The 572,523-nt window shown below is 44.7% G+C and overlaps 13 protein-coding genes and 1 long non-coding RNA gene across 49 annotated transcripts in view; 9 read left to right on the top strand and 5 right to left on the bottom strand.

Moving 5' to 3' along the window:
• The window catches only part of P2RX1 (purinergic receptor P2X 1), a 10,929-nt gene extending 7,406 nt beyond the window's left edge, over window positions 1-3,523 (top strand). The window contains exons 9-15 of one of the 2 annotated variants that reach the window (XM_021416051.1): window positions 731-872; window positions 1,349-1,479; window positions 1,646-1,736; window positions 2,045-2,296; window positions 2,539-2,631; window positions 2,936-2,983; window positions 3,101-3,523. In XM_021416051.1, coding sequence (XP_021271726.1) covers window positions 731-872; window positions 1,349-1,479; window positions 1,646-1,736; window positions 2,045-2,296; window positions 2,539-2,631; window positions 2,936-2,980 — 754 coding nt within the window. In that variant the 3' untranslated portion in view covers window positions 2,981-2,983; window positions 3,101-3,523. The remainder of the gene's footprint in view (window positions 1-730; window positions 873-1,348; window positions 1,480-1,645; window positions 1,737-2,044; window positions 2,297-2,538; window positions 2,632-2,935; window positions 2,984-3,100) is intronic. The other variant, XM_021416052.1, reaches the window with a different exon arrangement.
• Window positions 8,690-99,973, top strand: CAMKK1 (calcium/calmodulin dependent protein kinase kinase 1). 8 transcript variants are annotated; one of them, XM_021416044.1, is made up of 18 exons: window positions 8,690-8,852; window positions 9,727-9,767; window positions 10,292-10,356; window positions 48,957-49,513; window positions 58,391-58,438; window positions 59,541-59,594; window positions 66,703-66,754; window positions 67,325-67,458; window positions 68,066-68,102; window positions 70,548-70,569; window positions 71,672-71,760; window positions 83,280-83,479; window positions 84,252-84,305; window positions 84,883-84,956; window positions 88,953-89,040; window positions 89,823-89,951; window positions 90,355-90,458; window positions 94,668-99,973. In XM_021416044.1, the coding sequence occupies exons 4-18, from the start codon at window positions 49,058-49,060 to the stop codon at window positions 94,738-94,740; spliced, it is 1,614 nt and encodes a 537-aa protein (XP_021271719.1). In that variant the 5' UTR covers window positions 8,690-8,852; window positions 9,727-9,767; window positions 10,292-10,356; window positions 48,957-49,057; the 3' UTR covers window positions 94,741-99,973. The 8 variants fall into 8 exon arrangements, with proteins under 8 accessions (XP_021271719.1, XP_021271718.1, XP_021271721.1 ...); XM_021416048.1 differs by lacking the exon at window positions 8,690-8,852 and adding an exon at window positions 8,870-9,012; XM_021416043.1 differs by lacking the exon at window positions 9,727-9,767.
• MIS12 (MIS12, kinetochore complex component) lies at window positions 101,122-102,770 on the bottom strand. The gene has a single exon (XM_021416055.1). It carries the CDS (start codon window positions 102,528-102,530, stop codon window positions 101,898-101,900), a length of 633 nt encoding a protein of 210 aa, XP_021271730.1. The 5' UTR covers window positions 102,531-102,770; the 3' UTR covers window positions 101,122-101,897.
• On the top strand, window positions 102,936-107,120 carry DERL2 (derlin 2). The gene is made up of 7 exons (XM_021416054.1): window positions 102,936-103,088; window positions 103,391-103,456; window positions 103,722-103,795; window positions 104,239-104,332; window positions 104,848-105,043; window positions 105,605-105,695; window positions 106,236-107,120. The coding sequence occupies exons 1-7, from the start codon at window positions 102,996-102,998 to the stop codon at window positions 106,339-106,341; spliced, it is 720 nt and encodes a 239-aa protein (XP_021271729.1). The 5' UTR covers window positions 102,936-102,995; the 3' UTR covers window positions 106,342-107,120.
• Window positions 107,982-117,509, top strand: DHX33 (DEAH-box helicase 33). Its single transcript, XM_021415967.1, has 12 exons — window positions 107,982-108,085; window positions 108,761-108,921; window positions 109,546-109,773; window positions 110,430-110,600; window positions 111,353-111,538; window positions 112,231-112,342; window positions 112,582-112,741; window positions 113,202-113,290; window positions 113,851-113,978; window positions 114,547-114,750; window positions 115,478-115,564; window positions 116,749-117,509. The coding sequence occupies exons 3-12, from the start codon at window positions 109,615-109,617 to the stop codon at window positions 117,055-117,057; spliced, it is 1,605 nt and encodes a 534-aa protein (XP_021271642.1). The 5' UTR covers window positions 107,982-108,085; window positions 108,761-108,921; window positions 109,546-109,614; the 3' UTR covers window positions 117,058-117,509.
• On the top strand, window positions 117,728-121,170 carry C1QBP (complement C1q binding protein). The gene is made up of 6 exons (XM_021415824.1): window positions 117,728-118,232; window positions 118,334-118,484; window positions 118,571-118,661; window positions 118,886-118,981; window positions 119,640-119,762; window positions 120,733-121,170. Exons 1-6 carry the CDS (start codon window positions 117,743-117,745, stop codon window positions 120,880-120,882), a joined length of 1,101 nt encoding a protein of 366 aa, XP_021271499.1. The 5' UTR covers window positions 117,728-117,742; the 3' UTR covers window positions 120,883-121,170.
• Window positions 121,966-124,545, bottom strand: RPAIN (RPA interacting protein). Its single transcript, XM_021415826.1, has 7 exons — window positions 124,388-124,545; window positions 124,070-124,240; window positions 123,671-123,734; window positions 123,037-123,151; window positions 122,812-122,875; window positions 122,552-122,686; window positions 121,966-122,192 (listed from the first exon to the last, which is right to left on the bottom strand). The coding sequence occupies exons 1-7, from the start codon at window positions 124,463-124,465 to the stop codon at window positions 122,163-122,165; spliced, it is 657 nt and encodes a 218-aa protein (XP_021271501.1). The 5' UTR covers window positions 124,466-124,545; the 3' UTR covers window positions 121,966-122,162.
• NUP88 (nucleoporin 88) lies at window positions 124,575-133,229 on the top strand. The gene is made up of 17 exons (XM_021415798.1): window positions 124,575-124,854; window positions 124,944-125,113; window positions 125,212-125,337; window positions 125,460-125,546; window positions 126,157-126,333; window positions 126,654-126,837; window positions 127,252-127,402; window positions 128,073-128,171; window positions 128,326-128,416; window positions 129,322-129,423; window positions 130,042-130,200; window positions 130,648-130,773; window positions 131,283-131,348; window positions 131,598-131,678; window positions 132,000-132,126; window positions 132,521-132,639; window positions 133,001-133,229. The coding sequence occupies exons 1-17, from the start codon at window positions 124,615-124,617 to the stop codon at window positions 133,062-133,064; spliced, it is 2,169 nt and encodes a 722-aa protein (XP_021271473.1). The 5' UTR covers window positions 124,575-124,614; the 3' UTR covers window positions 133,065-133,229.
• On the bottom strand, window positions 133,469-179,972 carry RABEP1 (rabaptin, RAB GTPase binding effector protein 1). Of its 5 annotated transcripts, none has more exons than XM_021415795.1 (18): window positions 179,778-179,972; window positions 161,493-161,621; window positions 159,224-159,427; window positions 157,809-157,969; window positions 153,538-153,657; window positions 151,422-151,557; window positions 150,463-150,641; window positions 149,380-149,505; window positions 147,162-147,629; window positions 145,333-145,437; window positions 144,458-144,574; window positions 143,860-143,958; window positions 142,443-142,583; window positions 141,606-141,795; window positions 141,467-141,522; window positions 140,504-140,602; window positions 139,551-139,667; window positions 133,469-137,569 (listed from the first exon to the last, which is right to left on the bottom strand). In XM_021415795.1, exons 1-18 carry the CDS (start codon window positions 179,809-179,811, stop codon window positions 137,468-137,470), a joined length of 2,583 nt encoding a protein of 860 aa, XP_021271470.1. In that variant the 5' UTR covers window positions 179,812-179,972; the 3' UTR covers window positions 133,469-137,467. The 5 variants fall into 5 exon arrangements, with proteins under 5 accessions (XP_021271470.1, XP_021271469.1, XP_021271472.1 ...); XM_021415794.1 differs by lacking the exon at window positions 179,778-179,972 and adding an exon at window positions 179,390-179,468; XM_021415797.1 differs by lacking the exon at window positions 179,778-179,972 and adding an exon at window positions 178,324-178,442.
• On the top strand, window positions 180,011-374,724 carry COL26A1 (collagen type XXVI alpha 1 chain). Of its 22 annotated transcripts, none has more exons than XM_021415813.1 (20): window positions 180,011-180,388; window positions 185,728-185,894; window positions 189,341-189,392; window positions 201,967-202,072; window positions 241,935-242,057; window positions 249,348-249,451; window positions 323,048-323,089; window positions 325,351-325,424; window positions 336,003-336,064; window positions 347,882-348,035; window positions 350,680-350,724; window positions 353,998-354,114; window positions 355,481-355,633; window positions 360,430-360,522; window positions 362,000-362,061; window positions 364,516-364,578; window positions 368,186-368,230; window positions 369,880-369,924; window positions 371,380-371,464; window positions 374,456-374,724. In XM_021415813.1, exons 4-20 carry the CDS (start codon window positions 202,070-202,072, stop codon window positions 374,626-374,628), a joined length of 1,443 nt encoding a protein of 480 aa, XP_021271488.1. In that variant the 5' UTR covers window positions 180,011-180,388; window positions 185,728-185,894; window positions 189,341-189,392; window positions 201,967-202,069; the 3' UTR covers window positions 374,629-374,724. The 22 variants fall into 22 exon arrangements, with proteins under 22 accessions (XP_021271488.1, XP_021271487.1, XP_021271494.1 ...); XM_021415812.1 differs by lacking the exon at window positions 185,728-185,894 and adding an exon at window positions 190,639-190,680; XM_021415819.1 differs by lacking the exons at window positions 185,728-185,894; window positions 325,351-325,424 and adding an exon at window positions 190,639-190,680.
• On the bottom strand, window positions 199,849-203,544 carry IFT22 (intraflagellar transport 22). Of its 2 annotated transcripts, XM_021415827.1 has the most exons (5): window positions 203,441-203,544; window positions 203,041-203,120; window positions 202,850-202,939; window positions 201,843-202,045; window positions 199,849-200,915 (listed from the first exon to the last, which is right to left on the bottom strand). In XM_021415827.1, exons 1-5 carry the CDS (start codon window positions 203,477-203,479, stop codon window positions 200,767-200,769), a joined length of 561 nt encoding a protein of 186 aa, XP_021271502.1. In that variant the 5' UTR covers window positions 203,480-203,544; the 3' UTR covers window positions 199,849-200,766. The 2 variants fall into 2 exon arrangements, with proteins under 2 accessions (XP_021271502.1, XP_021271503.1); XM_021415828.1 differs by lacking the exons at window positions 203,041-203,120; window positions 203,441-203,544 and having other exon boundaries at window positions 202,820-202,939.
• LOC110407811 (3 beta-hydroxysteroid dehydrogenase type 7-like) lies at window positions 380,616-393,391 on the top strand. Its single transcript, XM_021415925.1, has 6 exons — window positions 380,616-380,997; window positions 383,518-383,673; window positions 385,777-385,885; window positions 390,133-390,232; window positions 390,778-390,940; window positions 392,161-393,391. The coding sequence occupies exons 1-6, from the start codon at window positions 380,850-380,852 to the stop codon at window positions 392,577-392,579; spliced, it is 1,095 nt and encodes a 364-aa protein (XP_021271600.1). The 5' UTR covers window positions 380,616-380,849; the 3' UTR covers window positions 392,580-393,391.
• On the bottom strand, window positions 447,804-510,296 carry MYL10 (myosin light chain 10). 2 transcript variants are annotated; one of them, XM_021416199.1, is made up of 8 exons: window positions 510,155-510,296; window positions 495,836-495,985; window positions 461,151-461,237; window positions 458,423-458,498; window positions 456,879-456,983; window positions 453,153-453,231; window positions 448,902-448,950; window positions 447,804-448,150 (listed from the first exon to the last, which is right to left on the bottom strand). In XM_021416199.1, exons 1-8 carry the CDS (start codon window positions 510,161-510,163, stop codon window positions 448,052-448,054), a joined length of 654 nt encoding a protein of 217 aa, XP_021271874.1. In that variant the 5' UTR covers window positions 510,164-510,296; the 3' UTR covers window positions 447,804-448,051. The 2 variants fall into 2 exon arrangements, with proteins under 2 accessions (XP_021271874.1, XP_021271875.1); XM_021416200.1 differs by lacking the exon at window positions 510,155-510,296 and adding an exon at window positions 503,660-503,906.
• LOC110407951 lies at window positions 486,971-501,154 on the top strand. Its single transcript, XR_002444099.1, has 3 exons — window positions 486,971-487,164; window positions 497,199-497,319; window positions 499,542-501,154. It is a non-coding gene; the product is annotated as an uncharacterized LOC110407951 (long non-coding RNA).

Below are 572,523 nucleotides of genomic sequence, written 5' to 3' on the forward strand. Positions count from 1 at the left end.
CCTTCCCTTCCCTTCCCTTCCCTTCCCTTCCCTTCCCTTCCCTTTCCTTCCCTTTCTTTCCCTTCCCTCTCCCTGTTTTTCTCCATAAGAAAGCAGTAAAACATTGCATGTGGCAGTGTGGTGCGAGCAGCTGAGACAAGCCTGCTGCCCCAAAAAATGCACAGCAGCAGGATATGGGGTCAGACACACGCCAGCACACATGTAAAGGGATTTGTGATGCCACCAATCACGTATCTGATTTGGAGCAAATTAGGAGAAACTATTTGTGCTGAACATGCCAAATTCCTCGCTAAGCCGGTCATGTCCCCACTCTGCAGGGACAGTGACCGGGGCTGCATAAGCAGGACATGCCAGGGGACAGCAGCTTCTCAGAGGCGAGGGCAGCCACAGCCAGCTGGGGTCATGAGGGGACTTCCTGTCTTTGATCACTGCTGCTAATTAAGTGTTGAGCAGAAGTGATGGGATGGGGCTGACCAAAGCATGACACTTGCAGATCAGGAGGCTTCATGGAAAGGCTATTTTGGGGAGAAAGGGCAGAGCTGAGTGGCGTGCAAGGCATCGTCTGTTCTTCCCACTCCTTCTAGAGGAGATGGCAAAGAATTGCTATGGATGCTGTGGGACATGTTATCTATGAGCTGGAGCAATGTGTGGGACCAGGCACCTCTGGAGTTCCATCACCACTGAAATGATTCAGATTTCAGACTCCTTTTTGCTCTTCTGCCATTTCCAGGCGCAACTTAGTGGAGAGTGTCACCACACAGTACCTGAAGAAATGCACTTACCACAAAGTCACCGACTCCTTGTGCCCTGTGTTTGACCTGGGATACATCGTGAAGGAATCAGGTCAAAATTTCAGTGTGCTGGCTGTGAAGGTAAGGAAGATTCTGCTGCTGTCCTGTGCAGCCATGGGGAGGGGATACCAGGGCTGGTGTCACTGGGACAAGGGATGTGCTTTCTCCAGGGCTGCACAGCAGCACCTGAATTAAGTCCCTTACAGATGGTGAATCTCTTTGGATGTAGCCTTTCTCTATATAAATTTAAATGTAAGCCATTAAATGTAATGGTTTGATGCAGTGAGGTTAAGCCAGATGCAAAGCTCATGGGCGAAATCAGGCAAGGACAGGCTGTTCCATAGGGGGCACAGAGCATTCTTTTGCAGAACCACTCATAGAATCAACATTGTTGAACAGCTTGGGAGGGACCTCAAAGATCATCTAGTACTAACCCCACTGCCGTGGGCAGGGTTGCCAACCACTAAACCATTCCTTGGGCTTCGCTTATGGCCAGGAACAAGAGAGTATGGACTTGGTCATACGTGCAGCCCCAGTGACTGCCGTCTTGGCTGCAGGGCGGTGTGGTGGGCATCACCATCGACTGGAACTGTGACCTGGACTGGCCTGTCCAGTACTGCAAACCTGTTTACCAGTTCCACGGCCTGTACAATGACGGCAGCAACGTTTCGCCAGGCTTCAATTTCAGGTGAGGGGCACTCCTCCTACAGGCAGAAGCTGGAGGTGATGGTTTTGGGGATCCTACAGCAACTAATGAATGGCAGAGGATCCTGCCCCATGTCCCAGTGCCCTGGGGACTCAGGGGGTTGTAGACACCCAAGTGAACCGTTAACATGCCCCATCTAATGGGACAGATATGCCAAATACTACAGAGAAGATGGGATGGAAAAGAGGACGCTGTACAAGGTGTTTGGGATCCGATTTGACATCCTGGTGAATGGCAAGGTAAGGGCTTTCCTCACGGTGCTCCCACAGGCAGTATTTAAAGGGCGTCCCTTCTTCATTTAATTACAACTATAGGAAACAAAATGATTTCAGTTTGTGCACCTAAACCCAAACCAACCATATTCTTTTGTCTGACCAATATGCTTAAAAACAGTCCTTACTCAGCTCCTGTTTCTCTGAGCAGTGGTGAACTCTGCAGTTGGAATTGCTGCAAGGTTCTTTAGCTGAGCCCAACCCGCAGCTGTCACATCCTTTCCTTGCTGTGAGCCCACTGTCACACAACGCCACTTCTGTCTCATTTTATGCAGGCGGGCAAATTTGACATCATCCCCACCATGACCACAATTGGCTCTGGGATTGGTATTTTTGGAGTGGTAAGTTTGGATGTTTCCAGCTCTCATATAACTTCATTACCCCTGGCTGTGACACCCAGGGGATGGGCACAGGGGAAGGAGGTGACCCCATACACCCTGTTCCTGCTGTGGGGAGTGCTGTCCTACAGAGCATCCTGGGATCCTGATCCTGATGCAAGACATAAAAACTTCTGCATGATCCTAAGGGTATGTGTGCTGCATGTACCTAAATGGGAAGCACTTAAATTCTGATGGCTTAAATTGCCCAGTATCAAATCCAGCACATTTCTGTCCTAAATGTTCTAAACCGGCTTTTGGAGGCTGTGTGCTCTTCAGAACCTAGAAGCAGAAGCTACCCCAGTTCATAGGGCAAACAAGGACATGCTGGAAGCACAGGGGGCACGGTGAGCTGGAGGGCAGCCCCAACACTGCTTACGATTTGCTTCAAGGCCTCTGTCCTCTGCGACCTGCTCCTGCTGCATTTTCTCCAAGGACGGGACTACTACAAGCAGAAGAAGTTCAAGCACGCAGAACCGGAGCCTGTGAGTACTGGCATGTCCCTCCCTTGGGTGGGCGAGTGAGGGTGCTTGCATCCAGGAGCAGCCAGGCACTGTCCTGAGAGGTGGGAACCCAGAGCCTCTGTATCCTCTCCGAAATGATGTTCCAAAATCACTTTCTGAGAACATCCCCATGACCATGGAATGTTGCATGACCTTTCATAGGATGTGAAAACAGGTTCAAATTCATCTCACATGCTGGGTGTTAGGAATTGGTGCTCTCCCACCGCATGATCCCCTGGGGGGAGCTCTGTAAAAGCATCACCATTTTCTCTTGTTTAACCCCTAGTCAAAGTCACATAAGAAAGAGAAGGAGCTGGACAACACGCAGTGAGAGGTGAGCGGGGTTTCCCCAGGTCTGGGGGTGACGAGTCTCAGGGGTATCCCTGGGAAGGGGAACAGCTGTTGGGACAGGACACCCAAAGTGGTTTTCACTGTGCCCCTTTCTCTCTAGCATCCACACTGCCCGACAGACCTGCACCCTCTTCCTCCTCCTCCTTCTCTTCCAAAACGCAGTTGTCATCCCCATCACCAGCCTCAAGGCAGCAGGAGCAGTGTCCAGTGCTGGCTCACAGGAATGCTGTGCACAGGGCTTGCTGTGACGCTGGGGCAGGTGGCACCTGCATGGGCCACTGGGGACCTGCTCTCACTAAGGCACCCACAGGACCTCCACCAGCCTTGTGTGGGGTGCTGGACCCATGCTGGGGTGTCCTGTACCCTAAGCCCCTGCAGCCTTGGGCAGATCCACATTGAGGAGAGGGGATGGAAGGAAAGCCAGTGAGAACCATGCTCTGTCCCTCAGCATGGGAGAAAAAGAGTTGTTTTGTAAGAATGTATTTTATTAAAAAAAAAATAAACCTTTAGTTTTTCTACTACATCCTTTTGCAGTGCCCATGCTTGCCCTAGGCAGGGCGCAGGGTGTGCAGTGCTTCTTGGTTTGTGTGTGCAGAGCAGTGCTGCAAAGTGGGCTAGAGCATGGAGCCTCCGTGATGGACTTGGTGCAGACTCCCCTGGGCTCTGCCCTCCTATGCACGGCCCCTGGGCCTCTGGCCACGAGCATGGGTTGTTATCAGCCTTTTCACTGGGGTTTCCATCTCAGACAGGCCGGCTGGCGGGGAGCCACCGGGAGCTGCTGCCCTGTGCCAGCCCTGCTGCTGCTGCCGCCCTTCTCAGCTCCTCGCACCCAGCTGCAAAACCGCCCTGAGCAGCCCCTGTCCACACTGCAGGATCTGCCAGCAACCCGGGGTGCAGCAGAGGGCTGTTGGGATGCTGAGCCCATGGCTGCGATATGTCAGGATGGGAGCAGGCGCAGTGGTTCCTATGGGACACAGAGGCCATGAAATTTGGCTACAAGCTCAGCAAACTTAACATCTAGCTGTACATTCCCAGTGGGGAGCTTATCTGCTCCGAGAAGAATGTCTCGGTTTCAAAGTCTTTTTTTTAAGACCCGATTGGTTCCTTTTTTTTGGTACTCTTTCTCCTGCTGCTGTCCTGTAAGAGAGGTGCCAGGCGCTTGTGGTGGTGAAGCAGAGATGAAGCTGAGCCCAGAGGTGTTAATCCTCCATGCTGGCATCATGCGACGTGCAGTGCAGCACAGCCCTCAGCATGCCGCAGCCAGCAGAGGGGACTGGCAGACCGCAGCTCAGCCCTGCCTGGCAAAATTCAGCTGCCAAAGATGAGAGTCAGCAAAGCAGGAGTGCTCAGGTTAATAACCTTTGCACCCATTTACACAGGGTCAATCTGCAGGCAGCACTGCAGGTAGAGCGGGGGATTGTTTCAGTCTCCTTAATCTGTCAAGCCACTTGTAATGTAAAACCTCAAATATTACCTTGGAATTATTAAACACAGAATAGGAAATTAGGAGAATGCTCTTTGTAAATGATCCCATTCGTAACCTCTGAGCTGGGATCCCTAATAGTCTCAAAACTGCTTTAAAAGTCACAGGAGGGTTTATTTCCATCTCCCTGCTCGCATTTTAAGATACACAGTCTTTGGGGATCTTCAGCTTTGCTTTCACTCCCTAGTCACTCCTGCCTCCAGCAGGATGAGGTGGTGCAGTTCTAATTCCTTCAGCAACACAAGCTGCTTGTCCGTGCCCACTTGCTAAAAGAAAAGTAACTTTTAAACAATTAAATGCTGTCTCCAGCCCTTTCAGACAGTAAACACACAAGAAAAAAAATACATATTCTCCAGCTAATCTCTAATCATTACAAACAGGACCAACAAGCCCTTGTGCGTGACATTGCCAGTACAGTGCAGCATTCCTGCACCAGTCGTGGTTGTTCTGAGGGAAGTGAGCCAGGACTGCAGTTACTATTCCCATGTAAAAAAGGAAACTGAGGCACAAACAATTTGTGAATGTGAATGAAGAAGTAGTTAGTAAGCAGATTCTCCCTCTGAGCAGTTATTGCTGTTGGTGAAAGTTACAGGTGGGAGCTGAAATGAATATATCTTTTTTCCCCTCAGGCTTGGTTACTCCAGAGTAATTCAAATGGTACAGATAGTCCAGAAGAGCAATCGCAGAAAAACTTATTCTGCAATAATTATACTGGTTAGTGATTCTGCAGAGATGGGGAATGATATTTCAGCCTCTGCAAAGCTGGCAACATTTAATCATTAAGTTTGCACACAATTCCCAGCACAATGAGGCCATGATTTCCACCTGGTGCTTCTAGACACCGTAACAATGCAAATTAAAAATGAATAACGCTGAAGAAGAGATGACTTTTTTCCTGTACAGTCTCTCCTACCTCTGAGCCCGCTCATTCTTTCTTTGGCACAGTGGGCTCTCCTTTATATTGAAGCCAGTCCTCCAGCTCAGACACTTGGAATTTTCTGGTTACACTCATTCCCTTCCTCTCTTGACATGGAAGTTTTCAGTTGGATAAATCCTCTGGATCACACAAGTGCAGGACTGACAGCAACATTTAAGTCCTCCCAGCACTCAATGATGTTTTTATTTCCTTCTGTCCTAACACATTCTCAGGCCAGATTGTGCTGTGTGGGGAAAGGTCCCTCTCTGCCATTACCACATTAGACATCTGCAGCTGTGCCTGCAGTCGTACTCCCAGTGGCAGTAGGTTGGTACAGCTCATTTTCGCTGCTGCCAGCTCCAAATTATGCCACACTATTTTCTTTCTCTTTCATTGGTGAAGTACTCTCTCCTTCTGTTATCTGTTTCTAATTGCTTTATTGCCTAATTTTAGAAAGCATAAAAGTCAAAAGTGGCCAAATGGATTCTGAAAATAGCAGCCATGAAGTCAATCGAGCAGCTCCTCAGTGGTGGTGAACCGGGATCACTCTAGCTGACAGTACTAAGCACAGCTCTGCTCTGTTTTATGGCATCACAGAGTTGTGGCCCAAGCTGTTCTTAAAGAAAAGATGGCTTTAACTCTGTTTTTTTACCAAACACACCTGTGAAATGCCTGGGGAAATGTGAAGTCTCCCTTGCGTGACTATAACTCAGGGACACGTTAACCACTGGTCCTTGAACCCAGAAAATGTATGGGAAATACTCATTACTGACCATTCTACATCCAGCCATTAATGAGCAGAATACCAAAGCCTTATTTTAACCTTGTTACAGCCTTCATGGTAGAAGCATGAGATAAACATTATTTGGGACTCTTTGAACTGCTCATTGGCACTTTGTAGTGCAATCACTTATGTATTGTGAAAGAGGAAACTGAGGCACATGGGTTTTGTTCTCTGGGAGAAATAGCAGCTTGTGACAGAGGATTGTTACCCAAGTTATTACACTGGGACAAGTGCTAGCAGCCTTTGCCTGAGGTGAAATTTTCAAACCCTAATGGTGGTGCTAAAACTGTTTCAGGTGTCACTGGTTCATTAAAGTGACTCATGTTAAAGGATGACAGGTCTTCTAAAGAAGACCTTCTTTAGGGGACAATCCTCAGCACTTCTCAGACAGTCATCTTCTGAGCACGTCAAGGTCTAAACTGAAGAAGCCCAAATGATTTCTGGAATCCCTGAAAAAAATTCTTGGCAGTAGTTATGGTGAGAAGGACTGGAGGCTGAATGTCTCCTTGCTGTAGAGAAACTAAGCTGTACCTGTATGAGTAAGACCCTGCTGGTTAAACTGGATGTCCCTTTGAAATGGGGCTTTTACCTTTACACATTTGGATCTTTCAGAGCAGGATGCCAGGGATTTGAAACCCAGCTGCATAACTGCGCGTGCAGGGACACGTGCTATGGACCATGGAGATGAGATGGGTGCCATTGATGCACAGGCCTTTTTTTGTTCTTCTAGCTGAATTGGAATGAGAATTGATGACGAGCAGCAGAGACGGTGCCAGGATTTGAACTGATTTCTCCTTGCTTTTGTTTGAGTTGGTGTGAAGCCAGTGAGGCTGTGTCCCCAAGCTGCCTGCTCCATGGGCAACCAGCCCTGCCTCCCTGCTCTTGGTGCAAAGACAAACCCGAGGCTCCGAGGGAATGAGAGCATTCTTCAATGTGATCCTGAAACTGCTGCCTTCCTCAAAGGGCATGGCACCATGAACACAGACCTAAGCCACTTTTGGACCTAAAATTGCTACAAGGATGCCTCTCCACAGCAGCTTCACTGCCTTCAGCAGAGACCAAACGTGGCCTGGAAGGGCCATGTCCCACAGACCTTGGGCAGTGCAGGATGCTGGGAACTCTTTATGCCAGGCTTTGCTGTTGAAAACAAGCCCTAGAATTTTCTTGCATTCTTATTTCTGTCAGAGGGGCCTTCTGCATGGAAAATAGAAAAGAAAATGTATTTTCAGCTGCTGGTATTTTCAGCTGCAGGGTGGAGAACTGCCTTCCTTCAGAAACCATGCCCTCAACGCATCATTTCTATTTGAAAGGAACTAACCATTAAATTGCCAGTAGTAAAACCTAGATTCTAGCAGGCTCTACCAACCTCCTTCTCATTCACATTACATTGCTTTCACCAGATCCAAGAGTTCTTCTCTGTTCCAGTGTTTCTGATTCACGGAGAATGGTTTCCTCTGGGTTTTCTCTCTGACAATCCTTTCTAGGTTTCTAACATAGGAATCACTTAGCTAGATGCAAGAATTCTTTAATAATCAAGCTTGCAACCACACATGTACTTGATTTTTAGCTTGCTGGTTAGACAGTCTGATTTTTTTATGTTTGTTTGTTTTGTTTTTGCAAAATAAATAAGGACAGAAAAAGTTGTAGATAAAAAAAAAAAAGTTGTATATAATGGGATCCATTAAAATGGCTAACAAGCCAACTTAAAGATTAATAGTAGGCAAATAAGTCCTCGGGGGTTTAATGAGACATTTAAAACATTTCAGTTCAAAAATATTTTGACAGCCCATTGGCAGATCTGATTTGAGGTGGAAGTGAAAGGGCATTAACTTTGGATGGACGTGTACAGAGCTGCTCAGCTGCATGCAATCTACCATGGCAACAAAGCACATTTCTGCAGGAAATGCATGACCGATGCACACAGTAAATTGCAATAGGGTACATCATGACTGATGCACACAGTAAATTGCAGTGGGGTACATCATGACTGATGCACACAGAGAATTGCAGTGGGGTGTCCCTCACGGCCCATCTCCATGCTGCATCCTGCCCAGTCCATCCCTCGCACTGTTCCCTTGCAGCCAGCGGGTTGGACTTGATGGTCCCCTCCAACCTGGGATCCTCTGTGTCTCTATGACCCCCACATCGTCCCTCACAGCCTGTTCCCACAGCATGTCTGTCCCTCACAGCCTGTAACAATTCCCTGCACCCAGCAAACCTCCGCTCCTCGGCAGCGCTGGGCTACCAGCTCCACTTCGCCAGGTTAAATTGCCAAAAACCCCGCGTTTTCACCCCAAAGCCTGCCCCCAGCCCAGGTGTGCTTATTGTTTTACAACACGGACAAACGTCCCCTCAAAAGATGAGGTTTTGCCTCAGAACCGCAGCAGCACACGGCCGCACCGCCGCTCCAGCCGGCACCGCCTCGCCTCACCTCACGGCCAACGGCCGCCGCGAGAGGCGCGGCCGCCGCGAGCCAATAGGAGCGCGCGCGCGGGCGGTTATTCACGGGCGGCGGGCGGGGGGCTCCGGCCCCGTGCGGCCAATGGAGGGCGGGCGGCCGTGGGGCGGCGCGCGCTGATAGGGCGCGTGCCGGGGAGTTTTGGCCGGGCGCTGCAAACAGCGGCACGTTGCGAGCCGAGCCGAGCGGAGCGGAGCGCGGCCGAGCGCAGGTGAGCCGGGCGGGAAGGGCGGTGATGCGCGCCCGGAGTCGGATCCTCTCCGCGGCTCTCGCGCTGTGCCCGTTGCTTCAGCGGGGGTTCCGCCGCGGACCGGAGTAGGCCGCGCTGCGTCCGAAGCCGCAGCCCGCGGGGTTCTCCCGGCCTGGAGCAGGTGCCCTCGGCGGGCGGCGGTGTCCCGGGAGCTGTGTGGGGAGCGGCTCTGTGGCGGAGTTGGGGCTCTGCGCGTGCCGTGCGGTGCTGCAGAAATTAAAGGGGGGGGGGGGGGAAGAAAACTCCTTCTGAAACCCGGCGTTGGGAGCGGTGTGCCCGCCTTAGGAAACGGATTCTTTTCCAGCGGGCTCCGTGATTCCGAGTGGAGCTCGCGCTGCCGCTCCCAATGAGGTGTTAACTTCTGTCCTGTGGGGCATCTCGGGCGTTTGACGCGGGCTGGCTGTCAAAGTGTTGCTCTTGGAACGGGATGAGGCAAGCGGGGAGCTGCTATCTCTGTTGCTGGAAGAGAAAACCCAAAGGCAGAGTGCTGGGGCTGCAGCGTGCCCTCGTTTATGGCACAGCGCGTGCTGCACCCCTGCCTAGGCTGCACAGTGAGCAGCACCAATCTCCGGGCACAGCAGTAATTTGCTTTCCCCAGGGTGCTCCTTTGGCTCTTGCCTGAAGAAGGCCAGATCTTAGCAACCAGGAGCGTCAGCACCAGCCTCTTATCATTCCAGCGAGGAGTTCAGGCATGTTATTAATGCAGTTTGAAAGCTGGGCTTTAAGCTTCAGGAGGTGCTGAGTGGCTGGGTCCTGGTAGCCTTCTGTTTGCTGACTGGAGTGTCTCTGTTCTGGAACTGTCTCCAATTATTTCTTCTCCCTGCTTTTGGGATAGGTCTTGCCGGCTGGAGCTGGTGCGCTTGGAGTTGGACCCAGGTGTGTGGCACGTGTTCATAGGACAGCACCTGGCCCCAGAGAGGGTGGGCTGAGCTGCTCTCTGAACTCATCCCGTCCTTTCTGGAGCTGAGCTGTGAGCTGAGCTGTGACTTAAGTTCCTGTCTGTCCCAGTATTGCCCCAGAGAGTAATAATGTGCTTCATGCAGCTTGTTTGTATCTTATTTCTGCCATGGGTTTCAGAGCCAGTGCTCCTAACTCACGTATTCTTTAAGTGCTGATTGTCTTTGCCTGACACAAGGTTCTTGCACTAACTGGTTTTTGAAGACCAGCTTTTCTTTGCCGGGAAGGGATTGTGGACTGGCTCATCCCCAGGGGCTCTTGGGAGGTATCTGCAGTGGGCAACTGGTCAGCCTGCAGTACAGGGCTTGGCTGTGAGCTTCCTCTTCCTACAGAAGCTTTTTATTTTTTTCTTTAAGCTAATAAAATATTATCATGCTCCTGAATCTCTGAATGAAATGCTGCTGCAGAGATCAAAGGAAGAGTCTCGGGTTCCTTCTCTTTAGGTACAGATGAAGAGCAAAGAAGGGGTCCCCGCTTGATTGTGTGCCACCCTGCAGCTGCCATCTCAGTGAGTATGAGAATGCTGAATCCTGCTTGTGTGCGTGCAAGTCTCAACCAAAGTCCCCACTTCTTTTAAGAGGGAAAGCATCTTGATATGCTGTGCGCAGGAGGAGTTCCTTAAGGGGCTTGACATATCTCAAGAAAGTTGTGGGACATTTGTCTTCAGTGATAAGTATTACATACCAATATGCAAAACCAGTCCTTGTTACCGGTGGCACACTGAGGAGGAACACTGCAGGCAATACGTTTAAGTGCAGTCTGACTAACTTCTCTGCATAAAAGGATGGGAGGTTCTGGGTGGGGAGCAGCAGGAGTCATCTGTGTGCATGGTTTTTGCATTTTTTTAATCAAATCATCAGCTGATGGAACTGGACAGGGAGGAGTGGGGGAGTACTGCAAACCCTACAAGACCCAGGTCATGCAGCTCTGACTGTAGTGCTGGCCCAGGCATTGGAAGAATATTTTTTGGCTTGTCTTCCCCTCACAGTAAATTGTTGCAGCCCTGTGATGGATGCTTTTGAAGATATTTTCTTTCAAACCGTATGTGGGCAGTGGTCTCCTTTACAGTTGGATAGCTGCTGTTAGTCCTGGTGTAATTCTGGTCCTGCTGCAGCAGGGGAAATATTTAAAAGGGCAATGTAGCAGTGTTCTGGTTGCTGGAGAGGAAGCACTGTTTGAGTAGCAGTCGCCACTGGGTCTCATGTAGTTTAGACATTGGCTGGATTTGAAGAGGTGGCACTATGCTGAACTTGCCGCTCTGTGCTTCAGCTGAGAGTCTGCTTGCCAGAGTACTGTCTCTTGCTGGTGTTTGTTTCCTGAAGTTACTGAAGGTTGTATTAACCCACTTGTTTGTGCCAGCCTCTCTTTAACTGTAGAAGGAACAGTCCGGTCTGCAAGCTAAGTCTCCTGTGCAGTATCAGTGCTGACCTTAGAAGAGCCTTTACAGACTCCCTGCTATCCTGGAGCAGGGAAAGGAGTCACTCTTATAAGAGGCTTCAGGAGAAGCTACCATAAAAGCTTAGGGAGCTGGATGGCTTCTGGGTCTCCGGAGTATGTCTCTGCCTGACTGAATCTGGTGCAAATTGGGGCATGCTGCCGTATTGGAGGGGAAGGGACATGTGTTAGTGGGGAGCTCAGAGTGAGGATAGTGTCTATATTGGAGTTGTGGAAGGTAGTTTGCTTGATAACATCTGAAATCAATATCTGCAATTACTCTGCCTTAAGAAGATGCCTGGGGAGAGCCTGTCTGTTGGTGCTGTGAAGTGCAGGTAGCTGATGGGCAGGAGAAGAGTAGGTGAGTCTGTTCAGCGTTTCAGAGCACCGTCAAACACTGGTTGCAGGGGGAGGCAGGTTCTGCTTATGTGGGAGGGTGTGGTTCCCTTTTGGAGCCTTGTGCTGATGCTGTGCATGCAGGCATTGTAAGTAGGCAAATAGTGTGAGGGGGAAATGGCTTGGTTGAGGTCTCCAGCAAAGCCCACTTCGAGTAGAAGCTCTTCCTGACTCCTGTGTGAAGGAAGATGAGCAAATGCTGCTTCTGGGTGACTTTTGACCATCCTCTAACTTGTGCTCTGGCAGATGCTGGTGGCTGCCCAGCCCTACCCTGCTGCAGAAGATTGACAGTTGGAGAAGGCAGGCAGTGCAGCCAGTTGAGAGGCAAGAGGGCCATTGAGGAGGCAAGTTACCCATTCAGCTACTTGCCAAAAGCAAGGCCTGGGTTGCATGTGATATAAATCTGATATAAGGTTAAATGTTACTGGCTTATGCCTTAAAAGATAAAAAAGCATTTCAGGAAAAGTAGGCAGACAGTAGTCCTCACCAAGGTTCTTCTGCTTACCTTTCTTCTTCATAGCTTTAAATTCCTCTTCTCTGATATGGAGTCATTTTATGTCACTAGCTTCTCAAAGCAAGTGACATCCTGTAGCAAGTCACTGATGTGCAGGTAGGTGACCCAGTCATCTAATATGCAGTTAAATGAATGTGGGTATCTGACTGTAAAAGTAGTGAGGATGATTGAAGTGTATAGAAGCAACTGCTGACATAATTCAGTCATTGTGACAGATCTGAAGTAGTTAGTAATCTTCATGATAGATGAAGCATCAAAGCACTGGGTACAGTAGATAAATGAATGAAATTAAATAAAATCATGTAGTTAAGCATGTGGTTTTAATTAAGACAGTTGTTAAGCTTGACATGCTTGGAAAAAACTGTCTGAAGTGCTTAAGAGAAATCCTGATAACTGGTAAATTGGGATGGAATACCATTCTGGAAGATAAAAATGGAATGAAACATCAGCGACTTCATAAACGTGTGGGAGAATGGGTGTTGATTTGTGGTCATTGGTGGGGTGTAAGCTGGTATGCATACCTGTTTCTGTCTCTCCAGAAACTCAGATGTTTCTCAGACTTGTATGAATGACACACAGGTGGTGTCTTTAAGGATTGTCCTTGATCCTAGAAAAATGTGTTTAGTTAGGGGCATACACACTAGACCAGAATTGCAGGTTTGTTTGGAGATGAAACAGGAGATGTGGCAAAAGAAGGAGGTCCTGTTAGGTTCCTAAAGAAGGCTCGTGCCTTACTTTTAGGGCTGCCACGGATTAACAAGTATAACTTTTTTTTTCCAGGATTAAACTTCAGGCTATCAAAAAAAAAAAAAAGCATCTGGAAGTCTGACTCAGCCTTTCCTCTTTTCCACCTACTGAGGTGTTGCTTTCCGTCTGTTTTTTTTTTCCTGTAACCTAGACAAATATGGTTGTCAGACAAAGTTTATCATTAATGACAGGGTGCAATCAAACACAGCATAGCTGTAGTTGTAACTTAGGGATTGGAGGACCAAACTTGCTGGTAATATTTCTTAGAGTGGGTTAAGTCTTCAGAAATATTTTTGTGTTCCATTGCAGTCTTCAGTTTTATTTTTGGCAGAAGTGATAGGGACAGAAGCAGATGGAGAAGTATAAATATTTGTCATAAGTGTCAAATATGTGACACTGGAGAATGATTTCACTGCTTCCATGTGCTTGTGTCCCTGGATGGGGAAGTTCTCTTGAAAGGTCGAAACCTTCTGAGTACACAGCTTCTTTGTGAGCCGAGGCTTGCAGTTGGAAGGGAAGGCTGTCCCATGGCAACTGAGAGCTTCTCATTCTGGAAACTTGCTGGTTTAGGGAGTGAACCTGGCTGGAAATAAATCCCTGTATATTTTACTTTTTGATGTCAACCAGCTCATGAGCTGAGTCATGCCTTGTGATAAAGGTGTGGTTTGCTGAGGACTTGTTTCTGTTGGGTTGCTGCCCTGGACAGGCATTATTTTAGGGTGAGTATCTCTGAGAGAGTTGTGTGGTTTTTTCCACAAGCCATTTGGGATTTATTTAGCCTGTTTGTCTCTGGGCTGGTTTCAGAGTTTTCTGTAGATTGGTGGCTGCGTTCCGGGAAGGCTCTGAAGTGTTGTAATTAATTCTTCAGTGTTGTTCAGAGTTTACGGTGGAGTTGTTAGCTAGTTAACAGCGACTGCTCTAATTATTCTGGTGTTAATATAAACAGTGAGGCTGTGATGTGCCATTCTCTGCTGGAGCAGCACTTGTATATGTGCCTTTCTGAGATGGAAGTGTCTTTTCCCCTCTTTCCTGTTCCCATGCTGTACACTCTGCAGACCAGTTGCCAAGCAGGAAGGCCACAGAAGCATAGCCTTCTGTTCTGCTGATACCAGTGTTGAGAGGTGCCTACTCCCCTGAGGTCAGTGGAGCCAAATTCACAAGCCTCACTCGTTTGTTTTATGGCTGCTTTCTGCAGCTGCTTTCCCCTGTTAGTCTCTGCTTTCCCACACCACTGTAAATGAGAAGGATCACACCCCATCCTTTTCAGCTGGCAGAAAAGCCTGGGTTCTCGATTGGAGTCCTTGCTGCAGAGCTGAGTTGGAAGAGTTGTGTTGTTGTTTGCTTTTTCTTTCTTATTAAGTGATCAGAAGCATGGAGTTGTTTCTCGAGGTGAGAGGATAAGAGCAGCTCCCTGAATCCTGTGATTCTGGTGTATTGTCCCATGGATGTTTTTAGGGTTGGCTGCTTGTTTTTTCTCAGCCGAGTGGCTCCATAATTATGTGACCTTGTGAGGACAAAGCAATAACGGCATATTTTTGAATGACCATTAGGTCCCTCTTTGACTGTGCACGGCAAGATTCTTGTCTTTGCACAGCTGTAAAGATGACATTTTCTTCACCTTAAAAAGGGGAAAAAAATCTTGCCTCTGGTGTTCTCTCTTCACATTATTTCTGCTGTGGCTTTTGAACTCTGTACTAAGTAGATGCAATTCCTACAGCCACACAAAGTTCTGAAGTGCAGAAGGCTGGTCTAGTACGTAGGATATTAATACAGACTGATTCATTTTCCTTCTGCTACAGATTTCCTTGGTAACATGAAGCCTCAGTTCACAGATGGACCCAAACACTGTGTACATAGCAAAGGTGTTAAACAGAGCAGACATGAGGGGCTCAGCTGGGGGTGGGGAAGAGAGAAGTAAAGAAGTGCTGTGGAAGCCCAGGCTGAATAATACCTTCTGAGGATGCATTAGTGTTGGATTTACAACTTCTAGCCTCTGTGGTGAGGATAAAAATGAGTCATACCAAGGAGTGTGAGATCATGCTCTACTGACCTGGACTTCAGTACCTACATTTGGCAGTTCAGTGCTGTATTGGAGTAGAGCTATGCAGCCACCTGCTGCTGTTCTGGTGACTGGTGTTTCTCAGTTATCCCTGTGTTGCTCAGCTGATTCACAATTTTACCTTGCTGTCTTGTGTGTGCAGTGGAGGTTCTATCAACCCTGTAGTTTGTGTTGCCTTATTAACTTAGGCTGTTGTGCTGTCAAGCCCATTACAATAAAAAAAGAGCTTCAGTGTGGGTGCCTCCTTTCTTCTTCTCTCACCTATAGATAGTGGTTCACTTTCTATTCTAAAGAACAGCAGCAAGTCCTAAAAACACAGAGGAGTAGGTGATGATATAACTGCTTTTATGCAAGTAGTTTAGGCACAGCCTGAGGAAGCCCAGAGATGTAGGCTGTCACAACTACAACAGATAAAGCTGAGGAATTGGGCAGCAGCAGGAAAAAATGTGCCAGCATAGCCTTGTGGAGTACTGTGTGCATGCATGCTTACCTGAGGCTGAGCAATTACCACCCCCTGTGCTGTTCTGCTGCTGCATTAGCTCTGTCAAGTTGCTCTCAACTAGCTTCTGCTTTGGTGCTTTCTCACCACAGTAGTGGCAACACGCAGGAATCACCAGAGCCTTTCTCCTGCCTCTGGACCTTCTCATGTGCTAGATATGGCTGGTGGTCTTAGTTTAATCTGCTTCTTTTGGTGTGGGCTCTCAGAGAAATTGGGATGCTCAAAGGGACTCCTGCTGGAAGAGATCTGTAGCTGCTGTGTCATGGTAGGTGTCTGCTACCAGACTCCCCCTCCCCCTTGCACAGTTCTAGCATGTGAGGCTTTGCCTTTTTGCAGGCAAGAAGCTGGAAGATGTGTGAGCTGTGTCCTCATCAGGAACCTGAAGTGAATCTAAGGATGAATGACAATTCCATTAGGGAAGGGACTGCAGCATGTGAGAAGTAGTGGATGTAACCTGGAAGGAAACTGGTAGTTTTACCCCTGAAGGAGGCTGAGTGCTACCCTGGAAGAGCTTTGCTTCTTCAGAGCTTCCCTCCCTGTCTCTTAAGAATGACTGCAAATCAGATTGGGGAAAAACTGGGAGGACAAGAATGAGAACTGGGTTTGGATAGTTTTGATACAGAAGGCAGTAGCCCTGTGCTGAAGAAATTGAGATGTCTAAAAAGGCAGCTGGACCTGATGCAGTGTTCCTGTGACAAAGAAAGGATTGTAGTACACATGCTGTATGCCAGCCACCTAAACAAGTCTTCGTTTTGGCACTTCCTCACACCTGGTTCTGAGAATGTTGTCTGAGTATTGCTATTCTGTGATATTTGTTCTGGAACAGAGAACTTGGGTTTCCTTGTATTAAGTGTGCCTACTGTGAGTGGCAGCATGAAGGCAGAGGACTCATCTGCTGACCTCTTGCTGTTTTCCCATGGTTGGTGAGATGCTTTTGTGCTGAGGTCAGGAACAACCTCTTCCACAGCTGTCAGGTAGCCTGACTGACAGAAGTTAATAATTCCAGAGTCTCTTAGCTCTGTGAAGTTAGAGTGTAAAATAGACTTGAAATGGGTGTGGGATTTTTGTATTTTTGTTTGGTTTGAGTCACCATCCCTGAATGTGTTTAAAAACTGTTTGGATGTGGTGCTCGGGGACATGATTTAGCGGTGGGTTGTTAGAGCAGTATGGTTAAGTTGCAGTTGGACTTGATGATCTTGAAGGTCCTTTCCAACCTGAGCAATTCTATGATTCTGTATGGGGCTGGGGAAGTAGAAGATGTCTGAATGCAGCTTGCCATGCAAACTCTTGCTGAGTGAAGAGGGAACAGGAATGTGCCTCTGCCTTGGGACTGCATTATGGGATTACTACATGTGTGGTGTGTGATTTGCTGGAATTGTCAGGAGATCCTCTGTTTCAGCTTGTCCAGTGCATGCAGCACTGTCAGAGGGGGGACTGGGGAAGTGTGAGCATCTGAGGAGGGAGGAAATGTTTTAGGCAAATGTGGGAGAACTCTACATTGCTGCAGATCAGCCTGGACCTTATAAAGGTGCCATGTAGGTTTTGCCTGCCTTTGTCCTGTGGTAGTGTTCAAGAACTTCGGTGCTTTCAGCTGGCAAATCAGGCCAAATTACTGCTGTGTCTTTAGAGAGATCAGGCATCTCTTCCAGCGTGTTTCCATACTCTAATCAGGCTTCTGCTTTTTCCTTTCTCATGCAGTATTGATGTGAGCAGTGCCTGTAATTTGCCTTGAAGCAATAGTAAAAAGGCATGACTTATTCATAGCAATTTCTGGGAGTTCATTCCTAAATGCCAGATAGATTGCTTCAAGTCAGACTGTAGAATGGAGCTGGCCTTTTTTTTTGTAAGGATCTGAGTTTTCAGCATGCTTTTTCAAAGGAACTAAAAAGTGGTCATCCAAAACGATAATCGCAGATGTGAAAGGGCAATATCAGATTGTGCCCCATTTGTGGGAATCAGTTTTCCTGTGGTGCATGCTTCCAGCCACCAAATGAATGGGTAAGGCAGTTCCAAACATCGGTTTATTTGCCTCATGGTTTCTCATACTGAGAGTATAAATTTTGCTCCAGGGACCAGTGTTATCCTTATACAGCATCAGGCATAGGTGATAATTGAGCCTGAAATGCCACATCAATGGAAACTAAAGCCTCCAGATCAGAGTTAATGAACCGCAGACACTTGAAGGATACAAGACCAAAGGGCAGTTTCTTAGCTACAGAAATGTTTCCAGTTTGACTCCAGCGCAGTGTGTTGCTGGGCTGCCCTGGCTCAATGCCTGCCCAGCTTCCTTGGGGAGAAGCCCCTTCTCCCTGCAGGACAGAGGGCCTGTCCCTTGCTGCTCTCAAGGCTGGAGCTGCTTGGTGTGTGTACACCAGCCTCCTGCTGATGTCATGGCTGCAACGCTCGGGTATTTCTGCATTTCTGGTGTGAGCTGGATATTAATTCCTGGATTCACCAAGGGCGTGCTGTGGTTTCTGCCAAGTACTGAGTCTTGTTCCGTTACGAGCTTGTGGAGCTCCCAGAATCTTGAATATTCAGTGTTCTTCAGGTATGAATAAATATTTCCTTGCCCTGTATTGTTTGCCTGCTGTTAAATTCATTGCAGCCTCTAAGACAATACATCTTCTTCCTTTCCTTTCTCCTCCCATGCCCCAGCTTTTATTAACCTAGAAATATGCTGACACTTCATTGTCAGAGTGGTTTCTAGCACATTGGGGAGCTCTGTAGTTTCTTTGCAAGCTGTCACTGCAGCTGCATTCAAGGGAAGATGATGGCTTACTTCATCTCCTGGGGTATTTGTTCTTCCTTGCTGATGGCTTTCTGCAGTATCTGACAACAGACAGCTCTGGATGTGTAGCTGTTTCCCTTTAAAAGGGGAGGGGGGTGTGGGGAAGGGGAATTGAAGAGAATTACTTCATTGTACTTCAATAATTTATTTTAGCAGGGCTGTCCGCCTGCAGACTGTCCTGCCAGATATGTGTATTGGTTTGAGCCTCACTGAAGGGTCTGTTCCATCCTCACGATCACTTGGTGCCTCTTACTGTCATAAGAGTTTCTTAGTTTTCCTGTGAATTCTCAGCAGTCACTTAACTTGGTGCCAGGTCTGGTTCCTGGCAGGCCGGGGGCCTGAGTGAAGCCCCTGTGGTTGTCAGGAGCAGGTACGGGCGCTTGCACTGTCTAGGATGATCACTTGCTGGCAGCCAAGGCAGCTTGCTTGTACTTTCTCAGTTAATACCTTGTAGCAAAGTTATTCCAGATGTGGTTTACTTGTTGACATTGAGAAGTGGCATTTCCATGGGCAATTCATCTTTTCCAAAGCCCCGACCTCTTCTGAACCCTTCCACAGCTCTGATATCTTCCAGGCTGTGCCATTCTGGCATTTGGGAACTCAAGTGTCCAGGCTGAAGCACCTGCATTCAGCCAGCTCTGAGGCAAAAGGATTCTCCTGATGACTTCCAACCTCACCGGGCCTGGTTCTTCCTGTCCTTCACAGTCCTATCCTCCAGCTAGACGGTTCTGTGGAGGTTCACCAAAGGCTTTGTGGACACATGCAGCTTCTGCATGGAGGTAGGAAGCCAAGAGCTGGAGCAGAGACTGCCAAGTGGCAGGAGGTGTGGAGAAGCGTGCTCAAAAGGGACTCTGAAGATGCTCTGAGGTCACTGTGAAGTCTGAACAGTGGTCACTGGGGGAATGTGACATGTAAAAGCTGGAGCTGTAAAGGGTGTGGCAAGGAAAGCAATGTATGTAACACTGTTCTGTCGTGGTCAAGAGCTGGACTGTGTGGCCTTGGGAATCCAGTCCCTCCTTTGCAAAGCTGGGACAACTGGAAACATATTTCAGCTGCTGCAGTGACCATTGCTGTGGCTGCTGAAACTAGTCAAGGAGCAGTGTGGTACCAGCAAACTCCAGAAGCAAACCAATCCTCTAATAGCTGAGTCGTTAGCTGAATACTCTCTGGACTTCACTGTTGGAGGTGACTGTCTTGGACCAAGCGTGGACCACAGCCTTGCTGTCCTTTGTTACAATTCTCCATACTGAAGCAGCCATGAGCTGTGGTCACAGTGCAGAAGGGATGCTCGGATGGTCTGTGCTCGATGAATCTCTTGAATCTATGCTCCTCTGAAGCCCTAGCACCTCCCAGGCATGTAGGGGTGATGACCTATCTCACAGTAAATCCATATGGATGACAGCTGTTCCTTCACACCTGAGGCTGGGCTTGCCATGTATCTCACATGCTGGGAAGGAGCTGCTCCTTCCCTGGATACCAGGTAGGACCTGCACCTGGCTCTTCAGTGCATTAAGCCAAACAAACTCTGATTAGGGTGGGTGGAGTCTCTCCTGTCAAACTGTTCTGGCTGCAACTTGAGTCTCCTTGGAAACCTGTCATTTTTCTAGTATTTTAAGCCCACCTCCCAGAGAGTATGGGAATTGTAAGTATTTAGATATATTGTAAGAATAATGTAATTAAAATTCTTAATTTTATTTTTCATGTATGAGTTTTTTATTCCTTTGATTTAAGGAGTGGTAGTAGCTAATTGGATTCTGGGCCAGGCTTGCATAAGCATCCGGGGGAAGGGACTGCAAATGAGCCTGGTTAACCAGGAAATTGCACATTTAAATATAGTTCTCAGTAGGGTCAACAAAACACCCAAGGGGCAAATTAAGAACAAAATCTCTGATGATGCGTTCATTTAGCTGCAGACATTGTAAGGGAAACAAAAAGGAAGCCTGGAAGTGAGGGGAGCAAGCTGAAGGGTAGGTGTCCCATCTGCTGTGTTTCTGTACTGTTGCAAGTCTCTCCCAGGCGGCAGGATCCTTCTCTTGTCCTCTGCGTTGGCTGGTGTATTGGCTGATTCCAAGAAGAAACTACTGAACTGACTTTTTCGGGGGGTGGTATCCCTAGAGGATGTAAATCCATGGTTCACATAATGCCACAAGGCTGCTCTCGCTCTTTTCAGCTTTGGCACAAATCATGGTGGTAGGAAGATGAGATGAAACACCACATTGTTTTCCTTATTTGGGTTAAGAGGGGACAACCTTCTCTGTGAGACTGCTGCTTGCTTCCCAAACTGATGAGTGGGATGGTGCTTCCTACCCCTATGGTATAGACCAATTTCCCTGAATTGGAATGCTGGGGAAGTGACTACAGCTAGTGACAGGAGCCTTATTCATCCTGAATAAAGATCCTTACACCTGAGTAATCCTTGACTGAAAGCCAGCAGTGCTCTTGAGTTTGACTAAAGTGTGGGTGTTTAAATTTCCAGCCCTGCTTGTCCCTTGATTCCTGAGGGGCCAGTGGGTTGTGCAGCAGAGAACTTGCACTTCGTTGTTTCACAGTCTGAACCAGTCCTTGACAATTTTATTTTCACCTGAAAGTTAAGATATACTGTGGCTGATGGAGAGAGAAATCTGGAAGAGCAGTTCTCATTTCCTCAGGCCTCAGGCACAGCTCTCAGTGCTCTCCCTTTGGTTCTGATTATCTCCCTGGAGCAGGCAATGGGTTCAGGTAGACAGAGTTAGTCAGGAATTATGCCTGGTCCTAAATCCTTTCCCCTGGGGGGCTAGGGGACTGTTGGCCTTTTAGGCTACCTGGAGTAAGACTTCACAAAAGCTGTGGACCCCAAAGGGGAAGTAGCAAGCTGCTTATCCCACCTTATCTGCAGCTTCTCAGAGTTCTGTCTCCCCGTCTTGCTCCATGGGTGAGTTTCACGTGGCTGAATGAGGAGCTGTGTGTGCTGTCAGTGCCCCAGCCCTTCTTAGTTGTGAAGGGCATGGGTGCCTTTAAGACCTGCTGGAGACTTGTGTAACTGGGTGCTACTTACCTTGTTACTTAAAATGGCATGCAAGATGTACCTTGATCACAGAAATATTTGAAGCCTTGAGATTGAAGACAAATGGAAGGAAACAAAGGAGCAAAGTATCTTTTTTGGACTATGGGGAGTATAGTTCACCTACTAAGTGCTCTGTTAGCCATGGGTGCTGCATATTTTACAAACATCTTGAGAAATCATACCTTAGAAGAGGGCCCTCTTACTTGATGGGGTTTTCTGTGCTGCTGTTCCTTAAATCTAGTACACACAGCCTTAAGTTTATGTAGATGCCAGTTGAGGCTAGACTTTCAAGGGAGTTCAACACCCCCTTAAAACCACATGCCTTTTGGGGATCATTTCTTAAGCTTTCTTTTCTAGTGCTTGCTTTGTTTATAAGTTCTTTGAGCTGGAGTTAGCCATTTAGTTTGTCTTAAAGCACTAAATGCAGTAAGCTCTATGTTAACTGGTGCTGTTGTCATGCTATTGAGAAGTTGTAGTAACCTGGCCAAGTTTTTTCTTGTAGGCTCAATGCCTGGATGTCTAAAAGGAAAAACTAATTATAGTGTGAAACAAAGAGAACAGACTGGCCTAAAGGAAATGTCATTAAGGTTCTCCTCAGACCCTGGGTCAGCACATGTCAAATCACAGCTGCATCAATCTCTTAATTTCTTCCTCCTTCAATTTAAATTACCACCAAGTGATTTCTTGGAAGTGTAACTACATTTTATACCACGAGAATGGATCTAGGGAAAACAGCCAGAATTCAAATATTAAAGGTTGGGCTGGAGATGCAGAAGCAAACCAGACAGTTTGTTCCCTTTCCTTCTTGGCTTGTACAGAACATTTGTGTTGAGTTCCTCATGACCCTTCAGTGAGGTCTGTCTGGGGCAGTGGGTATGTGGGTGAATTATCTTTTCCAACTCTCTGAGAAGGGCATTGGAGATGCCTGAACATCCCTGTGTGGCTGGTAGGTATAGTAAAAATGAAAAGGTGCTTTCTGTGCAACGTGTCAAGCTGCAGAGCTCCCTTCCTTTCTAAGCTGTTAATGTATGTTCCCCTCTGCCTCCAAGCATCTGCTATTGGTCCCTGTTGGAAACAGAAACTGGGGCAAGGTGGATATATGCCCTTACTCAATGTACACTTTCCTGCATCTCAAATGTAAAATGTAGCTCTTGATGAGGAAGGAAGAACAGCCATGAGTCCATAATACAAATGTGCAGTTCCATCATTGTCCTTTGCAGTTCCTCAAGACGGGAGATCTTGGTGTCAGCTGGAGCCACAAGGTGGGACCAGAACCATGTAAATCAGAACTTGCTTTTTAAAAAAAAAAAAGGGTGCATTTCAGTTTTTTAACCTAGCTTCCTTCTGAAACAAGACCCTGTGTGAAAGATGGACCATGTATCTGTTGTGTGTCTGTCAGTCCCGTCTCCTACCCTGTGTACATCAGCTTCTGGAGCCTTTGTCCTCCTGGGCTCAAATGCCTCACAACAGTTAAGGCTTCAGAGACATGTCGTCATGAGTTCTCATGGAAATGGTTGGCTGGGTAGAGAAGGAACTTGTTAAGGTGAGGGCCTCCATCAGTTAGTTCTGCTCTGCCAGGAAAGCTGACTTGGTGCTACTTCTCTCATCTTCAGTTCTTGCTACCCTCACCATGCCCTCATTTCCCTTTGCCTACCTGTGCTGCTCAGTCCTTAAGGCTCCTTGTGCAATGCTCCCCTCTGTAGCTGAGTGGGATGGCTGTGTGTCAGTGCTGGGCTGCTGCAGAAGTCTCTGAGGAACAGTGGTGCTGGGACATATGGATTCTGAGCCTCAGGGCTGCTGGGTGTCCTTCACAATGGAGCAAAGAGCTTGGGGAGACCAGCAGGTTGGGAGGTTCAGGATGCAGGGAGCTTGTCTGTCCACAGCCTAGTACAGACATCCTAGCTTTAAGAAAACTCATAAGAAGTCTTCAGAGGAATGCCAGCAAGGCTAACGTGTCATGTCACACTGCTGTTCTTCTGCTGCACTAGTTCATCTGATGTTAGTTGGCATCCTCTAGATAATTGGATTACTGATTCTGAGACCATTCTTCCCTTTCATAATTCATGTGGAGAGTTAATACAGAAATCCCTGAAACATAAAACAGAGCCAAAGAATATGCTGAGTTGGAAGGGACTCACAAGGATGAGAGAGTCCAGCTCCTGGCTCCAGAAGGGAGCACCTGAAAATCAAACCATGCTTCTGAGAGCGTTGTGCAGATACTTCCTGAACTCTGGCTGGTGTGGTGCCATGACTGCAGCGCTGGGGGGCCTGTTTTCAGCTGGAAACAAGATTTGCAGTGTTCCTTTTCTAACGCTTAATCTTCCAGCTTTCCCTGGGCAGGCAGAGCTGAACCCTGTTGCACAGAGAGAGGAAGATGCTGTGCTGAGGTCAGGATGAACTAAACAGTGTCAGATACAGGCACAAATATACCTGCCTGGGACCCAACTCCAGCTGAAGGAGTCAGCAGGGTGCCTGAATGTTCTAATGGACTGAGCAATTGCAGTTCGGCTTGGGTGCTGGGTAATAAAGAGGAGCACAGAAAATAAAATCCATGAAGGAGATTTAATAACTGGGGAGAATAATTGTGAAGTACTTCAGAATATTAACCAATGGCTGAATGCATTTAATTAGCTTAATGAAGCTGGGTAGCTGTGTTCTTTTTTTAATCAAACAGATGGGCAAAACATTATGCACAAAAATGAGTTCTGAATACAATGAATGCATTTAATTAGCAAATAAAAGACAGAAAGGGGTTTGTTTTTCAACTTTAAGTGAGAGATTCTTCGCTATTGAGCGCTCTCAAAAAAAAAAACCTTGTGTTGTGGTTTCTGTCAAGCCCCAGATTGTTGTAACTTGTAATGTCTTGTGAATCTGAGCCGGGTGCAGGCCTGTGGCTGGCTGCACCTGTGGGGAGGTGAGTGTGCTGGTGACAGCAGTGCCTTGCTGGCCTTAGCAGAGCTGTGCTTGCATGCATGGCATGGAGCCATCAGCAGCTACAGTTATGGGCTGGATCCCCAAGGACAGGCTCAGTAGCAGTAATACTGCTTAACCTGCTGCTACAAAGCCTTTTAGCTAAGCGTTTATATGATCACCACTATTTTGCAGAAGGGGAAAGGATGGAAATAGTAGGTTGAGGTTAAGCAGTGAGGAGGCAAGTTCAATGTCAAACGTATGGTGCTGCTAAAGGTGCCCTCAGTATTCAGGGCATCGGTGGAGCAGTGCTTGGAGGCCTTGCCAGAGGACACACAACCACCTGGCTGTAGTGCTTCTGGCCCACCTGAGGAGCCCACTTGCTGCCCCTGGTTTCTCTGTCCCAAGGAAGGCCCCAGCCTGCAGCAGGCTGTGCAGAGGGTTTGTAAGCCTGCTACACACATGTATACACACATACACAGACGTGCACACTCCTGCACTCTTCTGCCAGTCTCTCTAACCAGCTTTTTTGTGCCACAGGAACCTCTTGCAAATTAATAATGTACTTCTCCAGGCAGGAGACTCCCCTCCCTGTGAGCCTCAGTGCTAATGTGGGTCTGTAATGTAGATCTGTCATCTCTCTGTCTCACCAAGGCTGTGAGTGTTTACTCAAGCCTAATGTTATAAGCTGAATGAGCCATTTTGATATTAAGCCTATAATAATAACACCTTGCAGCTAAAGAGCATGTTTTTCCCCATTGGTGGATTACTCAGCTCTCTTTTCTTTTGAGGGAGTGTTTAACAAAAGCAGAGACTTTCCCAGACTGTGTTTAATTAAACAGAGCTCAGAGATGTCTTTTCGTTTCAGTACTATGACTGTATTGCTTTCCAGACTTATCTCTGGGGCAGGCAGAAATGGAGCGTGTGCTCTGCCTGCAGTCAGCCCAGGCATGTTTCCTGTCGGGCTGTCCCACCTGCCCAGCAGTGTGCTGAGCCCATGTCTGCCTGGGGACCTGCAGGCTCAGAGTGCTCCTTGGTGCTGATGGGGGACGCAGTCTTTGTGGCAGCCTCTAAAGTTGAGCAGGTGCTTGATTGGAGCCATGTATTCTCTTCAAGTGACGGCTCATCTAACGTGCCTTTAATTATAGCTAAGATTTCTGGTCCTAAATTCTACCTGTTTCCTTTGTTTTATAGGAGCGTTTGAAATATGATGGCTCAGTTATCTGCAGTTAGGTACAATAGGAGGACTGTAATTTGGAAGTTCCTTATTTCTGTCTTAGGGGATTTTTGTGAGCAGATGGTGATGTGCTCCGGTTTTGCTTATTATTGCAGATCATTTGCCAGCTAATTTTTGTGACTAAAGCTTTGGCCTGGAGACTGTTTAGAATCCTGGAGTCAGGTTTCTGGTAGAAATACTTGAGTTTGCAAATTTTCAAATCCGGTTTTGTGCTTGTTCCCTGGTGTCACTGTTAGCAGGAGATTTTTCTGTAGCAGGTGCCCTCTGCCCTGCAGGAAAGGGGCAGCTCGTGGAACAGAACTTCCCTCTTGGCAGCAGCATGGGAAGTGGCACTTCTGTACCCAGTTTTAAGTTTGTTTAATTTTAAAGCCTGTTTGGGTTGAAGTCCTACCCTCAGCATCAGTGCTATCGTGCTGGGCTTCCCAAGGTCACATTACTGTTTCATGTACTGCAGCAGTCCTACTGCCAGAGTGTGAGTTTGGTACAGGTGCTGCTCTGTGTCTTCACCTGTGCAGGCCAGCAGCTGGAGGATTGGCCTGTAGGCAGCTTGCACCCGTGGGGTCCTGCAGCCACCTGCCCATCTCTCCCTCTCCTGAAAAGTTGCTGTGATTTTATTTTATTTTTTTTGCTCGTTTCTTGCCACCTCTCCCTTCTTTTAAAAAAAGAAAATTTCTCTCAGATGTCTCTGTAGAGCTGGCTACGGTAGCTCCTTGACTGATTTATTCTAGTATTTTAACATTTACTGGATTTACGTAACAGCCAAACAATCTGTTTCAGGAGTTTAATATAAACCTGACTCTTGTGAGTCACATTCATGTTAGCAATAATGCAAAGAGAGGCAGCTGGGGGAGTGAGGAGGTGACTTTTTCTAGGTTTCTGTACAGAAATATCTGGCTGCTTGAAATATCTCTGACGCCTTGTAGCTGCAGAGCTGCCAGCTCTCCTCCACCAGTGGGGACTTGTTCTGAAACTTTGGAAGGTCAGTAGGTGCATCGCATCAGTGCTCTTGGCTGAGCTCAGGGGCTTTCCAAACGTATCTGGGCAGTGCTGGTGTCTCAGCAGCTTCACAGCTGCGTTGGGTGTGAGGTGCCAGGTGAGCTGGGCTTTTTCGTCAGGGCTGCAGAAGGGAGATCCATCGGGATGATTAACAGGAGTTCCCACAGTGTGGCACGTAATCTGCTGCTTGGAGTCCTGTCCAGGCTGAATGATTTCGGAACTCCCCAGTTCCTCTTGCACAGTTGTATGTATGCTGCAGACCTCTGGAGCACTTCTGCTGCAGGCAGTCAGACCCTCCTTGCTCCTGAGGCTCTGTGTGCTGGTGGGCTTGCATTGTTGTCAAGTAAAACAGATCCCCAAATCGTGTTGTCTTTTAGGAAAATCCTCAGCAGAAGACTGCAGGAATTCAATGCTGGGTTTGTGTTTGCATCACTGCCTGTGTTAGAGCTGGCTGTTCAGGCAAGCAAGCACTTCTCGCCCTGCAGCTTGCCTATTTGGATTCTTTTCTTTAGAAAATAAATGCTGGCTGATGAGATCCATTACAGCACTAATTTTAGAGCATGCCAAACCCTAGGAAATTGTTTTCACCCTTCGGTCTCATTTCTCTTTTCTCAACCCCTTCTCACTTTGTGAAAACTGCCTTCATCATTCTTCTACATGTCTGGTGACATCCTGCTCGCTGTTATCCTCAGGCATTCTCCTTCCAGCCCTTTTCTGATGCTTCTTCACTCCACCACTTGACACTGCTGTTACAAACACTCCCTGTGGCTGCAGGCAGCTGTGTTGGTGCCATGCAGCAAGGAGCCCTCCCGTGCAGCCTGGGGCAGCTGGTGCAAGATGCCAGCAAGTCCAGAGGGAGCAGGGGAGGCAGCTTCTGAGTGGAATTTCTTATCCTTGGGCATCCGTGGCTCTGTAAGTCTTTCCAGTCACACCCTAGCTTGCTTTCCATAAGAGCAGGAGGGAAAATAGAAATTTTCCTTTGGTGCGCTGCAAAGTTTAGGTAGCAGTCCCATAGCTTCAGTATTTCTCCTTGGCACTGATGAAACCTGAGTCATTGCTCAAGAAGATGGAGCAGGCAGTGAGGGAAATTCAGTTGGGAACTGAAATACTTGATCGATGCCAGAGGAAACAATAGTGCACAAAAACCTAGATTTAAAACACGATTGCTTTTGTCAGCTGGAAGCTTGCACTGGCTTGAGAAGAGCCTGGATGTTTAGCTTGCTGTCTCCATTGAAAGGTGGCTGCAGATATCACTGCTTCTTTTAGCACTGCTTCTTGCTCACAGTGTGTAGCAGAGCCTGATTGTGCTCTAGATTAAAGCTGGTGGCAAAAGTCCAATGGTTTCAACCCATCCAGTTTTCCGAGGCTCTCTGGAATACGTTTTTTCATGGGTTTGGCAACCAGATATGCCTGTCAGTTGCTGCTGCAGCCATTAGCGGGCAGATTTCTGTAAGACTTGGTGCCTGCCCTGGAGGGACCTGTGAAAATCTGCCCTCTCCTGCCCCATCTCCCCAACCCTTTCTTGTCTGCAGAGCGCCGTTGGGTGGTATGTCTCTCAGAGAGCCCTCTCTTGCTTTTCGTGCCGGGGCTCGGTGGAAAAACTCCCTGCTCCTAGCAATTATTTCATGCCTTTCCTGGGTGTGCTCTGAGCCCCATGGCTGATCAGAGGTGTCAGCCTGCAGGAATTCAGCAGGCGAATGTCTCCATAGTCAGCCTTTGTGAATGTGGCTGAGATAAACCCTTTACTGAACTAAATGTGGTAACAGCTAATCCTTTGGAAACAGTCACCTGGGCCCTGCCTGATGAAAAGAGGCTTTGCTGCTCTGATTCGCAGCACTGGCAAGAACATTAACTCACTTTTATTTGGAAATGAAAAGTACCTCTCCAGGTACTCTCCAGAGTTTAAGGGATTAGGGTCCAGCTGGAATATTAAGGTATGTTTTTTGCAACTTCCTTCTAAATCTGTAGCTTTAAAAGGGCAGTCAGCCCTGATGGGATGGGAGATCGCTGCTGCGCGTGCTCATGCTCTGGGAGAGGTGATCTGCTGCAGTGCAGGAGGCTGGGAGCGCTGAGGGTTGACCCTAGGAGCACTGGAACAGAGTGCATCTTTGGCACTACCTGTGCTGGAGTGTTCTCCTGGGAGCCAGGGCTCAGCATTGTGAGTGAGCCCTGCTGGAGTGGCCAGGCAATGCCTGAAGGGCTGAAGCTTGTCTGATCCTTGCAAAGAGCCAAATGACATGACCATTTTCCAGTTTGTTCTGTAACAAGTGCTAGAGGCCACAGAGAGCATGGTGCTATTCCAAAGGCCTTGACGACTCTGCTTTGTTTCCTACCTGTGATTTGTGCTGGTTTCTTTCTTTATTTTTTTTTTTAAAAAACACAACTCCTGCTTTCAAAATCCTGTGCTAGAAATTCTATCTGCGTTGAAAACAAAACTCCCGTACTTTAGTGAACGCCACTTCAGGCTGTGTTTTGAGGCCAGGCTTTTATCTTGGTGCTGGTTTCCACAAGGCTGCATGTGCGACTGCTGAGCCTCAGCCCTGGCAGCTTTCTGTGTGATACTGAAGGCTGTTCACCAGCAGGCTGGCTGGCTGAAGGGATTAAAACTGATATATGAAATATTTGTCCTTAAAATAATGAAAAACTGAGAAAAGAGTAAACACTTGTGTGAAGTATTTGTTGTTCAGAGCAGGCTTGAGTATTTAAAACGCTTCCAAAATCCCGTTGCCTTTCAACCTGTGTTTCTCCTACTGAATTTCTATTTTAAGTAAATAGCACAGAGTTAGCTCAGAAAAGATACACTGCTGTTCAAAGCATGCTTTACTGGTTAGGTATTTATGGGAGATGTTCAGGAAATGAGCGAACACTTGAAAGTGTATGTATTATTTATTATTGTTCCTGATTAATTACCACTTGAAACCTTTCGGTGGTTGTTTCGGCTCTGCGTGTTCTCCCAGGCAGTGCTCTGGCAATGTATGTGCTGGCACTTGTCCCAGTTAAACACTGCTGGAGATGAAAGAGCAGCCGTTGATCTGTGGGAATGGGGAATCTGGGTGATGGAAGGTGGATGTGCGGCGCTGGGTGAGGGTGGGTGAGCTCTGCAGCAGGCAGGAGCACTGAGAGGCCTGGTGACAGCTCAGCTCTCCCAGCCCCAAGCTGAGAGGCTGCTGGCCCCATTCTGGGAGGGCAGCAGGGTGTGGTGAACGTGTCTGACTTTGCGTGATGAAGTAGTGACAGGCAGGAGTAAAACCTGATTCTCAAGCATCAGGCTGCCGGCAGGAACGCAGGCTCCTTGTCTCTGCAGCGGTGGCTCCTCGTCTGGAGTGGAGAAGTCCAGAGTAATTGCTTGGAAGAAGGAGGTGACTCTTGCCTGTCCCAGGGATGTGAACTGTTCTCACTCCATGGGCTTGTAGGTCATACCACGCAGCTACTTGTCTGCTCCACGCCCTCTGCAGGCTCCCTGCCAGATGCTGCAGTAAGATGATGCAGCACTATCTCCCTTCCTGCCTGGGCTTCCAGGGTGGGGACTGGGAACCCTCTTTATTTATTTTAAAGCCCACCTGACATAGTGAGTGAAGCGCAGGTCCCATCCAGCAGTTCCTCCACAAGTAATATGAGTTTCTAAGCATGTGCTTATCTTAATGAGACCTAAGCAAATGAGGCATGTTTTGAGATACTTATTTAGTTCCAATCTGCACATCTAGTGGAATAAATGAATTAAATTCCACTGGAGAGGTGGTGTGACTCCCTCTGCCTTCTGCAGAGGCACACAGGTGTGCTTGGTATGCTGTCTTGAGGCCTGAGTGACCCGATGCAGTGATGCTCAGGTAGCAGAGCAGTCTTGCAATGCAGCTAAGCTGATGTTATGCTCAGTTGTGGTGGGAAGAATGCCCTTTCCTCACTATTGCTAGCGTAAGGTGAGGTGGGCCCTTTTCTCTCTCATCAAACAGCTGTGTCTGAGCTGCACCATGGAGATGCAAGAAGTTTGTGGAATGTTGCAACTGGAAAAGTTCCGTAACCAAATGACTCCTCTGGGGGAGAGGAGTGAGGGGGCCTTCAGAGAGTCATGAGGAAGAGATGTAGGAATGTGCTTTGTTATGGGTTGAATAATTTTTGACGCAGAGGTGGCAGCATCACATTTAATTGTAAGCTGGGGAGTTTCTTGGGAATGCGTGATTGACACCCAGTGAGGAGAGCAGGAGGTTGCTTCTCATCAGGTTGTCATTCCTGCACTCCATTTACCTGGCAGTACTCTCGTGGAGACTCCTCTCTTTGGATGCCTTTAACCTGTCTGACACAAAACTTCCGTGCAGCCTCGCCCAGCGTCACGGAGCCAGCAGCATGCAGGGAGCCAGCAATTCCCACAGCGTGGAGAACCATGTTGAGGTGCACTTCAGTTTGTTTCTCTTCAGCTGGTTTGCTTTAGCTGCACTTGGGCTTCTTTCTCTCAGCTGTTCTTCTGTGTGCCAGCAGACAGGAGCCTTCTGGCTTTAAGTTGGCCTGTGGCTCATTCTTACCCAAGCACACTAGAACCAGCCAGCCTTGCTCAGGAGAGGAGGGACTGGTGGTTTGATTGTTATGAAAAGGGCTATTAAGAGTTTTGTTTTGCTGCAGGATAAACTTCAGCTAAATTCTTCCTCTTGGCCCTGTCCCCTTAATTAAGAGCGTGTTAAATGCTGTGAGCCTGAGCAGTCTCGCTGCACAGTAAACCAAGAGTGTGGGATTTAGGTGAGTCTTTTGTTATTGCTGAGCAGGGCTTATACTAATAACTACAGCAGAGATTGAACCCAATCCCCGATGAGCTTTCTGGGAGTCTGATTAATCTGTTTAACAATGGATTGGAGTTTTTGTTTTGATCTTTTTCATGAGAGTTAAATTTTTGTCCCTTTCATAATAGCTGGGGCTCATGTAAGCACAAGCAGTATTGCTTTCCTAATTGGCTTCAGGTTTATCTGTGTCTATTATGTTACAGTTTGCAGGAGCATCCGTCACCATGGCATCGGAATGTTTCCTACGCCAAAAGCACTTGATAAGTACATACATCTACGTGCATGCATACTTTCTTGGTCTCGTGGAAAGTGTGAAGACATTCTTCTGGAAGGCTGTTTTTGCATGGTTGTATTCCCCAAATACCTAGCTTTGCAAATAGCTCTTTTCGGCTCATGCTGGTTATGGCTCTGGTCCACATGCCATTGTAGAGCATCTTTCCACTGAGCTTTGTACCAGAACCTGTACAAGTAGAATTTTGCTTTTGTTATTTATGGTTCATATTGCAGGGATGGCAGGGTACAGTCCACTCATGCTGGACCAAGACAGTCAGCAACAGAGCTGGGCTCAAAAACTTCTCGTCTGAAGGTCAAGGTAGTCAAAGTATAGCAAGAGGAGGAGAAAAAGTAGCAGCCCTGTGGTGGGGAAAGAGTACAAGTGTCCAGCTAGCCACTAGTGTGTCCCCTGGGCAGGCCACAAATGCTCTGCCTTGCTTGGACTTTCTGGAAAATACAGCAGCAGTACATGGAAGCACGACACTGAAAGTGAAGATGCAGATGTTTAATGGCTTTGTGGCACAAAATGCAGTGTGGTGTAGAGCTGGGTGAACCAGGCTGCCCAGCCTGTGCGTGCTGTCAGAAATGTTCCCCTGTCTGCAGCAAAGGCTTCTTCCTGTCTTGATTTCACCTCTTTTTGAGTGCAGCTGGTGATTGCTTTTCATGTATGAATGCTTGTAAAAGTGGGGCTCCCAAAACAGACACAAACTGTTTGTATATATTAATGACTTCAGAAAGCTCTGGTTGTTTAAAGACAGGGTGATGATGAAGTTGCTCTGGCAGCACTCTGTGGAGCAGGTCCAGAGCCAGTGGCAGGACAGCATGATGACAGATGCATCCAGCTCCATCCTTGGGGAGTTTTGCCCTTACTGACTTTACTGTCATGCTAATGGTGAGGTGGGAAGGAGTCTTACAGGGGTGAGAAATGTATGTGAAGTGTGTAACCTCCTTGAGACGTGCTACTGCAGAGCTGAGGGTCAGCAATATCTCACCAGTAATTTCTGTCTGGAACAGGATTAAACCCTTAGCCTGAAACCATGGGCTTGTAATGGCTGGGCCTCTATGAACTGCTTGAGTCTGGGTGTTTTCCTAGGGATCATTTCCTCCCACCAGTCCTCTGGGAATTCAGCAGCCAGGAAAGAGATCTCCATCAGTGTCAGTGACCCTGGCAGCAGGCCTGCCTTGCCTGCTGGTTGGATGCAAACAGCTTGCGGGAGTGTTTCCAAGGGGGTGAGACTGTCCTTACGTCTCCGCAACACGCTCCCAGAGAAAGGGATTAAGATGCCCTGATAGAATTAAGCTCCTTTCTCCCTGTCTCTCTCTATCCCCAAGGTGCATCTATTTATTTGCTGAGAACATCTGTCTTTCGGGTTTGCTTTTCACTGCAGCCTGCATAGGTTTGAAGTGCAGTGGTGGTGGGCTAGCTTGCAGTCTTTTAGCAGTCAGCGAGTGCTACTGCAGTGGCCAGGGAGCTGGAGGTGGCTGGTGAGGTCTTGCAGCTGCACTGGTGATTGGGAGAGTGGCTTGGATGGCAACAAACAGAGCAGTTATCCCAGCAGGGAGCAGATGCATCTCATGATTCTATAACCACGGTGTAAGAGCTGATAATTACCCTTTAATGTGAAGGATGCCTTTAGTGTGGGAGAGGTGACTAGTTTGCAGTAGTGTGAACTGCATTTGCATTGGAGCTGCCGTGCACTTCTGAAGTCTGTTGCTTGTCTCCCCTCCCTCTCTCCTTAGTGGTATGATGTCTGTGGAGAGCAGTTGGTGATCCCAGTGGGATCTAGGTGGTCACAGCCACCAGACCTGGCTTTGGGTGGGATCTCAGCTGTCTGTCCTGAAGCCCTTGGTCTGAGTCCTTAGTGGGGGTGCCTCGACCCACCTGCAGCATTAGTGCTGTTGGCTGTAAGGATGCTGGAAACCAACTTCTCTCTCCCTGAACTTGGACCTGCAGCTTGTGAGAAGCTGTGTTGTGGTCGCTGGATTTAGCATACAATGCTAGCAAGGTTTTCCTCTGTGCCGAAGGGGAAAATGAAGGTGAAACAGCCTCAGCTCCATGGAAGAAAGCCAATGTGTGTTGTTGGCTGTTAACATCATTAGTCCAGCACGTGCAAATTGTGAATTCACTCTCCAGTGAGAAATCTCTATTGTTTTATATTCCTTTATATGTAAATGCACGTGCTGATGGCCAGTTATGTGAAAACCCTGGCTGCGTTCATCTGGGAATCCACTGAAAGCTTCAAAAAACCTAAATCTTGTGTGTTCTTGAATGGCAGGGGAACTGAATATGCAACACCAAGGCCTTGGCCATAATGTTTAGTTTGACAGTAGCATGGTGCAGAACAACTTAAATGATTTCTGTGAACTTATTCCACTTACTGTAGTTTTCTTTTTGTGCTGTGCTAATTGAACACGGAGAAATTAGCAGCCGCGGAGAAAGGCTGTGCACTGGACTATGACACAGACCCAGCAGACTAATTACTGCTGTCAGCACGGGGTGCCTGGCTATTTGCTGGGCATGTTTTGCAGCTGCTTTGCGTGTGGCCCCTGATGCTGGGCCAGCTGTGCGAGGGCCTTTGGGAGAGGGACCAGACCTGCTGACTGATGTATTTTAGGGAGAGGGCACAGGGACTACGTGCCCTATGCCTGCTGTCTGAACTTAAGCCAGCAATTCACAGACACCTACACCCCAGTGCTCTGTTTTCCTTCCTGTGAACGTATACTACGGAATGTTTGTGAAGATGCATGCATTAATTTTGCTAGGTGCTTGGTTTCCCTCGGAAGGAAGGAATATTTAAGTACCCCAAGTGGCTTAACCTAATGCTTTTCCAGCTTCATAAAAGAACTGTTTTGAGAGCGGCAGAAAGATGTTGAAAGAGTTTGGCTGCAGCCTTGGCACCTGCCTGTGTAGCCCTGCTGGCTCTGAGAGCTGGGCTTGTGTCTGCATTTGCAGGGTGCTGAGCTGAATGAGAGGCCCATGCCAGCAGCCTGCGTGACTTAACCCAAGCGTTAGCTGAGCTGGGAGGCATCTCGAAAGTTGGTTTTTCAGCGCACACCATGGTTTTCCTCCACTCTTTTATCATGGGGTTTCCTAGCAGCGTGTTGTCTACCTTAGTGTGACAAGATCAGCAGCAATTATACTCGTGTCTGAAATGGGAGCCCCTTCCTGACCTTAGGGTGCTGCTGCATTAACACAGAAAACGGACAAGTGGTTTTAGGTAATGAAATGATTTGCATTTGGTCTTGAGTTGAATGAGACTTCCAGAGCCAATGTGCTTATTCATCAGATGACTCACATCTTAGTCACTTCAGAATAAAGTGCTTCTCTTTTTGGGTGCTCCCAGAATGGCATGGGTAGAGATGAGCTTAAAGTTTTTACCTCCCCCTTTGATCTTTTTTTTTTTTAAGTATCTTAAAAAAGAATGATTGTGGGAGGGAATGTAATGCAGTTAAATCAAGGCCATTGGAAAGAACGTGATGGGAGGTTCATCAAACAGAAATTCAAACAGCTCTATCTGGCAATGCAGGTGTATCCCAGGAACTTAGCCTGAACTTTATAGCAGTACTCCAATTAATTTTGCTGTTTGTTTCCTGGTCAGGCACAGTGATCTCATGCTTCCAAGTCAGACTTCCCAGGCTTTGTTCTCAGGGTGCTTGAGTGTGTCCACATTCTGGGTAAGGACAAGTCTGAGCCTATTCTCAAATTCCTGTGCTGCCGCAGCGCATTAAAGTGTGTCTGGCTGGAAGCTGTCCTTTGAAACACTCTTGAGATTGCTGTGCAAATAAAGCCTTACTGTTTTCAACTTTTTGTTTATTTGTAACTATATTTTTCCATTACGAGAATATTGGAGAAGTTGGCTTGAAACCTGGTTGTTCAGAAACGTGTGCGTGTTTAAATAAGTGAACAGCGTATCTGAGAACCTGGGGGAACAAACGAAGTTACCTTAGATAAAGCTGGCAGTGGTTTATATAAACAGTAAATAAGCTGAGGTTTTCAATTTGTGCCTCCAGTCTTTCATCTTCCTTCTAATATCACAGTCACCCTGCAACAAATGTAACAAAGGCCACTCCTTGTCTAATGGAGCAAGCTTGGAGTGGCACATGGCAATCTCTGCTTTGCAGGCAACCTGCACAGCTGGGTAGCAGCCCAGGTGGGAGGCCTGTGCAAGGAGTGACATGGGCATTGCTGGCAGTTCAGGCACAGGCTTTGCTAAGCTGGATGTGGTTTAACTCTTACCAGCGTGTCAAAGATCAAAAAAGAGGATGCACTGGCTGTCAAAACCAGGTCGCTAATCACAACTCTGGTGCAGATGTTTTGGTTTCTATCAGGAATGATGATGTGGTGATGGTATTAAAAGAAAAAAAAAAAAAGATGCTGACATTAGATCTATTCTTAGAACAGTCTGTTCAGCTGTAGGAAGAATATAAAGGCAAATAAAGCAGCCAGAGATTTGTCATCAGAAATCTGGGGGTCTCTTACTGGCTTCTGTGAAGCCAGACTGTCTGGTCCCACTCCTCTCTCTAAATGTTCTCTTGGCCTTGGGTGAATAGGCAGCATCTGTAGAATGTGGATAGGTCACAGCAGGTGGCGGATAGTATGTAAATGAGGATTTCCCAGTGAAATGCATTAGGCTACAACTTCAAAAACAGGAAGCTGAAAAATGGGGTTTTGCTGCTAACAGAACTGGTGAAAGGAAAACCAAGAATAGTTTTCTAATGGCTGTCTTTTTTCAAGTATTAGGGAATAATTCACAGGCCTGTAGGTTTTAAGGTCTCTGTAATTGCCTCAGCTAGATCTCCCGGGTTACAGGCATGGACGACTTTACCAGCTCCCTTTGAGAGAATTCAAGTAAAGTGGAATTTATTACTTCCTCAGTATGTTCTCCAGTTTGTTTTGCATTTTTAATTCCAAGAGAAGTTTCTTTGTGTTCTGTTTTCTGACCTAACTAATTTGCAAAACTATTGCTAAATCTCAAAGGCAATATATAATTATGAGATAATATATGATAATGATGATGATAATAAAGGCAAGTGTTAGCTATTTGGTGTTGCTACTGCACAGAAAACCTTCTAGGTCAGGTTTACTTCACTTGCAGAGAATGCAGATGGAGCTGCAGATAAAAGCTGCCTCCAGGTGTGGATTTATTTGTATTTCTGTTGAGTGGTTGGTTGGTGTTATTGGGTGTTTGTGGTATGCCCTTCCAAAAGAGCATGTGTGCCTCCCACATGTCAACAAGCAATTAGTATGCATGGGAGAACACCTTGCTCCCTGTTCCCCTGTGCACCTCTTGTGGACTGGAGCGGTTGCAAAGCAAACAAACACAGTAGTTTAGGGCTGGAGTGGGTCATGCAAAAGAAACAGAGCAGGAGCTGCATCCAAGTGAGCTGCTGGAACATCTTCAGCATATGTTGGTAGCAGTGATTTTTGGCAGACTAGAGCCCAAGTGTAGCTGATCTGAGTAACCAGGTGAGACCTTCCCACAGTGCTCAGCTGCCCCATGGTTGATGTGCATCCTTCCTCCCCAGTCTTGTGTGCACAGCTGCAAACTCACCTTGATCCAGCCCAGCCCTGCTGCCGTGGTGTGCGTGGGGCCCTGGGGCTGACAGGCAGTGCCAGCACCAGAACCTTGGTGCTGTAGTGAACCTTCCTCGCTCACCGCACGTGGGCACAAGGCTCAAGGTGGCTGGTGGCTGGGTGTCACATCTTGCACGAGCAGCTCGTGCAGGTGGAGTGAGGAAACCTGGACAGAGGTAGCCCCATTTAAGGAGATGGATGTAATGAGAATTATTTCCAATGCTTCTTCACCATGAGTCCTGCTATCCTAAGGACCAGCTGTAAATGCAAATGTGGGAGAAAATACTGCTGACCTCAGACCCTCCTGGGTAAGAAGCCCTGGACAGCTCTGTGGTTGGGCAGCACTCTCATTTTGATATGTATGAAACACATTGATCCAGATACTTGCGTGTCTATTTCCACATTTTTGAAGCTGAGTTGTTTAGTGTTGTGCATATGAATGTTGCTCCTCCAGACGTCCTGGGACTGTAGCTGAAGTTCAGATATGTGCTTAAGTGTTTTGCTGTCATAGAGCTGCTATCTGCATTGCGGAGACAAGCAGTGTGTGGTGAAACTTGATGGCAGTGCCCAGACTAATTGCTCTGAGATGCATCCTGGAAGGTGCTGAGCACCCTGGCTGGGAGCCAGCAAGGCTTTTAAACACATTCTTTCCTTTTTCTCAGTGTTGTTACCAGTTTTGTTCTTTGACTTCTCTTCCCTGGCAACCTGAGAAGGATACCTGAGTAGCTGGAGCTGTGTAATTCATCTCCCAGTGACAGCCTGATCTGCACTGCAGGGACATCTCATGGGACCTGTGTGGCTGACAGGGGCAGGTATTGCTGCTGGTGCCTGGGTCTGCTGGCTTTCCATCTTTCTTCTGTGCTCCCCTGCTGGGCTTGGGGCAGGCCACGCTGCCAAGCAGGGGTCAGACTGCATTTGCAAACCACATTATGTGTTTCCACCTGTCTGTGCTTGCTATTAAACTTCATAGACTGTTTATTTCCTTCCTTTCCTCTTGACCTGTATTTGTTTTCCCTTGCCTTAATTTTTGGAGGCAAACTGCCAAATTCACGTTGTGTTTTTAAGTAGTATTGCTTATGATGGAGCCCAGGACAAGGGGTCTGGGGTTTGCTGGCTTGTCGAGTTTTCAGGGTCTTGTTCTTTAGCTTTGCCTGCTGTGTGTGTGGGAAAGGTATGATGGCCCCAGAAGGAAGGAGATTTTAACTCTGTTAAAAGAAAGGCCCTTGCATTCTGCCATCACTGTCAGCTCTGTCCCTGCTTTTTCTGTGGTGGCAGCTCCTCCGTAGCTCAGCATGGCTCCCTTTAGCCAGGAGCAGGGCCTGAGCTGTGGAGCAAGGGTCTTCTCTTTCCAGCTGCCAGGAGAAGGGCTAAAAGCTTCCCTGCCTTTTGTCTCAGGCTGTCTGCAGGGGAGACTCATGAGAGCCTGGAATTGTCATAGCCTTTCCTGAACCTGGCTGCAGGCTTCAGGTAATTTGCAGAAGGAATCAGACATTCTGGCTGCTGAGCTCTTAGGAGAACAAGAATGGCTGTGTTGGCTCAGCAGGTGAAGGAAGCTGCCATCAAAAGCAGCACCTCTTGGAAAAGGAACATCTCTGTACCAGCAGGTTTATTCCCCATCCTTCTCTGGCACCTGCTGACTTGATAGCCAAAAATGTGCTTTCTGCTGTTGTTCCTGCTGCAACTCTGTGGAGCTGATGGTGCTGAGAGATAGATTCACATTTTTAGAAAGGATCTGGCTGGTTGGGTACAGCTTGTGGTGCTTGTCCTGAGCCACAGAAAATGGGGACAGTGCTTTGGTGTCCCAAGGCTGCTGGCACCCCAGCTGCAGCTGCCATCGGTCTTGGGCTTACTGTGCAGAACCAGAATCATTATGGGGTAAGTTTGGTGTCCCAGGTGGCATTTTCACACTCCTTTTTCCATGTAAAGCTGCTCCTGGAAAATTTCACTGGTACTTTGGCATTTCAAGGCCTTTTTTGTGCTCTGATGAATGCCTACATTCCTGGAATGGCGTTGCAGGGACTCAGAAGAACAGCTTTCCGCTGAGCAGCTTGCTTAGTGCCTCACTGGATAATCTCCAGTCACTGACCTTGGGGTTTTGAAAGTGCATTTGACTTAAAGAGCTAAAGCTTAAGGCTTCAAAGGAATTGAGAAACCTGCTACCCTTTAAATTTCCAAGCAGCGTGGGCTACGTGTGCACTAACAAAGGGAGCTGCCAGGGAGGTTACCTGATGGTGACTCCTGTGGGATCTCTGCTGTGTCTGATCCCTGGAGCCTGTTCCCTCTGCACGGACCACCTCTCCACTTCTGCCTTTGATTTTGCACAGGTGAACTGAGGCCATGTTTTCAAGTCCTGGGGTTTCTAAAGATGTGAGGATTATCAGAAGGTGGGAGTTACTTGTGTGGAAATACAGAAAAAAAAATTGAGCTCTGAATTTGAAGTCCAGTTGTCTTCTAGCTGTCACTGGTTTTGTCTTGCTCTGTGTAGTTCTCCATTGCTTGACCTCTCACTTTGGGTCATGCAGGTGTACAGAGCTAGAGACCTTCAGGCCATGGACAATGGGAGATGTATGTTGGGATAGGTTCCCTAAGTAAAAACTCTTCAAAGAGATCACCTTGAATAGAAATCTCCACTCATATTTGAACTGCTGGGAAGAAGAAAGCCTGCTGTGTTCTCTGCTGTTCATTTTTACTGGCGATTGGCAATCCTACAGCAGCTGGAAAGGAATGTTTTTAAAATTCTAGAAAGACTTCTCAGTGCAGCTTTTCTCACAGAACTGAGCAAGTCGGTATATCCCCTGAAATACCTCCTGATCTCTTGAAGGCAGCTGAAAGTTTTTTCCTTATCTGAGAGGAAAACAAACCTCTAAGACCAGCACGTAAAAATGTGAACTTATTCCGTCTGGTGGCTTGTTCAGTTTATCGTGGATGATTTTTAAGCAACACTAACTTCAGTGGTTGTCTGCTGGAAGATGTGGGGCTGGCAAAGGTATTGGATGCTGAGTTACTTGGCTGCTGTGTTGATACGTACACTTTACGTACACTTTCCTCAATTCCACTTTGCAGCTCCTAAATGACGCCAGTGTTTTTCTGGAGTGATTTGCTTTTATATAATTAAATTCTTCCATATTGTGCAGCACTAGGAAGTCTGAGCACTCATGAGCATCTCAAAAGCAGAGTAAGGCTTGGCAGCTGGTACAGCGAGATGCTGATGGGGAGGGTTGGTGGGCAGGCAGGCACCCACTTCCTCAGCTGAGCCCGGGAAATAGACTGCTGAAACCAATAAATTAGAGAGGAGGAAAGCAGCAGCCTGGAAGCGTGCAGGCTGTCTCTGCTGGGTGCCAGCATGCAGTGGTGAGCTGAGACACCACTTTTGGAAAAGAAGCCTGTCTGCTCACTCTTGGGTTGCTTCTTCCCTCCTTCCTGTTTATTTATTCCACCAGTGTACATTGCAGGCTCAGCCAAGGAAACAGAATACTGCTCAGACTCGCAGGGCCTTACTACAGAATCTGTTCCAGGCAGGGGAATTCCGACAGAAATACAGTTGCAGCTGAGCTGGCCTTTGTGGTTAGGAAACCCTTTGGTTTGCTTGTAACCAGAACAGGTTCCATGCAAAAGAGATCAAAGCAATGCAGCTTAACCTGTTCTTTTACAAGACTTCTGTACAGTCATACTGGTGTGAGGAGAGCAGTATGTTTTTCTTCTCTGCTTCTTTTCTCTGCAGCTTTTCAGTTCAGTTGGGTAGTGGAAGAACCTTGGGAGATTTGAGATTCCTGAAGATGTGGTGAATGTTGGCAGCAGGTAGAGGAGAGGGCTGGAAGAAGGCTCCAATCCCATCGGATGCCCTCATGGGCACATGCTCCCTGACCTTGGCATCCTTTGAGATGAGAGAACAGCCTGGAGGCAAGCAAGCTACCTTGGTTACTTTGCTTGCATGACAACTTATTTACGCCTCTTTTCTCCGAAAAGAAACGTAGCCAAACTTGACAGCTCACTGGAAAGAGGAAACTCAAGCCTGACAAGATTTCCCTGCAGTGCTCATCCCATGCCTTTCCCCTTGGCAATGATAAGGGTGGCGGGATCTTTGCTGTGGCATAATCTACTGCTCTGTTCCACGGTCCTGGGGGGACAGGGATCGCTTCTGCTTTGGTGTTGGAGTATGGGACTTATATATGCCTTCAAAAGCTGGATTTTTACCCAGTGTTGCTGTAAACCAGGGCCCTGAAGGTGTATAAGATGAGGGCACTGCCTGCAAATAGCCTTTGGGTGTACAAGACAGGCAAAGAGAGAGAGAAAACGTGGACCTGATGTCCAGTGAAAGGTCACAAAGGTGGGTTGTGGGCTTGGTGCTCCTCCCAGGTGAGGAGAAGATGACACAGTTGGGATTGTTCAGTCTGGAGAAGAGAAGGCTCAAGATGATCTTCTCCATGTGTGTAAATGGCTCGGGGGAGGATATAGAAAGACGTCTGGATTTAGCTCAGTGGTGCAATCAAGAAGCAATGTACATAGACTGCACTAAAGAGAACTCCATTTTTGGTTCTGTTTCTCTTATTCCCCTCCTTCCTTTCTCTCCACGTTACATGAAATACTTTCCATAGTCTGCATGCTCATGCCCTGGGCCCGTTTTGACCAGCTGTGTCCTGCTTTGCAGTACAGTCACCCAAAGGTGCTTTTAGCAATTGTAGGGTTTTAGAGACAGGTTTGATTTGTGCTCGGTTCTGCTCCCGTGAGATCAGAGAGAATTTTGCCATAGGGAGCGGGACTTCACCTGTGGATTCTGATCTGCTGTTCAGCTCCTCTTGAATTCTTCATTTCAGCATCACTGAATCTACCTCTGTGGCAATTTTGAGGTATCATTATGGATTGCAGCAGCAGATGGCTCATCTAAGACTAATCCTTTCCCATAGGACAGCTTTTTTCTTTAACCTGCCGTTTACCTTCACATGGAACAGACATTTGAAAAGTCATTATTGGAATGAAGACCCTAAATATTAAAGACTCCCAAACTCTGAGGTAGTTATTTTGCTCTTGAATCAGTTGGGTCTGGCTACTGCCTTGCTCATTAATACTTCTAAAATAATCGAACCCTTTCAAACTTCATGTAATTTGACATTCTCGGTTATTTTTTTGAAGCACCCCCTCTCCGGCTGTTTAAATGCCACCTCCAGCAAGCTGTGCTCCCTGCCACTGCTGCCCCCTCTCCAAGGAATCATGCTGCCTTTCAGCTCAGCAAGTGACAATTACAATGACACTTCCTCCTCCTCCTCCCTGCTCAGCTTCAGCTCTGAGAGTCCTGTCCCGAGCTGCACAAATTCTGCACTGACCCTTCACCCTGCACTCTTTATGGCTTTTGGAAGAAGGGGCTGGGGTGTGCAGGTTCTGATGCCCAGGTCAGTGTTGGTTGAGTGCTGGACAGGAGCATGCACAAGAGCAGCTTTGGAAGCCAGGACTCTCCTCTGATATCAAACTATGTGAGTGATTCACATATTCTTCAGGCTGTGTGCCTATTATACTAAGCCCAGTTCCTCCATGTTAATGTCTGCAGGGTATTTTGAAGGTAGGGCAACCAATCCCATGTGGCCAGGGATGTGCTGGGACATCTGCTCAGTCATCCATCATAACCAGACTCGGTCCTCTCCTCCCACACCTGCTCCTCCATCCTTCCTAGCCACAGTGTCTGGAGCTAACATCAGCCTGGTTCAGCAGCTAGGATCCTTTCCCCGCAAGTCTTTTATGTCACTTGTCACAAGGGCAAATGGGATTTGTTATAATCTGAGCTCAGGTTGTCTGCAGGCGCCGTGTGGGTGTTGGGATGTGCCAGGTGTGTGGTCGCTCTGGGGATGCTGTAGAGATGGTGAGTGGAAGTATTTATTCTGCAGCTGTGTGGGCTGAGTTACTCTCATTGACCATTCCCTGTGTCTCCTTGGCTGTAACTTGCAAAATAAAACCACTTCTAATGCTCCTGCACTGATAAACAGCTTTAAAAGACTCAAGCAGAAACAAATATAGTCTAGAATCAGAGTCTGATAACCAGTGTTGCCAAACCCCTGTCTGCTACAAAACACATCAGCCAAACCTGCTGCATGAGAATGCATACAGCACGGCCTGAATGTACAATAGCACGATTCCTCTTTGATTTCTTAGAGCTGTTCCCACCAAAGCCGTGGTTAAAATGGGAAGGTGTTGCTGCACCCAGTAAAATCATGGTCTTGGCTTGGCTCCTATTTTATCAGCGTTGTCTGGAGTGTTTAATGTTTTAATATCACTCTCGCTTAGATGGATTTGGCACTCCTCAGTGTTTCTTGTTACAGGAATTTCCTTAAGTAGAAACTTTTTCTTCAGAGTAATTTTTGGTTGATTATTGCTTATATATGCAATTAGTGTAATTGCATCTGCTTATGCAAATTTATTTAATCGTATAATTAGAACATGGAGCAATGAAATATAATGCAGTTGGGAGAATCTTTTGTAAAACTTCCTGAGCTCAGTGCCCCGTGCACGGGGTGGTTGTTATCTCTCATGCTGTGGGCTGGTAGAATGGAGCTTTTAGTTCAGTATCCTATTTAGTTTCAAAACATATTTAAGATGTGCTGTTAATTACTCTCAGCGTTGATATCATGGCATTCCTGGTCCAAAAGCCTATATTTTATATAGTATCAGGAAGCTGCTGCTGAGCTCAGTCCCACTGTCTGACATCCGCATGCATACCTTGCACCAGGAACACAGAAGCAGCAGTTCTGTCTCCTTCACTGAGTGGGGAGTGAAGAGAAGGTCGAGGATGGAGCAGTGTGTCCCTGGGTGCTCATCGTTTGTAGCTCAGGGGCTGAACTGATCCTAAGATGCTGTTTGGAAACACCCTGCCTTGTTAAGACAAAGGAGATGGAGATGATGTGTTTTCCAGAAGAAGGAACGTGGCCGGGAGATGTTTGTTTTGTCATTTTGGAAATGTGGCAGGGCAGGTGCCTGGACCTCACTTCTCCCATTTCTCACACAACACTTGAACTGCAGAAATACTGTGGGTTTCTTTTTTGTCGTTCAGCGGTTACATTTAAAGCTGTGCTACGAGCTTCGCAGAAGTAATCAAAGCTCCTCTCTATTATGATCTAATTTTCAGCTGTGCCACAACAACCAGGCGCGCTGCCAAGAATTGTGGAGAGAAGAGGAAAAAAGACTAGAATTACTATAGCAGGACTGAGTGGATTCTCAGCAAGATGTGATTGTCTGTGCTGTGAAACAAGAGCCTTGAAAAGCACAGAATGAGGCACGTGTATGGCATGCATGTAAAAAGCACAAACACTGTGTTCTTATTTATTATTTGGGTTGTAGTGATGTCTCCCGGTTCTGGCTGGGAGTCCGTACCGAAAGCAGCTTACCCTTTTCCCAGTGAGAACATAGTCTGAATGGCTGGTCTGGTATCCATCTGTCTTGATTATCTCTGCACGGGTTGCAGGGATTTGCTTTTTTTTTTTTTTGGCTTCATAGAGCTGCATCTCCTCATAGCTCTTTGCTGCTCCGTCTGAGCCACCCTTCAGCCAGTGGATACCTGAAGGCAGTTTTCTCAGGTGCAAAGAAGCATGTGAAGCAACCCACTTGGGACTCGTGTGTCTCACGAGGGGCTCGTGGCAGCTCAGACTGAGTTCCCCTTCAGCTTCTCCAGGCTGAAGGTGCCTGAGCCAGCTGCTTGGACTCTGGGCATGGGCCTCACCCAGCTGTGAGATGCTGATGGCGTCAGGGTGGTCTGTGTGGCAGCATCTCCCTGGTGTCAGGGTAGTGGGCGTACGCTTAGGTGCAGAGCCAGATGCAGAAAAGGGAGTGCAGGAGAGGCTCTGGTATGGAAGTAGTTATAGGCTGCGTTCTTTGGTATGGAGAGACAGCTCAGGCTCTGCAAGGAGCTTACTGACCTAATATTTCAAAAATGTCATTTGAGGAGCTGTTCAGGACTTGGCAGCCCAGTCTAGGACTTGCTGCTTCTCTCCTTAAAGGGAGTTTCTGGCTCTAATTGACAGCAGACAGAGCAGGTTATTAATCCTGTGCTGCTGTGGGGGAATGTCTGAGGGAAACGCAGCATGAGGTAAGGCCGGCCGGAGCCACGAGAGCCTGTGCAGCCAACTCTGGCCCACGGTGGGGCCGAAGGCCTGGCAGTGTTGGGTACTGACCTGAATGATGCTGCTCATGGAGGTGACATGGCCTCTGCAGGTGGTCTGTCCCAGCACACAGCTATCTGCACTGTTTACAAAACTTACCCCGATTTCTGTACCCTTGCTGTTGTACATTAAAGGAGCAGACTAAACCATCTATGAGCTCTGGAATCTCTCTCTGTGGAGGTGCCTGTGGGTCTTGTGAGATCAAGAGGCACCAAACAGAGTTGGCCTTCAAATGGGAACGCACCGGCGTCCCTGCCAGTCCCTGAGCTGGCACAGAGGACACCGACCACAGGCATTTGAAGGAATCTCCAGCTTTGAGCAGTGGCTAAACTGCTGCCTGAATGCTTTGCTTGCAAGTGCTTGTTGTAGTTACGCTTCACTGTGGTCTATTTCACTACAAAGGCTCCTCATTTCCTTTGCACAGGGCAAATACATTCTCAGAGGAAAAAAAAAAGGGGAAGTGGGATGAGGTGAGCTGAGGGCAGTGTAATTCTTTATAACCTAGAAACTGCAATGGATAAAGCTGTGAAGTCATTTTTCTGGGTAGCCTGTAGCAAAGTCAGGAAATAAAGCTGGGTGTGCTGAGCCCAGGGCCTTGTAACCTCCTGGTCCTTTCTGTAAGAACATCTCTAGTTAGCTGTATGGAAGGACCAAGCAGTAAACTAGATTTACAATATTTATTTTTCAAACAGTGTTTTGAAATACTGTATGGAGCAGCAAAATTAATTACATCCCCTCATCTCTTGCTTCCACATACAACACAGAGAGATTTTTTTCCAGAATCACTCTCCTTTTAAAAACATATTTTCTGCCATGCTCTGCTCACTGCCTGTCTGGGAAACATGTGCAGCCATTTGATAAATATTCTGCAGAAAACACCGGTGAAGTCGCAGTCTCCCTGCAGGAGACGAATAGCTAAAGGGAAAAATGGTAAATAAGATATGTGTAAGTAAATTAATTCTGCTCATATAAGCTTGTTTGCAGCTTTAGTTCCTGTCTGCAGCAGAATCCTCTGATCTGCAGCAGGTGGTCGGTGTTGTTTGGGATCAGACTGGTGAGCTTGAGAGGAGCCTCAGACGCAGAGCTGCAGCAGGAGCTCTCAGAAGGGAGTCGTGGTGTCTCTGTTTCACTGTGATTTCCTGTTGCAACAAGGTGCAGGTGTGTTACAGCCTGACGAAGTGTGCAAATCCGCCATTGATCTTGCCTTGCAGCAATAAATAATTGTCTTTTCTCCTGAGTTTTCTGCACGGTGAGACTGCTCTGTGTGTAACTGATTTGCTCAGTCAGAGAGTAGTGCTTTTTGAGATACTTTGGGGAGGTTTAATTGTGAAAAAGAATCCTTTAAAACAGCACAATCCAAAACAAGCCTGGCTGTAAAAATGAACAATTATTTAAAGTTTTGCTTTTTGTTTTTTAATACTCTAAGCAGCATTGATGCTATATGGATTTATTTGTTTTTGTGAAGTTGTGAATTAACCTGAAGCTTTACTTTGAAGCATTAACACTTCGGGAGGCAAGCAGATGAGCTGTGGGCTGCACCCTTCAGTTAGTCTTTCAGTGAGTCCTTCCTGTTAAAATCCTTTGTCTCTTTGAAGCTAGAGTGCTCGAAGAGAATGGGAGTTGCAGCCCATCCCTGGAGGTGTGCTGGAGCACAAGGAGAGCAGCTTTGGAGGTAATGGGGCAGCCACAGGCTTGCAGTCACTCTAACCTGATGTTCCTAAGTCGGGCCAGAAGCTTTGTAAGAGTAAACCCTGCCTGTGTAGCAGACAGCAAATCCTCTGCAGGTTTCATTCAAATGCACTTTGGAGGACAAGGTTCATTGCTGAGCCAGCTCCAGGCTGCAGCTGGCTCTCCACCATGAAGCTTGTTATTAAGGACAAACCAGTGAGGCTTAATAATGGGAGTTGTAGGTGAACATGATTTGGGGTTAGAGAGAGCGGGGAGGTCTAGCAAAGGGGATGTAGTGCTGGTTTGCCTGTGGCTTTGTACTGGAACCCTGCACCCCTTCCCCTGCTGCTGCAAGTCACCCCCACTGCCTGCCTCCTGCTCCAGAAAGGATCTGTGCTTTGGGATTGAAGGGTTTAAATATAGTTTTAATAGAAGCTTTTACAGTTGATTTCATCATTTCATTACCGTTCTGAGTGACTGACGTTTCTGTCAGTTTGCTTCAAACATGCCTGCAGAAAAGGCAGAAGATGAGGGAAGATTATACCAGGGAGGAGAAAGAGAGGAAGGAGGTGAACAGCAGGCCTGTGGTGAAGAACGTGTTGGATTTGGATGTTTCCTTCCTGTGACGTTCAGTGCACGGCATGCTTTCCCTGTGGTTGGCCTGCGACCTAGGGTTAAATCTGCCATCCAGATCTGTATCAGGTTTCTCTATTGACATAAAAGATTTGCTGGAGTTTGACTGCTGTGCTTCTGAAGGGGGCTTGGAGGTTGTTCCTCTTTGCAGCAGCATTTGGCTGCAGTTTCACTGAGCATCCCTGGGAAGCTTCAAGCCAAGCTCAGTCTGTGCTCCGTTCTTCTCCTTGGGGAGGTCACCTGTGTTCCCAGGCTGGTGGCTGGATGGGGCTTTTTGAACTCACTCAGCTCACCTGTTACTCCTGTAAATAAGGTGTAGTCACCGTGAAAACAAGGAATTGTGAGTGACATCTATCTTCTGTGGATGCTTCGCATGTAGAAAACCAAAGGTTCCAATATCTCCATGTTAAGCCTACAGTGAAGTTCACTGGAGTTAGACCAGGATTCTGTGACTAATGCTGTTTAGATTCTCCCCCAGTCCCCCCAGAAACAGTGATCAAATGATGCATCTGGCAGCAGCACATGTGCAGAAGTGATTAAGGGTTGACAGACGTGCTGCAGAGGATCATTTCCTGCTCTGGACCACGCTGGGAAGACTGAAATCTCTGGTTTAAATTGAGACTGAAATTAGCATGCAGGAAACAGTGAATTTTATTCAGCAGTTATAGCTTTGTGTTACGTTTTCGTTTCATAGGTCTTTTCCAAAGGAAAAGCCAATTCCCACATGCTAATAAATCATTAAGCCTTGTTGATTTGCAAATAATGTAGCTTTTATACATGGTGGCCAGTGAGGATGATGCATGCTTTCACATAGGCTGCAACTGTGGGGGTCGAGAGGAGGCCCCAGAACACAATTCACTTTTAAATTCTTCCCTTGCTCTTGAATAAGATGCTTAAACTGACGGGAGCGAGTCACTGACCATAGCTTGGCTTCCAGGCTGTTCTGTGATACTCTGTGGGGCCATACTCAGCAACCTAGAGACTTCTGTGGAGTCCTGAGTGGTCCCAGGTTTGCTGTTCTGCGTGTTGGGTTTGGATACGGACCAGAAGTTCTTAGACCCTGCAAATAAGCATTCAGGAGGCTGCAAGTTTGACCCTTTACCCTTGGCTTGTTGAGAAGCCGTACTTCTCACTTCATTGTAAACTTAGGCAGACTGTCACTCTAACTACAGAAGGAGAAGTTCCCTTTATCTGTGTTCCTTGTAGCACGCGGATAAAATCTCATCTTTATCACTGGTATGAATGTTGCATCTAGCTTGATGTTTGGTGCTGCCTTTCCTTCTGGGTGGCTGCTGTTTGTTGGCAGACTGCTAACGTTTTGTCTTCCTTTTCTTTCTTGGCGGAAGGAGTCAAAGGTGAGTGCCTTGATTGTGTTGTGCTGAGTGGACATTGCCACTCACTTCCCTCTCTTTGTGTTTCCTTCTAGGTATTTTGAGGAGACATTCAGTCATGCCATACTCTGTCTGTGGGTGCTAGCATTGCAGCTCTCAGCAGTCCCATCGGAGGCTGTGCGGGCAGGACGCAGCGATGGGGGACTCTCCAACAGATGATGTGGGTGAAGGCAGAGACACAGGCTTCCAAGACACGCAGGCTGAACTGGCAGAGCGGGTAGCGGCCATAGATTTGGCTGTTAGCCCAGGCAGAAGTGACCAGAATGGTGAAGACGTCGCAGAAGAAAATGACACGGTCTTTTCTGATAACGTAAAAGACATCCAAAGAAACGGAGTCAACAACGTTGTGGAAACGACTCAATTCCTGCTCTCCCAACAGCCAGACAATGCTCAGTGGGGGCATAACTCCAAGAGACCTCTTGCTAGACCTGTGCTATCAAGTAGAAAGTTGTCTCTTCAGGAAAGATCGTCAGGAAGTTATTTGGCTTCGAGCAATGCTCCGGGTTGTGGTCATTACGCCACGGGGCCGTCACCACGCATAATGCGGAGACCAACGATAGAGTCCAATCGCGTCTCCATCTCAGATGCTGAGGTAGGTATGTTTTGCACTTTAACTGTGGTGTTGAGGTGAGATAGTGGGAGTCTGTAGTCTTTCAAAATAGTAAACGTGAAAGCAGTATTTTTCTAAGGGGAAGAGATTCCTGAAACCAGGAATTATGTTCACTTGGAATGGCTTATCACCTTTATATCCATCCCCTAAAGCTGAAATGGGGATCCTTCAGCCCTCACCTGCTTGAAGTAGTCCTGCTAAGGGACTGGGACTCCCAGTTGTGTGGTGGTAGTGTGCAGAAGGCCTGTAAGGCTGTGCAGAGAAAGGGCTGAGGCCAGCTGCATTTGCTTTCTGTGTCCCTGCAGTATGTGCCCTTTGGGAGTCTATCAATAGTGGCAGCTTTGCTGCTGGTATTTCATGGATTTAAACTTCTGAAGTTTATACATCTCCTATTGTGTTTGGCCATTACTGAAGGCATGATTTAATTTTATAAAGAGCTTAAATGCACTGGCATTTCCTATGCTTGTCAGGATTTTCTTTTGTCTTTAAAGTGTTAGCATTGATTTATAACAGCGGTGGTGACTGAGGGCCGTGACTCCCTGTCCTTCAGATGAGTTTCTCTGTAGCTGCAGTCCTTCCTGCCCTGTCTTGCAGCTCCTCTCCTGGCATTAGAGCTTGGCTCAGGCCTGTCCCGAAGTTGTGATGCGCTACTTTTGGTCAAGCACATCAGTGGAAATGGCTGCTGGTTGCAGCTCCACGTGTCACACTGGGCTGCAGTGCAGGTGGGGAAGCCTGTCCTGTCTGCCATGCCAGGAAAAAACACCAGGATGGTGCTTAGAGCCCTAAGGGCCCTGCTGCCCTCTGACGCACCAAGGACACAGGACACCAAGTACGCAGCAGTTTGCAGCTGTCACATGCATGGTGCGGCAGAGCCAGTGAGGAAGTGAGTGTAGATCAAACAAACTTCAGCAGGACTTTCTTGAAAGTTGCACGTGATAGAAGTGGAGTAAATGGATGTTTTTTGAAACAAAAAATGCTTCCTTAAATGCTTTTGGCTGAGAACATTTTTAAGTAGGAAAAGGGCTGACTGGAGTACCAGAAAGGGAATGTCTGCTTGCTGGAGCTTGCATGGTTCTTGGGTGTTACGCTGCTCCCTGCTGTTGTGCCTAAATCCCACTCTTGTCCTGCCCTGTGTACTAAGTGAACAGAATCACTGGAATTTAGTCCTGGAGCTTAATGCATGTGGCTCAGTGTTTCCTTCCTGGAAAGCAGGTGTTTTCCTCCTGTACATCTGAGAGGATTGGTGCTGTGCACATGCAAATCAGCCACTATCTGCTGAGAATTTTTGCAAGTCATGTTAACTGTGAGGTGGGTCGTGGCTGATAAGTGAATATCTGCATAAGGTGAACTGCAGAGATTGCAACTTCTTTGACAACAGCCACGTGCCTTAATAAGAGATGTGGGAGTGAGAGAAGCTGATTCTTGGAACTGTATGTGACTGGTGTGCCAGCTCTGCCCTCCTGCAGTGCTTTGCCTGTGCCAAGAGTGGGGATGGTCTGAATTCTGCTTCTAAGTGCCTGCAGTCAAGTGCAATTCTAATGCACTCCAGTCTGAAAAGAAATCGAAAATACTCAGTCCCCTGTCACAGTATCTGCATCTCAGGGAGCGATATCTTGGGACAGGAAATGTTCAGTTTGAAATACAGCTGCGCAGTCCTTCATTTCCCTGCTCCAACAGCAGTCTGTTAGGCAGCTCTGTGTTTATAATGGTCACTTGCTGTAACTACTGAGAGCCTTGCTCCAGTGCAGCTGAGATGCTTAGCAGAGCTGTGCTCGTTAGAAACCATGGTTCATATTAACAGGGAATTGCTGCAGTAGCAGATGGAAGGGGAGGTCAGGTGAGAGCTGCAGGCTCATGCTCCCTCAGCAGGGCCCCTGAGAACAATGCTTGGACAGTACTGCTCATAGGGCTGCTATCTGTATCCTGTAAGAAACAGCAAAAGGACTGGGAAGATGCATGGTTGTTTCTGAGGTAAGTTTGAGGCTGACCACTGGGGTGACCACTCTGTCATCTGCTTAAAGCCTTTGAGCTGCTCCTTTCTCCTTGCACCGAGTACTGAGCATCAGCACCCGGTGCCTTCCCAGTGGCAGGACACCCATGGCTCTGGCTTGCAGCCACTGCCTGGGTTACTTACAATCTGCATGAAGATGAAGTTTATGTGTATTCAGGCTTTATCAGGGGTACATGTGCAGGCACCATCCATCAGGGGCCAAGATGAATGGCACAGCTGTATATCAAAATTTCCTTTGTTATGCCAATAATGATCTAGGATTGAATCTGCTTTCCCTCTCCAGTGATGCTGGCAGCAGTGTATCTTTCATCTGGAGAAGTAATGGAGAAACATGCTCTGGGGAGGCTCGATGCAGGGATGTGACAGATGTGAATTTTCTGTTGTTCTCCTCCGAATTGTGGAAGACCTATGTTTTCAGTTAGTGATGCTGCTGAGCTTTATAATTCCAGTTTAAAACTTGCTCACAGACTGGGAGGAAAACTGATATTCAGAAATCTGAGAGCTGAAGCTGCGACAGGCACTAGGGGCACTGACAGCCCCATCCCTGGTACCCTGCTGCCAGCACATGCCTTTGGAGGGGGATTACTTGTGAGGATTGAGGAAGGCAGTGGCTCCTGGGCTGGTAGGGCTGAAGTAGAGCCAAGGCTTGTTGTCATTTGGCACTTAGGCCGCCAATTAGTTGATTGCCCTGGGACAAAGTATTGATAGCTGCCTGGTGTCTCACAGCTTCTGCTGACAAGTCTGGATCTGCGGTATTAACTTTGCATGAGAAGTAACCCATTGTTCTCCTGACAGTGTTACTATTACCCAGTCTGTCACATCTCTGTGATAACAAATCCATAATTTTCAAAACATGGGGTGTGAGGCAGATTCCCTGCTTGTTCCTCTCCTCTCTAAGGCTCCATGTGGACCCTTGCCTGGGAAGATCCTTCCAGCATCATGTTCCCCTGTGGGAGTGCCTGCCTGTAGGGCTGGTAGCATTCTTGCTTTTCTCGCCAGCTCTATGCTCTAGCAAAGGAATGGCTTTGCCTTTAGCTATGGCACAGAAGTTATTAAGCTGAAGCTGTTAAAGGTGCATAACTGCAGAGTTGAAGCACAGGCCCCACAGTTTAGGTCACAGGCACATATAGCCTTTATTGGTGTGAGCACTCCCAACTCCTGCTTGGTACCGGCAGTGTGGCAGGAGGAGAGAGCTTTCCACGGGGTTCTAAAAGCACCTTCTGCTTTGCCCTGGTGCTTGTGTGTACCAGGAAAAGGGTGAAACAGCGAACAAGTTCATACAGACCAACAGGGATTTTGTTGCTGGGTTTGACAGAGCTTGTCCCACCTAAATTGCTGGGCTTGTATCTGTGCAAAGGTGGGCGTCCTGCTTGCTGGGATGTTGCATTTGGAAATGTGATGCTTTTTTTTTATTTTGCCATCCCAAACCAACCTTTTGAGGTACTGGCAGGGACTGAGGCCAAGCGTGCTTGAGCAGGAATGCAATGGATGAAGTCAGCTCAGCGTGCCTTCCCTCCTCAGTGCTGCTGCTGACCTGAGCACAAGGGTGGAGGGTGAGCTGACAAAGGGAGTTTTTCTACGCTTAACATCCACAGCTCAGCCCAGAGGCACAGAAATCACCGCTTTGTCCTTTCTTCTCTTAGTTTTCCACATCTTTATATCAGGCCTCTTGTCTGTTTGACTGGTTGGTGGCAGCTGGTGTCAGGAGCTGTGAGAGGCAGTGTGCTGGTGCTGGGCAACTCAGGTTTTGTACTCTTCACATCCCTGGGAGCTGCCTGATTCTCTTCATAAGATCATGATTTCCTTGCCTTGCACCAAGATAAATCCTCTAGGGACCAGCAGAGCCATGAGGACTGAGGTTCTGTGTGGGTTGGAGCACTTCCCTCTCCAGCTGCACAGGTCCCAAACTTATTTCTGGTAGAGGTCTTGCTGCAGCGCTCAAGCTAGAGTTCTCTTGAAAAGATCAAAGATGCTTGTAAAACGTTCCTTCAAAGGAGAATTCCCCACAGACACTGCTTATTTCTTTTCCTAGGACTAATTAACCTTTATTTTAAAGTTACATTTCCAATTTACCTAAAGCTCATTTTAAAGGTATGGTTGGGAGGAGGAGAAAGCACAAAGCCACAGTTGCTCTGCAGTGCTCTGATGGCTGCCTCCATCCCACTGCCCTCAGCCCCCTCACTCCTGCCTCGGTGAGAGCTGCGTGGGAAGCTCAGCTGTCACGTTATGTACTGAGGAAATACAAAGCCATTAGCCATGCCAGCAGGCTTTGAGAGAAAGTCTGGAAAAAGATGTCTTTATTCTTCTACCCGTTCTCCAAATGAGCTGCCAGGGATTCAGCCGATGCCTGGGATGCTGCCTTCAGATCTGGGCTTTGGGGTGGGTGTGAGCCCAGGCCGTGGTGCTTTCTGCACCTTCTTTCACAGCCAGTCACAGTGCTGGGCTGCGATTTCTGCACTTGCTGGATGATGTTTAAAAATCTATTTTTCTTATCTTCCCATGAGCACTGGGCTTCCTGTGTGTCCTCTTCCGTCCCTTAACAGCTTTGTAATTTATATTCATTGCTGCCCCGATGTCCCTTGTCTGGCTTTTATTTTCATTTAGCCTGTTTTTAGAACTGCTTTCACTTCCCCTTTCAGCTGGGGGGGGGGGTTTAAAACAGCATTGTCTTCATTAGTGACTTTAAGTTCCCAGTGTTCTTTCCCATGTTTTCTCTGCAAAGCGTATCTCTAAATTGATGAAACTCATGACTGTTTTGAGATTGGTGAATTTGAAGTTTTCAGGGGTAGAATATTTCCCAATGTACGTATACAGGGCCAACCTCATCCTTTTTGGAAATGTCTTCTTTTGGAAATGAGCTCCTGTTCTTCACTCCCACCCCAGCGAACCCTTTGGGCAGCAGAGCCTCAGTTCTCCATTTCTTGAAGCTTCTGTCACACAGTGGTGGTGGCAGGATTTGTGGATTGGGCCTGGGCTTCACTGCAGTTTATGATTTTTTGGATCACTTTTTGTGTTTTCTGTGTCTCTGACCCCTCCCCTCTTTCTTTTGAGTCGTACCTTGGACATGCTAACAAATGGGCATCTTTTTTTTTTAAGGTAGAACAATCACTGCATGCTTAGACGGATGCAGCAGACTAATTTACTGACACTTCTCATTAAGTACAAGCAGAGTAAGAAACGTTATCAGCAGTTCCAAAACATTGGCGTGATGAAATCAAGAGAACTGTACAATGTTATCTTTAAAAAAAAAAAAAAAAAAAACTTGGCCCAGAGATAAGTGTTTCTGTTTGATAAAGAAATAGTACGATTATCCCACCTCCTGCAGGAGAACCAAATAATAACATAATCGAAAACCTGCCAGGCTGCAGAGACGTGTGGCAGGAGTCACCAGAGCTGTGAATTACGACCTTTCTGCGAGAAAAGGAAAAAAAAGAGGTAAAAAGCACCTACAGGCTGGTTTGATTTTTGCTGAGTTGAGCACAAGTGCTCAGAGCACCGCAGAAGCTAAGATCGTGCTATTCACCAGCAGTTATCTGAATGGAGAGCAATGCGGGTGTGAATCAGGTCCAGAAGCTGTGCTGCAGAGGAGCTGTGGGAGGCTGTGCTGCAGAGCAGGATCCCTGGCTGTGCCCTGACATCAGCCTTCCCTTGGCCCTTGTCTTGGTGTTGCCATTCTAGTATTTATCCATTTCTTTTGAAAAACCATCTCCCCAGTGCCGGTGTCCTGGCATGGCTTGCAAGCTCCGTGTAGCAGAAGGGAAAGACCAGGAGATAATTTGTAGGTGAGCAGCCTGGTGTGGGGTGAGTGTGGTGAGGAGCTACAGTGCTGGGTGCCATCTCACAGAATGATGGATGTAAATGGGATTAAAGAGTTAAGTGGACATCTTGATGGGTTAGTTATGAAACCCTGGAGAAATCTTGCTGGAAAATGTAATTCCTAGCCAGAGGTACAAGGTGTGATGGGAAGGTGACAACTGGTGTCAAAGTTTTGGTGCCTCAGACACACGTGGCTGACAGTCTCTCATTGATTGTGCTAACTCTAAATTGTTGGGAAGATTTGCCAGGTTGGGTGGATTGTGTCCCACACAAGGGACACTGGTCTTTTGGTAGGTAACAATGCCACCATGGCTCCCTGGATGTTTGCAGGGAGAAGGAACAAATTCAGTGCTGTAGAGATGCCAACTGAGCTTGAAACAAGGCACCTGGTGCAGACCAAAGAGTACATGGCCAAGTGCTAACAGCTGTCTTTACTCGTGGGAGGAGGGAGGACTCCCCTTAACAGGACCTGGGCATTGCAGGTCTCTGGCCTGAAGAGCAGGAGCTCCTGAGGTAGCTGGAGGCTTTCTCAGAGGGGCAGTGCCTTCTTGTGCCTTTCTCAACTGCTCTACTGAGAGTTTCCCCATCTCTACAGCACTGCTGTTCTGCACAGGACAAGGTGAAGGGGGCATGAAGGTGAGGGTGCGGAAACCCAGGACAGGACAGATCCACAGAGAACTGTTCCTTTTTAATCTGCGTGGATCACCACAATGCACAGCACAGCTTCAGGCTGGGAAGTGAATCTGCTGACTTAGTGCTTTCGTGGGAATTTGTCCCCTGTGCGTCTGTACCCTGGGTTCTGTATGCTGCCTCCTCTTTGAGAAGGAGTATTTTTTCTTAAAATGCAATGAGTTTATTCTCTTCTATACTTACATACTATAGTATTCTATACTATTCTATTCTTGGGGGCAGCCTGGTCTAGTGGTCGGCAGCCCTGCACACAGCGGGGGGGTTGAGACTAGATGATCATTATGGTCCTTTTCAACCCAGGCCATTCTATGATTCTATACATTTCAGTGATCTTATCCTTCTTATCTTGTCTTTTTCGGGGTTGTGGTCTCCTCTCTTGTTGCTCCTAATTCTAATTGAATTTGGTTTTGCCATTGGTAAGGTTTTATGTGCTTTGCTGTCAGTAGAGTTAATGCACTTCTGTGGCTCCATTACTCACTGTTGGCTCTTTCTCCCTGTTAGGGTGGTGGAAAAAACTTCCTTCACTGGAAACAAGATGAAGATTTAAATCATCCTTTGTATTCCTGACAAGCCACTGCAAGCTAAGGAAGTCATATTTTCCCCATTTCTTTATTCTTCTTCACTGTGATGATCACTTGCATTGGAAATGCTTTCTGGCTTGTGATGGGAGAAGTGCCAAAATTATCATCTTCTGCATCAGTGCTCTACTGCATCTTTATATGTAAACTAGTATTGCTTTTAATGGGGAGGATGCTGCAAGAGGATGGGGCTGTAACATCTGCCTGTTCTTTCGAATGCACTGAAGACATCTGGCACCCCTTTTGCCGTGCTGCTGCTGTAGATTGCAGTATTTTGAGGCTTGTGGGAAGTCTCATCCACCTATCTGCACGTTTCGTGTCAGCTTTGTTCACAGAGTGCCTAGTGCAGAGGCAAGAAGTGAGTTGCCAGCCTGCTTTAGTGCTTGGCAGTCCCAGGGAGAGAGCTATTGTTTTTAAAATGCTGTCTGGAGAAGCACATCCTGTCTGAGACTCAGCATATTTCATCTACATTTGTTGGAAACTCTCTGCTTACTTCACTCCATGGAGTTTAGGGCTGTGCTGTCCCCTGCATTGCAGTTAAATGCTGCATGTTAAGTCAGGACCGAGGCGCAAAAAAAAAAAAACCCACAACACTGCAGCATCTCCAGAATCCCTCCTTGAATAAACACTTGCAAAATAGTGAGCTGGGAGCAGTCAGCATTCCTGCTGAGCACTGCAGAGTCACGCTGCACTCACCTTGGGGATGGGGACATGTCAGTGCCTCTGCACCCCGTGTGTCCTTAGTGCTGAAAGATCCTGGTGCCCTGAGCTGTGGCTCACCGTGCTGCTGTGTGAACTTTGTGCTGTTATGGGATGTGTGCAGGACAGGCTTAGGAAAATACAGACGCGTTGGCTCCAGCAGAATGGAATTTCATCTTCATTTTTTGAGGAGCGCTGCCAACGCTCTGTGATTTTTTTTGTTTTTGTTTTTTGTTTGTTTGTTTGTTTGTTTCTGAGACTGACAAACTCCACAAGACTCTTTTAATGCTATGCATAATTCCCTTCCTCAGCATCTTATCCTTTCAGTGCAAGCTGCTGAAAGGGCAGCCTGACCTTCAGACTCAGTTCCTAGGGAAGCCCGAGGGGGCTACAGCAGCCCACTGGCTCTGGATATCAAGCCTTTATTGCCAGTGTGCGTGTCAGAGTTTTGTTCTGTTACTCACAGAATACAACCCTGTGCAAAATACAGCAGAGGCATTTGGCTCTGTGTTTTCCTCTCAAAGAGCAATCCATGAGTCTGCTGGGGCTTCCTCTGGGTGCAGCCACAGCTGTCACAGGCAGCCCTTAGTCGGCCGAAGCCTCTGCCAGGCTGATGCCAGGGATGGTGTTGCTCCTGCAGCTCCCCTGGGGCTGATAGGGGTGCCTGGATGGTAGTCCGTGGGAACGACGTGCCCGCTGTGGAGTTGGGCATGGGTGTTTGTCCTTGTGGCGTTGAGCATTGTAGTCTGATGCAGTCAGGAAATGTAAAGGGCCTGGTTCTGCTGGCAGGCTCATCAGGCTGAGCCTGGAGCAGTGCTGGTGCTTTGGGGGTGAATGTGCTGCTGGAGCCACTGCAGCAGAGTTGGGACTCAGCTCATAATTGCTTTGTTATGAGCTGTCTTTATAAAAAACAAACAAACAAAAAAAGCAGTGCTTGTAGTGTAACTTACAGTGGTTTAAATAAGATTTAGTCGGCGGGTGTTCAGCACTCTGCCTCTGCTTGATGCAGAATCAAACAGTTTCCTTTTACCAATACTCTAATTACGTTCTCCTTTTGATCCACAGGACTGTGTGCAATTAAACCAGTACGAGCTGCAGAGTGAAATAGGCAAGGTACGTTTCTGGAGCTGGTGTTTGTCATAAGAGACCTGAATACACACACATACACATAAAGTACAGGTAAAAAGACTATGCTAACCTGGGAGGTCTTACTGGCCAAGACTTCTTGAAACTTGTGTTTGGTTTGGTTTGTTCTTTTTGTTTGTTTTCTTTTTTGCCTGATTAGTTTGAGTAAGTTTTGCTCAAGGTCAAAGTGGAATCACTTCCTCTGAAATCTAAATTTGTTTTCCTTCCCTCAGAAAGTGGTTGAGTTGGCTTCTTTCCAAGATGTTTGCTTGCCAAATGTAACACTAAATGGTTTTAATGCATAAATACAACCCATCAGGGGAAGAAAACAAAAACAAAAAGGCGAGGGCAGGTGTTTGGTCCATGCCAGCACTAGCCTAAGGTTTTATTTCTTGAATGAGCTGCTAGTTTAATTGTAGTCCATATTTAAATGCTGCAGAATGATTCATAAGAGATTCCTCCAAAGTTATTTAGGTCTGGGCTGTTGAGCAGTTCAGACACCTGCGTGTTTGGACATCTGCCATCACTGCAGATGGATCCACAAGCAATTATGCTTTCTGGAAGCTGTACCTACTTTGGCAGTTGGTGGTTGCAGTTGAATGCATGTCATGCTGCAGAGACTTTCACCAGAAGTTTTATTAGCCCAAACTCCAAAGCAAGAGGCTTCAGTGGAGTTTGGCTTCAGGCCGTCACTGGAGCTGTGGATATAGCAATAATCCAACAGGCTGTTGGTGGAAAGCAGGCTGTTGGTCCTTGAAGTTCATACATTCTAAAGAGATGGAGGAGTTTCCTGCTGAAAATGGTCTTGCTCAGAAGTGAAGAAAGGTGTCCATGCAAAGTATACAAACTTGCACCAAAAAATCTGCTTAAATTATTCTCTCTTCCTCAGCCATGTTTGACTTAGGTCATGCACAATGACTTGGTCTTGGGGCAGGAGGCAATGGACTAACACACAATTCCACCAGTCAGTGTTAATTCTCAGGACATGCCTCGTGGCTCCTACAGTGGCCAGAACATACAAGGCTCCATGAGCAGCAAGGAGACAAGGCGAAGCTACTGAACTGACTGTGCAATTTGTTTTTATTTTCAGGGTTCCTATGGTGTTGTGAAGCTGGCCTACAACAAGGATGATGACAAGTATTATGTAAGTCTCTCTCCTTCGCTCCTCACTGCTACCACTGCTCCTTATTCCCTTTTGTACCCGTGAGAGCTATGTCCCCCTTGCCTTGCTGCTTTTAGCATATGCATTTCTGATTTGAGTGGCATGCAAGGATTCAAACATCCCTGCTGGGCATGGAGCAATATGCAGTTGTCTGTGCACCTGCTTGTGCGCCTGTGCAATGCAGTGAGAGGGAATCGGGTGGGCTGCATTATGTAACAGACAGGGCCCTTGCAGGCAGGCTGCAAAAGCATATGGGTGATTTGTCCTGACATTGTCTAGCTATGAAGCAGGTCACCTGAAATGAGAGGCGTGTGTGGGTGGTGGTAGTCAGCACCTGCTCTGCATTGGAAGATCTGCCTGCAGTGAGCATGCACATTTTTTTAAGGAAACAGGAGGGTTTATCAGAAAGATGCTGAATGGTGTGGATCAGCTGGGCAGTGCCTGGCTCTGCTGCATCTTACCTCCTTGCAGGATGCCTCTCCATAAAGTAAACAGGGACGCAGGTATAGGATGCAGCACAGAGGGCAAGCCTTGGCTTTTAAATGCTTTGCTGAGCTGGAGTCAGAGTTAGAGGGTTTGGGATTCAGAAAGGCTGCTTATACTGAAGGTTCCTTGTCTGTCACTCCCTTTTCAGAAGCAAGCTGGGATTCCTGCAAAACCCACTTGTGAAGAATGCGTTCATTTTGTTTGGGCTGAGAGCAGGAGCTGGGCAGCTGGCAAAAGGAAAACTGCCTTGTTGTGTGTGGATGTGCCTGAAGGCTTGTGGAAAGCAGCTCGCTTTGAGCAGTTTGTGTTGAATGACAAGGCAGGTGCCTGCTGGGAAGGGCCGAGTGTTGCAGTGCTGTGAAACCCAAACTCAGCTGCCTTCCAAGCAGCCTTGTCAGCCTGGCCCAGCAGTGCAGCTGCTGCTCCATGCCATGTTCAGAAATGAGACAGCGCCAGGGCAAGCACGTGGCAATCTTGCTTTCCCTGCTGCAGTGGAGTGGCCTCGTGTTATTGGGAATGGAGCCATCAGGGCACCCTGACAGACTTGTGTGCTGCTGCCTATCCCAGTGCACAGTGCTGTTGGTGCAGCGCCGAGGGAAATAGCACGTGCTGTGGAAATGTAAAACATACTCACTCCTGTGGCAAGGAGAGAGTGACTGCGGTCAGCCCAGCTAGTCTTCTCTCCCTGGTTCTTGGATTTCCAAGTGGCATACAAGATTAGAGAGATTGTGTGGGAGTTGCGTGGCTGTTAATATCCTTAGCCCTTCCTCTCTACCAGAGGGTATGAAACTGCGGGAGGAGTACCTTGAAGGACGGAAGAGATGAGACAAAAATCCAGAAGAGGTGCCCTGAAGCCAAGAAAAGGAACCGCAATTTTTTCCATCCCTTGTGCTTTGCAGGCTGACTCACCCACCGCACTGGAGCAGCTGCTGTTTCTGATGGCTCCCTTTCTCTGCCGCTCTCTGAATGCTCCCCACGGTGTCCTGGAGCAACACAGTTTAGTTCTGCAGAGAACAGCAGTGCCAGCTGTGGCTCCCCTGATCCGTCTGTCCCATCAGCCTAGGGGAGTGCCAGGGCCAGCGGCACGAAGTAGGGAATGTACCACACCATGTTTATTTTTGTCCGAGCATGCTTTTTCTTTTTGTGGTGGAAATCCTGATGCTGTGCTCTGGCTGCTCAGCGCAGGCAGGGCAGTTGTCACACCTCAACAGGGAAGAGGTCGGTATAGGTTGGTGTTGTGTACCGTCTTCTTCGGCCATGTTTTGGCTGTAGGTTAGCACCTTGGATGTAGACTTAGCTGGCCAAATCAAAGCCAAAAGTGAAAGCCTATGTCCAGGTTAGCCTGCTGTGTGTTAGTTAATCCCCACTTAATCTTCATTGCTTTTCCTAATCTAGGCAAACACTTTAAAGATACTGTAGCCTGAGAGTGGCTCTGATGTCAGGACACCTCTGATTGAGCCTCACTAGCCCAAGAGAGACAGGGTGCACAGAGCCAGCATTGCAGGGATGCACTCTTCAGTTCTCCTTTGTTGTGGGGAGTTAATGCAGGGGCTGAAACAGAACAGGGACTCTGGGGCTGAAGCTGATCCTGGGAGATGTGAGAGGTGTGATAGTGGCAGAGGTGGAATCAGAGCAGAAGCATCAGGACCATCACCTGCATTTCATTGCTGTGAATGTGAGCATATGGGAGAGGAAAGGGCAGGTGGTTGCACTGCTGACGTGCAGAAAGAAAGGCTGCAGTGCTATTGCCTGTATTTCGCATCCTTGCTAATCTTTTGACTGGGATAGTGGAAGCTTTTTCCTTTCTCCCGTGCTTCCAAATGCCCCACATATGATGTTTACCGGAGCAGAAGATTTTTTTAAAGCTTCAGAGAAACAATAGCAAATTGCATAATTAGCTAATGGTTGCTCAGCTCCCCACACCTCCCAGTGTGTCAGACCACTGTGCTGCTTCCAGCACTGAGATAGTTCCATGCAGCTCTGCTTATCGCTGCTGTCTGAGGCTGTGTTACAGCAGCACACCCTGACCCACTGGGCACGGATATCTAATGCAAATGTGTGTTACCAGCAATTACTTGAAGCAATTGTGGTTCTGACAGTTGGGGAGAGCCTTTTCTGTGTATGTTCTCACAGATTTGGCTCTGGAGGGTTGTTTTTGTGTCAGAGGTGTAAAGCAATAACAGATAATGGAAGGAAATCGTCCCTTGGTTGGCATTTAGTGAGCAGCCCCAGTAGCTGATTCACATGCACAGTGCTTTAGCTTGAGGCCAGGGTGTTTCTGCATGCTTTATTTTCTTTGAGCTGGTGTGCTGCAATAAAAAGGAGCAAATCGTAAAGCGAAAAAATTTGTTATGGAGTATAATTCAGAGCGTGACACCTCTGATTCTTTCTGAAGCACGGGGCCTTTTGCAAGATCTTCCCATAAGTGCAGGCATCAGGAATCGAATCTAGCTCCTGACAAAGTGAATGGAAAGATTTCTCTTGCTTGAATGAATTTTTGGCATGACCTAGAATTAGGAAAAACCTTTACGGGAAAAAAAAGCTGATCATCACATCTGGGAAAAATGTGCAGTTGTATTTCTTTTGTGGATAGTTCTTCCTTCCATTAAAGATGAGCAAGTGCTTCCAAGAGCTTTTTCCTTCGTTGCTGCGAACAACCGCAGTGCTGTGAAGGGCTGTGAAATCGTGCTTCTTTACACCAGTGGATGCAGGGAACATCTCAACCCAGGGAAACTGAACTTCCAGTATCAAGCATGTGACTGGTGCTCCCTCCAAGGAAGGGACCCCTTCGGCTGCAGAGCTGGCTACTGAAGCTTGCCCCTGCCATGGCTCACAGTCCTGGCTGCTGCAGCGTGTGGAGCTGCTAAAGCAATGTTTGCAAGGCTCTGTCAATGAGCTCCTTACAGCTGGGGAAGGTTTCGGTGTCACAATTTGCAGGAGATGCTTTGACAGAGAGCGAGGGTAAAAAGCAAAAAAGCCAAGCTCTGTGAAAGAGCAGCAAATAAAAAGCAAAGGCAAATACGTCCAGGTGGAGATCTAATTTGGAGTCATTGTGCTGATGGAATTTGATTCTGTGATGCCTCAGGTCATGTCTCCTTCCTGTTTTCAATCTCCAAATCAGCTCACAGAGAAAGTGGTTATGATGGACATTTGTTACGCTAGTTCTGGACAAAAGCAATAGCATTGTGGGTTGTCAATGAGTTTCTTTTTTTTTCCTTTTTTAATCTGGTTTCCTAAGAAACAAGATTTGTGTGATCGGGCTGTCTACCTGTGTATACCTAATGAAACAATCTTGGTATCGAGGGCTGTTTGCTACCAAGTTTCAAGCTGGGGAGAAGTCCCTTCCGAGTTCATGAACACAGAGAGCTGTATGAAGTGTTACTGCCAAGGGAAGGATGGTCTTACTGTTGTGAATGGTGCGAGGAGCTGCATCACACAGGGTAAAAGTGGGAGCAGGATTTTGGGATGTGGCAGCTAAGCCTGTCTGGTTTAGGCTTTTCTTTAACCTCACAGCATTCCTCTCTCCTGGCAGAGCCGCTTAGCCACTTTCTCTAAGGGGTGTCATTGTCAGAGAGGACAGGTGGAGAAGGGCTGGGAATGTGCTCTGATCCTCTCAGCACTCCCGGGGGTGCTGGATCACAGACTAGCAGGGGATTTAGGTGGTTGGTAGTGAGGCTTTGAGCCATTTCCCTCTCCCATGGGAGCTGCGGGTCTGGACTGTGTGTGGTTTTCTGCTCCTGCGTGGATTTGGGTCCTTTTCAATGCAAGTTCTCCTGTTACCAAATAAAATTATATCCTGAGTGTTGCAAGTTTATCACAAGGCACAGGGGATAGGTTCCCTTGGCTCGGTCTGTTTTGTCACTATTCCGTCCCCCAAATAATGGGCATTTTCCAGTTGTCATTAACACAAGGGGGATGTTGAGTGTGAAGCCTCGGTGTTGTGAAGGCTGCAGTGTCCCAGGCATCCCTCCTCTTGCATAAACCTGAGATCTCATTCCTCAGTGTCCTCATGAAACCACTTCTCTGTGACTTCAAGCTGCAAGGTTGCTAGGAGGAGGGCAGAAGACTTAAATAATAAATGGATGTTGAGGAGAAGCACAGGGTTCCCGCTGCCTCTCAGAGAAAAATGTCGTGGCTTGTGTTCATGTATGAATAGTCTGAAGGAAGGTGGGTGCAAGGGCGTGTGTAGGGGAAATCTCCTAGGGTCTCCTCTTCTCCTGAGGAAGCTGATGCAATACTTAGTAGTGCAAAGGGAAAATCCCTTGGCTTGGCTCTGAGGTGATTCTTTATCAAAAAAGCATTATCTGGGTAATTAGCTCTGCCTGCAAATAGAAATGCCTTTGGTGCTTTCCTGCGTGTGAGCCTGGAAGGAGCGATTTGCTGGAGCCTCTCTGTGTTGCTCCCGTAATGCACAGCTACAATTCAACGAGGAAGCCTCCTGCTGTAATTACAGTGCAGCTTCACTGCCATGTGTTCTCATCTCTGCTCTTGCGATAATTAAGCAGCTCTGACCTTCTGCATGATAAAAGTTTGCTTTTCATCCCACATTTGTGTTTGAAAGTTCAGTGGAACGGGTCCTGTCTTCTGATCCAGCCCTGCTTGCATGGTAGTGGAAACCAGAGCTTTGAGGGTGGTGCGGGTGTGTCCTGGCAGCAGAGGTGGTTTGTAGTCAGCTTACCTACAATACAGCAGCTCCCACTGGTTTCCCCATGGCTCTTCACAGTATCCTTCAGAGAGGCTGGGTCGCTTCAGAAGCTCTTGTTCTCACAGTTTCTTTTTCATTATTGCTCCTCTCTGTCCCTTGTGGCTTTCATCTGACCCTCCCCAGAGCTGGCCCCAGTCAGAAGTGGGCACATCGGTGGCCCTAGTTCTGTTCCTTGAGCTGTGATGCAGCTTGGGGGTTCTATGCAGCAAATTATATCTTCTATTTCTTTTTTCTCTAAAGCTTATTGCCAAAAAGCAGAGAGGTCTCAGGGTGGGACTGGGGCAACGGGAGCCTTCTATTCCCAGGCTGGAGCTGTTGAAGGATAAATAAGTATATAAAGCCCTTTGGTATTTTCTTCCTACCAACTTGCCTAATGGAGAGATAAAAGTAAGGGATGTAAGAAGTCCTCTGGGCTTGGTCCTGGCTGTCTTTGGTGGTGGTTGGGCACATCTTGGATCCCCTTTCAGTAGACTGTGAACCATTTGGCTGCCTACATTGGACACAGCATTGTGCTAAATGAAAGATAAGTCCTTTTGAGCCTGTCTCTCAGTGCTGTCATTTCCAGCAGTTGGCTCAGGAGCTGTCAGGCAGGATTGAGAACCTCACTGAGCTGAGCCAGGTTCTCTTCTCAATTACATGGGTGCAAATCCAAAGGATTTCACTGGATCAGTACCAAAAATAACAATCCTTCCAGTGAGCTGTGACTCCTGGCTGCAGCGTGAGCGTGGGTGAGGGCCTGGGGCACGCAGCAGCATTGCTGCCAGCAAAAACAGCTTGAGGAGGAGCTCGCCAAAATGGTTTTGGTGATCTGTTCCTGGTGTATGCGTTCAAAACAGGCAGCATACAGAGCCTGCCATCGTGGCAGTAATACAGAATTCCTTGGCATTCAACGGTGTCCTGCAGGAGTCTTCTGCTGATTATATTTCACGGGAGTCAATCTGGTGTGAATTATAGATTTGTATGTTTTAATTAATAGGAGTAACTACCCATCCTAGGGGAGAGAGTGAGTAACTGTCCCATCTCCTGAGAATTTAGACTATTTTCCTTATTTAGCAAATTGTACCAAGAACTAGTTTCAAGTGGAATATTTTTCTGCCAGGCCACTCGGGGATGTGGCCCTTGGAAAGATTGTTAAGTCACCGATCAGATGGAGGTACGGAGACTGTTTATTAAATTCAGATTGCCTTTTGTCATGGTGTTAATATCAATTGGATGGCAGAAAAAATCATACTGACTCCATCCCATGCCTCCACTTCCTGGGTTTGTGCTGGTGCCAGTGCATGGTCGGGTGGGAGGTGAGAGGGAAACTGCTGAAAAGATGCACAGAACTGGCTGCACCATTGCTGAGGCTGCAGGGATGGGTGCCTGTGAAGTATCTCAGTAATGGCCTTGGGTATGGTGCTGGATCACACCACTGATCCTACTTGTTGCTCTGGCAGTCTGAAAGAGGCTGTGTGGTGCAAAAATGGTCCATGAAAATGCACAAGGCATCCCCAGGCAAGCAGAGCTGGTGGAAGAGCTGTGTCCGCACTCTGCTCTGGTTGTATGATGTAGGTTGAAGGATGTTAGTGGCATGGCTTTGACACTCCAGCTCTTTTGCTTCCTAGTTCCTCTAGCAAAGGAAAAAGGAAGGTGGAGCAGCCTGGACACTTCTCTGACTTGCAGCACAGCGATAGCATCATCCAGAAACAAGCTTCATAAATGTTTGTTTGAGGAACCCACTTCTTCCCTTAAGTTCTGGCCTTGAATGTAGAAAATGGTCCAATTTTCATATATACTATTTGAAATGAATCAAAACTGTTATTTTTTTCCATGGGATGACCAGCATACCCCATTATCATAGCAATGAGCACTTCAGTTCATGTTTGGTTTTAACACTGCTTTTTCATTTTCCTTCAGGCTATGAAAGTCCTCTCCAAAAAGAAGCTCTTGAAGCAGTACGGATTTCCACGTGGGTATCTCACATTCTGAGATCTAATTGTTGTCCCCAGCCAGGCAAATCTCTCAATAGAAACATTGCCTGGAAGGAGTGCAGAACTTTGCCTTGTTTGAAGGCTTCCCAAGGAGTTGGAGGGCTGGTGGAAATGCAGTGGGTAGTGAAAGACCAAGCACAGAGAAATTCAAAGCACTTGGTAATTAGGTTTCTGGCTTTGATTTTCTGAGTCTTTGAAGTGCTGGCTCTTCCCTGTTCGTCATCTATGAAACCTAATTAAGTGCTGGAAGTTAGGTAGGGTTAGACCCCCTTCCTCCTAGGGGCTCTTCTACCCCTTTAGATTAGCACCTTGTCCCAAAGATGGGGCCACAGGATCTGACAGGCAGAGCAGGCTGGGAAGTCAGCAGGAGCAAGCCTAAATGTGGTTTGGAAATCACTGTTTGGGATGGAGACTGTAATACTTTGGGATCATAATAAGGTGATGAGATTTTCCAGAGATGCTGAGGATACCATGCTGAAGTACCAGTGGCTGCTCACCCCTGCATGCTGAAAGCTGAGTTCTTCTTTACTGTGTTATTGTGATTGCAGGTCGGCCTCCTCCTAGAGGGTCAAAAACAACCACTGGAGAGCAGACAAAAACAATGGCACCACTGGACAGAGTCTATCAGGAAATAGCCATATTAAAGAAACTGGACCATGTCAACATTGTTAAACTGATAGAGGTGAGCTAATTCTCCACCCTAAGCTATACTGAAACAAATTTGGTTTGTATTGTGACAAGAGGACGTTTCTTCAACTGCTCTTATTTCAGCTGAAATTGTTTTGAAACAATTGTTCAAAAATATAGGTTGGTTATCTCAAATAAGATCACACCAATTGTGTGTGACAAACTGGCATACTTATCCTAGGCTTTGGCCTAGTGCCCAAGTGAGGGCAGCTGGATGTGCTGGTAGAAACAACAGCAAGCTTTGACCAGTTCAACTCGTGCATAGTCAAGCATAGGAAGACAAATGGCAAGGCTTCGTTGCCATTTTCAATATTGGCTGATGTCAGATCAGGATAAACAGTGCCTTTTTGTTGGTGAGTGGTTTCTACAAATATGGGGAGGTGCTCAACTTCTTTTTGAAGGCAGGAAAATGTGTCCTGTGTCCTTCAGCACCACCACCAATCCCCCCTGGGAATCTCTTAAGTATTAGCATAACTCTTCCTTAATGCTTTGCAGCTTAGCATAGTGAATAGGGAACAGTAGAATGCTATTTGATGAAAAATGACTCTTTCCCTGCTGTTTTCCTTTCTCTCCTCTACCCTTATTTCTGTTTTCAACAACAGGTCCTTGATGATCCTGCAGAAGACAACTTATATATGGGTATGTGAGTCACTGTATGCTAACAGAACTGTCTGGGCTTTAGGCTTAGTGATGTGAGTAACTTGTACCAAGACTCTGGAGGAAATCTGTACCAACTTCAGCAGAGTTAGATTCCTGCAAAGTGACCCCCCCTGCATTTAGGATAAGGCAACCTTGTGTCTCAGCAGAGCTGTACCCGTCTCCTTAAGCATTAGGACACGAAAAAGATGTGTCAGCTGCTCTGCCCTGTTCTTTATATATGTGGGTTCCAATTCCAGAGCCAGGATTGAAGGGACGGGTGCAGGAGGGTTTCTTGTACTCCCAGTATGAGATTCATCTCTCTAGGCTCCTGTAGACTGTGGACAGTGGTAGTGATTCGAGAAAGTCATCTCAAGGTGTTCCTTGTGACCCCAGCAGACACATTCACCTCCCTGATGAGCATCGGGGCCTCCTAAGGTAGCGGCACTGCTGTCATTGTTCACTTAGCCCAGGCCCTGCCCTGGGTGTCCAGACTGGAAGGTTGCAGTGCATTTATGCAAAGGGTGGGAAATTTCCATCCATCTTTTCTTCCATCTTGGAAGTGCCCTGTTTTAGGCAAAACCCGGAGGGACAGGGAAAGCATCAGGGTGCCAGGTCCTTGGAGACAAGGACATCTGATGGTGTTAGATCTCTACTCTGTAGTGTTTCCTGACGAGATAGGCTTAAAGGCTGCTTCTCATAAAAATAATTATGGGATGCTTTTGAAGCTGCCTGTAAGGAGTCTGTGCCTGGCAAATGAAGCTATTTGCCTTTGAAAGGCCCCTCTTCCTGGTCGGCTGGAGCCATGTGGCCATTCTGGCAGCATTCCAAAGGTTGCAGCCAAGGGAGATGCATAGTGAGGAAGGCGACCAAGGCCATTGTTTTAAGGCCTGAACTCCTGGGGATGGAGAGAAGGGGAGAGATGAGCAAGCTTTTTCATTGCCTGAAAATAAATGCATGAGGCAGTTCAAAAAAGCTGCAGAAAACGAAAAGAATAATCAGTCCTGGAAATGGCAGCAATAGCCCTAGGACAAGTGGAAAATGTCTTGATCTCGTTGGCACAGCAAAACACAACTACAGAAAGTGGAGTTTGCTCATTGGTAATTACTGCAAACAGAAACTGTGAGTGCTCTCCTGTGCTGTGTGTTCAGTGAGAAGAAAGCAGAGGATTGAGGGTGCTGATGGAAATCAGAGCAACCTGAAATGATGCAAGATGGCTGAATAATGAAATGCTGCCAAAAGCTGCAGCTTCTTCAGCTTTGAGAGAAAGATTAGCTGGTGCAGGCTGGCTTGTGTTTGTGACTTCAGCTGACCATTGTCACAGCTGTAAGCGGGGCTGCTGTGTGCTTTGGAGAGGGCAGCATGCTAGGATTTCTTCAGAGGAGCAAGAAGTTCCTTGGTAATTCACGAGGAAAGAGCTCTCCTACCAGATAATGGCAGATCGTTCTGATGCCAGTTCTGGTTGTGCCCTGCACATCTGGTGCCAAGACCTTCCAATGGGAGCGTGCTGCACTCTTTGAGGTACAGGCATGGCCCTAGAGTGGTGCTGGGCATTTTAGACTTCTGCAGAGCAGAAGCTGAGTGACATTGAACGTCTGCTTTAGTTTGCAGAAGGGGTCGGAGGCAGGCCTCCAGCTGGCTCCAAAAGCATTGTTCCCATCACCACTACTGTTTTGCTCCATGTTCTGGAGCTTGGCTTTTCGGTAGCTGTGCCTGTCAGGGGCTGCAGAGGAGCATTCCCCTTCACAAGGTCAAAGGGGCAGAAGCACCAGGCTGGAGCTAGGAGACCTCAAATGTCTCCCTTGTTTTCCTGCAAGTTGCTTCATTTGGCATTGCTGCCAAACAGTATTTCATAAATCCTCTGTAACTGCCACCAAAGGACCAGAAAAACACCCAGGGCTGGGGCAAGCTGCCATTTAACCCCCTAATCAGACACATAAACTCTCATACACTGCAAACCTCAACTCATGCCAATAAATTCTCTACAACTGCACCCACCAGGGAGCATTTACCTCTCTGATAGCGTTATAGCTGTGCTGCTCATTCTCACAGCAGAAATCGTGGAGCAGTGTGTTCTTAGAGCACCTCATTCAGTATCAGCAGTTCAGCAGAAATATCACCAAACACCCTTCCTGGAGGTACTGCATGAGGCAGGCCGCAAAACAGCAAGGACTAACACTGGGATCAGCAGAAGTGTGGCTGGTAAATTAGCACCCACTGTCTCCCTGCTTGAAGCTGGCAGTGGGTGGGGATATTTGTCTGCTGAAGAGATGAATATTTTCATTTAGCATCCCCTGATGTCCTTGTCACGTGGGAACAAAGGAAGGTGAAGGAAATAAATTGATTTTGCAGCTGTAGGAATGAATGCATTTTTATAGGTGCTAAAAAATGAATAAGCCTGGTTCTCTCTTCTCTGTTTCATTCATGGCTTGATTTCCTTCCTTACAGTGTTTGACCTCCTGAGGAAAGGGTAAGTAGCCCTCCTGGGATCCCTTGCTGAAATTTGTGGTGTTAATCATTAGCTTCCTTGGTAAAACTGAAGTTTTGATGTGCACGGTGGGGGCAAACCACCCTCTCCAGACAAGTGCAGAGGAGACCAGCCAGCTGTAGTTACCTTCATGCTGTCATGGCCAGGGGCAGTGCAGTGGATCATAATGGGCTCAGAGGAAATGTGTCCTGGTGTCAGGTTTTGATCCTGATACTAAATTTGGTGCCATTTCCCCTTTAGATGCCTGGAAGAGAAGCTCTTTGTAGGGAATATTATGCTGGGGTAGCGGCTGTATCATAGCTTTCTCTGACACAAGAATATGAAATAATGTCAATGCTTACTTGCCACACATGGCCTTACTTTGCCCTCGGTATGAATTGGCTATTTTGTTGGCACGTTTCCGTGGCAGGAGCAGTGATATGGTGGTGGGTGTCTCCTCACTACTTTTTTTGCTACACCTGGGCTGGATCTGCAGCTCCACAGAGTTGCAGTAGGGTTGGGAGAGCTGAGTCCAGGGTGGAAGAGATTCCCAAAGGGCTTATTTCTCTCTTTAGCCCCTTGAACAAGCCTCTTGCAGGCTGCCAGCACCAGCAGGCTGCTGATGAGAGGCTCCCAGTCTCCCTGGTGACCAGGCTGATGACTGTCTTGTAGGAGGCAGTGGGGGGAAGCTCCTGCAGTCAGCTGAGGCCTGGGCCAGGGGGTGTACTGCTTGGCCTAGCACAGCCTGCTGCCTCTAGCCAAAGGCAATTAGACTCCATTAGTTACTCTGCCAGTCCTGCTGCTTACGTTATTTCTCCCTAGTTTCAGCAGCAGAAAAATGTTCATAAAGAGGGAGAGAAGGCAGTGACAGAAAAATGTAAATGGGAGATGAAGGTTATCTATCGAGTGGCAGCAAGGGGGGAAGAGAGAAATGCCCCAGGAGCAGCCTCTGCTCAGGTGGAGGGTTGGTCCTGGTCCTTCTGGGGTCTGGGCCCTCAGTGATAGGACCACAATGATGCAGAATAATTTCAGGAATGTAAAACTTCAGTAATGAGCGTTGCTGCCATTTTGCAAAGAACTCAGTTACTCTCCTTCTTCCCTACAGGGCTGTCATGGAGGTACCAAGTGATGAGCCATTCCGCGAGGATCAGGCCCGGCTCTACTTCCGAGACATTGTTTTGGGCATTGAGTACTGTGAGTACCACCAAAACTGAAGGCAGTTAGCAGTGTGTGTCAGCCTCCTGTTTGGCTGGAGAGAAGCCTCTCAACATCAGTAAGCTGTCAGCTGAGCCAGCGAGATCCTCTCTAATTGCATGTGACAGGGTTTGCAGTTGGTGGTCCTGCTCAACTCAGGTTTATGCAGGTTGCATAACAGATGCCAGAAGCAGACATTCTGTGGAAGAGACATGAGGAAAACAGTGGCTTGCTTTTTTCCTCTTTTTATCTTTTTGGAGAGAGTCTTTGAAAGCAGTGGCAGAGCTAGGAAAGAGACATTTGTAGTGACATAGACTGAGTCAGTAGCTTCAGCTGGAACAAAGTGCTGTCTCCATCTTAGCAAGGCAAGCACTGGCCATGGGGAGAGCAGCCTCTGAAAATAGCTAGTATGGAAGAGCTGGGCATTTATGGGTGCAGATACCACCCAGGGGGTTGTGGGTCAGAGAGCCTGGTGCTTTGATGTAGTGTAGAACTGCTAGCTGGCCTTGTGCTGTGTCTGAAGATATTACACTGCACATCCCCACTCCTCCTGAGTCTCAGTACCAGAGTTGTCCTCGAGTCAGAAGGCACAACTTGGATCCTCTGTTGGTCACCCATACTACCCTAAGGCCTTTTCTCCCTTTTCTAACAGAAGATCCCTGCCTTTCTTCTCACTGTTGCTCTTTGCACTGGGTCACTTCATGCCCATGGTGCTTCCAAGGACCCATGTTGCATGATATCATCTCAGAGATGTAACCATAAGTCATCTGGTCTGTGATAACTGCTTGTGTACCAGCAGGTTGTCAGATGCTGGTGAGCAGCATTTGGCATTTTGTTTGATTCTGCTGTCCTTGTTGTAGACGGCCTTGCACAGTGGTTAGTGATCTCATCATTGACTGGTGTCTCTGAACACTGGTGTGCTAAAGAGTTGGCCCTGGCTGGACAGCTGAATAAAAGGAGTAAGAGTCAATACAGCCTTTTCAGAGGGATTTCATGCCTCACAGAGCTGATAGTGTTCCAGAGGAGTCAACAAAAATTTAGATAAGGTGATCCTTTTGCTACAGTGTGCTTGGATTGCCAAGCTGCTGTTGATTAGATTTGTTAACAGAAGCTCATAAAGAAAGTATTCTTGGTTGGCTGACCTCTTGTATATTAATAACTAGACAGTCTGGAAAGTAGGAACACAGCTTTTACAGTGGAGGAAGGTCACTAGTGCAGTTAAACAGGAGTTCATAATGCAGCCTGGGTTGTTTGATATATTCCTAAATGCTCAGAAATAGAATAGAGTGCAGTATGTGAGGCTGGTGATGACAACTAGTTGTTCAAGAATAGTCATCATTAGAACTGACTGGCAGGGAGATGGCATGATAGTGAGTGATGGTATGAATAAAGGGCAGATAAAAATCCTTGTTGCCAAATACAGATAATGTATGAGGGGGAGAAACAGCACTAAAAATATGTACATCGTGATGGGCTCTAAATGAGCTGTTCTCACTCAGTCCTCATTCTGGATAGCTTTCTTGAAAATGCCATTGCCTAGAGATAGTCAGCAAAGTTAACAGGATTTAGTGAATTACTGGGAATGGAATAAAGCAGAAAATATCATGGTGCAATTGTTTGGATCTGTAAGAGCTCTTAGATACCAGGGAGGGATATCTTGAATGCTGTGTACGTTGCTGCACTGCCTGTCTCAGAAACCACTCTAGAACTGAGAAAAACCTAAAAAAGGTAATCAGAATGATTGTGTACAGAGGGATGAGACTAACGGTCTTCAGTTTTGCAAATTGTCATGGGGTATAACAAAGACTTATAAAACCCTGTGTGTCAGGAAGGAGGTGAACAACAGAAGGAACTGAGCAGTAGCAAGCAAAATAATCAGGTAGCAAGTTTTAAAAAGAAGGAATTACTATTTTGGGTAGCAGGTAATTAAACTGTGACGTTTGTTGCTGAAAGAGATGGCAAGTGCCTGAACTAAATGAACTCAGAAAAGACTAGGTAAATCTGTAGAGGAAAGGAGTATCAAGGGCTGTTATATGTGAGAACGCAGGCAGTTTGTCATCGGCAGTATGTGTACTGTGTGTGTTGCATCTGTCTGCCTAATGCTTCTCTCCAAGCTATTGCCCCTGGCTGGAGGTGGGCTCCTGGGGCAGGTGGGCCCCTGGTTTGGCTCTGCTCCATCCCTTGCTCTCCTCCAGCAGCTTGTCTGCACAGTGCTTGAAGTTATTGTTGCGCTCACCTGATGACAGAGGTAACTGTTGTGCCCAGTTCTGTGAGACTGATCTAAGCTAGCTTGAGATCTTTCAGGCGTGGCAACTTCTTAAAATCCTGGCTTATTTTGACAGCGTGGGCACATTGTTTCAGTGGCAAATCTGAAGTTGGAGCAGCCAGCAGGGAGGGGCAAACGCGTTTGCTCAAGTGGTTGTCAGCCATGGTGAGTGAGCAGAGTGCAAAGTAAGAAAGGTCAGATATTTGCAAGGCAGAGAGCTGAGAGCTATGTCGCATCCCTGGGTCATCTGAGGTGAGATTTTCCCAGCTGTTTCATCCTCAGGAAGAAAATAATGTTTCTCTCGCCAATGAGAAGAAATTGTTTCAAATGTGCTTTCAGAAATCCAACATGCAACTGTGTCAAAACATGAAGGGCACGTTTCATGCTGCTGTAGTGCCTTGAGCCGCATCTGCCTTCATTTCACTCAATCGCAAGTGGCCCCTGCAAGCTCAGCACTTCTGAGAGTCAGAGTGAGCCCCTCGCTTTCCTAAGGCTTTCACTGAAGGTGTATCACCAGGTTTCAAACAGAGAACAGATTTCTGATGAGTGTGACGGCCCTTGCCAAGAGGGGGGAATGTGGTTTGCAGCATCCTGGTCCATCTTCACTGAAATACATTTTGTTTATCTAAAATCAGTGGGAAAGTAGCAGCTGACGGGTGGAAAAGAAATCACTGTTTGCTCTTTTGTGACAGTCCATAAAATTCCGTGCTGAAAGCTACCAAAAAGCAGTCATTTGAAAGGTATATATGAATGGGAATGGGGAGCTTAAGAGTGCTTTTCAGTAGAGTTTGAAGGGCAAAGACTGCAGCTTTTTATATTCTCATCAGTATTCACACCGTAGCAGAACCTGTATGCCTCAGCTGGGAGATGCAGGCTCTGCTGTGCTGGATGATGCTGGCACTTGCAGTAGGTAACAGTTCTCACTCAGAAGAAAGTTTAGAAGACAGTAAAAAAAAAAGTTCCTGTTGTCCTTGGCAAAGGGAATGAAATTGGGCAATAAATTATAGGATGCCCAAGCACTCACAACAGCAGGAACAATAGGATGCTTTATTTTGGGCTATTGAGTAAGCACTTATTTTATTAGCAAATGAAAGTTAAAAATGGTGTTCTCTCAGAACTGCTGGGTAAATGCATGGCAATTATTATGTAATTACAGGGGGAAAGTGCAGCGTTTATGCACACTGAAGGAAAAGTGTTGCCAGGCAATCCAGAGATTGCAAGGTAATTTTAATGGAAGCATACATAATTGTTATGTAATTTGGGAGACTCAATAACCATGCAGCTGCTTGAAGCTCACAGTCATCACAGCAGCAAATGCATCATTGCTGGTTGGGTTTTATTAAATTAGAAGTTGCAAACTGGATTCCTGTCAGAGCCTGCAAGGTGTTAATCCAGGTCCACGTCCTGCCCTCTGCAAACAGAGGTACACAGTGAAGGGAAGCGGCTGCAGTAGTGAAACAGATGGGAAATGTGGGGTGACCTCTAAAATGATGGATGATGGCAGAGGATCCGTGGTCACTGTGTGTCAGAGGGGAACGGACTGCACTTGTTATTCATGATTCTTGCCTGCAAGAAGGACAGGTCTGGAGAGAAGCATTTGGAAGGGAGAGTGTGGTAATATTACCAGTTTGCCTGTTTTGGTTTTGTGTGTGCCTTAAACCTAGGCTCCGTGTGGACTGCTTTGGGAGTCATTTAATCATTCACGCACTTCAGTAAACATCCTGTAGTGAAATGGGCCCTGTAGAAGAAAGTGCTTCTCCTCCTGCTTGGAAGAATTCCCCAGTACTACTGGTGCTGAATGCACCCTGGTGAGGTGGGGAGGCAGTGTTGTAAGTGCCGCTGGAATGGTGATTTAAGAAGGTACTTAAGTGGTTTGTGTAGGAAAGTTTTGCTGGATTATCCATGTCATTAACTAAAGCATGTGCTTAAGTGCCTCTGAATTGGGGATATTTGCAATTACCTTCCTTTCCACTTGTAATTTGCGTCTAGTAGCATTTATCTGGGGTTATTTAAGCTTCAGTCTTCTTTCTGGGAAGGCAAACATTGCTTTTCCAATGACAGTCAGAAAAAATGGATGTGCTAGGAGGCAAGTCACCAAAGGAGTCAGCAGCCAAGCAAGGAATCAACCCTAAAAACCAGAGGGTGAGTGAAGTGCTCCCCTGCAGGGCCAGGCAGCTGCACAGAGTGAGCCAAGGTGCCTCACACTTGGAACCCGTGCTCGGCCAGGCAGATGTGTAGCTGTGCTTCCAGGCTCAGTGGCTCAGGCATCTTCTTAGCCAGAGGCTTTTTTTTTTTTAATCTAATAGCCTCTGGTATTTTTTTTCCCATAAATTTGTTCAGCCCCTTTTTAAGCTTGTGTCAATTTTCAGCATCTGCTACCTGTTTACATGGCGTGGGAAGCAGTTCCCATCTGGTTTGAATCTCATCCTGCAGGCTTCAGCTGACAGAAGGAGTGACTAGATACAACCATTCCCTGTCTGTGCCGCCCCTGCTTTTAAAGATGTCTGTTGCATTGTACTTCAGGGCTGTCTTTTGGGGGCTGCAGAGTCCTTCTCTATGTCATTATTGCAAAGTCAGGTGTCCTTCCATCCCTTTGAGCATCTGTTAGAAAAAGCTAGGAATTGTGGAGTCCCTCAGGCCTTATTAGTGACAGCATAACTGTATTTTGGAGTTACAAACGTGGCTGAAAATGCTTACTATACAATTTAACATTTCCTTCCCCCCAGGAAAACATGCAGGTTTTCTGGACTAAGACAAGTATTCTGTTGTGCTTTACTTCTGTTTTCCTTCTGATACCTTGGATGCGGTGATACCCAAATACAGGTTTGGTTTCATGACAGTAGTTAAGTTTCCTTCTGCTCTGACTGAGAGGTGACTGATACTTTATAATTGCACAGTAAATGGGTTTGCTCAGTGCAAAGTGATGGTGCACTTGGCACGATGCCATTTCGCTTTGGCAAATGAACAGTGGAAATCAGGACCGGGTGAAGAGTGTAACAAGGGAGGGTTTTCTTCCATCGTTGTTGGCAAGGAATGTTTTTCTTGTGGCCTGACAATTGGTTCAGTGCAATGAACAGATACCTGAAACTCATCCCCAGTAGTGGGAGCTGCAGGAGAAGTGTGAGGAAGTCTAACACATGAAAGAGCAGGAGGGATATGCCAGGCAGGTATCAAGTTAGGACTGGAGCACAAGTGGCTTTGTTTAGTAAGAGCTTAAGTAAGGCATAAGAGTAAGCAAGTGAAAGGCCTGTCTGAGCAGTAGCTTAGCTCTGACAGTAGCCAGGAGCAGACACTTAGCACAGAGCAAGCATGCGAGCTTGACCCAAGAGAAAACCCTGCTGACTTGTACAGTCTAGATGAAACCCAGAGACTGTCCCTTCTGCTGTTTACCTGCAAACTTGGTATCCCTTCTGGCTCAGGAGAAGCTGAAAGAATTGCTATCAGTGTGGCTGAAAGGAAAAAGAAACACTTTTCCTGCATTCTCCATAGAAAATGCATGATTTCCCTGTGGCAGCTGTGGCTAGGGAAGCTAAGGGTAGCAATTCTGGCTCCCTGTGCAGAGGAATGCTTATCACATCTGTATGAACTATTGAGCTCAAAGGAGAGTTGTGATGTGCTGCTGAAGGCATTGGGAAGTTACCTTTGCAGAATTGGTTCTCTGCCTGTAGAAATGCCTGTGGAGCTCGGAGTCCCAGTGCGCTGAGCCTGGAGCGGTAAGGAAATACCTGATATGCTGATCAAAGGCTGGCTTTCCTGAGATAAGACTTAATCTACTCAATCATCAGTATCTGATGTATAGTTTCCATTATCTTGATAGTTAAGCAAATAAATCAACAGCCTAGTCAACACAGGCTTCTCTCTTCTGAATAATATCAGCTGCAGTGTAAGCCAGGGGTAGAGTCTGCCAAGTGCCAGTGACATAGATGGGTTTGGGCTGTTCTGGCACAGGTTCTTCAGGCCTCGTGTTGACATGATGCAGCAGAACTTGAACACAAGTCCATGGTGGAGCTTGGATGAGCTCCCAGCCTGTTGTGTGCTCTCCTGTGGCTTCCTTTAATGTAGTTGTGTGTGTTGCTGATAAATGCTCAGTGAGTGCTGTATGTAAGAGTAATCAGCTGGTGCAGTAGGTCAGAGGGATGCATGAGAACCTTTTATGAAAGATCAAGCAGTTTGATTTTTGTTTTATTTGAGGAGTTCTGTAAGCAGTTGTGCTTGGGGCTATATGCAGACTTTGGCACAGACTCTGCAGGTCTTTTTGGCAGTACCTGCTGTATGTATCCCATCCCCAGCTTTCCCAGTGGTCCCTTGGACGTTGCCACATGTGTAGCCACAGCAGGAAGCCCTTCTGTATGTGTCCTCTGTGACCTTGCTGTGCTCAGCTGGTTTGGAGAACAGCTGTAGAAGGCAGCCTTGGACCTGAGCTACTCTGTAACAAGGATGTCCTGGGTAGAAAGGCTCAGCATCCCTACCACAAACCAGTAAGGAAGCTGGACTCATCTCTTCACCAGGATCTTCTAAAAGCTCTTGTCCAGCTGCATATTCAAGTGGCAGAGGTTTGTTGGATGCAGTAAGAGGGCGGTGTCAAGGCAGTGAATAGAGCTGGGAAAATCAACCTGGCATCCTCACCCCAGGCATTAAATGAGACCCCCTGCAATGAGCGAAGCGTGGGATGGAAGGTGATCCTGTTGCACAGTCTACTGCATCCGTTTCCTCTGGCTCGTTCTAAGTGCATTGCAGACTAGTGGGGAGGCTTGCTTCAAAGAGCAGCCTCTCTTTTAAGCTCTGGATGGTGGTGCAGCAGCTTCCTTGGGAGAGTGTTAAATCATTTCTCTGTTACGGGGTAATGTGAAAGTAATACTAAGCAGACTCTGCAGTAGCACCATATGGATTGCTTTTCCCCTTGAATGGGAATGGGTCTCTGATTTTAATCAAGTATAATTCAACATCAGCCTCAGTAAATAGCAGGATGTGTCAGTGCATTGCGAAAATTTTATATCTGCAGTTTTTAAATGGGCTTTTAGCAAGTTGGTATTAATCTGCTGGAGCTCTGAGGTTTCCAGAAGGGAATCCAGTAAAAAGCACCTTTCTAAAAAGGGCCAGGGAACGGCATCTCATTTCTCTTTTCCCAGCACTGCTCTCTCTGCTCCCTCTTGGTCTTTGCTGGCTGCTAACATTGGCAGACAGTTCCCAGGCGTTTGCTTCTGAATGAAAAGGAAAGCCTGCTGAGACCCTGAATAACCCGTGGTACCTGGAATTGAGGAGCGTTTGTGAAATGGCTGCATAGTTGTGTGTTCCAAAAAAAGCTGGTTTGTCCCACTGAAGACAGCAAAGGGGCTGAACAGAAACAACTAATTTGCTCAGCAGGGCTTTGCTAACAAGCAGTGGTGGAGCAGGGTGGCAGAGCCGCAGGAGAGCTGTGGAGGGCCCAGGCAGAGCCATGGGCTGCTCACACAGAGAGGACCCAGCCGGCCTAGCAGCAGGGATCCTCACCCAAATCTGCCCCTTTCTCCAGCCCCATCTACTGCAGTAAAGCCAGCAAAGATTCACCCTGCCTGATCGCTGCTTTTGTGTTTCTGTGCAGTGCTAACCCACACAGTGCAGGTTGCAGTTGCAGTGCTCCCAGACCTTGGCCATGATTCAATCCTTCTTGAGAGGCTAGGGTACAGCTGAGTGGTGAGACCTCCTGGGGACAATGTGCTTATTATTGTAGTGATGACACCTGTAGGAATGGCTCTCTGCAAGATTTTCATTTTGTTGTTACTGAAGTCATTTGGCTCTGATGTTCAGAGGCAGCGTAAGCCTGTGCTTTCCTTTAATACCCTTCCCACAACACCCACTGGCTTTTCATAGAGATGATGATGTTCAGTGTGTACCAAACCAGTGTCCTAACTGGGCATGTTTTATAAGCTAGAAGTACAAATTCATCCCCTGGAGAGTCAGCACCCAGACTGTTTTCAAGGCTTGGAGTGATCTGGGTGACAGAATACAACCAGGATTTCACCAAGCCCAACTTTGGATGTGCCTGGCCAGGCTTTCAAACACAAGTCGTGATGGAAATGCAGTGCATGGACCCTTACTTTTCATGCCTGCTCCGTTCATGGGATGGCTGTGAGGTTTAGCAAACAGATATTTCTAATGCACTTTGGGAACTATGCCTCAGAAATGTTCTACAAATTCATGGGATTGTTATTCAGATGCAAATTGGCCTGAAATACCGTTACCTTTCCATGAGAGTGAAGGATGTATCTAATAAAACCAAATTTAATGGCGCTCTCCGGAATCAGGCTTTCTCCTAAGGGCTCTGTGATATCTTACAGTGTTTTATTTTCATTATGAAGTGGTTATCGATTTATTTTTTGAATTAGGTCTGTCAACACAAAGTGCAGAGCATCTTGGAGCGCAGAGAAGTTGCTACAGCGAGCTGCTGACCTCTACTTGTAAGAGCAAAATCATTTCCAGATAACAACGAGGGGAACCATTTCATCAGTTTGCTGAGCAGCTTCAGTAAAGCTTTCTGCTTTGGCCAACTCTGCACCAGTTTTAACCCTGGGAAGGATGCAGACAAGTCCATACACGTGGAATTGCTGTGTTTTCTTGCTCCCAGACGCTTCAGGGTGATGAAGTGTGGGAGTTAATTTGTGCTGATGGCTGCTTTTTACTCCATTTTGACTGACTGTGGCTGTCACCTGCTTAGAGGTGGCTCGCTGAGTTGTGTGCGCCTTGTGCCATTGTCCCTTCTGTACAGTTGTCAGCAATCTGGAGGGTATAGCTAGTGGTTGGCTTTTATTTCTGAGATACTTAGCTCTCCCTTTGGAGTTCTGCAGGGACAACAACATCTTTTCCTCTGCGTGTTCTACTGGCAATGAGGATCACACTGATTTAACACATACTTCTCCTACAAGACAGCTCTGTCCCCAGGCTCTTTTCATGTTGCATGGCAGTGGTGCCTCTGTCACTGCTTGCTGGGACATTGCACTGTGTGGCTGGCCAGCCTTCAGCCAGCCCTGCTGAAAGACACCAAGGACTTTAAGAACTGCATTTCTTCAGAACAGAAAAGTGATTTTAGGTTGCCTTCATCAGGTTAGTAGCTCTACACCAAGTCATTTCTTGGCAGGCATGAACTACGCTCGTAGTATTTGTAGCTGTGATGGAGCCTCAGTCATTTGCACCAGCTGGTGCTTGGTGCGTGATTTCTGTCCCCTGTCCTTCTCTCTTTATGGCTATTGCCTCTCCACAAGGCAGCTAGACAGAAGACATGGTCTGGGGATAGCATAAGTTTTTCAGGCCAACTGGCACAGGACTTTCATTGCTGTCACCCAGACTGCACAGCAAAGCAGCATGGTTGTGGGTTGGGCACTGCTCCCAGCACCACCATTCCTGACCTGGCCAGGCACATCCCCTCCGTGCTTATCTCCTTCTCATCTCAGTTTACTGCTATTTAAATTGTGTGCCAGGTTTGCCCTGGCTGACATTACATTGCAATGCCCTGGGACATATCAGTCTCACTTTTGAAAGCACAACCTGTGCTTTGCTGCCCCAGAGGCACTTGTGCTGATTTTCTCCTCTAAGTGGTCTAGGTCATAGACTGTCACTGTCCCTAATGCTCATGTCAAGAGTGAATGTTCTGGTCTGCGAGGCACAAATGTTCACTGGCTCTAGTGTTTGACTACTTTTTGCAAAGGATGTGTTTTCTGCTTCTTTGTTCAACAGTCATATTGCTGCAGTGCTCAGGAACACTGGGCACCAGGCTGATGTGGGCACTGAATAAACACAGAGCAACTGGCAAACAGACCATGTTTTTCTTCTACTTTCATTGGATTGCACAAAGGCAGGAAATGTGTTTTATGAGATAAATAGTATGGGAAATAATAATAAAGAGCCCAGAGTACCTGTTTCCCTAATGCAAATCCCTCTGTTTTCAGACTTAGCTCCAGGGATGGTCCACACGTTTTTGTGGCCTGTATTTTTGTAGCGGTTTTGGGAATCTCAGCTCTGTGGGATCAGGCATATTGCTCAGCAGCCTTCACCCAGACATGTGCATGAAGGGCATCTAATCATTTCCTGAAGGGAAACATCGCTTCCCCCCCCTCCCCATTTTCTTTTTTTGCTCTGTCTCCATTACCATAATGAAATGTCAGCTTGCCACCAGCTTTGCTGCATAGCAGATGTCTCCTCATAATTACTGTTGTCGCAGAGCTTTCAGTGTTAATCTGACTGTCTAGCCAGGCTGTTACAGCGTTAACTGGCTCACATCACAGCATGGCCACACAGTTGCTGCACATCTGGAAGAGGATGTAACCACCAGTGTTTTTAACTAATGCTCTCCAGCAAGCTCTTGTCTGCTGTGACTCTAGATCAGCCCTTAGGGGAATGGAAGGTTTTGCTTAACCTGCGGGTGTGTGTGCTGCTAATGAGTCAGCTGGCCACAGCACGCTGCTTAACATAGCGCCTTTGAAATCTCTCCCACCCAGCCTCAGTGTGCTGCCCAGATGAGTTATATGGAAGTGATCCTAGATCTCTGCGTGTGCTTGAGGCTCTCTTTCATGTGCCAAGGACAACATCAATCAGCGGTGCTTTAACCTAAGGAGAGGTCCTTGCAGAAAAAGTATCTGCAAGCGTGATTTCCCTTCCTCAGACGAGGCCTGCTGGAAGGCTTTCTTGAGAAGAGCAGAGTGGTTACATGGAGGTTGTTCATTCTTGCTCCTAAAACACAAGCCGATTTGCTCTGTAGGACAGGCTGCTTCTGCGGCGATGTGCTGAACAGGTTTGTAAACCAGGAAAGGATGAGATCAGTATTTTCCCCTCCCAACTGCGTGCTTCCTACGAGATGCCAAAAGCAAATGTGGAAATGGTGAATGAGGCTGGGGGAGCAGTGGGGTGCAGGGGTCCTGTTCTCCTGGGAAAGGCAGTAAGAACTAGAGCATTTCCACTTCTGTTCAATAAAGTCTGTAGGATTTTCTGCAGTTCTGCTTTTGGGGCCATTTCATGTTCTGAAAGCTGTTATTTGATTTAAATTTTTTTCTCCGCATTCCTAAGAGTCATTTTTCTACAACTCCCTGCTGCTTCTTTCCTCAGCATCCAAGAAATTGCTTTATTGCAGCTGCGGTATTACTTCATAGATAGCTTATAATGAAAGATTCCTGCTTTCAGAGCAGGACGTGTGAGGCTGCACCTTTATTTGCATCTTTGTGGAAAGATTTTGTCTGGGTGGATCAACTGCCATTGCAAACCATGTTCTTGTCTTTTTCCTTAGTGCACTACCAGAAGATCATTCACCGGGACATCAAGCCTTCCAATCTGCTCTTGGGAGATGATGGGCATGTCAAAATTGCTGATTTTGGAGTCAGTAATCAGTTTGAAGGGAACGATGCCCAGCTCTCCAGCACGGCAGGGACACCAGCCTTCATGGCACCAGAGGCCATTTCAGACACGGGCAAAAGTTTCAGTGGAAAGGTAGGTCTTTGCTCACAGCCAGTGTCTCCTGGGATCTCACAGGCACTGCACAAAGGGTAGCACCACACCTGCATCCTTTGCATTTTGCCCTCTCTGGCATTATAGTGTAGGTTGGTGTTGTTTTCAAGTAAAATCAAAGCTCTAATTCTGTGTTCAGTCCAGGAAAAACTCGCATTGGTTGTTCTGTGCAGCAGGTAGATGGACTTTTTTGTCAGGCCCCTGCCAAGACAAGGAGGCAGGTTAGAATCCAACAGGACCCTTTTGCTAATCAACAAGGAAAGGACAAAAATCCCTATTTCCTTCCAAAATAATCAAGATTCATAGGGGGTTGCTGGGCGCCAAAGTCATATCTTGATACCGTGAAAGTGAGGAGCGTGGATGAATGTTGCAATGCAGGTGTTAGAATAGGGTCTAGCATTTGCTTTTTGACTTTCTTTTTCCCTTTAAACTTGGAAGAAGACTTGAGATTCAACTGTACCTTGAGGTTCAGCCTTGAACTGTCATCTCCTATAAGAAGAAGGGGCTGCTAGCTGGTCAGTGCCCTCCACAGCAAGGACAAGTGTGGTGGCTTCTTCCCAGCACAGTCCCCATTCCCCACGAAGGCCATAAATGCTTTTAGGAGCCCAACTTCAGAGAGACTCTGTGCAATAAATTTAAACATAAAATGTTAAATGTGTGCAAGTAGCGTTCTGTGAGTCAGTGGGAAAATCCAGCTCATTTCTATTATCTCTGTGTTGCATCTCATTTACTGCCTGCACTTGCTTTCTTTCAGGCACTTGATGTATGGGCCATGGGGATTACCCTGTACTGCTTTGTTTATGGGAAGGTAAGCTGGCTTTCAGATGCTGGAGCCCCGTGTGAGAGTGTCTGCCTGCCTGTCCTTTGGCTCATTCCTTTCCAAATAAAGGCAAATGTTAGAAGCAGAGGCCTACTTTCTACAAGCTTCTGTTTTCCCAAATCACCCTGCGGTGGAGAAGGGACTTCCAAGAGCTGACCCCTGTACTCAGAGTGGAAAAACAGGTGTTTAAATAATAATACCTAACTCTAAATTATACTTGTCACACAGGTCTTCAAGCAGTGAAACAGGCCAGTCAGTATCAGTATCTCCGTTGTACACATAGAAAAATGTAGCAGAGAAAAGGAAAATGGTCACATGGTAGGCTGGATAGAGAGGGGGTGACCAATCATGTTCTGTATTTCTTTGGTTCCTCTGCTTTTTTTTCTGTACTTATTTACTTAATTATTTTAAGGAAATGAGTTTATTTTGTGGAGGAGGTTTTACTTCCATCTCCACATCAAATCCAGACAACGCACACAGGAAGTTCACTTCTGCTCAATAAATGGCAAACACCAAAGCGGTGCCAAGATCTCTGACAGCTGGGAAATCTTCGTTTGTTTTACAGTGTCCTTTTATAGATGAATATATTCTGGGTCTTCATAACAAGATCAAGAGCAAGCCTGTGGAGTTCCCAGAAGAGTAAGTAAGCTTTACTCAGCTACTGTAAAGTTCAGTCTTTGACATTGCTCAGTGTGCAGGATAAATGCTGGTGGGACACCGTGGAGGGGTGGACAGAAGCAGGTGAGGTTCTTTGCATTCTCCTGGGTCCTTCATATGAGTGTTGTGCCAGCACTGCTGTCAAAGCATTGCAGCTGCCTTTGCTGCTTCTGTTTGTACATCGTGCAGATGGAGACCAGAGACAATTGCTGTGGAGACTTTTGGTGGAAGCGGAGGGATTTAATTATGGGTCCACTAAGTTCTGCCCCAGCTTACTTGACTGGAGATGCTGGAAGCTGGGATTCATTGAAGTTTTGTACTGAAGCCATGTGGCTAATACTGGAATGATTCAGTGCACTGGTTTTCTAAAGTAATGCGTTTAATTATGATAATACTCAGACCTTGGTCTTGGGCTGAGTAAACGCCCGCAGCTTACACAGACCTACCTTGGAGCTGGGAAATGTCTTCTGGAGAGTCCTTGTCCCACAGCCTGCAGAATCCCAAACCTTTGCCTCATCCAGTGCAATCTGAGAAAATGTGGGTTTGTCTTGTGTGCTGGCAAACTTGGGCTTATACACCACTCTTTTGGGGTCTCTCTTCTTGTTCCCAGTTACAAAAAACATGAGTTTTTTAAGAGATGAAATTTCTTGATTCAAAACAAGCATGAGGAAATTAAAAATCTAATGAAAAGCACGTCTGGTATTAGAGAGGAAGGGAGAGATATTGTCAGACTACCCCAGATAACGTAGAAATATCCACTGTTACATTATTTGTGATTCAGTCACTGAATTTTTAGACACTCAGAGTGAGGGGCTGGGCCTCTGCCTCAGCAATCCCAGGCTTCCTTCTGAGTCTGCAAAGAGAAATGGGTACTTAAAAATGTCCTATTTTAGACATCTGCTTTGGATAGGATGACTCATAACCCAGACTCCACTGGCTGTATTAATTACCTCTCCATTGACTATAAGGCACAGCCGCTGCAGATAGCTCAGATGAAGCCATCTCTACTTGGGCTGATGGAGCCACACTGAGGACTGTGTGGGGCACACCTCTGCTCCTGAAGACCTCAGCACTTGCTTGGTGTCAGACACAGACCCCAGTGGCCCCAGTCCGTGGTACGAGACAGTTCTGGAGACTGGTGAGATTTAGCACGTAACGGGGCTGCAGGCACTGAGAGCACAAAGCCTGGTCATTGGTGCTACACTGCTGAGTTTCCAGCTATTGTTCTGTGGTTGGTGCAGGACTTGGTCTGTAACAGCACTGCAGCAAAAAAAATAAAAATAAATTGTTTGTTTCTTTCTAGTCTCTCTGCTTGCTTGGGTTCTGGCAGAATGCCTGTCCTCTCAGCCATCATATATTTGGGTTAGCAGTCAGCTTACAAGTGACTGTTCCCATCTGTCTCTGCAGTAAGTTATTAACATTTAACGGGCCAACCGGGCTGTGCTAAGAACGTTTTCTTCATTCAGACGTGTCCTTCAGCAGTACTGCAGCTCTGCAGTTTATTTGGACTTCTCAGTCACCCGGTCTCTTGATCTAAAAAAAAAAAAAATGGCAGTGCTTCTCATCAGGTTGTTGGATAAGTAGAGCTGCTGGGTGTTGACACCTGTCTAAACTGCATCTGTTTGTTAGATGAAGTCAATAACAAAGGCGCACACAAAGCTGGAATTCACTGGACTGAGTCCACGCTGACCTCCCACGGAATTAGCACCTCGTTACAGGCAGGAATATTTTGGTTTCAATTTATTTCACCATGGCTACAAAAGACGCATTCCTTTGTGCAGACAGTCCGTGGAAATTCATTGCCTGTTTCCTGACAACCTGTGGGACGGAGACGAAGCTGGCCGTGCCCATGCCATCCCTTCCCTTCCCTTGGAGCTGCTGGGATAAATATTTATCGCTCCAGTGTTCTCGTTCGTGTCATTCAGTCCTTGGCATGGCACGAGGTGAATGAGGTTAGCTACAGCTCGTGCCCTGATGATCCTGGCTGACTGAAGAGCACGCTGGAGGGGTTTCTGGCCAGGCACGTGCTAAGAGAGGCAGCAGCTCTGCATAGATCTTCCTGGTAAAGAGCTGAATTTCAGGACGATATCCCCTGACCTTGCTGCCTGTGGGCACCCTGTAAAATGATGTATGGGACTGACAAATCCCTCAGCACCAAATGAGTGCTGAGCTCTGTGCTGCTTGATATTTTCCTGAAAGCTGTTACAGTACTATGACCATGAGAAATTCCAGATAGCGCAGGCTTTTCAGATGAAAAATGTCATCGGGTACAAGATGAGCCCAGGCAGAATGGAGAGAAGGGAAAACAGAGGCAGGCGAAGGCAGTCTGTAACCTAGTTATAGCCCACCAGGAGCCTTGCAGTCTTACTCACAGGGCTTTTCCTTACAGCATTAATCCTGTTGTGTAGAAATCAGCGTGGTGCCAGAAACGTTAGGTGGTTATATAATCTATGTCTTGTGTTTTAAGTTAATATCTTGCTAGTTTGGCACAGATCTGATGTCAAATGTTTTACAAACACCATCGCACTTCTGTCGCGGTGTGGTCCTCCCTTAGGAGTCTGTTTATTCTGACCTGCTAAATGCTCTTTCACTCTCCATAGCTACTCCTCTGTGTCTGGATCTCATCTCAAGAACAGCACAGTTCTTCCCATTCCCACCTAAAATGTCACTTCAAGTGCAGCCTTGGACATGAGAACTCTCCAAAAGCTCCTCCTGCCATTCCCCTTGTCTGGGCTATATTCCCTGTTCACTGTAGACCCTTGATGCCACTCTGAAAATGCTCAGACTCTGAACTGCATTCAGCTTCTGCCCCTTCCCACTGCATGAGCAATGTTTTCTTGTGGGTATTTGTGAAAGGTCCCATAACCCAAATGCACATGAAATACTCATAAATTATTGAACAGCAGCTATGACTTCATCAGACTAAAATATCCCTTATTATGATTTGGTCTTCATTTAGTTTTATGACAGTTTATTCCTCCTTCTTCTTGAGGAGGGTGCAGAGGAGGTGGGCACATACTTGGTTCTCATCAAGTGTTTTGAATCTGATGTTAGCACTGAAACCCAGCCCTGCTGGCAAATGACATTTAATGCTGCTGAATCCATCTCCGTGCAGATAGGCGCTTTGTTGAAAGCCATTTGTGATACAGATTTTCAAGAATCTAATGCAGTTGTGTCATATGCAGGCATTTCATTTCAGTAGCACTTCTTGATCATACAGATCAAGTGTGTTCTTAAAGGTATTGCTTACATCATTAGCAACAGAAGTCGTTGAAGTCTTTGGACTAGAGATGGGAGGTGCAGCTTAATGAGAGGAGAGTGGCTTCTGGGTTTAGGCAGTCTGTCATTTAATCTTAGAAACAGTGCTGAAAAATCAGATGCACTTCCATTCCTTAGTCACATCTGTTCCTTCCCTCCTTGTCATATCCTGAGGCTGAGCTATACAGGTAAGAAATCCTAAGTTACCAAACTGGCTGCCCTCAGTGTTCGTGGAAGCAGTTTAAATAACACAACCCATAAGCTTAGCTGGGAGCTTGAATCTCAAAGGGGGATGTTTCTTCCAGCACGTGAGTGCTCGTGATACAGGTTGTGCAAATCAAGTTGTGCCCTTCTTGTATCACAGTCCGGTTCTGCTGTCAGTAACGCTTTGTTTTCGCAGAATTTGTCCTCTGAAGTTCTCTGATAATGTGCCATCTTTTAAAAATGTCCTTAAATCTATCCACTTGATCCCTTATCCTGCCTTTTGAGAGTGCATAGCTGTGTTAGCTGGCAGAACAGTATAACTAAATATCTTAGCAGGGACCACGATGCCTGAGAAAGAACCAAGATAACTAGATCTTCCTTTTTCTAGCCGGCTTGCAGAGAAAATACCTTTTGAGCAGAGCAGTTTTTCTACCAAGTAACTGCAGGAAGGACTACGCGTGCCTCCAGCACTGACACTTCTCTTGTTAACTGTATACTGCTGTTTTCTTTACTCAGAGCACAAATAAGTGACGAGCTCAAGGAACTGATCTTACGCATGCTTGATAAAAATCCAGAAACGAGGATAACAGTCCCTGAAATTAAGGTAAATTGAGCGTTGATATTGTAGTCTTTTGTCTCAACTATTTTTTTGTTCCTTTGGTACCTCCTAATGAGGCAGAGCTGTTCCCAATATTTGTTTTGTGAGCTTTTTCTGGCAAGCTGCCTCAGAAGGGGAGAGTGCTCATTTTGCCGTGTTCTATTGCTGCTGCTTGCTCGGGGAATATTGACAAAAGCTCTCTTGTTTACTTATTTAAATTAAAATTACTCAAAAGCTGGCTGATCTTTAGTGAATCCCCACTAGAATCAACATTGTCAGGGGAACTGTGAGCTGCAGAGGCCATGCTGTGAATGCTAGGCCTGTGTTACGGGGACTGGCAGTGCCTTCCTTGTCTAGTACTTGTGTGGCAGTAGTCTCAAGGCATCACATTTGCTTCTATCAGTATTACTTGGGGGATGCTTATTAACACAGAGAACAAATAGTCCTGATAGAGCACAACACTTTGCAGAGTTTGCTTTCGTTCTGTTTTTGCATGTGCTTTCTGTCCTCCTTTCACCTCTCACTGAAGCTTTGAGTCTGCAAGATTTCTCAGGGATCCATTAGCATCCCTTAGAGGGCACACTGCTATTCTCTGCTTTGTCTCAGGCCAGCACCAGCATATTTTCCGCTAAAGCTGATGGTGGGAAGGTTGAACTTTGAGAAGAAAATTGACATTCCTTCCCTCCATGCCCAGGAAGCCACAGCTCACGATAGTGGGAAGTGCTTTGGAGTTGCTTTCGTTGGTTTGCATGGCAGACTTTGAGCTGTCTGTGTTCCTCCCCACCCAGGTACATCCATGGCTAACCAAGGGTGGCGAGGAGCCTCTGCCACTGGAGGAAGAGCACTGTACTGTGGTGGAGGTGACAGAGGAGGAAGTGAAGAACTCAGTGAAGACAATCCCAAGTTTGCCTGCTGTGGTACGTATAAACCACAACAGTTTGTCTGCACGAGTCAAGAGCAGGATACTTTGAGGCTCTCAAGTGGTAAAGGAGGTTTGGAGGGTGCATGTGTGCTCCTGGCCCAGCAGAGCTCTGAGGCTGCCTTCTTACAAACCTATGAGCAGCAGGCAGCAATATCTGCTTTGACTCTCGCCAGCAGTGGTCTGTGTCCAGGAATATGAGCTCACTGCCTAAGGAAATGATGCTGAAGCTGCTTGGAAGTAGCTGTTCTGTGGGTTTCTCTGGTACATGCTCTGGATGTCAGGCTGTTAAATGCCTGCTGAATTATTAAAGATGCTGTTGTTAGACTCCTTTCAGCTAACTTCAGGGGGGTGATATGTCAGTCCTGCTGTTCTCACTGGTCTGTTTTTCTTCCTCAAAGATCCTAGTGAAGGCCATGCTAAGAAAACGCTCCTTTGGAAATCCCTTTGAAGTTCAGACCAGACGGGAGGAGAGGTCCATGTCTGCTCCAGGGAACTTGCTGATGTACGTATCTACAGCCCTGCCTGGTTCTGCCATGCGTGCAGTGTAAAAGTGCACAGAAAAGACAAGGGAAGCCATTTACAGATATTTTCCTTATCATTGAAGGACAAAACTCACTTTTGCCTCAAATATTGAGGCCGAATTCTGCCTCAGGTCCTCCAGGGTTAAAATGCAATGCAATAAAACAGGCTAAAGACTCTTTATAGATGGATTTCTTTCTCTAAGATGGATTTGATCTAAACACACTTAAGGTATTAAGCTTGGGTCTGGTTTTTAACCTGTTAATTCGTAGTACACGGTGATCAAAGATCCACTAGAGATAGGTGAACTAAAATAAGGGTATGTACTGGGTGGTTTAATCTTCTCTCCTTTTTGTGGATAATGGAAAAGGGATCAGATGAGCAGCTTTTGTGTTTTATAAGCTAGAAATGAAATGATATGGTTTGCCTGGTGTCCAGGTCTGGGTGTCTGATCTGGCAGACACCATAAAGACACATAGGCAGAGAGCAGAGAACACTTGGACGTGACTTTTTCACTTTAGAAGAGAAAAGAGCCAGCTGAACAGCTCAGTCTTTGGAATTCAGAGGAGGAAACAGTAAATCTCTTAGTTGAATTTTCCCTGATTTCTTCCTGATCTCTGTATTACCTTTAAACAGCATGCTAGGCTCTGTTTTTGGAAACGTTATGCACAGAAATTGCATGGGCAGAAGTCTTTGCAATACGGGGAGGTCTTTTGTGTTTGTAATAGCCTTTGTTTCTTTAGAGGATGCCATTAAGGCATTAGTGGTTTGAAGTCGTTTTTAAATGAGTACCAGCAGGAGCGAAAGCTACTTTAGCTCTGCTTAGACCTGGAAGACTCAGTCCTCTCCCTGTTCTTGTGTATGGCTTTGTTTGATAGAGCAGAAAAGTTAAAAAGGGAGCTGTTGGAATGGCAGGCACTTTCACCAGATAGTCAGAAAGGAACTAAAATGAAAAAACTCCTCTTTTGCACCACCTGCCTGTCCCATGCACACCTACGAGCTGTGTGTGTGAGAGCTGCCGTCTGTCACTTTAACCCCATGGGTAGCTGGGGCTGAGCATCCAGGCAGCACCAGCATGAGGCAGGCAGAGTCACTGCTGGCTCTGCCTTTCATGCAGGCCTCCCCCCAGAAGTTGCAGTGATTCATCAAGCCTTGCAGGTCCTGCACACCATGGCCAGGTCGAGCCCTGTTGTTAATGGTGTCTGCGGAAGACCCGATCATTTCTTCATTTTTCTAATTGCAGTAGTATACAGAGGATTTTTTTTTAAGCCAGCTGTTCATTGTTCCAAGCTAAGTTCTGGGTTTCCTGTTAGTATTTATCGTATTTCTTCTGCTTGCTCTAGATTTCTCCTAATTGAATCAGCACTGGCTTCACCGCATTTTATTATGTTCATTTATTGCAACTGCTACCTATCAAATTAATTGCTGTGTTTTGACAGACCCAATTTACTTTCCCGTTACGGCTGCTACTGCCATTGATGACATGTGGTTGTATGGGGAATCAGTCTCTATTTCAGCAGCCTGCCCTGCTTGGAGAGAGCTGTCACTGTCCTTAGGGCCTTTGTGTGCGTGCAGGGTAGGACTGAGCAAGCCAGGAGGGAAATGTGGCTGACAGCTGACCCAAGTCTCAAACCACGAGTAGCTTCTCCCAAAGCAGCACAGAGGTACCTGCCCTATGAGGGCTTTGTGCTGAGAAAGTCCTGGGGCTTGCTGCTATGGGGCTGCTCAGAAATAAACAGCAGAGATCCCCTTGGCCAGGTACGTTTTCAGCATCATCTTTAACAAGGGAACAGCTGCAGACTGGGTTTACGTTTGCCAGGCATTTCTGCTTAAAATGCTGCGTTGGTCTCTGCTGGTGTTCAACATCAGTTTCTTGGGTCTCAGGAAGATTTTGGATGGGTAACACGCAGATTCTGTCGGAACAGAGCCAAACCCAACCAAAAGCCATATCAGTTTTCATTCTAAAGAGAGTTGTTTGTCTCGTGGAAGAGCTGTGCCCCACAGTGCAGGTAGATATTCTCACAGTCTGACTAAGGACAGAATCACCAAATGAGGCATGGGATTTTCTTCTGACAAAGTCATTAGGAAGATCCTGCAGTGACAGATCTGTGCTCGTGTGGCTCTGCCTGCACGGAGCTCCCCATGGCACACGCTGCTAACACTGTGACCATGGTAGGACATGAACCCTCCCCTCAAAGTGCCAAATAGAGAGGCCCGGGTAAGTGCTTATGGCTGTCTACAGTGTGCTGGAAGCATTCAGGAGCTTTTGGCAGTGGTAGGAGCTGGAGTGGGTTTGTGTCAGTGCTACCAGTGCTCATTCTCATCTCTCTTTTGGGCAGCAAGTAGACGTGACTGATGCTCTGTCCGCCATTTCACTCTGCTTGCTAGGCTTGTTAGGTACAGAAATACAAGCTTGTTTGCCTGCTGTCACCATCTTCACGATCACTTTCTTCCTTTGTCTCATTGTTTTGCTCTCAGGGACAGATTCCTCTTAAACACATCTATATATTTGCATCCATCTTTAAGGTAATTTGGTGTTTATATTTCCCCCAGGTGCTGTAGAAATGTCTTCCCCGTAGCCTGTGTGAGTTGTGCAGTAGTGAGAGCATTCGGCTCCATCCTCCCTTCCTCTAGGAGCAATTTCACTGCAGTAAATCTCTGTGTGTGTGACACTAATGTTTATGTGTACTTTTTCATTGTTACTATTCATCATTCTTTCGTGTTTCCTTCTTTTGGGAAGAAGGGGTGAAAGAAGCCTTGCTCATGAGGAATGGCTTTTTTTCTTTCAAGACTTACTTCAGAAGCAATGGCACAGCACAGCTGTGGTCCTTTGCATCTGACATGGCTTGAAGAAGCAGCTCCAGTTAGAGGAACCTAAAATGCCCTGATCGGGAGCTTATCAGGCCCAGAAGAAAGCCCACAGCTGCCCCCACCCCAGTTAACCTAGGGTTCACACGCAGCCTCCCTTGGGGACAGCAGTGGTGCTTAGGGTTCGTAGAAAACCACTTCCAGGTGATGGAAGGGGCACTCGTGCTTATGGTTCTCTGTAAACAACCAGAAATCCAAACCTCCCTGCCTCCCTTCCCCCTCACAGCGTGCCCGTGTTCTTGGAAGAGAGGAAGGGGAGCATCAGCAGCCCCAGTGAGGGCAGAATGTTGGTGTTTAATGGGTGACTCAGTGGGCACTGGGAAGGTGTGAAGATTTCCCAGGAGTGTGTGTGCTCTGATTCAGCTCCTTGCAGGTTTTCCCACTCCTTCACTGTTCTTTACTGCTGATGTTTAGGCTGGAAGTGCTGTGAGGCTCTTGATGGACACAAAAGCCCATATGAATACTAAGTGGCTGTGATATTTTTGTAGTTGCTCTGGTTAGCAGCAATGCAGTCTGGATAATCGTACCGTTTGGGCTTTAATTTGGGCTTAAAAATGTAGCAGCGATGATCTTATTTCTTTAAAAGAGCTACTTAGTGGAGACTCGTGTTCAGCCTCAGGCCTCACAGCACGAGCCCTGGCTCCCATGCAGGCTGCTGCGCCTGAGCACCTTGATCTCTGCTGCCGTGCATCCAAACTGAGCTCAGTGAGCGTTCACAGCGGCGTGCAGACGTGGTGTCAGCTTGCTTTGTGCTGCATCCCTCCCACGCTGGCTCTGGTGGCGATGCTGGCACAGGGTGCTCGCAGAGGCAGAAGCTGCTCGGGGTGGCAGCGAGCACCGGGTGCAAGGCAGGCGTGGAGCCGTGCTGTGCTGAGCAGGGAGCTCCGGGTGGTGCGTTGTGCAGGGAGGTGGGTGGTAGGCACTGAAGAAGGGGCTGTTTTTTTGGGCTCCCTGGAAAGAGGCCACGCTCGGTGTTCAAGGTCAGGTTTGTCACGGGGCTGTCACAGAGGCAGAGTTTTGATGATTTCTGTTTTGTTTTGTTTTATTTTGGGGGAGGAAGGTGAGTGGGTGGCATTGAAAAATGTCGCAAGCTTCACCAGGGAAGTGTCAAACTCTGCACAGTCACGTAGCACTGCAGTGCACTGAGCTGGGATATTCCTAAGCTGTCTACACGGTACCAGCACAGCAGGCTGGTTTGTTGCTGTTCCCTCGCACTGTTATGCTGTTGACCTGGGTTGCCTGTCGGAAAAAAAAAACACAGCTTGCTTGATTTTTTGCACTGATACTTACCTCTGATCTCTCTGTTTCTGTGCTGTTCATGTAGAAAACAAGGGAGCAGAGAAGGAGGCAGGGACTCGGAGCTGCCTGATGTGTGTGAAGATGAAGCTACGTCCTGAAGCCACGTGGCTGTCGCAGGCTGGCTGCTCACGTGCTGCTGTTGCCGTACCCATCGTGGTGTTGTCTAGCACACATTGCTCACATCGCAAAGTCCAGGGCCTGCAAAGCAAAAAAAAAAAACAAAACGGAGCAACCTAGCCAACTGAAAAGGAGGAAAAGAGCAGCAATAAAGAAACGAGCGAGTGTCGGCTGGCAGAGGGCTGGCTTGGCCCCTTGGGCAGCTGTGTTCCTCACGCGAGGTGTCCGTGTGCTCCTCTGTGTGTGCCTTGCTCTCCACTTGTGCTTCACGTGTGAGCTTTGTAGTTGGGTGTCTTGACCAATGAATGTTTTTATTTGCAGTGCAACGAACCAAACATTGTCTCGTGGGTCGTTCGCCCTAGAGACCTTTTCCTTGGGTTTTTTTTTTTTTTTTCATCCTCTGTTTCAAAGATCAGGAAAAAAAAAAAAAGACATCAAAGCTAGGTCTTATATCAGAGAGCGACTCTTATTTAATGCACGCATGAAGCAGTTCTGTGTACCAGGATGCAGTCCTGTTCCACTTGGAGCTGGTGGTAACATTTCTACCGACAGCAGTTACAGAAGGATGAGATCTCCCTTTTGGTGTTTACTCTGTCACTCTCTATGCCTTTTTTTTCCCCTTCTCCTCGTAACCCTTAGTGTAAATCCTGCCAGCACTGATAGCTTTATTCATGGCAGTGTCATAAACTACAAGAACTACGTGACATTTCCTGTGCAATGAGCCTTGAATGCCACAGAGAGCTGAACCACCAGGATACACGTGAAGGCTTAGTGCACAGGGGACGTCTGTTAATGAGCTGTGCCCTTCCCAAGGAGCTGGGATTTCACTCCATCACCTGCTCCCAGTCCTGTGCGCATGGATGTTGTTCTGAACTCTAAAAAGAAGTGACGGGTTTGGCATTTATCTCCTTTAAGGGTGATTTCCTTTCACGCGCATCTCTTAGCTTCTTTAAAATGTGTGCCTGATGCTTTTCAACTCTGATTTCCTGATAGGTGGCCCGAAACAGGAGAGCTCTTAAAGATGGAAAACATTGGTGGAAGGTTTTTAAACTAAGGAAGGTACAGAACACAAACGAGATAAAATGAAAACTTGATCTGTAGTTGCTTGAGGCCGTCGTTTTTCATTTACGACCATAATTTTATGCACGTGCTGATGCTGCTGATAGCAATCCATGGATTGCTTCTGAACTTGGGGTTAGAAGCTCCATCTCTCCAGGTGGTGGCAGGTTGAGGTGCTGTGCTCAAGGAGCAGATGCAGTCGTTTCTCCGCTGCTGTGTGTAATCAGGAATTTCACTCTTGCACGCCAAGAGTAAAAGCCAATGACATCAATCCATCGAAGCATACGTCGGCATTTTCCTTTGAGCTTTAAGGGGGTCTGAGCGTGCCCCCAGTAAGTCAACGGACTGAATTCTTGTACTTAAAGGACACGATTAAATTTGGTTCCTCCATAATCATTTTACTGACTTTTTTTAGGTTAACCATGAGGGCTTGGGGCTTGAGTCCCCTGATTCTTTGTGCGAGGGGATATGTGTACAAGGGTTATTAGCAGCAACTGGTATAGCAGCTTTCCCATTCTGTTCACTGCAGTTTAGTTTGGTTCCCAATGATTTTGTGGCTGAGCTTTGCTTCCAGTGCCTTCTGCTTGCTGTCCCCTGCCTGCCACCTCTGTGTCCTCCCCTTTGCTCGTCTCCAGCTGCTGGGAGGCCCAGAGGCAGCCTGGGCTCTGCCCCACATCCTGCCTATAAGTATTGGCCTAGCCTCGTGGCTTGGGATGTATTATTGTAGCTATGGTGTTTTGTCAAGGAGCCCTTCCATTTTAAAATCAGGCAGCAGGATTATGTCCCGTAAATGTTATTGCTGTGGGGCCGTATTCTGCATCACTTGCATCCAGGTATTGCCCCTGCCTGCACCTGCAGTGCACTCAGCGTCCTCCGAGGGCCGTGGTTCTGCTCCAGCCAAGCTCTGTGATGCATCCCTGCGCACTGCAGCGCTTGAGCCATATTGACTCATAATGAACATTTAAACACACAGCAAAAGAGAGGGAGAACCAAGGTGGGACCTTGGCGAGTCCGTAGAGCACAGCTGGGGCTCTGCAAACGCGGGAGGAAGGCTGAGCTGGGACAAACTGCACAGCCGGCATGGACGGGGTGGCTGTGCAGGGAATGCCTGCACGCAGCTGGCCCCGCTTGGGGCAAATGAGACCTCACTGGGGATGGAGCACGAGGGCACCACCAGGTCCTGCTGGGCAGCTCCAGGGGAAGGGCAGCGGCAGCGGGCAGAAGGATGGCTCTCACCGAGCGTGTCCCTGAGGCTGGGCACGGAGACAGCGGGCCAGGGAACGAGGGAGAAAAGAGAGCAGCTGTAATCCTTGTCAGCGTGGGTCTGCTGAGGTCTGAGCAACGCTCGGGTGGTGCTCGCAGAGCTGTAAGGCCACCAATGAGGTTTTATTTCTTGTGTTTGTGAACAGATGGTAAGGGGGAGAAGTTTGCTAACGCAGGCGGTTGTTGGGGTTCCTCTAAAAATGTGCAGCTGGGGGAGTTGATGGGGTGAGGCGGCTGGGAAGCTGCTCTCAGCCTCCATTAATGAGACCAAGCAAATAATTTACAGATTTTTCTCCATGTTCTTAGAGTGGTAACAGGAGCACTGCTGTAGTTTTGGAGGGGAATTGAGGAGAGTGGGTATTTGTTATGATTATCTGAAAATCTGCTTTGGAAAGTTGCCTGTTTTTGGTGAAAGAAATCTTTCTGGAGCTGTTTCTGCAGGTTCAGGGAACAGAAAGTATTACAGGGCTGAGCTTTTGTCAGACCTCATTTCTCCATGCAGTCCGCCAGCTTTGTGGGTTTGCCTCCGGAAACTGCACAAATCAAAAAGGTGGGAGCAGCACAAGCAGCAAGAACTGCTGGAGTTGATTCAGAGGCTGGTGTGACTGCTGCAAGGACGTTTCTTTCACTGAGCTGCAATGAAACTCCTGCTCGTTTTTATGTGTGCTAGGGCAGCTAGGAGCAATGCTGCTTGTACTTCGAAGAAAGAAAGAGACACAAGAGAGAACCTGTTCGAAACGAACACCCTTGGCAAGCCAGCCCTTTTGTTTGCTCTGGAAAGCCATTCTCGTTAGCTGGGTGTCCAAATATTTGTCTTTGTTCTCGCTGTGAGCAAGGGGTGGGATTTGGGGTGGCAGGGCTGCAGCGTGACTCGCTGGGTGCTGTGGGCACTGGCGGATGCTGTTGTGTTTACTCTGTGCTTTTCCTCTCCCAGTCCCCGCTTGCTGGTGCTGCTGTGTGCAAACAGGTGCCCGCCAGCTCCGTGCTGTGTGTGCTGTGTGTGCTGTGTGTGCTGCGCTGTGCACAGGGCTCCTCCTGACGGCAGTCGGCTCCGCTCAGCCTTCCAGCTCAGGGATGGGCGCAGCGCAGGAGGCTCTGATGGAAGTTTCTCTTTTGGAGGAACAGCACATCTTTCTGATCTCTGGGAGGTCGCTTGTCTCTCTTGCTCCGTGAATTGCTGCAGGTCTTCAGTTTGGGGGGTAGCGAATCATAGAATATAATCGTAGAGGTTGGAAAAGACCTCCAAGATCATCCAGTCCAACCGTCCACCCACCACCAATATTTCCCCACTAACCCGTGTCCCTCAGTACCACATCTAAACGTTTCTTGAGCACCTGCAGGGACGCTGACCCCCCTTCCCTGGGCAGCCTGTGTCAGCCCTTGATGGCTCTTTCAGAGAAGAAATTTTTCCTGGTATCCAACCTGAATCTCCCCGGGTGCAGCCTGAGGCCGTTCCTCCTGCTCCGGCTGGCAGCCCTGCTGCTGATACACGCCAGGATGCTGTTGGCCTTCTTGGCCACCTGGGCACGCTGTGCTAAGTGAAAGTCCTCATTTAACATCTCCTGTCTGGTATGAAGGAGTACTGCAGGAAAACATTGCCATGAATACCACGCTTGCAAATAAATGAGCTTTGCAGCTATTTAATGACACATTACAGCAGATGCATGGATAACAACTCGCAGTACTTAGGAAGCTGCCTCAGCCAGCTGGGTGTGTGTGTGCTGTCCCTGCTCTTGCACTGTGATTTCCACTGATGCAGCCCCAGGAAACAGCAGCGTGGGCTCCGTGGTGCACCTTGCAGAGTTAGCTTTCGAGCAGGAGCACGTTCCTGTGGCAGCTGGGGTCAGCACGCACGGAGTTTGGCTGGAAGTTCACTGGGAAACTTGTGCTGAGGACGTGGTGCAGGATGGCACGGTACCCCCAGCTGCATTGTCTGGGGGATCCAGGGAGAACAGGCTGCTGCTGCAGCAGAAGGCAGCAGGAGGAAGGCGGCATAGCTGCTCGTGCAGGATGGAGTGCAGCCCGGTGAGGTGACAACCAGGGCAGGATTTAATTCATTGCTGGATTCGTGCAGGGAAGCTGCCGTGCGGAATTGGATGTTCCTCCATTGTTGTCACCTTGCTGCCTGCTTGCGCTGCTGTTCTGCAGTGAGATGCTCCTGGCTTGGGGGGGGAAGGCTCAGCCTGGGGGGTAGGATCTGAACAAGGGAGGGATGGGCAGAGGACGAGGCCTGCAGCGCTGTGGAACCCAGCCAAGAGCAGGAGCACGGTGGTGTCTGGCAGGGAGCTGGAGACAGAAAGCACCACATCGTGACTTTTTGTGTACGTGTAACTTAGTTTGGGTAGCAACCATCTCCCCTTTACCAGGGCTTGTGTGCAGTGCTGTTTGCTGAGCCAAGCAGCGAAAGGGATTTCTTTGCTGGCCCAAAGCCCCTGCAGAAGACCACGTCCTGAGCTGGACGTGGGGCTCTGCACGTCCCATCCCGTCCCGTCCCCGCTCCCTGCCCCTGAGCGCAGCCTCCCGTGGGCTGGCAGACATCAGTCACAGGACGGCGGCAGCACACCAAGTGCTCTGAAAATCTGTAAATTCAAGAAAAAAAGGAAAAAATAGGACCTGTCAGGATATAATTCTGACCTTCTGTGCCGTAACCTTGCTGCTGTGTACCTGATTTATGCCTGTTCCGTTAGAATTTAAGTCTCTTGTTCTACTCGATGTGCAGTATGACTCTGTATGCACTCTGCTCTGACCCCAGCATGATGTATATGCACTCAGTACTGTAATGGCACGTGGCCGTTACCCTGTAAATATGTACCATGAATAGAGAGGCTATTTTTTGCATGCTTTTGTACTCTAGAACCAAAAAGAAAATGACAATAAAGTCCACGGGAACGACGCGTGCTGCGAGTGTGGTTCCTGACGCGGTCCCTGCGCTGGGGGTGGCCCCGTGCTTCCTCACCGCGCTTCTGTTCCTTCCAGGCTCTCGCTGGGGACTTTTCTGGTTTTAATTGGGGTGCTGTCATGGCTCGAAGGCCACTCCCCCTCATTTTCTCTCAAACGGATTGTGCTCCCAAATGGATTTCTCCAGCGGCGAATTATAATTTCCTGCCTATTATAGTATTTATTAAGAACCGACTTCTACTCCAGCACTATTCCAAGTAGTAATTATTACAAATTAAGGCGGCGGGAGGGAATCATCGTCTGTTTCAGCAGGAGGGTGACGGGCTGCAGGGCAGGCAGCGAGCGGGGGTTTCCTCTGCAGGGAGGCGAGGCCAGGAATCCCCGCGGGGCTGCCCACAGGGAGGCTGGCACAGCGCGGCCATCCAGCTGCACAGCCGCAGCCTGCGGGAGCCCGCTGCACAAAGCCCCAGTGGCTGCTGTGCTCCGAGCTGCCCTCAGGCAGCGCTGCTCAGCGCTGCTCCTCTTCCCCGTTACGCAGCGATGGGGAAAAAGAACAATCTTAAATGCGAGAGTTTCCACGTATTTCAAGGATTTTTTTTTGTTGTTGTTGTTCCTAGAATACAACAGAGCAGGAAAAAGCCGTTTTCTTTTACAAAGGAATTTCCCGATACCCCAAAATGAAGCAGCAAATGCCAGCAGCCACCCGGCGTTCTTCGCTTGGCTGAATCAGATGTTTTGCCACTGATGCGATCTGAACGCGCATTTCTTGTGCCCCATTTATTTTAATGCTTTTGGGGGGGGGCACAGAGCTGCCATCCCCAGCAGCTCTCCAGCACCCGGCCATCCCTGCGCCCACAGCTCTGCTTTGTTCTGGCAGCAGCAGTCTCTCGGGGCTGCTTCAGGAGCAGAGATTCTCCCTGTTTTTCTGGGCTGCCTAGAATGGACCATTTCCTCACCGCCCTTTGCTCTTCCTCACGTGCAACGTTAGACAGTGATTTCCTCTGTGAGGATTTCAGAAGTGGCACCGGGTCCTGCAGGTTTCCGGCCGCACACGTGTCAGCACACACCTAAAGGCTAAGCTAAGCTAAGCTGCTCCTACGCCACATCTTCAGGAGTTCTGGAAGAATGAACTGCAAAACGTGCCTGGTGCTTTTCATACATCATTTATTGCAGCAATGGCTAACGTTTTTCAAGCATCCACGCTAGTTAAGAACCGGTTAGTATTACTACTTCACAAAAATGGGCCTGTACAGGAGTTATAACCTGCTGAGGTCAGCGCAGGGGTGCACACAGACAGTAATCTGCTTGGAATCAGGTACAGATAGAAAAAGCTTAATTAAGAGACTTCAAATGACTCAAGCGCACCAGTCAGCCACACAGCATTCGTACAGCAAACTCTGATGAGTATTCATAAAATGAGCTTCACTGTTTAGTAGGAAAAAAAGACACTGGACAATAAAAAGAAATCAGAGTAAACTGAAGTAGGAGAAAGTGACTGAGTTGCTGATTTCCTCCCGTGGCTTCTGTATCAGCTGGCTGAGCAGCAGCTCCTTGCTTAAACACGAGCCACCTCTTCACTTACGTGTTTATATAACCCTACAGAAATGCTTTGCTTATTTTAAAGTTGTTCAAAGTTAACATGAAGGCCAGGTTACCCAACCAAGAATTCATTTCCGAGCACCGCTGTCAGAGCTCTGTTTCCCAGACAACCAAAGCTTTTTCCTGACCCTACTCTTGCATTAGTGAAGTTGGTGCACACTGACACAGTCGTCTCCAGCAGCGCTCAGTCCGGATCCTGGCAGGATGGGGATCCTGACCAGAGGGGGAAGGCACCAGAGGAGATGCTGCTGGAAAGATAAAGCTCTGCCATTTGAAGTGAGCCATCTCAATGTTCTTTGTTGCCTTTTGGGGATTTCCATTACAGTAACTGATCGCGTTTCTTTATTTTTCTGCTCTTCCCTTCAACATCTCTCAGCACATCCTGCAGCTTCTTACAGTTTTGTGTCAGGAACTCCAAGCTCTCTTTGAAGTTGCCGGTCCCGTGCTCCCTGCAGATGTTCTCCAGCCCATCAAACCACTGCACAACCTTCTTGAGCTCGGCCTGCACGGCCTTCTGCTCCTCCAGCTCTGCACTCAGCGCCTGCCCGGCGGCCGCCTCGGCCCTGAACTGCTGCTGCAGCTGGGCGATCTCGTCCTGCAGCGCGCGGAACTCCTCCTGGCTGTAGGGGTACTGCTGGTGGACCCTGTCCTCGGGGAGCAGCACGTTCTCAGGGATGCTGAGCACCAGCTGCAGGAGCACCTCTTCCATCTTGCCAAAGAGCTGGTCGAAGCGGGCCTTCATGAAGTGCAGGAAGCTCTCCGTGCTCTTGCGGATCTCGAAGCGGCTGATCTGGCAGGCCGGCAGAGCCTCGAGCTTCTTCAGGATGACGCTCTCCACCACCACCATCATCTCGAAGAGGTAATCCTGGAACGCCAGGTAGATGCGCAGCATGCATGTCTGCGGGGTGAACCCGAAGAACTGCGTCTCGTAGGCCATGGGGCGGACCGACATGGCGGCGGGAGGGCGGCCCGGGGGGCGGCGAACGGAGGTGGTCGGGGCCTGGAAGTGCGGGGGGGGAGCTGATTCTTCCCCTCGAGCCCTTACCCGAGGATCTTGGACGAAACGGGGACGAACCGCTCCGCCACCGCCGCCCGTCTGCCCGCCCGATTCCCTCAGACGGCCCGACCTCCTCAGGCAGAGCTTCCCGCTTCGTTCGAACTCCCTCAGCGCGACAGCCAATCAGCGACCGGAAGGTAGCCGCGAGGATGAAGGTACCGCCCAATCACCGAGCGCTCCAGCTCACGGGGGCGGGGAATGTGTGGAGAAGGAGAGAGGCCGCGCTCGCCGCTTGTCCAATGAGGGTGCAGCGTGGCTGCGCGGGCCGTGCGTGGCTCGGCTGCCGATTGGCGGAGGGGCGGGGGTGGTGCGCGCAGGCGCGGGGCGGAGGCGGAAGCGGAAGCGGCGGGGGGCGCTAAGATGGCGTACCAGACCTTCCGGCAGGAGTACCTGCAGGTGCCGCCGGTGACGCGGGCCTACACCACGGCCTGCGTCCTCACCACTGCCGCCGTGGTGAGATGGGCAGCGGGGCCGGGGTTGGGGGCCGCGGGGGGTGCCCTCAGCGAGGGGGTCCCGTCCCTTACCCTCGTGAACGGGCGGTGCTGGGCAGGCAGCGCATCAGGGCCCCGGGGGGGCTGGAAGGAGCTAAAGCCCCGTGAACGTGAGCGGGCGGCTGAGCCGGTACCGAGGCCTTGCCCTGAAGCTGTGTGCGCTGACTGTGGTGGTTGGGCTCTTTACAGCACAGTGCTAGCGACTTATTTGCATTTGTGTAGCTCTTGTGTGGTGCATTGATTCGTTGTTCTATTCTTTTCCAGCAATTAGAGCTAATTACACCCTTCCAGCTGTATTTCAACCCCGAATTAATATTTAAACACTTTCAAGTAAGTGGTTCCTAAAGTATGAGAGATTTTAAAGTAATCTGGTGAGTGTGTAAGCGCTTGTCTTCTTGAAGTGGAGTGCTGTTAGTGGCTGTAACTCTTCACATTGTGGTTGTGTGTTAAAACTGCAGAGAGGAGATTGGTGCCTGTGACCCCTGCTCTTAAACTCATTGACTGTAGAGGAGGCTTCTGTTAGATTGTTATTTTCTATTTAGAAAGTAGAAATGAATTGTCAAATCTAAATGCCTTGCCTTTGTGTCATTTCCAGGTATGGCGGTTAATCACCAACTACTTATTCTTTGGACCAGTTGGCTTTAATTTTTTATTTAACATGATCTTTTTGTATCCTTCGTGACTCTTGTTTTCCCTCCTTGGAAAGCAGAGCTCCATAACTGCTCTGTGTGCAAACAGACAAGGTTCAATTCTGCTCCGTGTTGAAGTTACCAAGAGTGCAGTAATGCTAAGTTAACTGATGGCGTGGCCACCAATGGGATCTCTGTAACATATCAAGCACTCCGCCATTTATTTCTGTGCTGCTATGAACTTGTCATACGAGTCTGGTCCTTCAGGGGCTGTCCAGCTGGTTGGTTCTGAAATATGGGAGAAAATTCCTTCTAATATTTTTCTCCTGGTGCAGCCTCTCTGCTGAGGCATGCAGGATGAGGCAGTTAATGAACTAAACTGATACACAGGCTTAGATGCACGTTTCATATAAATGCAATCTTTTCCCCTTTGATCCTTCTCTAAACTCATTTGTTGTCAAATTTCCCTGACCTGTGACTCAGATATCGTTACTGCCGAATGCTTGAAGAAGGCTCTTTTCGAGGTCGGACAGCAGATTTTGTATTTATGTTCCTTTTTGGAGGACTCTTAATGACTGTATCCTTCCTATTTTTATTCCAAAATGCTTCAGTGAAGCTAAAGATAAATGAGCGAGAACTCAAATTGTGCTGTTAATTTCTCTTAATTCTTAGATGATAACGTTTTTTTTTGTAGCGTGAGAAGCAGTAGTATTTTTAAGTAGCTTTCAGTGCTTTGTGACTGTCATTTCTATGAGATATTAGGGTGATCTTTCACTCTTTTTGATGCTTGACAGAATTATGGAAGTGGATGAGGGGACTGCTCAGGTGCGTAATCACACCTAGGTTATCTAACAAATGCTTTTGCTTCAGTGGTTTCATGCTAGATTTTATTTTTAGTGTTTATTCCTGCTCTGCATTCTGCTACAAGTGTTGAATTTGATTGACCGTAAATGTGATTTACTTGAACCTGGGAAAGAAGAAGGAAGAGCTGTGTGGAAAATGTGGGATTATAGATCAAGCTGTCAAATTCTTCTCATGCTTGACCTCAAAACAATTATTTGCTGCGTTGTTTTCTTTAACTACCCATCGGAGATCTTTGGGCTGTTTGTAAACTTGGTTTTCCTGGGTCAGGCCTTCACAATAATGCTCGTGTACGTATGGAGCCGCAGGAATCCCTATGTCCGTATGAACTTCTTTGGTCTTCTCATCTTTCAAGCTCCGTTTCTACCTTGGGTATTGATGGGCTTTTCACTGCTTTTGGGGAACTCCATCATTGTGGATCTCTTAGGTAAGGAGCTGTGAGAATCACAAGGCTAATGCTGCTGATGATGTTTGACATTAAACAAGAAACATGGGGGGAAAAAAAAACATAAAGGCTGATTGCCTCTGAGGCTTACTGTTAGTTAGTCTCATATAGTGATAGTAGATTTGTGCCAGACTCTTCTGATTTCCAAACTTTGTAGTGTATTTTGTACTGTAACAAAGATTAAAAGAGCTTATGAGGTGTTGGCTCTTCCGTGCTTGAAATGTGCACAGATAAACAGTCTGATTACCAGTATGAGACTATTGATATCGAGCATAGTACTGTTTTTATTAACTCTAGTGAAGCCATAACATCATCGTTTTATGACAAGTGGTTTTCCTTGTGTTTATGTCTTACACTGTAAATTAAGCTCATTGTCTGATGTCAGCACATTTCGATGGGCTTTGTATTTCTATACCTCATTATATTTTCTGTGAAGAAATCGGTGTGTGTTTTTTTTTTTTCCCTCTGAAAATTCTTGTTAAGTATTTGTGAGTTGTAAAGAAGCGCTGGAAAATAACCATTTGATATTTCTTCATGTACTAGGCATTGCTGTTGGGCATATATATTTTTTCTTAGAGGATGTCTTTCCCAATCAGCCTGGTGGTGGAAGGCTTCTGAGAACGCCGTCTGTCCTGTAAGTATTGCTTTCTGGTTTGAAACAGATAGAGAAACAGCGCTTGTGTGGAAAATGCTTTATAATTTGATCTAAGTGACTTCTAGTAAACAAGGGAATTTGAGTCAGAATTGCAGTATATCTGTACTTGTTTATTTAACTTGTGTGTTGCCAAACGAGGGAGGGAATTCTGTCAAGTGTTTAAGTGGGAGCTTTCTTATTGAGGGGAGGGGCTGAGGGGTTTGTGTAGCTCTTGATTTCTTTGTTAATGCTTAGTAGTCTTTACCAATTTCTGCCTGTTGGTGGCACCAAAAGTGCACGTGAGGAATAAGAATCCAGCTGTGCACGAACAGAGTAATTGTTAAGTGAAATATAGCTAGTAATTTTTTGTCTGAAAAGCATCCTCATTTCACAACTTTAGCAGATGTCATTGCTTGTATTATTGAGTACTGCTCCTACTCAGTTTATGTATGTGTGTAGAATTGAAGCAGTCTAGATTTTATTACTAAACATCTATTCTAAAGAAAAGAAAACACTACTTTTTTTTTTTCTGCTTTCTAGGAAAGCAATATTTGATACTCCGGAAGATGATCCTAATTACAATCCTTTGCCAGAAGAACGGCCAGGAGGATTTGCATGGGGAGAAGGTCAACGTCTTGGAGGCTAATTAGATGGCTGTGCCAAAACCCAGCAACGACTGGGAGAGACGAACCTGGAGTTCTGTCCTGGGGAATCCCTCGTTCTCCGTTGCAGAAAGAACACTCTTCATCAGCTCTGTGGTTTTGAATACAAGCACTTTATGAAATGGCAGTCTAATCCAAGATACTTCCAGGCTACCAGTGTCTTCCCTAGCCAGGGAACTTATTGTGCTGGTAATGCAAATATTAATCCAGTGGAGCCAAAAAAAACTAAAACTGGAAACAATTTCCTGTCAACTTCAGTGAACAAGACCATGAGTACTTGTTTGAAGTGATTTCTAAAGCAATTTTTCAAGTTATTTGATACAGGAAATTATACGGGAAACTTTACAGGGGACAAAAAAGCCTTTTTTAACTCCTTTTTTATTCTTGGATAAAACAGCTACAAGATGGGTAAGAGTGCAAGTCCCTATTTCAATGGTAAATGTTTTTTAGTTCGAGATGGTAGTGTCTCCAGTCTTCTTTGAAGTGTAAGAAATACACTATTCAGCATAATATAGTATTTTTGGAACGTGCCTCTGTGTGAATGTACTTGCAGGCTGTGACTACACTTTGATGGCTTTTCCCCCGGAGACTGTGTGTTGTGATAACCAGGTGTGACTCTTACTGGTTTGTTAAAGAGGTAGTTCTACACCACGGGCACACTTCTAGAAGTTGTTACGTTCCTTGGAGCACTAGGAAAGAGTTTGTCTGGAGTTGGAACTGCTCAAATATCTCAGATAATGAGTTGAATAAAATGTTTTCTGGATCCTTTGTTAATCTTTTGTATAATACCTCTATAGGCCGGAGGGAGAGATGGGAAGAACAGGTCCCAAGAGTAAGCAAGTTTCCTGCAGCAGTCTCTCAGAACTGTGAAGAAAAAGGCTGGTTCATAGCATGGTAGACGTGTAGTCTGTGTGTGAAGCTTGCCAGGGAAGGACTGCGTGTTGGAGGAGCTGTTCTGCAGGGTCACACAGATTTGTAGGGGTTGGAAGGGACCTCTGGACAGGTCTCTGGTGCAGTTCCCTGCAGCAGGTCACAGCTGGGTCCTGAGCATCCCTGCTGCTCCAGCGCTTCCTCATTTTCACAGTAAAGCTGGTGTTAGCATGGGACTTCTGTGTTCCAGTTTTTGCCCCTTGTTCTATTGCTGCAAGGCCATGCATGGGGTTTGGTTGGAGCTAAGCCGTGTTGATTCATAAACACAAGGAAGTCAGAGCTCAGCTCATCTGGTTCAACCACATTTAGACATCATCTGTCCTGGGCAGGGGAACTGATGAAAGCCATCGTTTCGTTCCGTGTTTAAGAACCTTAGCGCTCCCCGGTAGGGCTGTGTAGGCGCGGAGGGAAGGACCGCTCCGCCCGCCGCTCCCAGCGCTCCGCGCGCCCCACGCCGCCTTGAGGGCGGGCACCGCAAGATGGCGGCGCGGTGCCCCGTGCGGAGCGGCTGACGGTGCTCCCCCGCCATGCTGCCCCCCCCCCCCGTTTTCTTCTTTTTAAATGTAATTTTTACCCAGATCTTCAGTACCATCCAAGCCAGATTGTTCAGTTGTCATTTATGGAATTAATAAAACATCATCACTTTTGTATGGGCATTATGTTGCCTAAATAACTCACAAAATTTATNCCGGCCCCCGCCGCCGCCCGCCGCCTCGCAGCGCCGCGAGCTGCCCATCTTCCAGGCGCGGGGGCCGCTCCTCAGCCAGCTGCGGGGCCTGGACTGCGCCGTGCTCATCGGTGAGCGGCCGGGGCGGGAAGGGGGCGGCGCTGAGGTAACTGCAGTGAGGTGCCGCTGCTGAGGTGCCGGCCCTCAGGTGTCCGCTGAGGGAGGACGCAGCCGCGGCGGGGAAATCCGGCTCGTCAGCGGACATCTCAGCTCCGCGTTCAGGAGCGCTTAGCGGCGTTGGGGCGATCCCTTCGGGTCCGAGCACAGCTCCCTGTCGGACTGTCGAGGTCTGAAGGCTCCCAGGGTCTCGTAGCTCCCGGGAGTTTCAGCTGGGTGAAGTGAGCTGTGCTCAGGAGGGTTCCTGTGGCTGGAGCGCGGTGCTGGGTCCGTGCCTGCCCTGCTGCTGGCTTCCTGTGTGGCTTTGGGCAGCTTGTCCAAATGCTTCCTGCCTTCAGCTTCCCCATCAATTAAAAGTTGGCGTAAGAAATGAGTTGGGACCTTTTGTTTGAAGATGCTCTAGATGCTTTCCCGCATCTGTGCTCAGTTTTGGGCTCCTCAATTCAAAAAAGACAAGGGTTTCCTAGAGAGTCCAGCAGAGGGCCACAGAGATGATCGGGGGCCTGGAGCATCTCTCATACAAAGAACGACAAAGAGACCCAGCTTCAGCAGAAGGTTGGACTTGATGATCTCCAGAGATCCCTTCCAATGCCTGCAATTCTGATTTCTATTCCCTTGATCTTCTTCAGGAGAAACAGGCTCAGGAAAGACCACTCAGATCCCTCAGTATCTCTATGAAGCAGGAATTGGCCGCCAGGGTATCATTGCTGTGACACAGCCTCGCAGAGTAGCAGCTATATCCTTAGCTACCAGAGTCTCGGATGAGAAGAGGACGGAGCTGGGGAAACTGGTAGGTGCCTTCCCAGGGACTTCAGAGAGCTGTTTTAGTGCTGCAGTGTCATTAATGGAACGGATAAGGTAAAAATGCTGGAGTTCTAAGTGTGGTAGGTAGTCCTCAGTAATACGCTTGAATGGAAAAAAAAATGGCTTTTTGCTGCTGTTGTGGCTCAGGGGAACCTCCTGTTTGACTGTAGTTCTTTATTTGGTGATTATCTGTGTTCTGTTATTTGGAAAAATACCGGTTAATGAATAAAATGAACAAACAAAAAATGCACTCTCTTTTTATCGCTTCTTTTCTTCCCTGTATCAGAAGTAAAGGAGAGCGGAGAGCTGAATCTTTGCAGGTCTGTGAACCTGTGGGAGAAAAGTGGAGGAAAAGAACTTCCCATAAATAAAATGGTTCAGAGGGCGTGCGGTAGTTTCTAGTACAGGCTAAAGGAGAGGAAACCTATAGTATTTCTGATGAGCTTCCAGTTGGGATAAAGGTTATGGGCTGCAGTGTTGGGAGCTTCCTTTGGGTGTCACGTTGGTCTGGTTGATATGTGGCACTTTGTGGTTCTCCTTTGTGGTACAACAGCAATGAGGAATGTAAATAACTTTGTGTTTATGCTTTCTGTAACGATCGCTTCCTTAGGTTGGCTACACTGTGCGCTTCGATGACCTTACATCTGATGAAACTAGAATCAAGTTCTTAACGGATGGCATGCTGCTCCGTGAAGCCATTGGGGATCCCATATTGCGGAAGTACAGCGTTATCATCCTGGATGAAGCCCATGAGAGGACCATCCATACTGATGTGCTCTTTGGAGTGGTGAAAGCTGCGCAAAAGAAGCGAAAGGAATTGGGCAAACTGCCCCTAAAAGTATGTTCAGCTAGGATGGCAGGGATGGGGCTTGGACTCTGCGCTCTATGAGCAACAACTGGAGTTTACAGTGTGTTTCAAATGTTAGCCTTGCATATTTTCCATTCCTGAAAAATCCCTTTACATCTGAATAGTTTAGGGTGGCCAAATTACGATGTGTTGCTGAGAGTGCCTCGGAGGCAGGAGCTTTCTGTCTCTTATTGCAGCTGTATGATATGCTTGTACTGAGGAAAGAGATTGTGTGTATGTGTCAGGTCGTGATTTGGAGCATGCACACACTGCTCATCTGAAGATGTGTGCAAATTGCACAATGGCCTGCACGCATGCACCTTGGCTTTGATGGGGAAGGCATGTTCATGTTCAACAGACTGTTGTGCAGCCTCATTTTGTGGGTGCTCAGCTCTGTTTATTAGTGTCAGAAGAGAACTCTACTGTGCCTTCTCACTCATTTTCTCATACCAGCACATCACACTTGTTAAAGCTGTTGGCTTTGGTATTACACAAGCAAAGATCACTTCCATCCCAAACTGTGTGTGCTTTTTGCTGTTCTGAGTCTGTATTGCAGCCTCAGGAAGCTGACTATTGGTTAGTCCTGACCAGTAAGTCTCCTCTGGATCTGAACTGCAGTGCTAACCCACTTTATGCTCATATTGTAGGTGGTTGTCATGTCAGCTACGATGGACGTCGATCAGTTCTCCCAGTACTTCAATGGAGCTCCTGTTCTCTATTTAGAAGGCAGGCAACATCCCATTCAGGTCTTCTACACCAAACAGCCTCAGAGCGATTACCTCCAAGCAGCACTGGTGTCAGTCTTCCAGATCCACCAGGTGTGGTTCTCTCATTAAGTCTGCACCTCCCTGGTGCCATTGTTTGTCATCTGGGGGGGCTCAGGTTGCTGTGGCATCGGCTCTCAGCCCGTCTAGCATGGAGATGGCTTGAGCTTGCTGCCACTGAATTTCAGGTGCCTCTGAAGCGCTCACTGCATCCTCTGGGAAAAGTGGGTAACTGCAGAGCATGCTAGGTTAGCAAGTAGGAATCTATTAAAATAACAGCTAGATGAGATTAGATGTTTGAATGCAAAACTGACAGATAGTTAAATCATTTAATTAAACTGCTTGTTATCCTGTGTTTAATGCTTTGAAGATGCTCGTGTTGGTAGAATTATGGGGCTTCTACGTCAAGGCTGGAGTTGAAAAAAGATTGCTGTGCAAAGCTCCCTGGTATTAGTTCATACCTAATGTTTCTTTCACCTGAGTTTTCTGTGTTTACTGACTGGTACCTGGGTGCTTGCTGGCCCTCTCCCTTGCATGTTTTGGACAGGTAGGTGAATTTGAGTGATTCCTCCATCCTTGTTAAGACCCAATGCTGTGAAGTGCTGTTAACCCTTCACCTCTGGTGAATCCATTGGAATCTTAAGACTGATCTACACCTTGCATGGAACGTGTCTTTTCTTTCTTACATGCTTTGCTGACTTGCTAACAGGACAACATACTGGAAGACTTGCTGATATCACAAGCTCAGCTCTCCCTCCCTCTCCAATCTGTTGTAACTTTTCATTTGCTTTTTCCTCTGGCTCCAGGAAGCACCCTCTTCTCAGGACATCCTCGTGTTTCTAACCGGTCAGGAAGAAATTGAAGCAATGACCAAAACCTGCCGAGACATTGCCAAGCATCTCCCTGATGGCTGCCCACAGATGACAGTGATGCCTCTTTATGCTTCTCTGCCCTACTCTCAGCAACTCCGAGTCTTTCAGGCTGCCCCCAAGGTGAGGGAATGCGATAGGCAAACAGAACAAGTTTGTCTGCTTGCGTGAGTGTTTGGAAATAAACATAGAATTTCAGGGCTTAAAACAGGTGAGGAACTGTCTCCACTGACTTCAGGCTGAAAGATTCCAGTGCGATATAAGATGATGTAGCTTTGATGGAGTTAAGAGACATAGGATAAGTTGTCTGGGATCATGAAAAGAAGGAAGGATTAGGGACAGGGAAAAGGGGCAGAGGATTGGAAATTTGCCTTATTTTGCATGACTGTATGTCAGTATAACAGAAAAAAACACTATGGCAGGCCGGCCAAATGCTAAGGAAGCTGAGCACCTGGACATGTTTGGCAGGGCCGTAAGAATAGGAAATTGTGCAGCCTTGGCCCCCTTTGTACCTATCCAGCAGATAAACAGGAACTTAGATCTTGTGCCTGTGATAGAAATGGAACCAAAGTGGTTTAAAGATGCACTGATAACTCTTCTCCCAGGTAGTGTATTTCATTACAACAAGCGTAGGTGCATGTTTCAGAAACTGATTAGGAACCAGAGATTTTCTCCATTTACAAGATCTGGTATAGCAAACAAAGTATGTGGTTGTGGCATGCTGCAGTAGTATGCTGGCTGAAATTAGTGGCATTTCTCTACTGCAGCAAATCTAAGATGGCTTCTGACTGGTTTCAGTTTGCTCTTCCTCTTAGGGATGCCGCAAAGTGATCCTCTCCACCAACATCGCAGAAACCTCCATCACCATTTCGGGTATCAAGTATGTTGTGGACACCGGCATGGTCAAAGCAAAGAAGTACAACCCTGGTGAGGAGCTCTGGGGAACAACGGAGATGCTGTTGTAGAAGTTTGGGTGTTTTGAGGCAGTATGTTCCGTTGGCAGCTGATTTAAAGCACCCTCTGCACTGTCTAAATTAACATCCCCGGTTTTAAATGTGTACAGTAGTTGGGTAGGAAACTCCTGGGATTTTTTGTTAACTTCACAAGTTAATGTTTTTTCCTGTACTATGCGATCACTGACGGAAATGATGCTTTTCCATACTTAGAAATTGGTCTGGAAGTGTTGGCAGTCCAGCGAGTGTCAAAGGCCCAGGCTTGGCAACGAACAGGGAGAGCAGGGCGAGAGGACAGTGGGATCTGCTACCGGCTCTACACTGAGGATGAGTTTGAGAAGTTTGACAAAATGACAGTACCTGAGATACAGAGGTGAGAACATGTGGTGTGAAATTATTAATATCAAAGAATTGAGAGGTCTGGCTAGGGAGTTTTTCCTTTCAATCAGAACTAGCAGTCTGTTATTACCTCTCCCACTTTTGAGCTAACATAATACAGAATGTGCCACTCCTGCAGGCTCCATCAGGAGTCATCTTTATGCTGTCCATTGGGGCAGTTGGCAAGCTACTTGAGAGTCCATCTCTAGGTTGGGTACTTGGCCTTAATTAAGGGTCTGGGGTCCAGCATAACTGGATGTAGGGTGTGACTGTTCAGGAAGTCAGGTTTCACCAGCTGTCATTGGACTAGTTCGCAGCACTGGAATAGTTGGAGCACAGATCTGAGGACACGGTTCACTTTCTTCCCTAGGTTTTTTTAGGTTTTTTTTTTTTTTTGACTCTGTTACCTGCCTATAAGATGAGGTAATCTCAGTTGTCTTTTTCTGCCTATGCAGGTGTAACTTGGCCAGTGTGCTGCTTCAGCTCTTGGCCCTGAGAATTCCCAACATACTCACCTTTGACTTCATGTCCAAACCATCTCCTGGTAAGTGCTTACATAAGCAGTCTTGGGGAAAAAAATAGAAAAATGGGTCCCTAAGGAATTGCTTAAAAATAATGTCTTCAAGGCAGCCTGAGAAGATGGAATGTGGAAGGCAAGGGCTGCAGAAAGGGAGCTGTCTCTCTCTGCTGCATATGCTCATGGTCCCAAAGTCTCAGGTTCATTCATTGCTTGTGCTCATCAGAGCAGTCGTGGTTACAGCAGAAAGCTGGAGAGCCCAGCTTCCAAACAGAGCAAGGAGCACTTTTTAGTAAAGAACTACACCAAGAAAAGCCATAGAGAATCTCACATGACTTTTGCTCAAAGCTAGAGATGGTGGCTTTAGTTTTGCTTCTTTTCTTGCTACATAAATTGGAAAAGATGATTGTTCCGCTGGACAAAGGGGGATACATCATTGCTTGGGGCATTCATTTCTCTAAACTGATAAACTGAAAGTATTTGTCCCTCTGGTCTGGGGAAAGAGGTGGTGATGGTCGCTGCTGGTCCTTTTGGCTGGTGCTGGCAGTGATGTTTATGTCTCAGCCCAAACCTTCTTGTTTTGACAGATGCTATTCAAGCAGCAGTTGAGCAGCTGGACCTGCTGGGGGCTGTGGAGCGAAAGGAAGATCAGCTTGTCCTAACTCCCCTGGGAAGGAAGATGGCAGCCTTCCCGCTGGAACCAAAGTTCTCTAAAGTAAGAACTGCAGAACAACTAGCTGACTTTTATTTCACCTACTTTTCCCAGCACCGTTAGCATTTTTCTTTCAAACCACCAAAAACAAGGTCTAGAATTTGGGGTGACTGCAGCTGTACCACTATATTTGCAGTGCATTAATGAAGCACAGCTTCCTTCACAGCAGCAGTGCTGGTTTACCTGTCCTTTACTCATTTAAAGGAGATGTTTAAAAGCTGCTTTATTTCCTCTGGCACACCTGAAGCTGAAACAAGGCTAATTCCCTTGCTGTTCCTGGGATTGCCTGTAGCATGGTTTGACAGTTTCGGGAAGTGTTTGATACAGCAGTGGATTTGGGGCACCGTGTTTGTATTGCATCTGAAGTGGCTGGTCTCAAGAAAGAGCATGACAGTTTCTCTTAAAGGTGCTTGGTGGTTCTGTAGGAGGACATGAAGTTGTCCCTAAGCCCCAACGTGTATGAAATTGCCCTGAACAATGCTTGGTAAAGTTCCTGGGCTGTCAGTGAACAGAGAGGCCTTCCCACCTGGAGTGCATTTGGTCAACCAAAAATAAATTGTCTTCTTTCCAGACCATCCTCCTGTCCCCGAAGTTCCATTGCACAGAAGAGATTCTGACCATTGTATCGCTGTTATCAGTGGACAGTGTCCTGTACAATCCCCCGGCCCGGCGGGACGAGGTGCAATCTGTCAGGAAGAAATTTATCTCCAGTGAGGGGGATCACCTTACCCTGCTCAACGTGTACAGAGCCTTCAAAAATGTCAGCGGCAACAAGGTAGGATGCTCTGATTCCAGGGGTTGTGGTGGTGAGGAGTTCTTCTGGCTTACGGCAGTGACATCTGCATCCTTCACAGCTGATGCAGTCTGCATCCTTCCAAAGCACCTGTGACAACAGAGATCTTACTCATCCTTTACAGTGGGGTAACAGAGAAAGTTGTTCCAGTGCCAAAGGTTTCCCCAGAAGGCGCTGGCAGAACTGGTTATCAGAGCTCTGTGAGACCAGCTCTGTAAGCACAGAGCCTGGTTACAGCTGGAAATGAGGGAGTGGGAGGGTGCTGTGACTTGCTGCTAAATACCTAGACGTGCTCCATTCGCTGCAAAAACACTGAGCATATTTAAAAACGGGTTTTTTTATTTATGCTATTCTGTAAATTTCTCCGATTGATTTGTAGATCTGTAGACTAGTGTATCCCATTCTTTGCAACATCTCTACTCTTGTGTGATTTGTTTTCACCACCTGTGGGATATCAAGTGCTGTTTTGCAGCACGCAGTGACCTTGCAGAGCAGCTCTGAGTAGGAGGAGAACAGCAACAGGCAATTTCTTGGCGCTGTGGGAAGGGGGAGTAAGCAGGGGTAGTCCAGTCCGACAAGGAAATGAGATAGTGATTTTCTCTGAGAGAGACTGTGTCTTTGGAGGAATCTTCTTTGCATGCATCCAAAGCCAGCTGTGCTTCCTGGGTGAAGGAGCAGTCCCTTCTAACTCCTGATGTCTCTGCTGCAGGAATGGTGCAAAGAGAACTTTGTCAACGGCAGGAACATGATGCTCGTGTCAGACGTGAGAGCTCAGCTCAGGGACATTTGTGTAAAGGTAACTAGTTCCCATGCTGCATTTCTCTATTTCTTCTGTTTGCTTTTTTCTGTTTGTCCCCAAACTGATTTCTTTTGCCTCGCGTCCTAGGGGGAGGAAAACGTGGTTGTATTTTCAGGTTCTCAGAAGCAGTCAGGTAGAAGTCCTGACTGCAGCTGCATCCCAAAATCTCAGGTAGCTGTGCTATATGTGCCGCTGAGTGGTATCAGGCTCTGCAACCCATGGTTACTCATTTCTTCCTGGAGTCAGGCATTCAGTTTAGCAGCAGCATTCAAATCAGCAGCGTTCCTGCCGGTTGCACAATGTGAGGCACAGCGTGGAGCTGCTCCTGAATTACCTGCAGACATTTGTGATGGGGGAGCTGCCATTGGGTGCCACTGTCCCACTGTGAGCGCTGGTTCACCTGAAACTCATTCTCAAGATTCTCAACCAGTGCTGTGATCCATCTCCTTGCTCCTAGTCTGCATTAGCCTAGCACATACCTGGGCTGAGTTCCCTGTGGTTCTTTTACATTTCACATGCCAGGTGGGTTTAGGACACAATCTTGCCTGCTTTCAGAAGCCCGTTAAAATGGGGCTGTTTCCCCACTGGGGTGCACGTACACGCTTGTTCTTCAGCACAAGGACACTGTGAGAATAACTCCCCACTGTAATCCTGTTGGACAAGTGCAGTGACAACAAATAACACTGCAGCGAGCGTTTTCTTGCACTGCAGTGTGTGCAGATGGCAGAGTTCCCTGCAGCATGCCTGATGCTGTGGCCTCCAGCTCTCCTCCAGGCTGCCCAGGAGGGGGAGTGGGCTTTCAGGGTGGGTAGGACAGGCACAGTAGCACTGGAGGTTTAGGAGTGCACAGACCTTGCCAGGGCTGCTGTTTCCATGCAAAGCATGGATGCCAGCCCAGATGGAGCAGCAGGCACAGCCTGTCCCCTGCCTTTACCCAGGCAGAAAGAATTCTTTGAGAGCCTGCAAGTGAAGCTGGGGTAGTGCTTCAGCTAGCTCTGTGGGATCAAGCTCTTTTGGATTGAAGCTAGCAGAGGGAGTATCGGGAAGCGATCTGTGCTTCCAGGCTCAGCTGCACGCTGCCTGGCCTTGTTAGATGTGTTGTTAGGGATGTCTGGGCCCGTGCTGCGGGGTGCTGTAAGATGTGACCGGCTGCCTTGTCTGTCTGTCTCGCTGCCAACCAGTTAGCCATGCCCATGGAGTCCTCCCGTTCCGACACCGCAAACGTCCGCCGCTGCCTGGCTCACAGCCTCTTCATGAACGCCGCCGAGCTGCAGCCGGACGGCACCTACAGCACTGTGAACTCTCACCAGCTGGTGGCCATCCACCCCTCTTCCGTCCTCTTCCACTGCAAACCCTCGTGCGTGGTTTACAACGGGCTGCTTCACACCAACAAGTGCTACATGCGGGACCTGTGCGTGGTGGATGCGGACTGGCTGTACGACGCAGCGCCTGACTATTTCCGCAGGAAACTCAGAGCGGCCAAGAACTGAGGCGGGCTGCGGGACCACCAGGTGCAGGGCTGTCAGGCTCACTCTGCACGACTGTTTTCCATCTTGTAATGAGGGGGCGTGGAGGAACTGGAGGGTTTTGTCTTGCCGGTCTAAGGCAAACCTTAGAGGAAAACGGCATCTCTGGGAGAGCCAGACCTCGCGGGTCTCCACGGCGTTGAACAATTCTCCTCTTAACAGCTGATCTGTGAAAGGGGATCACAGCATGTGCTCGGTGTGGGAGAAGCGTAAGCTGGGGGTGGCAGAGAGGGGAGCTGGAGCCACAGGCCCGGTTTTTAACATTTGCTGAAATGGAACAGGCTTGTATATGAGGAAACAGGATCCTAGGTGCATCTTCGGACCTGATCTTTTTTGATGATAGCGTTTGTATTCCGGGCAGGTTTTATGGTTTGGGGGGGAAAAAAAAAAAAATACAGATTTCTACATATCACGGCGGAAAACACTGTGTTTTTTTTTTCTTTTACTGTTTCTAGAAGGGAGGGGCCACGGCCCATTGCCTCCTCAGCCCTTGGCTTGGGGCAACGGTGAAAGCTGGCCCGCCGCTGCACGTGTCCTGCGGCGGTGCCGGGAGCAGTTACTGCTCCCGGCACCGCCGCAGGACACGTGCAGGGGCCCGGGCCATGTGCCCTCCCCCGCAGCGCTGTGGCCGGGTACACGCACACGGTGCATGGATGGGTCCCACGGAGGCTCTGTTCAAGGGAGCGTGCGGGAGCTGACGGAGAAGGAATCCGTCTGTTTTCCCATCGTAAAGACCGATGGCAAAACGTCCCGTCCCCGCCTCCTCCCCCTTTCGAAGCTTCTGGGCGCGCCCCTACCAAGGTCGTGCCGGGGGCGGGCTTCGAACCCGCGTCCCGGCGCGGGGGGGGGCGGAGCGCCGGAAGTGGCCCGAGTACTTCCGGGTCAGCATCCGCCCTCCTCTCCCCGCCGCGCCATGCTGCTCGCACGGGCCCTGCGCGCCGCCGCCGCGCTGCGCCCCGCGCTGCCCCCGCGCCGCCCGCTCTCGTCCCTCCCGCCCCGCGCTCTCCTGCAGCCGCCGCCCTTGGCCCGCTCGCTCTGGCAGCGGAGCGATGGCGGCGGGTGGCGGGCGGCGCTGCTCCGCCCGCGGAGGGGCTCGGCCGGCGGCGTGTCCTGCGGCTGCGGCGGGCTGCACACCGAGGGTGAGCGGGGGGAGGGGAGCGGCGGCCCCGCGCCCGCACGTGGTGGTGTGGGGGGGGGGGAGGGGGCGGTCCCGGTGCTCAGCTCTTCTCTCCCGCCGCAGGGGACAAAGCGTTCGCGCAGTTCCTGACCGATGAGATCAAGGAGGAGCGGAAGATCCAGAAGCACAAGGCGCTGCCCAAGGTGTCCGGCGGCTGGGAGCTGGAGGTGCACGGCACCGAGGCCCGGCTGGTGCGGAAAGTCGCCGGGGAGAAGTGAGCGCCGGAATTCCAAACGTGAGAAACGCGGGGGGTGCTTTCCGAGCGCTGACGGCGTTAACCCCTCCCCGTGTCCTTTGCAGGATAACGGTCACGTTCAACATCAACAACAGCATCCCGCCCGCGGTGGATGAAGAAGCACCGGAAGAACAGAAACCCGACGAGCAGGAGGAGGTGAGTGCGGCGTGGAGCAGGGCGCTGGCGCCGAGGGGAGGCACGGTCCATCCTCCCGTCCCCATCTCCCTTAAGGGCCGCTTTGTTTTTCCCTCTCAGTCGGTGTTTGGGAGTGCAAACACCATCTCCATGCAGCCTTCCCCGGCTGGGGCAGCGTGAGTGCCCTGCAGCTGCGCTGGCTCCTGCTCAGAGCCCGGCACTGACACGGTGCTTCTCTCCTTCAGCCCGATATCACGTCGACTCCGAACTTCGTTGTGGAAGTCATTAAGGACGATACGAAGCAGACCCTTGTTCTTGACTGCCATTATCCCGAGGACGAGGTGAGCGGCGCGCTGCCAGCCGGGCTTTGTGATGCGCTGTGGACGTTCCCTGCTTTGTGCTGCATTGTAACGGTGCCAATGCTGCGTGTCGCTGCTGTTTGCAGTCTCGTAGTTTTCTGAGTCTGCAGAAAATGCAGTCTTTTTTTCTTCCTAACACAAGGGGCTTTATCTTGGTAAGGAAACTGAGGGGAGATGTTCCTTTGTGCTCCTGGTGTCCTGACCTGGTTTTCTGATCAGCTCATTGAGTGATGTTAGGGAAGGGATGGAGGCACTGCAGTGTGACCAGCACGGCAAACCGAGATGGGCTTATAAGAACGGCCCAAACAAGGCAGATTTAATACAATCCAATACAGCCCTGACTTGCAAATCTCCCTGCTATGAGGCATTGCAAAGAGAGGCTGAGATTTGTTTATTAAAAAAAAAAAAAGGGAGAAAATGGAATCTGAGGGCTTTGCTTCAGGCTGATCTGTGTGGTTTATTTTGCAAACCGTAACAGGTCAGTGCTGTCTGCAGGCACGTGCTGGGAGGGGAGAGGAGCAGTTTTCATACCGGTGCTGAGGTTTTGCCTGCAGGGTAGCATTCCTTGCTTCAGGATGAGTCAGCTGATGGCGCCCTGTAATGAGAGCTCACGTGTCTTGCGTCTCGTTTCCTGTCTCAGGTTGGCCATGAGGGAGAAGAAGAAAGTGACATCTTCACAATTAGGGAGGTCAGCTTTCAGCCCACTGGAGAATCGGATTGGAAGGACACCAACTACACCCTCAATACAGATTCCCTCGACTGGGTGAGTGCTGCTGACACGGCTGTGGGCTGCAGAGGGCACTTGCCTGGCTCCCTGCTCGCTCCTCAATTAGCATGGATCCTGTCCTTTGCGTTTCAGCCTGGGACTGACACACTGAAAGCAATTCCAGGTTTTATAAGCAGCTATATTACGTTGTAGAGACGCTTTGATGCCTGGTCAAATATATTATTTTAATCTTTGTTACTTTTAAACACTGTTGCTTATCGGAGAGCGTATGTAGTTGTCTTTGTTTTCTGAGTTTTCCAGGTATGTTTTTGTAGTGGTGACACTAAAAACTGACATCCAAGAACTTGGCATCTGCTTATATATTCTCAGTGCCAGGCTTGCAGAAGTAATTCTTAGTTGGAGCCCATGTATTGTGTGATTAAAACTTTGCACCTGGGGTGACTCTCTCTTTGGAAGGCATTGATATTAGACTGCTTAGTGTGCTTTAGAATATCCCGTGATGCTTTTTTTCTTTCTGACTCGAGGCATCATTAATTCAAATCTGTAAGATTTATGTTTTACTCCTATTCCCCAAGTCTAAAATGAAGCATTTGTTTACTGTTACTAGTTGGAGGCAGGATAACAGGTACCGGCGTGCTGCACTAAGCACTAGTACCAAATCTGTTCCTGTTAGGAGCAGCGGGGGAGCCCACAAGCATAAATGTGATGCAGTAGTTAAGTAGGATTTGAAGCAAGAAAAGATGGCGTGCAGATGGTGAAAGACTGAGTCTCTCAAACACCAGATACTCCCCTTTCCAGATACTGCCAACACAACGTACCCCCAAGGCCCCATGGCATTATATAGAGGGGAGAGGCAAAGCTCTGTGTGTGTGGCTGTTGTCCCTTATCTCTAGGACATGGCTTGGCCTGATCCTATGGGAGGCAGCGATGCCAGCTACAATCAGACACTTCAGAAGCCATACCCAGGTGTGCTCTGCTCAGGCTGTTTTCTGTTCCTTGCTTGCAGGCTCTGTATGACCATTTAATGGATTTCCTGGCTGATCGAGGAGTGGATAACACATTTGCTGATGAGTTAATTGAACTCAGCACCGCACTGGAGCACCAGGAGTACATTAAATTCCTTGAAGACCTTAAAAGCTTTGTCAAATGTCAGTAAGCAAGGAAACCAGTGTTCAGAGGTGGGCATTACACAGCAGTGCTCCAGCCAGCAATACCCCAGCGTATCTTCACAGCAGAGACAGAGAGTAACTGAGTTTGGAAGCGCAAGCATCACGGGAGAGTGAGGAGTCTCACTTGTATTTTGGGGTTTGTATTTATGTTACGTTGCAACCCAGATCAAGTTCTCAAACATTATTGTCCCGACCTGCCTCACCCTACCTGGGGGATTTTGTACCATTAGGAATGAATGTGAAAAATAAAATCTGTTCAACAACTCACTGAAAAACAGTGGTTTCTCTTCATGCTGATCAGCTGCCATAAAAAGTGATATTAGTGTGCGTCCTGACCTCAGCTGTTAATACATCTGGCTGCAGAGCTGGTCTGTGGTAGCCCAGAGTTTACTCCAGGGCTATTCTAACTAACTCCTTTAAATACAGGTTGCCTTCCTGCCAGCTGTTGGAAGAATTTTGCTAGCTAGGTGATGGTAATTTGTGTGTGATTTCATTTCTGTGGCAGGGTGTAGTGGTACCAGGGGTACAACTGAAATGGGAGTTGCCTGGCTTTGAGCTCTTTTAAATAGGAATGTGCTTCCGTACCTATTATATTAGCATTAATGCATCTGCTTTAGAAAAATACTGCAGAGATGCTGGAGCACCTTCTTTGGAGAATGATTCCAATTGTGTGGATGCTGATAGCAGAAGCATTGCTGCAGGGCAGCAGCTGTGGGCTTCCACTCTAACTCGAGGCTCCAGGTGTTGCCTCAAGGTCACAGTAAGTCCTGGTGGCAGAGCAGGAGGTGCTCCTGCTGGGTTTGGGAACTGCACACCAGGTGGGCATGCATTAAAGAGCTGCCTCTTCAGACTGGGGGCACCCAACAACAGAACAATGAGACACAATTACTGCATGACTACTTGCACCTCGCTGTAGAGTCCAGTGCAGTTCTTTCTAACAGTCCTGAGTGTAGTGGGTAAGATTGTAGGAAGCACCTGTTTTTTAGAACAGAAGGATTCATTAAAAACTGTCATGGGCCAGAAGCTAAAGGTGAAGTCCAGTGCGGGCTGTGAAATCACTGATACATTGCTGAAGATGACATGAAGGATGAAATATTTATTATAAAAACATGGACTGTGCCATCAAAAGTGCAGGTTAAGGCAGTAGCGTTGCCTTGTGAAGTATTTCTGACACAGCAGACACAAGTATATATACATTAGAAGACAGTAGCAGCTCTAGGTTGAGTTCTAGTCTCGAAGTCACTGACAAAGCAGCAGCTGAAGCAACTTAGAGGAGAATCATCCAGGAGTCACAGACCTTAAAAAGGTAAGGTTAAGTTGAACTGACAAGCTGTAGTAATGCATAAAAGATAATTATTATTGTTTAAGACTGAAATGTTCTGCTCCTAACTCTTCCCACCGTGCAGGTACTCAAACACTGTGCACACAAATCAGTTCACACATTTTACAAGCTTGAGCCAGGAGGAGCCCCAGAAGATCCCATAATCCAGCAGGGAGAGCCAACTGTAATTCAGCTGTTTTGTTACTGGGGGTCAAAAGTGAAACCACTTCCAAAAAAGTGGGAAAACAACACAAACCCCTGGGATGAGCTGACTTGTGGCTTCTGTTCGTGTAACTGAGACTTGGATCCAAGCTGGAACCTGACACTTGACTCACCAGGCAGGTCATGAGGAGACTGGCTTCCTCCTCCATTCCACTGGTAACTGTGAACTCCGGATTGTGAAGGCACCTGTGACTGTGCTCTGTTATAGTGTTTTCTAGAAGTGAGCGAAGCTTCTCTTCCGTCATACCCTGGGAAAAAAACAAAAAAAAGGTGAAGATGAAATCTGACACAGAAGTTGTTGCCACGTCTTCTGCGAAGAAGAGGCGGCTTTCAGCCACAGACCTCACAGTGCATCGCTCGCAGCACAGCTCACCTGAGTAGGGATGTCCAACCCACAGCGGCAAGAAACCGAGTGACTCCTCACAGTCAGGTGGTTCCTAGGAAAGACACACAGTGAGCACCTTCACAACAACAACACTGTGTCCTTCTATCTCGTTGAAATGCACTGTCTTTGTCTGCCTGCTGCTTCTGCCCGTTTCTAAGCCCCAACTGCAGCAGAGAGTGGAGGATCTTGTTGCAGTGCTGAGAGCTTTCTTACTTTCTGCACACTGGGCAGATGATCCTGTTGCTGGCATCCAAGCCATCCAGGATAGCATTGAGGCATTCTTCATCAAACTGCAGACTTCGCTCGTACTCTTCTATAACCAGTTGTTCTGGGGGGGGGGGGGGAGGAGAAAACAAAACAAGCACACCAACACAATGCCTCAGTCATCTGGCATGGACTTAAGACAGCGCTAAAGCACACCCACACCCGCAGCTGCTGTGGGGACGCAGCCTGGGGGCAGTCACTTGTTGCTGAGCTTCTTTGAGTCAGATTGCTGTGCTTACGGAAGCTGGTGCTATCAATCCACTTCTTTCCTACCAGCTTTTAGGCAGTCTCAGGGGGGTGACTCTAACACTTCCCAGCCAACACTTCAGAAGTGTTCCGAGTTCATTCGTGCGGGCTCCTACAGCTCCCCAGCAGCGCTGTCTCTCGTAGCTCCTCATAGAGCTTAAGCCACCTAAACTCCCGGAGCTCTCAGAACGTTCTCAGCGCATTTGAGAGGCCGCAGAGAGTTCTGAAGAGGCTTCCCCCGTGTCATGTGATTTACAGGAACAGAAGCACAGCCCCTGCGGGCTGGGTCAGCAAGTCACAGCTCCGCGAGGGGTCAGGAAACGCGCTGAGCAGTTACCTTGCAGGATCAGCTCCTGCTGGATTTCATCCAGCACCGCCAGCTCGTCCGGGTCCTCAGGCATCTGAAAGGCACGGAGCTGCCGTTGGGGCTGCGCGCTCACGTAGCGTCCGGCTGAGCTGCCGCCGGGACGCGATGTCCCAAAGCTCCTTCTTCTGGCTGGGAGCGCAGAGAGGTGCGCTGCGAAAACCACGCAACCCGCAGCCGGCAGCGGCACGGCTCACAGCCCGGCCTTTAATCGAGAGAGGTTTGCCCGCTCCGGGGACAGAGCAGCTCCAAAGCCGCGGCCGAGGAACGTCCCCACGGCCGCTCCGTGCGACGGAACGGAGCCGATCCCCTCCCGGGCTCCCGCAGCGCGGCACCCGGCCCGGAGCTTCCCCGAGACGCGGCGGCACCGACCTGCTGCAGCACGCGCTGCCCGCGCTCCCCCGGCGCGCCGCGCTCGGCCTGCAGGCTCCGCCACTCGCGTTCCATCACCTCCGGCACCAGCAGCGCCCCGGGGCCCGGCCCCGCCTGGCGGTAGCGGCGCAGCAGCCGCTCCCGGCTGCTCCTCAGGCGCTCCAGGCAGCGCTGCGGGAAGCCGGCGCCGCATCAGGGCCGGGAGCTCTCGCCCCGCGCCTCGGAGCGGGTGGGCGGAGGAGCGCGGAGGAGCGCGGAGAGAGCTCCGCGGAGGGAAAACGGGGCCGGGGAGGGTCGTTGGGGCCTGGCCCCGCTCACCCGCCGGTACGTCTCCTTCCATGGCGGCGCGGCCGGGCCCTTGTACAGCGCCCGGTGCCTGCTCAGCGGCTCCTCCATCGCCCGCCGCCGGCGCGTGACCGACCGCGCCGCGGGGCGCGCCGGGAAACGTAGTCCCGCCGTCAGCGCGCGGAAGGCGAAAGTCGATGTGACGTCACGACGTTCGGCGCCGCTGATTGGCGGTTGGGCCGGGGCGGCCGCGGGGAGCGATGGCGGCCGAGTGGGGTCCGGCGGAGCAGTGGCGGGCGGCCCTGCCGCAGCACGCCGCGTTCAGCCGCCTCCGCGAGAGCGTCCCCCCCGGCTCCGCCGCCCCGCGCTCCCCGCTGATCCGCAGCCTGCTGCTGGGCTTGGACGGAGACCTGCTGCTGTGGGACGGCGAGCGCGGCGCGCTGCTCGACATCGACCTGCGCCGTCTCAGCGAGGCCGAGCCGGAGCTGGGCCGCTACCAGGTGAGGGCTGCGGGGCCGCGGGGTGGGGGGGAAGGGCCGGGGGCCGGGCCGCGCTCTGAGCCCCGGCCCCGCCCCGCCTCTCCCTGCAGACGCTGCTGTGCATCAACCCGCCGCTGTTCGAGGTGTACCAGACGCTGCTCAGCCCCGCGCGGCGCCATGTGGCGCTCATCGGCACCAAAGGGCTCTCGGTCCTGGAGCTGCCCAAGCGCTGGGGCACGAACTCCGAGTTCGAGGGCGGGAAGGCCACGGTGAACTGCAGGTGGGGCCCCAGCGCCGCCGCCGCCGCCCCCCACCCCCCGCCCCCTCGAGAGCGGCTCCGTCCGTGCGGTCACAGCGCCCGTCTCCGCTCTGTTCCAGCACCATTCCGATCGCGGAAAGGTTCTTCACCAGTTCGACGTCCCTCACCCTGAAGCACGCGGCCTGGTACCCCTGCGAGACCCTGGAGCCGCACATCGTGCTGCTCACCTCGGATAACACCATCAGGTAAAGCCTCGCTGTTCCTCGCCCTTCCTACAGCGGTCGCCGCATTCAGAGCGGGGTGGGAGGAGTTTCGGATTGGCGGCAGCTGAGGCTGAGTGAACATCGCTGCTGCTTCTTCCCTCCAGGATCTACAGCCTGAAGGTGCCCCAGGCGCCCATCAAGGTGATCTCGCTCTCAGACGCTGAGGAGGAGACTCTGATCATCAACAAAGGGTTTGTGCGGCTCCTTGTCTTTTGAAATGCTCTTGGCAGGGTAAGCTCCGTGTTCTCAACTGTGTCTTTAATGAGTGAGAAATCCCTCTGAAAATCCAGTAGGGGTTTATTCACGACTTACTGGTACCGGATTTATCTGCTAGGGTTTCTTCCTAGCACAGCAGTAGGGCTGTTTTTTCCCTAATCTTTCTAAGAGGGAACAGACTGCACTGTCCGGCGTTTTTCAGAACAGTCATTTGAACAACCAACATTAAGAAGGTTTAAGAAGGGCTTTTTGAGTGGGGAATGCAGGAAAACTATGTATTTTTTTTCCTCCTTGGCCTAATTGGAAAGGAGAAACTTGAGGGTCTCTACTGGGCAAGTCACAGGCTGCTGTACTGCACAGGAAATCCCACATGCCCTCCTCCTTACCCTGTAACTGGGCTGGCTGCTTCAGAAATGAGGCCCTGGAAGGAGGATGTTACCTGCACGCTTTTGTTGCTGAAAGTAGCATGTGTCAAAGGTCTGATGGGCCGGTGTTCAGAAGTAATTTGACGTACAGATGGGCCTCGATAAACGCTTGTGTTCTCACAGTCACTGCTTGAGTCAGTTTTGTTCCTGCTTATCCTAGGAGAGCCTATACAGCATCACTGGGAGAGACTGCGGTGGCGTTCGACTTCGGCCCGCTGGTGCCAGTCCCGAGGAGCGTACTTGGACAGCGAGGCAGCGAAGAAGTGCTGGCTTTTCCACTTTACATTTTATATGAGAATGGAGAGACATTCCTCACCTACATCAACCTGCTGCAGAGGTAGGCTCGCATTCACCCTCAAGTTTCACAGAGTATTTGTACGTTTGGTTCTGAGAGCCATCTCCTCACCTGGGTGGGATTCTGTAATGGATGCTGGGCTGATTTGTATTATAATTTCTTCTACCTCTTTGTGGTAGTGCTAGTAGATTTAAATCCAAGAATAACATGTTAGAACTCCAAACCATCATGTTTGTTGCTTTAGTTGTTTTCTATTTTTTAATCACCCTTATTCTCTAGTTATCATTCAGTAAACTCCTGCAGGCAGTTGTGGGAACTCTGCTCCTACGCCTTGTGTTGTGAATGCATCCTCTTTATTCCAGCATTGGAAATCTTGGCAAGCTGCTTGGCCCTCTGCCCATGCACCCTGCTGCAGAAGACAACTATGGCTACGATGCCTGTGCTGTCTTGTGCCTGCCTTGTGTTCCAAACATCCTGGTGATTGCCACTGAATCAGGCGTGCTTTATCACTGTGTGGTGCTGGATGCAGAAGAGGATGAGGAGCAGGTACCTTGTCTTGTTATTTCTAGAAATGTTTTTGTTTCTTCAAAGTTCCTGGCTTCAGGATGGCAGGATGCCTTGAAGAGAATGCCAAGTGCAAAAACTGCATTCTTCCGTAATGAGGCAGTGAGTCCTCCTGTTCCAGCCAGTGCCTGTGATCCTCCTGTGCTCTTGTTGTAAAGCTCAGCTGTGTGTATCCTGCAGGTGCAGCCATTTTAATCTTACCACAAACTATTTAAAAGAGGATGTTCTGAAGAAACCATGTGTTACAGCGCTTCTTAAATGAAAAAATAAGGGGACTTTAATGAGTTTCTCCAATAATTAATACACTTGCCTGCCTATATTGTGTAACTCAGTGTTATTTACATTGGTATTTCTCTTTAAATGATGTCTCATAGAATAATTCCATGCTCTTTACAGTCAGAAAAATCATGGGACCCAAGATCCGATCTTGTTCCTTCCCTGTACGTGTTTGAATGTGTTGAGCTGGAACTTGCACTGAAATTGGCATCAGGAGATGAGGAGGAGCCTTTGGAGTCCGATTTCTCTTGCCCAATCAAACTGCATCGAGGTAGGGTTGTGTAGCTCAGGCTGTTGTCTTTTACTTTTGCTTGAAATTAGGATCAAGTTATTTAAAAGTTATTGTTGGTCTCAAAGAGTATTAGAATAAGCATTTGCTCAGTGTCTTAAAGCTGTGGAAAATGCGCAGAGTAAAAGGGGAATTGTCACAGGACAATTTAGAGACAAGGGTGTGTGTATGTAATATAAAACTGTGTCAGCTGTGGATTAGAAAGCAGAAGTTGTTGCACCTGGGATAATCTATGTGAGTAAGCAAGTGACAGAGCTGTGGGGGTGGTGATGCTGAGGACAGTGTTGGTGCCTGTCACCTGGTGCTGCTGTAGGGCAGCAGGTTGGGAAGGACAAGGAAGCTTGTCTGAAAGCTGGTCTGCTGGCATTAACTGATCTTCCCTTGAAAGCCTAATGGATAGAGGCAGACATTGTATAACACAAGTAATTCTAAACAATTCCTGAAGAGTGTAGTAACAGATGCTGCAAGCGTACTTGATTTATATGCAGAATTCTAATAAAGGCTAATGCAGGTAGCTCCAATTTTGAATAGGCACTAGTTGGTACTTGCAGCAAGCTGGACAACAGGCCAATACACACGTTCAATAGTGCAGGTCTGCAGAATGAGTTTTTCTCTGCAGGGCTTTGTGCTACATCTGCTGTTTAAATTTCAGATCCCAAATGTCCTACTCGATACCACTGCACACACGAAGCGGGTGTTCACAGCGTGGGGTTGACGTGGATCACCAAACTGCAGAAGTTCCTTGCCTCAGGTGAGTGGCGAGACTGCTGCACGTGGAGGGAAGTGGTTACTATTTGAACACCAGCGTTTTGTTAGAAACAAGCAGGGGAATATCTGGGTAATACTGGGAACACCTTACCCTGCAGTGTGGATCTTGTGCATTCTGACAGGTCTCTTCTTTGTAGATGAAGAAGATAAAGACGGTTTACAGGAGCTGGGCGCAGAACAGAAGTGTTTTGTCGAACATATTCTTTGTACGAAGCCATTGCCGTGCAGGTAAAGAGCAAAGCCTTTCTTCTGCTTCCAAATCAGTGAGTTATTCTGGAAAAACACCTATGATTTGCCCTCTTATGCTGCATTCTTGCTATTAAGAATAATAAAATCAACAGGATTGAAATAATAAGCAATTTGCACATCAAGATTCTTAATGTATAGCAAGGTGTGTAAGCTAAATTCCCATGAGTGTTAAAATCACCAGTCAAACTGGCAGAAATCCCACTTCTGTTTACCTGTCCCAGTGCAGCTCTGGGGCTTGCTTCGTCTGTGAATCCTGAACACGGATGTATTCTTTCATCCATGTGTTAAGACCAGGCTGTGCCTTCAGAGATCCTCTCCTTTTTAGCACTCCTAGGTACCCCGCTGTGGGTCAGGAGGCTCTGTGGGCTAGGCTGTGTGTTAGCTGTGTCTGCTGCATCTTCCTGCTTTAATAAGGCCTGATCTCTTCTGTTGAATGCTATGTATTAAACATAATGAGAATGCAAGGAGTAATGATTACTTGTGTTCCAAACACAAGTCGGATGAGTCATCTAGTTGAAAGGGCTCTTGAAGTCAGTGCAGGTGACAAATAGCCAGTGGTGTGAGTAGTTAACCTGTGGTAGAAGGGGGAAGAGGTTTCTGGGTTGTGGCAGACTGCTTCTGATTCACAGGCAGGTTGTACGGGTGCTCCCTCAGGGTGCATGGGTTTGCTTGGTACATTTGATTATCAGACTGCATGATAAGAGAATAACTGCTTTGCAGGACTCCTTCTGGGGGGAGTGGTTCTTGGCTTCGTGACCCATGTCTGGCTTAAGCTGACTGCTGTGAATAGAGCTTACCCTAAAGAACTTGCACAACTTTCAGGAAGAAAGTACAGGGTTTTTGAATGGCTAATTCTTCTGGTTTTTTTTTTTTTTTCTCTTCAGGCAATCTGCTCCAGTTAGGGGATTTTGGATAGTATCTGATGTCCTGGGACCCACAATGATCTGCATCACAAATACCTACGAGTGCATTACAAGGCCACTCCTGTACGTGGTTTGTAATTGGACTGTAGTCCGTGACTGCCTTACAAAAAGGATGTCAGGATTTCTTACTTTGATTCTTTCACCCTAAATTTCTGCACCTCTCATAACACACACTGAAGTTTGCCTACTGAACGTTCCCTGGCAGATTGCTTAAGCCTTCAGAGAGTAGTTATTTAATACTGAAAAGGTGCTTGGAGGGGATATAACTGATCTGTATCGCTTTCAATAAGGGTTAGGACAAACGTTACATCAGAAGGTTTTTGACATCATTGTTGGCTTTTTGTTCACTTTTATAGCAAGGAATCTGCACAGCAGAAACTGAAGAGAGATTGGCTCATGCTGCTGTTGGAGAGCTTGCTTGCCTTGTTACTGAACTTGCTTTTAAGTACAAGGATACATGAGATTCTTCCCTGTTTTCAGCTGTGGCTGAAGAGGGGGGGATTTGAGCTCCACCAGCCTGGCCTGGAGCTACATTTACCATATAATTGAAGTATTTCATCTTCTGACTTGCTGCTGTAATGTGTTAATTCCACAGTGGATGAGTTCCTCGTTTTAACTACTTTTTGAACTCGGTTGTAGTTTAAGGCTTTTAAGTGTTCTCCACTTGACGTTCCTTGGCAGAAGTACAGTCCATCCTGCATCTCCTCCTCTACTGTGCACCAGAGAAGACAAAGATGATGCCACTTCTCCTCTCCGTGTCCTGGATGAATCACGGCATTCATTTGAGAAGCACATCCAAAGCATCCTGAGGCGCAGCTCTGCCAACCCCTTGCTCCTGAAGTAAGTAAAAACTTTTTCCTAGGGGAGCAGAAGAGGGAACTCTTTAGGAATGCCATGCGTTCATTGGCTCTTGACTGAATAGCACAGCAGCTTGGAAAGAGCAGTTACAGTCTTGCAGCTTCTGCAGCAGACTTGTGACTTTGCATGGCATCCACAAAAGCCATTTAGGCTGCAAGGGGAACCACCTTTGTGTTCCTGCTCAATGCGATGCTAACATCAGTGCTGGATTAGGCTGCTCAAGGCTTGTCTTATTGGATTTTGAGCATTTTAGAACACCTTGGGATTTTCTCAGTAGGAAAACTGTGTTATTGAAAAGGGATTTAGTTGTAGCCCCTCATTTTTGTATCTGAGGCCTTAGAGCTCTTAAATATAATGCTCTAAGTGACTTGGCCTTTTCAAGGAACATGGAAGAGTAGGATTGCAAAAACTTGTCTCCTGTTTATTCAGATCTGCTGATAAAGATGCTGCTCCTCCCCCTGAAGAATGCCTTCAGCTTCTTAGCAGAGCCACGCAAGTGTTCAGAGAGGAATATATACTGAAACAAGATCTGGCAAAAGAGGAAATTCAGCAAAGGTAAGAAAAAAACTCTCATATATTAAGTGCTGTGCGCTGTCTCTGTGGAACGGTGTTACTAAGTACCCAGCACTAAACCTCCTCTGCTGGGCTAACTCATGTAACTGAATAAAATGTATTCTGTGACTTCAATTTACGTAAGACTTTCACTTCTGGATTACCAGAAATTAAAACTGAGTTACCAAGGAAGCACTGAAGTAAAAATGATGTTTCCTCTTTTGATGTGGATGAACAGTCTGCCCATGCTTGGGCATGGCAGGAAATCCTTTGGAACAACTTTGACCTCAGCAATAATTCTGACAAAGCTGCTCAAAAGAGAAATCACATTACATAAGTCTTTACTTCTTTTGATTGTGGTTGTTTTACGTTATAAAATTAGGCCCAAAAGGAAGTGTTCTCAGCTGCATGTGTCTTGGTGTCTTTGGTGATATTTGCTATGTGGCCTACATACTGACTCAGCTGGATTTTTGCTCGGGTGGTTGGATTTTATGTATATATTTATTTTTAAGAGTGAAGCTGCTTTGGGGACAGAAGAAGAAACAACTGGAAGATCTTAATTACTGCCGAGAGGAGAAGTGAGTTTAATCTGTCTGCATTTATCAAGTTAAAAGCAATAGTGATGTAACTTTGTGCAAAAGGTACTTCATACAGGGTCCTGAATGAAAGTTTTCAGAGAAGGGAATGCATTTCTGGCTGTAATTAGGCACCTAGGTTTGTTCCCTCCTCCAGTTTCTTTCAGGCTTTGTCCTGTTTCTGTATGTAGGCTTAATTATAAAGACGCATGTAAATCAAAACTAAATAAATATTTCTCAATTACACGAAAGGAAAAGTTTGCGAGAGATGGCTGAACGGCTGGCTGACAAGTATGAGGAAGCCAAAGAGAAGCAAGAAGATATTATGAACAGGTGAGTGCAGACTGCCTTCTGTTCCATCACAGATTGCTTGCTGTTGTATATTCAAGTGCCAGCATGGCAGGAAAAGAGTAGGCAGCCAGTGCTGTGCTGGTTTGTTGGGAGACTGGCCTTCTGACATTCTTCTTTTGCAGCTCAGTGATGAGTTTTGGTACTGAGTGTGCTTGCTGTGAGGGAAGAAGAGTCCTGAGCCCCTAAGACTTAGGCTAAATGACAAAAGATGTTTCATGGTTGCATGCAAAACTCCTGTTGTCTGAGCATAACTAGTCTAAAATGTAAGTTAATCCAGCAACTTATCTTTTCTTGCATGTGAAGGATGAAGAAAGTACTTCGCAGTTTCCACTCTCAGCTTCCTGTTCTATCAGATAGCGAAAGAGATATGAAGAAAGAATTGCAGAAAATCCATGACCAGCTGCAGCACTTGAGCAATGCAATCAGACAGGTGAGATGGCATGTCTGGCTGGTAGGTTGCTGACAACACTCACTCACTGGTAGCACTGAGTTAGAATACAATCCTTCCACATAGACACAACGGTGCTCTATGTTAAATTAGCAGCAGTGGGCTATAATAAATTCTGAACCTCATTATGAAACCGGATAGAACTTCTGCAACCCAGTGCAAACCCTAAGGAAGTCTCCATGCCTTCTTGGGTCCTCGTACTAGTGTTTTTCTTCTCTTCTTGTAGAAGAACAGTGCAAAAGCATGCTGATTTTATCCCAAACAGAATCAGAATTTATGATGATGTGACACACGTGGTTGTAGGTACAATACGCTTTGCCTCCAGCAGGCAGCAGCAACACTGACTGCGGTCCTTCCTTTTGTACACAACTTCTAGGTTAAAATGAAGAAGGAATACCAGCAGAAAAAGATGGGAAAGGGGATCAGCCCACGAAAACCCAGCATTAACCTTAGTGCCTACCAGAGCAAGTGCATCCAAACTGTTCTGAAAGAAGAGTAAGTTCAAGCTTGGATCCTCCTTTAGAGTTCGAGCCTTTTCAAGTTTCTAGAGTAAATTTTACCTCTCTACATCATATGGCTGACTGTTGTACCACCTGGAGCTTGCAGAGATAAAAAGCACAGAACGTGGCAGTTTGTCACAGCAGCATTGGTCATATTTTGCTATTACTAGTACCTAACTGCTTTTAGGTCTCCTTTTTGCCTGAGGATCTTTTGGCAGACTGTATGAAGCCTGTAATTAACAGAATAGCTTAGAACAATGTTCCCATTCTCTGCTGTTGTCATATGTTTTTCTTACTGACTGTTGTCAAACAAAAATGACTTGCAGCTTTTTGACTTGAATTTATTTTTCTTGAAGGGGAGAACGCATAAGGGAAATGGTAAAGCAGATCAATGACATCAGAAGCCATGTGAACTTCTAACATCTCCGTAAGGATAAACCTACAGTGAAAGGCTGGATCAGTTTTCATTTTTTCCCTGGTAATTCTCCTTAAATATATAACATTCATACATTGAACAACATGCCTTTTCCTTATTATTTTGTAAAGATCAACTAAGCATTAAAGTACTTTTGATAAGACTCCTCACATGCTGTGGTCTTTGCTTTTCTCCTGGAAGGGCACAGTGCAGCAGGTTATTTCAAACCTGAAGTATGTGACAGTTAATACTCACAGCTAGCTCAGTAGTGGGGGAAAGGTATTACTGCTTCCTTCAGAAAACTGCCTGGGGTGAGTCTGGAGCCATCTCCTACCCTTGGTCCATGGCACAGTGACTGCAGTGGAAGCCTGTGGCAGAAGGCAGAGTAGAAAGACCAGAGAAGCGCACACACGTCAGCAGCTTTTTTTAATTGGGAACACTTTCTTCATAAAGGACACACCTTCAATACAGTTAACAAAGGGTTACACTTGAATCCTGTAGACAGCAGAATTCTACATCCACAATTGCACAGGACACCAATGGCTTGGTTCACTGGAATGCAGTATTAACTTCCAAACACTCAGTTTGCCTTTATCAAAAACTGGCACTGCCTTGGCATTGAAAGGCCAATTATCTGCTGTAGACGAACTTTAGTGGACAACAAATAATTCTTGTTCTGCCCCCCTCCCCTCCCACTTCCCCTTTCAAAAGGTGACATGGTCAAGCTCAGTTTTGAAAAGTAGTACTGCACTGCTACAAAAGTGGCACGGCAAGAGGTGCCAAAGTCAAGCTGGAAGGAAAGGAGGGCTGTTATTACCTGTTAGGTAACCAGGTTACCACACATGCTGCAAGAACACTTTTGTTTTTTTGTACAGATTAAGACTATACAAGTATAGGAATGCATACAAAACTTCATCTCACCCCCTTTTACAGTCTGCATAAACAGAATCCAGCTTTCTAATGCACTCACCCTGTGTATCAGAGCTGAACTGCCAGGTTAGAAGTAGCGCCTGTTAAAAAAACAAACTCTTACTGAGTGAGGAGAACCTATCACCCCATTCCCAACAAGCTCCAAGAACGAGAGGGAAGAGTGTTTAATCTCTGATTTATTATAAGCAACACCGTCATAATCCACTGAGTATCTACGGCTTTGTAACAAGAGCTTTTAACTACGCTTCATGGACAGTGGTTTAAATAAGTGCTCTGCAAATTTGGCACTTTCAAAAAAAAAAAATTTTAAAGGCCACTTCACGTTTTCTTACATTTGAGTGCAGCAGAAGCTTGAGTTACCGTCTCTGAAGCTGTGCTTTCCTTCCCCAGGAGGGATGGCCCTCCTAGGGTGAGCAGGACAGTCGGTTGTAGTGAGCGCATCTCCCATCTCTTTTGTGGACGGGTAAGTTTCTAATTTGAAAACAGATTTTTTTAAAAGGGAGGAGCGGCAGCTGGGGAAAAAGATCACTCGTTTTCCAGCTTTCAAATGGTCACAGTACTTAAAGCAGGAGTGAGGTGGTACAAACAACCAGGCCATCACTCTGTCTCCTTCCTCTGCTCACCACAGGCTGTTAGTCCAGTGACACGTGCAGTGTCTGCATCACAAATAAGGAACCCAGCAGCCAGCACCACTGCTTTCAGGAAAGTTCTCATTAGTCCCCTTTGAGCCCTACTGCATCTACCTCCAACCTCCTCAGACCAGGCCTACAGGCCATCACTGGCCCCTGGGGAATACACACAAGCATGCATACAGATACACACACACACACACACACACACACACACACACACACACACGTGCCCACAACTTCATTCTGCAACTGCTGCACTCGTTACTGTGTCTATGAACCATCACAGAGCGATCTCTCATTCACTTGCTCTCCCCTATGGACTACAGAAAGGCTCCCTGCAGCCATCGTCATCTGCAAGCTGACAACACCGTGACTATAGAGAAAGCCAGGCCAACCATTTGTAAACATACACTAAGGAAAAGCCACGCCAGCCCTGCACAATCCAAAGCAATCTCAAACAGTCAGCTATGGCCACGGTTAAGGGGAAGGCAAGAGCAGGTAGGAAGAGAGGGCTGCTGAGAACAGGCACTGGCAGCCAGACTAGAAAGGGATGCTGAAATGCCATTAACAGCCCTCTTGCATTAGAAAAACAGTCCATAAACTCAACTAAAAACTCCTTTTCTGCATATGTCTTCAGGAACAATTCCTCAAGTGTTCAGCTTGCTGAGAAGATGTAGGTCATCACTGTAGCTTAGCCATAAAACAACAGGCTTCCTTAAATCACTGCCGCACAGGTTAACTACCAGCAACCAGTTAAGAGTTAGTTGTCAGGAAGGAAGAGAATAACCACTGGAAAACTGAATGCAAAACACCTGGTATTAGATTTCTGCATCAGAAGGCAGCTGCTGTCACCTCACAGTTCGGCAAATACCGAGAGAGATTTAAACACCCAAAATCAAGAACCTAACCACGATTCAACTTCTTTTAAATGAAACAAGCAATCAACAAATTATCTGGAAGGTGACAACCCTGCCATCTATTAGTCCAGTTGTCACTAAGATAGGAAAAATGGGTTTGAAGTGTCAGGATTATGACATAAATTAATTTCTAGGGTGAATAAAACGCTTTATTTTCTGCAATAAATGATAAGCAACTGAGCTCAAATGCTTCTTTTTGGCTGTTTTTAAGGCATTCCTCTTCAAAACCACCAGTCCTAACTTCTTTTTGTTAGTAGCAGGACACACACTGCTAAAATAGGATTTAAGTACCTACCAAAATATATTCATGTGCATTACAGTTCAGAGCATTCTCTGTCATTTCTGTTTTTTCGTCATCACCAGATCTATGGCCTAGTAGGCAAAGATAACACAGTAAACAATAGCAGAAAGCTTAAGTTATAAATTCTGGACAATAACAAGCTGCTCTCTCAGCCTCTTCTCTTCTAATTGAGTCTTCACTAGGGACAAGAAGTCCAAGAACTCAATTTGCACCTCCACCATTACCGCATCCAAACATTAAACTGTTCCTATTCCACTGCGTGCATGAAACTCCGCTAAGGAGAAAAAGGAGGAATGCTTACGTTACTTATTTAGGAATCCCAAACCTAAAACCTGACCAATCACAAAAATGTCTTGCCTTTGTTGTTGTGTTACATAGTGTAATTTAAGTGCATGCTTACAGAAATACAGGACAGCGTACGAATCAACTCTGAGCAATAACACGATACTGTACTTCCAAGGAAGAGATGCACTGCACCTTTCAAACTTGAACCAGCAGCATAATGCAGCTCCGGCACGTTTGTGCTCTGTGACAGAGTGCCATCACTGCTTTGTATACTCTTAAAACTGACCCAGAAGAGGAGGGTCAAGCTGACTTTGCTTTGTTCAACATCTTACCTTGACCATTTTCAGAGAAAGTAACCCCATGCCTGGTGCCACCTACCTGAGCAAAGCTGCCCTGCACAAACCCCGAGCCACTGCTCAGACAACGCATAGGGTTTTTGCTAACCTTTTTTCTTCACATGGAAACCATTTTTTCTTCTACAGGTACTGCTCAGCTTTCAAGACGAAAAAGAACTAGCTGCAATTCCATGTTTTAAATTACATTTGTGAAAAAAAAGATTACAAAACAGTGCATTTCTTGTGCTTTTTCTTTAAGTATCAGAATTCAAAGGAAGTATTTCAAGGAGCTAAGCTCTCGGTACAGTTTTCAGAGTTTTTTGGATTGGCATTTTTCTGTTCAGGAGACACACAGCTCACTCATGACCACCACATTTCAGCAGCATTCAGATTCTTCAACACGAAGTCAACGGTTAAAAAAAAAAAAATACAACACACTGAGTTACGAAATAAGATCAATATCCAGTGTCCTGCTAATAAAGTCATATTTTAATATAAAATATTCATACAGCATACTCTACACCTCATTCTCTCTGCTAGCTGAATACTGTTACTGACTATTCAAACAGAAAAACTTCAACCACTTTGCTCTTCAATGTTTTGGAGGGACAATATGGTTTCCAGCAGCTACTTTGATCACAGTAGTGGGGGGGAAAGGAAAAAGGGAAAAAAAACGGGGGTAAATGTTCCAAAATTCTATATCAGGTTACGAAGTTGGCTGAAAGAGGGGAAGTTTTTCAGAATGTAAGGACTGATCCCACTCAGTGGAACACGAAACACCGCATCCATTAGTGTTTCCATTAGAAAGTTCTCCTTCCTACACAACAAGTCACTCTTGTGCTCTCTTCCTGCCCAGCACGAAACCTTTTCCCCTCTAGAAACAAAACTTAGTCATTGCTCCCCTCTGTTGTCTTCTGCTCTTTCGGTTAGAGTTAAATAATAATTAATGTTGCTATAAAGATGAGTTAAAAACCCCAAATGCAGCCTTGGAGCACGCTCATCAGGGTGTCATGTTTCAGGAAGCTGATTAATGTCCGTCAGTTTTGTGTCATTCAGGATTGCACGGATTCTCTCCAGGGAATCTGCCTGCCGGATCCGCTCCAGCTGCACCTATGGAAAACAAACAGACACAATGAGCTAGTAAAACCAGAGCTGAGCCACCAGGCTACGTTAGCAACCTCTAGTACCTGCACAAGCGGAAGAGACATCAAACTATCAGAGGCTGAGAAATGCAAGGCTTGAAGGAACATGAACTTAATTCAGAATCAAGAATGTGTGGTGGAAAGACATAGGGCTGTTGTGCTTTTAAAATACAAGCCACACTCTAGAGTGCCCAAGCAATCCTTCGTCGTCACTCTGCTTGGTCTAATAACCAGCCACACACCACAGGGGCCAGGCAAACTGGAGGAGATGTCTAAAGCAACATGAACTTTCATGGAAGTACAGACATGCCTGACAAATGCCTTCAGGCCTCTCAAGACTAAAGCTAAAATGCTTCCAGAGGAAGCGTTCCCATCGCCAAGTCTAATCCTGTTACTTGCTTTTCTGATAAGCTCTCAAGTCATTTCATGTTGAAAAGTCCCCAGTAGAACTGCAAGTACATTAATGCAGAGATCGTGATTTCTTTGGAGGGGGAGTCATTCAAACTTTCGCTCTTTGCATCTGGGTTTTCTGTTGTAAATTCCCATCTATTGGTTAATTGATTTTTAGCTCTTCCTATTCATTGCTGATACCTAAAATTGGCCAGTCGACACCTCACACAAGTGAGAGCAAGATACCCAAATCCTCTCTCAGTAGTAATCTCCCTTCTTGTGTTGCACACCAGCTCTTGTACTATGGATAGCAGATACAGCACAAACCATTGCTTTTTCCAAGCATAAACACAGAAAACATTAACAGCTAAGAAGCCAATATGTGATGACTGCTTAAGGGTAGAAAGGCAAAGTGCAGAGACACAACACGCTTGCTACGCTAATTACTGAAGGCCTACCACACTGCCTGCAGGTTTTGAAAGAATACTGCACATCTTCAAAGTAGTGTGTATGTTTTTGCTCTAGGAACTGCATACACCAGTCCATGCTGTTCTTCAGAAAGGGAGGATGATAATAAACAAGAAACAATTTCACCAGCCAGGAGAATTCAATAGTCTCTCTTGTACTACCTGCTCCTCCAGAAAAAGCCAGAACAAAAGAGGACAGTTCCCTGTCGTCCGTCCTACTGAGCTCTGTCTAGCAAACAATCTCCTACATTCCTGGTTTTGTTTTCCAAACAAACCTGAACTCTTGACTCAAAACCATCTGTACTAATTCTGCTGAATTTCACTGAGTGGACTCAGCAAGAACCCAAAGGATAGAATGCTGAATTTCAGAGCATCGCTTGTGAGCAGGGCTCCTAGTGGTTTTGATGGGGAGCAAATCCAAAAAACATAGACACTGAAGGTGAGATCTCCTCAGGGAGCAAGGTTAGGTAGAACACCATCCTGCAAACACTGCACCTACAGCTCCCTTGGTGCTCTCTACAGTAAACAGTAAGAGATCAGCTGACAAATTGGAGTTAGCCTCAATGAAGACTCCTGCCAGAACTCAGTATCTTCTCACCACACATAGATTCCACTTATTGGAGGAAATACAAGGATAGAAACAGCAACAGCAAGGATGAGACTTGGATAGTATAAATTGAAAGCAGTAAGTACAGCATGAAGAAGAACCATCTCGTACATTCAGGACCAAACAGTAAAAGTCCCTGTTTTTGTCCCCAAATTTTTCACCTTATAAATTGCAACAAGGTGTACCATATAGGAAAAAAGTCAGGAAATGGACAATGAAATGATGAAATGCTAGGGCCTAAAATTACTGTCACTTATGACATTTTATCATAATTGCTCTACATCTTTGTTGCTGAGAACAGGTTGAAATCGAATTATCAGAATTAAATCGTCTGATACAAACATTATACTAGCAATACCTAGTCAGTTTGCTACACGAAACATTTTTCATAAATATCAGCATAAGAAAAAATTTAAACTGCTGTTACTTATTTTACTCAGCACTGGAGAAGTAGAGAAACACCTCACAGATTGCACTGCCCTTACCTGAAGCGTCTGAGAAAGCTTTACAAAATCTCTCTGCACTTGCTCACTGACATCTAATTCAGTCTGTAGCCTCTGAGCTTTATTCTTCTCTTCAAACACCAGCTGTTCAAGGTTTGCCTGCGGAGAAAAAGATCCTTCATGCTATGCTTAAACAGCACAAAAAAAAAAAAGAGAAACTCGTATAAACTGATTAGAGCACAATACCAGAGCAAGAAAACATGGTTGTTCTCAGTGAGCTGGCAAGAAATTAATCCAGTCACTCTTTCTACACTTCAGTTTCACAAAATGCAAAATACGGGGCTAATACTCATCAGTCAAGTATTATCGTGATTAGATAGGTTAAAGCGTGAAAAGGCTCATGTCTTTCACCTGCAATATGCTCAGGGATCTCAAAATGAAAAAGCAGCTTTCTGAGTTTCAGTGGAACCTGACTGCAGATGAAGGGCAGTAACCTGCTGGTGAAAATATAATTATCTTGCTGTCTTTAGTTTTAGTCAAAGAAGTCTTTGGGGGAGGGGGCGGGAGGGGAGAAAGAATAATTGTGACTTGATTTCTTTCTCTTTATTTTTCCTTCTGACTGTTAAAGCAGGGCTCCTTCCCACAGCAACAGGAAAATGGCATTTATTCAGAAATATTAGAGCATTCAGACTAAGGCCTGGTTAATCAGGAAGCTTCCTTCATTTTTGTCTTTGGAAGATAACCCAAAAGAAATATTCAAGTCAGCTGCAACTCAGATCCAGCGCTTTAAAAATCCAAGAGCTAAGTGACTGGAACAAGGATTTAAATCCAGCAGATTTAAAACTGGATTTAAAACCAGCAGAGATCATTTCACTGCCAGAATCTTACCAACATTCCAAACCTTCCTCTCCCATTCCTGGGTAGTGATATACGCTCTGAATACAGTCTGATTATCAAAGAAGATGTACATACACTTCACACCTGGACATATTTACCTTTGCTGCTGTTTCCTTCTTCAGCTGTTCTTCCAGAGTGTTTTTTGTTTCCTGCAGACTCTCCAGCTGCTGCAGGTTTTCCTGTGAAGAACTTTCTAACTGCATGATTGAAAACGAAACAAAATAAAAAGATTAACTAAAATGTCTGGCACTTTCATTTCTCACAGTCCCTCCATTCAGGAAGTACAGCCTAAGTGCCAATCCAGGGATTCAGAAATGAACCTAAGCAAACTTTCCTATGGATACAGAAAGCACTCCATCCGTTCTTCTCTTTTTTTTTTTTTTTTTGAGCTGGAGAGAAGTGGCCAGAGCTAACATATTGGTTATTAATCAGGTAACCTAATGTTAGCTAGGAATTAGTCAAGTTAATATTTAGGTTATAGATTAATAAACAGACAAAACACCTTTTCAGTACCAGACCCATAAACGTATCCCAGTCATACACTGGCACCAGTTCAGCAATTCTATCCTTCTAAGTTCCAGGCATCACTTCATGTATTTCCTTTGAAATGGTCACAGAATGTATTTGCATTCTTAGTGGCTACCGAGAGTTGCAATACATTGAGAGCATCCAGCACAATGCCAGTGCTTTCAGTAAGAAAATTTCAAGACCCTAAAATGGTGTTCCCTCCTACAGAAGGGTTATGTACATCAGTCCTCCACCGTCCCACAAGCAAACTGAGATGAAGGAACAATAATGTGACATATTCTAGAATTCTCTCCCTAGTTCAGCCCTCTCCCTCCCAATGGCAGGCAGACTAAACACAAAAATATATTTATTACTAACACCCCTAAGGCAGTTGGGAAAAAAAGGTAATTTTCTCAGATATGAAGTGGGTGATGTCAAAGACACCAAGACAACGCTGCTTTCAAAGTAAGTCCTGACGGAACTAGCAGAAAAAAAGAATCCTGCTTTCTTTGTTTAAATACACCTAAAAACCCCACAATGAAAAGGCTCCTTACCTGTTCTTTCTCCACTTTTATTCTTTCCAGTTCAGCTTTTAAACTAGAAATGGAAGCTGAAAAACAACAATATTAAAGCTTGAATGCAAGAAAAATCAAGTCTTCAGTTACCCATTTTGAGACTTTTACCCCTGCTCACCGATTTCCTCTTTGCAATTCTCTATTTCCAGCTGTAGAGTTTCTTCTATATTTTCTTTCAAATATTGTTCAGCTTGAATCTGTTCTTTCAAGAATAAAATCTCTGCCTTAAGTTTCTCCTCAAGGTGATCTGCTGCTGTCCGCACACTAATGATGTCTTCACGATATTTTAAAATCAGCTCCCGCAGCTCCTGAATCAACGATGAGCAAGGAGTTGTAGTATGATCTCCAGACATGCAAAGTACCATATCTCTATTCAACACAAAGTTGTGCTACCCAAGGTTTGCTCCAGAAAGATATTAAAACAAAACTACAACCAGTTTACTTGGTCCTGGTAAATGAAAAGCCTGTAAAGACTTTTGCCTTCACAAGGTTATTTATTGCCCTTTTCCCTGCCCCATCCCATCTTTTAAGCTTGATGTGCTCAAGTTGTGAGTGAGTGGACATAAACAGGATAGCTCTTGCTCATTCAAGGCTCACGATTATCACTGGTTTCAACCTTAATGCCTAGACAGAAAATAAAACAATGGACTTAATTTAGTGAATCAACACTTGTGCTGGAGCTGTGGTGATTGAGCAGTCGTGCACACTAAAAACTACAGACAACAGAGTATCTGTTGGGCCAGAGTTAAGAGAAATTATACTCTGAAGCACATTCATGACACAGCTCACAGTCACCAGTGAGAATCAGATAACTGATTTTGTACATCACAGAATATGGGGTTCAAATCCAGAATATTGTTCAGTGTACTGCTATGAGGCAGCTTTTTGATAAAGAAGCATCTACCAATGACAAGTCACACATGGTATTTGTGTTAATGATATAAAAATGTTTTACCTCTGCTGCTTCTGGTAGAATGAAATCTTCAGCTTGTTGCAAAGACACATGTAAGCTATGCTTTCCTTGAAGACTTTCGTTATCTTTCTGCAGTCTCACCAACTCTTCTGAAACCTGCTCCCTTGACTGTGTCAGGACAGCCTTCCAATAAAAAGAAAAGCATTAATTCTCACTTAGGATCACGTTCAGATCTCTTTATGCCCCACTTACTATCACTGTTTTCAAAAGTCTGGTAGATCCTTTGTGAAAGAAAGGAAACAAAATGGTTTTGTGGATCAAAATTATCAATCCCCTCTTCTGCCTGGCTTATACATCAGAAATAAAGGCAGATGAGAAGAAGCAAGCAATAAATACAGCACTGACAGATTTCCCAGTATTCTTCCATATTTATCCATTTGCTAACTGTGCTCATGCAGAAAATACTGTTCAGGAACTGCCAGAGCTGTTTATTAAAGTCACGTAACAACTCTGCTGTGAGATCAGGTTATTAACCTTAAACACTCAACCTGAAATTTTCAGTGGTGGGAGTCTGCCTCCTACGCCTTCTAGAATAACATCAAAACAGCTTATCCTTTGCAAAGAACAAGTATTAAGAAAACATAGTTTTGCTTGCATTACAAAATAAATAAATTCAGTGAAATTTTTTGAGAGGAATCATAGCTTGGATGTCTTTGTATGAGTATTATAGGTGGATAGTTCTGAAAAAGAAACGCAGATGAATACATTCTCTGAATCTCCTGCATCTCCATCAGGCATTGCCTTGCACAGAACACCAAACAGAATGTATCTACAAGTGATATCCTGCAGGCAAATCCTGGATGCCAGAAATGCAACACCGAGATTGAGAAGAACTAATCTCTCCTCCCAGCACTGCTGCATAAGGAAGGAGAAAAGAAGAAACCTGACTCCAATACAGAAGGGAATGGATTGCTTTAAGGAAGTCAGACCTTGTTCTGCCCTAGAAAATGAGGTCCTATTCCTGTCCCCTGGCATAATTCCTACGTGAGACTCAAAACAGTTTTTAAAAAAGTAAGCTCCCATACACAGCTTTTTCTGGGTGTTAGGGCTGATATTTTAAGGCTGACCTGTAAAAACACTGAGCATTCGTCTCAAACTGAAGAAAATCTACTTTGTGTTCAGATTTGAGGTGAAATAGGACACTAAATGGCATGAAGCATACACGATAGGTAAGAAAAAGAGCTGTCTAGTAAGCTTCATATTAATCTATATGCCTACACATGAGTTGTGATGGACTCGCCTTACAGACTGTATCAGAGCTCACTTGGTCAGTATTTTTACATGTTATGACACAGAGCACTCTCTAGCCAGGCTTGGGTAGTCTTTTCCAAGCACTCTGAGACCCCAAGGTTACACAAACAGTGTTGCTCAAGTGATCTCTTGGTTTAAGCTGTCTTACCATTTGCTCCTGCACACTTCTCTTTGCTTGAGAAAATGCCTGCTGCAGTTCGTTGAGGAAATTCTCTGACTTCTGACATTTAACCATTAGCAAGGAGATCTTAAAAAAAAAAATAAATTAAACAAACAAAAAATAAAAAGCAACACATACAGAGATATAAAGCATGAAACAGATTTTGAAGGAACAACATCTGAAATTCCCTTCCCTGTTATAACTGCTAACGTACACTTCGCAATTTCAAACTAACCCACTGAAATTTTATTTTGTTAATTGCTTACGCAGAAAAGCAATTAACTGCTCAAATCTATAAAAAGTGATGTCAGATTTCTTTAACAATAATAACTTATGGTCTATTCACCAAACTCAAAACAACAAAGAAACAGGGCCAAAATTGGGCAACATGATATTAAAGATACGTCAGACTTATCTAGAACTGGTTGTGGACTCAGAGAATAGCTACCTCCAGAAATGGTCACCTTTGCTGCCTTTGCAGCAGGCAGTCCACCCAAAAACAACAGAAGACAGGAAAGAGTTCTCGTTACATACTGCTGAATAATGTCTCTTGATTCCTACCAGCTTTACTACAAAATGCTTGTACCTGATTGGAGGAGTCTTCAGCACTTTGTTTCATATACTCCTCCAATTCCTGTTTATCTTTCATTGTCTTTTCCAGTTGGTCATTAGCCTGTCTCAGCATCACCTGCAGCTTTTTCACCTGTGTTATTGGAACGAAATGATTTTCCATAAATCTGGGGAGTATTTATTCTCTGACCACAAATATAACTTGACCCATCCCACTCCCAAGCAATAAAACAAATCTCTCAAAATCCCAAGCAACACAGAAGTTCCCTTGCTGTTCCAAACAACGGTGCATCACAGACTACACCTATAAGGAAGAAGGACATCAAACTGCTCTGGAGCATTGCTATGCAATAACTGCAATCATTTATTTCAAAGTAGAATGTGACTCATGCCTTCTGTACAAATCTGACATTTATTCTTCAGTATATGGCAGGAAACAAACCTTTTCCAGTACTTAACAGTCATTTTATGCTGCTAGGATGAGGTCCTCACATTTTTCCTTCACTGTTAAAAATTCTTGCAGTATCAAAGATATTAGAATTTAATGCATGAAAAGCACTTCAAAATATAAATTATGAAAGACACTGAATTCAGCATGAGCACAACACCTTTTTATAGAATGGTGCCTTTAACTCATGATTTTATAGCATTGAGTAAAGTGGTTTTCTGTGGTAAATATTTAAGAAATACACATGCACATGGTGTTCATGACGACAAACCAGTAACAAATTATTGTCATGGTAATAAAATTACATAAGTTATCCAATTTCAAGGATGCTGGCTTTGTTCAAGATAAAAGCAATGAATAAAACAGCAAATGGCTCATTGTTGCATGCTATCAAAACTCCTACAGCTATCAAAATCTTGCCACAGGTAGAAAAGAAATCCTACCTGGTCTCTTGTTTCAGCCTCCTGAATCTGGATACCTTGCAACTGCTTCTCATAATTCGAGCACATATCGCAGCGCCTACCCAGCTTGTTCCCTGCATTCTGCACCTGGAGAACAGAGTTATCACCTGCCACAGGGGCTACAAATACATACTCTCAGATGTGTTGCGTGTTCACAAAATATTACTGATAACAGTCAGCAGTAGAATCGTGTAACAGCAAGATTAAGTTGTTCTAGAAGTACAAGATAAGGTAAAGCAGCTGCTATCATCTTTTCCTGGCATAAACCCTACTACTAGCACAAGAGAAGAAAGCCAGGGCATGCAAGAGTTTATCAGGTCACTTAGTGCATCCTTTTATCACAGATCACATAACTGCCTGGACAGAATCAAGCATCTCAGAGAAAAGACTTTACTTCATTTAGTGTTTAATACTCTTCCCCACTATAGCTCAGTATCAGAGACTGAGTAACAGCTAAAAGAACAGCTGGGAAAGGAAAAAGTAAAAGAAAAGTTTAAAACCAACAAACAACAAAACGACAAACAGCAGGGGGAAAAAGTGTTGGGGTGTGGAGTAAAGAAACCGAGTTTGCCAGCCATCTGAGGCACAAATGGGACTTTTCTTCAAGTTCTAACTGCAGTCAGGTCTGTGCTGAAGTCTCATGTGTATTTGCTTCTCCATGTGCCACCCACACAGAGCAGCAGTTGCATGCCCTCTGCCTGTCCTCCTGCCTCCAGAAATAAGTGGGAAGCAGGGTGTTTCTTCTCTGAATTCTACAAAAGGCTTGGAGTAAAATGCCATCCAAATGTCAGCAGGGCAAGCAAATACTCAAGAGTGAGGATTTCACTCAGCTCTGAGATTGCAGCACCACAGATTCTTCCTCTAGGTATTACAAACCAGTAGCAACACAACAACCAGCAACTTTACTATAGGTTTGCAGAGATCTTGTAAGTAATGATTTGCCTGTAAGTTGAATTCCAGGAAGCTGAGGAAATAAAATATCATCACTTCTTCACCTCATCTGTCCTTTGCTTGGTTTTTTCCACCTGCACTCTGACATCCATTCCACCAGCCCCTCCATCTTGTCTTCACCCATTTCTGACTTCTCTTTGCCTCTCTTTTTCCCCCTGAAGCATTACTTCTTGGCCTCTCTTTGGAAATAGTAAGCACAAGAGCCACACAATGCTCTTTTTAGCAGAAAGCCAAATGCAAGCTTTAAACTGACATCATACAAAGCTGCTGAAAAACTGACAGGTAGAACACCCAGAAGCACCAGTTTCCTTGGTCACCCATACTGAAGCTGGCACAGCATTAAGACTAATCTGCTGCTTGCTGCTCTCAAAATGTGCTTTTTAATGATGCAAGTCCCTGACAACGTTACGAAGCTTCCTTTGTACCAGCTCTGTGTGCTATGCATATCTTGGTTGCTCATTTCTAAATCACTCTCCATGCACAAGCCTCAGTAAATATCCTCAGCACAACAAAAGATTCTTTTGTTAATCTTTGTCCCTTCCTAGTCACCCCCAGCTCCCTCCACACATGAAATCAACAGCTGTTTCTGCCAGACCCTCCCCTAAAAACACTCTGCATCGAATAAAGCTGACGTTCCCATGAACGTGGCCCATCAATACCCTCTACATTAAGTGTGCTTTACCTATAGAAACATCCCAAGAGAGAATAAAGTGAATAGCTACATACGATGCTACATGCTTCATGACTGCGAGTAAAGTACATCAAGGAGAGCTGAGCACCCTTCCCCTGCAGGCAGCACACAACACAGAGCCTCCTGCCACGCGTGGAATGGTCACAGTGGAGGTGCAGAGGGCACTCACCTCTTTCTGCAGCAGATTCCACTCTGTCTCGCTCACCAGGCGGTAACCGCTAGGAGACACATACGCGCTTTCAACTCCTTGTGTAACACTGGAAAGAAGTGAAGCAGTCTCTTCTTGCTCTGGTGTCATTGCTTTGATTGCTTTCTCCTGATCTTTGGTTAACATAAACCCGCTTGGCATTTGCAGAGACCCAAGGGAAGCCGTATCATAGTTCTCAGACACTGAATCTGCTCCAACAAGTGGTCCAAAATCTGACTCATCCAGGTTCCCCGCAGATTTTGCTTTGTTGTTGTATCCTAAAGCTTTGGACTGTAAAGATCCGGATGTCCCTAGACTGTCTGTTGACTGTGCTCTCCGTAGTCCATCTTTAAACATATCGTTTTCTGATTTATTGAATGATTCACCAGAAGACAGAAGCAAGTCTGCGTCCAGCGAATGGACTGAGCTATGGGTGCTATTTAAATGCACCTGCAATTGAAAAATAAGGGAGAAGAAGTTACATACTCCACTCTAGAAGCATGGTACAAATGAAATGCTGGACACCAAATATAAGGTGTATTAAAGGGAGGTTTAAATTGGCTTTGATAAGAACATCTGATCACTAAAGACTGTAGAGAAAAGGATATAGAACTGAAATGTACCAGCCACCATTAAAGAAAAATAATCTTCTGTTAACAGAGTGCTTTTGTAAGAATCTGTCTTCCTGCCAGCCCTCTTACAAGGACACAGCCACCTTACATCTTCTAGTATTTGAAACAAGGCACTTCTTCCACTAAAGAAGAGATACAACTTACAGCATCACTTCTAGAACTGTAATCCAGAGAACAGAATGCACGGATTGCACTTTCATAACTATGTTTAGATGCTTGTCCATCTTAAAACAAAAAGAATTAACACCAACGTCAAAGCAAGCAAAGAATGTATGTAAAAATCTACTTCATACTGACAAGTGAATATTTCTCTTCTGTTTCTTTCTTCTGCTTCAGGAGTCTGACAAAATATTGTAAGAGAAAGAAGTTTTTTTTTTTTTTTTAACTATATTTAAAATTTTATTTTCACATAAAATAAACTGAAAAGGAACGAGGCTAGGATTAAGTAGAGAAGCATCCTGGGGAATGTCAATACCAAAAGCCACAGTGGCTGTCCTGTGACCTGTATACGGAACATTAAGTCTCTTGATCTATTTTTATTTACTTGCAGCACTGAAAAGACAGCAGCAGTGCTTTATTTAAAAAGCATATGGCTGTTTTCAAAACATCTTCCAATATTGTACGCTTCTGCTTTGCCATTATGCAAGTAAAGAAAGTAACACTGAAAGTAAGTCTCTTCAGAAAAATACCAGCTTCCATAATAGGTCCAACACAGACTAGCAAAACAGATAAGCAAGCAAATAACACAATGGAAAAGGAGAAGAAACTTCCCACTCTGATATCTGCTTCCAACCTCTGTGTTCACTGGTCTTTCTGCTTCACAAGTGAAAATTTTAAGCAAATCTCAAATGCAATTTCAGCCTGTCCCAGCACCCCATTTCCTACAAAACCAAAAGCGCCTGCTCAATTGCCACATTCAGCATTATCTCTTGTTCTGCCTGCAAAATGAAGCTACTAATACAACTCAGGCAGCTTCAGCAAAAACTTGGTGCTGAGCCTCAATTACTGGCTTGGCTGACAAAAGCTTATTTTTGGCTGCTGAATAGATTTGGCCAAAACCCTCAGTTTGCACAGTTGGATATATCTGGATATATATATAACACGTACAGACACACACATCATGCTATTTTGCACATGCTAAAGCAAATGACTAATTTAGCTATCAGTGACCTTACAGTTGTCTAACCAGTGTAAATTTAGTACAGAATTCAAGAAATAGGTTAGCAAATTAGCTGCAGAATGCTTGCTTCCTGTTCAGATTTAACTGGTTTAATGCCGACATTTCAGGTGAGTTGGAAAGTGGTTATAAATCCCAAAAGAACGTAACAGCAGCAGTTACCATCCACAACACAGAAGGTAGATACAGTTTCTAACAGCAACAGAGGATTTTAAAGAATCATTTTCCAATTTTCATTAAGATTTATGTATTCAAGAGCAGCTCAAAAGGTTTCTTATTGCTTAGTATGAATGATAAGGGACAGAGAACAAAGGGCACAAAGGGCATTTGTATTTGTAATCATCGCCCTGAGGAACGAACAAGTACATGAAGTTGCTTTGAATCGTTTTACCTCTTCATTAGAGAACTGGGTAAGGGATTCCTCATGGGCTAAAGAGCAGGAAGCTTTTGTTTCATCGTCTGAATCTTTCTGTTTCTGCTCCTTCCTTTTGCTAAGTCTCTGTTGATCATCTTCTTCCTAAAAATCAATTGTCAGAAGACTTTACTATAGTAGTCATTAGCTCTCATCATAAAGCGTTGCAAAGAAAAGCAGTAATAGAATGGGGGTTGGGTTTTCTCTCACACTTTTTTTTTTTTTTAAAGCCCAGTGCTCATATCTCTTAAGGTTTCTTTTGGTTAAAGATCACTTAGTGTTCATACCACAAGGCACCCAAACTCACTTAAACAATAACCTGTTTTTCACAGTTAGTGGACAATTGTTTAGTTGAACAATTTTATTCAAATAATGGATTATTTAGATCAAATTTCCTGTTATAGGAATTACCAAATAAGCAACAACACAAACAGCTCTTACACTGGCTATTGTATAAAACCTGATAACATACAACATCTCTAGTGGCCACGCTAACGGCCGTTATACAAGCACAAACCTTCTAACCAAAAATGAAAATGAGTGCCTTGATCACACTAAGCACTGCAATATAACAGAATCAAATAAAGGCATCACAGAAAACGAAATTAAAACACTAATACACAGTAAGAGAATTAAAAAAAAAAACACAACAAAAAAACACAGAGAACTACATCCCAAAACCCACAAAAACCTGGACGAAAGTGAACCTCCTGTCTTGGCATCCTTAACACCTTAATTTTTTTCCACCATAGATGACAGTTTCTTCCTCCAAGATTAACATTTGGATATCATTACCTTTTCATTTAACAATATTAGCAACATTACTTCTGAGGCTACTACAGATACTAGTATTATAGTATTCACACAACTTGAGTATTCCTGTTACAAGCGTCAGCTGTCATTCAAATAGAGAATTTCTATCTCAACTGTCAGCTGTCATGTTTTGGAAATATTAACACACATTAACAACTTTTGCCTCCAAGATACGTTTTCTATACCTGTCGTACTATATTAAATTTACAGTATTAAAAAAAGAAAAGAAAAAAAAAAGCAGCAAGTGACCTGATCTTTTTTTTTCAGTTCTTCGACCTGTCGAAGCTGCTCAGAGGTCAGGACAATTTCCATACGTTGCATGTCTCTCATCAGCAAACGCTGAGACTCCAAGAACTGGTCGTTGGCTTTCTGCCACGTGTGTTTCAACTGGTTGTGCTGCTGTCGCTCTTGCTCTAGGAGATGGCAGACTATTCAAGAACAGAAAGAATCATTCTGAACCAGAATTCTTTAACGACTCCTCCTAAGTGAGGCATGCTCATGAATAAAAGTAATTATTGTTCAAATAAAAAACAATATGGCTTTGTTCAACAACTACTTAGAATGAAATAAAAAATTTTCTTAATTCCTGTATCAAGCTTGAGATGAAGGATGCATTACTGACAATTTAAAGATTTCCCAGTTAGAAAACAAATGCCTTCACTTCAATCCTGAGCTCTAATATTTTCTTTTTTAGGGCCGGTATTAAAAGACTGACTAAGATCCTATTTATTTCAGCAGAAAGTTCTGTTTTTCACGTGATTCTGCTTCCTGAGGGCATGTACATACATTTCCACATCCGTTCCAACACAAGGCATTCAGAATTGAGATACTTCGGAGAGACGTATCACCAGATTACATTACAGAAATAATGCTCATAATTCTACACAAATAAAGGACACCAAAATCACTTCAGTAAGAATAAAGCTTGCAATTCTACGAGAACCTAACACGAATTCAACAGTGTCCTCAGAGAGAGTGAATGGATTTATTATTTCTCTCCCTCATAAGAGGACTCCAACACTCTCATAAACAGCACAGGGGCTTTCACATTTATAAGTAATGCTCCCCCTTGCCCTCTATTTATTTATTTTTAATCCAGCTCGTGTAAGGAATCAGAAGAGAAGTAACAGGTGTATTGGTGGGTTGGTTTTTTTTTTTTTTGCATCCTTAGTGTCAAAGAGTCAAAAGGATTATCACTACGTAGGTACCTTCATGCAGTTCTTTCCGCAATTTCTCCGCATCCTCTTGCAGAACAGATTTTTGCGTGTTGAGAACAGCCACGTACATCTCTAAGTCTGTCCTACAGGACTTCTCAGCTTCCAGATAATGGTTCAGTTCTTTAACCTGAATAAAATGAGGGAAATACACGATCTCAGTGAAGTAATACTTGCAGGCATTTCCTTTTTGGTAGAAGCCAGGGTCACATGTTTGGGTAACAGAAAGCTGCTGAAGACAGCAGTTGATTTCTCGAAATCAAAGGTACTCAACAACCAGAATGGAAGTTGCATTTGCAGAGTTTTTTTTTCCCTGAATGAATTATTCATTAAAATTCCACTAAATCAAACATTTAAGTAACTTAACTAAAGTTTCTATGCTCAGACCACAACAGAGGCAGCACCAAAAAGTGGCAAAGAGGCAAATATGTAAGAAAAGCAGACAATTAAGTAATTCTTCAATCAGCACCAATAAACCAACAACATAGAATGTCTGGTTTGGGGTTTCATACTCCAAAGAAGATGTGAAGACAATCTAAAATGGAGTAGTCAGAGAACATAACTATAAGGCAATTGGGGAATGGACAAGAAAAAAAACTAAACAACATTCAAATCTGTGCGAGTCTGCTGAAGAGAAAGGAAAATCTGTTCAGGGAGGATGGGACGAAAACCAAAAACAATTACAACAAGAAATACATCACAACCTTTTTTCCCCAAATAACAAAGGCTAACAAAGAACCAGAGCAAACACCCTACAGAGATTGCACCATCTTCTGTGAGATACTTTCAAGATAGGATTACATAAACATTTGCCAAACATAATGCATACAAAAATGAGTCGCACCTTGGAGCAGGAAATGGGCTGAAAGATTAATTTTAGGCCCCATACACTTTTACAGTTTCCTGATTCAGGAATCAGAAGTTTTTATATGGTAAGAAACAAAAGCCTTCAGCCAATTCCTGACTGGCTACCCAGAGTTGTTCATCATCTTCCTCAACACAGTTTAGGAGCCACAGATACTGATTCAGAGTTCAACACAGCTCTTCCTGCTTTTATTTTCCATTAAAGGTGGAGACAGCTCCTCCTGCCCCAGGATACAAGTTTTCTGTCTGCAAGTCTGTTGGCCTTCAAAATGGAGAAATCTGACTCCCAGAGAACAATGCTTGGGAAGAATGGTGTTTGGTGGGAGAAGCATTGTTTCACTAATCCAGTACCTGACACTGAAAAACAAAATGACTCAAAGCAGATCCGAAGAAATTTCATCATGAGCAATGGACAAGCCAACTGTATCGCTCATTCTGCACAACCTGTCTGGCCTCATACCAGTCTAATAATATAAATCATGTAAATAATACAGTGTATTTTTATAGGGCCGCAGATTAAAGAACAACTTCCTATGTCAGTATTTAAACCTCTCCTTGCTATATACAAAATAGCAATGCTCTCTGATTGGGCACAAAAAGGCGCCTGCAATAGGACTATTGGGAAGTTTAGTCAGAAGGAATATAGATAAAGATAGTATCTACCCAACACAATTGATGAGAAATTTCAATAGGGGTTCTGAGATATCTAAAGAATACAGGAACGTTGGGTAACTTGCATGTCCTGATTTATTATCAGCAACATCTGGCGATCCTTTCTATGAACCTGGGCTTTTCTTAAAGTTTAACGTAAGAATTCTGGTGCTATTGCCTCATTTTTATGCCCAGGATTATAAGATGAAATATAGCTGGATGGAAACAGACTGAAATAAAAAAAAAGAACCAATGTGACAAATGCAAATCGGGGGCTTTAAGCATGACAATAGCATAAAAGCAGGCTGCTGGAGAGGTGCAAAGCACCTGTTCTTCTAGAGCATCATTTTATTTGCTGAAATTATGTGGTTATGTCTAAGCAGGGATAACACACACGTAATCCAACCTTGAAAACAGAAAGACAGGAAAACACCTACAGGCCAAATATGTTATTTGTGCCACAGGAGAAAAAAAACGTGCATGAAGAGCTTCACAATACATGCTTTTCTCTCTTACAAAACTTGCCACTATTTATCTGCATCAAACAAGCATGATGCAAGACACAGATCAGGACATGGTTACAATTCCATCTCACCTTTGATGCTTCTAACTCCTTTATTTTTTCTTCAGCTACTATCAACTTCTCCTTTAGTGCTGCAATCTCTTTCTCCATAGGCATCACAACTGAACGAAGCTTCTCAGCATCTTCCTGGGCCTGAAATAAAAGCAGTAAGTTATGAATAACACAGTATCGCAGTTTTCACCACAATATTTTCCATTATGGGAGACACTCGGAGGAAATATCCATGACAGCAGCTAACTAAACTCCCACTTTCAATAGCAGTTTTACTACTTAATTCAGCTACCACCTCTTGGACAATAGGCAGACATTACTTCTGTCAGAGGAAACAACAAAATTTCAAATCCATGTACGGATTGGGCCATTGATATCTGATTTAAATCCAACACTTTCAATATTTGGGGAAGAATTTAGGGTCCATGCATTTCAAAACGTTTACCCTTTTGGGTTATTAAAGATGCAACTGCCCTGCAGCCTGCTGCCATGTGGTACACATGAACAAACTGATCACGAGACCTTCGGGGTGATTTACTAACTATTCATTTCCTTACTTATGGACGGAAAAGGATCTGCACAGTAACACACAGTGCAGCTTTGTTCTGTTTTGGAAGATTCTTTTTCAACATTAAACTCCTACTGATGCAGCATCAATTTTTGCTGTTAGTGTACTGACTATTTAAAAATCATATATAGTCAATCTATCAAAAAAAATTCCATGTTATGTAAAAAAAAAAAAAACACTTCTGAAAAGATCAAAGCAGAGCAAAGGAATGAGAAGATTAATAAGCCAGGAAGAATTTAACCTGATTAAGGTTGGTTTTATGTATAGAGACTGAGAGCGCTCAGTTTTTCCTCTATTTGCTACTGGAGGAATTCACAGCAAGGGATGGGGGAGCGGAAAAGCTTGTCCCAAAACTGAACCTTGAAAAGCTGACACTTAGCCTGATCAAACATGACAACTGCTAGACGAAAACATTCATGCCTTGTTTTAAATCTAGGCTAGAATGTAGGTTTCTCAGCCTATTCACTGGATTTTCATTTTCTGGTAAGCTTATTGATGACTGCATCCTACACAAGACTTCCAAGAGGGAGAGCAGACGAGAGAAAATGTTAATAGTTTAAAAATAAATTAGTATTATAATATATAGAAATGCTACCACGTCCATGGACTACAAAAGGCTGTCAAGAAAATTCTATAGGCAAAACATAATTCATTGTCTTCATGCTTTATTGACTTCTGCTGTATTTTGTCAGTGCTGTTCAAAGAGTGAAAATCTTCAAGGAAATGCGGGGACATCACATGTCCCAGTGAATTCAATACTAGGGACATGTGACAGAGTCACACATACATACACAGCCCCATGCTGGCAGCCAGCAAATCATCAGTCACATTTTTTGAACAGATGGGAGAAGGAGTTCGGCTTCAGGGATTGCTTTATACTTCATTTATTCTCTCAGTTCTGTTTATTTAAACCTATCTGTACCAGGCTCACATGGACATGGATAGCCCCTTATCTTGAATAAGCTGTTCCCTGTTATTCATGATGGCTGCAAGAACATTCCATCGCCTGTCTGACTTCACACTGTTCAATGGCGAACATACAGCAACAAACACGGCCACGCTGGAACCAACCAGTTCAGGGAAACAGTCAAGAAAGTTCTCCTGAAACAAAATCAGACCATTCAGCAGTGACCAGCTGGAAAGAAAAAGTTCCTCTAGCTTGTACTTCTTTGGGAACAGAGATGAAGTTTGACACTGGCTTTGCAGTGCATTGCAAAAGTTTCCTTAAAAAAAAAAAAAAGAGAAGTGTGGAGTGTGAAGGATCCATAGAAAACTTGAGCGTGGTACTTTATCTCCTTAACTGAAAAATATGCATACAATGAAGATAACCTTTAGCAAGCATATGGATGCAGTACTGCAGTATTACAGTTCACAGATTTTCTGTTGTTTAAAATGGATCTTATATCATATATATATATATATATGTCAAATGGAACACAACTGAACTGAGATATCACCGAGCCAAGGTTAGAAGCAGGTCAGTGTCCTGGACTGAAAAATGATACCCGTGATCTTGTTTCTGCTCTTCCATTCTTCTCACCTCACCCAGCACTGTCAATGCAAGACATTGGGATGGCTTTCTGCTAGTTTTAAGAATAACTGAATTTTATATGCCGGTATAGTATCTACTACACAGATTTTTTTTTTAATTGTAATGTTTGGAGATTTCTTAGAAATGAAGATGAAAGTATTTTTTAAAAACTCTTCCCAAGCTCATGCTTTAAGATAAAATAAATCCATCCTTTTAATACAGAATATAAAGACAGAGGATGAATTCACCTCTGTTAGACAGAAATATCATTTTGTATGAGGAACTGATTGCTAGTTGTCAAGCACAACATCCCAAGTAACTGAGAAAATTCCTCCTTTCTCACTGCGTGCTGTGGCATGAATATTCATTATTTTGATACCCAAACACAGCTTTTTGTGGGCTTGGGATTTGCTTGTTTGTTTTTCGGTGAAATTCCATGTCCTTTTCCTAATTTTGATTTAATTCTTAGTCTCCTTGAGGAAAAACATTGAAGGTTTCATGAGGAAGAACATTAAAAAAACCCAAGGAAAGCAGTTTAAGCAATTATTTCAAGCTGCACTCTAAAGACAGATTTCCCCCTCCCCTCATGCTACATCAAGAACACATTCCTCTGCTTTACAGGCCTATAAAGCTTTTCAAGCTCATATTGATCACAGACTAATAAGTCAATCAAATTTCCCCGAGGATCACAAGAAATATTGATTTCCACTTTAAAGAAGTACAGCTGAAAACTGTATTTATCTGCTATCCTCAACTTTTAAATGCAAACCGGTCCACAGCAGAGCTACTATGCTTAGGTGAGCTGCTCTTCCACCTAAGCAACTTCCAACTCCAACTGTTACATGATCACTGAGTCCAGATGGGAAAAAAAGTCAGACTTTACACCAGGAACTTTGCATTATCTGGCTTTTTTTTAAGGGACCCACCACACACTGGTCAAATTCTGATCCTCCCCTTCCAGTTTCTGCCAAAATCCTTTTTCCCTTAACAGGGCTAAAGCAATCTCTAAAACAAACAAGCAAAAAAAGTGATGCCTTAAAAATCCAGCAGCAGTAATTCTATAGATTGAACATCGTCAAATGGGTGTTACTCAAACTCCCACCTTTATAAATCAAGGACTACATAAAGAACAGTCATTGAATACCAGGCAGAAAATATCCAACAAACACTACCTAGATTCAAGAATCTCTTTTGTAAGTCTCAGAAAAGAAATTCCATTTTGAAACACTAATACTGATTAATTTTTACAATATAGTAAGACCCAGTAAAATTCTTATTAATGTAGAATGCTTGTGATATTCAATACTCTGCTTCTTTGCTGACAGAAAGCAGAAATGTGGAAGTGCAGTGACATGGCATATCATCAGATATTAGTCTACTCTTTTCTTTATCCAACAAAAGATAATTTATTACATTACAAAAAAAGAAAATAATACCTTGAAGCCTTTTGAGAAGATAAATGCACTCAACCACGAGTATTTAATCATATGATATACAAGATTCCAAACCTGATCCATTAGGACAAGTTCAACCTTTCTGCCTGAAGGGTAAGAAATACACAAAACTTCAAACGCAGTGAAAAATCCAAACTCAACACAAGGCACTTCCACCTACTTCTGTGAACTGTTCCAAGTCACAGAGTTTTGAATCTTTCCGAACTCCCTTTCACCACCTAAGCCCTGTTGTTTTTATGACAGCAAGTTTCCATGCATTCTAGGAGGCCAGCAGAATGGTGTTGCACAAATGCAGCTAATCTTGTGACACAAGCAAAAGACATTTTAGAAATAGCATCCATTAAAAGTCTCAGAAGAAGTAGTAAGATTTGAGAGAAAAAACAAAGGTGCGGAATGTAAAGGAAGTTTTATAAATCTGCAGTCTCTTCAGAAAAATCTAAAAGGGGGCTTTACTAGAGTTCATTTGACATTACAACAAGACTTTACAACCTCCTGCTTTTACCAGCTGAAGGTCAAACCTTACAGTTTTCTCAGGTCCAACCCTCTCACTGCATCTATATAATCAGTTACAACATCATTATGGATTCAAACTCAAGATCAGGTCATGACGACTTCCACGAGCAAAGAGCTGAAAGTTGGCAGTTGTGCTTCTGAGGATTTACAGCAGAGTCTAGAAATGAACACATGCATAACTACACAAATACATCAAAAGGAGCTGGAGAGCTCAATTTCAACATACCTTCTTCATTTCATTTTCGAGATTTTCCTCCTCTTGGCCTTCAGACAGTCGCCTTCTTAACTCTGCTATTTCCCGTTCCATGTTTTCGCGATACTGGTTCCACTGAGCTCGCTCTTGTTCCATCCTGTGATGATACTGGAGCTCATAGTCACGAACAGTCTCTATAAAACATCATTTCCAAAACTTACTTTCAATGTAAGTTAAAAAGAGAGCTTTATTAGCTTTATCTCCAACCGGACAATGATTTATCAGAGTTAAGGGAAACTATAACAACAGTGAAGTCTCCCTTGCCCTCTCCTCCTTTCGACTCTTATCCCCAAAAATAACTGCATAAGCAAAAGATCCAAAGGAACTACATTTCAATTTGGGCCACTGCTGTAACAGAAACAAGCTGCCAAACTGTATGATCCCTAATTTCCAAAGAGCATACATGTTTAATATCCTGTTTAGCGACACGTTTTGTACCTTCAAGCATGTCAATGAGACAAGCTACCAAACCCATACTTCTTTATTCTAAAATGCAAAGAAATAACTAGAACTTCACAGATAGCTCTCACTTCCCTATTATTATTACTACCCTTCAGGAAAGGAGCTGTCTTTATATATATACAGCAGCTGGCACAACAAAGCCTTGATTTTGGTTTATGTACCTGTGTAGAACACAAGTAAATAGAAATTTGTCTATTCAATATGCATGAAGATTTGTGTTCTCTTGGGGAAAAACATTATACAAAGATGGAAACAACGCCTACAGCCGGCAGGCTGTAGGCTCAGGATATTGTGATCTTTAAGAAAACAGCCATTTATGGCAACAGTCTGTCCCCAGTTTACATCCTGCGTTTTATTCCTTGCACATTATTTGTCTCAGGAATGAGAACAGCTGTGCAACATGCAAACAACACAGAATAGCTCAGGAGCAGCAAGAAAAACAAAACCAAACAATACCCAACAACCAAAAAGAGCAACACATTCAGCAGCTAGCCTGGGGAGAAGTCCATGGGATGCTACTGGAGGGACACAACTGTATGGCAGCAGAACTGTGTTCACACAGGAGAGAAGAGAATCATGCTGTCAACTTGAAGCTGTTTTCAGACCTGCCAAATTATGCGTATTATACTTATCTTCATGAAGAATCTTCTAACCAAGTATTTTTAGTTCCTCGGAAATTTTTTGCATATCTATATGGGTGTTCTCACAGCCACGATCCCTTCCGAATTCTATCCCCATTTTAAAAGAAAAGAACAGAGCTGCTTTTGATAGGGCTAGGAATTAAGCCCAATTCATCGCTTCTGTATTCTGGTTGTGCCAAACCATGAGAAGCAGCTATCCACATCCCATGCAAGAGCATGCACAATCACTAAAGGCATACTAAAGAGTTATCTGATCTTAGCAGCAGCAGCTTGTCTGATTGTTACCTTTCATAATAGCTTGCAGTGAAGCTACTTCCTCTTGCCACTGTCTCTTCACCTCATCGATAGCTTCCTGCTTTGTATTCTCAGATACTGTAGCTATAGCTTTGATGTTTTCCATTTCAGCATGAGCTTCCATCAGTTGTGTCCGCAATTGTCCCAGATCATCTTGGGCTGCCTGCAGCACTGCATTTTGTCTTTTCAGGTCCTCTGAAAAGAAGTATTATTTAGCTTGATTAATGTATTCAGTCTGAAGAGTATTGATAGCAACTACGACAAAGAGCAATGCTCTAACAAGAGGTGAGGGAAGTGCTGATATTAAAGCAACTCGTCATAACAAGTAAACAAATGTTAGCAGGTATCTTTAGGGAACATTCTTCCTTGAATTCACTTCCTTTTGCCTTTTATTAAAAAAAAGAAATAGCTTTTTTTTTTAAAATGATGTAGCCACGAAGTGGACATTGTAGATATAACCAATGAATCAACACACTTGATGAAAGAGCTTTTAACTAGTTTTGTATTACATAATTGATCATGGTAAAGGTAAAGATAAAAGCTAAGATCCACAGACAGGAAGACAGGTCTTCAGGACTTTCCTCATTTTAGACACCAACTTGTTCTGAATTTGTATGGAACATTTCATATTCTAGAATAGAAATGCACTGTGAACACTGCCTGAAGCCCACATATAAAAACTACGCAGCTTCATTTGCTTTTTACCACACCTGCACTAAAACTAAGTTTCCTCTACAGAAAGTAGTAATACACTCAACTAAATGTCCACTACTTCCCTAATTGTTGTAACCATAAACAGAGATTAAACTAATTTCACATTATCCTCCTGAATTTTCAGAGCAAAAGCTCTGAAAGTGGAATATTATACAATTAATTCTAAATGTACTAGCAGAAAATAATTTTATGCCTACATAGCGTATGTCAACAGCGATCACTTTTAGCAGAAATGTCTGGCAAGAGTACAACAAACACCAAGCTATCTGCATGTATTTCCCTCAGTACCAAAGAGTCTAATCCTTGTGTGTTTAGGGAAAAAAAAAAGAACCCTGAGGCATTTATATTATATTTATATTGTTTAGTTTTTAAATGGTAATATTAAGGATAGGCTGCCACAGTCCCTGTGTACATTTATGACAGGGTCTTAGAGAACAGGGAGAAAAAAATAAGCTTTGGGGGAAAAAGAAGACAAGAAAAGAAATTGCTTGTACATTCTTCTCTGGTATTCTTTCACTTTGGTACATGTGAAATACGTATTTTTTTTCTTATTATAATTTATTTCTATTTTTTGACTGTTCTGAGAAAACAGAATTATTGCTGACCTCATCAGCAGTGTCTTGTATCATAAATTTCCTTTCATGCAGCTGCTAGAAACACAAAGAAATAGGCCTTCTGCATGATCCCATCTTCATTATGCTTGTTGTATTTCTGCTCTCACAAGCTTAGACAAGCAGCTGCAGTATTAATGTATTTTTTTTTTATTTTGCTTTCATATGTTAAGAACAGAAAGATCATCAGAATTAGAAGTAAATCAATTTGGCTGTCAGAACAGCAACTATTTATACTCTTTAAGTCTTCACTGGCCATCTGAGCTCACATGGTTCAAATTTTCCTATAAAGAACATTATTGGAATAAATGCCTTTGGCTAGTATTAAAACTTTAACAATGTTTGTCTGCTTACAGTCTAGCTCAGACGGAAATTTAAGACAAATTAATACATTAAAAAAAGCTGGCCCCAAAGTACACACAGCACACCATCCAGACCACCTCTATCCACTTTCCACTTGAACTGCTGTTCAGACAGAACAAGCACGCTGCGACTTCAAAAAGTCAGTATTAAAGTTCAGTGTTCCCACGTTTACAGCAAGTTGTTCTGCTGAATCCTACCTGTGCACGTGAATCCTTACATTCATTCTAAAAATTCATTCTTGGAAGCTGAATGGCCACTGACAGAATGTTACACTCTGCACAAATCTTACATTCTTACTATCTCTGTTTAAAAGACCACTGTCATGTTTTACATTTTTGGCAAATCAGAAACAATGTGTTATCTCCTAGTGGGTATGCAAGTCAATTATCCCAATTATCCCCATCTTAAAATCCTAGTTAGGGTTACACTTCAGCAAACTGAAAAAAAAGAAAGCAAGCGGTGTGCATGGGCAAATGGGGAATAGTAGTTGGCATAACAATTTTTCACCTAGGGATTATTTACAGCTAAAGTTTTATTACAAATTACATTAATTCAGATAACTGAGAACTTACCTTCCTTTGCCAAGTACAGCTCCTTGAATTTTGCTCTCTTTTGATTAAATTCTTGCTCAAGTTGCTGCTTTGTGCGCAAAAATTCTGCGTTGACCTTTTCCAATTCTGCTACCCGTTGTAGAAGAGCAACTAAAAATAAAACAGAAGAAAAGGTACGTCACTAAGAGCTAAGGCATCCCATTCTGCAACCTGAAGGCTTTGGGCTTATGCTTTTGAAAGTACCTTTATAAATTAGCTCAGCTGTTGCATCACAATAAATCAGAACTAGTCAGAGTCCTTTAAGTACCAAGGGAAGGTAAATCCTCCTGGATTGTAGCACCAAACTGCAATAGGTTTCTACACACACAGAGGCATGTGGCAATGAATTCTAAGTACAACAGTCACTAGCCCACAGAAAATCATACTTCTGCAAATACACTGAAGTAAGAAGCAGGAAAAAAAAACACCCCAAAACCAGCGCCACAATTATCTCTATTGGTGCTTTTTTCCAAGACATTGGGAAGTCAGCCACCATGCACAGGAGCAGCACATGAAGGCTGAGCAGCAAATCACCACGTTCTAAAAGGCTGAGGTCAAAGAAAACCAATGACAGCTGTTAACAACTACAAAAGAACAAAGCAAAAATAGTCACGAGCTAGAATAAGATGCTACAATCTCTCCTGTCTTCAGTACTGCACAGGGAATAGTATGAAGTCCACATGACACCTAATAATTGTTACAATTAGGTCACTACTGAAAAAAGATGTACAATATCATTGCATCCTGCTGTAAAGATCCCACAGGGTAAGAAGCACAACAACCAACATATAATATTGATCTTCATGTGCAATGTTAAGCACTTTGCACCTCAAGAAGTACAGGTCTCGTTCAGGTGCCAGAGGGTTTCCTAGTGCACGCTTCAGAATTCAATTTCCAAACAGAAGCCAGAGGCAGATGAGCTCGAACAAAACCCACCTGGATGCTGCAATGCACTGAGCAAATAACACTCCTCTAAGCAGTTCTCTATCTGTTCTACAAAAGCAATTCATGGACACATTCCAAATCCATCTGTAGGAAAGCTGAATCACTTCATTTCAGTTATAGCCCCTACACAGCACAGACTAGATACACAAAATGCTGATCAATCACACGTGTCCCACCCAAATCATTTCCCACCAAAAGCAAGTAGTGAATGAAAACACAGCACGAAGGCTACACAGCTTCAGCACCATTGCTGAGACCTGCACACTGGTGGCAGCAGACCTAGAGCAGCAAAATGCTGGATGCTGAATGCCACCAAGACTGCGTGAGTGCTGTTTGGTTTATGTACCAGATGACTTACAGTAAGTGCAGACATGAACAGAAGGATGTTTTAAAAGCTCTGGTATGTTTTACTGACTGCTGGTTACGAGGGCTTATGGTGTTATAAAATACAGCACTTAAACAAGCTACTTGACTCCATGTCAGATACAGGCAGGCATAGCTTCTGTTCTGCAAAGCCAGCTGCACAGGAGTGCTCTTTGGAAAACGAAACCTGGAGAAAAGAAAGCTCGCTGGGAGCAAGGCTTCTCACGAGCTCAGAAAGTGGGTGCATCAAACCATGACAGAAACAGCACACGTGGAGCCAGGCCCAGGCAGCAAAGGCTAAAGTTTTACCTTTGCTCTCTTGCTGCAGTCACCTGAAGGGAAGGGTTGGCTTGTGTTTCCTTGCCTATATCCCTTCCATCTTCCTTCTGCAGCGAGCCAACAGCAGCTGTGCTGCTGCTCACATCAGAAAGCAAATCCAGGTTGCGCAGAGCACCCAAATTATATTACTTTCCAAGATGAGAGCTGCTTCTGCTGAGTGTGGAGGGCAGAGGACATGGCAAGAACAGAAACCTCAGGGGCTTTAGGCGGGGGCAATGGCGAGTTCAGCCTTCTGAAATCCTCCCACCCAAACAGTCGTCACACAGAAAATGGAAATGAAACTTCAAACGTTCGTATTTTTACAGTGTTGCCCTTCTCTACAGCCTGATGGTTAGTTGTAAAGGAAAGAAATGAATAACCTCAGCACAGCAGTGCTTTGGCTGCTGCCAAAACCATCTGCAGCACTGAGAAAAGCAAGCAATGAAACAGGAGACCTGCAGGCCACACATCAGCACAGCGGGGTACTAACATTAAACTTGGTATCTGAATAGAAGGAATAAAGCAGTTCCACCACCTGCAGGAGGTATGCAGCTAAGGACAGATCCCGGCATTCCCCGCAGCAGTGTAATCCACATTTCACTAACAAGAGATGCACGCACTTGGGGACAGTAAATTCTACAGCGTGTCAATCCCCTGAAATGAATGTGCATAAAAAGAAAAGGTTTCTTTTCTAAAACATCACAACAACTGCCTTCTTTCTACCAAGTATAAATGGTTATACTTTCACAAAAGGGACTGCTTCTCTACGGATACTATTTGTATGACAGCAACACAGATAATTCACTTTCTAGAATGAACCCAAATGCAAGCTGCCATATGCAGGTGACCACAGGCTAAATTATGTGGATTAAAGTCTGCCTGGAGCACAATGATGATAGGAAATGGATATTTGCAGATTTTCAGTTAGGCTGTTATCATCTGCAGGTGAATTCCTGGTCTGAATTTAGGTTCAAGTCACTCCAGCTCTGCAACAGAGCTGAGAAAGAAAAGTTAATTGCCATCGTAGATTGATTTGCTTAAAACTGACCAAAAAAAGGCACCCCAAACCACCCCAAACCATTCAATTTAGAACAAGCATTCACTAATTTGCCTGAGTCACTGTGCCTGTGCTCCCATTCTGACACCCAGCAAGTCAGCTACGAATGTTTAATGATACCAGGGAAGTACGTAGTAAACAGAGTGCGGTGCATGGTCAGCTCTGGTGGAGCGATGCCCGGCTGAAACAGGATATGCTGCTACACACGAGATCCAACCCAGCAAGGAACATGCTGTATCTCACAGGAGCAGGAGTATGGAAGACCTAGTAGGGGCCCTAACTCATTAGGAAACAAACAAAAACCCGAAGACCTCATTTCTTAACTCCTGAACTGGCACTGAGGAGAGTTGAATTTAAAATTCATAGGTCAAAATGAAAATCAATCAAGCAAATGAGATGTCACTTTGGCCAACCATTAGCTACAAAAAAGGCTTTCTTCAGAGTATCAGGTGCTACTGATGACAGGGTCAGACTTACCAATTAAACTATTACTGAATAACATGGATGTTGCATAGACACTTTGAGTCAGAAGCAGGAGATCACCACCTCTCTGGTTAACTCTATGAAGTGTGCTGCATGTCATTATGTGGTTTAACAGGCAGAAGAACTCAAAAGAAGGGCAGAAAAATTCACTTATGAGTGGAGTCATCAATGTACAAGACGTCTGTAAGACCACTGAAGTACACAAAAAGAAACTCCAGTGAAAAGAGAGACAGCTCTCTTTTAAACCAGTACACGGGAAAAAAAATCAATTTAAGGAAAATGCAAGAACGAACACACATTTCTTATCTGTTACTTAAATACTGCTTCACAAATCAGCTCCCAAAAGGATTAATTTTATCTATGACAAAGTTTCCAGTTGCACAGACACGCAGTGACCATTCCAGAATTAAAGACAGACAAAGCCGATTAGCGGTATGTTTATTTTTGAGTCCTAGGTCTATTTATAAAATTAATGCCACAAAGCTTTCCACTTGATATTTAGAGTGTCAAACATGACATCAAGAGCTCAGCCCTACATAGCTGGGATCTGAAAAGCAGATCAGACCCACGCTGTATGTCTGGCAAATATTTTGGAGACAAAAGTCACCAGCGTCATTTCCTACCTCTCATTTTCCTGGTTGGGCACCCATATCTTTTAAATATTTCCACACTTCTGTACGGAAGAGGAAAACAAAAGCATTTCTGCATCAAGGGGAGGAGAAAACAAGGGTCCCCTGAATTACATAGTTAATCTTCTGTGCTTCGATAGCTGTTAACAACCAAGCAATGTTTGATATGATATTGCAAAATCCCACACAGCTGTTTCTGTGACCATCCTCACAGCATTTCAAATGAGTTGCACTTCTCAGGTGCACCTCTGAAGAAGCAGTCCACCATCCAGCAGCTGGGGCAGCTCCACGCAGAGCAAAGCCATCGGGGCAGCACCAAAGCCACGTCTGGCCCTGCTGGCTCCAGTAGTACAGAAGAGTACAGCAGGCAGAGGAACACGGAAGCATTTCCTGTATCGGCTTACCTACAACATCACTTAGTGCTTGTTAGTAACACAACAGACAGGCCTGTATCTTTGATGTGCAATCATTTTTACCAAAATTATCCTGTAAGTATGTTTACATAGTGAATTGTAAGACGGGAAAAAAAAAAAAGCAAAGGTAGTGTTTTTCCTTCCCCATTTCTTCCCACTGCCACTTCCCACTTTTTTTCCCCCTTCCTATTGCACACACAACAAGTTAACTGCTTCCTTGCTTTGTTATTGCCTCCCTCGCCTTTTTCCTCGCACACAAAAACCAGGCAGCTGCTTCTCTGGAGCCCAGATCCTGCTCCCTGACATCCACGCTGCGCTCAGGGAATGGGACTCCCAGCTCCCCACTCCCAGCTCCATGAGCCCACTCCACGTGGTGACTCGTGTTCACCTCTTCCACACATTTAGTCATTCTGGCCCCAGGTAACTTCAGTGTAGCTTTAAGTTTATGCTTAGTTGAACACTGTTTAAATTAGAATGCAGTGGAACAGTGGTCAGTAGCATCAGCTATCACAGGAATGCAGTTATTTACATACATTCAGGTGCACAGAAATGGGCTCGAATTTTTTCCCCAGTCATTTATCTTTCATTTGCTAAAATCACCTTTTTCTCCCAAGGGCATTCCCCTTCTGCTATCACTGGTCTGGCCTTACCATACATGGCTCATTACAGGTGCAGATTCTTTACTCCTTGCCCAGCCCTCAGACCATTCCTCGCCATGTGCACACACCTGACTTTCTCCACCCAAGTTTCAACCCAACGCACAATGAGATTTTGGCATAGTTGGTTTTACTTCTATTTCATTTCTGCCACTGCTGCTTTGGGAGGTGAAGAGCACAACTCCTCCCAAAGTTTCTGGAAAATACTACTGGTGTTTCTTTTCCAAGAGTATTGGTGTTTCTCTCTGCTCCATCAGTTAAGTGACAATTAAAATAGGGCAGCAGTGGATCGATCACGGTGCTGGAAAAGTCATCTAGACAGCATGATAGATGGTAAGCTAGAGAAACTATCTGGGCCGCATATGGTCATAGTACTGCAACCAACAGTAAATCTTCTCAGAAACGCCGTGCTGGCAGGCTTCAGTGTAGATTTGAGAGTCCCAAAAGTCAACAGCAAGCGAGCCACATTTTAGTGAACAGAAACACTGAATGCATCTATAGACACAAAATGGAAAGGTGAGTTATTCATCTTACTGCAATCACAAGGGTTTTCCCTGCTCTCTGTGCTTCTTACAAAAATGAAAAAATTGCTAAAGCAAGGGAAATAACTGTACATCGTAAAAGAATCAATTTTGTTTCTTAAAGAAAAAAGGTTCTCTGCAAAAATAAAGCTCAATGATTTCTTGGGTTTATGAAGGGTCTATTTACACTGTAGGCTGTGTACACTTACTCTAACTAGTCACTGCTCGAGCAAACAAGACCATGGTGATGGCAGCACAGAACACAGCGAAGGTAAAGTACCCAGGTGTTGGTCAGCTTTCTCTACAAAGGTTCATAGCTTGTGCTGAGTGCCATTGCTGCTACCACCGCACCACTATCAGCTTAAAGCTCTCCTAAATCTACACACCCTGCAGCCATAGTCCTTCCTGATTCCCTTGGCAAAGCTTTTCAAGCATTTAATAGAGTACCTAAGGTGAAACAACACAACTGTCAAACATGTCAGCACACACGTGTGCTTTCGCCACTCCTTTTATTTCATCAGTCAGTCCTACCTCATCACCTGGTAAGCTAAACAGCTGCCATACAGGTGTTCAAAGCACACACACAGGAGATGCTCCCTCAGCCTGTAAAGGAGACCTCCAGCAGTGCCATCCACTGCCCTTCCAAAGCACTTCAAAGCAAGTCCCAGAAAACAGCCAGATAGCTCCATTCTTCTGGACCGAAGTAAGAGTGAAGTTATGAATGAGTGGTGCTATTTTATGCTGGAACGCTTCTGCCAAGCTTTTCCACGCTCCCAGATCTAATCATCACTTGTATAAAACAGCCATCAAATCCCAAACAGGATTAAACTGTTCACATGGCAATTACACTCGACAGTAAGGTTTCCAGAGTTATCTTACCTTGCAAGAAAAACAAAATGTAAATAGTAGATAATGTCAGTTTTAGTAAACAACTGGAAATCTGCTGTTCTGATCAAGTATTTTTATTTCAGAATGACAGATGTTTAGGGAGTGATTCTGATATCCACCCCACAATATATGGGACCACTTACATAATTCATCATTCTGAACGCACCAGCATAAATGTTTTCTTAAAATGCAAACACTTGCCAAACCCAGACAACAAATCCAGTACTGATTTTCTTTCAGATAATGCAATTGCTGACTCATCTGCAGTGGGAGGGAGGAAAATTCCTTTGACTCCTTCTAACATATTTATCACATCCCTCTCAGATTTATTAATGGCTGTCCTCTTTTGGAGGGAAAAAAAAAAAAAAAAAAGCAAAAAAGTGTGACTCAGCTCCCAGAAAAACAACACAAAACAACCCTGCTGCATTGTTCTGTCTGATGAAGTAATTTAATACACAAAATATAACCATTTCCATTAATTCCACGTTCCCCTAGGTACCTCTAATGTACGATCTCACGCTGTTATTTGCCAGGAAACTGAGGTGCAGCTTGGAGAGCGTTCAGGCAACGGACCCAAGCACCCTGCATCCTGATTTCTGTGCAGAAAGAACACATTGATGATGACCTCACACACGGAAAAATTCAAATGAAGGTAACAAAAGTGAAATATTCAGTTTGAGAGAGAAACACGGGCAGACCAGCAGGAACTGAAAATGATGCAGAGAAAAACAGAGGTCTGTTCCCCATACCTGTCGTAAGACAGGTTCACGAAATTTATATGGGCAATAGCTTCTCTGGTTTCCCATTGCTACAGGTATGGGGAAACTACCACTGAAATCAAACCAGCATGTTTCTAGGCAATTTTAAAATGTGATATATTCAATAATGATGTGCAAACTCATTTCCACACATGCAGCTACCAGAAAGCATTCATGTACTTTCACAGGTACCAGAAAAGCTCCTGAAATTGCAGTTAGACAAATAGAACTCAAGAGCTATGAATGTGAACCAGCACCACATAAGGGAGTTAATATCACACTTCTTACCCTCTGCGGTTCCTTATCCCTTCCTACAAAATTTGGCCACCCAAATTTGTAACCAGAGAATAAAGCAAGGAAAGTGGCAGGTGACGGTTTAATTTCAAGGAACAGTAATTTCAGAGGCATTAGTTCTCAGAAGAGCCCACTGCAGGCACGAACACATGGTGCCTTTGAGTAACCACTTGCAAAACATAAATCTTGATAAATGGCCTGGAAAATATGGCTGCCAGATGGAGACACTGTGGTGATAAGTACAGTACGACAACTAATAAAAGATGATTAACATCTTTATTTGATAACGAACAGGATACAGTCCTTATCACTTGGAATAAGGTTTCTGCAGCAGTTTAATAGCTTCCCTGAGAACAACAGACTACTACTCCCCCAAGTTTAGATAATCTATTTCTTGACAGGAAACACTGCCATAATTCTACATATTCATACTCTATCTCTTATCATCAAATGAATTTTCTAGCAGTCGGAAAGAAATTCCTCCTCCAGCGTGAAGTTTTCATTTACAGTGCAATGCTCTCCACCCTCCAGCTTCACTACCAAAAAACCAGATATGAAGCTTTTACAGCTATAGACACCCAAGACCAAGATCTGCAAGAAGGAACCATGCCTGCAGCACGCAGTCAGAGTGCCGCAGTGGACTACTGCTCTTTCATGTGGGCATGAACGACACGTGAAGCTGGAAAGTGGGCAAAATCAAAGAAAACTATAAAGCTCTGGGAGCACAAGTGAAGAACACCGGTGCCCAAGTTATCTTCTCTTCTATTTTGCCAGCTGGAGGAAAGAGGGAAGCCAGAAATAGATGTATAATGCATAACAATTCCTGGCTACATGGCTGGTGCCAGCACAAGGGTTTTGGCTTTTATGACAATGAGAGTTCCTATGAAGATTATAGCCTGGTAGAGAGGGATGGGATCCAGCTGTCCAACCTAGCAAGGTGGGCTTTAAACTGGAGGACTTGGAGCATGACGTTCAAAATGGCAATGCTTACACCACTGCAGCCAACTGGGGAATGAGCCAGGCCAATCAGAGAAACAACAGATGTTCCTTAGCTGCTTCCCATGATATGAGCCAAAAGGCCAGACATCTCAACAGTGTGTGCAGCTATGGCGCATCCTCTTGCACCCCTCTAGAGAAATCTGCAACATCTGCTTTATTTTCTTCTCTGAAGTGCCTGTACATCAATGCATGCAGCATGGTGAACAAACAGGAAGAATTAGGGAATTCTCATGGGTGACTTCAACCACCAATACTGCTGGAAAAGCAGCAGTGCCAGGCACGCATGGTCCAGGTTCCTGCAGTGCGTGGAAGATAATCTTCTGGCGTAGGTGGTGGAACCAACAAGGAGAGGTGTGCTGCTGGACCTTGCTCCTACAAACAGGGAAGGATTGGTTGGGAATGTGAAGGCTGGGGCAGCCTTGGTTGTGGAGACCATGACATAGCAGAGTTCATACAGAATCACAGAACCATACAACAGCTTAAGCTGGAAGGGACCTGAAAGATCGTCAAGCTACAATGCTGCTGCCGTGGACGTGGTTGAAAACTACTAGATCTCACTGCCCAGGCCCCATCCAACCTGGCCTTGAACACCTCCAATGAGGATCCAGGATCCACCTCTGAATAAAGAATTCCCTCCTAAAATCCAACCTAAATTTCCTCTCTTAGTTTAAAGCCATTCCCCCTTGTCCTATCACTATTAGACTGTGTAAAAGGTCACTCCACTTCCTGCTTATAAGCTCCTGTGTAGCCTGCTCTGGGGAACCTGCTTTAGGGGGACTTGCACTGGAGGGATCTTCAGAAGTCCCTTCCAACCCCTACAGTTCTGTGACTCCATGATTTTAAACAACCAAAATATGCCCAGGGTATAAGAAAAACAGAACATAAAGTCTTGACTAAGCCTGTAGTTATAAGCAAGTACTGGTGGTCCTCTGACAGAGTAACCAGCATTCCAACCTCCCCCCGACCACAACCCTTCATCCCCAAAGTGTTTCAAGAACCCTTGAGTACACGGATCTGAGATGTGATACAGCAAAAGCAGGAGGTGTGGGGGTTCAAACCACCAATTCCCAGCCAAACCAAGACTCTGACCATGCTCATCATGTGGCTGAACATTTAACAGAACTGCCACAAATAAAACAGCAGGGCTGTTGACTGGTTTAAACTGTGAAAAAGAGTCTGAACGATACCCTTGGACATCCACATAACTGCCACCAGATCTCCACCCCTTCCTTTATGCCAGACCTAAGCTCATCAGGCCTTTCACTAAATCAGTTAAAATCATTAATCCAGCAGGGAGCAGCCTTCCACTGGGTGGCTGAGCTGAGCTGACTCAGCAATGAGACCAACACGCAGTGGGCATAAGGGCACCAACAGGACCATGACATCACTCCAGGAGCAGGATCTCAAGGACTGCTACCTCCTGGGCTGCCTGAGCTGCAACACAAAGCCACAGCCTAGGGGTGCAGCTGGATAACCTGTTTAAACCTCAGTGTGTGCAGCTTGCCAAAGGAACAGCTTGACCTTCCTTCTGCCCTGCACTTCCTGGTGGCAACTGAGATAGGTGTATCCCAAATACGTTCCCTCCTTTCCTCTTTTAAAGACGTTATAGCTGTCATTTTTAAGTGTTAAATGGACTTACACAAATGCTGACTTCCATTCAGATGCTCTAGGGGCAGCTCACAAGCATAACCTGTATCAGAATGCAAATTCCAAAGCTCAGGTTTCCTCTCTGTATTTGCATATACACACATTTTAATCTAATGCAACCAAATGGGTTTCTCCAGGAGAGATGCATTTAGACTGAGCTAACACCTAGAGCTGCAGGTAGAAATACACTGGAGAACAGCTCTATTCCAGAACAAGTTTAGGCTCGTGTTTACTTTTATCTGAAAGCAAGTACAGGAGTACAAAACTGCAGTTAAATTAGACCCTATAATGTCCCATTACAACCCCTCCTGATGCATCATCACATAAATGTCAGCCTCCGTGCCTCCAGTGAAAGCAACCTTTGTAACATCAGGATTTTTAGCCTTATTTAGAGATTGAGCATCTTTATCTCCAGCCTCATCTATAAATCAAACAGAAGCTGTGAAGACCAGACAGACAGCTATAATATTTTTGCAGTTAGAGGCATCAGTCAAACACAGAATCTGGAGTTTGGCTAATTGCTTTCCCATTAATTTATCGCACGTCTCTAGATACAGCACAAAGAAAAAAAATGTAAACAGACATTGTGAGCTGACAATTAAGAAAGCATTACTTGAAACTAATTTCAAAACTTATTAATCGTCCTTAAAAGAAAATTTAAGAGATGTACCATATGACCAAGATGGCGGTTTATGAGATGATTTGAACAAACAGAGCCAAGTTTATGCTTTGTATTTCACCAAGATAAACCAAGTAACACCACAGCTCAATTACATCACAGCCATTCTGGCACAGAGCACTGTTAATGTGAGATGAATGTTCCAATTCTGTAGTGCCTGTAGTCAATAGGAGTCCAGTCTGATCTTCAACAGGCCTTGGGAAATACAATTCTCTTAAAGGGTACCAGACATGAACATTCAGAGTGGATGGTTGAGATAATCACTGCTTGAGCACTAAGTTCTAGCACTCATCTGTGCTTCTTTCTTCACAGATGAAGCCAGCGACAATGAAAATTCAGATGTCAGGATTATTTTGATACTAAGTGGCTGTAGCCAAGTTACTGCCTGCAAGTCACTCCATTCTGTTTTTTTCTTTAATGTAACCAGCCGCATTGCTAATCTCATCATTTTACTTATCCCTGATGTAGCAGAGGTTAAAACACAACACCAAGAATACTTTTGCTGGGGAATATTTTAAGGGTGACCAAACATGCAAATACAAAGTGACAGTACCAAGACAGGGGTGTGGCAGGTGAACAGTCACGCATGGAAGCACTTGGACAAAAATTTAAGAAAGTGAAATCTTTCTTCTTTACAGTTTTGCTTATTTTTCTCCCTTGCTGCCATTTAAACAGCATTTCAAGCCTTGTTGCAACTACCTGTAAGTGAAACACACACACCAAGAAACGCAGTAGAAATCATACAGTCTGCTCAGGTAACTTTCTTAACAGAATTGGCAACACTGCTAAATCAACAAACTGGTTTGGTCTGCCTCCCAGTTAATCTCTTCATCTACAAGCCACATCATCAGGAGTATCACACAGTAAATGACATTGCTCTCTTTCAATTACTGATTCTGATTTTTTTTGCCATGTATAATTTCAATGGAGCAAAAATACAGTAACAGATAGCTTTACTTAAAAAGTTATTTTCAGAAACCACAACGTTTTAGCAGAAAACAAATGCTAACCAAAAAATCCCACTTGAATTTAAATTTCTTCCCTCAGCATGAGGCATCACAGCATGGCAAGCCTCTCCTGTCCATGAAGTAACTACATTAGGCTCGGTGGATTTTGTTTTTGTTTTAAGATCTTAAGTTATTTTCCAGTTATTAACACTCCTGGACCCACAAGGCAAGGCAGGGCTCTTCGGTGCCCACACTCAAGAGCACACTGCACAGTGGAAGTTTCCTGCTCTCTCTCAAAGCCACTTCTTCAGAATGGCTCTGATAAAAGAAAGTTGGAGCTCTTGTGTTTTTCTGCCTTTCCAAAGACATCGACAATAAACCTCAAGCAATTAATTTTTGCAATCTGTGATGCGTAACAGCTTTGGTTTACAAATAAAGAAATCAAGGTATTAAAGAATTAGATGTCAGCCAATCTGAAGGAAGCCAATCTGAATAGGAAACTGAAGTCCATTGCCTGCCAAATACTATAGTCTGTTCTGAGAAAACACTGAGAAATGCATAAGGTGGGGGGTTAAAAGCAGGTGAATACCTGCTCTGTATCAAGAGTAAAGCACAAGATCTTCTCAGCAAAAGTAGCTGAAGAGAACTTAAAGAACAACTCGAAAAAAAAAATCCACAACAAAACGGCAAACGAGCTAAGAATCAGCATGGCTGGGAGAATGCTGTCTGGAAAAGAAAAAAGAAGAGATTTTTAACGGAGGAAGTTTGAGCAGTCATACAGTTTTCTCCAGAAGCAGCAGAACGGAGGCATGGAGGAAAGCAGACACTGAGGATGCGCTAAGTCGAGAGCAGAGCAAGTCAGGAATGGGGCGGCTGAAACGAGAGCATGGACATGGGCAGCAGGAGCCCTGCTGGAGGGAGAGCATGTTTAAGGGAGGGGAAGGAGAACTGAAGAGGAAGCAGAGAATCAGCCGAGGAGCAGTAGCTGTCCAAGACAGCCCAACAGGCAGTCATTTGACCTCAGAGAGGAAGAATCTGTGCCCAAAGGTCGCGTAAGGCAACATTTCAGAGGAATTACCCTGTCACTCCGCTGCCTGGAAACAGAAATTGCCAGGGGAGATGGAACATGTGAAGGGCGAGTTGAAAGCTTTTATTTTTCTCTGCGCTGTATGTGGAGGAGCTGGGCCAGGATGAGCATAGGATGAAGACAGGAGAGGAGATGCACCACGAGTCAGCTGACGGCCAGCAGAAGCCATGGCTGAGAGAAGCAGACATGAATGGGAAAAAAAAGAAAAAATACAGCAAATGCAGCAATTCATCAGGTTTTCTCAATGAATGCCTTGGGAATACTGTAAGATAAGAAGAAAGCAGCTGCAGAAGCTTCAAGCCATCCGTCTGATATTATGGATACCTAAGGAGGTTTCCTCTGTTCTGTCAGGTTAAATCCATGTTTTTTCAGTCTTTTTTCCCCCACAACCAACTGTCCAGGCTTCCTTTATTAAAAAAAGAATGAAAGCTTTCTCATAACAGAGGTGTTTGGGGCTTTTATTGTAGAGAATCCACAGAAAATAGAACAGAGACAGTCCCTAAGTGATGGGTCTGAAAATCACAGGCTGAAATATCACTGGCATAGAAAATAAATCAATCTGGCCGTTCATTTTGTACTTCTGAGCTACTATGCAAATAAAATACATCATTATATTAATAGACGTGCTGCAGTTCTGCATTTTGAAGGTACTATATGCACCATTAACAAAGCGACACGACAACCCAGACTTTTATTCTCAAGCATCAGGCTATTTCAGTGAAGTACTGAAAAGCAATTCTTTTTGAAAGATACAGACATATTAACTAAGACCGCACTACTCATGTGTTCCTCCTATGTCAATTTATACAAAGACATCAAATGATTTACATTTTTCCAGAGATAATTCATCACCATGCTTAACTGACTATACCATGACTAAAATTACACAATGCCTACACTATTTATAGAGTAACTTGCAGAGACTAGTACCATTAACTCAGACACCACTACCCTGGGTTCTGAAAACAATTCCGCAAGTCAGGACTATGAACCACTTGGAAGCACTAGACCTTTGGAGTGGAAGATGTTGCTCCTAAAAACACACACGATGGCATTTACTGCTTGCTATTGTCTTGCATTTTTCCCACCCCTCTCCAGCCTCGGTGTCAGGTACTTCTTAGAAGTCTGCTTAGTAAGCATTGCTTATCAACGTTATCAGCGCTTATCTTGGAAGACTTCAGCTGGAGTAAAGCCATAATTTCATGCGTTTTGTTTTAAAGACAAACTTTTATTTAAACAAAAATCCTCACCTAAGCATAACATAGAAAACTTCACATCTTAGGCACGTTTTTTAATAAAGCACCTGGAGTGAAAACCCACCAAGCCTGCCATTCAGCAGCACCGCTACGAAGCCGATGGGATTTGGTCCCCTCCCACACCGTGAGACATTGCCTGTTTTAGCTTCTTAAAAGTTTTAAAATAAAATTCCTTCCTCGACCACTTTCAAGGGAGCACACAGAAACTAGTTCCACAGTGGCAATGTGCTCCACCCACAGAGGGCAATGGGAAAGCATCTTGAGGCATCAGGCCAGAAAGGAAAGAAAACATTTACGAAGGCCATCTTGTCCGTGATGATGGTGAACTAGCCAAGAAGCAATAAAAATGGGCAAAGAATTTATATTTCCCAGCCTTCAAAACGTAAGAGATGGCCCAGGTGTTAAAGTATACTCTTCATGCCTTCAGGCAAGTCAGCAGCTAATTTTAATGAACAGTCACTGCGTTTCTCAAAATTAAGAGAGAGATTTGGGACTTGGCTCCAGAAGTAAAACAGGCACCCCAAATGCGCACAGTTCCACTCCCAAGCACATGGACCTGCTGAGCTGATCAGCACCTCCTCAGAAATTCTACATGGTGGAAATCTGCACGCTCAAGGCGTCTGCTTCACTTCTGAAGCCAAATTCCAGATGTGACCACTGAACAAATACAGAAAAACATACAACTTAAAAAGAGATGTGTTAATTTGTGGTGTTTTTTTTTTAATTAAACATATTTGTTTAATAATATTAGTAACTAATAAATAATACACTAAATTAAAAGCAAGAAAAATGAAAGGGAAGACGTTTTTGGCTCTTGGAAAGTACCAGCAATTTTGTCGTTATTACTCAAGAGAAGAGCTTAATATTTGACAGTTACATCAACAACACAGAGCTGAACTTCAGTGCTTGAAACCAGTCCCCTACCAGCCACACCTAGCTTTTGAGATGAGTAACAGCATTTTCAGATATTTCATATTCACTTGAGTGACATTTGTAAGGAAAATAACTAGAAACATAGAAGAGGAAGACGTAGAATGCAGAAGGCAAGTTTTGTTACTTCATTTTCCACATGACATTCCAGACTCCTCCAATAGCTATGCCCAAACTCTGAGATACGTGAGAAGTACAGCAACAGAAAGATCTCTGCTCTTGTCAGAATCCCACGTGACTTGCACAGGGCAACAGCGCAGCCCATGGTACTAAAATCAATACGAGAGCATCCTCCAGCCCCCTACATGCAGCTGAGCAGTCTTCTCCACCGAGAGCCAGCCTAAGCTCTGACCACAAAGAGACACAGTATTTTTACTGGCTTAAGCACAGCGTAAGAGAGACTTACTCCAATACTGCACTCCTGGCTGGTAATTTTTCTTGTAATATGACAGACTGTGCTGATTAGACAGTTTCCTTGACAGGATAATATCAGCAGTTGTGCTATTTATCTGTTTGGATGTACCAACAGTTTAAGTTTACCAGTGCAGTACGAGTTCGACAATTTGCAAATAATTTGCATGTCATTATTTTAAGCCTTGAAGAATTAGTGCTTGATGTTAACAGCAGTTTCCCCATTGAAGCATTTTCCAGGTATAAGCAGGAGAGCGATACTGAAGCCTAAGCATTCTGACAGTGAAAAACGATGTCAAAACATTTTGTTTGGTAACCTTATTTTTGGAGATGGCAAGCACCCAGCTCTGAATTAAGCCCAAGGAAGCTGAGAGCAAGCCACCTTCAAAAATAAAAACATATACTTTTAAATTAGGCATTACCATTCCAGTCACACAATCTAGATGGCACACATTAATAAAAAACCTCCCAAAAGCCATGGTGACCCGGATCAATAAGCACGCGCCTACCTGCAACCCAGGTTGACATAATCAGCCAAGAGTTAACAGCACACTGCACAAAGCCACATGAGCAGCCAGAGGACTCTGCACTCAGCCTCTCTGCGATTGTTATCATATGGAAACTCTATTACCCCACACAAAAGAATCAGAGGGTTATTAACTTCTATACTAAGCCAAAGTACAAAAACAGGGTAGGAGCTAACATCCATTCTCCCGCTTCACTGTGTTATTCCTTCCCCTTTTCTAATGTCAATATGGACATTAGAATAGAATACACAGCCTATATATCATTCCTCTCATGTTGTTCCATTATGTCTTTTTTTTTTCATTAGAGTCTTTTATACATGTTTTCAGCATCAAAAAAACCCCCAAAACATAGCCAGTGTTTTGTACAGGTAAAGAATGTACATGGTATTTATAATCAACATAAGTGATTATAATAAAGCAGTGACTTTTTTCTTGGAGGAATATACTAATCCAGCTCTATTTTGTCACATGTAATCTTAAATCAGAGATTACGCTATTCCCTTAAGCAATGAATTCAGTGCAGACAGCCAAGGACACTGAATAATTCACTTCTTCAACACTTTCTCTATATTAAAATACAACAGAGAAGTTTCAAGGCACAGTTTTTGACAAGTTCCTTAAAAATAAATCCCACAGTCTTGAGAACAATAGTATATTGATCAAAGTGGATGAAAAAAAAAAAACACAAAACAAACAGATCCTATTACTGCCAAAGGAGGATGGGGGAGAGGAGCCATTTTAGAAGCTCTCAATTCTTCAGTGCAAGAACACAGCAAGCACTTCTCAGAATCCATCCAACTTTCAGCCACGTTCCCCTGCCATGGGTCTTATTTACAGCATCCTCACCTTCCTGTAGGAGAAAGCATGAGAACGACAGCAATCCATACCTCCTACCAGACAGGCTTCTTCAACCTATCAAATTACGAAATGTTACCTGCATCTTTTGTCTTCTTTTTAAACGATGACAAAAATCTACCAAATTGTAACTTCTAATACACAACTCACATTCAGCTACCTTCCCTGGTCAAGCAGCGAATGCTTGCACAGTTCCACTGCACACCTGCAGTCAGATTCTCTGCAAGAGCCAAGAAGAAAATCTGTTGCAAGCTGTTCTGTAGCTCTCACAACAAAAGGCTAAAGAACAATAAACAATGGTTATTCACTAGAAGGTACACAGCAACCCATACGAAGGGTAACCTTACAGTCATGGCAGCAAGTAAATTCACCTTCCCGTCAGCACTCTCAAAGGATGAGCATGCAGTCATTGACCTTAATGGAGGGAAAAAAATAAATAACTCTAAGCTCCTTCATCATAAGCACTTTGACAAGGTAGACTGAAATCCCCGAGAATAAGCACCTTCCTGTGTAACTGCACCAAAAAAAAAAAAAAAAAGAAAGAAAGAAAAGCCCACACAATTCCCTAGATATGCATAATTAAGGATACATCATTCCCTTTTTCTTACAGAGTACTTTCCCAGGGAAACTCATCTGCTCTCTAAAAAAAGAGCACCCCGTCATAGTGCCACGCCAGGGTAAGCACCTATCCTTCAAGGTTCTGCACATCTCGCCCTGGGCAGGATTCCACGTTCTGATCAGCTTCAACTTAGGTTTCTTGCTCTCTTACATTTTCTCCACACATCTCATTAAACATGGTCCCCAACAATGTTCCTAACACTGTCCCTTCAAGCCCATTTTCCCAACAAAGCATTAACTGCAGTTCTTCTGATGTGCATACAGTTCTGCAATCTATTCCACGGGGGAAAAAAGAAAGAAGAAATTATATCCTTGTCTGTAATTCCTCCCGAAAAAGAAAGCAATACCCTTTCCATGACAGAAACCTTCATGCAGCGCTTATCTTCCTCCTACACAGGTAAGAATTGCTTCTCCCGACAGAAGAGCTGTCACTGCCTTTGTGTTTTCCACCTCACGAGCGAACCGTCCACGCAGGGATCCTGACCTCAGCCCCTGGTGCGCAGCCCAAGGGCCCCACAGCACCAGCGGGGTGACCCGGTCCTGCCCGGCTGTGCACTGCGTGCCCGGAGAACTGCATCTCTCTCCTCCAGGGCCTCACCCAGCACAGCAGATCCCCTTCCCCAGCAAGCAGCGTCCTCTCCAACGCTGCCCTCCCTCCTCATGTACACTCGGGAGCCGCCCTTGCTCCACAATAAGCCCAGATGAGCCTACGAGCCACCTGCTGTGCCCTCCTCGCCTTCTCGGGGCCTTTCCCATCCGCCTCTCCCCGCCGCCCTCCTCTCACACCCGGCCGGGCCGCGCAGGCCTCTCGTGGTGCTCCCCGCGCCGCCCCACGCCGCCCGCCCCGCTCCGATCCCACCTCCTCAGCGCCGCGGCCCGACCAGGCCGCGCTCCCCCGTCCCCAGCCGGCACCGCTCGGCAGGCGAGCCCGACGCTGGGCAGGCCGCAGCCGCCCGGCTCAGCGCAGCGAGGCCGCTCTCCATTACCGTCCGTCGGGGGGCTCGGGCCCGGCTGGGCCATGGCTCCGGCAGGCGGGCGGCGCCGCCGCGGCCTCCTCCGCCTCCAGCCGCGGCGTCGGAGCGGGAACCGCTACGCCAGGGGGCCCCGGCGAGAGACGGGAGCTGCCGGCCCGGGCCTCCGCCTCCTCCGCCTCATCCTGACAGCGGCCGCCGGCGGCGGGAGGAGGAGGAGGAGCGCCGCGCAGGCGCCCACGGTGAGAGAGCACGGGAGCGGCTGCCGCCCCCGGGGCCGTGAGGGCTGCGCTGTGTGCGGCGGGCTGACCCCGCGCTGAGCCGCTTCGTCGGAGCCAGGCCCCGCTGCACGGCCGCTCCTCGCCGCCCCTGGGCCTCCGGGCCGGGCCCCTGCCCTGGGGGGCATCCCTGGGTCGGCTCGTATAAACGTGTGGTTAGCTGTCCGTCCTCATGGAATTGGTGGAACCAACAAAATACCCTTTTGCTGCGTGGTGCAGGGAGGGGTGCACGTGTGGTCCGGCTGGACAGAGGAAGCGGCCTGTCCCCGCGCAGGACCTCCTGCCCACCAGGAGCCCCGGCTTGGCCTGTCCTGGCGGAGGAGGCTGCCACTCCTTCTACATAAGCAGGTAAATACGACTCAGCTCTACTTTTTAATACCAAAGGAGGTGTACATTCTTCAGGGGCATATAAAATCACAAAAAACAACATTGGAATGGATAGTATGATAGCAAATCCTGTTAGGGGCAGGATCCTCCTGGCTGTCTTTTCTTGGGGCTTAGAATCATAGAATCATAAAGGTTGGAAAAGACCTCTAAGATCTCTAAGTCCAACCATCTACATACCACCAGTATTGTGTACTAAACCACATCCCTCAGTGCCACATCTCTCTGTTTCTTGAACACATTCAGGGACTCCACCATCTACCTGGGCAGTGGGCAGCCCATGCCAATGCATCACCACTCTTTCTGAGAAGAGTTTTTTTTCTAATGTCCAGTCTGAACCTTCCTTGGTGCAACATGAGGCCGTTTCCTTTTGTCCTTTTGCTGTTACCTCGGAGGAGAGGCCAGCCCCCACGCTGATACAATCTCCTTTCAGGGAGCTGTAGGGAGCAAATCTAAACCCAGTCATTTTTGAATGGAGTCTCACAGGACTTTGTCCCTACCCCTCACTTGCAGCCACATTTCTTTAGGCCTTGCTATGAAACTGTGGCAAGACAGAATTCTGCATTTCAAATTAAATTGTTGTTCAGTTACAACAAATAGAATTTTGAGATAGAGGAGCCTTTGAAAACTATTTCTCTATGTTTTGTCATGTCACCCATTTTACCCAATTTGAAGTAAATAGTCTCTGTCTTTGCTGTTGTAAAAAGTAGTCTTTACATAAAGACTTACTTAGCTATATTCGCAATGCAAGCTATGAGTTTTCAAGGGTGTTTGGAGAACTTGGAATTGCCAAAGGGTCAGAACTGCTGGCTTAGAAACACAGTCCTTCAAGCATTTCATCACTATCACCTGCCTATTTCAAAATTTCTTAGCTGCTGCTTAGGCTCTTTTAGAAGTAGCTGAATGTCAAGCATTCGACACAATAAATCCTTTTGAAAATCTAGTCCTAACTGTGGGAACTGAGGTTTGGAAATTCTATCCTTGTATATGTTCAAATGACTACCCCAAACCACATGCATTAACAGCTACTTTAATCTTGTTCATTTCAAGGCAAAACTCCCACTCACATCAACTGGTCCAGGATCAGACCTGTAAGCATCACTCCCTGCTGTAAACAGAAAGTAATATAATATCAAGCTTGATAACTATCAAACTTCAAACACTTCTGAAAGTATAAATATCATATCCCTTCCTTCGTGTCTATAATAAAGAAAATGACGATTGGCATTGCAGCATTTCAAAATCTGCATGAAAACTGAGCTTACTCATTAAATGAGTTTTACGCTGTAGTTTAAAGAATAGTCACCTCTTGGAGAGCTCATATTTTTTTCCTTCCTGTTCTCCAATCCAAAGTGGCACTAACTTTATTGGTATGGTTCTTGTTTAATCTTTTTTTCTGGGTGGCAATCGGACTTGACAGATGCAAAGGTTTATGGAGTAGCTATTCACAATGTCTTGCAGTGTGGAACAATTGGGTAACTTCCTCTGTGCCTCCCAAATGTCCCATTTAAAATTCTAATCACTTGTAGTTTTTATAGTCCTGATCTCAAAGGATTTTCCAACGTGACTCAGCTAAACCCAAAAAGTGATAAGGAAAGTCTAACAGCAGTCACGGAGACAGGTCTATTGCAGTGGCAGAACCAGCAGAGACCAAAAGGCTGAATCCCAGTCCTTGTGCTATAAATGTTCTATAGGTGCAGTGTTAATGAATCAATGAGATGTGGCTTAGCTCTAGGGGGGTGCAGGTGGGCAGACTTATTTATTCGGGAGAATAATTTTCTCCAGCTATAATAATGCTCCTAGATTTCCATTCATTTTTATCAGATGTTTTTAGTCTAAAAGTCTAACATGGACATTGTCAGCATCGGTACCACAAGCAGCAGACAGAAGTTAGAGGAAGATGAAGAGTGTGTGCTCTATTAGCAGCTGTGGGAGTAGCTGTCACCTTGCACTCTGCCTGAAATTTAATCTCACAGGCCTTGCTGAAAAGGATAAGTTTGCAGTTTTTGTTTAAACAGTAACATCCAGTGACAAGCAGTAAGTGTGTACAGTCCATGGTTGTCTGGAGACCAGGAGTAAACTGAGGGGGACTGAGATTATTTGTTTGAGAAGGGCGAGGTGAAGTAATTTGTTTGACATATCTAGGCGATAATTGTTTTCTTTGGTTTTTTTTTTTTTTTTTTTTTTCCCCTGAAGGAAATAAAATGAATAAGTAGCTGAAGAGCTAGTTAAATCTTATCCTAATAGATCCCTGTATTGTGGTCGACTGACTTCAGTGCCCGTGAATGCTCAAGTTCCAAAGGAAACTTTTCCTCCTACTTTGAGCACGTGGAAATCTCTCTTTGTGTGGCTTTCATTGGGGCACTTTAACCTCAGCTGAGGCATGTATTTTTGATGAATGTAATGATTGTTGCTTTTATCTGTGTAACTAGTCCCAGATCCCAGGTCCGGTTGAGTTTACTCTGGCTGTGTCCCAGTTCCATGTCAGGATGAGACACAATTACATGTGTTTTACCTCCACTTGCAGCAAAGTACACAGCTTAGGGGGATGTCACAGCAAGTCCCTTCGTCTGAATGATCAGAGGACTGGGGCTTCATTGCTCTGTAGGTCAGACCAATGAAGAGTATGATCACAACAGCTTTGTTTTCCTAGGAAGTGAGGCTAATTAAATACAGAGCTAGTTCCTTTACTTTCATATGGTACAAGACACCATTGTTTTGTACCATAACTAAGCTGATTCTACAAAAAGTGCATTCTTTGCAAAGGTAAACTGAAGTTCTGGACTTGCGAGGCTGAGCTTACATCTGGTGTGAATTCAGTGGGAACAGACTGATGTGTGGCAAATGAGAAGCTGGTCTGTAGAAAAGAATCAAAATGGAGATCAAAAAGTTCCTCTGAAGTGTGCTGTTTCCCATTTATATTGCTTTACTGGCCTATTGGCCACAAATTAGTTTGATTCCGTTGTGCCCTGTATGGTAGGAGTATGCAGCAGCAAATTACAGACCCTGCTTCATAATGTAATTAATTTCATAAAGGACCCACTGTTTAATTCAATCCATCCAAGAAAGCTGATTAAGAAGGTAGATTTAGGAAGCTGCCTTCTGGGTTACCAAAACTAGCATGCTTAGTGGATACAATAGCAGAACTGAGGACTAGAAGACCCAAGAACTAACTGGAAGAGCTGACTTGGGAGGAACAGCTCATGTATCCTGGGTGACTCAGTCAGTAGGCATTAGACAGTGAAGGTTTTGGTAACGATCTGGTTCACTGGGCAAACCACAAAAAGACTGTCTTTAGATTAATGCAGTAAGGAAGACCTGAGGTGGGGAAAGTAAATATATGACCAGAAAAAAAACAAATGTGTTTTTAACTGCAAGTGAAGCTCAAGGGAAAAGAAGCTGCACACTTCTCTACGGAAGGACTCAGCTGCTCACAGCAGCAAGCCATTGGCTTATTCAACAGGCAAGTAATAGGCTTGTTCTTCTAGGAAAAGAGAAGATGGAAACCAGAAGTTATTGCTTGTACATTATGTTTTTCTAGGTTTGCCAGAATTTGTCAACTGTTTTTTCTCACTTTTTTATTTAAGCAAATAAAAAGCTTAAATATGAAAGTGTTCAGACTTTCCCAATGTTTAAACATTTATTTTCCTCTTGTTGAGATTGATGGGTCATTAGCAGTAAGTATTAGTTCTGTAGATATGAGTATTCGTAGACTTTCATCCTTTCTCTTTAATGCAAAGCTTTTGAAGAAAGTTTACATTCATATAAGTATTACCATAAAGAGGTTGTTTGAAAATCCCAAACCAGTCATGCTCTTTGCTTCAAAAGTTATTCTGCAATGCAAGGAATTCAGTCTGGAACAATCACATTATTTGCAATGGTAACATCTTAGTAAACCCTAGAATAGTTTATGTGGTTAAAACCTTTTCAATTGAAAAATTATGTTATCCCATTGATTGTTTAAAGGATTCCATGTGGTACAGTTCTCTGAGTATATGGGAGGCAAATGAAGCCAAAAAAGAAAATTTGGCAGGCAAAAATTGAAGTGCTTGCATTGGCTCTAAGTCTAGATATCTGTGCATTAATGATCTCATTGGAGAGATGTCTATATTAAGATTCAAAAGCTCTCTATGTTCCCAAGGGGCAAACTCATTGAGTTCTGTGATGCACCATGAAACTAAACAATTTTTCTTATTGCAAAATAACCAAGGAATCAGAAACTCATTAGGTGTGCGTAACAAAGGGCACATTAAGAGCATAGTCTTGTGGGTAACCTTGTTCAGCAATACTTCATTGGAATTGGCATTGCAGGGAGGCCCAAAACAACACTGCTTTGTACTTAGATGTTGCTTTGTTGAAAGATCTAAAAATATGCCATAACTCATTCGGACTCACAACATCTATATTAGCAACATTATCTGCATCTGTCTGCAGATGTACAGAGAAGGATGCAGTGGGGTTCAGCCAGCCTTCCCATTCTGGTTTGGATTTCTAGTGCTATGTAGCCTGCTCAACCCTTGCATTAGAGAGAACTGTTGCTTAGCCATGCTTAGCCTGAGCTCAGATCTGCCTTCATCAATGATTTAAGTGGAGATGCTGGATTTCGTGTTGCAGTAGTTGAAGTGTGAACACTCCTAGCCCCTCCTGCCAGCCCTCTGATTGTATTTCAATAAAAGAGCAGGTACAAGGAAAGGCCCACCACACTCCCAGCAGCACTCATCCAGCAAAGCCCAACATGATACAGCACGGGGAACAAGGGCAGTGGGACCCCAGAGAGAACTCTGTTGCTTGTCTCCCTGTTTAAGAGATTCTATTTTTACTTTAAAAAGCTAAAATAATAATGAATGAGGGGTTCTGCTTTTTAAGGCTGTTTTAGATGTGTATTTTGGAATTGGGAACACTAAAATGGCAGCTATGGCAAGTATTGCACGTAGTTGTATTTTTCAAAACAGGAGACCATGTTAGCGGTAGCATCTCATTCATTCAACTTCCTAATCTTGAGAAGGCCAGTTCATTAACACCAATAAGATGAGCAATATCAGATCTTCAGGATCGAGCCATTTATCCCATTTTCTCCCTCTGAGGCACAAGCAGATCAGATATCCTATAAATTCTAAAGACCACATTTTCCACTTGCCAAGAGAAGGAGGGAATGTTACAAGTACCATAAAATTCATTGTCCCATGTGCATTGTATTAAATGGTGTGACCAAAAGATTTCCGTGTTAAGACTTCAACAGCAGTGCTCGCTTTGGAGCGTTTTATTAATCCAACCACTGTTAACTCTCGCTGTGTCCCTTTTAGAACATACCTTCTGAAGATACGAGAACATGATAGCCAAGAAGACTGAGCAGTCTTTGAAGAAAAAGCAAGCCATGCAGCTGAAGAGATGCGATAGGGTTTCAGAGAATACTGAATCCTTGCAAACCCTTCAGCTGAATAAGCCCGCCCTTCTGAAGAATTTGGTGCGGGTAGGATTTGTGTATGCTCCAAAAGCATAGCTGGAGTCCTCCTTCCAAGTTGGACTCTTCGGTGATTCCTGAGCCATTCCTGAGGCTCATTTGACTAGACACCCAAATACTTGTCAGTACAAACTTAAATCACGCAGGTAGGATATAGGTCAGTAGGTGGACACAGCTGGTCCAACAGTATCTCATCAATGCCATCCCATTGTTATGAATCCTTTTATTCTGTTTTCCCTGATCTCTCCTAGTTGCTACAATGAGATTGCACTTACTTCTTCATTTTAGTAGGATGTCTTTTCCAAAGCTGTATCCCTTAGATGCAGACGCACAAAATAATTTGTACTTTTATGGCACTTTTCACTGGAGAAAGAGCATTTTAGCGCAGCCAGAAGAGAAAGTATCATCTCAGGTTTACAGGCTGGGAAGCTAAGACCCAGAGATGTAGCATAATTTGCCCGGGGATACACAGAAGTTCAGCATAGCAGGAAAAAAAAAATAATTAAAAAAATGTGTATCTCCTATCTCCCTATAGGTTGCTTTGTTTTTGCCATAAAATGTATTTCTCTCCTTTACTTATTCATTACACATTTAAAAATATCAAAAGGCTTCTGAACTCTGTTGAAAAATAGCTGAAGACAAACATCTATTATAAAAGCAGTTAAATAGATTAAATGGACTCATTTCCTACAGGAGCTCAGTTTAATTCTGTCAAAAATGTTTGCTGCTGGGATACAGTTTCTTGCCTTACTCATTCACCATTCATACAGCATTAAGAAGCTCTCTTCTCCTCTGAGACCACAGGAGGTTTCACATTATGCTGTTAACCTCCTTCAGATCATTTCCTCCATGCAAAATCCAAGTTATGTTTACATGCAGACATAATGTCACTCAGCCCACTTTATGCCACTTAAATCTCTCTTGTTGCTATGGAGAACATTGATAAGGAGCCAATTAGCAAATAAAATATTTGAGGAGGAATGTGCAAACCGCTACTTGGTGGATTTGTGTGTAATAGGCAGTGACACTTTCTTTGGCATTTGTCCTTACCTAGCTGAGCTTCTTCCACTGCAGCTTGAGCTACATCCTGTGTAGTCAAAACAAGCTCTTCCCACTGGATTTTGAGGCTTAGAGATGTATCTTTAACTGTATCTGACCCTGGGGAATTTTCACAATTCTCAATGGAAGAGGGAGTTTGCTTGTTTTGAAAACGCTTTTGCTGGCATGAAAGTGCAAAGAGCACCATCCAGTGTTTAATCAGAGTAAATACAGAAAAATTCAATGACATTGATACAGAGGCATCTCTGCACATCTCACGCTCCTGCTACATTTGGTGGGGCCAGTGAGGATCTAAATAAAAAGAGGCTACAGTCAATTAGAGAAGAGACTTCTGAAGGAAGACTGGCAAAGTTGTCAACCTGTCACGAAAACATGAGAGAACCTGGAAGGCCTCATCTTTTAAAGAAGAGCTGGATTTACTGATGACCGAGAGAGCAAAGAACACAAGCAGGAGGAGATGGAGGTAGCGATAGATGGAAGTTGGGCAAGAATAGTAGCAAATTAAATTTATTAAAAGAATGAGCTATGTCAGAGAGAGAAAATTGGGCCAGATCCTTATGTTGTAATCCTTCCTCTTCGTGAACAGAGCAAAAAGAGTCTGGAAAGTTGCAGTGGCAGCTGAGAAAGTAAGGGAGAAGTGAGTTCAGCTGTCCCTGCTCAGTCTCAACAGCCTTGTATATAGCTTCACAAATGTAGGTAGCCCTGGGTTATACGAAGTAAAATGATACAAAGAAAAGATTTTGCACAGAAGAGTGCAGTGAGCTGTAATTCTTATCACATAAGGGTGTAGGATTTTGGTAGGCCAGAGAGAAGGGGCTGATAGGACAACAAGGGGTCTGTGAGGCTAAAAATGGTCAGAAGTCTGAGGAAAAGTCAAGAACTAATATCTGCAATGAAGTGATAACCAAATGAATGTCCAAGTAAAAGTGTGCAGCTTCTTCATGGAATAGGAATTGTGCTCTCTATTGAAGTTCTAGGTAAACAAGCAAACAAGAATTTTTGATATATTATGAAAAGAATATTTATTTATCAAAGATGTAGAGTGCTCTGGTTTAACACAGTGTTTGCAGTAACATTTCACTAATACATCCTCCTTAAAACCAGACTTTGGGCTGACATAAATTAGAAATGCTGTAATGCAAGACAGCCCCTCTGTTGCGTTTGGGATTCCCAAGAACAACTTTGCATGTGTTTGCTCTTACTCTTTTTATATTGGGCTTGCAGAGAGGGACTCATTTCTTTCATTAATATTAAGCGCTGTTTTGTTTATGCCTTGTGGCAGAAGTGCCCAGATGGCGTGGTTTGAATGCTGACAACATGAGAAGCATTTAAAGTTCTGTGGCTCTCTGTTAAAGTTGTATGAGTAGAACATCTGGTATCAAATCTTGAGATAAATCAGTTCCTGCAAGTATTTGGACCTGCTCTGGGTCTGTGCCTTGTTCCAGTTTTGCATTCCCTCTCTAACTTTCCTGTTTCTGGAGCCAGTAGAAGATGGTTTATTGCCTGGTGCAACCCATTATATTCTCTTTGTTGGAGCTTGGCAATTAGTTGAGCAAAAAGAGTATAAAAATCACTTTGGCATCTGTGGGGTTGAAATGGCAACGCTGACTTAAAATGTCCCTGAAAGGCTTTTTATCTGTCCTCAAGGTGGTGGAGAAAGGAGTGGTCATCCAGAGATTTGAGGAGGGTGCTGCCTGATATGTCTGCAGAGTGTAACCCTACTGGACAGTTTTTGTCTGTATTAAACTCCTCTGCTCACGGTAGGGACCTGGTGTGGATGCATCCGTGCAAGACCTCCCTGCTGGGGGGAGTGGATGCTATCCCACTGCTCAGCACCGGCAGATTCTACTGCCAGTCCTGCTTTATGTGAGAGAAAAGGTCCTGCAGAGCTGAAGAATGAGAAGGGGAAATGGGAGCTGTCGTCACGTTGTTTGACTGATGCCATACAACAGATGCAATTGTCCATAGTTAAGAAATCCTGAGCCCCAGTCTTCCAAATCACGAGCCACTGCTGAGCATCATGAGGAAGGGCAGGCTCTTACACTGTTTATTTCAATAACTCTTCTCAGCTTAGGAAGTGTTTAAAGAAAAGCTAAGAAAGGGTACCCAGAGCTCCTGTTACCCTTCCTGAGCCTTGGCTCCACACCTGGCCAGATTTTCAGGTCAGTGGTGTTGCAGATACCCAGAATTTACCTGACTCCTGGATCTCTGACCAAAGCCATGAAAGAGCATCAAATGGGAATACCTAAGCTGTGTTTACCATGTTATGAAGCAACTGTTTGACATGTAGTAACCAGGAAAAACAGCTCACAGGGTTATGCTATTGAGGAAATAAAAGATTTTGAGTCTTGCTGTGTGTAAAGGGCTGATTTTCTTCTCTTTTCTCCTCTTCGCAGGCTTTGTACATCAAACGAACTTCAGTGAAGTTATTCTTGCCTCACACAAGTGGTAAGAGAAAAGAGAAGCAAGTTATTCATATTTAATGCTGTTTTGTGCCAGATGTTTTGCTGGTAGAAATCCATAGCTCCACAGGCACCAATTTCTTCAGGATCTGGAATGTCTGGCCCAATTTCTTTCTCATTCTGGATGGTCTGTGAAAGAAACCACTTTATTTTGCAATATTGAATATTCTTGCTGGGAAGTTATAAGCAAAAAGAAAATAATGAGAGACAGGGTCTCAAACAAGCTTCCTGTCACATGAGGCTCTGGTTCTATTGAAGCATATGTGTTTGCTGACTTGCTTCCAAAGGGTTTGTTGAGTGGTGGTGATTAGTTTCTGTTGTACTGATGCTATCTCTCTGTAGTCCCATTCAATACAAGTAGTTCTGTAAACAGTGAAGTCTTTTTTTCCTACGGATTTGTATCTTGGATTGTGTTTCAGCATGGATTCTCTGATGTTTAACGGGGATTGAGTTCATGTTTAGCCAATTTCTTCAATGAGGGATGAATAATCTGTCTTTTTGGCCATCTATTTTCACAAAATTTGCTGGAATTAAATATCTTCAACGCCCTCTATCAAAGTTGACTGGGATTTATGAACAAGATTTGGAGTTACGTGGGGCTGTCCGATGTAGACAAAAGTGAGTCTCATTTTCTTACAAAAACAAAATGTAAAAATGCATTTTTAAAGTATTTTGTCCTTGTATACTACCTGCTTTATTCTATTCTATTTATGACCAGTCATATAGGATATGTTTTATTTGTAAAGCTGTATGAAAGTATGGTGTGGGGTTTTTTTTGCCTCGTTGAATGCACATTAAAGCATCCTTAATTTATTCTTGTTATGATCCAGCTGAGATTGCATTTTTTTGGTCCTTGTTGGAACATGGGAAAAGGTGCCACACATTTAACTTCCACGTTTACACAGGCGAGTGCAGAGAAAGGACATATGGTTGCTCATTCAGTATCAGAGCTCTCCACTTCTGGTTTAGAAAGGAAGAAAGGAAACATATAATTGAATATGACCTTTTAGCTTGCTGAGTCCAGTTCTGTGCTTCTGCAGGGAGCTAAGTTCTCAGTCCTTTTCACAGGCAGATTGTGCTGTTCAAAAAATGTACTCTTTCCTCCTTGTTGTGTCTCCTGTCTTCCCAGTTACCTACTTTATTTGGGAGATTGCTCTAGAATCTCCTAATTTTGACAGGAAGAAGCACACAAATTTCTATGGTCAATTTATCCATGTTTGTTCTTATTCCAGGAAAAAAGACATCTATCAAATTTTTTTGTTTACATCCTGTAGGTAAGACAGATCTGGACATCTCTCTCTCGCTATCTTTTTAACCTTCTGCCAGGTTTCTTTGCTTAATGTAAATGAACAATTAATTTTAAAATGGAAAAGGACAATAATTCAAGAGGTAGAAGTAGATCAGACAAAAAGGTGAGAAGTAGATCAGACACGGATGTGATGTGTTCATTATGCCATCTGTTAATGATAACAGAGGAGCTATCACATGGAAACAGAACAAGAGGTAGAGACCAGGCCTCACTCATCTTCCCATGCAAAATAGCCAGATTTCTTCATTTGATGACAGCAGATTAATCCCTTGATTCTGAGCTGAATCTCGGAAAGATCCCAAGAAAGACAGCAATGGAAATTTTAAACCCCAGTTCTGAAACTGTGATTGTTCTTGCTGTGACGCTTTTCCTTCAGAAGACATTGTCAGCTGCAGCATTGTCAGTGCTGCATTATGCAATGACCACATTTTGCAGCCGCTCTTAAACACTGGATGCAGCCTCTCGCAGGTCTGGGTGCAGAGGCCTCCTTCAGATTCTTCAGATCCAAGTGACTTCTGAACAGTGATCATCCTGGTTACCTAAGAAAACACATCGGCAGCCTAAGATAACTGTAGTGGAATGTGGCTAAACTCATTAGCTTCCACATTGATTCCTTGCCTCCTCTAAGCCTCACCTGGTCCCAGGGATCTGCAGGAGTGTGCGTGGTGGGCAGCCCTCACCTAGGAACATCGCCTGTGCCTGGCAGATTAAGATGGGAAGGGGTATTTCCTGATTTCTGGCCCTTTTGGGGACTGGCAAAAGGAAGCCAGGCAGCCTGGAAATGAGCAAAAGTCTTCCAAGTCTTTGTTAACTGGAAGGATGGTGGATATTGGCCAGTGGAAGGAAATCAGACAGAGTCTCAGAAGTCTAACAGGGACTGCAGATGACTGGGGATGAATGCCCCAACTTTCTTTTTTCTTTTTTCTTTTTCTCTTTTTTTTTTTTTTTTTTGAATCTTAGGCTTTAGCAACTGATGTAACAAGAGCAACCACGGCCACATAACATATGCTTGAGAACAGAAGTGCACACATATTCCTCATCTCCACACAAGTGTTGTTAACGATCTCATTGTGATGTGATGCCACCTTCGTGTTTAATTTAGGTTGTTATTCTGGCTATAAGAATATGCTGTCTACTTGTGTGGCTGCAAATTCAGACCTGTGCAGGCCTGCGTTACCTAAGATTTAATACATCAGTACCATATTTGCACACCTCTCTGCAGTTCCTGGAGAAATTAAAGGTCCAAAGTTCAGCTTTATGTTAATAGATCCGGATATACCCAATATTTAACTTCCACGGACAAAGTAACAGCATCAGGAGTTGGCTTGTCTTGCTACATTTTGAAGGTGTCAGCACTGTGTGCTGCAAAACTTCATGCAACCTTAGGGAAAAAAGAAAAAAAAAAGCCAAGCGTATGCTCAATGGAAAACAGATGGAGTTTTCATTAGATATAACTTTTAATGATCTGCTTTAAAAGTAAAGATATGCCATTCTGAGCAGAAGGGCCTCCTCATAGCTTTGTGTAGGTCCCAGGATCATTATCTTAGCTACAGATAGGATTGCAAGATCCTTGTATCATTAGGAGTTCCAGTCAGACATCTCTGCCATTATTAGACTTCCAAACACAGCAAAACAGTTTTGGGGCCTTAACAATATTTTTCCCCAAGACATGTCTTTATTTAATGATGCAGAGTTGTTACGGGGCTGGCAGTTGGTTACTCGGTTTCTGGAGTATTACCATTTAACCTAGGGTCAGAATAAAAATCCTTGAATATTTATTGCAAGGCAGATCTTTTGCTTCATTGAGGGACTCATCTTCACAATCAACTACGGTGTGACTCCTCCAGGTGGTCTTACTGGCTGTGAGAGGTGACCCCAGCAGTCTAGAAAGCCTGAAGACCCTTCCTAAAGGGATGAACCCTGCACTCTGTGCCTGTAGGTACTAAATCAGCTTTTGACAAGCAGAGAACAATGCAGTCCCAGGGTTTTAGGAATAGATGGTTGCAGCCAAACCACAATAAATGCTTTTGTCTGGAACTCATGGAACAGTAACATAGCAAAGGAGGGTGTGCCCTTGTCTATTAGTCCCTCCAAGCAAATTCTCACAGACATGTTACCAGGAGTCAAGATAGATTTCATGAAACCACTGGAGAAATAAGCACTCTTTACTTACAAAGAAAGACAGAAACACTGTAACTCAGCAAAACATCGGGCTTTTTTTTTGCTCCTAAGAGTTATGCAAGAAACTCTAGTGCCCATCCCCAGACAGCGCTCTCTAAAGTGAGACTCATATGAGAAAATTTGCATTACCTTTCTTCTACTACAAGTTGATAAAATTGCTTTACTTCCTCAGCATCTGTATAAATACAACCTGTGTCTCCAACTGTTTTCCAGTTGGAGATCATGAATCAGAATCCAAGCTTCTCAAAGTTCAAAGAAGTTTGGAGCTGACGTTCTGGTTCGCTCTCACCTCTGTAGAAAATACCTGCCTAAATAATAATCATGATAAAAACTGCAAGAAATAAGCTCCTTGCTTTTACAAGAGAGGTACTAGAAGGATCAATTGTACGCTATTACAAATTATTGAGTACCACTCTGAAACTATGTATGTTTTCCCCACTCCTTATTGAGATAATCTGTTAGTAACCTTCTTCAGCTTCCAGACTAGATTTTTAAATGACAAGAATATGCCCATATATATTCTTGCACCCGAACTCTCTTCTTGTTTAGATTATGCTCAAATAGAATGGGAACCTGAATATTAGGTTTCTTCTTTTTTGTCCTGCATTCAAGGTAAAATTATTTCCTCCTACTATTTGTTGAGAGGTGGTAAGAATTAGCTAAAGGAGCAGATGGCAAGAGAGTACTTCAGGTTTGTGTCGCTTAGAATGCTCCACCCTTTAAGCAACAGTTTCCCTGCTCTGATAATTGTTCCTGTTATCATATCTCCAGGTAAAGAATCAATTTTCTTTCTTTGTGATTTATTTAGAGATACTAAGCATGTACCCTCCCTGCGTTGGAAGAGTGGGAAAATCAAACACTTCTCATGTAATTGTTTCTTTCTTCTTCAGCCACTCAGGTGGCCCTTATCTGATTCACTGCTGATTTCCAAACACTGGTGACCAAACCAGTACCAGGCATGCCCAACCCGCGGCCCGGCCCAGCGCGCCCTGCAGAGAAAGAGTAAGATTTCATCAAAAATCTCTGACAAACACCTTGAGAACTCTCCAGGAATTGCAAACACTGCCATTGAACCTGACTGGTGCATTAGGGTCGCAACAACAAGGTCACACATCCCAATAGTTTTATGGGTTTGTTGCTGTCTTTTATAAAATGTTTTAACGAAAATATTAACAGTTAAAATAAGTTTTGTTGCTTATGTACATTAACTGTATTATATAGTTTGTGAGGTCTGCGCCAAAAGCAATGTCTCCTATTTTATGATGTTGGCCCACGATGTCAGAGGTGGATGTTGGGGATATGACAGTAGTCATAACTAGTCTCACTAGTTTTCATTACATTTTGTTGCCATGTGATAGATGAGAGCAGAGGAGCAGTCTGACAGAATGGCATCTGATGTGGAAGTGCGTATGAAACAAAAGTGTGGAACTGAATTCCTCCATGCAGAAAAAGTTGCACCCAGCGACATTCATCAATGCTTGCTGAACGTTTATGGAGACCAAACAGTGGATGTGAGCACAGTGAGGCAGTGGGTTTCAGTGCATTTCAGGAGTGGTGACAACAACTGTAGGTCACCTCCACTGGTGCAGGTTTTGATGAACATAGCATTCAGGTTCTTGTTCATCACAGGTGAAAATGCATAGCTGATGGTGGTGAGTATGTTGTAAAATAGTGTTTTGAAGTTGATGATTTGCTCTATCAAACAGTTACTGTGCTCATTGTATCTGTTGTAGTTTCCATGAAAATAAATAGGAGGCATTACTTTTGGAGCGGCCTACGTATACGCGGCCCAAGACCATTCCTCTTCACTCAGTGCAGCCCAGGCAAGCCAAAGGGTTGGACACCCATGCAGTATATCATTAGCACAAAGCCTCTTCTGTCGGACTGGTGATTACAAGAAGTGGTAGAAAAGATTCCAGATGCTGTTGTTTTTGAAGAGGGCTGATTTTCTGAGAATGAATTCTCAGCACATGCTAAACAGGCACCGTCAAGAGGTATCTAGTTATTCAAACCTTGGTCACTCAAGGGGGAATCTTGCCCGAAGTAAAAAATAAGCAAAACTGTACATCTGACCCCACAACTGTCCTGCTTCATCCACATGTCTTAACCCCCTGAACTGCTTGGAGTTGTAGCATATGGTATCTTCTCTTCACAAGTGCAGTAGTGTCTGAGTGCATGAGGAGTGCTGATTAAAGCTATTGTGAGTCTTACAGTGCTTTTCTGGCATCTCAAGAGAGGCAAATTCTCAAAAAAAGTAAACTGATCTTTTGGGGACTCTTTGCTGCACCAGTGAAGTATTTTAGCAGTGATGACTTCCAGAGAAGTAAGAGAGGAAATACTCACAAGTGACTTCCAAAGCAAGGTGCTTCGGGTGAGAAGCTGAGTAGTTTTAAGATCAGATTGTAAGAGGTCCTGGATGGCTCCTAAAGTTGCTTCCCCAAGCATCTGCACATTGACTCCTTTCACAATTTAAGCTGAGCATACAAAGAACGCAGTATGGGTAGGCACTCTTGAATGTGCTGCTCTATGTGACTTCCTCATAGTCACTTGGCAGTTCAATAATAGAAATAAGAACATAGGGTTCTTTATGTCTATTGTGTCCATTAGAACAATGCTGCTGAGGACAACTGAGACAAAAGGCCTTGCCTTCAAAACATAGAGCCTGAAAGGAAAGCTTTGGATTTTTTTTGTAAGGTCCAAATGTGTTTCATTCAGCTTTGCTGCTACTCCCAAAGTCTGGTTATAAACAAGTATGATATTTACCCTGGAAGCCGCACATCTGGATTGCAGCGTCCGTCGCTGTTTTCATTGTCATAGTAGTTTTGAGCCTCATGATATTCTGCATATGTAGAGAACAGTTTGTAAGAGGTAATCTGAGCCAACTCTGTTTTATGATTGAAGAGCTTAAATGTCTTAAATCACCAGTCTGCAAGATAGCCACAGCCTTCAACCTTCTACGTATGATTCCACAGTCCTAAAATTTTGCTTTTAATGTCCTGCAGAATTCTTCTAACTGCTCCCCATCAAATTTCCATGCTGACTTTTTGTCCAGGTAGGTCAACTGTCCAAGGCAGTGAAGTGCCAGCTACTTTCAGGGGAGATGAGCATGAACTTCAAAAGGGTTCACCTCTAGGTATAAACCTTTTTGTACTGTTACACAGCAGTAGAACCTTGAAATTCATTTCTATACATTGCAAATATAGTGATGCAAGCTGCCAGCATTATCAATACTTAATGCCAAGTGACAATATGTTATGCTTGAATAACCCCTGTGTAAGTGACAGGTTGTTTTCTTCCTGCAAGGTTGTTGTATCCTGATGTCTTTGGATACTGAGCTGTGGAGGCTGTACATATTTGAATGAATTAATATTTAAAATGTTCTGTTAATTAATGCTTAGGAAAAAACACAGTTAGGTGTCTTGATTCCACGTTCCATCTTGCTTCCGAGACCATGTCAATGCAGGTGATCCCAGAAAAGCTGCAGGAACAAACAGCCACTTTGTTCCAGTGTGAACAAAGAACCACTCAAAGGGACACAAAACTCACAGGCTTCCAATTTGTGCATGATTCATACAAAGCGAGGGTTTGAATGTACATAGCTGCTGGCAGAATGAAAAGAGGACACAATCTGTTCACTCTCAGGGGCTGAGGTCACCTAGGGAAGGCTACGTTTGCTTGGAAGAACTGACAGACTACACTGGTTCCGTGCTTTCTCTTCTACTTCTTGGAAAGGTGATCCTAAAAGCTTTTCCAGACCTAAAGGCATGGTGGTAAGGTGTCACTGTGGAAGTGTTAAGCTACAGCACTTCTGTTTTAAATCTGCTTTTACCTTCTGCTCTTAAGTTGCTCCTACTCCTTGCTAAAGCTGTGGCTTGACAACTAACTGACTTCTGCATAACTTGTGGCTGATTACCTCATGTTCCTGGTTTCCTTTGCACTTGCCCTGGGTAATTCTTTGCTCTCACAAGCAGAAATACAGAGCTATAGAAGAGTCATTTATTAACCACATAGCTTCAGGCAAACAAATAAGGCTGCACACCCCCAGTCTGGATAATACTGTGCTGTGGAACTGTTTGAAGCTTTGCAGATTTACTGATAGCAGTGGAAGGCCAGGCTGCAAAGTGCAGAGGTAGAGATGTAATGTCTGTTTGTCCAGCATCTGGCATTCTCCTGCCCTTCTTCTAACCAGGCGTCTATGTGGACCTCTTTCGTAAATCATTAACACATAGTACTTCCAAATAAGTTCTTTCTCAGTAGCTACTGCAATATTGAGGATTAATTTTAGCCTACCCATTTACTCTGTTCTTCAGCAACAGCAGAAATTTATCTCATGGACAGGTTTTATGAGCGATTATCCACATTTATTGTTACGGCCTTTCTGGATGATATACAGTCAAATCTGGGATCTGCCATTGGTTCTGTCTGAAATTATTTTTCTTCTCTAACGCAGAATATATAGCTATTTGTAATTCACACCTTTTTTCTTGAGCTTAAAGTAAGATCATAACAACCCAATGCAGTGGTATAGGCTTGGGAAGGAGTGGCTGGAAAGTTGCCCAGCAGAAAAGGACCTGGGGATGCTGGATGGCAGCCGGCTGCACATGAGCCAGCTTGTGGCCAGGAAGGGCAATGGCTTATGGCCTGCATCAGAACTAGTGTGGCCAGCAGGACCAGGAAAGTGGTAATTCCCTCGTACAAAGCATAGGTGAGACCACACACTAAATACTACGTTCAGCTTTGGGCCCAAGTACAAGAAGGATATTGAGTTCCTCAAACTTGTGCAGAGAGCAACAAAGCTGGTGAAGGGACTGAAAAACAACACATATGGGAGAGTGTCTGAGGAAACCAGGGTTGTTCAGTTTGGAGAAGTGGATGCTGAGGGGAGACCCGCTTGCTTTCTACAACTATCTGATAGAACGTTGCAGTGAGGAAGGTGTCAGTCTCTTTTCTCAGGAGCAGTGAGTGATAGGACACAAGGAAATGTTCTCAGGTTGCATGAGAGGAGGTTTAGATCGGCTATAATGGAAATATTTCTTAAGGAGAGCATAGTCAGGCATTAGAACAGGCTGCCCAAGGAAGTGATGGAGTACCCAGGTCTAGAAGAATTGAAAAGATGTGTGGATGTGGCACTAAGGGACATGGTTAGTGACAGGACTCAGCAGTCAGGCTGATGGTTGGACATGGTGATCTTGAAGATCTTTTCCAACCTAAATGGTTCTATGAAGGTCATGGTTAACATGTAATATGAAGCAAGGCAAAGGATAGGAGAGTTCATCAGTGACTTTTCAACTCTGACATCACACAAGCACTGGTTTGCATTTCAAGTACAATTACATTTGCTGAGTTTCACAGCAGTCTTTACCAGTGCACATCAAAATACATATGTTGGGAGAAACTGAGTTTATTAAGACAGTATATTTTAAAATTGGCTCCACTGCCACACAGCTGGCAACAAGGAAAAATAATCTAAGGCAATGTGTAAAAAACTTGTTCTCTACTTAGACTGAATTTTCCAATAACTGTCTCCACTAGACCACCCTATGACACACTGATTGCAAACATATAAAGCCTGGTTGTTTCAAAAGTCATAGAAATAAAATGTAGATGTTGAAATGCCAGCCTCCCTCTATTTCCTTCCAACCTTTTCTTTTCATCTCTGTTTATTTTACTCCTTTCTTTCACGTTACCTTTACTCTCACTGGTGTTTTCTTTCAGTACCTCTCTGTTTCTTCTTAGAATCAAGTGGAGCTTTTAGTATTAATGGCAGAGTAAGAGCCAGCAGACAATGAAAAGAAGCTGGGGCAGCAAATTCTGTGAGCATACAAAGCAAAAAAGAAAAGAATGATGTGGGTTACTGATAGCAGCTTCACGCGCCACATGCTTGGTACCAACCTGAGGAAACCAGCATATAGTTGGATTGTAATTCTCTGAAGTACAAGCCTAGCTCAGTATGTTTTGTTATGTTAGTTTTAAAACTGTTTAAAAGATCTTTTAATCCTTTGCCTCACATACCTTTGTTTTACATAAAAAGAGCTTAGTTATCAGCAAAAAACAGCTGGGGAAATACCACATGCAACTGGGACAGAGAGGCTTTCAGGCTCTACCTATGTGCTCACTGATTTTGAGCTGCTACAGTCAATCGTTGTTAGACTACTGTAGGGAATCCCACTGATGTGGCCTGAATTTACAAAAGAAAGGGAATGCTGCTTGCTTGCTTGCTTGTTTATGAAGTTTCCTCATCACATGCTGTTAGAAAGCCAGGAGAAAGATGTGTAAATAACGGTAGATTTTGGAGACATCTCTTCTTGCCATCTTGGAAAATGGAGAATATTTGTAGAACAGGCTACTAATAACTCAGAACAGAAAGAACTTTGATTAACCTAGATAATCCAAGAAGCTCTCACTCCTGTCGTCTTGAACTAAAATACATGAAGTAGTTTTTTTTTTAAAACATACTTTCTATGAAGGATGTTAACTAAAATACAGTATTAGAGGACAAGGCTGTTTTAACACTTACATTTGTAAAACAGCTGCAGCTCAAATATAGCTGGGTGGCATGGAACATCCAATGAAATAATCTGCAAAATTTAGTGCTGTGAGTCAGATGTGGTTCTCACAAGCCACTGATGTAACACTTTACAAAGCAAGCTGCAGAACAGGATAAGATGGGATGCTGCTGAAGGATTTCTGCACTTCCTGCTCCCAGTCCCTCTCTGCTTTAAATTCTCATCTTGTTTAAAAAAAAAAAAATCACTATAGATCTTTGCTTCTGGTTTTCATTCATTTCTTTAGCTATTTGGGTCCATAACAAGTTTTTGCAAACTTCTCTTGTTGGATCTAATGAGTGTGAAATGTACTACAAATTTATCACAGCTTTCCTCACTAATAATTAAGGAAGTTGATAAGACATCCACAAAAACATAATTCACTTTCCCTTTGAGGGCAAAAAGGATGCATTTTTTAAACAATTTTATTGCCTTAGTATTACATTACAAAAAATGCCTTCCACAGCAGAACACATTATGAACAGGGATGACTGCAAACCAAACAAAACAGAAAGTAAATTATCTATGAAACCACTTATTTCAGTACAATAGGGAACAGTAAAAGTTTGAAGCAGCTTTTCCTCCTCTGGAGAACGTAGCACTTATTTTCCCTCTTATTGGAGCTCCAGGAATAGGTCAAAGTATTTGCACTGCACTGAGATTTTGATTCCTTCTCTCTGAGAGCGACCCATACCTTGTCCCCAAGGAGGATGAGTTTGTTGCAGTAGAGGAAAAGCCTAGTCATGAGAAAGGCTGCAATTCTGACTTGCCAGGGCAATAGCTATGAAATGTGCTCTCTTCAGGTGCTGGACCGAAAGGAGAATTTGGAATATTAAAACGAGGACTCCACACCACAACTGCTTCTCAGATCTCCACTCCAATCAAATTTCAGCTGACTTCCAAAAGCATAACTCCTCCAGGAACACAGCTAACTTGAGCACTTTATGATGCTTCAAGAGAACTCCACAAACCTTAAGTTCTGTCATGCTTTCTACTAGCACCTTTACCAAAAGGGATTCTTAAGTGAGGAGACAATCAATATCTTTATCTTTTGGTCCACATTAACACATTAAACAATACCTTCCTGTATGTCTGATACCAAATGAAACCAAGCATACCTAAGGGTACCCAAATTCTTGGATGTGCAGCCATCTCTTTGGCACCACAGTTGATCTGATGTCAGCACTTGGCTCTTCGGGTTAAGTTACAAATCGTGCATTATTTTCTTTGAAGCATCTATAGTCTGGCAAATTCTTCTTGTGAAGGATGTTGCTAGCACGTCTTACAAAGTTAAAACAATCCTTTCTCTTTACTTTCTTTTAATGCTATGAAATAATTGACATTTCTTCCTTCTCTCTGCTCTCATTCATTAAGTTGATAATGCTTCTGAAGTATTTCATAAATTCCATCCGAACATCTTCAGGATCTTCTTCTAAGTTGGAATGTATTAGTTTCAGCTTGTTCAATGGGTAAGCTTTGAAGGTAAGAAAAAAATAATTAGGTATATTCCTTTTTGAAATGCAGCATTCATGATCAACGTCATGGGACAGCTCTTGCTGAAGACATCAGTTGCAATTCAGTAGTATCTGATGTTTGATACTCCAAATGACATAAGATGTGAAGAAGATATGCAACATAGCTTGTTAGCATTACAAACAAGAACAACTTGCCACTAGTTTAAATTCCTCAAACATTATAATTAAGGCTTAAAGTATTGGGTTTGGTCTCACATTCAATTAGGCATAACTGAATAATTCAGCACTGAATTGCATTTTAGTATTGAATTGATAAGATTTTAAAATTATTTCAAAATTACAGAATGGTGTTATTATGTTAAATATGTATTAATATATTAATGCTTATAATAAGTACTTGTTTGAAAACCAGAATAAGTTGTCCAGAGGCAATGCATGTTTTCACTTGTAAAAACAGCCACAAATAATTGTGCTGCGTATAATAACATAGCTATAACAATTTTAACAGGAAGATCATTAACCCTGTATTGCAAAGGACTCCTGGTCTTTTGATCACTAAAATGCAGCCTTAAGTGGCTTTAAAAGTGTCAGTAAACAGAAGGTAAAATTCTGCGTAAGAAAAACTGCTAGTGATGATTATGTCTGGCTGCAGTCATCAGTTCTAATTCCTGGCTCAGTTGCAAGCTCGCTGCATGGCCTTAGAGAAGTCACTCAAATGTTTCTTGTCTTTATTTTCACTTTCAGGAAACAGGGATATTGCTTTCCTTCTAGGTGACTTTTGAAATCCAGTATTTTTGTTTTTGCAAAGCACTCTAGTATTCTTACATAGGCAGATTTTCGTGAAAAATGCAAGCCACAAGGTATCTCCAATTTCAAAGATGAAAAGATTAACAAACTCCTCTGAGCAACATATTCTATCTTCTTACCTAAAGACAGATTTTCTGTGTCCTCTGCACTGCCTGGCTTGTGATGTGCAACTAGGAGACACTGGCTATCGAGCAGTGGCTGCTGCTGCACGAAACAGGAGTACCACATTTCAATTTCTTTCAGGTGACTGGGCAGCTCAGGATTGAAGATTATTATCACGCCATGAGAGTCCTTCATAAGAGCTGGCCAGCATGTTTCAAACCTTGGAAAAAGAAGTTCATGGAAAATGGTAAGACTGATAGCTGGAAAATGGAAATATGCACTCAAACTTCTTTAAGTTTTCTTCTCCCCTCCTCAACAACACATTTTGGTGGATGCTCTATCCCTGAAGACACTCAAGGTCAGGCTGGATGGAGCTCTGAGCACCTGACTGAGTTGCAGGTGTCCCTGTTCACTGTAGGGGAGTTGGCCCAGATGGCCCTTAAAGGTCCCTTCCAACTCATATGATTCTGTGACTTTATGATTTCAGTACTTTTTCATGACTATAATGTTAGTAATCTTGCCAGTGATCTATGATATTCCAAATATACTTTCTTAATTATGTTAGATGGTCCCATGACTTGCTGACAGTGCAGTGGTTGGTCAAATGCTTATTTAAACTCTTCCTAAAAACGAATCCGTCCAATTCACAATTGTAACCCTAGGAAATTAAGGCCTCAGACATATAAATACATTGTCTGAAGTCCACTCACACAGTAATTTCAAACAGATAAAGGCAGGGCCTCTGTCTGCTGTACCTCTAACTTCATTCTGAGAGCCATGGACTTTATTGTTACACTCAGTCCTTAGCCAAAACTAAGTGTCAGCTGGGATCACGGAGAGGATTACCCAGTATTAGATACTTTACAGCAGAAAGCAGTATAAATTTATAACGGAGTGAAGAGGTGGGAATATTCCTCACCTCAAAAAGATCACTGGTTTCAGGGTCTTATGCATGAGAATGTTGTGTAAACAGAACTATTATGAACTGAATAACCTGGAGGAAGTAACAGCAGTGCCGCCTTACTTCTGATCACCGCTGCAGTCCCACAGCTCAAATCGACACCCAGCTCCCTTGCTGCTCCCATTTAAGTTTGGCTTCTCGTACTCCAGGATCCTGTGAAAACAAGCAGGTACATGGTGTCACCCAACACCGCTGGTACTTCTGAGGGGCAGCTCACTGGTGGGAGTGGGTTCAGTCAGCACTGCTGTGCTCACCTTACTCCTTGCGTCGGGACATAGCTGCCAATCCCCTCTGTGCTCTCTGAAACAAAGTTTGCCAACACGGATTTTCCAGACTGGCAGATGCGAGAAAATAAAAGACAGCCGTATGAATTCAACGCGCCAAAGCCACACCAAACAGAAGAACACGGGGTTCCCCCCAGCACCCTGCCCTCCCTCGAGCTAACTGCACGCAGGCCTGCTGCCCTCCTCCCCTCCCACGCTGCAGGGCTGCAGCCTCCACATCTCGGTGCCTCCAGCAGGCCGCGGCGGCCTCGACTGGGGACTGCGGCCCTCAGGCGGCAGGCTCGGGCCCCGGGAAGGATGCCCAAGGGTTACATGCAGCCCCGAGGACAGTAAGCGGCAGCCGGGCCCTCCGAGGCCGGGGCTTCCTCACCTCGCGGGGCCCCACCAGCAACACCTTTGCCTTCAGCATGGCGGCTGCCCGCCCGTCGCCTAGCAACGCGGCCGCGTGGGGAGCGGGGGGGGGGCGGGGAGCGGGAGGGAAGGCGCGCTGCGATTGGCTGCGCCGCCGTCACGTGGTGGAGGGGCTGCACCTAAAAGCGGGCTGCCCGGAGCGGCGTGTGTAGTTTTGCGTTTTTGCTGTGCTGTGCTGCTCGCCTACTGAGCGGGAGGAGCAGGCGTCCCCTGACGGCTCCGGGCTGCCCGCCCGTGCGGTGGTTAACTGCTGTGGCGTGAGGGACCCTCGCTGTGGTGTCCCTGGGACGGGGCTGGCTGCGGGGAGAGGTTTCCCCGGGGCTTTTGTTCCCTCAGAAAGCAGGAGTCGAGTAACCGGCGCAAGCCCCGTCACTGACACAGCGCTCTGTGAGGTGATGCGGTCGTTGCCTGCAGTTCTGCTGCGGGTTTGACTGCAGATTCTCCCTGCGCGGACAGCATGGCAAGTTTGTTAGGGTAAACAGGAGGATTTCTTAAGTGGCAGCTTCTAAGTGAAACAAAACAACCCTAAATGCAACATCTGGCAGACAGATGTGCTGCTCCGGAGCCATTTGGTGCCCAGGTACAGCTGTGGTTCAGACGAGCTTTCAAGCAGGGCCTTTAAGTGCTCCCCTAACATAAATGTTTACTGTGGGTGCTGCTAATAAACGTGAGCCAGGGCGGCTCTGTCCTCACTGGGATGGCTCTGAGCTGATCCTGTCACAACGACCTGCACGTATGCTTTCGGTCTGTGAAGGTACATGTGTGAGCCAGGACAGATTCACCATGAAATGGGACGGCTTGCCCTTAATGCTTTCTGCTGCTGTGGTGTTTCTCCCGTTTCAGACCCAATAACTTTGCTGGGCGATCCAGGGAGAAGAAATTAGGACGTCTCTCCTATTAGCTGGCACATCCGCAAGCACAGGAAGAAAAATGTCATATGAAGGGACCTATTGTGGACAGCAAAGGAGAAGAGGAAAATAATGAACGAAGAGTGAGACTGGGTAAAGCTGGCTGCTTGTGCAGCTGCCCAGAAAGCAATTTGGATCAATCTTTAGATGAAGTATCAGATAGCATCCTCGTGTGTTTGTATTAGCCACTGGAGAGTAAGGAGAGCACAGCTGACTGCGGCTGCAATTTTCAGATCTATCCATGTGATTTAGGGTTTTAAGTCATTTTAGAAAGTGGGAATTCAGCTGCCTATCCATTTAGGGTGCTATTTTCAAAGCATCTAAGTACATTTGATGTTACAATCAGTGTCTGCCTTAGCAGTTCGAGTAAGGTTATGTTAGTTACTGATACATTGTTCGCTGAGGCTACACGCCTACAAATCAGCTAGGCCATTTTGTTTTGCTTACTTAAAATTCTTTGTTAGACTGCAGAAGAGAGGAAACTCCAGCTGTAAGTGAACTGTTTCCAGACCGTGCTGCTAATGGCCTATAAGTCTTGCATTTATGAGATGGCTGTTTTTTCACCATAACGTTTTGTAGCAAGCAAAAATGATCTCCAGATGATCCTATGTGGACAGATCCTCCTCCTTCCTTCAAAAGCAATTGCAGGCTATTAGTAGTATTTCAGTAAAACTATTCTTCACTCTAGAAATGTCTGTGGGAATTCAAAAGAGATGCAGTGATTGCTCTATCATGACATGCTTGCTGCTTGAATTGCAGATAAGAGGCTACAAGTTAGAGGCCCACAGGTTTTACTGGAAACAGCAGTAAAATCTAGTGCCAGTCACCTTTCAGAGAAAGCTTAAGCTCTTGCAAATCATGCAGTCTTTTGGAGAACAAGTATTTTAAGTTTGCATTATATTTTGTTGAATGTGGCATATAAAATTCTTCTCGTGAAAAAAGCCCAAAAAATCTTTCATAAGTTTGTGGCTCAGTACTGGTTTAATGCTCTGTAACAATGCTTCCAAACTTTGGGAAACATACCCTAGAGGAGTCACATCACGTTGTGTGTGAAAATAAAGCCTCCTCAGAAATACAACCACATGGCAAGACTTACCACGAGAATGAGTGCTCTGCCCGTTTATTGTGCATAACATGACATTTAGTATGTGTGTGCAGAAACAGCCTCCGAATAGATGTGGGCAGAGACCCACATTATATCCCATTTATTCATCCTGATCATTTGGGGAGCAAGGCATAGAATGCAAAAATTGAAAGGAAGAAACGCTTGTTTTTGTGTGCTGAAGACAGTTATTAAAAATTAAGGAGAATATCAGCACTGTTGTGAACTGGAAGCTTGTTGCTGAAGAAGCTCAGGGAAGCAATATCTATCCGATGTTGATTTAGAAGGTAGATGAGGTAGGCAGAAGAGTTGGGTGAAGCATGGCTGCTCTCTGGTTGAGGTTTTGGTAGAGCTAGGAAAAAGGACCAAACAGAACATTAAGGTGCATTGACAAGGAGTGCAGCAGAGTGCTGCTCTTAATCATGAGTTGGTTTTACTTAAAAGTGGCTCCCGGGGGGTGTAAGCACTCAGTTCAGTCTTTCTGCTCAGAAATCCTGTTCTGAAAGCACTTGAAAAAGCTCATGCAAAGCCTGTTGCTTTGCTCATACCGACAGATCATCACAGACTACGTTAATAGGATTTATCTGTGGTCTCAAAGTCCTCTCCAAAGGGGATGAGGATCTTTATTTCCATGCCGTATACGGAGAAATAAAGGCAGAGAACATGTCAATGACTTGCCTGAGGAACTTACCTGGCTGAGAGCAGAGGTGGCATTAGCTAACATGCCTCTAAGTTTCTGTGCAGTTTTTCACCCAGGCTGTGTTGTCACAGAAGAGGCAGGGAAGCAGAAATCTCAGTAGCCAATATATCTTCCTGGCAAGTAGACACGAACTTAGTAACACCTTAGAGGCCAAATCTCTCTATGTACTTCCACCAAAACCAGTGGCTGTTCCCAAGGATGAATTTGACTTGCTCCATTTGTGAACCGATGCACTAACAGAACCCAGGAAGCAACACTCTACCTCCATGACCCCTCCAAGTCAATGCATTAAAATGTTGTAGTTTTTCTGATTCACAGAGCATGAATCTAGAGAGATTTAGCTCTGATGGTTTTAAACCTTAAGCTCAAACTGTGAAGATGTGTCTGATAGAGGTCATTTTTCTTAGTTTCTCTGATCGCATTCTGTGGAGCAACAGTAACACCTAGTGGCTAAACGTGCCAGTCCGTTGCTTCCTTTTGTTCCCTCCCTTCAAGAAGTACGAGTTGGAGGGGACGTGGTGTGATTGACAGTTTTGACTTGAGAGGCCAACACTTCGCATCTCCAGGGATTTGCCATTTTCCTTTCAACCCTCCACCATGTTCTGTTTTCTATTAAAAGTGGTAGATGAAATATGAAACTCTTCCTCCCACCTCCCAGCCCCCTTCACTTTTCTGGCTCATGGCAGTGGTTGTTCCAGTCCATCTTGATCTGTAGGTGGGTGGGCTGTGAGTGGCCGGGTCTACTGCTCCCAGCTTGGAGCACTCAGATTTCTTTATAGAATCCAATTTTTTTTTCTTTTTTTTTTCCTCTTTTTTTTTTTTTTTTTTGGTATGAGAAGGATCAAGCAGATCATCCGATGTAGGTTGGTGACCTCAGTACATTTGATAATGTGGTGTTAACTTGCCTGCATTGAGGCAGACCAAACTGATCTGTTCCAACAGTACTACTTCTTAAGATGTGGTTTGCAGGATGGTTTGCCATGATCTACTGGGACTGCTAATTTATCAGAGGGGGATCCCCTACAAAAGTAGTGTTTGAGAGGAAAGAACCCACAGATGTTTATTGTGTTAGTAGGGGAGCCCTTCAGAAGGTCTTCTCACCCCTAGCAGAGGAAAGCTTCAATTTTTCCTTGGGGAAAAAAAAAAAAAAAAACAACCTTAAGCAAAAGTATTCCTGCTAAAGCCCAGATCATTTGCATTCATAAACAGAGCTTCAACTCTTTGTGGGAATTACAGTACTGAGGCGTCATGGTCTTGTCATATTCATGCTGTCTAATCTTAGGCTTTTGGTTTAGGTATTCCTAATTGCCCTTTGACAGAAGCATTTATTCAGGAGAATCTTTGTTGCCCGTTGACAGAGCCTGGACTCTTAATTTGTGCTGTGGATGCTTTCTTTTTCCTCTGGCATAAACTTGTGTCACCACCCTCTCAAAGTAGTAGTACTGCCTCCATTCACATCCTCATCTTTCAGTTTATTCCTGTTCCACTTACCAGGGAACTGTTTTCAGCTTGAAAACTGGCATGACCCCTCTGAAAAGAAAACAGAGAATAGTTTTCAGTTGGACCAACTGCGTTCCTGCTCACTGTGCTGCATAAAAACCTGTTGCTAACAGAGAGGAGGTAACAAGGACCTGTGGGGATGAGGCTAAGTGGGACAAAGTGGGACTATTTCTTTCAGCTACTGTAGATAATTGCTGCATTGAAGCAGGCATATAGTTATACCATTAGTCAGTCCTCTTAAAGTTGGTATTCTTAATATCTGTTGGTGAGAGCAGTGAAAGAGAAATATTGAGGAATATTGTGTAGGGATGTGCTGGGCGCACTCTGCTCTTAGAAGAGGGCATAGAAGCCTTATTGAACTGGATAAAAAAACCTCGGTGCCTGGGTGGTAAAAAAAACTGTTTCATAGGTGGTAGAATAGAGTGTGCTGGATGACTAAAACTAGACAAACAAGGGATAACTGTGATTCAACAGAGCTCATGCAACCTTTTCTATTAGACCCGCATGCTTTTTGTTTTGAATACAACATTTCAAAGTAAATTTTGTTTCTCATTGACAGATGTGTCTGCCACCCCTGTTGGTCTGGAAAGAGCCTGCATTTATTAACAGTCTGATCTATTTATTCACCCAAGGACAGATCCTTAATGACTTCATAGAAAGCAAGCCAAAAAAGCATGTACTGCCTTGGAGGGACTGCCCTGTAGTCCTAAACGAGAGGACATCCTACTGACAGGAAGATTTTGTTTTCTCTCATTTTTTTTCTCTCTTTGACTTACGTGTTGCTTTGGAGATGATGGCCAAAGCCAGGAGTTTCTTAACCCCGCGGTCCTTCCAGGCATTATGTTTCTGCTAACATCCTGGGTCAAATCAGCTGTCTTTTCAAACGTCTCACATTCATTTTCATTTCAGACTCAATTAACCCTTGGCAGCTTGCCAGTAGGGACAACAAATTTATACCAGTAATTAGTACGTTGTGAGGAGTCTGGAACAAGATCTCCAGTCCTTGCTGCTTTGCTTAGCGCAGTGATGAATGCTTAATCCTACCCCTTTGTCGTAAGTAGTCTGTAGTCTTGATAATTTTGCCTCAGTTCCCTTTGAAACCTAGGAAAGGTGCTAAGTATATTAGTTTCCAATGCTTGGCTCACTTGCAAGCTCTTCATTCGAAAGGTCCTCTCTAATATTTTACGGTTATAAATACGCATGTGAGACTGGCACTTTGATGTGATCATGGCCTGGCAACGTGGTCTTGCTACAATTGAAGATCTTTGCATTTCTGCACGTGGGAGTGGAGTTAGAAGAAGTGTTGTATTGTGTATCTTAAACACCATGGGGAATGTTTTGGTAGTATGGAAAGATAAATACTGAATGCTATCAACGTGTTCCTATTTAGTAAAGATTATTGATCAGGTAGTATTAAGGAGTTCATTATTTTATTGTTCTTAAAAAAAATTGAAAACTTAAATATTCTACTTTTGGCTTGGGTAGTGATGTTGTCCTGAGCTGGGTTATAAAAATACTATGCTTCACCTAAGCACAGATTTTTATAGTTTTCATCTTAATTAGCAAGCTCCAGATTTAGATGGATTAATACAATCACTCTTTCTTTCTTTTGCTGCATAAGTTCAGAAGTATAATCTGTCACTTGTGAGAGCATAAAGAATTGGACTGGAAGCATTCCAGACTCTTTACTGTAAGTGTTCAAAGATTTAATGGAGTACTCAGTCATAAAATCTTTAATTTGAACTAGACCTTTCTATTCTCCATTCTTAAATTCACTATTTTTACATCCAGGGGATTTCCTGTTATCCAAGTATATATGGAGGCCCTTTATTTCTCTGTGTGTGTGTGTTTTTTAATTCAAATCAAATGTAAATGTCACTGGTAGACTTCACTTAACCTCCTTAGGTTCATATTTCTTATTTAATTGCATTACATTTTAAGGCTTAACAGTGTATATTTACTGCTATTAATAGCATACCATATTTTAATGAAGCTGATATCTCCTGCAAATATATACAGAACAATGGAGATTGATTATACCAGATCTTTCAAAGAAACTGTATCTCAAAGCCATTTAAAACGAATAAACACAGTGGAGGGTTTCAGTTAATGTCGTTCTTTACATAACACAGCTTCAATATTAAGGAAATGAATGGCTGGGTTATCAAGACTGGTTGCTCTTTTCTTCCCCAGCCAGAGACTGCACAACTGCACCTCCACAGATCACTGGTGCAAGGGCAGAGTGCCTGGGTGTAAGTTGCAAGCTGTGGTTGTTCTCAGAGATGTTCCAGAACCGCAGCACTGCCTTTTCCAAAGTCCACTCAGCTCCCCCGTAAGCTGGCCAGGCTCCCCTCCACCCGACCTACATCTCAGCTCTTCAAACATATTGTCAGTCAGCTCAGGGAAGCCTCCGAACATGGAAAATAATTATCTAATTTTCTTGAAACTTCTAAAAAAGGGCAAGTATTACCTAGAGATCATGTACGGAAAATCTGGGACAAATCTACTGTGCTCTGGTAGAAAGCCAGCCAGCTGAACACCTGTTTTCAATGCAATATAGTGCATCACCCTACAGCTGGGGCACTGCACTGGCTTTTTCACAACAGTCTTAGAGTTAAACGTTCAAGATGTGAATTGAGCCAAAAAATATTTGCTCTGAGTCACTTCTTTCCAGGCACACAGTGAGGCTGATAGTCTTGTCCCACCATTTCATTGCATACCAAAAACCTCCTTAGTCTGGTCAAAAGATTTTATTTCTTTTTTTGGGCAGCAGTCAGCTTAAACATTCTGTACCATTTGACAGACTTTATCATTTTCTTTCTGCCAAGAAAAGAACAATTTATCACTTTAGATTATATCTCACCTTCATTCTTTTTTTTCTTCTCGTTTCATTATTTCTACTATTTACACCGTGCTATTTTTTAATCCATTCCTATCATCCTTACAATACCCACAAAATGGAACAAAGCACTAAACCCTGTGTTGTAAATGGTGTCACCGAGAGATTGCCCGATAGCTCTTGGAGGTCAGGGAGCTGAACCAGGTTCCCTACAGCTCGTGTATCCATCCTGCCTAGGACTTGGTGGCATGAAGGGTGATAAACCTATGTAAACTCCAGGGATTAATTAGGGGTGGGTCTTGCATCTGTAGAGAGCTTGATCTCTCTTAGAAGAGAAAGGGAGATTAAGAGCTGTGGTGAAAAAGAGGTCTGCAGTCTATGAAAAGAGATGAATATTTGAGAAGTACAATCTAAACGTTCCATTTTGGCTCATCTAGAAATGGAAGTGAGTGTGGAAGGGAGGGAAAGCTGCATGCAACCAGCTCAAGAAGGTGCTCAAATTAAAGCTTGTTTGACAAAACCACCCAGAGGCCCTGGAGGAGGGGTGGTCTCTGAATACCAAGTCAATACCAAGACGTTGGTATCCATTAGTGACAACAGAGTCCACTGTGAGCACCTAAGCATTAGTGTATATGTGCATAGCCAAGCAATACTCAGATCCAACTGCCTTGCAGTGAGTTTAGCCTTTAATACCCACAGTGATTCTTTCATGTTTAGCACCTTTGCTGCCTTTTTATTGCTTCCACGGAAGAATCTGTCAGATTCAAGAGAGATTAGGCAGAGACCCATCTAAGGAGCAAAACAACGCCACTGAGCAGTGCTGAGGTTTACTTACCTCAGAACGAATGAAGCAAAAGGTTCATAATGGTAAATGGATAAATCTGGAGAATATTCTCTTTAAACAATCCCCAGAGCTCTCAGCCTAACACGCAGCTGCAGAAAAAAGACCCCAGCCACTGAACAGGATGTTGGCTTGCATTATGGTAAGAACAGGGTATATATCAGAAGAGGTGTTACTGTTACTGTACAAAACACTGGTGAGTTCTCCTTCAGAGTGCTCTTTTCAGTACTGCTCACTCTACCTAAGAAAGGTATGATTAAGGGGATAAAGCAGGGAGAATGAGAATAATACTGTGCCTTTCAGGTCTCAGCTTTAAAGCAAGACCGAAGAGCTTTGGTATTACCTTGTTTAAAACGTTCTGTGATTCAGTCAGTGATTTTAAAATAATGAAGAGGATTAATCGCATTGAAACAGACGAAGTCTATGAAAACAAAGAAAATGAATTTGAAAAATAGGATCTTGAGAAAAGAATGAGGGCAGAGAAGGGAGAGGCACGTGTGAATGCTTCAGGAAGTATGTAATGTGAGTTATCGGTGGGGTCCCTTGAAGCCAGAAGCTTTAGAGCAGAATAAAGCGAAGATAGATCTGTAAGGAAAACATGGCTATGATCGTTGTATTGTGGTTGACTGTTTACCAGTAACACACAGGGATGCTGAAAGCCATGCCAGGGCAAGCTCTGGGAAACACCTGCAGCACAGAGGAAACAGAAGATCCTACATCCTGGGTGGTAAGGTCCAACAGAGGCAAAGATAGTGCAGGAAGGCATTGACTGGCAAGAACTTTGCAGTGTGAAGACAGATGGCTGTCAGGTAGAGTTTGTGGAATAAGGCAGAGGAGAAAAGGGAGGGAAATCTTATTACTGCTATTAATCCACCTTAACTGCAGATTTCTAAGGTGAAAATATAGGATTTACTTTTAGATCTTGGCTGGGAAGGATCATGCTGTGGAGGTGGCGGTCCATGCTCAGTGGTTACGGTGCAACCATTTCTGACATGCAGCCCACAAACTTCCAAAGGATCATGGCCAACTTCTAGGGGGGCTGTGAAAGCCAGCTGAGAAAAGTAAGCTGTTGTGGTTAGGCCTCATCGTCATGGGCAACAGAGAGAGTTCCTAGGAGATTAGGAAAAAAAACAATAAAATCTGGAAAAATATGGTTGGAAGATACTGATGGATTTGATTTGTGGAGGAAAGGGATTCCAAGCTCCCCACTTGCCCCCCTGTTCTTCTGTTTCTTGGCTCCACAGGGGCAGGAGCAGGGTTTTTGGCACAACTTGTGTGCGGTACAGGAGCTGGGAAGAGAGTGCTTCTCTCTAGATACATTTTCTTACTTCTTTTATTTGCCTTTCCTTTTGTCAGGAAGGGGGTGAGCCCATACCCTCTTGTATGACTTGCACAATGTGAGAGGGAACTCAGACTCCTATTAGTGGTGGGGAGATCGAGTCAGACAGCCTGGGCCATGGGGAGGTTGAGATAAGCAGTGGGATTTCAGGGCCACAGCCCGAAATGAAACATTCTTTGGTCATGAAAGTCCCTACTTCTCTAAGATTCTGAGAGAATCTATGACCCAGGATGGATTTCCAAATCAGCCAAATGTATGGATACCACTGAACACAGGTTTCTTACTGTGAGTGACTCCATTGAAAATTGCAGCTTGCCATCTGATAGCTTCTTCCACCGCATATTATAAAGTACTTTGTGTTGTTGTAGAACTCCAAGATAGCCCATGGCTTGGAGAGCTTATAAGATCAGTCTTCATGTCCTGTGCGGCATCAAGGAAGCAGGCAGCCCTCAGGGACTGAATAATGCTTAATGAACAGTTAATGATCATAATTTGAGGATATAGACATGAAGACCAACCTTTCCAGTGTTTTCTTTAGTGATCTCAGTGATGGCAGAGGGAAAAATGCTTATTAAATCTGCAGATGAGGCAAAGCTGGGACTGGATGCAAGAACACTGGAAGGCAGGATTAAAATTTCAGATGATCTTGACAAACCGGTGATGTGATGTGAATAAAAAAAAGGTGAAATTAATTAAGGACGACTGCAGGGCACTACGCTTTGGCAGGGATAATTTTAACTAGCAGATTTAGGATGGGGAAAGGCCAGGTTAGCAGTTCTACAGAAAAAGGTAGAGGAACCCAAGCTAAACGTGGCTAAGCAATGATGTATAGAAACCAAAAAGTTAAATTCTCAGCAAGACTATGCAAATAAGACATTGAACAGAGGTATAGGTTAGAGGAGCCATAATATGAGGTAGGTGTAGACCAGCTAAAAAGTCCAGAGGAGAATAGCAAAAAGGATGAGAAATGTGTGATGTACAACCTACAGTCTTACGAAGTTTGGATTGTTTTGCTTGCAGACAGCAAAGGAGAGGTGTTCAAACATTTTGAAAAATGCTTTGAGGAATCAAAAGTCAAAGAGAGACGGAGCCATTTTCTATGTCCATAATGGAGAAAGTAAGGCATTAAAAGCTTAAGTTGCAATAAAACAGACTGAGGTTGCGTGTTGAGAAAAACCACCAGTACAAAGAGAGACAAGCATTGGTATACACTGTCAGAAAACCATGGGAGGTTTCTGTCTTGAGGTCTTTCAGAACAAGGCAGACAAATCTGTGCCATGAGTAATCTATGTATAATAGATCCTGCCTTCTAGCAGGGAAAAGGAGCAATTAGTTAACTCTTGCAGTCCTTCCTGCCTACTTCTATTTGTGTTTCCACTCTGGCAGATTTTAATGCAATAGTCCTGATGCTGTTTAGTACTGGCTTTATCACACCTGTTCAAATCCCTGCTTTACTGCACTCTTGGTGGGTCTGATACGTCAAGGTTGTGCACACTCCTTGCACACGTGCAGATCAGAGCTTCACTGCATGTCCAACTGGGAGCATTTTTGCCTAACATCAAAAGCCATACAAGTTTTTCTTCCTGTGACACAATAATGCTCAGAATATGTGTATTTCCACCGGATGCAGTCATTGTGTCACCCGTCTTTTCAATCAGAATTTCCCATCTGCTGAATTGTGTTTCAATCTGAGTTATTTTATCCCATATCTTACTTTATAATATTCACACAAGTGCTTCACTCAGGCAAAATTCTCCTCTAAGTTCAACGAGTTTTGCCAAAGTCACGACCTCTAGACCAATTCTTGTGCTGTGCACAATACCACTGTGTATTGTGTTTACCACTTCTACTGCATTCTGAATTCAGCTCTGATTGATTTATTCCAGGTCAAATTAAAGAAATCTTCAGAAAGAAAACCACACTGGCTTCCTCCTAGCTTAGAAAAAACGCAGTCCTCCCAGTTTTCATTTTGGTTCAGGTTTGGTTTGACTTCCCAGAAATAGCCATCTTATAATAAGCTTAGTAAAATTACAATTTAACTTACAATAGAGATCTTTAACTCTTGCTGTCACTAGGCTCTTATCCTCTGGTTTTTCCAAGGTTCCTCGACTACTTTGTTGGATCAGAATGAACTAATGTCTTCCTTAGGAAGCTGGAAGTGTTTTATCCAAATTATTTTGGGGTTTATATGGTCTCAATCACTGACTTCTTTCTAACTTCTAAAGAGCATTTCATAACTGTAAAGTTCCACAAGGTTTCATTACGTAGAACAAAGCTGCTTTTGCTTCGTTCTCATCTTGGTATCCACATGGAAAGTGCACTCACAAAATCCAAGGAATAGGGATTTCAAAATTTGCCCTGACTCTTATGCTGTCGAACAAAAATCTGTTTTTCTTTCAGCTCAATTCTGACTTCTGTAATATTGTGAGTGAAGCTGAACAGTTGAGATGGCATTACAGCTCTGGGTTGGACTTTACTCTTACAGATACGACAATGCTTTTCTACCTTTTTAAGCCACCTTAAGACCTTTCAGAAAATGAATCCCTCTTTTGCTCTATCACACCACTATTTTTCCCTTCTCAACTGAACAAAAATCACACTAAAAGTTGAGTGTTCCTTCTCTTGTCTCCACTTTGTTTGTTGGCTGCTTGCATGTAATGTATATGTTTAAAGAGATTATAGATATTTTTAATCAATTTTTTCAATTTTTTCCAATTATTTTTTTAATGTTTGCCTAATGGACTAGAAAGCTGATAAACACTCCAGACCATGTGAAACCTCATGTGCCCACACGTGTCCAACTGATTAGTCTGCTGACAGAGCAGCTCAGGACCATCACTTGCACAGAAAGCAAGCAGCGTGCAGGAGGAAGGCCCTCTGGGACTGCTTTTTTATGATAGCAAAGCTAAGCCAATAGGGCTGGTAAATTGAAAACCTGACCTCTGTCTCTGTACTATTTCCTCCCATGCTTGCATGTTTTGTGGCTTTCCAGTATGCATCCCTGCCTCTCCTATCTTGGACTGAGTTGTGAAATACTTCCAGATAATTTATATGGCCTGATTGTCTAGGCAAATCTTTAATTAAAATACTTATGCACAGGCATAAAACGCGTAGCTTTATCTTTTGAAATATAGCACGTCTGGTTTGTAAGAATTGGGCTGTTCATATTTCAAGGGCTCTCTTCTCAAAACTAGTCCCTGTGATAAATTGAATGAATTATGTTTTTGTTGGCTGTCCTCGTTACCTCCATCACTGCATTTCCAATTTATCAACATAGTTTTGAGAAATTGTTAGAATACGTTGCGCTCATAAGCACCATGGGGAGAAAAAGTATCCATTTATTACTGCTATTGTGTTTGATTATATTACGCATATCCAAAGGACTAAAAATGAAATGTCATATTTAATTCTCCCCTTACAGTAGACAACATCACCCTTTCTTCTCTCCTTCCAAAAACAGCTTGGAAATTAATTCTTCATTTTCATGTTAAATCAGTCATACAGAATAGAAGCAAATATGCATTAGGGACAGGGCAGGATTAATGGAAGCCTGGAGCTCTGAGCTCTATTTCTGGCTCTGCCTTTTGCTCTTTGCCATCTTCAGCAAAGTCATTTGACCTCTGGCCTTCAGCCTCTCAGTTAGTGGAATAGGAATAGAATCAGCTTCCTACAGATGCCTCTAACGATTTGCCAAAATCCTGTCTTATCCGATCACCTGTGTTTAATATCTCCTCTTAGGGTCTTGCAAAATCAGTGAAGGCTGAAGTGGTGAACTTTGCATGCAACCCAATATAAAATCTTATTGGACAGTTAAGAATTGAAGATGGCTAACAGCTTTCAAAGGGGCAAACTCCAGCCAGGAGAATGGATCACAAAGCCACTGGTGATATTTAGTACCGTTCAATACTGAAAAAATGATTGACTCCAGCCTGTCAGGACTGGGAATTAAACGCGCCTTCAGCACAAAGCCTGTAGCTGCAGGAACCTGCTGGAGTGGGAGCTTGGCACAGCTGCACCCAGGCTGGCTGTGCACATGCAGCTGAAAATGATCACTCACAGCTGAAGATGATCACCCCCTGATTAAAGCCCAGTGGAGACTCATGGTCTTGTGGAGTGTTCTGGAAGTGCAGTAGTTCCTGAGTGTGTTTTCAAGAGAAGCACACTAGAGCAGTTTGTTGCCCTACTGAGAGAACAGATTGGTTTGGTAGAGACTGGTACAGATCGGTACAGTTCATTTTCTGTTGCCCTGCCAGGCTGAGCAGAGATTTCTTGAAAACTGACTCTGACAAAATGGCTTGGAGTGGCTGAGCACCCTTGGGTGAGTTGTTGGGAGCTGCGTGGTTTGGTTTTGTTTTTTTATGGAGTGGAAGGGAGAAGTCCCCCTTGCTGAGGGGAACTGAAACTGGGGAAGGTTTTGTGGCAGATGTGAGCCAGGACTGGGGACAGGAGGGCCTCTCGTGTCCCAGCCCCAGGTGCTGGGGGATTTTTGTAAGCAAACAGTGGTTGCTTCTGAGCAAGTTTGGCAGCTCAGTGCTGCTGGACCAGACCCACTGTGGTTCCTTTGAGCCCAGTGAGTGCTGATCCGTCACCTGCATCAGCCCCTGGCCTGGGATGCTCTGAGGGCAGCTGTGGGGTAAGCCCAGGGAGGCTGCGCTGAGCTGCCCTGTAGACTTTACCCTTTCTTTCTTGTGTGATTTGCTCCAGTGATTAATGAGAGTGGCTGTTTAAAAAGCTGGTGTCTTATTTGCAGTCTAAACTTGTCTGGTTACAGGCTCCAGCCAGGAGCTATTTATCTCTGTGCAGGCTCTGGAGGTGGGCACTGTGGGGGAAGGGGCAGGTACTCACCCAGTGAGGCAGACCTAGCCGTTTTCTTACAATCTTGCTGGGAACACTTTGCAGCTATGGCATCTCACAAGGGTTGTGCTTCCCTTTGGGGTAAAGAGGTCTCTGCCTTCACAGAGCCCTCCAGGGAAGCCCCAGAGACACCCAGCAAGACCTGCTTTCAGTGGTAAATGAGGACTGTCTGCGGATGGCCGCACAGTCAAGGTGCAGGGTGGATACTGTGAACTTGCAGGATCTGAGGGGAGAAAAGCTTAGAAACACAGTTGCGTGCTCTTAGAAATGAAATCCCTCCTTGTGGCGTTGGGTTCGGGTGAGCTGGCTGTGCAGTTAGTGGGTGCCGAGAGCCCAGGTTCCTGCAGAGCTGCTTGCTATGGGTGCTCTGAAGGACCAGCTACTGCAATCCCTGACACCATTATGGGGCAGGGGATACGCAGGGGCACTAAACTAAAGCTCAGCTGCTGCACAAAGAAGGGAGAGAGTTCCTGCTGGCTCCCACCTGGGGATATTGCCTTTGCCAGGCACCCATGTCCTCTCAGAACTTCAGAAACACCTGTGTCTGGAGACAAGGGGCAGTTTCCCAAGCTCTGGGCTGTCTGGGTGCTTGGCAAGGTGGGGGTCTACATGAGGTGCTGGCAAAGAGGGTGCTTACGTCCGATGCCAAAATGAGCAGGGTGCACATACAGAAACAGGGATTAGCTTTGCACTGGCTCCCTTATGAATGAGGCATCTCAGAATATTTATGTCCTACTTGAGCCCTGTAAATGCTGTCGCTCAAAGCGGCAGCAGGCACCAGCTTGGCCGCTTTGGAGTGCAGCGGGTTCTCCTATAAGCGGCTCTCGGTAAATCAGGGAAGCGCAGCGCCTCGTGAGCTTTGCTGGCAACGTTTTGGGTTTGGGATCGAGGCCGGTGCTCGCGCTCGGAGCTGCCCGCCGCCGAGCCGGGGCACCCCGCGGGGTCTGCGGCGGGGTCTGCAGCGAGGCCTGGCAAGGGTTAACGCCGAAACCCCACGCCCCCTTTGACGGAGTCGGGCCAACCTCGCCAAATTTGAAAAGGCATCCGGGGCTGAGAGTGCGCCCTGTGCGCCCCGAGCAGCCCCGGACCCCGCGCGGGCAGCAGCAGCCCCGGGGCTCGGAGCTCGGACGGAGCGGGCGGCCCGGGGAGCGGCAGCCGGCGGCCTCGGGGTCCCGCGGAGCGAGAGCAGAAAGGGGGGCGGGGGGGGAAAAAAACCCCTCGCCGTGCAAAAATGCGCTTCGCTCTTTTCTTGTCCTGGTGCTGCTGCCTGCACGGATGCGCGCTGGGAACCGGCTTCCTCTATCAATTCCCAGCGTCGACCCTGCAGCACAACTACCCCGAGCAGAGCTCGGGCTCGCCGGGCAGCGGCTTCGCCAGTCGCCGGTGAGTAAGAGCGGGTCCGCCTCCGCCCGCATCCCGACCTGGGCCGCCCCATCCCCGCGCGTGCGGGAGCCGCCTACCTGCGCTCCGGGAACGGGGCGCGGAGCGACTGCGGCGCGGGGCGGCCGAGCCCCGGCGGAAACCTGCAGCCCCTCCCCGCGTCCCCCGTCCCTGCCGCGGGGAGGGGATGGGGCTCCGCGGCTGTGGAACCTCCTGACCCGGGGGATGCCGGCAGAGGGAACTGTTACAGCCCTCGGCTGTGAGGAAGTCTCGTTCAGCTCAACAAAGGAAAAAGCTTAATTGCAAGAGCTCCCCTCAGGAGCTGCAGCTTTCGGATAGCTGCTTTAAGCTACCCATGCTCGTGCTCCTCTCCCCACCCTCCCCAACCAGCTTCTTATAAACTTGATATAAATCAGTTTTGATTTACTGAACCGTACTGCTTCAATAGAGCAAACAATTTAGGCTTCTCCCCCTCCTCTGTGTTTTCTCTGGGTATTTCTCTAGAGGTGAAACAGCTGTTCAGATGAATGAGCCGCACTGTATAAAGCAGGAGAGTGGCTTAACCTGATTCCAGTTGTTCTTAAATTTCACTATTTTTTTTTTTCCTGCAATTCCCTTAAATGGGAACTTGGGAATTTAACATTCAGCGCTCGTCCATCCTGTCTCTACCCCTTCCTCCTCCCCTTGCTAATAGCTGGCGTGCACGAGCTGTGCTGCTGTGCAGGGGGCTGAGGTTAGTGCTGGCCATTGGGGCTCGGCGCTGGGTTAGGGCGTCTGCACGGCGATTTGCCTCGGCGTGTCACGAGTGCAAGAATGGGCACTGGCCTTGCGCCTTGCACGGTTCTCACATATGGTGCCTATTTCTTCTCCAAGTGGGGGTGGTTTTGTTTGCTGGCCTGTCAAACAGGCCTCAGTCTGTAGGGGGTGTGATGTTAAAACTACAGTAACTGTCAAAGGGTTTGAAACGGCAGAAAATTATAGGAGAGTAATGGGATAAACCTATCCCAGCTGGATCTGCTCCAGGGTACCCCCTTCCCCGAGCATGAGCTGCAATGAGAACCACATGTCATTTGTCTTACGTATCTATTAGCCTGCAGATCTTTGTTCGGAGCTACCACGCTTACATGAGCGAGGGCTGCGTCGCTGCTCACCAGAGACCTTCCCCAGCTCACACACTTGCACGATTTTCCCATGCCTCAGTTGTTTGGATAGCTGACACATTGTCAGGAGAACATATCCCTCTCCAAGCCTATAAAGTGTTGTATAAAACCGTCTAAGGCTGATTTAAACAATGATGTTGGGAAATCTTTTAGATTTTTTTTTTTTTTTTGTCCAGTGGAACTTTGCCTTGTGAGAATCTCCCATTCTAGTTTAAAGCACAGGGAAGAACCAAGAAGTCAGAGGGAGGGAAAAATCACTGCTGGGTGTTTTGAAACAAGCAAAAAAAAAAAAAAAAGAGCGCTTAGTCAAATATTGTATGTTGAAGCAATTTTTTTTTTATGTTTGGATTTGAGTGGTGGAGTTCTGTTGTCTAACAGCTTCGCTTTGCTGGGACAATCAGTGTGGGAAAAGCTGACCCCACCAGAAAGTTGGGTCTTTGGAGGGAAGCCTCCTGTGGGGTGCAGCCTCACACTGGGGTAGCTGTGCTTTCCTGGGTTTCATATGGGGCTGGGTGAAGGGCAAGGCTCTTTGCTCTCAAATCTCACTGTGATCTGTGTGGATGTGAAGAGTTGTTTGTCCTGGGGCCTGAAGCATGGTGCTATCAGCTGTTGTTAGCAGTGATCAGTGCCCCCCTTGCTGTGTGAACAGGGGACCTTGCTAGCACCTGAATTACATTAAGCCACAGCAGCTTTGTCCCAGCGGAGCTTGCTGTCCTCTGCCTTGCAGAGGCTGTGCAGACACAAGGTGGAGGTTGGGTGACCAGCAGCAGTGGCACGGTAGCCACTCCTGCTTCCTTTCCACAAATTTCCCAGTGAATGCTCTGTCTGGTGGCTTCTGGTATTTCTCCTGGATGCCATCAGCCAAGGATGAACAGACTGGAGCCTTGGAAGTTACTGCTGCAGCTCCAAGTTTCGGTCTGTTGCAGCGCACACTGATGTGATGCTCTGCAGCTGACACCTCTTGATATGAGACATCCTGTTCCTGCAGTTGTCTTTTTCAGCCCTTGATCACTAAGTGAAGACATAGTTGAGCTGTCTGAGTATCTGCTATATATACATATATTTTTAACTGTCAAAAAACTGTATTTCTCCATGGAGGGGGAAAAAAAAAAACCCAAATGGTGCTGGAATCCTCTGTCATTGATGAGGAAAACCATTCCAAGTCCCTAATATCCAGGTTGCCTCGGAGATGGGCTCCCAAAGCTCTAAGGACTGCTGAAGGGTGCTGGTGTGTTTGTTTGTTTGTTTTTGCCAGATAAGTGAGGCCCTGGGCAGTGTGAAAAGCATTTGGGGCACACGTGTGAAATTTGGAGGAGGAAGCAGAAACCATTATTCACATCCTTCAAAGTGAAATGGTAGAAATGTTCCAGTGGAAATGTTTCTTGCTTGCTTCCTTTCTAAAAATGAACATTCTAGGTTCTGGTTGGTTTTAGTGGCGGATCTTGGTTATTAGTTAAGACATTTGCAGTCTGTCTTCGCATACGCTTGAATTGCTGTGAAGTTCTGTAGGGGCTGCATGTCTGAAATCCATACAGCAGTGCTTATTGGCCTTACATATTGTGGCAGCCTTGCTGTCGTGCTTGAAATATGCATTAAATTAGGCGATCTCCTCATAGGACCCTTGTGTGGCTGGCTTTCAGGATCAGTTTTTAGGTGGATTTTAAAGTCTAAGCAACTGCCTACACTGTGTGTAGTCATGCAACTGCATGTTTGCTAGGAATACAAGAGACCCTTCCCAGCCCTGCTGGAAGGACTGTGCACAGCTAGGCTGCAGTGTAATGGTCTGCAGCCTCATAGGTGAGGCTTTGGTACTTTCAATTAAGTGTGGGTCTCTTTATGCAATAGAAGCCTATTGTTCTTCTTAGTACAAGGTGATCTATAAATCTATATCCTGATTTATATGTAGTCTATCAGAGCACTTTAAGAACATGTCTCTGGAGCTTTCCAGACTGTTGTCTGTTAATTCTCTCTTTCTCAGAGTAAGATTGTTTGAACCTAACTTCAGCCCTAAGTTCTGAACCTCTTGTGGCTCTCGAGTGTGACATGTGAGACTATAGATAAGGGAAAAGAACTGCATTTCTCCAGTTATTGAGAGGATCTTGCTTTCCGAGTATTCCCTCTATCACTTAATAGTCATAGAATCATTAAGGTTGGAAAGTCCTTTAAGATCATCCAGTTCAACTGTCCACCCACCACCAATATTGCCCACTAAACCATGTTCCCTAGTACCACATCTGTGTGTTTCTAGAACACCTCCAGAGGCAGTGACTCAACCACATTCCTGGGCAGCCCATTCCAGCATCTGACCACTCTTTCAGAGAAGCTGTTTTTCCTAATATCCAACCTGAACATCCCGTGCTGCAACTAGAGGCCATTGCCTCCTGTCCTATTGCTGTTACCTGGGAGAAGAGGCCAACACCCCCCCTCTCTCACCACAACCTCCTTTCAGGGAGTTGTAAAGAGCTGTAAGGTCTCCCCTGAGCCTCCTCCAGACTGAATAATCCCAGTTCCCTCAGCTGTTCCTCATAAGGCTTGTGCTCCAATCCCCTCAACAGCTTTGTTGCCCTTTTCTGCACACTTCACGGCCTCAATGTCTTGTAGTGAGGGGCTCAAAATTGAACGCAGTACTTGAGGTGTGGTCTCATCAGAGCTCAGTACAGAGGGGCATTCACCTCCTGCTCCTGCTGGCTGTGCTATTTCTGGCATAAGCCAGAATGCCATTGGCCTTCTTGGCCCTCTGGACATACTGGTGGCTCATGTTTGGCTGAGCACAGACTAACACTCAGGTCCTTTTCCTCTGCACAGTCTTCTAACTGCTCTGACCTAAGCCATTGGTGTCAGCCCATCTAGATTCCTCTGCAGGGCCTTTCTCCCCCCAGGCAGGTCGACACTGCCTCCCAACTTGGTGTCATCTGCAAACTTACTGCAGGTGCACTCATCCAGAGGCGACTGGAATATATTTATCAATAAATATATTAAACAGGACTGGCCCCAGAACTGACCCCTTGGCAGCACCACTCCTGACTTCACCAAGAATGAAGAACTCCAGGAGGTCAGAAGGTCTTGAGCTCATCACCAAACCCTTGAACTGTCTATCCAGTGTTTGTCTCCCTGGTCTCTGCAGCCATCTGATCTTCGTCTGACTTGCGGGGCTCAGTGCTGTAGCTCTGCAATGTAATTAAAACAGTGATACTAATGGAAGTTTAAGGACCTAGCAACACTGAAATAGCTTTGAAATACCAGACGTGACTGTAGTTACTGCAGTAAATTGTATTCATTTAGGAAATCTCCTACTGTCATGCCTTTCCAGCTGCTTGTGTGAATCATTTCCTCTCACCTATGGTTCATTTTCCAGTTCTAGGAAGGAAAAGGCAGCAGAGAGGCAAAGCAATGGGTGGCAGTGAACTTGTGCTCCCCTTGGATAAATTAACAAATGTGTCTCTTTCAATAACCCTTATTTGTTCATTTTCTCAAAGCTGAGCTTGTTAGTGCACTGAAATCTTAGTTGAAACACATCAGGTTAGAAACTTAACAGCTTTGCTTAGGGGGAGTCGTTCTTGACACTTGGATCATAGCTCGTATCTTTGTTTTATTGTATCGGGCTGTGCCTTGATAAAGGGGGGAAACGAAGAAAATGATGAAAGCATCAAGTGCTTTAGGTCTGAGTTAGAGAATGGGTTAGCTACTCAAACTCTTCCATGCTTCAGACCTAGTGTGTCTGGAAACAGTATTGCTTCGTCAAGTGTAGGCTACCTCTCCAGTATTGTAATGTTAAAATTCGTTGGACCTCATTTCTGCGATACGCTCAAGGCTCTTGATTCACTTCTAATTAGGTGTAGGCAGTGCTTAAATTTACTTTCACTGAAGCATGATGTTTGTTTTGAGGCTTTCAGCTCAAAGCTAGCTTGTGCCAATTTAGATGTCTCAAAGACTCTGTTAACGGTCATACTGCGAAAAGTGTAAAAAAGCAAAACAAAAAGCCCACAAAAAAAACCAGCTCATCAGGTTATTGTCTTACAAATTGTCAGCTTTTCATATAGTTGATCAGTAAAGCTTCTGCTTAGTGTATTTGTGCACAATATGGCACCGATCTGAATTCAAGTTAAGTCACTACAGAAGGGAACGAGGGTGGGAAATGTGATTGTTTCCTATTGGTTTTGTTCCTCATTTCCTTTTTAGGAAGAAACAACTATTTGTTGACTTGCAATTCATTTTGTGGAACAACATGGTTGAGATGTGTTGGCTTTTCTCGATGTCTTTAGCTTTTTCTCGTCTTGGAAATGAAGAGATAAGTGAAGAATGTGCATGGGTGAAAGTGTTTTTTAGGCCTGGCTATTTGAAAAGAATTGTATTCTGAATAATTGAAGAATAAGGGGAGGCTATTTCAGGTTTGAGGCTCATTTTAAGCTTCCAGAGCAGGGAAATCATAACTCTGGCTAAGATGAAACCTCTCCTATCTGTTTAGAAGTGGCCTTCTCCCTGAGGCCTGCACTGTGGGCACTACTGAGATGAAAGCTGAAGGCAGCTTCCAAATATTTAATGTTTGGGGCAGGTCAGCTTCCTTTTTCATATCTGTGTGGTTTATCTGGAAAAGATAATCTGTGTCTTGAAAATTAGAAGAGTTGATTTTCGAAACCTCTTTGAAGCTGGGAAGGAATCTGTGAGCTGCTTTTATGTAGGACTCTTTTCTTCCCTGTGGTCTGCTGCATGTCTCCTGTCTGTCCTATGAGAGCTGACTGAGGCTGTTATTTGGCTTTGTCCCTTTGTGCTGAGCAAATGAACCCTTTGTCAAAGCTTTAATGTAAGGTACCGCTGCACAGAAGTGCGTCTATTCATGTTCAGTCTTGACATCAGGTTATGCAGCCAGGTATCTTTTTAATTGGGTCCAAATTTTTCTGCCCCTAGGAACTGAGTGGAAGTGATGCTCTTTGCTACATTTTCAAGTAGGTGCAGGCAGGTGTTTATGCACAGTATGTCAGAAATACCAGTGCAGCAAACTTCTGGGGCGGGGAAATAGCCCCTGGACCACCTCTGCTGAGTACACAGTTAAGAATGGGCCCTGTTTCTTAGGGTCTGTTTTCTCATGTACGTGCGTATGCTTTTGTGGGGAATTATTCTTGATCTGCGGCTGGATGACTCTTGCTTCTTGCTTTTTGCTTCTTAATGAAATACTTGATAAGGAAAAGAGGTTAAAAAGAACAAGCTGACAGAGTACCACATAAAGACACTGCAGAGCTTAGACTAAAGGTTTTTATTTTGTAACGGAAGATACTTTCATAGGAGAACGGTTTTGGAGGCAGACCTTGGAGAAGTGGGAAGGGTTGCACAGCAAGTATGGTTGCAGAGCCGGCTGCTAAGTGACTGGTGGGCCGCCCTGGGTGAGAAACTGCAGTAGGATGCTCCTGACCTTCTGCGCGTTGGATGTAAGAGCTCTTTAACACTGAGACAAGGAAGCAGCATAGGTGCTAAATGAGCTGTTGTGAAGATCTTGTGAGATGGAGCTGTTCAGTTATGGCATCGTGCAGAAACTTCGCTTTTGTTCTTGGCTTGTCTTTGCCTGGGGTCAGTCTCCATCTGCTCTTCCCCCACAGGTCTGTGCTTATTTAGCCCTTCAAAAGAGTGGTGCTGGGAGCTCTCAGCTTGGTTCAAAATGCTTCTTCTCATCACGAAAAGGCTTGGGGCAGATGGGCTGCTGAGGCTATTGGGATGACGTAACGTCTCTGTGCCGAGCCTCCCATTGGCCTGGTGCTGCGGTTCTTGGTGGGGTGTGGTAGCCCTGAACGGAAGGGCAGACATTTCTCTTTGCTGTGTGCTGCTCGGCCCTTATTAAACTCAGATGTTCCTAACCCCATCCTCCGGGCTCTCATTATTGCTGTAAACACAGTAGAGCACAAGGAGCTTTTTAAAATCCTCATTCAAGGCAGCAATGGGTGACAGCTCTACCAGCAACTCTTCAGTGCGTGCCTGTGTGTGTAGGGCTTTGGCATAAGTTTAACCTTCCAGCCAAGGGAAATACTGCTCATTTTCTCTATAGAAAAAGGCTTTTTATCTGATGCCACTTTTCTTCCTCTTGCCTCAGGTTGCTTGGCTGCTTGGCTCTCTTCTTGCCTGACTCTTACTCCTTCAGTACTGGTCTGTTTTCTGCTGCCCTGCTTCGTGTGGGCTGTCTGGCTGCTCATCTCAGTGCTGTTGTCCTGCACTAACTTTGAGCTGCTTACCTCTTCGAGTGGCAGCAAAAGGGACACCAGCTAAAATGTGATTTCTATCGCTGTGCTAAGATGACCAAAAGGGCTCTCACAGAAGACAGTGCCTGAATCTGATGTTGGCAGCTCTGTATCTCAACCATACCCATTCTAGGTTTACTATGTGGCTCTCTATAAGTTGCAATCCCTGCAGTGCAAGCTGTCATTTGCTCCCTGCGTGGGAACTCGTTATTCCTTGGTATCTCTAGATATAGGCCATTAATTCAGAAGTGTAACCAGGCTATTTCTAGCCTTCTTGCATGCAATTCTCCAAGGACTATATCCTTTAAAAATCTACTCCTGGACATCAAATCTTTGTCTATGTGTTATTGCTCTGCTTTGAGCTGAGAAATTGCTGGGCCTATGCGGTGCCAGAGCTGCTTTGTACAAATCGACCGACTTGGTAAAAGCTGCGCTCCTACAAGACTGCTGAAGATCTCAGGATGACCTGTATGACTTGTTTTTGTGATGTTTTTGATGAATCTCGCGTGCTTGCTTGTAGGTTGAACTGAAGAGGCTGGTTCTGAGCTGTCAGGAGCTATGGCACACTAGGAAGATGATTAGCTTTCTGATGTTGTATTTGGTCACTTCTAAAGAAATCTGGGTGATTTGAAGTCACTTGAAGATGAGCTGCTCTGTTGCAAAGTGATAAAAATCTGTCCTGTTTGAATCTCTGGCGTGGTCTAAATTGATGTTTCTGGGAGCTACTGAGAGCTTTTCTCATCTGATACTCTACATCCCCAAGAAAGCACTGATATAATCAATGGTCATTGCAACTCTGAGGCAGACTTATGCTGCTTTTAATGAACTTAAAGCTAAAATAGCAGCAGTCCTGAGAACTGGGCTGTCAGCTTGTGTCTGTCATTGGCACTAGCAGCCCAGGACAGAGAAAATCTGATACGCATAAGCTTCCATGTTTCAGCAGGGCAAACCTCGCTAACCTAAACAGTAAGGGGGGAGCTGCATTCCTTGCTATGCCTAATCTCTGTATTTTGTTAAACATGCATTCCTGCCAGAACATTACTGGGCAGAACAATAGTGACCAGCTGGGCAAGTGACCCCAGCTTTTCTGGTCGGCAGAGGAATTCAGCATCTGAGGAGTCCAGATTCTCATGTGCAGCTTAAAATGATCTGGATTTAGTTGCTTTTAATTATCAGCTGGCTGATTCATAAGGCTTTGTTTTCAATCCTGTTCCCAAGAAAAGAAGCATTGCCTTAAATGCTCAGTGTATTCTATAGCAGCGCAAAGTCTGGGAACTGAGACTTGTACATTTTTTCTTTCTGACTTTTTTCTTTCCCCCAAATAAAGTGGAAATAGTAATATTTCCCTTCATGTAAAGGAAGGCTCTAGGGAGTACTTGATGAGGGTGTGGTTAGATCTTAGATGGAAAGTTGCAAAATCCAATGTATTGTATATGAATTTACGTAGAAGTTTATAATAAAACCCATAAATGATAATACTTGGCACTTCTGTACACTTCCACTCTTGCAGAAAGGAGGTCATCGTGCTCCTTGTTTAAGACACCTCTCTGAGCCCACACGACTGACATTAGTCTTTGGGAGTTGGTCTTTGCTTGAGTCCTACAGAGAAGGTTTGGTTCAGCAGGCAGGCTGGGGAGGGTGGGTAGGAGCAGGGGTGGTGGCACAGGATGCGCTGTTTCCTTGCCCTTTCTGCTGCAAGAGCCTTGCTGCTGCTGCCTAGCAGGACCCAGCCTTCGAGCATCTGGGCTGTGATGCTGCAAGCTTTCTGTTCCCAATGCAGCATCTTACATGTGAGAGCAAAAGAGGCGAATTGGGTCTACAGGATATTACAGCACTTGGCTCAACGCTGCTGAAAATCAGCATAACCTGCAGCAAAATATATATAGTCTCCCTGCAGTGTGTTTCAGGGTACAGTGCTGAGCCAAATGGTTTGAACTATCGCACAGTAAAATGCTGTCTCTTGGGCTGCTGTTACTGGAAGTCACTAATGTATATCACAAATGATAGAAAAATTTTGGATTACAAAGTTATAGGAATTAGGCTATAGGGCTGTGGATACGCTTTGAGTGCATGTTGCAAGCAGAAATAGTAAGACTCTATTTTGCCAAGCACCAGAAAAATACTAGAGTCCTGATAGTGTAGTTAAAAGTCTGCTAAAACTCTTCTGAGACCTCTGCAATGAAAGCCATTGGAAATCTGTTGCAAGGACTACAGCAACATGTTCATTTTCTTGGGTAATGTCCTTGGAAACAATCAAGTTCTCTATGTCTGTCAGACGCCGCCAAGCGGTTAATGGCATCTGAACTAGAAGATTTCCAAAGCAGCTTCTAGAATTCTGCTGAAATTAAACTTGCAGCCCCCAGGTACCCTTTGGAGGAGTTGCTCCCTGACCTTTGGGAAGGTAAGGATGAAACTGAATCTGTCTTTAGTGAGCGAGAAGAGAGGGAAGGGGGCTGCTGAAGTGATGGGAGTTACTGCAGCTTGGCTGAATGCAGCTAAAAACTGGAGGAGTTTGTACAAGACACTCCACCTTATGTCTCAGCTGACTCTTGGAGTCACTTCATAGTGCTTACATTAAATACAAGTCCATAACCCACATGTATCTCCTCGGCCTAAGGAGGCAAGGCTTGCTTTGCGGGGCACCACCGTCAGCTCTGATGTGTTTTTGTGTGTTGTTTTTTTTCATCCCCACAATAAAGGCATTTGACTAGAATTGCGTGCAGCTGATAGGATGTGAGGCTCAGGCTGAAAAATTCAAGAGGCTGCTTCCACAAATGTGCTGACTGCAAGAGGAAATGGTTCAGTAGCTGTTGCATCGTGTCCCTGTGTTCAGTGCTTTCTGATTGCATGTGCTGGGATGATCTCAGTCCAGATTCATTCTGAGTTTTCTTCCTGCTACAAGAGATGTGTGACACAAATGCGTCATCCTTTACTGGAATGCCATGTGTATAGATTCCCCCAAGCTGCACTGAAAGGTGTAAAGGAAAACCATCATATATGTGTATGAGGGAGAAAATGCCCGAGCAAACTTTAGTTGTGATATGTTAAGGCTGCTTACATACATGCTCTAGCTTAATAATAAACTGTAGACTGTGTGGTTGCTGGGCAGCCTTATGTCCTTCAGGGGTTTTTCTGCTCTGCCTACAATAAGTGAAGCAACAGAGTGTTCTTCCTAAGTGGTGAACAAAAAGGCAGCAGTACGGAAATAACTCTCACACATCGATTAAACTCAGGTCGTAACTTTAGTTTTAGTAGAACTAGCTTCCACGCTCTTCTTTGTGTCACTCCTCACCCTCTGACTGTCTACCTCTGGAAGGGACGGGAGGGAAAAGGTCAACCATCTTCAGCACCATTGTTTGAGTCTGCCCCAAGCTTTGGCAAGTAATGTGAGTCAAATGGGATGGGCGTATCCAGTGTCAGTCACTGCCTCTCAGCACGCATGGAGCAATGCCCTTCCCCCTCACAGTGGCTCCGAGCACTTCCAATCCCAATGCAATGGGTGCTGGTGAAGCCTTTGCTTTAGGAGCACTGGTTGTTCGTGTGCCTTGGTTCGCACCTTGCCAAAGCTGTGCCTAAAAGCACACTGGGGTTTTTTTTTACAGCCTTGGAGAAGGCAGCTAAGTTGCCCTGCGCTTTTGCATTGCCAGGTAACTTTAAACTTCAACAGCAGCAAACTCCGCAATCCCCCTCTAACAGAACTTGCCATTCTTGCAGTTCTGCACAGAACGGGGCAGGGATTTTTCTGGACAGCAGTCTGTGCCTCTCCTTCAGACCCCCCGCTGTCACCCCGCTCTGGCTCGGTGCTGCTTCTCCCCATCCGGTTTCCCACGTGTGTTCTCGGGAATGTTTAAGGCGCTGTTATCATTCCTAAGGAATCTACTGTGCGTGCACAGGCTATGGGATTTTTTTTCGGCTGTTATTACTTGGCCAAATCAAGCCCATTTTCCACCTGGATACCGAAATGTAGATCTCCTCCCTTGAGACCATCTCCCTTCCAAATAGAGGCTTCCAAAGTGCTGAGGCACTTAAGTGATTTCTTAGATTGCTCAAGAATTTTTTAATAATAAGGAAAGGTGTTAGTGTTACTGTTCACAAGAGAAGGAATTTTTTTTTTTTTAAGATTTATTTCTAATGAGCAAACTGTATTGCGCACAAAAGAAGTATTCTTAGCTGGAAACGAGATGTGGAGACTTCAAAAAAAAAAAACAACCAAACAAACCAACCTGAAAACATAGATATGTCAAAGGTAGAAGATCCTCCTCCATTGAAAATATGTTATTAGAGCCCTTTAGGTATCTTCATGTAGTCTATAGACACTGAAGTGCAGTGGGCTGCTCTGTGATTTAAACACATGCCACCTGGCTAAGGGTGAGCTTAAAACTTGATGAGGCGATGCTTGTAGGGGTTTGGGACTACTGTGTGCAGAAGAGCTGACCTACAGCAAATGCAATGCAGTTGTGTTTTATGGTGTTGGACCAATGTGGTTGGCCAAGTGGAAGAGTGGGGGCCTGCTGCTGTGGCACAACAACGTCGTACACCTGGAATACCACATCTGCACTGCGGCACTTCTGTACGGAGCATGGAGTGAGGTTTCCACTTTGCGCAGAGGAAGCATTGGTGGTTGGGAGGTGTTTTAGGGCAACATGTTGCTGTGTTTAGATGGGCACTGGGAACGAGGAGCTTGAGAAGGAGGCAAGGAAGGGAAAGATAAGGTCACCTAACGCCCTGTGCGTGTGGATGTGTGCTTGTAAAGGGTATTGCTAGTCGACTACGCTAAGGATGACTCTTGAAAACTTTGGGTTCTGCAAGTGGGAGTTTATTGAGGCATCCTCTGGCCTTTGCTCACTGTCTCTGGTCTTTCTCCCAGCATGCACTGGAGTAAAAATGAGCTGTTGTAAAGAGCAAACTCAGCTCTGATCGCACAGCAGATCTCAGTTTTGATGTTCCTACTTCCCTACACATGAAACTCCCATGGGTGTGACTGGAACAATAGGATTATTTTCCAAATTATTTTTTATTGTAGTAACGCCCAGGACCGCCTTGTGCCAGACATGGAAGAAAAAGTTTTTTCAATTTAAATAGCAAATTAATACGCAGGCTTTGGGTTTTGTTTTTCAGAATGATTAACACTTTGAACGCCCAACCAGAGAGGTTTTGCAATGCTTTGCTCCAATGGAGCTGTGGTCACAGGTGGCTCAGCCTTGGGGGTCTCTGAGCTGGGCGAGTGAAAGACAGCTTGTTCCATTACCCCACCACTGCAACTGGTTATTCAGAATGACCTGGTGTATCAGTAGAGCAGCTACTGGAGAAACGTGTTCTGTTCTTGGAGTACAGATGTGTTTGTAGGGTTTAGGGTACGGTTGCCCCTCAAAATCTTTCCTGAAGCATCAGAAGTAGCCCTGTCTTGGGCCTAAGGCAAATGCTGGGTCATGGCCCATGAGCTTCAGTTGCCTTGCTGCGCGTCAGTGGCTGAGCTGGCAAATCAGAAAGGGCAGAAGGGTTGTGGATCTTGAAGCAGTTTAAAAAGATGTGTTTTTATAGACTAGTTTATTTCTAACACCTTTTCTTCAGTACTGGGATTGTTAGAAAGTTTTAGGGTTTTCTTGTAGCTTGCATTTGAAGGAAAACTATGGCTGGTGTTGTTTCTTTTGCTATTTCCGTGAGGATGCCATGGTTCTTTGTATGGCAGTCACCCGAAACGGAAGTGATGGGAAATAAAGCTGAGCCTGCACGCTTACTGTGACCTAATGCTGAACTGAAAGAGGTCCCCCTGGCTCATTAAACCTAGTTCCCCACCGTGATGGGCAATCACGCAATAGGCAGCTAGTCTAGGAAGGTCAGCTGCATAGTCCCTTGTACACTCACAAATTGCTCTGCGAGTTACTGAACCAATGCAAGACTTTGGTTGAATGAAATGACTGTACTACAGAGCAGGAAAGGGAGGGAGAGATGGCAGGTGGAAGAAGTGCTGCTGGAAAGGTTTGGGGATCTGTTCACCTGGCACAATTGTCTCCTTCCAAATGTGTTTTATTTTTAACTCTCAGAAGGGTGTACCTGCAATAACAGTCATATCTCTGCTGTTCAGCATCAGGAAAAACCTGGAACGTGTACATTAGTTGGATGGATTAACATCATGCAATTAATACATAGCCTAGACTTGTTCTTACCACCTTAATGTTTTCCCCTTCGAAACGCTCAGTGCTCTCCTTTTGACACTGCCTTTTGTTCGGGTTGTACTTTGTGGGTTTTGGTGCCAGTATAATGTTAATGAAAAACACTGCCTCATCTGGGCAGAGTCCTTGTGTTCCTGCCATGCATGTGGCTTTCATTGCTGCTGGTAAGTGCTGTGAGTTTGGCAACAGGAGGCTGAATTGGAGGGACAAAGATGTGCTGCTGCCTGCATGGAGCTACACAAATGGGAAAAAATAAATTTGGGAGCACATCCTCTCCAATCCATGTGGACTAGCCCCCTGCATCAGGATACAGGCTCTGTATAGCGAAGTGTCTGATTTGAAGGAGATGCTGAAAACCAGCTATTTCAGCTCATCAATGCAGGAGGCTGATTTGGCCATTTTGGTGGATGTCAGTTGTACCAAGTATTGTTTTGTTATGATCTACTATAGCAAGGGGACTTTGACAGCTCTGGCTAGTGGCTTTGTGGATGGTGAAGGAGACTGTGGCCGCAAGAGGAGCATTCATGAAGCATGGAACACAATCATAGGGTTGCTGATTCCCTATGCTAGTTCTCACAGTTTTCTCTTTCCAGAGATCCTGAGGACAAGCTGGAATGTGTCCGCGTCCTGCTTCTCCACTCACAACTCTCCCCCCGTCTCCTGCTACTTCAAAGTCAGATCAATTCTGAATGAACGTATTGGTGCAAATTTAGAGATAGTGATTTTGATTAAAAACTACCTTCATAATCTAATGGAGATCAGAGTCGCTGACTTCACCATCAGCAGTTCTAGATCAGATTTTCAGAGGAGGGCGCAAAGTCAAATTGCAGATGTGTTGTTTGAAAATGTAGGTGCATTTCAGATGGATAGTTAGTGTTACACATCCCAGCTTTGTACTTTTAATCAAGGTCCTATGAATTTTTTTCCTTCAACTCCTCCCTCCATGGTTAAGCTTTCTAGGAACGAACAGACCAGTGCTGCGGGTGTACTGGAGGCAGGGGATCTGTCTACGACTGTTATCCAGCTGTGCAAAAATGTTTTGACTCAGGTTCTTCTTTTAAAAGGCTCTGCTTCAAAGAGCTTTTACATCACAAAAATGACATCCTAGGTTGTAGCTGTGCATGATTTCCACGCTGCGTGGATATCAAATGCCAAATTCCATCGAGTCAGTCCAATTCAACAGAGACAGATTCCACGGATGTTTCTGTACGTTTCCTCTTCCCTCCCTCGGTGAGCATTGGAAACTGTCTTTTCATTGAGAAGCCTGGGAGAGGGAGCAGCAAAAGAGTTCAGTGCATGAAGAGTGCCTGTAAAAGCCAGTAGCTTCAGTGGAGTGGTGGTAGATGTAAACCAAAGGAACTCCATGCCGGAGATATCCTCCTTGAGCCCTTCTACCCCTAATATGTGCATAGACAGGTGTGTAGGCACAGAGGTGTGTGCACTGATTGCAGTATCAGTTTTTGAGACTGGGCTTTATTTCCCACACTGCCTGCTCAACCTTCCTTAGGTTCTCATCTGCTGTATTAGTGCTGATGTAGAAGCTTGATCTGCTGTATCAATGAATGCAGTGCGCGTAATAGAGGAGAATTATCTCCTTCTGAGCCCCTGCTTTGTTAGGTACAGCAGCTGGAAGGCCCCTTGTGAACAAGATGGGGGATTGGAAGAGAAGAGGAGTGGTCTCATGGCTGAGGAAGCTGAATGCTGCCTGGGGGAGTGGGATTCCTGGTCTGTCACCAGAACAGTTGCACCACAGCTCCATACTGTTTGGCTATTTGGTTCCTAGGCTTTTAATAATTCTGTTAGGGAGAGATTTTCCCTTAACTCCTGTAACTTCAATGGCTGCAGAAGGACAAGGCAAAATTTTTGTGCTATTTCCTATGAACTGAAGTGAGTTCAGCCCCTGAGGTAATGCTGTTTGGAAGGTCAGCCATGCACACAACAAAGCAAGGAAAGCACAGTTCTGCGTACTTGGCTGTAGAACTTACTGAAGATTGAAACTATTGTGCAGGCTAAATTTTGCTTTTCTCCAAAGGTAAAGGTTTCTCTGGGACTGAACTCCCTTCAGCGGTCTGACAGCCCACTTGGTGTGGGAGAACTTCAGACTGTTACTGGCAATGGAGTATTTGAAGAGCAGTGAGCACAGAATGCATCGGTACATGGGGAAGGTCTGTGCTATTGGGTGGTACCCAGATAAATTGTCCGGTCTGACTCTGCTAGGCAAGAATTATTTTTCTAGCCTTTTTTTCAGACTCTTACTTGGGGGCAGAGAGATTGGAGCTCCTTCCAGTCTTTGTCTGACCGACGCAGCAGAGTGGGAGATCTGGAACTTGTCTTATTCCTGTTCGTGCCTCTGGCTCTATGTTGCTTCAAATGGCTGCTGCTGTCTGGCTTCAGAAACGCTAGCAATCGTCCAGTTTTACTCACTTCCCAAAACAAATGGACTGTTACAAAGATTTTCTCCCTTTTTCGCAGGAGTTAGGGTAACCTCCGTTAATGCCTGAAGTGCTCAGTGGGAGTAAGGCATGCGTGAAACATCAATATTGACAACAAGATTACTGTGGCTTGTCATGTCTTCTGACTTGCAGACCCCTTAAAACTTTGTAATGGAAGAGCAGACTCTGCTTTGAAATGCAGCTTGCCATCACGTGCTTCCATGCAGCCGCTGCCACCCGTGCCAGGCAGTCTTTTGTGAATTTCATAGCAGTGATCCATTGATCTGCAGTCCCAAATCAGTCCCTCAGCTCTGAACACCCTCACTTCGTGGAGACCGGTGCCCAGCACTGAATTCTGCACTAGTTTTTCTCAGGTCAACAATCTGAATGGCAGCCTTGGCTCCCCAAACCTACTTACATGGGAAGAGACTGGACATGGCTGAGAACAGGAGATGCTTAACTCAGCTTGATTGTTATCTGAGCTTGCCAGCCATGGGATTGCCTGTCTCCTTTTTAGCGAGGCAAGGAGTAATCTGAGCACAGGCAACTGAACTAGCTGGTAAACTTGATCCTGATGGGAGCCAAAGCACTTTGAAGAAGGTGTGCGTTTGTGAACAAGAAAGGAACAATGTGGTGAGGCAGAGCTGGATGGCTCAGGAAGAGATGCCCAGGGAGAGCCTGGCAGGCTTTGAATCAGCATTCTTGGCATGCACAGGGCAACTTCTGCTCCTGGCCTCGGTGGAGTACAGAAATAACTAACCCCTGCTAATGGTGGGCTGCAGCATGCAGTGTATAGATTGCTGTTCTGGCAAAGTGAGGGGATGCTGTACTATTTACACAGAGAAAAGGGCACAGTTTGCTTTCATCGAGTAAGGTTGGCAACTTTTTCCCAGCGAAAGTCAGCGACCTTCTGATTTTATTGAAATTCCTCTCTGTGATTGCAGGGAAACTGATAGCTTCAGTGAAAAATGTTATGAGAAAACTTGGGGAAATCTATCTAGCTATCAAAACACTCCTACTGTTTTCTGTGCCCTAAATGTTGATCTCTGCTAAGTATAACACACAGCGTGTTATCCTTATGGAAACAAAAAGATAATTCAATGCAGTTGTTTACACAGCACAAAGCTTTAGGGCAGATCACGAGCATCAGAAATGCCAGCCTTGTTGAGAGACATCTGCAGTACTGACCAGGAGTGGGGAGGGTTGGTTTGTGCCCAGACGCATTGAGCAGGTGCTGATGAAGCTGTTGTGCATAGAAAGCTTTTTGTTTTTTGCTTTTTTCCCCCCTCTGGAATACTTTGCTTTCTTCTTGGCTGGTTAAGGCTTGATGATTTGAGCATCTGCGTTGCGCTCTGCGGCGTGTGTTTTCATCAGAAGCACTGAAAGCACATTACATCTTCATTGTCTTTAGCTCGACAACAGCGCGAATGGCTTTGTTCGATCTAATGTGGCTTTGCTGAGAGTGCAGCATGGCGTGCTGGTAGGGCTGCAGTGTGCCAGCAGCCATAAGGCCGTGGCTATGGGGAGCTGCAGCCACATCCTTTGCTCCAGTGAATGCATCAGCCAAAAAAAAAAAAAGGATCCTGTGTGTGGTAGGTGCTGCCTGCTGTAGGTCTGTCCTTACCCAGGCATGGCAACAAGTCAGTTGTGTGTGCGGAGCTGAACTGTCGTCCCCCTGAAAGGAGTGATTAGGCAAGAATGTCGCTGCTTTGATTTTTCGAGTTGCATGCTCTTGATTAAACAGGCTGCTTGCTGAGTCCTGATCAGTTCAGCCCGGTGGTTTCTGACACGGTTCAGTTTGTGATCATTTGTCCAGTGAAATGAAGCCTCCTAACAACCGGTTGGCTTTTCTTTTGCAACCCCCTTGGAAGGCCCTCCAGGGATCAACAGGAGTCTGAGCTTGGAGAAAAGCCAGTGCCTTGGACTGGGGAAGAAGCAGACGTGGTTTTGGGGATGGGGCTGTCAGCTGACTGTAGTGCAAATGGTTCTAAGTGTTTTCAGTGGGTGAGGGCATCCCTTATGTATCCTTTGGGTGGTGGCCTTGGCCAGTGGTGCTGTGCAAATTCAGATGGCCTGAAGTGGGTAAGCTTGTGGTCTGGTGTTTCTCTGTGAGATGATTGCTCTAAGCTCATTCAGTCGCATTAGTCAGGAATAAAGCTTTGATATGTGAGTATACGGCCCTTCTAGAGCTTGTAGTATTTAGCATGAGTATTTGTTACCTTAAGCTCCTGCACCTTCTGCAGTCTATTTTCTCTCTTGCTGTAAGTTTCCAGGGGGAGAACTGTGCATCCAAGTAATACTTCTGCTGAGAGAGAGCAGTGTTCAGAAAGCTCAGGCGTGTAGAACATAGCTTCCTCCCTAGTGTCTGCCTACAGAAGCAAGATGCAACCCAAGCCTTCTGCACAAGCCCAGCTGCCATGGGACCCTCTCAGCCTGCTCTGGATGCTGGCCTTTCTTGTCTCCTCCGTGTCCAGGTACCTGAAGCCACGTGTCACTGGCCCTGCTGAGTCTGCGGAGAGTGGGGAACTCTCTCATGTGTCTAGTTAAGATCAGAACAGCAGTTTTCAGTGTAGCCTCAAATTGACCTGTTGCTTCGTTGGCCAATTTTTCAACAGTAGCCTGTTGAATTTGTTCCTTTAGTTTAGGCTGAAATGCCTACAATAATGTCTTGAACCTATACATTAAATATGGTTGGATATCTACTGGTATCAACGCTTGCGTTCCCTCTGGAATGTCTCGTTGGCAGCCGTGATCAAGATGAGGGATCATGGTCTCTAGTATTGGACTGGAACTTTCTAAACCAGTAGCTCCCAGGCTGTGATCTGCAGATCTTCAGTGGCCTGTGAACATCTTCCAAGGATTAAATAGGCTGTGAGAGGAAGGCATCCATTTGGAAACAGCTGGGGAGAGTGGAGCAACTGAGACTCTCCAAGCAGAGCAGTGGAAGACCAGTTCCATGAGGCACTGCAGGGCTTTGTGTTAAATGTGTTGGTGATGAGCTTGCGTGAGATCCAGCAACCCCAGCCCTAAATGAGCTGCTATTTGGATCATTTAGTTTGCTGGGTTGGAATATTCTCTTTGAATAAGCAGTAGTGTATTCTCTGCCATCCTGGATGTATGCCATAAAAGTTCTAAACCTTTCTTGCTAGCATATGTGTGTAATATAAGGGGTCATTTATAATCTCTGTAAGCCATGATATGGGGCCTTTCGTCACTTGGTCTGATTTCTGCTTGCGTTCTGGAGGCTGCTCTCGCAGACTTCTGGCTTGCAAAGAGAAATCTGGGGGTGGGTCGCTGTCTGTCTTTTCCTCTGTGATCACTGTGCTATTATATATCTACAGCGAGGCCTGAGCTAATCCTAAATACGAGTCATGATTAGCAGTGCTCCCTATCATTATTCTCCCTTGCTTCTATGCCGCCGTAGAAGCCAAACACCTGAAAGCTACATCTGTAGGAAAGTGATGCTGTTTATGGGAAGCAGAGCGTGAAGAAAGGAGAGAAATTTGTTCATGCTGGACATGAACATCTTTGGGATTTGACCGTGTTTCCCCTCAGGATCCACTCTGTGCTTTAGGGAACTCGCATTTCTTCATTGCTGTGGTAGCACTCTGTGCTCTGATGAGGAGCGTGGAGGAACACTTGTATGTTCCCTAGCTCTGAGGGAAGGATGTTTCTTTGTCATGGCTATCAGTGCTGGTCAGCCCAACAAGCCCAGTGTTGGCTTCAGGCAAGGAGTGCCTTTTTTCCCCCCACTGCTGCCCATGGCTCTGTCACCAGACTGGAATGAGGTCTATCCAGTGAGGCACAATTTGAAGAAGGGCTTTTCCAAGGCAACGCTGACCTGTTGGATCTGTGAAGGGATGTGTGTGCCTGAGCAGTTCCTTCCTAGGACCAGGTAGAACAAAGGTTCAGGAGCTCAGACCGCAGCAGTGCTGGGCTATTTAGAATAGGAAATCTGCACGCATGCCGGCAGCACGTGCTAAATGAAAGACCTGGCAAAAACAGCTTTGTTTTTCCTCCCAGTGAAACTCTGCGATGGGAGAAGGCCAGAGGGGCACACGTATACAAGGCTACACAACAGTTAAAACACAGTGTGTGTAAATAAATATTTGATTCATTTGGATTTCACTGGCAAGCCAGACGAACGCTCTCAATGTGAGGAGAGGCCCACAAGTCCTCAATAGCTGTGCTCTGTTTTAAAGTGTGGTAGCTGCGTTCTGAGTTTGTTACATCCGTGTTCCTCCTTGCTCTGGAGCGTGAAGTGCTGCTCTGTTCTTCCCCTCCAACTGGACTGATTCCTTTCCCCATCGCATGTTAAGGAGAAGTTTTGTTTCTCATCGTTTTAGAACATATGCTCCTGCCGTTATCCTGTCAGATCCTGTATATGTGTGACTTGTTTGGCCTGACGTGAAACGGGTTTGTCCCGAGGCCTGTGCAGAATGCTTGTGCTGTCCCTCTGACGGCTGTGAGTGCTGTGCTAAAAACAGGCTTGAGTTAAATGCTGTAGAGCGGTGCTTTCCCAGGCCTTCTGGCTGCTGCTTCTCCTTCCATATGGCTGCTCCTATGGCATGGGGAGACCTCAACCAGCAGTACTCGTTGGAACACAAACCCTGTGGTTAAGGCGCAGAGAGATGAAATGAGAGCCGGTTGCACCCTTGCTTGAAATAAAATCCCCAAACAGCAACAGGAACAATTTATTTTGAGTTAGCGCATTTCCAATCTCTTCTTCTCCTGTTTTTGTCCCCTAAACATTGTGCGGAAGCTGTGCTGAACCGCTTCAAGCATTTTGGACTCCCTGGGTCAAGGTTTTGCCCTTCACTTCCATGATGTAGCTGTTACTAGGGGCATTTGGATGCAATGGGGTTTGATCCAGAGGCCCAGGGTTTGTATCCTTAGTGTGGTAGCTGTGTCTTTCTATCTGTACTGGGGGCAATCCGGTCGCCTAAGCACTTCTCACTCCTTAAATACTTGATGTAATCTCTGGGGCAGGGAGGAAAAGGCATCTCTCTGGTTTATCTCAATGAATCTGAGACAAGGGGCTCTCCAAAACCTCCCTGCAAGCCTGCAAAGAGCTTTAGACACGAGGAACTGGGAGTAGGTTTGCAGCACACGGGGCAATCTCAGCAGGGAAAGCTGCGTGCCTGTGCCTTCGTACCACTGCTGGGTGCAGTGGCACTGGGGGAAGCCGCCGTCCCCTGGTGCTCATGCATCAGGCTGGGGCCCGGGGAGCAGCATGCTGGCTGTGGTCTACAGCACTCAGCTACTGGCATGCCTGCCTCCTATTCATGGAGATGGGAGCAGGCAGCCTCCCGCAGAGATGGGAGGGGGATCCAAAAAGGAGGGGGGGGAAAAAATGCAGCAAGTACTGCAAAGAGCAAATGCTGGAAAAAATGGACCACCGCTGTGAAGGTGAGTCAGGGAAGGAGGAGGGAATGTGCCTGTTGTCACTGGGCAAGCAGCTTGTTTGTTTGCTTATTTCTGTATGCAAACTCAGGGAGCAGCTGTGATGCTTAGAGGAGGTGCTGGCTGTGCTGGGGATGGCTCCTTACTGTGGGTGAGGAGCAGGGCTCTTCTCAGCACAGAGAATGCTTGTACAAGTTCCTTGTGTGTTGTGGACCCAGGCAGGTGCCTCCACCTCCTGCTGCTGACCCCAGTTCTGATCCCCAGTCAGTAAAAAAAGTGGCTCTTGAATCTGCTGCCTCAGTGCAGTAACAGGAGCAAAAACAAGAACTGGAATTTGACAGGTTTGAATGATGTTTGCAAGGGGGAAATACAAGTGCCCTATTTTTCCTCAAGCACAGCACTTAGGAAGACATTTTCAGTCTTTTAGACTTTCTATGAGAAGGTGAACGGGTTCTATGGGTACTGACTCCAGGGCTGGCGCTGCAGTTGCTGCCTTCTTGCACGCCATGTGGTGAACAGTTCTTACTTCTGTTTTCTTCCCTCAGGAGACAGCAAAATACTCTGGTCCATCCCTCCCCTGTATTTTGTGTTGCCCGTTTTCAGACTGTAACCTCTCCAGGGTAGCAACGTGATTTGTTTGAGCCCTGCTGACAGTCAACTCCACCAAACAGCAGAATTCTCCAGCTCAGATGTTTTTCAGTGTGCTAGGCGGCTGGGGAATCATCCCATAATAAGCAGGATGAAATTAAGACCGATACAATGGGAGCTGACTATTGGGAGATTTGGAAGACTTTTTTTTTTCCTTTTCTCCTCTAAAATCCCATTGTTTATGGTAAATTACAGAACTAATTATGTACTGGCCTCCGAGGACCAAGCAAGAGGCATTACTGGGTCTCTTGTGGATCAGGTTGGCAGAAGCGAGGAATCTCTCTGCAGCTTTTGGGAGGAGGAGGGGGAGTGGGAAATGGAGACTGCAAGTTGGGCGAGCTGTGGCTGGCAGAGGCAGCAACTCCACCCCCAGTTATTTTGGTTTTACTTCAGTCACGGAATATCCCGAGTGGGAAGGGATGCACAGGGATCATTGAGTCCAGCTCCTGGAGCCACACAGGACCACCTAAAATTTAAACCCTATGTCTCCATGAACTCCAGCAGCTTGCTGCTGTGACCACTGCCCCAGGGAGCTGATTCCAGTGCCTGACCACCTTCTGATGAATCCTTTCCTAACCTCCAGCCTGACCCCCCCCTCCCACAGCTCCCTGCTGTTCCCTTGGGTCCTACTGCTGTCACCAGAGAGCAGAGAGAGAACCCTATTAGTGACCAGCTCCCAGCCTGACCCTTTGAGCCTGACCTACCAGCCAGGCATTCTCCCAGCGCACTGTGCGCTTGTCGAGCTGTGTGCTGCCTATTTTGTCCAGAAGGATGTTGTGAGAGACAACACTGAAAAACTTTGCTAAAATAAAATCGCGTCTTCAGGCTTCCCTTGGCCAACTAGATGGGTAGTCGTGTCATAAAAGGAAATTAAGTTGGCTAAGCAGTCTTATATACGTTGCTTCAGCTTGCTGCCTTACCGAGAGTAACAGATTTCTTTCTTTCTGCAGGCATTGGTGCCACTATACGGTTACACGGACAGTCTCCTGTCAAGTGCAGAATGGGTCAGAAACAGTGATCCAGCGAGTTTATCAGAGCTGCCGGTGGCCAGGACCTTGTGCCAACTTAGTGAGGTAAAAATGTTCATGTCTTGTGTTGCCTGTACGAACCTGCCTGCGCTTCTCATCAAACTGGCTAGCATTTAAGTACTGCAGAGTGACTGAGCTCTGTGGATCAGATGCTGGTCTTCTGCTTCATGGTGGCAGAACTAAGGAATACTCATTGTATTATCTGCAGGGTAATTAGGGATGTAAACATGTGTAGAGTTAGAGGAAAGCTGCATGAAACAGTTTAACTTATGTTGTAATATCAACTTGTACATCCACATGCAAGAGACTGCTCTTAGTCAGCCGTGCAGCTAAAGAAATACAAAATCCTTCAGGCTGAACAGGGTTAGTGGGGATGCTGGGCTGGTGGCACTCTGGCTGGTTGGTATCGAGTCCTTGTACATGGGTCTTTAACACTGATCACGTTTAGTGGAGAGCTTTGCTCAAATTCCTTGCAGTCAGGGATGGACAGAGGTACCGTCCTTAATTCCCATTCAGCACCTCTTACTCCTGTGTCTCTGTATCTCTTGGAGATGTGCATGAAATCACAGTGCCATCACCTCTCCCCAGATGGAAACAAAGCTTAGAGACGGTGGCTTGTCAACTTCTGTCCAGTTTTCTGTTAGTCTGCTTTGGTCTTCCAGTCCTTTACGGTCTTAGGATCCATATCCAAGACAAAACTGTGGAATAGCTGTCCCCAGCTGCTACCTCGGTGTGTGGTGTAGCACCCGGCGTTCTCAGTGCAGTAATGTTACCACTCATCTGGGAATTGGTGCAAAAAGGCCATTGTCCTCTAAATTTGCACCTAGCTTCTATGACAGTTTCCCATGTAGACAAAGCTGTAATTCAGTCATTTTGTTGTTGTTTCCAGTTCAGCCACAGAGTGAGGTCCTCTTAGTCAATAACCCAGCCAGAACATGAACTACCAGCATCGATACCCAGGGAGATCAGTTTTCTCAGGCCGTGTGCCTGCTGCGTGCACCCATCTGCTCTTGTGTCTCTCTTCAAATGGAATTCACATTTTCCATGTGGCAGTTGCCACAGTTGATTATCTAGTTTCTCCTTGGCTGTTGGTCAGTCTGAGTTTTTTCACTTGTAATGTATCTGCTTTGGTGTCTCTTTGGTCTTGTTTTATGCAAGACTGTGGTTGAAACACTTAATATTTTACACTGTCATGGCCAAACTTCTGTTGAAGCTTTTTAATTTCCCAGACGTTTTGCACACATAATTGTCATTAGAAACCTGTGAGCTTTCACCTTGTCTCCTAAACTTGCCAAAAATCTTGCATATTTTGCCGTGTTAACATAACTGTAGTTTCACAAGCACTAAACAATTGATCGAGTTACTGGTTAAAAAAAAAAATAAATCCTTCTTGTGAGCTTCTGTGGTTAAGTTACTCACATACACTGATTCTCTTGTTGCTAACCCAGAGACTTTAGGAGTTGTTTGCCATTGTGACATTGTTATTCACGGAATGTTTACACATTCAAATGTAGTTTGGCTCATGTGCCTGACGAGTCCAATTGTTTGGAAACAATGCAGAATGGCAGCAGACTTCTCAATTTTTCTTTCTGTGTAAAAATACCATAGAAAGAAGCTGGAGTTATTATCTAAGATCCTAGCTGGTGAAAGCTCAGCTGTAGGAGGAGCTGCATTTCTAGATGATGATCACCAGGAAGAAACTTCCCAGAAGAAATGGAAGGATGCAAGTGGTCTGCTCCATTTACAAGTGGAAGGACATGAGCTAAGTGAATAGTACCCTTCTAAACCTACTTAAAGACAATGAAGTCACAGCCACCGAGGTCTAAGAGTTTAGTGGCTTGTCAGGTAAGTTATCCTAATCTTAGACGTCTTCTAGAAGTGGTTGCCTGGACATTGCAGGGCAGTTGGGTCCCTCTTGTATTCAGCATCTCACTTGGTCGAAGAGTTCTGTTAACATGAGAAAAGTTATATTTGATTTCCTTCTCTGTCAGCAGAAAAAAATGCCTTGGAAGGGACAGGCAATCTTATACCTGCCCAGCAGACTGTAGGACTTCCTAGGGCAGGTCTCTCAAAACTCTTACAGAAGATGATCAGAGCAGAAAATTAAACTAAGGCCCCTGCTTCAGTTCCTGTACTACTACTACTTCCCTTTTACCTAAAGGACACACTCAAAGACCTACTGGCCCTTCTCCTATTCTTCTGTTTGTGAGATTTCTGTTGCTTGAGCTTGAAGGGGAGATATTCAGATTCATATAGTGTTACACTTGACTGTAAGCAACACAAAATGTCAGTAAGCTATTGGCATTATTTTGGCTTTTTCGTATGTCTCCCAGCTGTGACTTGAAATAAACTGTTTTCATCTCCTTGTTTGCAGGGAGTCAACCATATCTGGGAGAGCTTTCATTCTGCCAGCACTCGTTATCAGGCTTCTCACTCGCAAAAGGGACGCCAGCCAAAATAAAAAAGGCATCTCTCAACCTCGCGGTGACAGCTGAGAGGGGCTCTCTGTTAGAGAGACTCTGCTTACAAGCAGACATCACTGTGGCCAGACACGGATTTAATCTGTTTCCTGTCTCCCATTCATTCACGTTATGTTTCTTTTCCTTATTGCACAAACTGCAGCTGAGGGTTGAGCATTTGACAGAGGGATATCTGTGAGATCCCCAGCCTAGCAGCTTTGGTTGCACGATCTCCTTGCTCTCAGTTCACTTGCTTTTGGGAAGCTGGCGGCTGTGCTTCTATTGCAGGAGTGTCGTCATCTTGGCTGGGATGGGTGAGCTGCTCTGTTCTTGCCCTCCACCTCAGACTCTTTATTTAGCTTGGGTGCTGAGTTGCTTTGGAGCAGTCTTGGCTGAAGACTTTCCCTCCGCAGATCTCTGCTCTTGAACTCTCTCCTTTAGCGCTGTAGAGGCTTCGGCTTAGCGCTCTATAGGATATGCCTTTGCTTTGTCACGCTACAAAGTGAACAGGCAACTTTCCAGCAGTCTGGCTGAGGCTCCTAATGTACTTATAGAAGTTGCATGCCATTTATCTGTCTGAAGGAAGAGATAAAGTCTTTTAATTGGTGTTTCAATGGCAGCCCAGTCTCTGGGGGTTTGCTGCCTCATGGTTGCATCCAGCTGCCAGTAAACCCAGGCATCTGAATTGTAACCCTTCCTCTGGGCAATCATTTTGTGGCAGCAGCAGCTGCAGGCTGATGTGTGATCCTATCATGCTTAGGGTGATGCTCTCCTTGAGGTTCACAGAGAAGGGTGTTCTTGTAGATTAGGCAAGGATTTGAGGCCTAGATTCAATTGCTGGAGGCTTTGTGACTTTCTGTAACAGCTCATCTTTCAGGTGAGGCAGCATCACTTGACCAACAGCATGGGACCAATACTTGCAGTGTTTCCTTTGCCTTTCTGTAGCTTACGACTTTAAGAGCAAGACAACTCTGATAGGGCAAAATGTGTCTAAGTGTGATTAGACGTTTAGTGTGTGGCTATTGCAGCCAGTAAAATATTATCTCAGTCAGGAATTAAGTGAATGGGAGATCAGCCTGACAGACCATGCACTGCTACAGACTTTATAAGACAAACACTTTCTGCTTCAAACTGTTGTTGCTGTAAAAATCCATGTATCACCTCTAGAAACACAATTCTTCATATTGTGGTGAAATGCTCTGACTCCTCTTCTACTTGATTCATCCTAGAAAAACAAATGTTCCCAGGGAGGCTGTGTGAGTTTTTATCTTGCTGGTTTTTTCCTTGGCCAGTGGTCATATAGCCCTGCTTCACTCTAGCCTTTGAGCATCCAGTCTCTGCAGCATTATCTGGCTTTAAAGAGTATGGAGACTCACTTAGAAACATAGCTTGTTTGTACAGGGTTGGGCTTACCCGACCCCCATTATTCATCAAGAGCCATTGAAACCCCAAACGTGATGTTGCTCATCTGTCAGCCTTGAACATCACTCAAAGATGAGGGGAGCTGAAAAGGGAGAACGTTTCTGCAGTACAGCAAATTCCAATGGGCTGTGATGCCTTGCTGACTGGCAGCCATTGCATCTGCCTTTAGGAAGGGTCCGTCTGGGGGTTGAGGATGGTGGTGTTGGGAATCAGATATGTTCTCGATAGCTTCTTGGGGAAATGGATTTGTTGGGTATGCACACAGGTAGTCTTTTCTTTGTCAATGCTTGCCTGACTTTCCAAACCTCCCATCTCTCCGGAACAGCAAAGTATTTCAAGATTTGCATATGCAACCTGACAAATTGGAAGTCTGATTTCAGAACACTCTGATTTTCCTTAGGGCATTTTACATTTATGGCATACCTGTAAATCAGGCCATGGGCCCCAAATATTAGGGATATGGCCAATTTCTTTCTAATCTTCTTTTAATACGCAAAATTAGAGCTTGTTTTAACTCACATGGTTTGTCCATGCTCCAAACATGATACATATGCAACTGTGCAGGGGTGGAGACATCGGGTTGATTCCTGACCTCACTGCAAGTAAAACAGTAGCGGAAGGAAAGCTTGTGTTCCTGACATTCCAGATGTCGTCTTATCTAGTAACAGCAGTGGCCACTAGTTGGGATTCCTGGGTTCCTCTTCCTATGCTGTTCCAATCTCTGGATTTGACTGTGAGCTTCAGCAAACATGTTGGTAAATGACATCTCTCTTGCAGTGGGAGCTATAGGTTGCTTCTCTGTGAAGCGCTTGGAAGCCTTCTGCTGAATGCAGCTCCATGTGCTGCATGTGTCCGGGAAGAAAAGAGGTGCAGGTTGTGGCTCATCGAACCTCTTACTGTGGTTTTGCAGTATTTTTGTGCCAGTGTTTGTGGCTTGGGTGACATCCAAGGGAAAGGCCTTTCTTCTACCACCCTGTTTCCCTGTCTGTTGTGTTTTCCACATGTTTTCGTTCTGAGGCTTACACTTAACAGATATCTTTTTTTTTTTCTATGATTTTTTTTCTTCAAGTGCAAGAGAAATATGAACATGAAAGGAAAATTTTGGTTATCAGAACTGGTGGTTATGCTGTGGTAGAGGAGTTTTCTTTGCTCCCATCCTGGAATGTCAGTAAGAAGTCTGCATAATGCGATGTGGTGAGATGTGTGATGGTGGACCTTGGTGCTGTGTCATGGCTGAGGGGAAAAAATGATGCTCTGAAGAACGGAGAAGCTTTAAAGCCAATTTGAGCTAGCAAGCTAGGACTCCTTCACGTGCCTGACCTGCGCAATGCTGAACTGAGCTGCAGCATCAGGAAACTCAGGGTGGGTGGTAGGCTGTGACAGCTGAGCTCTACATTTGTCGTGCCCTGAGAAGTCCTCACTTGTTTGAGAATTAAAACTATAGCTACTTCCATGTCACAGAACTGCTGCCAAGATTCCAGTCTGGCTCATGCTACTCTCCACACTTCATAATGAAGTTTGAGAGAGCTTTAACATCTTGGTGTTGGCAGAAACATGGTTTTAAAATCACGGTGTGGCTGGAGACCGGCTGGCTCCGGCCACTGGTAACAGGACTGGAGACTTTCATCTGAAGGTCAAATCCAACTGTGGTGTTAGTGACAAAGTCATGAACTTCTGACTGATGGCTGAGGGTTTGCGTGTGGAAAGATGTCTCAAGTCTGACGCCAAAACTGAGAGTTGGGAGACTTGGGTTCAATTTCTGAAGTTTGCCAGAGCTGTTCTAGGAGTCTACCTCCATCGCTGTGGTGCCAAGTCCTCAAACTCACTTATGACTGCAAGCTCCTGAAGGCCGTTGGATGCAGAGGTGCAAAAAGTTAGGTGGGATCAACTGGCTCTGTCCAGCCCACGTTAGACAAACGCCTGGATCGCAGTTGCCGGCATTAGCAGTAACTGGTGTGCTTTTTGGCAACGCGGAGGGTGAGGACGTAATGTTCCAGGGGACAGCGTTGCTCTCCCATCTCTAGGCAATGCTGTGCAGGCAGCTGTGCGCTCAGGAAGAGGCTTGTGCAGATCCTCTTATCCAGTGGCTGTGGGAGAGTGGTTTCTGCGTTTGGCAGCTGACATAAATTATCAGTCACAGCTTCCTGTGAAACTAGTTTCCCAAAACCTGCACTACCCATGACCGAGATGCTGCCTGCTTCCCACGGCATACATAGCCTCTCCCAGTAAGATGATGATCACATTAACAGCACCAACATCTCTGCTCTGCTGTCCTCGATGTACATGTGGTAGCTGCCCCTTGGAGAGAGGCTTAGGTTAGATTCATGAGATATCTAGTTCCGTCTTGGCTCTGGGTGGGCTGGGGCAGAGCTGCAGGCTGGGACTGCTCTGTCCGCTGTAGGTTCTTGGTGCCGCAGGAGGGTTCTCTTCCTTGTGGAGATCCAGTCAGGCTTGTGTCTGCCCAGCCTCGACAGAGGAGCAGAAAGCTGCAGACTGTAGCACTGTAATCCCAGTGCTTCAGCTGCTCCCCATGCCTGCCAAATTCCTTTGGCTGTTAAATAAGAGTAAGAATTTCGAGGGGAGCTTGTAGAGTACAGCTTCTGTATTTTCTTTCAGCTTCGTGAATAGCAGCAGTGACTTGTCTGGATGGACGTGGGGAAAACTGATTTGTCAGCTTTGGAGGTCCAGTGTTTTTAAAACAAAAGCTGAGTCTTATGCGGCTGTCAGTCTTGCATTGACTTCAGAATGACTGGTGCTTTGCATGGATCTGCTTGCCTGCACATAGCAGTGTGGTTTCCAATGGGGCACGACAGTTCTTGTGCTTTGAATGGAACGCAGAAGATACTGTGTGCTGGCCACAGAGCAAAAACATGTCCAGCAGAACCTCGGCTGCGATGAGAAGTGTAAAGCCCTTTCAGATGGGGGGGAAAACTGAGGCACAGATTAGCTAACTGGAAAAAGGCTATATGCAGATCTCTGATGTAGTGTTGTGTCATGATGATCTGGCATGCAGCTATGTGTCAGTACGCCCCTGGTCTGAGGGGTGGGGGCGGGAGAAAGGAAGATGTTTGACAGAGTTAGGCAATTTTTGTGAAAATAACGCATTGGAAACTCTGAGTACTTAGAGAGGAAAGGCTAATGCCAGCCTTTGTTTAACCATCATCTCTGCTACTGAAAACAACTTGGTAGTGGTGAGACCTCCATAAGCACACTGGTATTATTTGGGGGCAGAGATGTGAGGAAGAGCCAAAAGAATATTAAGGGCTTAAGGAGAAAAATAAGGGTTGTTGAATCAGATCCATATGGTGGTAAACACTTGCTCTGTTATTTTAAGTGTGTGTTTTCTCTTCTCTACAGCTGGGAATGAGTGGATGCTCTGCTGACATTGCTAGGCAGGAAGATACTTTATGAATTGGTGGAGAAGTGCATCCTACTGACTTCTTGTCTGTGTTAGTTACAGGACTCTTATAAGGCCCACGTACAAGATGTCCTACCGAACTGTGACCACGCTGGAGTGGAGGTGCTGTCCCGGGTTCACAGGGAGCAACTGCGAGGAGGGTGAGTGATCCAGCAAAGCATCTTCCCTTGCAAAGAGGAAAGGGACGTGCGTGAATGAACAGGTTTGGTTGGGTTGAATTGGGTTTGTTAATCTGCTCTAGGCCTCTCTAACACAGGAGCGGCTTGCCTATTCTGTTCACTTCCAGTTGTAATCCAGAGGGTGATCCTGGAAAACAGACTGTGCTCAGTGCTTGCAAAGAATACTGAATGGGGGAAAAGAAATGAAGAAATGGGTATTTGGGTACGCCCTTCTCATAGATACATTCACATTTAGTGACCCCACTGTATGGATCTTCAGAAAATGTGCTTTATCCGTGTCAGTGAGTATCTTCTCCACATTCCAGTATCATCACCATCAATTGCTGTAGCTGAGAAAAGCTGGCGGTGCCTGAGTAGCAGCCTGCAAGATTTATGCACATAAGGCCCAGGCGCAAATCTCTCTGGGATAATGTTACTTGAATTCAACTAAGCACCTCCTATTCCCTTTTCTACCCTCCCAGAGACTTTTTGGTGCAACATTCAGGTTACTTATGACAATACACTTGTGAGTTTGACATCTGTTCTGATGGAAGAAAGCTGTGCGCTGGAAGAAAGGAAAATCTTTTCCTTTTCTCATCATGATGGGCAGAAAGGGCATGTTTTGCATTTTTTTTTCCTGCTGTTCTGTTTTACCTGTTGCTTCTGAGGCTTAGCAATAACTCTTGTTTCTCCATTGAGTTCCATGTGGCATTAGGCATCAGCTGAATCTCTGATGCCTTATGAATGGGCTAGGAATACCTTGAGGTTTTCTGTTTGCATCATGTTGGTGCATCCTGCTTGTGCAGGATGCTGAAGGGTCACTGGGAGTGCCTAGCGTCTCTGACTGCAGTCTGTAACTACACCTTGTTTTCATTGTGCCGCAATATCTAGGTGCTAATCATGCAACTTAAGCAAGTCTCCAACTAGGAAGCTGTCTAACTGGTCACAAAGGTGGCTGCAGACAGCAGCTCCCTTCAGGTTGCTGAGGAAATAATAGTTTCCCAGCAGCTCAAGAGGAATCTAAAACATGGGAACACTACTGTAAATCTAAGTGTGCGGGAGGGAGCGCTGCATTTTAATGCTCTGCTGAAAGAAGAGGGCTTGGAAAACCAGTTGCTGCGTGCAGCTTGGCTTTCTACCTGTCACAGCAGTGGGGAGAGATGATCAGGGCTGGGGCAGAACTCATTTCCTTGGTGGCTGTGGCTCAGCCTGGCACAGGACCTGACTGGGGACGATGCAGCTGTGTGTGCAGCCCAGTCATGCCTGTAGGTTTGGACAGGTGTGAGCGATTACAGCTCAGTTATGGTGCTGGTGTAAAGGAGAGAATCCAGCTCCCTCCTGCAGTGCCAGATCTCTCTCAGCAGAGTTCAGTGGAAATAAAAAGCCAACGTAATCTTGCTTCAGAAAGTCAGCAGCGATCTCGCAGGAGCAGGTCTGTGGAATGAGGTGACAACTTTACACGATCGGCTTTCAAGGTGGAACTGTGTGTTTGGGCTTGGATATGGGCTGCGGAGTGCGAGCAGAAAGCCAGTAGCAAGCTCTCGCTTCCATGTAGGAGATTTTCTTAAACCTTTTTTTCCCCTCTCTCTAAAACATCTGGAGCTGCTGACAGTCCCATGTTCTTGAAAGAAAGAAAAAAGACCCCTTTTTTAGCGGGACACGGTTCTGCCACTTTACTCTTTAGCAGTAGGATTGAGTAGCATTTGAGTGGCGTGCACAGGACCTTAAGCTGTCTGGAGGCATCAGGTTTAAGATCACATTATTTACTACTTAAGTTAATCCTTAACATTAGTTATCGCCTGGAGTTGTAAGAAAAAGAGGTTGAAAGGGTTTCTCTAGGGTTTTTTGGCAGTTCTGGTTGGTACATTTGGCAGCCTGATACAAAGCCTTTTGTACTCTCTAGTTTTTTGGCCTTTCCTACTGTAAATGCTGTTTTTTCTGGAAGGGTAGGGTGCTTACATCCTGTAAACAACAGAGAAAACAGATCTAAATAAGCAACACAAAAATAGCGCCATTATGGAGCATGGTAGAACCTGAACATGCTTTCATCTTTTTCTAACAACAAATTTCACCTCTATTTAATTTCATTTGTGCAGCTGGAGCTTTTGAAGTTGTGAGGTGGGTATGGTTGAAGGCAGATCGGGCCTTTGTTATTACTGACTTGTGTTCTTGCTCTGTTGCAAATGCTCTAGTTCTGTGACAGTCAATGGTGTTCTCCGCTGGCAGCAGGATGGCAGCTACGATGGCGCTTCCACTTCGAGGTGCTCCTGTTCCTAGAGACACAAAGAAAACATTTCCTTTTTCCAATGATAACTGAAGTAGTGAGGTCGCATCTTCATAAGTAGAGCAGATGAAGCCAAGAGGTAATGATTGATTCGGCACAGAATAACTTGGGGAGTTGAATGTTGACTGCCGTGGCACCTCTTCTTCACAGAGAGACAGTACAGTGTGGCTATCTTAGCCTCGAAGTATGGCAGGCTCCTGATGTACTGCTTGCTGTAACACACCCTCACTGAGAACCCCTCTTCCATGGTAACGAACTGCATGCCAATAGTGCAAGCTGTTAAATGCAATTTGAGCACTACAAAATGTCTCGACCCTTAGCTAATAAGTTTAGCTTGAGAAAGTAACCACTTAACTGTCACCAGCTGGCAGGCACCTATGTTAATGCTGAAGGCTGCACGTTGTTTAGATTTAAGTTATCTTGGGAATTCAGTCCTTGCATCGTAGCTGATTTAAAAAAAAAAAAAAAAAAGAGGAAAAGAGCATCATCTGGAGGAAGCCCAACTCTGAGAGTGGATGGAGGCTTTGCTGCTCAGCGGGGATGGCTGCTTCTAGTCTGCATCCTTTTTAAAGTCAGCACTGCTCGGGCTGTCCTCCTGGCCCTTTGCTGCCGTCCTCTTGCCCAAAGGCATGTCAACATTTGGAAGGTCTCTAATTCCTTTATTGTTTTTTTAGAGCTGTGACCACCTAGTTGAACAGATAGCCCTGGGAAAAATGGCTATTTTAAACTTCTTGAAAAGGTTTCTTGCGACTTTTTCAGACAGATAAAGAGACTTGATGCAAACAAGTCCGGTGAATTTAACCGTCAGTAGATGCTAATTTTTATTTTTCACTTTTAATTTTTTTGTTTAAACTGGAGCCCAAGCCTAGCACAGGAAATGAATCCACTGAGCCACCCAGCCTGCTGACTGCTGATATAAAGAACACATGGAGGAGGGCAGCGCAGAGGTGAAGTGGTTTAGCTATTGCAATCATACATCAAGCTGATTGATTTGAATCCAAGATGATGCTGACACTTCAACTCAGCCTTTTTTCTATATGGCTGAAAGTTCAAAGGCAAGTGCAATCTCTTGGGAGAAGAAAAGTGTCCCTGGGGGCTTGGCGCTGCCTTAGAGCTTTCCAGCTAGACAAGATCTTATTTTACTTTACAAGTACCACAGGTTTCCTTCCTGTTTGTTTGTATTGCTTGAATTTGGGACAGGAGTTCCCTTCAGGACCTGAGCATGTGAGTTTTCTTTGTTCAAGTTGGTTCCTTCCTATTTCTCCCTTCGATTGTCACCACCATTGGAAGCAAGGGAGTGAACTCTGTTAATTACAGTGGGTAGCAGAGCTCTTTGCTGCCACTGTGTGTTTTTCAACTTGTTGTTAGAAACTGCCCAACTGTAGGAGAAGGCAGTGAGAATTAAGAGAGGCATTGGCATTGTACTGTCTGCTCCTATTAACTTCTGCTATGCAAACTGAGGCACCTTCCTTTTAAGCCTGGATCTTGCACAGGTCTGGTTTTCTATGAGAGGATGGCTCTGTAATTCCTGTACTGAAATGCAACTGAAAAATAGAGTCTCAAAATGAGAGGAAAATCCAGTGATGGAATCACTGACGCTTGAAAGTGGCTGGGTGATGGTAGTTCACAGAATCATTCAGGTTGGAAAAAGACCTCCTAAGATCCCCAAGTCCAACCCCTCCCCACCCACCGTGCCCACTGACCACGTCCCTCAGTGCCACATCCCCACGACTCCAGGACACCTCCAGGGATGGGGACCTTCCCCCCCTCCCTGTGCATCCTGTACCAGTGCAGCACCGCTCTGAGAAGAAATTTTTCCTGATATCCATCTTGTATTTGTGTACCTCTGGAACACAAGAGCTGCATAGCATCTCCATTTTCCCCCATAGTATATAATTCCTGCCCCCCACGAGGTATCTCCTGGTACTTGTGTTTCTGGTGCCTCTTCAGTGTAATGCAGGAAGCCCACCAGCAGTTTCCCACGTACTCTGCACTGTATCACTGGGTTGCTCTCCACTGGTGCATGCTGACCACGCAGCAGCCTCTGCCTTCAGGCACGACGTGTATCACCCCTGATCAAACCTTCTGCAGAGTTCCTGGAGCGTGTGCTCACTGCTGGAAGAATCCACAGCCTGATGAGAGAGCTTTCTGGCGTTGCTGCTGTGTGACTACTTGCACAGTTTCTAAGTGTTCGTCTTCTCTTTCGATACGCAGTCAAAAAATAAAATGTAAAAAATCCCTGACAGATTTCCAAAGACTTTAACCCTGCATTCCAGCATCTGAGTCGTTTATGTTTTTTTGGATACGTTTAATCTGAACAGGGAGAATTTTATTCAGCACCCAATGTCAAAATATTTGGAATGCTAAATATCTACAGATGTTTTCTTAACATAATTAGAAAAAACTGTGTGCCGTAGTGTTACATTGCTGTTCCAATTATTTTAGCTCCCATCAAATTACTGTAGTGTGCGGAAAATCTTTTCTATTTTGATAAGCTATTTCCTTGCTTTCCCAAACATAACGGATGCTTTCTGTTTCTCTTAGTGCTGTGCGTTTCTTAACTCACAAATGACAGACCTGCCTATTTATAATTCACGGCTTTTCTATTAATTTGCTTTATTTCTAATTAGGACTGAACATGACCTTACCGTGGCAAGGTCTGGTACAGTACCAGGCTCCTCTTTCTGGGTGCCAATGCTGTCAGTTCTTATTCATCAGTGTTTTTATCATCTTAGGACTTTGTGATGGAACAGAACAGCAGTACAGAAGCACGGACACATTGGGTACTGCATCTCTCTTCTTTTCTTTGGTATGCCTCACATCTCTTAATGATACACCTCAGATTCTTAAAAAATATTCTCTATTAGGTTTGTACAAGCAACGATGAACCCTGATGAATCTTGAGGCTTGGGTTCTGAAGAGTCCGTGCCATGTCTTGGCAGTGTAATCTTCATTGTACCTTCCTTCTCTAAGCCTGTCTGAGGTACTTTTACCTCTGTACTTTTCTTTCAAGTAGATGTTCCTTTTTTCTTTTTTTTTAAATATTTCATTTTGGTTAGCCGTGGATTTCAGGATGATCTGCCTGGAGACTGCCCACAGGGGTTGTCCTAATGTAAGAGTTGTTGTGCAAAAAGTACTCCTGCCCTTTTGGAGAAATCATGTTTAAAAATCTATGGTAGCTAAAGAGGGGTCCAGAGCTTGAGGAGATGTCCCACGTGGCGAGCTTGCTGCTTCTGCGGGTGGCTGGGCTCTGTGCAAGGACTGGATCCTTTGGTTTCCAGTATCCAAATCTGGAGATGAGTTCTGATGGCAAGAAGCAGCTATCTGTCTTCTGAACTTCAGGGGGATGAGCTGACATTGGCTCAGCAAATAGAGGAGGGATTAGCTTGAGGAAGTATTTTTTTTTTTTTTGTGTAAATGGTCTGTTGCTTTTAGTAGGTCAGGTGAAAGAAGACAAAAGGCTGTGAGACTTTGGTAAGCTGTCACTTCTGCCCAGGACTATAAGGGCTTTGAATAAGTGTAGAGCATGCTGTAAGGTTTATTCTGTTGTTTCCAGCACTGTCCTCCTTTTGAAGAGGGGAAGTAAGAACATGACACGTTACGCTGTCAATCTTGCAAATGTTGTTAGTACAAAAATAATAAAAACATCCCCCAAAATTTCCACCCTGCTGCTCTTTTTAACAGAAGTTCCTGTCAGAGGTGGTGGAGGAAGGGTGGGGTTGTGTTCATAACAGCGTTTATTTGAAGTGCACGCTGCCCTCCTGCATGTGAGAACAAGGGATGGTGAGGGGAGTGTTCCTGGTTTATTTTTTTTATCCCTATACGTGTTCTGAGTCCTGCTGCCATCTCTTATTTCTATCTTGTCAAATACTGGAGGAGAAACGGGAACATGCTTTGCAGCAGAAGAGTTTTAGGATTCTTGTGCAGAGCTGCTTTAATAATGAGTTGTCACTTTGTGTGAGTGATGGAGGAATGTCTTGTACTGCTGAAGTCGAAGACATGGGAGTAAAGGAAATTCCTTGAGACGGGAGGAGGCTTCATTGCTAGATTTCTATGGATGGCAGATGGACAGGACATATTAGATCATCCATTCTGTCCTTTCAAGCCCAGTGTACTCTTCTCATGAAGAGTTGTCTCATAATCTGAAACTAAGCCATTGACAGTGCAAGCTCTTTTCCTGGGTAAGAGGTAAGAAGGGTACAGTTGTTGCAAGACAAAGCAGAAAGCCTTAGGAAGATAAAATACAGGGAGTGATGCAGTTGGTAGCAGCCTGAGCTGGAGAGCCAAGCTTTGGGGTGAGGCAGATGGAGATCTTGCTGTTTCTACCTTAGGAATTCTTATGTTTTTAATGCAGGCTTTTCATTGAGTTCGTGGAATAAGTACAACATCATTTTTGTTTTTATCTGGGTTAATTAATTCCAGTTGTGAATTGTTCAACAACATCAAGACACTGTGAGCAAGCATGGTACCTGAGCAGCTAGAGCCTCATCTGCATGCAGACTGTCTTCAGGAAGAAGAGATTTAATGGGGACCAAAGCGTTACAGCTATTTTGGGATGCTTTGCCATGTGAGCAATCCCATGTTTTCATAATGCAAGTTAAATATTCAAACCCAGTTCTTGAAGCAGCTGTTTTTTGCACTGTTTCATGCCTCTAATTGTTCAGCTCTTTGAATGGGAAGGGATGGTGAAGGTTTTAGTTTAGGACATATTTTACTTTGGGATATTTTAATCGAGCTTTTCTAAATAGAGATGCAGCAGCAAGTTTATGTGAAAGCGCACATCAGAGATCTGGTGCTCTCTCCAAGAGGTTGAACTCCATGGGCTTGGCCTGAGTTTCTGCCTTCCCACTGCAGTAATGGGCATTTGTTAAGCGGGTGTTCTGCATTGCCAGTGCATAGCAGTGGGCAAAGTGTTACAAAAACATCTCTAAAACATTGCTGGGAGAGATATATTACTCTATTATTTAAGTCAAGATTCAGGAAGAGAAAAAAGCTTCTGTTCTGCCAGTCCTACAAGCTATAAAATTGTCATATGTCAGCCACAGGAGAATTTGTATTGGCTCCTCCACTCCAAAACTGCAATGAAAGATGGGCTTTGTTGGAAAAGTTAATAAACAGGGAGATCTGGCTGAACAGGGTGGAAGATGTGACGTAAGGGTTGCCCTTCATTCCCTGACTTGTAGCACTTTGACCAAGTTCATAAGCAGTGGAGATCTGCTTGTAGAAGTGGAAGTTGCAGCTGGAAATGGAACTGTGTGTCCCTGAGCAAGAAAAGAGGTGGAACAATTCTGAAGAATAATTTCTAGTAGAATTGAACTGAAGTTCACTACTGAAAAGTTGAAGCATGTTCCTTTTGCATGTATGTCATTCTATTGTCATGTGCTCTCTCTGTGAGCTAGTTAGCAGGATAAAGGCAGCAAAGCCAGTACAACTGCATTTGGGAAGCTACGGGAATGTGTGTTAGATGGAGGAACTTCAAAGTACAGTCAGTTCACTAAGAACAAGGCCTGCCCTGTAACTAGTAAGGGTTCAGACAGGGTCAGTCTGAACGGAGTTGCCAAACAGAGTTGTACCAGGGGCTGTTCTCAGTCTGGGGTGGCTTGATATTTCATTTAAAAGTTGGTGTGAGGAAAGGAGAGAGCCCTCTAATCAGATCTGAGTGTGCTACAGGTTGAGCAGTACTGGGAATATGCAGTCACATCTTGGTGGATTTGGGCAGAAATCCATAATCTGAGACTCAGTCAAGGACAGTCGAAGGCAGGAATAATCAAATCCACAAATTCTGAATAGAGGGAGACTTGAGATAGGAGGATCCCAGGGGAGAGAATGTGGCTTGTAGAAGAAAGCAAAATTAAGCTCTCCTCTGGACTTGAGAGAGGAAATGCTGTCCTGAAACTGGGTGCTACAAATACTCTGACCATGCAGAAGGATCACAGCTAATGCTTCCATGAAACTGCCTGACACACAACATCCGAAATCTTAGGTATGAACACTCAATTCATTTGAAAGTTGTTTCTAATTGGTGCTGCACTGTAAGTGCTGCAAGAGGCATGTTGCATTTGTGAAAGTATGCCCAGATCAGGTTTGAAGATGCCGTACTGCTAAGTAGTTGATTAATTACCAGATAGAGTAGTTAATGGGTAGGTGTTGTATGCACTACAAATAACATCAGCTCAAATGATGTTTCCTAGAAGTAGCCATTAAGAGCTAACTTCTGTTTTTTGCAAAACTGGATGAGAAGTAGGTGTAGACTTATTCTAATGACTGTACGTGATTACAAATGCAAAGAAGTATTTAATGAGTTCCTAAGCAAGGGGCATTGTGAGACATCCTGATAGTTACTGCAGTATAAAGAGCGCTTATTGGATGAGTCTATAGTGACTTTACAGTTCCTACATCAATGAAAGCTCCCACGGAACTGAAGGTTGGGAAAAACTTGCTGGTGAACTTTCTGAAGACATCAGCTCTGCTTCTACATACCACAGAACTAGTTCTCAAACAGCATTTAAGGACTTAATCAAAATGCTTGAGAGTGTAAAACATCACCATTTTTATCCAGGTTATACTCGATTCCTCAACTACCAAAGCAGGAAAGGCATTAGGGAATGGCACCATGAAAATCCCATGTGATGAAGTTCATTAAAGATTGTGGTGTAGTTTTTTTTCTGAACTCCGAATATGCTTCTTGCCTGGGCTCCTGATTTGTCTCCTCATTGGATAATGCATCCAAATCCACAAGAAACATGCAAGTTTGCATTTCATTTTGAACCCAGCAGGCATACGGCAATGAGGTTACAAGACCTTTCCAAGTGAGCCTGGGGGGACTTGTTGGCTAGAGTTTGGATTTTTGGCAAGCAGCTTACTCCAGCTCTTTTCTGTAATAAACTCAGGGTTCAGTCCCCGGCCTCTTATAGATACTGAGCAGTGTTGCGTGTCTCTGGGTAATCAGTCACTGGAAAGGCACAGATGTTTCAAGATGCACAGCCATGGGTGCAGCATGTAAGAAAGGCAAGATCAGGGTCATACTACAGATGCAACCACATCCTACATGTGTTCTTTGACAGGAAAAATGCTTAAATAATGCTAGCAGTTCTCTAAGTTGCTAGTGCCATCAAATGAGCATGTTAAAACTAATAATGCTTGGGAGTTTTGTACATTGTTTGTTAAGTCTTCCAAGGATGTGGATGGCTGATGCCTCTACTGCAGGGAGAACAGTGGTGAGCAGGATTGCCCAAGGCAGTGACTTGTGTTCATTTGGAGAGCAATTCTAAGAAACTGAGCAGGGTTATAAGAAAAACGGGGCTAGAAGAGGTCCTGGCCTAGACTTGATTATGGAGAAACTAAGAAATGGATGAACAAATTCCTGTAATTCTTTTGTTTTTCTGCAAGTACTTTATGGTGGATACATTCCTTGTTACACAAGCATAAAAGAAAACACGCACAGTAAGTAAGGATTCAAAATTTAGTGTTTTATTTGTAAATTAAAACTTCTGTAGCAGTAATGCCAGGATGTCTTTATGTACCCACTGCAGCAAGTGCAGGGCCCTATGTCGATTGCTAAGTGGCCCTTTGTTTTAAAAACCTTGGTGAACATTGATGCAGACCAGCCCATTTGTGCTGCTGGGCTGTAAGTTGGCTGCTTCCAATGACGATGCCAGAAGTGTCTTCCTAGCTAAAGTGCTAGAGGTTTCTGTCGAAGGAGTCAGGTTGTTTTCTCATGGAAAACAGTGTTTCTACAGCACTGCTGTGATACCAGTGAGATGCTGACAAATTGTGAACTATCTTGCTTAATTAGTTTGGCTAATTTGAGTGATGGGTGCAAACTGTTGCTGTGGTTGGCTGCTGTTGTTTTTTAGCTTAAATAGCAGAGACCAATGCTCAGGTAACAGCAGTTCTGGTTTTCTCTTTTCTGGTGGTGAGTCGTTAAATCCATCTGGCTCATAGTACTTGTGGAGCGATGGCTCCAAATGCTGCAGCGAGTTGTATTGCTGCAGGGCTTTGCACTGTAAAACATTATAGTCCATTAAATAAGGGGAACAAGGCATTCCTAAACTTGGCTTATTTGATATTTTCAAACTTACCCTCAAGTGATTAAACAAACAGTGGCTTTTCCAGCAACCTCCAGTCCAATTATCTGCTAACCCCATCTCCCATTATGATCTGCCACAGATGCCTTGAACATGGTCCTTCTGCTGTGTGCTTGCAAGCCCTTATGGAAACGTATGAGCAGTTATTTCTGTAGCATCTTGCCTGGGTGGGATGGAGAGGATGGATATTGCTTCATGTCTAACAAAGCTTGAAGACTCCTGCATTTGTGTTAATATTAGCCCTCAAACGGCAAGAGAACAGCTTTTTATTAGCTACACAGAAAGAGAAGCTGTTCTCCTTTACCATGTGAGAAGTTCAAGTTCACTTATAGTACAATATGTTTATGTACAAGGATATCATTCTTGCCCTGTGCTAGTCCTAGGTAAGCAGAGTGACTACTAGCAGTAGTAATTAGGGTAATAACCATAAGACTCTAAGCTCTTAACAGAACTGTGTAAGTAACAAGATCCTTCATACACAGTGGGGAACCTGAATGAAAATTTGAATGTCACTATTAATGTATAGTGACAGATTTTTTTTCTAAAATTAGTGCCCCTTGACTCAACTCTGGTCCTTCAGACCTGGACAAATGTGAACAGTGTTAATTGTAGAATATAAACTTGAGCTGTGGAATGTGGTTTTTTTTTGCTACAAGTTCAGCTGTTAAGCTTTGATCTATGTTGATTTAAGCACAAGAGAATAAGTAAGTTTCACTCTTCAACTCCTTAAAAACTGTCAGAAGGAAAAGACCACTCATGAAGTATATAAACAGTGGAGCATTTATCAGTCCTTTGTTCATCTTGCAGTTATGGCGATCCTGTAGTGAGGGAGTATCCCTCTTTCAATCTGCATGGTTTTAAACCTCATTTATTAAATCTCAAATCAACAGGAACTTGAATCTTTACCTCACTTTCTGTGGCAGCTTGTAGAACTGTCAGTGTGAGTACACTCTGACGGTAAACCCTAAATCAACCTTTTAGTCACTGCAGGCTGAAATGATTTGAAAACCTGTGTAACCTGTTGACCAAACGTGGGCTGATATTCAACATCTTTAACGAAAGCTGAAGCCAAAACAGCCCTGCTGACTTCAGATTTTCGTTATAAGCCAGCTGTAGGCCCTAATGTACACTCAGGATGGGACAGGAAGAATTTAATGGGCCAGCTGCACCATTTGGGCAAGAATGTGCTTGCTCCCTTGGGATCCTGTGAGCAATGGCATTCTTGCTGCTGCGCTCTCCTTATCTGGCACTGAAAAGCAACGGCTGCTTTCTCCTGCTTTTCAGTCCTGTTGGTGAGCACCAGCAAGCTTGGGGCAGCCTCTGCCAGCACCTGCCATCGTTTTCCATTACCCCCCATCTCTTGTTGTGGCCCTGAGTGGGGTGTCACTGTGGGCAGCTCCATGGGAATCTTTAGTGTAGCTCTGCATATAACCCTGCATTGCAGTGGTGCACCAAGTCTGTAGGTCCGGGTATGAGTCCATGGTGTGCACGTGACTTAAAGAGGAGCCTGGACCATTATTGTGGAACTGGGAGCTATACATCAAATGCTTTGCTCAGGCATAGATCCTTGTGTGACCTGGCATTGCATCAATATAAATTGGTCCAGGTGGGGACCGGTACTTTCATGAACCAGCTGAGCAGAAGTTTAGTGTGTTAGTCTGGATGCTGTGATCAGCCTCTTACTTAGTCCTATTAGTGTAGCACCATGGAATCTCTTCTGTTTGCTATTAGCTACAGTGGTTCCCTGCTCCTGAGTGGCTCTTGGAAGAGCTAAGAAGTAATCAACAAGTTGTTTTTTTTCCATTAATGCAGGTACAAGAGGAGAGTTGAACTACTTATGTTTTACATACATAGGAAGAGTAGCACAAAAACTCTGTAGGGCATGTATGGAACGGGGAGGTCACTTTATTTCAAAACACCTACATGCATTGATTCTACCCATTCACATTCTCATAGCTGTAAGCATTTCTGTGGACTGGAATGGATCACTTGTGTGACATGGAATAAAAAGGACAGTAGCTGTCAAGTCCTTTGTATGTTGGGTCTTTCTGAACTGATGTTGACTACTAGATTTTGGATAGGTCTTCAATGCTTTCTAGATGTCTGTAGTTGTGACGCATTCTTTTGGCTTAAATTTGCTTGCTTCTTAGCCTGTTGTCTTTGAACTTATTTTGTTATTTGCAGGGCTATGCTTTATGTTTCCATTGAGATAACAAGGAAAAACAATGGTAAAAATGAAAGACACGTGAAGGTTGCAGTACACATCAACGTTAACATTTGTGTCAAAGGGGGAAAAAAAAAACCTTGCGCCATATCTGCATTTTTAAGATGCATGGACTGAGTTGCACATAATGCACCTGTAGATCTATTGTTTCCATTCTCTTCGGGACCTTTGGGTTGCCTTGGATGTGACAGCATTCCGAGTGCTCTGATTGTAGATCCTGCTCCTCCTTGGCTGGCTCTGTAGTAATGCCAGTAAGCGTGGGTGCACTAGAGGCCAGCAACAAAAAAGGCAACCAAAACAACGCTTAAGAGTTGAGGTTGTGCTCTTTTCTCTGCATTCTGATGTCTAAATTCCACTTTATTGTTGCAATATAGGATGCTTGAGGCCGTGCTCCCCAGGGCAGTGATTGCAACTCCTCATGTGATTAAAGTCACCTGGCCAGCAGCCCTTATCACCCTGGGGTTCATTCCGCTCTTAAGAGTGGCTGGTGCATGTTAACTGTGCTGTGGTTCCAGCTCTCGTAGCCTCAGGATTTATATCTCAATAGCGAGAATACTCTGGTATTTGTTGTTATCCCACCTGAGACCCACAGGCTTATTTTACGGCTTTCTGGATAACTGGTTTATCATATGGGCATACAGCAGGGTCTAGCGTGTCTGTAGCCATCGATCTCCCTAGGCATACAGTAGATATTTATATTGCCCTTGCTTATCTGGCTGTCCTTCACTGTTTTAATATGAACCATACCAAATAAAGCTGCCCGAGAATTGAAGATTATCTATGGTATTCGTCACTTTTAGGAAAGGGAGTTGGTTTCACGTTGGCTTTTAGCATTTGCTAGGCCTTGTCTCCTTGACAGAAAACAACAGACTAAAACGATTACCAAGAACAGCTGCTTAGAAGGGGCTTTGGATATTTTTTCCTCTTTTGCTGACCTGAACCACGGCAATTATAAGTTCTGGTTATTGTAAACTTACCACAGAACACAAGGCATACCTTAAAATGATGTCATGTCTAGACACACAATTCAGGTATAAATTATGGAGAGAAAGTAGCTTGTTCAGTGGTTAAACAGTAAAAATTTAACAAGATATTTCTGTGTCTCTAGCCTTCACTCTTGCATACGTATTTCTTTACCTCTTACCAGGAGAATTCTGAGACTGCCTCTTAATTTTTTTTTTTCTGTGTTGGGAGATGGAATTTCCTCCCTGTTCTCCATTTCATTTCCTATTTCTGCTGCTCTGGGTCTCCAGAGAAGCAGTGCAGCCATCTACTTAAAGCAGAGAAGTAGAGAGGAAGACTTGGGCCCAGTCATGACTCAGCTAAGATCACACAAGGGTGATATATGGTAACATTTTCAAAACCAAGCTTGCTATTTTGGATAAATTTGCCTTATGGGGTGGTGGGGGAAAGAGAAGAACTCAGCTGTGGTGCCCAGATGCTTGATTTTCAGAAATATTCTCTATTTATGGCTTCAACAGTGTCCCTGGTGTCACTGGTGGGGTTGTCTGGGCCTTATATTTCAGGGTGAGTTGGACAGCAAGCTTGACTATTCATTCAGTTTTGCTAGTAGAGTTTCTGTCTAGAATGCTGCTGCTCTGCACGTGAATGGTGGAGCGTAGCTAAGATGTTCTGTGCATTTCGTAGCTGGAGACTATGGCCCTGCAAGCGCAGAGGATGGCTTTTACAGGTGCTGCAAGGAGCAGCACACGTGAAAGTCATGCATCCCATCCACATCAGCTATTTGGGCATAGTTCCATTGACTTCACAGGGAGTCCTCCTATGTTACAGGGCCTAGCTAGTCTGCTGGCTTAGATTTTAATACACATTTCCCCACACTTGGCCTGGACTTAATTTCATGATGAGATTGGAACTGTTGGCTTATCACCTGTTGTAATCTATATCCTTTGGGTACCTGATATGAAACGCAGGCTTCGGAGGTGGAAGAGGCCTGTTGTGTTAACAAGCCAGTGTAGGATTATTCTCTGTAGCATATTCTGTTGTGCTTTTCCTGGCCTGATTACACAGTCCTCAAGTGATGGAATTTGGCATGCTGCTGTCTAGAATTTCTTTTCTCTAGCCATGTAGATGGCTATTGTAGATTTTCTCCCAGGTCCAAGTCTGATGCCTGTTCTTGCTTGCGGAGCACCTCTGCTCTCCCAGAGCAGCAGATGGCTGCTCTGCCATCTGTGTGTTTCCCTGAGGGTGAGGTTTCTGCCTTGGGCTGGTGACTGTGTCTGAATCTGCACGTTATCATACCTGGGCCTCTCGTGATCTTTCTGCACCCGTAATCACGTTAGTTCATTTCCTGGAAGCTGTCTACACTGCAAGTCTCCAGAGACAATTTTTAATGCTTGGGAAGCAGAGATGGCAATTGATGGTATAGAACTTGTTGCCATAGAGACAGCTTTTGATGTATTCTGAGGAACTATTTTACCATGTTTGCAGTGCGTCCAGCAGTGTTCTGGTTTACAAAGGGGCATACATGTTGGCATCTCATTACTTTGAGACTTCCTTGGTATCTACAAACTCATGTGGGCAAGCCAAAGCCTAAATTCACTTCCACTTGCCTGCCTTTTGGATAGCACAGAGATAACCCAACTTTCCTGCATTCTCTGTAATATACCAGATCTCACAAAACGATGACCATCCTGTCCTGATCTTTATGATTACGAAGACCCAATTTTCTTGGGGCCTTTTTGCTGCTCTGCTTCTTAGGATCATAGTAAGACTTGTTTTTATTTGGATGCATTTATAGCAATTGTTTTTTCTGGCCTCTATCTCTTCCAGCAAGGAATCACCATGCAATAACTGCTTTTCTGCATTTGTACGCTGCTGTGTTATTTGCAAGCATTATATGGAGGGTGAACATAGCATGCAGCTTGCAAAGCACCCCATGTCCTTAGGGTGGTTAATGCCCTGTGCGGAGTGCAGATAGGTGACATGCCTTGTGATACTTACGAATGAACTGTACCACAAATGGTTATAACATCTTCAGAGATCAATAAACACAATGATTGTGTGCAGTGAGGCCATGAAGTAGACACTTCCACTGAAATACTTTGTTGTATTAAGAGTGCTGAAGGAATTAAAACTTCCAGACTCAACACCCTTCCAATCCATTACACAGGCTGAGGTGGCCTTGGGGCCCTCTTTCAGTTTTAATGGAGTGGTTGTTTTTCTACACAGACTTTTTTCTTTTCTTCCCTTCCACCATTTTAATGGCTGTTTAACATAGGAGGAGAGTGTTAATACAGCTCTAAATACTCTCTCAGCCAAAGTTTGTCCTCGCTCCTGCATTTAGGATCTCCATTCGCTCAATTACAGTTTTCCCCTGTTCGTAACTTTTTTGAAGAGCCTTTTTCTTTGTGATACTCTTGACCAGTTCAAGTGCAAATAGATGAAAAACATCAGAGACCCAGCTCTATAGCAGCACCCTGGCTGGGTACTTAATTCTTGTGAAGTGATTGGTGCTCAGGGACTGGGGCTACATCCACGAACTACGTAGCGTGGAGCAGGATGTAATAAATTCCCCGTCCTAATCTGATGTTTTCCTACTCTCCCTTCCCTTTCATCCTGTATTTCCAAATCTCTTTCATATCTGTTTGCTCAGGTGGAGTCTGCTCCCTTTCTTGGGAATATGGGGACTTCCCTCCCTTGGGCTGGTCCGAGGGAAGAAAGGTGTAGACTCAGCTGACTCCAGTCACCTCCCTGGTTTGATGAGGACAGAGCTGGTGGAAGCATATGGAGAAATGGTGCTTCAGGACGGGGTATCCTTGCCACTCTGTTCTCTCCTATGGCTTTTGGAAGCATTCTGCAGTAGAGGAGCAGTTTCCTTGCATAAAGGATTCTGGACCTGATGTAAAAGCCAACTTCTGTGGCCTTCAAAACAAAAATAAACCTTTTGAGCCTTACTTAACATAGTATTGGGGTAGCGCAGCCTTTGGGCTGCTTGTGCCATTAGTAGGAATCCTGATTGGTGAGCCCAGTTTTCAATTCTCAGGTCAATCCATTGCCTCATGAGTGCAGTTACCACCAGAGGCTCATCCTCGTCCTGATTATGTGCCAACAAAGGATCATCCAGTGAGACCGCTGTATGTGCTTCTCACGTGGTATTATTGTCTTGCCACCTTTTCAGTGTCAATGTGAGCCTCCTTCAAACAAGTTTCATAATATAAAAGTTTGCAAATCCCATTGTCCTAGGGAAAATTAATTTGCTTTGAAGTAGTGCAAGTACTTGCCTCCAGAAAGCAAAACTTTGGATTTTTCTAGGATATTGAGTTGTGTGGAAGCTGGAGAGTTTTCCTCCTTTTATTCCATGTGGAGTAACTTACAGTACCTTAACAGCAATGATGTACATCCAGGGAAGGGAAAATGGGAGAAATGCAAGAAATGAAAATATGAACCAGAGCTACTTTGGGCAGGGACCATGGATATGGGATTCTCTTTGGCCTCATGATTGCTAGGATTTTTATGGGAAAAGGTGTGTTCTGCCCCATTCTACAACTTTCTATTTAGAGATGGCATTTAGTGAGTGGGTGTGCTTAGACAATCTCTAAAAGTAGGAAGTTCTGCTTCATTAGTAAGTTCTTAACCATGTATCTGTAAACATGATTGGTGGGAGTTGTGAATGGAGGCTTAGGTTTAATTCTGGTAGAAATAATCTCTCTTGGAAGGAAAAGAAAAATGTTTGGAAAGCTGTGCTTCTCACTCCAGCATTGCATTTGGGCCAGCGCAAGGTTGTGAAATAAACACGCATGGGTGATGGCAAAGCAGTAAATGGAGTGTAGTGTAAAATATACAGTGATGCCAACCTTGAGTAGATGGTTGGGTTGATTAACACAGAATAGTGATTTCTACTGATATAAGATGGTAAATATACATAGAAAATGTATACTTGATAGGTGGGTGCACTTGTTTTGTTGCATCTCAGAGATTTTTCATGTTCTGTGTTTGTACACTGGCAGTGCGCCTTGGCACTTGGAGTTACGTGGTTACCTGACTCAATAGGGCAATCCTACTGTTTTTCAAACAGTGTTCTTAGCTGTAACAATAAGCTGAGAATTCTGGGAAGACGGACCATAGCACGTTTCTTTTTCTTTTTGTAATCACCATTTGTGCTCTGAAGCGGAGCTTTCAGTGACTGGTGACAGATTTGCACTAAGTTTGGAAGCAAATGCAAATTATTTCAGAGAAAATCTTTTTTACAGAGCAAGCTTCTGCTGGCTGGGGAGGAGGGATCAGATATTCACCTAGGTTTTCTCATCTTGCCAGCTTTGCATTCCTTTCTCTGCTTCACTCTTATGCTTCTGTTTCTTTTTTCTTCCCCCAAGCACCCATTGTTCCTGTACTTTTACACTTGTTGAGGCACAGCCTGGGTCAGGAACAGGTAACTGTAGAGCTTTGGGGTCGGGGTGCTGATGTGAGCTCCTGATTCCCAGTGTCAGCTGTTCTTGTCCTTGCTGGCTCACAGGAGCTCCCACTGGTGTTATCATTCACAGCTGCTTCTGAGTACCAGTGAGATGGCTCTGTACATAGGGTCAGGTACCCTGAGCTGTGGATAGACTTCTGTTCTACACGTGCTATAGGAGAGCAGTGAAGCCTGGAGAAGCCTTCTTTGCTGCTGGTACTAAGCTGAGTTTCACCTGTGCTGCTACGATGGTTGGCCAAGCATCACTTCCATTGTTTTTTTGCTACTTCCCTTGAAGTTTCCAGAGTTGCAGGGGCTGCTCTCATGTGCCTGCCTCTTCAGGTTGAGGGAAGGTGAGCAAACTGGCTTAGCTGTTGCCCTGGGATTGCACTGTGACCTGGGGGCTCTGCCTCCAGCTCTTCTCCAGCTGTTCAGAGGGCAAATCCAGCAGTATCTTCTGTCCTCAGCCACCTGAGGAAGGCATCTTCTGTGCATGCTTTCTGCAGCTGCCTTCCCTGGAGGGCTTTATGTAAATGCAGGAGGCCTGCTGGCTTGTGAGGAGGGGAAAGTGATACTTTGGAAATGATGGGGCTCTAGGATTTAACCCTTTAGTTTCTAGAGATCAAAAACACTGACTGCCCTTCAGTGTCTCACGTAGTCCTCACTTCCCAAGCGTCCTGCAGCTGAGCTGCAAGGCAGCCCCTATCCATCCGTCCATCCTTCAGATCCCAGCTGTGCAAGTGGGAAATCAGTTTGGACCAACACAGCGAGAAAAGGAGGTGAGAGCAAAGACCCAAGCTCTGCAAAGGGAAGCTCTGGGAGCGGCTCATTGCCCTCCCCACCTTTCCTAAAGCTCAGCAGCACTCACAGAGTTGGAATGGGGGCTGCATTTATCAAATTCCTGTCTGCAACAGCAATGCAGTTGTTTTAGATTAGTGTACAAATAGACATTAGTGTAATACATCTGTTGTTAATCCACATCTTGGTAGAAAAGAGATGCCAACACATCATTTATTAGCCACGTCGAGCCTATAATGTCCTTTCTTTTGTCTTTAGAGCATGTAATAGGTTCCAGGATGCCTTTTATTTCATTGTATACCACATTTCCTCTTGTCTAACTTAGCAGGACATAATATGTTCCAGGATGTAATTTATGCCATTTTGGAACTGGACACCACACAACGTACCCTGAACTCTTCTGAAAGTTGCTAGTTGTCATGTTCTGCACACAGGTTAGCCTTTGCAGATTTGATGGGGAGAAAAAAAGCAGGAAGACTTGTAGGAAGAAAAGCAACTTATCTGTAGTCAAGGTGAGCTACAGGATCTTCAGAGACTCTGGATGCTGGTGTATAGCAGGCTGTGACTATGACAACCTTAGATTATTTGGGAAGTTAGGCAGTAATGTGGTAGCCCACCTTAAGAGCCTATCCGGGATCTTTGCATAAGAGGACATTAATAGTCTTAGGGAAGAGCACTGAAGAGTGTTGAGGAAGAGCTGTGGTAGGTGTATCTCTCCTTTTCTGTGGAAATAGAGGGTTGCTGCAGGAGTCTCTTTCTCTGATTGCACCAAAGCTCTGTGCCAGCCTGAAGCAAAAGAATGAAAACCTCTTTCCTGTTCAGTGGGTTTTGATTAGATATTAATGGGCTTTGAGCAGCAGATGACATTTGCAGGTGATGAGGGGAGCAGGGACACGAGGCCTGCTGAAAGCTGGGGAGGCTGGCGGTATTCTGATTGCAGTATGATTGTGTGGGGAGGAATTGGCAGTGGCTACTTGCCTGATAGCTTCAGCAGCAGTCTATTCCTTTTGCTTTTTGGTCAGTCATGTTTTAAAATCCCACCCAGAATGGTGGAAGCCCAGTCCTACAAACCCTCACCACTGCATTACCCAAATGTCAGCTTTCCTCCTGTGCCAAGAGTCCACTGTGCAGTGAAGTAGGACGCTACAGCGACAGTCCAGCTTCTGCAGAGAGAGAAGAACACCCTGAGCATGGCCTTTGAGCTTTAGGATAGACCAATTACTGCTCATAACTAGTGGAAAGGTTTTAGAGAGTATTTTGGCAAAATAAAATGTTTTCTTCTTTTTATTCATCGTTGATCTCCCAGGACGCAGCTTACCTTGTGGTGACCAGGCTCCCTGCTTTGTTCCCCATTCTGTCTGGTTCGTGTCTGGTTTCTGAGGCACTGATCTCGAGGACTGGAGGGGAATAATGACAACGTTAGCTCCAGCCTCGAGCTTCTTGCTTTATCAGAACTTTTTTTTTTCTTTAAGTATGTGCTGGTTTTAAGCACGTGAATAGTACAGGGAATTTGGGAATGTGTTGCTAGGGGTAACCAAGATGTAAGACCAGGGGGAATAATGTTAATAAAATAAATTGCTGACTTGGAGAAGCCTGATAACTCAGACGGGTGAGTTCTTAGGCTTGACATCATGTTTTGCTCCTTTCCTCCCATTCTGCCCCCCATCAGCTGCCTCTCAGTCCCAGGCACTCTCATTCAAAGGGATGAAGTTCAGTTAAATCCAATACAGTGTAATGCAATTAACACACAGGTCTCGTGCCAGGATCTCTTGTTTCCAGATCTCCAAAGAACTGAATGTTAAAAAAAATTTAAGAAGGAAAACTTTTTTGGAAATGACAAGCTCTTAGCCATCTCCAAACAGCTCAGCACAGTTCTTCTGTAATAGGAGATACGGGGAAATATGAAATAGCAAACAACGGAGACATCAATTGAGCAATTAATTTTCTTGTTGAGGCATAGGAATACTGGAGGAGCCAGAGTTACCTGCCTTTTGAATAACAGTATTGTGTCTGTGTCGTGCTCTGTGCACAGAACAGGGTCTCCAATCCTTACTGCCAATTTTAATTAAAAGATCACAGTTAAAGCACTGGGGAGATTGTGATTTTTGTACGTGAACTGTCTCGGGATCTTCTTGTCACATAACACCAACACAGCCAAGTTTTCTGCATCATTCAAAAGAGTCACAGAACTTTTTAGTGCTCTGAGATCAGAGATGCTCTGGTTGCATCACAGCAGGTAAACAAACCTACCTGAGCACATGGGAGGTAGGGAAAGCCAGCCCAGCATTCTTTGTGCGCTTAGAGGTTGAGTTACTGAGAGCTGCTGTGCCTCAAAACACTTCTGTTTGGTTAGCAAACTGGTGATCAGTGGAAGGTATTGATGCTTAGTCCTGTTTCTTAATCCAGAGCATCTACTTTATTACGCTGCAACAGAAATGGCAAATTTCAGAATGATGAAGGACTGCTTTGTTAGCATGAGGTTATTGACCTGTCCATTTTCTATTAGACCAAACCAGTTTTGTTTAGTAGTACTGATAATCTAGTGGAATACACTTGGCATGGGCTTGTGTGTCCTTCTGCTCTGTGCGTGTATAGCTGTTGTCCCAAACATTGGGCCTCTCAGCTAATTGGCTTTCCTAGGGTTCAGGTAAGACTGGCTTACAGTTCACGTCCAGTATGTGGCCTGTCAGTTGGCTTTTCTTGCTCTAAAATCATCTTTAGAGAAAGATACTGTGGCTTGTATGGCCCAGTGCCTTGGCTGTGCCCAGAGCCTCAGCTGCGTGTGTTCTTGTCGCTGTGGGCAGAAGCCTGCTGTTATTTCCTTGCCCATTCTGTGAGGGCATTGTATTGCTCTCTATGCCTACTCATGAGTTTGGCCGGAATAATCATCCCTCCTTGGCAAATATATCCTATGGCTTGAGGCTGTCCTTGTCATCGTTCTGGGGCAACAGTGCTGGACCTGTCTCTCAGCTCCATCTTCCTTTGTCACTGCAGAAGCAGGTGTCCATGCACGTGGAAGGGAAGGGAGAAAAATGCTTTTATTTTGTCTGTGCAGCCCCAGATTGAAGGAGAACTAAGAACTGCTGTTCTGATATTGATCTCTGGGTTGATCAGAGATGATGCTGCTGGTGATGTGACTTCCAGTGCTACTGTATGACATGGGAGACGTGTTAAGTATGTGTAATTAAGCATAGAAGGCATCCAGCAGGGAAGATGCATTCAGACAAATGCAGCACACAATGAGGGAATGGGATGTGTGCGTTGGGAAGTGGAGGCCACGCAACCATGACTGGAGACCTGCTCTACTTTCTCAACTTGGTACGCTTTCACATACTCTTAATTGCACACCCTATGGTCCAATGTGTGTTTTATTTGTATCTACCATTGGCCCCAGGAACTGCTCTGAATCTGCACCAGCAGAGCTGAGGTCAGGGTGATGAAGCAGACATGGAACTGGATGAGCAGTGCATGGAGAAATTGGGCACCATGCAGAGCTGCACGCTGCTGCCACTCTGTGCATCTAGTTGGAGAGGGAGGCTTAAAGGGGTTAGAAAAAAGGGAGAAGTCGTGGTGTGACGCAGTGTTTTGGCACCACTGAGTTATTTTGCTTAATAGCTTAGAGATGATTTAATCTCTGAGATAATTAAATTGAAGGTGTCATTTTGAAAGATAACAATGTCTGTGTGAGCTCTGTTAGGCTTGGCATAAGCTTCAGCTTGTTTTGTAGGGATTGAGGGATTTTCTTGTGTGGAGCATGGGGGAGGAAAGGCAGGGCTAGTTTGATGGTATTTATTTCCATTCTTTCTTGCTATAAAATATACTGACATAATGCAGAGCAAGAAAGCAGCCCCTGAGACCTCAAGAGGGTGAGAGCGAAACACTCCCTTGGATTTTAACATAGCTTCTGACAGCAAAACCTCCTGGATCGAGCTCTGTGAATGTCTGTCCTCTCCTGCGACCTGCCAAGGGAGATAGTTGGGCAGAGAACCAGCCCAGGGGGCAGCAGGAGGCAAGCAGCCCTGTGAGCTCTGCAGGGATGAGTATGAGCGCGCAGTCCCAAGGCCCAATTTCAGCTGAAGCATCCTCATCTCTGGGGCTGGCATGGCTTGGGCCTTGCTCTGTGCTCACCCTATGGTGGGCTTGTGCAGTAAGAGTCTGCTAGCAGGCCTTCTCCTCTTTGAACACTGCATTGTTAGTAATATTTTCCCTGCTCACTGCACGCTGCATTTGGTTTTTTTGGCCTCGATGCTCTGCTACCACCGCTTTAACACCAGCTGTGTGATCCTTGAAGAAGAAAGGCCATATGTAATGTGTCTGTATTTTATTTTTTCCCCACTTTCTCTCTTTTCTGGTGCAAAAGGAAAAGTCAAGGCTGGGCAGTCCAGTGGTGTGGCGTGATTTACGCCCATTTATAGAGAAGTTGGCAGGGAATTTTTTTTCTTACTGGCAGGAGAAAGAAGGGGACTAGGGACCCCCTTCTGTTGAATTACTTAGAAAAACAGCCAACACTTAAAATTACAGCCATTGAACTATATATTCCAGTGAAGTAAAAGATCTATGAATAATACGACTTTAGGCTGAAATATAATTTGTATGCTTTAAGCAGTAGAGAGGAAATGGGATATAATTCCTATTAGTAATGTATATATTTTCCCTAATCAGGGAAACAGCTGTCTAGTGGAAAGTCTGTGTTTGCTCCATAAATATAGTTTTAACTTTAACTTTTTAAATGATATATGGAGCTTTAATCTGTTTTTGTTCAGCTGATTTGAAGGATTGCTTTGGGACTGCATGTCCCCCACTGCACAGCTCATCTTCTCAGAGCAAGCATCTCCTCCACTGCAACAGATTTAAACAAGATTTGTGAATTGAGGGCAGGTTTGTCTACTTGTTCTGAGTGGTATCTTGAGTATGACCCGATCAGACTTAAAAATGCTTCTTGTATCTTTGCTAACAGCTCAGAAGCGACTAACCCGTTCTGTGACTTGTGCTTAAACACAGGGCCTTTTGCATTCCTTGTTTTGGGTTGGACCCAATGTGATCACAGAGCAGGTTGTAGTTCAGTGGGAGCAATTTTGTTCATGCTAATAGAAATCTGAGGGGCCACAGGAAGGTCTTCAGCATAGGTGTTCTGGTGCTCTTCCTTACAGTCAGCAGAGGCAGATGCTGCTGAGAAGTTCATAGAAGTGTAGAATTGTTTGAGTTGGAAGGGACCCCTAAAGGTCATGGAGCCCAGCTCCCCTGCAATGAACAGGGACACCTGCAGCTCCATCAGGGTGCTTAGTTTAGTGTTTCTTTCTTTTATCATCACTCATCTCCTCGCTGGCTCAGTAGTAGTATCATGGCTGCAACAGCTCGTCTCCCAGCAAGTAACCACAGAATCATAGAATTGCTCAGGTTGGAAAAGACCTTCAAGATCATCAAGTCCAACCACAAGCTAACCTTACCACCCTAACAGTCCACCTCTAAATCATGTCCCTGAGCAAAGGAGAAGACGGAAGGATGACGTAAAACCATTTTCTTTAGAGTCACTCCGGTTTAGCCTGCATGGGATGGTATTTTGTGTCTGTTTTTGGAGACTATATTTATGTAATCTGATTTCAGAGAAGCTATGCTGGCACAGAACTGGTGCAGCTTGTGGGAGAGCTGGCTCACGTGCACTGTGCTCTTCGATCCTGCATGAGAATTAGGGATTTTTACATGTAGTTGGACCACTACTAGTCTCTTATATGATTATTTTTTTCCCCATTCTCTCTCTAAGACTAAGAAGAACGTGATTGATGTGTTTGAAATCATAACTATTGAATCTCATCAGATTTGTCTATACAATCTACATTAAAGATATATGTTTGAAGAGAGAGAAACAGTTATTCAGAATTATATCAACCTTCATTTGACGGTCTTTAGAAATAACTAAAACTGAATGATGGCTGCTTACACTGGAGAAAAAAGGTGCTTCCTTAGGGTTTGGCATGGTGTAGCAAATTCACTTATAAGGTCAGACTTCCTAAGTGATGGTATTCCTGAGCTTCTCTGTGCAGACAAGTGTCTAGATGTAGCTCCCATTTATTTCTTCCACCGGAGTGGGATCGGGTCATTCAATCGTGCAACCTGAAGGACCGGTATTGCCCAGCAACGAGCTGTGCAGTAAGTGTAGACATTTGGAGTCCTGGTGTGCTCTCGCCACTTCAGACCAGGAGCATCTCAGCTGAAGGTGGTTGGAAAGCACAAGTGTCAAGCTGGCTGAAATGGCCCCCTGAGAGCCCTGGGCTATGTGAGGAAGAAAGAGTTAATGAGCTCTGTCCGGAGGAGTAAGCACAGGAGCTGCCATCCGGCGCTGACAGGCGGGGAGTCACTCGCGGCCTGCAGCTTCTATCAGTTTCCACTCTGTTGTCAGCAGGCCGTAAATAAAGGAGCTGCTGCTCTGGGACCGTGGCTGCTGCCGAGTGCACAGGTCTGGTGGATGTGGGGAGGCCTGAGCACACCTAGGGCTCCATCGGCCATGGGAGGGGACACGTCCTGCTGCTGCACAGCGGTGGCCTGGGTGGCTCTTGGGGGGTGGTGTGGGGCAGGAATGGGGCTGGGCGGGGGGTTCGCCTCTCAGGAAGTAAACTGCTGTCTGAGGCATGCAGGTTGGGTGTTCGGGCAGCTCCGAAAGAAAGACAGGATTAAAAATCGATGGAGGAATTGACGATGATGATCGTTATTTTCCCTTAGAAAAATGGAAAGACAGGGAAAGGGCACAATCAGGCACTGAAACTTGAAAGATGAAAGTTGTTGCCTGCCTGTGGAACTCCTAAAAGGACGTCCAAAGAGCTAGCTTAGATGTTTTTGGATATACTGTAACCTGATAGTGCTTGCAAGCTGTGAGATGGAGGCTCCTGAGCTCTGCTTCATGGCTCTGAGACCAGCTCTTGCATGTGACGTGGACCAAGTTACTTGGGTCAGCATTTTGAAAGCAGTTAATTGCGGGGATGTCTGGTTCGGGAGCAGCCAACTCCAAGCAGTTTCCATCAGTGGTTCGGGTAGGCAGAGCCTTAAACAAACAAACATGTGCCACCCCCTGCTGCCGCCGTGCTCAGACATCCTGAACAAATACCCCTGGAGCCTGCAGCTCCCCAGGTTTGTTTTCAAGCTAGAAAGTGTTGACTTCCACCTTTTGTTTCTTCCTCCATGAAATAAGAATGTTACAACAAATTGTCTATCCCCAGTAATTGCTGTATGCGTAAGTTGATATTTGCAAAATTCGTTTCCTCCAAGAATACTCAGTTGTGAAGCAGACTCTGTAAGTCTGGCGCCAAGGCTTTCATGATGGTCCTTTCTCCATGGGAGGCCAAGATGCTGTGCAAATATCTGTTTTGAACAAGCCTTGTCCTCTCTGAACATGGGTGTTCCCATTCTCCGGTTTATTTTTCACATCCGTGCAGTCATCTGGAACAGCCCTGTTCTCTGGGGGAGGCCATATAGGGAGTATTGAATTTGAGCAGTATGGTGTTCGTCCCAAGGAAACGGCAGCCTGAGGCTATTCCAAAGCAATAACCCCAGGAGGACGTTGGCAAAGCTGCAGCAGGGACTGTGGGTTTGAATGGTATCCGTGGACCCAAGCGTCTGAAGCAAGGCAGAAAGCTCTAGCTTTTGCTTTAAGTGGGCATTTTTTGTTTGCAGTTGCTAGCTATGATAAACGCACGAGCCATTCCCTTTCTGCAGTGAGTGTTTGGTTCTGTAACTTTAGCTGTTCGGCGTCTGGTTCGTTACCCCGTGCTCGAGAAGGGAACTCGGCAGTAAACTTTCCAGGTCTGTCTGCAGTCGATCTGCTTCAGTCCTACTGGCATTTTTGATGGGAATTTTATGACTTCTTTCTTGTGAGTTTGGTGCATGTTTTGTTTTCTTTGGAGCTCGTGTTGGCTCCTCTTTGCCTTTCTTTTGGAAGCTCCAGTGATCAATGCCTTTGGTTGTGGGAACTCTTGCAGAGAAGAGAGTTCTGTCATCATTTATGGGGGTACAGGAAAAACAGATGAAACAGCGTAATATATGCCAAATATTATCCTCAGAACTGCTCTTATCTGATATCTACAGCTGTACTTGCTTAATGTTAATATGATTTTACTCAGATTGACCTTTCTTTAGAAGGAAAAAAGAAAGCTACGTAGTCCTCTGAAATCAGACATCTTTGTTCAGCAACTAGAATTATTTCTGATATTTATGTGCGTGATTCACTTCAGTTGCTTGAGGACTGGGTCTTTAATCCCAATTGCTTGTTTTCTGAAGTTGCCTCCTGGAGATAGCCATGAGAAGGAAAGTTCTGTTGCACTTTCAGGAGGTAGCTGAATGCTCTGCTGGTCAGGCTTGTCAAATACAATGTGTTTTTTTAAATCTGGCAGCGCTCTGTCAGTCTAGACTGGCAGGGAAGATAAACTCTTCAAAAAATACATAGTGTAATAAGAAAAAATTCATGAATGGTGTGGGCTAAAGGGACGGATTCTCCATGCATGTGTTGCATTTTCACTGATGTTTGTGCTGACTTGTGCTAAGTGGCTGTCTGCTCCCTTTAAGTCACCTTAGCAATTAGTCCAAGGTTCATTAATCAATCATTGGATACTTATTCTTATTTTTGGATCTCCCTCGTAATAGTGCCTGGATCTCATGAAGGGAGTACAATATAAATGCCAAAGCAGGTAAATGAAATAAGCAATGGTAAAAGTTTTTATATCCCCCAGTAACTTCAGTAATTAAATAAGCTTATTTTGGAGACGATCTATGTGCACTTGGCCTTTTAAGGGAATCTGTTGTTCTGTCTGGTAACGCAGACTCACACTTCATCCTTAATTTCTACTGCAGCACTCCATGACCCAAGGCAACAAGACATCTCTGCATCTTGCAAAAGAATTGTAATCCAAGCCCTGACCATTCACGATAGTAATGATAATACCGGAGCTACTACAGAGCTTACTGCACGCAGCCAACAGATCATAGAATGGCTTGGGTTGGAAGGGACCCCAAGGATGCAACACCGTTTTTAATAGGTGTAAAAGTGCCTTGCTTTATTACCTGCCTGCAGAAATGAGCTTAAATCGGAGTAGGGAATGGAGTCCTTTAAACACACCAGCCTAAGATTAAATTTTTTTTAAAGTGAAAAGCTTAAATAATTTCCCCCAAAAGCCAGTTTGTAACTTAAGCCTTCCCAGGGAATGATCCAACGTGCAGTCTAATCATTTTATGTGACCATTTAATCTACTGTTTAACAAACAAAAATACTTGCAGTACCATAGCAACTACTGCACAGTTTGGTGCCCTTGGGAAAGAGATCAGCTCCTTGATCCAAAGCAAATCTGCCTACTCAGGACTTTTAAGATATACTTTAAGGCAACCTTCTGGAACCAAGGGGAAGACTTTCCAAATTCAGGCCCCAAATAGACTATGTTAGTAAGAATATTTCATTCACCTGCCCAAATGTGTTCCTTGATTTGGAATAACTAGGCATTCATAATTCTGCAAGGTTTCAAGGACATAAATGGTTCTGGTCTCTGTGGGATGCAGGTGTATTACACAGAAAGGCACTTCGGTTCTGATTATGGCTGGACAGCTTTAAGAAATCCTACAGAAGCATTCTGTTTGGGAAAAGGCTGTGTCCACCATTGCTGGAGGTGTTCCAGGACTGTGGAGATGTGGCACTGAGGGACGTGGTCAGTGGGCATGGTGGGGTGGGCTGGGGTTGGACTTGGTGATCTTGGTGATCTTAGGGGTCTTTTCCAACCCTAATGATTCTGTGATTCTAGGACTAACTACTAACCTTCTTCATTCCCCACCATCTTCTGAATGCTTATTCCACATCTTGATCTCTGCAGCTGAGAATTTTCTGCCCCAGCCTTTCATGTGCTTTGCTGATGCTGTTGGATCTGCGCTGCGTGGAGGAAACCATCCCGAACCACAGCACGGCTCAAAAATGCAGTTTAATCATGGCCATGTTCTCCTCAGCTGCATTTGTGCCACCTGATGAATATGCTCTGGATCATGGCAGATTTCATGGTGGTCATAGTGGAGAGCATCTGACCTTTGTTTTTCTGGAGAGGATAGGTTTATCGGTAGGGAAGAAATACTTCTGAGCCTTCCATCATTTGTCTTCAGTCAGCTTCAGTCTTTCTCAGCGTTTCATCCTGGTTTAGCAGGAATAGAATCAGAGAATATCCTGAGTTGAAGAGGACCCACAAACATTACAGAATCCAACTCCTGGGTCCACTGGTCAAAAGTTTCCCAACAGAGCTGATTTTGCTAAGAAAACACTTGGCTTCAGTACATCTCCTTTTCGTTGTTGGTGTGGGAGACCTGTCAAAATTGGTGATGGGAACCAGACACTCAAGGCAGATGTTGGTGACTGGCCTCCCAGCTGCCTGATCTCATCAATCAAGTCAGGGTGAGCTGGACAGCTGTCTGTCAGGTAAATCCCTGGTTCATCAGCTGCTGCAGCTCTGATGGGGTGGTGAGGTCGGGCTGGAGGGCATCCCGATGGATGCAGCCATGCCACTGGGAACTCTATAACATGGACCTCTTTTCTTTCTTCTCTGGCACAGCTAACCAGATACTGGCAATGTGCAGTTGTCTTTGAAAATCAAATCTTTCACTGGTCTGCTTAGAGAGGACCAGGGAAGACTGAGGAGCCACTTACTATTTGCTATTTACTGCTTGGGACTGCTCTCATGATTTGTTTTGTGTTCACAGATTTGGGTGCCTGAAGCCTGTTATGGCATTACAGTGTATATGAGGGGAGAGAAAGGAAATATTTTGGGATTTGTGAATGCTCTTATGAATTTGAGTTGCCATAGGAGTTTTTGGGTAGCAACCGTGTTATCTTCTTTATGATAAATACATATCTTCCCATTCTTCCTCTTCTTTCTTCTCCTACTATTCTGTTAACTTCTGCTCTCACTGTTTCCTCTTTGGAGTTTGCAGCCCCAAAGAAAGCTGTTAGTAAGCTTGCCCAAGAGGAGCGCATTTCTCAGATACATGTATGCAGAGGTTGAGAACTTTTCTGGTCCAAAAACATAAGTAAAATGTTAAGTTTCCACAGTCCTAAAACAATATACTGTACTTCATTTAAAAAGAATCTGTTCCACATTGCGAGATCTCTGGGCACTCTATGTAAAACGATACCCTTCTAAGAAGTATAACTTATTAATGAAAGTTTTGACAGAGAAGATTTCATTTTGAAAATAACGTTCCCCAAAGTTTTTATAATAATTAGGTCTGAAGTGAGGCTGTGCAGACACAATAACTTCCAAGCTGGGTGATCAGATATAATTATTTCCTTTTTTCCTTCACCCCAAAAAAGCCTCTTCAACAGCCCCCCCGCCCTACAGTTGGCCATGCCGAACACTTTATAGTGTGTTGTCCCACAAGGATCTAACAGGCAAAAATAATTGGGGGGTGGAAAAAAAACACCAAAAAAAACCTAAGCAGCTTCTTCCAAGCTTCTTTTGACTTCTCACAATGTCCTTGAAGATAAAACATTTTGAAGGCAAAACGGTACTCTCCTTTGCAACCTCAATACGATGAAATTGAGGCATCTTGGTGTAACTCATTCCCTTCTGCCTACTCTCTGTCTTTGCATGCATCTTATTCATCTGAATGCTGGCAGTGCCCTGCCTTGTCATTTTAATTGCCGTAATTCTAAAAAAGCAACCTGCAATTGCATACTCTTGGACTGCATTTGCATCTTGTGCTCAGTTTTCTGTGCTGGTTTGATTACTGTTGTGGATGAATGTTTTTCCTTTTATTCCTCCCTCCATGGCAGTGATGTGTTGGGGTGTCTGTGAGCATCGATGGACCTGTTCTGTTTACAGCAGGTCCTGTAGGTGTCTTGTCCTGTTGTATCAAAGCTATGCACGAAGCAGGTGTGCCTACAGGGCAGCTGTTTAAAGAGGGGGGGGTGGGAAGGCAAAAAAAACGTGCTTGTTTTGGATTAAATCAGGAATGTGGGTGGCCATCTGTTATTGGCACTGCAGCTTAATGAGTTGCAGGTCATCAGTTTAGCCAGAGTAGTTGTCTTTTTGTACCCTCTGCTTGTTGTTATGAGATCTGATTTATCGGCTTAAGCATGAGAAAGCGCAGATGAGCAGCGTAACTTCAGGTGCTGAGTAAGCAACAGCTAAATTGTCACGAATTAATCATTCACCCTTTTCCATCCAGACCCACAGTCAGTTACTGGCCCAAACTGCAATGGTGGCATCCACTCCACCTCCCTACCTGCTCTAAACTGCAGTTGATCCTAGCTTTTGTGGAATAGTACCAACGCTGCGTGCTGAAAATGAGGGTTTGTGCCCGTGGATGTGGCACTGACATCCTGTGGCACTGAAGGATGATGACAGTTGTGCTGCAACAGCACCAGAAGGTAAAGCTCTGCACGCGTGTGCTGTAGCCATGCAGTCCTGTCCTTACCAGGTGGATTGGTTGTAGATATTTGGAAGGTCATCCCATTTGTAAAATGGTTTGCTGGCATAGCGCTCACTCTTTGAGCCCTTGACGCTGGGTTTAATCCCATACCTTGATATGGAGTAGTGCTATCTTCATTGTTCTTGGCACAGTTCAGGATAGATGCAGCATCTTGGGGTCTGGGAGAAGGGAGGGAGAGCCTCTGGGGTGTTGTTCCCTTGTCTGGCGAGTTGATTGAATTGCCTGGAGTGCAGCTGCCTGAGAGGTTGTGTTTTATTGCATGATTTGTATCTTGAGGTTTGTCAAGAGGCCTGTATCCTCAGAGAAGCATTCTTATTCCTTCTTTTCCTTTTTTTTTTCATTTTGCATAAACTGAATTAAATGATATTGAAGATTCCCGATATATTAATGCGCTCAAACCTTATCCAAATATTACGCCTGCTAACATCCCAGACACCTAGGTGAAGAGCATGAGTCTCAATCCATCCACCTTTTCAATGAATAAGACAGATAAATTAAGACATGTTTGTATGGTCTGCCAGAGACGTTGGTTGCAGAGCTGGGAATGGAAATGGAGAGACCTTTGCTGGAGCCATCAGACCACCCTTCCAACCCCGTGCTTATGTTTCAGGGCTCAGCCTTTTTGCAAACGCTCGCAATTAGCGATATGTGCTGTTCTGCTCATGCTATCAGAGACATCTCCGTTTAATTTATTATCCTGCAAAAGATCTAAGCCTTTACATAGTTAGACCCTGGCTGTGTTCCTTTGTGAATTATTTACGGTAGTACTTTTGGTCTTCAGTCATCCAGTTTTGGCTAAAACTGTTCTGCCTCCAGTTTCCTGCCATTTATCCTTCATGTACGAAGCCAAGCTTTTAGATTGCCCGATTACTGCATTTCAGACATTGTCATTAACCTCTACCTTGGAAGGAGCAGACATTATGGAGGGTTAGCATGCAGAGAGCAAATGAGAATTTTTTGCTTTTTTTAAAGGGTTGGTGTCAAAAACTGTTGTGTCTCCTCTGCTTTTAGTAATCCAAGTTTGTTTTGTAGCACAGGGAGGAGACATGGGTTTTTTTTTTTTAAGCAATTTAATTTTTGCTGTTGATTTTGTTTGCTGCCACTTGTATTTCCCAGTTGGACAATGGAAAAGTGATTCCTATTTTAGCCAGGTCATCCAGTAAGCACTGCTTCTCACTTCCATCACGAAAAGTTATTCGTGGGAAGGCTGCAAGGAATCAGATATTTTCTTTATTTATGTTATCTCCTCTTCAGTTCTCATGCTTCAGGACAGTCTGTGATCTTTGCACTGGCAAGCAGATATTGCTGATTTTATGAAACCCAGTATAGCACATCTCAGCGGGAGTTACAGCTTCTAAACTTCAGAGCAACAGTAAAAGCTTACCTGTGGAAATGTTATGTTTGAAGGCGGGCTGTACTATCTTCCCTTTAATTATAAAGGTGACTAAAGAGCTGCTGGAGCCTTATGAGGACCAAGACGTTCCTTGTAGTTGCTTTACAACCAGTGCAGCGGTAGAAAATGACCTGTTTTTTGCTGGACACAAAGAGGGGAGATGGTTAACTCTTCCGATACCTGAGAGATGCTTTGTGAGCGCAAGGGGTAAACAGTCCTTGCTGGGATGGATTTTGAGTGTTTCCAGTTCCAGCTACTACAGATAGAATTATGTAGGCAGTATATGAACAAGCAGATTATAACTTTTCAGTAAGAAGAAAGGCACTGGAGATTGCAAGGTCCATTTTTATTCCAGAGTGGCACTGGAGAAAGGAAGGAAGAAGAGAGCTGTGTGTATGTGTGTGCCTTCCTTTACTTTAGCCCATACCACACCAATTAAACTTATTTTCTTTGCACCTTTTTACGAGTTGTGCATGACTTGCATGTGATCTCTAGCTTGTCTTTGGCATATTGGCATCGCAGAGCTCGGCTGTCATGCATGGCTGTGGTCATTTTAATGGTGAGTAGGAAACTTCTTCCTGCCAGCCAGTTCTCATTTCTCTTCCATCGCTAGGGCAGAGGCTGTCTATTTGACAGGAAATTTTTCATTTCGTAGGAGTTTATCTGCTGTTGCTGTTTGTTCTACACCTGAAGTCAGGATATGGGATTTGTGACACCGTTTAATCCCAATCACAGCTCCTCGCTGGGACAGCTTACATGATGTGACGGAGATCTAGGTGGGAAAATCCCTGCAGAAACTGGAGAATCCTCTCCTGCAAAATAGAGAAATGTGAGAAGGATGGCCCCAGTGACGCGTGTGTTTTGAGAAAATAATTGATGTCCTTCAAATGCCCAGTGTTGTCTGGGGGGACTCAGTAGCTCTTTGTAGTTGGGTTTACCTTGGGATCAGCTCTGCTCCCCCTCTCTCTGCTTCAGCTCCTCAGCTCTTCTGTGCAGAAGGAGCTTTGTTACATGAAAGTAACAGCGGGGTATCGCAGAGGAGCCTTAACAAAAATGGTCTCTGAAGTGAAATGGCTGCAGCTCTTTGATTACTTCCATTCCGTTTTGTCCTTGGGCTGTTTAGGTTTGCTTTCTTGGGTTAGATGTTTTGATATTAGCATCAATTCTCATCTTAGAGACTTGAATACTTTGGTACCAAATAGTGCTGACCTTCCATTCACATCAAAAGAGATTTTGCTTGGCTAATGACGGAGGACATCTGGCTCAGTTGCCCTGTGCAATATCTGCCGGTTACTTTGTAGTTTGCTTTGTCTTCCTTAATTTTTTTGCCCTAGGTGTCATCTGCAAACTTGTTCATGGTTGAGTTTGTACCAATGTAACACCCAAAAAAGGAAGAGCCAATTTGAAACTTGGCACATGATAATGCAGCCATCCAGATGCGTGCAGAGAAGTTCAATCCTTAAAATGACACACTTGAAACTTTCAAGGTCAGAGGAATAAGAACTATTGTTTAAACTGTGCATTCTGTGCTGCTTTGGCAGAAGCAGCTCTATGGACCTCTAGTGGTCTAAGGATCACATTCTCTTAATGAGATCTGCTTTTATCTAGCAGATAGCCTTAAAATAATTACAGAAGTTGGTAGGAAGTCGTAAATCTCAGGTCATTGTGTGTAGAGCTGCAGGATGTTGCTTGGGCATTTAAATGTCAAAAGTTGAGCAATGTTTGGAAAGTCAAGTGAAAAACGCTACCCAGCAAAATGGGAGAATTGGTCCATGCAGTCAAAATAAAACGCGGATGTAAAGGAACAATGTAAGGTCAGATTTCACCCCAAACCTTGGGCCCGTGTTCTCAACAAAACATCACTCTGTGTTTCTCTCAGACTTGGATTTAGTAGAACTTTCCTTTTCCCCTCTGTTCTACCGAAAGAAATGCTCTTCCTCAACCAAAATGTGTGTGTGCAATACAGAACATGGCTTTTACATCCCAAGGGCTCCCACGTTTTGCTGGGATGTGAACCAGTGACAGGGGCGTGGGGCTGTCAGCTGGAGTGAGCCACCTTTCAGAGGGAAGCAAAGTCTGAAACCACACAGTGTAATAAACATGCAAAAGGGAATGCTTTCTGAAATGCTACATTTTAATAAGGTAAGGGGATCTGAATTATTGCTGGAAGCATTTTTTCATTGTTGAAGTGATGTTATCTCTGTTACGAGACAGTTTGCAAGTTCAGTGGGGCTGATGGGGGAGGAGTGCGCACTGTGCAGATTGCACCTGGCCCCTTGTTCTCTGCTTTAATGCAGACATGATGCTATGGAGACGCTGGGGAGAAGGGGAGCCAATCCTGGTTTATGGTATGCTGTCCCAAACAGTTCATAAAACAGCATTATTTTTTAAAAATTGCAAGTCAGTCTTCACAATAGAGCATTGTATGACCACTTAGTTGTATGTGTCCTTTCCTGCATTCACTTGTCTGCTATTCTAAAACCAGATTTTATTGCAGTGCTAACTACAGAATACCCAAAGCATCAGAAATCAGATACCTGAAAGGAGGATTTCTTTTTAATACCGTGATGATCCCCACATCAAAATAGGAGGGGAAAAATTAGGGTCGTTTTAAGCTTACCCAGCTGCAGCAGATAGAGAAAATGCAGCAGAAACAGACACTAGCTGCACTGCTCCTGATGTGCGGTCAGGGTAAAGGAGAAGTTGGCTGGAGACCATCATTTCATTTGGGAACGTGTTCATAGCAGTTACTGTAATTTTTCATAGACCTGATCATGAATTTTCCAGCTTTCCTTTAAAATGAAGCTGCTGTTGGAAATAAAGGTGCAAGTTGTTCAACGTCAACTCATGCTTCAGAGAAGAGTTGGAAGCAGTGCCGGTATTCAGGTTGCCAGCATTATTTCTTACAGGTACCAGTTGTTCACAGAAAGCCCTATTTAAATAGCTTGGGAATGGTGAAGGCACAGAACTCGGTGTCAGGATCCCTTACAGCTTCCTGAACCCTTTCAAAGTCTTTGTTGTCGTCTGTTGTTTTCATTCCTCCTTCCAATTTCAAGTCTCTTGTAAAATTTTGGAGCAAGTTCTCTGATGGATTGTCTCGATTATTTTTAAAATCACTTGGAAATGATGGAAGGTGTTTGAAACGGCGATGCGGGACCAGCCTCCCAGATGTCCATGGGAATGGCTGTTTGCAGCTCATACCTTTCTGCGGTTTTTGGGCTCAGCTGTTGGGACGAGGGGAGTGAAGCAAAGCTGGACGGCCTGAGAGTCATTATTTCAGCACTTCGCTCTAGATCACGGCTCGCACCAAGAGCCCCAGACTGCAGACTCCAGCTTTCTAACGTTCATATGTCATTTTGGCTAGGGCTGCTGTTGGCTTTTGCAAAGCCAGATGTGATGATTGTCTCGCTCTTGAATTTTGACTTGCAATTAGAAGAGTTCACCTTTAGAGTGAGTGGCTTGATTCTCTTCATCCTGAAGTGTCAGAGTTTCCTGAGCAGCAAAGACCATCCCATCTGGATATGGGGTTTGGATCTAGGCCCATTTCTAGCTGACTAATGCAGTGTTTTTTGATGTAGGAGACCACAATTAGTGGGCGAGATATCGGTGTCGGCATGAAGATGATGAATGAGAAGGCAGCTGAATGCTAGGATGCCACTCTGCAGCATCTGAAATGGAAGATAATGACCTGGTGTGCCAAGTGCAGTCTCTTCCAGCAGAAAAGGGAGCCTTTGTCTTGTGGGACAGTGTTACGGCACAAAGCCATCCTATATGCTCTGAGTGGTGGGGAGCTTAACAAATGAGCTCATTTCTACTGAAACTCTAGCACTCTGAGCATATTACTACTATGGATTAATGTAATTTATTTTTGTCACTGACTGATTCATAGGGTGTTTTCTTGCAATTTGCTAAAGCACCTCGTGAATCATGTATGCAGAAATTATAAAATTAAATGCTTCTTTCCTCTTGTGACGCTACCCCTTGGAGCCAGGCTATCTGGGGGAGGTGTGAGGGAAGGGTGTGTGGCTGTGCACAGCATCATGTCAGCAGTTTCTCCCCCATCCGCTTATTTCAGACCAGAGCTTAGGGGACATGAAGATGTCAGGGAACCTGCTAGCTGCACTCAGAACATTCGCATTGCAGAGGGATGACCATTGCTCCACAACATTGAGGTGGTTCTAGTGGATGCAGTGCGACATCCTTTCATGTGGTCTCTGTTTTGTCCGTGTCTTTCTATGTGAAGCACCACTGCTACCTTCTGGGATTGCAGGGCTCTGTCAAACTGAAGACAGCTTGCAGCCAGGCTTCCCAAACCAGGTGCTAGCTTTGTGCAGTCGGTGTTGGGTGTCGGGCACCCAGGCTACAGACAGACAGATGTCATCCAGCTCTCACTGGTCTGTCTGCAGAACTCCCCGTTGGTTGCCTTCGTGGTGTCACATTGAGAATCATTAATGGCTCTTCCAGGAGTTGTTCTCATACCTCTGGAGACAAGATTTCTGGATCTATTGGCTCTGTCCTTCCTCCTGTTGTGGCTGATTCTGTCTGTGCTACAAGGGGTTGATATTTTTTTTCCTTTGTTACCCCTCTGAAATTTTGGCACGGTGTTTTTGTGTGGGGTTAGGTGATGCACTGCCCTAGGTACTGACAGACAAACAAACTTATGGCAATAAGAAGACTCCGTGTGTAAATTTTATTTTGAATCTGTTTGTGGGCCACTTTCCTGGTTTACTCTGGAGGTGCAGGTTGTGTCAAACTTAAATCTTTTCATGTCGTGCATAATACTAGTGGCAGCTAGGCTATTCTTTACTTGGTACATAGATTTTCCTCTACCTTACACTTCAGATGGCCAACTCTTACACTACGACATCTTACACCATTAAATATATCTGTAACCCATGTGCTGAGATTCTCTGATCCTTGGGTTTGGTTGTTATCTGTTGTTAAGCCCATATTGAGAGCAAGCACAGACACAGTGGAGGAACCAAAACCTTTTGATGATTTTGTTGCCTTCAGATCTGGTTATCCACCATCTGGGATCATCCCAACCCTAAGAGTGGTTGTACTGTCCTTGTATTGAAAGACCTAACAGATGGGTACTTGATTGAATTAATGGAGACCTAAAACAGTGAATACTTTCAAGCAGGTGGACAAATGAATGCTAACTCATAATGAAATCACAACACTTCTACAACGTGATCTCTAAGTCAGAGTACTTTGACCAGCCAGAAACAGTGAATCTGTTTTACTTTTAGTTATACCTTCTGCAGAGTGAAAACTTCAGCTGTTGTTTAATTAAGGTATCCCTCAATTTGCAGAATCGTCTCTTTAAAATGACTATACTGTAGCTTTAAAAACCCGGAATATTATAAACATATTGCAAGCATATGCTCTCCATGCAGAAAACCACAAAACAATAAACCTAATGTTGAAAACCACATTAAAACAAGGAAAAATCACTTCGCTAATGTTTTGTTTCATACAATTTTTTAAGACTTGGAATGGAGTGGAGTCCATTTTCTTGGCTGCTAATCAAAGAGCTGGCATGCTTCTCATAGGAAAAATGTAAACTTTGGAGGGCCAAGGTTTTTTACTTTCCATGCCCCTTTCAGGCACTGGTTTTTATGGGTTGACAAACGTTAGCCAATACTTCTCTGACAGGGACAATCAGTGCGTGGGTATATGAGAGCAGCTGACTTCCCTTTGGGGGACCTGGAATCATTTAGATCTTGTTAGCCTGGTGATTAGGGCTGCTGAGTTTTCAGTGTGTCACCATTTTTGTAACCTGTTAAGGAAATAAACAATATTTACAAAGGGAAATAAATGAATGTGGATTCCTCAGTTAATTGCATTCATGTCTTCCTAAATCAAGATGCTTTATTTGGATTTGCTGGAGGGCTGCAATTCTTGTCAAAGGCTGATTGATTTGGACTTTTCTGTGCCTTCATCTGGATCTGATTCCCTCTTGGAAGGTCGACTAACAGCAGAAACATCTGATAAAAGGGCTTTTCACTTGGAGCCCTTTACAACCGTAATTGCAAATTATCAGCCTGAATTAAGATAGGGGAAAATGATTAGTAAAAAGGTACTTGGCTGAATAAGCTCCATACGTCGTAATTTTATCTAAGAATCTTCCGACTGCTTTCACGTTACATCCTCTGATTATTCAGAAGCATGCCTGTTGGTCTCAAACTCAATTATGTGATCTCCTGTGTCCCTGTGATCATCTCTTTAATGTTTTTAAAAACCTTTTTGAAGTTGAAGGTTATGAAACTCCAGGAGGCAGTGGTCCAATGCTGATCACATGTGCTGTGCACTGGTTTTTCCTCACTGTCTGGTTTTATCCACGTGAGGAGAAGTCAGTTGGGTGTGCAAGAGACTTGGAGATGCTGCAGGTGAGTTGGCTGCCTGGGTAATACATGACAAGGATGGTGCAAGTGCCAGGTTGGAACAAACCGATACTTAGTGAAGTGAAGTAAGAAGTGGAGATTCACTGTGGTTTATAGTCACTGATCCTGCCCACAGGGATCAAATAAGAAAACAAAAGCAAGTCAGAGCCGTGCTGCTGAAGGTAAGGAACTCCAATGCTGCTGGGATATGTGCAGTGTAAAAGCAGAGGCTCTATCTTAGCTCTTTGATTTCCTCCTGTCAGTTATCCCATGGGAACAGGGCACCTGACTCTGGCTGCACAGCTGTATTTCTGCATATTGCATCCTTCCTTGAAGGTGTCAAGCCATTAGTTTCATGTGGGGTGTGAATCAGTGACAGTGAGAAACTTGAGCTAGCAGTCAGTAGATGTCAGTAGAAACTGAGCCATTTCTCACCCTGTGGGACTGGGCTTTTCCTGTGAGTTCACTGGAGCTGATGGTTCATTTGCCAGCGCTGGGAGTGTTCTATTCCTTTTCCTTAATGTCTTGGCTGTCCTCCTCCTGATCAATATTCGCTTTTGTGTAAACACTCATAAGCAACCCAGATAAGCATAGATATCTTGAGTTTCCTTGGCTTTATTACCCAAACACCAAACCCCAGCCTAGCTCTGTAGCTGAACTCTGACCCTTTTGGGTGCCTTTCCTCCATAGGGGCCACTGCCACAACAAGCAGAGTGCTCAGGGCTCATAGGTATTACCCCAGCTGCTTCTTTGAGATCTCCCACTTGCTCCTACCATGAGCATGGATGTGGGTACCACCAGCAAGGTGAATATGTGCAGCTCTTCCAAACGTACTGTTCCCCTGCAGGCACATTGATTTGGTGGAGTTCTGCCTTCCTATTCTGACCCTGAAACCTGCCTGGGTTTCATTTGTAGTGGTTCTAGCTGTTCCTTAAGTATTTCCTGCTGTTCTGTGGTTAACGTACAGGACATGCTGTGGAGTCCTTATCAATATTCCCTAGGGCTCTTTGAAGCTAGCTGCTCCAAAGGGGAAAAAACCAACCCTTTACCACTCCAATCTCAAGTGCATATTATCTCCTCAAGGGCTCCTCTGATGTACTGACAAGACCAGAATGCCTCTAAATATCTGATGTACGTAATTATGCCGACCATGATTTTGAAGATTAGGAACGCTGCGGTATTTGCTCATGTTGGCTGCTCAGCAAGTCACACTGGGGAGCTCCTCTTCTCCTGACGTGTGCTCGCCCTTGCCTCGCTGTGCCATCGGTGTCATCTCAACCAGTGTTTGAGCCATCAGAATTCTGCAGTGATCAGACTCCTGGCTCCTGCCTGTTTTTTCAGTTTTTACTCTTTACAAGATGTGCAGCAGCATCTCTAATCCGCAGCCCAAATTTAGTATCCTGAATCTTTGCCCCCCAAAAATGACAGTTGCAAAGTCTTTAAGCCATTTCACTTCCTCCGCACGTTCTGTTCTCCCATCTGTGTCTCCAGCAGCAGCTGTTTGCTGTCTTTCCTGCTTTGGGGAATCTCTCCAGTCCCCGAGGTGGATCTCAGCAGGATGGTGTGTAGTTACCACCTTTTTGGAGCATGGCACCTGGCACATCTCGTCTGCTGTCTCTCACTGCAAATGTTCCATTTTATGGATATCCATTTTATGGTTCATTTTTATGAATGTTCCATCTTTTCAGGGAGCTTGGGAGCGGGTGCTTGGGTGGGAGGATGGGCTGAACCGTGTTGCTGAGCTCAGAGAGGGGAAGTTACTGAAGCATGAACCACTGGAGGCTGGGAGGGATTCCAGGGCAAGGATGGCTGTGGGCTTGTCCTCTTGTACCCCCCATGGGCAGTGACTATTGCCTGCTGTCAGAACTGGGATCCTCGGGAAGCTGGAGCATGGGCCTGACTTGTTTTAGGCAGTATTCTAACGGTGATGGATGATAGATTCAGTTCCTCCTGCAGCAGGGAGAGGTAGCTCTGTTATTTGCTCTGTTACACAGGCAGTTCAGGTCTGTCTCAAAGCGCATCTTTGCACAAGACATATAGAGCGCAGTGGATTTTTTTCCACACGGCAATTTTTTCCTTTCTATTACAGTTTGGAATTAGATCTGTGGTCTTTCTTTTTTTGCATAACCTTTCTTTCCAAACTGTCCTTGACCTGTGTCCAAATGTCCATCCCACGGTCCAGATGTCTGAAACAAATGCAGACTGTGCACAAACAAGGCAGGAAGGCTGCGTGCTGCCAGTCCCCCCTTCTGCTTGCCTGAGGACAGGGAAATCCCTTGCACAAGTCCAAGCAGTATACCGCTCCTTTTCTTATTCCATATTGACTCAGCATGTTTTAGAGGATTTTCATCTGGTGTGGAAGGAAAAACAGTTACCTTCCCATCACAGTTACTTGTAGAAAGGATCTGAATTACCATCGCAGCTGTGTGTAATGTCTGCAGAAGAACAAAATACATCCTGCCACCGTGCCAGCTCCCCTGCTGGCTGCCCTCAGCTCCTGCACAGATGGATAGGAAGCAAGCAAGCAGGCGACAGCCTGTTGCATGCCATCACAGATGCTGGAAGCAGCATAAATGCAACGTAGCATGTAACAGCGTTGTGTGGAAGAAGAGCTGTCACTCCCTTCTGGACACTCTGCTTGGGTCCCTGCTTGATGTGCAGTACCTCTTTCACGTGACACTTGGCAGTCTGGATTCCTGGTTCACTCAGCTCCTTTTTCTAAATAGAGACAAAGATTTTTATTGGTTTTTTTTTTTCTTTTTTAGGGATTTGTGGGGGAGATGTCATTTGAAATCCATCGTTTGGTTCTCACTTGAGAGCAGCAAAACTTTCCAGGAAAGGATGAGTTCCTTTTTGGCATGAAAGTCAGTGGATTTTGTTTTTTCTGGTTTGCTGCCTGATGTTTCAGTGATAACTGAGCATGTGCAGCTCTTACCAAATTCACTGGGATGCCAAATCACTGAGGACTCCTGAAAATCACACCTTCCTTATGTAATGCAAGTTCCTCTTATTGGATCACTGAGGAGCTATAAGCGGCAGATCGTTGTCATTCCTAGAGTGACTTGCTTCTCACACTGCATTTTCTGTTGGCTAATACCAGAGAATGATTTAATCAATACTTCCAGCACACTTTGTTCCTGGCTGGAATTTGCAAATCAGAACTCTCTACAAAGGGATATAAACAGAAACCTACAGAATTAATTTGTCAGCCAAGAGGTTCTAGCTTGTCACAGCTGCTGCTCTGCCATGAGAAGGTGTTTTTGCAGTTACAAATGCTTACTCCAAATGGTGTATTATATTAAACAGAAAAAATATGCTGTCAGATTGGAACTCAACCTGGGGTTATAATGGAGGTAACTAAATAAACCAACAGAGGCTAAATAAAGGATTTTGCTGTATAAATCAATTCAATGAAAGAGTTCCCCAGATATGCAGCATGTGTAATTGAATATAAAACAAATAAAAGGTAAACCAAATACAAAACAAAACTATAATTAAAATGGTAAGGAATAATATTTGAGTTGCCAAATATATTGATAATTTGGGGGCAAAAACGCTGGTGAAAAGCACTTCCTGAGGGATGCTTACTATTTCTGATGCAGAGTCTGGCAGTGCTTCCCTAATCTGGGAGACTCTTTGTTGGTTTTGGTTATGCGCTTTCTGTATTTTGACCAAATACCCCAACATGTGAAACAATATTACGAGCTTGAAAGAAAATTGATTAAATTTAATTAAAGAAAGTAGATATTGCCAGAAAGAGTTTGAGCCTAGTTAGAAACAGCTAATAAATAATTTGGAGGAAAACAGCCAAAAGCAGCTCCTGGGGTAACCCTGCTGGAGCCCGGAGAGCTTGCCAGCAGCTGGGTGCTGGGCAAGGCTCAGTGCAGGGGAATGCCCCAGGGCTCAATGGAGAGGAGCAGCTCGGTAACTGGAAATAGCGGGTAACCAACTGGTGAGCTGGGCAGATAAAGTATTGGCGTGTTATTTAAGGAAGTGGTCAAGCAGATGTATGAATGGGTGAAAAGCACGCAAATGAACGTTGGCTGAGATGAAGTTCTATAAGACCAAGTGCCGGGTCTTGCACTTTGGTCACCAACAACCCCAGGCATTGTTACAGGCTTGGGGCAGAGTGGCTGGAAGACTGTACAGAGGAAAAGGACCTGGTGTTGTTGATTGACACTCGGCTAAACATGAACCAGCAGTGTGCCCAGGTGGCCAAGAAGGCCAATGGCATCCTGGCTTGTACTGGAAATAGTGTTGCCAGCAGGAGGTGATGTCTGTACTGAGCTCTGGTGAGGCCGCACCTCGAGTACTGTGTTCTGTTTTGAGCCCCTCACTACAAGAAAGACATTGAGGCCCTGGAGCGTGTTCAGAGAAGGGCAGTGAAGCTGTGAGGGGTCTGGAGCACAGTGCTATGGGGAGCGGCTGGGGGAGCTGGGATGGTTCAGTCTGGAGAAGAGACCTGGGGGAGACCTCATTGCTTTCTACAGTCTACAACTCCCTGAAAGGAGTTGTGGTGAGGTGGGGGTCAGCCTCTTCTCCCAGGTAACGACGACAGGATTGGAGAGAATGGCCTGAAGTTGTGCCAGGGGAGGTCAGGTTGGATTTTAGGAAACATTTCTTAATTTTTGAGAGGTGATGCATTGGCACAGTCTAGCCAGGAAGGTAGAGGAGTCACTGTCCCTGCAGGTGTTTGAGGAAAAGGCAGATGTGGTACTAAAAGACGTGGGTTAGTGGGCAGTGTCAGTGGTAGGTGGATGGTGGGACTAGATGATCTTAGAGGCCTTTTCCAACCTTAATGATTCTGTGATTCTACTGTTGTTTTTTTAGATTCCCAAGTCAAACTCCAGAATGTATAATTTACCTTGGCAGTGTGGTAAAAATGGAAACATTCATGCTGAAGGAGGTAGTCATTTGGAGAAGATTTGAGATCCCCCCCCCAGATGTTGTGGTCTATCGCGCAGTAGGTTCCCCAGCTGAGGGAAAATCACTGCCTAATTGTAGCTTGGGATGGTCAAACCACAGAGTGGTGCGTAGTCATTAACTGCATACCTGCCTGGTCTGCGTGCTTCTCGTTTTCTGCTGTGAGCTGAGACACTGCTAGGAGCAATGCAGCGTAGGCGGCGGGCACTTACATCCTCTGCTCTCCGATCTTTCAGCATCAGCATGCATGTTTTAAACGGTGTTTTTGGATCCAAGTGAGCAAAATTAAATGTAACATTCGATTTGAGATGAGCTGCTGATTTATATAAAACACACGTGGATTGCCTGAAGTGGTGGTGGAGCCTCCAGCGTTCGAAATCTTTAAGAACCACTTAGGCAAACATGTCAGGAACGATAAGAGCACAGCTGAGCCTGCCTTGGGAGGAGAGGCTGGGCAGATGGCCTCCCCGGGTCCTGGCCCCACGGCTGGAGGTCAGGGAGGCACTGCGGAATGAAATAAAACCCAACAATCAGACCTCTGCAGACCAGCTCCAGCCAAGAAACACGCCCGTTATTAGCAAGTACAAAAGAGGAATTTGAGCCTTAAAGTAAGGAGAGAGGAGAAAAAAAAAAAATAATCCTGAAATAGCATCCAGTTGTTTGAGTGACTCAGATTTTTGCTTTGACAGCGTGCTTGGTAAGCTACATTGTTTTGAATGATTTGCTGCTCAGTTCTGTGACATTTATGGCTTTTTTTTTGTTTTGATGAAAAGGAGAAAACTCCCCTAGGTCTGTTTAGAATTTGTTCGTCTGTAATTTCCACGTATGTTTCCTTATTTAGTGGTTGGAGTTGGAAGTGTGTGTTGGCATTCCCTCCTTTCAAATTTATTGAGTTACACTCACAAGAGCCTCCAGTCCTCTGTGTTGGGCAATGTGTCCGAAAAGCTTTATTCAGCAGTTGCTAAATAGGTGATAGGTATGTGTGGTTTCTTCCCTTTAGTTCTGTCTGTCCCCAGCCTCCTGTACAGCTGCATTTTGGAGTCTCCTGGCTGCATGTTGGGAGGGAGAACCCGCTTGGCTGAGCTGTCCCAGCAGGACCATGCCTGTGCCCTGGCACAGTCTGCTTGTGGGATTCCAGCACGGGGGAAGCAGCTTGAGGAACTGCAGGGTGGTCAGGGAGCTGCTGGCCAGCCCCAGCTGCAGGGAGCGGATCCAGCAGGGGCTGGGTACGTTGATGTCATTGGGTTGACCTGGGACCCACCCATGCACATGCTCAGCCCTGCTGCGGCCATGTGGGAGATGACTGTCATCTCCCTCTTGCACGCTGCTCTCGGAGCCCCTCCTCCCTTGTGCTCTCAGAGGGATTGTGGCTGGTGGCTTGCAGCCTCCAGACGTGGGAAGGGTTCACGTGTAGCTTTGGGTAGGTCAGCATCTTCGGTGCTGTTTTTCTTGAGTATTTGGTTGTCTAGACAATCCTCTTTCTTTTAACGCTTTTCTTCCAACACTGAAGGCTGGCTTGTGACTCGTGGCACTAGCACTCAGAGGTAGGACAGGCAGCACACCAGGTCCGACTCCAGATGTGTCGTGAGTGACATCCTCTTGGCTGCAAAAGTTTATTTTCTGTCCATTCATCGAATCGTTTGAGTTGGAAGGGACCCTTAAAGGCCATCTGGTCCCACTCCCCTGCAATGAACCGGGACGCCCACAGCTCCTTCAGGTGCTCAGAGCCCCATCCAGCTCTTCCAGCTCTGGCTGTTGACAAATCCTTTGGCGCTGTCACACTGCAAAGTTGTGTGGCTTCGCAAGAATAGAAGGTTTTGCTTTTTTTCTCCTTAAAGATCTTTACAAAGGAGGAGTTCACAAGTCAGACCAAAGTGAATACAGGAGGGATATTGATTAGATCTTAGTTCAGCTACTGTTTGCTGTGTGCTTTGTCCCATTGATAAGAGCAATGCACTTATTCAGCTTCTGCTGAATGCATCCATACAACAGTGGTAAGGTATGGTCACTTCTGGCTTGCTGACTGGGGAAACATCAAGGAGTGTATAAGCAATAAATTCCAGATAGAGCTTGTGGACTCCAAAAACCTCTACCAGAATCGTGAGCAGAGGTATACAAGTGCCAACATTCAACTAATTCCTTCCAAAATGCTGCCAGAAATGATTTAATAATGTTCCATTCCCAACAGCTCTTCCTTGTTGCTATTCATTTCTGGAGAAAGTCCTAGTGGTGTTTTCCGGACTACACAGACATCGATTGAGGTCAGACTTGAATTTCATCTCTTGCCTCTTGTGTGACTCCAGTCCATGCAAGTCTTCCTTCCCCACCCTCCACAGGCTAGTGAAAATTTCCATTCCGATCACAGTGGTGTTATTAATTTTGGCATGAATCACTCAATTATGCTCTTGTAATTTCCTTTGGCCACTGTCTGTCGGAGCGGAAAGCTATAGCAGAAGGCTGCGGCCCTTTTTCCATGTGCTTTTCTCATAGGTGAGTGTATGGAGCAGCCAGGAGGAGGATTTAGCCTTAGGGGAGGCTGCATGAGATCTTAAACTACTCCTGTGTTCTCGTGTTGTTTGTTTATAGGTAGATTACTTCTAATACCTCAGAGGTTATTTGAAGGAACCTTCTGTAACAGTGAGAATCTGTATGCAGAGGAGCAAACACGCAACTCAAAGCTATGTGGGCTGTGTGCTGTTGTGCCTGGGACCTCCCTGCTCTGATGGGATGGAGGATGCTGGGACAAGGCTGGGGCAGAAGCCTTGATAAAGTTCTGCTGAAAATGGCCCGGGGCTGGGAATGTGCTTCAAGAAGCTGCAGGAGTCCCTCAGGAGGATTTCGGGGAGGAATAATGTAATATATAAGGTTTGCAGTTGTGCTCGATGCCCTGCTTGTTCCTGCCAACTGTGTTCCTCTGTCCAGGGGCTCATAAACATCTGTTAGCAGCTGAGCATTATAGGATTTCAGGAAGGCTTTTTGGTTAAGCTGCTTGATGGTGGCTGAGACGTGCCAGGAGTTAATCTCAAGCTTCACCATGTGCATCCTAACTGAGCCTCTTCGCACTGCTCTCTGGTCTGCGAAGATGTGAGTGTTCCTCTCTCTCATGGTTGTGAATCCCTTTGCTCCTTTCAGGCACGGTTCTGGTTTTGTGTCTGCCTTTGCTTGGCTCTTGTGCATGGCATGGTTCAATCCAACTGTTCGGTAAATGGAAAATTAACAGAAAAATACATGAGTGAGAAAACGGTTGGTATATGGGAATACATCTCTGCAGTAGTTTGAAGAAATTGAAGTTTTGATACCGTCACAATCCCACCTACATGGTAGGCTACTTGCAAACTTGCGGAAGAGAAGTTGTAAGAGTTCAGGCTTATGGTTGCTGGGTGGGAGGTGGAATCACTTAATAGTGCAGACTTAAGTTTCTCTCCTCCTTCACTGCAGCTTGTGCAGCACTTTCACATTCCCCACTCTCCCTCTGCATTTGTTTTATGATTTCAGCAGGAGGGGAGGGCAGAGGTGGGCAGAGAACAGGGCTGACTTCTGGCACATTGTACAGATTGAGCTGAGTATCTCAAAGAGTGGGACTCAAGCCTTGTGTTTTGATTACGGGTGTCGTTGGGCAGTGCTTTGAGTCATTAGTCTTCAAAATTCTGTGGGATTAGAAAAAAAAACGTAGTTTAAAAAATCCTTTATTTGCTGACTTGAAGCCTATGAAAGTAGCTTGGTCTTTACCTGTGTCTGTTCAAATCAAGGGGATATGATTCCCAGGCTTTTGCAGCCTGCTGTCGTCAGACCTGCCTGGTGTCCAGAGGGGCTGTCAGGCAGTGCCACTGAGCAATGTGTGTTTGCTTCTGGCACATGGAAGAGTTGCTGGGTGCCTGCTACCAAAACCCTGTCATTAACATCCTAATTAATGCCATAGGGAAAGCAAACAGCAGCGGTTGCTTTGCCCTGTCACTGCCCTACCATGCCACCATTAGCAAGTCACTGACCGCTTTTATTGTAGCGTAGCTGCTGCTGAAATCTCTTATGGACAAGAAAAAATGACTTGGAGTTCACTGCATGAAATGCGTGGGGACACTGGAGATCCAGGGAGGGGCTGTGTCTGCAGGATCACAGCCTTGCTTTCGGCAGAGCATTGCCTGCGGGAAAGTGACCAAGAGGCTCCAAACCTTCAAATGTGCCGAACCCTAGAAACTATGGATACTTGTTCTGAGCGAGCACTAGGATTGCATTCGCTGCGATTGCCAGCATCACCCTCCTGTTTCTGATTTCTCTCGCATCCTCGAAGCAGAAACTGACTGCAAATTGCGGTGCAAGGAGCACTCGTGGACAAACGCAGCTCGCAGTGAAGTGCATGGGCTGTGTGGGAGGACTGCAGCCCTCCAGTCAGGGATGCCGGTGGGATGTGTGACAGCCAGGCTGCTGCAGGAAGGCTCGTGCTCTAAGCAGAGCAACAGGGAAGGTTTCCCGGGAGGTCTGTTCAGAACAGGAGCTGATAAAGATCCAGAAGGTGATTTCATTCATCTGTCCATTGATCACAGGCAACCTAGGGAGACCAGACCAAACACAGACGTGTAGGCTGCGTCCCAGGGTTATGTGATACAAATGCTTCTGCTTAGAAGGAGGATTTTTTCTTTTTAGGAACCGCTCCTGATCATGCAGTCGGCGTGTTTAATTCCATTCTCCACTGCATTTTGAAGTGGGATAAAATCTCCATCTCCTTTGCTTTTCGAGGGTATTTCCTGCGTCTCCCTTTCCTCCCAAATGCCGCGTTTCTGCTTGCCTTATGGTTTGAATATGTTGGCATGGGGCAGCGTGTGAAACCACTAATGCGCTGCAGCGTTTAGGAGGATCGGGGCTCCGTGGTCCGGAATGAGAAAAGATGGTTTAAAAACGTTCCACTGAGCAGGGAAGGCGAGAGGATTAAAGCCTCGCTTCCTGGTTCTTTTTATGAGCCGAAGTTATTTGTCGGTTGGAAACATGATGAATTAGGCAAACATTATTCTTTCCCTCCTCCAGGTTGGATGTTCTGCTTTGCATTTTACAGCGCGATGAATAACGAAGCTTCATTATCACCAAGCTGTCAGCGCTGAAAAGCTATTGCCACGCTCTTTGCGTGGTTAATTGAACAGTGTGCTGCGTGCCTAATTCATTGCTCCGTGCGTTTGTCATCCGTCGTGTGAATGGTGACACAAGATGACTTTGGCTGGAGCATTGCTGTCGTCTGGTGTTCGCAGTTCCCTTTTCAAAGCTTTGCCAGCACCGGGTATCCGCGCCGTGCAGTCTTGATAGTGGTATCGTGAAATAAGTACCCCAGGGACCGTTTCATCATCTCAATTATGTGATTGAAAGATGTGGGGAGATGCGAAGCCACTGAGGTTAAGAATGCCATGATGTATAAATAGCCTTGGATAAGTGTAAGCATCAAATTGAATGCAGATGGGTCTGCGGACTGTGCAAGCAGCTTGCTGAAGAATGTCTGCACCATATACCCAGTCATGCATCCATCATGGTAAAACCTCAGGGTTTGTCAGCAGGTCTGAATTATGATACAAATATCTAATTCGTTCATAATTTTTCATGGATAACTGAAATGATTTACTGCAGAAGATGGCATTGTTGTTCCCATCTTACATCTAGAAAAACTGCGACATAGAAAGCCGTGGTCACAAAGGGGGTGAGCTGGGGAGCAAACCTGAGTTCTGGGCAGCTCGGTTCCCTTAGGAGCATCATGGCAAGGAGATTTCCTCATGGGGTGATGGCTGGTAGGAAGTAATCCTTTGGCTGGAGGCAGTGAGAGCAGCTAGGGGACACTCCTCCTCTTGAAGACTGGATACAGGGCTCTTCCTCTCTCCTCACCACCAAAGCCTGCTGGGGAAGCCTTCCTTGGCATTTCTCCTCCCTGGCATCCCATCTTCATGCTCGGAGACTGCCTGGAGCAGCTGCTTCGTGCTCTCTGCATTGGCTGTTACTGGGATCACTGCATTATGGTTCTGCAGGTGAAGGCTGGGGGATCTGAGGGCACCATGATGCCTGGCACAAGCAACGTTCCCAGCCTTGCAGTGGGGTGAAGTTCCCAGCAGCCTCACCAGGGAGAAGCAAGCTGGGGTGGAGACAACTTGTAACTGGCTCATGCCTTGCTGAGATTTTGTTTCTCACCTGAAGATTAAATCTGCGATTGAATTTTTATTTTTGCAGTGACTTAGTCTTCCCAGTGCTGCTGGCCAAGTGGTCAGCTTTGATGTTGGCCTTAGCCAGATGCTCTCATGAGATGAAATCCTGCCCATCCCAAACTTCCCCTGCAGTTCCATTTCACAAAGGGATTTCAGAGCAGGGGCTTTGAGCGGCCGCTTTCAAGTGGTGAGTACAGCCCAGGATTTATGGAGCCTCTCAGTCACCACCATCCACGTGTCCTAGTGCATGGCTGCCTCTTCCCAGGCTGGGAAAACAAAATGAGGAAGGGGGAAAATCTTTGAAATCTCCCTAATGGGCCACGGCCGCCTCCAGCTCAGCAGGTCAGAGCTGTAGAGGGGCAGATTTGGATTAGGCTTTAGCTAGAGGTGCTGCTTTGGGACTAAAGGCTGTAAGGATGTATTCCTTCTGCAGTCCTTATTGCAAGAGGAAGGTCTTCTTGTGAGAGTCAAACCCAGGGGAACAACAGCAGCACTGCCCTTGTTGGAGCTGCAGCAGCAGGGGGTGAAGGTGGGCAGGTGTGAAGTGTGGGGCTGCAGATCTGAGCTTTCGGGGTAATGGCTTTGATGCTTTTCTTTGAAATGTAATGTTCCTTTTAAACATCAATAGCAAGAAATGATCTGAGCAAAAGGAACTTGTTGCTGCGGACTGCATAGAAAGGAAACATTATATGGAAGGAGTGGAAAGGAAGGAACGGGAAACCAGTATGGTAGCGTTTGGTGAGCAGTCTTTTGATAATTTTTCAGAGGTTATAGCTGTTCCAACTCAGCGTCAAATTAAAAAAAAATCACAGTGCAAGTTCTAAGTTGTTACGCTCTCCTGCGGTTAGGAGCGAGGTTTCCTCCAACAAGCGGATGGGTTTTTTTAAAGATACCTTTGGTCTCCGAACGTCAAACTCGTGGCTGCTTTAAGGTTTTATGGCTGTCTAAGGCACCAATTTTCATTTTCAGTGTGTTTCCATACCGTGTAATTTTTATGGCTGCACTAGTATTACTGATGTTTGTGCATACTTACCGAGTTATTTAAATATCCTGGTGACTTCCAACCCAAAACACACACACGTGCTCTCTTGGGAAGCGCCTGCTACTCGCACGCGGTTGACTCATGTGGTATGTATTGCAGAGCGGATCTGAAGTACAAGCTGAGAACAGAGGCCCTGTGCTGAGTGACTAAGATAAATTAGGAAAGTTCTGTTATTTCTTAGCCTCCATACAGGAAACCCTGAAGTCAGTGAACCTTAGGAAAGATCAACAAATGCAAGATGCTCTTTGTAATTCTCTTTGTGCGTTGTCTTCGGTGTTTTGTTTCCTTATTTCCTCCGCTTTTGGGGTGAGTTTGTTCTTTATTTTGCTTTCCTCTTTTATTTTGCTATCCTTGCTCCACGTTACAGCCCCCAGCCACCACCACGCTACCTCGGTGAAAGGCAGCAGGTGAAGGTGACAGCTTGGGATGCTCCTTCACCTTGGTCTTCCTGTACTGGAACCCAAAACAGAGCCACCTATATGGAGAGGAGCACCTCCAGCACGGGCAGGGATGTAACAGCAGAGCTGTGCCACCAGCCAGGCTTTGCTCTCCATCGCATGGCTTAGGTAGACATTAACTAATGTGGGGGTATTTCTGTTAAGTAGATTGTAACAGTGAGTGTGGCCTGGAAATCTTTGTTTCTTTCTTTAATTACCATATTTAAAAACAAAAACTCAACCCTAAAGAAGCCTAATAATGCTAGCTAGAAAACAGGAAAAATCGTCATGCTTCTTTTCATGAAAAAGCTTTTCCTGCACCGATTTCTGAATCTAAACCTTTCCAAACAAATATCACGGGTGATATTGCAATGAAAAAAAATAATGACCCGGTCTCTAGTTAAAGACCTTTTAACACCACTGGGAACGTGGTTCGTATTTCTCATTCCGTCTGATGTCAGCACCCATTGCCAGGGGCTGTCGGTGTCTGATAGCTGCTGCTTACTGCAGGCAGCCCAAGAAAGCTTCAGAAGACAGCTGAGATTTTCACAACAGCCCGAAGTTCTGACTCCTGGGCACTGAGAAGAAAGCAAATGCGGTTTATGAATGAAGTTCATCCCCAGTGCTTGTTTCCCAGGCTTGCCTCATTTATTCAATAATTTTGAGACAGTGTTGGATTAAATTTCATCTTCCAAGCCCTGTCTGGTGAAGCTACTCACCAGCACTGTAATTTATCAAGCACTCCACATACTTCATTCTGATTGCTTCTTCTGGAAACCACCGACTGAGGTTGAGAAAGCCTGAAAAAAATAACCCAAAAAACCCCCAAATTTAACAAATAGTAACTGGGCATTTCTTCTTGGAGGCAAGGAGTCCATGGCTGCCCTGCTGAGCCCCCAGAATCCATTCCCTAACCTGGAGTCCTGGCAAAAAATGAGTTCTTTACAACTTGCAAAGGAACTGAGCCTTTCCATAATTCTGTTTTCTTTTCTTTTTTCTTGATGCATCTCCAAACAATCACTTCGGGTAAACATGAGAAGGCAAACCTGGCCAAGTGGCTGAAATTGCTGCACCTCTGAAGACTGAACATGTGTAGCTGTATCTCTCCTCTAGCAGTAGCCTTTCCTACTGGAGCTGAATTATGATGTTTTCTGGACATCTCACAGGGCTTCTCTGAAAGACTGGTGATCCCTCACCCGAGCAAAAATGCGTTTTCCCCCGCCATGCTTTCAAAGCTTTCTTGTTGTGCTGCATTTCTGTCAGCTGCTGTAACTACCAGTGACTTCAGTAGTGCACAAGGAGCACTGCTGTAGTGCAGTGTCCCTACTCCAGGAGCCTCCCGCAGCACTGTGCTCCCTTCAGTAACTTGTGTCTAGTTTCCTTCCTGAGCAGCTTCATCCCTTGGCCATGCAGCAAGGATTTTTGCTGGATGCTAAATGCTTGTTGTCTCCTCAGACTTAACTGCTGCAGAAAGTATGTGTACATTTCAATATTTGGTCACTTTGTGCATAGGCAAAGAAAGGTCTGTTCCAGGCATCATCTTCTGTCTAGAATGCACTATCTACACAGATCAAAGGAAGCAGTGCAATGTTAAGACTTGGCCACAGTCCCAATCCCTGAAGGTCTTCGGGCCCATCCTCCTGGAGCAGCTGCTCACGGAGCTTCCACCAGGTGCCTACAATGAGGGCTTGACACGGTGCCATTTGGCACTCAGCCCCCGGCATCATGGGCTAGAGAGCAGCAAAGGCTTATTCCTGTTAGAGCAGACGCTTTCCAGGTACTCTTTCCTTCATCCCTCTGTCTGTCTTCCTTATCCCACAGAGCAGGAAAATCGTGATAGAATTAAAACGGGATTTGTTTGCTGCAAAATCCTTAGCAGCTGTCTCCTCAAGGCTGCATGTTTTAGCCACCCCCCTAGGAGGGTCCAAGAGGTCACAGATGAAGTGCAACACGTGGTTTTTGGCAAGGTGAGGACTCACCCCATCCCTCTCTCCTTTCCCTTTGTCCTGGCAACTTCAATGCACTGGTGTCCCTATATGAGTCCCAAGAGAGAGAGACAACCACGTCGAGCGTTTTTGGTCTTCATATATTTGTGATAAAGACCTTATCGAATATCTTTATCTTGGAAGTTAAAGAGAGCAGATGGGGAATAAAGCCACAAGGATCATATTGGTCACATCGGATCAAATCAAATATCTGTCTGTCCCTGGTCCTTGACTGTGACAGTGGCCAGGAGCTGATGCCGATGGAGAAATGTGAGTAAAAAGGCAAATGTGCAGTAGTACTCCTGGCTGCCTGCATCCAACAAGCGATGGTTCGGGCTCTCCCTTAGCTGGGAGCTGATTTCCTTCCATTCTGCCACCTTCCATGGGTTTCTCTGTGACTCGGTCCAACCCTTTTTGAATCTGTGAAAAATGCAGTCGAGAGCACCGTCCTTGGCAAAGCGTGACAGTGCCTCCGTGGTAAGCTGTTACACAGCTTAACTCTACGCTGCATGAGGGAGCTGTTTTCTGCCATAGACTCTGTGATCTTGGTCAAGACATTTTGTTTTCCTGCCTATAAAAGGGGGATTACATGTTCCTGTTTCAAGGAGAATAGGGAGAATAATATTTATGGGTTGTTCAGATACAAGGGCTGTGAGATTCATAGAAACATACATAATAAATTAAGCAATTTGTTCTTAATCTGATTCCTTTCTGGCTCCCAACAGACCAAGCCTTAAAACCACGCTGTAATCTCTATAATCTAGTTTATCATAAGGAAAAGAAAAAAAAAGAAACAACGCAGGCAGATCTCTGTTGTCTTTACCATCGCCAGCATTTATGCCAGATGATCCCTTGAGGTGTGTTTTCCAGCGTTTGACTCGGAGGTGCAGGATGCTGTTGTACCTTTTGTGGGATATGGTTAATAAAACCTGCCCTGGAACCTGGCTGTGTGAGCAGGGTGCCTGACAGCTGCTAGCTAACGCAGCAGGCAATGCTTCAGCTGAGATAATCTTCCAGTAACGTGAGCTTTTTGCTCTGAGACTCTTCAATGAAAGGCACAGGCCACCTGAGAGTTCAGCAAGAATACGCTGTCCTCAGCACGTTCAAACAGGAGATTCCTCCGTAATGAGACTGGGAGGGGGGGGATGTCTGCTCTTTGGCTGTTTAAAGAGCCTGGATGTCTTTCCTTCCCTTCTCAGACTGCAACACTTATCTCTAGAAAAGAGAAAGGAGGAGAGAGATAGGTGCCCTACTGGTGTGGGGTCTGCCTTGGCTGATGGAACGTTCTTCGGGGGGAGGGTGTCAGTCAGTGGGACGGTTTCAAAATGATTGAGTGCCTTCCCTTGTTTGAGTGGGTTTTTAATGACTTCCAAAGAAATGCTTCAAGTATTTGTGCTATGAAACGTGAAGCTGTTCCCCTGCCTGCTCTGTTCTCGCAGAGCAGGAACTCTGAAAGAGTTGCTTTATTCGTACATTCCATTTTCTTTAAAAATGAAAGGCATTCCTGCTCCTTTTCATATATGGCTTTACTGCGCTCAGCACTTGTGGCAGAAATTGGATCATTTAATTGATTTATAGTCAATCAGTGTTTGTAAATCCCTTGCGCTCCTTGTAAGCGGTTTATAGAGGTCTGAGAGTTCAGCCCCTGAGCTGCAGTGTGTGCGTCAGCCTGGACCAGCCACTCCGTGGTCATAATGTGGGGATAAAACTGGTTGCCACCATTGGTCTTGCTGTCCTTTAACGTTTCAGGTGGCGGAAGGTGTTAGCTCTGTAGTGGAAGCCAGGAGATGATGAGAGCAGTTTCCAAACACAAGCACAGGCAGGTGCCTGCAGACCACAGCCTGAAGTGGAGCACTCTGATACTGCAGGTGATGGAGCAGGGCTGGGAGCTGCACCAATGGGAGGCATCAATCTGCAGCTGATGGTGGCACTTTGTCTTAGCTCTGCATCCATTTTTTCCTGAACTGGTGTGATAACAGGAGGTGGAGGGCTCAGCTGCCTCCTCTTGTTCCTGTTTGAGATGAAGATTTGGGAAGGGGGATATAAAAATGGTGTGAATTGCTTATCTTTGTATGATGCTTTCAGTGACTATAATCGTGTTACATGAAGACTTTGTTTCAGTTTTGATCACTTGAACAACTTCCCAGTCATTTAGGAGTGGTATGTGAGTAGTTTCTGCCCCTCCCTGCATCTGCCCCTAGGAAAATATTGGAAGTGTTACATCCCCAGCCCCCAAACCACCTCAAACATCTCCCAGTGGAAAAAGAAACAGGGGAAAGGTGTATGTATGTGCTTGTGAACCAAGGGGCATTGGGTTTGGATCTAGCCACACAGGTGGGTTTGGTTTCTTCACGTTCTTTCCCTTTCCTGGTTATATCTTGTGAATTTCCAAGTAAAGCCCAGCGTGTTATCATCCATCCGCACACAAAACCCTATAACCTTTAGTTATTAATTCCCTCTTCCCGCAGCCTTGGCTCTCCATAAATCTTAGGCCTGGAATCTTTCTTCCTTTCTTCCCCCTCGGCTCCCACCTCTTTCCCTCTTTTTCTCTTTTAAATTAAACACATTCCAGAGAGAGGCCAGGAGCTGTCAGGAAGCTCTGCACTGATGGGGCTTCCTTGGGGATGTGCAGGCTGATGCGATGCCTGCCCGTGCTCCTGCGGCGATGAGGAAGGGAAGGCATCAGCCTGTGGTGTTCTGACCGAGACCCACTCCTGTGTTCCTGCTTCGTTAGCAGAAGGGCAGGAGGTAACTGATTGCATGGAGACGGCAGCCCAAACCGGGATTGCTTCAGGTCAGAGTGTTAAATACATACGTAGGCTTTGGGGTGGGCTAAGCAACGCTGCTGTGTTGAGCAGAGCAGAACCCTTATTTCTCTCACCTATATGCCCATCGTGCAGCCCTTGTATAGCAGAATTGGGCAGGCTCCGTATCCTTTGTTACCTTAGGAAAATGTCACAAAAAGCTAGGGCTAAAGCCGTACTATGATGAAGATATCTGCAAACTACTGCTTTGACCCTGTCCTCGAGGGACTGGTATTTCATCAGAGAAGGAAATTAGATTAGTTGGACTTGATTTGTTCTCGACAGATGTATGCTGGCTGTTAAGTGATTTGATGGTTATCTCCCAGGTGCTTATAAATAGTCTGACTGTTTATGGGGCATTGGTGTAAAAACGGCTGGTTTCAGTTTTCCATTTTGAAAGATTAGCATCACAATTCCCCTCTGCCTGCAGTGTCCTTCAGAAGTTCTGGAACCCGATCACCAGTGGCCCGGCAGGAGATTCTCTAACTGTTCTCAAGTAAAGGCAGTGTGATCAGAACCTTAAGCATTCATTTATCAAGGTGATTTCTAACAAGATTTTGTCCTCTGGATGGCATGTTGGTGAGGGACACATTGGGTGACCTTTTCATTTTTTAGCTTATGGCACTTCCTTGATCATCCCTAGGAGCTTGGCCTCCAGTTGGGTGAGTCTATATCGGCACATTGGTTTTTTTTCCTCTAAGAAAGTATAAATGAACCTGGGAAACTAGAAAAGAGATCTATGGGTGCTGACTGAAGTCAGCCCAAGTGTGGCAAGCAGAAAGCCCTGGGTTATGGTGCTGGAGGCCTTGCTAAGGAATAACGGTGAATCAGCAGATATCCTACCTATTAGTTTTACACTTTGTGTTTGGGTTTACTGGATTCTTTTTACTGTAGCACTTAACACAGTAATGGGTGTAAAATGTTTTAACCTTTTCGAAAAGGTCCAAATACTTTTCACAGATGAGTTGATCTCTCGTGCCCATGAGCGTATGCTTTAGTTTCTGTGCAATTTCCCTTTGAAAGAGTGCCCAGTCCTGCGTGATAACAGCCGAAGGCACAAACTAATTTGATCAGAATTATCAGGCATCTTGAGGGATCTAAGGTTTGTCTCACCAAGAGCCACTTTTCACCCTTCCCTCACTTCTTTCTCTTAAAAAAAAAAAAAAAAAAAAAAAAAAAAAGAAAATTAAAACAAACACAACAACTTGAATTTGTATTTAGAAGCTGGCTTTTCTTGCATTTCTCTTAGAATCTCTTCATGGCTCTGCCAAGCTCGGAGCCCAGGCTGACAGCAGTGGCTTTGTACCATCCATTTCCATGTATAGGTTTGGCAGTGACTACCTGAGGGACTGCATCTCGAGCTGCAGTGTGCGGCCTGCAGCCAAGGCAGTGGAGATCTGCTGTTGCGTGGGAGGAAGGGTCAGCGCAAATCAAACATGAGCCCCGTTCCCCTGTGGAAAGGAACTAAAACCTCCGCATGCAGGCATGTGTAGAAGCTTCTCGTTGGTCCCTTAGCTAAACATGACCAAGCAGGAAAAACGATGTTGGCAAGAAAATGCAAGAGTGTTTATTAGGACTCAGCAAACCCTTCTGCATTGCTTTCTTCGTTAATGCTGCGCTGGCAATCCGAGCTGCCTGCTTGGTTTAAGAGCTGAAAATCTTTGTGCTGGAGGCATGTATAAAAAGTTGGTAGCAGAGAACATAAAAAGCAAAGGTTGATGTATTTCATGGTAAGGCTGTGAGCTCTGTGGGTGGAAGTTTGAAAGCTGGAGTTCACGCTGTGCTGCCCACAGTTAATGCAGAAAATCCATTCCTCTGGTGTGTGCGAGCACCTGGGAGGTCTCTCACAAAGACATGGATCACCTGCACTTTACCTCTGAGCCTGGAGAACCATAGAATCATTAAGGTTGGAAAAGACCTCTAAGATCACCTGGTCCAACCGTCTGCCTACCACCAATATTGCCTGCTAACCACATCCCTAAGTACCACATCTACTTTTTCCTTAAGCACCTCCAGGAACAGTGACTCCACCACCTCCGTGGGCAGCCAGGTCCAGTGCCCAACCACTCTTTCTGAGAAGAAATTCTTCCTAAGAAGGGACCAGAGTGACTGCCTGGGCTTGTGCCCCTGGCTGTCAGGTGCCTAAGTTGGGGCAGGTGAGTCCTGCGCTAGCGATGTGGGCACGGATTAGTTGTCTGTCTGTCTGTCTGCCTGGGGTAATAGGGGTCAGTACATGTCCTTGTGTCCTGCCAGGCTGATACACTCAGAGCTGTCAGGAGCAGATCTGAAGGCCCTGGGCTGCTGGGTGTGTTCTCTTTGTCCAGGATGTGAAACCCATCACCTGATGCCTTTTCTACCAACAGGAGCAAAGGGGCAATCCCTATTTTCCTTGCCAAATGTTTGAGTGGCATGTCTAACGAGCAGCCCTTTGGTCTTGGCTCTCCTTTCCTCCCTGTCCCCGCTCTTGTCAAAGCAGGGCTGAATGCTGTTGTGTGTGGCATTGCTCTTTGTTATGATGGATCCCTGCAGAGGTGTGCTTGCACTGAGCGGGCTGCAGGAGGAATAAAGCTTCACAAGGACTGTGTTATCTGAATGTTGTTTGTTCCAGCGGGGAAAGTTGCACACCCCAGCTCAGTGACACATCCTGCACCTCAGCTGAGACCCAGCTCAAGGGGAGTGCAAGCAAACATTCTTCCCCTATAAAACCTCTCAGCAGTGCAATCTAAATTTAGGCACTGCAGCCATAACTAAGTGGGTGCCCCCAGTGTAAAGCAGCAACAGGAGCGTGAGGAAGCAGCAAAGCATTTGTCCCGTGTAGAGACTAAATATCCACTATCAGCCATCTCTCTGGCCCGCTTCCTCTGTTGTTTCTTTCTCTCTGGGGAGTTGGCAATTGGATTGATTTGTTGCCTGACTCACTGTCTTAGATTGAGATACTGGGAACTGCTGACAGTATTAATAAAATTAGCGTTAGGGAGGATGTTTGAACATTTGCCTTTGACGTTTTTAAGGCGGAGAACTGACATTTAGTCTAAATTAAAAAGTTACTGAATTGCCTTTTTTTGTTTTAATTTCCCCGACCGAAGCCTTGATAGTTTTCTCCTGAAAGCTTAGTCAGGAATTAAGGATTTGGGGTTGCGAGTTTTGATCTTTCTTTCCATTGAGAATCTCTGGCTAGTTTAGAAAGCACTAGATATTGGACAGAGTTCTTGGGAGAAATATTTTCACAAAAGCATAAGATAAATACAATAGAAGTATATGTAGTGGTATTGTTTTATGATAGTGAGGATTGCTTTTTTTCTCCCCGGTGATATAGAGGTCAAACTGCAATAATAGTTTTAATGTCAAAATCTAAGGACAGGCAAAGATCTAGTTTTTATTTTTTGAGAATGGTTTGCATCATTACTTTTAAATGCAGTTGCCTGGTCTTTAGGTTATGTGATTAACTTTTGCTCCCCGTGGGAAATGACTGAATTCAGGAGACATTTGTTTCATTTCATAACTGCTCTTTGTCTGTACCTCTTGCCCTCCATTTGCATGTGTTATAGTTTATCCTCAGGTAAAAACAGCAGGGGTTGCTTAACTCTGGGGTTGCTCTGGTCTGTAGGAAGATGGTGTTCCAATAGTCACGTTGTAATCAATTTCCAGTAGCCCTTCAAGTTCTCATTCAGATATTTGCCCACCAAGAGCAGCTGCCCAGTATCACTGCAGGCCTTCTTTGACACGCCTGTTCCTTAACCCATGAAGCTGCTGCCACCAGCCAGCAGCCACATCAAGTGTGAAAGCATTGGAAAGATCTATCAGGCATTAACACTTGTTGACAAGTTGCATACTTTCGTGGGAGAAGGTGAGAGACTGCAGCTTAAGAAAATCCAACTTTGCTGCGCTGTCCAAGTTCTGCCTTTGTCCCTGGCAGCCTGTGGTCATTGCTGGTGGGAATACAAGATTTTGGCATTGGAACTGGCATTCCTTCATGCAGGGATTGTTGTGAGATCATGCATGCAGGTTGTGCACTCTTATTTCCAGAAGCAGCTACCCTTCAGTGAACCTTCTGCGAGGGAATCGTTGGCTGAGCTCAAACAAGAAGCCTGTGCCACTCATGGCTGCACGTATTGTTGCGTTCCAGGTACCTTTGCTGAACGGTTGTGCCAGAATCTGAAGAACTTTTCCTGCTCCCCCAATGGCAGTGCTGCTTGTTCTGTCCCCCAGAAGTTTGCTATGCTCTTATTCATTTTTTTCCTTTCTCTTTCTTTGACTGCAGAAAGTATAAATAATTGTAGTGCTGAATTTTTGGAAGGTTTTCTCCCCCTTCCCCATTTCCTGAAAAGCTTGCATACAGAGTGAGACACTCATAAGCTTTTCCGAGATAAGAATTTAATTTATTTACGCTCCATTGTTCCAGGCATGGTTACAGACTGGTTTGGAAATTTGCTGTTCCAACTTTAGCAGGTCACAGCATGGAAAGGAGCAGCTGGATTTTCCTCCAGAGCAGCCGTCAGCTGTTGGAAATCTCTTGATACTCCCCTGGCTTCTCCACATTCAGCGTTCACTTCTTCCTGTAACAGGAATTGTGCTACGTGCTGTAGGCTCTTTAGCGGACAAAGAGGAGTAAAGTTGAGTGGCCACAGCATTGCTGAGGCTCCTTTCACCTTCATGAGGACAAAGTGTGAGAGAAAACCACTGGCCAACTCCACTCTGTGATGTGTGCAAAGTAACTTCTGTGGTTCAAGCAAGCAAGCAACGAGGTTAAAGTCAAGAAGTGCAAACTCTTACATTCTATTATATTGCTTTTCCTTCTGACCTCTTCTGCTCTTCAAAAGAGCCTTCTCCATTACATAATGCAGTTTCCCAGTCAGATAGCTGAGCTTTGAAGGCAGCAGGCCCGTTTCTTGTCTCACACTCACTACCCAGCAGTGTAATTCTGTTGGTTTTGGTGAAGATACTCCTGATTTACACTGTTAGAATGACCCATATGTTAAACCTGTACGATGACACGTAGAATATGTAATATAGCCAAGTAACTTTGCCATGAGAACAGCATTCCAGTGTTGCTTGACTTTCTTTAGAATACAACGGTAAAAATGTTATTTTGTACACTTAATTGATGTAAGCCATGAGAGAGAAATGCAGGCGACTTGTTCTCTTTGATCTGGGTGTTTTACCAAGAACCAAGTCAGAGGAGCAGAACTGGCAACTGCTCTGCAGAAACTGGGCTGTTGGTTGGCTCTCTTCTGGGCTCAGTGGTTCTTGCTGCGATTTGTCCTTCAACATCAGGTAAAAAAAAATTTGCCAGCAGATTTTCGTCTTCATCTTTCATGTTCTCGTAATCAAAACCCTCATTATAGTGTTTCTTGGTACTATCTCTGCTCTGTAAGTTGTTAGTCTTGAATGTCTCTGAAGTCTGGGGGCAGAGGTTGCAGAATGCTGGAGATGCATACAGTCACAATCAGCATAATCTTTTTCATATTACTAAAGCTCTTCTTGAGAGAGGAAAAAAAAAGAGAAAAGAAGAAAGAAAAGGGAAAATATCTCCATACAGTTACGGCTTCTGGTTAGTAGAACTTGCGATTTATGATCTGTGAAAAACATGGGCAAGTAACTGGAAATCAGGAGGGAAGAGTTACTAGCCATGACATCATTAGCTCAGTTAATATAAAACTTTATATCCTCACAATGGGAGACTTGTCTGTTGAATTGATGGTAAAAGAGGGATCCTGCTCTGGAGTAAACTGTCATGGTTTCACTGTTGACGTGTCAAAATATTCACTGCTCTTCTGCATGATGATGTCTCTCTCAGCTAGAGCTTCAGTTCTGTGGGGTAAGTTTGTCCTTCTCCCCGTAACCTTTCAGGTTAAGGTACAAGGGAGCGGATGTAAATTTGTTTCTAGCCATATAGACAGTGAGTAGCTTCAAGAAACTCAAGATGAGGTTTCCAGGCTCATTTGTTGCATTGTTAACTGTTTTCAGGCACTTTGTGTCTTTCATATGTTTCGAACCTGGAGCTGTTCATTAAAAGGGAAGAAAGAAAAAGCAGTTTCCTCTAGATAAGGCACTTAATCATATTTCTGAGATCCACAGATGCAACCCCCGGAATGGCCGGCTGGATACGAGCCTCTAAGCTCTCCCCAGGGAGTGCGAGGGGATCACCATTCACACATCTAGCTTCTGTGATGATGAATGGGATTATTAGAGAAAATCCCCACGTGCATCGGTGAATCCAAAGTCACGCGGTTCTTTTGCCTATGCATTCAGACTCTAATTCACAAAATAAACCAGCTGGACTGGAACAGGCAGGGCCAAGTTCTCTGGGGAAGAGGCACATTGTGTTTTGCTAGCAAAGCGCTAGCGCGTGTTAATGTTATCACGTGAGGTGTGACTTCATGGTACAGCTTTCCTTCCGAAATTTTTCACATTGTGCTCAGAACACCCCGTGTTTCAGCCAGTGCTAAACATGCTTGCTAATTGAAAAATGATGAGGAGAATTGGTAATCCTCTCTAGAATGAAATACTCCATAGACATCTGGTGTTAGATGCGTGTATGCAAGGAGCGAGAAGTAGGAAGGCAATTGTCTGAGTCCCTGAGGAGCTGTAAGCCTGTCGGTAATGCTTTTTGCTCAGGAAATGTAGCAGGGAAGGTGTCTTCACTTGTGAAAAGTATGGGCAGAGTGTTGGCCTTGAGACAGAGGAGTGCCCTGCCTGTTATGCGGGCGAGAGCTGAGGACGTGTCATCTTATGCAGAGGCTGATGCAAAGGGAGCGGTCTGCCTTGTCCAAATGACAAGAAGTCTTTCAACCACTAACCAAAACATCAGCTGAGCTCCAGAGATTAAAAATTTCATTTACCCTCCTGTAAGCAGAATAAGAAACCCACGTGCATTCCCATCCTATGACTCTGGGTTAATCTTCCACTGGGTTGTGATTTCGGAGGAGCGGTAGATTGAATCCAGGCACACCAGCGAAAGCTAACTCTGATTTCCGAGTTGGGGGCATTATTTATTTATCTGTTTGTCTTTCGAATTCCTTCACTACCAAAGGACGCGACTGGGTTCTCAGATGCTAGTTTAAAATACTGCTACTAATAACAGCCTAACGTACGTGCTGTTTGCCAAAAGTTGAGAATCAGCAACGGTGAAAGATGAAACTTGGCAAAAGTGATGCAGACAAATATTTCAAAGGTCATTTAAATTTTAAAATTTGCTTCCTTGGAGATTGTGCTGTGGCAACGTTTGCCTTCTAGATGTTATCAGAGAAGTGCTGGAATTTCATCGTAACTGAAATGAAAGAATTTTAGGATGTGGAGTCTGGATGTTGAAGATACGTTCCTGCTATCTCCTGTCCTGCTGTTCTCATTAGCCTTACTAATCTGATGGGCATTTATTTGCTGGTCTGTCCAGTTAAGCATTTCACAGTCGATATGTTGCACTGCAAGATCAAAACGATTTGGTTATCTCCATTTTCTGATAACACTTTTGACAGTCCTGACCTATTTGTCATATGTTGGCCCTATGATAAGCTTGTATGGTGTTAAATTGAAAACAAAACGAACAACAAAACACACAAACTCTACTATGCTCTTGTAGTTATTGACTTTACAAGTTAATTACCGCTCTGTTATGTAGCAGCGATGCTTCAGTAGCACCAAGAGAGCACTCAGGCCAGCCCTGTCCAGGCTCTGAGCACGCTCACGGTTACAGTAAGGGCTGCCAGATGGCAGGTCTGCAGCCCCGAACATTCCCATTTGTGCGTGGGAATAGTAGAGACCTTGAAGAAGTGCTGCACTGATGGATTTGGCGAAACGTGTTTTATGCAAGGAACAGTTAATAACAGCAGAAACCTTTTCTCTCTCTGCTTTATTTCTTCTGCCTAGAGCAGGGCTACCCCCATAGTGCTTTCTGAGTATCTTCCTTGAGATCTGCTTGTTTTCTACCCTGCTTCACTGGGCCAGCTCCTGGCATATATGGGAGCTGCTGTCCCAGAAGTCCAGAGGAGTGTGCTGCAGTGTGGAACAAGGGACGGGTGATGTGATGAGAGCTGCTGTGCCTGTTCTAGACTTCACAGCTGGTGACTGCCCTGCTCTGCTTGGGCCGGGGAAGGACCTGCACCTTTCAACTCAGTGCAGGCTTTTGGAGGGCTTTCTTAACACAAGGTCATGCATTGCCTGATCGCTTCCTCACATTTTGTGCAATGGATTTCTCTCACTGGGAAGCCAGTTTGCAAAGCCTCTAAGTCTGCTATAGCAGAAAGGTAACAACCTGTAACTTCTTTTCAGCGTTCTGAGCATGTTTTGATTCCACCCTAATTTTAAGCATAGAATCATTAAGACTGGAAAGGACCTCTAAGATCATCTAGTCCAACCATCAACCCACCATGCCATCTATCTGTGTCCCTCAGTGCCACATCTCCACATTTCCTGAACACCTCCAGGGATGGTGACTGAACCACCACGTAGCACAATACAACTGCAGAGCATAAACCTTGTTGGTTTTGGTTATTAGGAGAGATGGGTTAAGCAATCCAACTCCATCTACTCTTTGTAGGTTTAAATTCCGACCTGTAGTTTACTGGGTGAGCAAGAAGATTGCTCTGATCACAAACGAGTGCCCACCTCTCTGAGCAGATGGCAGCACCCCCAGGTCTGGGCAGATAGGGGGATGTGGCAGCACCCACTTCTTACGTCCCAACAGTAATCAGAGGCCATGGGGAACACTTTTTTCATGGAGACGAGACGCAGATTGAAAAACCCACTGCAGTAGATTATGAGCTGGTTTCTGTTTTGACTTCTTCAATTTATATCGCCGAAGACAAATTTTATTAGTAAAATCTTGGGCAACTCAGCAGTGGATTTTTAGGCTCTGACTGGGTGCCTGGAGCTGCATTTCTTTGAACTGTCTTTTAGAGGAACTGCAGCTGTATAAATGGATGAAGACTGTGGAAAGAAACTATAAATACAGCTTTATTAAGGTGGGTTTTTAAATCAAAGTAACTTTTTGAAATATTTTAATGAAGTTTAAAAACTATTTTCCAGTTCTTTCCAACAGCTATGTTACTTTTCAGCAATGGGGGGCATGTTATTGAGGGAACTGCGGCCGTTGCAGACGTGGCAATGTCTTTTCCATGAGACTTTTTAACCTTGACTGGGCAGGCAATTTAAGACCAGGCACTAGTTAGTAGGCCTCTTCTGCTGCTATGTTTCATGGTGCGGTGTACAAGTGGTATCATGGAATGGTTGGGTTGGAAGGGACCTCACAGCCCACCCAGCCCCAGCCCCCTGCTGTGGGCTGGCTGCCCCCCAACAGCTCAGGCTGCCCGGGATCCCACCCATGGCCTGGGGCACCTGCAGGGATGGGCCATCCTTAGCTCTGGGCAGCACTGCCAGGGCCTCACAGCCCTCAATAGATGTTGCTGGGCTAGGCAGACACTGCTGGGATGGTGCTGTGTGCTTAGGGTTAGGAACAAGGAGCTTGTGGGGATTTGGGGACGTTTCCTGATCCCTTCAGCCTATGGATTGTGCCTTACCAGGAACGTGGCAAGCTCACTCAGTATTCTTGCTTGAAGTTAATTGGAAGCAACAATTTAACACATAAAAATGTGCTAGCGTAGCTTGGTGATGGTTAATGCATTATATTCTCCTCGTGTTCTTGTCGCAGATGGTTGCTTAAGTGCGTGTGGCAGGTATCTGAAGTCTGCAAGCCAGCCGGTACTTAGAGCTGCTGTCCTGGGAGTTAAACATGGGTTCAGAAAGTGCTGCTGAAACTCTTGTTTTCTCAGCAGCTGGGAGCTGATAAAACTGTAGAAGCCTTGTCCCTTCCAGCTGAAACACAGTCCCATTGCTCCACGTCTCAGTGACTCCAGAGTTGGCCTCATTGGAAAACGGGCTGAGATGAGAAGGGATAGCTGGGGTGGTACGGGTGGTGGCTGGAGCCAGTGCTAAACCATGGGCAGCTCTGTCCTGCGGTGCTGGCATCAGGGTATATCTTGAGGGAAATTGTTGAGAAAGCTTCTCAGTAGCAGTCCAAGAGCAAAAATAGCTGTGATGGAAGCGGTTTTCCTCTCAGTGCAGACACAGGGGTACATGCATGTGTGTATGCATCTGTATAAATGGATACATAGATGAAAAGAAGCTGGATACATCCTCCAGAGGTGGTCTGAGCTGGGATTTCCATCAGCAGAGCCTGGAACAAGGAGACTGTGAGGCAGAGTCTGTGTTCTGTTTCAGGAGGCAGAGGTGTTCCAGATAACGCTGTACCATCATGGTAAAAATGCCTTTGTTTTTGGCACAGAGGTAATCACCCCTTTTTTGAGTGTGACATTTTACCCACTTGCAGTTTCCTGCTTGTATGTTTTGGCTTTTCACCAGGACCTTGGGCTATGTGTGCTCATATGGTTTTGATAAAACATTAAACTTAGACAATACATCTTCTCGGACATTTCTTCCTGTTGGATTCAAGTGTGATAGAAAGCAACCAATACTTGATCAGTAGCAGACACTGTTTTTATCAAGCGTTGTTGGATGTTCGTTAGCCACGAAAGGGCTGTAGAGAAAACTTGCTACAGCACAGGTAGGTGCTTCCTCTTCTGAGCCCTTCCTTCAGCCACCTCAGCAAAGCCCTGGGCTGTGAGGTACAGGGCACTTTGGAAGTCCATACTAGGCTGTAGCAGCTAAGCTATTTGGCTAGCATTTATCTTGCTGCTTTTACAGTCTTGTTTGTCTGCTGAGAGAGATAAACTGCTAGTGAGATGTTGAGCGGTGGCAGATGAATGGGAGCAGCAACCTCATTAAAAACCATCTCCTAGTTCCGACATTTGAGATACCATTTAATGAACACAAGAATTTGCATTGCAGTGATGTATTGGGTAAGAAGCTGAGTAAAAGAGCACTCTCCATGGTCTGCCCAAGGAGCATATGTGACCTCTATAGTGAGCCTTTCAGCCTCTATCATACAGCTAATATCCTTCATGTATGCAAGGAAAGGATGCATCACCTTTGCATTTAGTAGGCAGGGATATGAAACAGAAAGATACTCTGATGTGGGCACACAGAAGGGTCGGCGGGGCTGCCTGCCCATAGCTGCCCCTGCTCTGCTCAGTGTGCCATCAGGCAGCAGCCGTGGGGTGCTGCTCACAGCAGTGTCCCAGCAGGGGTTGGTGTGATTGCAGCACACCGGTGCACAGATGGGTGCTGCTGCAGGGTGGGTAGGCATTGGCTGGGGTCAGCGTGCTGTAAAGGCTGTGCTCGTGCTGGAAATGGTGCCATGCAGAGCACTCATCTGAATGTGTTTACTGAAGGAGTGACTGGGTAGATCAGAAGCATATAACTTACTTTAGGTTCTTGTTCACCTTAGCTTTAATCCTTACAAAGCTCTCTGACCTGCTCTTTTCAGGTGTCACGCTTACAAAAACATGCAATATGTACTCGCATCGTTTACACCTTACACAGAGCACACAAGAAACAGAGGCATGCAGAAATGAGATGGAGGCTGTCCAACCACACTGTTCCGTGTGCTCTGGGGAAGCCATGTCACACAGGCAGATAAAAGACCCTCAGCCTTACAGACCGCCACTGTCGGGGCTTGCAGCCTGACCTCCCTCTCTCAGGATCTGACAGACATGTTTATCCAGCAAAAGAGAGGTTAGGAGACACTGCGTGCACCCCTTTGTTCTCCGCTTTTTTATCTCCTTATGTCTCCTCTCCCTTCCTCCATCCGGTGGAACGAGATGAAAGTTGCGTGCGCCCTTCTGCAAGCTTCCTGATAGATGCAATTAAAATACCTCATTCTTGTAGCACATGTGAGAGTTGAGCCATTGAATCTCTTCAGCTGGAGGGTTACAATCCCAGAGCTTTTTGGTTTGGTTTTGTTTTTTTTTTTCTCTCTTCTGGTTGTGGATTACAGGGATTCAAAACTGAGATCGAACGTTTAAGCTTTTAAGGGGAAGGATGGTAGAACTTAGTGTGGAATTGGTTTCTCAGCAGATCTTTGCGCAGTATGGAATCGAATCTTGCCACGTTGAATACTGTACCTCCAGTAAATAAACATGGTAGAATCCCATTTAATTTATATAACTTACACCCCCCCCAAAAATCCTCTAGGCTGTTTGAACAGACGAGAAGCCAAAACCCAGAACTTTTTCCCCTAATTTTCCAGCTGTGTAAATGCAGCTTGAATATTAATAAGACAGAGTCTTTTTGTACATTTTCTGTCTCTTGTACCTTGACCAATTTGCTGGAGTTATCAAAGATGGGGTTCTCAGAGCATTGTAAGTAACAACAGTGGTTTTCTCCATCATATCTTAGTCCTCAAAGGCAAGAGGTACTCTTGGAGTAGGAGTTGAGTACAGTTTTTCAGTGACACTGAAACACACGATGCGCCCACGTTTGATCTATTTCCAGGCCTTGAGCTTAGAAGGGAGCTGACAATGTTGCTAATGATATGCAGGATGAGCGGGGAATCCTGCTTATGTTCCCTGCACTGATTGTTCCAGTGATTATGAGATTTTACTTCTTAATTTTACATTCCATACATAAGAAATGCACAGCAGAGGTTCCATTCTTTTTTTTTTTTCTTGAAGCATCACTCATCTGAGCCATCTCTGATTTAAAAAATGGAGTTGCTGTTACAGAAACCATACAAAACCGTTGTCAAGACTTCTATGAAATACTGTTGCGTCCTAATAATAACTTCTAGCTGAAAAATCTTGGCATCCTGCAGTTTAGGAAAGGGTTTTAAAATTCACCTTCAGTTTTTGGGCAACAGGCAAAACATGTGGCTCTGTTTAGGAGCTATTTTCGTTAAAGCTTGACAATACAGGATGATAAAATACAGCTGCATTGTTTAAACTTTCAATTTAATTTCTGGTTTCTGTCCAAGTTGTTTCATCAATATGGCGCCATTCATTTCAAAACAAGGCTCTTGGAAGACTCTCCATTACCCCGCCATTGATCAAGAGGGTGTTAAAATATAGTGCCTAATTATGTTCCTGGCCTGTTTGGAATTCCTAAATTGGATTTTTATAACTGTCAAATTTGCAATCAGGGTAACTTTCCATGACAATTAGTCAGAATTATTAGGGTTTTTGTTGCCAGCAAGTTATGACTAATGATGGTGTTTCACTTTTCAAGGCTCTGTAAGTATCAAAGGCAACATATATCTTGAAGAATAGCCATTTGACTACAACGTTGTCTGTACTTAACTGCACCCAAATATCTACTACTGTTACAGTCATTTTTATCCTTTCTCCAGGGCTGAGCTGTTGCCACAACCTCTACTGCAGGCTCTGCAGATATAATTAACTGCTCAGTTCTGCCTCGTTGCAAAATGGGACTTATGAAATCATGACATGAGAAAGTTCATCCTTGAGTATTTCACTGAAGTCCGGCTTGGTAAAGGCCAGTACTCTGAAGGCTATTGATGTAGTTGATGGTGGTCGGTTACTGCTTTGATTCTTTAAAATAAGCCAAACATAACTATGTATATGACCCATCTGGATGAATGCTATCTCTTCTCAGTCTGACCCATATCTTACTTGCTGTTAAAAGCATTACAAACAAATTCTAAAATGTGTTAAAGCTAGCTGAGATGTCTACCCTATGCTCTCTTTTTCCATGTAGACCAGACTTTAGGAGAAGTATGGTGCTTTAGCCTGAATGCTGATGCATGAATATATGTGCTCACAGAAGAGTGGACACTTAGGGAAAAAAAAGCTTTCTTTGCCTAATATGCAGTCCCCATCATTGGATATGCTCAAGGCCAGGTTGGGTGGGGCCCTTAGCAGCCCGATCTAATTGCTGGCAACCCTGCTCACATCAAGGGGGTTGGAACTGGGTGGGCTTTCAGGTCCCTTCCATCACAAGTCCTTCTGTGATCCATTTCAGAGGCATCCATCCAAGATGCAGATGATGTGCTGGCCTGTTGATGAAACAGATTTTTGCCATCAGCTTAAAGCTTTAGATCTAGTACTAACTGCATTCATCTTTGCATTGGTTTCAGTAGCAGCGTCTGCTTAGAATTTACCCCCTCCACCATACCTGCTGTTCCTCCCAGTTAAGCTTAAGAAATAATGGTACCTGGAGCCAAACTATCACCCCTTTTTCTAACCGGGAAGCCATATTCTGCCTTTTTCTTAACCAGTACCTAAGAACATCTCTGTCCCCGCAGGCGTGTGTTGACCTGAATGGTGTGACCACTTTTGACAAGAAGATCTGCAGTACAGCTTCATTGGTACAGGGTCCAGGTTGTTAAAACTCTTAATCCTGCAGAAGGATTGCCCTGGAAGGAAGAAGGGCTGTAATCAATTCAGTTTAATTAAATCAACCTAAACTAATTATCAGCCAATAAAATAGCGTTGGTCAGCTCATAAAATAGAAATGAAGATTAAAAGAGTAGTTGCCATGAACAGGTGGTAACTCTGTTTCCAAGTTAGACTACATTACTCTCTGGCACAGGATCATCTGAGAATACCTCATATTCGAGTTTTTTAAAAAATGTTTATGAAACTTATAAAATATAGGGCTCATTTTATAACCAATTTTCTATCTCACCTGCCAAGAGCAGTGGGGGTTGAGCCAGCACAAGGCGGATGCAGAGTTTTAGGCAGCCATCCAGAAATGGATTCCCTGTGCAGGGCTGTGGGATACACATCTACCTTGGCCTGGCCTTTCTTATTGCAGTTCTTGTGATTTCGTTTTCTTTTTCTGGTTGCTGTTGCAGAAAAGACCTCGTTAACATTTCTCGATGTCATTGATCTCAGCCTGGCACTGCTGTGCAAAGGGAGAGACTTCCGATGCTGCTCTGGGGATGCGGTTTAACTCTAGATGGATCTTGAGTTAGTAACGGGATCCCTCCGGAGTTGGCCTTTGGTATTCTGTTGACTCTGCAGTTCTTGCAGAAGGCATAAAACATTAATCTAATTGTAACTGGTAAGGACTAAACTGGGATCGTAATCTGCTCCTCAGAGTGGAGCGTGGTTGTTTGTAGTTGCTGTTAATGGTAGAATAATGAAAGAAAAATTTATTTCGTAGTGGTTATTGAGTTACTCAGCTAACAGAGCAAAACTATGCGGTTCTGAGAGTTTTGTCATGGCTTTCCGTTAGCTTGAATGCTCTGCACTGAGGCAAGGCTTCTGTATCACAGCAATTTACTGCACTAGTTGGGAGTTCGCTCTCATACCTATTTCTGTGACCACCAATTCCCAGAAATGCAGGCTGCAGTTTGTTGCTTGCATAGAATGATAGAATCATTTGAGTTGGAAGGGACCCTTAAAGGCCATCTGGTCCCACTCCCCTGCAGTGAACAGAGAACCCATAGCTCCGTGAAGTGCTCAGAGTCCTGTCCAGCCTGACCCTGAGTGTCTGCAGGGATGGGGCACCCACTGCAGGCACTGTAAGGTCAGGTTGAATTTCTCTTCAGCACCCACTCCTCTTCTTTGAGGAATTGCAGTCATGAAACAGTGAGCTGCACTCATACAGGGCTGTGGCTGCAGCGGCAATCTCATTGAAAATGGGATGCTCCAGGAGAACTCCCACCTGAGAGTTTCAGCTTGTTAGCGGGCAACACAACTGCTGTGCGGCCTTATCATCTCCATAGCTTGTCTGGGGGTCTGACCTGGCTTGAATTCCCCTGGGTTCCTGATCTGACCTATGATAAACATGACTTGAACCCACATCTTGGCTTAAACCAAGTGAAAATGTTCCTCACGCTGGGAATCCTATGAGGGGCTTGGGGGTAAGTTCTCTGAGACAGAATTTCTTTAAGAAAAAAGAAACAAGGTAAGGTGAGTCTCTTTTGGCGCAGAGTTCTGTTCGTTCATGTCTCCCATGCTTGCCCCAGTGTTATGGAAACGTTCACAGTCTGTATTAGCTTCCCTCAAAGGACAGATTTAGGAGGAATGTAACACTAGTGTAAAACACTGCTCCATCAAGGGGATCCGTGTGGCTTTTAGTTGAATGGTTGAGGGTGTTAAGGGACTCCAGGCTTTGTCCAGATGTGTACTGGTGGAATTTGCACCAACATCTCCCAGTCCTCCCAGTTAGGATTGCAGTAGGACAGGGAGCAAGCCTGCTGCTCGGCTCTCTAGGCACATGTGCAAACCCATCCGGCGCCCCAAGCTAACAAAAACCACGCTCAGAGCAATTATCTGATCTTGTTTGTTTGTTTTTAATGTGATGTTTCTCGACACTGGTACAGCAAACACACTCTTGTAAAATCTGGTAACAGTTGTTTGTAGTTAGCATCTTCAAGGCGATTTTATGTGTGCAGATGAGGACTAATATAGGTCACTGCAGTGTCACCGTCATCTTCCAATGCTGTGGGAAATGTCTGGTACCAAGATGACTTCCTCAGCTTGTTTAGCATTATTCTTTTTCCTTTTTTACCCTTCTCTGCAAGAACACATAGATAGTGATGTGCTCATCCATTGTGTTTTCCAGATGAAAGTGCTTTGTGGTCCACAGATTTAATTATTTAAGTCTTTGCAGACCTCGGGGTGGTTTACAAAGGCAGTCGCAGTTGTCATCACATGGAGATAGAAAAATCTCTAGATGCGAGGTAACTTTATGGGCTGGTCCTGAAGAGCTGGAGGCAAACCTGCCTCTCTGGAGCGTGCTCTGCCTTTGTGAACATCAGGAGATTCTGCTGTGCACACACTGCCCAAAGCCCTTTCCCCTCCCCATGTGATTCCTTCATTTTCTGGCACAAAATTGGGTTTTAGCACACGCTGCGGTGGCTGGGAAGGTGCCGTGCTCTCCTCCCCATGGCTCAGCCAACATGATGGCTGCTCTCCCTCCTTGATTCTGGGGCAGTTTTTCCCCATAGCATGCAGTTGAGGACTGCCCTTCTCAAAGCAAAAAACAGCTCCTTGTATGTTCACCTAGCTTGTATTGCTGCAGCCTGTTTCATTCAGCAGATGTCCCTGTGCTTGTATTTTTTTGGAAGCATCATTTCCAATGGAACAGAGGGCTCTTTTACGGGCTTGTTTCAGCACTTTGAGAGCACGAATGTGCACATCTGTGCCTTGCTGTGGGTGGGAAAGAGTTAAGTGCTGGCAAGAGCCAAACAAGCAGGGAGCATGAAGACACTTTCATTCCCCACCAAGTTTTGCTCCCCAGGCTGGGTAAACTTTGCTGAGCTGATGCTGCACTGGGTGAGGATTTCACCCATCCCCAGTGGTAACTGCCTCTTCTGTCCCCGCAGGTTCCCTGGGCCGCCAGCACGGTCGCTCTTCCAGCCGGGACCGTAAGTGGGCAACTTGAACATCAGGGAAAAGCAGAACCCACAACAGAGCGGGGGCTGGAGCAGCTGGGGAATCCCTCTGCTTGTAGGGGAGGTGTGGGGGAGGGGGTTGTGAGTCTCTGCCTGTTCTGTGCTTTCCTCTCTGCAACTAAAGCTTCCCACCCTTCTCTTGCTGACCAGATTGTGCTCCTCATCCATCTTTGAGGAGGGAGAAGTGCCACAAACCAGGGATCACCTTGTTGGGGTGATGCTGCAGAGCCCTCAGAGGGGAGGTGGCTGTGACCCTGTTTGCAATGTAGACTTCCCATAGGGAGCCGGACGTGGTGGCCCTGGTGTCTCCTCACATCTGAGTGTTTCTGTGATGTTGGTGCTGGTGTCTCTGATCGGCCTCCTCTGGGAAAGCTGAGAGGGTTTTACGGGTTGAAAGTGGACCAGCAACAAAGCATTGCCTGTTGCTGCAGGAGCTGTGTGCCTCCGAGCTGACACGGCGAGCAGCTCGGAAGCTGGTGCATGTGCAGAAATCCAAGCAGGGTTTTAAACTCTACTGTCAATCTCCATTGATGGTTAATGGAAAAGCAGCAGGGATTCACGCTGCAGTCTTTGTACCTGATGGCCGAGTGCAGGTCTTGTGCTAAACGAAAAGTCGCGGCAGTGTAGGAGCTGCACATATGCTGAGCAGACAAATTGCTCCAACAAGGCTGGTTTTGTGAGAGCAGCTGTATGGCAAAGAGGTGGAGAGCTCGCGCTGATCTGCCTCTTTGGGGTCCCTACTGAACACACACTCAGCAAAGAAATAACTGTCCCGTAGTCCATAAGCTCCAGTGAAGCCTTAAATCAGGGCAAGCTTCTGTCTTTCTGTTCCTTTTGGAGATGTGCTTCATGCTCAGACTGTAGCTCCTCTCTTCGTGTGCTCTGCTCGTGGATGTCACACAATGTGCTCTGAGCCTCGCTGGCCTTGGATGGTCAGCACAGAATTGGTTTGTCCTGGGGTAACCAAGTGGGGCAGGGCTGGCAGCCTGGGGACCCGCATCTCCTGGCTGGGACCCTGAGGCTGGAAGTGCCCAACACCCATTGCCATTCTCCAGGTCCTTCCTTGAAGTCGTACTGGGAAAAACTGTATCTCTGAATGGAGAAATCAGCCCCAGCCCTTGTGGGAGGGAAGGATCCTCAGTCCTTGTCTCTATCCTTGATCTTCTTATTCTCTTTCATATGCCCTTCTATAGCTGAGGATGCTGTTGTTTATTCCTCTCTGTTGCTTGGGCTCGTCCTGGCCCACTGGCACATCTTATCACACTGACCCTCATGTGGGTGCTCCCATAGGGAGGAACTAAATGACTGCCCAAAGACATGTGGGGAAAGTACTGTGTCAGCAGGGATTGTATCTGAATCTTCAGAATTCTTAATTATTGGTCTATCTACAGGGCAGTCTCAGTTCCAGATTGCCTTTTGTAAGTGATGTTACTGTCAAGTCCCTTCTTCCTTTCCTGCTGTGATCCCTTCTTGGCTTTTATCATTGCAGGCAGCATGCTGCAGTCATCAATCTAACAGCATTTTTTGCCTTGTAACAAACTCTGCAGAAGAGTTTGTTAAATAAGCCTGGAGGTGACAGTGCACTGTTCTGCTTATCACAGCCTTGAGGCTTTGCCACCTTCAGAGGTGTATTGCACCTAATGTGCCTGGGACTTGCTTACTGAGGGCTGGGGAGGGGAAGTAACTATTCTACAATGAAATGTGCAGGGGATATTAAACTCCTTCCCTGTGGGTTGCCATGGTTGAACGTTGGCACCAAGTGGCATGAAGATTCCTTCTTCTCTTTTTTAGAAGGAAACATGGCAGATAAGTAGAGAGCAGGTACGCTGAGGATAGGAGCCCTGTAAAATCAGCTCCTTCCACGTTCAACATTTATTAACTTTGATATAAGCAGCACCAAGAGGGAATAATGGAAAGCTGCAAATGAGGTATGTTGTAGAGATCTGCTGCAGATGCTTTACTTTACTATGTCTTCAAACTAAAGAAATTGAGAATTTTTTAATGCAAGTGTCTGGATTTTTTCATGGGCTTTTTCTACCTCTCAGTGATCCCCATCCCATCACCTTGGGAGTGTCACTCCAGGCATCTTGCCCACTGCCTTGGGTCAGGCAGGAGGATAACGTGGTGCTGTGCTTACATGCTGGAAGTGCTTCAGAAGTGTGAGCTGCTGCTGTATTTCTAGAAGGTACAGAGCAGGCTGTCTTTTTTCTCTAACAATGTGATGTTCCTTGTAGGCTCATAAGCTCTACAGCACAGAGAGATCTGCAGATGCTTCTGGCCACACTCAGTAATGTAAACCCTACCCAAGGTGGGTGTCTCTGCCTGGTGTTTCCTATTGGCTGTTTCCAAGCGTTCAGTCCATCAGAAACTTTACTTTCAGGGACTAAAGTGGAATTTAAACTATCTGAATATAGTCCTCTGTGTCAAATCAAATGATTTGTTAAAGCGAGGCCAGATTTGCAGGGAGAATCAATCTTTTTTATTAGATCAACTGGTGTGGAAAAAGCAGACGAACGTTCAGGCATATTAACCCTTCTTCTGGTCTGCAGTTGTGTTACGAGGACGGAGGGAGCAGGCTGCCAGAGGAGGCTGTACCTCAGGACGTGCATTCACACGGACAGTCTTGGTCTGAGCGCAGACCTGGGTGGCATTTTGGAGCATGCCCATGTGCTTTTTTGGCAAATGTAAGACTCGTGTCCCTGTGCATTTGGACACTAAATATTACCACACAACAAATAATAGGCTCTGCTCTGCAGCTGACTCATTGTACAAGTCTGGGGCTAATTACTGAATCCCTCCGTGCCTCCATTTCCATCTGCAAAATGTCACAGATGCCCACCATTCATAAATCGCTTTCAGATTTCCAGATGAGGTGCTGTGTAAGTGTAGAATAGCGTTAGTTTATACATATTGTGCTAGAGTATAATATAAAACACGTGCAACAGAAGAGCCTCACAGATGTGTCTCTTTCCACTGCAAAAGGCAAGGCCTGAGCTGATGATTTACCGCGGCACTAATTGGGCTAAAATAGGAGACTGCTCTTATTCTGATGCAATTGTCACCATTAACATCCTCATTTACCAGCAGCTTTTGGAGATAGCCCAGTTGTTTCCCATTGAGGAGAGCTGGAGCATTTTGAGTCTCAAAGCACAGCAATTTATAGCAAACGTCGCCGTCTTGATGGCACAGCCCACACTGGCTGTCCTCACACTTCTGGCAGGGACTGTGCCATGGTTTATTCTGAATGTGCATCTTGCCTGTCCGTTCACTGCTGCCTGAAACCAGCGGGGCACTTCCTCATCTCTGAGTAGAGGCATTTGACCGAGTCATTGCCATTGCTGTTACGGGGTGTTGCATGCAGAGGAATCCCCATTTATTGATAAGAAAGCTATTCCCGCGGCTGCAAGCAAATGAGGGCCTGGCAGCTGTTCAGTGTTAAGGCAGCTCACGAAGTTTAAAGGATTTGTAGGCTGTGATGGTTTGGGTTCGAGCGATTAGCTTGGGTGAAATGCTCGAGAGCGTCTTCCAGAGACCTTTCATGCAGAAGGATGAACGTAACCAGTTAAGAGATTTGATTTAAATACCCCCACGTTTCCTGATTGCGCCACTGGGGCTGATCTCTCAGTGGCTGTGAAATCTGGGAGCGTTTTTAGCTGTGGGAGAACTGTGCTTGCATGAAGCTGAGATGTGCCAGCATCACCCCTGCTGCCAGAGGTGGTGGGCACTGGTGACTGCGCCCTGAGCCTCTCAGTCCTCTGGCTGCATGGTGGTAAAGCCCTGATCTGAACTTATTTGCCGGTGTATTGTTGCCTGTTGCTCAAGAGTAATGGTTAGTGCTGCTGGAGGAAGGTATGGGGTTGGGGCGGGATGAAGGTTCCCTGCAGATGAATTCTGCCATTCTGCTGTTGTCCGGTTTGGACTCGGAGGCTCCATCTGTTTTCTCTGTTCCTCATCACTGCTCAGAGAGATGTTCAGAATTCACTCCCAAATCCTTCGCAGCTGTCAGAGTGACACAACACTGGGGCTGAGCACATGTGGTGACGGAGAAATCTCCCCTGGCACGGGGCCTCCATTCCTGGGTGTAAAAAATGCTATTTTTAGGAAAATTTCAAGGTGAGGGCACCCACCGGCATAATGTGTGATAGGATACACGTGGGAGTTGTTGTTACTGTGTAGATATCAAAAGTCAGCCCAAGCACAAATAGGCACATAGTGGAAAAGGGCTTGGTTCCACCAGGAGAGGTGTGGATGCTCAGGTTGGTGAGTCTGGGGTTAAAGTAACAGCGTGAAGGAATTCTGGAAAACTTTTTTTTCTGGAAAACTCCAGCATTATGGATATTTTCTGACTTTTTTCCATCCTAAAATCAATTAGAAATGTAGCCTGGCACAGCTATTTTGAAGCTGAAAATGAAACATGCCTGGCTGACCCCAACCTGGATATCTCCTTCACTCATTTTTCTTCATCCAGAAGTTACCATTGAAACAAAACAAAACAAAAAAGCCCTCTGTGCAGCATTGTGCTAGCCACTAATCAGAGGCAATTGTTACCTTGTTCCTCCCCTGATGGGGACCAGATGATATCGGGATCTCTGGGGCTGTGGACTCCCTTGTGTCCCCAGGAGCGATGCCCCAGCTGCAGAGAGATGTGGAAGGTACTCCTCCTCCTGCTGCTCAGGTCTGTGAGGACCAGTGCAGGGCTCAGAGGGGTTTTGATAAAGGCCAGCAAAGGGTAACTGGCAGAATTAGGCAGAGGAATGATCCTCAAGAGGCTGAGAATCTGGTAGGATTTGAGCTGTTTGCTCGGCTGTGCCGAGTGATGGGTGGTCGCAGTGCTGCGTGGGAGTTGTGTCTTGGCTGGAGGACACCAGTGCCGAATGTGCTGGGTGGAGAAGGGGTGCATCCTAAATGTAGCATGTTTGTGGGTTGCAGGGGCTTTCTGCAGAGAGCAGGCATCTCACCCTAGAGGTGTCTTTATTCCTCGCAGTCTGAAATGTAGTAGAACTCAAAGCAGAGGTAGAACTGATGTCAGAAATCCAAACTGGCAGCGAGATGCATAGTTTTAATACAGTGGTTAGCCTTGGATGCAGTTTGCAAAGGAAACCTAGGCTGTCTGGCTCTAAAGCATCTCTCTGAGAGACAAAGTCCAGTTAACGCACATAGTTTGGCTCGGGACCGTGAGAGATCCCCGACCTGCGATGCACAGGTGCGGGGCTGACATTGTAGGAGTCCCTGCAGAGCTTGCGGCGAGCCTCGATTCCTTTCGTCCTGTCTGCTTCCTCGTTTCACGTTACACCACGCCACATCTTGACTGCGTTTTTCCCCCATCACTTCTCCCAGCAGGGAAGGAAAGCAGCCTCTAGACGTGAGACTCTCCCAGTTAGGGGGTTAGCTTGCAGGGCTGTGTGATTCTGCACTTGGACTGGGGTCAGTGAGCCAATGTCCCCTATGGTGTGGAGGAACAGAGGAATGAGGCTGGCACTATGGCTGTGGGGATCAGACCTGGGATTTTGGCGTTGGTGGGAAGCAGGGCACAGACAGGAGGATGCTGGCACTTGGCTTCCTTGGCAGGGAGGCTTTGGCCTCCCTCCCTTCAGTTCAGGGATGCTTAATCTCACTGCATGTAGCCATACAAGAAGTTGTCCAGAGAAGCAGTGGATCCCCTTTCCCTGGAGGCATTCACAGCCAGGTTGGATGTGCCCAAGGCAGCCTGAGCTGCTGGGGGGCAACCAGCCCATGGCAGGGGGGTTGGAGCTGCATGATCTTTAAGGTCCCTCCAACCCAAGCCATTCTATGGTTCCATACCTTTCTATGGGAGGCTTGTCCATGCATACTACTTATGCTACCTGTGTGTCTGTTCCATGGCTTGTTTTGCGTGGGCATGTTTTACATCTGGGCAGGGAGGGGAGGCTCCAGCAAGGCTCTGTGCACATCACTGTCTGGCAGCATGGTACCTGGAGCACCATCCTCTGCAATCCCATAGAGCCTTGTTCCTGAAGGAAAATTCCTTCTTACTGTGGTCATTTCAGTCTTCAGGCTGCACTAGTAAAATGTCCGCGATGCTTCTAAAAATAATGGATAATACATTTCTAGCAAAATGCGTTGCATCAAAATCCGGCCATTCCCTGCTAAACCTTGTTCTGACAGACAGAGATGGATGGACCGCGGATCTCTCAGCTCATGGCTGCCTATGAATAAATGATCGTGATCTAATTCCATCTGCTAACAGAGCACAGGCCGAACAGTAAAATAGATCCTTGGCACGGTGATAGAGCACAAATCCCCAGGCTGAGAGCAATTATGTATAAAATTAGTTGGTGGTGTGGGAGTACGCATGTGTGAAATTTTAAATAAAACAATGTGAGCGGTGTGAGCTGCTGAAGAATAGACCTGGGCGAAAAATGGAGGCTTTCTGGGGGGGTTCGTTTGCCAGACCAAAAAAAAATTGAAAAGAAAAATGATTTGGGACAAAGTGAAATGAAAATATTTAAGTTTTTTTATTTATTTATTATTTTTATTTGCATATTTATTTATTTTGACGCAGCATAATGAGTAAAATATGGATTTGGGTAAATCCAAATTATTTCATGTGACCCAAAGTGAACTATTTAGTTTCACTTAATGTTATTTAATCAGTTCATTTCATTTTTAATTTAGGTGAATTTTGAAATAAATGCCATTTTGAGAACAAAGACCAAAAGATGTCATTAAGAAACTAGGAAAATCATTCTTAAAAAATCAGGAGAAAATATTACAGAATTTTTTTTTAAATGACACCTAATTTTTTTTCCCACTCGAGGCCATGTACCAGGTTTTTCTGTATTCTCAAATAATAGTTATTACATTTTGCAATAAAATTCCTTTTCCCTTTCCTTCTTTCCTTCCTTCTTTCCTTCCTTCTTTCCTTCCTTCTTTCCTTCCTTCTTTCCTTCCTTCTTTCCTTCCTTCTTTCCTTCCTTCTTTCCTTCCTTCTTTCTTTCCTTCTTTCCTTCCTTCTTTCCTTCCTTCCTTCCTTCGGACATTTCTTATTCACATAATTTCATAATAACAACAACTACAGAAAGATAGCTTTTTTGGGGAAAAAAATCTCTCTTTCCTGTTTAAGGGGGTAGAAGAAAGAGATGAAAATTAAGTATGAGTATTTTACAAGCAGAAAATGTTCAGATAGCACTTCTCATAAGAAGGGAAAATGGAGCTGCCTCTTAAAGATAGCCAATAAAGTTTAGGGTAAGGGTTGTTACAATGGATATATATATATATGTATACTAGAGAGTAAGATCACAAGTGGAGAAATGTAGGCAGCGATGGGATCTCCTAGTAGAAACATTGAATTATCTATAATGATGCTAAACCTGCAGAAATATTCTAGAGATGTTGTTTCATATTGATAGGCAGCCTAATAATTTACAATGTATGAATGAAACCGAAACTTTGCATTCTGTAAAATCCTGATGTCAAAAGTGGGAGAGAGCAGAACGTGGTCAGTGAGATGGTCTCTGAATGTCTCTGAGCCTCGGGTTCCATACTTGGGAAATGCTTTGATCACATTAATGGCTCTTTCAGTGCTGGTGGTGAACTCAGACTTTGAGATATCGTGTGTTGAAAGTGAGAGCCTTCTGGTTTTGGGTACTTGTGTGACCTAGAAAGGGACTAAGATGGATGGTCATAACCTGAGGTGCTGGGGAGAGGAGAGACCCCATGAGCTCCGTGTTTCCCTGTTGGGTGCCTGGGGTGGATCCCAGCATCGCTGCCATGTGAGGCCCAGCAGGAGCCCACCACTCGCCCAGCCCATGGCTCCCGTTCCCTCTGCAGCCCCATGGCTCCCAGCCACACTCTCCCCTCCTCCTCCCGCGGCTGCTGTCAGCCCGGTGCCCTCCACGTGCTCCAGCTCCGCTCTGGAGCCATGGACATGACTGATACCAAACAAGTACAATTAATAAAGTCTATCTAGCCAACATCTGACTCTCATTAGGGGAAACGTGTTGAAAAAACAGATCCCAGGTTGGCTGTGATTTATGGCTTGGGCCTGCTATCCTTCACGAGCACTGGCGAAAGCTATTGCAAAGGGCCAGAACATAAACTACTTAGGGAAACTCGGTATCCATGTAAAGAGGCTGGAAGGGTCAAATCAGACAAATTAAAGAGGGGTGGCTGTGCAAGCTGGGCTGGCTGTCCCCCACCGAGGGCCACCTAGGCAGGCGCAGGAGGTCTGTGCTCACATTTCTGCTGTGGAATTTGACTTGAAATTTCTTCTTGTGCCTGAAAATGACACTGCTTCATTTTTTTTCTTCCTCCGGCTAAGCTGTGTGCATGTGTGTGGGAACAAGCGGATGGAAGGGGCACTGGTCCAGTGGTTCATCGTGAGTGTCCAAGTATAACATCTCTGGTGGGGTTTCACGCTGCGCCTGACACTGGGGGTTGGATGAACTGGGGATGGTGACGGTGCTGTTGTCACCTGAGGAAGCCATGTTGCTGTTCCACTGCTGCATTCTGGACATCTTTGTCACTTCTCATCCCCTCTCTGCTCACCAAGTTGACAGTAGAAGTTAGCGGTGCTTCCTGCTCCCCTCGGGAGTTTTGAGCTTCGTTCTTTCCTCCTTGTGAAGGAACACGGTTGCTTGGATTAATTTAGCTGACTTTACTGATGCTCTTCCAGATTTGCTCAGAGACTACTGGACGATGAAATTTTCTCCAAACTGGGCCATAGTCAACTTGTGTGATCGGGATTTGTAGCACCATGCACTCCAAACCGCCCCGCTGCATTGCAAGGTTTGACTTTCTAGTAATGGCAAAATATGACCTAAAAAAAATCTGGCTGCAAAGGTTTTATTTGTTTAAACAAAGGCGTTGCGATTCCAGAATTCTCTCCCCTTTCATATGCTATAAACCACCTCCTCCGCCTCCTCTCTGAAATATGAATTTTGGAGCAATCTATCATGAAAAAGAGAGACAGAGCCTTGATCCCTTGACTTCAGTTGAGCTGTGCAATTTATATCTACTGAGCATCTGGCTGCAGGAAAACCAAAAGCCCTTTTAATATTCTGCAGAGACTCTGGGTATACAAATGAGCGTGGGCTGTCAGAGCTGAGAAATGGGGCAGAGATGCCAAGAGGTTTCTTTGCCATTTCGCAGCACTCCCTGACCTGCGGCCCCGCGCTGGAAGTTGGCCTGATCATTTTACTCCCTTCAGTGCCACTGCGATAATTATGCTGAAATCATCCTCGTTGGTCTACAGCTGTTATCACACCTTTTTTTGTTAATCTCCATTCGGGCGAGGAGCTGGAAGACTTGTGGGGCTTTCAGCCTTGAGTGGATGAAACGTGCAACTGTTTAATCATGAAATTATGCTCACGTTGCTTGAGCAAAGTAGGAATGCCAAGTGTAGCAGGACACCTTCAGGAGGACGTTCCCCGCTGTCCATTGCTCGTCATCGGAGCAGATCTAGAGCCTGGTGCCTCTTTGGGCAGTGCGGGAGGTTCCAGCTCTGAGCCTTCCATTGAAGACTGACCAAATGCAGCAGGCTTTGGACCAGAGCTCAGTGGGTCACCGCCGATCTGCTGTCTTCCAGCCCACTGAGTCAAGCCCATCTCTGGTATTTCATATCTTCCCTGTCCCTCCCATTGTGCTGCTTTACCGACATAGCCAGAGTGGGGCTGGAGGGCAGGAAGGCAGAGGTGGGCTATGGCAGTGACAGAGAGATGCTATGGAGATAGACTGGGTGACACATGATACGCTGGTACGGTCTCGTGGTTGTTATCTCAATTATTTATCCTCCCTGCTGGAATATTTCTGAAACAAATCCTACCATGTGTTTTAAGGTTGGACTTCACAGAGTGAAATCACAACTCTTTCCTCGGAGTTGAGCTGGCGAAATACAAATCTGCCAACTAGGAATAGGGGGGAAATAAACGGTGGTTCTGTGTAGCAACAAGTGATGTATCTCTGCAGAGATGGAAAGCGTCTGCTCTGGAGTTTCAGGTCGCAGAGCATGTCTGCTTGACCCGGTGCTATATGCATTATGGAATAATGATGTGAGATTCTCAGGCTAGCTTTAATGAAGCAGAATGCTTTATCTCTAGTCAGAAAATTTGATTTTACAGTGCTAGGCCTTGGAACCACCAGCTATCAGGATTAAGAGTAAATATGTAAGTGCAGAATAGTTTGGGAAGGTATTTATTGTCTTGATTTCTCACCATCACCCTCAGGCTTTCTACAAGGACAGATAATGACCCCATATCTGGAAATAGCCTTGTCCCTCGCACGTTGTGAGCAAGCTGTGAATGTGGTTTCTGTATCAGAGTACTAAGTGTTGGTCTCACTCTTTGTATTTGTAAGCATTGTCCATCTGCTGATTAGCTAGGTAAACGTCAGGGGTTTGTTGGCAGGACAGTCTTCCTCAGTAAGTATATTGTTTTGCATGAGGAATTCCACTTTCTGGATTAGTTAAATGTCTTTTGGTTCTAGACTAAATACCTTGTGTGTGGATGTGGATTTCTGGGCACTTTGAGAAGGACAGAATGAGAGTTCAAATCCAGCTCAGGTGCTGTGTAGTTCCCTTGCTGAGCTGGCCTGCATTTTCCCTGTATTTCACAGTCATCACTGATAATAAAAAAGGGCTTTTTGAGATGCTTCAAGAGCAGAAGGGCTGCTGGGCTGGTGCTGGTCAGAGTGCCCTCCCTTGGGCTGCTTCACCCTGCACACAGGGGTGGTACAAGCCCTTTTTGTGAAGCAAGCTCTCCAAACAGAGCTTAAATTATCAACGTCTCAAAATCTGCACCAGAGGTGGTTTTCAGGCAGTTCAAGCCAGTCTCTCTGAAACCTATGGGAGTCATTAGTACATGCAAGCCAGCAGAAGGGAGAATAGGACTCCATATTTTATTAGCTCTGTAACACATCTGGTACGCCTTTTGGCTCTTGGGAGCACTGGATTTATTTTTCCTTATCTTTCTATGGGGATGAACAAGATCAAAAGCATGAAGCTGGTTACACACAGAGCGTAACTCGCCGCTTCGCACACTGCAGGCAGATCCAGGCCAAACAAGCCTCACCCATTTCCTTCCCGGTGGGACAACGCACCTATGGCACTGGCGTATCCATGCCAAAAAACGTTGTTGTCCAGGATCAGTTGTGGAGAATAACAATGAGCAAATGTTATACGTTGTTAGAAGAAAGTCCATGTCAGCATTGACCTGTGAGGAAATCTCTCCATTGAAGCATGCGTGAACCATCAGATGCTTTGTTTGCAAAATGTCCGGCGCCATCAGTTGGAAGCTGTGTGTCTGACTCCTTTGGGGAGCTGCACAGCTCCCCAGGGAGGATTTCTGTGACCCTATGGGGTCAAGGAGAGAATTTCTTTGGAAGGTTTACGCAGTGGGGGGTGGGTTGCTGTTAGTACTCAAGCAATCTTCTTGGGCTGTAAATCACTGCTGAGGAACAGCCAAACTTCCTGGCCCTCCAAGCCACGTACTAAAATCTTTGTATGGCTGAGAGCCATCAGTGCATACCATGTGCTCCATAAAACTAGGAAGCATTTGTGGGTGAAGATCTGAGAGGTTCCTCAGGGGTCCTCATGCAGAAGGGGACATGGCTTGTTATAGGCGATGTCTGAGTGGCGGGTATCCTGGTGGTGGTTGGGTACGTTCACCTGAACGTAACCTGAACCTGTTCCTCTCTGTAGGTAGGCAGTGGGGTTACTCAACATCCTCTGCATCAGCAGGACTTCCTCCAGAACCACATCTGGACAGTTTGTTCAGTGGCTCAAGAATTATGGGTCAGTCTCCCCAGCCCCATGGAAATACCGGGAATAAGCGCTGCTTCAGTGAAAACTGGCACTGGCCCTTAAGGAGCCCAGAAACGCACACAGAGATGTGCATCTCCTCTCTGGGACATGAGCTGGCGGTGATTCATCACCTGAGCACGGATAGTTTACTTTCCATCATGCTTTATGTTGCAAGTCATTTTCCCTTTTTAAAAACGGTTGAGCTTCAGAAGTTGAGAGAGGTGAGCGGGACCGTCTGGAAAGCTTCTCTGCTAGCTGGGAGCAGGCATCCAGCACTGCTGCAAAGTGCTGGGAAAGCTCCTTGTTGATTAAATCTCTGGTCAGGGCTTCATCCTCCTTCACTCACTTTAAAACTGCTGAAATGAAAACAGAGGCAAAGCAGCAGGCCTCCTGTTTAGATAAGTGATGTCCTTTGTACCAAGCAATCATTTTAAACAGCACTCAGAGCCCATTAAGTGAACGTTTGTTCTTGGTAAGGCATCCTGTCAAGACCCCTTTGGTGGCTGCTGCCTATCAGTTGCTTCTACGCGGCGAAGTGAGATGGAAACCACTTCATGTTTCAGCCCTGGGGTCGGTTTTGGTTTTTCTTGCCTGTTGCTAAGACTGATGAGTTGCTGTGGGAGTGGTTACAGAGCCTGGGGACTCAGCAGGACCCCGCAGGGATGGAGGTTCTGTATGGGCATTGCTTCTTGCAGCATTTCTGCAGGACTGGAGCAGTGGCTGTGCAGCCTGGGGTCCTGAGGTGGGAGCACAGCCCTCCCACTGCCACCAGCAACAGAACACATCTCTGCTGGTGGCATCAGGTCATAGTGGTTGGCAGCATGAAAAATCCTAAAACTCATTTTTCTCCCCATACTTTCTGCCCACTGGGAACCTGGTTTCACACTCTGCAGCACTGAACAGCCCCAAACAACATTTCAGGTAACATGGCTGTGGCTGCTTACCTGCACAGTGGTGTCGGATACTTATTTTCTTCCCTGCATAACTGATTTTAAAGCACTTTGCTGTGTGCTTTGGATTGAAAAGGGACCTGGGCCTGCGGAGTGAAAGCTATGGATGAAAATGCAAAGTGCATAAAGATTTCACATGACTTTGTTTTGTTCTTTCCAGAATGCATGAACTGCACGAGACTAGCGGATATGACCGAGAGGCTGAACACACTTGAGGCCAAGGTAAGGATGTGCCTTTATTCTTCTGTTTGGCAAAAGATTTTCAGGAGTTGCTGGAGAAAAAGATGGGGAGTTGGCAGCCCTTGGAGAGATGAGGAGTCTGCACAGCCAGCAGGGACAGCAGAGCTCAGCTGGTGTGCACCAAGCAGGGACGTAAAGCAGGGATTCCCCTGGCTCAGGAAAGAAGTAGGCTCTGATTCTGGTCTCTCTCACTCCAATGCTTTGTGGAACCTTACCAAGCAGAGCACAAACCAGAGCAGTACAGGTTTGCAAATTTCTGTAAGAACAGTTGATCAGCCTGTTCTTCAATTGCTGTCCATTCCTGTGGTTTTAGCCCTTTTCTCAAATACGGGAGGCTTTTACGCACAATTTAGTGGAAAAAAATGTTAAGGGGAAGCCTTCATGTTGTGCTTTTTTCCTGCGAATCGTTTTAATTTCTACCTACTGGGATTCGGATGAGATGTTCCAGTCTAGTTACAGAGAAGCTGAGTCAGTCGGTCTGCTTTGATTTGGGATCCCTTGGTGCCAGCCCCATCCTGGTTGTTGGATTGGTGCTTTGGTTCCTTTAAGGCATGTGCTGCTGTTATTATTCATTAACAGATGGTTATCAGTGACATAAAAGAATTTGGGGAGAAACCTTTGGTGGGGGGAGGTTGGATATGTGGTGATTTTGAGGCCAGTGCATGATAGTCTGGTAATTTGGGAATTGTCTGAGCTGAAATGAAGTGAGCAATGTTGTCTGGAACTTCCTCAAAGCCTTCGCAGTTATATTTCACTTTGGGGAAAATGAAAGAGGAGGGGGAATGAAATTGTGGGGAATTGTGAATTGTTCGAGTGGAAACAACTGTTGTAGTGCAAAGGACAGAGCTGAGCTGGGCTGTGTTTCAGCGCAGCGGGACCTGGCAGGTGGGTGTTCTTTGGCAGCAGCGAGCTGGAGGCGTTGGGAGAGGAGAGGGGCTGGTGACCGACCTCTGCGCCTGCAGTCCTGAGTCCAAGTAAGACACGGACCAGCCTCAGAGAGATGTAAATCAGCCCTCCCAAGCTCAGCCCGCAGCCAGTTCTACCTTCCATCCCTTTCCAGGGCTTTCTTCATTTGACTCACTGGAAATTCATAACCAAGGCCTTGCTTTGAAGTCCTGACAACAGAGGACCTGGACTCTGCTTGCTTGCATCAGACAGCAAAGTGTAAGAGGCTAAGTCCAACCTCCACTGTAGGCCTGGCAGGACCTGGTGGAGCCGGAGGCAGCTCCTGCCTGCCCAGACCCCCTCGAGAAGTCTTAGCCCACAAGTACACCCAGATCAGTGGGTTTGTTGTACAGATACGAAGCTGGCTTAAATCAGATGTACAAAGTTCTTCTCACCTAAAAGCAGTCTGCTCTCTGGTGTTGGCACCACCTGCCCAGTGCCCACGGTATTTGGGAATTGCTGCTTGCCTTCTGCATGGGGTCTCTGCTGAAGAACACATCTCCTGCTCTAACCTGGGGCACTTGTGCAGCAAATGGCATTGTCTCCTGCTTGGCAAACCTGATGTGTTCTCTCAGAAAGGCTTTGTGTGTTGGCAGCCGTCGTGCTGCATACCGCTCTGCATTTGGGAGGGAGCACTGAGCTGCCAGCCAGCAGACACAGTGCTGACAGCTGAAGGCTTTGCCGTCCTGTGGACTCTTTGACATGAGGAGCACTGAGGCAGATGTGCACGAGGTCCAGTGCCAAGATGCAACCAGCTGGGCCCTTGAAGGGTTTTGGTGCCATGACCAAGCAAAGCCCACCTCCTCTCCGCCTGCCTGAGCCTCAGACTTTGCATAACTGTCACTCACAGATCATGGAGTGACAGCCTCCTGCCAGGATTACTTGAATGCCAAGACCAGCTGTGGCCCTCCAAGGCTCCAGGTAACTGGAAACTGTGCTGACCCACAGTCTGGATCAGCTGTTGCAGCTGCTGAACTCAACAGACATGGGGCACTTCGGAGGTGGTGATCTTTGGCAGCTCCATCAACTGATCCTGGTCTCTGTGTTTTAGTGCCACAGCACTGTGCGGTCCCAGGCACCTTGTAATGCTGACTGAACGCTGCTGCTGGAGGCTTGTCTGGCTTGCAGGAGGACTGCTGTCATCTTCTGTTTTAGCCACGTGCTTCTAAATGTGAGCATTTGTGTGTGACACCTCATCTTCACTGTAGTTTGAAAAGTTACAGCTTGGAACACTTGCATTTCCAACTTGACCTTTCTCTAGCTAGTTATATTCATTTATTTCTTAGCCAGTCACAAAAGCAAGGAAAATCCCTGAGCTCTGGGGAGATAATGAGGCAATTTATGTTGCTGTTGAGATGGGTTTCCTTCTGTCTTTACTATGCTCCCACAGAGACCTAAGTTGTGAGCAAAGCTCATCAAAGGGTTTACTTTTATGGAGAGAAATGAGTTATCTGTTTATACTGTGATGTGCTAAAGATAATACATCTGGTAGAAGAGCATCTTCTGCAGCACAGCCTAACAGTGATGATATTCATCTGCTGGCTTCCACTTTGTTTGATAAGATGTGGGTGCAGTGCAAAAATTGATGGTATATAGCAATTAAATGGAGAGTGAAGCAACATTACATGAGCACAGATGCTATACACAGGAGAAATACGCTGATTCACCCTTTTTTCCAGGTTAATTTAAGTTCATTTTGATCTACGCAGCAGTGCAGTGACCTCAGTTGTTGCAATTGGGTAATTGCTAGCATGGTTGAAAAGGGTGCTTACATTCATTTCATACAGTTTATACTCCTGCTCTGAGTTTTGGAGAAAGATCCCTATTTTGCATCAAGTGATGCTCAATAAAGCAGTCCATCCTGTCTTAATATGCCTTTGGTGAAAGTGTCCACAGGATAGCTGTTCCTTGGAAGCTCTCAGTCCTGAAAGGATGTCGAAACATGCCTTATTGGATATGAGAAAATACAGAACTCCTTAGCCCTCCATGGGTTGTGGTTGGAATACCCCACATGGGAAACCTTGAGATAATCTCTGGGTTATTTATGACAATCCCAAATCAACAGGGAGTCTGCATGCCAGTGATGTGAGGGGGCACTTGCACTTGAAGAGTGTAAATCAGAAAAGGTCACCCATGAATGGCTTTGCTGGTTTTGTCCTTTTGAATTTTAACCCAGCGTGACTGTGCTGAGCACAGGGAATGGCCATCGGGAGGAACAGCCACCTCAGTGGAGCTTAAAACAGGTCTGGCCGTGGTGTGAGGATATGCAAAATGCAGGTTTGTCCTCCAGTGGCTGTGAAGAGTAAGGGAGCCCTAAACAAGCTAAACAACCGTGGAAGAGCAGGCTGCAAGTCTGTTCTTTCTTCTTTCACCTCTCCTCTTCTGCACCCCCCTACGGCTGTCCCCATAAGAGTGGGGATGTAACCAGAAGTGCTCTCATCTCTTTTTATTACAAAGATGAGTTGGTTCATCCGACTTGTAAGATCAGCGTCCAAATGAAGTAATAAAAGGAACGCTCTGATTTTTGTAATATGAGAGTTGGATTAGAAAGTGAGAGGCAAGAAAACAGAGTGGAAAATGACTCATTAGGGATTGGTGCTTACGTTGCCCTTGGAGAGAAGAGACTGAGATGTGGCTGAACTGCGGGGCAGAGCAAACACGCCTTGTGCCCTGCTTAGCACTGCTCTAGGCTGTCCTCGTGGCTGTATGAGATGTGTCTGTGTAATGGGAAGTGAAAGGAGGTGGAGCCTTATCTCCCTGTTCGGAGTTACCCTGCCATCAGCCTGGGATGGAGTTGGCCCTTTCTGTTTGCTTGATACCACAGCCATTGGGTGCCAGAGGTTTGAAAGCTTGGTTGGTGGTGTTGAGCTTGAAAGCTAAAGGCTGTGGGAATGTACATCAGGGAGGATGGTGGAGATGCTGGGGTCGAGGAGAGGAAAGTGTGCAGGGAGGGACAAAAACTACCCCCTCTGCAATCTGCCAAACCTTACTTCTCTCAACCACCATGACTACGGCATCCCACACCCCACTTTCATCTCAAATAAAAGGCTTCTCCTTAGGCCACCATGCTTTCCTAGTGCACAGCCCTTCCTTTCTGGCATTTGTGGGACCAGGTCTAAGCCCAGGCAAACTGTGCTGAAGCTCAGAATTGCTGCAACGTCAGGAGAGACCCGAGCTGCTGCCCACCTCCTGCAGTGCTAGCAGGAGAACATGCCTAAGGCTTTCTGCTCAGTTGGTTCTCCACAACCCCAGATATTTTTAATGAACTGCACCATGGAGTTATGGGCAGAGGGATATTAATCCCAGCTTTTGGTTGGAGCTCGAGTGCAGCATTTGATCTGAGTTGATATAAGCCAGTCTTATCTCCTGACACCGCGTTTGAGAAGTTCATGGCATTTCACTTACAGCTTTAATGCAGGGAGATAACATTACATATCTAGTGTCTGATTGATTCATTGTGTGATTGATAAATGACATGCATATTTTTTGCATGAAAACAGTCCTTGTAACGTGATTCCCTACGCAGAAGTTTCAGAAGGGTTTCAAGGAAAATCTTTGTACTATACAGAGGTTCTATCAATAGATTGCTATTTATATGAAATCACCCCCATTTATGTAGAACAGATTACCACACAGCACCTTCGCTACCCATGTCTTTTGATTACCAAGCACCATTCCTTGGAGTTGTACTGCAATCATTGTATGAAATGGTTTTCTATCTGCCTGTTCTTCCAAGCAGCTGTCTGTGGTGTTTTATGGGGCTCTTTTCCTTCTCTGATAGACACTGCAACAATCCCCAGCTGAAGTGGGGAAGTATTTGGAAAACAAAATGTTTTAAGGTGCTGTAACATGGCCAAGGGACTCAAGGGGTGAAACCGCATTGGCTTGGCTGTGAGGCTGAGCGGGCAGTAATGGCTGTCTGATATTTCAAGGACCTTTGTGGATATTCAATGTTGTGTATTTGATTGCCACTAGCAGTTATTTATTTTCCTTCTGTTCTGAACAGGGAGGTAGCTTAGAGCATCTCTGAGGTTTCCTGATGACCTGTGCAGAATCTGTTCTTCCACTTCCAACAAAGAACTGAATTTAAGGAGTGTTTAGTCTATTTTTGCACGTAGCTTTATCTAGGAGCAAGAACAAACTGAAATCAATCCCTGCAAAATGTTTAAGCGAGCTGGTGAGTTTCTGTAGTCAGTGAGTGTAACAATGTCCCTAAGAATATAACTTTAGAAGTGATTTTTAAGGAGAGATGGTGAAACAAAACTTGGTGGGTAAACTGAATTTTGTATCAAAGGTCTTAATCTGAACTACACATTTTTCTGACCAGCAATACTCATGCTTCTGCTTAGCAGGTACTGGCCTTCCTCTGATGTGAGCATGCCTCTGTCTTTCAGAATGACAGTTAAAATCCTTTCATTCTCGAGTCTAATAATTTTTGGATCTTGTTTCTTATCAGCGTTAGATAGAAGGAGAAATCTGTCCCCTGAGACTGTTACATGTGTTTGGCAAATGCTGTAAATAATTTGCCAGAACTACAGGAACACTTAAAAGACCTCCCGCTCCACCACCCCATCCTGCCAAGTGTTTTAGTTACAAGTTTGGCGTTTTTAGTCAAATATATTTAATATTTTCATAAAACAAGTTTGAACAATTCAGTTTTCCTTTAACATGCAACTTAATTTGCCAAGCAAATCCTCTGTCTGCGTTAGGAAGTGTTTTTGGTGTGTTTACTGCCTGGGAATATTAAGTTGGCAAGCGCTGGTTTTAAGAGAGGTACTCTTGTGGGCAAAAACTCAGTAATAGCAAGGGAGGTACACAAGGAGCCTATGGGATGTAGGTACTCAGGTCCTTCAGTGCATGTTTGGGCACAGGATTAAACTTCCACTCAGCTCTCATAAATTCTGGTGGAGCTCCACGAGGAAAATAGGATCCGAGAAGTGACTTGGGGTCCTTTTTCCTGACCAGTAAAGGATGACGCCTCTCATTTTTCCAGCTGTGCTGCTCTCTTTTTGCAGCTCCTCATCCAGAGCCCAGGGCAGGAGAGGAGCACAGAAGGCATCTCAGCCGACTGGAGCTGGCTGATGTGAATGTCTCGATCAGAGCTGAGTGCTTCTCACCTGATGGGAAGCAGAGCTGATCTCAAAGCCATTGCTGGGAACAGATGTTACTTTCTCAGGACTGACTTCATCTCAGGCTGGCCTGGCTCCATGTCCGTAGCACTGCTACATCCCCAGCAGGTGACGAGCAATAAATTGGGCAGAGAGTAATGATGTGATTTTGAGAGTGGAAGGTTATAGCTCCGGTTTATTTTTATCAGGTGTTTTAAAGTAATGGTGGGGAGTCTGATTTCACTCTGAGCTCCTCTGTGCACTTCGCTCTGCAGCGAGCTCTTACCACGGCATTGTGAGGACTGCTGGATCCTTTCCACATCCCGCTTCTTTCCCTGGCTCTAAAACGCAGGGGTGCCAGGCAAAGGTAAATCTCCAACCTCTCACAAGAGCAGATAAGCTGGTGAGGCATTGGAGCGGGCTGCTCAAGGAGGTGGTGGGGTCACCAGCCCTGGAGGTTTTCAAGAATGGGGTGGATGTGGCACCGAGCGGTCTAAAACGATCACACGCATAGGCTGATGGTTGACGGACTAAGTGATCTTATTGGTCTTTCTAACCTTAACGATGATTCTTAATGATTCTAAGTTCCCCAGGTGCCTCTGAGTGCAGCGTCACAGTGAGGGAGTGGCAGTCTTGCCTAGCTGTTGCTCTCTCAGGCAAAGCCCCAGTGGTCTGATGATCTGCTGAACTTTGCATGAATTTCATGTAGTAGGTCGGCCCATGCTTTTGTGCTTTCTCTGCTGCCTCCCTCACAGCCTGCTGATGACAGTCACTTTTTGCCACCTCTTTTTTTGGATATCCTGTAGAACTGTACAAAGAAACCACATACCTTTGCAGAAAGAGCTTGGGCTGTGTTACCTACGGATTGGCAGAAGCCTTTTTTTTTTTGTCTTCCATCAGCAATAGCTGATGACATAAACTTTATCTTTTGGTCTATGTTGGGTCAGTACAATAACATCATCTATTGGTCATGACCTAATTTATCAATATGATGAAATCTCCATTCACTAATTATCTTGTCTCCTTTGGCTGTAGCTTCTAAGATGCTGTAAAGATGAAGTCACCCCAACACTCTGGGTACCCGGTCCATCAAGTTGTAGCGGACACTTTCTGAATGTCTTTTGGCTTTTGAAACCAAACAACTGTGTCAGTATTGGAGCTTTATGTTCACAGGTCTCATGACACTACGAGAGATACCATTCACCATCAAATCTTGTAAAGCTCCCTGTTTAGCTCTGTGTCTGAATGAGTGATTAAAAACTTCTTGCATTTTGCCAAATAATTTGCTAGAAAGAAAGATACATCCAACAAGTTATGCAATTACCATTATTAATCAGCTCGTGTCTTTACGAGATCAAGGGAATCTTATTTTACACTGGAATTTTTAGCTGATGAGCTAGATTTGTGCAGTTTCTTTCCCTCCTTTTCAGGAAGGAATGGAGGGGAGTTCATTCTGTCAATGCTTCAAGAGAGCAAATATCCCCTGTTTATTTATTAATAATATCCATCTGGATTATGTCGAATGATCCCCCCTGCATTTCCATGGGTTTTTATCCAAAGAAAAGCATTCTGAACCCCATTCTATCCATTTTGAAATCGCTGGAAGCCCGGCCGTTCTTCCCTTGTTTCTAGCACCTAGTAGTTACAGGACATCAGGAATGCGAGCAGAGGGCAGATGATGGGAGGAGGCTGTTTTTGTGAAATCTTCTTTTGATGTGTGCAAACAACCAAAATAGAGTTCTTGAAAGCCACTGTAAGCCAAAAAAAAAAAAAATCCTCTGATGCTGACCATCTCAAGAAGATGAAAACCTTCCTCCCATTTCCATTGTCCCCGGGCTCAGCTTTTGATCTGACGCAAGAGATGTGGTATGTGTCTGAAGTTTAGAAAGTTTATGCTGGCAAATGGAAAAGGGGGAGCCGGCTTGAGCAAGCTGGGACCGAGCTTCAGGCACGGAGTGCAAATGTCCCACCAAGGGCCCCGATGTGAGCAGGCCGCACCGAGGAGAGCCAGGCCTCATGCCGTGGGAGGACAGCAAGTGCCAGGAGCTGCTGAGGTGAGCCTGGGGCCTGGTGGGACCTGCAGAGACCTCACAGCCATCACCCCTGCCCCCAGCACAGCCTGCAAGCCGCTTGGCCAGGCACTGTGGCAGGCCTGCTCCGGCTCCTGCTCCCGCTGCGGTGCTGGCAGCAGGCAGACCCAGCACTCCCGTCCTCCCAGCTCCCAGCCTGGCTTGATCACATGGAACGTGGGGTCTGGAAGGCAGAGGCAGGCCCTGGTGCTGGTGGGACCTCTCTTGCCAGAGGTTCTGGTTCAGCACATCCATTTGGACTCCGATTTGACTTTTTGTTTCTGTACCTGCAAGCTGGGAGGAAAGGTCTCCACATCTCGAGCAGCAGTCTGCCCTCCTGCCACCACCAGGAGCAAGCCCAGGTGCCGCCCTTTGCACCATCTCTGTGCCTTCCGCTTGGCTATGTGACCAATGTGATCCATGGCATCAACACGTTTCCTTCACGTGGGCTGATTGCGCTGTTTTCTGCTCCTTTATTTTCCTCACAGCCTTTACGTCGCGGGTGGTGATGAGAGGTGGGCACTGCCTGCAGTGAGCATTCCCACCCTTCGCTCTGTGCCACCCTCCTCTCTCCCTCAACTGTACTGACTAGAAATTACCCAGCCTTTAATGCGGAGACTCTAATCCATTGCACATTTTGCTCATTTGCTTTCTGGCCGTGAGCCCCTGTGGTATCATTTTCCAGCAGTTTACTCAGAGGACTAGAAACTTACTTTTTTTTGTTTAATGAAAGTGGGAATTCTCCTTGAGTCCCTTGACTAGGGCAGTGGCAGCTTTAAGAAAAACAGAACGTGACAGATAATAGATGAACGTCTCCAGTGCTCTCGTAAGGACCCGGTTTGTGCTGCGTGCTGTGCTAGCTTACAGAAGGACGCTCTTCGCTGAGAAAAGTGTGTATGCACTTTGTGAATGTGACTAAATCCCTCGTGCTTTCCCTCCTTCACTTTGGCTCTCTGGATCTCACGGATGTGAAAGCTCTCCTCTTTCTCTTTTACATCTCTTGGACACGTTTTCAGGCCTAATCATAAAAACTCGATTTTCTCAGAAATTTCAAGTCCTGAGGCTTCCCAACCTCTGTCATTTTGTGCCCTGGGAAAATAAGCTCGTTACCATGGCTCAAGCCCTGGTGACCATGAAGTACGCTCAGCCAATCTATAAAAGTGCACACTAGATTATTCCGTGCATGCTTTTAAATTTTCTACAGCGTTTATCAGCTATGCGCTCATTTGAAACATGTTTTTTTAATGAAAAGGATACCGTTGCCACTGTTTAGTGTTGATTATGTGGTAACACGTTTTTATTATCACCAATAAAAATGACTTGGAGGCATTCCTGTGGCTGGGCTGTGCTAGCTCTGCTCACATCGCCCCAGGGCCACAGCCCCAGCATTTTGCTGCTCTCTGACCATTGCTGCCATGGATTTTCTGTTACCTCACCCTGCAGCACCCTTGGGCCATGGCAGAACAGTGCCCAACGCAGCCCATCAGCCTCTTGCCACCGCAGGAGCATCCAAACCCTGGCCTGGCTCTGGTCCCTCTAGTTCACCACCACAAGGATTGGTTTTGCCTCTATTGCTGAGTCCGCTTTGGCAATGTTATCCAGGTATTTTGCTGGGGAAGCAAGAGGATAATATAACAGTATAAACTGATTCAGAGAATGCCTTCAGTGCTCACTTGAGCCCCACGTCAATGGGAATTAAGCCCGATCGTGGCAAGGCACATGCTTGAGTGTTTGTTGAACTGATGGCATATTTCCTTCAGCCTGACAAATTACAGGGCAGGAGCACAGAAGTGTACAAGGCATACGGAACCGATTCCCTTCTTGCCTGGCATCAGAGAAGCTGTTGGATAGAAGTAGGGCTCACGGTGGCCTGATTCCTTTTTGCTTTTTTATTACTATTAAAGTAAGGCTCTGGACCCAGGAACAATGCAACAAAGGAGGAGTTTCCCTTGTTTGCAACAGCTGAGGTTCAGTTCCCCTGCACTTAAGCTAGCTCCCAGTTTAATTAGTTTCTGATTCAGTCCTGTCAGGCCAGTGCATTCTGCAGGAAGTTCATCATTTCTGGCATTGCTGTAATTCTGGCTCTCACCAGGCCTTGTAATGAATAAGTGATAAACCCCGTAATAATTGCAAGTTAAAAACAAATGAGTGGAGCCAAGTCACTCTCATTTATAATAGCAGTGTGACTTCATTATGTAAAGACAAATGCAGCATGTAAAAACTAAAACTTCTAGGGATTTAGTGGAAAGTTTGAGCCGTATCCTCTTTCATTTCCCCTACCCGTAAACCAGTATTGGGTTAGGTGGTTTCCAAACAGGAGGAACTGGTGCTATAACGAATCACAGTGTTACACTCCTCAAACCGTTTTCTGGTGTAGAGTTTGCTGGGGGTGCTGAGTGCTTGGATCAAAACTCTTGTTCTGGAAACCTCAGCCCTGCTCCTGCCCAGTGGGCACCTTGTGTCCCTCCTGGGCTTTGCCAGGTGAGTGCAGGGCTGTGGTTATGCATCCCAAGCACAGCTCCTTGGCTGCCTCACAGGGCAAGCGGCTCTGCCCTTGGCTTTCCTGAGCAGCTTCTGCCTAGCACGTGGGGTAAAACTCATGTGCAACTGGTTTGGAAGGCAGGGGGAAGGAGCATTTAGATTAAAACAGAGAAACTATTTTATAAAAATATGAAAACTCTAACTGAAAATCTTGATTACAAATTGCAGTGAGCATTCCCCCGGGCTTCGCTTTAACTGAGTTTGTCAGTGGGCAGTGTCCACTTGGATCCTCCATCCCTCCACTCCTCGTGGATATTCAGGGATGTGGTTTAGTGGGCACAGTGGTGATGGGTTGATGGTTGGACTAGAGGGTCGTAGTGGTCCTTTCCAACCTTTATGATTCTACGACGTTTAAGCTTTTTGCAGTTTCATGTGGGCCACCAGTGGAGGGGAAGTGCAGTCAGAATCATACAGGGCAAACTAGATCACTTGGCCAAGGAGCTTAGGTTATGAATGGCTCAAACAGCTCAGGGATGTACACTGGGATGGGGATTTATTTGAAGATGGTGTGTTTACAAAGTATAGAAGCAGTTGTGAGTTTTAATAATGCTCTCCTACTGCTATGCAGAGCTTTTTGAGGAAATTGCTTCTTTTTTATTTGCTCCAAAATTAAATCACTTCAGCTCTTTAAAACCATTGTGTTATCTCTCGTCTTTAATTAAATAATCTTTTGTCCTTTGACTTGCAGCCAGTAGTTGCCCCAGGCACCGCAGTCTGTCACCTGGGGCATCCCACAGCCCTTTGCACGGTATTGGCTCTCGGTGATTTCTAACGTGATTTCAGCCTAGCAGTGAAAAGCTGTATCCTCACCCCAGCTCTGCTCCCTGGTTCCTGTTCCTCACCAGGGAGACAGTCTCACTGAGGCTGAATGTCTGCCAGCAGCGAGTCCCTCTATAAAGAGGGCATGCAGCGCTGCACTGGACCCTCCTGCAACATGGCACAGCTAATTTCCAAGCTAATTACCTCCTCTTTCTCAAAAACCAGTAGGTCTTCAACACTAAAACCCCTGTGGTCTATGGTACAGTTATCTGCAGCTCCTGCTGGCAAGGAGAGGAGTTTCAAGAGCTCTTGGGGTTGAGATTGTGTATGAAACCATCCCACTGACCTTGTCTGCCTTCCCTCTGTCTCCTGTCTAGATCCTTCTGCTTGAAGCTGCGGAACGAAGCCCACCACTGGAAAACAACCTGCCCATCACCGGGACCACGGCCACCTGGTACGACGACTTGCTGCCAGATGCCTTTCCCCTGCTAAATCCCGGGACTGTCCTGAGGAAAACAGTGGGACCTGTTGGTAAGCACGGCCTGCTCTCCATTGAATCACTCTGCCTACATATATGGAACCTGTAGGGTGTCTTACAAACACAAAAGGCCAAGCCAAGCTGACTTAGCATTGAGAGCTTCACGGGAAGGAGGTTGAAGGGAAACTCTGGCAGTTCCTTCCCTCTGCTCTGTAAAGAAGGGGGCTAAGGTTTTCAGATGGGCAATTCTTTGCTTACTTGTGGGCATGTTTGCTGATGCTGTGGGGTGAATGTGGAGCAGGCAGGCTCCCTGTCTGCTTTGTACCCTCAGTGGGGACACTGTAGCTTTGGGGGGCTGCAAGTGCTTGCTGCAAGGTGGGATTGTGCTCAGCAGGAGAGGCAGTTCAAGAGTTTAGTCTTGGCGTTAGGGTCAGAACGAGCTTTATTTAGCTCCAGAGCCATAGTTCCTCCAAACCAGGGGTTGTTCATTCTAAAGGTTTAATATTGCCTGTATCTGTGTGGATCTGGAGGCCTGGATAGCTTGAAACATTCCCGAGGAAACTCCAGAGAGCCATTGCATTGGAGTGCCAGGGGGCCATTTGTGTTCCCCTATTGAGCTAAATGTGGTGTTTTCCTATCAGGAGTGGTGTGGGGAGGTAGAGGACTACAGCAGGGGTAATTCTTGGTTTTATTAGGAGGAACAACTTTCCCATGAATATCGACATCAGTTGCATTCTGCATTATATTTTTTAAATTTACCATAAACACAGTGAGCTGTTTTATGATCCCTCTTGTGGCATGAAAAAAAAATACACTTACAAGAAATCCCCTCTGAGCCCACTTGGCGAGACAGATCACTCCGCATTGAATTTCCTTGACCTTGGCACTCTCAATTCAAGATCCCCGCTCTCTGCTTCCAAAGCCCTGTCTGTCAGTTGCTTCGCTTGCTCCCAGAGCTGTTCTTTATCCTCTATAGGGCCTACTTTCCTTTTTTTCTTTCGTTTTATTCCCCTTTGTTTTCTCAGAGCAGTTTATTATGGCAGCACTTCACGACTGCAGCCGACTTGGAGCAACCAACATAGACCAGATGTCGTCCATGTTTATAATTTGACAGGATGCCACAACATGGAGGGAGGTTCGCTAACAATATGTTCTGCAAAGTATTTTCAGAACCACGCTGACGGCTGCCAGGAACTGAATTACAGCAGTTTCCCCCAGTGTCCGTTATGTGCTCGTTCTGCCTTCTCCATGTCATTTATTTTTGCTGTTGTTGTATCTCTGCACCTGCACTTCGTTGTGCTAAAGCGAATGTAGCAAATGTACAGACAACTCTGTCCCTTCCACTCATTGTCTTCTCCTCTCTGAGGCTCTGTACACATGATAACCTGCTCAGCAGGGAGCACTGGTTGCTGTTCTCCCAGACATTTGGCAGTGCTCTTAAGTAGGACAACCTCTTGTAACACTTGCATCAGGTTGACTCCATGGCCCGGTATCAGCACCCTCCACCCAGCAGTAAATCCAGGAGTTAGTTAGCTGGAGAGCATCTCCCAAAACAGGATGTTGTTGTCTGAGGCATACACGAGTGCTCGGTGTCATCAGCCAGGCTCCCACGCTGGGGGCACAGCTGCCTGCTTGCTACCAGGTGTGGCTGTTACTCATTGTCACCCTTCATTTTTCTAGCCTTGATTTATTTAACCTAGTGTGGAATAACAACTCTAGCATAGTAACTGGCAATCAGGCAAGCACTGGGCCATTTCAGGTCAGTACGATGTCTTTCAGCAATTAGAAGTTATCAGTTAAGTTGCTTATTGACATGTGATTGCCTCCTCAATGCCCCAGCTGAGCTCTGCATGCTTTCCTAAAGAGCTCTGGGGACGTTCCATGGATCAGGGTTCACACTTGGCTCCCTTCCCTCCCCACATCAGTTTGCATCTATAATTCAAAGCCAGCCAAAAAACGCACTGTGGATTTCAGTGAAATGTAGGGAATTTAATGCAGTTGGTTTGGGACAATGGGGACTGCCCATTTTGTGTGATTTCAACATGGTTCTGTGACTTGTTGCTTAAAGTTAGCCCCTGGTTCCCTTGCAGCAATTGCAGACCTCAGGAGGTCTTTCAACAAGTGTCATTGTGGATTAGGTAGAAGTCAAACTCGAGTCCCCTGTCTGATTTGAGGCTGAGGAAAGCCAAACTTCTGTCCCTCCCATCACCTTCCTCAGAGTTTTTTGTGACTTACTGCCTATTCTGCCCCACTTCTCCTCTTTCAGCCAAAGCAAATCCACATCCCAGCTTGCATGCTGCCAAGTTTCTAAACCCGATGAACTAAGGGCAGGATGTTGGTACCTAACACAGAGGTGGGTGATAGGGACCGGATGCTTCGAATGTTTCTGGATGACCTTACAGCTCTGAGTTGGCTGATGCCTCTCCAGGCTGAGGTCCAGGAAAACTTGCTACTGTTTGTTAGGGTGGATGTTTCTTTTGTGAGTGACAGGGCTGAGAATAGACAATCATTTAAAAGCACTCAGAGCTGTTGAGACAGCTGTACTGCTGGCCTTTCTGATCAGCTTGTTAATCAACAGGATGCATTTTACTGAGAATTAAGAAAATATATATACTCTAGCCGAGCCAGTTGGCAGCAAGAGACCTAATCTTTCTTATCCTTTTTTTTTTTCTTTTTAACCCTGACCATTTTAATTAGAGCCTAAAGGACACAGAGGTGCAGAGGAGCAGCTAATAACACAGGGTAAGTGAACAGTTTCTCCTATTTCCTCTTTTAAAGCACAAAATGTTGCTGTGCCCAGACCTGTATGTGGTATTTCCCCCCAAAAAAGCAGGAAGGTCCTGTGGCCACGAGCTCTCAGTGATTCAGAGCCTCACAGGTACAGAGAGGCTGGATTTCTTCTTTGGGTTGTATTTGATCATGGGAGGCATACCACCAGGTTTATCATCTCTGAGATGTTCTGTTCCCCCAGCACATGAAGGATGGAACGCGCTGCCTACGGGAGAGGCACCGATGGACACACGGCTAGAGCAAACGTGGCACGTGCTGAGTGATGGGAGAACACACCATTATTACCTTAGTGGTGTGGCCTGCTGGGGGCATGGAGAGCTGCTGGCGATTATCAGGGCATTGATTTGATACACTCAGTACAGAGAATAACATGCTCCTGTCTGTATAGAGACCTCGGAGGTCTCCATAGGAAAGGGAGCAGGTGTTGCGTTGCAGGTTAATGAGAGGGCCAGGAAGAAAATCCAGGCCTCTGCCTGTCTGATTTGGTCTCTAGCAGTAGGATGCTCACCCTCTACCTGTTTAAATTTTTTTTTTTCTTTTCCTGTAGGTTTTTCTTCCATATGTTTTAGGAAATGAAAGCTTTCCAGAGGCTTTGGCTTCTAAAAGCAATGTCACTGCAGCAGAGCTAAGAAATGCCAGCTGCAGATTGGGCCTGCTCGTATTTCCTCCTCCCATCTCCCCCTCTTTTCCCTGAATCCTTCCCTCTTTCTTCTCCCTTTTGCACTTGTCTCTTTTATGCTGGTAACGCCATTTGTCACAAGTATGAGCATTTGCCTGACATGTTACCCAGTGCTGCTTCTCCCACCCTTTCCTTTAGCACTTTCCTCCTTCAGGGAAGTAAGTGCCAGCTTCTTTAAAGCTCCACTGCTGCAGCATGATTGAGGATGCTAGCAGCAAATGATTGCTCTTGGTCTGCAGAAGCTCAAAGGATTGATTTATAAGGATTGAACTGAAGAACTGAGGTTGACTTATATGAGCAAAGAAATGCTTAGACCCATGCTCAGCAGCACAGTGTGTTATGCTTGCAAACCTTGTTTCTGCTGTTCCCTCCGTGCTGGGAAGAGTTTGCTGCAGTAAAGGTGTGATGAGGGGTCTGGTAGAGTGGAAGAAGCTGTTCACAATGCTCTAAGCAAAGGGTCTTGCTCTGATAAATGGGCTCCTGATTGGCCTGAGCTTGCCAAGTGCAGCACCCACTGTGTCAGGTGGGATTTCAGCCTCGATCCATTGAAGGAGCCCCTCTTTCTATTTGCAGAAAAGTCTGCAGCTTGTGTCCTGTGGGGTAAGCAAATCAATCCAAATGAAAGTCTTACCTTAATTCTTGCTTCAGTTCTCAAATTAAATTAGACCTTTGCTGATGACAGAGTAAAACAAAAGTACAGTCATACACTCCCACACAAAACCATTGAAAATCCCATTTCTTTAGTTTGTCGGGTTCCACCGTGGATTAGAGATGGGTGGATTTCATTGCTGTAACAGAAAATATTTTGGACGTCTCTCCAGGATGCTCAAAATGAAGAAAGGAAGAGGAATCTTTCAAGGGGGTGTAGTATTGGGGATTACTGCTTTGCTCTGAGAAACGCACACAGTTTGGATAAATGTCTGTAGAGGAACGTGCTTTTGTGTCCCAAGTGGGCTGTCCCAGAACACTGCAAATCCTGGGAGCCTTGTGTTTTAGTACGGAGCTCTGTTCCCTCAGGGGCCGGCATGGAGGTGCTGCCTGGCCCACTGGTTTCTTTTCTTCCTTCTCTTCGTGCCCATCCATTCCTCTCCACTCCCTGCCCACCACAGGTTCTCCTGCTACTGGTCTCCTCATACCAGGGATGGGGAAAGATGTTGCCTGAAAATGAATCAAATCTGTGCTCCGCTGGGTTGTTCTTGAATGTAAAATATAGACAGAGACTTGAAATCTGAATGTGCTGAACCTTGAACTCAGCCAGATCTTCCTCTGGCTTTGTAGTGCATGTCTGCTACCGCTTTCAAAAGCTCTTTGGTAGCCCAGAAACCAGGAACCTGTGACTCTGTTAATGCCTTTATTGTAACTATTAACCACTTAATCTGAGCAGACAGAATAACTCGCCCACCTCTCTAAGGTATTAGAGGCTTTACTGATGTTTGCAGAGCATTTAAGTATATCTTTCCAAAGCAGCTCTGACCTTCATGAGCAAAAGGCACAGTGTTTTTCTGTTTTACTGTACAATTGCCAATTGTTGTTACTGTTTTGACAGCGTAGAGGAAGCGACATTAAGGTTTTATTTAACATCATCAGAAATAGTCACTTCCAGATTATGAATGCTACCTGCATCTTTCTTAGGCTTAGGTAGGCTTCTCTACATAGACTGATAGAGATGCCAAGGGGCTGTAATTACTGCATAACTGGTATTCCAGGTGGGCTTTCTCAGCATCCTACCTATTGATATAAATTAATAACATCTCGTTACTTCAAAATGTGGGTGCATTCATTTCACTTGGGGATAAAAAATGTTTGTTCACAGCATGGTGCACTCGTTAGATAAATGAAAACAGGAGAAAACAAGGAAACATTTTTGACACAGAATCTCTGGGTGGTATGTATATGCTAACCAGACCAAGGGGGAGAACAGGGCTTGATTTGCTCTTGCAAATATTGTAGAGTGGGTTGGGTTGGAAGGACCTTAAAGCCCATCCAGTTCCAACCTCCCTGCCATGGGCTGGTTGCCCCCCACCAGGTCAGGCTGGCCTTGGACACCTCCAGGGATGGGGCACCCATAGCTCTCTGGGCAGCCTGTTCAATATATTTTACGTATGATATATTTTATGTATTCTGATATGTGGAGACAACCATGGAGCTGATGTGCCTGTCTGGATGAGGCTAGCAAAGGACAGCATGAGGGAGCAGCCAGAGCCTGCCCGGAGCTGTTCAGACCTTGAGGTGGGACAGCTGCACACTCAGGTTGGCTCTGAGTGGCACATTCCAGCTGAGGAGCACATCATGCTGACTGCTGCAGGTGGCCCTGTGCACGGGGATGCACACATTTCTTTAAAGACTAGAAGGAGAAGAGGGAAGCAAGGTCCAGTCTGGCTCTTCTCCTCCGTATGCTGGCCAGCTCTTGCCACCAGTACAGCCTGCACAAAGCTGCATTTCTTCCCCTTGCAGAGTCCCTCTCCACTGGTTTCTAGGTTGCTAAAGACTTTCTGATCTCAGTAGTGTCTTAATCCCTAACTGATTTCCTCTCTGGTTGTCTTCAGGGCTGCCAGGACAGGTTGGTCCTCCAGGCCCAGTTGGACCAACTGGTCTTCCAGGACCACCAGGACCAAAAGGAGAGAAGGGACAGCCAGGGGAGAGGGGCCCAGCGGGGCCACCAGGTAAGTCCCAGGGGAGGGCAGGGCATGACAGGAGATATTTCACGTTGTGCAAACTGTCTGTGCAAACAGATCACAGAAGAATCGGACGCACACAATGTTGAGATTTCAGTTTATATTAAATCCATTCCTTGAAGTCCCCTGAGCACTGAACTCAGCCAGCAGCCCTCAGAGTGGGTACCAGCTGCATGGAGAGCAGTGACAGTCCCTGGGATTTCCTATGGAGCTGGGGAGGACTTGTCCCAGAAAGCAGAACAGCAGGATCGTGTTTTCCCATCCTGCTCAGGAGCTCTGAAAACCAGTCTCCAATCTGTCAGCCTTTGGAAAAGAGCATTTCCTGTTCAACCCTCTCACTGTGTGCCTGTTTTAACTGCCTTTTTTTCTCCATCATTTGTGTCAAGCTGTCAGATGCCAGAATGTCAAACTAATGATGCTATTGTATGCTAAGGGAAAAGGTTATGAGGCCATTCTTTCACAGTGCACTCCATTCCCGAGCTCAGAGACTTTCTACATCCCCTAAATCTTTTGATGAAGGCGATACTACACGATAGGTGCCAGACCTCAGCCTCTGTGCTTTGCCTGCATTTGAAAGGCAGTGCCTTGTAAATCTGAGCTCAGGAGAGGTTTAAAACTTGGAGAGTGCCTTAAAATGCGAGAGCGGCTCTGAACTCTTTTTTGGCATTTTCTGGCAAACTGTCAATGGCTGGTCTTGCCAAAGATGTGTCTGCCTTTCGGTTTCTCCATTTGCAACAAGAGCTTTCCGGCCCCAAAGGAAGCAGAATTGATTTGCTGCTGGACTGATGGTTTCTGTTGCTATTTCTGTGCTTTTGTGGTGGCAAGGTGACATACAGGTGTACCTGGAGGGGAAGAGCTGCCTTTAGTTTCTTGCTCAGTTTCAGGGAGAGTTTTTTTTTTTTACTTTTTGAGCTTTGTAGCACCTTTGAGCCAAGTAAGGCCATTTGCTTTTCATAGGAAAAAGCCAAAGGGAATAAGCTTCCCAATTTTCAATATTTTTTCCCCCGATTCCCACAGTTAAAGTTCAGGGCAGAAATTCTCTGTTTACAAGGAGGGCAAGAATATGCTGTGATATTCCCAGACCATGGTAGGACCTGCTGAGAGGGCATCTGTTGTTTAACAGAAATAATTCTGAGACCAAATTGCTATCCCTTTATCTTTTTTCTCTGCATGTTTTACATCTCCATCACATCTGGCAGTGGTGAGTATTTTCAGGTAGCATTTCTCTTCTGTCCTTGAGGAATTATTACTACCTAGACTCTTCCTTCCAGGAACGAATGGGCTTCCTATTGCTTTTTACACCCATTAGCACATCTTCAAGTGCACTAACAGATCCTCTCCTGCCTCTGCACAGGGCTGCTGGGACCTCAAGGACCGAGAGGACTTCCAGGAGAAACCGGGATTCCAGGTCCCCCAGGTCCTCCAGGGCCACCTGCCACCCCGAGCCTCCCTCTTACCTTCCAGCAAGGGGTTCTCTACTCCCTCCAGCCCACAGCTGAAAAAGAAAGTAAGCTACTTTCTCTGTTTCCATTTTTGTTTCTGGTACATCAGCAGAATGGACAGGCCCAGAGCAGCTCAGCTCTTCTTCCCACCTTCCCTGTTGGGCTCTGCCAGGGCTCTGCCTTCCCTAGAAGCAGCAAGATGAGCTGCCTCTGTTGTGTGGGTCCCTTAGAAATTCCTGTACAAGATGAAACACGGCTAAAGAAATACAGCATGTCTGGCCAGTTAGGTGCTGGTGCAATGAAACTGAACGGTTGTGAGACCTCTTGGTGCTGCTATTGCAGTACTACAGGGCTCGGGGATATTCAGAAATGAGCAACTACTAAATGTTTGCATCTCTGAAATTATATAACATAACAAGGACATCTGTTCAATGCAGCTCTTTTCCTGCCCCTGCAGACATGTCTCCCCACCTGTGTTTTTGGCACGTCATCCTATATCCATGCAAAACACAGAACTGTGGACTCAAAAGCCCAGACCAAGACTGTAATTTATCCCTTCCCTATGGCTGGAGGGTCAGGGTTTCTTTGAGCTTATGGTGATTTTAAAGATATATTTACTTGATTTGTGTTGTGCATGGCAAGAAAAGGCTTCCTTGGAACGGCACGTCATGCACTCTTATCTGAGCAGTCATATTCAGGCTTGATCGGATTTCTTCTGGTCTGGTCTTGTGTTGCTGGCATCTAATAATGATAAAGGAGAACTCGGAACGTATCTCTGCTTGGCGTGTAAACCCCTGGAGCCCCAGCTCTGCTGGTCTCCCATCTCCACTCCCCCAAACTTCAGCTGTGCCTTTTCCCCATCTCCTCTGCTCACTTCCAGCTTCAAAGTGCAGTTGTATTACTTACAGCCAAGGATTAGTAAATTTCCCTGTGTCTGATGGCTTTCTAGAGCCTTCCTTTTCCTTCCACCCACTCCTCTCTCCAGACTCCTTTTCCTGAAAGTGAACAGATGTAGTTTTAATTTGGAAAGAACTTTAACAGCTCTATTTTATATTGAGTTACTTAAATCATACGGACAAGATTAAATTAATTGTGGTTCAACGCTAAGGCTTTTCACAAAATGTAGATTGAGCTGCTGCATTCCTTAGTCTTCTAACAAAGAGGGTTCTGCATTCAGTCTTTTATTCCAGAGGATCCCGGAGGATGGTTTTGGTACTGCCACAGCCCCCTTCCTCCAGCCACTCTTTAAGTTAAACTCCTGCAAGATGATGGATAGGCTTAACAGCTTGCAAAGACACTGATTGCATGGCCTTCCCAGCTAATGTGTGAGAAGGGTAAACACTGTATTGTCCCAAAATGGGAAGTAGATAAACAGGTGGATAAATATCTGTATTAATTCAGCCACCACTGGGCAGCAGCAGGCTCCTGTATGGACATGAGGTTTGTAAGTAAATGGTGACTGCTGCACCCTGGGGCAGCGCTGTACTTTTCCTACCTGTAGTGGATTTCTTGGTGAAGGAAGAGTAGCCAGGACACTTATCTCAGCAATGTGCTGCTTCATTTATCTACTCTGGGGAGAACTAAGCAGCTGATGTAGCCTAGAGGTTTCCAAATGAAGGCCTAATCCTGTATGAAATTAAAATACTGCAGTTGCAGAGAGTGGCACTGGTGGAGCTGACAAGCTCTTTCTCCTGCACTTATAACTCTGCTCATGTAAGAAGCAGAAAGCTCTGTACTCCCTGGTGTTTTCTGTAGCAGAGGACTGATTAAATAAATGAGTGTTACCTGCTAACTGGTGCTTGGACAGAGCAGACAGCACAGGCCTTCCACCTTGTGCAGCTGCCATGCCCTCTGCCAGCCACTGACAGCTTTATCCCAAACCCCACATCTGAAACATTCAGGAAAGTTGCTCTGCCCCACTCACACTTCCCAGGGTCACCTCTGCCCCTCCTTTAGCTTTCAGTAGTGGGTGAGTGAGCCAGGCAGTGCCAACTCCTGCACAATGACCACTCACCAAAGCGCAGGAGTCAGAAGCGTGCAGCAGGGCTTGTGTGCATGGGGCACATAATTCATCCAGTTTCTTCCAGGGCACAGGCAGGGCTCTGTAGTGTTCGGTGGAGGTGAAATTTCTTCTAGATGTGTACAGCAAAGACTGCGTTAGACAAATGGAACAAGCTGGCTTTGTTGGTGTACTGACATGGGGTATGTAAGGCCAAAATATATAACAAGTTCTGTTGTTTAAGAGAAAAAAATCTCAATACGGGTCTGCCAGTATAAGTCATCTGCATGGTCATGGTAAAGTTATGCAATATTGAGACCATTTTCTTACAAAATGTAATGTTTTCCTTACGTGCTGGCTGATTTTGCCTACCACAGGTTGGTGGAAAGCTGATCCTCAACAGCCAATAAAGCTTAGCCTTGCAAATCCTGCATAGGTTTTCCTTTTCTTTTTTTTTTTCTTTTTTAATGGAGCACATCTGAAAACTATAAACACAAGATTCCAGCTGCTGACAGCAGAGGGAAGCATATTCCTGGTAATGGGCATGTGCACCCACAGAGATGTGAGAAAGCTGTATTGGATTATTATTAATACTGCAGCGTTCAGTTCCGCCTGAGCATGGTTAATGCATGTGCCTTTATTAATCACAATAAGTTCTTGTTGGCAATGTTTATCAGTAGGCACAAGCCAAAAATGGGGAGACATTTTCTCACAGTTTCACAGTGCGGTGGTAAAGAAATTGGTCCCAGTTGTCTCCCTCCAGATCAGGTAGCAGAAAGAAATTAGGACAGGATTACTTCATTTCCATCCTGTCTCAACAAATCAAGCTTATAAAGGGGGAATTTATCCCTTAGTCAGAAACATGAGATACGAGCCAGAAGCTGACTGCCCTGCCCCTCTGCTGGGGCTGCTGCTGCAGCGTTGCTTTCCTTCTCTGCCACTTGCAAATGAATGCATCAGGTACGTGGTGTAGAGTACTGAACTGGAACTGAGACGCTGCTCTCTTCTGTGTCACAGTCACCAAATCGCCTTTCATAAATAACTTTGAGTCCAGTAGGTCTAATGTCAGGATTTGCGGGGTATAAATCCGTCATCGTAATAATGTACCACTTCGTAGGAATGTTTTGTAACCCAAATGCTTATTCCTGGTTTTCCTCCAGCAGTAATTAAATCCCAGTTCATTTGTAGCCTATCCTCTCCTCCTCTCCGTGGATGCGCATTTCATTTTGTTGGCTGCTTGTTCTTTAAAAACAAAAGACTGCAGTTGCTCTTCGATGCTCATTTCCCAATCTCATCTTCCACCCAAGCCATGATGGATTTTGACATGGTCAAATAAAACTCAAATTAATTGGATTACACACTTCACTTGGGTACCTTCCCTTCTGAACATGAAAACAGTCTCAGCTGTTTTGTTTCAGGGCTGTGAAGAGGGGAAGATGGATGGGTCTGGAAACAATAGTCAAAGAAATACCTGTTTGTATTCAGGCTTTAGGCTCGAAATTTGGTTCTCAGAGGGACCTGGGTTAGATCTCGTGCTGCTCTGCTGCCAGGAAGGCATTGCAGACGTGTACTGTCGTCCCTGGCAGTTAAAAAGATTTCACCATTTCCCTTGGAGCTGATTTCAAACAAGGACATTGAACGTTTTCTCTGTTGTTGCCAGTGCTCCAGAAGTCGAAAAGGCTTCGTGATGTGTCTGATAATGTTTCTGGAGATTTCACAGTATGTTGTTTTGGCTGGATCCTGCAGAGAAAACAAACATCCTTCCCATCTTCCTGGTACTATTTGATATTCTCATCAGTCGAGCAGTGAGCCGTCTGAAGTATTTTACACCTGCAAAAAGTTCCCCAGAATTTCAGCATAATGAGTTAAAGGGATGGGTGAAAGGGAACACCAGTGTGTTTGAGGTCGTGGGCAGGAGGAGATGGGCGTTCTTCATTTTGGTGGCCTCCAGATGTGGGAAGTGTGGACTTCACAGAGGGCTGACCGAGAGTCAAGATCTCCAGGCAGGTTAGATGCATCAGGAAACCTGCTGTTGGTTCTATAGCACCAGTCAGGAGAATGGATTGGGAATCATCATAGCATCAGGACATGGGGGTTCCCTTCCTTGCTTTGTGTTATTGGTGTCTTTGCCAGTTGTGGAATTTTCGTGCCTTAGTTTCCACAGCTGTCAAGTAGTGTTGTGGGATGCTCAGATGAAAGATGCTGCCACTCAGATACCCCACAGACTGCTGGCACGCTGCGGTGCAGGTCCGCAGGGAACGGCATTGTTGGTTGTGGTTTTGGTGTTGCAACAAATAAATAGGGGTTGTTTTTATTTCATATGTAGCTGTATTTTTTTCTCTTCAGCTACCAACTGAAGTGGTAAGCCCAGTGGTTCAAAGATGTGAACAGCTACAGGCTGACGAGCTTTACTCCCAACAGGAGACGACTAAGAAAGATGTGCAGAAGCATAACATTCCTCCAGTTTCTGCTAATGGCTTCCCTCTCCCTGCTCTGCTCCCATCTCCACCTGTTCCCCAGACCTGCACAAGCTGGCCAGTTGAATTCCTAAAATAATTATACTGTACAGTGCAGAGCTACTCTTAAACTGCTTCAGCATCCCAAAGGCAATACAGTATGGGTGTGCAGGAACACCAGCTTTTGGACAGAAAGGACAATTCTTCAGGGCTTAGCAGAGGTGGGATGGGATCTGGGGGATACAGCCTGTGCTCTTGGAGAGCAGAAGGCAATTGCTTCTGAGTCCAGATCCAGAAGCGCAGCCTGCCCTTCGCCAGCAACGGGCGCCAGAGGATTTTGGAGAGGAGTCCTGGGACTGGACAGCTCTTGCTGCAGGGGCACTGACTGTTCTGCTTCTTAACACAGATGGAGAACCCCAGTTGGCCTCCACCGTCATAGATACCATCATGGCTGGCCTGCCAGGACCACGGGGAGCCCCGGGCCCCATGGGACCCCCAGGTAATGCACTCAGTTGAGCTCTGAAGTTGTAATGATGGGGAAGAGGAGCAAAAGAATCCGAGGGAGAGTGGAAGTGCGCTGTGGGGTGCCTGCAGGGAAAGCAGGTGGTTTTCAGCAGAAGGGCTGTGGAGCCATGGGTCCAGAAGTGGGAAGGATGGCAAGAAGTAACCAGTTCTTATCTGTTGATAGAGGTAGATTTTTCTATAAACTTCTAATGTTTCCTCGCTGCTTTGATAGGACACACCCCGAGAAGGGAATAATTGAAGAGTGCCTTTAAGAATGGGTTGTCCCGTGAATTCCTCTGTGAGAGCAGAGCTGTTCTCACTGCTGGTGCAGCCCTGTCTCGTTGCTGTAGAGCTCTGCTGAGCAGGATCTGACCAGCTGTTCTCAGTGATATCTCTGCAGACTTTGGAGCTGGTTTGAGCTACTCCAGATTTGCACCAGTATAACTGAGATCAGAATCTAGGACCAAAATTCAGTGGTAAATCTTCTGTTTCTCAGTGCTGATGGGTGGCTTAAATGATAATATTCCTGCAGACATCAGCATTTCCCTGTATGATGCATGTTTAAGAGTGAACTCCCATCAGTTGCAGAAAAGACTTTTCCTTTCATTATGAGGGCCTTTAATTTATCCTTCAGTTCCTTTATTCTCTGGCTTAAGCATTTGTATGGTGCATTAATGATTGAGGCTAATTCAGCTGTACTTTGTATATCATGTCTGCATTGTTTCATCTCAAGGGTTGTGACAACCAAAGCAGAGAGGAGTATTACTAAATTCAGACTAAGCAAATATTCTGTCTCTCATTTCCAGGTACAATTTAACAGCTGCAGTTGGGATGTAATTATTTTTCCAAAAGTAATGAATTTGTTCTGTGACTATAAAGCAATTTGACCTGTTCAGGCAGTGTTTAACATGTCCTGGCAAAGCAGACTCTTCCGTGATACAGACTTAAAAAGAAGTTTTTTGCTACTGGAGTGAGCATGCAAAGAACAAAAGAGTGCTTTGCTTTGCCACAGTTGGCTTCTTGTTCTGGTTACATCCAACCTCTGTGTCCTTAGTGTCCATCAGCACCAGAGACAGACTCATGCAGGCTTGCAGACCTCCCTGACCACCTACAGGACTTCCTCCATTTCAAAAACAGCAGTCTGCTCTGATGTTTCGTGGATCTAGCTTAAGATTTCTTCAGGGCTGTTATTTTAAACAATGGAAATGCAGCATCTTTGCTGGCATCCTTCCTGCCTCTCTTCACCTTCTTTTCCTCCCAGAGCTCTTAGGTCTTCCCTAGAGCATAAGGATGTGATGTTAGGATATGGGTGTCCAAGAATCCAGTGTATGATGTAGTACTTATGTTCTGTAGTCCTGGGATCAGTGAATGGCTGCCACCCACTGAAAGATGAAGTAGTACAGTAAAAGGAAATGCATATGTTTGGAATTTAAGATCTCCTTAAGATTGTCTCAATTGATGATTCCCACCAGGACCACCAGGTGCATCGGGACCCAAAGGGCCCCCAGGACCGATTGGAGCCCCTGGATCACAAGTAAGGGTTTTCCTGCTTTGGGCTGGGAGGCGGAGTTGGGGGGTAGGTGCAAAGCATCTTCTCATTGCAGAAAGAGGGTGATTACTATCTAGGTCTTGGATATAATGTCTTGTTCCTCATGAAATCCTGTGATTTTAATACCCATTTTTCATACTGAACTGGGATGAGAAGTTGAAATGTTTATACTTCCCAGGTTTTCCCTCAGTCATAACAACACATCTTGCTGTTACTGCGTCAAAACATTTCACCGTAGCCTGAGTTGATGCAAAGGATTTGACGTGGGCTTTACTAACATTGTGACAGAAAAATACTGCATTTCCTGTGGAACACATAAAAGAGTAAAAATGTATTATTGAGAATTCACCAGTTCACCAAGGTGAATTTCTTCATCCTAATTTACTGGAAATAGCACTTTCCATTCAGTATAAACATCACAAATTGCGATCAGTTTGATTGATTAGATATTGATACCAAAACTGGGGAGGGGAGGATAATTATAGAGGGTTGTAAACTCACTCAAAAGAATTTATTATGATGGAAGGGCAAAGAAGCTGCATGGATGAAAAAAAACAAGTTGAAAGAATGGAGGTTATGATAAATAATGAGCAGCCAAACTGCTCCAGATGGTGGTTGGCTGATACAACAGGACTCCAGTTTGGGAAGAGTATTTCTTACTGTAGAGGTAAACCAGTGACATCAAATATTTCAATATATTAGGTATCTTACCTGACTAAAGAGATAAAAGTGACTGAAGAGAACAGAAGAGAGGGAAAGGTGAAGTAATTTAGACGATGGATGTAACTTAGATCCTGATATGACAGGTTTGGGATTGCTAGAAATTAGAGGAAGGAGACTTTTACTGTGTATTTATTAATCACTTTGAAGAAGCAATGGGAGCAGGTTAGTGAAATTTTGCCAGTGTAGCAGAATCATTTCAATTAGTGAATGCTCTGGAGAGCGGTGAGAAACTCCAGATAGATATGAACACAGTGGGAAATTTGGCAGCAAAATGACAGTTGCAGTTTAACGTGATTAAATATAAGGCAATTCACAATTCATAAATAGGTTCTTTAATAGAGTCTGGCTTTTTCACATGCGGCACACATTATAAATTTTTTATTTTTAACAACAGACTTGTTTAATTCAGTGTTCTTTGAGCATCCCTGTGCAAACACGCACTGAAATCGAATGTTGAGAGCTGTCAAGTGCAGGGGTCACCTATGGACACTTGAGCTTTGCTCACGCTGCTTTTTGACGTAAGGCCAAGTTTGCTCTGTGCCCTACCTTGTTTGCCAGCCCTAGTTAACCTCCTATATCACACTTGTATTTCTGCTTCTTTTGTGGGCCCAGGGGTGGTGTAGCTAAGCTGTGAGGTTGGTGGTGAGCTGGTTGGACTGACTGCAGGGAAGGAGCAACTTGTTAATGGTGAGCAGTGCTGCCTCCCAGATGAAGCTGGGAGAGTGCTTCTCCTTTAGACCCTCAGAACACTAAAACTGGAAGAGCGTTCCTCCCACAGCCCCTTGAAACACTAAGGCCTGACTTTGTTGAGCCACGTAACCACAGGCTGAGGTTCCTGGCAGCTGTGCTAGAAAACCCATTTCTCTGGATGCTGAGAGGTGGTGGCTCCTGGGGGCTGTTGTTAAACAAATCAGCTTGAAGCAGCAGCTGCCTGGAGTGGAGCTGGGGTTCCTTGTGCTGCAGTCTCCAAGGAGATGTTCAAGTCACTTGAGGTGGAAAAAAGCATCTTGCATATGGTCGTGTGGAGCTGGCATGCTGAATATAAACAAACAATATTGTTCTCTTCCTGCCCGGTTTAAAACTGTGACTTCACTGGGTGGGTACTTTAAGAATTTGGATCGATTTTTGCAAAGCAGTTCAATTAGTAGAAGTCCGAAGACAATGCCCTTCATAACCATTGGTGACTTGCTTTATAGATTTACTCAACCCAGGGAGCAAAATTATTAGGAGAGATTGGGCTTAATTTGAAAATTGTTTATTAGGGTGAGTGAATCGCTTCAAAATAATTTCCACTGCACAATCCAATTAATTTTCAGGTATGTATGCTTACTCATGCCACCCACTGAGGCAATTATGAAGAGGGGGGAAAGCAGTGGGGATTTTTAGGTTAACCATACCATCTATTTGCTAATTTCTTCTCAGTCACTGAGAACAAGAACTATCCTGTCACATTGACCCTTCACAAAACGTTGTATCAGTAGCATGCAGTTCATTAAAAGACCTAAAGAGAGGGATATGTAGAAAATATAAGGCTCAAGATATCTGCAAAAAAAGCTTCCATTGTTGTTGCTTGACGGCAAACAAGAATCCAGCCCAATCACTTAATGAGTATATAAGGTTTACAGAAGCTGAGGATCACTGGGAAATGTATTGGCTATATCTTCATAATGGATGCACAATAGAAAGTAATTTCTTCTTGTCCTGCATCTCTTCCAGGGCTTACCAGGCTCTCCAGGACAACCTGGGCCCAAAGGCTCCAAAGGAGACCGAGGAGAGAGGGTAAGGTTTTATGTACGTGGAGGGATTCCCAGCAAGATCTGGGTGAATGCCTTAGAAATTTATACGAGCCTTTCAAATTCCATGGGATTGCAGCCATGACCAATTTTAAATGCAGAGTTTCTAAGTCTTTTGCAAAAAAAAAGCAACAAGATGAGGGTTTCCTGTACAGATAAAAGCCTGAATGATTTTACACAGAGTCTGGTGTTCCCTAAAGAGATACAGGTAATAAATACCTGGAATGTAAAACCTGGCAGAGGCAAGCCTTCTTCTGCCAACCAAAGCTCTTTAGTGTGGACTTTTTAGATGTTCTGACTTCTTCCATCTGTGAGAGTAATGCAGTAAAAGCTCATCAGACTTCTCCTGAACCAAAGCCGTTCCCCGGGTCAAGAGGTGCTCTTAATTTATTTAGAAACTTTGCTATACCTCCGTCCTCGATGGGCTACAACAAATGGTAATACCTGTAGCAAGAAGAGCTGTTTGAATATTATTTCCAAGCTGGTGAAATTTAGGAAATAATAGAGAAAAGTCTAACATGTCAGATCCCCACTCCAGCATTTAAGGAAGGGTTTCAGATGGCACTTCGGCCTACAGCTGTTTCTGTCAAGCTTACTCTCCAAAAGGCCACGGTCTTAGAAATTGTCTCTGAGAAGCACTAGGGACACAAAATCACCTGAGAACTTGGTGCAATCATTCAGCAATTAGATCTGCAAAGTTGTGCAAGTGGGCACAGATGGACTGTGGAGCACTGCTAAGACCCTACTGTGGAACGGAGTCAAAGAATTAAAGAAAGAGATAAGAAAAATGTTGGCTGGTACCTGTTTTAAAAAAAAAGTGTCTGCACTGGTGGCTACATAGGCATGCTCCTGTGCTGCAGCAGTAGGGAACAAATTCCATTTCCTTCCAAGTGCCACTTTTACCATCACATTGGAGGTCACTGCCTGCAGGTAGGTAGCTGTAGATGATGTGCATCTCTTTTTCTCCTTCATTTCTGCTCACTCTTCCAATCCAAAAAGCAGAGGGGTGTCTGAAAGAGCTAAGAAAGGCAAATACAAATTGGTTAACTCCTATTTGATGACTTTTCGAATTCCTGAGAATAACTAGTGAAATACCTGGGTTATGCTCCTCTGTCCAGACTGTGCAAGGCAAGCAAGCCCCAGGTGGGATGTTTGGTTCTCTCCTGAGGGACTTCGCACGATGGAGAGGGGATTTCTGAGAATGGAGCACATATGCTTTCAATTGAGCATCTTTGCCCATTTTATGGGTTCTCGGTCCCCATTCTCACATAAGAAATCACCTGAAAAATAGAGAGCACTTTAAGTGACAACATCTTACGCAGGTCACCCACTTTGGGCATTAACTGGTTTTACTAATAGATTAGACTCTGATGCATTTCTGGGCCTAGAGTTTAAGGTTCTAATTAAGAGTGAAACTGTAGCTGATGAGATTTCAGTACAGGATAGCCACTACAGCTCATCACCATTAAATGCTAACTTTCAGTTTAAAAAGAAAAGAAGAAAGCATGCCATTTGGCAAGGTGTCTGGTTTCCATCCAGGAAACTGGTAAGAGCTCATCCTCAGTGATTCCCTTAACGTGGTGCTTTAGTTCGTGGTTGGTCATATTGCTAAGACTGTTACTGCACTTCCTTTGAAACAAAAGCTGTGATGCACAGTGTCCATTCAGTACAGACAAATACTTGAGACTCTGATCTCATTCCTTCCTCGTACATATTCAGAACTGTGGCTCTCCTTCTAGTTTTGGGACAAATGAGATTTTCAAATACACAATGCTTTGCTAAATAGAAAAATGCTATTTCCTGTCCTTTCTTTCCTAGCATGGAAAGCAGAGCTGATCGCTTTTTCTGGCAGAATTTCTGTAGGACGTTCTGTGTGCTTTTTGTCTTTTGTGAGCGTGGATTTGAATGCTGGTTTTGACAACTACATGCTGCAATTTGGGGTTTGGTGGATACAAATTAGGGCTGGCTTTACACAGAGCGGAGGAGCTGTGCAGCTGCAAAGAAAAGCAGAGGAGGGCTGGCAATATCTGTTGAGGTACGAGAAAAGGTTATTATGCATTCTTCCTGCTTAATCTCAGAAAGAACAGATGTAGAAAGAGACCTGAAGCAGTCTGAGCACATCCCCTCGATGGCACATTTGTGCGTGCCACTCATGATCAGTCTCTGTTCATCTAATTCTTAACGAGTGCCAGTGAGGGATGCGTCACATCATCCGCAGGCAGTCTGCAGAGGTACAGTTCTTGAGGGCCTGGGATAAAAGGTATTTCTAACATCCAGCCTAAATATCCTTTGATCCCCTTTAAGCTGATAACATCCTTTTCTGTTCCCCCTGGACACCGAGAACAGTCTGTTTATGTATTTCGAGTGTGTTGTTATGTCTCCTCTCTGTGGTTTGCTGCTTGCCTGTGCTTTTTTACAGCCCTTGCTCCTTCCCGTGCAGAATCCAAGCATTTCCCTTTGAAGATGCTCAGAGCACCTGACAAACTGGGCTTCCTCCTGGCGCTCTCTGTGTCACTGTGGGCCTTTGTCTGGTGCTGCCTGGCTGTGCATCGCACAGGTCTCCGCAGTAATGTTTTGAGATGCCCAAGGCCCATTTGTGTTCTACAAAGCAGCAGTGGGATGGACAGAGTAACAAAGCAGCTCTCCCTTCTTGGCAAATGCTACAAAAAGCTGCCGCCAGCTAGATGGTTTTTGAGGAACAAAAGGATGGGTTTGTTTCTGTTTATGTTCAGGGGAGAAGAGCCAGTTTCAATATGTGGCTGTTTCATCAACAGATTTCTAAAGATGCTTTTAAATTTTCCCTCCCCTTGCCCTGCTCCTGCTTTCTCATGAAATAATCTATAGCTCTTCTCCTAGTCAGGGGTTCTGCCCTGCCCCGGCGTGCCCTGGGGTGGGAAACCAGAGCTGCAGAGGAAAACAGGGACTAAAAAGATGTTGAATTTGATGGCGTTTCATTCCATCCCGAAGCAAAGCATACCATTCCAAAATGTTTTAGTTTAGCCAAAAAAGAAAAAAAAAGAAAGCACAGAGAACAATGTGAAAATCAGCACAGCAGGAAAAAGAAACAAATCAACCAAAATACTGTGTGTGGGTTTGATCAGTAGCTGCTGGGGTTAACGTGGGGACGTGTGTGTGTGGAGCAGGAGGCTGATTAAATCAGTGCTCTGTGGGAGTCCTGGGCTCTGTTTGCTGTCTGGGGCAGCATCAGCCTGTCTGTTTTACTAGAGAGAAGAATGCTCTGCCTTTGTAAGAAACAAATCTCCAGCCAAATTCCTTCCTGCTATAATGTAACTGACTGCTGTAAAGTTCAAGAAATTGCTAATCATCTTATGGACAGAGTACTGAGCGGAGCAGCTCTGTATTTAACCAAACTTCTCCAAAGTGTGATTGGATTTGGAGCTGATGCTTGACAGAAAACCATGACCCCCTTTTGCTGTCTCTAAGTGATAATGTCAAGGGAGAGGAATTTCTTCTTATTATCCCAAGTGTAAGGTTTTTCATTAAGCCATCTTAATCCCGCTAGTAAAAAATGACACTGTGTTCTTGTCAAATGGAAAAACATCTCCTAATGACACTTACTTTATTTCCAACAGGGGCAAGCAGGTCTGACTGGAGAGAGGGGCATTAAGGGATTTCCTGTAAGTGCTGTACTTGCGGGTGTGTACAAGACTCACTTGGGTTTGGTGCCTGCCTGGTGTGTCTGGTACCATAAAAACACCGAGCTGGTCTGCAGCTGGTTCAGCCAGCTCTCAGATACAGTGCTCAGGTCAACTGACTACAGCTCCAAGATTTGCTCGATAGGAAGCCTTACCTTAAGTATTCCTCTGCAAACAGAACATGAAGGGTAGGACTGAAAGGCGGAGTGCGTCAGAGTGATCCCATGGGCTTACCTCCAGCTTGGGTGGTTCAAGGGATGGAACTGGTGCCCTGCAGCTGGCAGTTTTCCTTCCAGAGCCAGAAGTCAGTAATGAAAACTTATCACGGAGCAGCCAGGTTCCTGTTGATTTCTTTGGGAGATGAGGACGCTTGCTCTAAGTTCTGCTGATACTGTTTGCCTCATGGGAAGTCCTAACTGCACAGTGCAAAGCAAGGTAGCATCCCTGCTCTGCAGCCTTACCAGCCGCCTTCTGCTGATGATGTTTTGTCAACAGAGCAGTCAGTGTCATAAAGTGTGCTGCAGGAAAGGACTGCTGACAGAATCTTGTTGACAGGTCAGAGGTGGACAGCAGTGATCAGGAAGGCGTTGTGCCAATGGAGGAGATGTGCAGTGCTTGCAGACCCCCCCCCTAGCCAAAGCCTGGCCGAAAGAACCCCCTCCCTGCCCTGCGAGGTTCCTGGCACTACCAGAGCGCAGAGGTGGGCACTGTTAACCCAAGGTACACCAGCTGCTCTGGGTGTCCTCCTGCACCTTGATCTGCCAAGCTGAGCTGGAAAACCTTTAATGAGATTAAGAGACTTGGCCAAGTGATTTCTTGGTGGTAGCTGAACAGATGCACGCAGGAAATGTCTGCACAGGCACATATGGCTGGAGCGCAAACAGAGTTGAAATTTGGCTGAAAGTGAGTGGAACAAGTTGGTTGTCTTGACTGGCAGTGTTCAGAGAGGTCCTGGTTTCTCTTCACCTTTCCTTTATTCCATCTCATCATACTGTACAGCTCCTACAACCTTTCCTTCAGCCCTTCCTCCCATCCCCATTCGCTGCTTTGCAAATGTCTCAGGGATGTCTGATAAGTCTGAGGAGTCCAGGCATTTCCACCCTATTTCATTCAGCCATTTGTTAGGCTTTGTCTCTAGCTTGTGGCTTAATCTCTTTGTGTCTTCTGTTCCTTGGGAAATGCATGAGCTCCCTGGTTAGGGGGAACATCAGACCAGTGTTCACAGCACACAGGGATCTTTGCTCACAAAAAGCTTAATGAGCATCTTCAGAGGCAGAAAATGATACGACTAATTAATGAATGCAGAATGGAGGATTTTTATGATGTAAATCAAAGATGCACAATTGCATGTTTGGGGGAGGAGAACAGCATTTCAGTCTCAGCATTGTAGCCTAAAACACTGTTCACTGAGATCTGTTGTAGGTCCAGGCCGTGGCAGCCAGCCCCTCCTGCAGCTTGGCCACCACCAGCCAAGTTAATCAGTGTTAGAAATAGCAGTGACCTCCTGGGAAGCTGATGGGAGCTTGGACAGAGCTTAGGAGCCATCTTCACTGTGGTCCATTGGAGGGAAGTAATTCTGGGCAGGATCCTCAGTCATATGGAGACAAATTTCTCTTTCTTGTTTGTTTTAGGGTGAACCAGGCAAGAAGGGCGAGGAAGGTGATAAAGGTGCTGATGTAAGCGTCTGTTTCTGCTGTTTTTTGACTTTACTTTGTATCTCTTTACTGTCTTTTAAACATACTCCCTTTGGTTTGTGAGGTGCAAGGCTCGTATCACCAGTTAGAAGGGCAACGGAAGAGATATGACTCTTGGCTTTCCAGGTCTTAGTGGTTTGTTGGCCATGTTGTCAGCTGCCCTCCTGCATGCTGAACACCTCCTCAGCCCTCAGCTGTTACTCTCCCGCACAAAGCTGCTACAAGGTAGGGAAAGACAACCTGTGGCCAGCCTAGGAGCTTGGTGAGAGGCAGAACAAAGTCAATGACTCATAGAATGGCTTGCGTTGGAGGGGAGCTCAAGGATCATCAAGTTCCAGCCCCCCTGCTGCAGGCAGGGTTCCCATCCACTAGGTCAAGTACTAGATCAAATCCCAGGGCCCCATCCAACCTGGTCTTAAACTCCTCCCGGGTTGGGGCATCCACAACCTCTCTGGGCAGCCTGTTCCAGCACCTCACCACCCTCTCAGTGAAAAGCTCCCCCCCCAACATCTGATCTGACTCTTCCCTCCTTTAGTTTAAAACCATTCCTCCTTGTCCTGTTGCTATCTACCCATGTAAAAAGTTGATTTCCCTCCTGTTTATAATCTCCCTTAAAATACTAGAAGGCTGTAATGAGGTCTCGCCGCAGCCTTCTCTTCTCCAGATTGAACAAACCCAACTCCTTCAGCCTACCTTCATAGGAGAGGTGCTCCAGCCCTCTGATCATCTTTGTGGCCCTCCTGTAGACCCTCTCCAAAAGCTCCACATCTTTCCTGTGCTGGGGACCCCAGACCTGAATGCAATATTCCAGCAGGAGCCTCACGAGAACAGAGTAGAGAGGGACAATCACTTCCCTCTCCCTGCTGGCCACCCCTCTTTTGGTACAGCCCAGGGTACTGTTGGCCTACCAGGCTGCAAGCACACACCGCTGGCTCAAGTCCATCAGGATGGCACGTGTGCCACTGTTTCAGTTTATGAGGCAGAAGCAAGATGGGGCTTGCCAACCCTCTCAGTTTCCTGGTGTCCCAATGAAGAGAAAGCCCAAGAAACTCAATGACGTTCAGAGTAAACGTCAGACAAGAGCAAAACCTGTTTTCCAGGCAGTACAGGATAGCTATTAACATAAGCTGCATAACATAACATATTTGACAAGAATATACACCCTGGGTTTGGCCCACTACAGAAGCAGGAACCAAACTGAAAGGCTTGGCTTAGAGTCAGAAGCTCTGCAAATGCAGGGTATAACTGAGGAGATTTTCTTTAGAGGTTTCTCCTGCATTCCAACTTAACTTTACTCTTGCAGCTTATCTCATCTTTTATGACTTGTCTTTTTTAAACATTTACACTGCACAGTTTGGTGTTACAGAGCCAGCATTACGTACAAGAAGCCTATTCTGCAAATATATAGCACTGTTAGTTTTCTTTTCCATCTTGCAGGGGGAAGGTGTTCAACAACTTCGAGAAGCTCTGAAGATTTTAGCTGAGAGGGTCTTGATTCTAGAGCACATGATAGGAATTCATGGTAAGCATTGCTAAAGTTTTCTTTTCTCGACAACCAGGACTCTGTTCAGGAAGCTGCTCGATGATTAGATGTCCCCCAATGTTCTAAGCTCTCTGTTGATGTTACCCAGAAAATGAATGATCCATGAATGTCTCGTCATTACAACTTACCCCAAACCTATTTTCACAGAATGAAAGAAAGTCTCGTGTGTTCCTCATTCAAATAGAATTTGAGTTTTCTGTTGAGGCTATTTGCTCTCCCATCACAGATGCAATGTGCGGCATCATCCCTTTATGACTGTTTTCTTCCCTTAACCAGAGTGTGGGCTCATGTAGTCATCACAGATCAGACTTCTCCCTTGGTGGTATTTGAGGATCAGTTCTCTCAGAGCTGCCAAAAGTTGCTGTGCCAATTTCTTCCCTTCAGAAACACAGCAGAAGCAAAATACTGATTAGATCTCCTATCTCAGGCTATGAGAAACAGGCTATTCCTTGAAATAGAGCCGAACATTTCTTAACTAGGTCCTAGATAGGTAACTAGGAACCTCACATGCCCTTGCTTGGCCATGGAACCTCATGCTTGGCCCTGCTTGTAAATGGAGCTGCTACCACACCTTCCCTCAGATCAGCATCCACTTCTGTACTGAAGTGGTTTTAGGATATTTATATGGCAAATGCATAGTTAAACTGTCCAGGGGTTCCTAAGCAAATGACTTAAAGCAGTAGTGCAGCAGGCTTTGAGAGCCCACAAACCCCTCCTGCAGCCAGCATGCTGCTAAAATGAAAATGCCATTGGGCACTTCAAAGCCAAAATAGTGTTGGTGCGCAGTGCTCCATTGTATGGCTGAACAGTCTTGGGTCTCTGCCCTGTCTTCACTGTTCGATGGAGATGTGCCTTTTAGAGGCCCAAAGCACTAATTCCAAAAGCAATAGGCAGCAGCATGAGCTTTCGGGAAATCATGAATCATGAACCTATTATTTTAACCGCAGTCAGCCTGACCTTACCTCTGCATGAATCCCAGTTTGCTTCTTATTTTCACTGGATTTTGTAGACCAAAAAGAGAGATTTTCATGCTTGTTTGCTTTGACCTGGTGACAGTGCCAGGAAGATGCCCATTAGGTTCCTTACGCAGCATTCCATGCCCACCTGCATGGTCTTCTGGTAGAGGTGGAAGGGGAACCCTGTCTAACTACAGCCCAGGGAATTTCACAGAGGTACAGAACCCAGGGTCTGGCCCTCCGTGATCTTTTACTTTCTATCTCCGTTTTTACTACTGTGAAGCAAAAAGTCGGCTCTAGAAGCTTGTATAGACAATGGAGCATGAACAGGAGAATACACACAAAATTTGCTACTGCAGAACTGCCTGGTATACCAGTTTTACATGTTATCTGCTTGGCAATGCAGCAGCATTTCAGCAAACCATTTTTACTGGCATAAGAGTGTTTCTGTTATTGCCTGGGATGGAGAGGAGCTATTTATACCCATATATACTCTATACCAATGTAACTACATCAGCAAAAGTAGTTGGTTTTTAATTGTACAGTGTTTAAAAACTATGTTTAAACACCTATGTTGCATGACTTTATATAAATAGTTCCCTTTTTATCCACTAACAGTGCAGATAATTATATTTTCATTCTGTTCTTTTAAAATAGTTCCATTCTTAAGACATATTTAGACTCTACAAAAATACTGCTTAGAAAAAGTACTTAGAAAGTAAAGCATGTTTTCCCTATGCTATTATGTTCATCTCTGTACATGAATATGGTTTTAAAAAAAAAAGAAATAAAAAAAAGGAAAAAGACATAAAGCAACAAAACAAGGATTCCTTGAGCACAGACCTCCCTGCAGTGAATGGCACCACACAGCTTTAAGTCACCCAGCACCAACTATCTGGTCGTGTTCCCGGTGTAAGTGCCACGAATCTTACCGCAGGTTCCTGGGTAGCCCAATTCCACCCAGTTCAGAGACCCACGCAGAAATGCCAATCGCATGCTCTCATTTTCCCAGGAAACTTCACAGTCAGCATGGTTCCAAAACCACAGCCACCCAAGCAACGAGGCAAAACATACCAGCAAACAAACCTCTTCTCTGCAGTGGGAGGCCAGCGTGAGATTATCTGGCCCAGCAAACAGTAGAGAGCAGCCCAACAGGACACAGGAAAGCCCAAACTGTTTGGCAGCGTGTGCTTGCAGCGAGCACAGCGCAAATCCTGCAGCCAAGTGCTCCCTTGGCAGAGCAATGCTGCCTCAAGTGAATGAACCAAGGCTGGGGGTCTGGCGTTGAGGCTGAACCCTTGGCAGGGGAATGAGCAAACATCCATCTCTGAAGGTAAAAGGAAGAGAGCAGGGTATTCCAAGTGATGAGGCAGCATCGCATTGTCAGCATCTGCTGCTGACTGCTGGGAAAATCTGAGTGGCCGTAGTCAAAAGCACATTTAGCTCTGTAAGGCAGGATGCTGTAGAAAGAGGAGGTGTTAACATGAGGCATGCTGGGAGAGCAGACTGCTGATATTTATTCCCAGCTTTATTGCTAATGTGGCTGTAGCCCAGGGTGGATCAAGCTTTTTGTTCAATCCTTAAGATGTCCACCTTTACAAGCAGTGAAATGGTACCTATATCCCCAGGAACATCACGTCTGTGTGACCCCTTGGTAATGCTTTATCCTTCAGTAACAGGAGTCTGTGGGCAATGCTGAGTAGCAGTTGCAGCCCAAGGCAAACCGTGATCAATAACAGAGCAGTGCTTTTATAAATGAGGTGACAAATAGGAACAGGAGCTGCTGTGCTGCTTGCAGTAGTAGTATTTACCCCAAGGAGTTTAGACAGAGCAGAGGGAAAAGGCTAAATATTAGAGTAGTGTGATGGCAGCAAACACAACTGCTTGCTGGACGGAAAGAGAGCAGGAGGGACGACACTTCTTCCAGAAGAGGAATCGTTCAGAAAGGCCCATTCACTCTTTCCTTAGCCTCCCCTTTTAAATAGTGCTTTCCCGTGACTTTCTCTCCTTACAGACTCTTTATCTTCCATTGAGCCAGGCTCCGGACAAGACGTGATCCCGGGTTCCCCTCTGCGAAGCAGCATCAAGATCAAGCGTGGAGGACCCCAGCAGCCACAAGCCTACCAGATCCTCTCTTCACTGCTGGATGACAGTGAAGCCAAAAGGAGAAGCATTCGGATGAAGTAGGAGCATCTCTGTGTTCTCCCTGCCCATCCACCAGTTAAAGATACAGTATCCCAGTGCTTAATTGCAGAGTGCAAATGAAGTGAGTAGGAAGCTCTAGTACTGGCAATTGAGTTTACTTACCTATGCCCTTACTGCAGGGAATGTCTTATCCATAGCTTGGAGAGGGTCTTATGGACATTTTTCTTGATTTTGTTATTTTGCCTTTGGAATACCAGATGGCGGGTATCCTCAGAAGCTGTCCACAGCATTGACACCTCCTGAATACGTCTCCAGAGTTTAATCGTTCCTTTGTCTCCCCACAGCCCTTGAAAGTTACTCAGTAAAGCCCTGCTTAACTGGCTGACATAATCATAGAATCAGCAAGGTTGGAAAAGACCTACAAGATCACCTAGTCCAACCATCCACCTACCACCAATAACCCCACTAGACCATGTCTCTCAACGCTATATCTCAATGTTTCTTGAACACCTCCAGGGACGGTGACTCCACCACCTCCCTGGGCAGCCCATTCCAGCGCCTGACCACTCTTGCAGAAAAGTAGCATTTCCTAATGTCCAGCCTCAATCTCCCCTGGTGCAACTTGAGGCCATTCCCCCTCGTCCTGTCACCAGTTACAAGAGAGAAGAGGCCGACCCCCAGCTCACTACAACCTCCCTTCAGGTAGTTATAGAGAGCAATGAGGTCTCCCCTGAGCCTCCTCTTATCCAGACTGAACAATCCCAGCTCCCTCAGCCGTTCCTCATAAGGCCTGTGCTCCAGACCCCTCACCAGCTTAATCAATCCCAACTCAGCTCAAAGCCAAACCTTAGCCTTGTCCTTTAGTGTAGTTGGTGGCATCTGCTTTTATTTCATGTAGTGGTGTCAAGCTGACTCCCAGTTGAAGGTAACGCTTTCATAGGCCTTTAAAGCATTCTCGCCTGCAAGGATTTCTCTTGAGCAAAGAACAAATTGGAGAATTCCAGGAATGTTTTAAACTGTTACTCTGAAGATTCAGATTACCGTTCAGAATTTAGCATCAAAATCTCTGCTCTTCATGTTGCTGATTGCATGTGAATGGAATTATTTCTATTTGTGAAAGGACTTTTGATGGAAATGTTCATAGCATACATTGACTCCTATCTTCAATGAGATTAGACTGCTTCTGTGAAAATTTAGAGCAGTATGTGTAAGGTATGGTGGAATTGCAATGGAGTTTTCCCATGCTGTGTTCATTTTGCACATACATGAAGAGAAAATTAAGTAGCAGCAATAACTATTCTCAGACAATAATATTTTGCAATAGGTTCTTAACTCCACATCAATAAGGAAAAGCATTACCACAGTTTTTTTTAGTCTGTGGGTGAATCTTTGCTATTTGAATCCCCAGACAGTGTAGCAGCAAATCACGCTCCAGGATTAGTCTTGGCAGGAGCTTGTCTTGCACTTAGAAGCTGAATACAAGATCATTTTACTATTTGCAACAACAAGTTTTTGAGGAAAGTCCCAGCATTCAGGGTGAAGAGGCTGAACCTGCCCTTCAGTGACCAGTGAATCTCTTACACCTTTGGTGCAAATCCAATTGGACAAGCCATTCATGTAGGCATTGAATTTTCTTAGAAAAGGGTAAGACTGACAGACACAACCAATGGTACTATTTTTACTTATATGTATATGTATTTGTCACTGCTCTGTCAAATGTTTGAATTCAGACCAGAACAAAAGTGAGCAAGTTTCGTTTGTGTTTGTCATCTTAAGGCGTCAGTCACATAAATTTGTTGTGTTCTGTCTGCTTCCTAGTGCAAGGTACAGCTATCTGAAAGAGGCAAACTGTACCACCACAACTATTTTTGTCAAAAACTTTTGCAGAAACCAACAACTGTATGGTCTGTGCATTCAGGAACCCTCATCACCCAAAGCGACCTTCCTAAGGTAAAAGCACAAACATGCCATACTGGAAATGAGCCTTAAAATGAAGGAGCTCTGCCAGCCCATTGGCCGCACATTAAATTAACTTCTGTATACATCGTAAACATACAGAGACATCATAACATCCAAATGTTTCCTCTGAAGAGCATTATATTTTCAGGAATGAACAGGATAAAGGCTACTTCGGAATGACTGAGTTTGCCAGATGGGTTCATCTGGCCCCGTTCCTTAGAAATCCAACCATCCTTCTCAAAACAGGCAAAATAGCATAAGTAAGTTGATGCTTAGCAAGCAACAGAGAAACTTGTCCACACAGAAAAGCTTTTACTGCTGTACAGCTAAATAGAAAAAAAAAACAGCTGAGGAGAAATCACAGATCAAGCTAAACGTGTGCGCTGAGCAGGTTGGTGCAAGCTGGAGGCAATGGGTGCATTAAGGTTTTCTCATGGCAGTTTCAGGAACTAAACCAAACCCAAGCAATCAATAAAAAGGGAAACAGCAAAATTCATTTCACTGGTCCTATAACTTCAGGGTTGAGTTTGGAGCAGGAGTACAATGAGTCCATTTTCATTTCCCTGGCATTTTGGAGCCTTCACATTGAATTGAAAGAGAAATTTTTCTCCCTCCGAGTTTGTCCTTTTGAATTCCAAGCTGTTGCATTAGCTTAATGAGTACCCTCTTCATTCCTATTGACCAGGATTTCAGATTTTAAATGAAGAAATCATTTAAAACAAATTAGTGGTAAGATGAAAGGAAATGTAATTGAAGTTGTTTGCAATTAATCCTGCCAAGCCAACAGTTGAAAGATTGGTTAGGTTTGGGTTGCAACAGTTTTAATTATTGACTTTTCCAAATTTATTTAAGAGCTCTATCATTTGTTGCTCTCCGCACTTCTTGCTTTGTTACCTATATCTCTCTTTCATGTGGTACTGTATCTTTAAGTTGGGTGACAGTGGGATTAAACCAACTGGACTTTCCCTCTCATCAGGAATTTCGTTCCTCACCATGTACACAACGGTTGGACCACGCTCTGGTACAGTCCCAGCTTCAATATGCTTTAAAGGTGAACACAGCCTCACATGCTGACATTAACGATATTCATGACTAAGCCAACCACTCCAACCACATTTCCCATCTTAGGCAGGATACTAAGATTCATTTAGCCAGGGCACATCCGCATCTTGCCATGTCTATGTAACTTACAGAGTGGATTTATTTGGATGCGTGCTCATTTAGAAATATATTTTAATTGAAATGTTTAGTGCTTTATCTTACGTGCATACTGTGCAATACCATAGTGTGTTCTTTTCCCTTTTTTTCCTAAGACTTCTTTGAAATTCTTAATGTTTCTTTGAACGCCAGCGTGTTTTTCACTTGGATCGGCTCTGGTGGTAGAAATGCATTTTCCTTGCCGTGAGCTGACCAGAAGCACATTGCACAACTGAAAATCTTTGCAGCTTGTGCACCCTGACACTCACCAGCAATCTGGTACTCCTGGGAGGTGGAGAATGCTTCTCTCCAGAGTATCCAATTTGCACTTACTGTAAAGAATTGATAGCAACCCGGGGAAATAAGAATATATGAGAGAGAAGAACCCTCGTCTGCTCCCACCAAACTCCGCAATAATTTTGCCATCGCCTTCCATAGGAACAGGGACAGGCCATAACAAGCAGATCCCAGTCTCCAGCTCTCATGACCTGGTGCTGCTTGCAGTGGAGCAGAGCATATGGCTCACGTGTGGCTTTCTGAAAGTTTGGCTCTGGGGTTCAGCTTCAATCTCAGTCTCTGCAATGAACTGTTTTAATGTAATGAACCTGACCACTGTGACAAAGGCTTCCAAAAGACAATCAGCTTTGGGAATTACTTCTCAGTACAATATATTGGAAATTCTTCCTCTTCCATGTTTACAGCTTCTGCTTTACTCGAGATTACATTCCACGTTTGGTGGTATAGGGGTTAAACTACTTGCAGTTTCCACGATTGCTTTGAAACCAGGCAATTCAAAGGTGCTATAACTGTCCACAGCGCACATTCCCACCCATAGAAGGAAATGTTAACTTTTTCACCACTTATTTTACACAGTATCTTTTTATTTATATCCGTGTGTTTTGTATGTGTGCAAACGGTCCCAGCTTCTCCCACTGTAATAAGCTATACAACATTTGGTCTTTACTAGGGCGGCCATAGGCAGTATTTTGCAGTCGTGTAGTTTCTTAACTTAGAACACGAAGAAATAACCTCTTCTGACACGATGAATTAATTTATGGCAGGCTCTAATGTTTGCTGTAAACACAACCTGTTTGTTCCACCTCTTGCATGGTTACTTACCTGTTTTCATATTGCTATGTTATTGTTCAAGATACCTATTTCTCTTTATTTGCTATGGGTTTTGTTACTGTATATGGAATGTTTTGTATTCAGCATTTTCTTACAGAGCAGAGTGGGAACAGTATTCAAGAACCCACAAATACCAAAGACCTTTCATGTAATGCACTGAGAAATAAACATACTGTAAATGAGTATGATGTCGGGTGTCCTGTATTTACGAAGTTCATAGCAAGTTCAAGCAGAATGCATCCTGAAATTAGGGCATCTGCTTTTCTTTCCTGCCATCTCAGCTTTCTCTCACTGTATGTATGCAAGTTGGGGCAGGGGAGGAAGGAGTGGAAGGGAGGAAGGAGTGGAAGGATGGAGAGGAAGGGAAGGAAGCCACCGTAAGCCTTCAAGCAACATAAAGTCTGCATATCCTGTGCTGCAGGGAAGCCTCCACAGCCAGACATGGGAGAAGATGGCAAAGAACCCAGGCTACTTCTGTCATGGGTGACAGGTCTGGTTTTTGAACTTGTTTTTGCTCCCTAACAAAAACAAGAGGTGTGTAAATCACAGCCAATTCTCTCCCCACTGATCAGATTACACCGCAGATACCACTATTGTAGCGAAGTATTGTAAACAATCAGAAATGTCCACAGAGTCAAGGCCTCAACTTCATGCAGATTTTTTTTTGCAATGCTGATCAGGACGTGCTCAAGGTAACTTGTTGCCAGACATTCCCATGCAGCACTGCTCTGGGTCCTTCAGGGTTTATTTATCTTGTTTTTGTGTCCGAACACCTCCAACTCTGATATATTTATCCTTGCACAAGTCCCCTGAGGGAAGGCAGGGCTGTTAATCACTACTGTGCAGATTGGGAGTTGCTGGATAAAAGACCAAATTAATTTCTTGGGACGTTTGTGGCTGCACTGGTCTGCCAAGTACCAATTAGCATCAGGTCCGTGCTGGTCTCTGGGCCATTATGGCCAGGGACTGTAATCACAGGGGAAATGGTTCTTTTCCCAGTGCTTAACACAGCACAAGGAAAATCAATGGTAGAGTTAACAGCTTGCACTTCTAGCAGGAGCTGATCCCCAAAACATACACAAGCAAAATAATGGATAGCCTTTGAATACACTGTCTTAACCCCTCAATCCCATTTTTTATCCACATGACAAACTGGATAACACACGTCCTTTATAGTTTAGCAAGGAGAAGGTATATTAGCCACTGTCCATTAAATAAAACACAACAGTCCGCTCTTAACAATGACAGTGATTAATTATTGCAACAATTTGCCAGAGGATGTGGTACAGCCTTTGCTACTACACATTTTTCAAATTAAGTGGACTTTCTCCTCCTAATTATGCATGTGTATGTCTGTATATTCCAATTCCAAGCAGAATTAATTCAGGGAAGCCATACCATTGCCATCATGGACATTACTAATACCCACTCTTGAACCTGCCTGCATTGTGTGCAGTTCTGCTCAGCACTGAGTAGACCTGCTGCTGTTTCACCATCTATACAAATCCGTTAGTGCGTGCCAACAGGAACTTTTTAGTAGGTTCATACTAAATGAGGGATGCCCTGAGCACGCCTCTAGGACGCGCTCTTTTTGCACAGCCCCAGAGGTCCAGGCTATGCCAACTGACCATGAAAAACACTCAGCATTACAACTGTGGGCTGAGATTGGCCAAGGACCAAGACAAGCAGGAGGTGTCCTGCTGATCCTACGTTACCACAGTGGAAGGGAAAGGCTGAATCAGAAAGACCAGAACTGTACAAAGCACCAGTATGGCTCTGGCAGCTCTTGTGCCGTGCCAGCAAAAGCCTGACTTACACATAACCAGGTGCAGTTAATGTTTAGCCAATAACACTAACACTGTGAAGGTTAGACTTTAGACTTAGATCAGAAAACGTATTGGCTGAGAGATCAACAGTGCACGATAGGATCTCGGCTGCAGCCTTCTCTCTGCTCCTCAACCACAGAAACGTCCTCAGAAATGGATGGAGCCCAGGTCTACCTGGTGACAGGAGGATGTGGTTTTATTGGGGAAAGGATCACAGAGCTCCTGTCTCAACAAGACTACATCAAAGAAGTCAGAGTTTTTGATTCACTAGCAAGAAAAGAAGTAGAAAAATTTGCCACAGGTAAGAAAATGGCATCAATTTGTATTTAGCGTCCATAACCCTCCCTCTCTTTCAGGACAGGTGGTATTATGCTGGAGATGCCACAGTTACAGGCATGGGGTGGGAACATGGATTAAACAGACAAGACCCACGCTCCTGACGTGCTCCAGTAGCTAACAATTCCAAAAAAACAACCAGAAGGCAGACAATAATAGAATCAAGCTCAGCATCTGCTACAGATATTGTGAAATAAATTACTGTAGTAGTGAGAGAAACCTATAGCCAATGTGCGCTGCATAAAATGGAAGAGGTGAAGCTCAGTAAACATGCTCAAAGATATTAAATTATTCAATTCAGTTCAATCACATTCTGAATGCTGCCTTCTGATGTTTCACCAGAGCTGATTACAGTGAGATATGTAGGGGAGAAGCAACTCGTTTTACTGGATTTGAGAATACCCACCCCAAACAAGCCAGTACAGCTCACATTGCTTCGCAGGGTTAGTGGTGGGCTGAGGCTCCTCTCTGACTGCCCAACCCCTCAGCCTACTTCCAATGAGAGATTAAAAATGACAAAATGTTTTTTAACAACAATCTTCATGATTTGAAAGCCACCCCTTGCCACTCTGCTGCTTTCTCCTTTAGGTTAGGGGGACTGTTGTGCTTCTTCCTTTCCCACACTTCACAACTGTACATCCCTGGGCGCTCGCATTGCTCTCTTCTGGAAAAGTGACACTGAGGGCAGGACAGAGGCTGTGGCCTTCCCAGTGCTGAGTACAGCAGAAGAATTTCATGGAATCATTAAGGTTGGAAAGACCATTAAGATCACGTAGTCCAACCATCAACCCATCACCACCATACCCCTAGCCACATCCCTCAGTGCCACATCTACTCTTGAAAACCTCGAGGGACAACGACTCCACCACCTCCCCGGGCAGCCCGTGCCAATATCTCACCATTTGTTTCTTCTGTCCTGCACGCTGCTCCCTATTCTTTCCTGTCAATACAGATATGCCTTTATCCCAGTTGCAAGTCTCTGCCAACAAGTGAACTGGCCCAAACCAACTATTTTATGAGCTAGGTTGGGCCTGTTGCCTCTTCCCTACTACACCCATTATCTTCTCTTTGTCCCTATCATATTTCATCTGTCTTTTTTTCTTTCAGACTCTATCAGCTCATACTCTAATCATCCAGCATACTTTGAGACTCTCCCAGTTTAACATTATCTGCTAATTTAACAAATATGCTACATTCTTGATGAAAACAATACAAAGACCTCCGGGTAGCTACCTACCACATCTGGCAGTTCCCTCAGAGCGGTAATTCAGCTTTGTGCTCACCCTGCTGTGGCTTATTGGGGCCGTGTTTGACTGACTTCCTCATGGGAATGGCACGGAGCCTCCAGACCCCTTCTAAAATCAAGATAGATGACGCTGACCTTCTTTCCTACGTCCATGTTAACTTGTCATAAGCACAAAAGAAAGAGATTCATTTGACATGATTGGTTCTTGACAAAGCCATATCGGTTGCTACTATTCTCCTGGTTGTCCCATGGGTACTTACACACGCATTCTTTAAGTACATGTTCTTGAAATTCCTGGTGTTGACATTAAGCTTTTCCTAGCTCTTATTTTACCTCCTTTCTAAACATAGGTGTTTCATTTGCTCCACTTCAGTATTCTACTGCCTCCACCAAAAGTTCTCTAGAGGATTTGATAAAGGAATAATCCTGCAGTTACATCAAGCATCCAATTAGCAGCCTTGGATAACGCTCACCAGGCCTTAACAATCTGCAGATTTCTCTCGGTGCTTGCCCCCTCCCTGCTTATGCCTGACCATTCTCTTGCTGGTCTTAATTGCACCCCGCTGCCTTAAGACAGGTGATCAGAATGAAGCCATACAACACTTCAGCCCAGCAGGCTCATGTCAAAGCATGACAATTAGTGGCAGATACCAACAGCCATGTTTAGAACAGCTATTCTGAGGCACAAAAGAGGGGGAAGGAGGAAAATAAGTCAGCCTTCTCAGTGGCTCAACGGAACAGTACGGAACTTTAACTGATATATTGTGTTATTTTCCCTCCCCCACCTATAGTATTTGCAATTTAAATAGAGCTCTGTGCAATATCCCTCAAGCTTGCTTGGTGTTATTCCCACCATGCTCTAGATGTCTTCTTCATGTGTCCCAGAGTAAGTCCTCAGCCAGCCCCAGCTCAGGACCAGCTGTCTCCCCATGTTGCTCAGTGCTATCCTCGACTGCATATGAGATGTGCAATGACAGCTGCTGTTATTCTGACCCACAGCTGGTGTAAACTGGCAAAGTGCTGCACTGAATTAAACCAGATGTGTATCTGGTTTCTTGGGGTTCATGAGATGGGGATGTATTCCCCGCAGGGTGATGTATTCCAATAGTATAGCTGGCAAGCCGCTTCTTGCCCTGCTGAGAAGAAAGCTTTCCAGGCAGGATCCTCATTCTGCAGGAATGTGAAGATGCTGTTTTGTATTTTTTCCCCTGCATCTATGTTTATATTATTCTTCTCCAGCTACCACTCGTGTGACAGTGATGAAAGGAGACATTCGAGACTACAATCTGCTCCTTGCTGCCATGCAGGGTGTTCACGTGGTTATCCATACAGCTGCTATTGTGGACTACAGAAACACTTTGCCCTTTTCGGAAATGAAAGCTGTCAACGTTGGGGGTAAGTTCTTTAAAACAAGCAGTTAAGCAGAATACAGCCTTAGAATTGTAGAATCATTAATGCTGGGAAAGACTTCTGAGACCATCCTGTCCAACCATGTTCCTACTACCAATACTGCCCATGTCCCTCAGTGCCACATCTCCATGGCTCTGGAACACCTCCAGGGACAGTGACCCCACCACCTCCCTAGGCAGCCTGTGCCTCTGCATCACTGCTTTCTCTGAGAAGTTTTTCCTAATATCCAACCTTAAATACACACGCCTCAGTGTAAAGTCATGCAAGAGACTACAACATATGTATCCTCTCTGATTTAACAATTCTGTGTGCTCTGAATTTGCAAAGTCAAATCTGGACCCAGACACTGTGTAAGTTATTTTGATCAAGGACATAACTTTCACTAATAGTACTGATTCAGAACACAGCTATCATGGTAAGAAACTGTTTGGTGCGTGAGAAAAACATCAAAGTTAAATTAAAGTGATGCTATTTCTAACTATCATATATCTACATACCACACACTGCCAAGAGCTCCACAGCATTTTCTTCCTATCACTGAGAGCTGATTTCATACTAGGTGCAAGATCTGATTAAAGAAAACTAGTTCATCAATCTCAGAAATAAGCACAGCCTATAAAAATAATGAAGTCCCAATTACAGCAGAAACTCCAATGGCACCTCAGGCTGTTACCTACTAAAACAGCTGTTAACCCCAAGGAAAGAATTTTATACACATATATACCCTCATACATACACTTGCATCTCCAACCTGGTAACTGCTTAGGGCTCCTACTACTTGCTGATGCATTCAAGGGCAACATTTAAATTCCATCAATTTCATCACTGCAATTGTTTCCAAAACCAGATGCTTTTAAGAGCCTGTATTGTGCATGCACACCAAGAATACTCGGAGCCAGAGGGTTCCCACTGCCCTTTAGTGGCTTTGTGGGATCTTCCCCTTCACTGCCAGCTTGTTGCCTTCCCTTGGATGGCTCCATACAGACCTCCCCACGTCGGGCTGCTGCCTTCACCACAACTGCTCAAAATCTAGGGCTGAGAGATTAGTCTAAGGTTTTCCATTCATCATAGCAGATAGAAGAAGAATACTGAACTGTATTTCATACCTACTGTAGAATTCATGGAAGAGAAAAGAGTCAGGACAGGTCAACTATATAATCCTAGCTGGCTCCTGTATAACTCAGGCCACAGAAGTTCACCCAGTGACTGCCTTAAGCATAACAATTTGTGGATAAATTGAACAGTCAAAAGATTTTTGCCTGGAATTAAGAACTGCAAGTTAATGGGCTATCTATCAAGTCTTTCAGCAAACTGTAATAGTGCTTAAGAATATTACCGTGGCTATAGTTAATTACTATTGCTGGCAAAAATTTACATCTTTGTTCTGCTTTGATTCTCTCCACTGCTTCAACCACTGGTTTCAGAATCCTTTTACAGTCTTGACTAGATCAAGGAGCCCATATAGTCACTTCTTTTTAATCTGCTTTTTGTTAAGCTGACTGATTTTAACTCATCTGTTTCCACAGATGTTTATCAATGAAGGTTCTCAGTAACTTTATACAGTCATAGGTTAATGGAGGTTAATTTTCCACTAGTCTTCATATTGACTTATGTTCTCTGAAATTATCCTAAATTCAGGACTTGATAATTTTACCTGGAGTCTGTTGCAATGGTTTTCATCCTTTAGTCACCAGTGACTTCTACAGAGCAATACATGCAACTAAAACACCAATTCTTTTGCCACGAGGTTGCAATTCACCGTGTTGACCATGCATGAAAAAAGATGGGCAACATGGAGTTTTGCTCTGCCATGCCATCAGCTTCTTTTTTGTTAGCAGCCGTGAAATCCAAGTTATGTCAGTTGTTAATAACTACAGAGACTATCACATTATAACTAAAGATGTAGCTGCTGCTCTGGTGTTATAAACCATCCATACATGTGCAAATGTACCCAAGGGACAACACCTTTAACCTATGGCTTTTTTGGCTATGAAAAGGATGAATCTAATTCAAGTCTGGAAGTCTCATGTGACTTGTATAACAGAAACCAAAGGAGTTAATATTTGTCCTTCCCAACCTTCCTCACAGGTACTGAAAACGTGTTAAGGGCCTGCTGTGCCCTGAACATCCCATATGTTGTCTACACAAGCTCCATTGCTGCGGTGGGACCCAACATTTTGCGCGAGCCCATGCTCAGGTAAGGCCCAACACGTCTCTTCCATCCCTATGGATTTTTGCTATGCATCCAAAGGACAGCATATGTGCTCCAATTCCTGTTGATTCCTTCACTCCTTCTTGAGAATCATGCCTTTTTCCAACCTAAACTTGAACAGCATTGGATACCCCTCACTGAAAGATTTGGTTGTGAGATGTAGGACTTAACTGCACCTCCAGGCTGTCTTCCATATGTATGGACCTGTTCCTCTAAATCACTAAAATCAGCTTGGCACTGGATCTCAGCTGCTCAGAGTTCGACAAGGCCAAGTTTTACCTTGCTGTTGGGTAAAAGATTTTTTTAGCTCTCTCACAGTGAGTTGACCCAAAGGGTAGGTGATGCTCCATCGCTGACACTTTCCCTCCCTTGTTATCTCCACAGTGAATTGCTAGCAAACCTGTGGCAAGCTCCTAGTATCAAAAGAGATCAAATGTGCTCAGACTATTTCAGCACTACCTCAGAAGAAGGCTAGTTTGTCACATAGTCTTTGGACAAAGATGCATTTGATGTGTAAATGCCTTGCGGTATTGATGTGTAGTTACACTGACCATGTTCTGACCCATGAATGCCACCCTATCCCTCAAAATACCTTTTCCTGGTGAGGGGTAGCTCTTTGACTCCTTGCTTCTGGGCACATTCTCAACCCATCTGTTCCATCTGGGTCTGTGGGTCAGTCTTGAGGGAGACACAGAAGTAGTAGAGCTTTGGAAGCCCTCCTGAGGCAAAGATTGGCATTTGGAACAACGCAAAGGCAAAGGTTGAAATGACAAGCTGGGGTTGCTTTTTCTTATCTTTGATTTCCAGAGTGGACTCTCACAATCAGTTGATGTTGCTACTCCGGACCTGGATACCTTTTGTATTCATGGGATGCAGGAATTGCCCCTTGAAGTGGGCAATTCTTGGTCTTCTTTCTGAGGACCAAGAGCTGAAGTTTTAGGTTAAATTTGAAGTTGGGTGGAGATGGGTGCAGTCTGACACATAAAACTGAAAGGCTCCTTGCTAATTTGAAGCAAATTTATAGCTACACAGACTGCTCAAACCATGCAAGCTTGTGTGCAGGGGGATCTGGCTCAAAATCAAGTTGTTTCTCTACAGGCAGTCAGTCTAGACACAGCTAGCTTCAGATGATGGGCTCTAGCAATTTGAGCCTGGCTAGAAAAGGCTGCTTAAGGCATCACTTAAAACGATCTACAAGCCTAAATTTCATACTCATAAGTAAACTAAGCATTACCCAGTTGTTCTGAACAGCATTTAAGTACCCTTGTCCATAGAAATAAATGTCTCTCTTATGAAAAAGTCCATGAGAACAAGAAACCTCAACCCACTTGGGAGCACAAGCACTAGAAGCGCTGGTATCAGTGAAAAGCTATGGGATTTGGTCATTAACACATCTAAATCAACTCTAAAAATGAATGTGTGTGTATGTCCTTGTTAGAATTTTAGTCCTGTGACTTGAGATGCATGTAAAGAGGCGTTTTGGAAAAGATTTGGGATAGATACCCCAAACGTTACTTGAGAGGACAGTTCCTTGCCTTAGAATCATACCTTTGTGGGCGCAAGCAAAAAATCCATCCTGCTGCTCACAGAGCATTTCCACATATGAACATCCTTTCCCCACCAACTCCCAATCCTTTCTTGCCACAAATACTAATAAAACCACCAACTAGAGCCTGTAACTCGTTTTTCAGAAACATGCTGATGTTCTCCCATTATGCTGTGAGAAGAAAGGCTGTTTGTGGGAGTGGTTCTTCTTCTCCAAAGATTTTCACTTTTAACTCCTAGAATTTAAGTGAGAGAAGGGTCAAAAATTACGCAGGTTGTCTCAGCAGGGAGCCTAGTGAGTACTGGAAGGCAGAATAACATGGCTCTGCTTGGAAGAGCAGTGATTCAGTGGTACAGGCTGCCCAGGGAGGTGGTGGGGTCACCATCCCTGGAGGTGTTCCAGAACCGTGGAGATGTGGCACTGAGGGACGTGGTCAGTGGGCATGGTGGGGTGGGTTGGATTTGGGGGCCTTGTGGATCTTCTCCGACCTTAATGATCCTGTGATTCTATTTAGGGAATGGTTTAGCGAGCGTGGTGGGGATGGGCTGACCGTTGGACTTGATGAACTTAGAGGTCTTTCCAACATTACTGACCTTATGATTCTATGCTGGTGATGCAGTTTCCCTATCCCCACCCAGTGTGTTCTGCTCTTCTTTGCAGCCTGTGACCAAGCTTGCCTTACTTTTTTTCTCTGTCCCCTTTCTCTATCACTCCTTGTATATTTTTATTTAACTCACTTTTAGGTGCTGGGGAATTGACACAGACAAAGCATGATTAGTCTCTGGACAGGGTGATGGGTGCAGGGATAATGCTCACACCTCAGCATCCTACAATAATAGAAAATGCCTCTGTCAGTCTCAATCCCTCTGAGACAGCCACCGCTGAGATACCTTCTGACAATGCTGCTCCAGTCTTATTAGCGTTCAGTTATCTGTGATCGTTTTGAAAAGCAAGAGCATTATGCTGAGCTCTTTGTTACTACCAGGCTTCAAAAGGGGTGGGGGAAGGCAAACAGGAGCAGAGCTCCGCAGCCCAGAACGGCAGGCAGGCTGCCCCTTTGTGAAGCTTCGCAAGGCAAGAAAAGAAATTCAGATAGAAAAAAGAAAGCAATTAAAACAAGAACTTCAAGATAACCCCCCTAATTGTCTTGGGCCTCTCTCGGGCTCTCAGCAAACCGTGCACAATCAATCTTTTGCGGTGCTTGTTTGCTGGTTTGTCTCCTGCTCATCACCCATAAACATGGGGGGGGGGAGGGTTTGTGCTACAAGCCTGGGTGCATGGGGAGGCTGCATTTTTGAGGCTCCTCATTTATTTCTGTTGCTCTCAGCTGGGATATCTGATGCACAAGATACTGACTGAAGAAAGGCAGTAGCATTATCCATGTCTTACATGTGGCAATGTGAGCGCAGAAAAGGGCAAGCAAGTTGCCCAAGGTCAAAGCAGGAGCCTGAGTTGGAGCTTGCTCTCCCGGGGCCCAGTGCTTAACAAAAAGACCTCTGCTACAGATTTGCTGCCTGACCTTGTCACAGGCCACTTAGCCCTCCCTTAAAGTGCATTTGAGCCCTGTCTGGGAAAGGAGAGAGATGGTTCTGCATCACATTGCATTGGGGTGCTCTACACCTGGCACAGTTCAGTGCCTAGGGTGAGTTCCTGTAGGACAGCAAAATAGTCAGCAAATACATGCGGAAACGTGAAGGAAGTCTTTGAAATCTCCTGCAACACACTGAATGGGGACAAAGCCTTCATGTAGCAGGCAGCAAGTGGACACATGGTCTGCATGTATGCTCCAAACAAGGCTTCTTTGCTCTCCGACAAAACCACAGCCCCCTAGTCCACTTAACCAAATCCTGCAATGGACTATTTTTGATCTAGAATCACTGGGACAGGAACATCTATGCCTTGTGGAGAATGGAGCTGCTTTCTTGGTTCTCCTTGGAATTATTTCAGGACCTGTGAGGGCAGTTACGTGTGGGGTCACATTGACTTAGAAGTCAAATCCAGTTGAGGAGCATGTTGTCTTCCTTCACAGTAGCAACCAGGGGTACCCAGCACAGCTCCAAGCCCTGCTTGCCCTAAATCAGGGACCTGGTTTTCTGCTCGTCCCCTCAAGCATAATCTGCTGGGGCAGATGAAAGAAAACCTCAGCACAAATCTGGTGACTGCACATCTTCCAGGAGCTCTTTCGCATCACCAGCAAATGTCTCCCAACTCTAATCAACAGTATGAGAAAATTAAGGTGCAGCTTCTTTTAGTTTATAGCTCACGAGAGGCTTCTCACTACCTCTAATGAAAAAACAAAACAGGACTGCTCTCATTTTCCTGCCCTCCATCATCTTGTGCTCTTTCCACCTTGTTCAGCCACTTGAGAGCTGCTTAAAAAGGTAACTGCACTGCCTTCTAATTTCCCTGCCAGGATATTGTTTGCTTCAATCACACAAAAGCAAATTTACCTCTCAGAGATGAAACCATTGCTCTCATACAAACCTGCTTTTGCCTAACGCTGCAGAGTCACTTGGTATTTCTTGAGGCTTTATTTCTCCTGAGCTGCAGTAAGGATCTTTCTTAGCCCTGTATGCCTCACCATCAGAACTTATACACCGCAGTGCAGGGGTTAAAGTAACTCATGCAGAGATAAATGTCTCCCAGCCCTGGACTCCAGGGTCACTCACATCTCAATCTATTTCAGAGGAAACGAGGACACCAAATACAGCGGGGAAGTGGAGCTGCCTTATGGGAAGACAAAGGCCATGGCAGAAAAACTTGTATTAGAAGCCAATGGGAAAAAGGTAAAAGAGTCAATGGTGTTGGGGTTTTCAGCACAGGATGAGCAGAAGGAGAGAGCTGCTTAGACAGAATCATAGAATAGAATCACAAAATCATTAAGGTTGGAACAGACCTCTAAGATCATCCAGTCCAACCATCCATCCACCACCAAGACCCCACAACTTGTACTTAACTATGTCTCCAATGGCTTCTGCGATGGGATGTATTCACCACATTGCCCCAAGCTCACCAAAGGCCAATGCAGCATCACGAAACTGTCACATATTTGCAGGATCAAGGAGCTCTGCCCTCTGTGCCTATTCTTAAACTCCACCAAAGGAGTGAGGCTTTGGAAAGCACTGTGTTAAATTAAGGTATGCAAAACCAGGTTCACCTGGGGCACAGTGGTATATTTTGAGACATACCTGCGTGATTTAAGAATCAAGAGTTTGACTGCTCCAGCCCAATTTCCCCAAGTATTTTGGTTCCATCTTCCACACCAAAGTTCACTGTGGAAGATTCTACCTCCAAATCCATCACTTGCTAATACTCCTCCGTGATTTTTCAGCTCAGCAGTGGTGGTAAGCTCACAACCTGCGTCATCCGCCCGAACGCAGTATATGGGGAGAAAGCAACATTCCTTCAAGACTTATATTTGTCTGCCAAAGCCGATAATGGTGTGATGAACTATCTGGAGCCTGAACACACGGAGCGCAATTCCGCATACGTGGGTGAGTGAGCGATGGGTCTCTCTTTGTATGCAGTGCTACCAGGCTGCTTTGGCCACAGGAGATTTTGCATGTCAGCTTACCCATAATCCTTGAAGACAGAAAAATGAGTACAGTGACTGAGCATAAATAATTCTATAAGCACAAAACTTGGGCTAGCTACAAGAATTTTTAAAACAGTTGTTTTTGTTGTTTTCATAGACTCATTAAGGTTGCAAAGGCCACCAAGACCATCCAGTCCGACCATCAACCCATGGCTGTGACCATTCTAGACCATGTCACACAGTGCAACATTCACCCTTTTCTTGAAAACCACCAGGGATGGGTTTTCTTTTTTTAATTCCCCTCAACATAAGGAAAAAATGTTTAGAAAACTGAAAAAAAAATAAAAATAGCAGAAAAGAGTAAGAGAGTTCTATTAGTTTCTTTTTCTAGGGCAACAATTCAATAAATTTATGGAGGAAGACAGAGAAATTCAGGGAATATCTTTACAGTGTATTTCTTTTGCTTGAAAAGATAGGTTTATTTACAAGAAATTAAACCAGCTATTTATAAAGTTAGGAAAGGCCTTCACTGTAAAAAAGATTGTACTGCATAACTGATTTTTCTGAGCATGAGAGGCTGCTCCCAAAACCTCTCAAAATCACAGAATCATTGAGGTTGGAAAAGACCTCTAAGATCACCCAGCCCAGCCACCCACCTACCACCAACACTGCCCACTGACCACCTGAAGTACCATATCTGAAGTAGTTTGTCATTGCACTGAATGCGTTACAGGGGGAGTACAATTCACCACTCAATCCTGCAGGGCTTTAGTTATTTCTGCGGAGCTCACATGTCTTTTTCCAGAAGTGCAGATAACAGTGCTTTGAAAACGCTGTTAGAGTGGAATCAGGCCTGGATAAATCAAATGACTTCTTCAAAGGCGCACAGCAGAGCCAGGAATAAAACCCCTGAGCTACAGAACAGTGCCCTTTTGCTTCGTGTGAACCTGTGTCACAAGGAACATTAATTGTCCAGCTCAAAGGGGAAACCAAAGGTTGAAAGGATCTTTGAGGTCTGGATTAACTACTCCACCCCTCCTCAGTGCAGCTGGGCACGCGATGAGTGCCATCCCTCCTTCGCAGCATTGCAGCTGGGATCCAGTGCGCTCACTCCTACAGTAAATAGGCAAATGTTGCTCCTCCTGAGCACCTGTTTCTCTCCCCCTCTTATTTCTCCAGGGAATGTCGCCTGGATGCATGTTCTCGCAGCAAGGCACCTGCAGCTGAAACCAGACGTACTGGCCGGGCAGGTGTATTATTCCTATGATGACACTCCGACAAAAAAAGATTTTCTGATCAGGTATCAGCTCTTCTCCTGTATGGACCCCTCAATAAGACTGGGCTCAAGCATCTCGTACTGGAAGATGTGGTTACTGATACACCTGCACAGGATAATCGAGGTCATCCTGTCCCCTTTCTGGAAGCCACGGCCCTTCCTAAACTTCCCTTTGCTGCACACGATTGTCACCACCTTCTCCTTCGAGACAGACAAAGCCTTCAGGCACTTTGGGTACAAGCCCCTCTACACCTGGCAGGAGAGCAAGCTCCGGACGGCGCGGTGGCTGGGAGAGGCCGTGGGGAACCTGTCCCCCCAGTGATGGAAAGGACCCTGTCTAAAGATCCTTCATACGTGTCTCCTTACTTCTGTTTTGAAATATTACCCCTATAAAAATAAACCCCCAGTCTCTTGCACTGACTGTGCAGGGGCTGACTTGCATTCGAACCCCATGGCTGGGCAGCCAGCGTCTACAAGCTCAGGCAGTTTTCACTTGAGCTTGGAGGAAAGAGCTATTTTTACGGTAGTGGTTAAAATCCAAAATTAATTCTGTCGGTTTGAGACTGTTTAAGTACTCCTGTGTTCTGTGAACATGTAATCATCTCTTGAGTTTTCCTGCAGTTGAAGTGTACATATGCACAAATAAAAGCTCATTTTAATTACTTCCCTAATCCTCCTGGAAACAAAAAAAAAAAAAAAAAAAGCAAGTTTCAGCATGGCATCTTTGATAGAAATGATCGAGATTTGCTTCGTGTTAGTCAGAGTAATTACCCTGGAAAGAAAGCGAAGGAATACGCTGGGAGCTGCCAAGTTAACTCCATGGAAATTCACTCACAGGAGAGTTCTTTGCAAAATGAGCTTCCAAACCGAAAATAATTTGCTCAGGTAATTCGTGAATAATTTCACATGACAAATAAATTTGGGGCAAACCATTGCAATCTGTCTGTAGAGAATTTGGGAAGGTGAACCGTGCAAGTTATGGAACCACAGAGCTGTTTGAGTGGGCAGGAACCCTTCAGGGCCATCTGGTCCCACCCCTGCAATGCACAGGGATGCCCAGAGCTCTCAGTTCCTCACTTCCTTACTCTAATAATTTGTGCAGAGAGGTTTTTAATAAAGTGATTGGTAAGATTGCTGGACTTTGTTTCATTTACAGTTGTCTTTGCAGCTTTCTGCTATAAGTTAAATGGTAAATGACGGCTTGCTAAGAATGCGACAGAGAAATATATACACAATTTCTTACTCACATTGTTACAGTATGACTACGTTGACCTCACCAGGTTTTAATGCTTCTGAAACCTTGGTTTTATCTTGCCAAAAAAGAGCCACTGGGTGGAGCTGCAAGTCTGTGAGACAGGTAACTTGGATTTCAGAGCTGCAGCAGCTTTTGCTGGAGCTGTTTTTGACAAGAGCTCGAAGACCTGCCCAGACAGCAAGTGCTGATGGATGGTCTGGGGGTCTGGGTCTGACCTCAGTCTGCAGAACTTGGACTTCCCTCAGCTGCCTGGACGCACTCATCTTTTTATCCTCATGTAGTCGTGCCATCAAAGAGACCAAGGAAATTATTTTTTCCACTCGTAACTTCTTAGAAAAGAATCAAAGTTTGCTTTTAACTTAGCAAAATGTAATGAAATATGGCACTCTGACCTTTGAGAAAACTGGCCTAAGTACAAGAGCCGATGCTTCCAGTCCCACTCGGAGCCTCTGGCATATTCCTTTGTGGGCTACGGAGCTGCTGAAGGGACCAGGAGGTGTAATTGTCAAGACCCAATCCCACTCCAGCAACCAACCTTATGTGCTTCCCTCCTTTCAGAAACCTTACTGGGAATCTCCTCTTCCCGTCCTGCCCATCATCACCCAGGGTTTTGATGTTTATCAGGACACAGATGACACGAAGGATAAGGAGCAGGCATTTTTCAAAAGGACCTGAATCATTCACCGGCTTAACTCTTTCCATACCTACCCACCTCCCAAGCTTTGACAAAAGCAAGCGGAGGATTCCCTTTCCCTGCACATTTAACAGCAGTTGGGGGGAAAAAGTCAGACAGCAAAGCCTCTGTACTACTTTCCAAAAAGATGAGTAAGCTTCCTTTGGCTGTGCTGCAGCTTGGCTCCCCCCGAGCTAGTGCTGCTGCAGACTTCCTGCTAGATCCTTGATTTTATCAGTTTATAACTTGTTTTCTCCTGGCAGCGTTTTCTTTCTTTCTACTGCGCTGAGTTGTCATTGGCTTTTCTTTGCAGGGTCCCAAGCCCTCTTATGTAACAGCAGCAGCAAAAAAAGAGGGGGGAAAATAAAAATATTTCGGATCTGTTTCTACTTCTGGAGAGGAGCCTTTGTGCACAATTACTCATCCAAGAGATTCAGCAGGTATAACTGCTTCCCCCAGGGGCTCCATTATATAATTGGATTTCAGCCATACAAATTAAATCCTATCTTACCCCTTAGTTAAGCCAGGCAGTAAGTATTTAATGCTAATATCCTTAACAACTATTGCAGGGAGAAGCAGAGATGAAGCACAGAGGAGACAGATGCGTGCGTCCCTACCGGAGGAGAGGGAGGATGAGCACTGACAAAGACACCTGCTATTTTTTAGAGCTGGCTGCACTTCCCCAGCGTGATCCATGGCGTCTGCTGGAGGAGCTGCCTGGGCTGGATTGTGGCTTTCCCTTCGTTTTCTGCCCTGCAATGTTCCCATGTGTGCACTGAGCACTCATCCCCTCAACACACACACACACACAGTTCAAAGAGCCTCATGCCTAACCCTGCTTGAGTTTCTATGGAAGTCTGAGTTCTTGTGCAACGTCTGAAAGAAGCAAGTTTAGTAATATTGAAACTCCAGCCAAACACACAAACGAGCAAAGAGTCCCCAAATTAAAAAGAAAATCTTAAGCGAATTACTCATTCATCTGCATTTTCTATTGCGTTCTGTCTTCTCCAGGCATGTTTCCTTTAGACAAAGCCCTCTGGGCAGAGACCATCTCTTTTGGTGTCTGGTACATCAGTCACATAGTTAGTGCATAGTAATAAAGGAAAATAGATTCATGGTAGGAGTTAAACCAGTCAGTCTGGTACCGTAATTGGAACATAATCTCATATTGACAGTATTTAACACAGGATGCACAGGGAACAGATGGCAGCATGCCAGGCCTCAATCGTTCAGCAAACATTGGGAAAGATATTTTCCAAGTCCAGCTTCTGAGCCTCATCTCCGATATCGGAAGCCGTGCTTCCCCACACAGGACCAGATACGCTCGCTGATCCTGGAAAGAGCCCAGCACACCCACGTCCTTCGGAGCCTGCAGACCACTCAGCTAGCAGCGTTTGCATTGCTAACTATCTTACAAATGCTTGGAGGGATTGGAAAAAGCATCAAGGGCAAAAGGCTCTGAGACCCATTGGCACAATCATGCACGCGCTCCCCTTGCGCAGAGCCCACGGCCATGACACGCAGTTGGAACTGGATGATCTTTAAGGTCCCCTCCAACCCAAGCCGTTCTATGATTCCATGGCCAGGATGCACCTTGCAGCATGGAGTGTGACAGCGTGGGTGCAGACAAACTCGGCTTTCCGAGGGCATGGGAGTGCACCTTGCTTCCTGCATCTGCTATGGAAACTTTAAATTGATTTTTCTCCATTTCACCAATTAATTCCCATTAATCAAGTTACTGTACAATGCTTCACTGTAATTCACTAGTGTTATGTATTATACGAGTAAAATTGCACATATATTTTTATGTGATTTTCATTTAATTGAATTCCAATGAGATTTATCTCCTGGGTTATTAATAAATCTTAAAATGGCCTATAACACTCAATTGATATTTAATTAACCTGCAATAACTGCCTTGTAAAATGTAAATTAAATGCTTTATTTTTCTAGGCATATAACGTTAAATCAAGTTCTTAATTCTACCAGCCAAGCAAAAAGGGGTGGGGGAAAAACCAGACTGCAGGCTGCAAACCCTTAGAAGACCTGAAAACATTTCATGCTTAAAGAGGTTCAAACTGGAAACATGTTTTGTAGTCAGTTCTCCCAAGGAAGTACTTCTCCACCGCCTCCCCACCTTCAAAGATCAGGAGTATCTGGGCGGATTTAGATGAAACATCAAAATCTCAGGAGACTTTAAGAGAAGAGAGAGAGGCCCATTATTAATAATAAGGGTGCAAATTCCCATATGTATTGTGGTATTTGGCATTTTTCTTAAAGTCTTGGCTCCTAGAGTCACATTATCAAATGAGAATGTCGATTTTCATTTAAAAATAAAAAAGGAAAGATGTTAAAGCCCTTTGATAGGGGAAGAAGTTTGCACACCTGAATGTCAAAGGCATGAGAACTAAGAGACAAAAATACATAAAATTTGATCCTTATCTTTAAAAGTATCAGAACTTTTTGAGAGACTTGAGATGGCTGAGAACTGGGAGGTGGCAACAAATGATCAAAACAGCCTTTACAAGAAAACATCAGAACAGTCCAAATTATATTTTAAGATCAAACTGTTCTCCTCCCCTAGCAATTTACATAGATCTCCATTAAATGCTCCAAACTGCATCAACAACTATTTCTGATTTCAAAACCAGGAGAGCTTGCTACCTTTGTAAAGTGATTTCAAAACTTCAGGTAGCTACGACTGTCCAAAATTCATAGGCCTGTAAAGTTCTACTGCTATAACATCTAAAGTTAGGAGATATAAATACATTTTACTGTACCGAGTAGCTAAGCTGCCTTAGAATCATAGAATGGTTTGGATTGGAAGGGACTTTTAAGATCATCTCGTTCCAACCCCCTGCTATAGGAAGGGACACCTCCCACCATTCCAGGCTGCTCACAACCCCATCCAACCTGGCCTTGAATGCTTCCAGGGAGAGGGCATCCACGACCTCTCTTCCAATATTTCATTAAATGCAGCAGGCTCTTGCCCATCACTGATAAAAACGCTCAGCTAATGGTAGTGACTGTGTTGAAAAAGACTGTTTTGCTGCTGAGAATTTGCTCTATCAAAGAGTGTTATTGTGCCCTTTGTATCTGTTGTAGCTTCCACAGAGATAAATAGGTGGCATTACTTTCGGAGTGACCTATATATATGTGGCCCAAGACAATTCCTCTTTGCTCAAGGCAGCCCAGGAAAGCCAAAGGGTTGGACATCCATGAAACAGTATTTCCACCAAAGCCCAGTATCTCTAACTGCCCATAATCTGTCTGCATGAGATCCCTTTAAAAGACATTAAACAAAAATCAAAAGTCAAACGTGCCGTAGATCGTAAAGGTGTCACAGCACGGCAGAATAAAAATGAAGAGGACAGATTCTGACTTGCAGCAACTGAATGGAAATAAATCCAGATCTTCTGGAATGGGAAGCTTGTCCATCCTGCCATCCCTTCCTTACTCAAGGAATTGCATCGCCCAGAAAAACATTGCTGACTGCTCCAAATTTTGCCACTCTTATGCTTTGCAAGTAGCTTTGCTGCTTCAGGAGTACCCGGAGCAGGGAGTCAGCAGATGCAAGTGGCCTCATGCTTACAGTAATTGGCTGCAATTCTGCAGACCTGGGTTTAATCCCCAGCTCCAGCATGGACTCATGGGTTCATTTACTCAGGTTTCTTCCCCTCACTCCACATTTTACGATTCTGGCAATTGATCCAAATTAATCTCTTCTTCTTCTCTTGCCTTTCATCTTTTTTTAATGGAGGAGGATGCATCCCACAAACGTGCTGCATTGGACCTGCTGGGAGCCATGGCTGCGGGGGCACCGAGCCCAGCGTGGCTCTGCCACGACACGGGAGGTGCTTTCCCCCAGGCTGGGTTTCTAATAGAGCTGAATCTAGCACAGCTTTCATTAAGGGCTGACCATGGCTGGTGGTTTAAATGCACTTGGGTAGCACTTTTCCTCAGGCCCGAGGTCACCTGGGAGCTGCACCAGGAGGAGGCACAGTCCCACCTACCCACACACTACTCCTAACCATGCTCTGAAGGATTTGGATGCTCACAACAGGGACAAATGGAATGGATCAAAAATCAAGAGGCTGCAAATTCCCAGAAGTGCTTAGGGCTGAAGACCTGGCAGGCTCCCCACAGAATTTTTACCAATGAATTTAGGAGAAGCAGACATGGAGCAGGTATAGGGCTGTCTGTGTGTCTTGGGGATCACCAAGCAGTCCCACCATCACCGAAAGCCTTGCCCTGTGCTCTGTCCACTGCACAGCAATCCACCTGACCCCCTACAAGCACGCTCCAGCCTAATCCTAGCCCTACACCCATTTATGACTGCACCACCCTCCTCCTAAATCCCAGCTCACATCTCCCTTCCTTTGAGAAACAAATCCAACTAAATACTCCAGACATTTCCAGCATCAACTTTTGTACTGGAAGCAACAGCCTCAGTGGAAAGAGGGCATTCATCTGCATGGTGCCTCATGGTAGCAAACCTGCTTCACAGCGGGTGAGAAGCCAAGTGCCTACAGTCCTGCTGGTGCCAATTCTGCTGGGAGCAACCCCACTTATATGGGCACAGGCAACGATGATGGGGGATCCTTAACGCAAGACAGACACAGCACTTGCAAGCTTTGTCTTTCTCAAAACTCACATCTGGAAATGAGCAATTGAGCAAGAACCAGCCCCACGAGACACATCTAAGCCAGCCCATCTTAATGTTGGGCACATGCTCTTAACTTGCGCATCGCTGTGCATTCAAATGATGAATGGTTCAATACAGAGTGTCGTACAGCAGTACTGTAGCACATTGCTGAGATCAATACACACGCCTTGTCCCAAGGGAAGACTTGAGATTTTTTTAACCAAAGAGAATTAGGTGCTTGGTTTCTATTACATTTCAAAGGGATTTAGAAGCTCTGCTCTCTCTCAGCTACCTCACCCAACTACCTTAGAGGCTGCACACGTGCTTGACACGACACCAGAAAATATTTGTGGGCTATGGCATAAATGGGGATTAGTGCCTCTGAAAAAGAGGACTTGCCAAAGCAGCTGTGGTTTAATGAAGGATTTGAAAGAGGAGAGAAGCACAGGGGGAAGCTGCTCTAGACAATAAGTCACATTAGAGAAGGCTTAAAAACAGAGCAGGAGGAAATGAAGGGATCTGGAAAGAAAGGGATTTAGGATAAATGATAGGAGGGGAAGGAGGAACAGCAGCTAGTAGCAAGATCACATGGGGCAACATGCTTTAGCCTTTCTTCATGGCTGAATGGAGCAATGGGAGAGCAAAGACTGTACCAGAGGGCTTCTGGGTCATGGTGGGAATAGAAGGAACCCGGTAAAATTACAGCTCAGGGCATCCAAGCAGAGGCTGAGCACTGCAGCACAGGTCAGAAGGGAGCGGTGTGGGAAGGAGCAGGAAGCTGAGAGAAGGCACAGCTATACCCCGAAGCGGCGCTGGCGGAGTGCAGTGGTGTAATGTTCAGTCCCCAGACTGAATTAAACAGGACTGGCTCTGTTCATGGATTTTCCTGTGCTAGTTTGCACTGGTTATCACAGATAAGCCACGTTAATGCAACCCTGTTATGATGTTGGGAAACCTCAATAATGGAAATTAACTGCTCTGTATGGACGGATGAATGGAAGTTACACAACCGCTGACCTATTTCCGAGAAGCAAGGCGACGTTGAGTGGGTGCAGCCAAATTTAATAACTGCTATCAAAATCAAGGAAAGGACTTCCATTTGAAAGTTAACCAGGAGAAAAGCAAGGACTGCGTGGTATTGCTCAAGCACAGCAGCTCTGGACTCACACCAACAACAGTAACTCCAATGTAGGAACAATGTACCAGCTTAGTGATTTGACACACGGCCAAGGTGCTTACAAAATACCTCCAAACAGTTAATGCAAATCCATATTACCGGGTCTATTAATGGCCTGTCATTGCCTGTCTGCAGATCACCATTTTGTGCCAGTAAGCTCTATATTTCCTTAATTCTAACAATGTTATCCCTAGCTGACACTTCAAGCACCGATGGCATTCCGTAAGGACCCACAAAAGCCTGAAATCAGGAGGGTCAACCTCTTTTCTACCCATTGAATCACCATAATGCCAGACTCACCATTCCCACCATCACGTTATGGCCTCAGTTTCTTCTTTTGTAAAACAGGGACAAGGTCTTGTATTTCCACCACAGCTGTAGGACATATGTGACCAAATCTTTTCAGACAAGGACATGAGTTGAGTACCTGAAGCACCACCTGTTATTTCAGTTTTCTTACTGCCTCGATTAAAATTTCAAACTGATTCTTACAGTCATTTATAGCTGGTTTTAAACGTGTGCAGGACTTAGGGAAACCTGGTATTTCTGCCCCATTTGCAGAGCACTTGGCAGGGAGGACAGGAGGGTTGCCTCGTTTCCCTTGTCTGTTAAAGTGAAACCTAAAATGCTCCCCTCCATTTTGGATCAATGTCACATAACCTCATTTCCTCAGCTTAAGAAAAAGCCTTAGATTTTATATGTTGCACTAAAATATGTCAGCACCATTAGGTTAATAAACAGTGCTAAATCAAAACCAGGCCTCAGTTCGTAGATCATCTGAGCTATGTCAAACACAGGGAGCGATACCATAGAAGAGATGTAATGGGCAGCCTCCTTAGCCTGGATTTTATGGCTGTGAAAGAGAAAAACCTGGTGTTCAGCCACTTTTCATTCACTAGAGGCTGTCACACAATCTCTCACAGCTTTTTGGGCTGTGTTTATTTTTCCTGGGCTTCCCAAGAGCCCTACTTTCTGACCCCCTTGCAAAACCTCCTGTGTGACTACCTAGAGGGCTAACCCGGAGTTACTGCCAAACATGAAGCTTTTACTGCCCAGGAGACCAGACCCTTACCTGATAAATCAGAATATCCCTCCCCAGTTTACACCCACAGAGGTAATCAATTTTGCAATTCAGAGGAACAAAGGTTTGATTTTTTCCCCCATACTGACCTTTCTTATGTGACAACTCTGTGAGAGCCAAGAAACTTCTCTCCCTCCCCTTTGCCCTATTGGCTTGTAAGGCCATAAATCAGTGCACAGGGCCACCCTGACCCTGCAGGTGGCAATTCCCTCCCTGCAACCCGGAGGCCACGCTGCAGTTCCTGTGGGGCTCCTGTTGAAATGAAAGGAATGAACAAATCCTTTAAGGCAACCCCCCCCTCAGAGGCTGTCCTTATTAGTACCTAACCAGTATCCTCAATTTGGGGTGAAAACAATTGGAAATACCTAAGTGTTTGCCACACACCTTTGTTCATTCAGAACTGCCACGACCATCATGAGCAGACACTGAGGTCCCCAAGCAGACATTCACTGTCCCTCCAGCCTGAAACACGACCCGATAACTGTCTGCCTTCCCAGAGTAATGGTGGAAATGCCCCATTCTCACCCACTGCTGGAAAGAAAATATTTTCGGAAAGCTGTTCGCGTCATTTGATAGTGTCCAGTTTTTCCACTGAGAAAAGCAAAACCTGAAACCCGCACTTCAGTTTTCTGCTTCAGTTTTTCCCTTGGCAAAACCCAACAAAGCACTGCTCAGCATATATATATATATATATATTGTCTCTATGTACACACACCTCTTGGTGCTGCTTCCCAAATTTGCCATGACTTAACACAGTGATGGAGGCAGGTGGTACCTGGGCTCAGTTTGCAGGGGAATACCTGAGGCCACGGCAGAACTCACACACAAGCTGTGGTCCAGCTAGAAGGATGTGCAACGTCGCAGTAGGTTGGATGGGGCTCTGAGCACCTCGTGAGCTGTAGATGTCCCTGTTCATTGCAGGGGAGTGGGACCAGATGGCATTTAAGGGTCCCCTTCATGATTCTGTGATTCTATGACTGTCCCACCGGGATGGGGGGAGTGCCACCACACTGCAAGAAGTCACCCCTGCAACTGACAACAAAAAAATAGCCACTTACAAGTCAAAGTTCAAGCTTTCAGTCTCTACTGTAGTCAACGCAGAGAGAAACTGGCAGCTCCAGAGGGCTATTCATCCCATCCCGAGATAGCTATCTGAGACAGGGAGACTGAATTGATGCTGGAGGTGCCAGTACCTTTCGACAAGGGCTATAAAAGGAGTCCAGATGATTATCTTGGATGAGACACCTAACTTTTAGGCAGAGTCAGTTAAGGTGAATCTTCGTTGAACTGAAATCTGTGGTGGTTTCAGTTTTGCCTTTGGTGGGGCCAGGTTTTCACCATGACAATCTGAATAGATGAGAAAAGAAGAACAGAAAAGGGAAACGCATCTACAAGGGGATGAAATATTTATTTCCCTCTATTCACAGAGAGCAATTAAGATATAAAGAGATTAGGGGAATTCTTCACAGACACACAGTGTGTTTGTATGGAACGAGAAAGGAAGCAAGCACAACTCGAGCTATCGGCCACCCTGCCTCACTCCCAGAAAAAGCATCATGCAAATCTGAGGAGGAAGGAATCGCGGTAGACATGCCATCTGGAAGGATGATGGACAACAAGCTGACTAGGAATAAATAGCAAAATATAATGAATTCCAAACCATGCCAACAGCAACTGTTGTGCTATGAATTAACAGTGCTATTAAATGTTTACGCACACACTTCTGTCAGCACCTGTCAGCATTTATGCAATACATACGTTGGCAAATCTGTATTACGTTATTTCTTGCAACTGATCTGCATTAATACTGCCCGTGCACATGTTCAAGCAAATTGCTACACTTCTTTTTGACCTATCCATGTGCAAAAGGTGCAGCAGTTTACAGTATTTTATGCCTATGCAGCAAGTTATGGCTTCATGTGATAGACAGCTGAGCAAGGCTGGGGGATAGGGGGCAGCAAAAGAAAAAGAAAGAGGAGCAGGGAAGGATGAGAGACCTGGAGGATGCCCAAGGAGGGGGCAGAGGACAAAGAGGAGCTCACCCCAAACCAAGTCAGAGAGCGGGAGCCACACAAACAGCCTTCCTGAACTGGAGGAAAAAAGGGAAAAAAGCCCCACAGTACAGCCACAAGCTGCACAGACAGACAGGAAAAATCATTAGGCCAAGGCTCCTGCTAAAACTGGGCAGCTGAGAATGGAGTTATGCTATAGCCACTGAGATGGACCGCAGTGCTCCTTGCACCCAGGTACTTAAATTAACTTTCCTCTTTGATTCCTTCATTTTGCTCTTTCCTCCCTTCCCCCAGCCCCGAGCGCAGAAGCTGGGAGATAAAAATGTATAATTAAGGGAGTTGCTACTTGCTAAAGCTGGAGACCGCTCGAGCAAAAAACAGGGTTTGTGGTGACAGAGCTAAATCCGGGACCACCAATTGTTGCTAATGATGAGAGCCTGTGGTTGCTGTGCCACCCAGGCAGAAGCAGTGGAGAGGCAAGTTGTTATTGCAAAAGGAGCATACGTGCCACACCTCTCCCCTGTGCAAGCGGATTTCTGAAGCTTGCAAACACAGAAGACCGCACAGATGCAGGCAGAGAGGTGGGAGCTGCATTAAGGACCAGCAGTGGTACCCGATCAAACCATTGCACGTGGACGTCCCAGCTCCTTGGCCATTCCATCTCAGCATAGGCTTTAGGCCAGGGGGACACATGCTGCAAAGGAGGGGACATACAGTGCCTTCGAGGTCTGCTGCAAGGCTTGGGAGCTGCTTCTGTTCATAGAATGGCTGAGGTTGGAGGGGACCTTACAGATCCAGCCCCCAGGGCCCATCCAGCCTGGCTTTGACTGCCTGTAGGGATGGGGCACCTGAAGCTCTCTGGGCAGCCTGTGCCAGTGCCTCACTGCCCTCCTGCTCTCTCCCCATATTTGCACCTATGTGCATCGAGACAGTGAACTTTTGTCTTTCTACCCTCAATTAAACAAGCAACCTGAAGTCATCTAAAAGATCAGAGCTCCTAACCTCACTGGGAGAAATTTTGGTGTTGAAACCAAAAGGCACAAAAGAATCCAAACCCTAGTCTGAGCTGCAGCAAGATGCAGGACACCCAACATCAGCTGATGTTCCCGATGTACCACAGAAAACCCCATCAAGCTCCTCCTGAGCCCTCAGTCTGCAAAGACCATTTGTGATGAGCACAGTCAGAACACCCAGTGAAACCCAAAAATCACAGAACTGTAGTGGTTGGAGGGGATCATTGAGTCCAACCTCAAATCATCGAGTTCAACCGCAAGAATGTATAAGGAGGTGTATGTTCTTCATGAATTAAACAGGGTTCAAAGAGAGCAGGGAGTGAAGGGATTTAGCTTGGCCATGTTTACCCCCAGTGAAACACATCCATTCATCAGCTACATTCTTATGCCTTTACAACACGTGATTTTGATTCAAACTAAAGGGATTTTATACTTCGCATTGGAATTAGCAAGATAAGTAATTAGTAGGACAAGAGTTCTCTTAATAATACTAATAAGAAGGGAGATATTTTTAAATGCAGTTCCTTACGATTAATAATTGCCATTCTGATAAAGTCAGAATTTCCAGCATGAGCCATTCCCTCCATAGCCACAGGTGCAGATGGATGAAGCAGCTCAGACAAGCTGAAGTTGATCACATTTTCCATGTAAAATGGCACAGTAATTACAACTGATGAGGGTGCTGGAGCCAAAGCTCTGGGTCTTGGTAAGGAAAAAAAGCAGATTCATAATCAACAGGGGTAGCCACAGGAGAAGTTTTTAAATCCTAATTTAAAATCACTTAGCAGTAGCATGCCATGCTCCCACAGTTATTGAGTACGAGGACATTAGAGGAGAGGTAATAAGTGGCCCTGGGAAGTGCTGCTATATGGGGAGATTTGGGCTTCTCTGGGATTCCTGGTGCTCACACGTGAAACACTCGTGTGTTTTTTTCTGTTTCAGAAGGATGGCACAGAGTATTTCAATGCCTCTCCAAGATTAAAGGGAAGAGCGAAGAGGTTGCTGCTTAGGGTTCAGTTTTGAGGACTGAAGTCAGTCTGCAGGGATAGCAGCTCTGTGCCCCCATCCCAGAGCTGGGACAGGACAAGGGGAAATGGTTTCCAACTAACAGAGGGGAGATTTAGATTGGATATAAGGAAGTTGTTTACACTAAGGGCAGTGAGGCACTGCACAGGAGCCCAGAGAGGGGTGGTACCCGTCCCTGCAGACCCCCAGGGTCAACCTGCAGGGCTCTGAGCACTGATGGAGCTGTGGGTGTCCCTGTGCATTGCAGGCAGTGGGACCTGATGGCTTTGGGGGTCCCTTCCAACTCAAACAGTTGTATTATTCTATGATACCCTGGCAAAATAGAAACATGTTTAATAATATGAGCCCGCGTTAGTGCCTTTAAATAGCATTTGCTTTGCTGAAAAGGATGCAAAGATCTTGTCTAGCTGAACAGTAAAGTGGCAGCACTTAAAAGCTGAACTTCCAAATGAGTTCAGCCTCCAGTTTGCAGAGCAGCTTCGTGCCTCAGACTGGTTTGTTTGTCTAAATGAGCACTAAGATCCTTGGAAGTCTTTACTCCTGGTTGTGGGTTCTGAGTACTTTAAAACGTGCCCTTGGCCTCCTCTAACACATTGAACCCCGAGGAGAAATACCAGCAGGGTTAGAAACCACCACCAGATATATTTTGAGCTTTATTGCCTTTATTATCTTAACACTCTATTGCTCCAAAACCTCTGAAAACGACATATCTCATCTTTCTATTGTTATTACACCCAAAGGATATGTCTGCACCGCAGCGCTGCGCTGCCCATGCCAGCTCCCAACAAGCTCACTCTGGTAGCAGCAGGCTCGCTGCAGCAACACCCAGCACAGCTCCTCTGCAGGCTCATAGGAGGATAGGACAAGAAGGAATGGCCTCAAGTTGTGCCAGGGGAGGTTCAGGTTGGATACAAGGAAGAATTTCTTCTCCGGAAGAGTGGTGATGCCCTGCCACAAGCTGCCCAGGGAGCTGGGGGGTCACTGTCCCTGGAGGTGTTTGAGGAAAGGGTAGATGTAGTACTAAAGAACACGGCCTAGTGGGCAACATCAGTGGTAGGTGGACGGTTGGACTAGATGTTCTTAGAGGACTTCCCAACCTTCATGAGTCTGTCATTCTATGATTCACGCACCTGGCTGCTCGCACCCTGCTGAAGGTGGCTGCGAAAGAAAGCAGCGTGATCTTGGCTTGGCTCTTCCAGCAATGCACAAATGCAATGGGGCAACCACTCTTGATGAGCTCTCTCCCACACCATCTGTTTCTCCAAGGCTACACGGACTTTCTGGCACAGAGATTCCTGTTTGAGGATATGAGTACAACAGTTTACCATAACCAGCAAAGCCGAGCTGACACTCCCTCCCTCAGAGATGGCAACAGTTTTGCTTGTTTCTGGTAACCCTTTCTCTATTTCACATTGCTTGGTACCACACTGCTATCACACTGCAGGGGGCTCAAGACAGGTTTGCTGTCACTGAGCGCACACAGCGTATCACCTCGTGGCTATGGGACATCACCAGCCAAACTGGGAAGGAGAGGCCGGTCCCTGAAATCCCAGCAAGTTTCAGGCTGCTCTGTGATGGGCTGTCACTGGGAAGAAGGGCTGAAACCTCTGTGAGAGGCAGGGCAAGGGAGCACAGCTCTGCCCCACGCTTCTCCCCGCTCACCTTCCTCGTGCTGGCAGCAGCAGAGCAGCTCAACACAATGCAGAACCCACGCCAAAACCCATAGCCACTCTGTCTGTCTAACTCTGTCTGGCAGTGGTGCAGTACATTATTACCTTCTGTAATTCCCCCAAGTTATTTAGGGCTGTCTCCTTATTATCTTGATATCTTGGCTCCCATAATAATTACAGACCCAGTTTTACAAGGGCATTTTTTTTTTCTTGATTAGTTTCCAGGATTCTGTTGTTGCATCAAAGCTGTGCTAGTTTTTGTGTATTCCTGACAGATGTCTGCTGAAGGAATTACAGAACGGGCATGCAAAGAGGAAACCATCCACGGTGAGATTAAGGAAGCAGAGAACAGCTCTGTGAATTTATTAAAAAAATAGGAAAAAAGAACATTTTCTCACACATACGTGCATAGGCACACACACTGGGACAGACAAACGCATGCACTTGAATGATTTTTTTCCCTGGTTCTGCCCTCCCAGTGCATGGCATGTTACAGATGTGCTCTAAGAACACTGTGCAAGTGTTAGGATACACTGAGCTGAATTTGCCCAGTCTCATTTCTTACAGCGTCTGCTCAAGTTCATTGCTCGCAGCTGAAGCTTCCAAAGCCCTTTTTTAAAGGAGTTGGTCACATATCCCACCTCTCATTGGAAGGAAACTTGGGTGAAAAGTAATTAAGTGGCTCAATTCAATTCACCGTGAACTCACGTGCGGATTTGCCCTTAGCTCAGCCCATGCCACAAAGCATCCGCTGCACATCTGTGTGCTTTCAGTCTGCAAGCAGGGTTTGGCCAGGAGTAAACAACAACAAAAACCACCCGGGTTATTTGTACTGCAGCAGTGCCTAAAAAAATACTAATTATCTCTCAGAGAGCGGTGCCTGCAGGCCTGGGGTGAGACTGGCACCCCATTGTGCGAGGTGTTACACATAACAGATTATAAAGAGATGGTCCCTGCCCTGGAGAGCTTACAGTCTCATTATGCAAGAGGAGTGGGTGGAAACAAGCTCGGCGAGATAGAGTAACTGATCCGATAGCTCCCCAAGCAGAGCTAACAGCTCCCTGGTGTCTGACCCAGTGCCTAAGCCACACCAGCTCCTCAGTCTCAGGGGTCCTCATCCTGTGTGCTGCCTTCTCCCTCAGGCCCCCTGGCAGCTGATGAAGGCACCAGCATTGAGGCATCCTCAGAAAGTGCCTCTGGTCTCTATTGCTTACACAGAGAGAGGGCTGGTCCCAAGCAGTGCTGGCTGGAGCTCTGTGGGGAAAGCACCCAGGGAACCACCAGGAGCCATCCCACAACCACTGCTTCCAGCTGCCCCTCTCTGCCTGTCCACCTCTGTCACCAAAGGGTTCTTCCTTGAAAGCTCGATTTTAGCTACTACCAAGCGCAGACGATTGGATTTGTTGGACAAATAGCTCTATCTGGAATGGCAAATCCCATCTATTAAGGGCTGGTGATGAGTAGATCAAACCATGTGTCAAATAAATCACCCACTCAGTCCAGAACCATACATGAAAATACAATTAGAGATTAGCCCATAGAGTGCATAACTGGCAATACGTCAGCTACAAATCATTTTAAAAGCATGTAGCTGATCTAGCCTCCTTAATTCCTTGAGTTGTTGATTCCAATTATCAGCAGCCAAGTAGCAAAAGGTTTTTTTTTTTATCCCAGAAGATTTCTTACTTTTGGATACAATAAAAGTCAATTTATCCAATGATTACTAGGACATGGGCAGTTAATAGGTTGCGTCTGTTCTTTCTCCCTTCAGATCCTTCAGAGTGGCTCCATTAACACATTTACGGACCAGACTTAAACAATAATAGCGCTTCTCCTTCTCTTGGGGTAACCAAACCAACCCACTTTTTGTACAGGGCTTTGGGATGTTTTTTACTATTACAGCTCCAGAGGAATTTACATAATTGGTTATGAATAATTCGTAACTTGTCTAAGAGTCTCCATGTAGCTATCTGATTTACTACAGCTTCCCACTCCAGAACCAGCAGAAGATTTTAATACAGTTTTTAATTGCAAGATCATAATTTAAGCATATCAGTGCTGCCTAATGTAGAGGGGACGTGAGAAAAACTCCTTTCCACTGCCCCATACCCTCTGTCTAGCAATGGGAGGAGTGCTGGAAGGGCAGCTGAGATGGTCTGCAGGGAAGGGGCAAACACCACAGTCTCTATTCCCCTCCTTTATCGACTTGCCTCCACATTATTCGCTTTTTATGAGAAGGAAAGGAAGAAAAGACCGTGTGGGTTCAGCTGATAGCTCAGCCCTAAACAGCTCTGCACACCCTTGGGTGCTTCTTTAATCTGACGATAAGAGCAAGAGCACATCCCTTCCCTGGGGTGAGGCTGCTGGAATGGAGGTGGGTAGCACCGCAGGTCTGTGCCTAGGAGGGCAAATCACTCCCATCAGGGCTGGTGTGCTGGGGGGAGTGGTGCGTAGTGCTGCAGACTTGGATTTGGAAGAAGCCAGTGGTAATGGTGCACCAACACCACTCAGTGCTAGTTCTAGGTACTCTCTTCTGGGAAACTGCCCCATAACACAGGTGGGGATGGATATCAGAATCTCATTTTGCAGAGGCACAGTCTCTTGCTTGTACAAAACCAGAAATCAGCATAACTGACTGAGTGAAAAATAGAGATCGTGGGCCCAAGAGAGCCCCATGGCCTCCAGGCATGTGCCTGAGCTTCCAGCAGGGCTGTGCCATGGTTCTGGTTGCCCTCTGCTCTGTGCTTTAGTCAGGGCGGTGAAGCCTTGGCACTGCCCAAAGAGCAGCGGGTGCCCCATCCCTGGAGGTGCCCAGGGCCATGGATGGGCCCTGAGCAGCCTGAGCTGGGGGCAGCCAGCCCATGGCAGGAGGGTTGGAATTGGATGATCTCTAAGGTTCCCTCCCACCGAAGCCATTCTATGGTTCTATGAAAATGGCACTAAAAAGAGATCCCACCTTTTCACACAGTTGGTAGAAAGTATTGACCGTAGGACCGCGACAAACTTTCTCACTTTTGGAAAAAAAACTGATGTATGATGTTTTTACTTCAGCAAAAGGAATTTAGGACTGGGTCACTGAATCAAATCCTGTGCTCCCGTAGGAAAGCTCCTCATGCAACCCATTTACTTATTAATATTTCTGCCCCCAGTTCAACAAAACCCTGAGAGTTATATATTTGTTTAACTTAAAGCAAACGCAACTTGTCCACAGATCCCAACTCGCATTTTATAAGACAAAAGGTTGTGCAGAATTTAATAAGTTAAGTGCTTGATTTAACAAAAGATGCTATATCTCTTTTCTACAAATTTCACTACTCAAAGGGTAAATAATTGCTTAAACTCAGACTTCAGTCAAGAGAGCATAAGCTCCATTGAAGCAAGTCCCCAGTGAGACCTAGGCATAAGTTTAAACACTTTCTCTGGATTTGGGGCTGAAAACTGATTTCCCTTTGCTATGATAGAACCTTTGCTGTGTTTTTTTTCTTTAACTACACTTTTTTCTTTTTAAATAATAAAAAAAAATCCCCTCAAACTACTACAAGAGCCACCTCACTTCCTTCAAGTTTCTTCCCAGGGTTTATAGAAAAGATGGTTTATTGTCCTGAAACCAAAACCATTAGAGCCTGTCAAAACCTTTCTGCAAGGCGGCAGCGAGCTGAATAATACATTTCACATTAAATTACACAACTGTGTCATTGGGCTAACATTAAAGGTAAGTCATTAATAAAAAGAGAAAATAAAGTGGTCCTTAATTATACAAGACATTAAAAGGCTGAGTGTTTTGCTTCTGCAGCGCACTCGCTTTGTGAGAATAAACGTTTTAAGACCAGTGTGAACTTTTCTCCATGGAAATTACGGCTCAAAGATAATCCCTTACAGCCGCGAATGCAGCGCGTTGCCGCGAGACGCGTCCTCGTGCACCTTTTGACATCTTGGTGCTAGGCCTATGGGTGAAGCCAGCTTGCAAACCCACCCCGCTATTTGTTTTGTTACTTACTGGGGACGTTTTCAAAAGACTCAGGTGAAAGCGCTTAATAGCTAAAGCCCATTGATTTTCTGTAAAAATAGGACATCTTGGTGCTCTTGACTAACGTCTGAATACACTTTGGAAATTGGAGCTGAACAGGATAAAACCAAAAGAGCACAGAGGGAATCCAGACCTCTAACTTCCACATTCAGAGCCAGATGGTGCTGTAACAAGGAGCAGTCAGGAGAGAGGGGCACCTGCAAACTCAGGGCCACTTCTGTCCCAGCAGAGGTCTGATCTCTGGCAGCTGGGGAGGAGGGCACAGGCAGCTCACTTCCCCACTGCCAGGTCAGTCCACAGCTGTGAAGCCCTTCAACCCTGCCTCAGTGACTGACCTCACACAGGGATGGCAATTCTTTCGCAGAGCTCCATACGTACTACTTTCTTCACCTTGAAACTAAAGGTGGAAACTCCTTCAAGTCCAAACTCCTATAGGAAAAGCACAGATTTGAGCTTTCAGGAACTGTCATCATTTTTGCCTGCAAAATACCTCTTCCAGCAGAAAAGCAGTCCTCATTTTTCTACGTACTCCTTCTGGGTCCTCCTTGACCCTCCAGCTTCCAGAAATGCAAACCCTCAGTCATTCCTCATTGACTGAGACAGTCTGTGTCATGGCACAGGACTAAGGGAGGTACCATTCCAGTGGCTACTGGGGACCAGGAACCCCTGGATCATAGAATCACCAAGGTCGGAAAAGACCTCTAAGATCACACAGTCCGACCACCCACCTATCACCAATATTCCCCACTAAACCATGTCCCTCAGTACAACATTTCAATGTTTCTTGAACATAATTATGTTGAATTATGAGCTAATGAATCCTTTCAGTTGGAAAAGACCTTTACAAGATCACTAGGTCAACCTGACCTACCAAGGCCCATCGCTAACCACATCTCTTAGTGCTGTGTCCACACATTTCTTAAGTACCTCATGGCATGGGGACTCCACCACTTCCCCAGGAAGCCCGTTCTAATTCCTGACCACCCTCTCCATGACAACATTCCTCCTAATATCTTCAAAGATCAAGATTTCAGGCAGCAGCCATGACATACTTATCACTATGGTCACCATCATTTGGTAGCTGTGGAGGGATAAGTAGCAGTGTGCTACGGTGAGGTTTAGGAAAAGAAAGGTTAAGGGTGCACAGGAATATCAGTGACATGCTTGTACCGGTGATAATCCTTCTCTGCCCACAGAATCAACTTGAAGGGCACTAACTTCTCATAAGCCTGCATTCGAGGACCTGAGTCAGGTAGGACACGATCCTTCCCCTGGGGCGGTGGTGGAACAAGAGTTCTCCAACAGAAACAAATTAGAAAGAAAATTTCCCAGGAAATATGAGAGGTCGTGAAGAAAGTTGGTCCATGTGGAAAGCTTTTGCCTTATTTTTCCCTGAAAAAAAAAAATGCCTAAAAAACAAAAGTATTTCATCTAAAACACTCAGTTTTGCAGCATTCGAATTTCTGAACCATAAAAATAAAAAAAGAGAAAAAACTTTTCTTGGGAACTGCAAATGAAAAAAATCTCCCTGGAAGAATGCATTTCCTTGTAGTATTCATTTAGATTGTCTGCTTTATTATGGTATTAATTCAAGCTTTTTTCCTTAAATAAATAAACTATGCAGCAGTGCTATACCGAGATTCAGAAGCCCTCTGTGCTGTTGATACAGCGTTTTATTAAGTAGCCTAAAGTTTTCCACAAAGCTTCAGTGCTGGACAGCCATTGCTGAAGGCTTTTCCTCATGTAGCCAAACTGGCCAAGAATGAGTCTGCAAAGAAAACCCGCGGGGTTGAACCATACACACACGTCCCAAATCAGGAATCTACAGCTTATTCAACTGGTTTTCTTTCTGTAAACGTCAATAGAGTATTTGCTATGTATTAAAGGATGGTAATAAACTTTACAAGGTGAAATGCAGTTCTTCCCATGGAGCACAGTGCCTGTCCCTACGTTACACTTTGTGCTTCAGCAGTAGAACGAGATGCATTGGGTATATTGAAATCAGTCTGCAAACTGGAGGGGTGCTCGGGTGATTTCCTTGCACAAAGGCACCCTCTCTCCAGTGCCTCCTAAATCTTCCTTGCCAAACATTATTTACCCCTGAAGCTAACAACACTACTTTGAAGAGCAAGTCTCAGCACACCAAGTGTTAAATATTTCACATAGGCAGGGGTAGCCTTCACATTAAAAGATGTCTTCTTTACCTTGGGGTAATTAACACTTTCAAACTGTCCTGGGTGAAAAAAATAATAATAATAAAAAAAAAGAATCAAAACAAAACAGAAAAAAAAAGCAACACAGAGTAAAGTCCAACCACTTGAATTTAACCATTAAGTTCACTCCTCAGTGTAAGCCCAAAAGACAAAGAGCTGGTTTTGGGGAATGCTAGTAGTGTGGGCTTCCCTTCATTTTGTACAAGCTTTGCTGAACTCAGAGAAACAGCCTTTACCAGGTGAAAAGAAGAAACAGAAGAATAGAAGTAGGGGCTGTACAGGGGGTTTACCCCCTGCAACACATGCACAGCCCAAGGGGGGCAGCTGGGATGAGCAGGACGGACACCATGGGATGCAACAGAGCAACACTTTCATGTACTCCTTTTGCAGCAGCACAGCAGGATTACTTGCCTGGGCCAATTTCTCCCGTGTGCTCAGTCACTCCGCTGCCTGCCTCCCCCAGCAGCACGCTTCCTGTTCCTCGGGAGCAGTCAGCCAGGTGAAAGGAGCACATCTTTCAGGGAGTCCCCTGCTCAAATGCCAACAGCTCGTTCTGGCCGCGTTTCAGATCTGCTTCCTTTCCTCCTCTCACCCCCAGACTTTGAAGCACTAAGGAATGATTCACATGCAGATGTTGTTCTATTTCCACCATTATTATTTTTAAACGCTTAGAATCACAGAATCATTAAGGCTGGGAAAGATCTCTAAGCTCATCTAGTCCAGCCGTCCACCTACCACCAACACTGCCCACGTCCCTTAGTGCCACATCTCCACGGTTCTTCAACACCTCCAGGAATGGTGACTCCACCACCACCCTGAGCAGCCTGTGCCACTGCCCAGCCACTCTTTTGGAGAAGATTTTCCTAATATCCAACCTTGCAGGTGGACAATCACCGCCTGGAGCCGTCTATGCTGCTGGGTCCATGGAGCAGCTTTGCAGCTCGCAGCGGTGCCAAGCCATCGGCAGAGCATCGCTGGACTCTCAGCAATCAATGGAGCAGCACTACCGCCTGTACTGCTGCCAGGCAATTACGGGAGCTGCACTCGGCAGCATTACTGCAAGCTGCTCCGCGGAGCGGCACTGATATCTGTATTGCTGCCATTTCATCAGCAGAGTGGCACTGGAGTCTGTCTCCCTGACAGCCGATCAATGAAGAGGAATATAATAATCATAATGTGGTGTTTTACAGGATATGGGCCTTTAACCCGAGGACCTCGAATCCCCTCTCAGACGTTCATTAAGCCACAAATTCCACACACACAGACACGGACACAAGTTCCAGATCACCAAGGTATTGCAGATTTGTCTTTGCTCTCGTACAGATGCGCAATCTGAGATACCACGGACAGGTTAAGTGCCCCAATTTAATTCCCACTGATACAAAGGGTGGATTGAAGATGGGTCCCGAGTACAAAATTATCCTCCAACTTCAAATCTGGAATGAATTCAGGTGTTTCCATTCCCTGTGCTCCCATCTGCCCCTGTGCCAACATCCTGCATGGAGATTCAGGTCAGCTTCGGTGCATTACGGCAGAGCTATGCCCTCCAAATCTTTCATGGAGTTTTTTCCAGCAAGCCCGTCAAAGAGCTCAGCTAAAGTATTCCTTCCCTGAGCTTCCCATTCACCATCACCCTGCTAAAGCAAGCTTTTCAGCTCAACACAATTCTTGTATCAAAGTTATAGAGGCCAAGCCTAGCTAATCTATCTTTATAATTCATTCCCCAAATCCCTGAATAACTTTGGTTGCCCTACACTGCTCCTGCTGCATTCTCAAATGTGCGGCACGCTTCCCATAATAAGGTAACTAAAACTGCACACAATAGCCTACGTGTTTTATTTCACATTCCCCACTGATTAATGCTGAATGCTTCCATACAGCATATCCACACGCCTTACACTTAATGCTTCAATATATATATAGTGCAATAACCTCGCTACTTTTACTTTACAGCTGCCAATTTGTGCAGATGGCCGTGGTGTATTAGTCACCACCAGCTCTCCCCTCCTCCTCCTCCTCCTCCCAACAGCCTTGTTCTCGGTCAGCGTTTCACATGGTATTTCCTTTCAAGGTATCTACGGCTATTTTTGGCCCGAGAGTTCCTGGTACATAAAACGCAATGAGCCACATCCTCAGCTGGTGTAAATCCACACCGCCCTCATTCAGCCGGCAGAGCTGTGCCAATACACGAGTGAAAAGTGTCCCATAAATCAGTTATCAGACCGATACATTAAGGCAGCCTATTCCAACTGCTCCTATGTTGGCTTTCATTCATTTACAGATGACCCACAACACATAAGGATGATGGACCCACACCACAAAACCCACAGGTAAGTGCCAACTGACCAGGGCTAAGGACAGCAATACGGACCCACCGCCTCCATTTCCCAGTCAAGCACTGCTCCAACGATAACGAAAAGGCCTTCTCTCTTTGGCCTCCTTTTTCCTGAACAGCAGTTTGTTCTGAGCTCAAAATGAGAAATCATTTTATGTAAGAAGGAAACAAAAGCATGGCTAATATTGACCCTTGCCACACCTCCCCATCCCGAACAGCTTCCTAGCGAAGACATCCTCTATCTTCTGTCCGGAAGCCAATTTTTAACCAATCCCTAACCTAAGCCCTAAGCAAGCTATTTCCTACAAAGTCTTCCCAAACACTCAATAATCTGGTTCAGCAGCAGCTCCATGTACCTACAGCCTAGAGACACGGCAGAGGAGAGAGGCGGGAGAGAAAAAACAAGCTATTAGACTCCTGCTTCAGTTCCTTCATGTTTTGAGGTGAATTAGGCTGCAAGGAAAAAAAAAAATCTCATGACAACAAGATCTATTAGTGTATGGAATAATCTTCCAAGGGAAGTGATGGAAACATTGCTGCTTGGCACACTGCTCATGTTTGTCCAGACTAGTTTTTAAACATACAATCCTGAGTTGGCAGAGGAAAAGTCTAGTCGAGGTAGTTGCTCTTATCTATCTCCATATTCCAGGATAAATCAGGTCATCTCCTTTGTTCTAGTCTAAAAATTGAGGAATGCACTTAAAACAATTCATGCAGTTTTAATCAGCTATGATCTCCCTTTTATGATCCACATGGGTTGTATCTTATTAAATTAGATATATCTAGCTGTTTCTTTTTAATCATCGGTTTTTTTTTTTCCCTTAAATAAGGCAGCACTGTTTAGCACAGCCGGTATGAACCAGGGCTGTGAACACCTTCAGGTCTCTCTTTGGCTGTGCCCCAGGTTTCTGGGCAAATAAATAATCCCCTCAATGCCAATAAATAAATAATAAAAATCACCCCCTAATTTGCTTTTGCCACTCAGAGAGCCTGGAACTATTTTCAAAAGCCATCAATTTTCATGGCTTTGGCCAAAGTCATTGGTGGAGAGGAGCTGGGATAACTCTGGGAAAGAGCAGGAAGGACTGAACAACACGTGGATACCACAGCACTGTGTGGAATATAACCCCCCCCAAAAAAGGCTCAGAGGGCAGGAGAAGTTGAGACTGGAAGACACTGCATCCTGAGAGCATGACTGGGAATTTCAGCATTAGTGTTATTTTACAAGCGTAGCTGATAGACATCCTCCTCAAAACTGGAAAGCAAGACCAAGTCCTGCAGCTCCGTGACTGACAGCTATAAAAGGACAGTTGCCAAAACTAAGTGGATAAAAAGGAACATTTGATAGTGTCGAATTCCTTTCTGCTGGAATGTGAGGCCTTCCTTCCGGAGCTCCCAGCCCAGTATCCCTCCCTCAGCTAAGGGATCATGCACATGGTATCAGTAAAGCAATGACTGGAAGCCACTTTAATGTTGTTTGTGCATCAGTCTGCTGGATAAAACATGGGAGGACTCCAAAAATGGCAGATCTCTGTTCTTTACCCTCTCAGTGACTTTGTATGAGATCCTAGGTGTGACAAATGACCACAAAATTAAAAAAAAGCCTCTTAAGTATACTTAGATATGGTTTTCCTTATTTTCCATAGCAATCAGCACTGCTACAATGCTGTCTCAGAAAGCATTTATATGCATCACCTTTCAGTACAAGATAATCTCATCGTGATAGGTAACCAACTGCGTTGGCTGCCTTTAAAAACATTGTCCCTAACAAAAGAAACCTCAGGTAAGAGGCTCTGAAAGATTTCGTTCATCTCTTATACTGTTTTTTCTTTTCCCCATTTTCCTTTCCCCAAGAGTTCATTGAGTTCTTTGGACATAACGCTTTTAGTGACAGAAAATCATTTGAGAAGCAATAAATATGCATTGAGACGAACGTAAAAAAAAGATAAATAAGATACAGAGAAGTCACTCCAGCAACCATAAATTTAGCCATATTTTTCTTTCTGAGGCCTCTATATCAGATCTTATCTCCTGCAGGAGACTGGTTTTCCTTCCCCCAACTCCCAAACACTCATCTATTGTTTCGAAAATGAAGAGTCTGACAGCAGAACAGGACATCCTTTTAAGAACATCTGATACTAGAAAGGCACAGTAACTCCAGTATTAAGATCCATACCGCTGTTACTTAGCTTAATCTGCACCATTACTCAGTGTGAGCAGAGAAAATGGACTACATTTGGCCAAATTATGACTGAAAATGTTGTAGCAGGTCCGACTATAGTCAACGTGCAATGAATTTCACAGGGTGCAGTCACATTGGGGGCACTGAATAGCTCTCTCAGGCATGAACAAAGAATCAACAATAATGCATGTTTTCTTGAGCAGTTGTTTTGTAATCTGCTTCTAACATTGGTATGGATTTGTGAGCTTCTTATAAATACGATGGTAATGGGATTTCAAGTATTAAGGCAACTGAAAGTCGTCTTGTTATTGCAGCTTCTACTCTGTAGCTGCTTCTTGGGCAAATGAATAATTCCTAACTTGATACCCAGAAGGACAAATCCACTGAGCTCCCCATAAAGAGGTACTCACTGACAGTTGCAAGCATTGCCTATTTGCTCACATTTTACTGTCTGAAGAAGCATTGCATTTAACAAAGCATTTTCAGCCCTAAAGGTATACATACGGATCTAAAAGTTCTCTGGAAAGCCAAAGCTATTGGGGGCTTCCTGAACTACTTGTTATCACTTTGAAGCATCTGGCCCGTGGTCAGCTGTTTCATGTTACTAACTTCTACATTTGTTTCTGAAGAAATTAGCACAGCTTCCTTCAATGCTACATTTTGGTTTTGATTGTAAAATCTCGTTGTTCATCTCGAAATCAAAGTCATTTATGAAAGCTGCAGAATTTTAATGTTCCTCAGACTCAAAAGCATTTGTTTAACCACCACCAGACAAGGAGATGAATAAGAAAGACCGTCTGCTCTTGATTTAGCAGGACCAGATTTTCAGAAGAGCTCAACAACTAGTGTATGTCTTCAACACACTGACTTCTTTGGACAGCCTGGCTATTACAGTGCGTAAATGAGAATGCTCATGAAACCCATGACCTTAATGAGCCGGACAGTTAGTACACACTACACATTCCTACATTTTCATCTGAAGAAGGGGATTTATTCATAATTTCTACCAGTACTTTAAAAGCAGCTTTTGTTTCTCGCTATTTCTGCATCTGCTTTATTGTTCACCCCAAAGGTTTGCCTATACAGTTGTTGAGCTATGAGCTGTATTTAAGAATCACTGCCTAATACAAAATGATATGCAGGGCAAAAACAAAGAGACAGTATCTTCTTAGGTTACTTTTGTTTAAGCCCTACACAGAGAACAGAATAGATCAAAGCAGTGGGAAAATAAGGGATCAAGTCTTATGATGTGGCGTAGGGTGCTCCTTACAGCCAACCGCACTTCATTTTTTCTCCACTGATGCTTCCAAGTGGTTTTCTAGGATACCCCTGAGCAGAACTCATTGTAATAACTGGAGGAAATAAATTAATGGAGAATTACCGCAAGGTTCATCTAAGAGAAGTTTTGATAAACAATACTTCCAGGCGGAGATATTCAGCGCAGCCTAAGGAATGTGGACTTTCCCACTCCCGTCAAACTCAATGGGAATCTGTACCTCTGAGTCAAGCTGGGAAGTAGCTACCACAACCACTAAAGCAATTTCGGATTTCAGGTGCAACCAGAGATCAAGAAAGTACTCAAACTGAAAAATTCTGACAAAGAAAAAGGTGAAACAGAATGTTTGACCCATTCAACAGGCATTGCTGGCAGACCTACTCTCAGCAAACAAGCTCGCAGGCAAGCTGCAATCTCTGCACTCCCAGAAGGTTGTGCAATCTTCCAGCAGAAGAGGAGACAGATTAATGGACAACAGTGAAATCACAGCTCAAACATTGCTGCAGATAGATGCCCTACACACAATGCAAGCCAGAAAGGATACTTAGCAAAACAAGGGAGAGTTTAACGTTATCATATTCCTTCTGTCCAGATCCTCCTAGGGGCAAAATCCCCCCCTCAGCAATGTAATAGCTCACCCCAAGCGTTATTTAAGTCCTTTCCAGAGCAAGGCTTGGGTAAACCCTAATTGGCACATGAGGTTTAGGCTGGTTCTCTGTATGGTCAAAATGTTTTCCACTTGAAATGCTTTGAAAACCACTGCTGACAGCTGTGCAGTCACATATACACCAGGTACTTTATCTGTGAAAAGCAACACGCACACCTGGCACTTTGAACCCAGATTCTACCTCATTTGTACCCATGGGTTGCTGGTGAGGTCATCATGATCACACAGGATAAACGAAGGCTGAGGTCGGCCTGTTTAAATTAGAGTTGTGTTGTTTTTCTTGGTGTGTGCACTGTGTTTTTTTTAAACCTTATGTATTCTTCCCATTGCTAAATCTTTTCACAGAGGCTACCAAGGCAGAGAGAGAGCTGCTGAGCTAATCCTCTTTGACTCCCTGCCATCCTGGCAGGTACAGCAAAGCCTAAGGTAAAGTGAAGCATCAAAAGGAAAATTAATGTCTTCTAACAGCAATTAGAGGAAATTATTTAGATATAAATCTTGTTTTATATCTTCTCATACTTGTTTTTCAATCTTTCCCCTTTGATTTTTTTTTCCTTTCAGGCTTTTCAGAAAGAAACATTTAAAATCCCTCCTGTAAACCAGTGGCATAATTAGCTGCATGTTACACCTGGTATTTTACTCTTCCACAGAGCAGTTCCTTTGAGCTTTCTTTTTTACTGAGCCCCGAGGCCTCCCGAAACCAAATCTACTTGTTCTCTCCTCCGCTGGCTGACAGGAAGGAGGCTGAGGGGAACCAAAGCCGGGGCATGGACTGCAGGGTACTGCCCACCACCCGCCGGCCCCACAGCCATGACCCGGGCTGCCAGGCACAGCCGGGCCCTCCCACAGCAGGCCCACGCACCTCCCCATCGCCCGCGCCTGGCCTAGGCCGTGAAGCAATGCGTGTAGCCTAATTGTACTGCGATAACATCAAACAAAGTCTCTCTGATCCCGCGTCTGGCAAGCCGCCACGCTATCTGGGGTCCCATCTGACAAGCATGCCGATTGATCAAATCATTATCTGGTGGTGTAGGTGTATCATCTAACAGGAGCCAAATTCCTTCAGCTGCTGCTTCTCCTTTCTAGAGAAGATATGGCTCCAGAGGGCTCCTTCCCCCATGGTATGTGGCTGGTGGCCTCAGCAGCCTCGCTTACAAACTGCAGAGAAGCCCATGTTCACCCAAGGGACACTGTGCCTTTTGCTTCCCAAATGTAGGATTACTTTGCCTGCTGAGAACATACAATAACAACAAGCGTGCTCTTCTCAGGGATACAGCACAGCAGTCTGCCATTCAGAGCCAGGCACAGGGAAAACTGCTGATAGCTCCAGTTTTGCCTGAACTTGTGCAAGTAGCAGCACTGGAACTTTTGAGCTCCCTTTCTGCCTCCCTGTTACCACTCAAGGGATGACATACTGGTGTTTGAAAAACAAAAGCAAAAAAAAAAAAAAAAACCACCAAAAAACCCTCAATTGTTGCACCTCTGCAAACCTTACCTCCATGGGCCACCTCACCACTGACCTTAGCAAGACCATAGAATCAATCATAGAATCATTAAGGATGATCATGGTGGTCTTTCCAACCAAGTCCAGCCATCAACCCGTGGCTCTGACTGCTCTAGATCACACCACTCAGTGCTACATCCATCTTGAACATCTTCAGGGATGGTGACCTCACCACATCTCTGGGCAGCCTGTGCCAACACATCACCGCTCTTTCAGAGAATAAACTTCTCTGAATACCCAACCTGAACCTCCCCCAGTGTAACTGGAGGCCATCACCTCTCATCCTATTGCTCTGGGAGCAGAGGCTGACTTCGACCTTGCCCCAGCCTCTTTTCAGGGAGCTGTAGAAAGCAATAAGATCTCCCCTGAGTCTCTTCTCCAGACTAAACAATCCCAGTTCCCTCACTCTCTCCCCATCATATTTGTGCTCCAGACCCCTCACAACTTCGTTGCCCATCTCTGGGCAAGCTCCAGGGCCTCAATGTCTTTCTTGTTGTGAGGTGACATGCCTTTCTCTGGAAACATTTCCCCATTACTGCTCACAGAGGACAAGACCTCACTTTCATGACTCCCTCCTATGGCAGCAAGCTTCTTAAACATTGTGTAGAAAATCTAGGGGCAAGATTTCCTTCCAAGCAGCTACACTCCATTACTACTATTTTGGGAAGGCTGAACTGCTTGTTTGTCTGGAGCTGAACAACTACACTTCAGCCAGCCAAGAGTGGAAGACTGAAGATACCCAGTTTACACAGGAGCAAGGCTCACAGAGCAAAGGGTCCTAGCAAGCCATCCTTCATTTCAAGCAGCTTTGTTCTTGCTCCCATCCCAATAGGTTGAGTAGAGCACAGTAGGATGTCTCAGCTGGTCATTTCTTAGAGAGAAGTCAGCTACTCTGCAGAACTCTGCAGACACCATTTGTAGTTAAGCCTGTGGTGAGGCTGTTCTGTTTCCGACACACTGCCCTCATCTAATCAGTCCCAGAGGAATGAAGACAACAGAGGTGGATGTTTTTCCTAACAGCCTTTTTCCTCCTTTTGCAATCTCCAATCTCTGAGTTAAACCAAGAGCAGGAGATGCTATCCTCATTTTAACACCACCGCTTCAGGTCAGCATTTCATTTGGCCACCTCGTGGCACTTCCCGGGGTCCTATTTCAAAGTCAGCTATCCAAGGTAATTTATTTGGTTTATGTGCTTTATTTTATCCACATAAATCATGAAACAATGTCCATAGGGAACAGGCACTCTATACTTATCATAATATGTAACTTAGTACCCCAGAGACTGAGTATGTACAGAACAGCTAATAAATGGTTCAAAAAAAAAAACTGGGTCATTAAATCTTGTTTTATATCTTCTTGTTTCCATCAAAGTATGCAGGAGTGGAAATTCTCTTTCTAAGACAGGCTCCACTTTTCAGCCAACTGGGAATAGAGCCAGCTGAAAAGAGAACCCCACATACAGCACTGACAGCTGTGCACAAAATTCATGAGCTCAAGAGACAGACTGCTGCAGAGACAGGTGTCCGAGATCTAAGTTTAGCTTGAAAGATTAAAACAGCATCTACAAAGAATGCATTTATTCTAATCCTCTCTCTGCTAGAAACTACACATGCATCACTGATGTACACATCCTGGAAACATTTGAGATACGTCTTTCTTCTGTAGGATTTCATCCTATTGTGCTCAGGGATAAAATAGGTTGCAGCATTAAGACCACAGCAATGCACAAACCCAGCAGAGAGGGATGTCCCTGATGGCTGAGGAAGGTTTGCAAGTGGTTATGATCAGTGGTTACAGACATGGTAGGCACTGACTGCTGCCCACCCTGGCAGGCAGCAACCCCACCCCAGATGTTCCCAATACAATGAGGACATCTTATGTAAGCAAGAGCTGGGAGGCAGATCAGGTGTGGCTCTTGCAAGACAAATGTGCTTGGGAATTATGTATGATTCCATGTTTAGCTGCCGTGGTATAAATCTCGAGTGATTCTTTTGATCTTAAAGCAGCACTGCTCTCAGTGTACATTAAATGGAAGAGCATACCCACTTTCTTCAAAAGAGCCAAAGGTACAGGAGGACTCAGCCCATCCACCTTCCCAGCACAGATCCAGGTTTGGGGGAGTATCTGCTCCCCTCACTGGTGTAACTGGGAGAAGAATCCATCTTCTTGTAACAAACCATAGGTATAAGCACAGCAGATTTTGATGCCTCAAGCTCATAGCCTCTAAATTAGAGACAGTCTGGGAAGGCAGGAGACCCAGTTTTTAGATTCAGAAGGAACAAAGGATGAATCACTCACATATTTAGTATCACATGATACAATGCAGTTGCATGTGTAATTATCTATCAATATAGCTAGGAATTATCATATGCTAATGGCACAGAGAATTTGATAATCAGGAGGACATCAAAGCCATGAAGTCAACAAGAAGACAGATTTAATAAACTTCACCTCCTTCACTCAATGAAAGAAGGGGCATGTGCTCAGCTTCGGAAAGCTACAGAGCAAAATTCCTGGGATATTAATAATAAAATATCAGATTCTTTCCCCTCCGTGACAGAGCATTTCTGACCATAATGCCAATGTATTTAGCACTATTCTCACTCCCAAGGAAACAAGAACAGAGGGTAGAAATCTTTTTAAGGGCAGATTCACCATTTAACTACAATATTCCCCTACGTATCTCATTTCCACATATTCAAGAAAATTCCCCAGTTTTTTTGTTCAGGGAATGGAATTTCACTGTCATGACAATCTGCCAATACTTGTTTAAATCAGCACTTTCACAGGGAGACAACATATCATTTTTAAGATCTCATGGCAAAGCTGCTCCTAAGGCTATCACAGAGATTACTCAGTTGGCGCCAACCAGCACAGAATTACAATACGTGGCTGGAACTGCCATGCAACTCTTGCACACAGAAGTAATCTCCAGCCTTGCATCATCAGCTCTGCCAAGCAGGAGGTCACGTGATGGCTGCTCTAGACAACATGGGGGAGGACAAAAGTAGGGAGGATGTTTTTAATTTATGTATTTAACTTATCTGTAATGGGCACCTGAGAACTGAAGCCGCAGTGGAACTTTTCAGCAGCCTCTAGAAAAAAGGCTTTTTGGGGAACTGGGTGGACAGAGAGAGGATGCAGGTGAGAGGAACAGGGCTCATCTGCAGCTGAGGGATAAACCTACCTCAGCGGGCCAGACTGATGGCAGGCAGACGGTTGGACTAGATGATCTTAGAGGCCTTTTCCATCCTTAATGATTCTGTGATTCTTCCTATGAGCAGTCACAACTACCGAGATTATGGTTTTGAACACCCCCAAATCGTAAAGAAAAAAGCCTCTTTTCACTATGGAGCAACTCCCCTGCACCCAGTTTTTCCTATTACTCAAGATTTGATCATGCTCTCCCACTGCTCCAGCATCCCAAACACCTCAGAAATAACAAGTACTGCCCCTGCAGAACTCCAGGGCAGTTGGGAAGCACTGGCAGTCCCTCCTGTGCGGAGAGGGACACAGAGCGCACAGACTGAGCATCTTGCCTCAGGCTTCCCCAGTACGAAACATGGCAGTCTTCCAGCACATGGTGCTTTCACAGCAGGCTCGGCTTTCCATGCTGAGGAATGGTTTGGAGGGGGAGCAGTGGGGAACTCCTTGGGCTGTACGTCAAAGCCTCCTCCTAGGGCTTTCCCACAGATGGCAAACTGGTTCCCAGTTCGCAACTCATCATTAAATGAAAAACATCTTTCCCTTCCCCTCTCATTCATGGCAGATTCATGCATTAACTGTTTAGCTTTGTTTACAGGCTCCTTAGGGTTGGGCTTCCTCCCCCCCCCCCCCCCCCCCCCCCCCAGGATTCTTGCCCATCCACACTAGCGGACAGCAAGAAAAGAAAGCAGCAATGATAGAAAACATCAATCCAACACGGAATTCATGAACGTCACTCTGGTTTCCAACAACCCAAATTGTTTTGGGTTTTTCTGAGATTCCTGGGTAATTCAAAGCTGCCTCTTCCCTCTTCTGGGCTAGCCCCCAGGGTCCCAGGCACTCGCAGCCTCGCCATGGCTCCAGCACGGGACAGAGCCGGGAGGTCCTGTGCCCTGCAGCAGAAAGACCCTCCAAGTCAAGACCACACAGATGGATTCCAGGACAAGAAGTGGTTTCCTCAGAGGCATAAGATTAAAATGTAAGGGGGAGGAGCATTAACATTTATTTGAAAGGGAGACAAACAGCCTGAGTAGAGAATCTAACATCTTTAGCCCAGAGTTAAAGCCTGAGAGTCGCTTCACATCAAGGGCGAGCAGCAGTCTCTTCCTTCCAGGGAAGAGGACACCATTGCCACCCTGCTCCACCCATCCCACGTCAACACAGGAAATGCAGACCCAATCCAGCCACCAGGCTCATTCTTTTCACCTCCTACTCAGTAGGATATTACAAGGCCACTAAATTAAAAGGAATGCTCATTAATTCTTCAGCTTTCAACCCTTCCCAAGTGCTGTTTCTTTATAGATTTCAAACCAGTTAAACAATACAGGGCTCTTCTGGTGTACGTGTGGGTTTTGGAGCAATATTTAACAGCTAAATTTTTGTGTATGCATAAAATATATACAAAGGTGTCTAGATGTTAGGTGGGGTGTTATTACATAAAGGCAAGAACAAAGAACATTTATATTGCAGTACACAAAACAAGCACGCAGATTTGTGCACAGGTTCACTCGTTATAAGCAAACTAATAGCTCAAGCATTTTATGCAGCGTTATTCATGACTTTCATATTAAGCCATCCGTATTCTTTAAATTCCATTTTTATGTTACCCATATTATTTTTAATCCATTCCATTTACAAGGTCTTAGTGGAAGAACTCCGCAGTTATGCTGTGGTAAAGCCTCCACAGTGTGGCCACAGACATTCGTATTGCATAAGTACAAGATCATCACTGCTTCAGACAAAGCCTAGCATAGCATTAGGCAAACAACGAGGACCATGAGCTATGCTCCCTTGCAAGTAAGAAGTAGCTCACTGGCCAGAGGCCAGCGCTCTTCAAACCATCCTGCAAATGGCCTAATCAGAGCTGTGATCTGCTCTGTGTACTCAATTTGTTGAGTCACATCAATTTGTTGAGTTTCCTTTCCCATTAGAAAGACATGCAAGTGCCGTTTTCTAAACATATTAACTCTCTTCAGGCTATTCTGTTGTATAAACAGAAAGACAAGTGACTGTGCATTGCATTCAGGCAACTGATGTTTGCCATACTCAACTTCTTTTCAACTTCATTTTTGTTACACCAGTTTTATGCCTCTTAATTCATGGTACCATTTTGAGTATTATGCTGCATCACTTTTCCTAGGCAACTCCAGCTTAACCATAACTGGAAAATAAAATTGTACCTCATAAAGGGAAGGACTCTCATCAGTTAAGAAGTTCCACCTTTTCAGCCTTGCTCAGACCCACCATACATCCAGAAAGCCCATAGCTTTAACCTCAAGGTTGCCAAAGCCGCATTTACCAGAGGTCTCATCATCATCCTGGGACTTCTGGTCAATTATACAAAAGAGATCATTCCCACTGCTACCAGTCTTCCAACCTTGTGTTTCCCTGAACCACATTTGGAGACATGACAGGCTAAGGGCACAGAAGCCAATCCACAACAGCACTATCACTCCCACACCTCTCCAGCTCAGCTCCTCTCTGCTGCCTAGAGGGAAAAGCAAGCTGGCCTCAAAACAAGACTTAGGAGGGCTCAACCTGCAAATCAGGAGGGCAATAAGTGGCTTTGGTGCGAGGTGCCAGAAGCAACACAGACAGACTGGTTAAGGTAACTTCAAGGTCAACATCAAACACTGCTGCAGGCATACCCTTTCTCTTGAATTTCCTGTCGGTATCTTCTGTCACCTTCTCACCAGCACTCCTGTAAAGCACAATCACTATCTTGATTACTTGTTCTTCATCTCAGAGCTGGCTGATTTTGGATAAGACTCTGTATGCTGTAAAGCAAGCTATAAAATATTGTTATTCATAAGCCGCTGCTTTGGAGGATGTTTTCCATGCCACCATGCACAGCTTGTACAAGGGTAAAGATTTTCAGCATTCTCTCCGTACAGTAAAAAATTAAGGCCAATATTTGTTCCTTTTTGTGTTACAAGATGACAATCAAAGTGCCAATCATTCGGCCAAGAGGGTTATGCAAGACACAGGTTTACTGTAAAGTTGGACAAATTTTACAGCACCACAAACACTTTAACTACCACGATGCCTAAAACTCACGAGCATTTGGAGAACAAGGAGGGCTATTCAACCTCCACACCATTTTGGCTGCATGTTTTCCAGGTGTATGATTTCACCACATGGAAAAACACAGCCATTGCCAAAGTGAACTCATAAAAACCTTTGATGAGTAAAGTTTGGATAAGCACAAATCATTTGAGCCGACAGCCGGTCCAATTCTCAAAGGGGGTTGGCAGACATAATATAATTCGTGGTTTCACACATGGGCCATTTTCTCCCCCTTCATCACTCCCCCCCAAATCTTCACAAATTCGGAAGATGTTGTTCTAGAAGGTGCACGGGGTTGGTTTTGCCATGTTTTTCTTCACCCCCCCCCCCCCCCCCCAACCCGAAGGGTTAGGCACTATGCTATTGCAACTCAAAGCCATTTGGGGCTGTGAGTAAGCTAGCAAACAGGTTTTCCAGAACTGCATTTAGATAGTTGCACGATCTGCTTAATGGAGAGGGAGGAATTAAAAAAAAAAAGAAAGAAAAAACCTCTAGGTCTCTCTCTCACCACCCATTTGCTAGCAGGCAGGTAATATAAGGCAAACGCTTTAACAGTCTCTTCCTCTGACACATTCGGACATGTTATTTCAAGATGTGTGGCGTCATTTAAGGTTGTGCCATGAGATAACATAGTATTTACATCTCTGGGCTGGGAGCAATATTGCTACAGCTTTTAGATATTATTGACATAATATTTTCTTTGATAAATAATCTATCAGGAAACAGTCAAACTCATAATTGAGGTAATGGCAAGGACTAAGTATTCCTACACGGTCCAGGAGACAACTGGAAACAACGCTACAGAGCACAAACAAGATGAAGATGACTCCTGCTCTGAACAGCTTATGTTAAGCCCATGCTATGGAGAAAAGTGCTCACTTGCAGCTCACGTGGCCCACTCCCTACACAAACAGGGAAAATCAGACCAACAGTGCAGTTATTCCTGATTAACCTCTCTAAAAGAAAGAGCAAAATCCCCCCAAAGTAAACACAAAATTTTAAGTTTACCAGTAACTCATACATCTTGGGTACTTGGATGTGTTTGGACTGTAGAAGTCCTGTGTTTTGCACACCACAAAGCAAATTAAGAACAGAGAGAGATTAGAAACTAAATTTCTATAACGTGAATTATAATTCTCTATAGTTATGCTCCTCATCTTCATCAAGTCACTGTCATCATACACTTGGGTGAGCAGACTTAGAGCAAATAAATAGGGTTTTCTTTCCATTATTCAACTTACCGTTTTTTTCCACAGTTCAGAATAACTTGCAAAATGATGCTTGCCATTTGTAACTTCCTAACATACAGACCTAATCTAAAATATGCAGCTTGTCTGAGAAGAAATCCTGAATGGTCATGAGCTAATTCCATCCCTTGGTTAGAGACATGAAACAGTCAACTGCAGTGCCACAGCACAGATTTTTGCTATTTTCCCTTGCAAGATTTCTTATGAATGTTCCTGAAAATTCATGCCTGCAAATCCACTGGAAGGGGTAACCACAGTAAGCAGAGATAGAAGCAAACTGGATCACCTTGCTGCTCGCTTTTTTGAAATTTGTAGCATTTGCACAGTTTGTCATAATCCTCCCCTTCTTTATGCTCGTAAATAAATCACATTTCCTCCTGCAGGAACTCCCTAAGTTGCCTTCATGCAAAAAAAGGAAAGGATGATAGAAGAGCATCCACTGATCTCAAAACATCACCACCTAGTCAAGTTGCCTCACAGCAAGGTCCAATTTTCCAAAGCAACCCCCATCACATTTCCTTTCTCTTTTAAGAGCCCCTCATCACTTGGGCAGCTCGTGGCCTCAGGTGTGCTGCTTTAACACATACGGTGTGTTTGGCCATGTAGCCCATGTGCCCCAAGTGAGCCCAGGTCCCTTCCATAGGGCTTAATGCTGACATTCTCCCATCAACTTCAGTCAAGCCCCTAAGTTGTAACACGCTTCCATGTTCAGCTTCTTGGTTTGTTTTTAGGTGATCAAGCTCACACAAGCCTAACGATTCCCTTCAGTTTTACAAGCATATTCATGTTTGCTGTCAAACGCATGAGTTAGTTTTCTGGAGGCTATTGCAAGAGAGCAACCATTAATTACTGCAACTGCACAAAATGCCTTTTTATTTAGAAACGTACTTCAAAATATATCGTTCTCCTAAACTAGGTACTCACTGGTAAACAGTTCATCTCCTCTGAATTGGTAGGAGCTGATGTATATCGCTTTCCTACAGAATAGCACTTCCTCTGCCCTTTCCCTTCCCTTCCGCATGGGAAGATGTGCAGGTTTTTTTTTTTTTTTCCTATTCTGTGCCTTTCAGGGCTTAATGGAAGATTTCCAAACACAGGGAAGTGTCTGAAAGGGCAGCAGAAATGCACGGTTACTCATCACTGAAGCTTTACAACACAATTTGTTTCGGCAGAGACGCTTGGGAAGATGGCTCCAGCGAGAGCCCTGGGCAAGGCGCTTCCCCTCGCCTGCACGCGGTGGCACCAGCACCAATCGCTCACAGCTTCATTCTGCAGCAGGACACCTCGCAGCCACAGCTTTCTCAGAAGCCTCAGCATCGGTAAGTGCTACCTGATAGGATGCACTCTTTTGATAATCTGTTATTCAGCTGTCCAAATGCAGCTCTGAACTCCTTCAAAACCAAACCCGTGCTTTCAGAAGAGACCTCAACCCTCTAACTTTCCAATAAAGGAAAGCAGAAATACCAGTTCCAGTTCATTAACACTGTATCCAGACACTAGATAAGTGCATGCATAGCCCCCCAGTAAGTCATCCCTTCTAAGAAGTCCCATGCTTACATCCATGCCAACTATTTCCTAGTGCATTGGTGAAGACAGTCAGTAGGACTGTCAGCATGGTGAATAATTATAGGCTCAGTCCTTGAATGGCACCAGATTTCACAGATGTACAAGCTACACAAAGTCATATTTCTTTAATTAGCTATTAATCAAGCACCACCAAGTAAACATTTAAACAGGTGAGACTTGAATCACCTTCTAGAAAATTTATTCTTCCAACAATTAATGCTGTAAACTTTTCCTGTCATCCTCTTCCAAGGAGAAAATATTTGATTTTAGTTGTTGTCAATAACAATCTCATGTTTTCATCCCTGGACATGTATAGGGAGCAGAGGACCCTGTATTTTAGCCCAGAATAGGCTCAAAACTCTTCCACACTTCAGTTTGAAGACTGGCTGAAGACACAGTGTCACTGGCGGTGACCTGGGGCTGGTGCTGCGAGATGGCAGCTCTACAAACCTATAGCTCGGGTAACGTGTAGAAGTTCACTGCTCATAAGAGATGGGATAACATCACAGAAGACACGACAATACCTTACATAGCAACAGGCTAATCAGAACAGCTGACTTCCTCCACACGCTACCACTGGTTCCATGAAAACAGCCCCATAAATCTGGCTTAGTGAAGGGTTTTAATTAACGTCACGTTGTCCGGTTTCTTTCAATTTCACTTTTTGTCAGTTGGCGTGAAATTCTGAATTCTGAGAGTGCAAGTGCTGACTTCCTGGGTTTCGTTTCCACCCAGATATTTGTCTGTGAATGAAGGTATCCTTAGGCAGAAGACATTGTCCAGATTAAGAGGCAGGCTGAGTTTCTCAGCTGAAACTTTTATCCCTGCCCAAAGAAAACAGGCAGATTTGGGTCAACAAAAACATTGGATTTGTCGCTTCAGCTGAAAAAATAAGCGTCATCAGCCTGAAAGTGCTTACATATTTTCAAATCAAAATTAATAAATTAATTTCAATTAGCAAGTCAAGATTACAGGCACTTCAATGAAAGAAAGCGTTGTGTGTCAAGTGAAACAAAATATTTCATCCAACCTATCCCCTTCTTTTGATCCTTCCGCTAACATTATCATCCATGTTTTAAAGGCATGGCAATACAGAGCCACAGGGAAGGTGGTTTTGCCCGTGCCCAGCCTGCAAGGGCAGGAGCCTCCTTAGCCAGGAACGTTTTGACTCATTACACCCAAGCTAATGTTCCTTAACTGAAAAAAAGGTCAGATCCCCCTTGGCCACTGTCACCCATGGGTCAGAAACTACTTAAAATATATAGATGCATCTGAAGCAGTTTAATGGTCTGTAATGACAGATACAGAAACCCTGCAGCTGGATGTCACAAAAATTAGAGCAAGCACTTTACAAGGAGATGTGGGAAGAGGGATCCCTTTACTGGTTCTTCTACTAGAGAGCCTGCTAATTACCTACCAGACGGATGCTAATGCACTCAGAAGGCCTTGCTGCACTGAAGGGGCGTTAACACCCCCTCCCCAGATACCCAGGGACTGCTTAGCTGCTGTCCCCTGGCTATGCCTCATCTTTAATTTCACACAAGCACTCAGGCTGGTGATGCCCAGCTCTCAGCTAGGACATGATATGGATCCATCGGACACTTCATCAAGGCTCTGCATCAGTTCTGCTCAGAGGGTTCACCTCTCAGCCCCAGTGGCTGGCCAGTCTGCTCAGCTGGGCTCACTGGCTGAAGTGACCCCTCGCAACTGCAGCCCTTCAGCAAGGAACCTTGCCACAGCAGCCCCATCACTCTGCACAACCATAAACACGGCCTCTCCTTGTGGGCAGCAGCTCCAGACTTGGACACACAACAGAGCAGGACGCGCTTTTGAGGAGGTTTAGCCCACAGTGAGTCAAGGAGCAGGAAGCTGGACTGCTCATGTCCATTCACAAGCCTTTTCATCTCATCATCCATGAGAAACAACAGGGTGCTCTTTGAGCCCAGCACTCCTCGGTACCTCTGCTCCTGGCTACAGCTTCTCCAGCAGAGCAGGTTGGGATTGCTTTCTTGGAAGGAGCTGGAAGACGCATGTCGTCTTTCTCCATAGCATAGCAGCCACCTCTGAAACAAAACCAGCCCTTCTCTAAAACAAATACAGGGACTGCTAAAGACGTTCAGAATTGCAGGAATAGCTTTGTTAAGGTTTGTGACCCTATGACAATCTTCCCTATAAGGAGAGATAACGATAAGGAACCTGCAGCATGGCAGGCAGTGAGACTCTCCACCAGGCAGAGCAGCCACAGTGGAGCACTGAAGAACATTTGCATATCCAGCACAATTAGGAACAAGATTTCTTGCAAGTTTTATCTGTGTGGCCCTACTCATTGCTTCTCAAGAAAGCCTCTTCATAATGGAGAAAAGCAAATCTTATTTGAGAAACATCCATGGGGCTCATTCTTACCACTTCCCCCCTGTCCTGCTTCTAACCAACCCATTATCCCACAGCACTGCTGCTGTGCAAAGCTGCATTACAAATTTGGGTTGTGGGACAACAAGAGACCAGTATCTGATCGCAAAAGAAACCTCCTGATCTTAATAAGCACCTCACCCTCTCACCAAGACATGGCTTGGACTGGCAAATTTTACCCTGTTCAACTGAGCAACATCACAAATTACAGTGTGCAAATATTAATCGGGACCACACCCTGAAAGAAGGAAGGGAATTGATGTGCAGCAGCGTGACAGAGCCGGACAGTGAAAACAAGGCAAGGGTTTCTATCACATGAAAGCTACAAATCAGAGTGGAACTTGCCTAACCAGCTCCTCTGCATCACATCGAGCACACAAATCTACCACCACCCTGGTTTGTGCTCTCAGGTCTACGTTCCTGGGGTGTCCGTAGATATTGCGTGGCTCAGATGGAATCAGTGAAAGCTCTTGCAAAATTGGTCTTGGTCTGTGTGCAGTTAATGTGGATAACCTGCAAATGGCAGCTTGAGAACTGGCGTGGTGGGGTTAAATTTGCTCCATCAGAATCCACAGGAGATAAAATTCAGATCCTCGGGCAATTTTTCTTGGAATTCCACCCAAAGGCTGACCTTACAAACAGGTGCTGTGGGACAGATTTAAGATAGATAAGCTGTCCTGCGATTTCTGCCATGAGGCTACAACGCCATGTCCAGAAATACACATGTGGATAACTACTGTCCTGCAGGGCGAAGGGAACCACCCAGCCACAGCTTGCCTTTCAGAGCAGAGAGCTTCCATCAGCACAGCACTGCTACATCATCCAGGTAGAGGCCAGCCAGGCTCAATGGCTCCTGATGCGCCAGTGACCCAGAGCTAAACCAATCATTTCATTTCCTTTCCAAGTGTTCTCAAATGCCACTTAGCCATACCGCTCCATGCCAGAGAACTCTGAAGCAGATTAATTACACAGGTAAATGTTTGATCAAGAATTACTGTCAAATGACGCAGACTGCAAGAGGTTACCTCCCTGCCAATACAAAAGGCCTGATTCAGGGCTCTGGGGCAGCTCCCCTTTAAAGTCAGTGTAATTCTGCAAGTACAGAAAGCACAGCAAGAGAGTAAAATAAACTTATTTTTGGCACGCAGGTCAGATTCATTTTGCTTGCAGTTCCCCTCTGATGCTGATGCAGCCCAAATGTGGCTGATGAGCCTGTTTCAACCTTGACCAGCTCAGATGTGGGCAGGAGGAGGGGAGTGCCAGCAGTATTCTCCATTGGCAATAACAGCTCAGAGGCACACGAGAATTTTAAGGAGCTGAAACACTAAGCATCAGAGTGAAACTGTCCCCAAAAACTTCCTGTGGGTTACATTTGCACCTCAGTTTCTCTACCTGTAAAATAATAATTACCCAACACACCAGTTCTTGTAGGACTTAATTAGCACTTGTCAACCTCTTAGAGCTCCTCAGGGGAAGAGGAGCTATGCACCACAAAGTACTAATTAATGGAAGAATCCTTCAGAACAAAGTATACGATTCTGTTGTTGTCAGATCTAATAGAGTCATAAAAAAAAACATGAAAAAAAAAAAAAGAGGGGCTGGAAGGGATATCAAGAGGTAACCTAGGCAGTTCCCCTGCCCTGAGACGTGATCAAGTAAATCTAAATCATTCTTGATAGATGAATACCCCAAATCTTGGGATGCACAGACTGCAGATTAAAATAGATGATTGTGGACTCACATTGGACGTGTGTTGCAGTCTGGCTCTGCTGAACACAGATAAACTCCCCCTCACATGTGGGGCATGGGGCCTCTCAAGTGCTTTCTGCATTGGCTTGAAAGAGGCTTTGCTGCACCCGCAGTGAGAATCTACTCCGAGATCTACCAATCTTCCCAACTCTATTATTACAGCTCATGCAATAAAGAACCCTATTGTAATATACAATCCCCAAATCTCAAGATCTAAATTAATGAGACATGAGAAATGGAAGAAAAAAAAAAAAAAAAAAAAGAACCCACCAGAAGAACCTCCAAGTAGGGAATAGAGCACAGAGGTGGTAAAGGATCTGCTCGTGGTTATGCAGGGCTTCTGTAAGAACCAGAACCTTGGAGCAGATCGCCCAGGTCTTACAATTCAGCCACGCATCAGACTTCCCCTCCACAATGCTTTCAAATCATTTCCATTCTGTTTTCCCCACTTCTTCTCTCCCTCCTTCCCAGCCCCAAGGGTCCGTCTTTTGACCCAGCACATCATTCAGATGTGGCTACCGAAGCACTGAACAGCCTTAAAAATAATTTTAAAAATTAAGCTTTTCTTTTTCTTTTCTTAAAATGAAGTTGAGCAGGTCAGACCTGGAACATTACCTAAACAAAGATTTTTTTTAAAATGCTTTAATTGTAAAAATGTGTCAGCTCGAGCAGCCTTTCCAAGACATACATGCAGCGTACAGTAGGAGATACCTTTTCTTTGATTAACTTCGTACAGGAAAGCTTTTGAAACTTATACTTTCTTCATCAGGCCACTGGATAAAAGCTAAGCCAGGCAACTGATACAGTGCTTCAGAAGTTTATTAAATTAACCAATTAAACTGAGGCAGTATACAATACACAGAGGCCAAGGCAAACAATAGAAGGTGGAACGTACTCCCAGGGCTGAGACAATAGCGTTGTGTCAGCATTTCCATTATGAAGCTCCTTCAGAGTTATTGTGGGAGGTGTGCAATAAAGAAAAAAAAGCTTAAACCACTGAATTCAGTCATTCTAAGGGATTCCCAAACATGCCTGGGCGGATGGAAGAGCAAGATGCAAACCAGTTTTTCACTAATTTTGTCACTTGAATTAGAAAGCAGGTTTGGCCCGGAGACACGGGTTGGCACGTCACACAGGAAACAAAGAAATGCTGGTTCTCTGCACAGTGCCCAGCGTAAGGGAGCCCTGCTCTCAGTAGCAGGAAAATGCAGCCCTCATGAACGTGGTTAATCAAGTACAGCATGTCTGTGTGAGCTGACACACAGAGCTTACTCAGTAACAGAAGGGCTTTGCAGTAAGGCTGACATCTTGTATAGCATCTTACCCTCAGTCACAGAGTCCTTATGCAGCTATGCGAGGCAAACATAAACGGAAAGATATCACAAGTTTGAAGAGCTTTGTTCCTATCAGTCAAACCACAGAAGCTTACCCAGCTCAAAGCCTTGTCACTTCTTTATACACTATGCAAGAACCAAAGGGATTACATTTAATGACAGAGAGCTGAGCACAAACTGAACTCTCCAAAACCTTTGGGTGCTCGGTGTCAGGCTCAGACACCAGTTCTGAGGTTCCTTCTTCCCAACCCATTCTGTGGGGATTCTCTGGGTAACAGATTCACAGTTTCACATTACATTTTGCCGCACGTGAAAGCCTTTTCATTATGTGCAAACCTTCTCATGCAGCCCCAGAACAACTCACCAGAGGGGAAAAAAACAGACCAATAAAGGAAACACTGACACGACATTTACAGTAACAGCATGATCAGCAGCAACTATAATTCTCCTTCAGAAAGTTACACCCACACTGCTTTCTTTGGCCCGCATACCTTGTGTGTTGCCTTGGCCTAACTGGTTAATTTAATAAGCTTCAGAAATATTTAGTTGCCTGGCTCAAAAGAGTTGGATGTGATTTCAAAACAGGTTGCCTGGTTTGCGACCACAAGTTGTTCTTGGTATGGCACATCCACGGTACAGCATCCCAGCTCTGCTCTAGGGCAGTTCTGCTGCGCTCCATTTCCTCTCTGGAAACCAAACAAATCCAGCTCCATTCCCAGCAACATAGACCAGCCACACTGCTCTGGATAGGAGAGCAGCTCGACAAACAGAGGCTAAATTGAATTAGCTGGACCCACTTAGCGTTCCAGCTCTGCAACAGAACTCAAGAGAGGTTGGGGAGCACTGGAAAGGCACATGGTGCTTTGGAAGAGACAGAAAGCCATGGTGAGCGAGCACCAATCTCAAGCTGGGAAGACCCACTGCTGCTCCTGCCTTTGCCAGTGACCCGCCACAAGACACTGAACAAGTCACTCCGTTCCATGTGGTTTTCTTTCCCCTCCTGCCCTTTCTCTGCTTTGATTCTAAAAGTTTTCCAAGAGAGATTGCATCATCCTGTTTGCACAAAATGTGCATTTGCATAACAGCTGGGGATTCTAGATGCAGGATTTATTTTAAGAAAGTATTAGAAAACTCAAAGTGTTTAAATGTCCATTATGGGCATTTTGTAACCAACATCTCTTCTTCTCCAGAGAGAAGACAGTTGGACTGGGTGATCTTAGAAGTCTCTTCCAACCTTAAAAATCATAGAATCGTTGAAGATTCTACTATGCTGTTTCACCTAACACAGAACAGGGGAAGGTCCCAAGCTGAAGGTGTTGGCTGATGAAATTTCTTGCCAGCAGAACCTGAGGGGCATGTAGGTGACAGAAAAAAATGGGATGAACTTTTTTCTAGGCTAACACTGAAAACCCAGAACAGCTGATTTGCAAAGCTGGCAAGAATTTGCAGCCTTGTATACCTCTGACAACCCAGTAAAGACGTTTTTCTACCCTGAGCTCTAGTTTCACTAGATTTGAATGCATCAGCCTTCTAATTCTCTGATTCAGCCTCATGCAGATAGAACTCCGTCTGAATCAGAGACTGTGATCCAAAAAACATATTTCAGCTCACTCCCCAAGTCAGCCTTTTTCCTACTGTCTCTCCTTTCACACTTACCTTCAAAAATCACTACAGGTCAAACAAAAAAAAAACTGAGGAGAAGAGAAATTATGACAAGTAGTGACCAATCTTCCACACTCTAGGTTCACAACTGTGTAACCAGAAAGGTGCAAAGGGTGCACGCAAGCCAGCAGCAGCATCAGCAGGAGCTGAGCTGGAGCCTCAAGTTCTGGCAGTAGCAGTGCCCCAAGAACAATGCTTAGGAAGAGTAAGGCCAGCAGCAGCCTTTGGGCTTCTCAGCAGCCAGGATCCCCATCTCTCACTGAAGAAGGTGAAACAGCATCCAGCAGCCTGGCTTCACAACCTGGAGGGAGGAAAACTAGCTACAACCTTGATCCCCTTCCAAAGAACCACAGATTTCCTAAAAACAGGAGGAAGGATGGGACCCACTGTCCCATTCAATAGCACAAAAAGTGCTGCTTTCCTACACCCATCCCCAAAGCTTAGATTTTTGACATTTTCCTCATGAACTGAGCACACAAACCAGGTCTGAATGAAGTCATTTCATACAGCCCAGGAAACAATCATGAATATGCAAGTTATCCTAATTACTCTTGTAATTCCTGTAAGTCTTGAAGACTTCTGCACGGCACCCACCCATACAGGGCCAACAATCATAGAGCACCAGGACTGATCCAAAGAGAATGAGATGGGCAAGTACAGAGCAATTTGTTGAAGAATTCATCAAGCAACAGATTTGGGCTGTCTTCATTTTCACCTCCTGTGCTACATCCCCACCCTTTGCTTCCCCATTGCCTCCCATGAGGAAGCATGGGATTCATGACATCGCCAGCGCTGACTGGCTTCCATTGATTTCAATGGAAATACAGCTGCAAAATTCCACCTGACTTGAGATTTAGGTTCTTGCCAATCAATGGTATCACATTCCCTGCATCAGTGTCACAGCACAACTGTTGCTGTAATTGCACCCACTGCTTAAAAATAGGAATGCTAAAACAACACTGCAGAATGCAGGTACTCTGAAATAAAGGGGGAATGGTCAGCGTGAAGGAGTTTACATGCTCAAGCTGAATGGTCTCTTCTTGACTCCTCTTTAGGGGTGTCGGTGGTGGTGTGGGGTTTGGTGTTGGTTTTGGTGTTGGTTTTTGGGGTTGGTTTTTTTTGTTGTTAGAGGGTTTTTGTTTGTTTGTTTCTGTTTTGATTTCCCCCCCCCCCTCAATTAAAATGCAAAGAACTCTCTTTTTAAAACAAAGGAGAAAAAGAGGCTAGAATGTGTGAAACACCTTTCTCTTTAATGATCCACAGCACAGCCAGCTGGGGCAAAGTTGGCTATGATGTCAGCTTGCTGGTACTTTAACACAACAGGGCTGTTTCCCCTAAATATTTCTCTAACTAAGCAGAACTCAAAGGTTTCCTTCTCCAGCAAACACCTGAGTAGAAATGACTCATCCACTGCGTCGGCAACTGGCACAGATCCATCAGCCCTACCACCAAGCCTGCTCACGTTGATGAAATACTGAGAGTTTTTCTCCTGTGACTTCCAAAAAGATTTGTCGGTCTATATTTTGCATAAGAAGTAGTCCTTCCCCTCTGCTCTCCTCAGTGGGGAGGAGAGATGAGTTGGGGTTAAGCATACTTGTAAGACCAGCCATAAAGCAAAGTCATTTTTTCAAGCTCACGAAGCATTCTAATGAATTCATCTCTAATCAAATCACTTATTTTTTTCTGCCTTACTTCCTTCAAAAATAATGCATATATCATCATGGTATGTATGAGCATGCATCTCTAATAACTTTTGAATGAGTTGGTTGCTTTCAGCTCAGTTTGATAGACAGGAATTTCAGAGCTGTCCTATCGCTAGAAGCTTAGTGGAAACGGGCAGCTGGTTAGAAGAGGGAGCCCCCAAGCCTGGAAAGCTGCAGCATGAGTACACCCAGTGTTAGAATGTCAGAAACCAAAAAACACCATTGTAAAGGCACCAACACATCGGAAAGCTTCAATGGAAGGCTACAGTTGGCTAAGATATAGAAAGCCAGAGTACATCAAACACTGCCTGAACTGTTATTTTAAAGGACTTTTTTTTTTTTTTTAAATACAAAGTCACCTCAAACAGCCTTCAAGAGACAGTGCTCAGAACAGACAAGACAGCTAGATACTTGAAAGGAATCCTATAAGCAAAAGCACTCATTGTTTTAATGAAATTCTGGGCTGGACACTCCTCTTACACTCAATCATTAGTTTCAAAAGACTGACTTCAGACAAACCCCACACTAAGTCCCAGATCATACAAATCCCCTCTTTATTGCCCTAGTAGCACCGTTTAAAACCAATAGGTTTACTTATAGTGGTAAAGTTAAGCAGGTGTGAAAGCATTTGCATGATTGAGGTGTAAGGCCTGATCCAGGCACAGCTTTTGTACTTGAAGAACTGGTTCACTTACAGGTTTGTTTTGTTTTCAAAGAAAACAAAAGAATAATAAAAGCCATACAACCACTTTAAAGTGGACACATTTCTATTAGAGTAACGGGAACTTCCAACAGCACAGCCATGCCCAGGTTGGTCGTGGTGTCCCAATAGAGCTCCCATGCCAGAGTTGGTGCATTCAAGAGCTGCCCAACCAGGAGGTGCCAACCCACTGTTTCTACTCAAATATCTCCAGATAACTCGTCCATGGAAGGCCCGCACTGTTGGTTCTATCACATGCAATCCCAGGTTCTAAGAACATTTATTACAAAGAATATCAGAAGTGGGATATTTCTTCCCACGATACCTTTCCACACGTGCATATGCTTGCACTGTAAGGAGGAAAGGAAAAGAGCTTGAGAACTCAGACTTACACATGCGTAGAACTGAGGAAGGTGGAAAACGCAAGATCATCTTGTAAGATAATGACGAAAAGGAGCATCCATTCTAAGGAAAGCATTCAAAGCTTCAGGAGTTGCAAGGGCAGGGGTGGAACAGTGGGCTAACATATTCAGATTGCTAAGAGGTTAAAAAAAATTGTCACACTTTCAAAGAAAAGGAAAGAGACAAAAGACATTAAGAGTAAACAGGAAATTTGGGAAATCTATTTCGTTCAAAGTAGCAAACATCTGGAATAAATTGTCAAGAACATAAGACCATCAAAGTGAAGTATTAACGAGGTTAAGAGGCAGCTAGACTGGAGGAGGAGACTGAAGAATACAGGGACAAAGGAGAGAAGTGGAGATGAGGTAAACCTAGAGGCAAGAGGTTAGCCTTAAGGGCTTCATTGTTTTTTCCCCCCCTCTGTTCAGTATTTCCTTATCTTCTCGTTGCTTCAGACTTAAAGTAATTTCTTGTACCTCTTTTTGGGTTATGGAAATAAACAGTACCTTTTTCTTAGTGATTCTGACATGATATATCATTGTTGAGATTCCATACTTCTACGTTTAACTCAGAAAAGTACAATAGAACTGAATACATGCTACTCCTTCCACCAAGCAGAGATTTCTGAAGTCTGGTGTTGTTCCTCCCTTTCACTCTTCCAATTAAGAGTTATTTTTCTTAGAGACTGTTTTTTAAAAGAAATAACCCAGTCCTTTTAAATAAAAAAATTAGAAAACATTTTTATGGATTTAAGAGTTTTTAAGAAGACATTTGTTTTGAAGTAATTCAAAACAGGCTAAACAACACCTTTAAAGATGACAAAAACCAGTAGGCATGAATGAATTAAGAGCCTAAAAAGGAAATACTTAGTGTGACTTATCCCTTAATATCCAGATCCTTCTCTAGGAGGGATGATCAGAAAGCTATGTTGGCCCTTAGTCAAAAGGAGAGAGCAGTCTTCCATCTCTGCCTGGACTGTTATTAACTATATTGGTTACATTCATGGTCATTAACATCCTTTAAAAGATGGTCTTGGGATTTTGTTTTCCACTTCCCATTATTGAGCAATGGAATATTCATAAAACAGTAAATGGAAACAACTGAGAAGAAAAAGAAAAGAAAGCCTCCAAGTCCCCATCTCTGCCAGTTCATTCAAACTAAACTGAAGATTCAACATGAAATCGATTCAGGAGTCGCAGTTTATACGCACACACATTAAGAAGCTCACTGCAGGGGGATCCAGAGCAATAAAACATGCACTTGCCTGTCCTCTGCTCTAATAACCACTGGTAGACTTCAGCCAAGCCTGACAGAGTGGGAAAGGTTTCAAAGATACAAAGTGCCTGTGGGTTTCACAGGACAGGCAGCTGGGTAAGGGCTGAAGATGCTCTTAAAAGCCCCAGCTGAAGTAAAACACTTATTAGACATGAGAGTATTCACACCAGCCTTCATTACTTGCCTAATAGCACAGGGCCCATCCGTGCTGTTTGTTATCAGCCGAGCACCCACATCTAAGGAGTCAGAGCTTTATGGGGAACATCTGCTCCTGGCTTGGCAAAAGGCAGCGGGAGCTTTGCTTCAGCCTCAACAGCTTCTCCATTAGCTGGCCCCAGTGGCCTGTCTGCACCTTTCCAGCCTGAGAGGAGCCATCACAGTAGCCACAGGGCCACCTCGCATGGGCATGGGTTGGGGGAGCTATCAGGAGAAGGCAGGGTTACCAGTTTACTCTGTAGGCTGTGTGCCAACAGGCAGCTCCCCAGGGGAGAGCCCGCTGCCCAGTGCCACTGGGGCATCAGCAGTATGTGCAGACACAAACACAGACCTCCAACACCAACAGCAGGCAGTGGCTTTCCCACTGGCTGGGGGGCACTTTAATGAGCACACCACACTGAAGCAGGTGGAAAAAGGCGATAAGCTTTGTATGTTATACAAAAAGCCAGAGGGTTACTCTATATAACCAGACACAGCTGACTAAACAGGGCACTGCAAGTCATTCACAGCTCAGGTAAAACAAAACAACAAAAAACCCCACAGCTCCCCCATCCCACCTCTCCCAAGAACCAGTTCCCCAGGCACAACCCCTGGGCTGATCCAAGGCCTCCAGTACCCCAATTTACACACCACTCAGAAAAACCTCTGGCTTACCTTGGTACACTGGGCCTCACCTCAGTATCAGCCATACCAGAGCAAGAAGAGCAGAACCAGAGCCACAAATGTCCCCCCAGCAGCCACCATAACTGCATCTCACAACACTTTCTGCTGTCCTTCACAGGCAGCAGTTCCTATGAGGCCAAGTGGAGCCCATTAGCATTAATCCCCCACACCTGCACAGCTCCACACAGGTGTGAAGAGGCCCCAGGTGTTGGTGATGTTCCGGAAGGGCCCTGGACAGCCTCAGCAAAGCCCCACTGCCATTTGCAGAGCATGGCTGAGGGAAAGCTCTGCTCCTTTTGCCAAGTTGTGAATTGTTCACCATTCTAATCAAACTATGGATACTCCTACCCCTTCATTCACATAGGTGTTATTTTCCCCAGCATTAAATTCTGTTGTACTCAGGGCCCTGGGAGGGCAGAGATCCTTGCTAAAACCAGCTGGCTCCTGCTCTACAAATAACCTTCTGGATGCTATTTAAACAACATTCTTTTTGCATATGATAGCTTAAAGGCACCAGCTTACAGTGAATTTGTAGAAATTTATCTGCTTTTTGGCCTGCTGGAGGAGTGTACCCCCACTGTGCTCTCCTCAGAGTAGTGTAAAACAACATGTTTGGGGGGCACAGGACCCTGTGATGCAGGGAGCAGCAGCAGTTTTAGTGTTGTGGGGGTAGGTTTGTGAAATAGGCCAAAATCCTATCTATCCAGTGGAAGATAGGTTAGCAGTCAGCTCACACGTACAGCTTTGCAGGATCAGTGTCTGGAAAGGCAACGTAGCTAGCAGCTGCTGGTCATCAGGAGACATGTTTGGTCCTAACTACCTACTTGCTGGACTACTTTCCACCTGGAACAGGCTGCCCAAAGAAGCTGTGGGTCCCCCCTCCCTGTAGGCATTTAAGGTCAGGTTGGATGGGATTCTGGGCAGCTTGATCTAGTGGGGGGTAACCCTACCCACAACACCGAGGCTGGAACCAGATGTTCTTTAAGGTCCCCTCCAGCCTAAGCCATTCTGTGATTGCTGTGATCTCAGCCAAGACAGTTTGTATCACCCATCTTCCCTCCAGCTATTTGGATCTCTCGTCAGACCTGTACTTAAGGTTCCTTGCACCGTGAAAGGGCAGCTACCATCTTCTAATCATTATAACAGAAAAATTTGTGTCTGGCCTAACATCTGAGCTCTGTGCTCCTTCTGAAGCAGCTGACCAAACGCTGAGCTTGCTAGTATGTTTTGTCAAAAAAATGATGTTCCTCAGGTCAAAAGGCATGCTAAGCAATCATTTAAACTGAAGGGGCCAGTAACAAATGGCAACAATTCCTCAGATAAGGACTCAAGGAGGTATTGCCATGCTTGACCTTAAATACCTGAGTTAGCATTCCTAGGCCCTTGCTTTATAACTAGCAGAGTCAGATAGATGCTTGCAGAGGCTGAATCAGAGCAGAAATGAACTCAAGTGCCCTGTAATGCCTATTCAAGGACCTCTTTCCCTTCAATCAATGAAGAGAAGTCCTGCAGAGACAAGCCTACTTGAACATACACTAGATTAAGTGGCCAAAGTTAAGTGAATGCATATGAGCATCTCCCAGGTTACAGAGCTCTAACAAATAATTGCAGGTTTGCATTTAGGAAACCTGTGTTATTTCAGATACTGTGCCCACATGTGCTTCAAGGATCCATTTATGCTTTTGTCTGTCTTGAGTTTGGAAAAAGGTGTGATAGCATACTGAGAGACAAGGGACATCAGACACAATAACTGTGCCAGTGACTCCACACAGAATCAACATGTCCAGAAGTGTTCCTTTGGTTGTGTACCCCAGCCACACAATCAGAGCTGTGGGAGAGGAGTCTTTTCTGGTTCAAGCCATGGGCTTGTGTTTAGGAATCCAAGTGGTGGATCTTTACTACCCAATGTCAGGCGTTTATACACACTGAAGTTCTTCCCCAGTCCTATTCCCAAGGCTGAACAACACCAGTTCTTTCAGCTCCTCCTTCTATGTCAGATGTTCTAATCCCTTAATCATCTTCATGGTTTTTTGCAGATGTACATCCACTTATTTCTTGTCAGGGGGAGCCCAGAACTGGTCCCAGCTCTCCAAATGTGTCTCACCAGTGCTGAGAAGAAGAGAACGCTCACCTTCCCCAGCCTTCTGTCAGTGCAGCTCAAGATGCTGTTGGCCTTTGCTGCAAGGACACACTGCTGGTTTACCACTTCTTAACCCCTAGGTTTCTCTCTGCAAAGCTCACTTTTAGATAGAATAGAATAACTCTATTGCAGGGGACCTAGGAAGGTCAGCCCAGGTCTGCATTGCTGCAAGCGTTATTCCTCCAGCTCATTAATTAAAAAAAAATTAATACAGTATTGGTATTGTATTTTCACATTGAAAATTTAAATTTCAGACAATCAGCACCTTTGTATCATTACTGAAAATTCAAGATGTGTCCTCAGATAACCTGTGCTGGCACATTACCAAGGTAACAGAGGCAGAGGGGAATCAAAGCTAAGGAAGTTCCTGGGATAGGAAGAACAGACTACAGGGGATCAGAAGCTGGCAATTACTAAGAAATAGAAATCTGGAATAAACTTTTCCCCACATCGCCTAGAAACATATATAACCTTCACTGCTGCTGCCTCACAGAGAATTTTTTGTCCAACTTGGCATACCATGTTTAAGAAAAAAAATATGCACAAAGTTAAGGTAATCCTAAAGAGAAAAAGAACTAGAAATGGAGAAAAGATCACTGAGAGGAAAAGTTGTAAAAAGAACACTGAAAAATAGAAAGCTAAGCAGTCTTTCAGTGTACTAATGTTCATTGCAAAGGGGGTGGAAAGGATGAAACTGACTTAATTTGCAAACAGAAAGTTTTCAGTTAGATGGTTGGGAGGAAAAACTCACACATTATATATAAGAACAGCACTTGAATAAGGCTTGCTTTGGACTTGAGGCTACCTAGAAAGTTTAGACTGGTCAAACAAAGAGTTTTAACAACTCTTCCTCTATGCAGAACAGCCAGCTAGGGGAAACTCATGAGAACATGAGAACCTTTCTTTTATGCCTGTTTATGGCAGTATATCTCAGATGCTGCTGCACCCATTCACAAGGTTTCAAAAAGGTTTACAGGGTTAAAACTGTAAGTGTTAATAAAGCAGATTATCAATTCTACACTGTTTCTTTTTTTTTTTCTTCTTTCCCCCATCCAAATAAGCTATTGTTTGTGAAGGGGCTGACACTAAAGAGCAACTGCCAGAGTTCACACAAGTTCAATTCCCAGTTGAGCATTTTAGTGATGCTTTGGTGAGAATCTTGTTTTTGTGGAAATAACCTCAGCTCTTTGTTTCCTTTAGTTAGCTGCATCTGCATCCAAAAGCCATAAGCACAGCTCCCTGTCCCCAAATGAAAATGGGAATTGAAATGAAACCAGGATTGATAAAGATTCTGAGAACAAGCATTGTATTCATCTGAACATTTGTCATTTCCCTTCAGAGAAGGTCCAAGGAGAAGCATAGGTCCAAGAGTGTAGCTCAAGTTCCTTTGCAGTAAACATCGAGAGCATGCGAGCTGTAGTGCTGACCCAAGGGAGGGAAGGGGTGCAGCAAGGAAAGGGGCGGAATGCAGAACTGCTCACGCAGAATGCTGTCTGCTCCAGAGCTGTACATGAAGAAGTCATGTAACTAGGTAATAACAGATGAAAAAGGATCCATCAAAAAGCGTGTATGCTTTGATGGAAAAATATGTGACCTCATCTTTCAGGAATACCATCCTCAAAGTTTTTGTCTATCAACTCTCACAAGGAAAAATAAATCTCTCTGGATAGAAGGTAAAAGGTAAGCCTTCGTGCCATTTTATCTACTCTTCAATCTCATTCTGAAGTCTTTTAAACGGAACAAAAACCATAAGCACCGTCTGACATCTGATGCCTGAATGACTTCAGCGCCTATTAGCGGAACAGTCAGTATTCACTTGGAGGGGTCTATGATTTTGTGGAACTCATACAAGGCAGTGCTAGACTTGGTACATGTTTGTGTCACAATAGAGCATTTTCCAGACCCACTACTCAAACAATTTCCAAATGTGCAATCTCATCCTATGAGCAGTGCTCCCACTCCTACAAATAGAAACATATTTGGGGGGTAAAAGTGCAATCATGTGAAACAGAGGTAGGAACTGTGCTTGTACAGCAAAGCTCAGCTTCTGGCAAATAAGCCAGGAAGTTGAAAAAGAGGTTATGCAGACTCGTGTGGAGCCCTGCTAGACACTAAAACCCAGTCACGCTGCACGGCTCACAGAGAGGGAGGGGTTTGAAGCACCACGCAATTGTTTTAATTGATACAGGAGCATATGCCAAGAAGTGTCAAAACTCTCTCCACACCTTCAGCGAGATTCACATAAGGAAGGACCAAATTCTGCTTCTAGTTGTGTCCACCAGTATTTTGGAGTGATCTAACTCTTGGTAGATACATCTGGGATTCGTGTACTTACACCAGAAAAACACTGTTATTACAGGCATTTGCGCAGTGCTTCTGAATATAGGTGCAAGGGGTGAGATGTATTATGCCAGCTGAAGCATGTGTCCTTGCTAGAGTACTTCTCCCCATATTACTGGTATGCACAGTGTGTAGGGATTTGCTAGAACAACAGAAAATGCAGATGGGGCTGAATGTCACTTCCTTAAGGCACGCAGATGCTACAGCTTTTTCATCTAAGTTCTGCCTTTCCTGATGAGGGCAGAATTTGCCATCTTGCCCTCAAGTTCTCTTTCTTCGAAAGAAACAGAAAAGAAACAGCTTTTTACCTACCCTTCACGTCTGCAGACTGTTGTGCCAGCAACACTGATGCAGAAGGAAACCGTTTTCATTAGTTGTTAAAACAGCAGAAGCTTGTTTTACTTTGGCTGCAACGTCCTTCTGACTCCCACGCAGGAAGTATTCATGCAATATTACACAGAGACAGAACATGTCCAGTTCCTAGAAGTCCAAATACAAGAAACTGTAGCCCATTTTAGAAGCTATGCTGATCTTGAATTATGTAAGTGAGGGATAGTTTGCTTTCATTTGTAACCCTGGGCTACAATTCTTGAGTTCTTTTCTCCTATTTTCCCTAGACTTCCAAATGACCTTTGGTAAAATACATCCTTTCAACGTGTCCTTCACCCCTAAAACAAAGATCACGACCAGCTGCTGAAAGAACTAGCCCTTACTGTTACTTCATGGACAACTTCCTACATAGATAAAGATGCCTCTGAGGGGGAAATTCATTCTTGCTGGTTTCCAAGAGTGCCTAGGTACATTTTGCTATGAGAAAAATAGCCACTGTTCCACTATTTCTGTTCTTTTGCACCAAAGCAAGAGAATCAAGTGGCTCATGAAACTGGCCACATCACTGAGCATATTCACAAGAACTTAAGATTGTTTTATTTGCACTTTCAAGGAGAAAGAATTTTATTTACCAAATGCCCTTCCCAATGCAGTAAGTTAGAGGATTTCTCAATCAGCACATGGAGCTTACATATAAAAGACAAGAGGTTAAGCAACATTGCAGTGCCCAGTGGACCATCTGGTGAACATTAGGATTGTCAATAAATCACAGCAGCACCAGTTCATCAAGAAAATTCCATTTCAAACCACTGACGAAAAAAAAGGATGGGAAAAAACTCACAAAAAATTGGTATTTTCATCTTTTATAAAAACAGGGGCATTAAACAACTTTAATCTAATTTCACTTGTTTTATTGGTTCTCTTCTGATGACCACATGGCTTCACATACTGAATGTTCAGCCTTTTGTCTTGCACAGAAAAGCACAATGAAATAACTTGGTGCATCATCACAGGAGAAGCTCATCTTTCGTTTTAGTCTTTCTCTTCACCATGGGTGATAACGTAACAGAGGTTCTTATAGTCAAGATTACCAGAGACATCTGGAGGGAAAGCAGCAAACATCTGGTTGATCTGCCAAGCAAACAGGAGATAAGTGTTACAAACACGGGACTGTAGGACAGCAACATGTACTGCTTTCCATTTTCAGTCCAGTTCAGCTCCCTTCTGGCCTGATTCGTTAACTGCTATGGAAAAATTTTCTGTAGTTCCAGTAAAATTGAAATAGGAACTGGGGCAAAACTACTTAACATAGTCCTGTTCAAATCCCTGAAAGCTCCCTGTCAAATAGCTCTCCCTAAAGTCCAGATAAACCCTCACTAAGTAATGTATTCCACTCTGTACCCCAGTCTGGTCCTTCTATGAACAAACTCCACTCAAACTCATCTTCTGAAAAGAAAGTCCCTCTAAATTCCTCCCAGCCAGCAGAATCCATGTTCGTTCTCACACAAACCATGAAGTCAGTACCTCATTTCAGAACTCATTTCAGATTTCAAACAAAATAGCTCTCACAGAAATGGAAACCAGATCACAGTCCCCACCCAAACACATCTGAACTCTAGTAAATTGATTGCCCGGCTCACCATAGGAAAGAACAGCAAGAGGTAGGCCTTGCTTACACTTGGATGGAAGTCCAAAGAATCTGTTTGATTTTGGTTTAGCCATGGAGCTATTTAGAAGAGATGCTTTGAATTGTTCCTAATTGCTAAAGCTGGCATCAATCTTCTCTCAGTCTGGATTTGAGCTGAATTCATGCATTTAAAGAGGGGCAAATGCTCATTGCTGGAGAGACATCCCTATTTTGAGTAAGGCAGAAGGTCCTTACCTCTTCTTGACTGAACCGGTCTGCTTGTGTCATAAGCATTTCTTTGATGCTGTGCAAATAAAATGAAATAACCTGATTAAAGGGTGATAATGGCATATGACGATTCAGATGGCAAGATCCCTCCTGAAGTCGCATGAAAGAAAATCTGTGTGACTGCATAAATTAGAGCTGTTAATCCTCATATGATGTTGTAAGAGATTTTCTGCGGGCACCCATCAGTGTCAATGCCTCGCTCTGCCAACTTATTTTGCTTTTGTGACATTTTATAGAGGTTTAAAATTGTTTAAGGTTATTACTCTAATTTTGTATGCTTATCTTAACCTAAAACGGTACGTTTTCTCACTTGCTCTTTAAAGTTTGGATCACTTAACAAAACCAAAAGAGAGAATATTTTCTGTAAAATCTGAGGATGAAAGGAACAGAGCATGAAATAAGAAAGAGGACTTGAAAGAGAACTCCAACAGCTATTCCAAATCATCATCTGAGAATCCCTTTATTTGCATGCAGCCATTCCCAGAGGAGGCTGTGAAACTGTGCGAGACCTGTTGTATTTCACAGTGCAAGATCTTGATCTGGAGTTACAGAACTGTAACAAGGAGCTTATCCCACACACAATCTGCATTCTATGCAATTACATCAAAGAGAATATTCTGGGGACAGATCCTCAGCTGATTTACCCTCTGTTTTCAAACCCATTGTAGGAAGTCAATTAAACGTGTAATTTTTTTTACCTAAATGTATAGGTGAATAGGAATGCCAATCCAATCCCTTTAGACCAAATATCTGTATTGCTCATTTGGAAGGGTAGAAAGAAAAAACTGGAAAAGGAAGGTTCTGGGTAATGTATAAGGACCTTACCCACAAGGACAAGCATGGAAATATTCTGGCAAATTGTGGGAAATACTCCAAAGTCACAGAAGGAGCTTAAGCTATCCTGTATGTTTTCTTTGCACTACTTTCCCATGCTCCTTACTTAGCAAAGTCTTTCTTCATCTCTTCCTCTCATGTTGCCATTTCTGTCTTGTTAGGCTGGTATTTGTTATGTGACTGCATTTCTTGACATGGAATTCCCAAACGATCTCTAGCTGGGGGAACAGAGAAATCATTCTCATCAATATAAATTGATTATTGGATGTATGTGCACTGGGGCAAACAGCATCAGCACATGTAAATAGGAAGTGTGATCTGGGAAGGAGCTTGGTGAATAGAAGGAAGCACTTACAGCGATTTTGTCAGAAGTCACAAATAAACTTCATCAGAAACAGGACTGAATTAAAAAGAGATCTGGGCGTGATGTGTCTTCTGCTTACATGCTTGAAGTATTTAGGGGAAAAGATCAAATATCTAATTATAATCTTCTGATGCATAGCCCAGTAGGCTCTGGCACACTCACAAGGAAGAAGGACTGAGTTAAGGATCTATGCACATTTTCCATTATTTATTTTATAGGGAAATGAATGCTCACCATTTCCAAAGCTAGAGATTATGCACTTTTTTTCTTTCTTTGTCTATCTTGATTTCTTTTTTAAAGACTACTTGCTTCTAAAAAAAAAAAAAAACATAAAAAAATCACCACCACCTCAAAGTCTTCTGGGCAAGAAAGAAGATCCATTTGCCTTGTTGTGGTTGTCTAAATGCTGTCTCTTGTCCTGCCTGACAACAGTTCCTTCTCCAGTTGAGAATATTTTGTTGCCTCCTTGGTTTTTCAAAACATTTTCCCCAACGATCTGTAAAAGCTCTGGGACACTTCGTTATTCCCCTGGGATTTCCCTTCATACATTGTTTTCTCAGGAAAAAACAGGTGAGTTAGAAATGTTAACAGCTCAGCCAGAGCAATCTCCAAAGAACCAGAATGAATTTATGCTCTCTGGGTCCATTTTCTGGTACAAATCTGTAAAGTTTTATTGGCATCAGCGCCGGACACAGTTGATGTTGGCCTGACTCACTTTGTCCAATGAACGGCATTTAGAACTGAATCATCTAACCTTTCCGAAAGCAATGCCAGTTTACACCAGCTGAGAATCTGATCTAAAACACTTTTTCTTTTTGACATCATGCTAGAGGAAGGACTTTATGTGTGGTATAATGATGCAGACAAACAAAGTCTGTCATTGAATTGGAAGTAAGTTATAAACTCCCGAAGCTTCTGGAAAGGTTAGAAGGCTCCATCCCAGCTACCATCAAATGGACTAAGTGAGTCATTTCCAGACTAGAGGTGAAAACACGCAGAGGGAAGAGACATAAAAATCCCCAGAAGGATGTTAACTCCATGAACATAAAAAGAAGTTCTGATTAAAAGGTCAGTGTGGCTGGTTTAGGAGAGGAACATTCCAGGATTTTTTTCATATGGAGAAATATTATTTATTAACATTAACTGTCATATTGAAAGGGCTGCATGAGCCAACATAAAAATTATTTCAAAACCTTCAAATGTCTAAATTTTGGAAGCATATGAATAGAAGTTAAACCTCAAAGACATTCATGGAATTGATTTAATGGTTTGCTCTGTAATGATCAACAATACCCTCGGGTCTAATAAGTAAACATTATGCTCTGTTGTGGTGATGAACTAAAACAATTGTCTAATGTTAGCAGTGTAATGGGGGTGGGAACAAGGTTGACCTTTTCCATTAAGTTAAAAAAAAAAAGTATTTTTCTCTCATCTTCATTTTGGAGTGTGATACTGCATTCCTAATTTGCCCCAAACTCCAACTGGCTTCCAGCATCTGAGGAATGTAGCACTGGACAGAGGGTGGCAAGCTGCAGATTTTGTATGCAGTACATTGTTACAGATAGTGGTGGGAAATACAACATTTCATGGGTTTTGTATCATCAGAACGTTGTATTTCATGGCTGAGTTTTCACTACCGTGTGATCTGGCCTATTAGACAACAGGCTACATTTTATTCTGATAATGTTTGAGTCACTTCTGGTGTGTTACCAAGAGTGTTCTTCCCATGCTATTTGATAAGGCTAACCTCAAAGCAATCAGAACAACTGTTAACCCTCTGTTCCTTCCTGTTGTTTACTACATCCCCTTGTTGCATCTTGATTTAATTAATTTGGAAGTTCCTTTAGTGAAAATACTGTCTCTTGGCTTTGTTTTTTTCACATTGCTTACCATAATAGGACTCTCATACCCACTGGGAATTAAGCGCCAGCATCATAAAAAGAAGCATATTGGTAATGGAAGGATATATTGTACATGATTTTCCTATTTTTAACTAACTTCATGAGGCACTGATAATTGCAGGTTACGTCCTGGAACACTCCACCTCGGGGGTTCTGGTAACAGGCTTAGTTTTCATTTACCTTATCACGACATCAGCAGAACTCTTTGATGCAAATATAATTTTGTAACCCATGGTTCCCTAGTAAGCTTCTTGTACATATTATGCTTCAGAAAACTTACCTGAACTGGCTGCTGCAGTAACAGTATAGTCCACAAATTCACCATGGAATTTAAGCATATGCATAAATCAAGGCACATAAAGCATTTCACCAGAGCCATGGGTTAGAATTCCTCATACGTTGCCTGATTTGATATCATTTATCTCATTTACCTGAAGGCCTGCTTACACCATTTGGATAGTATAAGGAGGATTTACATTCATGCAATTAGCACTTAAAGTCCTTTCACCCTGCTCTCTTGGTGTAACAGGTTATGAATACAAATTAGGCCCTGCCTCCTTATTTAAAGAATAACTATATTGATAATAGTCGCCATATTATTAATAGTATTATTTGCTTTGGCTCTCAACATATTTAGTGGAAATTTACAGGAAATTCTTGTCTGAAAGCAGAAGGCTCAAACAGTAAACATATAACAAGTAAAATGTTTTTACTAAAACCATGCCCCAGAGTTAATTAAATTGATCACTTTTTTAAAAAGAGGGACTAGCTTTCCCATTTTAGTTAAGCACTCTGAGAGTCAGGCACCAGACATTCATTTTATTTTTACATATGGAGTTAATCTACAAAGAGTCATGTGTTGATTTATACCCAGACCTTCAAAAAAGGCTATCTAATGGCCTACATGTGATTATATTTCCGTTGCCTCTTGCAATGTCTGAAGACAATAACATCTCTTTTTGGTATACAAATACATTCATACAATAGTCTAGTCTTTTAACTCTGCCTTACAAAGCATGCCTGTCTCTTAAAATACTGTGAAAAATATAGCTTTTAAGGAGTTCTTTAAACTTGTGCTATTTAATAATAATCATAATATTTTAAAAGAAATAAACTTACTAGTCTGCCTTTATGTGGCCTTTTCCTTCTGGGTCAAAAATCTTAAAAGCGTTCAGAATGGTTTCTTCTGGGTCCGTGCCTAAAATTAATGAAACATAATTTAGAAGCCTGGGTGTATCTGTATCTGCCAAATGCTTGCTATGTAATAACTGCATTCACTGGAGAACAGAGCGAAATGGAGAATTCTGAAGTTGTATGTTTGAAGACAAAGGTTCCTTAAGTCGGCAGCATTTGTCATGTCAGATAAACAATAGAGGTGAATAGTTCAGTGCTCAGAAGCTTTAAAATAATAACTCATATATATTCTGTGTCTGCAGGAGAGAAAACTTCCAGGAACCGGTCTCCAATATCAGTACCCAGAGGATTAGTGGCTTTCAGAAATGAAAATATAACAAACTGTTTCCCTCACTGGCTTCCTTTAATCTTGTACCGTACGTTCCTTGCAAAAACACTTTCTGATGTTACTTGTTCTTCACTATATAGAGAAGAGCTTATTTCTCTCACTAAAGGAAATGGAGCTCGTCATAAAATCTGGGTATCAATGGAACGCAATGGAAACAGGATGATCAATGTAAAATGGTGATGGGCTCTTATGTTCTATAGCATGCTTCCACTTAAGTATCTCTTCACAGCAACACAGTAAGTGTTACTTAGAGAAACAGAATGGTTTAAAGCACTGGACTGTGGACCCTGAAGATTTTGCTTCTGCTCATAGATGGGCCACAAACTTTTGGTATGACATTAATTTCTCTGCTCCTCTGCTCCCAGCAATAAAGTGATAGTAAGAGTCTTCATTTTCCTTCATCCTTTGTCTGTCCCATCTATTTAGACTGGAAAAAAATCAGGTCAGAGAATAGCTTTCACAGTGCCTTAATCTTGGCTGGGACTTTTGACTATTCTGTAATACTGCAGATTCTAAGTATTCTCATCTACAGTCAGTTTCTACCCACACCAAAAGATATCCTGTGCACTCTGTTTTTGACTGTTCCTCAGGATTTCAAAACATTATGGTAGCATAATATAAATAATTATTCATAAGTTTAGGAAACCAAATTTACAAGCTGGTACATTGACACATGAAGTTACTTGGGATGCTAAAATGCTGAAAGTGTGACCAAAAAAAAAAAAAAAAAGTGTTAGTACCCAAAGAATCCCATTACTACTTAAGTTTATGTTCCAAAGTTTGACAGAGAGAGAACCAAGCAGAACCAAGGCATGATTCCCTGATGTAACAACTCAACTATATGTACTCCTGATGTCTCCCGAGTCTTCCTTGCAATCATAAGGGCTAGTAGTAGAATCTTAGTAGATATGATGGTCACAGAACAAAAGACTATATGGCCTCCTCCTTGTCATACACTGTCCATGTATATTTTAATGCCAACTTGGAGGCAGTGTATTCAATCTACAATGAATAGATGATCAATATAATGAGCACTGGTATTTAATGAGTGCTTTGATTGTCTTGTTAACGGGAACTTTTTCCATCTCTGAGGAAAGGTCTGCATTTAAAGTAGTCACCACTGTGTGGGGGATTTTTTTTTGTCCTTACTGTGTTTTACATTTTCTGCTCTGTCATATCCTTGGACTTTGGCTTTGAAGAGAAGCAATGCGGCAGGCATTCTTTATTGATTAGCTGGTAAATAAAGTGGTTTCTTTGATGTGCGGCATCTCTGTTTTCTGTACAAATTGTATTATTCTGACTCCCTGTAGAAACAGCTCCATGTGGTTGGCATTAACATAAACTGAGTTTTGTTAGCTGCTCATCTGGCATCATAATCTCTATATACAAAGCTAAAGCTCGTCCGAAAAATCCCAGCTTCCCCTTTATGACAGAAATTAATTATAGCACAACAAATTTTACTTAGAAAGCACCTTTCACCAAATTCTCTGAGTGGTACTTAGCTAATAAAGAGTGTTGCAAAATTGCCATATCCACTTCCTCTAGCCTTTTTTCCCTTTCTAATTGCACTACAAAGGCTCTTCATCCCAATTAGTTTTGATTGGGAATGCGCAGTCTTTTGGCTCTGCTTCCTTTGCATGACAAACCCAACCAGAAGGGCATGACAAGCACAGCTGTGATTTTCCCTTCACCAAATGGAAAGAACAAAAACCTTCCTTCTCTTCTAGTAGCCAACAGGAAACCTGCAAACAAGAGGGGTATGCTCTACCATTCACCTTCCTGTGCTGGCACTGGTTTTAGGCCTCACAATTGGCAGGGCCAGACTCTGCCAGACTCAGCAGCCATAAGAGACAAGAGGGAAGAGGGGGAAGGAGGAACAGCTTGCTTCCATGCTCCGTGTGATCATAAGCAACACAAATATACAGTAACGTGCAGCAGGGCACCCCATCAGAAACAGCTGCTTATCCCAGAAGGAAGATCATGGGGTAGGGCACTGCCTACTTTGCAGGATGATATCTGGAATGTAAAGGTGTGGGTACCACTGTGACCAAGCCAGATTGATGTCTGGGTAATATAACCCTCTCCTTAATGTATCTCCTTAATCTCCTCTCCTACAGCGTTCCCTGTCACCCCTTGCACTTCCCAGATATACTGTATTTCTTAGCAATAGCGTGTTTCTTTGAGGACTAATTACATCAGTGCCTTCTATTAGATTTCTTTATTTTCTATTCCAAGGGTAGAAAGCCCTTCTTTGGAACTGCACTCAGTAGTATAAAGCCAGAGGCAAGCAGCAACACAAAAAAAGTTTTTTAAGAAGATGTGATCAGATTTTTCAATTTTTTATAAGTTTTTATTTCTCTAATCTGCATAATTTTTACCCCAAGAAAGAGAAAAAGAGGAAGAGAGAATTGAATAGCATTAGTTATTTCAACAGACACTTGGAAAGTGCTTGGCCAAGGCCAACTACCTCACTCTGAAGGCCAAGGCTTTCATCTATCCCTAATGCACACAGGAAGATGACCAGAGGCTTCTCTTGGTTTCACACTCTGCTTTACAGTTTCCAGCCATGTTCAGTATCAAAGAGATGAGTAAATTACCAGCTTCCTCACAGAATTTAGTACCCATGTTTTCTGAACTCACTACGGTCATTCCGATATATTCTGTGGCAATGGGCCAAATTCCTCTCTGCTATCATTCTAAATCCACTGAGATTAAACTAGTCCAATTTATTCATTCATTAGGAGTTATTCAGCAAAATCTTCATTCAGCTTAAGCCAGTGTCTTAATTACCATTGACCTGAAGTGAAAGCAAGCCTGGGCTACTAAGTTACAGATGTAACAGAAAATGGGGGATACCATGCTGCTTCCTCATGCCCTGTAACTACAAAGGGTGCAGAGATTATGTATGCATAATGAGCCAAAGGAGTGCAGAAAGGTTTTTCATAGAAATGCTGATGTTAGTTTTAAACCATGTAACACTGGGAGGAATACCAGTGTAGCATGAGCAACAGACCTCAGCCTAGAACTTGCAGATGGTGAAGAACTCTTCTGCAGCTTCTCCAGGCAGCCATGATCTCATTACTTTCTAGACCTCAGCTTGCTACTTCCATGTAAGCTTATGCAAGCTGAAATCACACCTTTGATTTGTCCTCTGGACCATCCCTCTGCCTTTTCATACTTCATCTCTGTCTGCAAAAATGGAGATCACTCCTTGCCTTTAAGCATTGTTCTGTGGATACATTGTTATAATTTGCAAGGTACTGAGATATCTCAGTGCTGAGCATCTTTGACAGATACCTGTCCAACCCCCCAAAGGTACTTACCTTTCAGTTTTTCCCCAAACATCGTAAGAAAGACAGTGAAGTTAATGGGACCTGGCGCCTCCTTCACCATTTCTTCTAGCTCTTCATTCTTGACATTCAGACGACCTGCAGCAGAGATCATTTTTTCATAATAAATCACAAATTGTGCTTTATAAAACGATTCCCATTCATCTCCCACTAGGGAGCTCAGGGCTCTGTGTAACTTTGCTAATTATGTGATGGAACACAACTCCAGAATACTTCAATGCATTCTGAGTTGGAATACAGAGTTGACTCTGAGATCAAAAGATAAATGAAGGAGTAAGGGGGATAGATGAGACAGACCTGGCCAGCAGCAGACCAAAGAAGGGGCTACTTTCAATTAAATTATTTTTATTTGTTGCTGTTGTTGTGTTTGATTTTTTTTTTAACCTCGGGTGAAATACAGACTGTGTTGATATTAATATAGCAGAGTTTAAATGTGACTGAAGTGGATCCAAAGTCTCAGACTTTGCCCTCCTGTATTTTGAGATGTCGAGATGAGTAGAGGGCAGATGGATGAGTTGAGCAGTCCTATTCCTTCCCCATCCTTGCACTGGACTGTTGAGGATTTAGAATCCAGCATCCCTACTCAAACTGAGTGGTAATTTGCTGTGACTGTACGTTATAAGCATTACAGGGCTTCACTGAATGTGAAGGATAGCAGAATGTGGCCTTAAGAAATAAATATTTCAGGGTAACAGTAGCTACAGGCCAAAGTTTGCAAGCTCCTTTGTCACAATAAAGAGTTCAGGAGCTTCTGCTCTTTGCACTGACTCTACAGCAGTCTGATTCCACCCCAGGGAGCACTAGAGATTCTTATCAAACTCTTTTTAATAAGATCCAGATGGCAAAAGCCCAAATGCCTACATCACTGTTCAAGCCTCAAATGTTGTAACATGGATACAGCTTCATGTTAGGGCTCATGAGCATTTTGATTTTTCCTTTTCTTGGGAAGATTTTCTTTAATATGCTTGATGTTATCAGGATTGTAATGCACATGAAATGGACAACACTTAATCTCATGACATGCACATTCCACCCCACATCAACGCACAACAGCACGGAACCTCACATGGAGTCTTCCTACTTCGGTGTGGGCAGAGGGGCCGCTAGTCCATGACAAGAACGTTAATTGGTAGATATTGCATGACTCCTAGATAAAAAAGGTGCAGCTTGTGAAGCCTGGATTCGGAGGCAAATCAGAAATGCCTGGCATGGACCCCGACTTGGGTGGGCTTTTTATGAAATAGTTGCAGGGGAGGGATCAGAGCCTTTGGAGAGCTGCCAGCTGCACAGCTCTGTAGCACCCGCCAGTGAGTCCCAGCGAGACCTTCATTTAGTGTCTGAAAGAGGCTGCTCAGGAGATTTTCCAGCTGGAGCTATGTAGTCGAGATAGCAACTACCATAAAGGAGTTCAAACTGAACAGGTTTCCTTTCGCCTGCTGGTATCTCATTATTTCTCCAACTAATTCGAATACAAACCATTGTTTCTTTTAGGTACTTAATTATTACTACCAGCTTACCTAGCGCAGCAAATGTGTCTCTCAAGTCTGCTTTGTCAATAAAGCCATCCCTGTTCTGATCCATGATGGTAAAAGCCTGTTGAAAGACAATAGGCAATTTATTGTCATGTTGCACAGGGCAGTGCTACAGTCACACATACTAATACAGAGGGGGTGTTATACTCATGCTGTAAAGAATATTTAACTTCCTTTGATTCATCCACACCATGCCACATCTTTGCCCTTTCCTCACTTTCAACACATTACTGTATCTTGGCAAGGGGCTTAATTAAACCCACCCAAAGTTCTTCTTATGAAATTAATGCTCAGTGCAGCATGCAGCTGGGCAAAGCCAGTGCTGCCAGCTCCTGCCATTCGGGCTTTAACCCATAGAAGTTTGAATTAGGAGCTACTCCTGTGTGTTTTCTATGCTTCCTGTATCTCCTTCCTTTGCTCAGCTATCATATTCTGTAAAACATTTAATTACTGTAAATAGTTCTATGCTCTTGAGAAAAAGTCTTTTTCCCCTGGGCTTCAGGATGATCCTTCGTACACAGACAGCTGAGTTTCCAAAAGCACTGAGAAATGTGGGTTTCACAGTTTTGTTTATTCACAGTTTATTTCCCTTTTCAATAAATTGCATCCGTCAGCCTATATTCTGTGCTCTGACTGACCTTGATGCTTAACCTTAAATACTTCTTGTCAGGCAAAATTTAGCTTCTGATAAAAATCAAACATTACTTATCCAGCTAGCTAACTGCTTATCTGTCTGTCTATTTACCTATCTGTATGTCTGTCATTTGCTGCTATCACACTTTTAATGTTTCATTGATTTTGAAAGATTTTAATGACCTGAAATTCCCCTGGATATGCTATGTGGAGTATCAGCAGAACCAGGCACATCTCTGAAGCTGGTTATCTGTCAGATATGCACATCAATATGAGAGTGTTTCTTTACAATGACCAGGAATTATTTTTGTTTGGGGATTATTATGCAAAACAACCTTCTCCCTGGAGTACAACCAGTCCACTCAAGTAACTTGCAGAGTTTTGGAATCCACTGCTCTACAGGATGCATTTCTTTCCACGATTGTATTATAATTAACATATCTTCAACCAGTTTGATCTCCAGTTTCTTACAGAGCCCCACTGCTCACATTCCAGTTTGCCCACGTGGTAACTTGCAGCATGTTTGCTCCCAACCCTTCACTTATCTGCCAAGCCATCACCTAATAAAAAATCAAGCTCAACTCTTTACAGTTGATTAAGCATCCCCACAATTTGGAAGAAAGAATGAAATGCAAAGACCAAAGCAGAGCCCAGCAAAATCACAGAAGAGAGGAAGAGTGTCAGGCATGTATCTTAACGAGAGAAATTAATGTAATACTGGTGATGCTGATATATTTTATAGTGAGCTGGCTGAAATCTCTACGTAATACTGTTCTGATAAAAAAATGACTTATCAGCCGAAATGCATTATTTGTTCCAAGTAGGCCGTCTTTACACACAACATGGCCTTGGTTTTTAACTGGACCTCTCCACTGCCTTGTGACTTTGCCATCATTCCGCCACCATTCTCCCAGACATGTTCTAAGTATTATCTTATTTAGAGTAGTTCAAAAATAGCATTCTGACCAATTCCTCTTTCTGATGGCAAGTCTTCAAGCAGTAGTCCCCGGAGAGAATAAAACTGGAAGTTCATAGGATGCTGACGGAAGTGGGAGAAGAGCGCCAAAAATATTCCCATTAACTTCAGGGAAAATTCACCTGGCCCATATTTACAATCCTTCGTAATCCTCTGACAATCCTTTCGGCCTTATTCACCACTGAGCTTTACTGATGAGAATCCTCATGAAAAGTAAAGATGAAATCCACATGCACAAATTGCAACAGCAGCTATTTATCGCATTGGAAATTGCTTTGGAGATGTGAGTTAGCAAAAAATGAGGAGAAAAATAATTAGAAATGACAAATCTGTGTAAAATGTGATGGTGTCACAGATATTTAAAATGCCCTCTTGAAAAAAAAGTCTAAACTCATCAAATTATTTGTTTTCATTTATTCACCAGCTATTATGCCAGCCAATTAGATTTGCCTCATCACAGGTAACTGATCAAAGAATCCATAAAGCATGGTAATACCAATTCTCTGGGAGCTAAAACATGTTCAATTTGTTAACCTCAATATGTTGCTTTATTTTATGGACATTTATGGAGAAAGTTGGGTGAGGACTTTCTGGTATTTTGGTTTCTAGTTTGTGGGCAGTATTAGATGGGCACAGAAGAATATTTCTATTACCATTGTGGAACAGTCCATGAATTAATGACCTTGTTCAACAACACATTTCCATTCAGGATAATACTTGAGCATGCAAGATTATTCTTATTTAAAATAGCACTTAAACTTAACTTTAAATGCGTGCCCAAGTATTTTCCTGAATCGGGGCTAAAGTGGATGAGATAATTTTCCTTTATTAATTTTTTCGGTGCTCAGGGATTTTTTTAAATAAGCCTGGAACTTGAAAAGGGAGATGCAGGGAGAGACAGAATGAATGAAAGAAAGAATGAAGGAAAGAACAAACAAACACACAAGGAAAATGATATACCAGCCAAAACCACAGAGATGATTCAGAAAACAACTGTGTGTTCTATTAAAGCAGATGGAGAATTGAATAAGGATTACAAACAAAACCTATGTTATTCATTAGTAACAACAGGAGACTATAGAAAACAGAAGAATAGTGACCAACTTCTTTGAACTCCTGGATCTGGGTTTGTTCAAACATAGAGAATACATTGGAACCACCTTCTATCTTCTTCTTTGCCTTTTTTGGAGCCTGCAATACAAATAAGAAGATCAAATATATATTACCTTGTCTGTTTATCATGAAAACAAATTCCATCTTTTACAGAAGGTAAAATATATACAGACAAGTAATACAAGATGATTGTGTTTTTTAATTCAACCCACAACAGATATTCACATAAGCAGACAAAAGTGGGATAAAAAATGCTGCTTTAGTTATTGCCGAATCTCTTGCTGAGGGTTCCTGCCATTCCCTTGCTCTGGCCTGGAACCTTACAGCTCGCATAAAGAGGGACATCTTGTCTGTGCTGTGTTAAAGAGGTGAGGGACCCAAAGTGTGACTCGGGGTATCACAGCTGCTTGTTCCTTGGGCAGAACCTCCTATGCCAAATCATGCACCAGACACTACTCCCACTCCTGCAGAGCTCTGAACTATAGGAGGAGCAATGCAAGCTTACAGTCTCACTCACAGTAGGAAGATAAATTCCTAACCTGCTGTTCTCAAGAAATACAAGCAGTGCAGGTAAGTCCCTGTATGAAGACCTTCTTCCCAGGTCCCATGCAGGGACAGGCAGCCAGACTCAAAAATTAGGCCCTGCAAGAAGACTGAGCTCGTAAATACAAAGGGAAATTATATCATTTCCTATTGACTTAGAAAAGTTTAAAAGTCTGCTCTGTCTGGAGCAGCACCAAACAAATTCTTCCAATGTAGGAACACCTTCTACACTTGGAGAAGAGTCTATATTCTCACACCAACCTATGATACTACACTGCATTGCCTTACCAGGCCATGCATTTATAATACTCAAGACAGTTATCATCAATAAAAGGTAGGGCCTGCTTTTATCACTGTTCTGAAGTCAGAAGACTGGGACACAGAAAGACTTGGGAGAGAGCTACGATGTTACCTAAGAACCCAATGCTCACTGGAAATCAGTCAGAACCAGACATCCTCATACGTGTCTGAATAAGGGCCCAACCAGCTCACCTGACGAAGACAATACAGTTTTTGTTTTCAGTGAAGAACAAAACCTGTGATAGCTATGGATTACAGAAATGTTCTAACCTCAGCATTATCTTCACCTGGGGCAGGATAATGAACCACACCACCGCCTTTGGACTTCCCTTCCAGAAGGATTATTCTTTTCTTTATCATTTCTACTTTCACATTTCATCATCATCGTCCCACCTGGTTCTCGTGTCATGGAAAATTACTCTTAGTTAGTTTGGGCTATTCTGCTTGAAACAGAAGGGAACTTCTAGTGTCTCCTTTCAACAGAATAAAAAAGCCTGTGAAAGTTCAAATTCAATACTGATTTCAAACATCCCGAGGAGCAGAGCAGCTCAAGGAAATATTCCCACCTGACTCTGTTTGAAGTATACATTGCCTGATCAATTTAATTTGCCAGGCAGATTTCTGCGCTCAGCCATTCAGCTTCAGATCCCAGGTTGAAAATTAGGGCTGTGGTAGACATTCACCCACATATCCACAATCCAGACCTGTCAGCCTCCAACCAGCTAATGCAAAGCAGTCACATTTGGAAATAGGAATGGAAATGGGAAAAAAAAAGGGGGTTGTAGGGAGGATAGAAATAAGGACAGAATGCCACCACAGGCATGGAGGGAAGAAAAAAAAAGTGAATAAGTTGATTATTTAATGAATGCTGAAATATTGATTTTGGAATAAATAGATTCCCTCCTCCTCCTACATATGAAATAAGTGTTATTTTGAGCAGTAATGGGCAATCATCCACATAACATGAGGTGCCTGGTGGAGGTTTTCAGCACTTCCAGATTGACTGGAAATACTAAGGACAACCCTAAGTTTTTACAAGGCATTTGTTCCCCGAGGCAAAAGGAAAGCAGATGTTACCCAGCAGAATGCACTGCAAAGCGTCCAGGGGAACTGACCACATGGCTCATGGCTGGCCTCAGCCCTTGGGATGGGGTAGTGAAGCTGGTGCTCCTGTACTCACATAGCTGGTCGTTACAAAGACAAAATATGCTTTACTACTCTCATGCTCTGCTCTGCTGTGACCAAATACAGCATCCATATTCAGCGTGATAAATACGTGCCACACTAGCAAGCAATCTGCATCTTTTGAAACTAGCACCACAGTGAGGGACAGGAGGCTCCAGTTCCAGGTGTTGTTCACCTTAAATGCCAAACACTGGCAATGCCTCCATCAATCCTGAGTTTAGCAGGTCTTCTGCGATGTAAAGCTTTAAGTGAGGATTGCAGCGGTAGGAAAGAATTAGACAAACCCAAAAGCTCATCATCTGTCAAAAACAGATCAACAAAACCAAAAAAAAAAACACCCCAAAAACCCTCAAAATCTCTTAAGTTAGTGAAGTCCTATTCAAAGCAGAAAAGACTGAAGACTATTTATCCAGAGAACAGTCACCATACCCAGAGAAGTTAATGCAATACTTGTTCAATGCTTCTCTCTGGTTCATCATCTCCAAGGATGACAAAGGAGATCGGTGTCCATGTGGTTCAATCTATCTTTAGTTTTTCTATTGAAGCTCTGGCTGTAGATCTATTTACGATCTACTCACTTGTGGAATGGGGCTGAGACCACCAATACAATTCACAGGGCTAAGAAACAGCTGTCAAATGGAATGGCTTCAAGCTAAGTATTTTGGTATCTTGGATTATCAGTCTCCTCTCTTTTTGGATATGCAGTACTAGAAATGTAATTTATGTGCTCTAAAAATCTTGAAAATTCATTATCACAGAAAGAAAGTGCAACTTGTTTTTTTGTGACTGATGGGTGGGAAGATGGCATGAAGAGGAAGGCTGAGAGATAAGGATGTGGACAGGAACTGAGAACAGCACATTGTCACTGCTAGTCTGGTGAATCAAATAAAAGGCAGCTCTAGGAGAAAAGAAATCCTGCTGCCTGACAACCCCAAACACTCCACAATTTTTTGACGAATGGAAGCAGGACTCTTAAAGAATTATATAGCAAAAAGCAACACAGAACTGAGCAAACATGGTTTCTGAATGCCACGGTTTCACAAATTTAGTAGGTGACCTACAGAGGAGCAAGTGGGTGCCTGATACATGATTGCTGTCTGCCTTGGTTTCCCTGTTTCTAAAATGCAAAGTGCACCGAGCAGCACTTTGTGATGATAGCTGCTCTGTCTTTGCAATGCGTGCTTTGAGACTGACACACAAAACATGCCAGATGAGAAACTGAAGAGCTGGGGTCCCCTGGGCTCAGATTCCAAGGCACAGCAGTGGGAAGAATGTTGCAACAACTGAACAAGCCTATTAATATTCCTGCCTGAGTGTATTAATCATCCCATTGTGAAGAAAACAACACTTCACTTTAGAAGAGAAACCGCAGGCTTGTTGCACATCACTCATTTGTCTTACTAATGTTAGCACTCACTCAATTAGCCGGGATTTTAAAGGGTCTTTTTTTTTTTTTTCCTTCTAAGGTTTAGTTTGTTTTAGAAGCTTTGAATGAAAAATTGAGCCATACCAAAATGTGGCCCCAAGAAAACCCTATTGCACCAGGCACTTGCTTTGAGCTGCGTTTCCTTCACTGCATTTCTCCCGTGTGGCAGCGTCAGGGGACAGAAAGGACAGGGACAGGGCAGTGACACGGGCAGCAGAAGCCACGAGTGCACGCTGCCTTTGCCTCTGTGGATGGAAGAGGAGGGATTCATTCTGTGCATGATGTTGGGAGCAAGGGTGAGGTTTAAGTGCAACAGAGCGACAAAATCTCAGATTTCAGAGTAACCTACAAAGAGAAGCACTCAGGAAATCAGTTTACGTTTCAGATGTCCCAGACGAGCCTGGTAGCACAGCCACATTGCTGCAAAATAAAGAAGATACAGCTGTTCTGCACACAGTGCTCAGGCGCACGCGGCTGCTCTTGTACCAGTGGGCAGTGGCTGCCCCTGCCCTGTGCTTGTGCCAAGCAGGAGCATCTCCTCGAGCAGTCAGATAAGAAGGGCAGCGCTCTGGCAGAAGCCACATCTTTGGTTTGATTTGGCTTGGGGAGGTCAGCTCCCTCGTTGGTCCACCATGCCCTCAAACACTCAGAAAATACTCTAGACACTCAGAATTACTCTGGATAGGTGGAGGTGACACGGTTTGATATTCCTGACAACCTAAGTTAAGACGCAAGCAGAAACACTTCCCCTCTTGGCAACTTATTGTGTCTTCTTCCACTTTTTTTTTTTTACCAAGGATGGCACCAAGCATTTCTGCTGATGGCTGAGCAGGTCTCCTGGGAGGGAGCTCCTTGGAGAAGCACAGCGGCACACGCTATTAGGAGCCTGATTCTGTTGTCTTGTACCTCTATACAACCATTATGTGCTCATTCTGCCCAGGGCAAACCAGTCATAAGATACTAACAGCTTTAAACTGCATTGTTTCTCATTTTACACTTCCTTCCTTTGCAACTACATCTGTGACTACAGAACAGACAGCAACATCCATCATCTTGCTCCGACTCCATCCCCTACTGTGATCCGCAGTACCATGCTAACTCTGTGCTACCATTACTTCTCCATCCATCATGCTCTCTCTGTAGTTTTCATCTACTCTGGGACCCCAGTACTGACATTTCCCATCTTTGAGTTGTTTTTATCATCGAATCCAGCTTCTGAACCAAAAGTTACATCTTAGGCCCATCCGAGGGGTTTTTGGATTGTTGTTGTTGTGATAATTTACACTGCGGCTGCACCAAAGACCCCAGCTGTGGAAAAGCCATCGTATTTCAGTACAGTTCAGGTTCTTCTTGTGGCAGGTGAGCAGCATTCGGGCAGCCCAGCGCATGCCTCTCGGGGAGCAGTCTAGAGGAGCGAGCAGCATAACCTGCTCTAAGGGCACAATTTGCATTTCAAACAGGCAACAGCCTCAGATCATTCAAATAAAAACCCACGTTATCAGAGCTGAGAAACACAAGATCTTTTCATTACCTGCTCTGCACTCACACCGATCCCTCCCTTCCCATCCTCGCTCCGTTTCAGATGCAGTCCCAGCCTCCCACACATGCACAGACACACACACCTTTGATCCCTGCTAGATACAAAAATCTGTTGGCCTGCATCCTCCCCGCTTCATGCTCCCATCTGCTGCAGCATTCTCCTTTGCCCCACATAAAATCCCTTTCCAGTCTCCTTGTTCCTCTCATGCAGATGCACGGAGAGCGTCGCGTGTCCCAGGAGCAGCAGATCACCTCTCCAACCCCAGACTGCTCCACCCTGTGACCCAGAGCTCTCCAACCACGTCCCCACCCAACAAACCATTCCTGGCACCCCCCACCGTCCTCCCCACCTGCAGACACACACACGGACACAGACACGGACACAGACGTGGGAGCTGCATCTGCAGAAGCACACACACACACAGCCAAACACACGCTGCATTTTCAGTGGGTGACATCAGCACAGCTTCTCTGTTTCAGTACAGGTGGTACATTCCAGCAGCAAAGCAGGCTGCTTGATCACAAGGCCGTCTGCGTTTGGGCACTGGTCGCCTCCAGCACACAGAGTTTGCTGCAAGGTGTCACCGAGCTGAATAAACACAGGAACATCTTGCAGACCTGAAAATCCCTTCCCTCCCTCCTCCCGCCTTCCTTCCTTTCTGTCCACGGAGACATCGCTGACCCAACATCACCGAGATTCCCTGGAATTAGCGGAGAGCCGCAGACGGCGCTGAGGACTCGGCTGGATAGCACTTGTGTGGTCTGCTCGTGTTGGAAAATTGATCTCCCTGAACCCTGCCTCTCTCATTCTCATCAGCCCTGTGTGTCAGAGCCTAGTAGCACTGCCTGACTTGTAATTATTTTTTACTATGCTGCTTTGTCTGCACTAATCCTTTGAAAGTAGCTTTACTGCACATCTGAAATATTATGATGCTATAAAACCTCTGTAATATTTATAAATCCCATAAGACATCATAAAGAGAGAAAAAAACCTCCCCACAGAGTTCATCTAGCATAATTACATATACATTTCCCTCTGATTAATAAAAAATGATCACTTCCTTATGTAAAGATATTCTTCAGCTTTCTTTCATTTAAGGCTATTTTTTTCTTTCCATGTTAAATCTGTTTCATGTGTCCCTGCATAGTAAGGTACCTCAGAAGATATTTTCCCAAAACAAAAGGCGTGATGAAAAGAACCATCACAGAGAATCGTCAGCCGAACTGGGAGGGAGGAAACAGAACAGACTATCGCTGTATTCTCACATCTCCTAACTCCAGCGATTTCACCACAGAAGGTCCTGAAATATCCTCCAACATCAAGCAGGCAGTGTGTCATCTCTCCAAACAGAAGGGAGCTCGTAAATATATATATTTTTTATAAAGAAAGAGAGAAAGAAAGGAGGAAGGAGAGCCAGCACTTCCTCCCCCCCGTCACACCCCAACAAAAGGGCTGGCTGAGACATCACTGAGTCTGATTAAATGGAACCCTGGAAATACACAGCTGGAGAGGAGGACACTGTCTATTTCTAGAACAGTGGTCAAGGACGTGACCAGTGACTGGCATGTTCAGTGCACAACCATTTACACTGGGCTTGCAGACTGAATCTAAGTCCTACTTCTGTGTGTATATTATAGACATGGCTTTGAATGGGGTTTTATCCTGCTCTTAGATCACATTCTTCACCTGGTTAAATGGGATCAGGTTTGAACTAAGTTTTGAGAAATGTTTTCATATACAGCTCCCTCTCCAGTGTTCTCCAGAATCAAATATTCCTTAGCCTGAGGGGGCCACTGGGCAGCATTACTCTAAGACAGCCTGAAAAGGACCTGCAAAAAGGAGAAAAAAAGAGAAAATCACCAGCTTTTCCTTTTCTTTCTTTCTTTCTTTCTTTTTTTAAATTTTGTAGTCATTCCTCTGAATTTGCAAAAGATGAAGATAGAGCCCAGCCTGCCCGCTGCCCCTCAGGCTGGAATTCTTTGCTCCTCGGAATCACATCAAATGCACCTTTGGTGCAGAGGGGCTGTTTGAGTGCGAGCTAAAAGCCAACAGTGAGCAAAGCAAAGATAAGACAAAGAAATCTCTGCAGTACTTCCTATTTTCCCCCCATCTCAAGAGCAACACAATTAAAATTAGAAAGATATCCCTTACTCATCCCATCACGCCATAGCAGACCTTAGCACTAATTAACACCAGCCATGCCAATCATCAGTAAATGAGTCTTGGAAAGAGATGCACAAGCTCTTCCCTTCAGCAAGTGCATCTGTGTTCCCTACCTTACCCTTTGTTAAACACACAGAAAGTCCTTGGAAGTTCACAGCTCACTCGATGGGATATATCTTCATTTCGGATGGAATATTAAGTAAGAGATTTCATGGGGTCCAGTGTGATCATTACTGCCCTGTTAGAACTGTTATGGTCAGGAAGAAATACAGAGAAATAAAATGACAGACATGGAAAGAATAAAACCTACCATGCTGCTGCTTCTCCTCCTGTCCCTTCTCTGCCAACTCGTCAGCCAGCAAACACAATGCCAACTGCCTCTTTATATAGTGTCACCAAGGAATAAAAATATGTCTGCTCCAAGTTTAGACAATAGATGTAAGATTGGAAAAGTGCAGTAATTGGATCCCAATACCATTCCAAGCATCTGTTCCATGCACAGCTTTAGCTTTCACAGAAATAATGCGGCAGATAAGAGTAGGCAGTTGGGATACAATCGTACAGCACTCACAATGTGCTACAGCTGAAGGGACTTTCCCACCTACTCCTAAGTAATGAGCACAGGGCATGCACTGAAAAGATCTTAAGTGAACATGGCACCCTGAAAATGCAGGAAGAAAACCACACTTCTTGAGAAAAATGCAGAGGAAACTGGCAGTAAATCCCAGGCACTGAGATGTCTGGTTGCTGCAGAGTGTGGTGCAGCATTCAGATAAATGACTGAGGTTCTGTATGGGGGCAGCCAGAACTGGGAGGCGTGCTGGGCAGACACTGCTCTGCAGATGCAAATAGAGAGGGGCAGATCAGGCCTGTTTTCCAGGAACCTATCATGTATGTCTGAAGTTCAGGGGCTAGACCTCAAGCTACTGCAAACAGATGGAGAGTGATGGACTGAAGCTTGAAAAAAGGATGTGCAGCAGTGTCTGCGGTGCTGAGAGAAGGAGGAATCAGAAGGCAGCACTGGAGCCACAAAGGCCGTCTCCCAGGGAATGCTCATGGACATTAGTACATACACATTCCATCCGATTCATAAATCATGTTTGATTTATATTTGATTTATAGATAACAATGGTCCAGAATGTTAACCAGTACAAACTGGTATCATTCCACAGAAGTGAAATCATATTTCCTAACGGGCTAACAAGTGCCTGTGAGAATACCTACACAGGACAGCTGGTGCCTTAAAAACAGTAGCAACAAGAGGAACGTGCACTTGCAGCAGAGTACATGTGTACACCAATCACTGACCTTGACTCAGGAAAGTTGTTAACCAATTAGCTGAACTTTGGGACAGACATATGCTGAAGTATCTAGCAGAACAAAGACCTTGTTCTTCCTCCAGGTCCAGCCCCTTGCAGTGCTGTCACCTCTAATCTTAGATTTGACTGCATGCTCTTCAGGGCGAGGACTGTTTTAGCTGTTCTGAAGTACCTTGAACACCTACAGGGATAATTAAGCAATAAATAAGCATAATACAGTTCCTCTCTGGCTTCAGCGAAATTGTCTGGGATGCAAACTGGAAGTCAGCCTGGTGCTCGTTCTGACTTTGGTGGTGGAATACCATTACCTGGTGTCACACAGCACAAAAATAAACCCCTTGCGTCACTTGCCTGCCACTGCCCACTGTAAGCAGATCCAGGTTTGTACATTATAGATCAGGTTTGCTAATCTGAAAAACTCAGAGTAAGGTTTTGGAAGGAAATCTTAGGGAATTTCAAAGCTTTGCTGTGAGCAGTAGATACAGACTATTATCTCCACAGATTTAGGTTCAGATCCAGCAAGGCTGATAAGCATGTGTTTAAAGAAGAAATAGACCCGCTGAAATCAGTCTAATAGCTCACATACTGACATCTAATAATAAGGGTTTGTGTTTTGCAGGATCAGTGCTCTAAGCCTAACCAGACAGCCAAATGAGAGGCAGCTTTGTCACTGAGTTCACTGGGCCCAGGATTCCATCCTGTGAATGTTGTGTCCTTTTTTGGAAGAACACTTGTCTTTTCATCCAGCCATTTCAGGAGTTTGTCCGAACCACACTGTTAACAGATGCTCTGTACTGTTTCTTTGGGAGTTTTGTTTTCTCTTATCTGCTATGTCATCAATCACCGTTATTGTCATCAATTTGTTTCTTAGTTTTCCAGCTTGATCTGCGGGCATTTTCCGATAGTGCATGTATTTTCTACATTGATCTTTGTATTTTCACAGAATTTCTACATTAAATGAATTCTTCCAAGCTGTTTTTAAATGACATGACATGTTAGGAGAAAACCCATACAATACCGTGTGTTTGTAATGCGGTGCAGTGAGAGAGCAGAACCCTCTCTGCTTAGTCTATAAAATAAATCCACAGAGGAATTAAGGGAGACGTACATCTTGGCTTTAAAGGTCTGCTTGCTTCTGCTACTGCCTCCAAATTATAGAAAGGCTCCAGACTGCAGAGGGGAGGGAGAGAAGAGGGGAATAACGTAAAGACTGAAAAAGAAAGGCTTGAATTTAATTGCCCTAAAAATTTCAATCATTCAATCTGGTAATTAGAGAGCTGGCTGATGCAGAAGGCAATTTCATTTGGAAAAAAAAAAAAAAAAAAAAAGGACCCAACAAGATAATTGATGCTAAGTGAATATTTTACCTGAAATATTAAATACCAAACTTAAGTCTGCCTCCAGGGCCCTTTCTGCTACCCCTGTTTGATCTGTCTTTCTACTTCTTTGTGTTTTCCTCTCATATGACTCAACAGAACAGGACACTCCTTTAGAAAATCAGACTGTCACAGGGACGAGCTTATTTAAACTGTGTGCTGCGAAGGAGGCAATGTAATGGTTTATTAGTAGAGAAAATAATAACAGGAAGCCTCCTGAGATCCAGCCTGGCTGCAAAACTCTGTGAGGTTTTCCAGTGTGGAGTCTGTGGCCGTAAGGTTTGGTGTCCTACCGAGGGCAGCAGCTTTCTCTATGAATTTAACAAGTAAAGGGTAACAGCTTTCTTTATGAACTGAACAATACCAGCCAGAATGTTTCATTCTGGAGTCTCTGATGCTGCAAAATGCCACTTAAAGGTGGATCTCTGCGCTCACGCAGGGCGCTGCGGATGGCAGTGTCACAGGGGTCTGATTGCACGCATCTCGGGATGGAGAGCAGAGCTGGTTTATTGCACACTGCTCCAAAGGAATAACTGCTAATTCTGTAATATTTAATGGCCTAATGAACAAGGACAGCATCTCAGACACATCCTAAAGGAATGCCGCATTCATGGAAATTAAGTAGATATTAACTTATACTACATTTATAGATGGAGAAATTATAGAGAAAATGCATGTGGCATTAGATTGTCGTATGTTGTTCTAAATGCTTATCTGTGAGCCTTCTTCACACAACGCGCTACACTCTTGCTCTGTCAGCAACACAAATCTCTAACCTTAAAAAACCTTTTTAAATTCAGATTTCACATTTATTACTGCTCAGGAAGACCACATCAAATGCATTCAAGAGCTTCTGCCGCTCGTGTCTTCGAGGCTGATCATGAAAACGTTTCTGATCCTTCTATCATTTGTTTCCTAATAAGATAGCCACAATTCTTGTAGTAAGATGGGAATCCAAGTGGAATACAGCCTCTTCTCCCAGATCAGCAAGGACAGAACAAGCCACTAACGCTGAATATGTGACACAGGCAATACGTAACAAGTACCTTTGTCAGCATTCCAGCTATCGTAGACTGAGTTTTGAAACCCCTTCATACCACAACATTCATCCTCTCATTCTGCACTCAGAGCGTTTTCTTTCATGTGTTTCAGTGGCACACCTCCCAAAGAAGACATGTGACAGCTAATCATATTTGGGAACCGAAACCTACCATGTGCTGCCAATAGGCAGGGACAACTCGCCAACATTTGGAAGAAATGCATCTCAGCCTTCATGCCAGAGGACTCCACTTTCCGTGCACTGACCGTCTCCATATCTATATATATGTCTGTGCTGTGTGGAACTTGGTGCTGAGGCTAAAGGTAAGGGCAGCCTTGCCTAGAGACAGGACCCACGTGAGCCCATGTCTGGCACTTTGCACTCTGGCAAAATGTGCCTTGCAGGACTGCCAACTTTTACTGTTCTCCGGCCATGATGTCTGTTTGCTCATTGCTGCATGCTCCTAACATCCTCCAAGCCACAGATGTGCATTTATTTTGCAGGTGGAGAACAGATATACTCAGTGATTAATCCAAATGTAAATGGGAATTAACAGCAAAGCAGCAAATTGGAGCATTGTCTTGCCAGCTCTGGCAAGTGTGCCAACCATTGGTCAGTACAGATCAAATGCCTGTCAGTTGGCACTAGGGCAAGAACACCAGCTTCTTCAAGCTAAACCACCAGGAACTACCAAGATGAGGTGGATTTCAGGGCTTCTAGAGAATATTAGCAACCTCTTGTAAATCACACACTTTTCCTTTATTACCTTAAATTAACGAGGAGCTCCTCTTCCTTTCAGAGCCAAGATGATTTCCTTCTCCTCTGTCCATAGAGTAATTTTCTAAGCAGCTGATTAAATTCTTGATACAGAGCACAGGTTACAGGGTGCAGCTCAGAAAGTCCATCTGCTAGGTTTTGTCTATGCATTTTGGAGTCTGGAAATCTCTTATGTTCATGCTGTGTGGAGCTTCTACATTTCAGGCACAGAAAGGACGGAGCTATTACAGATACCTCTGCAGAATTTTAAATATATTAAGCAGTGCAAGTCCCACTGAGAATCTTCTCTCTCTGTTGAGCAGAGACACATAGACCTATTTGAAACTACCAGGGCTACTGTAAGTGTTAATTAAGTTCCATGGATTTGCTGTTCAGGACACTGAATTCAACCCTCCTTCTCTCCTTTTCTTACTTCACCCTCCCTCTCAGAGAATACATAGCCACTATCTAATCTGACAAAAACTGTGTTCTCTTTTATACTTGGAGGTCACTTTATGTTACTTACAGTGTGTTGCATTATGTCAAAAGGCATAACACAACATAATGAAAAGCAGACTAATATAACTCAACATGACATCAATGACATAATATGATGTGGCTACTGAAAAATGCACTGTTGTCATTGTTTTGTGTTTTCATCTGACACCTACTTGCTATTCCAGAATGGAGCATTTGTTGCAGAATTTGGGGAAGAAGGTTATAGACTGAGCACACCTGGTTTTGCTGGGCCTCTCATCATTTTTGCAGGGGGTTTTGCACTGGCTTTGTTGGGGTTCCTCCTCATTTGCAGTAGTAAGGATCAGGCTCTAAAAATCATCACGCACATAAATGCAATTACATTAGGAAAGCCATCAAGTTGGAAAGTGCAGCTCCTGGGAGTAAGAAAATGACAACATTGTTATAGTCCCTGTAACCTTAGCTCTGCCCTCTTGGGTAGCAAATGAGCCTGTACCATTTTTCCTGCAGGATGTCATTTCATTTTGCAAAAGTGCGCAGCAGAGCAGCTGTTCAATATTTCTTTTAACTTCATTACAGAGTCTGTGGTCCCATATCTCATTTGTTGCACATCAACTAAATCCTTTTGTGGGTTAGGTACTTTTCTTCTTCCTGTTTTTATTTGCATTTGTACTGTTCTAATCACCACAGTAAGTGTGTATTTCAAAACTGAGGCTAAATTTGTCTTCTCAACACACCCAAGAGACTTAGAAGCAGTTACTCCTTGCATCCAAGACAGAGGGCAGAAGCACAAAAAGGTGTCTTTCTTTGGGCCCAACAGGAAAATCTGCCATAGGCAAGGCTGGAACACAAGACTGCAAACTTCTACCCTTTTGCATTAAACCTTTATTTTTCATTCCCTGGCTACTTTATGCTGCCTAGCTCTCCAGTGCAAAAAGCAGACATAAGCTTTACTTGTGAAGACCTCAGTCAATAATAATAAATGAAGCTGCGATGTTCTGACGCTACACTGAATTCCTGTGCAACAGCTCTGCCTTGTTCTCCATTGAACAGAACCATAACACAAGAGACTACGACCAACAGTAACCAAAATAACTGAGCTGATGGACTGTAATCATAGAATCATAGAATCATTAAGATTGGAAAGACCACCAAGATCATCTTGTCAACCATTAACCGATCACCACCACATCACGAAACCATTGCACTCAGTGTGACATCCACCCTTTTCTTGACACCCACCAGGGATGGTGACTCCACCACTTCCCTGGGCAGCCTGTGCCAATGAAATCTACCTGAAATTCCACTAGAGTTTTGTACATGAAACAATCGAGGAACCATCTCTAGCATCTTCTGCCTAACACAGGCCACAGCATTTTATACATCAAGCATGTCTTCTGGTTGAGCTAGAACATATTTTTTAAAGTTACTATTATTTTATGCTGCTAGTAATTGGCCAAGCCAATGAAGCCATAGCATCCTCAGTGACAGAATTCAGTGCCACTGACTTTGAGCCAGTCTGGTTAATGGCCTTATCCTCACTGTTCTGCACATGGTAATGTCTGTGGTTCAGTTTGTTCTTAGAGTGCATCCTTAGTTCTTAAGGTGCATCCACCTTAGACCACTGGTCACTACCGAAGTGTCACCAATACTGGAATGATTTGGGAGGTAATGGAAACATTGGGACAGATCACAATGTTTTTGCTGCAAAATAGAATTTGAGATAGTAATTAGTTTCTGCTGACAGTATCTGTTCTGTCTGGCAGGGAGATTCCTCTATGAAGTTAGGCTTAACTAAGCAGAAGTCAGGAAGTGAGGTAGTCTAGAGAAAAGTTAAGGAGCTCTGGGAAGGCAGGTGAGGATTTTATGTATGTTCACATTTTGGACAACCTGTCTTTCACAGAAGGACAGGCTATGTTAATTTAAAACTTTCAAGGAGTGAAGGAGCCAGCCCATCACTTGGCAAGCGGTTCTCCCTGTCAAAACTTTTGCCTGAATGCTAGGACCTACTATGCCTTTTTCAGTTAGGCTAAAATTTGTTCTTCTAAATCAATCTGATGTATCTGCAACTTCTGTTTGCAAACACCAACGAGTAATTTCTAAAAATGTTTTTAATATGGATGGCACAGAGCTTCTTAAAATTTCAGAGTAAACAATATGATCGCTTCAACTAAAACCTAACTATATCAGGATTGCTAAAATATAAGGTTTTGCCTCTTCTGTCAGAAATCTAGAACAGCAGAAGCCAAGGTCATAAGAGATTTTTGTTTACAGAAAATAACAACTGAATATTGACCCAGTGGCCAAATTCATGCCTGGTATTTGTAGATGACTCCCAGAGTTATGCTGGGTCACATCACACTGAGGTTTGGAGCCACTTATGTTCCACTGTGGGTTACAGCTTAAACACACACATCTGGATGGAAGATAGGCAGCAATACTACCTCAGAGTACAGCACAGATTTTAGGCTATGCCATCCACAAGAGCACTACAAAAAGCACTGCCAAGTGAGAAACAATTCAGGAATTTAAGTGCAGCAACAAATGCCAGCTGAACCAGTCACTTTCATTGGAAATTATGACTATAGTAGGTTGGCACTGCCTTGCAGATGTTGAATGTAGAACACGGTCATAGAGCTGTATTCCACCAACATAGGAGCTGTAAAAGCTAGGGTCCATGAAGGCATTTAACAACTCTTTGTAAATATCAGGGATCCCGAATTCAATACCTCAGCACTTTTCTAAAACATGATTAGAGAAGTATCATCTCATGGCACCGTAACAAAGCCTCTTGCTCACACTACAGAAACAGCCCACACCCATCACCTAGGCTTACGATTCAGAAAAGCAACAGGAGTGCAGCACAGGTGAAAGGTGCCATCCTGCCTGCATAGGAAGTCAGGGTCAGACCCAGCCCGGCCCAACAGTGAACGCTTGTGAGACAAGCTGAGAACCTCTCATACCGATTCTGTGAAAATGAGCAAAGAAATTCACAGTGATGGTTAAGCAACTTCAAAACTCAGATCGAGTCACTTGGGACTTAGGTCCTAAAGAGTTTGGTTACTGTAGAACCTTACAGAACAGGGACCCAAGTCATGGCTGAAGGTCTGTGCTGCTGGCTTTGCCAGCCTGCAGTAATTTTTACTCTGACCTAAGGGTGTGCTTTTAACTCAGGACCCCCCACGCTATCCTCATTCTGTTGGCTGAATTCTGTTGTGGCATGTCCTGACCTGCTGTTTGGCTCACCTAGCTAGATAGCCCATTTTATCTTCCCAGAACTTCAAAACATTGGCATTAGTTATGTATGCACGGGAGTCAATGTACGCAGAAGCGCTACACCAGATCCCATGGTGGCTTGAAAATACACAATACAGTCACTCAAACGGGAGGAAATTCAAATGCCACATTCAGTGATATCATTGTATTCCAAACTCCACCCAAGTACCCTTAAATCATGAGTCAATACTCCAACAGTCATGCTGTAGGGGACAGAAGTTTTGAAAATAATACTAAATTGTAGGAACTGCATCTCAGATGGGCTAAAACACTCCTTGAAGTACTGTGAAGGAAATACCTCTAACAAGCATTTTTGAGGTTTAAAAATACATGAAAGCAATCTGGGCCACAAAACCAGCACCTTGGCCACAAAGAAAGACTCCCTGCAGCACAAGATCTGGTATCAAACCATGAGAACCGCCAAAACCTAAATGCTCTGAATTAACAGAGGGCTGAACATGTGTAAGAAACAACTTCAGCCCACATTGTACCTTTCAACAGAAATCAAGACTAAGGCTTCTAGAAGCCAAAATCTCTCCTGAAAGGAAGAACAGCAAAGTCCTCTCGATACCTCGTTTGCTTGGTTTTTGCAGGTCATAGGCAGACAGTTTTCTACAGGCTGTCTGCTGTGCCCTTGTGGACATGAAAGCTGCCTCTGCTAAGGTATATGAAGTGCAGGAGAGGACTGCTGTCAGCTCATTTCATCCACGATGAAACTCAGGCAACTACACTGACAGCTCGGGCCAGGTTCCTACAGAGAGCTGAAAGTAAGCATACAATCTATCCCTAATATGAACTTAGGTCAGACACTGCTGCTCAGCGTAACTGTGGACATCACACACCGTCTTGTTGAAAAAGTACAGAGCAATGCAGTGAGGAAAAAGTGCACTGGGAAGGAAAAAATGTCAGGAATCTGAACTAGAGGACCCTTATCATAAGTAACGGTGGCTCCCAGCCAACCCTCAGCCTAACTTCCAGGAACAAATGACACAAAGGTAACAACAACAAGTGCAGAGGAAGGTCTACCATGACCTTCTACAGCAAACCAAAATCCTAACAAGCTTCTCAGAAGGTGGAAGCAAGGAAAATTGATTTCGTTCCTCCTTTTAGTTTTCTTCTTGGATCTGAGTAATACTCCCTCACCAGTGACAGACACCGACTTCGTGCTGTATTAGAAGGAAAAACACATTATAACCCAGGAAATTCTGCATTCACTTTCAGACATAAGAATGCCATTCAGAAATCATAGATCACACATACGTCTCAGTCACTGAGAGTATAGAAGAAAACCAAGTTCCTTGGGAAAGACTTTGCTGTGAACTCCTAGCCTAAGGTGTTTTTTTTCAAATATGCCAGGCAGAGAGGAACTCAGTTTTCAATAACCTTATTAAGCCAGGCTCTGTCTTTTGCCTACTGGGTATAGATTTCAGTAAGGTGGGCAAATGTACAGACCCTACTTTCATCTATTGTTAGATGTGTTTATAAATGAAGATCTCTTCACTCATTCAGCCATTGCAGTTTTGTGCTGTGCAGAAACTCATGTAGATAAACATGGGTTAGTAAAGATGACATTTGCATTAGGGTATTTGTCAGTGTGACATGAAAACTGTTAATATGCAAGGAGGCATCAGCTGTCTGTCATCTTGTATTTCCTTTTTAGTATTTACTGTTTTTTCATATGAGGAAATACGCACTCAAATATTCAAGGTTAACAGAAGTGCAGAAAGAGGTAACTTTAGCAAACCCAGTCAACAGTGGATTTGCCCCGCGCTTGAGACTCAGTTCTGACCAGTAAGCTGATGGACCTTGGAAGATAAGGACTCCCCAAAGACAAAGACACTATGGGGAGGTGATCCCTGTGTTACCCTACTCCCACCTTTAGGTCAAAGAATGTCTCCTGAGACCTCAATAGGAGCTCATGAATTTGAAGGATTTTTTTAATTAACTCACTTATCTACTTGACAAAACGCACAATTTAAGTTTCTCATGCGTAAGACAGGATGTCTAGGTGTCCTGCAATGTTAAGAGGCAAAAAAAGCCTACCTCAGAGCTCTTCAAGTAGCTCTTTCTCATTGTAAACCGTGCTTGAGTTCCTGATTTGTTTGAGGAAAAAGCCACTGAGTGTGCAGACATCTTTTATCCCTCTTAGCCACAATTCCTTCGAGAAATCCAACAGCGAAGGTGGATACAATTATTGTAAATAATGTTGGATAGAACCCAGAGCAAATGAAGGTAGGAGGATACAGCTCAACAAGAACAGAAGTGGTTTCTAATGAGAGAGGGAAGATTTCACTCTCAGCATGGCTATTATTATGTCCTACACATTAATTCAGCCAAGAAGTCTCAAAGTAGCAGAATGAGTTTCTGTTCACCACAATGGCATGCACTGGAATGGCTGCCTTCATTTTAAGCTTTACAGCTGTTACTTTCCTGATTCTTCAGTGAATGAATAAGCATATGATGAATTAAACCCTGTGAGGCACTGGGCAGCTAACAAGCTCTCAGAACTTGCACTTGAAGGCAAATATTCCATCCTAGACCATTCAAAGCCTTACTTATTCCATTATCAGTTTTATTTTCATTGTTTCTCTATCTATACTAGAGATAAACCAGGGTATATCTTCTTGAGAAATAAACCCTAATAATTCTAGCAGTGGTGAATTCTTCAACCCAGGGACACCCACTGTTGGGTCATTTCTTGTACCTTCCCATGCAGTTCTCCCAAATTTGCCCGCTTTGCCCAGAACTGTCCACTTTGTTGGTGAGTAACATGCACATACATGAGCTGGAGACGTTGTTTACTTTAAAGTCTTGAGGTTTTTCTCTATTTTTCTTTATATCTTTACCACTTCGCTGTTCTTCAGTTTTCTAGACCCTCCTGACTTCTGCACAAGCCGAAGCATGAATAATTTCCTTTTTCCTTTCCCTACTGATGTCCTGCAAGGACTAAAGGCCTGAGCTACCATGTTGTTTATGGGCAACTCTTCTCATGCTGCTTCCCAGGTGTACAGCTGACAGAAAAGTCCTAATGAAATTGAATATAAGAAGGAAGCAGGAAGGATGAAGGAGTTTATTTCCCTGCTGACAGAAGTATCCATGAGTAACTTATTTGGTGGTGGCACTCTAGGGCCTCCATTTCCATATAGGAACTTTGCACTCCCAGTCCAGACAAAATCTTCAAAGTGTAAAGGTGAATCCTGTTATGGTACTATTTAGGAGTTACTCTTTAGAATTGCAGAATTATAGAATCATTAAGGTTGGAAAAGACCTCTGAGATCACCCAGTCCAACCATCCACATACTACCAGTACTGCCCACTAACCACGTCCCTCAGTGCCACATCTCCACATTTCGTTGAACACCTCCAGGGACGGTGAGTGACTCCACCACCTCCCTGGGCAGCCTGTGCCAATGCCCAACCACTAATTCAGAGAAGTTTTTCCTGATACCCAACATGAACCTCCTCTGGTGCAACTTGAGCCCGTTCTGCCAAGCGCAGCCTGAATATTTGATTTCCAAACTCATCTCACCACAAAGCATAAATCCTAGTAATGTGTCCCATATCACAGAAGACGGAAGAATATCCCACGCTACTTTTTCTGCACATATTTCTTGTCACTTGTCTTACACAGCTTACTGTGGCAGGAACTGTTATTTGTTATGTAGTTGTACAGCACCTAATACAATGGAATCTGAGCCCACTACCACACTTTCTAGGTGCTACTGCAAGACTGATAAATAAATAACTACCATCAGCAGAACAAGCTGCTTTTAGGCAGCATACATCTGCAACTGAGAGCAAAATCCAGGGAAGGGCTGAGTGCCTGCAGCTCTCATCTACTCCAGCCAGGCTGTAGTAGCGCAGCAGCTCTCAACATCTCTGAGGATTTACTCTGCAGCGTGTTTGCTTTTGCCTCCAGTGTGCAATGTGAGGAAGGCAGTAGTGTGACTCTGAAAACCACAGCTCCCAGCCACTTCTCCCCTGGTGCTGAGTGAGAGAGTGAAAGCTTGCAGACCAGCCGTTACCTTTCTCATGCGGGTGTCGCAGCGGGAATAAAAACAAAACATGGAGCTGAATTTATTTCTAGCCAACGGAAATTTCATATTGAAGGTTACAGGCGTCCTGTGCCTCTTAAAAGCAAGTAATAAAATGCTGCTCTCAATTACAAATTGTATTTACATTTTAAACCCCCATATGGGTTGGTGAAGTAGGGGGAGGTGTCACATGCATTAGCAGCAGCACTGTACCACGATTAGTTCCAGTTTTTCACTCTTTGTAATGAGCAATTGATGCCTCCTCTTTTTTCTTCTTGCAAACTAACCCAGTGACCATGACAGGTCAATAGCAGCCAAGACACAACTCCTGCCTCATGCCATGAGCCAATACAAGCAAAAGCATTGAGCTGACCATCTCTAAAATCTCCTGTAACAGGATTCACATGTTAAGTATAAATTCAATAACAATTGACTTTTTTCTGTCACTTCTTTGGCTAAACTTTTCAAAATGTAGGGACGTTTAACAGAGAAATGCAGAAATGCTTGCAAATGTGCACAGCTTCATTTGCCTGTGCTAGAAAAGTCAAACTCCCTTCCCTCTGTCCCCAAGCAGTAATAAAGGCAAAGCACTCATCATCTTAAATCATAGTCATAGAATGGCTTGTGTCAGAAGGAACTTTAAAGATCATCCAGTTCCAACCCCCCCCCCGCCATGGGCAAGGTTGCCACCCACCAGATTAGGTTGCCCAGGGCTCCATCCAACCTAGCCTTGAACACCTCCAGGGTTAAGGGATGCACGTGTCTCATGGCCGGCCTGCTGCTTCTCACAGCTTGTGTGTGTCCCCCGGCATCAACTGTTCTGTGAGACCATTTTGCCAGGTGCAGTTTTGAAATAGAGGTGTTCAGCATTGCCTGCAAAGCCTCAAATATTTACACAGACTCTCAACATTTTAAAAAATCTGCTTCAGATCACTGCTCTCACAATGTTATTCCTCTTTAGCCAGGCTAAGCATGTATGAGATTATCTGTACAGATTCTGGGGAATACTGACCATTTGATGTCCCCAGCTGCCTTCTCAGAAGCCTGTATTACCAGCAACAGTGTCAAAAAGTGTTTTCACACCAGGAGCTGTTCTCCTGAAAATACAGAAATAATTGGTAGGTCTCATTCAGCTTCGCTGAAAATCTGACATGGATGTGGTAGAACAATCCCACTCTGAGGTCTGGGGGAGCTCCTGATATGAATAGAGATGCTCTGTTCGTAATCAGATGTTCAAGCCATGGATCCTGGCTAATTATACATTTTTGCACCTAATGATACCCACAGAATGGATATAAATGGTGTCCTTCTTAGCTATGAAGGCAATCTGCAGTTCTTCTGGGAATAGGCAAGGTCCCTGAAGGGAACAAGATCTGGAGAAAAATTGGTAACAATGCTACAACACAGAAAACAGGGTCAGCTCTTACCCATGGAGGCTACTGATGACAGACAGAAGTAATGGGCTTAAACTCAAACATGAGAGATTTGAAGTTAGGTAGAATCACAGAATTGAAGGTTGAATTTAGAATTTAGGTTGGGAAAGACCACTAACATCACCAAGTCCAGCGCCAACCCATCACCACCATGCGCACTAACCATGGGGTCAGGACCACAAACTGGGAAAGAGTTATCCGGAAAAATCTCCATCTGGAAGAGAAGAACAGCAAAAAAAAACAAAACAAAAAAAAAAAAAAACCAAAAAATCCTCCTGAGAAGGTGTAGCGTTCAGCAGGCTTTGAGAAACATTAGCTAGTGGTTTCGAGTCTGGTTATGCTTTGGTCAAAATGATGTTCATGTCCAGGTACTGCAGAAGAAGCCTGAGGCCTCAGAGGTGGAAGGATGTTCCAGGCTGCAGGTGGACGAGGACGTGTGCAGTGCTTCACAGCCTTGTCTTCCCCAGGTATATCCCCAACACAGGTGTGATGGCCACAATGGAAAAGGCTGTGCCAGGTTCACTGCTGTGTAAATCACCTCCGCAGTCATTTGGGCCGTGTCGGTTTACCGTGGCTAACCTGGTTTGCTTTTATTTATAAATAATACATCTGTTGTAGAGTGGTTATAAATAGTATTTCATTAATTTTATTACTTATTTAGATATTTCCCCACAGGGCTAATGCAGAGTTGCAGTTGTGTTCCTGTTTCTGCTTCTGTTCTTCCCAAAGTTGAGTCTGCAGCTAAGCTGCACGGTCTGCTTGGAGCCGAGGCTGCACTCAGCAGCTCGCTTTTGGATGAAGAGCACATTTGGTGTAATTAGATTTGTGGGTTTAGGTGTTTTGGGGTTATTTTTTTTTTTTTTTAGTGTGTAACAGTGTAATAAAAAGAAATGGCTGTAATTTATAGCCTAGCACTTGGCAAGCGGCTTGTCTGGTCTAGGATTTTTTAATGGCAGAAATTTTAAATTTAGGTTAGAATTTCAAAAGAGATTAGCACCCACAACTAAGGCAGGTGCTCAGTGCTGCCAAGGTCAGGCATTTAATAATCATGAATCAGGCATGAATATACCAATATTAACTTGAAAATAATGAGAAGATATAGACAGAAGCTCACACCTATGGGTACACATGTATATTCAGGTACCTCTGAATAAGGCTGCTGCTTAGTTCTGTACCAAATTCACTATTTATGTAAGTTTAGTCTATTATGTATTCCAAACAAAATGTAACATTTGTGACACTGAAAATACATCTTATAAAAAAAAGCATTTTGACGTTGGATTAAATAACCTTAAGGCAATAAATTTAAAAATATTTTATTTACCTCAATAACAGCCATTCTCTGTGAGAACCTGGAACTAAATTATTCTCTATGCCACAACATTGTACCCGTTTAGCTTAAGATTTTGGGTTCCTTTTTTAGCATTCTGAGATTTGCTTCCCTTGTGCCTTTATTTCCAAGCTTTTCTCTGCATTAAAAAGCTCAAAACTTCCTGTTCTGAGTACCACACATTCTGTAGCCATAATCTAGCTCCAGGACTCCAGACTTAAGAAGAACACTAAGCATGATATGAATCACAAAAAAAATTAAGAGAACTATGAATAAGGTGTGTTGTTTTTCTTTATGAAGAAAGCTCAGACTTTGCTTTCTTTGCAAGAGTTCAATCCTTAGGATAATGAACACCTAGACATAAAGAGAACTTCTGAGATGAGAGCTTTCTGAAATATGTAATTGCACTTCTAGGCGCTGAGAGCCTTGGCAGAGCAAATACACGTTAGATGGTACAAATGCCAGCATAACAAATGGAAAAGTTTAGTCAAAACATATTACATGAGTTACTGTGTACACTGTACTCTGGTACTGTAAACGCACACATTGGGCCATAGTGAAAGAGGGGCCCCTTTCCAACAGATGTATTGACCCAGCCTGATCCAAAGCCATCTAGAAGCAATGGAGCAGCGTGCCACGGAGCCTTGCAGCATGTGTAAAGGTAAGCACATGAAGAAGGCTTTGCAGGACTTGGATGCCTTTTGAGATCATGTCTTGCATTCAGGCACAGACTGAAAAGTGCTGATTGTATCCCACTGTCCCCGTGCATAACTGCTGCAAAGACTAATTTGCACTGTTTTCTTACAGCAGAAGTCTACTTGCCTGTGTTATTGTAATGCAAAAAAGTGATGCCTTGGCGCTGAAATACAGAGAAGGAATGGCACATTAACACCACGTAACTGGAATACATCAGAGCAGTTTTGCTCTGTGCTGTATTACTTACTATAGGGCATCTCAGTAACAACAGCACTGAAATGCTGAGTACTCCAGCTGAGGTGAAAGAAACATCTTAATGGGACACCCTGACATTTCTGCAGACCCATCTACATTCCTTCAAATCAACACAGTGATTGCCCTAGCATGAGGTCACAAAGAGCTGCGTAAAAACTTTCAATCAGAAAAAAAGCCCAAACCCTGAGCTAAAACATAACTCACAGGAGGATGTGAAATCATGCTGAGCGTCGAGCTAACCGCATGAACTTTGGAAACGACTGGGGGCAGTGAAAGAAGGGCAGTTCAGAGCTCTTTGAGAGAAGCCTTACCAACGTGTTACTCTCGTGATTTAAATGTTCTGAAGCCTCTGTTAGTCACAGAGCAATTCATTTGGAAGAATTCATGAAAAATGTCATTTGTTCTGGCCACTGGACCTGGTGCTAGCAAGGTGTGTAACTGTTTATTCAGTTTTAAAAGCAACACAGATCCTCTGGCCAGTCCTGGGACAGCTTCAGCAGACCCTCCACAGAAGGAATTGTGTGTACAAGAGAACAGCAAATGTGAACTTGGAATATTAAAAAAGGCATAAGTCTGTCACAGAGATTCTCTTTCCAGTTCCAATGGCAACCTGCTGTTCATATTGATTCTGTGGTATCAGCTAGAGATTTAACCTGGCACCACCATGGTTATAGCACTACAAAGCCTTTCTTTCATCTCATTTGAAGCTCAATCAATGCAAGAAGTCTGTAGTGGAACAAGAACACAAATAGAATCACATAATCACAGAATGGTTTGAGTTGGAAGGGACTCTTAAAAGCCATCAGGTCCCACTGCCTGCAATGCACAGGGTCACCCACAGCCCCATCAGTGCTGAGAGCCCTCCAGCCTGACCCTGGGGGTCTGCAGGGATGGGGACCACCCCTCTTTGGGCACCTGTGCAGTGCCTCACTCCCCTCATTGGAAACAACTTCTTCCTTATATCCAATTTAAATCTCCCCTCTGTTAGTTGGAAATCATTTCCCCTTGTCCTGTGAAGTGGTCGTCATGTAGAAACTCAAAACAAGAACTAAACACACAAGGGCCTATTCCACATTCAAATCCTGCACTTGTACTACTAGGCAGTTTGGTTTAAATTCACATTCAAAGTGAAAGCAACAGAGAAGATTTTCAGTGGCCTTTTCATGCTGGAGTCCATCAGTCCAACAAATGAGAAATGCCCAAGGTTTCAACAAGCCAGTAATAAATGGTGACAATGGAATCTCTGTCTTATGAGTCCCAGAGCCCAAGCTCTCGCTGCTTGTTAATATTTTATGCTGCTTTTTTCATTAGTACTTTTGTTTGAGTGCTTTGCGCAATTTGACCCTCATTATTGCTCATCAGGTGAGCAATGGAGTTTGACATCTACTTGCAAACTTGAGGCAATCCCACTCAAGCAAACCTACAACATTCACAACAATCTTGTTGTATTTAGCCAGGATTTCATGGGAAAGTTGTGATTTCACTAAAAAAAAATGTAGAATATTGTACTTACAATGCTCGGTTTGCTGATGGCATGTCGCTGAAAAAGTAAAATTTTTTTCAAGTGGAACCTGGTTACTCAGAATGTTCTTGTTTCTGAAGGAAGATTTGAGATGTTTTCCAATTTCCATGCTAATTCAGAAATAGATCAAATTTTGTGTCAAAGCATGTAAAAATGAGTGTTCATATTTCAATGTCAGTAATAAATATTGTGTCAGCTTGTGAAGAACTAAGCATAAAGCAAGCAGCAGAAAAAATGGAAAAATCTTGTCATGAAACACGTAAATATTACTTTTTACTCAGCTTGATCTCTGATAAGAAATCAGGGAAGAGTTGGACAGTTCAGTCATTGGTCACTTTAATACAGCAACAGTTCAACATATGTCAGGAGATTTAGATTAGATATCAGGAGGAAATTCTTTACTCGGAGGGCGGTGAGGCCCTGGCACTGCTGCCCAGAGCTGTGGGTGCCCCAAAGCTGGCTGTGCACCAGGCCATGGATGGGCGCTGGGCAGCCTGAGCTGGTGGGGGCAGCCAGCCCACGGCAGGGATGGGGCTGTGAGATCTTTAAGGTCCCTTCTATGAGGTCCCAAACCATTCTGTGATTCTATGATTAGAAATACTTAAAATGCCGAAGGGAAGGCATAAAGGGCAGAGAGACTTAGCAAACTGTGTTGATTCCAGTTCCTTCTGAAAAGGCTGTAACATCACCTGCAAAGTATCCAAAAGAGTATTTATTTCTTTTTTTTTAAGTGAATGCACAAAACCTCGAGCAGTATGTTTGCTCTTCTTTTTTTTTTTCTTTCGTATTGGAAATTGCTCTGTTTTGCATCTAAAGGGTGATTCCCATCCAGTGCCCAACTCACAGCAATGAGGTTTAAATTGGTTTGGATGATATCAGCTACATGTAATTAAACCAGCAGCCCATGTCTGATCCTTTCTGTGACCATGTTAGGTGTTAAATTAAGGTCTGATTAAGAGTGTGCTGCTGCAGTTAAGGTCAAGGACTAAAGATCACAAGCTTTGTTTCATCTAATAACAATAAAGACTGTCTGGCTGCCAAATACCACAACAGCCCTTGTTCTCCTATCAGACTGCTGTCCAGCTAGAGGGATCTGATTTCACTGGTATCCCTTTTTAAACCCTACTTCTAAGAGGGTTTGTAGCTATTTCATCTGTGTTAAGCAGCACTCTGTTACCCGAGGCTATACGCTACGTTCTATATGATCAAAGCAGAAATGCAAGCAGCTTCTGACGAAGAGTTATCGTGGCTGAGGGGAAAAAATATCAAGGAAGGAGAAAAAAAGATACAGCACTACAAAATACCAGGTCATGCCACCAAAGTAAACACCCACAGGTAAGTTCATAGCATGAGACCACACAATGGTGGAAACTGTGCACATGTGTTTGCTTGGAACAAATCACAGGCTCGCCCCACCAGCAGTCAGCGGGAGAGATGTGTCAAACAGGAGAGATGAGAGATAAAAGCAGAGTGGTGAAGAGAAAAAACAGCGACTTATTTGTAGGATGAAGATGAGAATCTGTTCATAAGTGCTTCTCCCTGCATGAGTGTTTTCCACGAAGACAGGTCAGGAGACATTAACAGATCAGTTGTTTGTTATGAGAGAACAAAATTCCTAACGGCCCAACGCAGCGCTCTCCCCAGACATGCCCATATTAATCTCAAACAAATACAGGGTGCTGGGGCATGTTCGCTTCTCGAAGAGGGGGGTGGAGCAGAGTGAGAAACCACATGGCCCCCAGCTAATCTCTCACAGCCATGTCCTATTGTATGTCTCCATACTTGGGGTCCAATTTCACAGCTGATATCAATTCATTTTTCAAGAGTCAGCTGAAGTGTCTGTCATTCACTGCTATTGCAGACGACTTAATAGATTATTAATAGAGCACTATTCATACCTGGAACAATGATTTTGTTATTCTGTCAGGCTGTGCACAAGAAACTCATAATGGGAACATACCAAACACGGTAAAGCCACTTTTTGGACAATTCTTGGTGAATGGCATGATACATGTGATCAGAATTTTTCCTTGAGCTGTCTTGGTGCTTTGGATTTCAGGACTTGAGATGTAACCTGTTTCTTAGTGAACACTGGTTGAATCCCAGTGGATTCAGTGGTGTGGTTCAATGTGGATCAGCTTCCAATGGCTCGCTGTAGCTGCTGAGCTACAAATATTTGCAGAGGCTGTGCTGTGGGAGTTCCCACACCTCCTGGAATCTGAGTTGTGTCAGAAGGACAGTGATCACCATGGAATGACCAGGTGTGAAAACAACTTCTCTGTGATAAGAGAAACGGGTTCACCATTAGGAGCCAGTGCCTGAACCAGAAAGACGCCTCTTATTGAATTAAGATTTCCTCTACACCTTCTTTCCCACCTATCTGAAAATACTCTGCCTTTTCCAGTAGTGTGGTGTGCTGGTCCTGGCTGAGTCTATCTACTGACAATGAGAAATTTTTCATGTGACTACTTAAAGACTCCAAACTTGAAAAAAAAAAAAAAAAGTCAAAATAAAGGGCAGGTTTGGTTTGATTTGATTCACTTCTTGATCATTCCTTTGCTAAACATTACAAATATTGTGAACAGAGAACCACAGTTTTAATGAAGTGCTGGAGACTGTGGCCAAAGCGTTTTTAAACTCAGCAGTTAAAGACTGAGCACATGTACTCACATTATCTAAATGACAATGCTGAGCCATCCTGATTGACTGCCGCTAGCCAAAGGAAGCTGCTTTTGAAAAATATCATTAGTTTTGAAAATGGAGCCACTGCTGATAACGTACGGTGCCGCCATTTTAGATACCTGAATTTAAGCACTGCAATCTGGATCCAGATGCAGACAAAGGTGAAGTATAGGTGGCAGGTCAGCACGGTGCAGGTCAGCCACTTATTTCATATGGGAGCAATGTGACAGCACCGAGTCCTGACACCTGTGACCCAGGCTGAATGACCAGCGACCCGGTCACAAGCAAGATGCCTGGCAATGGCTCTTGCCATCAGTCTGGAGTGAGCTCACAGTCCTGCTGTTGATAGAAGGATTGCTTTTGAAAACTTTCCAGCCTTGTCTTGCATAGCTGCATTACGTTATCTCAGTATCGGCAGTATTCCCCAAACTACACTTAAGCTAGTATAAGAGGGATTGTTGTACATATTATGGTAATGTCATTTATTTATTTTACACAACTGGAAAATTTAAGGGCAGCCACTTCACTTTTGCGCTGTGTAGATTAGAGCATTCACAGTAACACCTGCTTAACGGACAGATAGAAAAAAGCCCTTATATTCCTTCTTTATTGCAATTTATTATTATAGCTTGAATGGTTCCTAGTGACTTCCTAAGATTAATGTTAATATTCTGATCGGAGACTTCCCTCTGGGGTTTTATTATGGGTTTTGAACATTCATTTCATTTAACGTACACATGGGAGCAAGTCTGGTGGTTCCAAAAATATTTGCAGTTGGAAATCACAGTGATTTTTTGTTAGGCTCCGTGCCAAAGAAATCACAAATCAGAAGTCTGTTATAGAGTAGTTCCAATTTCTTGGCATCAGAATTTCTCTTTATATATGTGCATACTGTGATATTTTCCCCAGCTGTATGGCACTGAAGATTTACTCAGATACGCATTGTTTGTCTGCTTTTTAAGGTTTCTTGTGGACCTAGAGAATTTGTCTAGCTGAGTGGGGATTCATAGGGATTTTATGGACTTCCTGTGTGAGCCAGGGGCTGCCCATTGGGTATGCATCTTTCTCTATCGCAGCTGGTGTTTTTGAACCAAAGTGTGGAGTAGAAATTTCACCCCTGATTTTTTTGGCTGGATCGATTGTTTAGTCTAGGAACTCTAAAGTAGACTTTTTAGGTGCTGGAATTCCTCTTTTTCTTCAGTCAGCAGCTGATGTAGTATGGTGTACATCAGAGTCTAGATTCACATCTTAGTGAGCAAAGATTTATGTTCCTCCTAACGCTTCTTGACATTAATGAGTATTACAGACATGAATCCCCATGGATTAAGTTGAGAACATACCCCAGAGTGTGTGTGGAGTTTGTCATTAGGGCATCACACGATTAAAACCAACAGAGAAATTCCAAGGGTAAGGAAGCAATTGGATCTCTTCCCTTCTCTCTGCTGGAGTACATGTAAGAGATACACTTTAAATCTTCTCATATTTCCAGCCCTCTCACACCAGTTCCTGCATTCAGTTTTAGTTGTTAATGACTTCAAAGAAGAATTGACTGCCACTTTTAAGACATTTCCCATAACAACATTATGAGAACTATTTTGCTGGCAGAGAATGTTTCTGTCGCTCTTTAATTAAGGAATTTCTATAGAGCTGACGGAGAGAAGAGAGCCCTCTTTTCCCCATCCAGCCATTTCAGGGATTGGATCAATGCAGTGGGATGACCCTGACAGAACACCCCATTATCTAGGGATTGTCATCCTACCTTATGGAGCCCAGACCTGGTAGCAGTGCGTCAGCTGCCATCCCAAAGGGTTCGCTAACACCAGGTGTATCAGAGCAGGTCGTTACAGGCAGATGTATGTGGATGTGTTTGCTCTCCACTGACCATTGCTCTAGGCTTCGTGCTTATTTCAAATGCAGAGCTGCACGGACACTCAGCTGCAAGTCAGCTGCATTATCTGTACATCTCGGGCACAATTCAACTGCAAGCCAGACAAACCACGCACAAATAACAGAACCCTGGATGTAATTTCAGTCTCCCTTAAGGCCTCATATAAAACTGACCTGTGAGATGGATTCAGTGCAGAATTTAACCCCCATAACCTACTGTCTACAACAAACAACTCTGAAGTCAGGATCCTTGTATTTTCTTCATGATAGCCCAGCCGTGGGGTGGAGATAATTACTGTGTGTCTGGTCCATAGGGTTTTCTAGGCTGACTGTTGTCACACACAAGGGTTATTGGCTGATATAGACAGGATCATGCAAGACTAACTGCAACATGGAAATAAAAATTCTGTGTTTTCCCACAGAGTCACTTGAGATCTTTTTGAGAAAATTTCCACAGGAAAAATCTGATTTATCTCACTTGAAAGCAATAGTTCCTGGACCAGTCACTTCCCTTGAAACACACCCATTTCTCCCTCAGTAAAAGAAGGATAACAATACTTAGAGAGATTTTTAAAGCTTTGAGACCTGTGGAAATAAAGAGCTGTCTGTAAAGTGTTCAGAAAACTTCAAAAAAAGAAGGGTGCTACATAAATGCATATTTATTGCAGCTCTGACACTCGGGTGGCAGTTCTGAATGCAGAATCAAAAGCAGAGAGGGCAGCATGTGAGTCAGAATAAGGAACTGTCAGCCTTTAGCCTGTATCTTAATGTACTTTGAAATGTTGCAGACGTTCAGAGGAACTGGTTTGCCAATATTGTATGTTACAGTAATTACACCAATCTGGAACGTAAGTTTTCCTCCCCACTCCTGAGAGAAGGTAAAGCTCTTAGGGATAGACATAAATGGAGCCCTAATCCTACCAACTTTCATGCATGTGCCTAATGCTAGGCAGCATAGCTATCCCACTGACTTCAATAGTTCTACTCAGATGCACGTGTGGAAGTGTTTGCATGCTTAGAAATTAATACTAATAAATGCATGGTTCATACAAGATCCCTATATAAACAATCTATGTCTGCATCCAAGTGATGATTTTATTGCAGCCCTGTAGTTCTGTATAGTGGCTTTGAGAAGGAGTCTTGTATTTTCTATAGCAGTAAATGTTTCTGATAGTGTTTTTCATTGCTAGCTCTTCGGGGGCTAATTAAAAGAAATATCTGTTAAATTTATTCATTGCTTGGTTCCTTGATAGCAAGAGGCACCTGGTGTAAACATTAAAAAGAAAAGCAGGCAGCAGCCAGACCTCATCAAATATTAGATGCATTAGGACATTTTATTTATAAATATGAAATTGGTTTTAATGACTTCAAAAGGAGGAAATGTCAGCAAGAGCATAATATGTGCAAGCTCAGTAAAACTGTCATGAAGATGCCAAAACCCACAAAAGTCTAGAAACTGTACTTGCTCCCCGCTTCTCCCCTCAAAAAGCAAGTGACAATTCCAACTGCAATTGGCAAAAATATATAGAAAGTACTCCAGGACTAGCCAAAACAAGCTGCTGATGAAACGGAGCATCCCAGAGCAGATCTGAATGGAAAGCACCATCAGTGGTTGATCAGCAAAGAGCTAATTCATACTGAGTTGACTGAGTTGAATTTTTTCCCCATAAGATTTAATGCAAAATGCTTAAGGATGAGAAATCTATCCTTCTTTTGGGACAACATTTAAGCAGGCACTCCATTAAGCATATGCTTTGCATTCACTTGACTTCATTTTAGAAAATACTTAGCACTGTTTCACTGTGTTGAGACTACAGACATCAGTAAATCTGTGATGAAAAGTGCCTCAACATTCTAATGAAGCATGCATTCAGTTCTGTCCCAAATAAAGACGCAATAAAATTCCTGGTCGATAGGCCATAGCAATACAATCGAGAACAACAATAATTCTTCTGAAAAAAAATTCTCTATTCTTATGTGGCAAAATCTATCCTAAAGATAGATTTCACCTTAGGGGACGTTATTACAAAAAGGCATGGAGAAAGGTGTTATTCCAAAGGAGTAACTTTGATGTCTATGAGATCATTGTCTAGTTTTAGAGCAGGAAGAGCCACAGCATCATTTCTTATTTAGAGAGCTGAAATGTTGAGCCAGGTGTAAGATACGTGGCTGGGTCTAAAGAGGTAGAAACGTATCTGTTATAAGAAGAACTCTCATTCAGTGCTATTTGGAAACTTAAGTTCTAAGCTCAAAGGAATTTTGACCCAAACTAACTAAAGTGCAAAGATTCTAACTTAATGAAAAGAGAACTCCATTCTAAGCTAACCTGCTATGTGAAAGTCTGACAAAAGGAACATTCCTCACATGTAGAGCAGAACTGACTCACCGTCAGAAGCAGGGCTATAAAAGAATTGGGATTTTGTGCGGTAAGGATAAAGGGCCTCCTGGAATACCATAGGTCTGATCTTCTCAGAGGGACTGTTCCTAGTTTTAAAGAAGCAGAGATCTGCTTTTTAATCACATCAGACGTGCCCCATTTCTAGGGTAGGAACTTTCTCCTGTGCCCCTGTAAACATAATAAAGAGGCAGCGGTTTTGCATCCTGCCCTGACCTTTGGAAGAAGTCATCCCTGCCAGTGCTGCACTGGCACAAGAGGCACGGAGGGATCGGAGCCACCTCTGAATCACCATCACACTTCCTGCAGGCTAGCACCTGTGTTTTCCTTGGAGGTGACCCCATCCAATAACTAACCAGGTCTGACCCTGTTTAACTTACAAGATCCGAGCAGTAGGATTGTTCAGACCTCCAAAATTAAATGTGAAACACTCTATTAAGCCTCAGAGGAGTCTGAGAATAAGCAACTGCAGCCAGGGAACATAGTCCCCGTACAGAGTTGCTGTTTGCAGAATACAAGCACAAGGATGCTATAGCAGGATCTCTCCATTCCAGGTTTAAAGTGACTTCAGTGACAGGACCTTGCTAGGTTTCAGATGAGAACAAGTCTAGACGAGGGGGAGCAGCAGGGACTGCAACTTATGAAGTGACTCAATCCTGCCAGCCCTATACGTGAGCCTTCTGCTTCCACCAAGCCAGGTGACATTTAACCACAGAAATGTTTAACCTGCTTTTTACAAGGATGTACATCATTGACCAAGATAAAATACAGAGATGTGGGAGAGTCAGGATGCAGCCTTTTCAGTGCAACTCCATATAAAGAAAAAAAAGGCAATAAAAAGGAGGTCTTGACATAAGGAAAACATCCCAACGAAATTCTGCCTTTTAATCTAGGCCACAATCTCTCTTCTTGTTATCTTCCCTTCTTTTTAATCCTCTGCTGCACTTAGCTTTTTTATACTCCTTCACTTTTATCAACTTCACCTGTCTCAAAGTCAGTCACTGCAGAGGCCGTGGTTTTAAAATACAGGGACATGAGCTGATGCACCAAGCTTCTCAGCTTGTCCTGAGGTGCCGACTATTCAAACTGTCAGCAACTTCAAAGCTATCTATGGGTGATCAGCGCCTTTATCATATCACTTAAGTGCCCAAAGAGGAACATAATGCAAAAACCCAGAGTATACTACTTTCAAAAGCTTCTGATTGAAGTGTCAGCATTTTCAGTAATGATTTCAGCACTTGGAAATTGAAGAACTACTTAAAAAAAATCAAATGTCTTCTGAAATATGTAATTATTTTGGTAAATGACATGCAGATACAATTTTTAATAACATATTTACCCAGAGTTCTAGGCCCTCCTCAGAGAGGGTTGCAATATTGTGCATTCAGTGTACTTAAATGCTTGTCCAAGTTTGATCACGCTCTCATCTACGCAAGCTCCACCAACACTGTGGTGGAAGAATAACTTCTCATATTCATTGCCTTAGGGAAATTCAGTTCAAGAACGACCTAAACACCAAACCCCATTGAAAAACCTGAAGAAAGACTCTCTTGCATTTTACTAATGCCTCTGCTAGGTGGAAAGCCCTCATAGGAAAATAGTTTTTTCAGCCTTTCTCCGGTTACCATTTTTCTCTGACATCTGTTCATCACTAAGCCAGCAATAGATCCAATATCCTGCCATACTGCATGTGAGCTGCCAAAACACTTTGAGAAGGAAGAGTTTCCTAAGTGTACAGAGAGATGGGCAAAGCCAATCATGTCAGGGCTTAAGCCACCTTGTTGATATAGGGGGTTTACAGCTGTCATTAGGGAAATGGAGAAGGGGGCCAGGACTGTAAACTCACACCAGTGACAGCTATAGATCAGGAAAGAACATCTCAACACATGGCAGGCCTTGACTGCTGAACTGTTGGACTGAACTTCTGTTAATAATTTGCTGAGCTTTAGTCTGCTGCTGGTAGCAAATACAGTCAAGCCAGCTTGAGGTCTTCACGAGATAAGTGTTTTGTCTGACCAGAGTCATAGATTAAAGTCTAGCAAGCCTTCCTACCAATAGCATCTGGAGCTAAAAGGGTCAACTAACTTACTTATTTATCTTGTGTTTAGTAGATATTAAAGGCAGTATGGAGGCCTGGATGGTATATATGTGATCAATGCCTTTGACAGACAGAACAGCTCAATCTTGCCTCTGGAACAGAGATTTCTAGGTTAGTGCTTCTTAAGCTCCCAAGAAGCACCCACCCACCATTTGTAACCATTACTGTTCATAGAGCTGAAACCCAAACAAGCAACTGTGGTGGTGACATATTTGAAATTGCAATACTGGTTTCAAGCCTTGCTTCTCCTTGGCAAGGCATATTTTGAAGAGAAAGATACATACTATTTTCCGTGTCAGTGTTCCCAAGGAGGAACTTGAGACAGTTTCATACACAACAGTTTTATGCAGCTCCTTTGAACCTAATGAAGATAGGAGTGTAACATCTCTAGAAGAAATAGAAGTTGCTAGTGGCTCTGAATTTAGGAAAAGACTGCTGTGAATTGAATCTATAGCCCTAGTCTGCTGCTTAATTGGTCAGAAGAGTGAACTCTTTTTTTTTTTTTGGGGGGGGGGAGTCTTTGAGGAGACTGAACCTGGAAATGATAACAGCATGCAGCACTGACATGGTGGACAGTGCCTAGCATACCAGACTAGAACAATGGTTGGAATGTTAGATATTATGATTTACCTAGAGAGGAACTATTCCAGAAATAGCAACTGATTTTGCAAGGTAAAATTCTCATTGCTGTGTCCATATTAAATAAACTACAGACTACTTTTTTTAGAATTTCTGTTCTTTGACTGACTTAAGCTCATTCTTTGGGATAGTATTTCACTTTTCCTTTCCTAAGTTAGATACATTTCCCAATATATATTTCATTTTTCTTTGTTTTTCTCTTGCATGGAGAAAGGAAATCCTCTTGGTTCCCTCTTCTCTAATAACACACTTCTAATATGATCCAAGGAAGCTGCATAGCTACATCCAAAAAAGGTTTTTCTCACTTTGCCTTCTGGCCTGAAGTGCTGCTCAGATCTCTCTCGCTGCAAGAAACCTTCCCTTCTTCTGCTATTCATCATAGCAATTTCACAGGCTCTCTTCAGCTGTTCTCTCCATGGGTTGGTGAAGCTGGTACGGTTATTATCCTCTTTATCCTGTACAAAGTAAAAAAAAGGAAAAAAAAAGATTATTTATGGATAACACTGGAGACCACCCATAAAGCAAGAAAAATTGAGAAAAAGCAGTTGTTTTCATGCTCAGGGCAGTTATAAGCATACATAGCTTGGATTAGACAATCCTTCCCATTCAACTTCTGTTCCTTCGTAAATATTTGTAACTTTGCTGATAAAGCAATGCTGAATTTCTCAGCTGGATTTCCATGCGGACAATAAGCTGTGGGACTGAAGTATGAGATCTCATTCTATAACAAGATTTCTTGAATAGTCAGTTGTTCCAATCTTTATCTTGGTCATGAAAAATCTTTTCAGGAATCAAATGGCAGAGCAAAGTCACTACATACAGCTGCTTTGACTGTATTATCGATTGCCTGTGAGGCCCATGCGATAGATGATAGGGGCTAAAAGACATTAAAATGATTTCTTATTGTGACCGAAATGCAGACGACTCATGTACAGGAAATTACAACACCACAACTTAAAAAATATATATTATGAGATTTCTATTTAATGCACGGTATCTTTACTTCAGTCCTGTTGTACTGATGAGCAAGACATAGCACTTTTTTGTGCCTAGAAGCTTCTGAGGACAGTCACTGTGTGTTGAGATAGTGAAGTGCTGAGACCACGTAAGGAAGCACAAGCAATGATGACCTGAAGGACAGAGCAGTGTAAGTAAGAGCTACCCCATGGCTGACCACTTTGGGGCTTTATGCTACATGGAGTTAACAGGTAACCAGAGACAGCCTTCACTCCAGGATAGACTGTGGCCAGCTACTCCAGCTGGGTAAAGATGCTCACTCTGAGGTCAGCACCGATGGCTTGCTCCTGACCCAGCTTCCCATTTAGCCCAACACATTTTGCAATGGGACACCTGGAGAATTGCCACCATCTGCCACTTGTACGTTGCTCTCCAAATACAGCTCTTCAGAGCACATAACTTGCATCCAACAACAAAGCCACAGGAGGGTTTGAGACTTGGCTCAGAAGTCAAGACTGTAGGAGGACTCTTCTAAGTTCATTAGTTTGCAATCACTAGGTTTTTCCCAACAGAAAAAGAAATAATAATTTTAAAAATCCCTCTTTAAGAGGAAAGAAGCGTAGGAAGATAGGGATGATTTCAAACTTGAGCTTTAAAGTTGTATCCCTTACTGATTGAATAATAACACTAAAATATCCCTTTTGTCCCCAGATCTCAAAGTACTTTACAAAGGCAACAGAAACACCACTGACACCACTTTACAGCAAGGAAAATGAGAGCAGAAAGGGGAAAGTTATTCAGATGAGAATCCCTCAAGAGACCAACTGCAGAGGTAGGAATATGAGCAGCAATGTGCCAAGTAGGAAAGCTGCACCAGCCACATACTGCCTGTAATCATCACATTTCTAATGCCAATAAAATCTTTGTTTAGCATTCTTTGTCCTTCTGCTCATGCAAGAGTTGTTTAGACCTCTCTGACCCCCTTATCTCTCCTTCCCCTCCCTTTTCAACTTATACATTCCAAGTTTGTCTTCATCTGACAGTGAAAGTCCCTTTGGGCTGGACTTACGGACTATATTACTAAAGTTTCTTTTTCCAGGCCTCTTTTTTACAGTATTGGGTCTGGTACTTAAGAAAGAAATGTTCTGTTTTGTGAAAAGCAGGCAGATTAGGTATGTTCAGTATCAACATGTTCAGTAGGTAGTTGAGATGACATCTTCTATATAAAGATTATTTCAAAATTGCTCTCAGTGCAAGTTACAGTTGAATGCACTATTTAAATGCAGCCCTTGGCCTTTTTGCAACTTCCTGCCCAGAAGAGCAGCTCTCTAATTCTTTAGAAATAAAAAGACATAAACATTAGAAAGGATGCAAGCAGTCAGTTGACCTTAACAGTGCTCAGCCCTGGTGCTAGTCAGGAATTTTCCAACTTTTTTTTGTGTGTGTGTGTGCAGAAAATGCTGATCTCTCTGAACTGAAAATCTTTGTGGGAAACATCAGTTTCAACAACATGCTTGCTGGGAAGAATCTTCCAGTCCAGCTGAAGACTGACAGTCAAAATCTCATTGGGAAAGGATCCTAGCACAGTCAGAAGCCCAGTGGTTAGCACATTCCCTGGTGATGTGGATTTATACCATGTGATACAGGAAAGATTGAGAAGGCTCCAAATAAACGAGGGGAAGGATTTAACATAGTCTTCCCACAGACCTTACAGATGCCCTGATGTCTGGGTTATGGAACACGGTTGCTCCACGGCCGCAAAGAATGGGATTTCATTGAGTCAAAACCAATCCACCGGGAGTAATTTTGCAAAACAGATTGATCCTAGCCAAGGAGATGTTGTAGACCATAGATTGAACCCTGGTTTCCCATATCTTACAGGAATGGCCTCAGAGCTGGGCTTTGGTGTCCTCCAAGCTGAACCTCTTTCTGTTCACTTGCTCTCTCTATAGCAAGAAGTCTTATTTTTATTTCAATGAGACAAAAATTCTAAAAATTCCCCATTTTTCCTAAAACAGATGTTTCACTTTCCAGCCAGCTTTACTCAGCATTTTGTAGAAGGGAGCTCTTGGTCTGCTACCAGATATTTAACATCTGCCTGACTTTGGGTTTTCCACCACAGCCATTTCAAAAAGCATGGCCAACATATACACGATGAGAACTACTTTCTGTTGACCTCAATAGACTTCAAATCAGACCCCAAATTCTTTAACATCTCCCCAAAACATTTATGTTTTTTTGACAGAAAAAAAAATATATATATATATTCTGTACAATAAATTATCATTTAAAGAGTCAAGGCAGGAGACCACACTGGAAGTGCCAGTGATCTCATGTTTTGCCTTCTGCACACAGCTGTTCTTTAACACCTTGTTTTTCCATTCCTACTCTCCAAGATAACCTGGCAGGACTCGTGCTAGACCTTTGCACAGATCGTTTTGTCACAGCTCTGCAGCTATCAGATGGCCAGAGATGTACCTGTGATGGAGAGGAGGGTAGTGAAACCCAGGCTTGTCTATTCCTCTTTTTTCCTGAGACCAATTATTAGAACCCACTTTCTCAGATTGCTTGGGCACACAGAAGGAGTGATGCTGAGAATTGTTTCTTTACCCAGTCCAACAGTTTTCATCTGAAAAAGAAGCTCTTTTCTAATCCATCACTATAAATTAATGCTTTGCTCAAAGCTAATTCTTCTTCTAAATTAGGAACTGAACTCATCTGTATTTACATTTAAGTAACTGGGAGCTGGATGACAACCTAAGGGAACATTAACTGTGAGGTGCTGAAGAATAATAGCATTATTCTATCACTACTACAAGAAGAAAAGGAAACTGTACATCACAGGGAAGGGTGACCAGCTGCTAGCGTTACATAACAGATGGGTACAGTGCTGATTCAATAAATGCTAAGAATACAGGAATTTATTTAGAAAGCCAGATATTTCTGTGTCCATGTTAAGAATTTTCCAAATTGTGTCACTGAAATATATTGTATATTTTTTGGTTATTTCTCTCTGCACGCCGACTTATTTCCTATCTTTTTTTTCCCCAACAGTATTTTTTTCCACAGAAAAGATAAACTGCAGAGGACAAGAAAAAAAGCGTTCTAGCAAACAAGCACCTCATCTTACCAAAATAACTGGAGAAAAAAAAAGTAAAGAATCATTTCCAGACTTTGCAAGAGCTCAGCTATGCACAGCACCTTCTGCATCTGAGTAAGATTTAAAACTTGAACACAGATAGAGACACATTGCAATCCACCTTCAGAAACAGAACAGCTGCAGCTGAAGGGGAAACTCAAGGAGTAATGATGGTTTAAGTGCTCTATTGCTTCTGTCAGTGTGTTTACAACATACCACGGGGAAGATGCACAAAAGGACTCCTTAGACAAATTCCAAGTATATTGACAAAGGAAGAAACAGATCTTATTAAAAAGTCAACATTTGTTAAATAAAATAAAACATGGTGCTGAGACTACAGCTCAGTTTGAAGCAAAGCCAGGCAGTTTTAGCAGTAACTGGGAAGTACTGGGAGAGAGAAAACTTGTGCTTCTGACAGACACCTGGTGATTACAAATTAGAACTGGGTATTTACTGATAAGATTACCTAGCCCTGGATTATTTATAAATTTCTTGCAGAATGTAGTTCTGGTTGCTGGGATATAGAATACTCAACTATTGCATCCTCATTTGGAAGGCAGAGGTAATAGGAAAAATAATCACATCTGTTGTGCAGGTAAGCATGAACATCTGTAAGTACATGCATATGAATACATTTGACAAATACTGAACGTGGATGGAAGCTTTGGGATGCGGAGGACAGAAGCAGAGACCTGGCAGCTGTGTAAGTAAAACTTCTGTACTGCAGATATAACAGAGATGTAACAAGAAATAACGTACAGCAATCTCGCTGTGCTGTCTGGACCCTGGTTCCAGTTTCTCTGCATGAGGAGAAGTTTCCAAGTGTTCAACTGCCATTTAAAATCAAACAAGGCATCTTGGTTTTCCAGAGAGTAGGAAAAACCCTGGCTATCACCAATCTATATCCTGGAATCCATCAGCATAGCTAACAACAGTATTTCATCTGCAGGAGCAGAGCTCCATCAATTTGCGCTAGGCAGCAAGCTTCTGTTTCCAAACAGACCATGAGAGAGTTATGACCCACAAATCAGTCCAGAATATCCTTGGCTCTGTTTCAGGATGCAAATGCTGCTTTTTCTCTTCAAAATATTAAAATTGAATGATCTAGTGAGGAGAGCTTTTCTACCTATTTTGGTTATGGGCCTTTTGAGCAATTGTTTTGACTACCAAGTAGCTTTTAGTGGTAATCAGTGACCACAAGATCAATTTACACTCTTAGAAAATAAATACAAAATTCTTGTTTACAATAAAAAGCAAATGTGCAAGGAGAGAGGAAAAGACGAGAGAACAGGATTAATAAATTACAATTGTTAGCAAGCACTAACGTGTATCAAAATGGCAAATCCTCTGGAGTATGGCTGAGCTTCTCTTATTCAGGTCAATGACTCCTTTTGCGATTCCCTTCTCTAAAAAGAGCATTTTTCAATGATTTATGTATAATAATATCCACATCAGCATATCTTATTTTTCAGTATTTGTTTGTTAAACATGCAAGAAGAATCTCATACTGAAGCCCTTAGCCTTGAAAATACAACTGGGACAATGGCATAAAAATATGCATATAAAATAGAAATATTTATTAGTAAAGCTCATGCTTATGTTTTGACATGTAGGTAAGGAAACAAAAAAATAAACCATTTTAGATTGCTGAGTTAAGACTTTAATGGTGTGAGTTTCAGACAGATACACGAGGGCTGGTTATTAAGCAAAGAAAAGAAAATCATCCATCATAGGCCAGCAGAGCAGGGAGCTGCAGTGAGCATCACAACGGCTCCTTTCCATCAGGCAGCACAATGCACGTCTCCCTGCAGCCTGTAGGAGTCAGAACTGGACAGAAATGTTATTACTTGCTAAGCGATTAAGATGACTTGAGTCAGTCCCAACAGCTCTGCAAATTCTGGAGTACACAGTGGGTTTTTCAGGACTAGAACTTCATCACCAAAGATTTCCAGCCACCTCTCCTGTATGGCTACCAACAAAAAGCCCTAATTCTCCCATGTGCTTGCCCATCTCACGTGCCTCGTTCACATTCAGGGACTGGCATGCTGACTTATTGAAAAAATATTCAGACTTCAAAGAAGTGGACATCCCATTCCCATACCAAGAATTTTGTCTGCTGGTCAAAGAATGTGACAAAAGAGATGAGATTTCCAACGGTGAATCTAAAGATTGAAATATCATCTAAGATAAAGACTGAGACCACCTCTTACCAAACTAGAAAAGACCTCAGGTGAGCCCCACTATGCAACCCCATGGGATTATTATACCAGTAGTCCCATGTCAGGATTTATTCTCATTTCCATTCTGAAGACTTGAAAAATGCAGAAGTTACATATGGGAATTCCACAATGGTCAAAATGCACTGTGTATGAATGAGTAAAATGCACTGTGTATGAAAGGTGACAGCATTTCAGAGGTTGTAATTTGTTATAGAAACTATTCAGATCATTTTGATTGACTGCAAATGACAATCCCAAGAGATCTCACTTGCAGAATGAATTATCCTCATTACCAGGTTTGCCCTTGGCCAGCTCAGGAGCGAGCCAGACCTGAATAGACTCTGCACCTTCTCCATGAGGCTGTCTGTAGGCACAAAAGAAAGCAGCCTTACTCCTGACCATAGAGTGCCTGTCCCCCAGCATAGCAGAGGATTTCATTCTCTGTGCTGTCCATTTGAAGTCCAAGGAGAGGGAAGGGGGAACTGATAGATAAAGTGGCAGATTTTCAGTACCCTCCAGCTAGAAAGTCTGTCCCACTTGGCCAGTCTCTGGCCAAGACATTGAAGGCAACCAAGGCTTCTCACTAGAGCTGTATTCTCCAAGTTGACTGGATACTAAGTAGGCACTGATGTCCATGAATATTTCACAAGGAAAAGAATGCATTTCCCAAGCATTGACTAGCTACATATATTATTTATATAAAACCATGACTTAAGTTGAAAAACAATAAATGCTTCAACAGCATACCTATTCGCAGCCTACTGCACTGCTAAGTAAAATGGGCTCAGGTTATTCCTCAAGACATCATAACTGTGCAGAAATTCAATGAGATCTCCGTATAAACATGACCTACAAAGATGAGGATGAGATTGCAGTCGCTTTACCAATACTAGTTAGCTATGAAATTACATGGACCCATGGACAATGGGTTAGAAAGCCCGGACATTCATTTGCATTTTAAATTTGTATTATAGTTTACACTCCCAACTGAGATCAGGTCCCCCACTCTAAACAAGGGGCTGACAGTGCACAAGGAAGCAGTGTTCTCTCCTGTTTCACAAACAAAGGCTTAGAGCTCAGGGAGATAAAGGACTACATTTTCCACTGCCATTCACCCAGCACAGCTCACTGATAGCCTTTTCGAGAGGAATAAGTTGCTACCAAAAAGATGAAGGTCAGGAAAACCAGAGATTGTGCATTCTAGGGTCATGCCAAGAGACTGCTAAAGAGTTGAGATATGAATTTAGGCCTTCTTCTTCCCCAGTGACTTTGCTACAAGACTACTCTTTCTTGGTAAATGATCTTCAAACAGTTGTTTTAATGACTGCTTTGTCATTCAACCCATTCAACGCTGTAAAGGAGGCATCCCAAAGGAGGTGCAACAGAATAAAGCTCTTTTGCCTGAAGCACTTGTAACATTAATGGAAGGAAGTTAATTCTGCTGCTGAAAAGGGTTAAGAGAGGTTTACTAGCTTATAACCACAGCTAGAGAGAAGGGAAAAGCTTTTGGAGGGGAGAAAGCGGATCCAAGATATAGGCAGTACCATCACCAGTTATGTGTTCACCACTCGGCTGGCAGCTAATGGCCCATGTATAAACTCAGGATGAAAGTGGGTAAAATAGATTGCATTCTTTAAAAAAAGCCATCTCTTCTTTCACTGGCACTGAAAAATCCATCTGAAATGAACCCCTGAAAGCCATTTTGAGTTTCTTTGGCAACATGCAGAAAGTGCCAAGATAACTGTTCACAATTCAGTATTGTGAAGAAAAACAAAAGCAATAAAAACACTGGAAGCTCTGGAGACGAGACTCACCTCAGTGCAGACAGCAAGAAGGATATTTATGCACTATCTATACCACACCAAGTGCCACTTTTGCCTTACATCGATTATAACACATTTCAAAGATCCAAAGCTCTGGCGTAACACTAACACATAACGCAGCACTGGGAGACTGAAGCAGCAGGGCTATGGGCAGCCACTCCAGGCAGGGTCAAGTGGCGCGTCCCTCTCCCCTTGGCACATCCTGATGAGCAGAAGTGGGAAGGAGCCGGAGCAGGCTGAAAGCTGCAACACAACAGAGGCTGCATTAGTAAGGGACCATTCCTGAGCATCTCCTGGCTGCTGCCCAGCTCTTCCGGGTGGACCTAGAGATCCTGCCAACCTCAGCTGTTCTGTGATGTTACGAAGCAAACAACTGCTGTTCTGCGTCCCCTGCCATCGCCACTCCATGGTGAGGGAAAGCAGACGTAGGTTTGTGAAAGGATGGGGAAAAAGAGGGTCTCTGGAGCCATACTGGAGCTCCCATTGCCTCTGCGAAGCCTTGCTGCCCTGCTTTCTCTTTCCCCAAGAGAGAAGCAGAGATGAGCACAGATTCACATCCCACCTGAAACACAGCTCTCAGTAGTGAAGCCCACTCACTTAGTACAGTATTACTGGGTTATATGGCAGGTGTGAACAAATGCAGTTCATTTGGATGCAAAAGAACTCAGCAAAAGACAGCGAGATAAATAACCTTGGAAAAGGGGTGCTGACAAGCAGGGACTTGTGGAAAGTGACTGAAAGGACCAGGAACCTGCACACCCAGCTCTCCCCACTTCCTTAGCAACCTCGAAGCACCGCCACATCAGGGCCTTCATGCTCTCTGCATTTCCCTTTCCATTGAAAGGGCATTTTGGTGAGGTTCTGCAAGCAGCCAGCCCCTGCTACCTGGTCCTTCCAAGGCTTCTGCCCATGAGGTTTTGTGACAGCACATAACTTGAAGATATGCCCAGCCCACTGTTACCATCAGTAAGGCCTGACTCCACTGACACTGCTTCGCTTTGCCCTATCTAGCTTTGTAGCGTCATAAAGCGCAATCGACCAGCAGGAGGTAGCGAGCATCCAGCTCCTACAAAGGATTATCCATCCTCTGATCATAGATCTGAATGCATACAACATCAAGCACGACTCCAGGAAGCAATTTGCTCTGATTTCTGCAGCAATACCAGTGCAGTGACCATCTTATAGAAGCAAGTTAGACCACTGAGAAGTTCACATGAACATCCCACATGCACAACGTCTGTACTGACTTCCAGCCACTGGCAGAGCACAACCAATGCAGATGCCAAGTATCAAAGACAGAAGGGTTGTGTCCAATCCAGCTCCCCTCCACACCAGGCTCAAGCAGATGTGAATTTGTATAGGCCGCTTATGAAGGCCTGCAAAAGAAAATCCTGACACAGCAGTGTGAAATCACATGCAGCTCTGTCACTCTAAAGGCTTACACTATAAAACCTTCATTGCTCCAATCCGTGAAGCAAAATGACAAATGACTCCAGTCAAAAGCTTGCAGTCAGGACCTAAATCTTCCACCACCCCCTTTCTGCGTGAATTAATTTTAGGTGTTCTGTGAGATAAATTGAATTTTGCACTCCTCCAACTGCAGAAATAGATTGTTCTAGTTATTAAAATAAATATATGAAAAATAAAAATAAGGAAGATAAAAGAAAAAGGAAATGCTAATGTAGTCAGAAGCCATAGAGTCATGCCAAAGAATCGCAGTGGTACTAAGACACTTGTGCTATATTTATGCAGGAGCACCAAGCAAGAAATAAACAAAGAAACAAAAACCATATACACCTACAGCCCTCTTCAGAGAGTCTTTGTAGAGGCAGTTTAAGGTTAAAATGAGAGGCTGCCATGTAGCAGATGTCATCATTTATCCTGACAATCTACACTGCACTCAGTGATTGACTTCAGAGGGAGCAAGAATGGGCCAAGAGTTTTCAACCTTCTGGTTTTCCCTCCAGGAGTGTCAGTGCATTCTCTGATCAGTAGTGGTTTTTCATGCCTAAATTACAGATTTTGCCCATCATAGTTATTTTCTTCAAGCAGCCTTCCTCTGCTCTCTTCCACTAGGCATCATGCACCATTTTTCTCTTAGCTGACCAGGCTCAGTCTTACACAGAAGACACTACAAATCTTATCTGTTCAGGCAGGAGCAGTTAGACTTCCCAGAACATCCTCCTGAAAGCTGCCTTGGTCCCTCAGGTACCATTTTCCTCCTTCCCTGTTGCATTACTGCACATCTGGTCTACATACCTTCTACAATATTTCATCAAGGAAAAGTCCTCAGGCAGTAGGAAGACAAACAAACAAACAACAAATATCAACACTTAGAGATCAAAATTAAGATACTGACATCTCCATGTCTGTATATTTGGGTTCCCGTGACCATTATGTAGGGATTATCACTTAAAAGCCACGAGAATTCAATGTCTCAGTCACTCACTAGACTGGAGCCTCTCAGGTGGGCCGCTATGACCTTTTTACACATCTGTTCTCTGACAGTTGTAGATCAGGGTCAACTGGAACTCCATAACAGGCTTGTAGAAAAACACACTTAGAGGGATGAGGGCATTTTATTCAAAAATAAAGTATCTGATATTTTTTAAGCAAACCGGCTTTGAACACGAAGCTTTCTTTTCAGCTCAAATAAAATATTTGAAACAAAACTTTTCTTCATGTTTTGATTCAGCCAGCCCAACAACAACAAAAAAAAAGATCAGTTATATACACAGTGCTGCTTAGGTTTGGGCTCTCAATAGATTTCAGTACAGAAGAAAACAATCAAGTGCTGTAATGCTAACTATGACCAATTAAGTCCTAGTTCTGCAATAGTGGATATTTTCTTAAAGCCCCAGCTTCTTGAATCATGCGACCACATGAAAATCTCAGCCTTCGTTAGCACAGAAAGTGAATGTCCAATAATCTGGGTTGCAAACAAACACTCACAGTCTGGAGCTCCAGAGGCTTAAAGCCATTAAACAAGCAAAATATTTATTTTCCCATCTTACTAATTAAAAAAAAAAAAAATGACCTCATGATTTGGGATGGGTCTTATTTGTGATTTTTTAACTCTTCAGGTAGACAATATTGCAAATGCCTTCCCAGATACCCCCACCCTTTGGGGTGTTTTTGGTATTTTTCCCCTTCTCTGTTCTCTTCCCCTTCCCCCATTGGCTCCCATTTGGTTTGGGGAAGGAAACCCTCAGCCAGCGAGCTCCAAACCCCCACCAACAGTAAGAGTTAATTTCTTGCAATGTATCTCAGTGTAGTAACTGATTACATTTTTCCCCAAAGGAAACTTCAGTTAATTTGGTTAGTGACTCATATGCCAGGCTGCCAATTACAACACAGATGATTACACACATAAATTCATGTCGGAGTGGCTCAACGATCACAGGGAAAAAAAAAAGAAAGAAAGAAAGAAAGAAAGAAAGAAAAAAGCAGAAAAGAAACCCCTGGATTCCCCTTTACCCTCCCAGGAAGGCGGTGGGTAAGTGTCCCACCCTGCAGGGTGCCCACCAAGGTTTGAGCCTCAGTGCCCCAACCCATGGGACGACAGCACACATCTCTGAAATGGCAGTGTCTCCTAGCTTTCATTTGAGATGTTCACTGCAGAAATGTGTTGCACGTTCTCTAAGAGATTGTTTGCCAGTATCGTTAGAGGAATCCATATACAAAGAGAGCAGGAAGGAGGTTAAATGAGCAGTGCTTGGCAGTACGTCAGTAAATCATTTAAAGATAACCTGTGCATACCAATACAAAAAAAAAAAACAATTAAAGTAACTTATTACAAACCTAGTCCTCTTTCTGAAGTGCTTTAAATTTCCTAAGGAGGAGAGGGAGAGGGGGAGGGAAGAAACAGGACAAGGAGTCAGAGTCTGACACTAGAACATGGGGAAGGCCCAAGTTAGGCATTAGAGAAAATCCCTCCACGCCTCATCAATTAGCCAATGAAACCAATATCCAGGAGTTGGCCGGGCTCCTGAATACATACATACAGAGAAAATTAGACTTTGTACTTAAGAGCAGTAGGAAGCTCTGCCATTTGGTGGAGCGAGTAGGAGGAAGGTGTTCTTTAATGAAAGATACTTCACTGGCCCAAAATGTATTTCTGTCTCGACATTCCTCTAGATAAACAGCTGCATACGTTTCCTTCACTCAGGGTCAATGGGCTGGCTATAGTATAACTCACACGGCTCCCTGCTTGAGAGGTCAAAATCCCTCACAAACAGTAATTAGGCTTCATGGCACCGGGCTATTATTATACCAGTTTTACAAGGGAATAAATAAAAGCATGTAGCGGCAAAGTGATTTGCCCAAGGTCACCAAGCAAGGCAGTGGCAGAATGAAGTCTCGTCTCCTGTCCTCACCTCTCACCAATACGCAACTCCCCCATGTCAGCCTTTATTAAATAACCATTAGAAAATGTATTAATTGTAATTTGGAACTATGTAAATTGACTCTTTCCCAAAAGACAGCAATTGGCTGTTAAATAAATACCAAGTGATTATTACAATCATATTTGCTGAAGGGTGGATCATCAGTGTAATGCGCTGGGTTCAATAAAAAGGTTATTGCCTGTCAAATAAACATGATGAGCAGAGCCTGGACTGATGCGAAGCGTCTTGAACAGCCACCGGCTCTGCTGGGAGCTGCGCCTGCTCAGCACCACGCAGCCCGAGCTCAAAACATGGTGATGTGGCACTGCCAAAGCAGAGATCTCCATTAGCAAAGTAACTTCGGGTCAGGTTGTGGCACCAGGAACTTCACTGTGAGGACAGCTGTCCTCCTGATTTCTGGAGAAACAACTCATGGTGTGAGATGCTGCTCTTAAGCAGGAGAAAGGTGGAAGAAATCATTCCTGCAGCAGAGAAGAGTAGGATGGTTTTAGTGTTAATGCTAAATTAAGTGCAGATACAGGAAGCTAAGGATCTTGCTTCTGTTTTTATAATAACTCACCAGAAGGGGAAAGCTGTAAATACGGTTGAATGGTCAGATTATGTTTTTCAGAAAGATGGCCTGAGCACAAAGGAAGCTATTTTAAATTGCCCGTTCCTTTCATGTTTTCCTAAAGTGTGAGTTTGTAAGAATAACGTTTGTTCTCTGCTGGACAATCGTGGACGCATCAAAAACATCTTTGTACCCCGCAGAACTGACTGTCATTTGCAGTTTCACACTCAGGCAGCGCCCTGCTATAAATGATGGCCATCCATTTTTAGGCTGCTTCTCTGGCAAAGCGGGGTAAAGGGACATCACCACGATGACCCCGTTTGGATGCAGTTTGTCAGCACAAGCAGCTGGAACAACAAGCATTCCTGCTTGTCTCCGAGCAAATATTGTTCTAAAAGCAAAACAGTCCATGCATGCACTAACTGCCACTTATGTCAAATAAGCGATTTTAAAAAATCAGCTTTTCCAGCACTGAGGCCGGCAATAGGACGAGGAGAGCAGTACCGAAGCGCAGCACTAGGTGGCAAGCCTCTAACAAAGAAGGAACTTCTGGGAGCAGAGCCTCCACCAAGGCTTGCAGCAGTCACCTGACAGAATTTCGTGCGGTGGAAAAATGTTCTTGATTTAAACACCTAATGTTTCCCATTAAGAGCTAATGTCCTGTATGCTTTAGCTGTGCCAGCATAGAGGGAGGACACGCTGTACTGCAGACAATGCTCGGAGAGAACGATTCTTACCATTCTTATCTGGAGACCTTACCAAGATGTACTTTTCCTGTTCATGTTTCTTTATTACAGTTACTTTCTTCCCTCCTCCCTTCGCCTTTAGTCTGTTTGTGGTTTGGCTTCTGGAAACAGCTGAAGGTTAACAGATACGGACTGCAGCAGCACGGGGCTCGGCGTGGTTTGGAGTGGGATCGGGATGCACGCGGCGCGGAGAGCCAGGCAGCGCCGCCACGCACATCTGCACTCGCACAGGCCAATTAGAACGTTAATAATAATTAAGTGTCTTACTCCTAAGACGCTCCTACACAGGGGAACGCTAAAGTGCCAGTCAGCTCATTTCATTACAGCCAGACACCTCTCAGACCTGGCGTGCTGCTGGGGGAGCGGTTCCAGGGCAGCCGATCTGCTAACAAACAACCTGGAGCAGCCGACAGAGAGAAAATATGGACCCGAAAAGAGAAGTCCAGCTGTGGCAGCCAAGCTGCACCTCTCACCCCAAACTGAGCCACAGCAAATAAATGCGGGGTGAAACTGATAAATTTCCAGTTTGCAGGGGTTGGTGGGAGTCTTTATCTAGCTTCAGTTCACACGCTTCAAAGCGGCTCCATTTCAGATTTGAGATAATCTCCTAATTAAACACAAACTCAGCCTTAAGCTGCATGTCATCTGATTTCTACCCAAGCAACTTGGAGCTGGACACAAACTCCCTCCGAGCTGCTCAGCCCATCCGGCACCAAGATGACATTTCACTGGGCAGTGAGGGCTGGCCCCAAGGTCACCTTCCATCTGCATGTGAGTCACCCACCTTCCTCATCTTCCACAAGCACGGCAGCCTGGCTCTCAGCTGACCACAGACTGCAGCTTATTCACCGACCAAGCCATTTCAGATGCTAGTTTTCAAGCAGCGGGATCCTGAGACAGGCAACAGGACAGAAAGCCAGCAGAGGGAACGGGTTTGCTGCTGAAAGAGCTCTTGGGTTCCAGGCTGCCCATCTGGGAACACCCAGGAGGGCTGGAAAAAAAAAGCCTGGGGGCAGTTCTCATGAGCACGTCCTCTTGGGTGACCCTGACACGTTTTCGAGTTCCATCATCCCTGACATTAAAGGAATGAATTTTGTGCATTACTAGGATCAGAAATGTTATGGCAACTTTTCACTCTAGGAGCAAATTTAAAAAAAAAAAAAAAAAAAAAGTGAAGCAAGAAGCAAAATCTACAGCAATACAAGAACAGAAAGCCCTGTTCAGAGCACACTCAAAGCAGATAAAAAAAAAACACGTTAAAGCAAAACTGAGCCACCGTAATTTCCAATAAATTAAAGGAAAAAAAAATCCTACCACTTTTCACTCTATCTCACATCAGAGAACAATCACAACGGAATACTCACGTAATGCGATGATGACTTTACTCTTGCACCCAAGGGGTTTCCCTGCCTCTCTCATACAGTTCTTACAATTATCACATTTGCTCTCATTTTGCATCTTTCCCTAAATCCAGTTTGCCCTGTTTTGAACACTTTGGGCTGACAGAGTTGCCTGCTTGCAGTTTCCTTTTACTATCCTTTGATTTTTTTTTTTTTACCAGCTGCAAGAGAAAAGTCAAGAGAAAACACAAAACCACGAATCTGCTTAGGTGTGCATAATGCAGAACTCTGAAGCTGGGTACAAATCGGGTGTAGTTTTCCTGAAAGATCAGGAATCTGAGCAGAATCAAGTCAGCCCGACATCCAGACTCCAGCAGGTAAAAGCACGGTGAAGGTCCCCTGGACCCTGTTTCTTGCTTCTCCACCTATAACCAGAGGGAATGCTGTTGGGCCAGCTCACTGCTGGGATAAAAGCCTTGCATACTCAACCTCAATTTTATCTTCAGCCCTTGGAACTAAAAAGCGAGATGAGGAATCTTTCTGTCTTGTGCTCACTTTGCTTGAGATCAAATCGCATCCATTCACTCAAACAAGAAATTTGTTCTCTCAAAAATGTAGCTGAAATCACAAACAGAAAAGAACAACTAAAAATGAAAGAGAAAAAAAAGTTTGAATAACTCTAGATGATTTGCATTAGTATTACTCCACACGTACCAGCTTTCAAAGCACGGAAATAAAATGTTCTTGACAGTCATTTGCCTCTCCCATGCAGTAATGATGAAAATCTGTTTTCTTGTTACTGGAAGGTACCAGTGAAACTGTTTGACAATGCCTGAAATGGGAAGAAGTATTAAAGAGTCAGATGATCTGAACTTTGTTATTCACACGCAGCTAATAAGACTAATGTTAGCTTTTGCAGGCATTGCTGTCTATAAATTAATGGAAAATGAGCCGGGCAATTAGCTGGAAGCAAAATAAGCATCCTCATCTCCTGTAAAACACAGCGAGGTATTTTATAAAGAAGTGTTTGATCAAACAATCATTTGATCTTGAGGTCTGTGTAACCAAAGTTTTCAATCACTTCTCCTTGGCTGCCACGAGTTTCAGAATTACGGAAGCTGTATCATTTTGTCAACCTTCAATGCACGGAAACGTTGAGGCATGTCCCCACAAGATGATTATCTGTCTGACTTGCAGTTGAAAGCTATTAGATGTTACTTTTTACATTAGCTGAGAATTGCCCAGTTGCAGTTTTTAAGTCTGTTAAGGATGACAAAGATGGGCATGACAGAGAGACTTGCCGTGATTAAATGCTACTTGAATTTATTTCACAATGTGCTAAATGTTTCTTATGATACAATCTTAAAATTAGAACAAACTGATCTTGTACCTACTGAAGTTTATGACATGATGAATTCTTTAGAGAGTAAATTACAATGAAGCATTGATAGCAAATTACTTGGTTATAAACGTAGCTCATCCAAAAACACATCATTACAAGAACAATGTGAAGGATTTTATTCAGCAGTATATGTCTGCTCTCATTTCTGATTTCACATTCTGATTACAGCAAATAAGATTATTTTCACCTTAGACAATCATTTTCTCTGGGGAAAAAAAAATAGACTTTACAACAATTGCTGAAGAGCTGCGATTTTACAAGGAGCTGAACTGGGATTGTTTGATGAGAAATATTGTAGATATTATACACTAAAAGGTTAAGTGGAGAGTATGTGTGGATGTACTTCAAAAGCCTTGAATTTGGACATGGTATATTTATCTATCTTCAGAGTTCCGGTTCTTTCAATTTCTTATAGTTCATGGAATTAATTATGCCCATTTCTACCTCAAATGCAGAAGTGGAACAAATAATTTCCTTGGATAAACAGACTTGAGCAGATTGCAGAAGACCACAAAATATCGATTATGTTAAGTTTGAACTTCAAATTAAGGCACAAATGAAGGTTAATTTCAGTTATCCATGTAAAGAGTCCTATGAATTGCTTTAAAATGTATGAAAAGTATCAAAACTGGTCACAAGTGCTATTTTCAGTAACGCATTTACCTTTACGGGATTGAATTGTATATACAAGGGTAGCAGATGTGAACACAAGGAGAAAAAAAAGTACAGGATTTACAAACAGAAATAACATTTCTTCATATTGCCCCTTCAAAGTGGCATTCTTCCCTTCATTGCACAGCCATTGCCCAGCCAGGTGGCCGTCCATCCCTGCAGGTACAAGAAGGGCTGTGGTCAGACCAGCACTGTATTTTTTCTGCTTTGGTAGAATTAGTGACAATAACCTCCTGCAGTTGCTATCACCGTTGCTTTCTTTTGCAAGCACTAAGAATGTTGCTGCTGTCATTACTATTAAATTTGTAGTATGGTTGGTTGGGAGTCCCTGTATATACACACTTCACTTTGGGAGGCTGTGCTGAATTCTGAGGTCACAGAGTCACATACACTGTGTTCACACTTCCTCTGGGGATGCAGTGTGAGTTTAAGCCAGGGAAACTGAGTCTCTCTCTGCAGTAAAACCAGAGAAAATGCCAACATGAAGGCTGTTTGGATAAACTGGAATATGGGGCTTTGCTGCCTTGACACCGTAGAGGGAAATCAGCTATCTAATGGGCTCCAGCATCTTGAAGCAGCTCCCTGGCATGGCATTATATCCCCACCACGTCACAAGAGGCTCCCAGCTGTGGCATCAAGGTGGTGTGACCACAGAGCTTTCCTGTGTAAGTCTTGACCACCATGAAATGAACCTGTGAGAAGTTTCTGTCTTCAGCAGCAAAGTGGACCAAGGCTTCTTCACATACCTCTTCAGCCCAGCACTTCAGAGTCAAACACTTCTGGTATTTAAGGCTTTAGGAAGCTTCGTATAGCTGTGTCTTCTTTATAGTATTTGCACATATCCACACCCAGCACTTCATTTTCTTAAACATGTACACGTATAATAATATACATGTATCTTATACATGTACATGTATAATAAAAATGGTGACAAGTCATAGGAGTTTAAAAAGATTTAGACCTGGAAAAATGTACCTATTTCTAATTTCTCTGACCTGCCACCCATCACTGCAATGACGCAGAACAGTATTGCAAGGGGCAGATGCCACAGACTGTCAGCTGGCATCAGCAAAGGTCCTGAGAGCACTGCAGAGCTCCACTGTAAAGCTGCTGACTGTTTTCATGGCATCACATGAAGCACAGAAATAAATAGCTCCTCTCCTATGATCACAGCACGGAAGCTTTGCTTTGCTGTCTATCCTTTCTCATTAAAAGCATAAAGCACAGCGCAGGATAGGAATTAGACACAGAGGCAGGCAATCGCAGCAGAGCCACGGGCAAGAGTTCAGGGAGCCCAAGGGCTGGCACACGGAGCCCGTCCTGCTGCCAGCTGCACCTCCAGAGCCACAGCTGAACCTCACTCACTGAGCAGGGGAACAACAGGCACAGGCACTTGAGGCCACACAGACGTACGCACCCATTTCCTTCTCCGGAGCCGCTGTGCAGGTGGTAAGAGAAACCTCTCCCCAGCAAACTGTCACAAAGCTGTTGCTTTTTCTTTTCTAAATTCTTCTACAAAAACAAACACGCACATGCTCTTTTCCTGTGAAACAAGTTTAGGTTTTTTTTTTTTTTCCTATTTGAGTTACAAACACATCAGAAATCTTCCTCACCGCAGTGCATCCTGTCTTTTCTCTGTCTGACATTTAGAGTACAAACTCTTCAGTGCAGGGTCTCTTTGTTTTTTAGTGTCTCATGCGGTGTCAAGTCGTAGTCTCAGTGTTAAAAAATAAGTAGGAAATGCCCACACTCCTAGGCAAGTTTATAGGATACGATAGCTTGTGTCTGATATACACAATATTGTCAGTAAAACAGGCCTGTGCAACATACCTAACTATTTATACACAGTAAAACAGATCCCGACTTACATGCTTGGGCATACACAATATATATATATATATAAAGGAGGCCCTTGAAAATGTGCATGCTTGCCTCTCATTCAGAAATACACCACCAGGATCCAATCAGATTGGGAGAAATAGCAAAGAGCAGAGCAAAAGAGGTCTGCAGCAGGAGTCCTCTGCATGATGCTCATGAATGATAGTGGTTTTAAGGGACCTCTGGAGATCCCCCAGTCCAACCCCCCTAAAGCTGGTTACCTAGAGTAGGTTACACAGAAAAGCATCCAGGTGGGTGCTGAGTATCTCCAGGGAAGGAGACTCCACCACACCTCTGGGCAGCCCGTTCCAGTGCAGCCATCCTCAAATTAAAAAAGTTTTTCATCATGTTCAGATGGAACTTCATCTGTTCCAGTTTGTGCTCGTTGCCCCTTGTTCTGTCACCGGGCACCATGGAAAAGAGCCTGGCCCCATCCACTTGACTCTTGCCCTTTGGATATTTAGAAGCATTGATGAGATCCCCCCTCAGTCTTCTCTTCTCCCTGCTGGGCACACTCCTTTTAATGCACCCAGGCAAACTGGTGGCCCATGGTCACCCTGTTGGCCACCAGAATACCCAGGTCCTTTACAGAACTCCTTTCCCACAGGTCAGCCCCTAACATGTACTGATGCATGTGATTCTTCCTCTCCAGATGTAGGACTCTACCCTTGCTCTTGTTGAACCTCGTAAGGTTCCACTGTGCCCAGCCCTCAGCCTGTCCTGTGCTGCTGGAAGTCCTACGGACTTCTGGTGTGTCAGCCACTCCTCCCAGCTTCGTGTCATCAGCAAAACTTGTTGAGGTTGGACTCCATCCCATCACCCACGTCATTGACAAAGATGTTGAACAAGGCCAGACCCAGCACCGATCCCTGGGGAACACTGATAGCTACAGGCCTCCAGCTGGACTCTGCACTACTGATCACAACCTTCTCAACTCTGAATCTTCTTTGATTCTGACCATGTTCCAGCTTTCAGAGTCATTCATGCCCACATGAAAGCACAGCAGTGGATAGCAGTCTGCGCTCTTGACAAGCTCATGAGTGTGGGGTTTGGGAAGGAGTGGGGAACTCAGCCACACAGACACTGGGCCCTGGACTGCACACCCACTGCTCAGCGTGATCCCTCCCCCAGGCAACAGAGCAGGAGAAGCATCTCCTTCATCAGCGCCCAAGCTCCAGGACCAGCAGGCACCATGATGACATCAACCTTGCTTTCACAATGATTTAACCTCTTTCAGATCAGCAGTGAACCAGCAAGGGTGACTAACACACACATCAGCTCTGGAAAATTATCAACATACCTAGCATGGTGCTGGCCCTCGGAAACAAACTATTTTGTTCATGAGTCAATCTGTTGTGTGTCTGGGGAAAGAATGTACAAATGTTTCATGTCCATAAGAAGATACAGGCAAGCTGCCTGTGCCCCACAGAAAAGTCAGTCCTCAGGCAGATACAGCAGAGATCACTGTTTGTCTCATTTCTGTTATTTTATGCTACTCCTTTCCAGCTCCAGCTCCTGTTCTTGCTCTCCACACAAGCACAGAAAAAGAAGCTTCTCTTAACTGACATCTGCAACAAACATGCTGATACTTGAGATATAAACTGGGAGGCTGGCATTATAACAGAGCCTCTAAATCAACCTCAGGACCTCGTTAGCATAATTAGAGATAGGATAGGTATCTTACAAGATCCAGGACAAAAAGCAGAAAAATAGTAATAATAAAAAATATAGTTGTACACCCCAGCAATTGCTGGGGGTTCAAGAGCAAGTCATATCTTGCGTGAGATAAATACATTTTATATGATGTTTAATCTCACAGGAATTCTGTCAGAAATACTCAGAAGCTTGTTAGATGAAAATAAGAGTATTGACTCACATGAACAGTAAAAGATTATTTTGTGGAAGAGCTGTTGTGGCTTCCATCCCCACAATAGGTGCACATCTTGCAATCAGAAGTGTACAAAAAATTAATGTTATATTCATGGCTCCTTTCTACTGATTTGAAGATTCAGAGAACACGGTTCTGGTACGCCTTCAAATTGAAACTCAGGTAAGATGTAGAAACACAGAGGAAAGGATTTTTTTCAAGATCAACAGGAAATCAATAGCAGATACAGAACAATATCATCTGTGAGGTCTCTGGGAGCACTAACCAGATGTAGTGGCTCCAACTAGCCTAACCTGGAGCTTCCATCCTCTGCCCATGGGCCCAGGTGCCCCATTTAAGCTCAGCCCTGAGTCTCCAGTCCCTGTAGGAGACCCATCACCCCTTCAACTCCCAGTCTCTTTGGGAACAGCAGGTGCTTGCTGCCCCCTGATGTTAATGGACACCACCATGCCTCCCTTATCTATTTCCACAGCACCGAGGGCAGGAAGAGAAATGTCATATGCATTTTTCTACAGTTGGGAAGCAGAAGCAGAAAGAAGTTAAGGCACAAACACAGACTGGAACTCTTCTTTACTCACTGTCTTAAGCATGTCCTTCCTCGCACTTCATATTGTAGATGGCAGCATCACCTGCCCCAATGCAACACAGCAGCAAAACAATGTCATGGGGTTAAATGAATGAAGATGTTCGTGTTCTGCGTTAATGTCCCTTGAGAACAATAAATCTTGCCTGACAGAAGTAAAAGCAGTGGGAATAAGGTTTTAGCAGGAGGAAGTTATCACTGCAGAAGGCTTGAGACCATGGGAAGGACAGGCAGAGCCCTGGGAAGGGGAAGAAGCACTGTTCAATGATCCAGTAGCACAGCTGGGGGAAATGGGCTAAGCACCCATGGGAGAGGATGTGAGACACAAACAGCTTGCAGCAGAGTGGGTCAGGTTGTCCTTTGCCTGCCACTGGACACATTCCTGCTCTTAACTTGCATCAGATCTTAGCTTTCTCAAGCAGTCTTTGGTTCAGGATGCAGCATTCCAGCAAGGTTCATCTTGCTCTGAGGGACCTGGATGTCCACAGCCCTGGTACCACGTGGGAAGGGCAGAACAGCTCATCCAATGGCTCAGTCTGTAAATACAATCTCACTTAAGCTTGTCTTTTCATGTACAAGAGGAGAAATTCCACATGTAGCTCATGCTGACATGTGGTATAAGACAGCAGTTGTCTAAATCTTCATATACGCGCAATTACTGGCCGTTTAATTTGGAAGCTGAAGGGGGTGACTCAACATAAAAAGATTCAGGCTGAGTCGACAAGGTCTTTTCCTTGGGAGTTAGATATACAGCAAGAAAGCAAAATAACTCCGAGGGAGGCAGAAAAAACTTTGCATTGTGGAGGTTCAGGACATGGAATGCAACTTTTCCCACAGACAGTTTCTGTGCTTTTTTCTCTTCCATCCCTGAGACATCCACGTGCAGACTATGCAGTGACTGCAATTAAGAGAGGAAGAAAAAAGTTAACTCTTTGTACTTCCAGACCAGCTAATACCTAAATATCTACCAACCTCCTCAGCCACCACTTCTCTAGCTCAGTGGTGCAGCTCCTTTACTAGAAATGGGCCTTGCCAAAAGTTTATTTTAATTTGGAGATTAGAAATCTCTGTCAACCGTACTATACAGTGTCAAAGTAAAGACCAGGATCCAGGCTTCTGCAGGAATGGATGCAGAGAAGAAAAATATTGCATTACACCTCTCCGGGGTACTGCAAGTGGCTAATTAGCCTGAAAAAGCACAGAAACCCTCAGTCTCTCCCCGCTGGAGGCAAGCCAGGGGAGTCTGCCTTATTTTACATGAAGTAGTATCTGAAGAAAGATCAAAGACCAAGATTTCATGGCTAGTGAATCACGCGAGTCTGTCAAGGGTCTCGATATGATCTTTACAATAAAGAGAAATCTTTTTCTCTTAGTGACATATCAGTAATGGGATATGTATTTTCGACATTTTACTAAAATGTATGTTAAATTCCCTGGGTCAGCCGATGGCTCTGTAGTTTCATATTCTTCACATGGGAAATACTGGTGCAGATGTTTTCAAATTTTGTGGGGGCTCAGGAGTATTTCTGAAGTGTAATGTTTGAGATTCCTCCACTTTCAAAGGGATTTGGGAGACTCACTTGGATGCTTTGGAAAATACTACCTTAAGCAATTTTTTCCTGAAAGAATTACCACTAAGGCCAGTGAGCAAGCCTCAATCTCTAAATAAATGCTTTTAGGGACCAGCTAGCAGAGCTGAACGTGATCTATTATGTCCCTTTGCCCTTTCACCAGTGCACCTCAAAGCACTCTGTAATCATAAATATAGGAAGAATTTGCTTCCCTTCCATCCATCCCCACCCTGCTATGGGAAAGAAAAGAAGAATTATGACAATTGAGCAATTGTAGAACAGGGTAATTAAGTGGCTTGCCAAAGGCCAGGTAGCCAAACCGGGGAACTGATCCTAAGCGTCCCAGTTCCCGCTCCTCCTCTGGAGCCAATGCTCGCAGACCCTGCCGCTGAAAGGTCAGAATGCTTCCCTGGGGAAGATTTCATTTCCTCCTTTGAACGCTGAGGGAGGGGCACCTCTAAATCACAGGTTAGGCAGGCACTCAACTGCCTTAACACAATGTACTTCCCTACACCATGTCTTGAAGGTGTAGTTAGATGTTATTACATGTACTGCTCCAGCTCCTAGAGGTCTCTGCCAAGAGCAAGCCCCATTGTGTTGGACACCGTTCACACACAGTATGAGACAGTCCCTGCTCCCAGAGAACTTTAATATTCTTTGATATTTCTGGGAAACGTTTCATGAGAGAATTTTAGCATAGAGTACAGGGCCTGTTTCTCCCTTTTAACCTGGATTACACCAGCATAATTCCATTGACTTCGGTCCACACCTGTCAGAGATGAGACTCCAGATTCTGTACGCTGCAGTCTCTCTTTCTAAAACCACTGGAGCATGTATAACAAAGAATCAGGAAATGAGCGGGCAGTTGGCATTAATTTCCTCCATGTCACCATCTTTGGTTTCTGTTGTGGAAACGCAGCAAGGCACAGCAACTGCTATTTCAGTGCACAGAGCCATCCATGAGCCCCAGATGGTGACCATATGATCTGTCCCTCTTATGGACCATGGACACATTTCTTTCCCTTAGTATTTGACTTCTGCACGCAAAGAGTGCTCACCTAAGTGTGCCTAACCACCAGAGCATCTGGGTGCAACACAGGTCCCTTTAGGAACCCAGCAAAGACCCAGACAGAGGGTAAACAATTTGTGGAAAAAGCACAACCTGACTCAATTAGAATTTCCTCCATGAATAGCTCCCTATGTCAGAACTTAAGGCCCCAATTCACAGGGAAATCTGGGACACATTTCCTCAGGAATTGCTAGCTATTTACGCAGAGAAAGTACTGCATTCTGATTTTGTTTTCTGGACAGTCTGGGGTGGGCTTTACTGCTCACTTGAATAGATGGGATTTATGCTGAGCTGGTAGCAGTGAGATGACAGGAGATCTGTACTCCTGAATGTTACCTCTTGTGTCCTTTGGCATCCGTCTCTCCTCCTGGCACAAGGTGCCCAGCTATCAGCAACAGCTCAAATTCATCACATAGATCACATTCATCAGCTGCTGCAGATGAACACACCCTAAAACCCATGCAGGCTTTGTCAAATTGTGCCCAGCTCGTGAAAAGGAGCCGTTTGCTGTCCTCTCTTAGGTAAGGACCCCTTGGACTTCCAACATGCAGCTCTAGTCAGGATCTAGGGAATTTTGGCATTTACATTTATAAAGGGCCCTGTGCAAGAATCATCTATGGGCCAGAGCACCATACATCTCATAGAGCACGCTCTGCTGGAGCTGCTTTAGGAGAAGCAACAGCTGTCTTTGTTCAGAAGAATCTTACTGTGTCCTTTACTCCAGGCAAACCAGACTTGTCTGTGGAATAAGACATTATAAGGGGAGAATGAGCCCGGCACAGCCTGACCCGCAAGGAATAGTTACGACAATCTTCCAAAACCTTCAGTGTGTGTAACATGCCCTTTTAAAGGCCCAGCCTTAGCCACACACTCCTGTGCAAACAAAATTGGATCTAATTCCAACTCCTATGGCCTTTACTGGAGTTAAACAAAGCCTTGTAGAGCTGAATGATAACAAACCACAGAGCGAGGGAGAAATTACATGAGAAGGAAAAAAAAAAAAAACCACCAAAATATCTGTCCGTGACATTTCGAAAATTCTCATTTGCCTAACTCGCCTGATTTCAGAAGAGCTGGATGACTTTACATCGGCCTCGAAGTAGGCTCTTTTTTTTCCCATCTTTCTTCTGACGAGCTCTGAAATCAGCAGAGGTGTTCAGTTCAGGCAGACTTGTGTAGGCTGTCTCAGACAGCAGGGGCTTCAGGCAAGAAGAGTCCCAGGCCAACAGCGGCAAGAAAGAGAAAAGGTTGGTGGTAGAAGAACAGAAGACGAAGAGGGAAACAGTGAGAGGCAATTCTTGTGGTTTGGAAGTTCCTGTGGCTCTATGTACAGTCAGCATTTCTGTCTACAAACAGAAACATTTCTGTTTGCTTTGCAAGCCAGATTTCTCAACCTTTGGCCTTCTGACCCTCACTGTATCTGGCACTATGATCAGGTGTGAGATAGGAGCTCACTGCTCGGAGCTGTAGGGTTTTCTCACTTGTCCAGCAGCACGAGACAGGGCCTACCCTGTCCGTCACTGACAGAGTGCAGAAAAAGAGACTGTGCAAGGAAAAAGCCCCAGAACCACCCTGTTCAGAAGAAAGTACGGAGCTTACATGAGCTTAAATAATGCAATGTTATCCAATTCTGACAAAGGCAGACTTCAAGCATAAGGAGAATCTACATAAGCCCTTTGCTTCTGCATGGTTTTAAGAATCAGACAAGATTTCCACCTGCTCGAAGATGCACAGTGTTCTCTCTGTTGGAATCTGGCAGGAGATGAGCAAAGGGGTGTCCTTACCTTTGACCAGAAAGTTCATTCAATTTGCCCTTATCAAATTAAAATAAAATAAAGTTTTTTTTAAGTCAGTGAAGTTTCTTTATACCACATGCCCATGTTTATTGCCATATAAAATTCCCTGTTTGCCTACACCCCACCCAGGCTCCTGTACACACCTGCATAAGTCTATAATTTTATCCCATGAATCATTCTGTACCATCAGATCACACCCAAGTTACCAGAACTCTAAGGAAGTGGCAAGTTCATTATGCTCATTTTCATCTTTCAATTTTAAAATAAAAGGTTTTTCTATTGCCGCCCTGAATCCACAAGTATTTTTTCTTTTTTAAATGACAGGCAAAGAGAGCATGTAAAATTAATTAATTAAATGCACCCAACAAAAGGGAGTACAAAGGAAGGGAGACCTAATAAATGATTTTTAAGGGACTGTTTGGACCTGTCCTGTAGTGGTTGTATCTACCTCACGTGGCACTGCAAATCTTAAGCCTTCAAAAATCATGAGTCAGGCTCACCAGCAATCACGAGGCTGAAGAAAAATCATAATTTCCAGTTTAAATTAAAGTTTTTTGGCTTATTTGTCTCTGGGTTTTGCAATAGGCCACGGTTTTAAGCACTTAAGCAGCCTTTGAAGGACCTTTTTCCCAGGAAAGTGGAGATTTTCAGCTAATCACTCGGTGTCCAAGAGCTAGGTGCTCAAGGAGACTGCCAAACACAAGAGGTTGGAATCCAACAGAAAGCAAACTGCTGTGTATAAGAGCAATACTGCAGTGACTTGGGCTAGTTTAGAACATTCTTTGTTAGAAGGACAGATGAAAGCACAGACAACGTGGAGAGAGATATGTGAGCAAACAGCCACAAGTTGCAATATTTTTTCACTTTTGTGCAAGAAGTACAGGAATATGCTTCTATCTTAGCAGACGTTTGTTATTTTTAACTTCCTAGGATTGTCTTAGGGCTACCACATACCATTTGAATGGATTGGCTTTGTACTTGTGAGAATGAGGCTCAATGTACTTCTTGATTTCCAGTCATTTTGTGGCCTTTTCATTGTTACACCACTGTACCATGCAGCAATGACACAACTTCTTGCCATTCAATCCAAAAACATCAGGCGGCCGAAGAAGAAATTTGGATTGTTTCATGGGCAACTTAAGTTCATGCAATATTGCCACTGGGTTGTTTCCTAGCCAGAATGCTTAATTGCTGAGAAATGTGTTTACAGCGTTGCATGTGCATCTCTGTCCATTTGGGACCAAGACGGGCGTGACAGAATCCTACCAGCCTAGCACTGGCCAACAGGCTGCACCAAGCTGCTGCCAGCAGGCAGCTCTTCCTCAGCACAAAGAGTGCACATCCATAACAACAGCTGTATTTGACCCAGTGAGGAAGAAAAAGAAAAGCAAAGAGGGGCTGAAGTCCCTTATCTGCTCTGGAAGGGCCCATTTTTGCAAAAATGATTGTGCACTTTAGATGTGAGATCTATTTTCCTTCATACACACTCATTGTGCTTTATTGCTTACTAATGGAACAACAAAGAAATGGTCTAAATCTAATCATGCTGCAGCTGACTACAGCTGAAAAAAAAAAAGCTGGAGCATAAAGTATCAGATACCTCACTGGTTCTCCCATATCCATACTCCTCCTGTTTAATGGCCTTCTGTTTTATGACCACACAGTCACACTGACATTTAAAATTGCGATCTCCTCACCACTTCGTTCAGTGCTATCAATGCAATGTCCACCACTCCCACGCTAACCAACTTTTCTGGGCACTTTCAGATGCTCTGTGATTGGCAGGGAGGTTCAGGGTAGCAGACAAGGTGAATCCTGTAAACATGGCAAGAGATAAGGCAATACCAAAGAGAACAGTAACCACAAAACCAGTTCACAGAGTTCAAGGGATGGAGGTACATGTATTGTTTATTTTCCGTGCTCTTGGATCATCTGCAATTCCACATGTAAGCTAACTTCTCCAGCCCAAACTTTTAGACCTGGAAAGTCCCTTAGCATTGAGCATTATTTAACAAAGAATATATGCTTTCTTTATCTTTTATCTATATAGGAAACAAAACAAAAACAAAACAACCGAGACAGTTGAACAATGCCTACAGCTCTGACTTAGGCCATGTCTCTGCCCTTGTTTGCACTGATGCAAATCAGAGATCACTGTAAGAGATTTAACATAGGCCTTTACATTTCTTATCACATCACTCCTCTGCTCCGCCAGTGATCTGTTCTCTGTATTTGTAACAACAGTGCCCAAGCTTTTGCCAAGCCACAGCTACACATGGAATGCTTTCTCTCTCCAGGCATACAGAGAGCCTGTCCCCTGTACTTCCATCTTTCATCCCGCTCACAAGAAGCACACTACCAATTATACCAATCTCAAGGTTTTTTAAGTCATTTCCCCAGCATTAGCTCAGCTGGCTTGCCCATCCCGTTTGTTTATGATGAATGTTTTAAGACAATTACATATTCCCAGGTGCATTTAACCAGAAAAGCAGGAACAGAAAGAAGTAACAGACCTGGGACTGCCTGGGCTTGCATGGTGGCAGCAACAAATAAGTTTACGTGCTTCAAAGGCACTGATAAATCTGCTTCTGCACTTGAGGGACTCATGATTAGAACTGGCTGGTAATGGGTGATTGCTACTTTTCAGCAAATTTCTTCTTTTTGTTTGGTTTAGCTTAGGGCCTCTCCTAACTAATGTTGTATTAGCTAGCATTGCCAAGCACCAGTTTTGTCAAGGCCTGGAGATAAAGGGTGAATAAATAAATAGACAGTTTTTCTCATGTGTCGGGGAACTAGTTGACCTCTGAGCTGCCAGGTAGTATCACATAGGCTAAATTAGACCTTGCTCTCTGTCTACCCATGGTTGCCAAAATTAGCGAAGCGAGATTGATACAGTCGGTGGTGACACAAGGCTGAATCTGCATCAGTCTGAAAACCAGGCAGCACTGAGTAATGTGATAAACTACCCAACCCTACATGCACTGTGCATTGCTCCACACAATCCAGGCAATATGGTCTGTATGGTTTTCATACCTTGGATGGTTCAGGCAAGAATAATGTTGATTAAAAAAAAAAAACAAAAAAAAAGATCAAGAAATAGGGTCTGAAACTCTGTATCAAACAGAAATAATCCCCAAGGCACATTAAGATCTGACAGTCTCCATTCAATTAGCAAGTGGGAAGCAGCTGCCTGTCACTCTTTCTCTTCCTTGAACTCAAACACATTCAAAGTCAATCCAAATCTTTTTTGTTTCATCAGCAGGTTCATCCAGTTACCTGCAGGATGCAGAACAAGTTTAGGTCCCAATGAGTATAAGTCAATAATGGGCCCAATGTTATTCTCCCTCTCTCTACTTTGTCTGACTACCCAATTGTCAGAGGAAGGAGAAACCCACTCCCAGGCACTGCAGCTTTGGGATTCAGGTCTGCTCCTACGTTTGCCATTTGTATGTCTCCTTTTCTAAGCACCGTTTGAGGAACTCTCGCTAAAGAGTAAGGCTCTTTCTCCCAGATGCTTTGAGAGATTTCCTATTAGTCACTGGGATAATTAAAGGTTCCAGTTGCATTGCATTAGCACCTTTCATGTCGCTAGAGTCCAGCTGCAGTGCGAGAATCACATATTTGCTGAGACTCCTGTGCCAGCCAGCATGCTGAGAGCAGAGTTTTACGTTTCATCACTTTGTAAAAGAAATACAATTAAGCAGTGTTCCCTGATCGTATTGCAGGGCAGGTCGTAAGTGGGGCTCTAAGCACCTATCACTGGAATGCCTGGCCAGGAGTTGCAGTCAAATGGTGCCTTGACAAGGTTTTATGAGCACATTGTAATAAATCTGTGGTCACCTAAGACTTCTTATTTGTCAGTGTGCTGCACAGTGAAGTGGCTCAGAACCCTACAGTGAAAATGCCAATTGCACTTGGGCACTTGCTTCACACAGTGCGTGGTATCTCCACTTGAATTATAGGAAAATCTTCACCCTTTATTAGTAGTGCAGGTGCTGTGCCACAGGGTTTGGGAGTTCTGAATTCACCCTCCAAAGGCTACTGGTACAGAGATTTACTTCATTATAACATTGTTAATTGACAGACTTGTGTGCCTGTCTAGTCAATAACCGCCTGTTAAAAATATGCATTAACCAGAGAGAATGAATCAGCTGCTAATAGCAGTCTCCTGATTGTCAGCTTCCATCTATCTTCAGTATTTGTCGGAACCTTGTCACTATTGTACTCCCGCGGCTCCAAGCCTCTAACATATTTATCCTCCAAACACCCCTCTGGGGCAGGGCGGTTGTTGCTCTCACCAGCTTACAGATGGGAAACTGTGATACTGAGAGGGAGAGTGATTTGCCCAAGGTCACACAAGAAATCTGTAGCAAAACAAGGAATAACACATCAGTCTAGCAACCCCAGGGGGATTAACCTACCCCCAGCCAGGACATCCTTCTTGTCTCCTGCCTCTTTCAAGTCAGCAGAGCTATAGCAATATATACCAGCAGAAATTCTTAGAGAATACAGAGTCTTCTGTTTATGGGTGGATGAAGTATTAATTAAATATCCTCCTTCCACATTCCCAAAATGCTGACATTCAAAAGCCAATCTTAGAAACATGAAATATGCACTCTTCAAAACTTGTTTAAAATCACTGATTCCTTTAAACCCTGTCCTAGCTCTCCTTCTTGCCTATCTGCATTTCTTACATTCACCAGCATCTCTAGCTGCAGGCGTCGGCAAAGAGTGGCCACCATGCACTTTTGTTGGAGATCTAGATAGAGCAGCAGCATTAGAGAAATGTGAACCTGTGATCTGGCTTAGAGTCTTGGCAATCACATGAGTCCTTTAGTTCATGTACCAAATATGTTTGCTTGTAATTCAATAAACTGACACAGGATCTTAAGGAACATTAACTCCCGTGTTACTGTGGTGCTGTGATTGATTACAATATTGCTTTTATATTAATGTTTCTTATGTGCTGTGGAATGAACAAATGTAAGGCAGGCATGATCCGTCACGTGAAAAGTTTGTCTTCCAAATAGCACATGATAAAGGGGAAAAGATAAGGAAAGAGTGGGGCAGTTGATCTCCAGAACATAGACATAAGGTAATTAATAATGGGTTGGAAACTTGCCCAGTTTGTGGGAGCCATGAATTCAGGCAAGGAAGCTAAGCTGTGCCAGTCACACTAGAGGGGAAAGATGGTGTAATCAGGTGAGAGAAAGCAGTGCCAAATGCACATTACTGCAGCATGGCTCCACGTGTCTCACTGCACCAGCTAAAAAAATCAGCCATGCATGTGAAGCCTCTTGAACAGCTCTCTGCTATTGCTTGATGAAGCGGTGACTGTAGCTCTGTTACTGAGTATACACAGAAAACGCTAATGAAAATTTTTAGTATGCAGCAAGTCTAGAAGCAAGATGGTAAAAACAGCAATTTCTGGTCAAAGAAAAAGTTGTATTTCATTTTCATATCTTTTTTTTTTTTTTTTTTTACTTTTACACTTTTCCAACAAGAAGCAAACACACGTTGTATTACGTCAGGAGTACCTCCTATTTCTTCCTGCTATATGCTTCAAAACCCCAGGCTGCAGCTATTACTGTTTCAGGACCACAGTTCAACAAAGGGAGGCAGTATCAGAAAAAAAGCACCATGGTTTCTCAGGGCAGGGGGGAGGCCCAAACCACTAGTTCCAGTTCCTCTGCCTGCCTTTCCTCCCTGTGATTATTCTCTCCCCGCAGTTTCGAGGAGGCTGCTTCAGGAAGTCAAAGCCCCACTGCACTCTTCTGTTCCTGCAGGCAGTTGTGGCTTCAGCTGCTGCAGGAGGCGATGACTCTGCAGGTTTCTCCTTCCTGTCCTCGCAGTCTATCAACCCCTCCATCAAGAGGGGACGCTCAAGCTGGCAGTTGGTGCAGCTGCAGGAGCTCCCAGCCAGTCGTGGCTACTGGGTGGCATCATTCGGAGGAATGGAGAAGTACACAGGAAGGCCTGCCCAGCTGTGCAATAGGCACAAGCCCTTCCTCGTAAAAACAAAGGTTTTCAGTTTTTTGAGAGCCCCAAGGGATTTTCCTCCACCTTCCTACAGGAGGAGCGATGGGGCAGACACTGGTCCCAGTCGCGGTCCAGCCCTCCCAGCCCAGTAACAGTAGGCTTCCTGTTCAGAAGTCCTGTGTACAATGAGGCAAAGCAGCTTCAGAGCTGTCTAGCCCACTGACCCAAGATGGAAGAACCTAATTAAAAGAATTAGAGATCGATACAGTGTCAGCTTTTACTGGGAAAGATCTTGCCGGAGGTTGAAAAAGGTTGAACTCTGTTCTCAAAGCTGTAGGTTAATCTCCAACCAAGGAGGAACTGAGATCAGTACTATGAGAACAATATTACTTGAGTACTTGAGTCTGAAATGCCCATTTTCAATTCACTAAGGTCTAGCATTGATCATTTGCAGTTCTCATCAGATGCTAAAGCATCAGAGGAAAGCAGTGACTGGTCTTTGTGAAATGGATGACTAACATGGGAAGGATGATTCCCAACACAGCTGACCCAGTGAGTCTGAACACCCAGGCAAGTGATTTCGCCTATTTGCACCTCTGCATTAGCAGCTACAAAATGGACACAGCAGCTAGGTCTGGTGGTGACACAACCCTGCATCTGCTTGTACTTGAAACCTCAGTGGCTCATTCAGAAGAAAGATGTCTCAGAAACTGCACTGTAATGGTAAACACCAAAGCGAGTAAGTTCACTCTTTAAGAAGCTGGTAAACTGTCTTTCCCAAATGAGAACTGGGTTTATTCCATTTACACGCTTTCCCCCTTGTCTGCCCTCCTGGCAGTATTATTAAGGAGGTGTAAGTTGATTCAGAAATAAAAACTCTAACAAACCATAACAGTCTCATTAATTGACACCCCAAACCTCCTTTGCACTATGCAGCCATGTGTTAAGGCCAGATACAAAGCACCTAAAGCCAGAGAAAGTCTCCAGAATGTAGACTACTTGACTGCTCGCAATTATTAATGAATTCACGACTTTTCAGTGGAATGGGTCAGTGTTCTTAACCCCATTTTACAGACAAGGATATTGAGGAAGAGAGAGAGGAAGTGACTCACTGAAAAACACCCTCTATTAGAAACAGGAATAGGACTCAGATCTCATGACTCCCATTCCTGAGTCTTAATCACTAGGAGATCGAAGCTGTATAGCTTCACATTCTCTTAAGACTAGAAGGTGGGAAGGGCGCGGATCTTCTTTGAGTCAAAATGAAATGCAATTTTCCTGGAATGGAGCCACCACTAATTTCAATAAATTTACTTAGATCTTGAGCTTTGGGATGGCATGAGCAGCTGTGAGTCATCTTGGCCAGTCAAAAGAATAATTAATTGTTGTGGGCAAATCTCAAAAGGTTTAGGGGGTCATGTAAGGTAAGCAGCTCAGCTTATCCTTGACTGCTCTTTTCTGCTGTGCAGACTATGCTGGAGACATTCACCAGAACACTTACGCTGTGGTTTCCTTATGCCAGATCTATCCATCTGTTGCACACACTTTCTGCCTTGTCTTATATTTTGATTACAAACTAATCAGTGCTGGGATTGTTTCTTTTTAGAGGTTTTTATAGCACCTGCCGTGGCACAGCTCTGATCCCTATAAGGATAAAGCAGTCTCAGACATACAACCGTCACCCAAAAGGTAATAAAAGGCTGAAAAGTTTGGCTCCTGAGATTTTTCGTGCTTCCTGATTAGAGCAGGAGTGGTTTCCTTGCGGTGCTTTGATAGTTTTGCTCCCAGCACAACTCACAACCAGGAAGTACAAGAATGCAGAGCAACGATAGCCAGAATTTGCAGAACAGCTCAGCATGCACGATCAGAAGCAGATTTGCAAAAGGGCTCAGCTCCCATTTAGGCACCAAAATCAGTATCTAGATTTTCGAAAGTGCCAAGCTGGCGGGCTGCAGAACTCTTTAGCAAACCCAGCCCTCGTGGCAGTTTCTGACTGTTTGAGGTTCCGGCTCAGCTCTTCAGGATGAAATGGAACCAGAGCTCTGTGATAAGTCTCTCCTGGACTCGGTGTTGAGTATTCTAATGTTTTTTCATGCACTTTAGCTCCTGTCAGTACTGTAGTATAAGCCATGTAAAAAAAGAGTTGTGTTCTTCAACAGCTCTTCATTCTAAACAAAAATTCCAAACAAAGCCAAGAGAAGAAAGATGTGTTCTTGGTTGTTTTTTTTTTGTTTTTTTTTTGCCTGTTCTCCTGCCCTGAAACCTCATCTTTTCTCTAGCCCCTGTCCTTAGGCAGCATCTGAGATTGGTGACTGTATTTCAATATTCCAAAGGTCATATCCAGGCAAAAGAAAATCCCGTAGAAAAAAAAAGAGCCGTCTCTGCAGTTTCTTCTCCATTGTCCCAACTTCATATCTCATCTTCATGTCAGGGAGGCAAGCAGAATGGATCATCACTTAGGAGTCCAGCTTTCTCCTTGAATGTGACAGGACAAGTAGCTCTAACTGGCTTACCTACAGCCTGCTCTGCACCATCCCTGCTTCACCCCACAATAAGGCACCATGGAACATCTGGCAGTGAAGGGTGCCTAGGAGGTCCTTATGTCTCATGCCAAAAGCCATCAAGGCTCCTTGCAAGTATTGACAGGCTGTCAGCAACTGCTCTGTGCTCTCTGGCATGTTTGCAGAACACTACTCTTGGCATTTAATTACAAAGCTGATACCTAAGAGCACACCTCCTCTGAGCTGGGCTGGGACTGTGGCGCTATGGGGAAAGGGGATGGAGGAGAGGAAGGAAGAGTACTCCATGCTGGTCTCCGAAAGCAACAGATCGGGGTCTAATGCACAGGGATAACAACTCAACTGCTGGTAATGTCTCACAGAACTGGATAAGAATGTTCTGCTGAAAATTATTTGTGTCTCAAAAGTGACAGTGTCCTTCAAATTCAAGAAACTTACTGTCTTTTTAGACACAGGAGGAGTCCTGACCAATCCTGGCCAAGTTTCTTGATAGCTTGTCCTATAAGGTATCATGGAGCACAGGTTTCAGGATGTGCAGTCTTGTGACAGCTTCTCCACAACAGCAGACTGGTCAGGGAGCTACACAGCTGGCAATATTATGTTAGTGGGAAAGTTCCTGTTGCAGATTTGGCCCAGCAAGCGACCTCCTGCTTTTGTGTACTTTTTGCTTCCCATCTGGTTTAGTATGACTGCTCTCTTTCTGTTCCAGAGCAAAGTCAAGCAGCCAAACTATTGGTGGTTTTAAATGATTTTTTTCCCCTAGAGCAGAGGCACTCCACAGCCCACATTGTGCTCAGGGGAGGTGACGACTAACATACCTGTGGAAGCCCTGAGAACCTCACTGAGAGCCGATAGGCATGCAGGAATTTAAAAGCCCTGAAGCCATGTCTGAACCAGGAACTTCAGAGCACAGACTTTCAGGTTCAGTTTCATTTTGAAATGTCTGCAATGAAACATTTTGATATTTAAAAATCATTGTAATTTATTTTCCCTTCCATGGGAAATTTCAAATATGTCACTTTTTTTGCTCTGAAATAGAACGCGTCACCCCCCCATACACACATTTTCCAGGAATTTCCCCATTATTTTCAAATTCCAGGATTGCCTATAAAGCAGACATGCTGACTTTCAACCCTCTCTAGTGCCATTACTCCACAGTCTTTTTTTCCAATGATGATTACATTTTAAAGAAAGAGTTTATAATCCTCTGCCAAAAAAAAAAAAAAAAGGAGCTTCTTTTAGGTTCCAAGTCTGGAGAAAGGTTCCCTTTTGTTCCTGCTAAAGAGATATGTTGCCTGGTGCTGACTGGGAGCAGAGACACTCCTGCATTCCCAGCCCTGACACTGACTGCCCCTGTGGCCCCAGGCTAATCGCTTAAATGCTCTGGCTCAGTCTCCCCATTGGTAAAACAGAGATAATGATACTTACCATCTTCTTAGGGGTGTTGCAGAGAAATAATTAGTTTGTCTCTGTAAAGCACTTTGAAGATTAAAAACACAATACAATTGATAATAATTATTGCTATGCAGACTGGTTCTCCCATCCCTACCATCTTATTGGTGCAGAAAGGTAAGAAGAGCCCCGAACTGAACGAAGTGTCTCTCTTGGATCAGCAGATCTTTTCAGCAGAAGTGCATCTAAGCCAAAACCATAAGCCAGCCACCCCAAAATTCTGTCAGAGTCAAATCTGGTTTAGCGACCCTAGTTTTAACTTGCCAAACTTAGATGTACCACTGCTTGGAAAAGAGATTTGTTTTTCACTGTCTCTTTTTCTCTAGTCTCTCGCAGTTTTTAATAGCGTTCTGTGCCTTCAAAAGCTTCCACCAGTCCCCAATACCTCTGCCTTTCCCGGCATGGGGCAGCAGCTTATTATACACCAGTTTGTTACAGCCTTTGCTTCAAAGACCCACAGTTCAAAGGGTCCTAGAAGCGTTGAACAGGTCAGCGCTTTAATGCTGATCCACACATCTTTAGAGGGCAGTAACATAGCCACAGTTTTGTTCCTGGGGGAAACAGAGAACAACTGGTTTGTAGAGTTCCCTTTGGCCTTAAAACTGGCCAAAGAATTGGATGCTCCTGGTGGCAAAGATCAAGCGTCAAGGAACCCTGTAGTGGCTGAGCATGTAGGGCTGTGATGTAGTGAATGAGTGAAAATGTGCCTTTATGAGTCACTGACTTGTTCCTAATGGGAGCTGCAGAGGAACAGAGGAAGGAAAAAGGGAGAGGGGAGTAAAAGAGAAAAAAGTATCAGAAAGGATAAAACAATCTAAACTACTTCTTTCCATGCACATATTTTTCAAGGTACATGATGGAGTGATGGCATACCTAGAGATTATCAAAAGCAGACCAGAGAAAATGCTACCCCAAACACACCTCCAGCACATCCTGAACCACATCCTTTTCTCTGATTTTGGGGTGGGAGGGAAGGATAGATATGAAATATTTGCTAAACTATTTTTCACTTGCACACAGACTTGAACTTCCTGCACAGAGGGTCAAGGTCTTCTGCAAAAGGCCCTTCTTGCTGCATTTATGGCCCAAGAGGAAGCAAGAAAAAGCAGAAACCATCCTGCTCTGCTGAGATCCCAAAGACTGTTTTCCAAACAGACAGTTTGAGGAAGTAGAATTAGAGTCACTGGATAAATCTTTAGGCTGAATCCAAATACTGAAACTAAATGCCAACTCTTCCTTTCTGATATCAGCCAGAGTGGAAGAAGCCACTTTTGCAATGAGTACTATTTATTGTCTTATTGTCTCTGATGTGAATCAGATATGGTATCAAGCCCTGGAAGAGCCTTGCTTTTACCAGCTTTATATGCATATATATATACCAGTTTTAATCAAATGCAACATGCATAAGGGCAGAATTTGCCCTGCAGTATCTAGTTGGGAGATTAATATTAGCAGATTGCTTTGAGTAACAGAAACAGAGACGCTTCAAAGGGGAAAATAAAAGGTGGGGGGTGTTTCTGTCTGCAAGGAATTTACCTTGGGAAGAGCTGTGTGCTGTAGCACACGAATTAAATGTAGGACTGAAATGTATCACAAACCATCTGTCTGAGAAAACTACAGCATCTCACCAGTGTGATTTTTTGCAAAGCATCATTTAACTACAGATGCTTATAGACTGTAGACATTTAGACTGTAGGCATCTCTAGACTAGAACAAAAAGTCTACTTTGATGGCTAAAGTATTCTGTGGCTCTTGCATTTGGAAGGGCTGAATTGCCCACCATGGCAATGATTCAAGTGATACAGAAAATTAATTTGGGTTCTAACAGAACAGGCTCCATCCCAGTTGCTTTGATTTCAGTTGGTCATCATAAAATCCAGTGCAAAAATAGGACACAATTCATTTCTTATTTCTGTTGTTTCATCTCCTTGGTTCCAATCCCTGGGGGAAGGGTGTTTTCATTCACTGCAGAGCTGGTACAGCAAGAGCCTGAACACCAGTACCTAGCAGCCTCAGTCTGCAAGGTGAGCACTTACACTTCTGAAAGGCTTTTTTGCCATTATCATCCAAATCCAAGTCTATGCCCAGAGACCTGAAATTGTGTTTTCATAGCTGTAGGAACTTCTGTAAAAACCTACATTTTTGTAAGCACGCAGAGCTACTGAAAGCATTCAAAGTGCACAGTTGCCCACTATAAACAGATATTTCATTTGGGAGGGGGGGATGTTGCATGTGACCTGCACTATGGAAATATAGTTGTCCTTAGCTTCAGGTGAAATGGTCTGTAAAGCTGCCTTGACTATAAAGCCTTATCCTTCTGCTGAGTTTGCCTGAGGCTCAGCCATCCTTGCACCTTCAGAAAAATACTCAGAAATGTGTTTCCCTGCTTCTTTTTCCAGGGCTGGGTGGCATGATCTCTTAATGCATCTCCCTGTTTACGTTAACAAAATGGAAAGCAGCTTTGTTTATGGAAAAGATCTATTTTTGTTGTACTTTTTTTCTCTCAACTAAACTGACTTTCATCCAGGATTGTGTTTTGCTTTGGGAAAAGAAATGTGCTGCAATTCTTAGCCCTAGCTTGAAAGTCAGGTCAAGAGGAAAGGGGGAAATCCTGATCATATTATTTAATTTTGTAGGATTACACTGCAGCCTGGAAATCTAAAAGAGCGGAAGAGTTAATATCCCTCCGTTCTTTGCGACATCATGCTTTGTGTCCCCATGCAATTATATTTGCTATTCTCCCACATCCATTTAGACAACCCAGACCAGGAAGAGAATCAGTATTTCCAGTTTATGGGCAGGAGGACAGTGTGTGGAATCCGGGGCAGAAAGAAATTTCAGAAGTCACCGTGCTCCCCTGAGGATAAATCATGTAATTGTGTCTTTCAGCTTCTTCAGACTTTGATCTTGGAAGAGATCAAACAGGGCCAGGCCATGGATGGCAGATTTTGAATGAAAAACCAGACAGGGCTTTGTGACGTGGAGATGATGTGGAGAGGTGAGGAGCACAGCATGCAGTATTCCCCCTCTGCAGATATTACTAAGTACTTGAAAATATATACCTATACTGTTCTATTGCTGAAAGGTGAAGGGTCGCAACTCTTGACTTGGAAATCAAATTAAGGTCTGACTAGTCCTCCTCATGAAAATCTGCTGGGCAAAACTTGATACTTAAGGCTTGCTCTCTAATTTTAGCTTTAGTTCTGACTCAGAACATGAATTTTGATAATTGTCTGCATCCTCCTCAAAGGAATTGAGCTTGTACTTTCCTGCTTTGTGGAATTGTACTGGTCTCTTTGAATGTGTGGTGTAGAGTTGGAGGTTGTATAAATTATGGACATCACTTTATAACCCTTAATAACTCAAGGTGAAACCTATATATAACATAACCTTATAACGCATTCCCTGAAGATGTTTAAGAAATATGTAGATGTGGTACTTAGGGACATGGGTTAGTGAGCAATACTGGTGGTAGATGAATGGTTGCACCTAGGTCTTTTCCAACCTTAATGATTCTATGGTTCCATTATTCTAATCTATTCTTGACATTCTGTGACACAGGGAAAAGTCTTTATCTCTATTCCCATTGTAAAAGTTTAAATATGTATGCACGTGCCAAGAACCGCAATGATCTTGAAGGTCTTTTCCAATTTGAGCAAGTCTATGATTCTATGATTCTATGTGTTATGGAAGCCAGTGGTAGAACATTGCCTACCCTGAAGGTTTTCTGAACTTCCACTGTAAAATATTTGTACACGCGTGTGTGTGTTTGTATAATATATATATACATAACTGCATTTCAAACCCACTGTGGTAATGTGTTGTTATTTTGATTCTAAAGCAAAGTGCTCAAAAATGAAGGAAATTATAGACTTGAGGTGGGCCATGCAACTTCAGTTCAGCCCTACTGTGCATATGGCTTTATGACGCATCCAGTTAGCATATAATCATACACAGCTTTCATTCCACATTTTCCATTTCCAAAGCCTTGTGCAAATCACAGTCCTGGTTGCATCCTTCAGAATAACAGCCATAGGAATTGTTAAATACAAACTGTTTAAGTGACCTAAACACACAACTTTGCTAGTACTCTCTAATAATAACATAATATAATAGCCAGGGTATACGCTATTAAAAAGGATAATGAACAATGATAATAATCCTTAATAAGTCATAAGAAATGATAAAGTAGGTAATGAGGTGCCAATTTTCACAGTTAGCTGTGAAATGTTTCTCAAGTTGATGTGAGAAAATCCATAGAAGGGGATGAAAATGACCATATCTGTTGATTTACTCTCACTTATGTTTCTTCCTAACATCAAATTTGTGAACTGGAACAACAGAGCTTAACCATGTACCAATACATGTCTGGTGCGAAGAAATCTTTCCAAAATGCAAAATCAATTGAAGAACAAGGAGCAATAAGATATCTGCTAGTTTCTGGCTGATTTCCCATCTAACACTGTAAAATCATCCAAGACTATTTGTTTAATTTGAAATAGAATAGTGAACCATGCCATTCTGGAACCCCTCCTAGCACATATGCATATACACAGACACAGCAACAAGCTCCCTACCCACAGCCATCTGTCATATGTGCCAATTGGAGTAAACCACTAATACTACTCAACAAGCAGCTCAGTATAACTTCCTTCTCTTACACTGGGCTTTTGTGGAGGATGACAATCTTTGGGAATGTGCAACAGGGAGAACAGGCGTTCTGGACTGAGGTGCAGTCTTTTCCACTGCTACATACCCACATCAAAGTCTGTGCCTTTCAGTAACAACTATCATTATTGTCACTGAGAATGACATCTCTTCTCCCTACAACATAGACTAGCTGTGGAATCAACCTGAAAATGACTGGCAGCCAGTCCATTATGACCTCCTCTGGACTATTTCAGAAGTTTATTTCATTTTATCTATCTGTAAGTCTGTTTTGAATCACTATTTATTTTAAATTTTTCCAAATTTCCCATCACTAAAGTGGAAATACTCACTAGAGTGGATTGTCAAGAGATAACACAGTTCACTACCACCGTTACACACTTCATTCCCTGTGATTTCACTGCTGGTCATCCCCTATTTAACACTTCAATGAAGTTTCCTGCCCTTGAAACTCTGTAAACTCTTTGGGACAGAGATGATTTTATTACACTGCAGTATTCAGTATGCAGCACAGCAAGGCCCTGAGCACAACTACTGCACTATATTAAAGAAAAAGGGCAAAATTACAGTGAAAAACTCTGGCACGCAAACAGATCCCTTCTCTCAACTTGTACCTGAAGCAGATGTTGGTGGTATATTTAACGTGTGAGGCTTCCCTGATTTACACCCTTGTAAAAATCAGTATTCAGAGCTCCTTTTCATGTGCAACTTTCATCTAAGTAAAGGAGATACTGCATATCAAAGGCAGCTGTACCAGCCACTTTAGATTTATTAGTAAATCCATTGAAAAAACATTTCCAGTGAAATAAATCTCAGCCTGCTGACTTCCTCCTATTCTTTACTTATCCTCTTATTGATTTTTGTCTCGGAGATTTAAACCTCTCAATTTGTTTTATGAGACACTTGTCGAACAGATGACAAGAAAAAAGACAGTGCTGGATATTTTCCTTAGCAGTTTTAAGTAGAAATAAAGAGCATTTCTTTGAAATTAGTCTTGCTCTTGTGACACAGGAGGAAGAATGTATCTGACAAGCCCTTTAGAAGGCTTTAGCTCAGTGCATAGAGAAATCTCACCGGCTGCCACTGACACAGCTCTGTGGCAGCAGTGCCCCAGCAGCTCATTGACAAGTTTGACATGTAAACAAGCTGTTGCTAAAAATATTTAACCTAGGGGACCCTGGCTAGTTCAAGGGGCTAGTAATGGAATACAGATCCTTTCACCTCTAGGCATCTGTTCAAAGCTATGCCATTGACTGAGAATCATTACCATCTCATGGCTGTTCAGAGGAATGAGTAGGTGGGCTCTGCTCTGTGTCCAGTAAGCAAATTGTTGTACTACTAAGTCACAGGGTGAATTGCAACAGAAAGGTGGGGCCAGGCCCCTTCCAGCACTGGGGCAGCAACTCCACACACAAAGGTGTCCTCAGCTTCCTCCCCTGGAGCTCCCCTCTAAGGACATGGCACCTGGCAGGCAGCTGTGTCCTTCCAGAGCTCCCTCCTGACTGCTACTGCTGCTGAGGAGGTGAGAAAAGATGGAGGAGCACACCCATTCCCATTCTGCTCCTGCCACCTGTCCCACAGTCCAAACCTCTCCCAGCCAAGGAACAGTTTTTGGTTTAGAATCTTAGAGTGGATCATAGAATGACTTGGGTTGGAAGGGACCTCAGAGATCACCCAGTTCCAACCCCCTGCCAGGGGCAGTGGTGCCAACCACTACATCAGGCCGCAGCTCAGGCCTGCTCCTCTCAGCCCTGCAGGATCCTGCCTGCAGTGGGGTGGGATGTCAGAGAAGGAGAATTTCTATTCCCCCACATTTTAAATAGTTGTTATTTCACTTACCCACCTCTGTGTGCTCCGAGATGGCTCTGTCAGCTTTCCCCTCAAGTCATTTATCCCTCAAATCCCCTCCTGAGGGGATCCAGAGGCAGGCACTGAGGCACTACCACAGAGGCACTGGGCCTCTCCATGCTGGGAACACCCACTGATGCCATTTTGTTTTCCCACCACAGCAGTGCTGCCCCTCAGGCCGGGCCCTCGCCTCACAGGCTCCCCAGATCCATGTGCACTGGGGAGAGGGGTTGCATTGCACCTCATGTACCCTATATTCAAATATATATCTATGTGAGGGTACAACATAGGTGGAAGAGATTGCTGCCAGCATCTGAGATTTGTATGTGGTGGGTTTCAGAGGCATTGTCATTGTGACAGGTGAGGAAGGCTGTGGAGGGAAGAGGTAGGAGACACTTAGCCAGCCCAGGCTTTATGGAGAAAAGCGGCTTTCCCAGACTGACTGTTTCTGCCCCAGTTGCTTTGGGTTGGCAGAGGATCCCAGGTGCCCTGTGAGGGAGAGACTGGATGCCTTGCAGTGCCGCCAGCCATTCCTGAGGTGGATGTAAGGTCGGTGTCCTACTGCACGCTGCATCGTTACAAGTCTTTCTGCACCCAAAAGGAGGAGGATTTAAACCCATTAATTTTTTAAAAAAATATATTAAGCTGGCACCTCTCCTGCTTGCTCATTTCATTGTGAGGCTTTTCAGTTCCCATTTAAGAAGAGACATCTCATCCTAGGAGCTGCAGGGCAAACTCCCTCTCCACACACAGAGGAACACGATGTTGCTAGGCAAGGTTGGTGTTAATTTAACTTTGGGAATAGCAGGAACAATAGGACTGGAAGGGGCCTTCTGGTTCATCAAACTAGTCGTCTGTTGTTAGAGGCAACTATGTTATATAATCCCTTTTGCAAATGAAGCTAGCTCTATCCTAAAGCCTTCTAGGTTATTTTTGTCCTTCTGCCTCCACAGGAAGGCCCTTGGAGGACCTCACTGCTGTAAGGACATCTCCAGCTGAGGAGCACCTTGCTTGTTGCAGAGCATTGCTGTTATTAATCCCGAACTGCACAGCATGAGATCTCATCCTATTACATCTCATTTCTAATGCTATTATGTCTGAGATCAGACAGGTCTTCCCATGAAGTACTCTGGCCTTTGCATTTACAGTGCTGCTCTTAATTTGTATCACAAGCATAGTCCTACAGCAAGATCATTGATCCTATCTGCTACCTTTACAGTCTTAACACTTCACCTCAAAAAATTTCACCATTTAGGCTTCTCTTTGAGACAGCTATCACCTCCTTCTTTGGATAGAATTCATTGGGCAGAGCTATGTGACCTGGATAAATCTATCAATTCCCATACAGGTTTGTTCAAATTCGAGATTGTATCTGCTACTCCAGTTCTTCTATCATGTAATTTCAAGGATGATACATCCTGGGTTGGCTGTGAGATCTGTGAACTCCCGCCTTCTGGAGAGAGCTTGGCTGCCACACCTTCCCATGGCTTTCATTCAGGTCTCAGCACAGATTCCCTACATTTATAACCTTCTTTTTCTTTTGCCCTAGTTCTGTGGAGATTTTTTGTCACAATTAATTTTGACTCTTTCTACATGATTTATTTTAATTCAAACTCTTGGCAGGGCAGGACAGATCAGGAAAAGTGCAAGACCTTAGCCACTTGTTGCGAGAAAATCCAGAGAGTCTCCTGTTTTCTTGTACCCTGACTGTCACACTGAGTATGTGAGCATTCTGGAGATGGAGGAGGGGTCCTGTTAACAAAGAGACCTGCTTCCCACTCTCTTTTTCTAGCATTTCTTAGAAGGCCTCTCTGGAGGGGAATAATGGCCCTTTGGGACAAGCCCCCTTCTGCCAATAACCGTAGGTCAAAAGTTAAAGTGAACAGAGAGAATGAAAACCGGATAAAATACACTATAAATCTTGACATTCTAATTGAGAACTGTCCAATGCAAACTGCAGTAGTGTGTCTGTTTTACCTCAATGCTCTACAAGAGGCCAGACTCTGCTTTCCTTAATAGCTTGGAGCATCCTACTGATTTTTACTGGGACCTCTCACTTGATTAAGACAAGCAAGATTTGGGCCTACATAGTCTCCTTGAAAAGGCTTGATGTTTGATGGTTAAAATAATTTCTCTTCTGCAGTTATAGGAGCAGAATGATGTTTTTGATTTCACAGTAAAGGCAAGTTCATCTCATCTTTCAGGCAGAACTGACATGACTGTGGATGTGTGTGTCTGAGGGCAGAGATTTGTAGGACAAAAAGATCTGTGGACAAATATAGCTTGTACAGAGAATTTCTCGGCGAATAAAAATTTGCCTGAATGTAACATGTCATCTCAGATGCTTTATAGATATTTTTGCTGGCTGAAGTAAATGGGGGAGGTTTGCACCTATTTTACAAACTGGTGAAATCAGCGCATGAAGAATTTAAATGACTCACCCAAAATTACACAATAACTCAGTGGCAGACCCTAGCAGACGTTTCAGGAGTCTGGAGTCCCTGTGCTTGGAACACTAGCCCAAACTGTTTCCTTGGTTTCATCATTTCTGTCAGACTTACATCGCTTTCAGACACTTAGAATACATACAGAGTCAAAAATAGAAGAACAGAGCTTGTTTATTCCTCTGCTTATATATTAAACATTGGTTTGCTTTCAGTGAATAGTTTTGTTGTTTACATTTTCATAGGAATTCTAATTATTGAAGCAATTCATTCCAGACTTTTGCTATTCCATTTCACAAAGGGACATATAGATACTGAAACAAAACTTCCACTACTATCAGCAGATCGCTGTGGTTCCCATCCTAGCAGCTCAAGAGAACAATCCTGTAATACTGGAATAAAGGAGCTTTTTATTAATGTTACACCTTGGAGCTCTTCTCTGAATAGCAGACTTTCCCGAAAACCGTATTTGAAATTACATCCCCACACCCTGAGCTAATTTTTTTCAGCCTGGTTAACGTCATGAAATGGATCGTGAATATGTCCTTTGAAAACGATGCCAGTTCTGTGTAGCTTATACAGTCTGTATGTGTTGGTGCAAAGCAAATTGCTCCTACTCTTTAGAATATGCGTGCCAGAGAAGAGAGAGAGGGTTAAGGAAGGGAAAGCGTATACTGGAATGTAGTGGCAGAACAAATCTATCCCTAATCTTGAAAGCTCTGTAGTGCATGAGTAATGAAACTAAAGATGAGTTATTACATCTTGCACTCGTAATTTACAGGTACGTGTGTATTATCTTACAGCATAAATATTCCATTTATGTTTTGTGATGATGTTTTTCTCCATATAGGAAAATAAAAGTAATATTAGTCACATGTCCATAGCTTTGTCAAGTGGTTGCAAAATGTTTTTCTTTCCAAGTGGAAAGCAGATTGAATAATGCAACACTTACTTATATTTAGGCTGGGTTTTTTAATTCATTGACACTTTCAAAATCTAGAAATGATTCTTTTAATTTCATGGCTACAGTGTCTGCTCCCTTTATTCCTGCCCTTTATCATCTTACACACCATGTTCTTATAGACAAGGGGGGGAAAAAAAACATTCCAGTGTCTAATAAATCTGAAATCCATCAGGGGCTGCAAAGCGTTCATTCTCCTTCCTTGGTTCAGATCGTGTTACATTCAGCAGCACAACAAATGCACTTTGTGCACAAATGCCAATGGATTAAGCACTTTCGTTCACTTTTCCAGGGTGGGAACTGATTCAATTTTTTCAGAGTTTTGCTAATTTCTAACAAAGAAAAGAGCTCCAGCATTGATTTTCGAGCTAAGGGAAGGAAAATTTATATTACAGTAGTTGTTTCTAAGCAGGACTTTAATATTGTTAAAGGATTTAAAAAATGTATTTTATGATACCAGCCTTCCATAGCATGCAGCGCTCTACCTTCAGTTTTCTGAGCTAATTTATGAGAATCTCTGTGTGCAAATCTCAGAATTCCTTTTTTTGTTCTTAGACCTTTTACTGCCTATTATAATGAATTTGCACATGCTGTGCTTTCTCAAATAGGAATTTTACTTTTGTTCTTTCCTGACGCATTTCCCTGAAGTAAAATATTTTGGGGGCAAAAATAAGTATTATATTACTATTTGTGTAAGAATATGTAATGTGGGGCTGACTTTTTGGGCACACCAAGACTGATTTTCTAATACGTGATCTCACAGGTATGAGAGATTTTATTTCAAAAGAGCTCGGTTCACAGTTACATACATTAAAGAGAAGTAGATTAATAGGTGTCGGGCATTTTAATAGTTTTTTTCTGACCCTTGTAGACAGATTTTTTAGAAGAGCTGAGCTCTCAGCAAGCTGAGTTCTTCTACAGGGTGAACTTTTCTAAAAATAACAGCCCTTCTTTCAGGTTCCTGCATCTCAGATCTGCTTTTGTGAAATGAAAGCATTAATAACAAGCTAAATTATTATTAATGAATTGAGTAGTGAATGATATCTATGAAATGATGTTAAATTCACTGATGCTAAATAACATTGAAACAAATAAATAATTTGCTGGAGAACTCACCCTTGAAGTTTAAAAATGTGCATGAAGATAATCTTTCAAAATTTGTTCCACACAAAAAGTTGCATTTATCAAATCCAGAGCAATTTGCAAAGTGAATAGCAACCAACGTGCATGGTTTTAAGGAAGAAGCAATAGTTAGCTGGTGTAACGAGAGCACCTCCACACAGCAGAAGTTTACAAGCTTGCAGCACAAAAGCTGAAATCGGTATCAAAGAAAAAAGCAAACTAACAGACCCTCAAAGATGGACTTTCAGATGGGCACGTTCTAATCTCATAATCTGCTGAATTTGTGTGTTCAGACTTCAGGGTGTGGAGGGGATACATTCCTGCATGAGCATTTTCATGAATACCAAAATTAAGCACTTACATACAGACAAACTGGCAGATTTGAAAACATCTGCATTGAATGGTACGCAGCTAAGTGAGACACCTGTAAATGTGCCTTGGTCTCTCTCTGTTGTTTTAACTTTCAGTCTTGTCCTCAGCTTAAAGAGAAGACAAGGCAGAGCCAATACTCCAGCCTGACACATCACTGGCTTTTGTGCTCAACTAAATAAAGTCAGAATTCGGACCTTTTATTGTAGGTAAGAAAAATAAATGATGTCTTCCATGTTACTGCTGTCAATCCACTGGTTTCTTCCTTTCATTGATCTGTAAGTGGTATTACCAGACCTGGAAGGATGCAAAAAGTTTAATTTTTTTTTCTATTGAGTCTGATATTTTGAGCTTTCAGTGTACTCCTGTGCATTGTAGAGGGGTCCCTTTGCTCCAGTCGGTTTTCATCAGGAGTGGCTTATCAAACGTAAAAAGCTGTAAATGATTGCTGGTGTTTCAAAGCAGAAATTCTCCTTTGAAAAGAATGTGTTCCCAGTGCTGGCATGAAATACTTGCCTGAAGAAAATATGTTACGGTCCTTAAGAAATCATCATCAGTGGGGGGAGAAAAGCACTATGAAGAGACACCTTGAGGAAAAAGGTGTGGTGGTCACCCAGTTCTTTGGGTAACCCTCTGTGTTCTGCCAGCAGGATCACTGCTTTATTTGCAAGGAGCCATCCATTTCAGCCAAAGAAGGTGATCTCATTTTAAAGCAGAAGCATCTGTTTAGAGCTGCAGTCCCTGATATTTCTCAAGAAACGGTTGAAACTGTCAGCATTTTAGGAAAGCTAGAGGTATTGCAGCCATTTCCTATGAGATGCTGTCAGTTTCTAAGTAGAGTAATAGGACATTTGAACAGATTAGGTTAAATACTAAACCTGACTTGATTAATGCTGATGGAAAGACAATGCTCAGTACTCTATGCAAAATTATGTTTTGAAGGAAAATTTCATTCTTAAGTAAGTCAGAAAGTATCAATTTGGAACTGTTAAATGTGATACTGTTTTAACACAACACGTTTCAAAACTGAGTATCGTTCTGAGATAAGCAGAGATGTTCCAGTCCTGTACATTTATAAATGTTGACGTTATTGGTGTTCTTTGTTTGTACTTTTTGAATCAATTTCCATCAGAAAACTCCGTGTGGGAAATAAATTTACTCTCAAGGATCTCGAGGCAAGTAATCTACTCAGTAATTTTGTTATGTTCATCAGTCTGATTAAATAGAGAATTAAGTAGTCAACCTTTATCTATAGCTTGCTGTATGTTTGTTTTGCAGTACAAAATTGCAACAGAAAGCTCAGAAAGTAACTATGTGCTTTAGCAGTGCTGGCATCCCTGATGATTCTTGTACACTAACAGGGTAATAATAAACAGAAATGCCTTTTGAATTACAAGTTCCATTGGAATCACAGGGGGAAGGTCAGTGTTTGCCAAATTGAAGAAGACAAAACTGGCATGAAAGGAATTTTATGTTCAGGCTTCTCAGAGGGGATTAGAAGTGCTTTCTTAATAGTGACTGAAAGGAAACTAGAATGGTGTCACTGAACATACAGACATTGCCCTGCTTATGCACATATACACGCACAGTCACCACACACAGCAGCACAAGAATCAAATGCATAAAGTTGCTGCAACTTTTTTTCATCCTTCATCTCCACATGCTAAATATATAATAAGATACCTTGTTTTCTTGGCCTGTAGACCCACATGACCAAAATGAGGGACATTAGTAAGTGTTAGAAAAAGTATGCAAGTGTGAAATGAATTTCTAAAACATTAATAAGTATTTCTAGAACCTCAGCTTCATAATTTGACAGTTCCACAGTTAATAAATCACAGCAAAAGCAAAGTGTGATAACAGCAGAGCAAAAGGAAGCCTGGATCTATGAAGTGCAACTGAGGAATAAGTGAAAGAAGCATGCTGATGACCCTGGGTTTACTTTTGGGTTTTCTGAGCTTTCACTCAATTAAATTCATTCCTCTGCTCTAAAGACCTATTATATGCCTTTACCTAGGTTTCTGACTGATTTTTCTTGTAATTCAGCTTCTTTGCCAAGTTATTTCCATGATTTAAGGAGCACTGATTAAAAAAAAAAGAAAAAAAAAAAGCAATGCTGAGATGAAAGGAGCATCTACAGTATATTCGAAAGGGTTTTCTAAAGAGGTGGGTTGATTTTAATTAACTTCCTGAATGAAACAATTCAGGTCTGGAGCTGGCAATCTCCAATAATCACTCTTTGGCCTCTGGATGAAAAAAGGAGTCAATTACACAAAACAATGCAACAAAAAGGCAGTCAATGGAAGGAAGTAGTTATGTGTATTATGGCAGTATACACGGCAAGAGAGGCCCAGCATCTAGAGGCTCAAAATGAGATTAGTCCCCACTGTGGTAGACACTAAATACACATTGCAAGAGACAGCCCCCTACTCCAGAGCTTATCTTCTCTGCAGGACTAGTTCCTGTTTATATATTTTGAGCGTTTCCCCTAATTCAAACTCTGTCTGCACACAAAACACTTTAACATGAGTTGCTGTCCCAGGAATACCACAAGCTGCAGATCAAGTTATTCAACGACCCTATGCCAACGTGACCATTCTGTAACATGGACATCACTTCGATTCACTGTTCCTGCATCTCTAATTCTTTCCCTCTGTCTCCTCTTTAGCGTGTTCTTTTCAGAGGTGACTTAGAGCACATTTTTCCCAGTAAGAATACAGAAACTTGAGAAAGTTTCAAGTACTCAAGTAACTCAAGTAAAAAAAGTACTCAAGGCCTACCAGTTGCCATTGAGCAAGAAAGATAGAGAATAAGAGAAAAAGAGTGAATGGGAGAGAGAAAGGCTTGCCAAAGCTCATGGAAACAGGGTAGCATGCAGATTTTTGTCCAGCCCTTGTCACAATAGAGCCCTGATATCTACTGGGACCACTACCTGTTGCCATAACTTATGTAAGCCGTGGTAATAGAGGAGCTTGTGTGAAAAGGGAGCATCAAAGCAGCATGAGCATGGGAAAAATGTGTTTAGTTGAAGAAACAAAAAATATTCCCAGGCCATCTCTGACAAACATGGTTTCCCCTAAAAGGGCTCCCCAGGATCTGATCTCTCACTCTTAGGAAGCCTTTCCATTCCTACAACTTTCTGTAAATTCTGGTATATGGAGGATCTTGCTGCATCCATTTACTCTGCATGGACAGTTCGTCTTGTGTCCACTTGATTTCTTTTGTGTTACAAGCAGAGACAGAATCATGGGGAACCAGCATTAACCACACAATAATGGGCTTAAAGTGCTGGTTTGGTTTGTGCAGGAGACTAACATAGCCCCAGGAGTCTGAAGCTCTCCCTAGAAAACCAGTTTAGCTCCTGCAGACATCAGTGTCTTTTAGCCCTGACAGAATGTGAATATTTACCGCAAAACAAAACAAAACAAAAAAAGAAATGATAGTAGAGCAAATCCAGAGACATAAACCTCATTGTGTCCTCTCAGCATTTCACCTTTCCTCTGTCCTGGCCTTCCCTTGCAACAAAGTGTTCACATCCTTTGCAAAAACTCATACTTTAAAGGCCACAGCCCAGAAATATGTGAGTGAACAAAAAGAATTCAGCAGGGTCAAGGCATTTGTCTCTCCTTGGTCTTAATTTTGGATAATTCTGGGTCAGAATTTAATACCATGCTTTGTTCAGCAAGGCAGAAAGAAGACAGGCTTAGTTCTGAACAGCATGGCACATCCTCACTTCAGATGTACATCTACTCCAATGCACCTTCAATCTATCCAGCAAAGCTCCCAGGCTTCTCCTGAGCAAAGAATGTCAGTCGAGAGGACTGTGCTAAAATTGCTTCATGGTTTTCTGCTGCTGGGAGAGAGAGAAAACCCTTGTGATGGAGTTGAGAGTCTGAACTCTGCCACCTGTCAGTTCCACTGACATTAATGTGGTAATTCTGGGTTAGGATTTGGTTTAGGAAGGCATCCTCAACCAGGTGAGCACGCTGACTTAAAAGCAAGCATATTTATAAGAGGTTACCCCGAAGCAGTTGCTTTTATTGATATAACTCAAATCAGAGTCTGACCCACTGACTCTAAGCCCAGAAGACAATTACTGAGTAGTTTAACCATCAAAGCAGCATGAAAGAAGCTTTATAGAAAAGCTTTATAGAAAATAAAATTGGATTCTAAAAGTGAGATTTGTCTTACCACTCCTGGTGTATTTTTCCCCTTGCCAGAGGAATTAGTGAGTAGAGAGTAAGCAAAAAGTGGTGAGAGGAGTAGGGAAGCTTCAGGGTTGTGATTTTATCAGAATGGCATATGCACCACTGCTTCATTCTGAATCACCCTATGTGTGGATTTAGCAAAAGAAATTTGAGACACTTCAAAAATGAATGAAAGTGATCCTGAATGGGAGGAAGAGAGAGAAAAAAGCTTAAAGTAAATAGCTTAAGTCAATCTGTCCAAATGTCACATGTAAGGATGGCTCTGCTCTGCTTAATGACAGGAGAGCAAGAAAGGTGAGGGGGAGGAAGGGACCCTTTTGAAGGGCTGTTGTTCTAATGTACCTGTGTTTATTTTAAAAGCTTTTCAAGGAGGCAGGGAGGGAAGCTACTGTCTCTCAGCGATAAAAGTTGAGTGATTGAAGACACCATTTGGGGGCAATCTGTTCTCTGTCTGTGTAGTTGCCCTCAAAGTTCCTGATAGGTAGGGAAAGCAGGCTCAGAAGAACGTGGCTGATGGGAGAGGACTAAAAGTAAGGACTCCTGGGCTTTATTCCTAGTACTGACCCCGATTCCACATGTAGGCAAGTAATGGGAAACTTCAGTGAAAGCACCCATCTGCCAAGTGGGACAATGGTCTTTACTCCTCTGATAAGATAGGGATGCACTGATGTTGCCAAACAGAAAGGTTTCATGGGTGAAAAGTGGTACAGATATATTAAATACCTGGTAGTTGAAAGAGATCAGCATGTAGAGCTAGATCCTTACTGAAGAAATCCTGATTTCTCTAATATATCTGTCCCTGTTCTAATTAAATGTGCTGTATGAACATCTGCACTCACCATCTCGCTGGTATGTGGCAAATAATATCACGGTTTATGGCTCCTCTGTTACAAATGGCGTTTTGCTCAGAGTCTGATATGAAATGGTTTCAGGCTGGAGTCTACTGTGCTGTACGTGAACTAGTCTGTTTTAAAAGACAAAAGCTTTTGCTTCAGTTGCTGTCATATACAGACACTGTAACCTGGCTCTTGTGGAGAAAGCTGGCTGTGGAACATCTCCCGGCAGGTTGCTGAGGATAAAGGCATTCTTGGTTTTAGTTCCAGGAGATTGTTCTGCCAGAAGTTCAGAGTCACTTCCAACACTTGCTGACCCCTGCTGTCCTCACACACCTCCAAATGGCCCTTATTTAGCTGATAGGAAAAAAATCTCTTTTTTCTCTCTGCCTCTCTCCTGTGCTCTTTCTCTTCTAATGTTGTCCTTTACGAACAATGACATATTCACACTGTTTCTCGTATGCCCTTCCATTAGATGAAAAGCTAGGTGCAGGTTTGTTTTTGCTGTCATTCCAAATGAAGCCAGAAGAGTTATTCCAGGAATCATCTGCACTCTGCACTTTACCTAAACAAATTTGGAAGGACAGATTTTTGAATGCAGCTGATCCAGCAAGGTGTGTAGGCCTTTAGTCAATGAGAGAGAAGGACATTTGCAGCCATGGTGCCAACAGTAGGCTTTTTCATAGCACATGCATGCTGACTTGAAAACTATTTTCTCCCCATATTCTGTGATGTGCTCTAATTAGTCCTCAGAAAACATAAAAGCCAAGAAAAGAAAAAAAAAAAGGAGGGGGAGGGGGAGGGTTGAGGAGGCAGGGGAACAAATAAACTAATACAAAAGAAAGGTTTGAGGACATGAGGCCAAAGCTGGGAATGAGTATTCCTAGGCGCTAGCCACAGCCCCATCCCCATGTACACCTGTTGATAGAAGGACCAGATTTTCAGACTTCCATAGCACAAAGGCTGTGCCCAGCCAGCCAACCTGTTCTGCACATCTGATCATTTTTCTGTAGGGTTAAATAGGAATTGAGCTCATAAAAGGAAAGGGCCCAAAGATTTTAGACAAATTACTTCAGACAAATCCTTGTCACTAGTGTTCCCTTTTAGCTCGTGGCTCGTTATCGCGGCCTTCTGAGTCATCTTAGAGTAACTCTGAAAACTCTTTAAAATGCCTTCCTACTCTATTTTCTATGCAGAGGGACCTGTGTGGAATGTAGGTCATACAGCTGGGAGGTGACACAGATGGCTCGGTTTCGGCAGGGCAACTGGTAAACAACAGGTGACAAAGATGGAAGAGATGATAGATAAATTGCTGATAGACATTATAGATAGGCAAAATGAACACGAGGGGTTTGAACTTCATGAGAATGAGAACAAGGCACTTTGAAATGTCAGGTTGGTTAGAGGAGTGTGTTACAGGAGACAGAGGAAGAAATAATCAGCGCAGAAGCTATCTTGTCCTGAAATTTGGGTGGAGATTGGGAGTTTCCTTAAGCGCCCTTTTCCCTACTAAGGGTCACGATACAAAAACAATCACTCTGGGGACAACAAGGCGGTCCAGGAATACCAGATGGGGTTGCTGTAAACAGGCTACTTATTTAATTCATACTTAAGTTCCCTACAACACTTAAGAATTTTCTCATCTTTTATATGATTAGCAGTAAAAGAACACAAAATTTCCTAGAAATAAACATGAGTTCTGTCCCAAATCAAGACAAACAGCGTCACCCCAGCAAATCTTCAGACATGTTTGGATGGTGGTTAGCATCGCTCTTAAGTGCAGAACTCCTGAACAAGCAGAGTCGAGGTTCAGCAAGGCAGAGCAATGGGAAAGTTGTAAATTGGGGTACATTTATGTCCCAGCTTATTTTCTTCTAGCTCACCAGTGGAATTAATTGCAAAGGGCAAAAAGTCACATATTCTGCCCCCTAAAATATCTGTCCATGTGAGTTCAGCTCTTTGTCCTTGAGGATCTCTGGCTCTGGCTTAATGGAGCTGCAGCCCAAGAAGGAGACAGATGGTACTGATGGGCTGAAATTATACTCAGCTAAGTGCAGAGCTATAACTGCTATTTGTCATTCTAACATCACTGATTTGTCTAGAGAGAAAAGCAAATAACTTGTTGGGGGAGTAAGCAACCGACTGGCTGTGGCCAGGCCAGATTGGAAGTGGGTGGAAGGCTCAGCACACCGAGACCCAGGTGCCATCCGCGCTCAAGGGAGGCTATTAGGATGTCATTTCACTTTCTTTCTCTGTCTGTCTTTCTCTCTGCTAGCTGTGGAGGTGGAAGGTGCGTGTGTTGTGAGGTGAACTGGGGAGTGAAGATAAAAATCTGTGGTAAGGAAATGCTACAGCTTTATCTCTCTTCTTTGATGTGGCAGGACAAATTAATTGATAACAGAACCAGCCAAAGCAGATGTGGTCATGGCCTCCTGAACTGCCCTATTGCAAGGAAAGGGCCCAGCAACATCAAAGACAAAGGTCAGCCAGCATTCCCCAAGCACAAAAAGACAAATCATGACAGGCAAATAGCTCAGGCTGCCATTGGGAAGGGGTTATTACCACAAAAGATGAAGTCTGGCACATGGCCACTACCCCAATCAGCTGGACTCAGTGGCTTCCCTTCTGTGCCATTTCTTTCTGTACCCAAAGGCAGAGTTTTGACATAATATTTTTCTGTAAAAGTGGCGGTTGCTTTGCCTGTGATGGCACAGGAGAGTAAAAACACAAAGCAGAATCCAAGGACCAAGACAAAGACCAAAAAATGGAGTTAGAAAATTGTCTTCAGTTATTTGAATGCTCTTGTAACCGTGTCTTTTGGAACTAAGGTAAACCTATCCTTTCACTTGCTAACAAGAATAAAAAGATTTGGGTTCTAGTCCCATTTCTGCCATTTGTGTGCCTTGAGCGAGGCAGTTCCTCTCTCGTGTCTGAACTTCTCTGTAAAATGGAGGTGACAGAGACAGCCACTCAGACCTTCAGCTCTACCAGAACTCCAGGTGATATGAGCATTTTGTGTCTGGTCTTGCTTGTTTCTACCATTCCATTTACTATTCTCTCACCAATATCAATATGCTGATGCTTTCCTACCATGCTCCCTACCTATAAGAAATATTTCTGAATTCACTGAACACATAACGCTCTTACCAAAATGCTGACTGCACAGCATTTCTCAGATTTAGTTTATTTGTTCCTTCTCTCTCCATCTGGGAACAGAAAAACATGTCCTTCAAACACTACGACCTTCAAAATGGAAACCTTCTCTGCCCTGGCGAGTAGTTTTCAACTAACTTGGGGTGTGTGTTTTCTTTTTGACTATAGTGATAAATTCCTAATATTCAACCTTGTGTCACCACACAGCATCAGCATGGTACAGTAACATCAACATGCCACTGAGGTCTCTGATCACGTTTTCCAGGATTTAAGCCAAGGCTTGATCTACTTTTCTGCCATTCATGTGGGCAGAGCTGCTACAGAGGACACATGCTATGCCAGAATCTCTGAATGCATTTCTTTTCACTGCAGTACGGCAGTTCAGCAGCAGATCTTGGTGCTCTCAGGCAGCCCTGGAGAGCTGCACAGCACTGGCTACCAGGAGATGCTCAGTTGTTCCACTTTTAAGTGTCCTTGTGCCCATTATAACATCGTAACAAAAATAACCTGAAGCGGGTATGTGTTCCCAGCAGGCATCAGTGATTCATAGCAAACTGTAAAAACCAATGCATGACATAGATAAAGGCATTCGAAGCCCCAGGACACAATGCTGGTGTGTGTATGCACCCTGGACTACGTCACCAGCCAACAGAGGACTGGAAAAGCTTACCTCCCATAGTGTGCGTCAGTAACGAGGGGGGACAGGTCACATTCACAAACAGCCAGATCCCATCCTTCTCCTGTGGAGAAACCTAAAGGAGAGAGCAGAAAGGCAGAAAAGCCCTGGGAGGCAGTCCGGACAATGTTCTCCAAAGGAACATGGGACAGCTTTAACTGAGGTACCCAGGGCACTGCAAAAGCAGCAGGATGTTAGCTCTGTCCCTGCAGACCTGTGACTCTCTCGAGGAAGGGAATCTCTTGATCGTGCCCGTTTGGTTTTCTGTGTTCATTTCCGTTTCGTTAGGTTTGTGTCTTATTTTCTGGAGACAAGGATTGACCAGATTTTTTTCCTCTTTCCCAAAGTAGCCTTGTGGACATAGAAAGTTATATGACGGAGACAAGGTGGATGAAAGAGGTTAATAAAGATGCCACAGAGGACGAAGAAAGGAGCCAATGGGGTGATTTTAGACATGAGAGCAGCTATACAATTTCAGACCTAAAACTGGTCCCTACTGGTTTCAAGGGGAACACTTATTTACAAAACTGAGAATCCAACCCACTGAAGTTATTTCTGATTTAAACCCAGTGCAAGTGCAGGAGAATTAGACCCCACCTGCACACTTCTGGCAAACCTGAGGAATAGGGGAACTGGGGAAATCTGTTCTGCTGCTTGAATGTGGGGAGTGTGAGTATGCACACCAGGAAAACTGTGGGTCTTCGGGTGACCCTCACTCATCTACCAGTTCCTTTTGCCTTGGTTTCCCTGGCTGTCAGAGTGGGAAGTGACATTGACCCCCTTTTGGAAAGTGATGTGACAAGCACTAAGTATTAGACTGTTAGACAGCTGGGGGAAGCATTGTGAGATCTCTTGGAATTACAGATACAGAAACGAGGAAAGATTTTGTCAGCTGGATACAAGGACTAAAAAAAAAGACATTCTGACATGCTATTGCTGCTGAAGTAACCTCCCTAGAGAGGTCTGGCGAGGGCATTTCTCAGTGCCCACTCTTTATCTGAACTCCTCCACAAGCCTCAATCCTAATCCAGCACAGCAGAGACTCATCCTATTGTGTTAAAATCAAATGTACTTACAGGTAAATGTCACTCTGCCATAAAAAGAAAGGAAACCACTTAACTTTCTGTTTCTTTGTCTACCTCCCTCAGTTCTTGTCAATTTACATTATTCATGACTAGCAGAGCTAACTTAAAGTGTATCTTTCAATAGAATATAAGGCAGTTTTCTGTGTGGGTAGGGTAAAACAAAATAATAATTACAAAACAAAATGGTGGTGCTTACAACAAAATATTATTTCCATAAGAAGATTTTTGTGGCAGGAATACATACTGCAGCAACAACAAAAAAATACCAAGAAAGGAAAACAACTCTACTGGTGTATTTGATTCTATCAATGACACTGATGGCTTCACTGTCTAAATAAACATCGTGTGTAGATAAGGTACGACCTACAAAGTAAATTCTTAGATTGACAGGATAAAACAGATCAACTTTCTTCTGTCTTTGTGCCTCCCACCAGATACACAAGCAGACTTCTCCCTATGTGGGCACTCCAACTGCAAGCATCTGTCAGGATCATCTATTCTCGTAGCTCGGGTCTGGTAGTTTATGATAAACTGACAAAATTGCACCAGTCCATTTCAGATGCTTTTTCCTCTCTTTTCAGCAATATGAGTACCTCTACTTTTGTCTTTAAAAGAACATTGCACCTAGGTAGCTTGATTCTGTGATTTAAGATAATGACCAATACTGGGAGGGGGCTGTGCGTACTCATCATATGTACAGAATTTAGGTAGAATGTAAACACATAGCAATGCAGCCTCCCCATCTTAAATCGATGAATGGAAAACCCAAAGTGAAGATTTCTGTGCTGCTCTCACTAAGCTTCTGCTAGCTTTTCTGGCAGGTCTTTCTGCCTTTAAAGTGAAGTAAGTGCTGTTGGATTAAGGTATTGAGTAAATCAGGCCCCAAAAGCTCTGTGAAACACTAAGAGGATACACAGGAGTATCTAACAAGTTAATTCAGGCTAACTCTACTGTCCAGAGCCAGAGCAATATTAAGATGATAGACTTGGCATAAAATAGCTAAAGTAAAATCCCACCATAACTCACAGCACTGAGCAAATCCAAAAGTCAGCTGACTGAATCCAGAAGATAAAATGACAGGGATATATTCTCTCACAGCCCTAAGCAGCTTGCCCCACAGATCACAGTCCACATCATGACAAACTGCAAAGAAAACCCGTGAGTTAAAAAAAAAAAAAATTCACCTGCAGAAGTGATGGAATTGTGTTGCACTTTGGGAAAAATAATAACCTGCAACATCACCTGCCTACCTCCACCACTCTGAAGGTGCCACTGTTAGGGCCGTTTTGGTAATATTCTTCTGCTGGAGGAGGTTTCTCCCATGTTATTAGAGTCCTGAAGAACCCCTGTTTATACATCTTCCCCGGCACTATGGTGACCTTTCCTGCAGGGTGGAAATGCTTTCAGAAACTATTAATCTCTCCTCTGGAGTGGATAGAGAGGACCCGTGGAGAGAAAGGCTTCCACACTCTTCTTCATCCTTGTCAACAAAGATCAGAGCCAGGAAGTAGGTTTCTTGTTTGGCAATGCAGAGCAATAAGCACAGAGCTATTACAGGGCAGGGCTCTGTAAAGATGAAGGGCTGAGGAACACGAAATGGAAAAACAATGCTGCTCAGTAAATATTGATAGATGTTCCCTGTACTCGCTCTACCTCTGTTGCACGGCGATCCCATCACCACTGCCTTTCACGCTGTCACTCTGTAGATGAGAACATTACTTCCCTTCACCTTCTGGCTGTTTAATTTAAAGCAGGCTTCTGCATTTGCTCTGAAAAGTGAAGAGGTGAGAGTAATGGTAGGAAACTTTCCACTCGAGACTTTCTGCTCAAGGACAGCAGCACAAACGTAACCCCAGCTTATTGCATGAGATGAGGTGAAAGGTTTTGTCAGTGTTGATCAGTGTTCATTTCAGCAGCACCGATTTCCCATTTTGGTAGAAAGATCAAGGGCTGAATGCTGAATGGCAGGAAGATTCTTTCTTCCCAGGAGATGATCACTGTGGGCCAGGCTGGAAGCACATCAGCCAGGTATTATAAGGGGAAGCAATGCTGAAACTCCCGCCGTGCCTGTTTGGCAGATAAATAAAGAATTTCAGGCTCTGGGGCAGACAGATCAGCAATAAATTCATATTAAGAAATGTCTGTGAGATTTGCTAACAAGACTTCAAGTACCTCGGGGCAGGGACCACGGCCTTTCATGTGTTTATAAAGCATTTAACTAATGGAGCCCTGGTCCTGAACAGGGCAGTGACGCATTACTGCAGTACAGGTAAGAACTGTTCAACAGTTCTGTGGGCATACAGGTGCAAAAGAGAACAGCATGAGTTCAACAGTACAGCCTTGAAGCAGGCTTTGGTGCTAAACGTTCTGTTCATTGTTCTCTTCCTCCTCCTACCAAGAAAGGCAGCTGCTCCCCAGAGATTGCCAGTCAGAGGGGTTTAAAGTCATGGAGGAAAGCCATGGGCTCAGCTGGGGTCTGGCTGCCAGGAACTCCAGAATGAGTCCAGCTCCTGCTTTACCACAAATATTTTTCTTAACCAAAGGGAAGAAATTTGGGATGGGATTCTATGAAAATGCCTATATAACTTACAAGCAACAGGAGCGACTTCGATCCTAGTGTGCTTCTAAGCCTCTTGCTCTTAAAGCAATGTTTCCTGCCTCTGAACAGCATCCATAGAACTGAAATGAAAATTCAGTGTAGAAAGGTGTTGTGAGGTAGAATTTGATGAGTTTTGAAAAGCACTGATGTGAGTACTGAGTGTCACTCTGTGATAGTGAGACAGAGAGAGTTATGTGGGGTGGAGGAACTCAGCATCAGATTTCTTTCAGACAGACACCTATGCTTTTGCCATGCAAAGCTGATGTTCAACTCCCCATTCCCCAACTCCCTACCCCTCCCTGTCATAATGCCTTCCTGCCTTCTGCCATCTTCTCTCTTTCAAATTAAGCAGGTTCCAGTGTGGAAACTTCCCTTGGATGGGACATTCACCGAACTGTTTGGGTTGGGCAGGACAGGAGTTTGGGATGCTGCCACATGCAAGAGGGGAAGCAGAGGAACACATTACTGCTTAGAGTTTATAAGGACAGCAAATTTATCCTGGCTTCAGGAGGTCCTGCTTTCTCTGCCCCCTCTCCATCATAATTAGACACATCAAAGAGCTGATCTGTCATCGGAGATGGCAAGATGCCTAATATTCATATTAGAAGGAGTCAAGCCCCAAGCAAACAAAGATCAGGAACATGATGGTGAATGTGAGGGGGGAGATTAAAAGTCTGTCTGTGGACCCCAAGGAAGCTAAAGTGATGGAAAGTGTACCAGCAAAGAAGAAAAGGCAATCAACCTTCCGATTAAAATCCCCAAGGATTAGAGTTTTGTCTGTGTTCGTATTAATCAAGGGTAAGAAATCAGACAACTCAATGAGACAGGAAAAATTGTGCTGAGAAGCAAAGGACGGGGAAGAGCTGGGGTCACTGGGGGATGGGCACGCACAGGAAGAAAGAAAACAATGACTAAAAATTTAACTACAAGGTGCTTAGAGGAAATAAAAATCTCCCCAGGTGCCGGGAGTGTTCTAAAGGCAAGACTGGCTTTACTCACCCCTCGACCTAAACAGCAGGCTTTCTTCAAAGTGCAGACCTACTCAAACATGCTTATGCAAAGAGGTTTTAAAGCTTTTATTGACAGCACTTAGCAACTATGGCTTTCCTGCACCTCAGCTCGCCTGGGGTGAACATTGCACAGGTAGAAGTTCTTCCTCTGGTCAGGGACACTGTCCCGCAGCTCAGGGAGATGCTGGGCATGAACTGGGGGTGGCAGAGGGAAGGGTTCTTGCTCACTTCCATTGCATCAGGAATTCTGCAGCAGCCCCTACCTCCTGCACCCATAGGAGAGATCTCAGTCAAGCCCATGCTGATTAGCCTAAGGCAGTAGATGGTGTCAGTGTCAGAGCCAGGATTAAAACTCCCGTGGTTTTTGGCTGCCAGTCTGATGCTCAAATCACTAGACCACACCTCTCATTATAAAATAATTGTCTGATTTTCCCTTTGAAATCAAAGCTGTTTACAATTATATGGGAGAGAGCTAGAAAATGCAATCTGGGATGGTTCTGTTTAAAAGCATTTATTTGCACCTTTTTATGTAAAATTTCAGCTTAAACCAGCTCTGTGCATGCAGTTGTTGGGGGACTCCAATCCTTTATTTTGCCTTCAATGTGGCAATAGGATTTCTTGTTCCTTTTGGAGAAACTCTCTACAGATTGAGTTGAATTCATGCATTTTTATCTTCCTGAGAGCTGATTGTGAGGAACATAAAACATTAATCTTTAAACACAACAGAAATGTCTACCCCTAAATGAGTTGGTGAAGATTTTTGGTAATGGATATCCTTTAAATTTATGAGTGTTGCATAAGACCAAGAATTTTTCTAAAATAATTCAAGACAAGCTCGTAACACCATACAAATAAGTATTAAATATCTGTTTCTCTATGAATTGGGCAATTTTTTTATAGTAAAATAATATTACTACTAATGAAATCATAAAATTTTTAACAGTGAAACACTCAGAAATAGAAAACTTCTGTGTAGGCTAACGACCGAGTGCCGTCAACTTCCATAACAATCCACAGAACTACTCCAGCATTTCAGGCTGTGCAAGTGTCCAAACACCAACGGAATTATTTAGTAACAGAAGGGGACATCACCTTTGGAGGGTTTTGACAGAGTTGTACAGAAACTTACTAATACTGATCATATATCTGTTCATGTGGAATTTCAGGGGGGTTGGGGGGTTTTTGTATTTGATACTTTGGGCTTAAGCTAGATAATACTAACATCAGTGGGAGCCCTTCTCTTGAGTTTAAGGGGCTTTGGACTGGATCCTGGATACATAAGGAGCTGTAGACAAGTCTGTATTGTAGTCAGCCTTCATATTTAGATGGTAATGTATATTGCTCATAGTTATTATGAAAATGATTCCAATTAGAGATACCAGATGCCATGATATGAGGTAAGCTAAAGAAGCTGTCTTTAGCTAAGGAATCGCATCCAGACCTATCATTAGCAAAAAAAGGCTGAAGCTGTTGATACTTAAGACTGCACATAAATATTAGTCAGTAAAGCCTGTGCAATGTGTTCTCTCTAATAGTCTATAACTAAAACCAGCAAGAATCAGATGGTGTAAACATGATATTTTCAATATTACTTTTCCTTCAGCTGCATTGCACTTTTCATGTAATACACTGTTTATAGATAGATAGACACATATTCGTTCACTAAGCTACCTATTTAACCAGACAGTCAACACTGAAAAGTACATTCTCTGTGCAATGCCTTTGAGTTAACACTGGTCTTGGGTCTTCAAAGTTCACTTCCCTGTGGAAATGGACTACAGGTATACATAGGTAGACTACAGACAAGCGTTAGACACAGAGGTAGATCTTTTTCAGTGATTCCACAGTCAGTGTACTCACTAACAAGTAGAAAACTACCTAAAGAAGCAATGAGAAGAGGAAAAGTGACAAGGAAGGGTAAATTCAACCCCAAATAGTCAAAGTCCTGTGTATTTCTTTTTCTTGTTATGTCATATATACAGAAACAAGTGGTTTTTTTTCAGGTTCGGTAGGGCTTGGGTGGTGACGTGTACATAGCCTCATCTTCCTGGGTGGCACAGGACAAATATGTTGACACCAATCAGGATAACCACGTTTTGTTTTAGTGTTAAGCATAATGATAATGATGTAACCTTAGATAGTGCTGTATTGTAATTACACAGTTGTGCCAGTTATTACATAGTTGTAACACAGATCAGCTTCTTGATCAGATATGCCCAGGAGCTTCTTTTGCTTTATTCCTAATGTAGGAACAGAAAACTAGATCCCTAATTAACTTTGATTGAACCGTGATTAGATAAGGAAGTGGGGCTAGTAGGCACCAAGCGGGCGGGGAAGTCAGCCCATTTGTAGATATGGTAAGTGTGTAGGCACCATCCTGACTAGTCATAGGAAAGAGAAAGGAAACTCCCTTTTCAGGAATTGATACCTCCCGACAAGCACGAAGGAATTGGCCCAGACTAGCCCTCAGAAATTCAAGCAGCTTCTACCTTCCCCATCTAGCATTGCCCCCACCCCACAAGCAATTCACCTTGGGAACAGATAGATTTCTATCATTCTCTCCTACCAGCACAGAAGGGAATTTTAGAGAGTTTAGTACAAAACATAATTATTCCTAAGTACTCATTTCTTACTCTTTTTTATTTTTTTTTCCTGCTAAAAGTGCTGAATTGCTAGTGCTCTACAAAGTCCCTTTGGCCTGTCTGAACAATCTCACCAAATACATGATTTAATAATCGAGTGAATGAAGCCAGACTTGGTTAACTGTCTGGTGGACAGCTGAAACCTAACAAGCAACAGATGTATCTGAGGAGAACACAGCAATAAATTTGATTATGAGACAGGAGATGCGCTGATACCATCTCACTTTTCCAGAGCTGCACTGGTCATTTTTTTTTTAATCCAAATGGTGCATTTGGTAATGATACCGCCATAAAATGAAACTTCAGTGTAGTAGAATACACTTTATCTTTTTTTTTTTTTTTTCAATAGTAGAATTGCATAGAACTACAAACTCTTGCTGACTGTATTCGTTTTTCTAGGAATCCCTAATGATACAAACTCGACAGGAGCTCTAGGATGTGTAGTATCCCTTAAAACCTTGCTACTTCTAACCTAACTATTGAACAATCAATTGGGAAAGCTTGAGAACCCTTGAAAATCTTTCTGAATCAACTGAGGATGACTTTTTCATATGTGTTAAGCTGACACGTTGATTCCTAACCTGTTTTACAGAGTGCTTTTTGCCGTAGCTCTTTACGGAGTGTGAAGACATTTAGGATCACTGAGCACAGAGTATTAGGAAAGTGCAAGTACCACCCTGAACATGGAAAGGAGCAGAAACAAATATTTTGCAGAAGCGTTAGCATATGAGCCCTGTTTTAGCACAGTATGTAATTACTGTTAAGTGTGTATCATACTGACTTCTGGGGCAATACCAAGCATCATACCCTTCTGAAAGATCTTAAGTTATCTTAAGTCCTTGGCCCAAACTGGGCTTATTGGCTCGAAAGGGCAAAGAAAATCTCAGGGAAAAGGTACCTTAATAACTAGCCCATTACTGTCCTATCTACAGAGAGAACCACTCTGTAGATGATATCACAGACTTTTCTAAGGCACTGAAATATTCTGTTGCATGTAACATCCAAATTTTAGTCATTCAGACTTTAATATTATCTAGGCAAGCCTTTTTTTCCTGTAGTGGCTGAGGACATACCCTCAAAGAGAAGTGTTTATGTACCAAGTATCAAGTTTCAGAGTTCTCCAATACATTAATTGTCTGTGTGCTGGAGAAAAACATGGCAAAAATTTTCTTTAAAAATTAGGAAAACGGGCTTATTTCACTTTTGCAGAACTTAGGAATGGCTAGAGTATTCTATTTTACATAAATAATCATGTCACGAATACACAGTTACAGATATAAACCAAACATGGACAGCTTATGTGCAAGGGAGAGCTTTTCAGAAGTGAATGAGTGAGCTAAATGGAAGCTGTCTGCAGGTTCGGCTGCGTTCAGTCCTACCAACTTGTTATCACCTAGGTGAGGGAACCTCAACATTTCCTACATCTTTCCCTTTTCCTAGCATGCCTTCTCCCTTCTAGCACCTTCCTGAAGTGTAGGACAGATCACTCAGAGCTGAACCTTTATCTCAAGCTTCATTCAAACTTTGAAAGGAACTGAATTACCAGCTTCGCTGATTGAGCAGATCACCAAGTATATGCCTACCTTTGAGCTGGTGAGCAGTAATCAGTTGTTCCAATTCAGGATATGCCTCCATGTTTTGCTGGATCAGAGGCAGTGTTCTTAGGATTGAGCCACCTTTATGATTCTGCTGCTTTCAGAGCAAGGGAGGTAATAGTGACGTAGCAAGAAAGGCATCCTGTAGATCATTTAGGAGTTTGTAATAGCCACAGAGACTCCAGTGCAAATAAACTATCTGATGATACTGATTTGGTTTCTGCTGAGTAGGACCTTAATAGTGTGAGGCTGAGATAACCAGCTCAGCCCCAGCGGAGAGCTTGGCTCTACATTTGTCCCACTCCGCTCATATTCATTTCACACAGAAAAAACAGCTTAGCAGTTTTGCCTGCTTTACAGCCAGCAACACAGTGACAGAAAGCTGTAATAAATGGTGGAGAAAATGTGGCTTCCAGCTTCTGAACCTCTGAAAAAAAAAATTACGTTTCATTTAGAGCGCTAAGGAAGGACTGCAAGTACAATGCTGGCTTTTTCTCTTTGCCATGGCCTGCAATCCTTTTGCCAGGACTGGCTTCTCCTTCTGCCTTAACAAATCATCACAATTTGGGCAAGCACTTCATTGACTGCCAATGCTGTGCTACCAATAATTCACCAGAATTGAGAAATTGTGCTTTCAGTCTGCACAGCTAAATTATCTCCTGCGTGCCTGGATCTGTTCAGTTCTGGATTACGTACCGGAGGCTCCAGCCTACCCTGATACTGGGCACCATCCCTAGACTGTGAGCACTCCCAAGGATTTCAAAGTTAAGATAGCGAGTGCGTATTTTTGGTTCAACTGGGGACACCGTGCTCCGCATCTTGGAAAAGAACTGGGGGCTTGCATTAGCACTGTAAATTAGAAAGCAAAAGGAGTTGTTCACAACGTATTGTATTTTTAAAGCTTCCGTGCAATTTTGTGATTTCTGATAAGTCAGCACCAAAGAACACCTTCTGAAAGATGCTGCGCCAACGCAGATTACACATGGTCCCTATTTAAGCAGTTGGTAAGGTTAATGTAAAACAAGGTGTGATGATAGCTGCAGAAAGATGGACTCAAGAGCACAAAACAAAAACGAGGTAGCATCCTGTGACTGCAGTGATGCCTTCTTCTAGGAATCTTATTTTGGGTGAGCAGTAGGTACAGCAAGGAGATGTTGCATAAAGCTGCAGTGAAATTTCTCATGTTAGCCTTAGTGCTTAGACCGAAACTTGTATTAACCTGGGAAATAATACAAATGCCATTAGAAAGCCCATTCTTGTAACATTTCTGACCCACTTCAGACTCCTTTTGGTAATCTGGGCAAGGACCTTTGTTCCCATGGCAGCCCATAATTTCCTGACCGAAACAGTTCAGCTGAGCTCCAAATGACACAGTCAGGCATTTGGATGCTTATCTTGCTTCCAAGCGTTCTGAGGTTCCTCATTTCTCACTTATTGCACAATGCCCCAATCTCACCGGGAAGGTGAGAACTGGATCAGAAAGAAATATAATTGCTTTTTTTTTTTTTTATTAGCTTATGATACAGTCCCACCCTTCTGTGTTGCCAGCTTACCCAGTTATTCACAAATGATGATATACATACAGGGAATTATATAATTATCAGCCTATAATTACAGGTATATAGATATATGCATCCCCCTGGAGGAGAGCTGGGCTTGGCACATACCTGCTCGCACCTCTGGGTCTTTAGGGGATTCGTGCCCATTTTAAGTAGAAGATTATTTATTTATCAAATGCTTGAGACATTTTATGAAAAATGAACCCAAAAGAATCCTTTGATTCTTTTTAATAATGTTCATAAAGTATGTAACTGAACAAATCCAGGCATGCAGGAGCAAACTCACTTGTGCAGAGTGAAAGCAAGGAAGTTTCCCAATAGTAGTAAATTATCGGCAGCACAGCATTGGCAGTCAATGAAGAGTTTGCAGGAGCCATGCTGATTTGTTGAGGGAAGAGAAGATGCCAGTCTTGGCACAGCGATCAGAAGCCAACATTGAGAAAGAGGAGTCGGTGCAGTATTTCTATAGACACCTTTTTTGAAAGCATTAGACAAGAATTAGTTTATCTTACGATGATGCTTTAATGCTGTAACCGTAGATAAACCCTACTGCCTTCCCACTATGTTTCAGTGCCTCATTTTGTCATTGGGGCAGATTCTCAGCTGATATAAATCAGCAAAGCTCCACTGATTTTTAACAAAGCTGTGCCAGCTTCTGCGAGCTGAGGGTCTGCCTAGATGTTTCTCTGCTTGTAAAGCAAAGAATCCAGCAGGCAAAGCTGATGTAGGTTGGATATTTTTCTTGGCTTGTTTTTCTTTGTTCTGTCTTTCAAATGCTGCTCTCATTCATAACTGCTTGGATGCTTTCAAGCCAGCGTCTGAGACTTATGGAGCCTGAGCTGGCTCCTACAATGGTGCAAATCTAGGGTAGCTCAGTTTAAATCAAAAGCTTTACTCAGAGGTATTGCAGAGCAGTAAAAGCAGCATACTTGTGCATAGCAACTCATCTGTAAATCTCATCAGGTGCCCAGTATCTTTTCAAGAGTTTATTAGCAAACAAACAAACAAACAGAATCACCGTGGCCGAGCAGAGCTGATTCCAACCACTGAGAAACGGACTGAGCCTCCGCCAGAAATCAGCGGTAGACACTTGCTAATTACAGTTTGTGGCCGGCTGACAAAGTTCAGGAAAGGAGAAAACTGCCCCATTCAGATCCTCTTTCCCAGTCTGATGACATCATTCACATCATTATGTTGTGATATGCCAGATGGGAAAACTTGAGGTGGGGATGAAGTGAAAACCCGGTTACACCTTCTCTCCAGGCTATCTGCCTCTCCATCATTTTACAACATCACAGAGAGTCTCAGACAGTTTCACTCTGCATCCCCAGCTGGTTTGGACCAAACAGATAAGTGCTGAGCCATTAAGAGTCAATAAGTTTCCACCGATGTGACGGCTTATACTGTACGCAGCTAACCGTAATTTAATTAATTAATTTAAGCTCACTTGTATATTTAAATAGAAAGTGAAGGTAATAGCGTAAACCCCGTAATTCCTATTCCCTAGGAAAAAAAAAAAAAGCAGCCCTGCATCGAATGCTTATTGAAACTGAAACATATGTATTAACATATGGCAGAATTTCACTTACTGTATGTTTTAGTGCGGAGCTGATGAGGAAGGCATCTGTGCCGAGAGCGTCTGAATGGAGGCTCAGATAATGAGCAGAGCTCAAAAAATACACTCTGAAAGGTTGGGATGTGTCAAAGTGCCCTGCAGTTGATTTGTGCCAGAGCCAAAAGAATGTACTTAAGCTTCCACACAGGTACATTGCTGCCCTTTGCTTTTTGCATGGACACCCCTTTGTGTCTTCGTGTGCTACTTTGGGCACAGCTTTGAATCGCAGAACCACTAAGGTTGGAAAGACCACTAGATCACCTAGTCCAACCATCAGCCCATGGCCTTGAGAGAAATGCTCCTGAAAAAGATATTTTCACACCATAAATGCTGACACAACATCTGCCTGGAGTTTAGGGAAGTGTACTTTCAGTATCACTGTTTAACAAAGATATTAATAGAGAAGATCTTGAACATCAAGCCCAAATCTGGATCTCGATTTGAGATTCTCCGAGGAACAGCAGCTCTTTGGAGCTGAGTTTGCGGTTTTGCACTTTCTGCAGACTTACAAACTGGTATAGTTGTAAAATTTCTCTGTCTTCAAACAAGAGAAAGCTTTCCCTGCAGATATTCCCATCCCAGTCATACAAACTTACATAAAGGAAGGGCTTTGGGTTCTGAGATGAACCCCGGAATACTCTGAATATTAACCATTTCTCCTGCACGCTGTGATGTGGTGCTCCAGCAAGCTGCATAAAGACTCCCAGAGGCTCTTGCTGCCAAGTACTGATACTGCTAATGGGCACTACAAAGCCACATTGTTCTGCACCTACTTACTGGAAGCAAGATATGAGGATACCAAGTGTAATTACTTTACTGCCTTAAGGATAGAAGTCTTTCTTTCTGATTTGACCACAGTTGAACATCTGCATCTCTCAACCACAGTTTACCTGGCTCCCGGGAGATGCTTTCAAAGCACCCAGTTACTGCCCGGTGCCCCAAAAGAAGGTTTACCACCTACTCACAAAGCCTCATTTGGAAGTACTGTGCCTCTTGTAAAAGCACGGAATCTTAATCTTCTCCAGGGCACAGGTCACAAATCAAGTGTGCAAACTGCTTGTGCACTGTTGTACAAAGAAATCGTGGCTTTCATATGAAGCTGTGCTCCAGAGGTTATTCCTTCTCCGTAGCTATACTCCATTGAGTATACTCCATTGCCTATACTACAGTGACTGTACTCCGTTGAGTATATATATCCTTCCCTGTAACTGTACTCCATAACATAACTCCAGGGAGACTATGAAAAAGTATTTAACGCATTTACATTGCTTTTCCTGGAAGTCTGCATGGAAATCAAGTAAGTTGGGAATACTCAAAAGTTTATTTCCCAGAAGTAAGGAAGAGAGCGATGTAGGGAAGGCACTGCTGTGTACCAACCATACTTCTCTTTTCTGAGAAGGTCCAAATCTGTCATATTTCTGTTATTAGCTGTACTGAGGGGCTGCACGCACAGAGTGGAGTGGTTCCTGCCATCACGAGATTTCAGTTCGTGGCCTTAGAACAGGAATATTTTTCGTATATTTATTGAACTCCACCCAGATACAAGTTTCTCCTTGACAGGAAGGACAGGTTGTATAATTAGGGGCAAAACCAAACGAAATACAAAGGGATGTCTCAGTTCTGCAGGGTAAATGCTGACGTGCTTATGCCCCGGCCGCAGTGCAAGCCTGCTGAATCCCCTTTGGCTGCGGAAGACGGCATTACTCCCACTGCTCCGCACAGTCCCTGTGCTGCAGCTCACCCCACACTGCAGCGTAACAGGGAGGAGAGGAGGTACCTGCCCGTGTCTTTGAGACAAAATGAAGACGTGTCATTTCTCCTCTTTGAAGATGGGTTTGTGCTGAGGACCCAGAAGTTACGTTGAAGTGGCTGGTGCTGTTTGGGGGATGAGGGGTAGCCTCTGGCAGCAGACAGCTGAAAGTTGTCTCATCTTCAGCCAGTGAAGAAAGGTTTTCCAAAGCTTGTCTGTTAGCACCTGGAAGAAGCCCCCGACTTAAAACGCGATTGAGAAAAGGGCAAAAGAGACGAGGTATGCATACAGTCATGCGAAAACATATTAAAGTGTCAGTTCAGGTATCTAAATAATGTTGTGAACGGAGCCTCGGTGTTCTGCTCTAAGTGAGGCAGAACCACTTGGCGCGGCCTGGACGCTGAGCGTGGCTCTCCCGGGCCCCAGCCCACCATTTCAATCACAGGGCCATTAGTCTTTCTGAGTATGGATTTGTCTATCCCCTATGTCTTTTCCATCATCTCTAAACTTGAGTGACTCCTATGACTAATGTGATTGTAAGTCATAAAACATTAAGTTATGACACAATCAAATCAAAGCCAAGAAATTCATAGTTAGGGTGTAGGCTACATTCTTAACTCAAAACCAGAAAAGCAGCATTGCAGGGTAAACAAAAGGATGAAGTGTCAGCCCTCATTTTTCATTTTTGGGCTCTTATCAGTTTGTATCAATTGAAGCCTTTTTTAAATATGTAATTTCTTTGACTTATTTTTTCCCTCTAGGAACTGAAAATTATTCTGCTTTGAGGTCTGGAACCTGCCATACAATAAACACTACTTAATTGGGACATGCTTAATAGGGATGGCCACTTTAATGGGACATCTCCTAGGGAACCTATTTATGTTAATGAGACTGAATGACAATGGCTGTTTCTTAAGTGGGGCAACAAAAGGAAAGGAACTCCACTTCACAGGGATGCACTCAGCTGTTACCAGTTTGTTAAGTGTTCAACCAGGTGTTAAATAGGTATCAAATTCTGCGCTTCCATATTTTAATTCAAAAAGGAGAAATTAAAATCTACCTCATGATGAAATGTGGTGTTATTTGTATAGCGCATTTAATACAAAGAAAGGGCCAGGCTGTCCTCAGCTGTGCCAGAGATGGAAGTTCTCTTCACCAAGGAGCTGAAATAACTCTTCTCCAAGCATGGAACTACGTGTAGATTGAATTTGTTCAGATTCATTCCAAAAGCTAGAAATAACCCCCGTCTATCTTAATTCTCAGCCTTACATTTTACCCCCTCCCCTCAAAGCCTTCCACTTCTGTATTTAGGATAATAAGATGGAAGCAATAAAATACAAATAGAAAAGCTTTTAAAACCTAAGTGATCCTTTCTCAGTCTTAAAAGCCCCTAAGAAATGGTGTCTGAAGACTTCCAGGAGCTTCCAGAAGCCTGTAAGCCATTTGGGACGTTATTCCCCTCCTGAAGATCCTTCATGTTCTGTGGTTTCCACTGAAAATGTGTATGCTTGCTTAAGGGGTGAACAGGAGACCATGTTAAGAAGTTGTCTTAAAAACAAAAATCCCATCTTAGATGGCAGCAATATGAATCTGGGGACTCTCCCAGGCAAACCAAGACATCTGATTATGCCATTGTATCCCGTTTGGCAAAAGAGAGAGTGAAGGAAAGTGATAGACATGAGGGGCAGATGGAGTTTGCCTAATGTGTCTGTTCTTTTCTTCGCTGCCTTTTCAATTTAAGAATGTAGCAAAATAGCAGCTGCTCATAATTTCATGAATCAAGAAGTATGTAAATTTCAGCTACAAAATTTGTTGCATAGTTAGACACACACACAAAAAGAAGGGGAGAAAAAAAGGGAAAAAGATCTTGCTTGCATCTACAACTTTCTTAATCTCGCATGCAAATTTAGCTTTCAGGCCTGGTTCTCCTCTTGTTTCAACCAAGAGCAGTTCAATCAGTTTTGTTGCTGTCACAGAGGGCAAACACTGGGAAAATCCTGCTGCAAGGACGCCGTTAGTTGCTGCTTGTTGCCCTAACACTTGCCTGCAAGGGTGAGCCCAGGTCCTTCCGTGCCCCTGAGCCATGAAGGGGTTTGTGCCTCTGTTTCCAGGCTGCAGGTGGAGGGGGGGGGATGGCACAGGAATGGCTCCGCAATGGGAATGGGAATGGGAACGGCCAGTGATGGGAATGGCTCCACAAAAGCCATAGAGGTGTAGAGTTCTACCTGAGGAAGCCGATGGCCTCTTGCGTTGGGATGGAACTCACACGCCTTGTATTTCAATCCTTAGCAGCCTCCGAATGAAAGGATGGAAAAAGTGACTTGAAACGCATCATCCAAATGTACAAAAGGAAGAGCTGGGGATCAGGGCCTCCATATACTATACAGCTGGTTCTAGTTTTCAGACAAGATTTACTAAACACATGTAAACCGTGCATATCTGTTTGAATACTTTTTGTGCAAATAACTTCCTCTGTGGTCAAGCTGTTCCTTTCCGATCCAGGCTGCAGATCTGTGCTTTCTACTCACCGCTTTTTTACCCTTGGATTTCCACCAGTATCAGTTCACACTCAGAGTACGAAACTGTGAAGAGCGGAGCTGAGTTTGGCAGCGCGAGTCGGGAGAATTTACAACGCGAAACTCTGAGCAAACTCATGATAAAGGGCAGAAATCGGCGCTGGCTTAGCTCCATCCCAGTCAGTGGGCCAGATCCTGAGCAGCTATAAACAGACACAGCGCTGCGGATTTCATAGCAACTGCAGCGCTCGTGTCGCTCGGCCCAGCAGCCTCTTGTACAGAGGCAGAGTTTGACCGATTCTGGTGGGGTTCCTCCTGATTTATACCCCTGAGCGAGCAAGCAGAGCACTGGTCTGTCCTCACCAATTAAAGCTGCCCCACAGTTACGTCTGCTGAGTGTCACAGATTCAAACTTTAAACACAAAGCAACAGCCGAAGCTGGATAGAAAGAAGCAGGAGGGCAGAGTTTTATGATCAATGTTTTATTGGAATCATAGAAAAAAGCATTTCACATATTTCACGGAGGCATTTTATGTGCAAATTTAATATAAATCCTTTTCTTGTTAAGCTCTTACGCGATCCGTGCATTTCGGTATAGAAAGCAACGTATAGGACAACTACGAACAAGTTTATTAAAGCAGGTTGGGTTCCTGTTGACATCACCAACCACACAAGTGCTTGCTCAGGGTTGGTGCGATCTTATCAGCCTCTCCTTACATTTCAGGTTACCTACTTGTTCGTTTTCCCAATATATCTTTCATTGCTACAAGAATTCAACTCATGGGCAGATCTCTAAGATAAACCTACTTGTCTGCTTTGGGAATATGGCTCTAGTTCTAATTTTGCAGACTTCGTTCAGGCAATACTCCCTTTGACTTCAGGGATTTTTTGCCTGAGTAATCCTTTCAGAATTGGACTCTCCGTGATTTTCATTTACTTAACAACTTGGCATTACATCTGTAAAATATTAGCCCAGTAATGTGAAATATCAAATTAGATTTATGTATTAATCTAATCTATATATGAAGCTTGATAGTCAGCTCTGTTACACTGCATATTGCAATTCCAGCCGTTCTGTGTCACTTCAGATTTACACTGATGATATAAGAGAAATAAAAAAAGGGGGGGGGGGTTATAGATCAAATCCAGCAACCCACGTGTCATCGAATCACAGAACACCCTGAGCTGCAAGAGACCCACCCGGATCATCGAGGCCAACTCCCAGCTCTGCACAGGACTATCTAAAAGCAAAGCATACACCTGAGAAAGTCCAGCATTTTGTTGAACATTTCCTAAAAGTTTCAATTTTCAGAGGAACCAGACAAACAATTTTCTATCAGTCACGCATGGAGAGCAGACAAAAACGCTAATTAGAACCCCTCAGCAAAACAGTAAGATATTTAAAAAGAATAAAAGGTCAAAATAAATATCTGGAGTGCAGCACATTCTCTAAAAATCCTCGATAAAGACAAATAAGCAATTACTTCTTTTCTGTGCGACAGTTGCGGCCTGCAAAGTTAAAAAAAAGAAAAAAAGAAAAAAAATCACTCTTTCATCCATGTTGATGAACTGCATTTATAAACACTGCACGTGATGAAATGATACGTGTTTCCTCCCGGCTGGCTGCCCTCGAACATTCTTCTCCTTGCAGTTTTTAAATGTTTTAATATAATCCTTCCATGAAAACAGGTCTTATGTGCGCGGCCCGGAGCCAGCAGCCGGCCCCACACAGCAGCGCGTTTTAAGAACGTGTTAAACTAAAGTTTTGTGTGAGCTTGGGTGCTATTAAAAACTGGAGACTTGGAGGCAGCCCACCAGTACGCTGGTCTGGTCCCTTAAACCATTTACCTCTTCTCTTTATGAATGGTTTCAGTTTGTTTGACTCTCGTTGGGCCCAATCCAGCTGGTTATTTACAGAAAGAACACAACAAGATGCATCGGCCACGGTCTGCACTAGCCTACCCCGACGGGAATGCACAGCAACCCCATTGGCTCCCATAGAACTCCTCTGGATTCACATCAGGTTAAAGCCTCCACCCAGGGTAAGGCCAAGCAGTGCAAATCAGGGCCAGGGTGTAAATGTGGAGAGCCGTGAGCTGAATGAGACTGGATCTATTTATTCAAAAGCAGAAGGTAATTTTAAAATATATCTACTTTTTCTTTCTTTTTTTTTTTTTTCCACTCTGGTAATCTCTCACCACCCAAACACCAAATTGGAAACGAAACAATGCCAAGGGAAAAAACAATCAACTTCTTTCCTACGTGTTACAGAAGAAATACAATCCTGATCCGCCGTCCTGAGCACGTGGGGTCATTTTCGGGTGTACCATTTACCCTTAGGGACATCCACCTTCTAAACATGGCCTTCCTACAGCACACCGGCACAGGGCTGGTGCTGAGCTGGTTGGGTGCTGTGTCTCCCATTCGCTTGGCTGAGTCTCATGTGAATGAGTGTGGCACGAAAACATGAGCAGCAGCTTTGTGTGCGCTCTGTGTTACAGCAGGAACCCTGCACGCTCCCCTCAAGGAGATCCTCCACACCAAAGTATTTACAGCACTGTGCCACTGCATGGCGGCTGCAGTGAACTTAGGGCTCCCTCGCAGGGTGCCTGTTCTCTCCCTTTCTGCATTAATCCGCAGTTCCTGCTTCTCCTACCCCAGCGTTCGGATCCAGCAGCCCCGACCACGGTTGTGTCTGCAGCGAATCACGGCCGTGCCCAGCAAGTCGCAGTCGTGTTTCTAAGAAAAGATGCGCTTCCCCAAATGAAATCACACGCGTTGTTTGAAGACAAACCACCTCAACCATCCTCGACATCCTGTGCTGCGATGAATAAAGCTCCCAGCGAGCGCTGCGGGGTTTAGTTTCGCACTGGATGGGGCTGTCTGCCCGCCTGGCTATCCGCCCATCTCCGCACACACCTGTCTCTCCGGCCCCGCACACCCGCCTGCCTCTCGTCTCCCATTGCTGTGTGTTGCAACAGGGCCCGATGTGGCCGCCTCTCCCTGGGCACCCGCGGGGCTGAGCCGGCACCACCGGGACCCGGTGCCACCCCTGGGCCACCCTCGGCAGGGTGAGCAGGAAGAGGGGGTGCCAGCACCCGGCTCGGGGGGAGCACAGGGACCTGCCCTTCTTCCCGGCAGGAGAGGGAGCTGCCACGATTGGAAAATGCAAGAAGAACCTTTCTTCTCTCTTCTTTTCCAAGATAGCATCAGCTGTATGCTCACCCGCTTCATGGGCCCTGTCTGGAAGTGAGTGAAAGGGAAACTGGTAGCGGAGGGAGCGCCCTCTGAGCTGCCTTGGGGACACAGGTCTCCATCGCCTGCTTGCAGCTTCCCTCTTCCAACCTCGCAGCCACCACGAGATTTGTATCTCCTGATGGCCACAGGTGTTCCACAGAATGGAGAAACTGAGGGGAGATTCAGTGAATGTCACGAAGAGAGCTGTGACAGTGGCTGAGCACGGCTCCCAGCCCCGGCTCCAGCCACTAAACCAGCACTCCTGCCATGGGAGAATGGCACAAAGCAAGGAGCATCATCAGCGCAGCTCAGAAATCAGGAAGGGATTTGTTGCTGTTGTTGGTTTCAGCTTTTCATTCTAAGTAACATGGAAAATATTGAAGATCCACGAGAGAAGGAGCAAGAGTTGAACAGCGCAGAAAAAGATGTGCGAAAAATGAAAGAAACGGGGGAGAAGTCAAGAATAAGTGGAAGTTTCCAGGAGTGGGGCAAAAGGTGGGAATTTGCCCACGCAGAACAGGCACCTGCAGGCTCCCCCCAGCAGAACGCTGCCTCAGATATCGCCCTGCACATGGGGTGAAGCTCAACCAGGCAAGGGCAATGCCTACAATTAAAGCTGGAACAAACCACGTACTTACTGGATTCGGTGTGAAACTGCTCTTCACTGCCAGCTGCAGGGAGTGGATGATCTGATAGGTCCTTTTCTTCTCTAATTCTCTTGATTGCCTATGGGTGTGGTTATTGCTTACATTGGCCAAAACCTGACCATGCATCTGGATAGAATGTACCATAAGAGAAGCAGTAATTTGACAGAAATACTGCAGTGTGTCCGGTCTGGGAAGGCAGACTCAATTCACTGTGCACACCAATGTTATTTGTTCTTTTGGGGTCTGCAGTAACTTCTACCGTACGTGGCAGAGGATACCACTACAATGGCACCGCACGCCTTTGTTGGTGTGGGTTAATCCACAAATTCTCAAGGAAGATCTGTTGTGGGTTATGCTGGATGCTTATGAATGTCTTCAGAGCTAATGAGCAAGTAACCACACTGCCCAAATTTGCTTTGCTTTTAATTGTGGCCGTTTTCCCTGCCCTCTGTAAGAACGGCTTTCTT

Source organism: Numida meleagris, chromosome 18 (genome assembly GCF_002078875.1).
Source record: "Numida meleagris isolate 19003 breed g44 Domestic line chromosome 18, NumMel1.0, whole genome shotgun sequence".
Classification (NCBI taxonomy): domain Eukaryota; kingdom Metazoa; phylum Chordata; class Aves; order Galliformes; family Numididae; genus Numida; species Numida meleagris.

What these genes read in the sequence shown, in the direction of transcription:
- C1QBP (XM_021415824.1), top strand. Translation starts at nt 117,743, where the DNA reads ATGGATGGGTCCCACGGAGGCTCTGTTCAAGGGAGCGTGCGGGAGCTG. An exon ending in GCCATTATCCCGAGGACGAG is followed by an intron (nt 118,982 to 119,639) that starts GTGAGCGGCGCG and finishes TTCCTGTCTCAG; the next exon opens with GTTGGCCATGAGGGAGAAGA. An exon ending in ATACAGATTCCCTCGACTGG is followed by an intron (nt 119,763 to 120,732) that starts GTGAGTGCTGCT and finishes CCTTGCTTGCAG; the next exon opens with GCTCTGTATGACCATTTAAT.
- CAMKK1 (XM_021416044.1), top strand. Translation starts at nt 49,058, where the DNA reads ATGGGGGACTCTCCAACAGATGATGTGGGTGAAGGCAGAGACACAGGC. An exon ending in ACATTGTTAAACTGATAGAG is followed by an intron (nt 67,459 to 68,065) that starts GTGAGCTAATTC and finishes TTTCAACAACAG; the next exon opens with GTCCTTGATGATCCTGCAGA. An exon ending in GCTCCAGGGAACTTGCTGAT is followed by an intron (nt 90,459 to 94,667) that starts GTACGTATCTAC and finishes CTGTTCATGTAG; the next exon opens with AAAACAAGGGAGCAGAGAAG.
- RPAIN (XM_021415826.1), bottom strand. Translation starts at nt 124,465, where the DNA reads ATGGAGGAGCCGCTGAGCAGGCACCGGGCGCTGTACAAGGGCCCGGCC. An exon ending in GGAAGGAGACGTACCGGCGG is followed by an intron (nt 124,241 to 124,387) that starts GTGAGCGGGGCC and finishes GGCTTCCCGCAG; the next exon opens with CGCTGCCTGGAGCGCCTGAG. An exon ending in GCAGGAGCTGATCCTGCAAG is followed by an intron (nt 123,152 to 123,670) that starts GTAACTGCTCAG and finishes CCCCCCCCCCAG; the next exon opens with AACAACTGGTTATAGAAGAG.
- RABEP1 (XM_021415794.1), bottom strand. Translation starts at nt 179,453, where the DNA reads ATGAGGAGGGAGGGCAGCGTTGGAGAGGACGCTGCTTGCTGGGGAAGG. An exon ending in AAGGGGATCTGCTGTGCTGG is followed by an intron (nt 161,622 to 179,389) that starts GTGAGGCCCTGG and finishes TTTTATTTTTAG; the next exon opens with TTGCTCTTCTACAACGGGTA. An exon ending in TCGAAAATGAAATGAAGAAG is followed by an intron (nt 153,658 to 157,808) that starts GTATGTTGAAAT and finishes CTTTTATTTCAG; the next exon opens with GCCCAGGAAGATGCTGAGAA.
- MYL10 (XM_021416199.1), bottom strand. An exon ending in ACTTCAGGCCAGAAGGCAAA is followed by an intron (nt 461,238 to 495,835) that starts GTGAGAAAAACC and finishes TTTGTATTGCAG; the next exon opens with GCTCCAAAAAAGGCAAAGAA. An exon ending in GTTTGGGGAAAAACTGAAAG is followed by an intron (nt 453,232 to 456,878) that starts GTAAGTACCTTT and finishes CATTAATTTTAG; the next exon opens with GCACGGACCCAGAAGAAACC.
- LOC110407811 (XM_021415925.1), top strand. Translation starts at nt 380,850, where the DNA reads ATGGATGGAGCCCAGGTCTACCTGGTGACAGGAGGATGTGGTTTTATT. An exon ending in GAAAGCTGTCAACGTTGGGG is followed by an intron (nt 383,674 to 385,776) that starts GTAAGTTCTTTA and finishes CCTTCCTCACAG; the next exon opens with GTACTGAAAACGTGTTAAGG. An exon ending in GCGCAATTCCGCATACGTGG is followed by an intron (nt 390,941 to 392,160) that starts GTGAGTGAGCGA and finishes TTATTTCTCCAG; the next exon opens with GGAATGTCGCCTGGATGCAT.
- MIS12 (XM_021416055.1), bottom strand. Translation starts at nt 102,530, where the DNA reads ATGTCGGTCCGCCCCATGGCCTACGAGACGCAGTTCTTCGGGTTCACC.
- DHX33 (XM_021415967.1), top strand. Translation starts at nt 109,615, where the DNA reads ATGCTGCTCCGTGAAGCCATTGGGGATCCCATATTGCGGAAGTACAGC. An exon ending in TGGAACCAAAGTTCTCTAAA is followed by an intron (nt 113,979 to 114,546) that starts GTAAGAACTGCA and finishes TCTTCTTTCCAG; the next exon opens with ACCATCCTCCTGTCCCCGAA. An exon ending in TCAGGGACATTTGTGTAAAG is followed by an intron (nt 115,565 to 116,748) that starts GTAACTAGTTCC and finishes GCTGCCAACCAG; the next exon opens with TTAGCCATGCCCATGGAGTC.
- DERL2 (XM_021416054.1), top strand. Translation starts at nt 102,996, where the DNA reads ATGGCGTACCAGACCTTCCGGCAGGAGTACCTGCAGGTGCCGCCGGTG. An exon ending in TAATATTTAAACACTTTCAA is followed by an intron (nt 103,457 to 103,721) that starts GTAAGTGGTTCC and finishes TGTCATTTCCAG; the next exon opens with GTATGGCGGTTAATCACCAA. An exon ending in TTATTTAACATGATCTTTTT is followed by an intron (nt 103,796 to 104,238) that starts GTATCCTTCGTG and finishes CCTGTGACTCAG; the next exon opens with ATATCGTTACTGCCGAATGC.
- IFT22 (XM_021415827.1), bottom strand. Translation starts at nt 203,479, where the DNA reads ATGCTGAAGGCAAAGGTGTTGCTGGTGGGGCCCCGCGAG. An exon ending in GACTGCAGCGGTGATCAGAA is followed by an intron (nt 202,046 to 202,849) that starts GTAAGGCGGCAC and finishes TCTTTTTCCAAG; the next exon opens with GTTTGAAACATGCTGGCCAG. An exon ending in CACAGAAAATCTGTCTTTAG is followed by an intron (nt 200,916 to 201,842) that starts GTAAGAAGATAG and finishes TTACCTTCAAAG; the next exon opens with CTTACCCATTGAACAAGCTG.
- NUP88 (XM_021415798.1), top strand. Translation starts at nt 124,615, where the DNA reads ATGGCGGCCGAGTGGGGTCCGGCGGAGCAGTGGCGGGCGGCCCTGCCG. An exon ending in TGCATTACAAGGCCACTCCT is followed by an intron (nt 129,424 to 130,041) that starts GTACGTGGTTTG and finishes GTTCCTTGGCAG; the next exon opens with AAGTACAGTCCATCCTGCAT. An exon ending in CAAACTGTTCTGAAAGAAGA is followed by an intron (nt 132,640 to 133,000) that starts GTAAGTTCAAGC and finishes TTTTTCTTGAAG; the next exon opens with GGGAGAACGCATAAGGGAAA.
- COL26A1 (XM_021415801.1), top strand. Translation starts at nt 218,840, where the DNA reads ATGCGCGCTGGGAACCGGCTTCCTCTATCAATTCCCAGCGTCGACCCT. An exon ending in CCTTGTGCCAACTTAGTGAG is followed by an intron (nt 242,058 to 249,347) that starts GTAAAAATGTTC and finishes TGTCTGTGTTAG; the next exon opens with TTACAGGACTCTTATAAGGC. An exon ending in AAGGAGACCGAGGAGAGAGG is followed by an intron (nt 364,579 to 368,185) that starts GTAAGGTTTTAT and finishes TATTTCCAACAG; the next exon opens with GGGCAAGCAGGTCTGACTGG.